Genomic DNA, 572,325 nt, shown 5'->3' on the forward strand with positions numbered 1-572,325 from the left:
ATATTGGATTTTTGCTGATATTATATCTTCATGAATTTGCATTTATATACCCTATGGCGTTGTTTAATTGAAATGTCTTTGATAGTGACTGTACTAATATCACACAATACGTAATCTGCTTTGAGTTTCAGTGAGAAAGTTGGATTATAAATGACACAAATAATCAATGGCAGCCAAAGCTATACAATCAAAATATATAATAAAAGTAGTGACCACCAAGCATTAACTGCCACACTGATCATCTCCTTTTTTTACTTTTTACTTAAGAAAGTCTATAAATTCCACCTCAGTCATTCTCTCAGTCGTTCCTGAAGCATTCAGTCAATGCCAAGAGGACATTACACTCCCTTGATGTTTGCAAGACTTTTACTTTCTATGTGAATGGGACTGTCCTCTTTAGAAAGCACCTCAGTTCATTTCCTGTAGTGGCATGAATAAGATCCAAAGAGTGCCCTCAGCCCTTGGGTCACAGCTTTAATTAGAGTCTTTATATGAGCTTGCATGCATGCTCAGGTCTCATGCATACTACTGCCCATTCAGCCAGGACTAAAGTAGATGTTTACCTGTGTGGAACTATGCATAGCAACTTCCTGGTCACAATCTGCCTTCATGAAGCACGATTCTATGTATGGTCAGACCAATTGATACAACCTTTGTCAGAGCGGTGGTCAGTACTTTCTTTTTGTACTCTTATCTGTTCCATCCTCCTGGTAAGCTAATCTTTTGCTCATAGTGTGCCTGCATAGAGATCACAAAGAAGAAAAGTTGCTTGTCTAATTTTGGTCTTCAAGTAGTCATCACACAACAGGTTATTTTGCCTTGTTACATCCTTCTAGGGAAGAACTGAGCGTGAAAATGTGGCTCTGAGACTCCATGAATGTGTGCAAACTCTTAGAGTGGGCAAGGCAAGTACCAACAGTCTTAGTTGTAGAAGATGTGTGTGGAGCCCCACAGATAAGCAACCTGTTCATCTAATATAATGAGCCCAAAATAAGGGAAAGGAACAAACATTCCTTCAGTTTTGAATGCTGCTAGGCAGAGATCAGATGCTGCATGTAATTATAGGCAGCTTTGGCATAAATTAAAAGTCAAATTATTATTAGACAGTATGCTACAAACAGTTATATTTATAAAAGCCCAATCTAACAATGCTGGTCCTGTGACTGGCACTACTGAAAATAATCGGTTCAAAGGAAGAGCAGTATTCAGTTCTAATCCTCATCACCCTAAAGATGATATGGGTGCTACTGAAGATTTTTTTCACTTATATCCTGTCTTTCTTCCCAGTGGGGACCCAGAGGCACTTACATCATTCTCCTCTCCTCCGTTTTATCTTCACAACAACCATGTGAGGTAGGTTAGGCTGAGTGTGTGTGAGTGGCCCAAGGTCACCCAGTGAGCTTCCACTGCAGAACGGGAAATCGAATGTGGGTTGCCCAGATCCTAGTCCATCACTCTAGCCACTACATCATGCTACTTATTTAGGACTATCTGTGTGCAGCCCCAGCTCCTTGCTTGTATTTATGAAAACCCACATTCTTTAATTTTGATGCTTCTTTGGGTACCTGTATTAAGAAACCGTTGTATAAAACCAGGATAGTTCTCAGTCAGAGAAGTATTTCTTCTTCCTTTGAATCTTTGTCAAGGATGCTCGCCTGGCCTTGACCAGGGCCAGGGCCTTTTCGGTCCTGGCACCAATGTGGTGGAACTCTCTGTCCATTGAAACAAGGGCCCGGCAGGATTTACTGTCTTTCTGCTGGGCCTGCAAGATGGAGGTGTTCCACCAGGCATATGGCTGAGATTGAGGTACAGGCAGGCTTTTGGGTTTCCATGCTGGTTTCCTGTTGGGGGGGTGGGGAATGGAAAAAACCCTCACCCCAGTTTCCCACTGGAATATTAATATATTCTGCCTGTTCCCACCTCACAGAATGTTTTTGGATGTGGATTGACAACTTAATGCCCACTCGGAGCGTTTTACAAAGTGTGTTATAATTATCCCCACAACAACAATCACCCTGTGAGGTGGATGGGGCTGAGAGAGCCGTGACTGACCCAAGGTCACCCAGCTGGCTTCAAGTGAAGGAATGGAGAATCAAACCTGGTTCTTCAGATTAGAGTCCTGCACTCTTAACAACTACACCAAACTGACTTTGTGACTCAAGGTGGCTTACAATTCCAGTATTATCAAGTACAAACATGCTGAGTATAATGTCTGCAGCCTACTACTATTAAAAACACTAACAAAATGAGTTTTGGAAAGACCGAACCTTTAGTGTGTTCCCCGAGAACATTGTCCATTATTCTAAATGAACTTATTCCAACTGCATTAGTACAGTTTTTGCTCATTGTCTTGCTTAAACACAGCTGCCGTTCAGTCATTCAGTGAAGATCCTTATGCTATGGTGCCACATTTTTTAAAAAAATGCACAGCCAAGCACATATTCAGTAGCTAGCTAGAAGCTCTACTATGCAAAAGCCCACCTATCCCTGCCCACTTTCTAGAAATGATTAGTAGGTGCCAGGAAAATGTATTGGTGGGTTCTGTGGTGCTCATGGGTGCCACATTTGGGACCTTGATCTGGGATTTAGGACAGAAACTCAGGTTAAGTTGCATGTGGTAGAAAGTGCTGTCAAGTCATATCTGACTTATGGAGACTCCTGCTGGGGTTTTCAAGGCAAGAGACTAACAGAGATGGTTTGCCATTGCCTGTCTCTGCATACCTGGTCTTTGGAGGTCTCACATCCAATTATTAACCAAGGCCAAATATGGTTTGCTAAGTTGCATACATGTAAAAAAAAATTAGTATATTTTGTGAACCTGTGGAGAGACAATATGCAGGGAGGGCAGAGCTCATATGAACTCTCTGAATAATTAGTTAGACGTTTGGAAGATACTGCTTGTCTCACCTTGCTTTTTTTTTTTATAAATTTTATTTTTTTATAATTGCTTACAATAACTAACAATACAGAAGGAAGGAAGGGGGGCAGAGGAAGGGAGAGAGAAAAACAACAACAACATATAACAACTACACTACAAATAATGCTTTCCCTTCATACTGCCATTGTTTAAAATTAAAACTTTGTAAAATACTGATGGAATGGTTGACCTTACAAAATACAGATTGCTATCCAAATTAAGTCTTCCTCCCCCCCCCCTGGGCCTCGGACGCAGTTCTCTCTGAACAGCTGCAGTCGCCGTGCTTGTCTCACTTTGCCACAGCGTCTCTCTTAGTCAAGTTGATTATATTCTCTTCCATATCTGGTATTTCCCCATGAGCCTTAAAATTTATGTGGATAGAATGTCTCCTACTACATTTTTAGAGGGTCAATTTCCTCTCTGACTGTACAATATATTTAAAAACAATTTATTCAATCATTGAGGTCCAATTCACATGCAAAGAGTTCCTATGAGGTTTCCTAACCAGGCAGTAACCAAGCCTACTTGGCTTTAGCAGGGTTGCTGTACCATGTCCAAAGCTCCATGCATATCTATCTAGAGAAGAAAAAGAAACCCAGGATCACAGTGTAAAAAAAAAACAAAAGACAAACGTCATTGTGGTTTATGGCTACTACTTTTTTGTATCATAAAACTACATGTGGTCCTAACATATTGCATAAATGACAGAAAAATAATGTGATCCTGTGTCCCAAATGTAGAAAAGTTCAATTCTTATAATATTATAAAACAGCTTTTGTAATAAGTTGTAGTAAGACAAGCCAACGAGCATCTAGATGTAAGTCCCTTTTATAGTTGTCCTTCCTCAGAAGTTATTCTTAATAAATCTTTCTCAGAAGTTATCTCCCTAAAATGAACCATGACCGTTATAACATAAGGGACACCATGCAGCTGAATGGAATTTTAATATTATAAAGGAGCATATGCTGTATTATTTAGGCTTGCCTCTTGTTTACAACTCAGTATTTCCATAGGAAGCAAGCCAGTCCAATAGCCTTTCCTTAGCAAGGTTCAAAGCCTACTACTCTAATACTAGCCAGCAAAACAATCTCTAAACATATTGGCAACATACCCTTCTTAAGAAAAACTATCCCCCATAATTCCATGTAGCTGTGTGTGAAACTACCACATCCTTAAAGGGAGATCACTATTATAATCATGATCATTATCAATTACATATGTATGTAAGTATAAATGTATATGTATATCTTAATAACAACAACAACAACATTCGATTTATATACCACCCTTCAGGATGACTTAACACCCACTCAGAGCAGTTTATAAAGTATGTTATCATTATTCCCACAACAACAGTCACCCTGTGGGGCAGGTGGGGCTGAGAGAGCTAGAAGCTGTGACTGACCCAAGTCACCCAGCTGGCTTCAAGCAGAGGAGTGGGGAATCAAACCCAGTTCTCCAGATTAGAGTCCTGCACTCTTAACCACTACAGAGCCAGTTTGGTGTAGTGGTTAAGAGCGCGGGACTCTAATCTGGAGAGCCGGGTTTGATTCCCCACTCCTCCACTTGAAGCCAGCTGGGTGACCTTAGGCTAGTCACGGCTCTCTGGAGCTCTCTCAGCCCCACCCACCTCACAGGGTATTTTGTTGTGGGGATAATAGTAACATACTTTGTAAACCGCTCTGAGTGGGCATTAAGTTGTCCTGAAGGGTGGTATATAAATTGAATGTTATGTTGTTGTTGTTATTACACCAAATTGTAAAACGTTACCCCAAATATTCAATACATTTTAAATCACACCCTTAATATTACAATATAGCAATATTTCAGAATGCAACCTATCACAAATGCACTATACATACATTACAAAATGGTCTTAAAGAAGTAGCTCCTACATATAACATGACATACCCAAGTTTGTATTGAGTCCATAGGACACATGTTTTTAATCTATAAATCCAAGCCTTCTTTTGATAGAGCAATGTTTTTGAACATCAGAATGACTGTATGCGTGTGATACATGTTTGCTAAGCATGAAGATCCACAAATCATCAGCAGTGTGTCCCTTTTCTATAAAATGTACTACCAACTGTGCTTCCATATTTTTATTGCAGATTCATGATCTGTGTTCTATAATGAGTGCCTTTACAGTGCGTACACTCATCCCAATATATAGAAGCTGGCATGGGCATGTAATGACATATATTGTCCTTTTAGTGTTACAGTTTGTAAAAAAAATTCATTATAAAAACCTTATGGATGTTCAAACATTTTCATCTCCAAAGAGAAATGACACACCTTACCACATTTATAGTGTAGTACCACACTTACCACATTTATAGTGTCCAGATGGACTATCCCTGTTTAATCGGTTCCATTAAAAATCAGAATTACTATATCTCTAATATGTTTAGTTTTTCTAATTCCAGTAAACGGTCGATTACTACATCCAGGCAAATCTGCAATCACATGTCAATGTCTATTTATAACATGTTTAATCAAATTATCTGAAGGTGTATACTGAAATGCGCATGTTATGCCTTTCTGTTCTTGCTCTAGTTTATTATTTAATGAACTTCTAGAGATCAACTGGGCTTAGTTTTTTGCATATAGTATCACTCTATAGGGATAGCCCCGATTCAAAAAATGTTTTTCAATGTATTACATTCCTTATAATAATGCTGTGTCATTGTTGAATTACGTTTTAATCTTAAAAACTGTCCATATGGAAGATTATAACATAAGTGTGGTGGTGGAAGAGAGTGCCCTCAAGTCAGAGTTGACTTAGGGCAACCCCTGGTGGGGTTGTCATGGCAAGAGACTAACAGAGGTGGTTTGCCACTGCCTGCCTCTGCAACCCTGGTCTTCGTTAGAGGCCTCCCATCCAATTACTAACCAAGGCTGACCCTGCTTAGCTTCTGAGATCTGACAAGATCAGGCTCACCTGGGCTATCTAGGTAAGGTCATAAGGTGCATGACATGATTTGAAATGCAATAGTGAATTTTTATCTGTTGGTTTTACAGATGTCTTTACAGACAATTCATTCATACTGTTCCTATGTACTTCTGTATCCAAAATTGGAAGAACTGCCCTACAATGATGACAAGAAAACTTAGTGTTATCATGAATTGTATTAATCCCGGCAAAACAATGCTTCCAAATTATCCCCATTTGCAACATCAATAACATTTCTGGTAAATTGAAAGAAATGAAGATTAAGACATTTAATAGGGATAGTAGAGATTATGCTCAATGTAAGGTCTACAAATGGTGTTCTATTGGATCCCTAGGAAAGAAGACAGTTTCATGGTCAGATTCTTTACAAAATGTTTCAGAAGTAGATACTACTGAAGGGGGACACTGCAACTACTTATGGAGAACAGAATAATTCCAGTAGATCTTATTTGGATAGAAATACAAAAAGGAGAACCTGTTTGGTTGGTTGGTTGGTTGGTTGGTTGGTTGGTTGGTTGGTTGGTTGGTTGGTTGGTTTTACATTGTCCTTCATGCAGAGGCAGGAGGAGGATTTACTGGTGAATTTATCATTAGAAATTTGTCATGTGAAGAACATCGACTTTTGAATTTGGCTCTGTGTCTCTGTCTGTCTGTCTGTCTGTCTGTCTGTCTGTCTCTCTCTCAGGGTATGAGCAAACGGATGGGCATAGCCTGCTACACTCTGCAGCAACAGAGTTCAGAAATAATGTACCTACCATTTCTGTTTGTAAAAACAAGGCCAATGATACATGCTTCCAATTGTGTAATTGTGTAAATGTTTTCCCTGTGGAAATAATATATTGGCTGTGGAAGTGCTGATCTATAGACACCTTTCCATTCTTCTGAGCTGAATGTGTTCTGATAACAGTGTTTAATTAAGGATAGTAGGTGGCAAGCGGTTCCCTGCCCAAGGAATTAGCACAATACATTAATGTTTTAGCTGCTGTGACTTAGTGCTAGGGGGCCTGAGCTATGGCTGAAAGTCTCCAGTTTGAATGTTCTTGCACTAATTATTATCCTCCAGTATTCTCCAAACACTGTCTGCAATATTGATATATTAAAATCATTTTTCCACGGTGGTTATGATAATTGCAATAATGAAGAGAAGCACTTTAAATATTTAAAACCCCTGTACATTTTGTTTTAATTTGGTGAGGGTTGGATTGTTGGCTCCAACTCTTATTTAAATGTCCAGGCTATTTTGGTTGTGGCATTACACTACAAAATACTTGTGTGTGTCAGGTGCTGTCAAGTTGTAGCTGACTTTCAGTGACTATAGGGTTTTCAAGGCAAGTGAAGAACACAGGTAGTTTGCCGTTGCCTGCCTCTGCATAGTGACCATGTACTTCCTTGTTGGTCGTCCATCCAAGAATTAACATACTTCCTGTATTTATAATACAGACTCATTCAGATTGCTGTGTATCTAATTCCTAATTCTCATTCCTAATGAGTTCTCTCCCAAAATAGTTTTTGGCACCTGTTTGCTGTCCCCCCTCTCCAATGACTTTCTTGGTATTGCCTTGTCCACTTTCACATCGTTCCTTTTCAAAGGGCTGAAGTGGGGCTTGAAGGCTAATGTAAAACTTCTGCTGCCCAGCAGATGCTGCTGTTGAATCATTATGGAATGTTTGGTAATTGAGGTGATTTGGTAATTTTCAAGTACAAGGACGGAAACCTCTTTATTGGCACTTTGCATAACCAAGCTCTCTGTGTGTATCCCATGCAAGAATACTCTATCGCAATCCTGGTGAGTGAAACCTCTCGCTTTTAAATCTTATCAGGTTAACCTCATTTCTGTGAAGCAGACAATATGTGCACACAGGATATACAGCTCTTAGATTAAAATAGAACTAAACTGGCAGCAGTTCTGAACAATGTGGACCCTTCTTCTAGAATTAGATAAAAGGTGTTTGGATCATGTGCCTAATAAATCTTTTCTAAGTAAGTGAGGATCTTTCTGCAGAAACGCCTTCCCCTGTGTTAAATCATGTGACCAGTTTCCAAGGAAACTGGTTCTCTGCAAAGGACTGTGTTCAGCTAAGCTGAATCTGTCAGCTATACGGAAGTTGTTGTGAGGTTGCTGATTTGGCCTCTAATGCTTGCAGTCTTGACTATTTTTTTCTCTCGTTCTCAAAACGGTACTGATACATAAAACTTTTTAAAAGTGAATATTTGGGTCAAATAAGACTGGAATTTTGAAGAAAGCTGCAAGAAAGGTTCGTATAAATAGAAAATATAATCAACTAGATTAAAAATTTGGTATATACCAGTTTCCCCCCACACACACACACACCTTTACGGTGACAAATTGAATGATGCTATTAATATATTGACTCATTCGGTGGAATTTCTGGGAGATTTCATATATTTATCATTGAATGTTTATCATGTTGTTCATGCAGAAGCAAAAATCACAATAAACTGGAATATTGTTTATTCTCTCAGAATATGAGCATTCCAAAAGAAGAGATGATGTTAAAGTTTATTGTGATTTTTAACTTCTTTATCTGCACTTACTGAAGCAAGTTTGAAAGGACTGGCATTCTAATGATAGCCAAAATATGCCAGCACAGAGGTAACGGCACAGAGCACATGTAAGATTTTTATTTAAGCCTTATTGGTATTGATACCGCATGGACAGGAGTTTTTTGTAACTTCTTAACTCTTTAGGAAGTTACAAAATAGCCATTAAGCTCTGTGAACATAATCCTTGGAAGAAGAGCGCGCCAAATGGTGGTACCTGTCTGAGACGAGCCTGTAAGCCAAACTGGATATTATCTGTTATTTATTTGCTTAGGAGATTTCTATACCATCTCTTCAGAGTCCTGCTTGAGGCAGCATACAATGCCAAAGGACATAAACAGCACAAAACTGTCCATAATACAGACATCAGGCCAGAAACTGCTGTTAAAAAATCTGGAACAATAAAACCCCTAATTAAAACTTGGATAAAGAGATACATTTTGGCTTGGAGTCTAAAAGACAATGAAGTAAGTGCCAGGCAGGCCTCAAGGAAGAGGAAATTCCAAGGTGAGGTGCCACCACAGAAAATGTCATGTGTCATCACCAGCTCCCTCACATCTTGAAGACAGGAGCACAGAGAAGGACTTGAGAGGCAGATCTTAGCTGCCACACTGGACAGTCTGGGAGAAGATGGCTGTTCAGGCATCCTGGCCCCAAGCCATTTAGGGCCTAAAAGGTAAAGAACTAGCACTATGAATTGTGCCCAGAAACCAGATAGCCAGTGCAAATTTTTCTCACAGTCTCTGTGAGAAACCCCTGATGATACCCTGGCTGCTGAATTTTGAACCAATTGAAGTTGCCCGTTTTCAAAGTTAGCCCCATGTAGATCTGAATAGTTTTAACCTTCGTTTGCCCCAAACGCAGGGGGGAGTGTAGGGATCAGGGGGATCCACTTGTATGAATCCTGCTGGATCAAGAGCCTAGCAAACCCACTGAGTACCCAGGGCCCAGTGGTAATAGTGAAATATCTCTTGGCCTTAGAAACTAGTAGTCACTCATCTAAAGCAAATGGAATCAAACCTCTGGCCAGCAGCAGTTGTGCACTCAAGTTGTGGCCTGAAGGAGACCCAGCAGAGAGACAGGCTCTCAATATCCACATTCTAGGCATGATGGGAATTTCCACAAAAGGTTGGAAGTAAACTATATTCTCTCCAAGAATAAGGGAGAGTTGTGGCAGAACTAGCTGTAATATAGTTCAGGGGTTTATTTCAAGAGTGAAAATCCGTTTGTCAAGTTCCCTTATTTTACCCAGTAAATTTGCTTATCATTAAGCGAATAAATGACGTCTTGTATTTGTGTGCACATGCACACACACACAGACACACACTACAAGAAGATATATGAATTCACTGGGACAGAAGAATTTTTCCCACTTGCTCTCTCCCTCATAAGAACTCCAACTTCTCCCCATGTGTTCCTGGAGAACCTCTGGCTCCCAGGAGCAGCATTTCTGGGGGCATTTTGAGTTACAGCAAAAGGGGAAAGTTGTACTTCAGGGATAGAAATTCATCTGTGAATATTTTAGGTGGGTTCCAAATCTATATTCATTGAACCACTTAATGATACAGCATTTTTGAATGCACGATGTTCAACAGATATAGATAGATCTTCTTCTTTACAGCATCCCCATTAGGGTAGGTCATTATTTGCATTTTAAAATAGGAAATAGAGACTGATTATTAGCTTCACACTGTATGGCTTTTGGGGGTGGGGGTGGAGCAGAATAGTACATGCTGTCCTTTGTAAATACGTATGTGTGTGCCATCAAGTCGCAAATGTATGGTGACCCCAGCAAGGGGGTTTCAAAGGAGAGTCTTCCTTGCAGGACCTTCTCGCCAAGTGCAGACCCTGCTTTCGCTTCTGAGATCTGACGAGATCAGGCAATACCATGTCACCTTCTCTCGCCAGCCCTCTTAAATAGAGCCCACATATTACGAGGTTCTCTGCATAATGCTTTCTGAGTTCCCCAAGTGTTCAAAGAGTCCTACCAACATATCGTAGTATATGCATCTTGTCTCTCACTCAAAAGAGTTTAAATTTTATCTGCTTAGAGTTAACAGCATCCCTAGTGGCAAGACTCTAGTCTGGAGAATGGGTTTGATTCTCCACTCCTTTGCTTGAAGCCAGCTGGGAAACCTTGGGTCAGTCACAGCTCTCTCAGAGCTCTCTCAGCCCCACCCATCTCACAGGGTAATTGTCATGAGGATAATAATAACACACTTTATAAACCGCTCTGAGTGTGGCAGTAAGTTGTCCTGAAGGGCCATATATAAATCGAGTCTTGTTGTTATTAAAATGAAGTCATAGTGGCATATCTTCGGGACCGCCTCTCCCTGTACGTTCCCCGGAGATCGCTTCGATCAGCGAATAAATATTTACTTGTGGTCCCCGGCCCTAAGGAAGCCCGCCTCGCTTCAACCAGGGCCAGGGCCTTTTCAGACCTGGCCCCAGCCTGGTGGAACGCTCTGTCAATGGAAACCCGGGCCCAGCGGGACATATTATCGTTCCGCCGGGCCTGTAAGACAGAGCTGTTCCGCCAGGCGTTTGGTGATTGAAGGGGGCGGTGCCATGTCGGCCTCCCACCTTTGAGGTGGGGAAGGTTCTCCCCACCACTGCACCTTGCTAATTTGTTTTATTATTTGTATATTGATTTTAGTTTTTGTTTTTATCGATTTTAACTGTTCACCGCCCAGAGCCCCTGGGGATGGGCGGTATATCAATTGAAAAAATAAATAAATAAATAAATAAATAAATAAATAAATAAATAAATAACAGGGAATTACATTTGAATCTGGGAGACCTCAGTTCAACAATACATGTTGCCCAACACCAGCACTTTTCATAATATGTGTTAAAATATCAATTAATAAGGATATCCCACAGTGTATAGTGTAATGAACAGATCACATTATAGCAAAACTGCATGAAAAGAAAGAAAAGGAGAAAGCTGGTATTTTACAAAAATCAAGTTATGATTTTAAAAAATTGGGTTTAGTAGTAACCTAACAAAACTCTTGATTTCAGGGTAATATGTATTATAAATGGAATGTAAGATTTTAATGTAGTTGTGTAAACAGTTTGAAGAAGAAAAATGTAAGTTTTGGTAGTTCATTTTTTCTTGATAGAACTAGTCAGTTTTATCTCAAGGGTAAATTCTCTCTTTCTTTGATAATGTACTTTGTTTGATATGTATTGAAGCTGACATATCCTCTTGTTGTATCCTGAAATTCCTTTAGAATTAATGTTACATGTGGTAGTTGAAATGATGTTTGATTAAACAACTATTTGCTACATGTGTTGAAATTACCCTGACTTTTTCTTCATATCTCTGTGCTGTTGAGTGTGTGTTATTTACAGTACCTTCCTAAGCTCTGTACAACATTGAAGTCAGTGAGCTTAGAAGGATGCAGCTCTTTCTAGGATGTAACTCAGTCTCCCTATCTGGGAATCTTACTGCACAGCTTTGTTTCAAAGTTACTTAAAATATTCCTATGCCAGTTAGTTTCCAGATGAAAAACCTTCATAGCAAACCATCACCAGGGCCGGCGCGCCCATAGAGGCCAGGTAGGCGGTGGCCTCAAGCACGAGGGCCCTGGAGAGATGCCAGAGGAGGTGTTGGGGTCGGAGGCATGCACCACGGAGCTGGCGTGGCTGGCCCGCAGCTGCTGCAGCCAGCCCCATGCCACCGCCACACGACCCAGCCGGGTGCAGCAGCCATGAGCCGCTGCTGGGGCGGCGTGCGGAGCAGCCTCCGCCCGCCACCCCAGCCATCCACCAGCGAATGACCGCGGCTTGCACTGTGCGATGACATCATCGCGCAGTCTGTGGCCCGTGCACGCAGTGCGCGCACGTGGGGGTTGCCGCAGGCGCCAGAAACCCTGGTGCCAGCAGTGACCATCACATGGTATTAATTCAAAAGTTTAAAAACTTGTCAGTCATTACATGTTTTGCATTTGGTTTCCCTTTGCATTTATTATTACAAATAAAATTTCACTATCTAATGCATTTTAAATAGTGTGTGCTAAAAATTAAGCTTGCAGAGATGTTTCCTTCACACACTTTATGCATTTCATGCTACATTGGAATATGACACAATTTAGAAACATAATTATTTTCTATTTTCTTGGATACCATTATTCCTTCTATTCTTAAAAAAAAAAAGCACTTCCTACAAATTACATAAGGATCTTTAGGGAAGATTTCATAATCAGCAGTTATAGGAATATAGTTGCCATGGATATCAATTCATGTTATAGACCAGAGGCTTTCAAATTGTGTTCCATGACCTCCTAAAAGTCCTTTATTTTATTCATTGCATCTTTCTCTTGTCCTCCATTTTATCCTCATAACAATCTTATGAGGTACGGTAAGCTGAGGTCACCCAGTAAGCTTCCATGGCAGAGTAGAGATTTCTGAGCTAGAATTTGCATTAAATAATATTAGATTTATATACCGCCCTTCAGGACAACTCAACACCCACTCAGATCGGTTTACAAAGTATGCTATTATTATCCCCACAACAAAACACTCTGTGAGGTGGGTGGGGCTGAGAGAGCTCCAGAGAGATGTGAGTAGCCCAAGGTCACCCAGCTGGCTTCAAGTGGAGGAGTGGGGAATCAAACCCGGCTCTCCAGATTAGAGTCACGTGCTCTTAACCACTACACCAAACTGGCTCCACCTATTTTAAAAAAATAGGTAGTGCATGATCAGCAATGGATTGCAGCTTGGTGTATCTTTAATTCTTGTTTTTCCTTGTTTTTCCAATGTCAGAATGTATGAGCTGGCAAAAGGTGGGGGTTTTTTCATGCACACCTGATAGAAGCAAGAGAATTGAAAGGTTATAGGCTGATTGCCACATAATACTTTGCAATTTGAGATTCATTCCCTTATTTAGGAGTTTGCACTTTACTGCCAGTTTGTTATAATAATATTGCTGATGTATCTGTGACATTGTTTTTATGGGCTCCTGAATGCTGTAGGAGATCTGCAACACTAGGTGGGCTCCCTGTAACCACATGTGACCCTGTGAGATTTTAAGAAGCTGTAAATCATAACTGAAGTTGCCTTTTGGGTTGTTAGCCAAGCAAAACTGCTTGTAAATGCTGTACGTGCTTAAATCATCAGTTCATTGTTTGACATGTCTTCAGTGGAGTGAACAGCAAGCCCTGAATACCAAGTGGATTGTGTCTTTTTTCAGTTCTACGTTCCCATTAGATTGCTTTTTATCTTTGCATTTGTGACCCTTTTTAAAACAGCATTAAAAATTTCTGTGACTATGATAGTTGTAGATACACTTATAAAAAAAACTTTAAAGTAAATAGCTACTGATTTTAGGGTAAAATAGATTTTGCCGCCAGATCAGCTGGAAATGCTGCGAGAGGAATTGACCAGTTTGAATGTAAAACTCTTATTTTTGCATTGAATGAAGAGCTCACTGTTTGAAAGATAGTGGAACTTTGGAGTTTATCTGGAGCTGCATGCAGTACCCAATTAGTTCAAGAATATATGCAGATAAAGACTTTTCAGTTCAAGAGGAAACTTATTGCTTCTTCCTTTGCTGTCTTAGCTAGTGATACTACATGAGGTTAACTGTGGATGACAGCAATGTAATCATGGAGCCCCTTGCAGAATTATGAGAGATACAAGACTTAATCTTTCAGTGGATCTTGATTTGACGGCATGAGGAATGTCAGGTAGGGATTCAGCCTGTGTGCTAGCTACCATCCAGCTCTGGCCAAAGGCGGGAACTACAAAGCCAGCGTCACCAACTTGGGAAACGTATGTATACCCAGGGCTTTTTTTCGGCAGGAACGCAGTGGAACAGAGTTCCGGAACCTCTTGAAACTGGTCACATGGCTGGTGGCCCCGCCCCCTGATCTCCAGATAGAGGTGTGGCGGGGCCACCAGCCATGTGACCATTTTCTCCTAGGGCAACTCACTGAGTTCCACCACCTCTTTTCCCAGAAAAAAAGCCCTGTGTACACCAATTTGCCAGAACGAGTCATATGGTTCTCTTTGGCTCTTGTAAGGCTTGCTTGCCCATCTAAGCAACTTAGAGCCATTGGTCTTTATTGGCTATGAATTGCTGCTCCCTCAATTTATCATGAGCCTAGCCTGAAAAAAAGAAAAGGACAAGGTAAAAAGCCACCTGAAGCTTGAGACCAGTATGCAGGAGGGAGGATAGTCTTGAAGGAAAAAATAATGAGTCAGGCCTAACAGCAGCATCAAGGGACAGAAGCCATTGCAGCAGTAAGAAGGAATGTTAGAAACAGTGAAATAATAATATCAAATTGTGATTCCTTGTTAAATGATTACTTTTTTCTTTGTTGTTTTTGAACCTCAGTAAACCTAGTCATCTGTAAATAGCAGCGCTAATACTTTAGAGGTATATTTAGTAGAAGTGTCTTCTGAAAAAAAAATCCATTTCAGTTTTGGATTCAGGGGTTCTAAACTGTGTGCCTTTATTAGTTTTTTCCGGGTGGGATGTGACCGGCTCAGATTGAATCCGTTCAGTTTTGGTTTTGTTATCATGAATTTTGGCCCCACTCTTTACAATGAAGGCTTTCAGACTCTTTGGGGCAGTTGTTTTTGCACGTAACAGCAGCAAAATCGCACAGAACACAGTCCTTCCTCTAAACCATTTATCCACCCAGTTTTTCCTCAGTTACACTACACACACAACAACAGTGGACTCTGAAGAAGAAGAGTGTTGGCGGCCAATTGTGAGAAACTGACCAGTAAAGGGCTCCGGCTGTGGGGTGGCTGACTCATAAAAAAAAATCCTGCTTTATGTTCACTTTTTTCTTTTTCTATAGTGCCAATAAATTATTACCTTTGTATCCTGCTGTTGCCTGTTGGTTACCTTGAGCTTACTCCAAGGGAATTACAGCTTATGATTGAAGTCATTTATCAAATTTGATTGATTGAACAGACCACTTGCACACACGTCCAGTGGCACTTTCTTTCACGGCAATCATCCAAGTGCCCTGATAGGAGTGGAGGAGACAGACCAGTGCCTGGGTACTGAGCAAAATAAACCATAATGCACCCACCAAACAAGTCTACTCAGATATAAGTCCCATCTTATTCAATAGTGTGTACTCCCAGGGAAGCCTATGATTGAAGTCTGCATGTTCCCCCTTCCAAATGTTTGCAAAGCTGATAGGCAGGGAGGGGTCTCTCCTTGCAAGGACCTGATTGGCAGGGAGACAATGCTATTGCCCAGGTCATGATGTGGGGAGAAAGATGCACTCATGCAGATTGCGCATATTCTCCCTTCCCGCCAACAGAGTTAATAACATAAGATCTTTTCCCTATTTAATTTTAATTTAATTTAATTTATTAGATTTATATTCTGCCTTCCCCACACCAGCATTCACCAATTGGATATTGGGATCCAATTGATGAATGCCATTAAGGAGAACAAGCTGCTGCCCTGTGAGCCCGGCGCCTGCATGCCAGCCTCCTGCTGCTGCTGCAAGGAAGAAAACAAAACAAAACACAAACAATTTGGTGGAAGGGAGGCATTACAGTTCAGTTTCCTGGACTTCGTTCAGCGTTTTGGAAGCTGCTTTAACAAAACAAAACAGTAATTTCCAGGTATATTTCTGGCTCGTTTGTTTTGCTCATCTTTGATGTTTAGTGGGTTTGTGAATTGTTTATCTTCTTAATCTTTTGCTATCTCAAGAAGGCTGAGAGAATCACTTCTTAATAAAGCATGTTTGCACTATGACTCTGTTTTAGCTGTTTTAGCTCTAATTGCCCTCAAAATTATGACTGGATGATTCTAGGTAGGGCTGAGCTGAAACCACTCATCTGAGTTGCTTTTGCCTAAATGTGGTGTAGTGGTTAGTGTGCTGGACTAGGATCTGGGGACCCAGATTTGAATCCCTACTCTTCCACTGGGTGACCTTCAGCTCATTCAGCCTAACCTACCTCTCAGGATTGTTGTGAAGATAAAATCGAGGAGAAGAGAATGATGTAAGCTACTTTTGGTTGCTATTCGGAAGAAATGAAGTAAATAATAAAATGAAATAAAACTTCCCAGACTTGAGAAGCTGGGCAATCTTTGCCCCAACCAGATAAGTCAATTCTATAAACTCAGACTACCTCCACCCAATTATTGCTCACAGAAAAATGTGACCAATACCATGTCTAATTCACCTCACTGTTACCTTTGACCTCTCTAACCTAAAGGCTTGTGTTCTTTCTCAGCTGAGTGGACTTGCGACAGTTTTTCAGCTAATGAACAAATAAAATGTGAGTTTAAGTCTTATGGAATGTAGTCAAATGCTTAAATACTTCACCGTACTAGATTTCAGATCTATTCATACTTTCCCGATTTTTTTAAAAAAACTCATACGAATTCAGGTATAAATTTAAAGCTAATATGTAGATGCTTCAGACTGATAGAATTGTACAGATCCAGGGTTTAAAATTAGATTAAAATGATGTTAAGGGAAAAGTTAAATTGCTTGAGAAAGGAACTGCAGTATTTCACTGTGGTTTGGGAATGGAAGTATCCTTTTTGTTAAAATGTGTGTTGGCTTTTCTTGCTGTAGGGTCGAGCAGGCAGCCTTAGTATGTGTGCTACTGAAGCCAGACATCCTTGGGATGGGCTTGCTTTAATCTTCCAAAAAGAGGGGGAGAAAGAGGATTGGCTAAAGCAAGCTTCACAGTAATACATCTAATAGCAATTCAGCAGAAAATACCCATGGAGGAGGGGAGAACTTTTTAAAGCGATATTGATGTAATTACCGTTCCTGGCTCTGGCTCTAAACAGCATCCCTTCTGCCTGTGCATTGCAGGGGGAGAACGGTGGCTACACTTACAGTTCCTTTTGTGTAGATATTAAGGGATCTGTGTGGAGTAATTGAAATGCAGTGCTGTGAAGCAGCGGTGTAGCTTCACCGCGGCTGTTTCCAGCGTTGATCATGGGGAGGGTGTGTGGAAAATGCTACCTATATGAGTACTCTTTTTTTAACAGTCAAGGATGAGATGCTGACTGAAAACTGAAGAAATGGATTTAGAAGAACTGGTGTGGCGATTGTATGCGGTTTCCCAGCATACTGGTAGGAGGAGCTGCTGGTCTTAAATTATGTTGTTGAATATGTCACTTTGTGGTTTTAACAGGATTTTAAAAATCTACTCCTAATTGTTGTATATGTCTGCACTGATACGGGAAATAAAATTATTTGCTTTATTCTGTGACTAATTTTAATTTGTACTGGGATTTTATTGTGCCTTATCTATATTTTTATTAGTGGGAATAGAGAGGTCAGTTTAGAAGAATCAAATAGAAAATGAGCATTTATTCATAAATGCCTCCTGTCTAAAAAAACATCAAGCATAAATCAGTTATGTGCTTGTTCTTCAAGGTCACTTTGAAGGACTGAAATTATTTGTTTAACTGAGAGACTTCGCAAGCCAATTTTAGGTTGCCTTCAGGTTGGCCTTTAAATTGCAAGAAATGTTTGAATGTGGTACCAAAACAGTTTGTAGGAATTATTGTGTGAATTGAAAAGAAATACATACCGCTTTTATGTATGTTTAACATTTAAACACTGTATAATTATCAGAGTCATGTTTTTTATTGTTTTGTTCAAGCATAGGAGTAGTTTTGGTACCTGTTTTATGGAATAATGTGCATTGAAACAGAAGTACTGTAATATACAGTGTGAGCAGTTCCTAACGACAGATAAAGCTGAAAATAGGGCGTGTTTGCCCCTGGGTATTCACCTGTCGAAGGTGTGAAATTTTACTCTTATTTTTTAGAACCAAGCTATTAGATAGTTGAACAAAATTTAGAAGTTGTTGTTCTTGTTACTTGTTAGGAAATAACTGAGACTTACTTCCAAATAATAGAAAAACTAAGTATAGATACAAAGGGTTGAATCCAAAGGTCATATTCTGCCAACAAAGAGGGGGGGGGATAGGTCCTGCCAATCCCATCTACTACAAACCACCTCTTTGTCCCTCCATGCTGTTCTTGAGGCTCCTGTTCAACAGGCAGGTTGCATTGGAAGAAGAAGGAAAGTTCTGTTTTACTTGCATAAATGCATCCTGTTGGTAAAAAAAAAGCCACCTAGGAATTCAGTGCCATGTGTTCAAAGTGCTTTACGTTTATTATCTAAACAATCCTTGTAACAGCTCCGGGTGTGTCCAGGGCTAAGCAGTTTTTTGTTTAAAGAACCAAGAAACTTTATTGCTGAGCTGAAATGTGAACCAGTGTCTTCCTAGCTTGTGATCCTAATAATTATGCTTCACTATCATCACAAGGAAAAGGGTGAATGTCAGAAGGGGAATTTTGCCTGCCGGATGCAGTGGTTTCAGAATGTGTTTGCATTGTCACTTTGAGGTTTGCCTCACTTCTGCCCTTATGTCTAGATTTTGTTTCACTATAAATCCTTCCCTGTACTACTTCTAGGAGCACAAGAAAGCAGTTCCGTCATCCAGAAAAACAGGTTAAACGCCATAGAGACTTCTCCCATTCCTTTCTATAGAATTACAAATGGATGCTGTACTGCTTTTAAAGACCCTGTGAGTGCATCTAATGCCCCTAAAGCTCTCTGAAGCTAGGGGCTTTTGCATACTAACTTTCATTCCTTGCTGCTATTAATATTGCTTTAAACTACCACCTTTCAAACTTGTCTTTTCTTATCTTCAGTTTAATTATGGATGGTGTTTAACAAGACAGGTCCTGATGGTGGTGGAATGGCAGCCATTAGTAAGGGCGGGAACAGAGGAAATGGTGGAAGATTCCTGACTGAATCATTCCAGATATCGTTTTAAGCCCCAGTATAGCTGAATATGACCCTGTTTGGGACTGTGGGGAGGGGAGGGGACTTAACCACTTGGCCCATGTATGGTTTTCACAAATTGAAACTGAGCCCCTTATGCTATGGTAGCCCTTTTGAGGTCACCTTTCCAAAACGGGGAGGGGTATGAGCAAAATGATGCACTGTCGGAAGAGTTACATGCCCGTCCTTGCATGGTTGCTTTCTGAACCAAAGCCTCAACAGTGGAAGAGCTTCTTCTTGGGGTGGAGAATGTTCCAGGTTCAATCCTCCGCATCTCCAGTTAAAAAGGACCAGCCAGGTGGTGATGTGAAAGGCCTCTACCTGAGACCCGTGGAGAGCTGCTGCCAGTCTGAGCAGACAATACTGATCTCGGTGGACTGATGGTCTGATTCTGTGTAAGGCAGTTTCATGTGTGCGCATCTGCCTGTCTTTTAAAGACGAACAGAGATGCATGACATCTGTCAAGCCTAGTTTGACCCAAAAGATTGGTTGGAGATTGAAACTCTGAAATATTTTTCAGAGAGTTCCCACAAGTTGTAATTATTGAATGGTATTGGGTATGTATTGGAGTGTATGTGTAACACAAATGAATTCAAAATACAGCCACCTCAAACAAGGCACTAATCTTTTTAAAGTGATTTTTGTGAATGAGTTTTTATTTAGAAATGTTTAGCAAAAATATAAATTATTCATAAATACTGAAACTGAGATGGAGAGGGTATTCTGTCATTCATGGCTAGAGAACATGTTTTGCATAAATATAAAATCTGAATATTAAATATAATAAAATTAATCTAGCTTGCATTACCCAGTCATGCAGACTTGGTGCTGCTGACACAGTTGAGATTTTCATTTGTTCTAAATGTATCATAAGCAGTATATTTTAAACGCCTTTCTTTTATTTTTAAACTCATGTGACAATTTTCCCCCCACAAAGACCACTGGGAAGAAAAGGGTGTTAGGAGGAGAATTAGACTCTTTTACTACAGCAGTAGAATTAAGCTGGAGGCTGTGTTCAAGGTCAAGAGTTCTGATTTTTCCTCCTGAAAAATGCCTGCTGCTTGAAGATTTCTGTTAGCCGCTATGTGAAAATGTCAAGTACAGCTACCAGGCCAAAGGGAAAATTAGACTAATTAATGCAGTGTGTGTATTCCTGTAAGGTTCAGAAATATAGAATAATTTCATAAAATGCAGTAGTAGAAATTTTGCGAGAATGAGTATCGGAAAAAACTGGTGAGCTTTTTTTCTTTTAAATTGCAATTTAGGCTTGATCCAAATGTCTATTTTTGGCATTAAACCTTCCGAGTTTCAAAGAAACCCAATAAAGTATCACCTGCATTGAGAAGACAAAAAGGAGCAAGTTCCCACGTTACCCAGAAGGAAATAGCCTAGGCAAGAAAATAGCATATATTAAATCACAAAAAGTACCCCAGACGAAAGCATCATCTCAGAAGGACTAAGCAGAACTCCAGATCCCAGCCACGAGCAGTCAAATAAAGTAAAACAGTTCAAGAATAACAAGCAGGAGAGGAAGGAACATGGAGGAGCTGCAGCAGGCTTACATTGGGAAGCTTGGATCAAGCCAAGGTTGTGTCAGATGGACATTTGTTTATTTCATTTATACTCTGCCTTTCTCCCTAGTGGTGGTGACTTAAAGTGGATTACACCTTTCTTCTTGTGTCCATTTTTTCCTCCCAACAACCCTGTGAGGTAAGTTAGGCTAAGAGTATGTGGCTGGCCCAAGGTCCCCCCCTTCCATTGCAGGCATAGCTAAGCAGGGCTAGGAGTGACACCTTAAAAGAGGTCATCTAATAAAACTTCCTGTATCAGGAAAGAATTTTCCACAGTGAAGGAAAAAGCCCATATTGGCTTGATTTTTAACTTGGCCAAGTTAGGCTTTACTAAGGCAGAAGCCTATCATCTGCTGAGGAAGTGTGTGCTTCATTTTGTATCTGCCCAGACAGTAAAAAGTGGCTTAGTGGCCACATGCATAGGTGTGGATTGTCCTGGCTTTACATTTACAGCAAGTTTCAAATGGGCATATTCTTTGTTATTAATGAACTTTAGTTAAAGAGCAGTTTCAGTATCTTTGCTCACTGGAAGGATAAAATAGGATTACTCCTGGTTATATACAACTATTTACTCATCTCTGTCATTTATACCCCACTTCTCTCCCCCAATGGAGACCCAAAGTGGCTTACAATAGTCTCCCCATCTCCAATAACAACCCTGTGAGGTAGGTTAGGCTAGGAGTGTGTGACTGGCCAAATGTCACCCAGCAAGCTTCCATAACAGAGAAGAGAGCCAAACCTGGATCTCCTAGAGCCTAGTCTCACACTGTAACCACTACACCAAACTAGTTCTCAGCTAGCATTTCATGGTGTATGATGCTCATCATTGGGTCTTCTGTGCAGTCCAAATGGGAACTGCGCATGCACAGGCCAGCCACGGACATATCAAAACTCCAAAAGGCGTGAGATGCTCACCTGGCCTTTTCGTGTGCTTTTTGAGTGGGTGCGGCTATAAAAGGCAGGGCGAACGGATCTCTCCCTCACTTTAGCTGCCACTGAGGAAGGACATGCTTTGAGCTCCTCCTTGATTCCAAGCAAGAAGAAAACAAAGCAAGAAGAAGAAGATGACTTTGAAGGCACTCTTCAAGAAGTGCCTCAAATGTAGACCCAAAATAGCCCAATCCTATGGGCATGAGAAATGCCTCGTGCCCAGGAGAGGCACATGATACAGTGCTCTGTGGCATATGCAAACAGTTCACGCCTAAAGCCCAGCATGAAAGGGCATTGCGCCTAAAAGTGGCACTATGGCAATCAGCCCTCCAAGGTGTATCCAACTTCAAGGACCACAGCGCCCAGAGCAGGCCTGCTTAGTACCTCCAATTTTGGCTCCAAATGCCGACAGTACAAACCAGTCCATTCCTAAAGGTTCCAGCCCATCTCGATCTTCATCCAAGCCACCATCGAAGAAAGCCAAATTGGTGAAGGCATATTGAAAAGCCCCCGACTCCTAAACCGCAAAAGAAAAAGCAGTCCTCAGCTTTGGCTCCGTCTGGCTCAGTGGCATCCAGCCCACCTGTGATTCGGAGAACTCCCTTGCCGACTCATAAGCGCCGATTGGCTTTGGTACCTGCTGTTTTAGAGGGTGAGATTCCAGACCTGTTAAATGTAGGAGCAGCTTTATTTCCGCTACCACCATCTCCAGTGTGACCTATACAGAAGGAAGTGGCTTCCTTGGCTCCAACTGACACCGAGAGTTGTCTTGAGGTTGTTAGAAATCACAGAAACTCAAGGGTTCCATACACTTATGAGTCTCCTTACCATTACTACACCTATGGCATGGAAGGATCTATGGGTCTCTACTGTCCATCTCACTACTACCTGCACAATACCTAATATCCTGCGGAACCTCATCCTTCAGTTGCGAAGACAAGGCCACCCTCGGTTCCTCCAATGGTTCCTGAAGACACCGAGTCTGTGGAACCGACACTTGATCCACCAACACATCCTGACAATAGCTCTGATTCTGGTTCCAACATGGCACCTGAGCTATCCCCTCCAGAATGAATTACAGATGTCTGAGCAGTTGGTCAGAATGGCAAGGTCATTGGAAATTGAAGTGACTTGTTTGGCTCCAATATCGTTGGATCCAGTCTTCAAGGTTCTCCACTCTGAGGCAATGGGCCCAGTGGTGTTCCCTATCCTACAGGGGATGATAGATGTTACAAAGGATGTTTGCTCAACTCTGGCATCTGCGCTAGCGACCTCAAGAAAGTTAGATAACTTTGATAGGACCAAGAAAGACAGGGCTGGGTTCACGTTCAATCACCCTCCTGCTAATTCCATTGTTACAGAAACCCTGCAAAGCAAAGGTCTTCCAACTTCCAAGTTTTGCTAATGTTGGAAAGAATATGAGAGACTACCTCTCTACTTTCTTTTTATATTTGGCAATTTTTTAATGATAGGCTACTGTGAGAACTGACTCTGAATATCCTTGGATGTATTCTTTTTCTACATACGTAGAAATCCTGTATTTGGAAATGGGACGTATCAGTCTGGAAATTTCAGCTGGTACAGAATGCTAACCGTAACTCATTGCTATGAACCCATGGCACTGGTTCTGTACTGATCACGCTTGCTTCTAGCTTCTGAGCCCAATACAATGTGCTTGTTTTTCCTTTTAAAGGCTTGTGTCCATGTATTGTGTCCAGTGTTATAAAAGTATACATATGCCTGTGGTCTGAGATCATATGAGGGAAGCATGTTGTAGGAATCCACACTGCCAGTAGTATGTTTAGGGTCCTGTGCAAATGCCTGTAGTTTGGGAATTTCTGCCCCCCCTTACTGTAGCCCTTCCAGTGTCCATTTTCAATTCCAAAAGACCTTTTTAATGGATACTTGATCCCTGTTTTTTAGCCTCTGTTTTAAGTATTTTATATATTATGACCAGGGCTTTTTTTCAGCGGGAATGCGGTGGAATGGAGTTCCGGAACCTCTTGAAAATGGTCACATGGCTGGTGGCCCCGCCCCCTGATCTCCAGACAGAGGGGAGTTGAGATTGCCCTCCGCGCCACCAAACAGCGTGGAGGGCAATCTAAACTCCCCTCTGCCTGGAGATCAGGGGGTGGGGCCACCAGCCATGTGGCCATTTTCTCCGAGGGCAACCGACTGAGTTCCACCACCTCTTTTCCCAGAAAAAAAGCCCTGATTCTGACTGATCTATATTCATCATAATTTTTATAGAAAGGCATAGGTATCTGCAGAATCTTGCTCCTTGAGTATAAGAGGAGCAGTTTTGAAAACCCAAGACTTATGACTGGTTTATATGAATATGTTGATACACTTTAAATGATAGTATATCATATAAGAAGCATATAATGTAAAGTAGGAAGCATAGGCTGGGGTCTTGTAATAAGAATGTACTGTTTGAAATGGATAGAGAAGATAGAGAAGAAAGAAGACATAATCATGGTTTTTTCTTTCATTGGCATCGTAGAAATAAGATGGATTTCCCCCCATAACTACGGAAGGAAAAAAAATTAAACTATAGTGTTTTTTACATTATGTTTGGTTTTCCCCCTTAGTCCTTACAGTTTACAAATTAGTATTTCAGTCACACTGCCCAATGTAGGCCTTTGTGCTCCATTTCTGAGGGAAACCCTTGTTTTTCAGAGCTTTTGCATTATAACATCCATTATTAGTCAATGCTGTCACTACCTGTACGGCCTTTTAAGACTTCTTATTTGACAAACGTACATGAATTTTCTATGAAAGTTACCTGCTTTTATTCCTCAAGGGTAGCCACGTTACTATGTTGTAGCAAAATAAAACAGTGGCTCTTTAAAGCCTAACATTTATTCCAGCATGCGCTGTGGTGTGTCAGAGCTCACTACTTCAGATGCTACGAAGGAGAAACCACGTGTCACATTTGGTAGGAAAAATTGCAGCGCACGAAGGGGGGAAAGGGAAGGAACTGGTAGCAAAGCAGGGTTTGGTATGAATCCCGATGTGAATTGGCTTCATTGTTGCACTCAGTGAATGATGAGAGAGGTCAAAGGTTCCAGATAGACTCTAGGAGACCAATAGTGCAGTCATAAGTAAAGTTACACTCTGCTTAGAAGGATGTCATTCTGTTTGGATGTAACTGCAAGGAGTATTCTCTGACTTTACCTATTTTGACAGATTTCCATCTGGATTAATTTTGCAGGAAGGAAGAACATTTGAGAAATGCATGTGATATTTTTGCCATCAAGTATTGTATTTCTGTAACCATTGGAACTAGAAACTTGCCTTTCTAATGCTACAGGAAAGCTGGGAATTCTAGAATTCTAACACTACAAAAGAGCCATATGTGACCTAAATGCTACGGATTGTGTATTGTTGTCTAGCCCAACTCTTTGTACATATAGAAGTGAAAACTGATGACTTCTCGCTACTGAGTGACTGCACCTAAATGAGGCAGGAAATAGTGCAGGATATTCCAGCCACACCTGAATCTGTAAGCTGAGACTTCAGCTAATTATGTTTACACTACTGTGTTGGGGATTGGTTTGGTAAGAAACTACAACACACCTAAGTTCACTAAACAGACAGAGAATGACAGGCCCGTCCCAAACGACCGTAGACAAACTTATTTATACTGAAAAGCATCTTCCTTGGAAACAGATGCAGCAGCACTTAGCTTGAACATCTTGGCTGTGCCAGGGGTTGGGGAGGGAGTACTAGTGGGAAAGTAGGCTGAACTTTTCAAGGTCACACTTTGTTTCATTTGATTAGTAAATTTATGGGCCAGTGAAGCCTGACCTCTTTATTTCCTGCCTCTTCTGAGATCAAAGGCAGTTTGAAGAGATTCACCTGCGTCCTTATGCTGGCTGGTACAGACATATTAAGGTATTCTGAATAGGTTGCAAGTTGGTGTATTTTTCTTTTTTGAATGGATGTATATATGAAATTACCTATTGCTTAGCTTTTAATCGCCGACCAAAACTGGATAAACCAAAGAAGGAAAGTGTTAATTTAAAACTCTGAAGAAGGTGACCCAAAGTTTAGCACAATTATCTCTCTTTTTCAGAGGTGGGGGAGAATTTGGAATCAGGTAATCTGCACAAGAATGAAAAGATGCAAGGTTCTGACAAGTAGAAAGAGCACCAACTTTTGATACACTTCCATAGCTCTGTCTGTCTGTGAAGATCAGGGTATCGGTTAGCCAGGAGACAGAGAAATGCACAGATTGTTAAAACTGTGGCCCCTTTCTGATTCTTGCTTTCTCTTGTGAAGGGGTGTTGCTTGCAGCTGAAGACTAAACTTTATTGCTTTAAGATGATGGTTTACTAAATATAGGTAGTGGCTATAGTTCCTGACCTTGAATAGCCTAATGTGATTGAAAGTCACTTTGGCTTCCCTTTGGGATTGTAAATAGGATGGGTAACCTGAGTAAAAACCCATTGCTTTAATCTGTGCAGACACAATGTCTGGTTCTCATAATCAGGACTCCCATCTATTTTCAGACTCCTTTCTCACCAACAGCTTTATACTTCTGGTAGGGAGCTTTCCTCTGAGGAAATGATTTCTGTATCCTCCTCCTTTGTCTAGGCATTCATTGCTTAACTATCAAGTTTAAACACATGCAACTTTTAACAATGTTACCTGTTTGAAATTTGCGAACTGGTGTAAATTTTGCTTTTACCAGCAAGTGGCCTTATGTTTATACTACTTTTGAGACATATGTTAGGAATGACTGCATCACTAGTTGCATATACAAATCAGATGTATGGTGTGCTAGCATTTAAAATTTGTGTGCGGCATAAATAACAACAACATTCAATTTATATACCTCCCTTCAGGACATCTTAATGCCCATTCAGAGCAGTTTACAAAGTATGTTATTATTATCCCCACAACAATCACCCTGTGAGGTGGGTGGGGCCGAGAGGGTTCTGGAAAAGCTTTGCCTGACCCAAGGTCACCCAGCTGGCTTCAAGTGGAGGAGTGGGGAATCACACCCTGTTCTCCAGATTAGAATCCCACCACTCTTAACCACTACACTAAAATGACTATTATCTCCTTTTACTGCCTTTTTAGGCAGTAAATAATAAAAATACTTTTAAAAAAGAGACTGAAATGTTTTGCTGTAGAAAGATATTGAAGCATACATTTATGGAATATTTCTTATAATGTTTCTATATCACTTTTACATTTTGCTCAAAATGGTTTTCATAAATCTTATAAAAAAATAACTCTGTAATATGTCAAAAGTAGTAGTAAATTACCATTAAGTTGCAGCCAACTTATGATGACTCTATAGAATTTTCAAGGCAAGAGCCAAACAGAGGTGATTTGCTATTGCCTGCTTCTGCATAGCAACCGGAATGATTCTCCATCCAAGTACTGACCAGGGCTGACCCTGTTTAGCTTCTGAAATCTGATAAGATCAGGATAGCCTGGACTTTCCAGGTTAGGGGAAAATGAAAATATCTACATATTAAAGTAATTTTCAAAAATGATAATGTGACCTAGCAAGGCCAAAACATATTAACCAAAAGCTCTGAACAATTCTGTCTTGCACTTCCTTCTAAACACTGCAAAGATGTCATCTTCCTTAAAACTTCAATACAGATCCAAAAATGTTTCAGAGCAAAAATTCCACAAGCACCTGTTGTACATGCAGTTCATCTATATGCCCAGGTTGGACCCAGAAGAAGGATCCAGGACTTCCACATGTGGATGCAAGTTTAGCTGCTTCATCCACCCATGCCAGCAAAAAATGCCACTGAAACCTTGCCGGGGAGCTGAAATAGTTGGACTCTGTAGGTGGAAATCTTTTGTGGATGCCCTTTTGGAGAAAGTGCCGTGTGTTTTCATAGAAGGATGTGTGCCTGGAAAAAGTGTAGAGATATATCTGAAAAGAGACTTCAGTACATTGTCAGGTTACTGAATCACCAACTGGTTAGGAATGGGACTTTATGCTTTACTCAGTATGACTTTGTGTGTTAAATAATATGTTTTTATTTCTTTTATATGAAAGAATTATTCAGTGGCAGGTACAAAGTCTGTGTCGTCTGTAGTGGTACCAATTCTTTAAACTGAAAAATAAAACACATTAGAGTTTCTTGCGGTACCATTGTTTTATAAAACTTTGGGTAGATAACTATGACTTTTACAGCTCAGTTTTAGGCCTGTTTACTTAGAATTAAATCTTTCTGAATTTAGTGGAATTTACTTCTTGGTCCGTTTAAATAAATGTAATCTTAACATCTATAACAGTATCCTTTTTCAATTCTGCTAGAAGTACTTATATATTCCATCCCTATATTATGCATACCGACTTCAGTGAAAATCCCACTGATTCTAACACACAGGAATCTTGTGCTCAGGAATCTTGTGTCACTTTATAATCTGAAGCTGTCAGTGAGAAAGCTGATAAAATTTGGTTACGGATTCAGTGATGTTGATGAAATACAAGGCATGCAAACATTATGTTTGACTTAAATTGAAGAAATTGTATTTGGTATAATTGCAAATTAATTTCATTGTTTTAACGTGGGGCATGTGATATACTAAGCTGGCAAAGAGATCAAACCATTTTTAGGAGGATTAGCATCAGCTCCCATGAGGCTGTATTAGAAACAACTCTTGTTTTCAGTTCAGAGAGAACCTTGCTTTTGCCGAAAAGCTCGATACATCCTTTGTGCAGGATCTGGTACCAGAGTGCAAAAATCAAGAGTTTTATCACCATCTGAATGATGCAGGAGTTTCATTGTGGTAGCCATTATATGATTTTTCTTATTCCTCTTTTTCTCCCAAAATATTTTTTTTCTTCCATAATGACTGAAAGGAGACCATACCTGATTTTGCTTTTTAATGATTTTGGCTTAAATTCTTCTGTGTCTGAAATGGCACAAAGCATACTCATGTCTGCCTCTTTGCAATGTTAATACATACATTTATTTATTTCCGAGTGGGGACTCTTAAGAAACTCATGGGAAAATTCTCCCTCTTTCAGGTCCCTCTGCACCTCCTCATCCTCCCTTTCCCCCTCAAACACTCTTCTTCCGTGCTACCTACTCTGCTGCCATCATCTCCAGAAGTCAAAGAATCCTGCTGGGGGGAAACAGGTGCTGAGTGATGGTGGTGTTTGAGCTGGGATGGAGCCTTCAGCTACTTAGCTGCCAACCCAGTCCTAACATTGATGGCACTCAGTCAGCACTCAGCTTCTGCTTTCCCCAGAAGGCTTCCTTCTCTCCTGGAGGCTGTGGCTACTCCAGCAGTCTCTACTTATTCCCCATTTTCTCTCCTCGCAGTCCAGTTCCGATAGTTCTCCTCCATCAATGCAGGCTTGAGCTCGTTTCTGGAGCTCTATAGGTGGGGATGGAGGAGAAGGTGACAGTGGTAGTTTCCTGCCTTACTTGCATTTAGGGTTGTCAGCTTCAAGGTGGGGCATGGAGATCTCCTGGAATTACAACTGACTTGCAAACTACAGAGATTAGTTGCCCTGAAGAAAATGGCAGCTTCAAAGGACAAACTGTATGGTATACCATAGATTCCAGATGGAATCCCTCCTCCAGTTCTCCCCTCCACAGGCACTACCCCACATATCCAGGAATTTCCCTGGCTGATTCTGAAGACAGGCTTTCTTGCTTTACATCCTTGCTGACCTCCCTCCTTTCATCAAACTCTGCCTTCTCCAGGTAACTTCCCCAAATATCCAGGAAGATGTTTCCTGTTCTGGATGGGGTTGCACTCCTCTTAAAGAAGCAGGTTGGAGATGGAAAAGCAAGTGGAGTGCCTTTCACCAGCTTCAGAATGTAAAAATGGATACATATGTCAATGGTTGTATTATTATAATTTTACAGCTCCTTCTAGGAAAATAAAGGAAATGAACAAATAGCGCGGTATCCAATGATGTGTGGACTAGGGGTGTGTGATTCAGTATTGCTATATTGAATATATATCAGGATAATGGCTAAATCAGCATTACCTGAGTAAACCGAATCAAATTAGAGATTCCTGAATAAAATAATATCATCCCTAAATAAGATTGTCAAACACAGCTCAGCCAGTTTAAAGCTGAGCTGGACGTGCATCAGGGAGATAGCTTTTTTTCTGGTTGTGTTAGTTTAAAGACAAGAGGTGCTTGCTTTGGTGCTTGCTAGTGTTTGTTAGACACATTATTAAGAGTTGTTCTTGGGGGGAATTGCTTAAACTGTTGCTTGCTACTTATTTATTTGTTCTTGTTGGGGGAGTTGCTAAGAAGTAGCTTGCTATTTATTTGTTGCTTCTTTGGAGGGGAAGTGGTTGGTTGGTTGGTTGGTTGCTATTTATTTACTTGTTACAGTGTCCTTTGCTTCAATTTAGTTCTGGTCGGACTCTCTGGTTTGACATTTGTTTGGGTGGGATTCTTTGGGTGGTTTGATATTGGTTCCTTTGCTTTGGTTCTGGTGGGATTCTTTGGTTTGACATTTGTTTGCGTGAGATTCTCTGGTTTGATATTGGTTTCCTTGCTTTGGTTTGACACTGGTGGGATTCCCTTGCTTTAATTTGGTTACCCTAAAATTTAATCTAAATGGAAGAAACGAATGCCATAGACCTGTTGGTTCTGTTCTGCCTTGTCTCTGGTTTGATGTTGGTTCCTTCATTTTAGTTTGGTTCTATTGGACTTTGTTGGTTCAGCTTGTATTGGAACTTGCATTGAAAAGTCACTTTTGGTCAAGGGTTTTCTTTGCCCTCGAAAGCCTTGGGATGTTTTCCTCCATGGGAAACAATGGAGAATGGCAGGGGGCAGCTTGTTCCTGAGTCCAGTCCCTCTGAAACTTTGGAGATCTTTAGGAGACAGGAAAGACTAGGTTCTCTCCACATTTGATAGTGTTTGCTTGAAAAATGCCCCCCAGCCCCCCCAGATCGTTTCTCCCAGAAGGAAATAGGGCCAAATATATTTAGAATTCTCTAATAAAAATGAATCCAGTTAGGGAATCTCACCTGGATATCAGAAATACTGAATATTTATGGTATTCCTGATGCCCAGATCTAGATTAAACTTTTTTGTTTTTGCTGCAGACCTCCAGTGTGGACCTCACCTGTCTTCAACTTTAATTGTTGTGCAACATTTGGGGAGAGGCTTGTGCCTTGAAAATAATACGTATTATTACTTTAGCAAGATGGCTTGACTCAATAAAAGAAGCCAAATCCTCCCATTTGCAGGATCTGAGCAAGTCTATTAATGATAGGACATTTTGGAGGTCTTTCCTCCATAGGATCACCATCGGTCGGAGGTGAGTTGACAGCAAATAACACAACACACTTTAAAATCTACTATACTGAGTTGTATTATTCTGACATCTTCAGTTATTGAGCTAATACATCTATCACAACATTTACAAGGTAAAGAATGAATAAATTTTAGAGTCAGTTAGGTGGGGAGATTGGTATTTTAGTTTGTAAATTTGGGGTTGCTTTTTATAATTTATTGTAAGGGAACAACTTTCAACTGCTCAAAGTGGAAAATTTGGAGACTGATAAGAACTACTTACTGTATTTACCCCAAAGTGTCAGGCCTGGCTAAGGGATTTTCTCAGACTCTCCACTTCATCCAACACAGTGGTATGAGTTAAAAGGGTCTTTATTCAGATAAAACTCCCTAGAAATGCACTGATACATAGAGATTGCCTAGAATGCTGAAGTACAGGCTTCCCCAAGAGGTTATACTCCAGTTCCCCTCCCCCAGTCCAAACAAGCCAGTTGAAATCAGTGAAAGTTCTGCAAGAGATGCTCAGCCAACGTTCCCACGCCAGGTTCCCACACAGCTGCACTGATAAGGTCTCTTAGCAAAGCATAGGCATAGTGAAGGAAGCTACACTACAGGAAGAAAACCCATCCCCCCCAGTAGACATGCATTCACAGTCATGGCCTGACATTATCCCCCCCAAACCTACATGTGTAACAGGATCACCCTTCCCTCGGTTTCTCTGAATAACGTTTGTGAAAATTTTTGATGAGTCTTTGAGCTTTTACATCTTTAGCTTGAACCCACTCATTTTAACCCTGGTCAAAGTACTTCCATTTTATTAAGTAAAATAATTTCCCTCTTCTCCATTTTGTGTCCAACACCTCTTCTACTTCATGATGTTGTCCATCCACCATGAGGGGGGGAGGAACTCCCGATTTCGGGTGCCAGGTGTTTGCTTCCTTCAACAAGCAACAGTGGAACACTGGATGGATACATCTTAAATTCTTGGGCAGGTCTAGTTTTACAGCTACTCCTTTTATGATGTCAAGGATTTTATAAGGTCCGATATACTTCCATCCTAATTTTTTGCTTGCCTGCCTGACACAAAGAATAGCTTCTTTCCCACAGGTGTGCTATCGAGAAAAAGAGGAAATTGCCTTACATTTGCAAAGAAGTTACATGTATGTACAATAGAGATGGGCATGAACCAGAAAAAAATGAACCGTGCAGTTCGTGGTTCATCACATTTCACGAACCACAAATTTTCATGAACTCGCCCCGGTTCGCAAACCGGTTCGTTTGGTTCGTGAAAACATCACATCCAGGTCAGCAAATTGTCACTCCCGGGTCAGTAGAAGGTCACTTCCAGATCAGCAGAAGGTCTGCAGGAAGTCCATCCTCTGTTGCCTGGGAAACTGATTGATTGGCGCCAGGCTGTCTGCAGTAACGAACCAAAAAATGAATCAAACGAACCAGCCTAAAGTTTGTGGTGGTTCGTCAGAAATGGGCTCTGACGAACCGTTGGTTCGTGAACCATGAACTGGCCTGGTTCATGCCGAACTTTGGTTCGTATTTCGGTTCATGCCCATCTCTAATGTACAGTAATTTTAAAAAGTGTATAACCTGTTGGTTTCAGAGGTTGTCTTACAGTCTGGGTTTTATTTGGGGGTGGCATATGTCAGTTAATCTTTCAACTAATGTTATTATGGCATGCTTTTCTATTGTTTCAGCATAGTTTATTCTTTATGTACATGTGTAGCTAGGCTTAGAAGCTTAGAAGACGAACCTAATTGTCACTTGCAACCTAAAACAGCCTTTTGTGCTTGGCAGCTAATTTTAAATCAGCTAGAATTTATAAGCAGTCATAATGTTCTCACTAAATCTTTGCTGCAAAAATGTAGGAGAGATTCTCACTTCTTTCAAGAATAAGCCCTCTTTTGTATCTTGCCACCAAAAGCTTATGGTGAGATAATTCCCCTATTAGATGAAAATAATTCACATAAAATATTGGGCAAATTACCACCCTATCACTCATTTAAGCCCTTGTAATGAGAGATGTGCACCAGGAAACTTTCAGTTTCAGTTCTGGAGATTTTAGAATAATTCTGTTCCATTACTAATTTGTTGTGGGTGGCTCAATGCCAGCTTGGACCTGATCTGTTTGCTTTTTTTTCATCTTCACTTGGCCCATTGTGTGCATGTTGGCCGCACATGCATAAATACACACTATTGTTTCAGGGGGGATGAGGAAATGAGGCTCTGGGCCAGCTGTTTTTGCACTTAATGAAAAACCACATCAACCATTAGTCCCTGTCCTAGTCTAAACTATTGATCCACTGAGTTTTTCCTCAAGCATGATAACACCACCACAACAACAGACCCATAGAAGGCAAGTGTTGGTGGGTGGCAGAGTGGCAAAAGGTTGCTCCCAAGTAAAAGAGTGCCCCAGCCAGTGCAGTACAGCAACATTAAAAATAATCTTGATTCATATTCACCTTTTTCTTTTTCTATAGTGCCAATCACTTATTACCTTTGCATTCTGCTGTTGCCTGTTGCTGCTATGCTTCCTTGGGCTTTGTAGTTTTGCTCCCACAATGAGAGGTGAATCCAAATTCTGCCTTTTGATGCTCAGCTAGGGTTGCCAGTCTTCAGGTGATAGCTGGAGGTCTCCTAGATTTACAAATTATCTCCAGGTGACAGAGAGCAGTTCCCCTGGAGAAAATGGCTGCTTTGGAGCATAGTCTCTGTGGCATTATATCCCAATGAGGCCCCTCCCCTAGCCCAAACCTGCCTCTTGTTACCAGAACTGCTCTTTGATGGGGGAATTAGCTTGCAGTCTGGATTTAAATTAGTGCGGGATCTTGACCAGCTATACCAGAGTCCTTCTATCAGAACACTCGTGCAGTAAAGAGGCAAGACTAATAAAGATAAACGTGTTTTTACTAATAATGTTGCGTATGCCTAAGTTAGCACACACACAAACAAGATACACATAAGAGACTAAGAAATAAAGAGTAGGAAAGACAGAGCCGGTTGCATTTGCAGGAGAGCCCACTTGAGAACGATGGAACTGGGTATACTCACCTGGTCACGGCGTGGAAGAAAGATGTAGCAGCGAAGCGTGGTGATATCTAATGCCTGCACTAGACCCGTAGAGAGAGGCAACGGAGGTTCAGGATAGGAATGGCACGTGCCCCTCATGGCCAGGGAGGCCAGCTTAAATACCCCAAAATGTACCCTGGGACAGGCGCCTTTCCCTGTGGTTATCAAAAGGGGAACAAAGGCTTGATAGCTCTACAACTACCCTAGATGGGCCACTTTAGTGTCTGATTGTAAGATTGTGACACCTTGGGAAGAGGGGACAAAGGAGGGAAAGGGAGTGCCGGGCGGGTTGATTGGATCGGCCAGGAAGCTGGCATGGTCTTGACGGCATCAGCTCTGGAATGTGGTGGCTGCATTGAGATGCGTCCATTAGCTGTTCTGGACAGTCGGCACTTAGCTTCCATTCCGGGGCAGCTTCCAAGATATGCAGAGCGGGGCGAGGCTGGTCACTGCGGACGTGACCGGCTCGCTTTCACGGAATGGCAGCCTCAAAGTAAACTGTCCAGGCTGGCTCTTCACTGCTTGGGAACATGGCTTCTTCCTTGGCATGGCTTGGGCTTGCTAGCAGGCTGCCCAGTGGCAAGGGCAGACTCAGTGACAGGCCTGCGAGGGGCTTTCCGCGGGAACTGACCAGGGGGTGCCTGGCCAGGCTCGTGGAGGCTCCCTCCGGCTGGCACTGTGCTGCTCGCAGCATGGCTCTGGGTCTAGGTGAGATAGGTGCCCAAGGAGGCAGGAGACAAACATGGATGGCATAGTCCATTGCAGCAAGGAGAACAGGAAATAGGCACGGGCAATGCTGCCCTAAAACAGAGTCCTTGGTGGATCTTTAAACAGCAACACAGGAAACTGACACAGTTCATGGCAGGCCTCATAACAGGAGGAGGAGGGGGTCCTTGGCAACAGTCTACAGGCTCTACCCCCAAAATCTCCAGGAATTTCCCAACACAGACCTGGCAACCCTATGCTCAGCATTCCGCTGCAAAATGGGGAATTCTTGTTGCCAGTCTTTGCTGTTGCCTAAATGCAGGCAAGCAGGCAGAAGGATTTTCTGAATTCTGCCCCTCCCCCCTGCCCAAACAGGCCTATGTTTCCCTGAATAAGTTTTCTTTTTGCTGTGAGGGCAGGCAGGGTTGTTTTTGAAAGGGGCACACGTTTGCCATTTGAATCATAATAAGAGACCCTTGAAAGACTATGGAAGCAATCCTGAACAGGTCTACTCAGATGTAAGTCCCATGTTGTTCCATAGTGCTTATTCCCAGGGAAGTGTGTTTTGAATTGCACCCTATGATTGAAGTCTCCCTTTCGAATATTTCCAAAGGTGATAGGAGGGGAGGGGTGTCCCCTTGTAAGGACCTGATTAGCAATGAGACAGAGAATGCCATTTCCCAGGTAGCAACAGGGTGGAGGTAGGGAGATGCACTCATGCGCATTTGTTTCATGTCCCCCTCCAACCAACAGAGTTAATTAATAACATAAGGGCTCTCTCCCAGTGGGATCTGATTGATGGATGCTGTTCAGGAAAACAAGATGCTGGCCTGTGAGGCGAGCCCAGAGTCTTCCTACTGCTGGAAGGTACGAAACAAAACAAAACATAGAAACTTTTGGGTGTTACAATTTCGTTTCCCACATCTGGTTCAGCGTTCTGGAAGCTGCTTTAACAAGCTGAACCATCTATTTCTTTGTGTATTTTTAAACTTTTTTGTGTTACGCACACCTCTGCTTGTAACAAATGCACAAGAGAAATAAGTAAGGAATGTTTTTGTTAAATTGTAATTGAAAGCCTGAACTGAAGAAAGGGGAGAAGATTTGCAGTCAATTTATTGTATAACATGAGCAAAAGTCCTGACACTTGAAAAGCATTGGCAAATTCACAGTAATGAAAAGATGGGCCTGTGTTTGTAAACTGCTTTGATTTCAATTCAGGTGTGGCAAATAGAAGCCAGTTGTTTTAAAAATTCAGTTTCTCTAATTATTTTACTGACGCAAGAAGAGCCAGATGAAACAAAAACCATTCAGCCTCTGAAGACTTTTCACTGTGGCCACTTACGGGGAGCTATTCTCCTGTTGTCCGATGCGTAGATGGATGTTGCATGGAAATATTAAGTAAAGGATGGGTGCTGTCGTTCGGCATATTTTAAAAATCTATGTATGCAATATTGATCTGTGTGAAAATTGAGAAGGCCATACTGCTACTGAATGGGATACTGGTGACTTAGTCATAGCTGAACTAATGTATTTCCTAGCTCCAGTATTCAGTGTATTTGGAGATAATCTGCTAGAAAATGTTCCTAGTTAGCCTGTCAAATGGGTACCAACTTGTGTTTACTGTAAATTAAAGGGAGGGTAGGTGGATGTCTCTCTTGTTGCTGGCCAATAAGTATGCCAAGTCCCCCTACCCTTCTGGTGGGAGGGGGCACCTGGTGCTTACCTTGTTGGCATTCCCTAGTGCTCTTTGCGCAAGTGGGCTCCCATACCTGCACAATGACATCACTTCTTGGAAGTGACATCATCACACGTGTGGGAGCACACACACTTCTCGGTGGGCTGATTTGGGTCCCAAACAAGCCTGATTTGGCTTTTGGTGGGCCAAAATCGGCCTGCTGAGAAATGCAGGAGTGCTCTCAGGAGTGGCGCAATGATGTCACTCCCAGAGATGACATAGTCGCACCGCCTCGGAAGTGTGCACAGGATGCCTGTTCCCCCACGTTTCCTCCCCTGCTGGCCAGGTGAGTAGAGGCAGGGGTAGAGGGTGGGAGCAGGGGATCCCCCACCCCAAAGCAGGGGAATGGTGCCAAAGAGGGGGGTGGGGTGGTCATCAGCCTCATATGGCTTTTCTCCACCCCCTTTACACTGCATGTATAGTGTGCAGCATCAATCTGAGTTGATCCCCTTTATCCACACCTCTCTGAGAGTGGAGTGCTAGAACAGCATTGCATGCAGGCAAGGGGAAGGGAATACATAAAATTCCCTGCCTTTCCTAATAGTCTCTTTTGTCTTAGGGATGGGGAATATGAAGTCCCATTCTCTAGATAATTGTGTTGTGGCCCCTTAAAGACAACTTTATTGTTACAAGGTTTGGTGAGCAAGAGTCTACTTAAGTTGCATTTGTTACTCTTTTATGTGCCACACCTGTATAGTTTCCTCTACATAGGCTAACACAGGTTGCTTGTGCTTTCCCTGAAACTTATCACCTTCCTAATGAAATTTGTTTTGTGTTGCCAAAAATTAATGGAAATCCATGCATGGTCAAGGCTGCAGACTTATTCTATGTATTTTTGAATTATTTTTAGTACAATTTATAATGTTAGGAAACGTTCTTCCTTTTTGCTTTTGCCTCTGCAACTCAGCTTAAACAAGTCTGTCTTGAATACTTTTTAACTGGGTGTGTGTATGTCACATTTTTATCACACACAAAAATTGTTTTGTGGCCTCATAAGGTCTAACAGATTTTATTTGCACCCTAGTGGTTAAGCATAGCATTATCCTCTACAGTGGAACCATATCATCAGATAGCCGACTGCCAGGCGTTTGGTTGAAGTCAGTCTTATTGTGATAAAAATGCCTCCCAGCTGGTCTCCTGTAAGGGGGGGGGGGGCTACATAACATCTGTCCCCCTATATGCAAAGTCACAGTATGGCACCAGCTCATACTCCCTCCTCCCTCATTGGCTGGGATGATGTGGACAGAGCCGCCATCTTGGTATTTTATATGTACTTACTTTGTACTGACTTTGATTTTAATGTATTTAATGTATTTAAATATTTTATGACATGGTTGTAACCTGTCCTGACCCCACTAGTGGGGAGAGTGGGCTAGAAATCAAATAAATTATTAATATTATTAACATTATTATTATTATGAATGTTATTATTAATATAATAATATTAATCTCTGCTGAGGAAAAATCTTGTGAATAAACCTTTGCAAATTTTGAATGTGTCAGAAAAACAAAATTCCAGATGTTTAATGTTCATTAAATTATCTACAGCAAACTGTATTGAATCTTTAAAAAAAACTCAAAAACCTTCCATTGACAACATGTGAGAGAAGATTTGGGGAAGGGATGGAACTGACCACTTTTTAGGGGAGATGAAAAGGTGTATTTGCAGTACAACTTGTTATTTAAAATTCTCCTTTGGTTTAAGTCCCAGGGCATTTCTCTCTTTGGAAGAAAGATGATCAGGTGCAGTTTACTTTGTATTTCCAATTAACACTGTAAGATAGTCCTGTTTTTTCAAGCTGCTAATTAGCCTGTTGGTGGTGGTTAGGCAGAGACCAAAAAAAGAAATCCTGCTTGCGTATGTTTTTGAACATTACAGATTAGCAGCCAGAAAAATATTTAGATTTTTTTTCCTGATGTTGTCACGCCATCTGTTTCCTTCTGATTGTGAGCAGCCATCATCATTGTTGTGATAAATTTCTTTGCTACTAGAAATTCTGAATGCATGGAATAAAATGTACTGCCAGTTGTATTGTGTTGAACTTTTCCCCCAAAATACACTGTGATTGGCTAGTTATGGAAACTATAATGGATTTTGTAATAAATCTTTGTTATTCTCTATGCTTTAAACTTAAGTAATTGGGCCATGCACAAAGTGCTTACTGTTCCTAGAAACTATGTTCTGGAATCAGTCAAGTAATGCTACTTGTATAGAAAGAGTGTCTTTTTCACCAGTAATGTTTTGCAGATAGCAGCACATGAAGTTGCAGGGGTTAAACATATGTGTAACTCTATGGCAGTACTGTGATCTATGTGTAACTCTATGGCAGTACTGTGTACACAAGTACTGTGATCTACTTGTGTTTCGTATCCTGAAGACCCAGTCTCATATTGCAATGCATGCTTTTCCAGGAGGGAGACAAATAGTTTAAACAGGTACTGCCTGATAAAAGCCAGAACTGAACCCTGGTCTTTATTTAAATCTTACATTTATTTAAATCTGGCATTCTTACAACTCAAGTAACTCGTTAATTTCTGAACATATGCTGTTTGTTTCTGCCCCTTGCTGTTTTCCACTGGGATGTGGCTGAGATTATAAACTGAGGGTATAGAGGTTACCTTTTTTTAAAATCCTATATCTTAAAAATGTGGTGGGTTTGTACCGAATAGGGATGTCAAACATTAAACAAGAAGCATTTGTTTACCTGTTATCTGTTCCTGCAAAAGTGTAAACATTTTCCAGGGCTTGGAAAACTGGCAAAGGGTTGTCTGGGCCTGTGGAACACGTGCTTTCCAATCCTCACCATAACATAATCTCTGCTCACAAGACTGAAACTGGAGCACATTAGCATGTTAGTTTTTCTTACTAAAAGTTGGTAGCAATCTGATAATGGATACGTGAGTTAGAGAGATTGTGAGTTAATGTTTAAATGATAACATTTTCAATAGTTTAAAAGATTACTTTTTATAATGAAATTTATGTCTCTAATGCAGAATAAATAACTATGGTAGTATTTGCAATAGGAAGTAGTAGTTGGTCCTTAGTAGAGATGGACACGAACCGGAAAAAAAATGAACCGTACAGTTCGTGGTACATCGCATTTCACAAACCATGAACCACAAACTTCCATGAACCTGCCCCGGCTCACGAAATGATTCGTGTGATTCGTGAAAATGTTGCATCCAGGTGAACAGAAAGTCACTTCTGGGCTAGCAGAAGGCCACTTCTGGGTCAGCAGAAGGTCTGCAGGAAGTCCATCCCCTGTTGCCTAGGAAACTGATTGATCAGCGACAGGCTGTCTACAGTGAGGAACCAAAAACTGAACCAAACGAACCAGCCTAAAGTTCGTGACGGTTCGTCAGACATGGGTTCTGATGAACCACCGGTTCGCAAACCTCAAACTGATGCGGTTCGTCACAAACTTTGATTTGTATTTCGGTTCGTGCCCATCTTTAGTCCTTAGCAGAGGAGCTAGATACTCAATAGACAGGTTTAAGTAACATCTTTCTTCTATCCTGTCTAATAAGGAAATTGAGGAAATTTTTTAAAATCTACCATCACAATTTCAGCAGCAGAAATGTACGCAGAAGCCAGTTAACTGATGTATTATCATTTCAAAATCATTTGTAATGTGATATCACAGAATTTTAATAAGACTATGACTGCTAACAACTAAGAGTATAGTTAACTATTGTAAGAAACCAGATTGATAAAACAGCGTTACTACTGATGTTCTTAATATTCACTGACTGAGAGAGAGAAAACTGATTGTGCTGTTTTACTTGGCATTAACTATTCCTCTATGAAATAAAATATTTAACTGCGAATGTATCAGATAATCAGTACTCTCCCACAAGAGCTCACTGGTTTTTGCAATAATGGTGCAGAGGCATTCTCACTGAATTGGATTATCTGAAGAATTCAAGATCTGCTGGACTTAGGAGCACTTGATATGTTTTTTCCTACCTAGAAAACACAGGAACTTTATAATATATTTAGGCCTTCCAAAGTTCTTTTGCATGGAATGATAGGAAAAGCCATAATGTATGAAGCAGCCAATCTACAGTTTAGAGATATTTTACTGACAACATGAGCTTAATAAAATATGGCTCCCTAAAAGTTCATCAGGCAGATATCACCATTGTTTACAAAATGAAACACACTGTAACATACTTAACCAAGGAATCAGTTTCCTCTCTCTCTCTAGTGTACTGAATAAGATGAGAACAGACAGTGCAGAACTTCCTGGTATGGTTTAAGACAGCCATGATCCATATCCCCTCCCTTCCTTCCCGCTGTAACTTGTATTTTAGGCTTAGGTTTTTCTCAGAGGTGTTTTTTTAGCTATTTCTGTGTTGAATGCTTTGGGGAAGGTCATTTGGACTCTAAAGAGCTCAGCTGCAGCATGCCTTCTGTTTTATAGGGATGCAGTAGTAATTAGCGCAAACTTGTTATGGGAAGAATGCATAATTTCTTGCAGCATTTATGTGTAGTGTGTGATTAGTGTTGCTTTCATTCAGCCTTGTTGAAATCAGCCATTCAGTGGGTGCCGACCTCTTGGTGGAAGACTAAATGATGGAACACCAATTACAGCAATTGCCAGCTGTAAATTTCTGCCTGTCTAACGGCTGATCTGTGAATATATGAGAAGGACCTCCAAATGCCACACTGCAGTGGAAGAGGAGGACAGTGCTTGGCAATTGCAGAAAAGAGTTCTTCGGTAATAAGAAGGTTGCAAATGTGTGAAGAATGGAAGAAGGAATTTCAAGATGAAGGAAAAATTCCCCAGTGTTACGGGAAAGTATCTGTTGACGACATGCACTGTAAAAATTGATGGAACTTCCTTAATGAAACCAACTGGGATTTTGAGTTCTTGCTTAAAACCTGAATCAAGAATTGGAATGCAAATTTAGCTATTTTAATAATTGCATTTCTTCCTCTAGGATTGTCTTTTTGCATGTGAGTTGTGTAGCTGGTCTCAACTCACTGCTACTGAGAAGAAGCAGAGAAGTGTTCTGTGTATCAAAAATGCTACTGTTGCTGCAGTTGTGTGCTTAAGGGTGCATATTATTTTGTAGGCTCACCAAGACTGTCATTCTTTGCATCTGAGAAATCATTAATACAAACTTAAGAACTGACTGCAGTTCCTCCAAGTACCTTTTCTTGTGTTTGGATGGAAGAGGAATATAAGTAACCATTATTTATCTCCCAGTTTTATAATTTCATGCAACTTTTTATGCTTCTTTTTACTTTACTACTTTTTCAATGCTATTGAGACACTCTGAGCAGCACAGGCAACAGGAAGAAAATTTGAGGTGCCATTATATGAAAAAAGTGAAAAAGACACAAAATGTCACAACGTGGATATTTAAGAGAAGGACAAGAAAACCATTACCGAATTCTGCGCAGAGTAATCAGTGTTCTCCACAATGCTTCCTCAGCAGTGTTGCGATCTCTGTCGAAGAGGCATGGGCGACACCCACGCCGCACCTGGTCTGGTGAGAACTGTTTCAGACTGAAAATTCATAATCCATTTTTAAACTGTGTCAATTTGGATATGTTTATGTGTGTTTCCATGAAGGGAAATAGTAATGTGTAAGATGATCCTGAATCTAACATATGTTGGACTTTTCAGATAACAAGTTCAGTGAGCTGTTGTGGGAAAATATGCGTTATCTGATATTCCACAATTTCTATGAAATGTCTGTGGTTACAACTGTGTTCATACTTGGTTTCAAAATACTATACAATCCATTAACCACTGTTCTGGAGTATAAACTTTGAATAGCGTGTAATTTGCTTTATGCACAAGATGCTAAACTATACTCCCTTATTTCTGTAACTTTTTTAAAAAAAATACTAGACTATACTTATTTCTATTCCTTTTTGTAAAAAAAAAAAAAAGGTATCTTTTTAGGATACAGCATGGCAGCCCAGCCACTTTTTTGGCTAATAAAGAAACAATTTTATTTAATTCTTGTGTTCTGTTCTACAAAGAACAATACTGCACGAATAGGAAGCATAGATATTATTTTAAATGCAGTAGCCAAGATATTTATTGCTTGCAGATCAACCCCTTTCAAACTACATGGTTAAAATTTGACATTTTAGTTTTTTAGAAGTGCATCTTTTGACTGCTTCTAACAGAACGCAGAAATAAATATTGACTTGTATAATTGTAAACTGCTGAGTACTAAGCTCTTGCTTCTGCATTTCACAACTGATAACCTTAATTTGTCTTTAGTACTTAATTGCTTAAAGAATTACTGTAAGTAATTGGTTCAGGTATGAAACCACAGATTTCTGGAACTGCGATTCCAGAAATGCAAATTCATCTCTCATTTCTCATAGGTTGCAATGTTGTATAAAGCCTGAGCTAGATGTTACTTCTAGCACATCACTGCCATTAGGACTTGGAGCCACACATCAGCTGCAATTTTCCTATAAGAACTCACTTCCAAAACACTGCAGGGGCCCAATTCGGACTGTACTGAGTGTTGGGAAAAGAAGCTTGAGCCTTCCCACCAGGCCATTTTTCTGATCTGAATCAACCCCTAGGAGTATTTGCACATGCAGCCCTATTAGTTGGGCAAAGAGAACTTCCCAGAACCATTTTGGGTTAAGAAAACAGGGCAAGGGGATGCTCAAGCTCCCTCTTCCTGTGCTGCGAGCCCAGTCCCAATTGAACTCTGGAATGCTTTGGAATTGAGTTCCCACAGGTAATTTATAATTGTTGTCTAAATGTAAGATAGCATGCATGTATGCCTTAGAGTGGCCAAAAAATTCTGGGCTACCTTCTGATTAGAGATGGGCACGAAATGGGAAAAAATGAAATGAGCATTTTGTGTTTTGTCACATTCCACGAATCATGAACTTTCATGAAATTGTCCCATTTTGCGAAATGATTTGTTAGCTTTGTGATTCGTCAGAACCCAGGGCACAGTGTGGCCCCCTTCATACCTAGAGATGCCAAACTCGCAGGGAGACTTCAGCAGGCTCTCCTCCATCTACCCTCACCCAACAATCCAGCAAGAACAAATGCTCTAAATAAAAATACAAGCAAAGAAAAAAAAGGTAGGCCTCAGTCAAGCTAGGCCCCAGAGCCAGGCAATGCCCTGAAACTGTGGTTGGGTGAGGTGGAGGAAAGAAGGCACCCTCACCCAACAACCTTCCCTGCAAGGCCAAGAGCTGAAAATAAGTAAGAGGCTTTTCAGTCTCTTTTAAAGCAGCAGCAAATCCAGCCAAAAGCTCCCAATTCCACTCTCTCACTCCAAATCCCAGCAACAGGTCCTCCCTCTCCCTATGTCTACTGGAACTGAAAAGCACGAGGCAGAGAGCTGTGCCTTATATAAGAAATGCTCACATAGAACAGAACAGGAGGTCTCTGATTGGCAGACAGACCTGCCTAACAGGATTTGGAGGGATGAGATTGGTGTTCCTATGGCTACAGAAGGCCATCTCCTCAGTTACCTAGGGGATTAACCCCCTTGCTCCTTGCTGTATAGGGCAGAATGGAAGCTCTCCAGTTGGCAGGGAGAGCTGCCTATCAAGGTTATGTGGGCCAAGATTAGGGTTTCCAACGGCAACAAAAGGTCTGCAGACATTCCGGGCCTATGTTGCCTAGGGAATCAATGGATCAGCGCAAGCCTGTCTAGCATCACGAATCATTCATGAATTGAACGACTCGGCCCAAAAAATCATGAATTTCGTGAAAACTGCAGCTCCACAAAAGGCGTTTCGCGAAACACGAATCAGCCCGATTCATCAAGAAATTTGATTCATATTTCGATTCATGCCCATGTCTACTTCTGATGCAATAGTGTAGTGGCTAGAGTGTTGGACTGGGTTCTGGCAGACCTGGGTTCAAGTACACAGTCAGCCAAGAAGTCTGTTGTGTGACCTCAGCCTTACCACAGATGTTGTGGAGCAAAATGGAGGAGGAAAGAACTGTGTATAGCACCCTAAGCTCGTTGGAGGGTGGGTGGAATAAAACATACTAAATAAATTCATTTTTGTGTAAAATGTTGGGCTTCCATTGTTTGATATGTACCTTGGATCTTGACAAGAAAGGCGTATTATAAATGAAGTAGATGAATAAAAATAACTTGGGGTGCAGTCTAAAAATAAAAGTTTCCTGGCTGTGTTTTGCATGTTGGAAGAAAAAATGATAGCCCTAATCACTTCCTTAGAGGGATTCCTAACCAGAGATACAGATTTTTATGAATGTGGCTTCTAATAGAATTCCTCACGGCAACCAAACCAAAGCCTTGTTTACAAGGTGCTTTTACTGTGCATATGTCAGTGAATTACAAGTGAAGTTAGAGAATGACAGGACCAGATGCTTAGTGGTTACCCCCTCACTATTAATCAGTAATAGGCTTCTGACAAACACCTGTTTATCTTGCTCAGGGCTTGAATTAAGTCTACCTCAAGCACCAAGTATTGATTAAAACCTGCCAGCTGCTCCTTTTACTTCACTTTTAGAGCGAGAGATGAAGGATCAAAGGCTACAGTCTGGCTTTGTAGGGGTATGTGAGGTATCAAATTCAACTGGCCTCTTTTGTTGGCTTTGAAGATAATATCCTTGTTTCACCTGCCCATTGTAATTTATCAGAATTCAAGTGTGTGTAAAACAGAATCTGCCAAAGTTAGAGAAGATGCATTTTTGGAAGAATAAACTTGGTTTGCACTCAGTGAATTTAGCTATGGTATACAAGGTCATAGTAAAAGACAACTATATTATCTTCTATGCACAGTGTGGCCAGTTTAATTGAAAACTTTGTCTCTTGTTATGTGTAATAAGGATAACTCAGCTAGCTATTGATTTCAGGAAAGGATACTGTAATGCAGACTTCATAGAGATTTGGCAGAAATTCTGGAGTTTGGTCAGAAAACTTGTCTTTGCTGTTATGTGAGTATCGAGTTTGGTGCAGTGGTTAAGCACGCGGGACTCTAATCTGGAGAACTGGGTCTGATTCTCCACTCCTCCACTTGAAGCCAGCTGGGTGACCTTGGGTCAAGTCACAGCTTCTAGGAGCTCTCTCAGCCCCACCCACCTCACAGGGTGTTTGTTGTTATGGGGATAATAATAACATACTTTGTAAACCACTCTTGAGTGGATGTTAAATCATCCTGAAGGGCGGTATATAAATCGAATGTTATTATTAATATATTATTATTAAACTACACACCATTTAAACCTCAAGGGCCTTCCCTGATTAGGCCTGTGATGTGGGAAGCTGGGTGATCCTGGTTCCTCCCCCCCCCCACACACACCCCTTTCAAATGCTGAAACAGCCCCCCATGGCTGTTTCTTGTAAAGGAATAGGGGGGGCAAGATCACCTGGTCCACCTGTGCTGATCAGGCCCTGTGGCATTTTTTAAATAGTAAAATTCGTCTGTAAAATGGTGTCAGCACCCGTGTGTCAAAATAATGGCCACTATAACGTGTAGTTTGGTCCTGAGAACCAGCAATTAAAGTGTTGTGCTAGGAATGAGGAGACCTGGGTTCATATCCTTCCACTGCTATGAGGCTCAGCAAATATCTTTGGGCCCTGTTCTTTCTTGGCCTTGACATTTAAATCAAGAACATGGTGATTGGGAGTATAAATTGGAAGAGTATAGAATGATGTGTGCTGTCCTGAGCACCTTGGAGGAAAGCAGAATAAAAATGTAGTGATAAAATAAAAGCATATGCCTGACCTTTAAGTGACATTTATATGCATTGACAGATACGGATCTTAGAATAGTACAAGTGGTAGACGGTCAGCTTTCAACCAACTTGGTTTTGTAACTGAAGCGGTGGTAGAACATGGCCCTTGATGATCGAAACCCCATTAGGCGTATAAGACATTCAGTCAATTCCTGCACGGGATTCCAGTCTGGAATTTTATCCTCTTCTTTTGAAGGCCCTGCGGGACCTGTTACAGTTTGGCAGGGCCTGTAAAACGGAGATGTTCCGCCGGGCCTTTGGCTGAGTGCCAGCGGGTGTCCTCCTTCTTCCATCTAAGACCACCACTTCTTCTGGGACTGCCCTCGGCCATCTGCTATGCCCGTATATGGACTCCCAATATTTGTTTAAATAGCCTGCTCCTGGACTATTTTAATGACTTTTTAAAAATTATTGTTAATTTTATGTTTTTGTGACTTTTAATGTATTTTTTAATGTTGTTAGCTGCCCTGAGCCCATCTGTGGGGAGGGCGGGGTATAAATCGAATAAAATAAATAAATAATAAGCAGGTACCTGCCAACACATAAAAGAGAAATGGTTTAATTATTTTGGACTGAGCACTTTCATATACTTACCTTTGTGTCTGCTTCCTCTGAAAGAATCTGAAATGGCTAAACTTCAAGGGGACATTCTATTATTGGCTCAGTTCTATGCAGAGTTTAGGATCTAGAGCAGGACTGAATCAAGAGAGAAGATTCCTTTTTGTTGTTGTTGAGTCTGAATTTTGGGTGAGTACAGAAAGATGAGCATTTAGGTTTGAAGTGGCAGTCCAAATATGGGTATGCCACATCAGAAGAGAAGTTACAGCAGGTCAATTCCAACAGGGGGCTGGTCTGAGCAGGTTTCACAAATGTTGATTAGCAGCTTCATGATATTCCGCATGAACACACGTGAAGCTGCTTTATATTGAATCAGACCATCAAGCACAGCATTATCTTCTCAAGACTGGCAGCAGTTCTCAAGCAAAGGTCTTTCACATCACCTACTGCCTGATATTTTTAACTGGAGATGCCCGAGATTGAACCCAGGACCTTGCACGTGCAAAGCAGAGGCTCTTCCACTGAGCCACAGCCCCTCGCCTAGGCTAATGTTTGAATTACTGGAGTAGATTGTATAATGAGAAGGATTCTGTAGCCTTAACAACAAACATGAGTCAAGTATTTCTGGATGACAAGCAGCTTCCAGATGCTGAGGACAAAGGGCCTTTCATCATTGTTTCTTTGAAGCATTCCAGGAGGTGGGCTACTCCTGTGAGTGTCCAGAGTATTCATTTTAGTTCAAGGGATCCCATATTGATGGTAAACTGCATTATTTTATCCTGGTTTCTGGCAGTTCAGTAAGATTGAAGTGTGCAAATGGTGGGGCAGCCTCATTCACACCAAAATGCATCATCTTTTCCTGGAAGGCCTGCAAGCAACATACCAGCTGGAGCTCGTTAAAGGTACTACCTGCTAAAAATGAAATTTAATAGTATCTCTCAGCGTTTTTGGAGTGGGAGGTAGCTCCATCTTTGGTAGGCTGAATGACAGCTTCTTGATTTGAGTCCAGTAGCACCTTTAAAGGTGCTACTGGACTCAAATCAAGAAGCTGTCATTCAGCTTTAAAGGTGCTACTGGATTCTTTACTATTTTGCAGCTACAGACTAACATGGTTAACTCCTCTGGATCTACAACTTCTTGGTTTGTAGGACTATGAACCAGAGCCCTTTTGTTACCATCCAGGCAATTACCACTTCCAACAGGGCGTTTAGGGCTTCTGCTATCTCCTGATTCTATTGCTTCTGATTCTATTGAGGAGAAGAAGAGCGTTGTCGCGCCAGAGTACTGACAGCACTTACCTGAGCTCCTGCGTGACCCGTCCCAGCAATTTTGTGTACGTGTTTCTTAAAAACCATGAGGGACAAAATGGATCTAGAGTACAACTCCTGTGCTGTCAAGCTGCATTTCCCCAACATAGGACCAGACAAAGTGCTTTTCTACACCTATCTCACCAGCCAGTCGAGAAAGATATTATGGTCCATGGTACTGAAAAAGGTCCAGAAGAATACATAGCTTTGAACTTGTTGAAAGTTATCTATCAGGACAGTTACAGTAACACAAGGATAATATTCTAAGTTTTGGAAGTGGGTTTTATATTTTACAAGTTTGTATAAGGTTTTAAAAGAGAAACACATTTTTAAGAGGAGCTTGAGTAGGATTTCAAAGGGTAGCTTTCTATCAGCATAGAATGTGGTGATCTGACTCCTTGAAGGCGATTCTCATGGTTGGGAACAAATATCTTGCATCCTTCCTAAAGGCCAGGAGGTAAGTCCATGGGTGTCTCAGGGAGGACACTTGATAGCCTTATGCCTTCCAGCATTTCACAGATGAAAGACTTTCTGGGAAGTAGGTATGCCTTCTTGAGAAAAACTGCCTCTCACTTTGAAAAACTTTGTTTAATTTGACAAGCCACTTTCTGGCACTTCAGTTCAAATTGACAGCATGTGTTCTAGGACATATGCCACTTAATTGAGAACCTGGTCTTGTTAATTCGAAGCCAGGCAACTGAGCCCCAAGTGTAATAACTTACAAAAACATTGGTATCCTGTACTTAAGTTCAGATCTGCAGCCTATCCCAAATTCTAAATGTGTGTGATTTTATAACATGCCAGCTGTTTGGTACACCTACCTTATGTAAACATCCCACGTTTTATAACCTAAGAGAGAATAATGAAGCGCAATGGAATCTTGGGAGGGAATGACATTTGTAAAGTTTGCCTGATTTTAAAGGAACAAAGTTCATTACACAAGAACAGGAAACCCAGAGAAATTAAGCCTGCTTTGATTAGAAGGGAGAAGGTGAACATTTTGCTTTCTCTCAGACTTGAAGATGAATTGTGTAGCAATTTCAGTAGAAGAAATGGAAAGCTATTGTCTTTTTTCCTCTTGCAGCTCCTGGCTAGTTTCTATGGCTCAAGGTAAACTGAAGCTTTTGTTCTTGCATCAGAATGGGAGGATTCAAATGGCCATTTATGCAACAGTGGGCTTTCCTGTGTGGCAGTCATCTGTAGCTTCTGGCACATGAGCAAGTGACTCTCACCATGCCACAGTGTTCCACGTTATCAGTGGCAGGCGTTTCAGAACATTTTTGTCACTGGACAGTAGAGGCTGCAGTAGAGGCTGGTCATCTGCAGATGACCAGCTTTTCAAATGGTCTAACGGGTGTGAGGCTGGAATTCTGTAACTGGAACTCCAGCCCTTAAAGCGGCTGTAGTGGAATATATAGATCAAGGTGGTTTTGCTGGGGAACAATGTTAACAATTCCCTTGGGACATTTCCTCTCCTTAAGGTTGTGTTAAGTCTTGGTAGTAAAAATGCTGGTAGCTATTTAGTTTCTGGTTGTTTTTCACCTCTGCCAGGACTTAAACCACCCAGCAAGAGCCCTACCCATTGGGGGTGAAAGAGTTCAAACTTCTGTTTCCCCAGAAAGATTATACCATGCCACATCAGGATGAGTTTGGTAGCTTCTTTTTAGAGCCCAATAATACATCCGAAGATTACATCTCAGACCTTTAATGTCACATGTAGTTTGAATTTTAGAAGAAAGATCAGTTCCCTTTAAGGACGCACAATAGAGTCTCTTGGGGGAGTTGAAATCCCTTCCTCTTTGTTCTTCACTTTATTCTTTTAATTCACATGTTTCAGGACTGCAGTCATAGCACTTTGTACTTTGCTTTAATATTATTGGATCTTTCTAGCAGTTGGCAAATTTGTAAGAAAACCAAAATGCACAAATATTAAATGGAAAGCTTGTTAAGAACAATTTGAGTAGTAGACTCACACTTAGATGGGTCCTTCTTTTTCTCTGTTCTCTATCAGCTAGGTTGGGAGATTTTAGTAGTGCATCTGCATAGAGAAAATTACAACTGAGAAACAGAAGGAATTGAAGCAAATCATTTGTTTTCGGTGATACTTACAATTGGATGCTCATTTGTCTGGAGTTTTTTTACTTCCCTTAGGAGAGTGTGCATGCATGCTTACTTTTATACTTCCGCAAAGCTCTGCTTGTGCCCCTTAGACCCCCAGTGTGCTTTCCACACAAGGTTTGGAACTTGATGCTGCAGCGTACTGCATGCATTAGCAGTTTGTGATTGGGTGGATGCTGTTGGTGGTTGTGTCTCTCAAGATGAAAAATTGCCAGAAATTTTGAATAGTTGATGGATTGATTTACTTCAAACCCACCCACCCCCAAATTTAGTTTTTCTTGTTAGAGAAAACTAAATTATTGGCAGGGAGAAATCCACTATTTTAGCTATTTTCTCTTCCCCCCCCCCCCACATTTTCCGTCTAGGCCTTCACACATCTCTAGGAGGTACCCTCAAGGGCAAAGGTACCCTAAAATTATTTAAATGAAAGTGGCCTTCTAATAAATGCAGACCAGTGTTTCTAAGGGCAACAAAAACAAGTGGTTCTTATGCTAACTTATGCCTGGCAACCCTAGGTGGGGGATCAGGTAGCCAGTCATGGGACTACAGAAAAAGGGGTTCTAGAATGATTGAACCCAAGAATAGACAATATGTGGGCTATGCTCTTTCTGGAACATTTTAAAATGATTTTAAGGTTGTTATCCGCCCTGATCCCAGTTGCAGGGAGGGTGGAATACAAATATGATATAAATAAATAAATATATAAATAAATAAATCTTTCTGGTCAAGATTGCTTCCTGTTCCTGATCAGGATGTGTTTTGTCTCTGTGTTATACAAACAATACAAACCATACCCACAATAAAAGTACATAAAGAAACCATGCAAACAATCATTCTTAATGCAGAAAGAAGCGACACATATACATATTGGGGCTAGACAGAAAGTGTCATCAGAAACTGAAAAGGAAAGAAAATGGTCAGTATTTTAAAGAGAAGATTTGTGTGTGTGCGGAATAAATGTGTTTCTTTAAGGTAATGTTCTGTTTCCTTTTTGGCTTGCAAAGCAAGCATGAACTTCGTTGTAGAGGCTGCAGGTCCTTGTCGTTATGATGACAAAACTGTCGAAGCTTGTAAGCTATTGTTTTATAATGTGCTGTTAAGTTAACTTTCTTGACAGATTTAATTTCTAAGAGAGAATAGCATAGGCCCAGTGTTTATCAAATGAGATTTAGATATCATTGCTTATTTGTTTTCTGTTATGGAGCTGATATTACGGAGTGTGTGTCAGAAGAAAATTTATCAAGGGGCTACGTTTTTCATTTGTAATTTGGCTGAAGCCCCCCCCCCCTTGGAAGAATGTGGCCTTTATTCTTACTTCTTTAGGGAATAAGTCTGGGCTCTGTTTGCACTAAATCTTTCTGTATTTCCTATTCCATGATGAAGAGCATGGAAGGGCTTATTTTATTCCTGGGTTTTTTTCTTTATTATTATTTAAATGCCTGTAGTCTATGAATGTGTATTTAAATTGAGGAAGCAAAATTATTTATATATATTCAGTACCTCTTTAACAGTTAAGATTTACCTAATTTGCAGAGCTATTCACAGAGCATAACAATTTATACAAAGGCACATGTTTACAGTGGAATCATGATATCAACTTGATTTTATACATTTCTTCAGTACAACATATGACTTTAGGCAGAATTTGCCTTTTTATAATCACAAATGGATGACAAAAGAGAGGGGCTGTCACTGACTATAAATAGATCATATTAATATTAAAGATGGTGATGAATTATTGGGAATTTAAAGGGTGTAGTGGCTTGCAGGTAAGAAAAGGAATATATCCACATTAAACATTAGTAAAAAAATACTTAATCCTCAGGTCAATCAGGCAATGGAATAATTTAACCAAGAAAAGTAAATGAGACATCGTTACATGGTGAAGCAATGAAGTGAAAATTAGAAATAAGAAAGTGAGGAAATATTGTAGGAGAACCAAGTACTAAAACAGAACCCATAGGGAGCCATCTTGCAGTGATAAGTCATGAGAGGTCTTTATATAAATATATTTAAACCTCCTTGGTTTAAAAAGTCTACTATTTTAGCTTCTATGATTATTAAAAAGGTAGGTAGAGAGATTTAACTTGCTGAACCCAAAGGCCATATGTCGGTTCTTGCCACTTTTTTTTTACCACATCCCCCTAATGTGTGAATATGTCTCAATGCCATAGGAGACACCTAGGCCCCAGCCAATTCAATACAGCAGTCCTAAGCCCTTGTGGCATCTCCCACTGTTAAGATTTTGCCAATATGAATTGATAAGTCTTTATGAAAATTTTGCTTCAGAACCGCAAGTGGTTCCTTGTTCAATATTCTCACAGTGTCACAAACCAGCAGGCCAGTGTTTCCATTAAGGACCATGATGTATCTTCTGCTCACCTCTGCTCTAGAGGGAGAACACTGCCTCACCAAAGATCACATTTTACGATAGCTTGAGAGCCCGTGTGGTATAGTGGATAGTGTGTTGGACTAGGATCTGGGAGACTCAGGTTTGAATCCCCACTCTGCCATGGGTGACCTGGGACCAGCCATATGCTATCAGCCTAATCTACTTTACAGGGCTGCTGTGAAGATAAAATGGAGGTGAGGATAGTCGCTTTGGTTCCTCCATTGGGGAGAAAAGACAGGCTATAAATAAAGTAAATAAACACACAGCAGGATGCTACATTCTGCAAGTGGATTATACTATTTTGGTAATTTTTGAGAATCTCTGTACCTGCTGTGTAGGCAGGTAAGAAATCTGCCCAAGCTCTATACAGGTGCTGTGTGACTTCTGGGAAGCAGGCGTCTTAAATAGTACTAGAGACCCATAATGATGTAGAGACTTTGGCCAGAGCAACCTTGTGTCTTTCGAAACATAAAATGCACAATTGTGGACACCTGAGCCTTAAAGGTTTGCATGCAAAGATTTGACCAGGGCAGGCTGGGTCTTCCATAATTGTCTTGCAATGTTATTTGATGCTAGTATCTGTTGCACAAACTGTAGTAGGTTTATAGTGAACTATGCTGTGTCTCACATCTGTGGGAATTTAGGATCTCTGTGCAGTCTGTGTCCTGTATGTACAGTGTGAATCAGGCCGTCCCTGCCCTTCCCAAATGCTTAAATGAGGAGTGTCATAGAAGTCTTGGTCCTTGTCATGAAAGCTGTGTCTGGGTCCCAGTGGCCATCTGTTTGTGATCAGTGCACACCAGGACTTAATGGTCCAAAGTCATTCCAAACTTTGCATTCAAGAAAATAATCTGAAAATACAGATACTTTTGAACAGTAATCAAGATTTATTGTGTCCCTCAGTAACAATATTCAGTTTACAGATCCATCCTACAACTCCAAGGTGTTTGCAGAAGCCAATCTTTCCTTTCGTTGTGCATTTGCAGCCCCTCTTGTGATCTGCAAAAAGCTGATAAGGGATGTGCATGAACAAAATCATGCAGGATACTGAGGTAGCACTGAGAAGGGGGAATTTGGTTAAAATCTCCCCTTCTCGTTTTTCTACCAGCAGATCTTCAGCTGGCACAAGAGTCTCCACTGATGTCAGAGGCAGAAGGGAAAGCTCCACCTGCTTCCCTCTTCTCACAGCAACTGCCAGTTTTATGTTTGTTTGTTTTGTCCATCTGGTGCTCAGCTCTTGGCGACAGATTTAGAATGTATCCAGGAAAGCCTTCTTTGAGTGTTCCATAGATTCCAACCCAATACATTTAATGGTCAAACCTAAAATCATATATTTATAGGGCTGATTTAAAGGTTTGGGGTAGTATCCTGCCCATCCATGTGCAGAAGGCACAGGAAGTTTCCCCACGTTCTTCTGCATTGTTTTAGCTTTTTCTGGACCCTGGAAAGAGCATTCTTGGGATTGCAGGGTCTGTTCAGAGGAACAGCCTTAAAGGCCAGCAGGCTGGAAGCAGAATGAAGAGAGAAGAGCAGAACTGAAGAGAGAAGAGAAACTATCTTACTTGGTTTGGGTAATCATCTTGTTTTATGCGGAGAACAGATTTACATACAAGGATCTTGTGGGTGTTTGAGCAAATGACACATCACGAATGTTCTAGCTTTACGTGTCTTTGAGCAAAAGCTGCAACAAGCAGTTCAATGAATGACAACTTGCTTTGCGAGTATCTGTCATAGTTTGATAGAAAATCAGGTATGTTTAGAGAAGATCAACACATACTGAGCAGAGGAGGAAGGGATCACACCAAGACTAGAATAATTCTTCACTCATTTCAGTATTAGTTCTAAGAGGTAGGGGAAGAAACTTCCAGTGCTTATCTACTCTTAAATTACCTAGGCTGTATAAACCTGGGGAACAAACTGTAATCATGTAGTACTGATATTCCTTTATGTTGTGAACATCACCTAGATAGTAAAAGAATTCGGGAAATGGAAGAGCAGTCTGGCTGTTTAAACCAGGGAAGGTTGGCTCAATGATTCCCTTTAGGGCAGGAGTCCCCAACATGGTGTCCATGGGCACCCTGTTGCACACCAACATCTATCTTTATCCCCACCAAGTGTTTTTAGAAAGTGGGCAGGGCCAGCATGGCTTCTGTCTGATTGGCTGTGCAGATTCCCACCTCCCCAATTGCCTTGGCAACAGCTGCCACCACAGCAAAGTTTTTCATTGCATGACTGAAGCTATAAATTCAAGAAAACATGCATGCAAGAAAACAATTTAAGCCATGTGTTCATTTTAATATGCATTCTGTGATGCACAGCATGTTTCTGGAATATTGAAATATTGCTATTTGAGTTATGCATAGCCTCACATTCTTATATTTTGTGGTTGGTTGGCTCCAGCTCAAATGGCAGCCATTTTGTGGTTTCACCCACCACCCTGTGTCATAATTTGAAAGATGATCGCAGGCTTAAAAAGGTTGAGGACCCCTGCTTTAGGGCCTTTGACCCAGAAACTGTAATGGAAGACACTCACTAGTTGCTCTGTTTTTCATTTCCTGTTCTTGGTGAGGACAAATCCCTATCTTCTTGAGTAGTGTAACTGTTGTAGAAGCTAGAAAACTTAGTACCAAGAAAAAAGAGGACCAGTCATGGACGATGCTGTATATAGGTTCATGGTGATACAGATCTTCATGAAACAGTTCTGCTGTTCTTTCCATAGCATAGCATGTGAAGAGATGCCTTCTTAGTAAGGAGGTCTGCCTTCTAGAAAAAGGAAATCCAGGTGGGAATTAGTGAGATTCATGAGGACAGCACTTGGTGGCAAGAGATGGGCCCAGCCAGGTGTACAGATACCACGTGCAAGTAAGGAGTAGCCTGCTGGAGACATTCATTTGTTTGATAGACTGTGCATGGAAACAAAGAGTCAAAGTTGAAGAATCTAGGGAAGTTATGAGAATACTTAAGTAAGAAATACTTAAAATGAACTGAAATTTAGAAATTCTCTCCATATTGTTGTCCCAGGTGTGTTGTATGGCCATTGGCAAATGGTTTAATATTTGGTTTCGAGTCTACAGTTGCAGTAATGGTTACCTTGAGACTTTTTCTATTCACTATTAGAACTTGACACACTTTGCAATGAATAATCTGTAACAGTGAAAGCAAAGACTACAGTTGCCAATTGCCCTGTAGAAAAAAATGTTATGTCTTCATAGAAGCTTAATGTGTGGAAATAGGCAGTGAAGCTGTTCAAGACATGGAGGTAAGTGACATCTCATTAAGCCTCTTTTAAAGGGGCAGGACATTTTTCTCCAGGGCAGTTGGAACCCAGTAGTGAACACAAATATAATGCAATGACTCTCGGTTGATTCCTCCTGGTTTTGCGATGGGATTAACATGGTTCTGTATCATTCCCAACCATCACCCATGAGTCAAGCAGATGGCTTGTCTTGGACTTATTCTCTCACCTTTTTCCCACTGCTAAACCTACTGCAGCTGGAGATTAAGCACCTGCGTGTACAAAAGGTAGATGATCCACTGGTCAACATTCAGTGCGACATGCAGCAGACTGAAGGAGAGAGATGTATGGCAAACCAGATCCTCTCCTTTTATCAGGATCTCCAGAGGAAAGGGCACATCTTCACCTTATCTGGGGTACACAGACAGAGGAAAATGGCTGTGGAACACCTTATCCAGAGATAGTATAAGTGAAAGTTGATGGACAGTTGAGTCCTCAACCGGCAGTCCATCTGAAGCGTGTGTGTGTGTGTGTGCGTTTGAGGAAACTGACCACTGAGTGAGTTCATCAGTATGTACAGGGCTTTTTTTCCGAAGGAATGCAGTGGAACGGAGTTCCAGAACCTCTTGAAAATGGTCACATGGCCGGTGGCCCCACCCCCTGATCAGACAGAGGGGAGTTTAGATTGCTCTCTGTCTGGAGATCAGGGGGCGTGGCCACCGGCCATGTGACCATTTTCTCTGAGGGCAACCCACTGAGTTCCACCACCTCTTTTCCCAGAAGAAAAGCCCTAAGTATGTACATCTGACTCAGTCACATTGCAAAGCTGTGCTTGCTCCGTTGTTGAGGAATGCAATACGAATTCTATTCTTTTGTCTTTAGTCTGTGTAGTTTTTAAGAGCAGCAAATTTTAAAATATATTAGAAAGTATTCGAATTGGTTCTATGTTTCTATATTTGTTAATTGGCAATTGAATATCAAAAAGGACCCAGTTGAAAAGCATAAGGTTTTTGAGATGATAATGATGCAAAAGCTCAGTCCTCTGGTAACGTTTGTTTTGGCCAGTTCTCCCATTCTGATCATCACTTGATGTTGCCATCGATACATTTGTGAACCTACCCGTAGAATTCTTTAAATCAAAATTTCCTTTCACAGAGAAATACTCCCACATGTGCAGAAAGGCAAAGGAGCAGAATTTCCTTTTGTGCTTCTGTAATATTATCTACATCAAAGCAAGTTTCTCATCTGCAATTTGCTTATTTTGTAATGTTTAATATTTCAAGAAGATCTAAGCTATAGAATATAGTTAAAATAATTAACATAGGGTTAAATTACTTTTGTGAGAATAATTTATTTGTAACAGAATTGCAACTTCATACCGTAAATCCATTGGTAAACCTGGAGAATTGGGTATGTAACAGATTACTTTCCCACATGTAAAGGTTCAGAGAAGAAAAAGTTTGTTGTCATGAGGTAGGCTTTATGTGAATAAGTGTAATTGCTAAACCATGATTTATTGACCATGCCTTCATTCTTGACCTTTCTGTAACTTTGAAGGAGAGGAATGTTTCCTCCAATAGAAGAAGAGAAACCCCCTGTTTTTCTTTGTTTTTTTTAACAGTTGCTTCTGTCACTTGCATTTACTATCTTGTCGTGCTTATCTGTATTACTGAAATTGCTAACAAGTAATCTTGAGGTCCCTAATTAACTGCTAATCTGTTGTTCAGCAATTAAATAAAAGGATCTAGTAAAGTAAGACTTCAGTTAATATGAGTGGGTGACAGTATAAAGTTTTGACTTTTTTTAAAAAAAGTCATGATTTACATGTCACTGAAATGCAAAGTAGAAAAAAAAGGCGTATTTCGTACCATTTTTGTACTCCTCTGTATCTGAATGTATTACAGCATTTCATAGACGTGCTGCCCAGAGAGGGGGTGGATCCAGTCAGCTTTCCCACTGGTGAAAAAGGGAAGAGGGGAGCCACTTTGAGGAGAATCATTGTATCTGAATTGACCAAAGCCATATGGGACTGGGGCTATAGTAAAGAAGAAAATTGGAGAAGATGGAGTGAAAAAGCTGGCTGGATCCAGCCCAGAGTCTTTTCTACACAGTCACTGAAAATAAGCAGCAAGCACAATTTTGCCATAGTATAGTAATTGTTGTAGTGGCACAATAATGCATGAGTCTTGTTGCTGTTTGTTAATATAAATGAATAAACTGACTGGATGTTCACTCCTGCCCAGTAGTTGACAGTCCATTCCAATGAATGAGAGGAATTCTTTTTTTTCCAAAGTGGATGTTCATAACACACAAACAACCACATTCCGTACAAAAATAAAAGTTGCAGCAAAAACACTTCCAGGTTTTTTTCTTACATTCATAGTATTGGATACTCAAAAGAGTAATCTCTCTTCTACCATAAGAGAAGACAGGGAAAAGGCTGTCACTCAGTGGCAGAGCTTCTCCTTGGCATGCAGAAGGCCCCCGGTTCACTCCCTTGCACGTCCAGTTGAAAGGATTTGGTAGTAGATGATATGAAAGGCCTCCTCCTGAAACCTTGGAGAGCCCTTGCTTGTCTGAGTACTGACCTTGATGGACCAAGGGTCTGATTCAGTATAAGCCTGCTTCAGGTCTTCAGCAAATAAATATATGTTTTATTTCAGAAGAAACAAAATCATGTAGGAAGCAGATCTACCTTAGATTTTCAATTACCTGCCTTTCATGAGTTTTACTTTTGTTATTTTAACTGAATTAAAAATTGTGAGGAATGATATTAATGTTTCATGTACTTAAAGATATGCTTTTTATCTGTGCATTTCAATATACTGGTGGTGTTTTTTTAAAACTAACAAATGTGAAATTTCTGTTTCCAGTTTAAAGAATTGTCTTGTTAGAAGGCTCCTTCAGAGAGGTGTCAGCTGATCAGTATTGTTCCTTTCAGGCTAAAAAGAGATGGCTTTACTTGATAGGTTACAATTTTTTTTAAAAGTAGGGCTCTTTAAGGGGGGTCTTAGACATACCATATCAGGAGAGATTTATGATTAGTTTATTTAAACATAGCTTCTTGTTTTTAGCAGAATTTACTCAGATCATCTTCACACTGAGTAAATAAATGCAGGTTTACTGCATGTGAGCTCTTTATACAATAAAAGAGAAAGTAAGAAGGAGCTAATAAATAGCTTACCCTTTGATGGACCTCTGATCTTGTTTGAAAGACACGCTTGCTTCACATGTAACTTGAAGAAAGGTATTGTGTCCTGTCTAGCTTGGCTCTTACTGTGAAAGGTGAAGTTTTAAGTTTTCTTTGTGTTCCAAAGGTAGGATCAGCGATAAATAGGGTGCTATCTATGAGAATACTCGTCACTAAATTGTTTTGTGGCAATATGACCTTAAGTCTGATCTCTTTGCTGTACAAGGATATTGCTGAATTGTGGTACCTTCTGAAGAAAAGCACAGGTGTGTCTAGTCTTTGTTTTCTTTCCTTGTTCCTCCTTCCAGTGCCTTCACTGCATTCAAAGGACATATGTGATCTAGAATTGTCACAAGTTGCACTAGTCTGTTGAAGCATTAGTCAGAGTGGGGGGGGGGAATAGATCTTTTAATCCTGTACAGTTTTTGTAGTTTTCTTCTGTTTTTTTTAACCTAAGTGTGTATTTTGTTTTCAGATTTTCACAGAGTGCCATGTAAATTTTCATTGGCGTTTGACACAGTGTTTGTAAAAGGTATTTAGTAAAGGATGACAAAAAATACAATGACTGCTTCTTTTTTGTTTGTGCTGGTTGCTGTTTTAGAAACTATTTTCTTCGTCTTCAAATAACTGGTGTAGGTGTTTGTAATGCTCCGTCGGAAGCATTTTATTGGCATTTGTGAGAAAACCCATTGGAATGGAAAAGGGGAAATAATTACTTTTAAGGGCTTTTACTGCACTTTCTACCCAATTAATTAGCACTAAAGCTTTGGACTATGCTATCGTTCTTGCATTTCATCAGTTCAAGCTTTCAACAGAAATCTTGTTTTCAGAAGGAAATGAATGAAGCATTGGAGCCTGTCTTTGCTGTAAATAGTGAAACTACAGTCCAGTGTAAAACTGAGAGCTTCTTTTTGTGGAAAATGGGGGGGGGGAAGGGGAGGAGGGAAGAACCAAATACTGCTGATTCAGTTCACGTTGCCAGTCTTACTTTCTGCTTGGTATGCATGTATGACTGTGACAAAAGAATGCAAGATGAAGAGCCATGACATGTCAGGTTGGTGATTTGCACTCAGTTTCTTCATCATTTTGTTTATAAAAAATAAAATTTAATAGTAATATGAAGATCTATGAGGCCTTGTATTGTAGGATTGGGAGTGTGAGGATCTTTCCACTTAGGACATGTTTTTTAATAGTCTCCAAGTGTGTCTGTAGCATCAGTTTGTGTTCACGGTAATGTTTCTGTCTCTAAGTACAAGAAATAGTACAAACTTAAGATTATTAAGAACTTAAGGAATCAGAAAGAACAAGCTACAAGGAGACTTAAAGCTTTCAACCCTTTCTGTGCACATTTTGTGGTGTAGGCATGTATAAAATATTACCTTGGCTGAAAGCACATTCTTTTTTTACAGAATCCAGTGGTAAGATGAAAATCTATGGGGTTGTCCCAAGCAGCTTGTTTCATATTAATTGTGTTAGAGAAGTTTTAATAATAATAACTATGCTTATATACCACTCTTCTGGACAGATTAGTGCCCCAACTCAGAGCAGTGAACCAAGTCAGTGGTATTATTTTCCACACAATGCAGCTGGGGAGCTGGGGCTGAGAGGAGTGGCTTACCCAAGACCACCTGCTGAGCTCATGGCAACAGTGGGTTTGAACCAGCAGACTGCTGATTTGCAGCCTGACCACTTAAACCGCTATGCTATAGATTTCTAACTTAATTGAGAATAAGAAGAATGATGGTATTTTCTGGATCTGGGAGGGTGGGGACTGATAGCCTGTTAATGTGACTTCATCTGCAGATACCTACAGTTCTACAAGCTGATCAAACTGCTGTTTAATAGCACTGGAACAGAAATGAGAGCCAAGCTACAAGTGACGCCTGACACAAGTTGGACGCTTGTCAGCTTCCCTCAAGTTTTGATGGGAAATGTAGGCAGCTTGGCAGAATGTTGGACAAGTGACAGTTGAAAAGTCCATTGGGCAGCAGTCAGAGAGCCAAGCTGCAAGACCAGGATGCCTACATTTCCCATCAAAACTTGAGGGAAGCTGACAAGTGTCCAACCTGTGCCTTTCGTCACTTGTAGCTTGGCTCTGAGTGAAGAAGCTGACAGCCCTTGGTCAAGTTTTAAAGCAACAAATATTCTAGTCTTGATGACTTATTAGAACTTTGCCATAAAAGATGGGCATGGTATTGTACACAAAAACATACTGGCCAGACACACACCAACTTTTATCTTTAGTAGTTCTAAGAAATCAAATAAGCATGGCACTGAGTGTGGCTTGAAGTGGGAACCGTAAGGGAGCTGGGAGTTCACTTCAGTTCTCTTGAGCGTGTGGTTGAGTGATTAAAGTTTATGGCTCTTTTGCAGTAACCACTTCCTTATCCTTTCCCCTCACTCCAATGAAAGGTATTCAGAATTGTGAGATGAATTTAAAATGAGGTCTGAAATTAGCTGTGATGATTGAATATACTGGCAGCTCTTTATCCTTATGCTAATTTGTAGTCCTAACCCAAGTGAGAGAAATTGTAAAGGTCTCTACTTCAAGCTAGTAATTCTTATGCACCCACCACAGTTTTCCAAGTCTCTCATAGCAGTGTATGCAAGCTGAAAGCCCGTATGTTTTCTGTAGGAACCCACCGTTTTTAGTGTGTAAGAAATACACACATGAAAATATGGTCAGCACAGAAATGTGGTATTGGGGGAGAGAATGCAGAAGGAATGCAGAATGCACATGCATTCCTACTGAAACTGATAGGAATGGATGAATATTGCAATACCAATGAATGTTTAATAGATAATAAAACAAAAATGAGTGAACACTTTAAAACTAAATGAATTTGCACACATCTGCAAATAATTTCTTGCTTCTGTTTCTAATGGCATGTTTAAAAGAATATTGAATTGACCTTCTAGTTAAGTAATTACAGGAGACAGCTACTTTTGTTAATTAATTGACAGTGGCAATGGCATGTAGTGGCATGTGTCTTCCTTATGAAGGTTTCTACAGTCCTTTCTTTTTTCAGTATCTTTATCTTCCTCCCACACGAGCAGTTCAATAAGTAAAATCCCAAAAGGGATGCAAAATTAAATATGTGCCTCAGGGCTGCATTTTCCACTTGTAGATGATGAATAGGATGCTTTTAAGTTGTTATATGTCCGTTTTAAAATGAAGGATCTCTTTTACAGACTATTACAATGCATTCATTTGTGTTTTGTGAGCAATAGTTCATTCCCCATATCTAATGTCTGATTTTTGGTTTTATATGGTTAAAATAGAACATCTGCACTTAGGCATTTCATAATGAATGTCCATATTTATATTTTCAAGAGCGACTAAATTTAATGCTAGTAAAATCTTAAAAAGGAAACTGCCTATGCTATGAATTGTCTTTGATATCATTTTGTTTTAAATCAGTACAGTAACTCATAATAGCAGAATATTGCAAGAAGTAATGATTTCCTCTTCTTAAGAAAGATGAATTCCAACATCGGCAATGACGGGGAAACCCATTAGTGGGGAAATCCATGACCATTTTACTATGAATAAAGTTTATGGGTCACATAATATTTGTGCACTTAAAGGATGAGTTTTCAATGTGGTTAAATTAGGCTGATCGTATGGTTGCATTATTTGAGAATAATTTTCCTGTGCTCCATCTGGGAAATATCTGTAGAACAGTTATTTTTTTAAAAAAAAACAGTGAAGAATAGTGTGTATTGAACTTGAAATAGTGTGTTCTTTGGGTCCTGATTTGTTTTTCTGTTAAATGGGCAAGACCTTTACCTCTTGGTAAAGTTGAGAACTTGATAACAACTGCATAGGGACTGTTAATTTCATCTAGTTTTTAGTTTTGATTGGTCATTTACTGATGACTGATAAATATGTTGTTTATATGTGAATGCCATGGTGCTTTGAAGGTCTTATTCAAACTAACACCTAGGGTTCATTCAGATGTCGTTAACCAAGTACAATTTGTCACGACATGATGAACTTCAGATTTTTCAGGCTCATGTGCTTCCTCCCTCTTCCTCAGGCATGGAGCTTCAAGAAGTTGGAATTGGACTGAAGACATCCTCCATCAGGAAGTCTTCAGTTTTTGCTATGCCTGTAAGGGGAGGAAAGAGGGCATGAGCATAAACCAAGTGTAAGATGGAGTCCCACTTTTTATGTCTCGAAGTGACAGCTGCCGGGCGGTGAGGAGGGACGAAGTATGGCGGCTGCCATGTTCGGGCTCGCCTGGCATCCCCCGAGCGAGCCTGCAGCCAATCGATTCAAACTCTGGCTACCCTATCAGGGGCGGCTGGGGGCAGGCTGCCAGGGGGTGGGGCCTAGCACAGGACCTCAAGGAGGCAGTTCTCCTTCTGGTCCAGCAGCACAGTATTTATTCCACTGCCTGCCCCGCTCCTCCGCACTCTGCTCCCGGGCAGCGAAGATCCACCCTCCTCTCCCTTTTTGTATTGGGTTCTTATTGCTTTCAGTTTGTCACAACTTTGTATGGTGGTTTAGCATTGAATCGGATCTCTTTTGTGGGGAGGCAGGGCCTGCGTGCCCAGGCTTCCCGCTAAGGGGATTCCCATAAGGGATCTTGGGAGTGATGGAGGTGCATGCCCAGCTCGAGGGCTGCCACGGCATTCCCACTCCCAGGTGGCAGGGGAGTCACTTGGGGGTGTACACCCAGGTGATCTCCCCTGTAATGTCACTCCTTAGTTCCCTCCTCAGCAGTGGTCTGAGGGGGTGAGGGGTCATCAACTGGCAGGCGGGTCAGTCAGTGTTTGGGATATGATCCATATGCTTCGCCAATGCTCCTCTCAGGCTATATTCTAATAAAAGTTGTGGCCAATTTTTCTCTTCAGCAAAGCGTGTGGGTGTGTGTTTGTTTGCCTTACATCGTCCTTCTTCCCCACCCTCAGCTTAGGCTACAATACTTTTTAATAGAACTTTTTTCTTTCCATTCTTTACATACATTTCTTCATAGATATACTCCATGCAGGACATATCATGTACTCTGATAGACATTGTCAAATGTGACTAGCATTCACATGGGCTTTGCTGTGAGTACTTGAACAGGAAGCCCTCATAGGAGGCTTCCTGTTCAAGTACTTGCATCAGGTGAGGTAGACACATGATATGATTGTTGGGTGTGATAGTGTACACTTGAAGATATATTACTTTCTAAATGGAATTGATATAGATGAAAGAGAGGGCCTAGTAGGCGCTGTCCATGGTACACTACTAGGAATCCCAGCGAAAAAGGAAGAATAGGTAGATTCACGCTCTCGGTCTTGAACCTTATGGTGATTTTGAAGTAATGCTGCTGCTTTTGTTACCTTTAAAAATGCAGAGTTCAATAGTACATATTTAGTGTCTAGCAGTAAAACTAGTTTACAAAGTATAATCTCATATCTGCACATATTTTTTATATTTAACGGCATTGGATTATGCAAGGTTTGTAATCTCATGTATAGTTTATTAAATCAGTCCTTAATGGAGCACATGGTGCTATAGTCTGTCAGATGTGTGTGCTTTTATTAGGGGGGAATGCAGGGAAAAAATGTAGAGAGCCAGTGCATCCGTTTTTGGGGTTAAATCAAAAAATTGTCCCGTCAATCAGTATCTTCCGTATATAGACATCTATATGTGATACTTGCCCTTCTTGGTTGTTGGTATCAAGTGAGACTGCCTTAGTTGAATGGATCTGGGAGGTAATAAACATCTCTCTACAGAAGAATGTAGTTCCAATGGCCTTGAAAGAGGATATCATGCAACCTCCTCCCCCTCCTGAAGAAAGCATCCCTGGATCCCACAGACCTGAGCAACTACCGCCTAGTGGCTAGCATTCCATTTTGGGGCAAGGTCTTGAATGACTAGTTGCCACGCTGCTTCAGGTTGTCTTGGAGGAGATGGATTATCTAGACCCATTTTAATACCGATTCAGGCCTGGGCTTGGGACCGAAATGGCATTGATCTCCCCAATGGATGATCTTCACAGAGAGAATGCATCTCTGTTAATTCTCCTGGATCTCTGTGCAGCATTGGATACTTCTGCAGAGGCTGGGTGAGTTGAGAGTGGGGGATACCATGCTTCAATGGTTCTGCTCCTACTTCACTGACTGATTCCAGAACCTGGTGCTAGGAGACTGCTGCTGGACCTCATGGTATTTATGCTATAGAGTCCTGCAGGATTCCATCGTGTCCCCTTTGCTGTTTAACATCTGCATCAAACTGCTGGGAGAGATCATCAGGGAATTTGTAGTAAGGTACCACCAATATGAGAATGGCACCCAGCTTGACTTCTCCTTAACAGTTAAGTCAGGTGGGTCTGTGGAAGTCCTGAACAGGTGCCTGGAGATATTAATGGGATGCATGAGAATCAATAAACCTAAGCTCAATCCAGACAAGATTGAAAAGCTGCTGGTCATTGACAAAGCTGCTTGAGGACTGAGCCTGCCCTTGAGAAGGTTGCACACCCCCTGAAAGGACAAGTTCATAGTCTGGGGGTACTTCTGGATCCTGGTCTGCAGTTGGAGGCCCAGATCTCCTCTATGGCATATACTGCCTTTTATCAGCTTTGGCTAATATGCCAGTTTCAGGCATTTATTGAAAAGCATGATCTGGCCACGGTGATCCATACTCTGATTAGATCCAGGTTAGATTACTGTAATGAACTTTACTTTGGGCTGCCTTTGATAAAGGTCTTTCCAAATGCAGCAGCCAGGCTACTGTATGAGGTGGAATACAGAGATCGTATCACCCAAGTGCTGAAAGATCTGCTCTGGCTGCCTGTGTATTTTTGAGCAGAAGCCAGAATGTTGGTTCTTACCTTTAAATCTCCTAAATGGCTTGGGGCCAGGGTACTTTCGGCCAGATATGTCCTCTCATATTGTCCAGCCCGCCAGGGGAGGGGGCAACGAGAGACAGGTTTTTTCAGTAGCAGCACTTGCTTATGGACTGCTCTTCCCATTGAGGTTTGCTTGGCACCTGCTTGCATCAGGCCAAAAAGTTTACATTCACCCAGGGTTTTAAGAGGCTGACCTTCTAACTTTTTGTCTTGAAACTGTTCCTTTAAACTGTCAATGGCCTGTTTTCATGGTCTGTGTTTTTATGCTGGGCTGGGGATTTAATTATGGATTTTAATTAATATCTTCTTTAATTTTTCGTTTTTATTTTTATTTTGTAAGCTGCCTCAAGTAGGTTCCTGGAAAAGCGGCATAAAATTTTTCTAAATAAATAAATATAAAAAGTATCTATGCACTCTATTAATTCTACTGTATACAGTTAACAATATTGTTTAATATGTATGAGATGTATTGTAGAACTTCCATTGATTATTTCCTAAAGATTGTTTCCAAAAACTCCCTCTTCCACTGAATTTCCTCATATTGTCAATTCTGATACAACTCGGTCTCAAGATCAACCCAGAGACACGATCTCTTGTACCTCAACAACAGGTGGTTTTTATAGGGGCAGTCCTAGGTTCTACCACCAATCTTGCTTATCCCACCCAGGACAGAGTGTTCAAGTTTCTATTCACTCCAAACAATGTAATTACCTACTGATTCCAGAAGTCAAAACAAATTCAAAGACTGTTAGGTTTCATGGCTTCAGTGACTCTGATAGTCCCCTTCTCCAGGCTGAGACTATGTCCCCTTCAGTGCAACCTTGTTACTGGGCAGGTCTGCATGTAGACCTGATCACGATTCTCTGATTTAATGCAAGATGGAGCCTTTCTTTATCTATAGCTGCATAGGGCTTTGGGATTTAGGGCTCTCCATGGTTCTTGTAGGGAGGGGGGGAAAGGTAACAATGTATTCAGGGGTAAGTGTGTGAATACTGTCTTGGAGTTAGGGTTACCAGTCCCCTGGTGAGAGCAGGGGATGCCCTGCTTCCAGCCTCTGTCCCCTACCACCACTCATCTGGCCAGTGGGGTGGGGGGGATGGGCCTATAAGCCCAGAGTGCACAGGAGTGTACTCCAGAGCTCTTCTTTATTGTGCCAGGAATGACATTTCTGGCATGATAAGGAAGAGCTCCAGAATTTGTGCAAGGATATTTCCCACCCCTTGCATGCACCCCTACGATCCCCTCCCCTCCAAATTGGGCTCCAGGGGACCTGGCATTCCTACCTGGAGTAAAAAGAGTAACAACTTCATACACTTCCTGAGGGAATATCTCTATCTGATGTCTTCTTACAAAATACTTTACATGAAAGAATCATGTTAAAATACCTGTCCCCTATCCGAGCCATCTCTTTTTCTCAGGGGATGTTTGTGCCTGGCCTAAGATTATTGTACTGTGAGAAAAAAATCTTGCCCTTGAAAGTTTATTCAAAGAACTGAAACTAATTTCCTTCTCCAAAATTACTTATAAGTTGTTGTCATTCTTGCAGTGAGCATTGTAGCATTTGTGAGAGGATCATGTGAGAGGAGTCACACAAAATTAGGCTTCCTTTAGCTTTATTCTGCTCCCTCCCCTCCTCCATGTCTCTAGCTTTATCACATTGTAAGCTTGTGACACATTATTGCTATTTATAATTTTGGAGTTTTTTGTAAGTCATCAAATTTCACTTTCTATTCTTCACTTTCTCATTTCTTCTATTGCGCAGTTCAGTTTCTAGCAGTAAATCAAATGCAGAGGAAGGGAAGAAAAAAATAATTTTGATAAAATCATCTATATTGACAGTAAACTTGTAGGACACAGATGTCCAATTTTGTGAATTTCATTACAGGTTTTAATAGTATTGGATACTTTTATTTGAAGTATTATTGTCATTTTAAATGGATTGAAAGAGTTCAGTTGAGAGAGCTCTTTTTCGTCTTCGTTCTTTCTGTCTGCAGGTATTTCTGCTTCTGTTGCCAGCCCCTCCATCTTTCCCTTGCCTTTTTATAGTTTCTTTTTCATTGCTGCCCTGCCCAGTACTAAACTATAGATAACTAAACTGATTGGTGGATTTCATCCAACAGGTTCCCTCTCAGGACAAAGATGACTGCTTTCCATGGAGTAGCTTTCCTCGGATCAATAGTACTGTGAATGTACAGTGACTTTTCAGTTTTCTTCTTCTTGCAGTTCTATTTTCCTTGAAAATCTATTGCAGAAGTTTGAGAACATGGAAAGCTGTACCTATAAAGTGCCCCTGAAGTGAAAATTCCCATGCACCCATGGGAACAGAAACCCTTGGAAACACAAAGAGGATTCTCTGGATCCTGGCCTGAATGAAATGAAATCTTATGCTAATTGTATATTCAATTAATAGTTACTAGTTTCTTTATACATATTTTCCAAGATACATAGCGGATACCATGGTATTAGAATTTTGTTGTAATTTTATTTATTTATTTTTATTTTACTTCATTTATACCATACTTTTCTCCCCAGTGAGGACCCAAAGGGGCTGATATCATTCTCCTGTCCTCCATTTTATCCTCACAACAAACCTGTGAGGTAGGTTAGGCAGAGTGTGTGACAGGCCTGAAGTCACCCAGCAAGCTTTCCATGGCAGAGTGGGGAATCAAACCTGGGTTTCCCAGAACCTAGTCTGGCATTACACCATATAAGCATTAATCTTTTCCGCTATCAGACAAAAATGTGTCAGAAGAACATTATTCTTCCCTGTTAATCTTAAAACATTTCTGTTTCATTAAGAGTAGTGCACCATGAGCACTTTTGAACATTTGGATAGTCTTCTCTTAAGAATATAGTTTTAATATGTGTGTCAGCATAGTGGGTTGAGTCTCGTGTTAAAATTCCACTGATAGATGGGGAGGTTGATTTTTGCTGACTCCCCCCCTTCCCACTAAGGACACCCCCAACTCCTCTCTCTGACTCCTGCTTGTTCTCCAGAAGTAGCATTTTAGGAGGCATTTTGGGCTGCAAAAGGAGGAGAAAAATGAGGAAGGTCTGCTCCCCTTCCAACAGTGGAAATTTTCTACTGGAGCCCCACCCTCTCCTTAGAATGATGATTTGTATTTAATAAAAACAGTTTTAGTGTGTTTAGTTTTAGTAAATTGTATTACATTGTTTTAATTTTTAATGTAATTCTTATGGACAAGTAGTGTGTGTGTGGGAAATTTAAAAATATGAATGTAGGACTATGACTTCTATATACATTTATAAAGAAGTGTGCTTTGGTGGTTTGTTTCAGATGAAATCATGCATCAAGATATCGTTCCCCTCTGTGCTACAGATATTGAGGATCAGCTAAGGAAGAAGTTTGCCTATCTATCCGGTAAGGGCATATGTCCATATTAAAGTGTTTAAGTAACAGGATCTGATTTTATATTAATGTAGTTTTCTTTTTCAGTTGCACATTTTTTTCTCATTTATCTTGTTATTATTCTATTACTATAGAAAAGGGCTAAACAGATATTTGTTGTGCAATGAGCGTGTAGCAGGTCTGGGATTTGAACAAGGATGCCCAATAAATAGGTTATGTTTTCAACTGCTTGGTGCAGATTACATGGGTAAGATGACTGCTTTTTACATGGGGGCCAGAAACTCTGATCATAGATCAAATGAAAATGCTGTACCTCACTGAGTATTAATTTCATCACAACTGTGTGGAGAGGTAACATTTCTGGCAAATCATAGATCAAATGAAAATGCCGTACCTCACTGAGTATTAATTTCATCACAACTGTGTGGAGAGGTAACATTTCTGGCAAATTTGAAAGCACGGACAAATTCACTTACTTTTCTAGATTTTTTAAAAAAGAAACTTTGGAGGAAATTGAAATGTATGTAATACTTTTTTCTTAAAGGTTAAGTCTTAAAGGTTAAGGTTAAATCTTCTATCCTAACAATATAAAATATATCATTTTTAACTTGTTTAGCATGTGCAATTGAATTATTGGCATATTTATAAAATGTAAAAGTATAAAGGGCTTGGTTTTCTTCAAGAAATATTGCAAATATATCCAGTACGAGAAACAGAGAGTGTAAACCATTGCATCATATGCTACTCTGGTACCTGTAGCTTAGTTTTTGGCATCTGAGAGGTAGGAAAACATGAAAGCTAAAAATGTAAAACATAAATTTTATAGTGAAACACATACATACATACATACATACATACATACATACATACATACATACATACATACATACATACATACATACATACATACATACTAGGGTAGAGCTAACTATTCTCCAACTTAAGTGGTTCTTCCTCCAGTGGAAGGACCACTTAAGATTGGAGGAAAGGCTTGAACCAAAAAGAAAGAGTATAAATATTTTCATAAGCAGACAAATAAATAAACTTTGCTTAGAAGAGTAGTAGGGTAGTGGAAGGATCCACTCAAATATTCACAGTAATACTAACAGCATTTTTGGATATTTATTTATTTAAAAAAATATTATGCTGCCTCTCCAAGAACCTGAGGTGGCTTACAAAATAAAAATAATAAAAACAAAAATATTGTATTAATTAAAATCCAGCATTAAAAAACCCAGCATAAACATATAATTCATCTAATAGCCAAGTTCCCCACCCCCACCTCAGTGTAGCTCTTTAAACCCACTAATCAGCACCACTTGGCTAGAAAACAGATCCTTCTTCAACCTTGGAGAACTCACAAGGGTTGCAGGAAAATCTGAAAACTGCCAGAAATACACTGGGGGAGGGAGGAGATGAAACCTCCCCAAAGAATAAAACAGAACAAAGCACCTACTTTTAGCCTCTAGAGCTGTGGAGGTAAAGCTGCCACTGCTGCTAAAGGAACAAAGCTGGGGCAGGGTGCCCCATTGCTTGAGGAGTCATCTCTGGCAGAAACTGAGCTCTGCTCGGCAGCAGAAAGCAGGAGCCCATGCTTTTCTCACTGAAGCGATATGGAATGAGATTCTCTCTCCCTGCAAGTTCCCTGCTTCCCCTCTGTCCCACCACCACCCCACCAGACCAGCACATCTAGGGTTGCCAGACCCCCTTACCCTCTCAGCAGGGCTCCCGGGGCTGTGGGAAGTGACATCATCACATAGGGCCTCGTGCTGCCCCTGGGAACGCTTACGGAAGTGCTGCCAGGAGGGCTCTGGAGAGCTCCCGCACTTCACAGCAAAATTTTCTTTTGGACTTCCACTTGTAAAATATAAAAACAGACTACTGACAGCTTAAAATATGTTTCCCAACTGAAATAGTGTTTTTTAAAAAATCCCTTACTTAAAAGCCTAGGTGAATGGAAATGTTTTGGCCTGGTGCCTAAAAGAAAGCAGCATAAGTGCCTGGCAAGCCTCAAGGGGAAGGCAGTTCTGTAAATGAGGTGCCACTACTCAGAATTTAAATTTTCTTTGTAGTATCCCTAGATCAAGAAAAACAAATTCTTCTCTCACTATTTAGCTGACCTTTATAATGCTCCATTAAGAAAGGCTACCTTCAAACTATGCCATCCGAGTACCTACAGGGCAGATATCAAAAATTACATGTGGAACAGCGTCTCTATCATTATGATCTTAATCAGGTGGAAAACATAGTACGCTATATTTTACATTGTCTTTTTTATGGGTCCATTTGTAATAAATTGCAGAATCAATTTTTTTGCGAATTCTTCTGGCTCAGATGAGGAACCTATTAAATTTTTATTGGCTGATATTTTTCCTCTTGTTTCTCTCCAAGTGTCTATTTTTATCTTTTTGTATATAAATATAAGGAAGAAATTAGTACTTGTTAATCCTGTAAGAATTTTAAATAAATTGTAATTCCATGTCATTTCATGGTTTTTGTATTTATCTCTTTTATCATCTTAGTTTTAAACTTTTAAGTTTTTTATTCTCTTATGTAAATATATTTTAACTTTTTGCTGTGGTACACTGTTTTATTTGGGTGTATATGTGGGGATGTTATGGCCTATGGCTACAATAATAATCATATCAATCAATCACTACTGAAAAAGCCCCATCTCTGGTAGCCACCTGCCTCACCTCTGAAGGTGGGGCACAGAGAGCAGGGCTTGAGGGGCAGATCTTACTCGCCATTTTCTATTCCAGTGCAACTTTGCAGTGAAGCCCATTCACATTGGGCTTTGTTTTTATGGTAGCAAGCATGTTAATAGCTAACTTCAAGGATCTTATTCTGAAGCGCTTCCTCGCAGCATTAGACCTGTGGTTATTATTCTGCCATTGGATTTATGTAGCAAATTACTTGCATTTGTGATTCTGCTACTGTGCCAATTTTGATACTTCTTACACCAAGTGTAACATTTTTCTCTCTTGGTAAAGCTTGCTGAGATTGTTGTTCAACATAAATGCACAATTTGTTTGATCTATTTTAATACAGTTCTGTTGCTAAATAATCCTTTAATTCTGTTCTATGAAAACTCAAGATGCTCAAAGGATCATATTATTTATTTAAAACATTTATACCCCACCTTCTTTGCTTAGACTTAAAGCAGGTAACAGTATAGAAGCAAGTTTCAAGAATATTTAAAGATATTGGAGACTTCTTTTCCAGAGGTCAAATAACAGAATAAAAAGAGGGTCATATCAGTCTGACATGAAGGGGCAAAGGTTATAGATTAAGGAGATTAAGATTATTATTTGTGTACCCTGTCATTTTCTCTGAAGTTTAGAGGACAACCACCACCTTAGAGTTGCTTTTTTTGACCTCTGTAACTGTTCACCTTCTCCATGAGTTTATCTTATGCAAGAGCGCAAATTGCTTAATAAAATTATTTATTTTATATTTTATTTTACTTTACTTATACCCCGCCTTTCTCCTCAAAGGAGACCCAAAGCTGCTTACAACATTCTCATCTCCTCCATTTTATCCTCTCAACAAGCCTGTGAGGTAGATTAGTTTGAGAAGGTGTGACTGGCCCAAAGTCACCCAGCAAGCTTCCATTGCAGAGCAATGATCCATCACTCTAGCCACTATAATGCACTCACTCTTCTTAGAAGCCTTCTTGGAGGAAGAGATGAATCTGCCCATGAGAGAGAAAACTTGTGGTACATTTTGATGTCCTCCCTCTTCCTGCTTTCTTCTGCAGCCACTCCCATGATAATTATGTAGCACTGAAAGAGGTTCTGAAGCTGTGCTCGGAGTAGCTTTGACTTAAATTAAGAAGGTAGCAAAGTCTACAAATGGGAGACTTATCTAGGCCTGTCATACAGCCTCAAACATGGGAGGAGAAACCTCCTTCCCGGGCATCAGTCACCAGATGCCATTGTTTTCATTGTCACCTGAACACCTAGATATACAAACACATGAGTCATATCATCAACTGGACTGTTCCTTACCACGCTTTCTTTGGAAGCCCTGTTGTTGCTGGGGCAGACAACACAGTGGCAATCAACTTCCAGAGAGTAGGTTTCTCCATATTTCCCTTGTCTGGTCCCCATAGTGGCCATTTTTCTCTCCCATACTACAGGAGGGTCCCCCTCCCGATTTGTTTTCCTGTAATTGATATACTAATATGCTATTATATCAATAATCCAATTGCCATTTAAAAACCCCTGAGAAAAGCCCACTGGTGGCATGTTGCAGGGGGTGGGGGGAATAGCTGCCATGAGGTCCAGAAAATGCTTGTTATATAAGCAGAACTGAGACAGTCCAGACATTCCTGCCTATACAGCAGCTAGCCTCATCATGCTGCAATCTTTCTCAAAATGTTGTAGTCAAGGAGGTCTGGGAAAGATCTCTGAAAAGTCAAGGAAAACCTTGGTGTTGCGTGGAAGAATTGTAGTGCTATTAATAAGCAGGGAGGAGACCTGTTTCCCAAAAGCATCAAACCTGGGGCATATCACTTGTGTGGAAATGGTTTTACTGCATCCTATAGTAGCAACAGCCATGGAGTCCAGTGAGAGCCAAGCTACAAGTGACGCCTTACACAGGTTGGACACTTGTCAGCTTCCCTCAAGTTTTGATGGGAAATGTAGGCATCCTGGCCTTGCAGCTGTAATGGAGAGCCAAGCTGTAAAACCAGGACGCGCCTACATTTCCCATCAAAACTTGAGGGAAGCTAACAAGTATCCAACCTATGTAAGGCGTCACTTGTAGCTTGGCTCTGAGTTTGGAACTTGCTGGTCTTCAGGGACTGCAGCCTTATGCCTGTAATGCTCTCAGCTTTGGACCTTTGGTGATGGATCTGGCTACAAACAAATAATTGAATCAGGGTAAATATCTGATGTCAGACTTTATTTGTTTTCATGTTAATGCTCTAACATGACTATAAATGCTTCATTCAGTAGAGTGGCTTGTGAGTGAATAAATTTGTTTTTGTTCTTAGGTGGGCGAGGGAAAGATGGCTGTCCGGTCATTACTTTTCCAGAATATTCAGCTTTCAGTGAAATTCCAGAAAAGGATTTTCAGAGTGTTCTGACATACCTCACTAATATCCCAAGGTAAGGCATGTTTACAAGGAAGAGTGTTTATCCAATCAAGGTAAATGCTTAATGAGGGTTGTAGTATACATGATGGAAGAGTTTAAGAGATGATTAAAATGAAATTTTATGTAAAACACTGCAAGCATAGAATAGATCTTTAAAATGCAAGTAGCAATGAGCCACTGGGTCCCAACAAGGAATATGGAGTTCGGGGTCTCTGTTATCCCAAATGGGTGTAATCAAGAAAAATTTCAGCTCTATATCTTGGGAGGAAAGCTGGGAGAACGTGAAACTCATCATTATCTTGGCAGAATGCAACATTCCCTTGCAAGAATTATTCCAGTGCTAACCCCCCTCCCCATTTGCCACATAAAAAACGGAGCTGGGATGGATGTTGTTGGGAGAACACAGTAACGTTCTTGTTGCAGCCAGTAGGTTGGGCCAGAACTGTGATAGGGACAAAAACTGATTCATCCAGCATTAAAAAATCATAGCAACTCAGTGAGTGTTCATTATGACCTGTATGCATATTTTATATATGCTGCTGTATTTATGAGCCAGTTTCCTGCAAAAAAGTACCAATGCAGTATCCAGTAGGTGTCAGGCCACTGGCTGCAGTATAACAATAATAATAATACACCTCTATATGAAAGGAGGCAAAGCCAAGTGATGGCAGTACATAATTTTAATAAAGGAATGTATAATGGCAAAAGATCCTAGTGAATGCTCTGGAGGTGTAGCTTTGTAAACTGTTAAACAAGTCCATATTTCAGTTTGCTTTTTAGTATCTATATGAATATGATGTGGCAATGTTTGCATGAGCACATCAAAGGGAAGCTCATATGAATTGCTTAGCAATATCCTGTCTTGTGTTCTATAAAAGCCTATTTTAAAAATCGTTATGGTTTGGTACACTTGATTGTTGAACTATGTGTCAGTGCCTTCCTTATGTGGCCCCTGCCCTCTGCAAACAAGACCATAAACTATGTATAGTGGAAATGGTTGTGCTTCCAATAAGCAGCCCAAGTCCATTTCTACATTAATCCCATAGCATCCCAACTTAAAAGCAAACCAAAGAGTGTGTATAGAGCCAAATCCATTTAATGTGAACAGATTTCTTTAGCACCACAGAGGTGCAGTTAGCAGCAAAAGGTACCCACATGGTCCCACAAACGTGAGATTCTGGCCATTTTAAAATGTCTGGCTTGTGGAATGCATAGGTCAAAGCCCTGCCCGTTTCCTGAAAGCTACCAATCCCCTTTAACCTAGTTGGAATGCTCATCTGAGCCAGTAATGGCCAATCAGAGCCCTTGGAACCTTGACAGAGCAGATGCGAGTTGAAGCAGAATGCAATTAAACTGCCATTTTCCTTCAGAGAGCGTTTAGACACTACTGAGGCAAGTTAGGGAAGCTGTCATTTCAGGAGACAGGCTGAAAGTCTGCCTTCAGAGGAAGGTGTCCAGAAGTGTCTCACACAATGATTCTTAATTAAATACTTACTAGATTTTCAGAGTTGAGGGAAGCTAACTGGCTAGGATGTGGTCCTAGTCTAAAGTACTTTGGTAGCTCTGAAATGAGATTCAGTAACAATGGGTCTAGTCAGTCATAATTTTTTCTCAGTGTTATTACTTGATCACTATCCACAGAATACCTTAACTGTTACTTACTAAGTCCAGCAGAAACTGAGAGCCACAATTGTAAATAATTTTCAAGCATCATTGCAGTTCCTAAACCTTTCCAAGGAAATAAGTAATGTTCTTTTTAACCTGACACCTTTGTGGCTATAGGGCAGGCAAGGTATTTTCCTAAATAATAACCATCACAGGGGAGAACTAAAGACTTATAACACCAGCACACTAAAATTAATTTTACCGCTTAGAACAGTTTAATCACAAACTGGATGGGAATGGTGACTGCCAATCAAATTCAGGTAATGGAACAGAGCAAGGAAGGAGAACAATGCTATAATCCACTTTTGAGAGTAAATCACAACCCCCACAGAGTTATTTTATGATCCAAGATGGACAATGACAGGCCGCACTTAATAAAAGCATGGATTGAACAGTTCAGTTAGCACATGGCTCAGCAAAGCATCTTAGCAAACAGTTATGTAAAGTTCATATAAACATATTATATGGTACCCCTAAGAGTCTTATTGGTAGTCAGCTGCTATGGCACAGAACAAGTCAGGTTTAATCAAAAATAGCAAAAAGCAATCCAACTCTTGGTTCATCTGGCTCTGTTCATGCTTTGTTGGAGAGTGAGACCACTACTTTGCCACAAATCTGCCATTTTGTCGTCATCCCCCACTCCAGTTTTTTTGATAACGTGTAGTTCTATCCTAACTTCCTAACTTCTAAGTTGACTGCATTTTGAATTCAGTTTTTGCATGTACCACTAGAGGCTGCTATTGGATGTGGAATACCAATGTTTAGTTTTGCAGAAACCCATCTTGCATTTTTAAAAAAATGAGGAGCCAGCTGTGGGAACAGAGGTTTTCTTGTTTCAGGAAGAGAAGGTGAACAAGAAATTGGTGGAATATGCTTCACAGTTTTATGACTGACATTAGTTAATATGTTTGATAATTTCCTTAGCATTAGCTTTCCTTTTTTTCCTGTTTACTCACTTTTTCATATTTTAGAAGAGCTCAGAAAAGTGATGAAATTTTTTATTAATCCTACAGGACAAAACAGAAGTGCATTTGACATTGTTTGGCTTGCTTGGGTAATGGGGAATGGATTAGAAGAGATCACTGTATCTTAAGAACCATGGCAGGTTTTCTTTATTTTGCAGAGGGAGCCAAGATACATTTTCCTTGGGGAAAGAAAACCTGCCATGGTTCTTGAATATGCCCATTGATGGATGATGATTGGCACATAAATTGTTTTCATTCAGCAGGTGTCCCAAAAAAATTCCCACAAGAAATTGGAGTTGCAGGAAGAGTCATATGCAGCAATTTTTCAAAGTTTGTTTCTCAGACTGATTTTGTTCAGTAGAACATTTTGAATGTTGGTTATCATGTTTATTCTGTTAAATATAAATATAAAAAATAAAAAATGTGCATGTCACAGAGCAGAGAACCTTGTGGAGGCTTAGTGTCCCCTCCTGAAAGCCCTCTAGCCCCACAAATACACTCGTTTCCCTCCTGACCGTTCCATCATGGAGCAGGCAAGGGCCTTATAGTGGCTGCCACCACTCTGATTTGGGAGTTCAACTAGGGAGGGCATAGAGTACCCCTCTTTTCTCCACTCTTCCAATCAGCACCCCTCTACTGCTGAGGGCATTGCCAGATGACCGGTTGAGCTAGAGATGTAAGAATCCTGGCAGAGTAAAGCAAACTGCTTTATTTAACAGGATGGGCAATCACTAAATGAGTGTTTGGGAGGGGGAATACTTGGGCAACAGATTTAACAGGGGTACTTTTCAAGAAGCAGGGCAAGATTAACACATGAAGGAGCTGGCAAGACAATAAAACAAGGTACCTGGTAAGGGATTTTCTCCTACTGGTAGCTGATTCTTTGCCTTGCAACTCCTTGGAGAACTTTCCCCTTCATGGGGCCTTATATTATTTCTCCCATGGCCCAGCATCCCAGGTGCCAATTGGCCTTCCCTTTCCCTCCAATTTCCCTCTGTCCTAAAGCTGGGAAGATCTTGGGAAATGTAGGCTTACAGGTCAATTGGCAGGTCTATTGGAAATTTTCTTTAGGGACTCAGGCTTCTTTAATCATGACAACAGATAAGAATAGGGTAATAGGGTTGCCAGGTCCTCTTACCTTCTCATTGGGAGGGGAGAATCTGGCACTCACCTCCAGAATCTCCTAGCTTGCACTGCTTCCAGTGTGGTGCAATGACATCACTCCCATGAGTGACGTCTGTGTGGTACCTGGGAGTGCTCCCCCACTTTGCACTGGGTGGATTCTTAAAGAATCACCTGTTTGGGGTCCAAATCTGCCTGGCACGTAGCGTGGGAGCACTCCTGGGCCTCCACAATGATGTCAGTCCTAGGAGTGACATTATCATGCTACGCCAGGAGCTCGTGCCAAGAGGCCCATTCCCGTGCCTTTTTGTACCAAGAGGCCCATTCCCGCTCCTTTTCCCCACACGAGTGGGGGAGGGGCAGAGGCTAGGAGTCGGGGATGCCTAGGGGACCAGCAACCCTAGATAAGAACAAGATTGGACTCTGATTTTCAGACAACCTTCTAGGTTTAAAGTCACTCTCTAGAACTTAAAAGTTCTATTACTGAAGTTTTGTTCCTTATTTTATTATTAATACATACTATCACCCACTGAACGAGTGATGTTTTTAAAAATAATAGATTACAACGTAACTTTAGAATTAAATATTGAGTTTCAGTTCCCATATGAGACTACTTTTTATTTTTAGTTAACTTTCTGTATTTTTGTATGACTTGTTCTTTCAATAAATACACAAAAATCTGAATATATAGCCAATAGTTTTATATTAGAGAGCAGATCTATGTCTAAAATTAACGGTGAAAGGTTGAACAATAGCTCAGTTGGAGAACAAGGGATCATAATCCCAGAGTTCTGCCTGAAAATGTTGTGGACTTAATTCTTAAATACCTTATCATATAACGTTAGTAAAAAAATATATATTGTTGTTAAACAAGAAAATTTGTATTCTGCCTAAGTGTGTTTTCAATTCTAACAACCACGTCTAAAAGTTAAACCATCCATTTCTCAATATGATACCAAGAAAGAGAAATAGAGAGCAGTAAACTGCTGCACCGCATTCTACTTTAGCACATGTAACTTAGTTTTCATCTTCTGAGTTGTAGGGAGGAAAGTTGAAAATACAAAACACAAAATTTATAGTAAACAAAGCAAAATGTGTTCAAACGGAAACATCCATACAATGATAATAGGACTAGTAGCATATGATGTTGAGTTAAACTTTATAACACTGAAAAAATGGAACTCTTTATACTGGTGGAGGAGAGTGCCACCAAGTCATACCTTACTTATGGCAATCTCTAATGGTTTTCATGGCATGAGACTAACATGTAGTTTTCTGTTGCCTTCCTCTGCAACCCTGGTCTTCATTGGATTTCTCCCATCCAATTATTAACTAAGGCCAATCCTGCTTCGCTTCTGAGATCTGATGAGATCAGGCTAGCCTGTGCCATCCAGGTCAGGGCAACAGTTGCAGTGTTTAGCCAAGGTCTTGCTTTGTATGACTCACATACAGAGATGGCTCTTTTCTGTTATGGCACTTTGTTTCATCCACTGACTGCTTAAATGTTTGGCTTAGAACTACTTATTAATTTGTCCTCAGTACCATAGCAGTCTCTAACAGCGCAGTCCTAAGAACAGTTACTCCAGTCTAAGCCCATTGAACTTTCTCTGATATATTTTCCATCTGTGCTGTCCTAAGATCCATATCTTACAAAGCAAATAAGTATCACTTATTCAGCACAGGCTTGACTCTTCATGTCATGTCTCAATTGAACTTTGCTTGGCCCATCTTGTTACCTTCTCCAGGCAGTGTTTCCCCTTCAGTGTTTCCTCTTCTTAGTTTGGAATCTTTGCATATAAACACCTATACAACTTGTCTAATTTCGCATGTCTTTTTTTAGTGGTCTTTTCCCTATGATTCTTTCATCTGTTTAAACTGCTGCCACTTCTGCATGCTTTTAGCCAAGTTCTACCCTGTCCCTGCTTTGAAGATGAGAAATGCACTGTCACTCCTATGGGAGTTCTTACCACTTGGATTCAGCTCCTCAATTTGTTTGTTTGTTTGTTTATATTCCGCCTTTTTCACTGAGACTCGAGGCGGATTACATAGTGTGAGATTAGTACAATTAGTGGCAAGGACAAGGGCAGGCATTTACATACAGTGTCAAGAACATCTCCATAAACAATGTCATGGGGTAAATGAATACAGTTTCAAGAACATTTCCATAAACAATGTTATGGGGTAAAAGAGTATAAGTTTACAAAGATACAGTATTAGCAAGGATCCAATATGGGGTTGAGGAATTGCTGAAAAAGAACATAATCAATTCTAAGACTTACATTGAACAACATAAAGCACAGGTAGGATATTTAAAACAACAGATAATATGTAAGGCAACATAATGGTGAAATCTATGGTTTCTAACTCATTAGCGAAACATTTGGGATCCCTTTCCTACAATACCACCCTCTTAGCTGGGAAAAAGGCCTTTCTGAATAATTCAGTTTTGCATTGTTTGCCTAAAGCCAGGAGGGTGGGGGCTCTCCTGACCTCCTCAAGCAGGCCGTTCCATAGGGTAGGGGCCACCACAGAGGAAGCCCATATATGGGCTGCTGTTGATTTCGCCCATGTACAGGCCAGCACCTGCAAGAGACCCTGTTCAAATGAGAAAAGCTGCCGTGCAGGGACATAGGGAGAGAGGCAGTCCTGTAGGTATGCTGGACCAAGGCTGTGAAGGGCTTTGTATGTAATAACCATTACCATGAACTGAGCACGGTAATTGATAGGTAGCCAATGGAGCGACTGTAGGATGGGAGTGATGTTAAGGTCCTGATTGCTCCTGATAATAGTTGAGCCGCAGCATTTTGCACCAATTTGAACCTCCTATTTAACTTAGATGGGAGACCAATGTATAATGCATTACAATAGTCAAGTTTTGATGTTACCATAGTGTGGATCCAGGTGGCCAAGTCGGCCGTGTAGAGATAAGAAGCCATTTTCCAGGCTAGAGTGAGATTGTAGTAATCGTTTTTTTGCAGCTGCCTTGACTTGTTTTTCTAGTAGTAGCGCTGAATCCAGTATAACCCCTAGGCTCTTAACCGAGTCTGCAAGTGTCAAACAAACTCCATCGAAGGTGGGGAGTACAATGTTTTTCAAGATCTCTAACTTCCCAACAAGCATCACTTCAGTCTTGTCTGGGTTCAATTTTAATTTGTTATTTTTCAGCCATTTTACTACAGCTTTCAGGCAGTGATCTAAGATTTCCACTGCATCCTGCGGGGACCTGGATAGCGAGATATAGAGTTGGGTGTCATCTGCATATTGATGACATCCAACTCCATAGCTGCGAATGAGTTCTCCTAATGGTTTTACGTAGAGATTGAATAACATGGGAGATAAGATTGCGCCCTGTGGGACCCAACAAGATAATTCCCATTCTGGAGATAACTGATCTCCAACGGCAACCTTTTGAGTCCCTTAATTTTCCCTTAAGCCTTCCCAAGTAAATGTAGAAATAGCCCCTATTTTCTTTTAGTATGTTAAGACCTGGTCAGTCTTCTACACATTCACTCAGTGGGGGAAAGTATGGGGGCGAAGTATCAAAAGTTATGTAACCACCTGATCAAGACAAGTTTAAATAGGAACAACTAAGTCACTAAATTAATAATATAAAATATAGACATGTATTTGAATGTTTTATAGTCAAATACCTAGGAAAAATTATTAAGAGAGAGTAAGTATAATATGTCAAAAAATTGGATTATACAACACTCTTCCACTAAGCAACCTTGTTTGAAGGAAAAGACTCTTCACCTTCATGGAAGGCAGTTATAGGATCTGACCCAGCATAATTTGGAATTTCAATATTTACAGCAATGAGATGGTTTCCAGGCTCAAAGCATATGAAGAAGAAGACTCAGCCATATATTGTGGTTTTTATGTTCTATTTCAATGACTTGTTTTATTTAAATTTTTTTCATGTTGTTCACAAGAGCCAGAACATGGCTTCGAGATATTGTTGTTCTCTGTCTAAACAGCTTAAGTTCATGATATTTTTATACCAAGATGGCATTAATGTCTGTTATAAAAGAGCAACTCATGTTGCTTGCTTTGGGGTTATAAAATGCTGAGATTAATATGAACTGACGTTCTAATGGAAAATATATCAGCATAGTTAAGGGATTAGGGTTTTATTATAAAATAAGTAGCCATATGAGGTTATCTTCACCATTAATTCTTAATAAACATCAGGATATTAGTATAGAATACAAGTTCAAAGAAAAATGATACCATTTTAAATAAGTCTCACAACAAAATTTGAACTGTACAGCCTGAGGCTCAGTCCTCAGTGTAAACACTTTACTTTCAAGGATTACAGAGGAGCCAATCACATTGTTAAGCTCTACCCTGCAGAATGTACATTGTAAATTATCAAGACTGTTCTGTACAGTAGTTTCTAGCAATGTTTTTCAAGTTAGATATTTTACTTCTTGAAATTTAAGCAGTGTATTTTATCTAACAGCCGTCCTCATTTAATCTGAGCTTTTTCCTTACAAATAAACCGTAAAGTTACTGCTATATTGATAATTTAGAGTCATATATGTCAAAGTACTCCTGCAGTAATATTGCAGAAGAAATATTCGACATCTGATACAGCATTTACCACCACCCATCCCTTGGAGAGTGCAATGATCTTCTAAACAACTAACAATTGCTTCCACAGGACCTTTGGGGAAAGTAACTTTCTAAAATCTGAGGTTTTATAAATTCCCACCCTTTCCCTTAAGTACATGAGATCATATGGCAGTATTACAAGTAAAAGGCAAAGTAAATGATATCATCATAACCTACAATTGAAATTTTGTTAAATGAAAAAGTCAGCAATTGTTCTACTCTACTGGATTGCTTAAGAAGTGTCCTGAGGAGATTGGAGGAGAGAAGGATCATTCAAATACACTGATTCACTGCTCAAGGGGGTGCTGCTGTGTATATTTGAATTAGAGATGGACACGAACCGAAATACAAACCAAAGTTCAGCATGAACCAGGCCGGTTCATGGTTCATGAACCAGCGGTTCATCGAAGCCCATTTCTGACAAACCATCATGAACTTTAGGCTGGTTTGTTTGTTTTGTTTTTCCGTTCGTCACTGCAGATAGCCTGGCGTCGATCAATCAGTTTCTTAGACAACAGGGGATGATGGGCTTTCTGCAGACTTTCTGTTGACCCAGAAGTGGCCTTCTGCTGACCTGGAAGTGATGTTTTCATGAACCAAACGAACCAGTTCTCAAACTGGGGCAGGTTCGTGAAAATTCATGGTTCGTGAAACACAACGAACCATGAACCGCACGGTTCGTTTTTCCCCCGGTTCGTGCTATCTCTAATTTGAATACTTGCAGAATCTGTTTATTACCTGTTTTGTCTCTTTCCAACTTCCTTTTTTTGTCTGATTTACTTTTATTGCTTTATTTATTTAAGCTGTACAGCATTGCAAGGCAGGGCATATTGAAATTCACTTAGCCAGACCGTATTGTCCTTCACCTCTGTCTGTGTGCATGTATATCTAACTTGACATCCTTTGCATTCTTGATTTGCTGTTAAGCCATAGGCAATTAATAACAGTTCTTCAAGCTAGAAGAATCTTCATTGTACACTAGAATTATTTAACCTATATAAATGATGCAAGCATTGATTGACTTAATAATATGGACTTGATTGAAGTCTAGCTTTATTCAGAATCTGCAGAACGTATAATAGAAATTACGCCTGCATACAGACACATGTTGTGTTATAACTAAAACCCATGGTACCATGGTAGAGGGAAAGGAAGAACAAGATTGTTAGGATATTGGCAAGCAGTAGGATTGATAGAATACTGAAGCATGGCCAAATCATGCCAATTGCTTTGTAGAACTGTAGTACTGATTGAATGTGTATAAAGAGGGGACATCCTGACTCTGAAATTCATCTATGGAATAATTTGCATAGATTATTCATCTATGGAATAATTTGCATGTAAGTGCTTTCATATTTAAAAGTCTTTCAACTTTAAGAGAGGAAAGTGGGGCCAAGTCAAGCTTACTTTGTTGGTTGCATGTTTTTCCTGTGGAATGCTTTCATATAAATGTGGTTTATCATGTGAAAGCTTAGGTAGTTCAACCACTGCATGATGTTAAGCCGTCTCTGTATTGTGATAGATTCAGCCATGTAAAAGTTTGGATTCGGTGCAGGGGGCTACCATTTGTATTTGTCTTTTTGCTGCAGAATGTTCATTGTTTAGAGAGTGATGGTTTTAGTGTGGAATTAAACTGGGCTATTCTCTAGTTCTTTGTGGATACACTGGACAGTGTAGTTACTTGGCACAGAAACTGTACAAGCAAGGAAAATCTGTGCATTGCCCTTTTTGCACAAAATGATGACTGCATGTATCAGGAGCACTTCTGTTAGTGGGCTCCCAGCATGCCATATGTATAACTTATACATAAGTATATCCATCACACTTGTTTGTGGTAATGTGTACAAAAGGATGTATATTAAAATTGTTGCACATACAGGGGAAAAAACTTGTTTCATGCATGAATATATTAATACAGAAAAAGTGATCTAATGTAGTTGGGGAGTAGAGGTCTTCCAAATCTGGTTTGAACTTTTGGTTTTGAGGTCCAAAATGGCTTGATTTAGACAGCTCTGTGCATACTAAGAACTGGAATTACACTATAAAATTTTCAGTGGCAAAGTGTATACCTTTTGATGGATTTTTATAGTTCATCCAATTAATGGACATCTACAGCAATTATAATCATGTATTTTTATTCAAAAGACTGCATGCATGGATAAATCATATGGGTGGTTTTATATGGACAAGAAAAATTGAAAGATGTTCTTTTAGAAAGTAGAAAATACATAAACACTATTGTATGTACCCTGTTGCTAATATTATTGTAAGAAAATTATAGATACCTTTTCTGGAAGTGGGACCCAAAAGAGTTACACAATGGTTTAATACGTGAGCTAACAAACATACACTAATAGATTAGGAAATTTACAACAGAAATAGTTGGGAAGTTTTATATGTATTTTGCCTAGGGTTGCCAACCTCCAGGTGGTAGCTGAAGATCTCCCAGAATTACAACTGATCTCTGGGCGACATAAATAATTTTCCCTGGAAAAAATGGCTGCCTTGTAAGGTGGACTTTATGACATTTTACCCAGTTGAGGTCCCTCCTCTCCCTAAACCCCCTTCCAAGGCTCCACCCCCCCCCCCAAATATCCAGGAATTTTCCTACCCGGAGCTGGCAACCCTAATTTTGCCGCTTGAAATTACAGTGGTTAGGAAACCTCAGAATTTTTTCTGCTTGAAAATGAGTGACGTGTGTTTAGAATTCCAAGTACATGAAGCATGCTATGCAAAAATCTGCAGAATACATAATGACTTGCCTACAAATTGTTATTTCTCATGGTTCAGCTAATCTCACATTTTTCATGGAAATCCCTATCAAGTGTTTCCATTTTTCCCATTGAAATGATGTATCTGTTAAAAGTATTAAATGCTGTTAATATCTGATATTGCACTAAAAGAAGGCTTAGAAAGTGTTCACATTATTGGATGACATAAATATCAGCATCCTGGTTCCCTAGCAACCTGTAGCTCAGCCAGATTTGCCTTTTAGCTGTAAGCTCTGCACCAGAACATGACCTGTACAGCTAAAACATAACTTGGGTGCAATGACCTGTTCAGATCATGGAGTATTTGTTTCATAAATGAGGAGCTGGATTAATCCATTATGTTAAGAACCCTGCAGGGTAGGGTTCCACTTTCGATGATACTGAGGTTAGTTCCCCAGTGCCACAACAGTAAAGACATTGGAGTTTTCATCCCTATAACTGAAACATAGTGGGACTGCCTTTATCTCAAAACAGGAGCGATGGCCTTGTTGCCAATTGAAGGAGCCTGTAGAATATTAGTAGTTGAGCGATGGGCAGGATAGAGTGCAAAAATGCCACAAGATGAGAGAACAGTAACTTCCAGTATTTAACAGAAGAAAGAATGCTCCTTATGGACTAGTGAAATGGTGCTCCAGAATATGGTTTAACATGGAATACACCCCCATATTTATTGATCTGATGTGTGCTTACATTATGGACAAGAGCAGACTGGGAAGCAAACTACAAACTAGAGCTAAAGGACCACTCGGCTCAGTAGTTCCAGCAGTGGCCGTTAGCTCATCTATTGCTTCCTCTTTCAAACTGACAGAAGTAGAGGAGGCTATGGGTGAGAAGACATTGATTCTTCTATTGATGATCTGAACCAAATGGCCCCTGAGGCACTGGCAGAGTTGTTGGGTCTTGGTTGTGCTTATACTTGGCCATCAGTGGCCCTCGAGGTAAGTGGTCCACCAGGAAATTTCCAGATAAGTTAAATGACCAGTCTGACCCTGATTGTGGAGTAAAAGAGCCAGTTTGGTGTAGTGGTTAAGAGTGGCAGGACTCTAATCTGGAGAACTGGGTTTGATTCCTCACTCCTTCACTTGAAGCTAGCTGGGTGACCTTGGGTCAGTCACAGCTTCTCGGAGCTCTCTCAGCCCCACCCACCTCACTGGGTGATTGTTGTGGGGATAATAATGACATATTTTGTAAACCGCTCTGAGTGGGCATGAAGTTGTCCGGAAGGGCAGTATATAAATCAAATGTTGGTGGTGGTGTTACTGTTATTAAGTTGCTGTAAGTGATGGTGATGGCTGCTAGTTTAAATGGCTTTTAAAAATATTGGTTGGCCCCAATGGTCTGTATATTGAAGGCAATAAGGGTTGCATATCTTTCCCATGCCTTTCCCATGCCCATATCTTTCCCAGAAGTCCTTTATGACCCAAGAAAATTTTATTCCTGGAGTCATGGGGCCTGCATAGACTAATAGCCACATGGGTTGGGACACTGCAGTGAGGAGCAGGAAAAGAGTGAAATCCCCTTTCCTGCTTTTTCCATCAGCTCTGCTCTGCAGATGGGAGAGAGAAAAAGGATTGATTTCACTCTTCACTGGAGTCTCATGAGTTTGGTTATTAATCCACATAGGGTATGTGACAATAAAAATAAATTTTCCTAGGGTCAGAAAGGAATGCATGGAGTGCAGGAGAATGTAGGAACGATTCATGTTATCCATACTATATGCCTCAAATTGCCAAGTGTTAAGGATAAATAACAAACAGCTGTTTCTAGCATTCTTATATCTAGGCTATTAGGCAAGATTTATGCTGTTATACCCCTGGAAAAGTCATCTGACAGCTTACTCCTAAGCCATGGAATATGGATCTGAAATTCTAAATAAGAAGGCTTCTGCCTTGGAACATAAGAATATAGGAGTAGCCTTGCTCAGTTAGACCAAGTATCCAGGTAGCATCTGGTTTCTCATTGTGGGCAACCAGTAGGGTTGCCAGGTACCTCAAGTCTCCCAGTGGGAGACTGGGATGCTTGCTCTCACTCTGTCACCACGCGGGATGGTTTGACCGCGTGTGCGCAAAGCATGCGTCTGCGCGTGCGATCCCGGCGTGCATGATGACATCACTTCTGGGAGAGATGTCATCATGCAGGGTCAAAGGGCACCCTGCATGATGATGTCATGCGCGCCAGGAAGGAGCAGAGAGAGAGGTGGCGAGAGCAGGTGGCGGTGAGTGACGTCACCACACAGGGTCACTTCTGGGAGTGATGTCATTACACAGGATCAAAGGGCGCCCTGCATGACAATGTCACGCACGCCAGGAAGGAGCAGAGAGAGTGGGCAGCCCTCTCTCTCGCTGCCGCTGTGCCCCTTGTCCCTGCCGGCGTGGGCTGCACAGGGGCAGCAGCGGCCACAGCAAGAGAGCGGCCCACAGCCCCCGCAGCTCGCTCTCTCGCTGCCACTGCCACCGCCATGTCCCTTGTTCCTGCCGGCACGGGTTGCACAGGGGCAGCAGCGGCCGTGGCGAGAAAAAGGGCCATGGCCACCCCAGCTCGCTCTCTCGCTGCCACCGCCACCGCCGCACCCTTGTCCCTGCCGGCACGGGCTGCACAGGGGTGGTGGCAGTGAAGGAGCAGGCAGCGGTGGCCACAGCGGCGGCAGTGAGAGAGCAGCCCGTGGCGGCTGCAGCAGTGAGAGTGGCCTGCTCTTGCCACCACCGCCTGCTCTCTCTCTGCTGCCACTGCCGCCGCCCGCTCTCACAGCACGAGAGCACGCCCCACACTCAGGGGCGTGCCATGCCACCCGGGGAGCGGGCGCCCCAGGAAGCGCCCCCCCCTGCCGGCCAGGTAACTGGGCACGGGGGGAAGGGTGGGATCAGGGGATCCCCCACCGCGGGTGGGGGGATGGCAAGCCTAGCAACCAGATACCTCTGGATAGCCCATAAGCAAGCCAGTGAGGCATAGCCTTCCCTGCTGCAGTTTCCGCCAACTAGTGCTCAGACATGAACTTTTTTTGAGTGTGATGCCTTCTCTCAGCTGTCAAGGCTGTCAGTGGTCATTCTCTGTGAATGGTCATGACATACGGATCATAAAAAACTTAAAAATCTGAATACTAATGAACAGTTGTTAAAAATTGTCATTTTGCGACTCTCCCTTTATATATATTGCTTGTTCAGGTTCCTGTCTAGAAACTTGGTTGTCTCTTGCCCTCTTGTTCCTGGTAGCCAGTGGCAAACTAGACATTAAAACAAGTGGGAAAATTCCTGGGTGGGCGATGGCCTTGGTGGACTGCCCTGTCAACCAAGGCCACCCCAGCCCCAAACAAGGGATGGCCACAGCCTCTTTAGGGCAGGCAGCAGCTGCTATGAGCTGGCGGCTCTTGTCCCAGTGAGCAGCCTGGCCAAACAACAACAACAACATTCGATTTATATACCACCCTTCAGGACAACTTAATGCCCACTCAGAGCGGTTTACAAACCCAGTAATGGGTGAGGAGGGAGGCACAGGCCAGGTTCTTTCTCCCTCCTTCTTTCTTGCAGGGGGGGGATATCCTTTTCCCCAGGCCTATTTTCTTCTATCTCTACTAATAGTGAACATTTTAAATTAAGTCTTCCAGAGAACTTCATTTTATATAGTGGGCTAAAAATTGTAAAGAATGAATTTATTTACATCAAGATATTACTCAGATGTCTACTGGAAAACATGTTTAAATAACACCTTAATAAATAACTGGGTAAGTTAATGCCATGGTAATTGGTCAACATGATGATTATGGAGGGAAGAGGTATGTGTCCTGATTTGAATTTAAATAATTCAGATATTAAGTACTAACTATTCATTTTGCTGTTCCAAAAGCCAGAGGTGAAGATAGCATTTCCATAAATCACTATAAAAGCAACAACATAAAAATACTTAGTCGCCATGTGAAATGCCATAAGCAAAACAGAAAGCTGTCTGCATGCCAGCAGAAGCAAACTGATTGTGCACAATGTGTGTTCCTTTGGGGGGGCTGAATAACCCAAGAGATTGACCACAATATTATAATATAATTGATGTAATCTACTTAAATATCCTCAAAAACAATCAGAGGTTCCTGTCGTTCTGACCCAAGGTTGGCTGTCACTTCCATTACATTGCAATTGGCTAGCAGTCAGCTGCTGGCATTACACAATTGGTTTGTATGCAGAATTATAACACAGGAAGCGATCTCTTTATTTGTACTCTGCGTTTGTAGCACACACAGCTCAACAGAGCAAGGAAACAAACATCCAGTTTGGGTGATCTCACAGATTTCCATTTCAGAAACATCATATTTTCCTTCACCTTTGTAATAAATGACTTAAGGAATTTCTGCCTTGATTCATGTGGACCTTGGAAAAGCAGTTCTTGAAAATGCAGAAGACCAGAGAGATCTCTGTGATGCATAGAACCAGGAACGGAGCATGCATTTCAGGGGAATTTGACAAATTGATGATATAAAACTGGTCTGTCAGTAAGAAAAGATTAAATGCAGAAGAAAGGGGGAAATGTTTTTCATCCTGAACCCTGATATAAAGATGGATTATCATTGTGTCAGAAAAAGCAGCAACAGAAATCCTGGAAAATTGAAGTGAAAGCATGTTTGTATGCCTGAATCATAAAGCCTTGCTACCTGTGGAGATTTGCAGTGGATGTATTGACTATCTGAAATTGAAATTCTTCCTTATCTGGGGCGTGTATTTCATTTATTTGGTATACTTAGTTCCGTTTGAAAGGATCTTTGCTCACTGGAATAATACTGCTTGAGCTTTGGAACCACTTGTATAATTTTCCGTAACTGTGTCTTCCTTTCTCCTTGCCCCCTCTCCCCAATTTAGTGCACAAGATGCTGGAATTGGATTTATACTTGTCATAGACCGCAGGCAAGACAAATGGACTTCAGTGCAAGCCTCTATACTGCGAATTGCGGTGAGCTCTTATCCAATTAAGGCTTTTTGAATCACTTGACAAACCTTTCTGTTCAGCATAAATAAGAAACAGAAAACAATCTCTTTTCTGAGGTGCTTGGGTGTTACCATTTTTAATTTTAAAAAACTCTTTTAATATAATCATTCATTCTGATTTTAATTTAACCATACAAATAATGACATGATGGAGTTATTAATATTATGAATAGCATAGTACATATAACGATAGAAGTAGAAGTAATCCATGATAATATAATTTGCATTAAAAAAATTGATGTTCTATTCTATTGATTTGTAAAACTGGGCTTCAAACGGTACCATGATGGAGGGCATTTACTTTTCAGTTTCTTAAAGCTATGATGAAACTTGCTTCTAAAATGTAAAGTAAAAGGCAAATTAGTTGGTCTCAGTTGAAGCATACCTGGCATTTTACAGAAAAACCTTAAAGTGCTTGCTACAATAACATGTTAGAGTACTTACTTAGCATAGGTTAGTTAACATGCTTAGTAATTATATTGAATAAAAAACAAGACTTCTGTCAGTAAAGATTCTTTATGTTACATAAACAGCAAATCAGAAGCTTCAGGTTTCTCTAACAATGCAAAAGAAAGAGATGAAAAAACCTTATTGTTCAAGCAGTACACTGGTCATATTTTTACCTTTTGTCTCTTGTTTTCTTTTGCGCCTTGTTTTCAGGTTCTTTATCATTATTCAGTGGTAAATGCAAAACTGCAGCCAGTTTGTGTATATAAGCCCATATGGCTTCTTTTTTAAATATCAGGAAGCCAATAAGAAGCACCATAAAATCACTTGTTACTTTGGAAGTGATTGAATTTTCTCCCCCAGGGCTTCTTCTGTTTCAGAAACAAGGCGTCTCGTCTTTTTTTCCTTTTAAAAAAAAACAGAAATGTGTATTTAATAAAATTGCTAACTAATTCAGGAAATGGGAACTTTTTGGTAACCTCTTTTCAGACGGAATGTTAGAGCCAGAATATTCTAATTTTAATCAATAAAAGAAATCCTAAGATCTAGGTCTAGTTTTGTTATGATGCAAGAAAATTAGGGCTAATTGTGAAATAAACTTTATCTGCTGGTAGTCTGTGAAAATGATGCACATGCTCATTTTGGAGCAGTGGCACTTAAATGCAAAGTAGTATTGATTGTCATTATCCAAATCACAGTTTGAGAGACTGGGAACATGGTCTTCTTTGTTTCCAACCCACCAGGCTCACCCTTATGCACTAGTTTCTTCTGATGTACAATAACAATAGTTGTCTTGGAATCAGGATTGCCTCTAAATGGTTGGTTGGGCCCAACAATCCCTTCTGCTAAATTGGGGCAGGGGGAGGGGGTTCTCCTTTTACCAGATTAAGGCTAACTGCACTTATATACCACTCTTCTAGACAGATTAGTGCCTCATCCAGAGTGATGAACAAGTTAGTGTGATAACATTATTATCCCTACCATACAGGAGGAGAGCTGGGGCTGAGAGGAGTGGCTTACCCAAGGCCGCCTACTTGAGTTCATGGCAGTAGTGGGATTCGAACCAGTAGAGTGCTGATTTGCAGCCGAACCACTTAACCACTGTGCAGGGAGTTGTTGGATCCAACCTTCTGGCTTGAAATCATGATTCGGATGCAATTCTTGGTTACAGTAACCTTATCTTGCCTGATTGAGATGTCACAGAAAACTGAGAAACCAGGGAAGGAAGGGAATCAGTGTTGGAGGTAGGAGCAAAAAGTAGGGTTACCAGCTTCAGGTTGGGAAATTCCTGGAGATTTAGGGGGTGGACCCTGGAGACGGTGGGGCTTGGAGAGAGGAGGGACCTCAGTGGGGTATAATGTTATAGAGTCCACTATCCAAAACATCCATTTTCTCTAGGGGGACTGATCTCTGTCCTCTGGAGATCACATTTTGGGAGATCTTCAGCCATCACCTGAAGGTTGGCAATCCTAGCAAGGAGGGAGATGCAGAATGATCCTTACCTCCAAACCAAGGTTTGCAGAATCAGGAATGTGAGTCTGAACTGAGCCACAGACTATACTTAGAGTGTCAGACTAGGATCTGGGAGACTCAAGTTTGAATCCCCCCCCCCCTACCAGGAGGAGACTGATGTAAACTATTTGGGGGAGAAAACTGGGGTATAAATGAAGTTAATAAATAAAATAAATAATTCATTCTATGACAATAATGAGTCATAAATATAATACTATTTTTAAAAGTAAGAGCAATTTAATGCAGACATTGCATAATGCTTTTCCACTTGGCAGTTACTTGGGTCTCAGCTGGAATATTGCTTCCTTTTAAGGCATGACAGATGTTAAGTTGGCCAGGATAATAGAAAAGAAGTTAAGATTATTGCAGCGAGAACATTTAAGGTTATGTACAAGGGCCTGGCTAAGTTTGGCATAAATACAGACTACAAAGGAAGCAATGTGATTGCATGTAAATATTTTAATTGCACTGGTTCAGGCCCATGACACAGTACTGGGCTTTCTTGAAGCCTTGGGTTAAGGATAATATTCTGTGTTCTGATATGCAAACACACACTAATAATTAATTACTATAATGCAGAAAACTTTATTAGTTTTTAATTCCTGCAGTAAGCCAGGCAAAAAATTTAAACTAATTTTTAAGATATAATTTATCAGATCATTGTAGATACTCTGCTAGATATTTTCCTACCAGCCTCACAGACTTCCCAAACACTCACATTCTAAACGTTCATCCTCCAGTTGTATATATTTCCATATATACTTTGTTCTTATCCAGCCACTAATGTCCGTATCCAACCACTTATATTCCTTTTCCAACCACTCGTGTCTTCTGGCTTCCTCCTTCAATTGATTAAGTACTAATAAACAGCTTTACAGGTATTTTTTTAAAAAATAGCCTCTAGTTATCTTGGTTTCCTCCTGAATATGTGGTTGGAGCTTATCTGTTATTTATTTCCCATACAGTCCCCCTATTCTACCCAGTTCATATTTGCCATTGTTGTCTTTGAAGAGAGAAGACTTATTAAGCCCCTACATCTGTGTTTCCCAGTGTTCTATACGTATGCTATGGCCCGTAGCCATCCACTGTGATCCACTGCCATACATATCCAGCAGTTTTCATGAGTACTTACAGAGTGTGTATGGGAAGGTGTCTCTAGGTATTTTTGTGAACTGGTTTACCTTCATTGGAGAGTTTTGATCACATGTAATTTCTGGATGTACCTGATAAGTTTTTTAAAACTGCTTTTTACCTTTCAGAAGTAAACAAAGGGAAGCTGTCATGATTGACTTCTAAAGCTTTATTTATTTATTTATTTACATTATTTATAGTACACCTTTCTCATTGAGACTCAAGGTGGATTTCACAGAGTAAGTCAATATGATCAACAGCTGGGACATTCAATAAACAATACAATCGGGTATGGATTGCAGAAGTTTGAAAAAAACACAAGTAGAAATCCAATACAGAGTTGAAACAATTCTGGAACAAAACAGAAGAAATACATAATGCATTAAATGATGTGGAAAATTGCACAGTAGGAGCATATATATAGCTACAGAGAGCACACAGTATGTACTCTGTAGTTCTTATCTCTTTACCAAAGCATCTCTCTGAACCATTTGTTACAGCACAGTCTTACTGCCTGTATAAAAAGCCTTCTTGAATTATTCAGTTTTGCATTATTTGGGGATAGCCAGAGGAGCAGGAGCTTTCCTGACATCTTCAGGTAGGCCATTCCACAAAGCGGGTCACCACAGAGAATGTGCATGTTCAGGCAGCTGTTGATTTTGCCCATTTCAGGGTGGTACCTGCAGAAGGCTGTGTTCAGATAAGCAAAGGTAGCATGGTGGAACATAGGGAGAGAAGCAGTCCCATAGGTATGAGGGATCACAGCCATGAAGGGCTTTATATGTGGTAGCCAATGCCTTGAACTGAGCCTGTTAACTGATGGGTGGCCAGTGGAGTGACTGCAGAATGGGAGTAATATGCATGCTCTACCTAGCTTCTGATTATAATTGAACTGCAGCATTCTGTGTCAGCTGAAGTCTGAAAGTTTGACTTTGAGAGGATAACTATGTAGAGTGCATTACAGAAGTCAATTCTGGATGTTACCATAGCGTGGATCTAGGTGGCCATGTCAAGGAGTCATCTTCTGAGCTAGAATGAGTTTGAAGAAGGCATTTTTTGCAGCTGCATTAATTTGTTTCTCTAGCAGTAGTGCTAGCAGTATAATACTATTCTGCAAGGATATACTATAATATAATATATAATAGGCAGTATAATACTATTCTGCCTTTCAACTCTTCTGCAAGGATCAACTGGACCTCAACGAAAGTGAGGAGTACAATTTCCTTCAATATTGCTGGATTCCCAACTAGCATCACTTCCATTTTTGTCTGGCTTCAGTTTCAATTTATTTGCTTTCAGCCACTTGACCACATCTGTCAGGCAGTGACTCAACTCTTCAACTAATTCACTAGGGGATTTGGATAAAGAGATACAGAACTGGGTGTCATCTGCATATTGATGACATCTAATTCCATGATTTCTTCTAAAGGATTTACATAGAAGTTGAATAACATAGTGGATAAGATTATACCATGTGGAACCCTGCAAAATAATCCCACATTGAAGCTAACTGATGTTCCTCAGCAAGCCTTTGAGTCTCTTCCATGATGAATGATTCACACCAGTCTAGGGCTCATCCCCTACTACTTCTGCCTCCAAATGCCTCAACAGGATGGCATGATTTAATATATCAAAGGCTGCAGGTAGATCCAAGAGGAGCAACAAAGAAGCATAGTCTTAGTCTGCATTCATTTAGTCATCAACTAAAGCCATCAAAGCCATCTGCATCCCATAGCCCAGCCAGAAACCAGACTGAAGAGGGTCCAGAGCACCAGTTATTCAAGAAGGTGTAGAACTGATCTGCTTGATCACTTTGCCTAGAAAGGGCACATGAGAGACTGGGCAATAATTGTCTGCATCATTTTTGTCTAGGGATGTTTTTTTAAGCAGCTGTCTCTTTGAGTGGCTGAGGGAAGGCGCCTTGAAGTAGTGACTGATTTAGAATAGACATTAAGGGCTCATTGATGTGGTCTTTATATTATTTTAGCAATCAGTCAGTCAGTACTGACTGTATTTTAGCAATCAAGTGGGCATGGTTCCAGTACACAAGTAGTGGTCTTCACAGATGCCAGGATTCTGTCAATATTTATCACTGTTCCTGGATCAAAATGGTCCATAAGCAGACTTTAGGGGGCAACAGATGGAATATCATGCAGGAATTGTTCAGGGAAATGTGACTTGATAAACCTTGACATATCTAGCTGTGAAAAAAAATGGAAATTTATCTTTCCCGGGCAGCAGTGTTTACTATATTAATTTTGAAAGTAATCAATCCAGCATCTGAATATAGTGTGATAAGTACCATAACATACAGTGAAGCATAACATACATTTTTATCAATAACCCCAGAAAATGTTTCGTGCTCTCTCAGTAACCACTGGAAGGTTAGAAACATATAATCCATTAGGAAATATGCAGTTAGCTTCTCACAAGGGCAACTTATAATCAGGTTTGGCATAATGCTTGTTGTCTCAACTGTGTTATTTTTAAGCTGAATTTATGTTGGGTAATAATTTATGATTTATGATAATGGTTAGCAGAGTAGAGCTTTGCGCAGCAGATAAAGAATCACAGAGATTTGTGTTCGGCTTCTAAAATAATGTTTACTACATAAAGGATAAAATAATAAGGGTTACATTGGTGATAAAATAAAGAAGAGCTAACTAGCTTCTACGTCCTTACATGCTGGAGGTAAGGGTGCAACAGACTAGTGGGCAATGGCGTCCTGGACAAAGGAAAGAATGTTAATTGCCCCCAATAAACCTGGTCAGCCAATAATCGATCCTAGATTAGTTCATTAGGCATGCAACTCCCATTTGCCCTGGCAGGAACAGTTACTCAACATTTAACTGGCCTCATGCTAATTAATTATGCCTAGCTAAGACAGAAACAGATTAACCCTTTCATGACAGAAGTGAATGACACTTGCAAATCCCAACAATTTATTTATGTGAGATTTTTGGAAATGCCCTTCTCTGCATTCCTACACACACTTGTACTTAATGATACTATTTGTTGTTTGTTACCATTCCTTTCAGAGAGATCTACATGTTGGATAGTCTTGCCAGGAAGTTGCCAGTGTAACAGAAAGTATGTCAGAGTAGAAGTGCTAATATTTCAGCTTCAGGAAAATTTAGGAAACTGACAGCCAAGCCAGAATAAAGGGTGGGAGTGGGGGGACACTGATCTATTCTGTGTTTTTAAAATGCCTGTGACATCCAGGAACCAGGGCTTTTTTTCAGCTGGAATGCGGTGGAACGGAGTTCTGGAACCGCTTGAAAATGGTCACATGACTCACGCTGAGTGGTGCGGAGGACAATCTAAACTCCCCTCTGTCTGGAGATCAGAGGGTGGGGCCACCAGCCATGTGACCATTTTCTTCTAGGGCAACCCACTGAGTTCCACCACCTCTTTTCCCAGAAAAAAAGCCCTGCCAGGAACTATGGAAAAAATAAAAGTTAGACAAGCTCTAACCTCAGGCTAAGAATTCTTTTAGGATACCAAAGGCTAGGAAGGTTTATTTATTTATTTATTCACTCATTTATAGTCCACCTTTTCCACTGAGGCTCAAGGCAGGTTACATAATGTAACAATAACAAGGACATTTCCATAAACAATGCTTAGGGTAAATAAATACAAGTTTACAAAGATGCAGATAAAATTGATGGAAGGCATTGTTTATTTATTATTATTACGTCCAGGGTGGATAAAAATCAATGATTTTTTTAAAAAAATCAAAAAAATCGGATTTTTTAAATTTAAATCAGATTTTTTTTATTTAAATTGGATTTTTTTAAATAAAATGCTTTTTGAGGAAAATATATTACCATCCAAAGGTTATTCCATCATGAAATAAAGATTAGTTTTTAATTATGTAGAATAAGGCTGTATATGTTTAATTTTTTTGGTAAATAAATTCCATTAATCCATTCACAATGTCATGCTGTTCCAGAGGTTTTTGTAAGATTATTGGGCAGTTTCTCTGCCTACAAGATATTATCACAGATGCTTGGTTTTGCAGTTCTCAAAACTGAATTTGTGTCAGCTCAGCAGAGATCACATGCCTCTTCTTCACAGCAAAAATGTTATAACATGAACAGAGTTGAGAAAAAGACCTTAATTCTATTGTTCTACAAACCTATGAAGACAGAATCAACCCCTCCAGTGCTAAGTTTCAAGAAGTTCAGTGAATAGAAACAATATTTTTCTGATTGTTTAGAGTGGAATAGATCTGTACAAGAAGAAACTAAGTGTGAGGAGGGAGGGGCAAGCAGTACAAAATGAAAGTGAAACTTTTTGAGCACAATACTGCACAAGTCTTTGGATCTTTTGTGTGTATGACCTGAGGTTTATCACATTCTTTCCTTGGAGGAAAAAACCTATATTGGCAGCAGGCCGTAAAAGAGACCCAGTTTGGGAATACTTTAATGAAATTCCTTTACCTATCGGTAAGGCAGGCATCTTCTTGCATATTAAAGTTATACCAGCAAGAATTAGTCTATGTAGAAAACTATGATTTAAATCAAGTCTTAATGACTAGTGATTTAAATCGTGAGTTAAATCAGATCCACCCTGTTTATGTCATTTATAGTCCACCTTTCTCACTGAGACTCAAGGCGGATTACATAGTATGAGGTTAATACAATCAGAATCAAGTACATTTCAATACAATACCATAAGGTAAACAGATACAAGTTTAAAAGACATAGCATTAGCAAGGATCCAAGACAGAGTAGAAAAAATACTGGAGCAAAACATAATCAATTCTAGGACTAACATTAGACAACATGGAGTGCTGGTTGTACATAGGAGTACATATTTAAAGCAGCAGATAATATATAAGGCAAAAATAGTGATGAAGTCTATGATCCCCAACTCGTTAGTGAAGCATCTGAGAGACCCCATCCTTACAATACATCTTTCATTGTTCAGTTTATGAACTAGCACAAGGCCCTCAAATAGTCCGATACAATCCTGGGCATAACAGATGGCAGCAATTTGATTTCTGCTTTCTAACCAGGTTTAGGTCTAAATCCTGTTAAGCTTAAGGCTCAGAAAAGCAAGCAAAATATGACCCTTCCCACCCACCCCCGATGGTTGCTGTTTGTCTAAAACAAAAATTCAGGTATCCAGAGCCAATGGATGGCGCTCAGAGTGGGACCATGGGTCATGATGGAATCCAACCATTCATTTCCGTGGCTTCTGTGAAGCCCACATTGGGACTGCGCATGCACATACCCAATGTGGGACTGCACAGAAGACCACTCAATGAGCAACATTTACACATGAGTGCAGCCCTGTTTTTTTGTCCAGTCTCAGCTGAGAGTCCAGAAATTCTGGGTGGAATTTGCAGCTTTTTCACAGGATCAAGGATAGCATCCACAATGAAAGTGGTGTATGTTTAAACAACAGCAGAAGAGGAGAAAAACAACCTTTCCCCTTGCCTTTTTCAGCAACTAGCCTGAATGCAATTTTATTCTGGTAAATTGGTGGCTGTTCTAAATATCACTCTGCAGAGCCAATTCAGCTCCTATTGTTGGCTCAAGTCATGATGACACCTGGAGGAACTACTTACACCTGTAGCTGACGCATGCTGCTGCAGACTACAAATCGCTGACCATTCTTTCCCTCCATCCCTTCACCTTCCAGTGTCTAGTGCTAGTGAAGGGAGGTTTTCTAATGAAAAAAAAATCAGTTGACTTGTTGGCATCTTAGAAACATACGAAAATCTATCTTAGTTGCTCATCGTTATAACAATGCTGGTGAGGGGTTTATTAGGATCACTAACTCAAATCATTCATTCAGAAATGTGAACTTAAATAAAATAATAATTTAAAAAGGAAAAGGCCTCAGTTCATTATTTTGATGCAATAATAAGACATATTTTAAGGGGTCTACAAATTATGGTGTGTCTTAACCGGTAGCCATTATTTGCCCTCTAATCACTACCCCTGTAGTATATGTAGGAGGGGGGGCAGTAGAAGTGGAGAAGCCTTCTGCACTTTCATGCTAAGCTTTTGTAAATAATAGTGAGGTGGTGTTTCTGCCTTCCATAAATGCCCAATGGACAGAGAGAGCACCGTTTCTTCTGAGTTATCCATGATTCACGGTAAGCTCAGGGGTGGGTGGCAGTTATCTCCTTTAACTGCAATTAGTGGAGAAATCAGTTGCGGGCATTTTTGTGTGGCATGAATTTTCAGCTAGGAGGAGGGAAGGGCACTTGCTGGTGGCATCAAGATTTTTGGAAGCCTGCCATTTAAAAAGTTTTTTTAAAAGACTTTTGGGAACTTGCCAAGATATACTTTACTGACATTCAAATTTTAATCTGTGCAAATAGTTGGGTAAAAGTCAGCCAACTCCATGGATTTGTTTCCTTTAAGAATAAAGGAATAGTAAGAATAAAGAATAAAGGAATAATAAGAATAAAATTCCTTTAAAGGAATAATATAGAATAAGAACAAGTTTTAGAGAAACAGTTTTAAATAGAATTACATTCTTAAATTTTGTCCAATATGAAAGCATATAGTGTTTTCTCGTAGAAAACAAAGTTGTTTGACTACTATATAATGCAAGCCTTCAAGTAGTAGTAGGCCCCAAAATTCTGGTTTTTGACAATGGAAGAGATAATATCTGCATGCTGGATATACCTCATCAAATCAGCATAGTTCAACATAGTTCAGTTGAGAGCCATTTTCATGAACTTGTGTAAAAAATCAGAAAATAGAGGGATAGTGTAGGTACTTGATCCAGTGATGTGGCAGAGTAGAGATTACAAGTTGTCTTATAATCAATGTCAAAGGGTTTCAGTAGGTTTCTGCACTAAATAAAATTGGTATCTGTTGGATTTAGATACCAAGAAATCCATAAATATTGGTATTCCTGATATTCAAGTACTCCCATACTGGTTTTATATTGAGAGTTTTTTTCGGGATTCCAAAATTTACTGGATCCATTATTCCTTGTGGAGAAATCTTTCGGGGGGCTGGAGGACCTGTTCGTGAAAATTACACCAAAATTGTAGTAGAGTGAGGGCTGCTTGTCTGTTGAACCTCCCCCCCCGCCCAATTTCAAGAAGATTGTGTCGAGTCCTGGAAACAAGGTGCCTCCAGCCACTCTCCATTGTTTCATATGAGGGGGTGGGGATCTAGTGCTTTTATCAAGGGCAAAGAAGCCATAGCCTAACACACACGAGCAACTGGTGTCCAAAAAGAAGCTACAAAGAACCAACAGAACCAGTGCCAAAACAGAGAATCCCAATAGAACCTACCTAGCAGCAGAAGTTAGGCATGCAAAAAAAAATCCTGCCTTGAAGCTGCAGCCAGTCACAGAAACTTGGGTTTTTTTGTTCCCCTTTGCAGGTTTCCCAGGCAAAAAATGGAGGGGGAAGGGAGATTATTCTAACAGGCGAATGGCAGCACTCATTAGGGGGAGTTCCACTGTCTATCCAAGCATGACAGTGCTCTCATGTGGTCTATGAGCTTAATTCTCTCTTTGATTATGGTTTTTACTAATTTGCATGGGAGAGACATTAGGCTAACTGGACCTCTTTCTAAAAATCAGTGTAACATTTGCTATGCTCCATTGGTCTGATACATTGGCTGATTTTAGTGACAAGTTACATATATTGATTGGTAGATCAATCTCTCATTTGAGTTCCCTAAGAATCCTCAGATGTACATCAGGTCCTGGAGATGTATTGGTTTTTAATTTCTCCAGTAGGTCTAGAACTTCATCTGTTATCACCTCAATTTGACTTTGTTGTTTAGACTCCCTTCCTGAAAATTGTGGCTGTGGTGGCATGGGCGCATGACCCATACTTTCCACAGATGTCAAGAATTCATTTTGCTTCTCTCCCCATCTTCCTTTACCAATCTCTTTATTCTTTTGTCGTCCAAAGGCCCCAATTCCTTCTCCGGATGGTTTCTTGCTTTGGATATATAGAGATCAGGGTTGCAGTGAAAGAGCAGAGACAGGAAAGTTCCATTCTGCTGCTGGAAAATTTAGTCTGGATTCAACTCACTGTGTTGAACCAGGTCTAAAACTAAAACTAATGCCTGTCTTTTACTTGTACCAACTAAACAGAGGATTAAGATTTGGGTCCATTAGCACCTTAAAGACCAACTGGATTTCCAGGGTATCAGATTTATGTCCATTTATTCTTTTGCAAAGGGACTGACCTGTTTGTCCAATTTAGAGAGTTGAAGGGCATTGCTGACACTGGATGGCATATATAACGTTGGAAGATGAACAAATGAATGAGCCTGAGATGGTATAGCTGTGATGTTAGGTCCAGTGATTGTGTTGTTGGAGGCAGTATGGGGACAGAGTCTGATACCAAAAATCACAACGTTCAAAAACCAATGGGAGTCTTCTAGGACATTCTGTTGCTGACCTCTAAGAGCAGCAGTTCTCAAGATGAGAAACTTCAAATGAAAATTATAACACAACATTGAGTTTAGGTTAGGTGGGTAACCATGTTGGTCTGCAGCAGAACAGCAGGATTTGAGTCCAGCGGCACCTTAGAGACCAACAAGATTTTCAGAGTGTAAGCTTTCAAGAGTCAGAGCTCCCTTCTGGTAACGTGCCCAACAGAATTCTTCCACAAAACTCTTCTAGATATTACATTCACATTCCATAGAGATGAATATAAAACTCATGTTTGAAGAATGGAGCTCTGGGTCACTAAAGCTTACACCCTGATAATCTTGTTGGTCTCTAAAGTGCCACTGGACTCAGAAATTGAGTTTATTTGCAGATTTGGAGCAATAGATCACCCAGGGATGAATTGGGACGTAGGATTTTTCTCACATTACAGATGATAATTTTCTGCACCTCACACCCATGCTCTGTCAAACTAATTGCAACATGTATTATAGCTAGTTACCTGACACTCTAATTTGCAATACTGCCCTCACCCTCTGCCTGAATTATGAGACTCTTACCTTTTCCCACTCCATGTATCTGATGAAGGGAACTTTGTCTCAAAAGCTCATACCCAGGAAATCTAGTTGGTCTTTAAGGTGCTACTTGACCCGAATCTTGCTTCTACTACTGACCACCATGGCTACCCACCAAAAACAGAGGATTGAATAACTCTTTCTCAACCTAGACATTAAGCCAAGAAGAGGGAGGGAGAATGTAAATGTAAGAGGCTCTTTCTGAAGAAGAATTCTGTGAATTTTGAAAGCTTGCTCACAACTCTGTGATTTTCAAGTGGTCCTACTGTCAGGCTGTGGCACGCCCCCTGGCGGCGGGTCTGGGCGGGGCGGTCCCGGCGGGTCCGTGCTGGTAGCCTGGAGCGGCTGGGCGGGTCCCCAAGGAAGCGTGGAGGCTCTTTCACAGGCGGCCTCAGACTAGGGCGGCCCTTGTCTGACCGGCGGGCCGGTCAGCACGTGGCTCCACCCGGCTGGCTGCGCCTTAACCTTCAGGGCAGCCGGCTGACAAATGGCAGGGTGCTCGCCTTAGGATGCCGGGCACCTGCTATGTCTCTTCCAGTACCTTCCTCCTCGGCCTGCCTCCAGAGCCTCCTTAAATACTTTCCCCACTCCAGCTCCACCCTCACCCCCGAGTGCTTCCACCCACCATCAATCCCAACACCTGTGCCACCTGCATCCCAGCCCATTGGGCCCACCTCCCTCTACCCCGTTGGTGGGCTGCTAGCCGGGCTGCCCCGCTCTCCCCCAATGCCTCTTGCCCTCCTCCCTCCTGCCCTGTGATGGACGGCGGGCTAGGCCCCTGACGGGGCGATCTGGCCCTTCCCCGGGCCGCCCTCCAATCACAGGCTGGCTTGCTCCTCCCTCCCCCCTGCTGGCCCCGGCCGCCCTCCTGCTTGGCCGAGGGCGCCTGCGCTGGCGTTTGGCAGCCCGGCGCGGCCTCGCCCTGCTCGCTGCGGCCTTCCCCGCGGCCCGGACGGGGCCGTCGCCGCCAGAGCGCTGACCGCGCTGGCCGCCGCTTCCGAGTGCGCCCGCTGTCGTGGCCGCTCGGGCTCCTCTCCTCCGGTGCGGCGGCGGGCGGCGGCGCAGCGGCGGCGCAGCCGCTGGGGCCTTCTTCCACCGGTGGGGCCTCGTCCTTGGCCTCTCCCGCCCGGTAGGTGGGCTCTGCGTCGTCGGGGGGGTGGGGGTGGGGGGAGTCCGAGGCCGGCGTGTCGGGCCTCGGACACCTACTAAGCACAGTGCTGTAATGCCCTTTGAGCCCCTTTTTCCTAATTAGGCCAGTATAGTTACTTGCAATTTTTGTATATTAAGCCTATCTGTGATTTAAAATATTTATTAAATTCTTAATGTGAAAAATTCTGATCTAGAATGAATTGACTAAATAAACATTTCTAATTTTAATGGTAATTTTAATGGTTTTGCAGGCATCATTCCCTGGAAACTTGCAGCTAGTTCTGGTAATGCGCCCAACCGGATTCTTCCACAAAACTCTTCTGGATATTGCATTCAAGTTCCATAGAGATGAGTATAAGATGAAGGTACCAGTTTTTTAAAAAAAAAAACTTACATGAATACAGATGACTGCTTACCAAGTGGTAAAACGTATCAGTGATAATGCGGCAACTTATTGAGCTGGTCCTTTGTAATATTGGCCGATACGGGACAATTTTATATTGGCCATAGTTCAGCTTTCTGAATGGGCGTAGATCTTATTAAACTTATCCTTGACGTTGTACAGCAGCTGTAAGTGGTACCATGATGGAATTGCTGCCCCCTAAATGGTTATCCATTTTCACCCATTGTCATCATGTGTTTTTCATATTAACAGAGATTATTTATATATGCAGCAATTTGTGTTTTCCTTATGTATTACTATTCCTGTATACTATAAATTAGTATTCAGAAATGTGAAGCCAACCACAAATGAGATAAGGGGTTTGGCATACTGGGAAGGGCTCTAAAGAAGAATCTTAGTTTGTAAATTTTAAAAAATACAGAAAAAAAATTGGAAGTGGCCTTACGTACAGTAAGCCTGCACATTGCCCTCCTGGAGAAAACACTTAATGTTGAATATTGGAAAATGTTGAATTTTGGAAAATAGGGAGGAAGGAAAGCCCTGAACAGGGACTATACACTTCTCTCTGAACTACTTCTTAGAACACAGTCCTGTAATCTGGGTAGATAGCCCTGCTGAATAATTCAGTCTTGCATAGTTTGTGGAAAGCCAAGGGTGTGGGAGCTTTCCTGACCTCCTCAGGCAGGACATTCCATAAGGTGGGGGCTACCACAGAGGAAGCATGTGTGAGGGCAGTTGTTGATTCTGCCCAACTGCAGGGCAGTATCTGCAGAAGTCCCTTGCCAGATGAGTGAAGCTGCTGTGGGGGAACATAAGGGGAGAGGTAGTGACACAGATACGAGGGGCCAAGACCATGATTGGCTTTGAATGTGATAGTCATGACCTTGAATTGGACATGGTAACTGATGGGAAGCCAAAAGGGTGACAGCAGAATGGGAGTGATATGCATGCTCCATGTAGCTCCTGTGAATAAAAGAGCTGCAGTGTTCTGCTCCAGCTGGAGTCTCTGAGTCAGCTTTGAGGGGAGGCCTATGTAGAGTGCATTATAGTAGTCTAGTCTTGATCTTAGTGTGCCATAAATCCAGGTGGCCAGATCAGCTGTGTCAAGGTAGGGGACCATCTTCCACACTAAGACTTGAGAGAGGGCCTTTTTGCAGCTGCATTTAATTGCTTCTCTAGCAGCAGTACAGGATCTAATATAGCCCCTAGGCTTTTAACTGAGTCAGCCAGGATCAACTGAACCCCATCAATCTTGATTGGGCTCAATTTCAATTTGTTTGCTTTAAGCCAGTTGACTACAGCTGTCAAGCAGAGACTTAGTACCTCTACTGCATTGTCAAAGGATTTGGATAACAAATTAAAGCTGGGTGTCATCTGCATATTGATAGCATCCAATTCCACAGCTACAAATGATTTCTCCTAAAGGCTTTACATAGAAGTAGAATAACATTCGGGATTAGATTATGCTTTGTGGAATCCCACACGATAATTCCCACAGTAAGGATAGCTGGTCTCCAGTAATAAGCCTTTGAGTTCATCCCATGAGGAATGATTTAAACCTGTCCAAGGCACTTCTGATACCTACTTCTGCCTCCAAAGGCCTCAGTAGGATGGCATGGTCTACTGGGTAGAAGGCTACAGATAAATCCAGGAGGAACAACAATGAAGCACAGCATTTGTCTACATTCAGATGGAAGTCATCCAGTAGAACCACCAGAGCCACCTCCATGCCACAGCCTGGCCTAAAATTTCCTCAATATGCATTTCCCATCCCTGCTCATGAGTTTCCAATTTGCACAACTTAATGTAAATGTAGACCATCATTAATGTCTACATTTTGTTGGTTGTCAGCTAAATCTCTTTCCACTTGATTGTACATCAAATGCAGTCAAATATAAAATAGGTAGTTAGCTACCTATGATGTGACATTTACACTGGTGAGTTTTTAAAGAGAGATAATTTTACCTAAGATAAAGGTTATGCTTTCAGTATCGGGATTTAAGATCTTGAATGACTTGTCACACTGATCTGTTTTGGAAATTCTAAACTGTGGTTTGTCTTTCAATTCCTTTGGATGTCATATTTGGAAGATTACAGCAGAGTAACAAACTGTAATCAAAAGATAAATTTAAAATATGGTATATTTTAGCAATAGTGTTCCACCTGTATTCAGATTCATGCATGTTATGATAATTATATGGCGATGACCAATAGCTGGATCGAGCAGTGCTCTAGAGTGAGCAAATGCCCTTTTGCTTACTTGTGTGTTGGGGGTGGGGACGCTTTGATTCCTGCTGATCCTCCCACACAAGCAATGCCAATCCAGAAGGTCCTCTGCCTTTCTCATGTGTGCTGGTGGGGGAGGAGGGAGCTCAGGGAGGCACAGCAGGAAAACAACACACCTCTGCTCATAGTTCTTGGGTTCCAAGAATTATCAGTTCCAAGCCACTGAATGCCGTAATTTTAATCTTGGCCTATGCAGCAGCAGGTGAGCAGGCAGGGTGGGGAGGGTTTTCATGTTGATGAACAACAGCTGAAGAAGGCATGAGGGCCCAGTGTTCCTGGTGCTGCTGCTTTGCCTGCATGTTGATTTATAACAGCTTCTACAGGTGCAAAATGATGATATTAACCTGGTTGTTCCAGCAGCTTCTTTTGGCCTCTGCGGAGTATCAGTGCCTGCACTAGATGAAGGCTGCTGTCTCCCATCCTCTGGAACCATTTAGTGACAATAGCTATGAAGTGAAGCATGGGCACTCCTACCATGTGGAGGAGTGATTGTAAAACATATATATTAAATCATTTATTAATTCTATATTTTAACATGGATTCATAAAGCACTTCAGCTTATCTTTTTGGACATGCCTTCTGCTGCCCTATGACTGAAATTCAATGAGAGGAAATGGCAGATTCGGTCAAAACGAAACTTCTGAAAAGTATCTTCATTTTTATGTGTTTCACGATGTTTTTTCTGTGTTATTAGATCATAATGCTGAGCTCACTAACAGAATTAAATAGCTACATTGACAAAACACAGCTAACAGAGGATCTTGGTGGCACGCTGGAATACTGCCACAACAGGTGGCTGTCTCATCGCACTGTAAGTAATTCTTTTTCAAACTAGTCTGGATCAATGGGCTCTTCTGTTGTACCACTTACTAACCAGTTTGGGCAGATGAATGTGAATTGAAATAGCATGTATGAGAAAATGTCTCAGAGGAACTTAGTCATCTTAGAAAAGCTTCATGAGAAATGAATTTGGGAGTGGTGATTTCAGAGCATAGATATCTACAGTATGTCATTAAAGGGCTTTTTTGTGACATCTCCCGAGAGAGGGAGTACAACAGCTGGACTGTTGTTGTTTTTTTAAAGAGTTTGTATTGAAGATACCCATAATGTGAGGCCAGAAAAAAATAGCACAGGGATTAGTGGTGAAAGCATTTTTATTTACACATTTTAATATTTACTTTGTCGTGCATGTAAGATGTATTGATTTTGGTATTTTTAAGGATGTGTGTGTATTTAAATTCATTTGATTCTGAGTGTGAATTCACTTGTAATGTTTGCTTATTCCAAAAGGCTATAGAAAACTTTGCTCTAATGGTTAAGCATACAGCTCAAATACTTCGGTCCTTTGGAACTGAGCTGGCAGAAACAGAGCTACCAAATGATGTACAGTCTACCAGTTCCCTCCTTGCAGTACATACTGAAAGAAAGGACAAAATGAAGGTACGATAGTTGTGCTGCATATGTTAGTTGTGTTAGCAATGTACATGAGAGTATTGAGATGCCCTACAGCAAAATATTAGCTCTGCCTTCAGGCATCCCAGAAGACAGAGCTTTGTCCATGACTGGCACCAACACAGCTTCCTGCCATGCCCACACCCTCTCCTCACTCCCTAGCATGTGCAGTATCATTAAAGGTTTCCAGTTTTGAGAAAACTTGACAAACTTGAGTTCCCTTTGACATCAGAATGTGTTGGTCTGGGCAACTTAGGAGTTTGTTCTCCCCCACAGGCATTCTAAATCTTGATTTTAAATGTCTAATCTGATTTTGGACTTCATGCTGTCCTTTCTCATGGTCCCGTTCCAATAACTTCTATAGGTTGACTTCTGAGTTCAGAGCGACCAGGTTGGATCCTATGATGACTCTCTTTCACCATGTCTTCCTCCAACAGAGAGACATTCTTCAACAAAGAGGGATCTTTTTCCATCAGAAACAGTGTTCTTCACAGGAAACTTAACAGAAGAGAGTCATTGGATCCAACTTAGCAGAAGGAAGTCATAGGTTCCAACCCAACATTCATAAATCCCAAAAGGAGCCTTTCCAAACTTTAGAATATAGAAAAATCATAATGATATGAGTTTCCCATTTTTATAAGAATGTTGGTTTTTTTAAATAATATTTCTTGCTTCATTTCTTACATCTTGTCTTTTCCTCACAAAGCATTTAATTTGAAAAACTGTAGTAGACACTAATTGTAAGTTTGCTGTAAAATGGTGGTTACAGAATTAGCTGTCCCAATGTCAGGGTTATTTATTAGAAAAGCTTGTCCAGAGACTCTTCTTCATTTAAATATTATGACTTTAAGTAGTTATGAAAAGACTTCAGGAAAATATTTCAAGTTATTTGTAGCACTGCTAGAGAAAATGGAAGTTCACTGAGTCTAGAATAAGGAAAAGGGATAGTTGCTTATCAGCGGTTTTGGCTGAGTTTAGGATATAATCTGTTTCATCAGATTCTTGTTAGTTGCTTTATTTTTAAAAAATTTACTCTCCATTTTTGGATCTGACACTAGGGGTGTGCACTTCAGGTTTCTGGTTTGGGGAAAAACCCAAATTGGGCCCAATTCATAAAGATTCGGTATTTCCGAATCGGGGCCAGTATGATGGACCTCATTCGGAAATACCGAATCAAAGCTTCCCAAAGCAATTTGGGTCACTTTGGGAAGTTTCAGGGCCTTTTAAAAGGGCTCCCTCCCACCACCACCTCACTTACCTGGGACATCCTGGCAGCAGTGGAAGCGGTGACAGAGGCACTGGCTGCAGCCTCCCCTACCACCCTGCTGGCCTCCGCAGAGGCCAAAGCAGCGGCGCCGGCAGCAGAGGCGCCAGCTGTGGCCTTCCCCGCTGCCCTGCTGTCTGCCGCTGTGGCTGAAGCAGTGGCGCAGGCAGCAGAGGCGGCAGCTGTGGCCTTTCCTGTTGCCCTGCTGGCTGAGTGGCAGCGCAGGCACCAAAGGCGCCGGCTGCAACCTTCCCCGCCGCCCTGCTGACCACTGCAGCGGCAGAGGTGCCTACTCCAACCTTTGGGAAAGGTTAGTGGGGGTTGGGGGAAGAGGGGCTCAGGGAGGAGGTGGGGGTCTCACTTCGGTATGCTCTGAATCATTACAAAGCATACCAAAGCAACTCGGTTAACCCAAAGCGGCTTGCTGCTTCGGGTTTTGGGTTATTCTGAATCTTTTTCCCGCTTCTGGTAAACCCAAAGCGGGAAAACTGAATATTTCCCCAGTGCACACCCCTATCTGACACTATTTAATATAAAATGTTTTGGCCTGGAGCTAAAGCAGGGACTACAGGGAACATCAAAATTTCCAACAAAACCTAGTCTAATTTGAGAAAACAAGGCACAGCTAGGAAGGAGTAAGGCTTTTGTATCTTTGCCAAGAGCTCTTGAGGATATAATTGATTCTGTTGTCTTGAACTGCTTCAGGTCTGGAATCTCTGAAGACTCCGATGTGTGCAGTGGAAGCTGTGGTGGTAGCTTCATCTCAGGCTCCTCCTACTCAGCCCCACACATAAAGACAGCTAGTGGGAGCAAGGCAGATATTAAGATCTCCCTTCCTTTTAGTAAAATGTGATTTCCATGACCCTGAAAATACTGTCATGAACAGCTCTTCTCTAATCTCAAATTTGACAGGCTGGTCTAGGTTAAATCTTCATCAACGTAACTCTTAATAGAGGCCTTTTTGATTTTCCGCAGGAGGATCTCAGGCTAGCATTAATACAAGGTGGCGATATTCTCAAAAGTATTAAAAAACCAGTTCTTGAAAACCCAGAATTCAAAATGAATCCAGATCAACTTGAAAATCAAATCACTGTGGAAAGGTGAGGTAAATCTATTTGTGACACAGATCATGTTGTACACCTTTCCTAAAATAAAACCTAATTCTAACATGCAACCAGGAGGTGAGCAGGCGTATTCCCACTTTGGTACCCTCTGGAGAGACATGTATTGCAATAGCCCCCATAGCGAGGTGAGTTTCATCTATGCAACCGTAATGTTTCCCTCTAGGCAAAACAAACAAAATTATTTGAGGTCTGCACTGTATACGGCTACTGCTCATAATAACATAAGATTAAGGGATGGCATAAGAATGACAGTGAATGATGAACAGGGCTGATATCAACATAGTGACCACCTCTACTACTGTACTAGTTTGCAAGGAATAGTAGCTTCTTCAGTTAACTGTGTAATCTGTCCACTGATGGGGATCAGCTTGCATGCCCTTGGCACTGAATATCTTTACCAGTCTGTTACATTTTAATCTGAACCTACAAACTGGTCCTCACAGCTGTTTTGATTGTTCCAGTCATACTTGAACACACATGAATACATGAAGCAGTCTTACAGTGAGCCAGATCATTGCTTTGCTCAAGTCAGTATTGGCTGTTCTGACTGGCAGTGTCTCTCCAAGGTCTCAGTCTCAGCAGGTCTTTCACATCACCTGCTGCCTCACTGCGGGGATTGAACGTGGGACCTTGTCTGAGCTCTACCACAGAGAAATGACCCCTCTCCAAACCAAGGGCAGCTGTGCATTTTCCTCTAAAATACTCTCATGGTCCAGCAGCTAGTCCTGTTCTTTGCAAATTAACATGGTCTGGCCTGTGCTGAGTTACATCAGTGGTCCATTAAGCCCAAGACTCTCTAGTATTTCATATTCACTATTAGCATTAGGGATGTTGCCTTTCCTTCTACTTTGAACTGCAAATAAAATAGTTAGGAAGAGTAATATTTCACAGAACATTTGTTCCATTTAATTTTTCTCTCCCCAAAATAAAAAATTACAACCTGTAATACCATGCCTTGCTAATCACCCCCCTGCCCATTTATTTTTCAACTCTCACACTTTTGTTCCATTTAAAGGATGAGCTTGAATTCAAAATGAAGAGAGTAGTTCATTTTACATTATACTGGACATATGTTTGCCTTACTCTTTATTCTTTTCCTAGGCTTTTAGCTCAGCTAGATGAAACAGAAACAGCCTTTGATGATTTTTGGTCTAAACACCAACAGAAGCTTGAGCAGTGCTTACAACTTAGGCATTTTGAATTGCATTACAAGGAGGTGACCTTTTTAAAGATATTTGTGTGTGTGTGTGTGTGTGTGTGTGTGTGTGTGTGATGCTTATAATTTAATGCTCACTTGTTATATTTCTTGTTCTTTTGCCTTTTATCCTCTCCCACTCAACTTTAATTCATTTCGCCTTATGTAGTGCAATGAAAAAGATTATATCAGTTTATAGAATAAATCCAAAGGTTGCTTTCCAACAGCAGAAAAGAAGGCAATTTTTGTTGATTAATTCTTCCAGCAGCAGATCCCACCCCCCACCCCACAATGCTGTAGGTCCCCATTCCCTAGAAACAGCAATTTGGAGACAGCAGTGAGCTATAGCAGGAAAGGAGAATTGCCTCTTCCAGCTGATGGAACTCTGGCAGAACACGACCTTCGGATTTAACCCTTTGTTTGTGACCATCTTTAAAATATGTCAAAGGGATAAACAAGTCAAAATGTATAATGTATACAATAAAATTGATATATATTAATAATTATATATAAATTATATATATATAATTACCTTAAATAAGCCTTCCCAGAACTATACTGAGCTCAAAGATTCAGAAGATACAATCTGGGCTGGGGTTTTTTTTTCAGCACTGAAAGCCATAAAGAAAAGTATCCTCAATAAGCACTCCTCACGGAAGTGTTTTGTTTTATTATTTATCATTATTCTTTTATTTAGATAATTTATATACTGACTATCCAGAGCCCTGCTTGAGCCAGCTCACAAAATAAAATGTTGCAATGAAATTGTATAACAGCATAAAAACAAGCCATTAGAAACTAGCATAAAAACAGCAAGGGCCTAAAAATAGCATGCAATGACATCTAGCAGTTTAAAATAATATTCATAGGAAGTTCTCAGGCTTGTAGCAAAGCCAGTGTGGCTTAGTGGTTAGGGTATCAGACTAGGATCTGGGAGTCCCAGGCTTGAATCCTCACTCAGATATTGAAGCTTACTTGGTGATCTTGGGGCAGTCACATACTCTCAGCCTGCCCCCCTCACAGGGTTGTTGTGACAATAAAATGGAGGAGAGGAGAATGATATGATACCTAAAGAAAAGTATGGTAGGCACCAATTTTGTAAGTAAGGTAGGAGTATGGGTGCCAGGTCCCCTGGGGTCCAAACTGGGGGGTGGGGTGGGTGTTGGAACATGTGCCAGTGTCATCTTACCTTTTGCACAGGTGCAACACTAAAGTTGGGGCAGATTTTTACTAAATTGGTCCCTGGCATGACCCATTGCTTCTGCAATGAAAGGACTGATATTGTTCTCAGCGCAACATGGGACCATTCTGGAGTGTGTGGGAGCATGCTTTGCCTCTCTCTACTTTGTTCCCACACCCTTTCCCGCACTGGCCAGGTTAGAGGCAGTTCAGGGGTGGTGGGTAGTGGAGACTGGGGGGTCCCCCACTGGGGGACTGGAACTCTAGGAATAAGTAAGAACTTTTCATATAAGTATCTTTTCTTCATCTCCCTTGCCTCTAGAGTGAGCTGTAGGGTCCCACTAAGGGTCAGAGAACTGCGAGGAATAACGTGGAATGCCTTAAGGGACAGCAGCTGAAAGGGAGACATTGTCCAGCCTCTTGCACAATTTCTTGCTTCATTTAAACAAACTCCTCATAGACGCTTTGAAGCATGTCTGCATTGTTGGCCCTTTCTGCTGCATCTCCAGCCATTTCTTATGGTTATCTGTTATTTAGTAGTCGCTTTTGGTGGGCTTGTGGGTTCTTGTGGGAAGAGGAATGAGGTAGTTATGATTTCTTATGTTCCGTTCGCTGCTTTGTTCACAATTCTTAGGATCAGCAACTGAGAAATCTGCCAGTTTGGATTTAATTGGCAATTAATTATAGTACAAGGAACCTTTTTTCTTTCATAATTGTGTTTTTTCGGGCTTTTATTTATATGTACCTGTCTTCCATTCTAGGTTAAAGCAGCACTAAATATTGCATCCGAGAGGCTTACTGGTTTCACAGAAGTAGGAAATAGCTGTTCGCACGTAGAGCACATTCTAAAAGAAATTTCCCACTTTCAAAAAAAGTTGCATGTAAGGATTTGAAGTTTCCGTTTAGCACATATTCTTGATTGAGCCACATTTATTAAAATATATTGTTACGACTTACACTTTCTTACCAATCATCAATGACTTTTTTTCTTAGGATGTTTTAGAAAAGGCGAATATGCTAATTTCCGAAGGCAGACAGTTAATACAAAACAATCATTATGCTGTGGACTCTATTCTCCCAAAGTGCAATGAACTTCAGCATCACTGTGAAGCACTTAGTGTTGAAAGTAACAACAAAAGGGCTCTTCTGAACCAGTCACACGAATTACATAGCCAGTTGGAGAAGGTAAATCTAGACTTCTTCTTTCTTCTCTTATTTGCTAATGAAATTGCTGGTGCGTGGTGTATTTACCTGGAGCTGTTACTGCTGCTTACTGTTAGCAACTGAAGAAAACCTATAAGAATGGGTTGAGAAATTTAACTAAAATGTGATACAAAATTGTTGGTCAGAGGACAGACCAACCTCACAGAAGACTTTGCAGACACATAAGGCAGGTATAGAGAGAGGACTTGAAAGCAGGAGTAGTATGTCCCAGAAATCAGGAAAGTGTTTTCAAAATCAAGGAAGGGCAATGAAGATCAGAGTCGCTGAGCTGCCCTCACAGGTTCTTGGTTGGTCCAGAAGGGAAAGTTACACAGGAATGGGAAATATCAGAGGCTCATCACAGCTTGGAGGAACAGTGACTTCAAAGCCTCCAAAGAGTTGCAGTTTTCTGAAGCGATTTGATAGTTCATGGAGCAGGCCTTCAACCCAACTCTTAGAAGAACTGTCCAGACTGTACTCGACTGCTGCATTCTCTAGGGCCTCGGTTCAACAGTTTTCTATTCTATATGAGAGCAGACTGAGCTTCAAGTATGTGCATGCTTTTGCAACGGAGGCGGTTGTCAGTGTTTTGCTTGCGTCGCCGGATCTGACAGAAAAGATACTTGCATTTTCTCACTGTTAAGTTGGTGGTGATCAGAATAATTCCTGGAAACTACGAGCCACAACTACTAGACAATTTAAAAGAATTTGTACAGGTTCAGGAACACGTGGAAAAACTTAAGGGTTTTCCAAATGGCAGCAAAAGATGGTTGAATAACATTACAATAAGATGCTCTAACAAATCACAGTTTTTAAATATTAGGCTACATCTGAACATGCAGCAGAATTCAGTAATACTGAAGTACTAAATGGACCGTGTCACTTCAGGTGACAGATGAGAAATCTCATTTGCATTGCTTCTTTCAATATTAAAAAGTTTTCTGTTTGAATGAAACTAGGACAGCAGGGAAAGAGTTAACAGGGCCCTTTCTTCCTACTATACTAGTTTTCTGCTTGCAAAGAGGGTTTTGTTTTGTCTTAACCCACGGTGCAGTATTATTTGTAACCCCACAGAGCAGTGCTTTTGCGTTATCCTACCTGCAGTATAAAGTGATGCAGTCCATTCTACCACCTCAGCATTTACCACTTCATTCCATTAGTTTTGTGGACCTGGCCTCTGAATTTGTCATCCATCAAAAGCAATTTCTTTTTCTTTCTTTTCTACCCATAGAGTTGGAATATTTTTGTACACTCCATAGCTTTATGGGCTTACACTGTGGGGAAGAGTCTCCTAATATCTTCATCTCTCGCTCCCTCTGTGAATGTGAAAAGGACCTTAAGATGCACTTCAAATGTTTTTCTCAGCTTTTCCGCTTCAGGTCCTCTACCTCCCTCCCAATAGCCACCCTCTCAGTCTGGATTCTGCCTTTCTGTTCCTTCTGTCACCTCAGAATTCTTAGGTTTGTTTAAGAGGGACATAAGAATTCCTGATCAGACTCAGTCATAAGTATAAATGATGCTGAAAAGGGGAGGGATGGCAAACCCCATAACAATCTGGTATGAAAGAAAGGGCAAGCCCACGGGGAATACAATGAAACAATGCTTCACAAAGTGTTCAATTTTTAAAGTGCCAGTGCTGTATAATTTAAACATTCATACATATTTGTGCAGTTCTTTCAGGAACAAGAATGAATCCAATATACAGAAAGTGCATTCAAGATTATTGCAACATGTCCGGGTGTAATAAAGTTTGTATAAATTGAAATCCTTGCATTAGTCTCTTTCCTTCTTTCTGGTGTCCTTTCCATGCACAGAACAAACGCAGAGGTGGGAGAGATGTAGAAATCCTCCTCAGACCCAATCTGGGGCCGGCTTAGAAACCACAGATTTCGTGTCCTCTTCTACGGGAGCACTGCCTCTGGTTCCATATGGTCGGAGATTCTCATATTACAACAACCGGATAGGGCGGAAAGAGACTAATGCAAGGATTTAAATTTATACAAACTTTATTACACCCGGACATGTTGCAATAATCTTGAATGCACTTTCTGTATATTGGATTCATTCTTGTTCCTGAAAGAACTGCACAAATATGTATGAATGTTTAAATTATACAGCACTGGCACTTTAAAAATTGAACACTTTGTGAAGCATTGTTTCATTGTATTCCCCGTGGGCTTGCCTTTTCTTTCATACCATAAGTATAAATGATAGCAGAAAAAAGTACATGAAGATATTTTCTGAATTTCTAGCTATAATTTTAATCACACGGATTTCCAAAACCCTTGTTTTGTGAATATACTGCTAATTCTTTTCAATCAAGTTTTTATACTGAAGTATGTTCTTCCCCATTTTTACATGTATAGTCCATGAAGTGGTGCGATGAAGGAATTTACTTGCTGGCTTCACAGCTTGTAGATAAATGCCAGTCCCAAGATGGAGCAGAATCAGCTTTACAAGAAATAGAGAAATTTTTGGACACTGCAGCAGGCAATAAACTCAAGGAGCTGAATGACTTGTATAAAGAATATGAAGTTGTCCTTAACCAAGACTTAATGGTAATCTTAGTGTATTGATGCCATAGTTTAATAATGGTCTTTGATATTCAGCAACCTAATCAGCATCTTTATTTTGATTAAGATTTTTATTCTGTAAAATATCTATGTTTCAATTACTGAAAATCATCATTTTTAAAGCCAAGCATGTTCTTTCTATGTGGCATTTTTTTATATTTGAAGAATGCTGTTGAAAATCAGTCAATCATATGCATTGTCTTATATGCATAAGTAGATATGCCACTGCATTTTTTAAAAATCAATTAATGGCAGCATGGCATATGTTAACAATTTTTGATGGTGATATAATTTTGGGTCCTCCTACAGGAGCATGTGCAAAAAGTATTTCAGAAGCAGGAGAGCATGGAAGAAATGTTTCGAAAGAGACAAGTCAGTCTTAAGAAACTGGCTGCTAAGCAGATGCGCCCTGTTCAGCCAGTGGCACCTAGGCCAGAGGTCTTTGTAAAATCACAGTGTGGGTCTCCAGGTAAGCAAATGCAGCAAACTTACAAGTGGGGTTTATCTGACAACAAATAAATTCATTTGGCATGTGAGTTTGGCTATAAACATGAAATAAGACATGTTCCAGTTTCAGTTGTTGTATTCTGTTACATCTGCCAGGCCTTCAAAGAGAATCTGAAGACTCATCCAGCCCGGAAAATCACACCCAGAGAGTGAACTACAGAAGAGACAAGGTTTGTGTGGTTAAGTGTTGCTCTTACTTTCCAGTTCTCATTTGCTGTTGGTTAGGAGGCAGGGGTCTTTTTATAATGATACGCTTATGGACAAACTTCATGCCATCGTATTGTAAGGATTTTAGGGCATGTATATGTGTTTGAGATCTATATCATAAGTTTCTACACCTTAACAAATACCTTAAGATTTAACTTCAGCAGAATCCAGGTGATCGTGTTGCTCACTCCATTGGATGCCCAGGAGACAAGAGGACTACATCTTTGTTGTTTAAAACTTCTGAGCTGTGATATCATTGACCCTGGAACCCATCTGCTGTGTCTCTCTGGGTTGAGATTGGGTAGCTTTGTTTTGTAGCCATTATGAGATTGCTGCTCCATGCCAAGGCATTTGGTTTGTAAGAGGTTCAGGAATCCCCCGGTTTAGTATATAGATAAAACTGCTGGTTGGTAGTGTCCAAATATGTTATGATGTCATCAATATACAGATGACATCCATCTCTCTCACTTCTGTCCCAGAGAAGCAGTGGAAGGTCTGAATTAGTGTCAGAAATCAGTGATGATAACTGGATTGGAGGCAAACAAAATAAAGCTTGGCCTAAATAAGGTGGAGATGTTGCTGATTGCAAACACTGTCTGGTCTGAAATTAAATGTAGTGATATTAGTCTTTTTTTTCCCCCTCTCCAGAATGAAATGAATGAAATCCACCAAACAAGAGGTGGATCAGTGATGGAGGATGATGAAAATCTAGCTGTGTTACGAAAGTAAGTACAGCTTCTCATACAAACATGGTCATACTGTAGAGTTATATCACACTAGACACTTCTAGACTGATTACCCTCATGTTGTGTAAGCATTTAGTACAGAGCAAAGTATTCTTCGGCCAGTAAAAAGTTGCCTTAGTAGTCAGTATAAAACTCAAATGTGTTGTGCAGCAGGGAATTACTATAAAATCTTCCTTCTCTGTTGCATCAATTCCTTTGTGACTTGGGACAAAAAAGGTATATCATTTAAAAGCATATCATTTGGTTTCAGTCAGTGTTAAATTTGCTAAAATATGACTAAAGACGTATCAATGTGAATAGTTCTTGGAAAAGTTACTTAGTTTCTTTGTACAGAGTAGTCCGTATCACGCTCATTATGTCCATTGTCAAACAATCTAAGAGATGTACTTTTAATTTGTTCCTTATATTCACAGACATGTAATTAATGAACTTATTGAAACTGAACGAGCTTATGTGGAAGAACTTCTGTGTGTTCTTGAAGTAGGTGTTTGATTCTGTACATCATCTGTGTTCATTTTTTTAAATTTAGTCCTGCGTGCATGCATTATCACTAGGTGGTAGTTGTAAAATGTTTGTTCATTTGGCCATTTGCATGTCCATTTTCTCCCTAAAATGGCTTGCAAAAACTTCCATTGTACAGAACAACTGACTGAACTAAAAGAAAAATAAGACATTGTGGGCAGGTCCTGATTCACTGGGCTGGCTGCCAGAAGTCCCAGGTTGCCAACCATGGAACAAGAGTCCATGGGTTTGTGCCCAAGGGCTTGTGCTCTGGCCATGCCCAGACTAAGTACCTATAAGCAGAGGAGAGAACAAACTTAGCCCAGATGGTATTTGGCTTTTGCAGCAAGATCTTCCAAACATCTACACATTGAACAACTGAGGGCCCAAGCATACGCTACTTTTGCCAAGAGGACACCACTGAAAACATGCTTCTGCCACATAGGGTTTGCCAGATGTCCATTTTGACTCAGGCAGTCCTGTATTTGTGCTTGTTCTCTGGGAAGTAAGTTGAGAACTCAAGGGTTAAAATAGAAAGGAAGTGAGAACATAAAGAAGCAAAAAAATCAAACCCTGTTACTTGGCTGCGAGGAGGTGGGCTAGTGGAAACAAACTGTAGCTGGTGGTAGCATTTCCATCTTTTTCCAACTGGGAGAAGAAGATGAAGCTCCACCTCCACAAACAACAGGGGGGTTTCTCCCTCTCCCTTAAAAGAGGCAGGTACAGTTTTACTATAACCATGTATTAAGGCTGTCTCCGGTTCCGCAAGGTAGGCAGTTAACTTTTGCTCATTATGGTTGTGATTTTTTCCATTCCCTTTCTCACATGGGGAGGTGCTTTGCCTGCCTCACCTTTCCTACTCCCTCCAAGCTGGCTGCCTCTTCTGGGCCCCAATTTTGAAAAAGCGGAGAGCTTCTTTTTTTCCTTTCTCATTGTCCAAGTGCTAGGAGCAGATATGATGAAGAACATAAATACTCATGGTACCCTGTAACAGTCAGCCCAACTGTGGTGAAATTTCTGGCTGACCAGACAGTGGGAGGGGGTGTTGCTGCTCCAAAAATCAGTGCAGCAATTCCTAAAATCACTTCAGAGGGCATTTTTACCCCTGAGAACCAGTTTTGTTTTCCCCATTTTGACCCTAGCCTCTCTCCCTCCATTGGCAATCAGTGGCAACAGCTTTTCCCCTGAAGTCCCTGCCACCCTAACTCCAGAGATGACCGGCTTGGGATAGGCAGAGGTCACTTTGGTTTATGCATCTTAATGGTGTAAATATGTATTTACTTCATTTATACCCCCGTTTTCTCCCCACTGGTGACCCAAAGTGCCTTACAGCATTCTCCCCAGTCCATTTTATCCTCACAATAACCCTATAAGGTAGGTTAAAATCTGTGAGTTGGGTGAGAATAAAGGAGGTGCGGGGGGCATCCTTTTTTGCCGAGGGCTGCACAATCAGTAAACATGCCTGGGGCATGAACCACACACAGCTGTGGTAGCACTTCACAGCCTGCCTCTTTCTCTGCCTCTTGTTTGACTGACCACTTTGCAAACTATATGGTCCCCACAAGTATTTTTGTTGAACCCATCTGGCATCCTTAACCGTGCCATCCCCCTCCCCTCCACACACACATACTTCCTGCCACAACTTTTGTAATTACTCACTAGGGAGACTGGGACATTGCATTGTGCGTCTCTGCTCCATGTTTCTGGTAGCGAACTTCATGAAGAATTTGCAGGATAATGAATGGTCTTTATGTAATGAGTGTTACAGGAGGAACAGTATGGATAAATCCAGATTTAAAATATTGTTTCAGCCTTGAATTAACTCCTCCCAGAGGAGGGGAAATTAAGAATCACCTTAAGTGACTCCACATTGTTTCCCTTCCTAAGCCAGTCACTTTATATGTAGCAGCCAAACTGAAAGTCTTCTGTAGTTGTGCCTAATGAAGAACAGCAGGTTAAAACATGGCCTTTCCTGCTGTGTGGAAATACTAAAGAATAGGCCCTGGTTTTGTTGCTTGCAGATGTCATAAACAGGAACTTGTGTCAGGAAGGAACAAGCAAGAACAATTGGCTTGAAAGGTCAGAATTGTAGACAACTTTGGAATTATCAGCTGTGTGGGTGGTTTATAAATAGCTATGAATTGTAAGCAGATAAATAGTTCAGAAACATATTTCAGAAGCTGCCTTCCTTTTAAAAACTGGAATATGCAAGCAACAGATGAATTTGTGCAGAATTGGGCTAGTATGAACTGGGACAGCTGGTGCTCTAGGCTTTTACAGCTGATGTTGAGATACTGCTCAGTGCTTATCAGCTTTGAGCAGGTTGGGCTTGCTGAAAGAGTGATGCTGTAGCTGAATGTGAGTAATAAATCTGCTTCCCTTTTTGTATCACAGGGGTATGCTGCAGAAATGGACAACCCCTTAATGGCACATCTTATTTCACCAGGGCTGCAGAATAAGAAAGATGTTTTGTTTGGAAATATGGAAGAAATCTATCACTTTCACAACAGGTTAGGATTTGTGTTCCATCAGTGAAAATTGCTCCCCCTTTCACTGGTAGAAAATGACCTTTTGAAAATCCATTATTGTTAATGTAATTGTCATTTCATTTGTTTAATCCATACTGTACACAAGAGGCCATGGCTGTGAGAAAGTGTCTTGCCTCAGTTCACTCCCACGAGTTCGTAGCTGAGCTGATATTTGAGAGAGGAAATTCTAGTGTATAACTCATAGCCACCGTGGCACAGAAATGTTTATGGCATGATCCAGCCAAAGATAAGTACTTTCACTGCTCAGTGAGAATTACAAAAAGTTTAAGATCTGGCTAAATTATTCCCTTAGTATCTGCATTCTGTTTGTGTAAAATATAAATCCCAGAAACCTTTGCAAAGTAATAACATTGTATTTCATGGACACTTTTAAGTAATGTTAAGAGAGAATGTACCTAAACCTGAATTGTTGCCAGGTTCACTTCCCCACCACCCCCTTGCTTCTCTCCTGGAAAATCTTGGTTAGAAAGTAATTGTAGCTACCTATGAAATGTGCAGTCTCACTTCAGTTAGTTTTCCCTAGTAAAACCAGACTCAAGACCTGGCCCGGGGACGGAGGGGACCAGCTCGAGTTCACATTCATCCACTCATCACGGATGACTGGAATTCCCTGTGAGAGAAGGGAGTGCACCTGCTTCTATGCACAAGCTTGGTAACAGCCGGGGCTTGTGCACATCGTTGGCTTAATAATAACAACTGCGATATACCACTCTTCTAGACAAATTAGTGCTCCATTCAAAGCAGTAAACAAAGTTGATGTATTAATATCCCCGCAGTACAAATGGGGAGTTAGGGCTGAGAGGGGTGGATTACCCAAGGCCACTCTGAGCTCATGCCAGTAGAGGGATTCAAACTAGTAGAGTGCTGATTTGCAGCCCAGCCACTTAAACAGTATGCTACAGCAGCTCAAGTCTGAATGCAGCATAGTGTGATTCCTGTGTGGTGTTTTCTGTCTGGTGGCCACTGTATTATATCTGCAATTTGTTTGGAAAATAGAAATGGCAATAGTAAGCTGTGTTGAAGTCAATGGTTTTTAAGAACATTTGTCTAGTTTTATAAAAGTATATTATAGCTCCCTGTTTCTTGAAATTTTAAAAAATACATTCTTATGGGAACATGCTATAGATGTGTTAGGCTATTTTCAAATACAATAATTTTCTTTATAGAATATTCTTGAGAGAACTAGAAAACTACATAGAATATCCAGAACTGGTAGGAAGGTGTTTCCTTGAAAGGGTAAGTAGTACAAAGAAAAGGGAATGTTCTTCTATACTAGATTATATTTGTGTTTGATCATTCATTAGCAGATGGATTTCTTTGTGGTAGCCTCACATTTAGCAAAAAATATATTAATTAGAAGCACCAATAACCTTGAAATAAGCTTTGTTCTTTCCTGACTGGTTAATACAATTTGAATATTTCTTGTAACAGAGTATGTTTGTATGCCCAAGTTCATTTTAGTAAACCAGAGCAAAACTATTTTACCATATTCTATTCCCTGAATACTGTAGTCCCACAAAATGTAATGTTTTGCAAATTTCTAGACTCTTACACTATCAAAAACCTTTCTTTTGATTCCAATAGGACTTATTTACATGCCTGAGGCGGGAGTAAAAATGTATATATGTTACTGTGCTGATCACATAAATTGTTGCATTTGTCTTAGAATAATTTGGTTACATGAAATAGCTATGATAGATCAACTATAGTGAGTAGAGTTTTCTTGTCGTAAGGGCACATTGGTAGCTTCAGTCATTCAAAAACTACCTCAGCTTCTGTGTGCTGGCTTAATTGTGTAGAATTTTCTTTTATATCTTAACAGACATTGAAATTTATTGAAGAGTGCTCACAGAATTGAGAGCTTCTAGCTAAGGAGCTGTTATGGTAGTAGAGCAGGGGTCCCCATAGAACCTGGTGATACCTTTCCCAGTGTTTTTAGAAAATGAGCAGGGCCAAGGGAGATTTTCCCAGCAGGGCTTTTGATTGGAGATCTGATTGATTGAGCAGATTAAAAACATTGCTTTCAGTAGCAGCTGCCATGACAGCTGAAGTTCAGCTGTATGTATGCAAGAAAATATTTTTAAATAATATATTCATTTCAAAAGGTATTCTCTTAAGCAGAGATTTTTGCCTGCAGCAGTCATTTTATGGTTGACTCCACCTCCTGCAGCAACCATTTTGTGGTTGAACCCACCACCCTATGTCAGACTTCCAAAAGTGCCTGCAAGCTTTAAAAGGTTGGGGAAGAGCAGCAGAGAATACATCCAGCTGAGTTTCATTTTTGTTGACATGCATGTTACAACTAATAGCACTTTTACCAGTTTCTTATAAAGGAAGCATAATGATGGAAGAACAAACACACAGTCCTTTGATGATCAGTTAGTTTAATTCCTGTTGTAGTTAGATTTTCTTTAAAATAATTATAAAGTACTTGCTCACATGTAAGGCAGGTTTTTTTAAAGGTACATCTCAAAAAAAGAGGAGATCGTCTTATATTTGCATACAAGTTACAGTTATGCCAGGTATTAAAAATAGTGTAACTTTTTTAGGGGGGGGTGTCTAAATTCAGGATTATCTTCCTTTCAAGTAAATATGGTAAAAGCTTAGATTCTTCGACTTGTAATTCTTTTTTCTCCAATCCAGATGGAAGACTTTCAGGTTTATGAAAAATATTGTCAAAATAAGCCTCGATCTGAAAGTCTGTGGAGACAGTTCTCAGACTCTGTTTTCTTTCAGGTATTTTTTATTTTGTTGCATTTGTTTGTTTCTCAGCACACTTCATAAAAGAAATATTTTCAGCTCTTTAGCCATGTATGTTACTTCATAGGAGTGTCAGAAAAAACTTGACCACAAGCTGAGTTTGGATTCCTATTTGCTGAAACCTGTTCAAAGAATAACCAAGTATCAGCTATTGCTAAAGGTAAGAGCAGCACAATTTTTATCATGCCCTAAGTTAATTTCTGCCCTAAATGTGTAATAATGTGAGATAAAAGCAATTATGACTAAGAGTTTATCCATGGATGCATCTAAAATTTATCCTTTAGACAACATTTGTAATTCACCATGTGGTTTATACTCGTGGTTATATTTGCCTTTCTGTGGCAACCTATAAAGTAGACCATTATACATTCATCCCTTTGTCACACAGAAACTGAGTGTGGCAGGATAAAGTACAAGGAAAATATGGTACCTGAATCAAAGTCATTCTTTGCACACAGATCTCTTTCACTTGTTTCTTTTAATATAGTGGCATTCTTGTTACTTACCTTTCTTTTTTAAAAAAACACCATAATTATATACCCAATGAACTGCATCTGATTGTATACATTGTTCATTCCAGGAAATGTTGAAATACAGCAAAAATTGTGAAGGGGCTGAAGATCTCCAAGAGGCATTAATGTCAATTCTGGGAATTCTTAAAGCAGTTAATGATTCCATGCATCAGATTGCCATCACTGGCTATGATGTAAGTGATAGCATTTTAAAATATCGCAATATAGAAGTATATAATGAGAAGGCACATGCAAACATTCAAATAGTTTTCACAATTTTCTTGTTTCTGATCATCTGAAATAACTTTGGTGTTAAATATGGGACATTATTTATATATAATTTCTATTTTTAATAGGTAGACACATAGAGATATGCTCCCAGTCTACTCATGCAGCCGACTGCATTCAAAGAGGCATGTGTTGGTAGAACGCACAGCACCACTTTGAATTATGTTTGGGGAATCACATTTTTTAATCTCCGTCTCTTATGCCAGTAAAGTAGTTAGTCAAACACAGGGCTTTTTTTCAGTGGGAACGCGGTGGAACAGAGTTCCGGAACCTCTTGAAAATGGTCACATGGCTGGTGGCCCCACCCCCTGATCTCCAGACAGAGGGGAATTTAGATTGCTTTCCACGCCGCTGGAGCGGCGCGGAGGGCAATCTCAACTCCCCTCTGTCTGGAGATCAGGGGGCGGGGCCACCAGCCATGTGACCATTTTCACCGAGGGCAACCCACTGAGTTCCACCACCTTTTTTCCCAGAAAAAAAGCCCTGGTCAAACACATAAACAAACAAAAAAGCACGGCTGGCTAGAAGGCTTCTTCCTGGTGTGCTAGTTTTTGGCCTTCATTTTGTTTTTTACCTGCATGGAGTTTTGTATGTGGAGAAGCACTAAAAACAGGTATCTTCTAGTTGCAATTTTAGTAACACAATTTATTCTGCCTCTCAGGATTCTACCAACCAATTCTGCTGCCTTGAATACACCAGGCCTGCCTACGTTATCCCTCTCCTTGGACAATTTGTACATTAAGGGAGATATACATGATTTTATCTAAATAATTTAGGCTTTGTATATAAGTGACTGGAATCTGATTTCTCCCTAATGATAGATATTTCCAAGCAGGAGGTAAAATCTAGTGTCCTAGAAGTTGTTCTGAGATAATTGGTTACTAAAGAAGTTGAATCAAATTGTGCTCACCTTTCATCATCCATGTTCAGCAACAGAAAACTCAACAATGGTTGCATCTATTTTAGTATATTTGAGTTTGTTATGTAATTGGATGAAGTGTAATTTTTTCAATGTTTACATAGAGTGGTGTGTTCTCCGTAGTCCCCTTACTGGGAATGAATTAGATTAGTGTGGACAAAGTATTACTGATTTCTTGAACTGTCTCCTAACAGAGTGTAATCTGCCCTGAGCCTGCCAGTTTGGGGAGGGTGGAATATAAATTGAAAATAAATAAATAAAAATAAATAAATTTTAGGATAAATGAGCCAAGTTAATTTAGTATAATTTGGCATTCTTACATTTCATACTATTAGGGTAACCCATTTGGCGGTCCAAACAGTAGACACTTCATTTCAGTGACTAACACTGCAATCCTAAACAGAGTTGCTCCAGTGGGCTTAGACTGGAATAAGCCTGCTTAGGCTTGTACTGTAAAGGCTGAACTACAAATGTGATTGAATTCCAAACACCTTTTAAAACACTTTTTCTCTTCTTTTCCAAATGCAGCCTATGGGGGCTGTTGTTTTCAAGGAGGAGGAGAGCCCAGGGGAAGAGGTTTTAACTCTTTCCTCCCATGCAGTTTTCCTGCTGAAATACACCACTCCGCAGCTATTTTAACCCTGGCTGGGTATCAAAGAAGCCAAATTCTGCTGCTAAAGGAGAAGAATACATGTTTAGAGTTCTGCTTAGCTTCACGATGATCTTTCTTCCATTGCAGACCAGAAAGAAGAAAGGATGAAAAAGAAACTGAGACTGTAAATAAAAATTTATGATGTGTGTGTGTGCTTTTTTAAAGGGAAACCTAAATGAACTAGGAAAGCTTTTAATGCAAGGATCCTTTAGTGTGTGGACTGATCATAAAAAGGGTCACTCAAAAGTGAAAGATCTGGCACGGTTCAAGCCAATGCAGAGGCACCTCTTTCTCCATGAGAAGGCCATCTTATTCTGTAAAAAGAGAGAAGAAAACGGAGAAGGATATGAAAAAGCACCTTCATACAGCTATAAGCATTCCTTAAATGTAAGGTATTTTAACATCCTAATAAGTACGGTGAAATTATGGTTTATAATATATAATAATAATAATATAATAATAAGAGCCAGTTTGGTGTAGTGGTTAAGAGCGGCAGGACTCTAATCTGGAGAACCGGGTTTGATTCCCCTCTCCTCCGCTTGAAGCCAGCTGGGTGACCTTGGGTCAGTCACAGCTTCTCAGAGCTCTCTCATCCCCAGCCACCTCACAAGGGTGATTGTCATGAGGATAATAATAACACACTTTGTAAGCTGCTCTGAGTGGTCATTAAGTTGTCCTGAAGGGCGGTATATAAATCGAATGTTATTATTATTATTATTATTATTATTATATTATAAATTATAGTTTGGCTGTAGTACCACAATATATTCCTTTACATCATTGAATTAACCCCCCATCTGTAATAAAAAAATTATGCAGCTGTATAGGCTTGGAGTATTGAAATTCACAAATTTAATGGTTTGACATGGCAATTTCAGTGTTTATCCAATTTGATTTACATTCCTTTTTTTTTTTAAAAAAAAGGGCCAAAATCCAGAAAATTATAGTTGTAAGTAAGTACCATTGAACCACTGGGTTAGTTTCCAATGCCATCCCATTGATTGATGTTAAGGCCAGCACTGGTTACCCCAATGGTGTGAAAACCACAGCAGCTCTTATGAGATAACATGAAAAGCTTTGGTCTATGTATAAGAGTCTGCAGTGCACCTCTTCTCCATACTTCTGTTATGCCTGTGGAAACTGTCTCAACACTGTGTAGTCCCAGGTTTGTAATATTATCCAGCTGCATGAGGAAGAGTGGCAATGCAGTGGTTCCAGTGTCCCTGGAATAGAAATGCAGATGTCTGCAAATTGCAAAACCCTCTAGAAAAAGTAGGTTAACAATCAGTTTTTCCCTCCTGGTTTTTCTCAAGTGTTGCTTTTTAACTTTTTTTCTTATTACCAATCTACTGCATGTGAAAGAATAGAGAAGCTTGTTTCAATCTCATGTAAATCTTTAGTTTTCTGAAGTCTCTGGAGATAGAAATGATAATCCAGAATCAGGAAGATCTTTCAGAAACTAATTCAAATTAGTGGAAGAGACTTGATGATTGTGTTTTGTGGCTAATTTGACTCGTTTACCCACAGGCACTGACGGTGCATGACAGGGTTTTTAAAAACTGAACCACAGTTCTAAACATACTGTGCTCCTTGAGATGCTACATCTCACTTTGTTCACTACAAATACATAGGGAAGGGAAGGTTAAACGAAACCATAAGAAAGAACAAAAAAGCCCATTGAAGTAGACGTTAATGCCTCTGGATGAAAATGATGGACATTTTGCTTATAAATTTTTTTTATTAGAATGCCAACTTGTGTGCACTGTTTTCTAGATGACTGCAGTTGGAATAACAGAGAACGTTAAAGGTGATGCCAAAAAATTTGAAATCTGGTATAATGCAAGGGAAGAAGTTTACATAATTCAGGTAAGCAGAATCATTTTTAGGCTGTTTTTACTAAAATTATGCAGTAGTACGTTTTTGTTCCCATACTGTCACATGTACAACATGACATTATGTTCTCTTTAGTGAAAATAAAGGCAAATCATATGCTTTCCACTCTGTTTTTTAAAAAGTTATAGCCTGCCTCTTCAGCCAAGGCAGCTTACAACCATAATTAAAATCATAAACCACCACGATAGTGTGCGCCAAGGAATGCTTTAGCAGTTAAGTCCCCTGAGCTGTATTTAAATTTACTTAGGCCACCTTTCCACAGTTCAGTGGAGCTTGCAAAGAAGAGGAAAGCTCTAAACATATAATGCAGTTATATCCTCTAAGACAGTAAAGTTCTTAACAAAAACTGGAGAAGCAGAAAAGAACTACTTGTTACGTTTTTATTCTGATCTAACATCCTTTCTGGAGAAAGTTGAAGAGTAGCGCAGTACCTCTTCTGAGTGGCTTCTGCTTGGGCCTAATGCCCCTCATCCCTTGTGTTCTTACTTTCCTTAACAATGGAACCAAGCAGGTTATGACCATGGACTCCATCTATGATGAGGGGTTCATGCAAATGTGTACCCATAGAGACTCTGTAATCTTTATATGCATGCACCCACTCTGAGGCCTAGGTCTCACCCACAGTTGGGCCTAGGTCCCTCCAACATGCAATTAGAATGTATTTGCTCTTTCTGTAAAAGAGGTGTAGTGTTTGTTTATATCTTAACTTTTCTTCCATCATGGAATTCAAAGCAAAGTACATAAGGTTCCCAGGAGGTCTTTCATCAGGGCGTTGACCTAGATCCTAGCATCAGCAAGGTTATTGAATCACATGCACCCCAACCATATCCTGGGCCTGTGGAATATACTAGCTTTATAATGTGTGAAGTAATCCCAAATAAGTGCAGGAATCTTCTTTGTAGAGGTTTTTCTTCAGTGTGGCACCCATCCTGGAGCTGGGTTTTTTGCCCCAAGCCATCCACATGATGTTGCTCCTAATTTTCCACTTAATAGGTTTTCCCCTGCGTTGCTTAGAATAGCTGTCAAAATATGTTTATATCCTGTGTGGATGGGAATGCAGATCCTGTCTCAATTGGTGCCATTTTTCTTGCCTCATCCACTTGTAGCCACTACAAGTTGGGTCTTCCAACTGCTTTCCTTTGGATGGCTTAATTTGGCAGGTGTTTGACTGGATTATTTTTCTTCTTATTTTTCTTCTTTGAGGTAGGCTCAGACCCCCGGAATCAAAGCCACCTGGGTAAATGAAATTAGAAAAGTGTTGACCAGTCAACTTCAGGCATGCAGACGTAAGTCTTCCCCCCTCCCCCCACTACCTATAATAACAGCAAAGTGACTTGTGAAAACAATTCCTTCCATTGTGATGCTTCATTAACTTAATTATTGTAATGTATTGTTAATGTATTGTTCACAATACATATGACATTTATTCCAGTATAGTATTCAAGTATTCCACTTGAGTTTTGTCCAGATTGGTATTAATTTAGAAGGGAAGGTTAAGGTCACTAATGATTCCATCCAGCTGCTTCCTTCCAACTCCTGTGTTGCTTCTCTCCCAGCAAAACCTCCTCCCATGTCCTTCCCCTCCAACTGAAAAAGTGGCCGCTATTTGTGTTTGGAGTGTGTTGCTCTGCACCTCGAGTTAAGTGTTTCCATCTAGCCAGAGAGGGGACATGCTTGCTATCTCAAGGTCCTGCTCACCAGGCAGGATGTAAGCCCCAGCAGCAGCAGGGTTTCCAACAGCAGTAGTTCTAGTGTCACAGTCCAAAAGGCAGTCCTAAGTCTCAGACTGGGGTAAGGGAATAAATTTCAGAGGTGAAGTCCAAGGGACAGACAACAAGGTTTCAAGAATCAAGCAAATTAGGAAATTGGTGGAAGAGCCAGACAGGTTGATCCTTCAGTGGGCCCCAGCCTCACTTTAGCCTTATATATGGAATTCCCCTACAGGTGCTGGTTACCATGTTAGGCTCCTTTCCATAAACTAGCTCTCATGAGGAGTAGCAGGGCCCACATCCTGCAATGACATCTCCTGGTATTTCCTCCTGGTATTTCCTCAGCAGGACGGAGTTGTTGGACTACCAGGTGTGCACTCCTGTGCCTGGTCCAGACCCGTTCCCTAGCTCTTTGCCTTCTCTGCTTGCAGAGTCCTTCAGGAGACCATGGAGGTTCTGGTGCTGGATAGGTCCATGCTGGGGCCTCCAGGCTTGAGGGCTCTGCTGGCTCAGGAGTGCAATGCTGGTGTTGGCTCAGGGGTCTATTCAGAAGGGCCCTGAAGGAGCTGCCTCAGGAGGGGTCTGCCAAGGCAGGGCTTGGGGGCAGATGGTCCTCCTGTGATGAAGTTGATTCATCTTCCCATGTGATTCCAGGACAGTCCATGACAATCACCTCTCCTCCCCTCCTCCTCACACTGTTACTTGTTGAAATTAAAGGGACAGTTGCTGTCTTTGAAAAAGACTACCTGGGGATATTCTCTCCCCCTCCAATCCCGAGCTTATGTACATGTGTTGGGTGAGGGGAGTAGAGAGATGATGATAGTGGTGACACTAAACACTGGGATGGGTACAAAAAGAGAGGGTGATGTCTGTGACTTCAAGAAACACAGACAAAATGAACACCACCATGGAGATTAAAGAACATGAAGCAGATTCCAAAAGGGGAGGCAGGAGAGTGAGGAAAGTCCAATATGAAAAAAGAGAGCAGTTAATGTATATTAGCAGGCTTGCTGTGAAGCACATTGATGACTATATGTTTCCTAGGCAGGGTGATTCATCCTACCTATAAGTGACATCAGATGTAACCCATCTAAAATGAATTACCACATTTATAGGATATCATTTGGGGATATAACCATAGGACAGAACTACAATGATAGCCACTTCATATAACAGCAGCACTGCAACGCCTTAGAATTTCAGAAGGGTCCATGTATAGACTTTTCTTGACATCTGACAGGGGACATGCGGTTTCTCCTGTAGATATGAATGACTTCTGTGTGAGACTGAAGGTGCTGCAGTGCTAGACATTGCTGCAAAGCTTGCTACTGACACTGGGGTCCTTAGAGTGCAGAGCAAGTTTTGCTTCTACTTTAATAATGGCACCAGTTGCAGCTCCTTTTTGTTTTTCCTGTAGAATATTGGGAGAAAGTAAAAAAAAAAACTGCATTCAGGGACACATTTTAGGCATGCCAGTGGAATATGTATGAACTGAAAGGGGATTCTTGGTGAGTGGACTGGATTGGGGATACTGGGTCTCTTTAGAGAGGTCCATAGCAGGATCCTTGGTATGTATGCTCCTCATAAGCCAGGAGAGGCCACAACATTGGAAAGACACTGAACTGGTATTTACATGCATGATCCTAAATATATTAGGCTGTGTCTGTGCTGCTCATATTGTATGTGCTTTTAGTGCACATTGCATTGTTTACTCTTTTTTATTTTTTTTTTATTTTAATGCATACATTTTGGCTTAATGTCACTTTGCTCCATTAACTGCTTTGGACCAGTCTAGCTGTTATGCCAAAATATTGTTTACACTAAACGTAGCTTTGAACTCAAACTCTAAGTTGGATCCCATTGAAAAAATCTGTACATGCAGTGGAGGGAAGTAGTAGTTTTCACTGATATGTCCTACTGCAGCAGCCTCCAATTCTACCACCACCACCACCACCACCACCTGCTGCTTCTGCAGGGCCACCTCCCCCCCCCCCCAGAGCAGATTTTTGGGGCATTTCAGGCTGCAGCAGGAAGGGAAAGGCAAGGAAATCATACTTCTATGCATGGGAATTTCAGACAGGAATCCCACCCTATGGTTTGAGCTCTCGAGTATGTTTTCATTTTCCTTCCTCTCAGCATTCACATATGTAATTTCTCTCTGACACCATGGTGTTGCAGCTTCTGGAGGTGAAGCCGTGGCTATGTGGTTTGTTGATCACACCAAAGCATAACACAGGCACACCATGGTTTACAAGCCTTTCAAAAACAAGGTTTTTGCAAAGTAATAGTAAATCATTGTCAGTTCAGACCTCACAAGAAATCATAGTTAAGATTACTTAACCATGGTTTGGTATGATGCCTTTAAAGACAATTTCTTTTAGAAGTTGGACAGCTGCACATTTATACGTCATCCTGAACTAAATTATTATGGGAAACAAAAAGCAGCAAAGTAGCCAAACGAAGGCACAAGGGTGCTGTTGATTCTGCCTACAAGTATAATAATAATGTTCTATAGTTAATGTAACAACATTTTGTTGTGGTCTGATTGAAACCATATCATTTGACCTGTCTTCAGTCTGTAATGGTTCTGCAGGCACGTACTGTAAAGGAAGCCGAAGGTTTTCAGTACAGTTAAAGTACTTTTGAGTGTGTCTCTTCCTTACAGAAGCCAGTCAGCATAGAGTTCTGGAACATACAAACAGTTTACCTCTGCCTGCGTCATCTAATACAAGGTGAGTTACTGTCTGATTCTTGTGTTACTTAGAAAATGTTTTTTAAATGTACTCTCCATGTTTAAATGGCTTTGCTTTGCTTCTGTTTAAATAATTTAACTACTTTTAACTTACCACATAAGTATAACTCTTGAAAGTTTCTACTTGTTTCTTAAGTTTTGCATGCTTAAGTTGCTGTTACGAATAGCAGATGATGGTGAATCAACCTTTGTACATATATAGGCCTATAAACCTTTAGTTTTCTGCAGATCACCTTGCTACTTTTTTTAAAAAATCCAGATCTAACCTTTTTCTTTCATTGCTTTGTCTTAGGGGCCTTTATGCAACATAAGGCATGCAACCTAAGGAAGCTGCTACTAAAGGCAAAACATGATGAGACAAACCTATTATTAGGATCTCCCACATTTTTAAAAACTCATTCACTGTTTCCCATGTGTAAATCATTCCTCCAGAGTTGCAGTTTGCTATGGGGGACAGCGCACATGCTTGGGTTGACTTTTGAGCAACCGCATGGAAGGGAGCAGTTAAATTCTTCCTTCATCACTGCTTCTTCTCCTCCAATCTTCAAAGCAACCACATGTGGCCAGTCTAGTTTGGCTCTGCATCAACTTTATCTAACCCGGAAGAGTCTGCAGGCATAAAATGAGCCAGCAAAATATCATATTTCAATAAATATCTCTCTTCATTTTTATGCACGCATGAAGAAGAAAGATTTGTCTCATTCATAAGCTTGCAGCATGAATTTAAATACTGGTCAAAATAAAATATATACTTTCAGATATAGTTAGGATTGCCAGGCACCACCAAGAGCTCTGAAGGCAGGGCAAGTAGCAGAAATGATATTGTGCAGTGTATTGATATTGTCACTTAGAAGTGAAAACCCAGGTGTGACATTGATGTGTCACATGATACATGCCCTCCACATTTCTCCTACCAGCCTATAAACAAGAGCAGGTGGGAAGGCTGAACCACCAGGAGATTGCCCGCCCAAAGCAGGCAAATGGTAAGCCTATACAAAGTCACTGTTAGTGCATTTGTCCTTAATGTTGCTCCTTGATGAAGTTTTACACTTTTTTCATAAACAGTCCTTCAAGAAATCAAGGAAGAAGCATCAAAAAACAGGAAGAAAGAAATGTTGATCACGTAAGTCCTGATGGTTGTGTCACCTCAGTATCACCAAAGTATCCTGAAAGAGGCAAAGGTATGTTTGAAGCATATTTTTGTTATCCCTGAACATCAAATACTGTAAAGTGCACGAAGTTATAATGTGAAATGGTAGTATCTTACTTTGCGGTATCAGTTCTTGTAAGAAGATATAATTCGCAACTTTTAAAAAATATAATCTATTTTAGATATATAGCTTACATTGTCTAGTGATGCTGTTTAACATCTGCAAAAAATGCCTAAATTCTTTATGAAAATGGCCAGGATTTTTCGGCATGAACCTATTTTCCTTTCGGTTTGGTTTCCTTTACTAGCTTTCAAGCCCCTTTTTAAATGTAAAAGATTGCAGAAGTATTAAGTGCTTAGATTGTTGTATTAATTTGACCAAATTTCAAGCATTATTTCTTCCCAAAAACCCTCCCTTCTTTTGTCATAACTTTGAATAACTTCTGTTTACCTTTGTCTTGTGCATTCTTCCTCTCTTCTCCCATTTCCTTCCTTTCTGTAGAAGATACAATCACTAGTCCTACCTCAGATTGCTCAGCTCTTTCAAAAAAATGCTTGACATTGCAAAGTTTTCCGAACCCCAAAACTCAGAAAGGTAAATCTTAGAAAGCTAGCCTAACTTTTTGTCCAGTCCAGACTGTCGTCATTCACTTTGTGTGTGTATGTAAACCATTTCAGAAACATCAGGATTTGTATATTTCAAAGATGTAAATTGGTTCTGGTTGTCTTGAAGCCTTCTATAGGCATCTTAGATTTAGAAAGCTCAAACAGGTTCCAAAGGTAAAAAGGCAGAAATCAACCTTGAGCTATGAGTTTATCCTGTCTTCCACCATGACTTTTAAAAAATACTATTTACTACCCAATGCCTGTTCTTATGATTTTTCCTTGAAGTGTCTTCTGGCTAAGGTTCTGGCATAGAGAGCTCCACAGAAGTTTGGACATTTTTTCTACATCTAGTAGAAATGCTTTTCTTCATATGTTTAATTAATATACATAATTAATTGCTGGATGGAAATATTAACATGGAGTTCTAAGTAAAGTCTGTGATGAGACCTAGGGCATTTCTGCACACTCTTGGTTTTCTTGGCAGGTGATCCACAAGCATTGGAATTGGTTTGGGCACAGTTTTTCCACATCTGCCCCCTCCCTTGGATTTTTATAGTTGTGAAATTGGTTTATTTTCTTCCACACATTCCTTAAATAATCAGGATTTTCAAGAAAGGGCACTGTTGTCACCAGTAGAATCACTGGTTGCATCAGTCACCCACATTTTTATTTTTGTGCACACTTGTTTAGGTGTAATAGCTGGATTTTAAAAAAAAATAAAAAATGGACACACACTCAGAGATGAAGAGAAAGGGGGAGCTCAGTTAACACACACAAGACTGTTGGGCAGAAGGAGAGCATTCCTGGGCTATTAGGGAGGGTCAGTGTTAGCCCCCCACCCCCCTGTCTGCCTGTGTCTTTCATGGGGAAGCCTAAAGGGGAGCAACTCCACCTCCATTTATGAGCTGCATGTGAAACACTATTTCCCTTTGAAACTCTGCTGCTTTTTTCCCTGGTGCTGTAATAATAATAAATAATAATAATAATAATATATTTATATATCGCCCTTCAGGACAACTTAATGCCACACTCAGAGCAGTTTACAAAGTGTGTTGTTATTATCCTCACAACAATCACTCTGTGAGGTGAGTAGGGTTGAGAGAGCTCTGAGAGAGCCGTGACTAGCCCAAGGTCACCCAGCTGGCTTCAAGTGGAGGAGTGGGGAATCAAACCCGGTTCTCCAGATTAGAGTCCTGCTGCTCTTAACCACTACATCAAACTGGAAGTAGCCTTCCCTCCCCTGCCCACCAGAGCTTTTACAGTTAAAAAGAAATCTGGCACTTTGATATCACTATATCAACATACCATTGCAATGATAGGTTTAGCAGATTCTCTGAATCTTTCATTACAGTAGCATCTGGATATAGCAATAGAATCTTTTTATAAGAATTGCATTTTTTAAACAAAGATCAAAAATGAATCTAGAAGAGGGGGAAGGAAGGGGGAGAGGGACTGGATTGATGATGATGAATGGCCAGTCATTGAAAAGGGAGTTGGAGGTGGCTGGGAGTCGGCAGGACCGAGAAAACCAAAGCAGACAAGGAAAAAGGACCACAAAATGGGCTTCCAGAAGAAGACTGGGCTAACAGTGATCTCAAAAGAAACTCCTGGGAAAAGCCCAGGAGTGAAAACTAAATGCACAAATATGTGTGTGGAAATCATGGGATAAATCAAAGCTGTATGGGGCCAGAACTGGGAAAAAAATGTGGAAAAACCCATACAGAAGAATAGTCTCCATTAATGAAGGCTCAAGTTATTGAAGGTGCTGTTGGTCATTTACTGGCATCTTGATTTTTGTCACAGGCTCGGTCAGTCTAGAAATCACTCATTTGATATGAACCTGGTGAATGTTTCCCTCTAGTCCTTCCTTCCTTTTCCAAGGGAAGCATTTATATTCTGTAGCCTCTAAAGTCTCTCCGAAGGCTGAATAGTGAATGCCACTTTTATTCTATCCCTATCTCTGCTTCTACCTCAAATACAGTTGTTTACTTCTCGAAAAATTTTTACAAGTGTTGTGTTTGTTTGTTACAATGGTGCAACACTGAATTTTTTAAAGAATACTGTCTTCAAAATGCAATTATTTCCTGAAGGCGGAGAGAATTCTTGTTATCTAAAACATGGCTGAGTTTTGCTTTGAAACCAAGAAAAAAAATTTAAAAGTTTTTTCCCCTTATCTACTGTTGTATATTGAATACATTTTTAAGGTCTACCACCACTTGTCTGTTTTAAAATATGTTTAAAAAACATTTTTCATTGTTTGTTACCAATGCTGCTACGGCCATGCTCTCTGCATGCATTTGCCCCGTATGGTTCCATGTCAAAGGTTATACAAACTGTACCGTGTTAAGCAAATGTAAGATTTTCACTCATAGTGAATTAGGAAGGTATGTTTGAGATAACCCATTCACAATCATAGAGCTGTCATGAGGTGGAAAGTAATCATAACTAGAATATGTGCAATGGCTCCCCTGTGCATTTTTTCTGTGCCCATTTCTATCATATGTTACTTTAACAACCTTGGTTAGTTTTTGAAGGGTTTTTTTCTGGACAAACAGCAGATTAGTGCAGCTAAATATTTAGTATTCTCATAGAGAGTACTACTAATATTCGGTGCTTGACTTGACAGAGTGAGTGCTCTACAGCGAAAAGCCAGAATTAGCCAATAATCCTTCATCCCGTACTAGGTATTGGTTAATTAATTTAATTGATTTGATTTTTACCCATTCTCCCCCATAAGCAGGCTCAGGGCTGGTTACAACACTATCATAACAATAAAACAATTTAAAATACAATACATAAGGGTAAAAGTCACATTATCAAGTTAAAACTACATTTGCCAGGATGGCTCTCAGTGGGATTTAGTTTAGAATATAATGTATACATGTTCAGCGAAGAAGAAGGGTGTGGTATTAAAAATATTTAATAAATGAAACCTTTTTTTACAAAGCAAAGCTGCCATCCACTACAAATGGATCTACTTTACCCATCCTTCTTGAAAATATTTTGACTTTTGTTTTTTTATTTTAGTAAAAGTAACACTTAAAATGGCAGATTGTTTCTCTACCTAGTTCTGTTTCCCAGTGCACACTCAAAAGTGACTTGCATGCTATCCATCTAGTCTTTCTCTTTCTGATTCTTCAATCTTTCTTTTTCTGTCTTTTTGCCTATTAATCCTATTGCAGCCTCCCCTTCCAGCCCTGACAAAAATACTAAACGGCATGAAGTTAAGAGTGATCCAACTCCTTTGGGTTTAAGAGGTAGAGTGAAACCTACTTTTCATATTTCATAAGTACTAGGGTCTTATTGTAATGTATGCCACATAGACTGTATTTCCAATCTCTTTTTATTTTTCAAGTATTCTCACTACTACTACTACTATGTGGAAGTTTACACTCCTTTATAATCTGTCTCTCTGAGTAAACTAAAAACCATCATAGATTGCTCTATCAAAGAAACAGACTTCCCTTTATCTAGTCTACCCTTTACATCTGCCTCATGGAAGCCACTGGAAACAGCAGCTACCTTAATGTGGATAAGATATTAACATATAGAGAGCTTCCATATCTCTGATAAAGAGTATCCAGCAAGAGCAGGAAGACTTCTAATGTGGTGGGTTGATCTGGATATTCTGGTTGGATCTGGAAGATGTTCTGATACTTTTTTCGTATTGGCGTTTGCCACATCCAACTTTCTCTTCAAAAATGCTCAAAGAAGTTGTCATCCAGACTGACCACCAGCTCCTTTCATTGTGCCAGTGTTATCTGTCTCTGTCCTGAGTGTTGCTAGAAATCCACATAATTGAAGAATGTAGGCTACAGCCTATCACTTGACCATGGTGTCTCACAACTTTTCTTGAAAGAGCTGTATTGGATAAAGAAAGTTATTCAAACAAAGTACAAAGTTTAAAGGCAATAGGAAATGTCATGTTAAAACTGCTGATGTCATAGGGGCAGTTGTAGATTTCACTGTAACCAGCCACATTTGAATCCCATAATAACAGTGGGTTTCAATTAAAAACATTCACATTTCAAACGAGGAGCCAACAGCAAGCTATGTGTGAAAATGGAAAAAAGATTAAAATATGTGGGTAACAGCATTAAACATTTAGGACCATTTCAGGCCACCTTTCAATATTAAGACTAAATAATAAGCCTTTGAAAAAATCTTCTACATTTATCCACATTTTCTTAGAAACATAATTTGGCTTGGCTATGTAAAGCAGAAATTCTTAAAACTGCTTTTATATGTGTTGGTTTACATATAGACTATAGTGGGTTTATGCAGTGTCTAGAAAAGATGTGACATGAGTTGTACGAAATCAGACAGGCATGGTTGGGATTGGAGGCTGAAATGAAGAGAGGAAATAGAGGAGAAATCTTTGTCCCTTGCTCTTATGTGCGCTCAGCAAACTTGCTGTGTTCACACAAGAGGGATAGAGTGATTTTTTCTTCACTGTAATCTCCAGTATAGTGCAGAGCTTTATACACAGTATACTGGGGTGGGGTGGGGGTGGAGCAGAGAAGATCCTTTCATGCAACACTCCTTCCACTCTTAATACCCAACTTAATGGTGCTAGCATCAGCATAGCATGATGTGGACAGCAAATATAAAAAGATACCAAAGTTACAACAAAAATTAAAAATTAATCTATATATATATAAGGATAAGAGTCCTGACTGACTCATCAACGCCCAGCCCAAACCCCTGGACCTAGAAATGTGAAATTTGGGGAGAACATTCCTTTTGTGATATAGAGGCTCACTAAGAAGGGATTTTAAGAAATCCGGCCCCTAAGGGGGTAAAATGTGTTTTCCCATAGGGATTCAGCTTCCCTGTGTAGCTGGCTGTGTGGAGGGAGGAGCACCCTCCCCCCTTGCCACCGCCAACTGCCACTCTTTCCTGAGGTCATTTGCAAATGCAATCTGATTGGCCATCTCCCAAACATTCTAAAGAGTATACAGTTGCTATTGGGAATCATTGAATGTGTCCTGAGGAAAAAATACACCTCCCAGCCTTCCCCTCTAGGGTTGCCGATCTTTCTGTGGGGCCTGGCTTTCCTGTGTGGCTTGCAGGCTCCTGCTTGTGCCCACCCTCACTCGTTTTGGGTCAGCTGTGGAACTCTGTGTTCTGAGGTAAGAATTAGGTAAAGGAAACTACAGACAGTTGAAGAAAGACAGTATAAGATTCCTGAAAAGGGATTTTATATAAAAGTCAGTATGGCAACTGAGTTTTTAAATGTTCATGGGAAGATGGTACACGACCTTTCTAGGGGCCATTTCAATGCGAACCTCTCACTTGAACTTGCCAAAGGGCCCACCACACCACCCCTCCCTCAGTCCAACTCCACCTCACACCTCTTGCAGCCATCATCTCTTATTGCCCCCAAGAAGCCTCCTAGCAGACATTGTGCAAGATATACCGATGCTAAAAGGAGGGAGCAACTTAGAGATGCGGCAAAGAAATATTCACATCATACTCCTGTGGTGCACTGAACAGCAGTGCTCAAGTACCAGCAAGTCCCGAGGCAAAGGAAAGGTGACCATCCCTGCAGGCCTGGGCACAGTAGTGATGACCCTAGCACGCCTAACAGCCACAATATACCCTGATATTGTCACTATCATGGAGAAGTCTATGGATGGGCTGTGCAAGCATGCCATTCTAGCCCCCAAAAACAACAAGGCTGCCATCATTAATGAAACACAACTCCCTCGAAGGGGTAGAAATGGAGTACAGATCTGTGGACTTAGTGGTTCAAATTGATGATACTGACCACTACCCTGTGGAGCTCCTCAACATGCTCAGCCTTCCTGGCTTCCCAGCCCACAAGCTTCTTCTCAAAGTGAGGGCTTCAGTGATGCTGCTCCAGAACCTCAGCCCACCCCAACTCTGCAATGGCATCAGACTACAAGTGAAAGCCCTCCATAGGAACATCATCAAGACCACATTGTGCACCAGCAGTGCTTGTGGGGGGAAGTAGTCGGGGTTCATACCACGCATACCATTCATACCATCAGATAACCTCTTCGAGTTCAAGAGACTGCAGTTCCCCCTCAAGATCTGCTTTGCTATGACGATCAACAAGTCCCAGGGGCAGACACTGAAGGTGCAAAAATTGACTTGAGGGAGGACTGCTTCTCACATGGACAGTTCTACTAGGCTTGCTTCAGCTCACCCAGCAGCCTGGTGATCGTAGCACCTGCGGGGAAAACCACCCATGAGGTCTACAAAGAGGTCCTTCAGTAGGAAAAAAAGGTTGTACATATTCTTCACTTTATTTATTGCACTACAATCTTTTCCATTTAAAATCTCTTCAATAATTGTTACATTTCGAAATTCACTTCAGTTTTTGGCATCAACACACTTCACTTTATACAAACACCTTTGTGATGCTCGGGTACTATCCCATTATACTACAAAACCAACTAACCCCCCCCCCCCCCACAAACACAAACCGAAAAATGTTACCCATAAGTATTATAACTGGAATTAAAGTAGTTAATACCGTAGCAAAGCATGGGCATCAAGCCAGTTCATTATAAAATTAAAATCAGGATTATCGTGGCATTAAAAGGTTAAACAAAGTTTAAAAATGGCCAGTGTAAATATGAAAAACAGAAAATATAAAGATTGTAAATATTTTACTTTACTAGGATTATGGTCCAGAGAACCTCCTTCAGAACTTGCATTTTTGTCTTTCTTTGTTCAAGCCATTGTTAAAAAGGAAGTCAGACACCTGTTTGAGAAATATTCAGAAAGGTACACAGGTACTAATCTTAGCACAGGTACATGCCTGAAGAGCATCAACAGACTTGCCGGCAGTAAAATCCCAAACAAAAGATCCAGTGCCTTCCCAAAGTGATAAAAACCTTCAGTTAGGATTGAATAGGAAAGCTGGCCTGTGGTCAACAAGAGAAAGAATCACAGTATAGCCAGCAGCGAACCACATGGAAGTATACTGCAGAAAGTGACTTTGAATCAAGCACCTGATGGTTCATTCCATAGCGGCTGATTCCACACACGTTGGCTAATGCACTTCCAATCCTCTTTATAGATCATTTGGAACTGGGTTTTTTGTGTGCGGAACAAAAAATCCACCTCAAACGATTGATAAAGTGCATTGAAAGTGCATTATCCAACGTGTGCAGAATCAACCAGAGAGTACAAAGTGGCACAACATTTAGGCCAGAATAGAAGCTTCTGTTGTAAGATGATAAGCACAAAAGTTCACATAATAGATAAAATGGACTTCTAAAATGACTGGACTTCTAAAATTCAGTTAAGTGAGGGTGGGGTTTGTGATACCTGTATGGCTTATTACAGGGGTGGCCAAACATGCTTAATGTAAGAGCCACATAAAATAAACATTAGATGTTTGAGAGCCGCAAGACATGATGCATTGAAGTGACTTCAGATGAAGAGGTGGGTTTGGGGGAGTGGGAGCCACACAATATGTCTAGAAGAACCACATGTGGCTCCCGAGCCACAGTTTGGCCACCCCTGGCTTATTATGTGAGTATGGCTTTTGTGTTCCATTGAAAATAAAATGTTGAGTCCATTATCGGCTTCCTGAAAAGTCTCATCTGACAGGATCGTGTTAATATTCCTTATTAGAGGCTTCTTTCATTAATTTGGAAGGGAAATATTGTGAGGAAAGGTTGTGTTCATACGGAAATTGTTCCATACCAGCCTTTGCAGGAAAACTTTCATATGACACAGTAGTCTGGTTTGCTAGGAGACTCAGACAATTCTGAAGTTCGTTCTTTTCGCAGCCTCAATGAATGATTCTATAAAAAACTGAAAATCTGTGAAGAGAGGAGTCACACCATATAGATGGCAGCAAATACTATGAAAGGAAAAGGAGAAAAAGAATCATTCTGTGTTTGGTAAACAGTGCTACACAGCATGTTTTGTGTTTCACTTTAACTATGATGGTGCTCCCAATTTCAGATTTACAGTGAGGGCAACATCACAGCTACAGTGTAATGCACTGGGAATTTATTATTCAGTTCTTTCACAGATGCCAGTTCTGTTTTAACATGGAACAGGGCCAAATGGGTCAGCACTACTTACCTTGTGCTAGCCGCACAACGCAGGCAAGGTAATGTATCCCTCCCTGGGTCAAATGAAGTTGTGCATGGTGTGGTGTGCTTTGCTGTGAGTTGCAATGCTTAATGCCTTCCTTTAATGTTACCCTAACATTTGTTAGCCTGATGCCTGACAGGCAATAATATTTACTTGACTGAACTAATGAAAGAAAAAAAAGACTAGTCTTGTTGTTATGTTTGAGATCTTTATAGCTAGAATATTTGTTCACTTTGTTTATTTTGTTGTTATACCTGCAACACAAGATTCCCCTTCAAACCTTTCCAGATCTCTTTATGGCATGCTTTGTCAGGATAGCTTATCTATGAGGTAAATTGGAGAGAGAGAGAGAGAGAGAGAGAGAGAGAGAATTGTGTGGTCACCATTGAGCACCTTCATGGCAGAGCAGGGCCACCAAATACATGTGCAACTCTTAGGTATATCTTAGGCCATACAAGCAAAATGCCTATCAGTATGATAGATGTGGGCAACCAGGGATCATAGGTCACAAGGGCCATGGGTAGGGTGAACTCTCAAAGAGATCTGAAGGTTCCTCTCAGTCAAAGCTGAACTATCCAAAGAAAGGTGTGAGGATGACAGAATTTGCCTTTACCATGACACTGTTCCCAAATGCAGTAATGGGAGTTTTTCATTTTTTATGTGAGAGAATAAAAAGATTTATTCATTGGCACCAGTGAGAGGGCTAAAGCTGCCTTCATAACTTCAGTATGATGACAGAAAGGAGGCTTTGAACCTTCCTGACTGGTCCTGCCAACTGCAGCCCATTTATTTTGCTCTAACAAAACCCTTTCTTATGTGCATTTCAGGTAAGGTTGACTCTCAAGACAGCTCTAAAGAGATTTCTGGTTGCCACATTGTTGATTCATATTCAGTTTAGTAAAATTCTACCAGGCATCAGTGGATTTGGCTCAAAAGACATCTAGCAGCTGGTCTAAATTGAACTAGACTCAATTTCATGTAAATGTTGCACATTTAAATGTCAATAGTATTTAACATAATTGTGCATAGTGCTTCTCAGTATTGAAAAACTTCATAGAACAGTTCTGATACGATGCCTCACCATGGTTTGGTGCTATGTGAGTGAACCCCAAGTGAGCCTGAGCTCCTTTTTCCATCTTCCATGACAGGCAATTACCTCCTCTTTCTCAGCCAACCGAGTTTACTGTGACACATGTGCCAGGCAAGCGATAGTTTACAGAAACCATAGTTAGTCCAGAAACCATAAATACAAATCTATGACTCATTTGTTTGGGTTGTATGTGTAAAACTAGCCATTTTCTCAAAAATAGTTTGTGCTTGCTTGTCAATAATTGTGGATAATTGGCTTTTTAAGGCTGGTCTAAAACATTGCAATCCCTTGACGCTTCTGAAGAAAATGATGGCTGGTCAAGTGCTGAGGACCCACTGAACTCTTCAGATGCAGAGGAAGAAGGAAGAGGAGAAAAAAAGCTGGTGACTAATTTTTCCCCCTCTGATTTCTGACCACTATTGGGTTTTATATTTTTACTTCTGGCTAGTGGATGTGGTGTTTGCTGTTTCGTTTATTACAATGCCACGCCCATTTTGTAAATTGCTTCAAGATGTGATTGTGTGTGTGGTGGGGGTGTATTTTTAAAATAAAGTGTTTTTTTTCATGTGCATGTACCTTCGAGAACCACAGTGGCAGATGTTTATGAATTTGTTTGGTAGGAGAGGGCATAAACTAGATATACTGTGGTAGTATTTCTCAATGAATGTTCAGATGCATAGAAGTTCATACATATGTACACTCTAGAAGCATGACTATCATTAATAGGCCGTGGGGTAGGACTGGTGGAGAAATGATCTGTACATTGGCAGGACCACAGAGTTGTACATGTTATAGTGCAATCCCAATTCATTTTTGTGGGAGGCTAGCCTCCCCAATGACAGGGAGAGTCATCAGGTTTTGTTCCCCTCACAAAGTTCTCCCCAGATCCACCTATTTACTTTTCCCCTGTAGTAGTGTGAATGGCAGCCATTCACTTGCATGACAGAAAGTAAAGGCATAACCCAGTGGGGCAGAAGAGCTAAAGTTACACCCTTATCTTCCAGTTTGTATATCTCATAGTGCAGCCTGTTTATTTTATATCGTGGAACACTATTGAAAGCCATTGAACACTATTGAAGTCATTCTGGACTTTGTTTCTTAATCATACTGAAGTGTGACAGAATCATGTGTTCTGTAGATATAATTAAGACCCCCCCCCTCCTGTCCCTGAAGCAGCTTCCATGTCTTGTTTTTAAGGGGAAGTACTCCACATTTAAGAAATCCCAACTTGTGTTTTCATAAGAGATAACAGAAAATCCATGTGCTCATGGAAGGCTTAAGTTGTTCACAGTGCTGATAGTTAATGTGACCACAGAGGAGTAATAATATTTGATTTATATACCACCCTTCAGGATGACTTAACACCCACTCAGAGTGGTTTACAAAGTATGCTATTATTATCCCCACAACAATCATCCTGTGAGGTGGGTGGGGCTGAGAGAGCTACTTGAAGCTGTGACTGACCCAAGGTCACCCAGCTGGCTTCAAGTGGAGGAGTGGGGAATCAAACCCAGTTCTCCAGATTAGAGTCCCACGCTCTTTACCACTACACCAAACTAGTGCCTGGTAGAATTTAATTGCAGAAAAATAATTAATTTAATTATTTATGTTTTAAAAGAATTGTGGTTTTCAAATCCCCTGTGTGTTCAGACTCCAGGTAAATACACTGTTGTAGCTGATTTTGACAAAGGAGGTTCTGAAGACATGGTGCTGAAGAGTGGAGACTTAGTTCAGCTGATTCATGAAGGAGACAATGGGCTTTGGTATGGAGAAGTCGCCTTTACCTGATCCTTAATCACTGTTCAAAGTGTGGCGTGTGGTTAGTGGGATGTTGCACTCCTCTTCCCTCAGTACTGGCCAGGGCTTGGAGAGAGTTTGCATACTGTAGTTAAGATTAGTGACAATATAATTCTTAACCATGGTTAAGGATATTGGGGAAATTGGGCTTTTTGGAGGAGGATTCATAAGAAGAAGAGACAGTACAGAGGAAGCAGGTGATCTTATTCCCCAAGGGGTGAGGCTGGTACTCTCTCTCTCTCGACTTTCAGAGGAAATTGGAGATCTTTCTGTTCAGATGGCCATGGCGCATTTCTCTCTTACTGCATTTCCATTGCATTTTTTCGAAGAGCCTTGGGTGGAGGGGCATGCTAGACAGGTGTGAAATGCCCCATACAAATAATCTCCAATGTTAAAGATATGGTGTGTTAAGTCCACACCGGACCTTCATTATTTGTTTAAAGTATTATTTGTCTCTAAGTTGGTGTAGCTTCAAAATGAATGGAGGTATGTATAACACTTTTATCATGTTTATGGCATACAGTTTAAAAGCATTTTTTTTTTTTTACTTTTTAGGTATATTAAGAATCTGAGCACGAGTAAAGAAGGTTGGTTCCCAGTGAATAGTCTTTTGATGCTTCTTGGCAACTCAAAATCTGCTGTCTCTCTGAGCAGTTCAGGTAAGTTGTAAATACTTTAATGCAGGCTGCTTCCACTTGGAGGTTTTGCTTCAGTTCGGCATCCAAACCAGAGCAAGTTTTCTTGGAGCATCCAAATGATGTTGCCCCCAATCTTCTATTTTATGTCCTCCTGCCTTGCTGCAAACTTTCCAAAACTTGGTTTGATAGAATCTTTTAGGAAAGAACACTGTCAAAGTGTGTTTGTGTGCCATGAGGATTGGAAGGTGAGCGTTTTTGCAGGTCCCACCCACTTCAGCACGATTTTCCTTGCCTCAATCCATTGCTCATGTTTGGTATTTCTCCCCCTGCCACCAGATGGCGTTTTTAGGCTTTAATGGAAGTTTTATTGTTTTTTTGCCAACTCCTTTGTGTGTTTATTTTGCTATGCTTGTTGAAAAGTATCCTCTGTTAAACCTGTTGCTAATAAAAACAATTTGTTTTACTCTGCCAGAGTTCTCACATCTCTAGCTCGAATGGTCATCTGGCAACACCCTCTCCAATAAAAGGGCACTGCTTGGGAGGGGAGGTACTCTGGGCAGTCCCTAGTTGAACTCCCAAAACAGAGTGGTGGCAGCCAGTATAAGATCCTTGCCTGCTGCAGAGGCAGGAAGAGAAGGATGTGTTTGTGGTGCTAGGGAGCTCCCAGGACGGGATGCCTTCATTGGACAGGCCCCCACCAGATCCCCTGCTCCATGACATAAGGCAATGCACCTTTTTTAAAAAAGCCTGATAAAACATCATCTGGTGATAGTGGGGAATGGTGGCAGCAGGAAGCTGAGGCAAAAACGCTGTGAAGAAGCTGCTATGTGGATGCTCTGCAGTAATAATGTAAACCACATTGAGAGTTGTCACAATACAGCTCTTGATTAGTTTGTCAAAAAGACAAACTGTTCAGAAATTACAGATAAAATGGATTTCTTTGCAAATTGTTGTTCCTGCTCTCTTCCATACAGAATCTGCAGCTGGTTCAAGTACATTGAGCTCATCTTCAAGCTACAGTGAAAGTTGCAACATTAGTAGCACCAGCTACACAGACATTAAAGCATAACCTTAGAATTTCCATCAAGATTCTCCTGAAATTATCATCTTGTATTGAAAGTATTGGACATTAGATGAAATATAGAAGCACCAGACTTGTGTCTCTTGTGGTTTGTTTCCCATGTTTAAATGGTAGTTTACAAAGTCTTCTTAAAGAAACCCAAATGAACGTACAAGGAATTTGTCCAGAGCATGTGGTAAGAAGAATTGCTCAAAAGGAAGTCTTTGGAAGTTGCATGTTGGAAACATCATTTTGCTAGAACACAATGTACCTTGGGTGCTGTGGGAAAATACTATGAAAAGACCAGATTGTATTTGTTGGTGTAAATATGTTCAATAAAAAAGTATGAGATTAATGCATACAAAAAAAAGAGAAAAGAGAAAACTGATCTTTAAACAGAAGACTCATGTGGTTGATGTATAATGTATGGAAGCTCTAATACCATAATGGGATTCAGTTTTGATCTGGTTATTCTTTTGGGGGGGTTTAAACCACTGTGCTTTACCTCACCATAGACTTTGTCACAAGCAAAACTATGGGGGGAAATGAACAATTCCATTTGAATAGAGACAATATCTTTAACAATCGCCATTTTGAGAGGGTTTTTTTTAAATCTCTAAACCAAATTCTAAAACAATGATAATTGTTTACAGAATGCTGGCAATTTGATAAGTACTTTGATAAAAACAAATCCTATTTTTAATAATGAAGAAAAACACTGAAATATGTTTTATATTAAATGTTTTCCCAACATTATCCAATACTATACACTTGTCATAAGCACTTAGAAGATAGCCCCAAGCTAATAAATGAAACTATTCTAATTAGCCCTTTAAACTCCTTTCTGCTATTAAAGATTAAGAACTTTGTTTTTTAAAAAAACCTATTACAATAAGGTTTTTTTTAAATGAAGTCATAAACTTTTTGTGTTTATCATGTGAAATAAAGTAATGCTGTATATAAATTACTCCCTCTCAAATCCATTTTACAAATGTAAACAGTTTATCAATTCATTTATATAAAGTTGGATTCTCCCACATTTCATATACTTGTGAATTTGCTTAAAAGTTACGTACGTTGTACTTCATTCGTATATTATATAGCAAAATACCACTTGAGGGTGAGTGCTTGACGTTCAGCACTTAGGAAAATGAGGCAATTGCAGTCTGGCAAGAAATAATAAATGTGACCTTTTTAAGTCTAAACAATGTCTTCGATAATCAGCTTAGGGTTCCAAATGCCGGAAACCACTCTGGGCTCACAATTACAATCAAGCTATGGTCAGTCCAAATTTTTATGTGTATCTGTCTGTTTATATGTATGTGTGTATGTATTGATGTAAAAAAAGATGTATTTATACTTTTCAGGCTGCTGTAAATGCCGTTATGTAATTAGAGTTTTTGGAAAGGCAGCAATGTGGATGCTGCCCATGGCTTTACTTTAAACCTAGTTTCTGACGCAGGACAATGATCTCTTCTAGCTGTGTTATGCAAATAAGACTGCGACGGTCCAAGGCACAGTCTGTTCTATTGTGATAATTAAAATAGCAATAGTCTTTGTAACTTATTTTGTAAATACAAGTGTTACAAAAATATTCATCTATATTGCTCCAAAAATTGTCCTTTGATGAAACACTGGATGCAGCCCTGAGGATCTGACTGCACACCGGGACACACAGGGGACTTTTCTTCACATTCTTGCCATTCCATGTGAGGAGCCTAACAAACAATAAGCTACTTTTTTGCAGAGTTTTTTATTACTTCTTTGTCTCATGTGAAGGGGAAATACTGGGGAGGAAGGACTGTGGAGAAGGCCCTTGTCTCAAGTCCTGTGCCTTTTCTCCTAACTCCTGACAATGTCTTCTCCTATTAATCACAGGATCATGTACCATTGCACTTTAATACAGCCCATATTTCAATTTATTACTGCTGTTGTAAATTACTACTGCAGAATCAAATGTCTTTAATGTATGTATGAAACTTTGAATAAATTTCAGCGTTTCTTGCTGGCTCTCACAACGTGCTTGGTGATGATGGAGTACGTGGTTTATTATTTCATGGTCACCACAGTGTGTCAGAATTGGTACAGTGAGTTAGGGCACCAGGTGGGGTTTCTCCTGCCCTCAGTCCCTGCCCCCCAACTCCACTCACCTGCCCCCCAACTCCACTCACCTGCAACAGAGAAGCTTTGGGTCACTCCAGGGAGTGATTAATTAAAAATCACCCCCAAATTTAGTATTTGAGGGCAATTTTTAATGAATTACCCCCCCCCCCGATGTGACCCACAGCTCTCCTGTCATGGCAGAAAATGACAGCATTTTCCAGCATGACAGGAAAGCTACAGGTCACACTGGAGGTGGTTCATTAAGAATGGCCCCAAAGTTAGTGTTTGATGGTAAGTACCCCTCTGCCCCCTGCCCCACCACCCCATCCCCCCATTTTGATCCCTGGAGGTCCAGGCAACCCTACATTGAGCTTTTAAGTCCCTTCCTCTGCTCAAAGCAGATGGGGTGTCATGTGTTTGTCCTGCATTCTAAATTCTGGAAGCATCCTACCTAACCCAGAAAAACCTCTGTGTGAAGCACAATTACATTTAGCTTTTATTTCCCATTTTTAAAGTATTGGGTTTAGAGGAGAGAACTTAATGGAATGGATCCCTCCAACTTTTCACTCAAATTTGCCCAGTTCTCCTCCTTACTATAGTCCTGTCCCACATGTCCTTTGTCCGTGCAAGTTCCATGATCCCTAGCATAAGCTTTTGGGGGATGATTAAAGGGGGCCCTTTCTCCCTTCTTCAGCAGAAAATCTGGTTGGATCCACTGTAATACAAACAACCACTTCATGCACTTATCTTAGAGTACATGCCTCACTCAGCTTCTCTTCATTCACTGACTGATAGCTGCATCTGTGAAGTGCTTTCATCAGAGAGTGACAGTGTTTCATATTTTATATATGCATGGAGCTCAAGGTGGCATATGTGATTCATATAACTGTAGTTAACTGGTAACTGGCCCAGCATTGCTCCTTAAATCCAACATTATCTGCTCCTTAAATCCAACACTGGCTGTTAACTATATTGGATGTTACATTTTTCAGTTGTTTCTCCTCTGGGGCCTCAGCACCCCTCCTCCACCAAAAGCAACTGAAACAGAGAACTTTGGTCACAAAGGTCTTGCTGAAATACCAAGTCACTCTTTGGACACTAGTCAGTTTCAACATGGTTTCCCATCACGACAGCATTCTGTTTTGCTGCCTTTTGCTGTTATATCCTCTTTTGCTGGCTGCAGGTATGGTTTATGAAATGATCAAAATCTACATTTAAAATCCTATAGTAATTGTGAATTTTCTCATGAAAGACTCTGAACAGAGAAATGATGACGTGCTCTTTGGGTTTCCCTGAAACGGAAACTTTTGTATGATAGTGATGTTTATTCCATTACCCTAATGATCAAAATAGAAAAGCCTGTCGTTAGGCTTAATAAGAAGCTGATTTTTTAAATCTAGTGCTTCATAGTTAGATCAATGTTAATATTCTGAACTATGAGATCAGAACATCAGAGCCAGTGAAGTGTAGCGATCAGAGTGTTGGACTGGAATTTGGAGAATCAAGTTTAAATCTCCACTCTGCCATAGAAGCTTTCTGGGTGACCTTGCACCAGTCACACACATTGAGCCTAACCTGCCTCATGGTTTCATATTACAAACTTGAAAAATAACATGAGCAATTATTTATTGCATTCAAATAAAAGCATTTCATATAAATTGAAGCTATAGAGGAAGATGTTAAAAAAACAACTTCGTTAACTATATCATATCTATGTATTTAAAAATCCACAAGTTCATTTCAATATTGCTTACCATGACTGTAAGGGATTCGTTTTTTAATCTTTGGGGTTCCATTTTGGGACAAATGCTAAACGCTGAATAGGGAATGTGTGTGCATAGTAGCACCTTTGTTGATATCCAGTGAATTAATAGTGGGCTGACAGGTTTTCCATTATGAATTGTTCACAAATTACTGTCGTTTATTTCATTTTGCACTCTGTCTAATTCAAGATATATTTTTAAATAACGTAGTTTGAATAATCTATTTTAAAGTTACATTTTTTTATGGAGAGAATTTTAAAAAGGGTTGGCTGCATGCAAGAGTTTTAACACAAAATGCGGTTCAGTAACTAAACAGAGCAAAGACTTAACAAATTGCTTAACTTCTTGCAAGCTTTCAAAGTATTCATTCTTAATCCAGCATATGAGTCAAACTGTAAAATAAAAATAAATATTCCGAAATAGAGATGTGGTTTGTGTATAATCCTGCTGCTCTTTAGAGTCAAGGACATAAAACAGAAAAATTGCCTTAGTCTATCAAATAGTCCACGTAACATGGGTTATGCTATTGTGTGCATGCAGTCCTCCTGGATATCACTGCTCATGTAGAAATCATCCCCTAGTGTGACATTGCATTTCCGCATTGCACCAGAAATGATGTCATTCCTGGTGTGACAGAGAAGAAGTCTAGAGTGCACAAGAGAGGCAAGTACTCCCATCATGCTCCCCACAATTCCCCCATCCCCCAATTTGAGCATTGGGGGACCTCACAACCCTAAAGCAGTGCTTATAGCTTTAAGAAACTAATGTCTTCCGTGACTGTTGCTAGGCAACCACAACAATATTGTCAGCCTTTCAAGCTTGGTTTCTGCCACTAAAAGCAGGAGGGGGGGATTGACGCCTGGCAGCAACAGCTGAACAAGTTGATACCACATGACTTGCATGCCACACCCAAAACTGGCTGGTTGTTACTGTTCAAAAGCAGCCACCCCATGAAAGTCAGTGTGGTTCCATGTTTAGAGTTTCAGCCTAGCATCTGGAGACCCAGGTTCAAATCCCCACTCTGCCATGGGAGCTCACTTAGTGACCTTGGGCCAGTCACATGCTCCCAGCCTAACCTACTTTACAGGGTTGTTGTTAGAATAAAATGAAGGAGAGGATAGTGATGTAAGTTGCTTTGTATCCCCTTTGGACAGAAGGGTGGACATAAATGAAGTAAATAAATAATAAATATAGCTGAAAATGGGGGCAGATAAAACATTGCTTGGGTGGAATGGAAAGAAGGAACCAAGGGAAAAGTGAGACTATGGAGGCTGCCCAAAAGATGGAAAGATAAAATAGTGTGAGGAGAGGGGGATACAGAGGATACAAGTCCTTGCAGTTTCCCCATCAGGCAACTGGGCCTGGCCAGTACCACCGCACGGGGTTTTCTTGTTGAAAGGCTGCCGTGAGAGGGAAGGAGAAAAAGCTTAAGGCATGGGGACAGATAAAGGTAGGTTGGCTGGTAGGTGGGAAAAAAGAAGCAGGAAAGGGGCAGGGGCTATGGGAGTTTTCAGGAAAGGGGAAGAGAAAATAGTGGGGGAGGGAAAATGAGATAATCATGGCATATCTGAGAGTTCCACACTTGTATTCCCTACCTCTGATATTTATGTTGAAATTAGCCTATTCAATACATTAAACTTTTTTTTTTTAATTCTCACTCTTCTTGGCCTTTTTGTGTGTGTCCACAATGCTGTTTTATATTACATTATTTATGGACATCATCATGAAGTTAACAAAATCTTATGGATCACCACAGCCTAACAGATCAAGTGGCAGTGAGGGACAGTAACTGAGTTTGGTGAATTCACCCAGCTAATAATTTCTTTTGTAAAGTCTTTTTAAATCACAAGGAAGCAAGCACTGTGCTACAAAGGAAAAAACGAGCCAATACCTTCCTGGAAGAGCTGAAAACGGGGTCACTGGAGCGAGAATGCCTGGAAGAGCAGTGTTCCTTGGAGGAAGCTAGAGAAATCTTCCAGGACGACAAAAGGACCGTAAGTAATGCAACAGCTGGATGTCTTCCATGTCCTGGTTTTTTAAAACGCACCTTCCAATTTTAATGAAGTGGTCAACTGGAATTTAGGAGTTAAGATGTGTAATAAAATGGGTGATGATATAGGAAACAAAGGAATGTCTGGATTTCAATGGGTAAAAAGGGGGCGTAATTTTAGTTCTTCTTTGGTCTTCTGTGTAGTCCATTGGGACAATGCTTATGCAGGCCAGCTGCTCAGAAAGGAATCTACAGAGACTTTGAGGGGGTGCGCCTCTCCCATGGACCATGTGTTGCACAGTGTTCTTGCCCAAACAGTCATGAGCTCCAAAGAAGCAGAGCCCCTTCTCCTTCAGTTAATTTTTCGCTGCCATGAGGAAAGCTATTGGGTGCTAGGAAGATTATGAATATTACTCCTATTTTGCTGTCACTCCACTGGCTACCTATCAGCTACCAAGTTCAATTCAGGGTATTGACTATCACATACAAAGCCCTTCATGGCCTTGATCTGGCATAGGCATGGAACTCCCTCTCTCCCAATATTCCACCACAGCATCTTCAGTCATCTGAACAGAACCTTCTGCAGGTGCAAATGGGCAAATCAACAGCTGCCCAGACATGGTGGCCCCCACCATATGGAATGGCCTTCCTGAAGAGGTCAGGAAAGCTCCAGCTCTCCTGGCTTTCAACAAACAATACAAAACTGAATTATTCATGAAGGCTTTTTACTCAGATTAGAGGGCTGTGTTATAAGGAAGTGGTCTCAAAAAGATGTATCAGTAAAGGGATAGGAATTATAGGCTTTACTACTATGTACTGTCTATTGCTGTAAGTATACTACTGGATAATTTATACGTTGCTTAATATGTCAATCTTAGAATTGCTTATGCTCTGTTTAGCATTTGTTCAACTCTATTAGATTCTTGCTAGTTTTAAAGCTTTGCACATTTATATACCCTATTGTTTATTGAAATATCTTTGAAGTTGACTGTTCTGACTCTCACTGTGTAAATTGCCTTGAGTCTCAATGAGAAAGGCAGACTATAAATAATGTATATAAATTTTAAAAAATTAAAATTAAAATTGCAGCTGGATTTGAGTTAAGCATTATCATTAGTAATTCCCAATTTAACTCATGGGGAGATTTTACATACCTTTCCTCTAGAGGCTGCAGCCTCATTGATTATATGTTAAAACCATTTTCTGTTAAAAGGAAAATATCTGCTTTTCGAACTGGGGAGCTACTTGAGAGTAATCATTTACTGTTACAGTTAACCATAGATTTCTTTCCACCTTCTGTAAGCTCCCCATTTTCCTTTCTGTCAGATAAGGAGACACAGGGTTGGGCAAAATAAATGGAATACAGCCAGTAAGGAGAGGGCTGTTGTCAGGTTTAATGCCTCCCTGACTCAGGAACTTCTTACCCTCCATGCATCTGACGAAGAGAACTGTGATTCTCGAAAGCTTATGCTACAGTAAAGTTGGTTAGTCTTAAAGGTGCTACTGGACTCTTTTCTATTTTGCTACTACAGACTAACACGGCTAACTCCTCTGGACCTATAAAAAGTAAAAAGTTTGTGCAGCATTTGTCAACTTACCATCAGCATTTGATTCAATCTCTAGAAGAATGAGTTCCTACCCTGCGAATCTAGTTGGTCTTTAAGGTGCTACTGTGCTTGAATCTTGTTCAAGTATATGAGGCTGTTATTCCTAATCAAGCAATTGTATAAATCTTCCTCATTGAAAGTACATTATAATGCCCAAGGCTCTCTTACTAATTCAGTCACAGTCACTGGGGGGGGGGGGCTATGTCAGGGCTGAGTTCTTCCCATCTTTTCAATATTTTTAAATACAACTTCCCTCAGAAATTGCATCTACCAACCTACATCCCCCAAGATGGTTGATCACCCAATTTCTTTTCTTCTTTATACCAATGAAGGTGTCTTGCTCTCACTTTCAGCAGTTTGTATGCATTTGCCAAATATTGTAAATCTGAATCCTTAAATATTAACTATCAAAATCAAAGATAATGTTTTGTTCTAAGGCCAGAATAGTGCTCCCCATGACATGGTTGCCATCCACTTGGACAAGTTTGCTCGTTCAATTATTTGGGTTTCTATTTTTACACATCTCTTTCCTGGATCCCATGTTACAAGTGAGTTTTGGCTCACTCCAGGATAAATCTTGCACCTGGTTAGAGTTTCTTTTTTTCCCCTTGGTGGGCATCCCTTTCCCTCAGCCTTACAAGTGTTTAAAACAAAAGTTATAGCTCAGCTATTATATGGAGACCCAATTTAGATTCAAGCCGTTAATCCTTCTGTCAAACACATTCAAACCACCTTTTTGCATGGCCTTTCTGGAGCACCTGGATATGTAGCATCATTGGTCTTGCATCTAGAGCTGGATATGAAGCAAATTTCAACCATAGCCTGAACTGCAGGAATTAAATTTAAGCTTTATTGTTTTATTTGGACAGAGCCAACTGTTTTCACAAGGTTTCTGTGAGAAAGACGGACTATAAATGACATAAACAAACAAATAAATAAATTACTGCAAATTAAATTGTGTTATTTAAGATGCTTCTTCAAAAAGACAATTGTGGGGAAGCCGCATTATACTTGCACAACATGCATGTGTATCATATAATGCATATACATGTTAATGTATACATACATGATCACTAATGCAGTATGAATTAAGCCATTTGCTATTCCATATGCTCCAACTGGTGAAACCCAAACTGAACTTTTGGTTCCATATTTTAGGACAATTCTATCTTTTTCCTCTGTACCATTATCCAAATAAATATAGACCTCTTAAGCTACTGTAGGGCAGATTATTGATAAATGTCCAGAAGTGCCCTAAGGGGGGAATTAGGGGGGATAAATTCTGGATATGAGAATAAGGATGTTACAAAATGCACAAGGTTAAACCTACTGTATAATAATCATGTTGACCTACAAAAAAAACCCCACTTTATTTTTATTTTGTAACATCTGCCCCAATGAAGAGTTCTGGAAAACTTGAAAACTTTGCACACTTATGCAACATTGGGTTGGTCCTAATGAAAGATATTACTTGGATTGTGCTCTTGGCTTTTCAGATTTCTCTTTTGAATTAACACGTCTGTAAACAATTTACTATACTGTTATCCCAGTATTACAGATTGGGGATTGTGAGCGACCTACCTAAGGCCATTGAATGAGTTTGTGGCAGAGATAAGACGTAAAATAGGGGCTTTCTAAGCCGTAGCTCATTCTCTGCTTGTCATCTGGAGGGGTATGATAGCCGTTTCTTTAGTTGTTATGGTAAAGATACTGTTGTTTGTACTAGTGACAAGGATAGATGCTAATATATGGAGGTATCTTTACTTATGATTTGCTTCTTTTTCCTCCCACACCCTGCCCCACTCTGCCCAGATGGACTTCTGGAAGACCTATACAGGTAAGGCAGTTTATACAATCATCATTGTACAATGTTTCATATTGGAGATCTTTACAAAAGTTTTTCTGACCCAGAATATTTTTACAGCTCCAAAAATTTGCAAATCAAACCCTTGCCAGAATGGTGGGACATGTACGGACTTTTATCAGAACTACGTTTGCTTATGTCCTGTGGGGTACGAAGGCAGAAACTGTGAAACAGGTCAGATGAATGATCTTTTTCATAAATAGTTTAAAAATTATATTTAGAATCCAAGTACTGGAATTTCAAATTTATATAAAATCTGTGGTTCAAGCATTTGAGGTGTTTGGGAAATGATTGTGCACGGAGGGGAACGGGAAAGGAATTGCAGGGGGCAATGCTGAAAAACAATGTGGGAAGGAGCTTGTGGAGTTAAAGAACTTTGGGCCATGGGGACAAAAGGTAGCAAGTGAATAGGGCTCTAAAAAGACACGGCATGCCAAAGACTACCCAGTGGTCTTCATAGCAGGGACTAGATTCTAGCTAGGGACTTTGTGATTTGTAACTTACAGTGCAATCCTAAGAAGAGCTACTCCAAAGTAACTGTGCTTAGGATTGCTCTACTAGTCTCTTAGCTACTATGCTACATCAGAGATTCTGCAGTTGTCTTGCTCTAAGCTAGTTAGAGCCTTTTCACATGGAAGGTATTGCTTTCCGTTTCTTCCTTACTCTTCTCACAGCTATAAACAACCCCATCCAGACATAATGAAAGGGTGTAAGGCTAGCTTAGTGTGGGAAAACAGTTCATAATATTTGTGGGGGGGGCATTAATATGGATAGCCCAGGCTAGCTGGATCTGATCAGATCTTGGAAACTAAGCAAGATAGGTCTCGTTTAGTACGTGGATGGGAGACCTCCAAGGAAGACCAGGGCCGATTCCACATGACTTACCTGAACCTGGGATGTTGCGTTACGTTGCGGATCATGCCAGGGAAACACAAAATATTGCGTTTTCTTGCGTGAGTTTTGCGCGATGTCGCGCAAAACTCACGCGAGAAAATGCAATATTTCGCGTTTTCCCCGGCATGATCCGCAACGTAGCGCAACATCCCAGGTTCAGGTAAGTCGTGTGGAATCGGCCCTTGGTTGTTATTCAGAGGCAGGCAACGGCAAGCCACCTCTGAGCATCTCTTGCCTTGAAATCCCTATGGGATTGCCCTAAATTGCCTGCAACTTGATGGCACTTTCCACCACCAATATACTGCTAGACAGGCTCCAAAGAAATGCAAAGTGGAAAACAAAAAGGAACTCCACCCATAAAAGGGAACAATTATTTTTTTAATTCCTAGGGCTTTCCAAATGACGCTGGAAGGCAATTAAAAGGCTTGTGCAAACACGAGACCAATTTCCACATTACAGAGTACACGGGTTGGAGTTTGGGGTCCCCACACTGTGTCCCAGTCACACTTCAATCCTTCTGTTCCTGCTCAATTAGGGTTGCTGCTGCAGTGTTTGTAGAAAAAGGGCTCCCTCACCCCATTTTCCTGACCTGAAATTTTCCTGTCTTTTCAGGACAGGAAAACTGAAATCCACATGCACCAGTCATGATCCAAATGAAGCAGCATGCACAGGGAAATTGAAGAATCAGTGTTACTGTTACACAGGGTGGAACCCCAGACCCAGCCTATGTACTGCATAATGTGGAAATCAGCCAACATCTGTATCATCCAATCGATTTCTGTGACACCAGCTCAGTTATAATTCCCACTGCCAAAAACACACAAAAGTTTCACTCGCCATTGAAGGAATTGTAGTTTTCCAGCAATTGTACCCCGTGGTTTGAAATGCAAGGAAATTCAACTGCCCTTGTCTGGCCTATATCAGTTGGGGCTGTGAAGTCTCTCCTAGAAAACACAGCGTGAGTTGTGTTGAGGTTGTGTTTCTTTGCCCCAAGAACATCAAAGGCAGGTTCCCTTTCTCCACCATCCCATTTTGTTGCATACTAAGTATCATTTTATGTATTTTGCATTAATGTTTTAGAAATGTTACTGAGTTGGTTGATTCAACTGAAAGAGAAGAACTGGGTTTAAAACAAATCTCAGATAAAATTACAGAAGAGTAATAATTCTATAACCTTGTGTGTGTTAAAAACTTCATAAAAATGAAAGTGCCTTTCAGGATATTTCAAGAGATACTGAAATTGGTTCTGGGTATAAAGTTGATAGTACACAATAGTAAGAAAGGACTTTTTGTTCTAGCAGTGCTAAATGTGAACCTCCAGAACAAGCGTTTCCTGAAAATTGGATGCATTTCTGCAAGATGTCTGATTCATACAAGGTCCGTGGGGAGTCTGCAAGCTGCTTTGCAGGCCATCCAGATGGCAGTCTGAGGTCTATCCAGATTGATACAATTGGGGGTGTCCAAAACAGTTATGATTTTAAAAGATCCAAGTGCTTTCCTCTTCTTTGCCCCAGAACTTCTGGTGTGGTAGTAGAGGAAAATGCTGTGTAGACAAACTGCTGAAACCCCTCAATATTAACTATTTGTCTCTGTTTCTTCTGTAAAGCCAGTTCCGTCTATACTGCTATTCTGATATACATCTAAAGTTTTTCTCTAGTTCCATCTTTGGTATCGGATGAAAGGAGCTTTGACTCTTGAAAGTTTATACCCTGGAAATGTTGTTGGTCTTTAAGGTGCTACTGGACTTGACTTTTTGGAAATTCAAGTCCAGTAGCACCTTAAATGTTTGTTTGTTTTTGGAAACAAAATTAGGTTCATTCACATCTTCTTCTCTATTTATTAGGTGAAACAGAAAAATTAAAGTGCATTTATGACAATGCCGATTGTGAACATTACTGTACGGATACCCCAACTACAGTGCGAGAGTGTTCTTGTGCAAAGGGATACAGGCTAGCCAGTAATAAAACATCTTGCATCCCAGAAGGTAAGGAATATTTCATGTCGCAACCATGTAGCATCCCTTTCTAGAGGGGATACCAGACAACACAATAAATAGCTTGATTATTTTTAAAAAATTCCATTTGTTATGTTGTCTGGCATTGATCCGGAAAAAATAAATTAAAAATAGATCTCAGCTTGATTATTTTTTTAAAATGCTGAGGTCTAGTTTTTATTTATTAATTAAAATATTTATACCATGCCTTTCCTCTTAGTTCAAGGCTAATCTGGGCATGAGTAAGAAAGGCAATCAGCCTCCTGACTGGCCAGGGCTTGAAAATACCATTGCCCAGATTTTGAAAAAGCTGTGTGCGATTTCTCCTTTAGAATGTGACATTTTCTTTCCACGTAAGTTGTACCTTTGTGTTCTGTGCTGAAATATGGCTTCATCAGTGATCCAGTGCAAATTGCAGCCCGTGCAACTGTTTTGTGTACCGTTGGGGCCAAGTTCTTGATAAATGTCCAGAAGCTCATCTATGCTTTTCAAAATTTTAGTTACTGCCAGGGTTTTTTTTCAGAGGAAACGCAGTGGAACGCGGTTCTGGCACCTCTTGAAAATACTCGGCAATAGTGCATGAAAATTATATTATTTCAAAGAATCCTGTGTGTTCATTGTCTGTCCGTCTTCTGTGCAGTCCCACATGGGACTGCGCATGCGCAGGCCTGCCAACTGGAATTCTTTTCCTAATGATTTTCTAGGCTAATAGAATCTACCGTGTGGCCTCTATCATAGACACTAGTGGAGATTTCTAGAGCAACAATATGTGCAAGCCATTTTTCTCTCACTCCTCAGTTCCTTGGGGGCAGGAAATTGGGGCTGCCAATTTTCCTAGCATTACCCAGCCCCGAGTGGGTAATAGAAGGCCCACACTATATAAGGTTGGATATGTGATATTAGTAGGATTTTCTTATTGCTTTAAAATATGTTTTTACCCTGACTCCGAAGGTTAAGAGAATGGTGTCGGATCCAACACTACCATCTAGATCAGATCCAAAATTGTCGGATCCGAAGGTATCAGATCCGAAAATATCAGATCCTGAGCCTACAGATCAACCGCCAGCTGAGAGTGATGTATCAGATCTGAGGCACTCAGAACCGATTGTGTCTGACAGGCGATCGGATCCGAAGGATCGGAAGTGTGGCAGCAATCTTCCAGAGATGGCCCAAACTGCTAAAAAAGCCAAGAAAAAGTCGAAGCACAGGCACTGTGCAGACTGAGCAAATTTTATGGGAGAGACCCAAAACCCCATCTCCGCATAGTAAATCACCTTTGTGCCATTCTTCTATTGATGAGGCTGAATTATTCGATGCCCCGTCCTCTGGTTCTCATAGACGGGCTTCCCTTGACCACGCTTATGGAGAGGGCTTGTCTCGCCATTTGCTGCATCAAGGTTATAGCAGTCATGGATCTGATGATTCCAGGTTACATCGCTCTTATTCCCTGACTTCTGGAAGAGATGAGTGGGAAGGTATCAGAAGTGAATACTCCAGGTATGATTCTCCTAACTGGGATCTTGTATACCATTCACCTGAACGGTGTCGGGATCAGAGCCCTAGTCCTCCATCAGATCCTTCCCCTGAGGAAGTTATCATTGGAATGGAACGAATTTCACTGAATGAGGATTATTGTCTCTATACTGAGCAGATGCTTCGGATGGCTCGCTCCCTAGAGACTGAGGTTTCGGCGGTCAACCCGAAACCTAAAGACAAAATATTGCAGTATAGTTACTCTGGAAATCCTGCTACTATCGCCTTTCCGATTACCGAGGGCCTTGTTGAAGTTATCACTGCAGGAGGTGAGAAACCAGCCTCCACTCACCCGATGTGAGCCGCCGCTCCACCAGTGCCACTGGCCCCACCCTCAGCCATCTTCCTGGGTGCTTCAGGGAGGGCTTCCCTCTGCCTCAGAGTTAGGCAGGGAGGAGGTTGTGGTCACTTGTCTCTCCTTATGCCTGCTGGATGCACTTTCTCTCTCTGGTTCTCTCTCAAGTCTCTCCAGCCTTCTCCTTCCCGGCGTCCTTGGGAGCCCTTTCCTTTATAGCACCCTGGTTCTCCACCCCCACCCAGGGCAGCCAATCTGCCCTCTCTCTGGCCCATTCCCAGCATTTCCCATTCCCTCCACCTGTGCTCCCCCCGTGAGGACTGGCTCTGCTCCTGCTTCTCAGGCCTGTGTCCCGCCTGGCCGCCCTGCCCTCCTTCCTGGCCGTGCCCAGCTGGCCGGTGCAGCCATCTTGGTAGTACAGCCAGCTGTCCTGGGCTTCCTCCCCGCCGCCCATGTTACTGGCTCCGGGAGTGGCTTCCCGATGCTCTGGGAGACGCCCGGCGGCATCTCCGTCACCTCCATGCCTGGCTGCGCTGCCGAAGAGCCCAGCTGCGTGGTGAGTTGGCGCCGTGCCGCAGCGCGGCCTGGTGGCATGGCTACTGGCGCCACCATCCATCTTGTCTCCATCGGCTCCCGCTTCGCCCCTCCATTGGGTAAGGGGCTCCGGGTCGGGGTCAGCGTCCACACCCGGTCCTGTCTCAGCATGGGGTGGGGGTGGGGCACCCGACTTCTCACAAGCTTGAAGCCCTCTATAAAACACGGGATAGTATGTGTACTTACCTGTTTTCACACCCACCACCATCCTCCTTGGTCACCGAGGAGATGCAGGCTCGCCAACAGCAGGGTTCCCATGCTGTTCCTGCAGATAAAGAGAGTAGAAAGTTAGATTCCTTGGGCAAGAAATTGTATTCGTCTGCAGCCCTAAACCTGAAGATAGCCAATGATTCAGCTATCCAGATTTTTCTCTGGAACCGCGTTGCGATATTCATAGACATGCTTCCTGATGATCAGAAGATTTTTTCTAAAGTCATCATGGAAGAAGCTTTACAATTGTCACGGCAACAGATCAACACTGGTCATGATTCAGTAGATACATCTGCAAGAGCTCTGGCTTCATCTGTTGTGCTCCGTAGGCATGCCTGGCTTCGCCCTACGGCTCTACCTATTGAAACCCATAACAAGGTGGAAGACCTGCCATTTGAGGGGCAAACCCTATTCTCGAGTAAGACAGATGAGTATTTATCGCAGAAGTATTAGGATCGGCTCACAGCCCGTTCTTATGGGGTTCTGCCTTCCAAACAACCCTCTGATCAACACTACCAGTATCGTTTTCAAAATTATAGGAAGTAGTACCAGAGATACCAGCCATATCCTCATTATGGGTCCTACAAGCAATACCTAAGGGACCGTCTCTCCCTGTATGTGCCCCAGAGAGCACTTCGTTCAACCAGAAAACATCTACTGGTGGTCCCTGGCCCTAGGGAGGCTCGGCTGGCCTCTACCAAGGCCAGGGCCTTTTCGGTCCTGACCCCAACCTGGTGGAACTCTCTGTCTGAGGAAACTCAGGCCCGCCAGGATCTTGTATCATTTAGGCAGGCCTGTAAGACAGAGATGTTCCACCAGGCATTTAGTGGAGGCTAATTTTAGCCCATCATTGCCGAGGCTTCCACTGGTGTCCCTCTACAAGGGGTATGGAGAGTCCACTCCCACTGGTTGCCCCAAAAGGGGCACAGTATTTTATCTGTTTTTATAATTGATTTTAAGCTGTATTTTAATCAATGTTGTACCTTGCCCTGAGCCTGCTTGTGGGGAGGGTGGGTTAAAAATAAAATAAATAAATAAATTTCAGCCTTCTTCTGGCTCTTATCAGCATAGAAGTTCTCACTCTCGGCCCCACCACAACCAACAGAGCCCTAGTACCAAGGAACCTGCCTCTCAATCCAAGCAGTTCTGACTATCTGAAGAACAGTCTGTTGTATTTGGGGACAGACTAGCTAGTTTTGCTCAGTCATGGGCTGAAATTACAGTTGATAGTTGGGTTCTGAATATCATAAGAGTTGGTTATAAAATTCAGTTTGAAACGTACCCAGAGTTGTCTCTTCCTGATTTCTCCCAGCGGATGTCCTCTGACAAGTTGCAAGCAGAGTTGGATGCTCTGCAGCAAAAAGGGGCTGTATAGGAAGTGCCCTCACAGGAGTCTCCTTGGGGGTTTTACTCTAGGATGTTCTTAGTAGATAAAAAGGCTGGAGGAGTTTGTCCTATCCTAGATTTGAGGGGGTTGAATAAATTTCTTCAGGTCAAAAAATTTAGAATGCTCACACTGAACACAGTACTTCAATTGATGCCCAATGACGTGGTTTGCCGTCCTAGATCTTAAGGACACATACTTTCATATTGTCATACACCCTGATAATAGGAAGTTCCTCAGGTTTGTCTGTAAGGGTAGGATGTTCTAGTACCAGGTATTACCCTTTGGACTATCTACGCGCCCCCCCCCCCAGGTATTTACGAAATGTATGGCTGCAGTGGTGGCTTATTTTAGAAAGCTGGGCTCTGGACAGACACATCTATTTGGACAGACACATCTATTTGTTTTGGAAGTGGGCTCTGGACAGACACATCTATTTACAGGCTGTATACATTCCTGGAACCACAAACGTGGTAGTGGACAAACTAAACCGCATGGTTTACGACAACTACAAGTGGACCATAGCAGATGCTTACCTGAACAACTTGTTTGTAGAGTGGGGGTTTCCCGAGATAGATCTTTTTGCAACAGAGAGCAACTGGAAAGCCCCACGGTTTTGCTTGGGGGTGGGGCTTAGATCCCAAGTCCTTAGGGGATGCATTTCAAATTATGTGGACAGGACATCTGTTTTATGCATTCCCTCCATTTCCACTGATTTCCAGAACGATCAGCAAGATTCGGAGGGACAGAACCCACGTAATCCTAGTGACACCTTTTTGGCCCAGACAGCCATGGTTCCATCATGCCATGCAGCTTTCGCAGGGGCCGTATTATCAGTTTGAACTGAATCCAGACCTTCTTTCTGACAATGGGATTTGGTATCATGACCTACCCAGACTGAATCTAATGGCTTGGCACATTCTGGATCAGGAGAAATATTAGAAAGAGTAACTGAGATCCTGCTTAACGCTAGAAAGGACACCACTAGCAAATTGTACTCTGCTAAATGGACACGTTTCAAGTCCTGGGCGACTCAGAGAGGGTGGATATCTGGGACTGCCGGTTGGCATCTATTTTTGAGTTCCTGTTGTCATTAAAGGACAAGGGCCTTTCTAATTCATCCATTATGGTGTACTTAGCAGCCATTCTGGTGTTCCACCCCAACATAGATGGGAAGACTGTTTTTTACACAGTTTATCTAAAACATTTCTTAAGGAGTTGCAGAATATGTTTCCCCAGGTCAGGGAAATTGTACCACAATGGTCTGTTAAGTTGGTTTTGGCTGAACTCATGAAGGCCCCATTTGAACCATTAGCTACTTGTGCCTTGAAGTTTTTATTCTTTAAAGTTTTGTTCCTAGTTGCTATTACCTCTGCCTGCAGAGTTAGTGAGCTAGCAGCCCTTAGATCGGACCCTCCCTTTTTGAAGGTGCATCAGAATAAGGTAGTGTTGAGACCTGATTTCAAATTTAGACTTAAGGTTTCCACATCAAAAAGAGTCCAGCAGCACCTTTAAGACTAACCAATTTTATTGTAGCATAAGCTTTCGAGAATCAAGGTTTCCACACAATTTCATACATCACAAGTTATTGTACTTCCCGTTTTTCCCCCACCTCCGTCAGATAATTCTGAGAGGGCTTTGCATTCTTTGGATGTACGTAGAGCTATATTGTTTTACCTTCAACGTACTACTCAACTTAGAAAGGATAAACAATTATTTGTTTGTTACTATGGCCCTAGGAGGGGTTAGGCTGCTACTCCTCAGTTGATATACGGATGAATTACTTTAGCAATTAAGACTTGTTATTTGCATGCTAACCTACCTTGCCCCCTGGAGATCAAGGCTCATTCCACGAGGGCCCAAGCGTCTTCCACAGCATGCCTGAGAGGGATTCCACTACGTGACATCTGCAGAGCCACTATGTGGTCTTCTTTGGAGACGTTTGCCAAGCATTATGCTCTGGATGTTTTGGAGAGACAAGAGGCTTCGGTTGGCCAAGCCGTGCTTCAATCGTTTTTTCAATGAGGAACACTCCCACCTGCAAGGTAAGCGGCTTGTGAGTCTCCCATGTGGGACTGCACAGAAGACGGACAATGAAAACAGAGTTGCACTTACCATAATTGCTGTTCATTGATGTCCTCTGTGCAGGCACACAAACCCTCCCTCCTGCCCCACTGTGTTCTTCCACATTGTTTATTGGGAAATTCGGCGGCACAGGAGAAACTGAGTGAGGGGGTGCCGCCATCGAATGTTGTGATCGGTGGGAAGAGCCGCACATGTGCATTCGGTGGACAAGCGCCCTCTAGTGGACTTTTTGCTAGGAAAAGAATACCGGTCGGCAGGCCTGCACGTGCGCAGTCCCATGTGTGCCTGCACAAAAGACGTCAATGAACAGCAGTTACAGTAAGTGCAACTCTGTTTTTATTCTTCATTTCTCTCTTGAGAGTTCCACAAAAAAAACTCTGGTTACTGCCATTTGGTGTTTAAAACAGTCTAAGATGGCTTATGTTGGAAGGCCTTGTACATAATGAGCTATGTTAATCTTTTTACAGTTGATTATCCATGTGGGAAAATACCCATTTTGGCCAAAAAAAATGAGAGTCAGCAGGGAAGAATTGTAGGTGGTCATGTCTGTCCTCCAGGTGAATGCCCGTGGCAAGTAAGTCCTTACTGAATTTTATTAAAAATTTCTCTTAATATTTTCCCATCCCAAATTGCTGGTACAGAAATCACAGTTGCACAGTGCCATGGGGCAATAAAAAAACCTCTGAGAATAAGGAGGTCTGGTAACTGTTCTTACTTTTTAACCTGGCTTTATCAACATTGCTGCACTTGTATTTGTATAGACCTAGAGTACAAAAGCTTCAAAGTACTGAGTTTTTTTTAAGTTCACAAAATTATATAGGTAATGGGCCATGCTTACACACAAACACTTTTGCACAGAAATCAAATTAGTGATTAATACTAACACAATTTTTCACAGGGGTAAAAATATCAAATGTTCCACTACTCAACTGTGAAAAAACGTAGGCTTCTCATAATAGAAGGGGCAACCTCGAGAGGGATTGGGGTCAACAAATGAAAAGCAAGTGTACATTTTTTGGCATTTAAATTAAGCATGTGGCCAGGCTGCAATTATGACCATTTCTGTACTCAAGTATTACGTTAGCTTTGGGCACTTTTTACACTATTTATGCCAAAGGTGGATTGTCCTTAATGCAGGAAAGAGGCATTAGTAAAATGTTCTGGCTGATGAAGGAAAGCAGAATGAAGTAAGAACAACTGTACGTTTTTGTTTGCAAGAAACAGTCTCCTAAATGTGGGAGCATCAAACAACTATAGCCGCAGTGAGACTTCTGGACTGTGAAAGGCTGGTCCCAGATTCCTGTATTTCAGAAACAGCTTTAGATGCCATTTTGACCCAAGTTGTATAAAATGCTTAGAAGGTAACGTTTGCTTGGGATCTTGTATGCTCAAAGACATTGGTTTGGCTACTGTCAGCTTTTCTTGTGGTGCAAGGACAAAGGACAACCGTGTTCAATTCCCTCCTAACTGCAGCCCCATGTCTTGCGGCTTTTTGTCCACCTGCATCGTGCAATTCCAGCACAGGAGCCTTTGGAAGCCAAAAGAAGGTCCTCCTTCCTCTTGCTTCAGCAGAGAAGTAGTTGGGATCCAACTCATTTTTAAAGTGCTCCACTTAAACCCATATATTCTTCCAATACTAGATGGCTAACACTTGAGCAAATGACCTCGATGTAAATTGTTCCATATAGTGATGGTCGGTGTATTTGCAGGCGCTCTTAATAGAAGGAGTTAAGGCAAAATGTGGAGGTGTTTTACTTGCTCCATCATGGGTGGTTACTGCAGCTCACTGCTTGGATAGTACACATCCCAGATTACTCAAGATAAAACTGGGTAAGTGAAGTCATCATCACTTTTGGAAGAGCTGTAAGAAAACGAAATGGCAGGAATAAAACATGACCCTGAAGAGGAGCTGCAGCTAAGTGGGCAGGCAGCCCTCACCTCTCTTCCCTAATTCCACGTTGCTTTGTCCTTTTCCTTTAACCCTGCTTATTCTTTTCCCTGCCTTGTTATTTTACTCACCTGCTCTTCCTCTCAGGCCTTTGATTTTTGATACTTTGGAAGACGAGACATGGCAGGTACTTCATGGTGCGTACTTGCATTGCCTTGTAAACTCCCAAGCTTGCCTTGGTCCTCCTTCTCTCATCTTGGTTCCTTTTTCTCCATACTCTCCTTCTTTCCCTTGAACTCCTTCCTGCCATGTACTTCAGAATGCAAGAAAGGCTACTGAGGCAATTTGTTGGTGCAGGCGGGAGACAAGACTATAGTTCTTGAATAATTGTAATTGCCCTTTTTTATTCCAAGTGTATTCCCAATTTCATCTTTAATACTTTTGAGTATATAAATGGCAGGTTCTTCATGTTCAGAGCATTTATGATAGGCAAGGCTGGAAATTTGTCCTAATGTGCTTGATTCTGATAGAGAACTAGCGTGCCCACTTCCTGACCGCATGCAGTTATGCTGCAAATGAACATGGTAACAATTTTTTTAATGTAGTTTTTTATTTAGTTACCATATCTGTATTTCACCTTTTCCCCAAGCAGCTTAATGGGTAGCTAACTGAGAAACAGTGACTTTATAGTGCCAACTAAAGCTGGATTAATAGCTGAATGAGAATTACAAAAATCAGTGAAAGTGAGGACGAGAAAAACTGAACAAGCAAAGATTCACTATTGTGTGTTGTACTGCAGGAGAAAAGTGGGGAGGCTGAAAACAGGAACATAAGAAGCTAAATCTGATCTCATGTCCATCTAGTCCAGTGTCCCATTTCCCTCAGAGACCAAGCAGATGTCCGCAGGGATTCCCCAAGAAGGGAAATAGCCAGTTCCTTCTGGCAACGGGTACTCAGGGACATATTGCCTACAGCACTAGCAGCAATGTGCTGTGAAGAGTTATAGCTAGAGATGGGCAGGAACAGCAATACAAACTAAAAAAAGCCACGAACAGCCCAATCAGTTGTTTGCAAACAAGCTGTTCGTGAGGCCCCATTCTAAATGAACAGGTGGTCATTGCAAACCTCATTTGTTGCTGTTCATTGCTGTTCGTTAAGACAGTCAGGCACCTGCAATCAATTCCCTTGGCAACTGGAGGCAGGGACTGTCTGAACTCTATCTGAACTCCTGCTGTTGCCCTGTAAACCCCAACCTAAGCCCAATTTAGCTTGATAGGCAGGTCTTCCTTTCAAGTGTGGAGCTCCAAATTTGTTACAAGGAAGCAAAGAGCAGGGGAGAGTGGGGGCTCCCAGTTCTGGTTTTGCAGACAGTGAGGGAGAGACAGTTGCTGTTGGCATTTTGAAAGAGACAGGGAGAGTGCATTGGATCTTAAATTTTCTTTGTGTGTGGTGGGATAGGGATCTACCTCTTCAAGTTCCAGGGCTGCTGCCAGGCTCTGGGCCAAGCTATTATTTATTACTGGTACCTTTCCAGCTGCCTGCTCAGGTAGGGTTTCTGGGAGTGCTGCGGTAGGGGTCTTGATGGCTGGAGGAGAGCCTGCTGGCCCCCACAAACAATGAACAACGAACAGGTCATGTTCATCAATGTTTGCTGCTTGTTGTTTGTGGATGGCAATGAACAACGAACACCATGTTCATTCTTTTCTGTTCGTGCCCATGTCTAGTTATGACCCAGTTTACATATGTATAGTTATTAGAGTACCATGCAGTTGGCTGTTTATTGTAACACAATTCTGTGGGTGCTTTACCATGTAGGCAGCTTTTTTGTAAAGTAGAATTCTACAGGGCTCAACTGGTTTCAGATACACCCACAGAAACCTTTTCTCACAGTTTCCTAAGGTACAAAAGTCCACCAACTAGGCCAATGTACATGTAGCTGAGTAAGGCTGCCGGCATGATGAGTTTGTCCTCAAGGTCAGGCCGTTTATTCTGGAGAGGCTGTCACATTCTAATCCTGCAAATAAATTAAGTTAAAGAGTCCATGTAAGAGGGAAGGGGAGACAAATTAATCATCTTCCTGCTCTTCACTGTGAGAGAGACAAAAACTGCTACGTTAAGAAACATCCAGTCAATGTTAAGTGTTCTTGAATATTGTAAGTCGAAAGAGTTGGATCTGCTCTAGATTTGTGGCTTATAGGAATTTGATATTTGCACCCTGAACATGTTTATTGCTTATCCAGGTGAACATGACAGAGATCATGAAGCTGAGACGGAACAGGAAAGAAGGGTTGCTGGAATTATAATCCATGAAAAATATATTACTAAAAAAATTGACAACGACATTGCCTTACTACGATTAGACGCGCCAGTAAATTTTACTGATTATGTGGTACCCATATGCTTGCCCGAGCAACGGTTTGCAGTGGATGTCTTGTCGTCCATTAAATATTCCACAGTGAGTGGATGGGGGCGTTTAATAGAAGGTGGGGCGACTTCCTCTCTCCTTCAGCGAGTGCAGCTGCCCCAAATAAAGACTAAAGAATGCATTCAGCACACTAACTTCAATATTACAAGGAACATGTTTTGTGCGGGGTACTTGACAGGGACTCAAGACTCTTGTGAAGGTGACAGTGGTGGCCCCCATGCCACCAAATACAAGAATACTTGGTTTCTAACAGGGATTGTGAGCTGGGGGAAAGGGTGTGCAGCTAAAGGCACATATGGAGTTTACACAAAAGTGTTACGATACATTGAATGGCTAAACAATCACATGGTTCCCTAATTCAGACAGTTTCTACTTTGTCTGCTGTTGTAGATATATGCAGCTATTGTTTTTGACATCTCTCTCGACTATTCTTTAACCATCTTAAATAAATTAAAGATCCATATATTGAAACTAATGCTTAGTTGTATTTTTTTGTATATTTGTGTTTTCATATTATTTTACTAAACTAATGCTGCTGGTTCTGAGGAGGGGCTGCAAAGTAAGGTGAACCATTCTGCCCCCTCATTCTCACAGATAAAAGCAAGTAATAGAGGCTTAGGGTCTCTTTTTCATTGTAAGTTTCCCAACAAATCATCTATACCCTCAGAAGTGTGACATAAACCTGTCTGCAACACTTTTGTTGACTTCTGTACCCTTTTTCTTCGGTTAGCAATCTCCCAAACTAGTTCAGTCCTGCTCCCTCTTTTTCTAGGGCCAAATATGTATTTCAACCCCACTCAGACATTGTGGCAAGGTTAAGATATCCCTCTCATATGCACATTTTGCTGCTTTGGGGCTTTTTATTTACATAGCTCTGAGGTGCAAGACTCTTACTAACAGGAATAAATCAAGAGGAAATCACACTGTTTTCTGTGTGTTTTCAGGTTCTGTTAACATGGGTGTTTTTTTTAGGGGAAGATGGCTTCATTAGGAATGAATTTTTCAACTTGTGACTTTGTTTGGATTTTCTGAGTGAAGAGCACTCAGAGAGCACGATTATTCCTGTAACTAAATGCAATTAGCTTTTAACCTTCTGGGGCAAAGAGTACAGACATTCTCTTTGGAGGCATCAAAACCAGCACATATTGTTTATCTACCAAGGCTCTATGACCTTACTTGGAAAAGTCCAGGATGTCCAATCTGTCAGCACAACAATTTTAAGAATCCATTGTCTAAAGGCAAACGTTTGGGTTCAATATGATAAGAGCAACAGCGCAGCCACAGGAAGTGTGCCGTTTGAACCTTGTTCATCCCTGGCCCTGAAGTGAAGCACAGCGTTATTTTCTCAGACAGGCACTATGGCTAACCAGCTGTTTGCCATTCTGCTCTTTGCTTTTCTGTCAGGGCTCCTGGAGGCAGAAAGGAATGGTAAGATCCTTTGATTTCTTTTTTCTGCAATCAATTGCTTTAACTTACTTTAAATAAGAGACACTACTCTTTTTTTGTCTGGACGAGAAATGATTACTTATAAGGAAAGAGATTCCCTAATGGTGTCGTTGTATAATATGTAACATTCCTGAGTTTTGTTGCCTCGGTGCAGTCTATGAAATTGGATTCTTTCCTATTAAAATAAACAAAGAGTATACCATACCGTTTAGTCTATGGAATGGTAGACCATAGGCAAGTCAGTATAACTGCAGGGGAACAACTCTTAGAAACATTTCTTTTTCAATCAAAAGGGAGAGAAGATGTCTTAGCTACATAATGTATTATACAGGACTCTTTGTAAGAAGATGATTTGGTAATGTGAAAGTTTATTAAAATTTAAAGACAATGTGGTACAAAACAAAAAAATCACAAAGGAGCAGAGAAGAAGAAAAGGAAGACAATAAAAAATACTTCTATGAGGACTATAGAATAGGAATGAGGAATACATACAGGAGACACGTCTTTGTTCTAGCGATCAGTAAAGCTGGTTGTAAATGTAACACAAGAAACTATCAAACTGCTTAAGCTCCTAAATGATCCAAAACTTCAAGAACATAGTATAACATAATGCCAACTTCACTGATGCCCTGGAATGAAGTTATTAGTTAACTTATGTCTACGTTTTAGAACTATTCTTTTGTCTTTAGCAGAACTATTTTAGTAACTTAGTAACAATGTTAGCAATTAGCCAATTGCTTAGTTTCAAATTCATTCTTAAGCCTTCATTGATGCTATTGAAAGATTTCTAAGTATCAGGGCATCCTGCAACTAAACTCCTGCTTTTTTTGTGGATGAGTGTCTCATTAATTCAGTTGAAATTTGGTTTTGAGTAAGCATGTATAGAATCCTGGTGTAAGACATTATGACCTAATTCAGTGACATCAAACTGCGTGCAGGTCAACTGCAGTGGGATTAGAATTGGCTGTGAGATGGGGAAAGGAGGGGGAAGAGACGGCATCCAGTAGTAGGGTGATGTACACAGAAGTACAACATGTTACACCATTTGGTCTTTGTGCAGAAACCTGTTGTCGGTAGCTGCTATCACAGAATCTGCCAGTCCTTTGCTTTTCTCCGAATTGGAGCAAAAATATGAAAGAGAATTAAATATTATCAAATAATTCATGTAAAAATGTATAGTCTGCCAGCACCTACTCAAAGGATGCAGAATGGGGAGAAACTTTTTAATAGACTTCAGCAAATAGCCTTCATGCAGCCTTTCTGTGTTTTTAATGGGAAAGTATGTAAGAATACTCAAGAGGGGAAGATGAGATAATAGGGTGGTTAGCAAATGTATGTATCTTCAGACAAAAATAGATATTGCAAAACAGTGTACAATTTGAACTGTCACTTCCTTGGGAGTGCCAAAGACAGAGAAGAAAATGTAGACATTTAACCATTTAACTTAAAATCACATAAGCAGTAATTCTGAAGTGGGACCAACTTCTAAATGTACTATATTTTTGAGATCCAATTGCAAAATAATTCCACATGACTTTCTTTGTCCCTGGCATAAAATGCAGGAACCTCACGTCACTTAAACTGAACAATTTTACATTCTACTTTTTATGTTTAGTATTTATAAATATGTAGCATTACTGAACAAAAAGCTCCCTTTCATGGCCATTCCACAGAGGCTAACCCGGATTTGCCATACAATCTCCTGTCCCGTCCCACTCTGTTCCTTCTTCTCCTCCCTCTTGGCCTCACAACCCAGTTTTAGTCCTGGCTCACAGCTTAAAAAACCCATTGATTTAAGGCAAACTCAGAACCAGAACCAGTTTCTCCCATTCTTACTACTTATAGTAATCAACAAACTCTAATAGAGTTAGCTTGCGCATACATGACCAAGGCTATTCCCACATGAGTTATATGCCCCAGCTTTGATGCTGTTGAGAAATGGAGGGGTGCCTTCCTTCCCCAACATTATAGAGCATCCCCCCACAGCCCAAATTGCACAATCATGGCTACATATAAGTTCCACAACAGATAGGATAGTGGCTCCATAGGGCAATTTGAAGATGAGAAAATAAGAACAGGGAGGCTAAAGCCACTACTCCCTGCCTGCTGTATTTGCAAATAGAAAACAGCTGGTTTGCATTTGGAAGGCACAAAACTCTTATCCTCAGCATATGAATCCAGAGGAGTTAGCTGTGTTAGTCTGTAGTAGCAAAATAGTAAAGAGTCCAGTAGCACCTTTAAGACTAACCAACTTTACTGTAGTGTAAGCTTTTGAGAACCACAATTCTCTTCGTCAGATACATGCAGGACCAGTGCCAGGGTTTCTGGTACCTGAGGCCAGGGGCAGCATCAGGGCTGTTGCTGCCCCACGCTGCGTGTGACGTCATCATGTATCATGCCGCTGCGAGCTGGCCCAATTGGCACGGCAGGCAGTGAGACCAGGAAGGACTCTTCAATTGTTGGAGAGGGATGCCTAGTGTGCTTTCTTTCATGTGCACACTTGCAGATTTTAAAATGGAAGAATGAGAATGGAAGGGAAGAAAGGAAACGGAGCTCACCAATGAGCTCTGGCAGAAAAGTGGAAGGGGATGAGAGGAAACACCATTCCCACACAAAACCACTTTGGATTTATTTAGGAGACCAGAGGTGGTGTGTGCCGGGTGTGCACACTCAGCCGAGTCCACCAGCCATGTGGCCCCACCCCATGTGCTGCAACACTGTGACCAATAGCAAAGCGCTCCCCCCATCCACGTTTGTCCAGGTGAAAAGCTTGCATGCATTTGCTAAATGAATACGGCTGCAGTATGCTCCGATGCAGAGTATTTACTAGGAAGTAAGCCCCTCTTGTTCCTAAAGGTGCTTACTTCGAGGTAAGTGTGCATCTAGACTTGCCGCCATAGGGGAGGGGGGCGGCGCTGAAACAAGAAGCAGAAGCACCCTCTGCCCAGCGCATGCTTTCTATCGCATTGATGGCTGTTACAAGTGGGAATTGGCTGCTGCCAGCTGGAACGAAGCGTGAGTGGCCTCCCAGCGTCCCCTCCAGCACCTCAGCGCTCAAGGTGGCTACCGGACCCACCTCCATGGACGCACCAGCCCTGGATGCATGGAGGGAATGAAGAAATTGGCTAGATATACAGGTGGTGAGGGGAGGGGGGAGTAGATGCAATCACTTGCAAAGGTCATGAAAGAGGTGGTGGAGTGCACAATCCAGGCTGGGTGTGACTTCTCCCCTCCACAGCTGAATCTGAATAGAATGCCTGAAAGGCAGTTACTTCTGATAATGAGATAACCATTCATAGTCTCTATTCAATCCAAGTCTGACTGAGTCAAATTTACATATGAATTCCAATTCAGCAGCTTCAAGGATATAAATATCTGGAACTTACTGAGGAAATATCAACAGAGGCAGGGGTTGGAGAGCAAGGCTGGGGAAGAGGATCTTAACTGGTAGGATGAACAGTATGGGAAGACACATACTACTCTGGATCATGGAAAAGTTAAATTTGGCTACAAGCCTAAAAGTAACAAAGGTCTTAAAACTAGCAAAACAAACACCTTTGCCTTAAGAATTAAACAGTTAGAACAGGCCTCTTTCCTATTCACACCATTATTTTATTTATTTTATTTCTATTTAGATCATTTATAGTTCACCTTTCTGAGATTCAAGGCAGATCACATGTCACATGAAACAATGCAGAAATTACATGGTAGGGTCATACTTATAGCAACAGACAGTACATACTATACATGTCCGGAGCAGGTTTCACCTGCCCCGGGACTCGGGCCCCACCAACACTCCTCCCAGCCCTCCAAAGGGCAGGTGAGCCCTTCTCTCATGGGAGCCAAGCTCCCACTCACTGGGGCAGAGGCCAGTAAGGCGCGGAGGAAGAAGGAGAGCCGCAGCGCCCCAAGGTGGCCTGAGGAAGCATTGGAGGAAATGCTGCAGCAGCAGCACCAGCAGGATGGAGAGATGCAGCCATCGCAATGCTGGGCTGTGACCCAGCTGATGAGGCCTGCCAACCAGCTGAGCAGCATGGGGATGAGGCGGCAGGCTATGGAACCCGGCGGGCTGCAGGAGCACTCAGCAGCATGGCCAGCCTGGTCGGCCTAGTGATCCGTGACACGGCAAACAACAAAGCTGTGCCCAGGCCAATGGGGGCAAACCAAGGGGCGGGGCTCCAAGGGGAAAGGCAGTAGGCCAGCCCCGGGAAAGATCAGGAAGTCCCAAGAGGGGGCGGAGGAGTCAGGAGTTTCAGGACGGCATGGCTCTGGCCTGACTGGCCAGGAGCCACAGAGGGAGGAACCCCAGTGTGAAGGGCAGAGGCTGGACCAATCAGAGGGAGAGTTCTCAGGTGGGAGAAGGGTGGGAAACAGGCACGTAATGAGGGAAGAAGGTAGATTGGCTGACCCTCGGATGGAGGGCAGGAACAGGGTTATAAAAGGAGGAGTTCTGCAGGAAGCCGGGGAGGAGAGGTTGGACATGAACTGGCTAGAGAGAGTGTGTAGATTCACTACCCAGTGGGCAGGAGGGGGAACTGTTGAGGCAACCACCACTCCTGCCCAGTCTGAAGCCGAGGAAACTCCCCTGCTGGAACCCTGGGAAGATGGCGGAGGGAGACGAGCAAGTGGCGGGCGGGGCAGCAGCTCACAATACACACTAGACCCCTAATTCTTAGAGAAAGCCATTGTTCGTCTTGGCTTAAGGCAGTATACCACAAGATATCCCTACTGGGTTTCTCATTTGAGTCGCTGCAGTTAATGCCACTAGGAAAAGCTAGGACTACAGTTAAACAAAGAATATACGATATAGAAAGGCAGAATGATATTGCAAGGGTTCCTAGCCATCTAGCCCCACAGAAAATAAAATATGTAGTAGCCCCAGCAGCATACTTATCACTTGTAAAGATTCCAGCACACTGTAAGCAATGGCCAGATGTAACATTTTTACATCAGCGGTAACAGAAGGCCAGTATAAAAAGGTGCTATTGATAGAACGGCTCTGCTCTTGTGGGTTAGGGAATATAGAATCAATTGAACATATATTATTACATGGTAGGTTCTATGAGGACAGTAGAGTAAAGATTATTCACCCCTTATTAAAGAGGCTTCATGGGTTTGCGGATGAGAAAATAAGCCTAAAGTTACCTTTTGGCCCTAATCCCCAGTTTATACTGAATTCTGCCAAATTTTCAGCTATAGCCCACACTCTCTGTCTCACAGCTTATCAGCAAGTCACATCCATCAACACTCTTCACATGAAATTAGAACCATTCTAATCATATTTATTCACCTTATTTAGATGTTTTAAATAGACAAAAGAAATTTCTGTGTGAAGCAATTTTATTTTATTTTTTGTTCCTTTGCTTAGTATTCTTAGGGGACAAAACTGCAAACAAATTTTTGAGAAGAACAAGACGTGCCAATTCAATATTTGAGGAGGCTAAGCAAGGGAATATTGAAAGAGAGTGCTACGAGGAGATATGCTCAAAAGAAGAAGCCAGAGAGGCCTTTGAAGACAATGAGCGAACAGTAAGGGCAAGCTAGTTCCTGGGTTTGTTTGGTTTTATGGTTGGTGTTTACATTTAGTTAATAGCACTGAAAACATAATATATCTGTTACAAGACCCATGTTTGGGAAGGAGTAATGACTGAGTATGGCCGCATCACCTACATAATTACTATATATCAGAGGTGGCTACACTGCAGCTCAAGATCCACATGCAGCTCTTCTAGACATATTGTGCAACTCCCAGAGGTCTCTGAGCATCACTGTGGCCATATAGTGCATTTTAATGGGGAAGGAAGGGGAAATAAACAAGCTCACAAGCTCCTCCCCTCCACCAGAAGTCGCCAGGGAAAAAAGAGAGAGCGGGAAAGGAGAGCACACAGCCACACAGCTCAGCAAGGGATCTCATGTCCGGAGGCTTCACATGCCCGGCAGCAGTGGCAGCAGCAACAAGGGGTGAGCTAGATAGCCAGATGGCCGAGGCATGCACACCTTGGCCAGGTGGCTGGGCTGACAGGGGGCAAGCATGGTGCAGGACTGGTGTGGCCAAGATGGACTAGACACATGGCTATGGCCAGGAGGCTGCTGGCGGGCAGGCAAGGAAAGTGATTCCAATGCTTCCCTCCTTGGCTGTTTAATCAAAGTTTGCAGTGAGAATCCTTTCCACAGGGGTTTACATAGAAGGAAGCCCATCTCTCCTTCCTCTGTGCGTGTGTGAATGAGTGAGTGGGTGAGGGGGGGGAGAGTCGGATCTGTTTTCAGAGTGAGCAGGGGCGGGGAGAGAGAGAAATGCCTGTGGTGTGTGTTGGTGGGGGTTTCTTTCCCTTCACTTGGGGAAATGCTGAGAGGGGGGTCGAGTTGGTGGCCAGGCTGCCTTTGCAGGAGCCTGGGGAGCAGGACCCATCCATGGTTCTGGTGTCACTCTCCCCAACTTTTATATGCCTGCCAACTATGCCTTTTGATCTTCTTCTCTCTCCCATTTCCATGCCTTTTCTGATTTCTTTTCTTCCCCATCACACATGCATTTTAATATCTTTCCCTTTTCAGACTGCTTTGCATGTTCAGCCCTTTCTTTTCTCTCACCCCCATACCCTCACTGTATTTCATTTAAGAGTAGCAAGGCAAGCGAACCCAATGCTTTGATTTCAATCTTTTCTATTTTCTTTTCTTCTCCTCTCACCACATATGTATTTTAATATTCCCCCTTTTCAGATTTCTTTCTTTCCTTCCCTCCCTTTACTTCCTTCTTTCTTTCCATGTCTTTCCCTCCCTCCCTCCCCTCCCTCTCTCCCTCCCTCGTCTTTCACTCTATCTCTTTCCTTCCTTCCTTCCTTCTTTCTTTCCTGGTCTCTACCTCCCTTCCTATCCTCCCTTCTTTCATTCCATGTCTTTCCCTTCCTTCCTTTCCATGTCTTTCCCTCCAGCACTTTCCTTCCTTTCCATGTCTTTCCATCCCTCCCTCCCTCTCTCCCTCCTCCTTTCATGTATTTCCCTCCCCCTTTCCTTCCTAGTAAGGATGTGACATCTCTTTTGTGATGCTGTGTCCTGTGGTGTCACTTCCAGGTTAAAAGTTAGGTGATGACACTTCCCAAGCTCCACCCCTTCCAATGATGTCACTTCCAGCATACTGTCCCCCATACACTGCTGCTTCCTGTAATGTCACTTTCAAGGCACTCCCCCCAAACTGCCTCTTCCTCTGGAGTCACTTCAGTACATCATGCCTTGCAGCTTTCAAACTTCTGATGTTTATTCTATGTAGCTTTTACATTTTAGCAACATTGGACACCCCTGCTATATGTAAACATACATACAAGGTGCAGGTGCATAGTATCTATCCTCATCATTGGGAATGTTAGAAAAACAGCATTCCTGATCATGCGGATGAATCTAGGCCACAAAAGTTTATGCTGGAATAAAATCTCATTAGCCTTTGAGGTGCCGCTAGATTTCTATTTATTTTTTTCCTACAATAAATGTGGAGTGTTAAATCTTGACTTTCATAGCAAATGTCACACGTAACCAGAATAATTGAACACGATTATCCTAAGATTTTGAGAAATTATTTTGTCCAAGTTATGCAATATAGTGCCACAGTTTGATTTATTTACATTTTTTATAGTCTGGCTTTCTCACTAAGACTTAAGGCAGATTGCGCAGTGTAATCCAATATGATGAACGGCTGGGTCATTCAATGAACAACACAATAGGGGGGAAATTGCAGAAATTTGAAAAGAAGCTGAAAACGGATACAGAGGTGAAAACAATGCTGGGACAAAAGCAAACAGACATGACATATTAAATGAATGTGGAACTATCCTGTAGGGAACATACTTTACAACAGACAGTACACAGTAGTATAGTCTACCTATCCCTTTCCTAACACATCTCTATGAATCATTTCCTTACAACACATTAACTTGCTTCTCTAGCAGCAATGTTGGACCACTGTTGGACTGTTGGACCACTATAACCCCTAAGCTCTACAAGGGTCAACTGAACGTTGCTGAAAGTGAAGAGTGCAATGCACTTCAATCTCTTTGCTTTCCCAACCAGCATCACTTGTCTAACTTCCGTATCAATTTGTTCACTTTCAGTTTGTTAGGAAATTAATCAAAACCTACTTAAAGTTCCTTTTCTTTTCCTAATTAATAGACAATTATTAATTACATCAAATGTAATCTTTTTACAATTACAAGAGAGCTGTGAATATTCATTAAACTGCAGATATTAATAAATGAATAAAATTTTGCAAGTTCTTGCCAATGAACTGTTTGGCAAGTTAGTTCTGGGCCTTCCTCAGCAATGGAAAGGTACGAGAGACGTGGATTTCAACCCATGCATCGTGAAGCCCCACTTTTCAAGTTGCTGCTGGCACACAAGCAAGCTAAGCAAACAAGAGGAACCTACTCATACAGATAACCAGGAGAGTGAGTGCACAAGAGTCAATGTATCAAAAATATATTCTAATGGAGTAACAAAGACTCTCATATAACAGTAAACAAGCAGTCAATAAGCATTCAATATACAAAAATAATTCAGTCGTGCACTACCAAACACAGCGAGTGCACCTTAATAATAACCAGAAGTCAATGAAAATGGAAGATGTCCTGAATGAAATGAAACCACAATTGGTCCTATAAAGGTAAGTCCAACACTGTAATCAAAGTACACTTTGGTGAGCCGATAGTTGGTTCCAGGTGAAATGTGGTCCAAAGGGCTGCAAACAAGCTGCCCGCTGTGCCCAGCACAGCGGGACTAAATAGTGATCTTGCTCTCTCATGTTATCTGTAAGTTTTACTTACGTTCATTCCATCTGTTCAAATGAGTTTTGCAAGGAGCTCCCCTCAACTAATTGTTACGAGTATATACATGTCCGGTCCGCTTTGTAGCGTGCTAGTATGCTGTTTGTTACTTTGCCGAGATTCACTGTAAATTGACTGACTGTATTGGTACTTTTGCAAGAAGTACATTTGACTGTTGGTAAGTCTTTTTATGCCCTTAGGTGTAATTCTGTGGTTAATACTAGTGCATAAAAACACATATATATATTGTTATGTGCTTGTTTATGTTATTAGTGGTAGATTTTCACCCCTGATGACGTGACCATCACGAAACAGCAGAACTCAGCCGGCCCTGCCTGTCGGGCACAGCGGGCAGCTTGTTTGCAGCCCTTTGGACCGCATTTCACCTGGAACCAACTATCGGCTCACCAAAGTGTACTTTGATTACAGTGCTGAACTTACCTTTATAGGACCAATTGTGGTTTCATTTCATTCAGGACATCTTCCATTTTCATTGACTTCTGGTTATTATTAAGGTGCACTCGCTGTGTTTGGTAGTGCACGACTGAATTATTTTTGTATATTGAATGCTTATTGACTGCTTGTTTACTGTCATATGAGAGTCTTTGTTACTCCATTAGAATATATTTTTGATACATTTAACTACATTGACTTATTGTTTTGCCTACTCTTGTGTGCTCGCTCTCCTTGCACACAAGCAAGGACAGCAAGAATGTCAACCTACCTCTTGGTATGTTCAAGACAGCACTATGAGGTGCAATTGATTCCTTCATGGCTTTGATGCTCAGCTTGCACCTCACTACAGTGTACCTCTTGGCAATTGTTTTGCGCATCTGTCCCCAGCTCTCTCCCCCTCTGTCTTCCTGCAATGTACTTGTAGCTTAGTGGATCTCATGCACTGGAAACACTGAAGATTGCTGTGCTAGAGGGAAGTGGTAGAGTTGTGCAGATCTTGTTCTGGAACTGGCATCATGTACTTCTGTAAGATCATCTATCCCAGAGCCTTGCCCTAGGAAAGTGTTAATGTTTACCTAGGAATTGTGTTGGATAATTCATAAAGAAGTGAATTATTCCTCTCCCAACATACCAAGAGATATATATGAAAAGAAAGAGAGCTGGTCCATGTGTCTTCATGAGGAGAGAGTGCTCATCCCCTTCCCCATCTGCTTTCATGTAGCTAATTATATATATTTACTGAATGAGATGTAATATCACAACTTGGCTATGTAGTTTTTGCTTTCAGTTCAGCCAGTTATTTTGGGTACATTTTGGAAGTAGAGTTATATTGCTTCAGAACTGTATAAAATGTAGTATTAGTAGGGGACTGTCCCTAAAATATATTGTGCATTGAGAGGAGGTGGTAGTAAAAGTTATGAAAAATGAAAAGATTTGCCATTTGTTAAAAGAAGACAAAGATAGAGTTCTTAACTCTTTAGAACTATGATGAACTATATAGATGGTCCTTAAATTATTGTATTAGGTCAGTCTTAATCTTTGAATCAGAGTTTTCTCTAATTTGTGTGGTGGACATTTTAAAAGTCTTTCTTGCTGATTTTATTAACCTACTATGTTTTTCTCATTAGGACGAATTTTGGAATATATATTCTGGTAAGAGAAATTTTAAAGATTTTTTTCTAAAATATTCATTGAAAATACAGAGTATATATTTGCAGGGCTGGCACGTCCATGGAGGTGAGTCCAGCAGCAGCCTCGAGCGCTGAGGTGCCAGAGGGGGTGCCGGGGGCAGGGGTGCACGCTGTGGAGCTGGCAGCTGAGTGAGAGGGCTGGGAAGCCACCTGCGCACCACCCCGGTCACCTGCTGCACCTGGTCCGCAGCTGCTGCACCTGGCTGGGAATGCGTGCTGCCAGCATGGGGCAGTCTGAGCGGGCAGCCTCCCAACCCTCCCACTCAGTTGCCCCATGCTGCTGCCTCCGCCTGCACACAGCTGTGGGCTAGGCGCGGCAGGCAGTCAGGGTGGCACGGGGCAACTGAGCGGGAGGGCTGGGTGGCCACCCACGTGCTGTCCCAGCTGCCTGCTGTGCCAATGGAGCTGGCTCTCAGTGGCATGCTGCGTGATGATGTCACACGCAGTGACATCATCACACAGTCCAGGTGCACATGCGCAGGGGCAGCAACAGCTACCCCCGGCCTCAGGCGCCAGAAACTCGGGTGCTGGCCCTGTATATTTGATGACGTACATTTGCTGATTCAACACGATCAAAATGTTGTAGCCAATCACACACTCTCAGGTCTTCAACTTCTAGTTGCAGTGGAACAGTACGAGCTGCTCTGGTAATCAAGGAACTACAACATAATTTTATAGTACCTCAGTCTGGTTTGGATCCAGCTATCTCCTCTGAAGGTGAAAGCAGGTGGAAGGAATCTGTCCCAGAATGGAAAGCTTCAGGCAGCCATGTCCTCAAGTCACGTGACTCACTGAATCTATTTTGATGGAATATTTCCATAAAATGGATTTGAGCCTGGGGCGAAAAACCCAAACACATTTCTGGGCTCAACAATAGCATCAGAAAGATCAAAAAGTGCTACACACATTGATTCTACTACCTGATCTGGATATTTTTTGGACTCAGTGCTGCCATAACATGGAATTCACCTCAGTTATCTGTACCTATTTTTTTTGTTAAAAAAAGAGTCCAACGGCATATGAACACCATGCAGAATCTACAATCAGTACATCTCATTGATTCTATGGCTGATTCCGCACACATTGGATAATGCACTTTCAATGCACTTTATCAATAGTTTGTGGTGGATTTTTTGTTCCGCACTCAAAAAAATCCGTTCCAAATGATCTATAAAGAGGATTGGAAGTGCATTATCGAATGTGTGTGGAATCACTCTATATTGGCTTATATAAGGTTCGCAGCAAGTGTTTGTACCAGTGGGGTTCTGCGCTTAGCCAGAAAACAACATGCTACCTGAAATGAGATTTCCAGCATGATTGTATTTGTATTTGTAACACACAAATATTTTAAAATCTTAGTAATCACAATTTGGTGTAGTGTTTAAGAGTGAAGGGATGCTAATCTGGAGAACCAGGTTTGATTCCCCACTCCTCCACTTGAAGCCAGCTGGGTGACCTTGGGTCAGTCACAGCTCTTCCAGAGCTCTTCACTTCGGCCCCATTCATCTCACAGGGTAATTGTAGTGGGGATAATAATACATACTTTGTAAACTGCTCTGAGTGGGTGTTAAGTTGTCCTGAAGGGCAGTATATAAATCGAATGTTGTTGCTGTTGTTAGTAGTAGTACTCAAATGCTCTTCCCCCCATTCTAGATGGAAATCAGTGTGAGACTAACCCTTGCCATTATGGTGGAACGTGCAAAGATGGAATTGGTAAATACACCTGCACGTGTTTAGATGGCTATCATGGCCCCAACTGTGAATCAGGTGAGTCTCCCTTTTGATCATATGAGTAGGCTATAATGATTGAATATAGAGCTCCTAACTGAACACGGGGTCAGCTGAGTACAGGCTGAAGTCATGCAATCACTGTAGCCTACAAGGAAAAAATGAGTTTGCCTGAGCAAATGTATGTATGAATATGCCCAATTTTCCTGATTTCTCCTATTTCTGGACCTCCAATAGGAATAAAGAAAAACCGAAATTTACCAGAAATTTGCATGCACATCTGTAAATATGTGTGTGCATACTCCCATGTGCTGTGGCAACTAGTGGTGTGCACTGAAAAAAATTGGCTCAATCTGGTTCCAGGTATCAGGGATACCATAAAAATTCAGTATTCCTGAAATCTGGGTTCAGTAAAACGAGAGAATTTGAATTTATCTGCCATTTTTCCTTATGGTGAAAACTATCCTGTGTAGCCCTTGCTTTGTAGAAAAAAGCAGGCAGTAGAGACAGAGCAACAGCGAACAAGAGGGTAGCATTGTAAAGTGGAGTCAAGCTCCACACAGTGGCAGGAAAGTGGCACAAGGCCAGTGAGGGGCAGGACGTAGCAGGAAGAGCATTTGGGAGAGGAGGCAGCTGCGAGCACTGGCCAAGGGAGACCATTCTGCCTTTCCCCACCCATGCCTGGAAAGAGAAAAAGCCCGCCTGCAGCAGTATTTGGCAGATTAAACCAAATTGACTAGGAATCTGTCTTCTAAATCTGATCCGGGAGCCTCTGTTTTGACCTGGCATAGCTAAATTTTGCTAGATTGGCATAAATCCATGTAATTAACCAATATACAGGGCTTTTTTTCAGCGAGAATGCGGTAAAATGGAGTTCCGGCACCTCTTGGAAATACTCAGCAAGTGTGTGTGAAAATAATATTATTTCAAAGAATCCCGTGTGTTTCTTCCTCATTTCCCTCTTGAGAGTTCCGCCACCTCCCAATATATGAATGTTGGATTGCACACTCCTAGTGGCAGCAGGAGCACAGAATCCCAAGTCCTTCTACCATGTAGGATCATCAACATCTCAAGCAGCTCTCAGTACTAGGAGACTGTCAATTAACTCCTAGTTGCACTCTGTGTAACTTGCCCACCTTTACGTCATCCACAGTAAGGACTTGTACCTGGGTCTTTCTAGCCTGATGTGTTCTCCATTGGCCCAGATCCATGATTGTGCTTGTTTGTGGTCTTTATGTTTGTCTGTAGAAGATAAATTTATTTCCTTTCCGTGTTTTTATTCACCTATGTTTTATGCAGTCATCCAAAAGTATTGCAAACTAAACAATGGTGGCTGCCATCACTTCTGCACCCTTGTAGAAAACACTGTTGTATGCACTTGCGCTGATGGATATATTCTGGGGGAAGACGGAGCATCTTGCGTTGCTACAGGTAAAGACATATAATGAGCTAAGACAATTTACAAACTTTTTTCACTTTTGATCAACTTTATTATATTATTACTTTGGCATTAATTATTTTAACTCTGCTAATATGTGATTTATTTGTATTGAGAAGCAAAGGTTATGTTGTGGTTAAGAATAGGGGTGTGCAAAGGCACACTGTTTCGGGATTCTCGTTTCGGGTATACCCATTCGGTGGCATTTTCCCACCGAATCAAGCCAAAATTGGTGGGGACCTTCCTCTAACTCCTCTCTAACAACCCCCAAGTTTCAGACCGATTGGACTTTGGGGGGCCATGTTATGGCCCCCCAAACCAGGTCCCCCTATCCTCGCCTAAGAAAGGGAAAAGTGAACGTCTTTTTAGCTTGCTGCTGCTAATCTTCTTCATTATTTCCTATGGGGAAAAAATGAAGAGGCAGGCTTGTCTTGCCACGGGTGGTATTTTGCATGCAAAATGCCCCCCAACCCTCTGGGGACCTTCTCCCACCTCTACTCCCACCCCCCACCAAGGCTCAGCCTGTTCCCACTTGGGGGGGGGCCATTTCATGGCCTCCCCAAGTAGGTGCTCTCAGCCCCCAAAGTCCACCCCCTACAGCCCCACACAAACCCAATTCCCCCCCAGCAGCCACACACAGACCCAAATCCCCACAAAGGGAACAACCCCTTTGTTCCCTATGTTGGGAACTTCTAAACTCTCTTTCTCAGGGCAATTCCGCACACCCCAGGGCAATTCCGCACAATGGTGGGCACACTTCTGAGTGCCAACTTGTCCCTGGGAAAGAGCACCTGACACACAGACAACCACCCCCTGACACCCCCACCACCTACAGAGAAGGCTGGCCAGCCTGCCCCATTGTTCCCTATGCTGGGAACCAACCTCACATCAAAGAATGAAGCACACACACACACACACACACACGATTCAAGTTTAAAAAACTTTATTTTCTCACTTTCAAAGCACAATAGGTCAACACATCACGGCAAATCACACTAACTGTCCCCCACACAAAAGGACAACACAATTCATTACACATCAAAGAATCTTTAAAAAAAAATTTTTTAACAAACTTTAAATTTTTGAACAGATTTAGGTTACATAGTAGGAGGGCACAACAGGGCATGGAAAAAGAAGTCCATTAGACAAAATTAACATAACTACTAGCTTCATACAACAAAACCACAAGACCTTTCAAAAACACCTCATGAACAGCTTAAATTTACACAGCAGTAGGGAACAAAAGGGCATGATAACAGCATGCTTGCAGTGAGTCACACTACTCAAACATAACACAACTCAATAAATATCAGACAATCACCAACGCTTCAAAACATCTGTACAAGATGTGTGTTACACAACAGGAGGGCAAAATGGGTCAAAAACACTTTCGTTCTTGAACAGATTTAGGTTACACAGTAGCAGGGCACACCCACAGGCAGGTCAGCATTGTCTTGGTCAGAAAACAACACAACTATCATGAAATAAAAAACTTATTTTCTTAACCCCTCAACACCTCTGCCATAACAAAAAAACCACACAAAGACATTTTCTCGTTCAAAATTTCTTTATCTCTATGCATGTGAGCCCATCTCCCAACCATCCCTCCATAACCAAACTTAATGGGGGGAAACCACTGCAACAAGGTCCAGGAGAACCAATGTCATTTCCTGCGGCTATGCTTTCAGTTCAGCCACACAAAGCTGGACTAGGCACTGCCCAGGCACTGCACAGTGGTATTTCTGGAGCAGTGTTGCAGAGGTTTCCCCCCACCTCCACACCAGCCTCCGCATTTACCTGGAAACATCTGCGAGACATCATCATTGGCTGGTGCCCATCCCCAACTCTTCCCGCATTCTACCCCCCCAAGCAAACCAAACAGTAACATTTCAACTTTTTTTTTTTTAATAAATAAACATTTCAACTTTGAAAAAACATTATTACAACTTTGGGGGGGGGTTAAAGAAAATGTCAGCTCTTAAAAAACATTTCAACATTTTTTGAGTTTTTTTTTAAAACAAAGATTTCAACTCTGAAAACATTTTAAACATTCCAAACAGCAGGATCTGACATTTTCCCATTTCCTAATCCCCACCTAAGCAATCCCTATCTAACCTATTTCTCCCTCCAGTGGCAATCCATGTTTCTTGGGCATTATTTTTCAGAATAAATTTGGTCCCACAGGGTCTGTCTCAGTGCTGGGAGATGTTTTGAATTCCCTTGGGGGGGGCTGCTTTCAAATTGCTGGGTGGATTCCCTTTGCCACTGGTTCCTAACCACCCTCCCTCTACTGGCCGGTTTTAACTGCGTCTACAGGGTTTTATGCAGGGGAGAGCGCGATTTCAAAGGATTGGACTCGCAGAGGATGCAGGCCACAAGTTGGGCTCACCTCCTTCTGGCTAGCTGGTGGCCATGTGGTGCCACGAACTCTCCCCCTGAAGAAGCTCCGCCTGGTGGTGCCTCTTCATGTGGGTCCTCATCCCAGACATGGAGAGATGGTGCACATCTCTGCCACGGCTGACATGCTGCCTACAACGCAGGCACTGGGCTGCTCGGGGATCCTCTGTTGTCTGGAAGTGCTTCCAGATTTCAAAGTAACAGGACAGCCCACGCTTCACAGGAGAAGCGCTTTCGGGCCCACCCTGAGGCACCTCCTGTGAGGTGCTCTGGCCGGACACACCGTGTCCCACTCTTGGCCGGGCAGTCGGGGATGGACAAGGCTGAAGGGGCAGAGACGTGGGCTCTTCCACCACAGTCTCTGCCTCTTCCTCCTGCATCCTCTCCTCCTGCACAGCCGCGAGAGGCCTGCTGCTGGCCTCAGAGGAAACTGGGGTGGATCGCCCCATAGGGGGTCTCACGGGCAGTTCCTCCAACATCCTCCGGGTTCCTGGGGTGATCGTGAGGGATGGAAAAGTCACATGTCCCACGTCCATCCCAGGAGACACCACATGCTGCCCCTCCTCCAGCAGCTGGCTCGCAACCACTGGAGCCCCTCTCTGCTTTCCTCTCTGCCATCCTTTCCCCTCACGGAAGCTACACTGACTACTCAGAAACCAAGAGAAAACAAAGGTGCACTTTGTTTTCAAGCCCTATCTACCTGCTTCTAAATCTGTTCTTCTTGTGGCTCTGTAACTTGTCTTGGAGATGGTCACTCAAATCTCTTTTTAAACAACCCTATTTATGTTGGGGGACCTGAGCCTGCCAAACAGCTGAATTCCTCCGGAATTGAGCTGGCCCTATACTCCAATAACAACAAGTGAAAGCCTTATACACTAACAACACTAGTATGCCCGGGCCGGCCTGGCTCCACCACGGGTGCTAGAGATGGGCAGTGGAACCCTAGTTAGGGGGTCAGTAATGGGAAGCCTATTAACAGCTATTCAAAATTTGTATGTAGAAATCAAATATAACCTAACTCTCACTCGCTAATGCTTTTCCTGCTGAATCCCTATTTAATGTTTTAAAAAAACTAATCTTGGTTCCCTGATCGATTAGGTTGAGGGCAATTAGCCACTGAATGCCTATTAACTGGCCTACCTACCTAAGACACTATTTAGTGGAAACAATGTTTCTGTGGTGTGTCTGTGTGGGGTGTGGATGCGGTGTTCTGAAAATGTACCTCTCCCCTCCCAAGCTAGCAAAAACCCACCCCTAAGCCCACCCTGCTGTAAACCCACAGACTCACTCACCAGTCCTGCAGTCCAGCGAAGTTCAGGCAGTCGTGCAGCTGGTCCTCCTCTCCTCCGCGATGCTGTTAAGAAAGTTGGAATGTTAACAGAGTCACACACGCTGTACCCACAACCCCTAAAAGTCAAGGCCCAGATCTGCTTTGGGCCTAGACAGTCATGAAACCACTGTGAGGAAGCTGTGCCAGAGTTAAAAATCAGGTGGCGTGCAGGAACCCCCCCCCCCCAGAAAGGCTAGGCCCAGCCAGTGGAAAAACACAACACACCCACCCTGCAGAGCAGGCCTGTGTGGGCCAGAAACTGGCACACTCGTTTTTAAGCCTGGGAAGCATTAAATCAAGCCCACAGTCAAGCATAACACAGGAAACATTAAATCAAGCAAGCACAACAAGCAGTACTGAACCCCCCTCCCACCCCCAAACATTGTCCTCTTGCCCAACCAGAAAATGTCCTCCTAGCCCAAGCCATGAAGACCAAATTGAAACATATACTAGCAGATTGGCCCAGCAGCAGCAATAAATTTCCAAAAAGAAATTTTTAAAAAAATCCCTACCAGTCCTCCTCTCCGTATGTCCAGCAGCAAAGTTGATCCTCCACACTCAGAGGTCTCCAGGCCGATGTCCTCCAGGTGCAGTCCAGTCCAGAAGAAGTCCACGAAGTCAGTCTCTCAGCAACAGTCAACTGCAACCTGTTTGTGAAGCATAATTGTAAGTGCCAGCCAGCAGAAAGACACCGGAGGCACCCAGCAGAGCTGCAGGCCCGTGTGTAGTCCAGAAGCTGGCACACTTGTTTAAGAGCCTGGGAAGCATTAGCTCAAGGGCACCAGAACCAGCAAAGCAAGCTACCCATCCTGTTTGTGAAGCATAATTGTGAGTGCCAGCCAGCAGAAAGGCACCAAAGGCACCCAGCAGAGCTTCTGGACTGTGTAAGCCAGAAGCTGGCACACTGGTTTTTTACGCCTGGGAAACATTAGATCAAGCCCACACTCAAGCATAACAAAAGAAACATTAAATCTAGCAAGCACAACAAGCATCATTGAACCCCCACCCCCACCCCCAAACATTGTCCTCTTGCCCAACCTGAAAATGTCCCCCCAGGCCAAGCCAAGACTAAACTGAAACATCTTTTTGCAGAGGCAGGCCATAGCAGTACATTGGCCCAGCACCAATAAATTTAAAAATTTTTTAAAAAAGATTCCTACCAGGCCTCCTCTCCGTATGTCCAGCACAGTTGATCCTCCAGGCAGTTGTCCTCCAGATGCGGTCTCTCTCCTCTCAGTCCTCTCTCAGTCAACAGTCAGTGAGCAACAGAGCTGTCCCAGTCTTGCCACAAATTTAAATCCCCTGCTGCAGCCTCAGCCAAAGATTTGAATCTATTGGCTGGCAGAAGGATGCAGCAGTGGGATTGGTGACTCCTAAAGTCCCCCCTCCCTTGCATGACCTCCCACACACTCCTACAGTCACCCTCCCTCCTGCTCCCCCTCCCCTACCTGATCATTTTGGCAGGAATCTCTGCTGGCATTGCTTTGCAAATGCAAAGTGCAATGCTATCAATGCACCTTGCATTTGCAAAGCAAAGGATTCCCTCCTATGCAAGAGGGGTGAGGGGTGAAAGAAGGAGTGAGTCACTCACACCTTCTCCCCCCCTCCCCTCTTCTAAGAGCCTGCAGGAAGCTTTAGCTTCCAGCAGGATTTTGCTAGACGCTTGCAAAGGCAAACACCTAGCAAAATCAAAATGGCGTTCTCGGTTTCCGAAAAAAAAACCGAAACAACCCGAAACATTCCAGGTTTTGTTGTTTCGGGTTTTTTTCGGGTATCTGAAACCCGAACTGCACACCCCTAGTTAAGAGTCAGCAAAGAGACATTTTTTATCACAAGTAAATTGTCTAATCTTAAAGCAGATTATTTGATCACATCTTTTGCCTTATAAAGGAAAAAAAAGTCTTTACTCTGCTTTCTTAAAGATAACATTTTTTAAAATAATAAAATATTTGCCTAGATAACTCTTACCATTACACAGTTGAGATAATATAGAATCCTCATGTCTCCAACACAAAGGGAGATTTCCAGGACTTCCTTTTCTCTTCCTACCACGATTCATCTAGGTGATGTGGAGAAAAATAGGGTTTGGTTTTCCAGAAAGTGTCACATCAGCTATGTGACATCACTTCTGGGTATTTGCTGGAAGTGATGTCATGTCATTGGTGTAACGTCCTACTCCTCTGTCCCTGCCCACTCCCTCTCCAGCTGCCATGGGTCTTCTCAGTCAGATACACACCACTGAACTTAATCCCAGTTATACTAATTGCTAGGCATGATTGAAAAGGCTCACTTCATTGTTTCTTGGATGCATATTAGTTTTACCAATACATTTTACATGCTGCAATGTTTTTCTAGGAAGTTTTCCCTGTGGTCAAATTACAATGAAAAAAGAAGTACCAAAAAAAAAGAGGGAAGCAAATTCATTTGGAGACATGATTGAGTATGAAGACACAGAGTTGATTTATGATGATTCATTGAGTGACCAGAATTTCACCAGTGACCAGAATTCCTACACTCCTAGCACCTCCGTACGCGTCCAGGGTGGCACCTCGCTCAACAGTGCACAGAATAACTCAAAAACAGAGATTAAACCTGGTGGGAGAGTAGTTGGCGGAGAAAATTGTAAGCCAGGCGAATGTCCATGGCAGGTAAGTGCATGTGTTATATACCTTGTTGGGCCACTTACTAGCTTTTTTAATTGAAGGATTGTTTAACAATTAACATTTATATATTAAATATATACAGGGGTCATTTCGTAGAAAAAGAGCTGGAGGAACTCATTAACATAACTCATTAGCATATGCCACACCTCTTCCCATCCCCAGAAGTGATTCATTAGCATAACTGATTTGCATATGCCACACCCCCTTACATCACCTATCCTGGCTGTTTTGGACCCAGTCCTGGCCATTCAGGGCCGAAATTGGGCCCAAAATGGCAAAAAGGCACTGAAAATGGCCGGAAAGGGGCCCAAAATGGTTAGGATCGGGCCGCTGCTGAGTGGGAGAGTGATCTACCACCTGTCAGAGGCCCTATCCGGGCCATTTTGGCCCCAATCCAGGCAGAAACGAGCCCAAAATGGCCGAGAGTCAGGTGAGCAGGGCCACCTGACATGTGACCTCTTTGGGGAACTACCGGAACTGCGTTCTTGTGCATTCCCCCTCGAAATGAGCCCTAGATATAGATATAGATATAGATATAGATATAGATATAGATATAGATATAGATATAGATATAGATATAGATATAGATATAGATATAGATATAGATATAGATATAGATATAGATATAGATATAGAGAGTAAAAACACATTAAAAACCTATCTAGAAATACCTATGTCCAGTAGGAAGTAGACAAATTGAAATATGAAACAAATATTGTGATGAAACTGGCCGTCTCATGCTTCAAGAAACATGTCTTGTGGGAGGCCAATGTTTCACAAAATCCATGATCTTTTGGGCCGTTTTGTGTGTTTCATGATCAATTCATAACACCAGACAGGCCGGCTCCAATCTATTGATTCCCTAAGTAATGAAGGGCAGGAAAGTCTGCAGATCTTTCATTGCCCAATCTTAGCCTTCTGCCAACTGGAGAGAGCTCCCATTTTGCCCTATACAGCAAGAAGCAGGGGATGGCTACTGAGGAGATAGGCCTTCTGTAGTCACGGGAACACCTATCTCTTCCCTCCAAACTCTGATGGGCAGGTCTGTCTGCCAACAAGTGAGCTCCTGTTCTGCTCTATGTGAGCAATCTTATTTAAGGCACAGCTCTTCCTCGTGCTTTCAGTTTCAGCACAGACAGAGGGAGGATCTGCTGTTGCTGGAATTTGGGAGTGAGGGAGTGGAATTGGGAGATTTTGGAAAGAGAGAGTGGAGATCTTTTGGGAAGCATTTGGGAGCTTTTTGGGAAGAGTGGATTTCGGAGCTTGCTGGGAAGGTCTTTTAGGTAAAGGTGCCTTTTTTCCTCCACCCTCACCCCTTTATCAGACCTTTGCCGGGCTCTGGGGCCTAGCTTGACTCTGAGGCCTCTGGCAGCACTTCCCTTCCCACTGACCTTCCCGATCAACATATTGCAAACTGAGAGGGTAGATGGAGGAGAGCCTGCTGAAGTCTCCCTGCGAGTTTGGCATCTCTGGGTATGAAGGAGGCCCTTGAAATGCCCTGGGTTCTAATGAATCAGGAACCTAACGAACCATTTTGGAAACATGTCAGTTTCATAAAATTTCATAATTCGTGATCCTTGGATTGCGATGAAACATGAAACTCTTGTTTTTTCCCCATTTCATGCCCATGTCTAGTAGGAAGACAGTCTCCCTTTGCCCAGACTCAGGCTCAATATATGTGGTTGTGAGGTGGCAGCTGTGCAGAAATGTGTTCAGTTGGTTTCACCCTTGAGAGAAGAAGTCTGAAAAATCCACCCTTAATGGCCACTTTATAAAAAGTTGTTGGAGCTGTACTCTCCAAAGGCCGTAGTTCATGGTCTAACAGTATGATCCTAAGAAGAGTTACTCCAGTCTAAGCCAATTGAAAACAATGAGCTTAGACTGCAGTAACTCCACTTAGAATTAAACGGTAATAGATGGGATCCCAAGAACCACAAATGGATTCCCTCACATAAACTGGAGTTTTCTAGCACCCCCTTCAGGATACCTGCTGAAAAATCACTACTTATGTTTTTTTTCCTGAAGATAATGAAATGGAAGTTGTGAATTTTGGCCCCTTCACGATGCTCATTGCAGACATGTGCAACATTGATTTGCCTCAGGGTCATGCAGGGAAAGGGTAGCCCTAGAACTTCTGTTTGAAATTGGCACCCCTGTACTGCTGTTAACATTTTAGAGAAACGTCGGGGAAGCAAGTTTCAAATAGTGAAACCAAGGGGACATGGGCTGTTTCCAGATGACTTACCTTCCCCCGGAACGTCGCACCTCGTTGCGGTGAAAATGCGAAATATCACATTTCCTCTCGTGAGTTTTGCACGACATCGTGCAAAATTCGCGAGAGGAAATGCGATATTTCGCATTTTCACCGCAACAAGGCGCGACGTTCCAGGGGAAGGTAAGTCATCTGGAAACGGCCATGTTATAACAACAACAACATTTGATTTATATACCGCCCTTCAGGACAACTTAATGCCCACTCAGAGCGGTTTACAAAGTATGTTATAATCCCCACAACAAAACACCCTGTGAGGTGGTTGGGGCTGAGAGAGCTCCAGAGAGCCGTGACTAGCCCAAGGTCACCCAGCTGGCTTCAAGTGGAGGAGTGGGGAATCAAACCAGGCTCTCCAGATTAGAGTCCCACAACCACTACACCAAACTGGCTCTCTGTTAAATTCTCTCTCCTTTCCTTCATGGCCTCAAGGTAAACCGAGGCTAGCAGCATGAGCCTGCAGTGCATTTAGAGGATGGACAGAGATGCATGGGTTTTTCTCTTGATGGTTACAGCCCTCAGACAGCACAGGGTTACAGTCAAATGTGAAAACCACTTAACTTGTTTTCAAAATCTAGTGGAGAAGTACAATTTTTTTGCTTCTCTCCTCTCAGTCTCATCTGAAACAATGAACTATTAAATCAAACACTAATAAAGCAATTACATCAAACTTAAATGTTCCAATCAAACAATGAGAGACAGTGCTGTGTAAGGGTTAGAGTGTCAGACTAGGATCTGGGAAGCCCAGGTTTGCATCCTCTATCAGCTTGCTGGGTGACATTGAGCCAGACACACACACTCAGACCAACCTGTCTCACAGGGTTCTTGTGAGGATAAAATGGAGGTGAGATCAAAGTAAGCCACTTTAGTTATTCACTTGGTAGAAAGGAAATGAAGTAAACAAATATATGAAATAAATAAAATAAACAATAACTAAATAACAATTTGTCATATTAGAGATTATAGTTATTCCTCTAAGCCCCAGCTCCTCAGATGTATTGTGAGGATAATAAAAACTGATTTTGTTCACTGCTCTGAGTAGCCACTAATCTGTCTGGATTGGAACAATGGTATATAAATGAACTATTATCAAGAACCATTGTGGCAGTGATCTTCAACATTTCACCTACAATTTTTGCATATGGCAACTATAAATAGTTTTTTGGGGGCAGGGTCTGCTGGTTAATGTGGGAGGGATTTGAATATTGGTCACTAGGGTTCCCATTCTCCAGGTGTGGGTGAGGGATCCCCAGCTCCCATCCTCCTCTCTCCTGGCCAGCAGGGGAGAAAGGCGTGGGAACAGGCCCAGGATCTCCACAGTGTACTCCCACATGCTCTGGAGCACTTCCTTATCATGCCAGGAAGATGTTATTCCCAGCGCAGCACAGAAGCACAAGCTCACACCAGGGGCCAATTTAGTAAAAATCTGCCCCCCCCCCCAATTTAGCATTGGGGCCTGATTTTGATCAAATTAGCCCCTAGCGCAACCCATTGCTTCTTTGTCATGCCAGGAATGACATCATCACCAGAGTGACATGGAAGTGCATATATGCACACTCCCATCATTCCCCCTCTGCTTTGAGCCCCAGGGGACCTAGCATCCCTATTTGTCATCATGGTTAAAAACATAGGACTCTAAAACAACATGGAGGGCTGGATGGGTATATGAAGCGTGATATGATTGGATGGTAGGTGTACTTTAGGGGTACTTTAGCAGTGAACTACAGTTTTTAGTCAGAGTGTTGCAGGAAAGTAGTCAGTCTATCAGGGAGTCTGTCAGGTTCACTGTTGTCAGCACTCACCGTCTCTGCTGCTGGGCGGGGCATCAGCCAGACTGGCCCTGACATCAGAGGGGTGCCAGGGATGCTGCAGGGCCCTGCTCTGTGGAAGGAGGGGCAGTATGTCTCACCCAGTCTCCCTCTCAGTCCACTCGCTGGCCTGCTCAATCTGGCCTGCTCACCCTCTGCACTCTCCACCATCCCTTCATCCAAGAACTCTCCTCCAAGTCTCTGCTCATGCACAGCTCTCCTCCAACTCCACACCACCCCAGGGCTCTTCCCAGCCATCCTTTATAGGGCTTCCTTTCCCCCACCCCGCCCTCCTTTCAGCCTGGATCTGGGCTGCCCCAAGTAGTTGCAGCTGGGGTAGCTGATCTGGCTCCATTGACCAGCACCAGCTGTGTCTTGTTCCCTGGCTGTCAAGCCTCCCTGACTCTGCTGATTGCTGAATGCAGGCCCAGCTGCAGCCTCTTGGCTGGCTGCCCAGCTCCTCCCCCAGAATGCCTGTGGCAGCTCTACCTGGGGTTGCTTGGCTTCTGGCACTCCCTGAGCCTGGCTGTTGCCTTCTGGCTGGTGTATGGGCTGGGGCATGGCTCTGAGCTGTTGGGGTGGCTTCTCCTCCTCAGGTAAGGGCTCTGCTTGGGCAGCTGCTGGGTCCCTATTTCCCCTGCCCTGGCCTTCTCCCTCTACTTTGCTCAGCTCCCTGCCTTTGTTGCCAAGTAGGCCCCCTCCCCTGCTTTAAAGCCTGCTATGAACTGTGTTAAAGTTTCCTGCGTTACTGTTTCACTGCTGCACAAAGATTGCTTTGCACGTGTGTGCTCTGATACACGTGTCAGTTTCCTGCCTGCGTGTCAATTACCCTGCTGCTGTAATAGACTGTGTAGTTTACTGACTCCATGTTTGGATAACTGCACAAAGGACTCTCTTTCTGGGCAGCCCTGCCCTGACCTGTATCTGGAATTCCCAGTGTGTGTTTGGACTCTGTTACAAGTGTGCCCCGTGCCTGCATTGCCATCTGCCACGGACCGTGCCTGTTCCCTGCTTTGGACTGTGTTTTAAAGTGTTGTTCCCGCTGCCTCCATGGAAGCCTGCCTCATATGGGCCCAAGCCGCTGCTAGCAGCCGGGCGCCTGCCGGGGAAACCTCCAGCGAGCCTGGCTAGGTGCTCCCTGGTCAGTTCCCGCCTGGAGCCTCCCGCGGGCCGGTCCCCGAGCTTGCCCTCGCTACCGGGCAACCTGCAAACCAGCCCCAGCTATGCCCAGCCGGCATCCATGTTCCTAGGCAGCCAGAAGACCCTGAGAGGAAGACTGCTTTGGGAAGCCATTTCGGCGAAGCGGGCACACCACGTCCGCAGCGAGAGCCCCTCGCCCCGCTCTGTATATCTTAGGAGCCACCCCGGAGAAGAACTAAGTGCCGACCATCCCAAGCACTTAGAGAATGCATCTCAAAGAAACCTCTGCATTCCAGAGCTGATGACATCAGGACAAGCCCTGTCCGCTGGAACATCTTTTCAGCCCACTTGGATTTCCCCCTCCCTCTTTTGTCCCCTCTTCCTGAGGTGTCACTTATCACAATCTGATTACCAAAGTGGCCCATCCAAGCCATTCAGTAGCCCATTAGAACCTTTGTTTTAAACTGTGAGAACCACCAAGTACAGCACCAGCCCCAGGGTACGTTTTGGGGTATTTAAGCTGGTCTCCCAGACCACTCGGGGCTTAGGCCATTCCTGTCCAGAACCCCTCGCTGTCTGTGGCCTCGGCCATTCCCTATCCAGACCTCCTTGCTGTCCATCTGTGGTTCCAGTGCTGGCATTGGGCCACCCCCCCTCGCTGTTGTGTCTCTGCTTCGCTTCAGGATAAGTGAGTATTCCCCCTATCATCGTTGGGAACCAGCTAATGCTAACGTCTCTGTATTTCCTACTCTGTATTTCTTAGATCTTGTATGTTCTCTTGTATGCTTGTGCAAGTTTAGGCTTACGCCACACTGAATACACGTGTTTGGAACCTATTTGCTGTCTGCCTCTTTTTCACTAGAGTGTCTGGGATCGGGACCTCCGTATACATAGGTTATGATCCGCGCTTAATTTTAAGTTACAGACTGCTACAGCTAATTCCCCATTATAATAAAGAGCAGTTCTGGTAACACCTTCTCCCTGGATGGTGGGGCTAGCTGGCCTCACCCTGCCCCTTCTAGCCCCCTGGGGCCTTGGACCTTCGCCCCTTGCCCCTGGCATAGGCAGGTTCTGGCTCTGATGGCTGCCTCCCAGTTGCCTCCCCATGCTTCCTCCTGGCAACGCTGGGGGCTGTGCCTCAGACCCTGGACAACTGTGTCTGTGTGGAAAAGCCTGAGGAATTTGTATCTGAGTGGGTAAAGGGAGTTCTTATTCTGTTAGTGAAGAGGTGAGGAAAATGAGTCTTTATGAATGGGTCTGTTTATTATTTCTATCCTAAGTGGGAACTGTATGGAAAATTAATCTTTGTAATAGGGTCTGTGAACATTTAAGAATCTATACCTAATTTGAAACCACCAAGCTTATGAACCTATTCTGAAACCAATATGCTCATTAATACTCTGCAACCATTATGCATCTGTACTTATAAATAAATTCTATTTTGGGCTAACCAAACAAATGTTTCATCTGGAATATAGGATCCCTTTTTTTACCTCACAGCCACCCCTACATGCTGATCATTCTGTCATTCTGCCATTTATAACTAAGTCTTTCTGTATTACAAGACAAACTGGCAGCAAAACCATTTTGAAAGACAAAACCTGAAGCAGGGAGGCAGCATAATACAGGCCATTTCTAAGAATTATAGCAAGGTGCTTTTACAGGAGTTACAATGTACAAGTCACATAAGGCAGTAAAACACCAAAACAACTATTAACAATAATAAATCCCTCTCAGAATTTCACTAGACAATTAACATACATAACGAACAAAAAATATACAACTAATACCAAATTTTTGCATTCTTAAAAAAATCTACTTTTTAAATATGATCAATGACTTTAGTTGAAATATGAATATGGTAGATTCCAGTAATCTGGAGTTTGATTTTATTATTAGCTTCCTTTGTTTTATTTTGTCAAAACTCGTCTAGAATAATTTCACCAGAATACTGTACTCGTGCCCACTATTCATTGCTTTGGGGGAAAATGGTAACATTCAACAACAACAGGAATAACATTTGATTTATATACCGCCCTTCAGGACAACTTAACACCCACTCAGAGTGATTTACAAAGTGTGATTATCCCCACAACAAAACACCCTGTGAGGTAGGTGGGGCTGAGAGAGCTCCAGAGAACTGTGACTAGCCGAAGGTCACCCAGCTGGCTACAAGCAGAGCAGTGGGGAATCAAACCTGGATCTCCAGATTAGAGTTCTGCTGCTCTTAACCACTACACCAAACTGGCCCAAGTGGTTTTAGGATGCGTTGCATGTGCCAATATGTCCTGAGGTAGGATTGTGAAGTAAGCAAGTTTTTGTCTCTTCCTTCCCTTGTATGTCTTGAGTTGTATTTAATTTGGAAACCTGAGGGTGAGGCCTGTGTCTTATATTTTGCTTAATTTAGAGCATCTGATTTTTGTAGGTACTCTAGAAACAACAAACATAAATAAATAATAAAATAAAAGTTATGATTAAAGTTTTTTTCAGTCTTCAAATCTTGTTTTTCTAATACCTTTGTTTCTTTTCAGGCACTTCTCATAACTGAAGATGGTGATGGGTTTTGTGGAGGAACAGTTTTGAACCAGTTTTTTGTGCTCACTGCAGCTCACTGTATAAACCAAACAAAATCAATTAAAGTTATTTTAGGTAGGTCTTCATAACCATTTGAGGTTTTTAAAAATGACTTTTCAGAGATACTTAATTAAACATAACACCTATAAGCTGGGGCCTTAGAGTCCCCAGAAAGTGGGAAGAATTTAGAAATACCACCACACTCTTCAAAACTTTCTCTTTCTTTTCTTTCTTTCAAGATTTATCCCACCTTAACTGTTTAGATTCAAAATAGCTAACAAAACAACAGCAATAGGCAAACAAGGTGATTTCCCATTACCTTTTGTTTTCCTTTAACTGGCTGTCAGAATGTTCTCAACACTCTGTATTCCTGGAACATATCAAGTCCTCATCAGACAAGGCTTTTAGTATTACTTTTCTTTTTTTTGCTAATTTACAGTTTGATTAATTGTGGAGTGTGGTGAGATTTCTGAATTGCCCTCCTACCCCATGACTTCTTGTAGGTCCCCATCTTGTAAACATTATATTGCTGCTTGCATAGGGAGTCCCACTACCTTGTCTTTGGGTGGCCCCATTGTGCAGCTTTTGTTATCCACACAGGGGGCCAACATCTTACTATTAGATATACTGAATAAATGAGTTTTACAGGAGTTATCAGAAATAAAATGAATTCTCCTTTTAATCCTAAAGATATTTTCTTCTTGAATAATATACAATGGCATTCTCCCTTTCGTGCTTATTTAAAACAAACTTTGTATCAAAGTTTGGGCATGTAACCTAAAAAATATCCCTTATTTCTAGCTATATTTATGTACTTTTTTCTTACCTGACAAGTTCAGTAGGTGCAGTTTTTTTCTCCATCATATCAAGCCAGTAGAAATCTGTTGATTTCTGTGTGAAATTCAGCAGTTAAGGGATCGGGCCAGGAAAAGGAAGTAAGCATTAAATTTTATGAAATTCAGGGAGAGATTATTTGTGGCAAATGCATGAACATTTTAAACCTAAGGCCAGGAGTATGGGCTTAATAATAACCTGGTGAATTTTATTTACATTTTAGCTGGTCTCTTCATATAGTACTAAAAGCAGCGTATATAAAACTATAAAAGATATTAAGCATACCCAAAATGTAGCAAGCAGAAATACAAAATATTTGTATATCACTAAATCTGCAAATATTAAAATGAATCAGAAATCTTATAAAACAAATTATAGAAGAACACTTCTGTAAACAGAAGAACCTTTCTATTGTTACCAGAACTGTTATTTTATGGGGAAATTAGCGCGCAGTCTGGGTTAAATTAGTACGGATCTTAACCAACTATACCAGAGTCTGTCTTCTAGATTACTTGTGCAATAAAGAGAGTCAGTGGCTAATAAGTATAAAATGTATTTGCTAGAAATGTTGCGTATGCCTACAATAGCACATACAAGCAAAGTACATACACGAGCTAAGAAATAAAGAGTAGGAAAACAGAGCCGTTTGCATTAGCAGGTAACCCACTTGAGATCGAAGAAGCGGGGTGATATGTACCTGATCACGGTGAGAAGCAAAGGCGTAGCAGCGAGGTGGGGTGGTATCTAATACCTGCACTAGATACGCAGAGCGACGGTTGGGGTTCAGGAGAGGAATGGCACACGCCTCATGGCAGGGGAAGCCTGCTTAAGTACCCAAAAACGTACCCTGAGGCGAGTGCCTTCCATGTGGTTCTCAGGAGGGGAAACAAAGGCTTAATGGGTCGACAACTATCGCTAATGGGCCACTTTAGTGTCTGAATATATGATTGTGACACCTCGGGAAGAGGGGACAAAGGAGGGGAGGGGAGTGCTGGGCGGGTTGATTGAATCTGCCAGGAAGCTGGATTTGTCTTGATGGCATCAGCTCTGGAATGTGGTGGTTGTATTGAGATGTGTCCATTAGGTGTTCTGGACAGCTGGCACGTAGCTTCCATTCCAGGGCAGCTTCCAGCGATATGCATAGCAGGGCGAGGCTGGGCTCCGTGGTCGTGACAGGAGTCGGGTTTTGCGATGGCAGCCTCAGAGTAAACTGCCCATGTTGGTTCTTTGCTGCCTGGGAACATGGCTTCTTCCTTGGCACGTCTCGTGGGCTGGCTAGCAGGCTTCCCGGTGGCAGGGGCAGACCCAGTCACCGTCCTGCAAGGGGCCCTCCACGGGAACTGACCAGGGGGTGCCTGGCCAGGCTCGTGGAGGGTCCCTCCTGCTGGCACTGTGCTGCTAATGGTATGGCTCTGGGCCCAGGTGAGGTAGGTGTCCAAGGTGGCAGGAAACAGGCATAGGTGACATAGTCCTTAACAGCAGAGAGGATATGAAACAGGCACAGGCAATACTGCCTCTAGCAGAGTCTCTGGTGGAGCCTCAAAAAGGCACCATGGGAAGTTGGCATAGTCCATGGTGGGTTCCATAAACAAAAGGGGGGGGAAGGTCCCTGGCAACAATATTTGCTTTTAAAAATCTGCAGACAGTCTCAGATGTGTCTTATCAGAAAGAATTCCATAGGGTAGAGTTCACAATAGAGATCTCAGCATCCCATCAGTGTTACCTCTCAATCAAGAAAGATGGGAGTGAGCTCAATAGAGAGTGGGGAAACTCCCTCTGTTTCTTAGGATCCAGGCCCTCAAAATCTGTATGACCAATGTATGTTGAGTGCATTCACATAAGCTTTTAAAGAACTAAATATGCATTTAATTCAGTGTTCTCATGTGCATTCTTTCAGAATAATTTTATCTTTTAAAATCTATGCTACTGATTGGAACAAGTGGAAATATAGGAAAAATACCAGCACAGGAGTCTCTCCATATCACACCATTCCTGTTCCTAGAAAAAGAACAATTTCCTTGGCTTATGTTTCTAGCATCAAATGGTGAAGCAGGAAAGCTCCTGTTCCAATGTGCTTTTGTTTAAGATATGCATGGTTCCGGTGATGGAGCTCCAGCTTTCTTGCATCAAAACTGTACTCATCATGACAGCAATGCAAAGTTAAAGCTGAGATGTCTCGTGATGTGAGATCTCAAGTCCTCTCTGTGATTGGAGAAACCTGAAAGTTGATTTTTCCAGTCCATGTCTTGGGTGTTTGGCTCTGACATTACAGCTTTTGTGCTCCTATGAATGGTACATTTTTATAATGTTTGTCTTTGGGCCCGTTCTCTCTCTCACACACACATGCTCACACTTCTACTTAAAAACAAATTAAGCAATTTCAAGACCAACATATTAGCACACAATAATTCAATCACATAATAACTCTACTGTATTGACTTCACACAGGGGAAGTAGACATCGCTGCAAGAGAAAGAACCGGCACACTTTATGCTGTGGAAAAAATATTTGTGCATCAAAAATTTGTATTGCAAACTTATGACTACGATATTGCCCTCATTAAGCTGAAGAGTCCCATCCAGTTTTCAGAAAATGTTACTGCTGCATGTCTTCCCACTCCAGACTTTGCAAATCAAATCTTAATGGCTCAAGAGACAGGCACCATTAGTGGGTTTGGACGCATCCAGGAAAGAGGTCGGCAGTCCACCAGGCTTCGAGTTGTTAAACTACCGTATGTCGATAGGAATACCTGCAAGCAATCAAGCAATTTTGCAATCACCGAAAATATGTTCTGTGCTGGCTATGATACAATTGCAAAGGATGCATGTCAGGGGGACAGCGGAGGCCCTCATGTAACTGAATACAAGGGCACTTATTTTGTCACTGGTATTGTGAGCTGGGGAGAAGGGTGCGCAAGAACAGGAAAATATGGGGTTTATACAAAAGTATCAAAATTCATAATGTGGATCAAGAGAATTATGGCTCGAGCCATGCAAGGCAAGGTTGCATAAACAGGGCAGCTGTTGCCTGTTTTGGTGAACATAGGACTATTCATCAGTGAATTCTGTTTAGAACTTCCAAAGTCACTGCAATTTGCTGTTGTGTTCTTCACATAGTTTGCCTCTTATCTTGCTATAGTCGAGTTCCCACACATTTATACTGGCAGGTTTGAAGGGGGGGGGGTTGTTTCAGTTCTTACCTCTTGTGAGTCACCCATTTCAATTGATTCCCAAGCTCCTGAATGGAGCCTTTGACTGACCCAAAGGGATATGGGAATAGAATCACAATGATGATGATACAGTTCCATTTTTAAAGCAATCAGGTGCTGATAATATTCAACCATTAATAGAGAGATTCGGTGTACTTTTTAAAAAAAGGATATCACAATTAAATCAAGCATTTTTATATCAGAAAATGTGGGTGTTGGAAAAGTTTAGAAACTTTTCAGATTTGTGAATTCAGCTAAATGGTTTTTTTTTTAATCCACATTTGAGTTAGCACTTGGACAAATTTTGACTGCAATTAATTTACTTGGACAGTGCGTTATTTACAATTAAGATTTCAGTAATATTTTTAACATTAGTATAAATTCCCTGCTTTAAAACTTTGTTTCTTGACATCATAATTATAGCAAGATAAGGACTCCTAAATTTAGATGGATTAAATGGAGGAATTAAGGACATGCTTAACTTCTATGATAACCAATGGGAATTAAAAGTAAGTAATATTGCATTACTGATATATACAGTGCTTTTTTTCTAAAAAAAGTTTTAGGGGTACTCTCAGTTTGACTCAAGAAAATCACCATTTTATAGTTCAAATTTTTACTTTCTCCCATTAGATTCACAAAATGTTTAGGGGTATGCGTACCCCCTGAAAAAAAGCACTGGATATATCACATACCAATGATGAAGTCTAGGATCACGGACCTATTAACTAGCTGAATTAAAACTAAATATAAGCAAAAGCATCATAAATTAGCAGAGAAATGCTTCGGAATTGAAGTAGGGGGTAGCTTTACTGCTTTGTTTTTAAAGAGATACTTTCTGTGCTGAAGTCTATAAAGAAAAAGGAAGGAAGCAAAACAGCCACAGTAGTATTCATTGCCATTAATATCCCAAATAGTATCCAAAATAGGTGATAGACCACCTAATTTTACATAGCAACCCCAATGACAATGAATGTGTGTCCTGGAAAAAATTTAAAATGTAGCACACCTGCTTATGGGAGAAAGTATTGATATCCCTGCATGGGAAGACTGGTGTGCCGCATCAACAATACCTGCATAAACACAAACCAATCCTGTACATACAAACTTACAAACTAAGTCCCACTGAGGTTAATGTAATTAATCCAAAATAAATGATCGTATGTGGAAAACAATTCACCTGAAAAGGCCCCTAGATTCTAGCTTTTCTGTGATATCTGAAGCTGAAGTCACAGCCAGTTCATACAGTTAGTTTAATGTAATGGTTTGGATGGCGGGTGAAACCGCTACAGCTGACTTTTTTTTTTTGACACAGTGGTTGAGCCTATGAATGTGTAGTATGGTACAATTTGCCACCTTAAGATCTGATACATATTTTAAAGACTTTCTATAAATGCTGGAATGCATCCTTTATGCCTCAGGGCACTCAAGTCATGCCTTTGGTCAACAACTAGTTTCAGAAGGGAATTAAGGTCGTGGGCCAAAATCCTATCTTCCAAAGAGGCTAGCTGATAAAAACAATATGACCACCATAAAGCCTATACAACTTGGCTGTCAATTTTGAAAAAAAAAACCTTGGTGGATTATTCATATGTATTTTACTTCTTCTGTTTCACAATATTTTCCATAATTCCATATTCTCATTTGTTCTGTATGCAATAGTAAAACAATATGTTAGAAGTTTCTTTTGGAAAATGCTGTCTTCTTATCCATTAGCATTCACAAATGGATGGACAATGATAAAGGACAATGTGTTTTGTTGTGTTTGTTACTGTGAAGTCAAGTCATATATGTGCAATACAGGGGAGACATCTGTATCTTCTGCATTCTGTAAGCCCATAGGGAAGTTCCATCCTTTGTCACTAAGGTTCTGAGATCTTGCGATGAGATTTTAAGATGCAATTTGAAAGCTTTGGCATCAAATATAGCTTTTTTTGAAAGTTCCCCATGTCAGCCAAATGCGTAGCATTTGATGACACCATAACAGCAGCAACAGTTCTGGGCAAGGCAGAAGGTGCAGTGCTTAGGCAGACTTGCAAGGCCCCTGAACATAACATCGAATAATAAAGCAGTAGGTCCATCTATTAATTAGAAAAGCAGAAAACTAGGCAACCTACAGGCACGGTGGGAATTTTACACACATGGTGCACTTCTGATATGCAGAAAAGACATCGTAAAACTGTTTTTAAAAGCCAAATAATTTGGGAAGGACTAAATATGTTGGGGCAAGCATAGAATGTTGTGGTTCTTGAGGAACAATTAAAGGGAAAGGAGGGAAAGGGGGAATAATTCATTTTAACCCCCTTATTGAAGCTTGGCATTAGAGATATTTTGGAAGAGCTGAGGTGTGAGCAAATGCACTGTTCCAGCTCTGAGCACAAAAAGATACTTTTTGGGGGGAGAGGACCTGCTGCCTTCTTCCAAGCTCAGATTGATGGTGAGGTATTAGTGTTAAGAGTCCTAGTGGAATTTTTCAAGAGAGGCTCCTTCCCATGGGTGATAAAAAATAAATACAGGAACCACAAGTGTAGGAGAATGGCCTGGAGACAGCTGCTGAGGAAACATTGTTCTAAGTTTTGCCATAAATAGTTGGGCATACTGTGTTACCATGGCAGTGCTCTTGACCTAAAAATAGAGTATTTCCAAACCTGAAATAGTATAGATGAAGACGAAGTTTCATTTCAGTTTTGGTTCTGGGCGTTCCATTTTATTTCTGGTTTTGGCCCATTGCATTCATGTTGGCTGCCCATGTATGCCATTCTTTTCAAGGGGGAGTAGGGAGACGAAGCTCTGAGGCAGCTGTTTTTGCATGCAAGGGCACCAAAATCACATAGAACACAGTCCTCCCTCAAAATCATCAACCCACCCAGTTTTAGAGCACACGACAATGAGGTTCCGTGTTTTTGGACCCCAAGGAATGCTTGGGGAAGGCATGCATCAAGGCACGTGTTGGGAAATTACACATGCATGCACTGTTCATTCAGGGTGGGGGGAGAGTTGGGGAAATGAGACGCTATTCCTTAACCAAAAACATTGTCATCCAAAAACCCTTCGATCCAACAAGTTGCTTCTCAAGCAAATGAAAACTCAAACAACAAAGGACTCCAAACAAGGCAAGTGTTGGCAGGTGTACACAATGGGAAGAAACTTACAAGCAAAGTGGCGCGGGCATGGCACACCAGCACGGCGTGCAAGCAGGGAAGTGTTCCACTGCCAACCCCCAATAATTATAATAAGACTGAGGCAGCATCTAAATATTCCCAAATCTTAACCGCAATTCCATTATACAGAAGTGTTCGTATAAGTCTGCAATATTAGTTAGCGATTACATGCTAACCATGAATTTGGCCATAGGTGTGCGTTCAGGAAGTAATTAATAAAAGAATGAACAAAATACCCATTTTAAGTAACATAACATTTTTTTTAAAAGACAGTTGCATCAGCTAATATTGTAGAGTGTTCATTATTCTCATGCCTGGGCGCCTGCTCTAGAGTTCACAGATGTCAAGGGGAGGGGGGAATAAGTAAGATGCATCATAACTTCCCACCATTTATGTGCCCATGCTGGAAATACTGATGTCATATTGTTAGTGGCCCCTGGTGGGGCCCTTCATGCCCTTCATGGTGGCAACTGCACTGATATTGGTGCTAGGGTAACCAAGCAAGGAGCCCAGTATGGGCTTGTGGGAATAGCATCTTTCCCTACACCTTACATGCTCTTTCATATGTAACTAAGGCATCATACCTTATTAATGTCAAGTCATCCTTGACTACATTTCCCAGTAAGTACATTTCCCTAATTTTGATCTCTGCACAAATGACAGCCTGTTGACATTGCCAAGCATGTGTAACAAGTTGGGTGGGAAGAAAGGAATAAAACATGACCACCAAATTAACATATTCAGAATAAGAGATTAAAATGTTGTTTTACTTAGTGCCATCTTGTGGTACATTTATAAAACTAACAAAACACACGTAATTCTACAATGGCTAACCAAATATTGCCCCCCCACACACACACACACACCAGCACCAACCCCACTGGGACCAAGCAAGGAGAACAACTCCCTAGCAGAGCATCTGAGTCGCATGCAGAAGATTCCAGATTCCGCCCCTCGCACCTCCAGTTAAAAGGACCAGGCAGTGAGTAATGTCAAAGACCTCTACCTGAGAACCGACAGAGACACTGCCAAAGCAGACAACACTGGCCTTGACAGACGAAGGGTTTGACTTGGTATCCTGCAGTTCACATGTGTGCTCATGTGATGCTTGGCCCTGTCATTGTCCTTCTGTTTCCTATGAGTTCCTGAACTTTAAACTTTACTCATTCAGCCACTTTACTGGAGAATCACTGCAATGCAGCCAAAACACAGCTAACAAATCCAGAGGACTAAAATGGGAACTCAAAAGTGGACAATATGGTCTGTTTTGTTCATGTTCTTGTTTCATCAGGCAGAATTGACAGGTATGGGTTTTGTCTGCTATAGTATTATGCTGGCTTTATGCTGAATTTCCAAAACCTAGGGAGACCATGGAGGGACAATAATTACTTTGTATTAACCTGAGGATTTGGAATTCACAAAAAATGTCCCCTTGAAATTTTTAGTTAGTATTGAAAACTGTCCCACAAAGGTAGGATCTGCAGTTTACACAAAACTAATTTATTTCATTTAAATGTTAGAGTGAAGAATAAATAAGGAAAGAGAGCAATAGAATCATTAATACTCATGTCATGTATAATTATTACTGACATTTAAGAGGCTCATTTGGAAGGAGAGCAATTTTTAAAGTTTAAAATAGACTTTACTGTATGAAAACAAAATGAGTTGCTAAATGTTGCAATTACCTAATATGAGAAAAGCCGCACTTCCATACAGCACCATACCAGATGAGATGTATTTACATACAGGACCAGTTTTAAAACTTAATTGCTGTAAGGAAAAGTTTCAGGTTTTTAAAGCCTGTATCTTATTATTTTTTAAAAAAAGAAAGAAGGTTCAGCTAAAAAAAATCTATACAGGTCAGAGAATTATTTTTCAGTTGCTCATGCTCTACAAATATATGCAAGCCTGCTAAACTGTATTGCTTCAGTCTTTTTTCACTCTGTCTTTATATATGATCACAATGACAGGGAATGCTTCCTAGATAGTGCTTTTCTTGATTGCACATACACTGAATGGAGGTCCCATAGTTGTTACTGACACGTTTGCCCAGTTTGTGTGAAAAAATGGAGTGGGTGTCTAATTTTTTTACAATAAAAGATTTGCAGGGGTGAATGGAATTGAATCTTTCTCTATCTCCACTCCTACACTCACAGAGAAATATAAAACACCATAAAAGCATAATTAGTGATGTTAATGAGACTGACCTGCGACCTTGCCAGCCCCATTTCAAATCTCACTTCTGTTATTAACTCACTAGATGCCCCTAGAACATTTATGTTCTTCCTGTGTTAAACTTTATAGGGTTGTTGTAAGGATTACCTAGATAACGTACGTGAAGCATGAAATGGTCCAAAGTGTTATGTACATTCATTGTTTATGTTATGATGATTGTATGCCCAAAGACAGGGCCTCACACTTCCATCGTTCAGTTCGTTTGGTTCATGAAAACGTCACGTCCAGGTCAGCAGAAGGTCACTTCTGGGTCAGCAGATGGTCTGCAGGAAGTCCATCCCCTGTTGCCTAGGAAACTGATTGATCAGCGCCAGGCTGTCTGCAGTGACGAACCCCAAAATGAACCAAACGAACCAGCCTAAAGTTTGTAGCGGTTCGTCAGAAATGGGCTCTGACGAACCACTCGTTTGTGAACCACGAACTGGCCTGGTTCATGACAAATTTTGGTTCGTATTTCGGTTCGTGCCCCTCGCTAGTTAATATCATACAGAATGAATGTAGAGGCTACTTCAAATTAGTGTGTAAAAATAAAACCTGTCTTTCCTTGCCCCTCCCATCACCTTGATTCCCTAATTAACAATCCCCATCCCCTAGCCTCTTTGCCTCTCTATGCATTTTCTATTAACATCTACATGTGTGGTTTTGTGAGGCTTCAACTACTCTCTTGTTTAGTTTTCATGTATTCAGAATCTTCTTCACATTCAACTTTTTATTTCTTGCTATCCCTGAATCACATCTTACTAACCACAACACTTTGTTTCTCCTGACCAAACTTTCTCAAAAACCAAGATGACTTTTCACTTCCCTCACAAAAGCTGCCCTGTTTGTCAACATTTCAAAAGTCACCCTTCTTTCTTCAAAGGTTTGAAAGGTTGTGAATTTTCCATAACAACACACCATCTCACAACTGACATGATCTTGCAGGTGACAGGCCTCCTTCTATTCCAGTTCAGATTAGATGTGCTTCTGACTAGTAGTCTGTGGCGCATGCATGCATGCATGCAGAGAGAGAGAGAGAGAGCAGCACTTGAGTCTGGATGAGTTATGCCAAGTATGTTTGAAGAAAGAAGTCAAATTGTTCACATCTTGCTTTTCAGTGTTTCTATCAGCTCAAGAAGCAAATAAAATAATTGCAAGATCAAAACGTGCCCGTTTAATTTTTCTTGAGGAGATCTTACAAGGTAATCTAGAAAGAGAATGCCTTGAAGAAATATGTTCATATGAAGAAGCAAGAGAAGTGTTTGAAAACACAGAAGAAACAGTAAGTATTTGTATCACGTGCCTTCTAAATCCATAAAAAGCAAGCCACTGGGCTGACATCAATGTCAATTTATGACCTAATCCAAAGACTTGCTGAAACAAAAATAAATGTTCAAGATGTGTCGTAAAGAATGTCTCCTACTCTTGTGCAGAATCATAAAACATGAAATCACATCTGCATTCCAGGAATATTTACTCCAGTTCTATAAGCAGATGCAACCAATAAGGGTACCAATCTCATTTAAAAAACACAGTTGTTGATATGCTTTGATTTAAGGTGGTATAGTTTGCATTCTTTAACATTTTTTACACAGAGAATAGAACAAGCTTTTCTAGTGGTTCCACACAATTTACAAGTGGACTGCTATTTCCACTGAAGACAATCAGATTCTATTCCTACTGGTTAATTAATTGCCTGTGAAATTTCACAGCCTAGATTGGTAGGAAGGCTCCTTCACCATTTCAGTTACGTCACTCATGCACTCTCAGCCTGCCTCTTGTTACATCCACACTATCACCCTTCTTCTAATCCGCTACCACCTTTCCTTTGCTTGAGATCCTTCCATTCCCCTATCCTACCAGATCCTGTACAATTTGTGCAACCTCCCCCTGTTGAGAATGGGTAGTGGTGCCACAACAAAATGGCCATGGAGGTGTCCCTCATTGGGGGACAGCCCAGTCACAAAATGGTTGCTGTAGAGACTAGTTCCAATCACACTAGAAAGGTTAATAAAACGTTAAGAAAATCTTCATATATGACCTACTGGAGTACCACACAGAGTGGAGAAGACAATACTTAAATAAAGGAAAGAATTTCAATGGATTATAAATTTTGGCGACAGTCTTATCTGTTGTCTTTTTTTTAAATTATATTTTATTAATTTTTCAGGAAAGTTAAGACAGGAGGGGTAGAGAACGGGGATAGGAAAGAAAAATACAAAAATTTCGCTATATAGTCTGCTTACAACAGTACTGTACATATCATTTAGTACTTCACATCAGTAAACTGTGATAATTTAAACAAATTACATTACAGCCTTTATGTCTTTAACACACTCATATCTTTATGCTTACTTTTAGACGGTCTTATCTGTTATCTTTAAGATCTGTGATTGTGTTGAATATTGTATATATGCATAATACATTGGGAGTGTTTATTTAAGGAAAACATTTTGGTTTACTGTTTAAGGACAGTCCTTAAAGATCACCTTGAATTTTAATCTTCCAGTGGTTTTGGACAAATCAATTAGCCCTTATATTCATTTGGAAGGAACTAATGGATTCTAATAGTCAGTGTATTCCATTAAAATACATCTTTTTTTCCCCAGGACAAGTTTTGGAATGGTTATTTTGGTAAGTAGACTTTACATTTATCATTTTGAGAATGTTATTTATATTATATATGCTATGGGACACAGAACTGGTTATTTATATGAAAGGAAATTATCTATCTTTAATGGATATTATATTGCTCGTATGTTGCTTTTTCATTCATTTTGAAGCTTTTGAGGTATGAATGGAAGAAAAATAACATAAGCCAAAAAAAGTTTTCAACAAAAGGTCCCAGTGCAATTCCTCCACCCTACTCCATAAATAGGTAAAGTTACCGACCTCAAGGCGGAACCTGCAGTCCTCCTGGAATTACATCTGAGTTCCTTCCTGGAATTACTGAAATTAAACTGAGCTTTCCCCTTCCTCCAAACGTCTGCCCTCCCTAGGCACTGTCCCCAAATCTCCAAGCATTTCCCAGGCCAGAGTTGGCAACCCTATTAGTAGGACCTGCTTCCTTTTAAAAATCAGGTACAGATACACAGATAGTAATTTTCTAATCCCTTTCTGACTTCTCCAAATAGTTTTGTTTACAGCTAGAAACAGGGAAAGCTGTGAGGGTGTTTTGTCAATATTGATTTGTGGAGAAGCGGTATGTATACTTTCATAAGACTCTCTGCCCATAAATTTAGAATCTTAATCTTGCCTTATAAAGCTTCCTCCCTTTCACCTGTTTTCATTTCTGCAGAGGAACTAATTTTAAAGCCTTCAGTTTAGAAAAATTCTAAGAGATGCGTAAGAACATACTAAAATATTTTACTAATCTCTGGCCAGTTATGTGATAATTGTTTGTTATTCTAGGAGCATTTTAAAATATTTATTTTATACATTTGTTTTTCAAATATGTACTTTGAAATTCTTACAGCTATCCAAAATGGATATGTCTCCTTTATTCAAAACTATAGAGATGAATTAAGATGTCCGCAGCAGGGTTAAGCCTGTTTTGTATAAGATAGATGTTGTGAATGTTTAAGAAACTATAAATGTTCCCTGTCAACAGATTTTGACTTCTGTTCACAATAGGTGAGTCATTGATAAATCAGGAGAGGGGGAGGAGAGTTGACTGATTTTCACAGTATTTCCTAGCTGTTTTCCCCCTTCTTTTCCTGAATAAACTTTATAAGTACTTTAACAAGCTGCTGCAGTCCCAGGGTGTATCAAATCTGAACACTTGCTTTTCAAACAAAAGAAGAAATATTGTCGAAGGCTTTCACAGCCAGAGAACGATGGTGGTTGTGGATTTTCCGGGCTGTATCGCCATGGTCTTGGCATTGTAGTTCCTGACGTTTCGCCAGCAGCTGTGACTGGCATCTTCAGAGGTGTAGCAACGAAAGACAGAGATCTCTCAGTGTCAAACTGTGGAGAAGATGTTAGCAGGTAATTTACATCTTACCTGCTAACATCTTCTCCACAGTTTGACACTGAGAGATCTCTGTCTTTCGGTGCTACACCTCTGAAGATGCCAGTCACAGCTGCTGGCGAAACGTCAGGAACTACAATGCCAAGACCATGGCGATACAGCCTGGAAAATCCACAACAACCAAAAGAAGAAATATTTCTTAAACAGAAAGAAATAAGGACACGGGTCTTTACTAACGGAAGGCTGCAAAACAAATTGCATTTTGTAGGGTAGTAAAATCTGTTGAATGCTCTTACTTTTAACTAAACATATATAAGATGAGTCTGTAAGCTGTGAATGGATTCCCCAAACAGTCTTCCTTTTGAAATAAAAGATGTGTGATTTAGATCCCTGATTCAGATTGGGGCTGTGGCACAGGTAAAGATTAACCTGTCATCTCACTCGATTTTTCTGTAAAGTAGCTAATTTGGCATGGGGACCAACATAGAAAGTGCCCAGTGGAGCAGATTAGATGAATACCATGGTGAATAAGTTACCCTACCCTCCTCCCATGCCATGTCCCTGAACCAAATTAGGATGCCACGTGTCTATTTAAATAGTAAAAATGTCTGGGAGCTGTGATCATGGAACTTGCCATGTTATATTGGGGCTACCCTTGAAGAAAAGATGCTGTTGAAACCATTATGATCTGTTTTCAGTTAAAAAACCCTAGTCAGACTGGAAAGCCGAAGGCTACATGGAAAGGACCCAATGATAACTCCTGCTAAGACCATTCTTAATGTTACTTACTAGTATTTTTCCCCTTTCAGGTGGTCAACAGTGCTCTTTGAATCCCTGCTTGCATAATGGTGTGTGCAAAGACACCATTCGCAGTTACACATGCAGTTGTATTGATGGGTACGAAGGAAGAAACTGTGCTTTTGGTAAAAGTCAACATTTTAAAAAATAAATAACCATGTATTACATGATTTTTAAGAATGATGTACAGGAAACTCTGTCAACCTCACTTTGGAACATAAGTATTACTTTGTTGTAGCAGATACTTTACTTAGTTGTAGCCAGTTTGGTGTAGTGGTTAGGAGTGCAGGACTCTCATCTGGAGAACCAGGTTTGATTCCCCACTCCTCCACTTGTAGCTAGCTGGGTGACCTTGAGTCAGTCACAGCTTTTCAGAGCTCTCTCAGCCTCACCCACCTCACAGGGTGATTGTTGTGGGGATAATAATGACATACTTTGTAAACTGCTCTGAGGGGGTGAAGTCATCCTGAAAGGCAGTATATAAATCAAATATTATTATTATAAAATTTTATTAAATATGGTCCACTTAACTTAGTTTTCTATCTTTCAGCAACAGCCAGATGACACAGGAAAATTCTCAAGCAGGATATGAGAGTAGTAGATATTCCCTTGTTTTTTTCCTCTTCCTGTTTTTGATTTTAGCACTTTAAAGAAGTTTTCACCAATTCCACTTTCCCATGGCAGAGATACAATTCCCCCTTATGTGATTCCCAGGGTCTTTTGTCCCTGAGAATCCTTTTGTAGGGTACTTAGGGCTGCTGCTGGAGAAGTGCAGTGCAAAATCCCACTCTGCTGACAGAAATTCCTTCTGTCAGTGGTGATTCAACTTGTAAGTTGCTTAACCATTACAGAGACACTCATCTCCCTCTGCTACCTCTACCGGAACATACAGTAACTGTTTCTCCTATGTCTAGAAAAAGTTACTGTCTTTTTGAGATGTATTAAAAATCTTAGCTGGTTTCTAATAATCTCTCTCCTACTCCTGTCCAGTCCAACTTCTCTAGTGTGTCATTTCCTAATTGTCCCTCTGCCATGGAACTCAAATCCTACTGGCACAGGCAGTTATGAATAAATTATGATAATGCCTCCATGATATACTTGAAACTGTTTCTGGCCACAGTCCGATGAGCGGGCACTGCAGTTGCTCCTGGGACTTTGTCACACACATAATTTGACATCCACCACTGAAAATGGAAGTTTGGTTGGATGCATGGTTCTCTTGATCTCAGCCTTGATTTTTTTGCTGGGAAAAACGTCCAGAAACACAACAGATACACATAGATGCAGAGGAGTTAGCCGTGTTAGTCTGTAGTAGCAAAATCAAGAAGAGTCCAGTAGCACCTTTAAGACTAACCAACTTTATTGTAGCATAAGCTTTCAAGAATCACAGTTCTCTTCGTCAGATGCATGCATGCAGATGCTACAATAAAGTTGGTTAGTCTTAAAGGTGCTACTGGACTCTTTTTGATTTAACAAATATACAGAAACTAACAAGTGGGTAAAGCCTAGAGGCATCAGGCAACAGATAACAAAGAATAAATATTGGGGGGGGGGAAGCTTGCATCAGTTGCATAGTTTATGGATGATTTCATTTTGAAACATCTTGTTAAAAATTTGTATTGTTCTGTTTAGCTAAAAACGAGTGCCGCCATGAAATGAATGTGGGTTGTCAACACTTTTGCTATCCAGAACTGAAGTCCTACCGCTGCTCGTGCGCACAAGGCTATGAACTTGTGAAAGGCAAATTCTGTGTTCCACTAGGTAAGTATGGAAAATTGGGCAGATAAAAACATTCTCTGCTAAAGTTTTGGCTGCAACATACTGTAGCGTATAATGGTTAAAGCAAAAATAAAGGGTGATCTAAGAAGAATCCAGATCAAAGCTTATATTAGCCATGAATGTGTTGTTTCACTTTAGGCAAACTTTTCTGCCTCTCAGCCTTATCTTTTCCAATCCATAAAATGGGGTGTGTGTGTGATACCAGGGTTAAAGAGAGATTACAACATAATTTGTGAATAAAAAGTGCTATATCAAAAGTAAATATTATTGCCATGGGCAAAGTGTGCAAAACCTGTCCACACAGCAAACATTACAATCCCAAAGAGATTCTCAGATTTATTGTCAATTTATTGTCTCAGATTTGTTCCTATTATCACATCGTCTCAAACTGTAGCACTTTTGTCTCTTGTAAGAGTAAATGCCAGCTATTCACACTGAAGAAAATAGGCATATGCTCAGAGACATTGTTTAGCCTGTTCTTAGCATTTGGATTTCAAATTACAACCCATTAAGTTTGTCCCACATAACACACAGGGAACCACAAACAGCCAAACTAGTAGCCCTGGACATAGCTCCACCCCTTCACCTGCATATGCACAGTCTGGGTTTCTTGGTGTAGTTCCATCAGCACAATGGAACCCGAAGCAAGTGGCACTTACATACACTGATCAGCAAAAGGTGTTCCAGTGCAATATAGGGGAGGGGCCGTGGCTCGGTGGTAGAGCATCTGCTTTGTATGCACAAGATCCCAAGTTCAATCCCTGGCTCTCTAGTTGAAAGGGCCAGGTACTATGTGACATAAAAGCCCTGTGCCTGGGACTGTGGAGAGCTGCTGCCTGTCTTACTGACCTCGATGGACCAATAGTCTGATTCACTAAAAGTAGTTTCATGGATTCATTATACAGAACTACGCACAGAGGAAGTATTGGAAGCTGTTTTCCCTTCCTGCCTGCATTGCATTGTGCCTAGAAGCAGGGAAAGTTCACCACAGAAGCAGAACCTGTGAAAAACCAGTGCAGAGGCCCTAGTGCTGTTGGTCTTTTTCCAGCACAGCAGTGCTTATAGTTATGAGAGAGCATAGAAATGGCTTGAGTCTTTGTCATAAGACGCTTTGAACAACCTTTTGAGGTAGGTTAGGATGAGAAAGTGTGACTGAGTAAGTTCCCTGGCCCTCACTTAACACTCCAACCACTTCACCACCTATTCATCAGACAAGGATCTGTCTTAAGTTTGACATTTTTAAAGGCACGTTAATCTTAATAAAAACAAATGAAACCGTTATTCCTGGGAACCATTAAAATCTAATATATACATATATATTTCATTGCCAGATCAGTGTGCATGTGGCAAATTTGAAGAGGACGTGCAAATGAAACTAATTGCAGCTGAGAACATCAACAGAGGATTCCCTTGGCAGGTATTTAGCAAGAGAGATGTTGTAAAAATTAAATATACTTCTAGTTCCACTGATAATGAACAGGACTTACAGGGCAATAGTAAGGACTGATTGCAGCAATTCAGAGTGATTGACATTGCTGTAGTTAAAGCTCATAGGACTTGCAAACAAAGTATATACTTGCTTTCTAAAACTCCCAAGCATCAGAGTACTAATTTATTTACATTCATATCCTGTTTTTCTCCCTAATGGGGGGGGGACCCAAAGTGGTTCACATCCTTTTCCCCTCTCCGTTTTATCCTCACAACAACCCTGTGAGATGTTAGGTTGTGCATTTGTGTGACTGACATAAGGTCACCCTTGGTAGAGCAGGAATTCGAACTTGTCTCCCAGATCCTAGCCTGCTACTCTAACCACTACACCATGCTGGCTCTCTCTCTATTAATTCTGGTATTCTTCTGGCCACCATTGTCAGACTTGTGTTAAGGTTTTGTCTTGCTGTGTGTGTTCTGCACAATTGTCTGTTAGGAAGCCTCCCCCTTCCTTTACTCCCCTATTTTCCCTGCTAAGTTCTCACTTCTGTCTGCCTTCCTTCCTCACAAGAACACACCTTTACCACATGTAAAGCATATCCAAAGTGTTTTTGATTGTAGTTTATACCTGAAGCTTTCTGTGAAAGAGTATTCCATGGAGTTAACTTCTGAGAAGGAATGAGGAGTATAAGACACTGCCCTGAGGATCTCATTATCAAATAAGAACAAGATATATTGTGGCCTGTTTTGCTTTTAAGGTCCTTCTCTTAAGCTCTGAGGGAGAAGGACTGTGTGGAGGCGTTCTACTGAAAACCAGCTTCGTACTGACTACAGCTGCCTGTGCACTGCTCTCTCCTGTCAGTGCCGTGATTGGTAGGTAGCCAAGTTATCACAGGTTTGGCATTTTTAGAAGTTCAGGAGTGAAATCTGTGAGAAATAGGCAGAGGGAAAAAACCATAATGGACAGATGCTGGGAACCAAGCCAAAATGTGTACGTTCCCTTCCTGGTGATTTGGCAGGTTATACTACTGGACCCACTCAGTCCTCCTCATGACTCCTGTAACCTGCTGCTTTGAGTGCGTCTGTGGTTTGAAATGCAAGGGTGAATTTTTAAGTGGCTGCTGGGTTGCCCCTGGTTGCTGGTTGAATTGGATATTGAACCCTAAATGGCATTAACGCATTCTCTGATCTAATTAGGCAGCTGCTGTTTCTATATAGTAATTAATAGCTAAAGAGTATTCCAAATGGACTTCAGGCTAAACAAATGATGGCATATACCCTGCCTCCCCCAATTTTTATACATAGTTGAAAGAACAATACAGAAGGTTTATCATTTTTTTAGTCCTGCAGGCCAAGTTAGATGCACAGGACTGTGTGGATGAGAACTAAGTTATGTACAACAGTTTAATTCCAGCTTCCCAATGTGCGTATCCGCAGTTCAGGCAATGTTTTGTTTTCAAGACTATATAGACATGGATTGTTACTTCCTCCATAAAAGTTCCTTCTATACGTAAAGGGAATGCTGTGTGTGTGAAATAACCTTTGACAGCCTGTACTTAAGACCATGTCACAAATTACAAAGCCTAGTGTAGGGATTTATTTATCCTACTACTTGCCTGAACAAAATTTATTCATTTATTTAAAAGTTTATACCCTATCTTTCCTTTTGACTCAAGTCTGAAGTTGTCTGCCAAACTTAGGGAGCTCGCCTCCAGCTTAAGAAGCTCTTCAATTGGAGAGAGTCATTTTAGTTGGAGGGGAGGTTGGTTGAATCCATCCCTTTCTGTAATACAGCTTGCTACCTACAGCCCAGAGAACACAAGCTCTTTCCTTTAGTATTCCTTTCCTTTACCCTACCAAAAAGAGAACTTGAACAGCAGATAATAGCAGCACATGCCAAACCAGTGGGTTCCTTCTTTCAAACAATAAAAGGTCTCTAGGCGGCTGTAAGAACAAGCAATAGGCTTAAATTTGATTTACAGTAAATAGTAGCCATCTGAGGCCGAGTGAAAAATTTCTCCCTCTCATTCTGTTCTATATAATGTAGATGTAACTGATAATTGTTTGTGCAATGATTACCATGGTCAATGAACACACATCATGATCTCCACAGGAAATGACAGATTGCATGGAGCTAGACAATTCATATACGTGAATCAGGTAAACATACACCTCCGCTATGACAACAGCACCGGCAAGAACAACCTGGCAGTGCTAGAACTCGAAACGCCTAGTGCCTGCAACAGCTCCCAGTTACCCATATGCCTTCCAGAGAGGGATTTTGCAGAGCACGTATTGATTTCACAACAGGTGGCCACTCTTAGTGGGTGGAAAATGGAGGGAAACAACTTGGCTGATTCACTAGCTGAATTTCAAATTCTGTATCTCCACGAAAATGAATGTGCACAAACACTCAATAGAACTATGATAACCAGGGAATTCTGTGGATACAGTCCTAAGGCAAGAAGAGAAAAACTGGCTGGAGGAAGTTTCAGTGCTGTTAAATATAAAGGCACTTGGTTTCTGACGGGCATTTTAGAATCACAGGGAACAGAAGCAGATGAGCGGGAAACGTTTATATTCACCAAGATTTCAAGATACATGATGTGGTTCAAACAGATAATCGAGTAATCAAATGCCGCAACAAATGAATACACAGTATTAATACAGGTTGCTGTTGAAAATGTGTGTATACTCATCAATTAAAATAAAGAGGTTTGATCTCCTCTCTCCCTTCTTGGAAAACAGAACTCATCATTTACTTTTCTACATAAAGTGGGGCTTTATTTATATTGATTGCTAGCTAGACTAACTTTCTCAGTATGTAACAGAAATGCCACCCTTCTGGTGAAATTACTCCATAATGCAACAGTGTAGTCAAAAAGCAGTAGTATACAATATTAATCATTAATTACTACACATACTTATAACAGCTGAGTCCCCTTGGGTTTGTGACTGTGTTCATATGGATATAATAAGCAAGGAGGATATGGCCAACGGATGGGAGTTTAAAGAGCACTTCAGTATGCACCTCCTCTACTTGCCTCCTTTGGAATGTCTCTGCAGCGAGTGTCAACACAAGTGTATCAGTAGACTAACTACAGGCACATCAATCTATAATTCAGAGGAATTAGCCGTGTAGCCTACAGTTAGTCTGTAGTGGCAAAATAGTAAAGATTCCAGTTGCACCTTTAAGACTAACCAACTATATTGTAGCATAAGCTTTCGAGAGCTACAGCATGGAGCATCTGATGAAGAGAGCAGTAGTTCTCGAAAGCTTATGCTATGATACAGTTGGTTAGTCTTAAAGGTACAACCGGACTCTTTACTATCAAGCTATAAGACTGTGGTACTAAACCGTATACTTTCAAAAGCACAAAAAAAATAGTCCCACTAAGAGGGGAACCCAAGAGTGAAATGGAAATATTAGGTTTATTCTTGTGACAGGTAGTCTGTGTCTTGTGGGAAAACAGAGGAACTCAACCACGCAACAGACACAACAGTAACAACAGTTCAAATCCAAAAGGATTTATATTTTATAAAATCAAAGTATTTGGTTTCAATGGGTGCTGAAAAGAGATCCCAAATTCTTTCTTGAGCTTCATGCAGAAAACTGAATTTACATGGTTAGCTAGTCCAAAGAAAATCTGAACTGAAAAAAAATAAAATCCAAATATTTAAATGGATTGTCTTAAATATTGTTTTCTGCACATAAGATTTGAGTATGTAGGTACTCCAAGATAATGTATTTTTGTCTGGTAGTATAAATATGCAACAATTGCAAATCATATCAGAGAGCCCATCTCAGTGATACTGAACAAAACAAAATCAACAGAAGGCATAAGTTTAAGTTGATTAATGAAGTTTGCAATGTTCTGTAAGTTTGCAGGTGTTCTGTAAGGCAGTACACATTGTACTGAAGAACTCTCCCACACTTGTTCATGTGCATTTCAACAGATTAACAGGTTAACATCCCGGCCATTCCAATCTTCGAAAAGAGTCACTCTGAGAGCAAGCCACCTTCATAAACAGTTGTTCTCCATGTGGATCGCAATGGACTCAACACACAGTTGAGAGTGGAGGGAACGGGTTTTGCTTGCTGACAACAAGCTTCTGATGCTGGTGCGATATATACCCTTTAATGTGCCCCTGACACAGATAGAAGAGAAATACACATTTAGTATTATTGTAAATTTAGAGTCACTTACAGCCATCAGGTAGGTTTCGATAAAAGTGTAAAAACAAGTGTGTTGCTTCCAGTGTGTATCATGTGTTTACAAAAGCCTACTCTCTCGGTAACACTCCTAGTGTAGGGTTGTCTGCTTGGGGGATGGAACAGACAAAACCCAGCATGGGGTTAGGGTGAGTGTGCGTTAACGTACCATGCTACTGAAACCTTTTGCATTAGTAACATGTAAAATGGAATCACGTGCACATGTGTTTTGCACAAAAAATCTTGATTCCTGCCCAGCTTGACAAATTGTGCTGTTTGAGTGGAAACAGCAGGCAGCTTTACTGAACTACCCTTCTCTGAGGGTGTCACACAGAGAAAATACTACAACAGTATTATAACTCTTCGTCTTTGGTACTATTGCTCCTATTTTATATATTATATATATAGTTTATATAGGAAACAGAGATTGATGGGGAAAAAGGTGTCTTTGTGGGTTGTAGAGGAGCAGAGAAGTGAACCCAGATCAGTCAATCCTAGACCTTGGTAGACTGCACCACACTCTGCGTGACACTTTAATTCACAGTCCATTTTCACTAAATATGCCTTAAATATTATAAGTTTGTTGCTCTGAAGCGGTTACCATGGGTTACTGAATACAGAAATAAAGTATTAATCTCCATTAATGGAAATCTAGAGTTAGTGATCTTATTTACGTCATTTATAGTCCACCTTTCTCACCAAGACTCAAGGCGATCAGACAGAGGAAGTCAGTACAATCAATATCAAAGACATTTCAATATACATATAATGGGTAAATAACATGCAAGTCAATTACCTTAACCAAAAAACACATTGTTACAGACTGTATTTACTTATTTCTTTTTTTTCATTTTTAAAGTTTTTTTATTTTTTAATATCTAACATAAAAAACTACAGAAGACTACAAAAGTATAAAGGGGAGGGGAGAGGAAAAAAAAGGGGGGAAGGGAGAACTGGGGAAAGGGACATGGATTTACTTATTTCATAAGAATCGAACTTCAATGCATACCATGTATATGAGGTTAGCTAGAATGCACTGGACTTCATCGATATCAACATCATTGACTTTCATGAATTTCAGAGCAACCAGAAAGGCATCTAGAGAAAGTTGGTGAGTTCTGAGTAACAAATACCTAAAAGAAGAAAAAGGATACAGAAATCAGTTCCTATAGGATACTAACTCAAATCCAGCCTAAAATAAATATACCTAATCTTTTCTAAACAGTTTTACTTCTCAGGGCAACATCTCTGGCCACAGGCCAGGCTGGATCCAGCTTCTTCTCCTCAGCTCAGAAGCAGAGCTCGAGGACACAATAATTATGGAAAACTCAATTGGTCCCAGATTCCCTTGTTCAATCACTGTCTTGGATCCACTGGTAACTTCCACTGATGGAGGCAATTTCCACCGATGCAGCCTCAATTTCCCCCCAAACACTGTTCCTGGGAGACAGGGAATCCCTAAGAATAACATGAGGCGTTGGAGAACAACATGAGGCGTTGGAGTCGGGTTTGCAGCAGGAGGGGGGAAACTGGCAAAGATCTCTCCTCTCCCTACCATGCCTGGAAATCCTTTGGTGGATCCAAGTTTCGGTTCCTTTTTTAAGGTGGAACAGAAAACAAGGGTTCATACTGGATGCATAAGTTTAGCTGGCAAGGCAACATGAACAGACCAAGTGTTCCAGAATAATTTCAGCTAGAAAATTCAATTATTAAGAAAAAGTTAAGAAGCAGAACCCTAAAAATGCTTAGAGAACCAAAGGAAGTTAACATCTCTCTAAAGAATTCACTCTACTGTTTGGCCTGTCCTCAAGGTCAGGAGTATGTTACCAGAGATGGTTCTAGGATTTGGCATGACTATCAGCAGACTGACATCAGATACATGGCAGCTGTGATGAACCTTTCTTTGTCAGCAAGATCAGAAGCAGAGCTCAGAAAACAAGCCAGCGTCTTCTCAGGTAATGCAGGGGAAAGATGGGGAGGGAACAGAACCTTTATCCCCGGATCATTAGACCGAACTTGGCATGCCGTAACCAGTATCAGGATGGAAAAGGAACAGATCAAAGCTCTTCACTTTAACCAGCTGCTTCTGAGGCATCTCAAGCACCTGTGTTTGAAGCCAGACGTGTGGCTAGGAAAATGATCAGCAGCATGTTCCTGCTGGGAACGTCATGGCCCGATCCTTAAGGCTGCGATTCCTTTCTGGGGAAAGCTGACTCATTTAGCCAACCATTAGAAATCTGTATTTTTCAGAAGGTGCAACATTCCTTACAGAAACAGAATGAGAGATAACTCATCCATCCCACCAAAATTGCTTCTTCCTTTTATTGAGCAGCACTAATTATTAATGTCATTGTAATCCTAAGTACTTATTTGTCACAGAGTCCCCTTTCAGACACTGCAAATGCTACTCTGCTTACACTTTCTTGAAGAGATTCCTGTAGGTGATGATTTTCAACTTCTCAAGGATAAGGAAGATACCGCAACGGATGAAGAATGTCTCATGCTTTGCCAGAGCATCGTTCAGCAAAAGGAGGTTCCCTTCACTACAGGAATGAAAAAGCAAGAAGCATTGTGACGTAGTGCATCCTTCCACAGAGGGGAGAGGAAGACCTGCGCTGAATTCTCTGCAGCATTCTGATTTTCTATGTTCAGATAGGATTTTCTGCATGGGGGAAGTATTCATATGTGCAATCCCTCCCCTGCAACGTCAAGTACTGCAATTCAGCAAGAGAAGTGATCTTGTGGAGTTCGCACCTCCACTCTAACACAGAACAGCACTAACTGCAACAACCTGTTCTGACTTCCTGCTTTTGAGTATTTAGAGAATTCATTCCAAGCTCCTTGTTTCTTGGCCCAACCGTCTTAATCCTTCAAAAGACAAAGTCAATCCAATGTATGTATTTATTTATTTATTTAATTTATACCCCGCCTCTGTCCCCAATGGGAACCCAAAGCAGTTTACATTGTGGGTGTGACTGGCCTAAGGTTACTCATGGCAATGTGGGGAATTGAACCTGGTCTCCCAGATCCTATCCAAACACTCTAACCAATACACCACACTGACTCTCTTGCTGAATTTTCACATTTGTTCTTGTGCAACACCAAAATAGATGGCTATAGTTTCAAAGCCATGTTAGTGCTAATGCCTGGACAACACCCTTAATAAACTACCAGAATTGCAGCTACTAAGGTTCAATAAGTGGCACTTACCTCACAGCTTTTGTTACTTCTGCAAACTGCATGAGGTCATATTTGTTTAAAAGCTGGATCATTGGCATATGTCCCTGAAAACCAGGCACAGTTATTAATACTTCAAATATCTAATCAGGTAGCTAATCATTCTGTAAAAATGTTATTGCTATCAGATGGTGTCACAACCCCTGATCCAGGCCCTTCTCTTGTTAAGGGCATTTTATACCTCTTGTTACCACTAATGAGTCCCTGAGGCTGGAGAGTTGCACACTGCCTCACCAACCACACCCATCCTGTATTTACTTAATATCAGGGTCATGGTCTGCTTTGTGTGTATGAGGTGACGTGGATTTGTGTTATGTGGAGTATTTATTTTGATATACACAGGATTCTGTAATACTGAGAGCACATCAACTGTCACTTCAAACCTCTTTTCCCTGGTTGTAGTCAGAACACAGGAATCAGATATAGCAAAACAAACAAGGTCCCTTCCCATACGAAACTGAATATATTTCTGCTATATGCCAGCCCCCAGCCAGAATGCCTTCATTGAGGAGGAAGGAGAACCTGATGGCGGCAGCAGTGCTATATTGGGTCTGAGTTCAGCAGTCAGCTGGTGCCATGGGTAGAAGGCAACAGAGCAGGGCTAAATCCTGAGCCGAGTCAGACTCACTGAAGTTTGCAGCAGGGAATCTTTCCACGCTGAGAAGCCCAGCCTCTGTTCCTAACTAGCTCCCAACAGTCGAGTACGGCAGCATTTTTTTTAATCACCCACACCTTCACAGAGTGTCAAGCCAAAGGCAGATCGCCCGTGGTGCCTCACCAAATGCCTGTGTGGTATCCTTCTATAAATATGTTACTAAATAAAAGCTCCATTCTTTAAATTATGAAGTCCTAGAATGTGCAAAGGGGCTTGGTGTCTTCAGATGCCTCTTACCAGTAACATTTTCACCGGCAGCAAATAAATCAAAATCATCCTTTTATTTTTCTGACTTGAGCGGTGGCAGTGCTCAAAGGCAAAAGAGAGATATTCTTCAGCTGCAGACATGGAAAGAGGAGGAGAAAAGCAGCAAATGTGGCATCACAATGAAGGCGTTCGATGCAATCACACCAAAGCTACCTTTCCAAAATGGTTTCTGGTCAAAAGCTCTGGCCCCTCCACTACCATACTCATTGTTAAATCTCAGGTAGGTAGCCATGTTGGTCTGCAGTGGCACCTTAGAGACCAACAAGGTTTTCAGGGTATAAGCTTTCAAAGAGTCAAAGCTCACTTCTTCAGATACAAAAAGATGGGAGTTTTGATTCTTGCAGTCTTAAGAACACTTTCCTGGGAGTAAGGTCCACTGACTAAACCTTCATAGGATTGCTCTCTTGAAAGCTTATACCCTGAAAACCCTGTTGTCCTCTAAGGAGCTACTAGACTGAAATCCTATAGCAACATAATTTTTTTAATCAACTCATGTTTTGTGATTAAGTATTTGTAAACAGAGTGGGTCATTTCAGAGATGCATGTCAAAACTAGAGTATCATGCCGTAATTAAAAGCCTAACACAAATCCCAACATTTTGGCTTAGTGCAAACGAAAAGCACAAATACTGTTAGAAGAATGGGCACAACATTTTGCACTCCTTCCTTTATTTGTAGTCAGTGGTGAACACCAGTGCAGATATAATGCTAACCATAGCTAGCTGTGAAACTGAAAGGGAGGGAGGAAATAGCCACAGGAGAGGCAAAGAGGGAAGACTGTAGGAACTGCCACTCCACATTTGGGCTCGGATCCCATTGAAAATCTCATCTTGAAGGAAGCATTTTCACCATCAGAGCATAATTGCTCCACCTTGCCCCTCCTGACCTTCCCAAATGCTGGTCCTAGGGGACGGGGGTCCCCCAGGAAAAGTATTAGTGGAAACTTGGCAAAAGTCAACCTTCCTTTTTGTAAATGGAAAGGACTGGTGGGATCCAAGTCTTAATCCCCTAACCACATTTAGGAGATTGGCAACACGAGGCCTGAACTGAGCCTGAAAATAGCCAACAACCTCTCCTCTCATTTGCAGCTATGGTAAAAAAACACTCAAGACGGAGCATATCGACAGTCACGCGAGTGCAACTTCATGACATTAAACTGGTGTCATAGGCAGATGTGCTTTAAAAGGTTATGTACTGGAACATCAATATGTCCTTTTCTTTCTGTTCCCATGAGCCTCACACTATCACCTCCCCAGCATTTCCAGAATCAGTCTCTAACAGTGTAGATACCTTGTTTAAAATCGCTATCAAACATGGCCTTCCGTCCAACGTAATATCTGTATGTAACCCTCTGTGCCATGCTGTATTCATCTTTAAGATTTGAGCTATCAATCGCTCTTATCAGGGGTTTGCACAGATGTAGCTTGTTGATCTGGAAACAATAGTGATGTTAGCAGAGGGAAAATTTACACGCAACAACAACTTTGCCATGGGAGTATGAAATGAAGAAAATCTTATCGGGCTTGATCATACCTTAAAATAAATTTTAAAGAGCTGATTCACAAGAAACAACATGCCCCATTTTTTGGAATCATCGATGCTGGCTCGACTGTAACGAAACCAAACATTAGAAATGTATCAATATCAAAATTCCATTTAGAAAGTGGTGGGAGGAACTGATTTTAACCCTGTTTTTAAAAACCTTTCTAACAAGTATTTGATTGATAGTTTCAAGCAAGTGCTCCTGTGAATAAATGAATTTTGGATCGATGTTTAGTTTCTGCTCAGGGAAGAGGCAATTTTTACTGATCCTCCCTCTCACTGAAAACATCCTAATTCACCCCTCAAGTTGCTCTCTAAGGCCTCCAAAGAACAGTGTTGTGTGGAGTTCAATAGAGGGATGGAACCAGAAAATTTCTACTGCTGGAAGTGCCTTCCATTGGTGGACAATGAGTTTCGGATCCAACCCTATTCACACAGTTGCCTCTATCTGCATATTTTTGGAAGCTGATAAAAGGCAACTAGTTGTTACTTATCATAGTTATTACTTATATTTCATATTCACAGGGAGGCACCATTTGCTTGAGCAACTAAGTTCCATGGGATGTCCATCAGCTTGCACAATATTTCCATCCAAACACAAAATTGCTCTGTTTTCTGTCACTCTTAACATTCTGCCCTCAGATTTAAACTGGAAGCACAGACCTATCACACAAACAGCGCAATCCTATAAGAGTTACATCAGTATAATCCCGCTGAAATCAATGGTCTTAGACTGGAGTAACTCTCCTTTGGATTGTGCTGTAAATCCAATGCTTTTAAGGGAAAGCCACCTAGTCCAGTAACAGGAATCCTTGTCTTGAAGGAGGATCTGCCTGGTGAAACAAGGAAAACTTCCTAGAATGACCACATTCAAAAGGAATAAGCTATCTAGCAACCTCCTTCTTCTATGTCTGGGTACATATGCGCATGCACACACACACTTGTTGATACAAAGAGTTACATCATCATATTTTACAAACTAGAAACAAACAAAAACCATGTTTAATCTGAGATCCAGAGAAACATTTACTCACGTGTCACTGGCACAGACGCGAAAACAGCTCATCAGGAGTTCTGCTGCTTTTTCCAGCATATCACCCACTTTGCCTTTGCCTTTCTTTGCCAGCTGTTGGTCAGCCTATCATCACAGGAGGCAACCAAGAGATAATGTAATTTTTATTTGCTTTGTAGAAGCAATGCATGTCTGCAAATGGGACAGATCTCTCGGAAAAATGCATTATTCTGTTACTAAGAAATGTGTTTTCTCAAACGCAACTTCAAGAATTTTTTCTGGTACTTAGAAAAGCTCCATGCTCAGTATGCTCACTCACAGCTACAATACTTGCTGCTCTACTGACGCTGGGTCTCTTTCTTCTCAGACAACTATCTGATGAGCTGTGAGGCTGCATAACTAATGGACTTTCTCAAAGCTGATCATTTAGAGACCAACAATCCACAAAGGTTTATAAGAATGTATGCGGAGTTCTGCTGGGTCAGACCAGTGGTCCATCTAGTTGAGCAAACTGTTCCACGCAGCAGATGACCAGTTGCCCTGCAGGGCAAAACAAACCAGGCAAAGAGACCAGGGCCTTCCCCGAGGTTGCCTCCTAACACTGGTATTCAGAAGTTCGCTGTTGCTGAATACAGAGGTTCTCTTCAGTCATGATTACGAGTAGCCATTCAACAAGGATTAAGTCCAATAACAGAACAGACTGCTCTGAGCATGAAATTTTCACCATCTAGTAGTCACTCACCACTCCTGCCTGTAGTATTTGGCAAGTATCTTATTTATCCCCCTACAAGCTATATCTGTGTCTCAAGCCACCCCTCAAACACCTCAGGGCCACCAATCCAGCAGCAAGGAATGGTGACCTAGAGGAAGAGGGTCTCAGGATGGGTACAAAGCACCCTGATGTTTCCCCAACCCCATTCAGGCAGTCCTCGCCCATCCTTGGCACCCATCAGTCTGAACTCTTCAGTTATTACTTACATTATTAGCAAAAATTCGAAGATCAAGAGCTACTGCATACATAATTGGCAAAGCCCTGGAAAAAACAAAATGTCACCTCTAGTTATCTGTGCAAGCAACAGAATCATTCAGAATCAGTTATAGCGATACTTTAAGTACATTGGAAAACATAAAGCCATTAAAATTATCAGGCAATTTATTGTGGCATTCAGCCACTGAAGTTGCACAATAGACTGCCAGTAATGCCCAGAGGAATGGAAAAAGAATGGTCAACCTAACAGCCCAAATTTGCCAAGCCTAAGGGAGAGTCCATGTGCCCTTCAAACCTTTTCTTGGCTCACATTTATTAGGAAGGCTTTAAGTCTTCATACAACGGTTTGACACATGGGCCAGCTCAGTAAATTGCCAGATCTTGCCTCAAACAACTGAATTCAGGTTGTGTTTTCTCCCCTTTCATACTTCTTAGCAGCACTCCATGTAATTCTCTACATGAAAGAATTTTCATCATATTATCCATCAAAAGAACTCCCTCTGAACTTAAATTCCTTCTCAAGACTTACTTGTAAGACTAGGACTTTCTCAGTTGTCCCATTATGAATGTCATTTAATAAAAGATTACCACCTGCAACATTCTTTATTAAATTCTCTCTTTCAGTTATGACCTTTGTATTCCTCACAAGCTACCTGAATGGGGGCTACATAAACTAAGCATACTAACTAAGCATAAACTAAGCATACTAACTAAGCCCCCCCCCCCCCGGATGGGGGCTTAGTTAGTATGCTTTTGGCCCTAAACACAATGTATACTGAAACACCCAAAGATACTTCGTGAAGAGTATTTTTGCATGTAGCTCAGCTTCGTGAAACATTCATACATGTCCTCATAACTTCACTAGAACAATTCATTCATTTACCCAGAGGAGTTAGCCGTGTTAGTCTGTAGTTGCAAAATAGAAAACAGTCCAGTAGCACCTTTTGCAACTAATTTGCATCTACTCCTCCCTCCCCTCACCACCTATATATCTCTGGTCAGTTTCTTCATCCCCTCCATGCATCTGATGAAGAGAACTGTGTTTCTCAAAAGCTTATGCTACAATAAAGATGGTTAGTCTTAAAGGTGCTACTGGACTGTTTTCATTCATTTACGTAATTACATTTGCCTGGTACTTACCAGTTGTCTTCTTTGTGTGCCTGGAAGGCTCTCAGGAAAGATGTGTTAAGTTCAGGGAAGCTAATGTACTGTGATTTCTATAATGCACAGAATTTAGTAGCCTAGTCATCCATTCTGACCGACAACCATCCTGACTGCTGTCAGGACAACATGAAACTGCAGGTGACAGCAGGTAAGGTGGTATCTAAATAGTGCTAAAACTGTCTACAACTTTTATTTATTCACTTCACTTATAGTCCGGGTTTCTTACCAAGACCCAAGGTGGATTACAAAATAGAAAAATCAACTGCAACAGCAAAGACTGCTTGCAGTAGGACTAAGATTACAGAATTGGGAAACAATGCAAACAAAAAAATTGTCTAAGGCATTAAAATTGTCTAAGGCATGGCATACCATAAATACAGAAAGCAGGGTACAAAAGTAGAGGATGAGGCCGTAAAAAGGAAGGTAATGCATACAATAGATTACAATCCTATTCCCTTATTTAAACAGATCTCTGGCTTTTGAAGATGCCACCTTGCAGACAGTGGCATCCAAACATTCTCTCTGTGGTGACCCTCGCCCGGTGAAGTAAGCCATTTGAAGAGGTCAGGAAGGCTCCTATGCTCTTATCTTTCTGCGTAGATCCAGAGGAGTTAGCTGTGTTAGTCTGTAGTTGCAAAATAGTAAAGAGTCCAGTAGCCCTTTTAAGACTAACCAACTTTAAAGTTGCTTAGTCTTAAAGGGGCTATTGGATTCTTTACTATCTTTCTGCAGAGTGTGTAAAGCCAAACTTTTTAGGAGGGTAGTATTATGAAGAGAATACTTGTTAATGTTGTTTGATAGTTTGTAATTTTTTTCTCAAATGTGCTTATTTTTGGTTTTTAATGTTTGTAATCTGCCCTGGGTCTTTGTGAGAAAACAGACTAGAAAGTAAATCAATAAATATTACTTGCCTTTATATTATTTGACAGCTGTGTCTGGACACCTCTCTGACTTTACTGGTTCAGAAGAAAAGTAATAAGCACGTTTTGCTTGCCATACAATTTAGGGGGAGTTCCCCTAGTTTTCTAGCATCTGCAAGCTACAACCCTTCCCTCCAAATGTCCTAGCTGGGATGGCAAGTGGCTGTTGGGGCAATCTGACAGTCTCAAGTAGTCTAGCTGGCCTGGAGTCTCTTTGTTCTCCCACACAGAACAGTAGTGATAAGATTCTCTTCCCCAGACTACAGAACCCTCAGCCTACCCAGACTACAACACAACTGCTTACTCCCTAGTCTGTGCTCAAGTAACTACTACCCAAATCCCACTGCAGAAACTAATCAGAGTCAACAGTAAAGGATATTGTACTATAACCGTCTGGCATTTGTAAGCTTCTACAAAGTCATGGTTGGCAACTGCATAGGTACATCTATCAAAACAGGAGAGACAAATGTATTAAGAATCATGAGATTATATCCAAAATACAATCCTATTCTTTAATTAGATTTTTAAACATTACAGTTTCTGAATAACAAATGACTGTTTGTTATTTTCGTCTGCACTAAAATTATTTTTAAGAGATTACAAAATTGGATATGCTTTAGATTACAATCCTTAAATTACAATCCTATACACACTTACATGGTGTATGCACCAACACATAGTGGGGCTTTGCTTACTTCTAAGTAAACATGCTTAGGCCTGCACATTCCATAGAACAAAATCGCTATTTGCTATGATCAAGTCAGCCATTTTATGCACCATTCCTACATTATCTATAGGATCGCTTCCTTGTGTAGCATTGGCTTTAGAGCACTAAGAATATTATTATTTAAACTATTCCTTTGACTTCATCACAACAACTACTGAAAGTTTTCCAAACTGATTCAACTGAGTCCTTCATCCCATCCATTTTTTACCTCAAGTGGGCAGCAAACATTTCATCATAGGGTGGCTCCAGGACTTGTTGACATTTTTCTTCTGGTGATGAAAGCTAGTTAATAAGATAAGCTCAGTGAGATGCATGATGCTTTGCGGCAAAGTACAACAAGCAGGGGCCCACCTGGGAAAATCACAGATTCCAGGGAGCCATGCTGGTCTTCCAGCCCCCCTACCTCACCAAGACCCTTCCCCTTTGCACCCTATCCAAAGAACCCGTCACCTTGGCCCCCTTCCTCCCCTTGGAAGGCTGAGAGGGTAAGACTGGCCCGAGGCCATCCAGTGAACTTCAGTGGCACAGTAGAGATTTGAACCTGGGCCTCCCTGATCCAAGTCCAACACTCTAACCACTATTATTTATTAATTTACTTCAAATTTCTATTCCGCCCTCCCCGCGAGCGGGCTCAGGGCGGATAAAAACATATTAAAATACAATAAAAACAACATATTAAAATACAATAAAAATCCATACACATTTAAAACAGGATGGTGGACAGCCTTCACAGGGAGGGTTAAGATTTTATACACCCCTTTTTTCAGGCCGACGGAGGCCCAGCCTCAGCCATATACCTGGTAACAACAAATAGGGCTTCCCCCAGGTGGACCACAGTCAAGAACAGCAAAAAAAACGGTGGAGAAAAATATTTTTAACTCACAATTTGAAACAATTTGAAACAGACTAATATATATTCTGTTTCAAATTGTGAGTTAAAAATATTTTTCTCCACCGTTTTTTTTGCTGTTCTTGACTGTCAGCCATATACCTGGCAGAACAACTCTGTCTTGCAGGCCCAGTGGAAGGATAGCAGATCCTGCCGGGCCCTGATTTCAGCAGACAGATTGTTCCACCAGGTGGGAGCCAGGAGTAAAAAGGCCCTGGCTCTAGTCGAGGCTAGGCAGGCCTCCTTGGGACCAGGAACCACCAACAGTTGTTTGTCCCATGATCAGAGTGTCCTTTGGGGAATATATGGGGAGAGACAGTCCTGTAGATACACTATGCTGGTTCTCTAAAAAGTTATCTTCAAAAACTAACCCAGAGAAACACTGCTTTTTTAATTTATCTAATCAGTTGGACTCATCTCATTATAAATATGGGAGTGCTGAAAGTGCTTTTGGACTGGTTCACAGATGCAGAAGCATGAGGTGGCAAAGAACTCAAATGGCAGAACGGGATGTCGCAAGGACGAAATGGCAGAAAGGAGAATGATATGATCTACTTTTGTTCCCCAATGGGGAGGTAAAGGGTATTAAATGAAGTAAAAGAAATAAATACATTGGAGCACTTCATACTACAGGTGAAGGATGACAGAATATTTCCCAGATGTTAAAAACCCCCACCAAATAGAACGCCAGCTCAGCAAGCAAGACTGGGAAAACAGAACTGTTTCCCCAGTGGGCCTAAGATTCGTTCAGAACCTGTTTTGTGAAGGAACATCCAAAGCCTAGAGTCTGCAATTTCAAAGGGGACAGCCCATTCTGCCAGCTTGCTGCCAGTTCATTTTCCTGCCTCTGTGAACCAGGGCTTAGTTTTTGTGGTGAAATGGCCTGCAGAACCCCACTCTGCTGCTATTTTGCCTGCATGGTGGGATCCAGAGCGGGTGTTTCTCTCTCACACACACACAGACACACACACATAGATGCCAGCTAACTCTACCGCCTTCCCGCAGCCAATCAGAGCTTTTTTTTCCACCGCAACTCTTTGTAGTTTCACTCAAGCTTTTTTTTTTTTTTTGAAGCCCCAGTTTAGGGACACAGCACTGTTCTGGTAAGTGGGGAATAGGCAATAGCTACTCAACCATCTAAATTAATTGAAACTGATCTTGATACTTTAAAAAACTCTAAACTGTTATCTATAACTTCTTCTGTTCTGTATAGTCTTTTAACAGTAACAACCTAACTCCTGATATTCTGTCACTCCTTCTCTTCAGCCATAACTAGTACTCTCTCCAAGATTTTTAAAAAAGTATCCCAAACTGGGTTATCTAATTCAACCAACTGTACACCAGTCCTTTTCCAACCCATAGACATTGTTTACAGTTTCAGCTACCAGAACTTAATCTTCCTCATAAATACACGTATTAAAAATCTAACACTGTGGCAGAGTCATTTCATTGAAACTTTCTGCAGCTCATTACATACCTGTGCAGTGTTTATCAAGGGCCAAGTTTACTTCAAGAATTACAAAACAAAAAGTGACAAAAATGATAACTCCATGGGATATAGTTAGAAGTAAATGTAAAGATCAATGTGCTTAGCAACTGTACAATTCTATATATGCTTATCTGGGACTAAGCCCTATCAAACACAGTGGGACGTATTTCTGAGTAAACTTGCCATGCAAGTGTCTTACCTGAAGTCTTGGATTTGCAACATGAGGATGTTTAAATGACACTAATTCTGCACAAAATGATCCCTCTCTACTGTCAATGGATTCCAGTACCTATGAATTAAAATACACAAAAATATTATGGAACAAATCTTTACAATAAATTCTGAGCCTTGCTCATGGAGTGAGGATCAAAAAACCCACACAGCAAAGCCAGGTACAACAAGGGCTATTTTTCTACATTCCCAGGGGAACCCACTCAGGTTTGCAGAAAAATACCAAATATTTTTTTTTAAAAAATGGAGAGACGGTTACTAGAACCCCAAACCAGACAATGTAAAGGATCTTGGCAGGCATGGGTGGGAATGAAGGCCACTGGTGATGCAAGGACAAGAAGCAGCTGGGAGGGCAAGGAAAGAGGGTGGGCAAGCAAGACTGGCAAAAGGCATATGGTGGCAAGAGCTCTGCAAACCAGAACAAGGCAGTGGCAGCTGGGAAGAGACCCTACTGCTTTCTCCTTCTTTTCACAGTTATCTCTACCCCTACCAGGGAGAAAAAATGGAGAAACAGCAGTGCCTGGGAGAAGATGCGGCTCCTTCTTTCTCCTTCCTTCTTTCCCTCACCAACTAACATACCAGTTAAAAAAAGAAAAAATTCAAATGAATGAACAATAACAGTCAACAAATGGTTAAAGAAATGCAGCTATCACTTACCTGCTGCAAATATTGGTTTATAGTGATGTGTGCCATTGAAAGCAAGTGAACATTTTATTCTGAAAAGACAACATACACAACACATTCAATTAATCATAGTAAAATTAATTTGTTTTTCTATCACCTTCAACATGAATGGATGTGTCAAGGGCAGTTATTCATACATGTCTCTGGCACAACATGATTCTTGTCACTGGGACAACATGCATGGTTAGGCACATGTGTATTAAATGTCTTGGTCACTTATCCTGCACTGCAGAGAGAAGTCACTGTCATCTGCTTTAGCACGGCAGTTGTGAGTATCTGTTTCAGGTTTTGCCCAAACGGGGTAAAAAGCCATACTAGAAATACATCCAGCAAATCAAATACACATAATTTCAAGGCAGCCTTAAAAACTATCAAGAACTAATAAAAGCAATATGAAGGTTCGGTCCAATATTGCTCTAGTCTTGCCAGAAAACATATTTACTTGAAAGGAAGACCCCAAATGAAAGATGACCCCCACCCCAAAGTTAAACACTTTTTTTAATGGATGTAACTGTAACTTGTATTTGAATGTAAGATTAGCAGCTCTTTTCTTTGACGGCATATCCAGAAAAAAATCCTACTCTTACACTGGAGTACACACCATACTAGTGTCAACATACCATGAATGCTTGTATAGGGAATATTCTGCACATGGGTGGTATAAGAGACAAAACTTCATATGCTGGACTAGGGACATCTTAAATGTCATAACACAGACTACTTTTGCCTCTGTACATCTTTGTGACAAAAGGCAATGTTTCATGTAAACAAGTCCTATGTTATTTGGCTACAGAAGGTTATGAACCAGAGAATTCTAGAAATGTATGGATAGAAGGCTGCGTCTGCATTTTTCTTATGGAAAATTAGTGAAATACCAGACACAGACAATCAACTGCCCGTCAATTCAGCACCAGTTCCTTCAAAAACAAAAACGCAAGTGCCAAGAACAAGATCTCCCAGAATGTCAGCAAATTCTCCCCTGCTAACTCTAGTCAAAATCCCAGGTGTATAATGGGGAAACAGATACTCTGTGACGTGAGAATAACACTCTGCACATGCTCAGGAACATTTTTACAGTCTTGTGGCACTTAACAAACCTTGTCGGGGAGTAAAGTTTGGACTATCCGTGCTTCTGGGTCGCCTTAGGCTGTACCTAAAGCGCATGGAACACTGGCCGCGCTCACAATACTCCGTCGGATCTTCCACCGATTTCCTCCCTTGGGTCTCCTCACTACTAACCTCGAACCCGCCACTTTCTCGCAGGGCTGCTCAGGGCTCAGGAAAGCCCAGGAACAGGGAGACGGAACCATTTCGAAAAGGGGGAGGAACTTCCTGTCTGTTGGCCGAAAGTCCTGTGCGGATTGGTCCGTTATAGCTCCGACTTTTCCAATCAGCACGCGAGGTCTCTTGCCGGCCTCTTTGCCCTATCCGCGCGAGACTGAAAGGGGTTGGTGTTTAGCAGGGGCGGGGCTGCTGCCTAGAAGCCTTTTCCGAGCGCACGTGTCGCATCGAGCTCTTCTGGGAAAAGAGTTCGCGCGTGAGCTTCCGCTCTAAGCAGCTTACCTGTCACGCTTTCTGTGCGGGCTTTCATGAAATGTAACAGAAAGTTTAAAAAAATAGTGTTGACATTTCAGATGTACCACCAAAGGCTCTAATGCTGAACTCGGCTGGACTTACTCACGAGTAGTAAGCCACATTCCTAAGTAAAGCGCTCGCATTGGAGTCCTTATGCAGTTATTCCACTGCATAGGAATGGCACTGCTCGCGTATTTTTTAATGTTTCGTACATGCTAAAGTTCTGGCTAAGTGAAAGCACGCCAGAGTGAACGAACATGTTTGCAAGATAAATCATGGGTAGCCGTGTTTGTAGCAATAGAAAAGTGCAAGAGTCCAGTAGCACCTTTAAAACTAACACAATTTGTGGTAGGGTATGAGCTTTCGTGAGTCACAGCTCACGAAAGCTCATACCCTACCACAAATTTTATTAGTCTTATAGGTGCTACTGGACTTTTGTTTGTAAGAAAAATTCTTGTTGCTATTCAGATACTCTGGTAGTTTCAAAAGGATAGCGGTAGAAGAGAAAGATTGGGGTCAAATGCCAAGCATCTGATGAAAGGAGCTTTGACTCTGGAAAGCTGGTACCCTGGAAATCTAGTTGGTCTTTAACGTGCTACTGGATTGGAATCTTGCACAGATACTCCAGTAGACAACGAAAATAAAAAATGGCCCTCAAAGATTAATGTGTTTTTATTATTGAGCAGAAACTTCCGTGGATAGGGGCTGCGAAAACTTATTTAAATTAAATTTTTAAAAAGTTTTGAAGATGCCCTAACGTACAAGATTCCTGATTGTTCCTGCTGCAACCTGTACCTCGAATCATTACCACGGAAAGTCATCAATGAGTTTGGAGTACGGCACGACCCTTGTGTGGACGTTTGCTGGACGTACATTCCTTTCGGCGTAAGCCCCGTTGAATACAAACAAGACTTGCTTCCCTGTAAACACACAAAGTGGGTTAGAGGTTGCATATGGGAGTCGATTATGGGGTCGCCACATGGGTCCGAGGAGCTTCCTCCGCTCCTATGTGCCAAGCCAAGCCCACCCATTCCGTTCCACTCCCAAGAGTTCCGGCGTTCCTCCGAGCGCAGAGGGCTTGTGCCCGCTAAGCAACCTGTTTCCACGCCGCTCTCGCACCTACTGCTGCCCCGTGACAGGAGGCAGGGCCCTCCCTGGGCCGGGGAGGGAGGCGGCGGCCCCGCCAGGCGCAGCCGTCGCTTGCGCTCTGCAGGCCGTCCCGCGCCGGAGTTGCTCCGGCCTTGAAAGAGCCGGACGGGCCGCGAAGGAGCCATTTTGTGAGGCGCCTTAGCGGCGGCGGCTCTCCCTTCCCTCACGCCGCAAAAGGGGGCGCCGCTTCTCTTCCCAGCCGGACGGGCTCTATGGAGCTCCCGCCGCCGCCGGGCGGTCGCGGGGACGAGGAGAGGCGGCCGCGCTCTCCCATCACGGCCCGCAGCCCCGCTTTCTGAGGGCGCCTCCTTCCTTCCAGCCCCAGGCGAACGCGTTGAGGGCGTGAGGGGGCAACTGCGGCCCGCTGCCCCGTTGGTTGGTCGAACATGGACGGCGAGCCCCAGAGGAAGCAGCCCTTGTCGGCCCTGGTGGGGCACACCAACGGGCTCACCAAGCCCGCCTCCTTGGCAGCGGCCGCCGGAGTGCGAAGCAGGGCAGCCGGCGGCGTGGCTGGCGGAGGGGCCGCTTCCAAGAAACTAGTGATCAAGAATTTCCGAGGTGGGTGTGGAGGAGAGCCGGAGGACGAGGCTCGAGTAGCGGGGTGATGTTCCAGGAAAGCCCGTTGAAAGCCAACTTTCTGACCCCTTTGGTTTTATAAGCGAGCGTGTTGCGCTTCAGAGGTGCTTGTTTTTAGCTCCAGTAAGATCCTTTTGCTTGCCCCTTTTGGGATCTATTTGAAATGTATTCTTTTACTTACAGGGGCACGTCGCTGTGTCCAAATGCGTAGCAAGGTTGTGCTCTTGCCTTTTTAAAAGTAGTGTGGCAAGAGAGGTTTTTTTCCCAACAGAGGCATCTTTTCCCACCACTTTGTGACAAGCCATAGATACCTGTCAAATTCTCTGGTCTGTTTTACTTTTTAAATGGATAGATATACTAACATCCTTTACGCCTGGATATTTTTGGTAATCTAGATAACAGTGTCGCTCAGTTTCTCCTTCACCTCCTTGAACACCTTTTGGCTGTTCACAGTAACATATCCTTCCACCAATGTTACATATAATCCACCTTTCTAGCAGAGACTCATGGTGGATTACATTGTGTGAATTAGTGCAGTCAGTTTCAAGGACATTTCAATAAACAATGTAATAGATCATATAATGCAAATTTGTAAAGATTTATAACCGGTTCTGATAAGTAGGCTTCCATGGGACAATATTCTGTGTGGATTGATTAATATGAAGCAAAAACATGTGATCTTCTGAATCTCTTTTAGGAAAAAGTTGAGTATCTTTGCATATGGCACCGGAAGTGCCTTTGAGTTATTTATTCTGGTGTGAAAGTGGTCAGTGGTGAGACACAAAAAAAGGAACTGGGCTACTTTCAAGCTAAATGCACGTTATCTTTTAGAATGTGGTTAGAATGTACATTTCAGTTACAGATTCAGGAAATGCAAAAAATAATGATTTGTGAAAACAGCTTTGCTAGTTCATGTTTATAGTCTGACATTTAATTGTGAATTGTGAATTGTGAAGCCTGACTCCAGAAGCATTTGTTTGTTAATTTATTTTTTAATATTCCTCTGGCACCTAAATGTATTCATTGTTGCTTACAAGCTTGTCTGACACAGATGCTGTCATTGGGGTCTGGATGTGTGTTTGTGGCTTTGTTGCATGCAGATGAAGGACTTTTAGAAACTTCTCATCTGACATACAGAAATGGAAGAGAAAGAAGAGTCTTGGCAGTTAGCCTAGGTCAGATCAGCAGCTGATAGCCAATAGAGACACACGATTTTCTGCCTGTGTTGACATGTGACACTCGCTGCCCTTTCCTCACCTTAGTGTCCGCAGGGCCCTGCTACAGCTGTCTTGGAGAGATTACAGTGCTGCTGTTATAGAACCACAGTGGACCTTATCCCTAGCTCATCTGTTACTTGGTGTCCTGCTAAGCTCCCTGTTGTTCAGTCTCAACTACTACTCTACTACTTTCTGCACTCTTAACCATTAACAGGTTGAAATCCCCAGGCACCAACTGAAAGTGCAAAGTAGGTAAAAGGTGCTAAAAAGGAACAAATCCATTTCAATGGAAAGTATGAACCTTCAAAAACGTCTGTTCCTCTTTCCTCTTTCTACCAGTTCAGTTGCAAAGTGAAAGATTACGCTCCTCTGAACTTGGGCTTTGCATACCTTTAATGGGAAATTGTTCATTGTTTAGAAGTTTCCATCTTAATCCTTCTTTGGCTGCTTATTTTACAGATATAGATATCAAATTTAGAGAGTAATTCATGTTTGCTTAAAATATATGTCTGAAGCAACAATTATTGTTAACATTTTATTTACACCTTTTTCAGGTAGTAACTTCTTTGTGTTTCTGGTTCATGCAAGCTTTCTTTTTCTATACTGGCTTTTCTGTACTGGTATTACTGGCTTTTTAAAGGCCTGTTACATCCATAGATTGCAGTTTTGTATGTTTTTTCCCATACATGAATGGTAACTATTGCTGGCCCTGTTGCATGTTTGCATGATCCAACCTTTCACTATTAGATATAGGGATTAAATACTACTTGCTCTGCATAATCAAAGTGGTAGGAGGCCAGTTTTTCAGTCCGCCTGCCTCAACCCCTATATGCCTGCCAGAACATCTCTGTCTTGCAGGCCCGATGGAAAGATAATAAATCCAGCTGGGCCCAGGTTTCCATTGGCAGAGAATTCTACCAGGTTGGGGCCAGGACCGAAAAAGCCCTAGCCCTGGTTGAGGCAAGGCAAACCTCCCTAGGGCCAGGAACCACCATGTTTTGCTGCCAAACAGAGTAGCCTCCGGGGAACATGTGGTGATAGGCAGTCCCACAGGTATGCTGCTGGTCCCAGTGCGCTAAGGGCTTTAAAGGTTAAAACCAAGACCTTTAACCTGATCCAGAATTCCCCTGGTGCAAAACTGGTGTTATTTGTGACCGGAATGGAGTCCCGGTCAGAATATGTGCTGCTGCATTCTGGACCAGTTGTAACTTCCAGAGCAGACCCAAGAGCAGCCCAGCATAGAGCGAGTTGCAGTAACCTGGAGGTGACCATTGCATGGATCACCATAGCTAGGTCATGGGCTGAGAGGTAAGGAGCAAGTTGCCTAATCTGATGAAGATGGAAGAACGCAAATGTGGCAGCTGCCGTGACCTGGGCCTCCATTGACAAGGAGTAGTTAGCTACCATTCTGTCATTCCCTCTGGATCTCATGAAGCGTTTATTGCAAGGAAAAGAGATGAGTGAATAGCTAAACTTTACTTTTAAATAATATTTTGTCATCTTGAAATTGTAGGCCTATATTTCCCTTAGACTTAATAGTAACAATTATTTTGAAATGCAACAACATAATGTTTGTGTGTTCCATTCTGTTTGTGTCTGTTTAATGCAGAGAGACCACTTTTGCCTGATAACTACACTCAAGACACTTGGAAGAAGCTTCATGAAGCAGTCGTAGCGATTCAGAGTAGCACATCCATTAAATACAATCTTGAAGAGCTCTATCAAGTAAGGGTTGCAAACCTTTAAAAAAATTGTAATTATGTGAGTAGGATGGATATCTTAAGTATCAGTTTAAAGAGGTTTGGGGCGGTAGTTTACACAAACATGGTACAATTGTACAATTTCTGATAGCAATGAAAAAGGAGCATAGGAAAGCAGGGAGGGATTTATATGTTTACAGATAAAAAATTAGTATGGTGTGGTGAGGTCTAGCTAATCCTTTCCCCTGACCTCTAGTTCTCTTTGTGCAGGATGGTTTTCAGTAGGGGAGCTTTCAGTGATGCTTTATTCCATCTGCAGTGTTATGTACAGTCTGTGAACTGCCAGTGTAATAGTGGAGGTGGATCTTTTCTGCCCTGCCTTTCTCCCAGCAGCCATCTTTGAGCCCTGAAAAGGTAATATTGAAGGCTGGGGAAATTAATGTAGTCAAAAAGGCTATGAGACATAGATGGAGGGGGGGCGGGAAATGGGTGAGATGAGATTGCTCCCTTCTGCCTTACAGTAGACTGACTTGCTGTAGCAGAAGGGCTGTTGGTGAAAGAGGCAGGAAAAATTATTCTGCCCTATTCTCTTCTGCTGTAGCCTCCCGTGCTTTTTGCCCTTTTGTGTTCTTATAGTGCTGCTAGGGAAATGTGGGAAAAATCTGCTTCTGTTTGTGCCTTACACTGGAATCCAACTCAATGTTTAGTGAATGGCAGGTAAAAAGATTTAACAACAAATAAAATTCAGTAACTGCTTTTTAGTGCTTGTTCCAAAGTTTGTCTCTTTGCTTTCTTCACACCTCACTTTTGTTTGTTTTGTTTGTTCTGCTAAAATGAAAGTTTACATGCATTTTTTATTTTTAGGTGTTCAAGGAGGGTATTGTCAAGAAACTGGCCCTTCTTAGCCCATTCCTTGGCTTGCAAAACTTTGGTTCAGGCTTTTGGGCCTAGTCAGGCCATGAAAGAAATCTACGGATACTTACTGTAACTTTGAGATAGCTGTTGCCAGAGAGATAAGGTTGGAGATGGGACTCGTAGGACCAAGGTGTAGAAGAGATTTCAGCCTTCAAGGACAGTATTCAACTTTCAAGGACCCTGCGTCCCATCTCATTAGCTCTTAGAGTACTGGTGGGGGGCTAGTTGCTCTGAATGTGAACATGTTACAGCCTCAGAGGGCTGTGATTTTTCAAGGTATGAGCTTTCAAGAATTAAAAGCTCCTTGATTCTCAAAAGCTCATACTCTGAAAATCTTGTTCTTCTCTAAGGTGCCACGGGATTCAAATCCTGTTCTATATGTAAATTTGTTCTATTGATAGTTTAAAATGTTCAAGGTATTTATTAACATTTACTGATTTCATTTTAATATAAATGAAAGGTATATGGAAAGAAATTCTAGAAGAAAAGACAACCACTTTTCCTTCTTGAATTTCCTTACTTTTTTAGCATTTTAATATATACAGTTTGTCTTTATTTTGATTAATTTGTTTTTTTATTTCACAGGCTGTAGAAAATGTCTGTTCTTATAAGGCATCACCTACGCTATACAAACAGTTGCGACAAGTCTGTGAAGATCACGTGAAAGCACAAATACTACAATTTAGACAATATCCTTTTAATGTTAAAAATCAATCACAATAGTGCTAATGGTAATTTATTTATTTATTTATTTATTCAATTTATATACCGCCCATCCCCAGGGGCTCTGGGCGGTGAACAGTTAAAATTGATAAAAACAAAAACTAAAATCAATATACAAATAATAAAACAAATTAACAAGGTGCAGTGGTGGGGAGAACCTTCCCCACCCCAAAGGTGGGAGGCCGACATGGCACCGCCCCCTTCAATCACCAAACGCCTGGCGGAACAGCTCTGTCTTACAGGCCCGGTGGAACGATAATATGTCCCGCTGGGCCCGGGTTTCCATTGACAGAGCGTTCCACCAGGCTGGGGCCAGGACTGAAAAGGCCCTGGCCCTGGTTGAAGCGAGGCGGGCTTCCTTAGGGCCGGGGACCACAAGTAAATATTTATTCGCTGATCGGAGCGATCTCCGGGGAACGTAATAAAGATTGCATTGGCATATCTTCCAAGTAATCTCCGTAAGGCAGCTTTATACTGTTGGTGCATCTAACTTGGTATTGTCTGCACTTGCTGGCAATGATTTACCAGGACTGAGATAGAGAAGTTCTTTTGAATGCATGCTAAAGCATCTGCTTTTACCACTTGACTGCAGTTCCCCCTGAATGTATATCGCCTACTGCTTCCAACTGTATATCCTTGGAACCAGTCATGTCAAAGGTCTGATCAATTTATTTAATTTAATATTGTCGTGGCCCTCTAAAGTATAAAATTCCTTTTTAGAGTTTGTTTTTAGGACATCATTATCTTATCATTGTGGAACCGTATTAATTTCAAATATTATAAATATATATTGTTAAAAGATGCAGTCTTCTGCATAAAATACCAGATTTCTACAGAGGTTTAGTGGAGCTTAGCTTAGCTTTCATTAGGTTGTGTTTCAGAATAGAAAAGTTATTGCTGTCAGTTCTAGAAGATGTGTGGTATTGTCCAAAGTTGTCCCTATGCCCATTATTCTTCTACAACCATTCTGAAAAAGTTGTTGTATTAACACATAAGCAAAGTAATGTAATTGCTAGCAGATTTGTTCTTATAGACTAATAAAGCTGATTTATTGAGATAATTTGCAAAGATTCAAGCCGGTGCAGCTACTGGGATGGCACTCCCTCCTACCATTCCCCTGCGCAAAGTTTAAACATTCATACCCCCACCTTTCCTTTGGCTCAAGTTTGAAGTCTTCCTCTAACTTAAGTGGCCATTTTGTTGGAGAAAGGCTTCTTAGGCCAGAGGAAGGCTACTTGGGCAATAGTTGGAGCCACCCCAATGAATCTCCCTCATTAGCTAATTGCATCTGCTCTTGTTGAACTTTGTGATGAAACCACAAAGCTGTACAGGTCTAGAACCTAATACTTTTCATGGGGAGTGGTTTCCTCAGCAATTTCAAATCAATAGATGTTTCACAATCTGTGTCCTAATTTATTAGGTTCTGGTTAAGGTGTTACGAAGATACGTCTTTGGTACCGCTTCTGTGTTGTTTTTATTTTAGAATCTTGATTTCTATATAATAATATAACATAAATCATTGCTTTATATTGTTCACTGTCTCATTGGTGCCTGGCCACAGCCTTTGTAGTATTCAACTATCTCTTTGAGGAATAAAAATGTATTTCATTTTAGGGCAGTTGCCGAAGCTTAGATCAGATCTTTGCAGACAGACGAATAGCTGTGGCTTATAATAGAAAGCCACTTCTTTGCTGGCACTGATTCTTTGCTAAATTTATTGTTTATGTGTGTAGGAAAGTTTTCTTTAGAAAAATTTGAATGTTACAGCAGGTTGTTCCTCTTTGTAATTGAGAAAACTTATTGCTCAATCTATGACCTAACTTTTATTGTAACCTCTTGTTTTCTGAACAAATTAACTGATATCCCCCCCCCCCCCGCCTCACTTATCTAGAAGTTTTCCTTAGCTTTTATTGCACAGATTCTCTTGACAGTCTCTTATTTTTAAAGAAAATAAACAAATGCTGGCAAGATCACTGCAGACAAATGGTAAGTCAGATGTAGTGCCTGATGTGTATTCAAGAGAGAACTGGAAAGAAATAAGCATGTAAAGGTTCATCATGATCACTCCCTGAGAAGAGCTAAAGAAGCAAGCATAAATTAAGCCAAGGAAAATGTGGGTTTGTTTGATGAGTGATCAATTAGAAAATCTATCTGGAAAAGTCATACCAAAAGTAAACTAGGAAGCTGAAGCCACCTGTGCTCTTGCTGTTGTAGGGTTGCCAACTTCACAGTGGTGACTGAAGATCTCTTGGAATTAAAACTGATATCCAGGCTTAAGAGACTAGTTCCCCTGGAGAAAATGACTGCTTTGGAGGGTGAACTCTATGGCACTATACCACGCTGAAATCTCTCCCCTCCCCAATGCCTGACCTCCCCAGGCTAACCCCCCCCCAAATCTCCAGTAATTTCCCCTACTGGGACCTGGTAATCCTATGCTGTAGCTTTAGTTACAAGGCCACCTACTGGCTATCTCCTAATTCAGTTACTACAAATATTGTGACATCAGATGGTCTTTAAGAAACTAAACAGTTACATGTGGTGTAACTGAATGGATAGTTTTGGTGGTTATGTGCAAGTGATACTTGTAGTTTAATTCCTTCATTTCAGTCAGAATGTTACTGTTATCCAGTAAATTAGAAGATTTTAAAACTTTGTTTACTCACTTTTCTAGGTCATCTTTTTCTTTTTAAGAAACAAAGCTCTTCGAGACCAAAATTAAATGCTTGAGCTGTTTGTGCATTTCACAAATAAGAGGTTACATAATACCATGGTGAGGATTGTAGCAGGGTGCTTCAAAGCTGAACAGCGGATTGCTGTAGCTCATTAGGAACCAGTTATTTGACTGTGAAAAAACGGATGAAGTTTCCTTAAGTCATTGAATTACATAAAATTGCAATTAATACTCAGGCAGCAGTACTTTGAAAAGACTGTATGAAAGCTCTTATTTGATTGGATTTTCTGTATGTGGGATTCATTCATTACCTTTTAAAAGCTACTGATTTAAGTAGTATTGATGTTCTCAAAACAGGGCCTCTTTCTTTGCAGAGGAAGGATACAGTGAGTCTTTATGCTGAATCCATCAGAAAAGAAGGAAATCTTGAGCAAAAATTGTAGAAATTTTCTCTCCTAACCAGCAGTAAAAAGATATTCCTAGTTCTAATTGAGAGGAAGAGAAGACTGACCATAGTGTGAAGGTTTTGATCTTGCTTATTTTCCCACATATAAGGAAACGGTACATCCTTAATCTCAGTTTAACGTGGATGAAGTATAGTGTGTATTTGTTAGGCAACACCAGGGCCGGCGCGCCCATTGAGGCAGGTCTGGCCCCTGCCTTGAGTGCTGGGGGGCCAGAGGGGGCCGGGGGCGGGGGCTGCTGCAGCATGTCACAGTTGCTGCAGCCTGCCAGCCCTCCTGCCCCGTGCTGCTGCCGCCAACATGCCCCCGGCTGGGCACAGCAGCCGCGGGCCAGGCACAGCAGGTGTCCGGGGCAGCGTGCGGAATCTCCCCAGCCACCTGCCGCGCCCGACTGGGAGCGTGGGCAGCCTCTGCATGCTGTCACAGCTGGCCGCCAGCCAATGGGGCCGGTTTTGCTGTGTGGTGATGTCACACAGTGACGTCATCACGCAGTCCAGGGCGCGTACGCATGCACTCTATGTGCGCATGCAGAGGAGCAGCCATGGGCGCCAGAAACCCTGGCACCGTCCCTGAGCAACACTGATCCTTAGCTGCAGTAATTGAGATGTTTGTAGCAGTAAAAAAGAGCAAAAGTCCAGTAGCACCAGTATCTGAAGAAGTGAGCTGTGGCTCACCAAAGCTCCTACCCTGCCACAAATTTTATTAATCTTATAAGTGCTACTGGACTCTTGCTCTTTTCTACTGCTACATACAGACTAAAATGGCTACCCATCTTGAGATGTTTATAGTAATGGAGAGGTCATTTTCTAGGTATTGCAAACAGCAAAGCCTTAGAGAGAAGAAATGTAATACAGTGGTTCCATTTCTTTCTCCTTTACTTGCTGATGTTGAAAATGGAAGAACAGGAAGCAGGCAAAAAACAACAGGAAGTGCATGCTGTTGTACAAAGGTCTTGCCACCAGGTTGCAAGAACAATATGCTTAGCAGGCTTCTTCATTGCACCAAATAACTGAAGATGCTTTTGAAAACCTCATCTGATGGTAGAAGGATTCAACAAAAGGTTGTGAGATATGGTAATATTTGCTAACTACATCATGTTGCGACACACTTAAATAAATATTGAGGACTGGAATGGCCAGCCTTGAAAAAATCCATTGTTGCAACAGTGTCTAGAAATGTGTTAAAGGGTAATGTAGTGGAAGAAATTCATGCCTATGTTATCAGGGTCTGTAAATTTATTCCTGACAAAGACCTAGTATTTTGGTACAAAGAGACTGAGGATGCTTATGAGCCGAGCATTCTGGATATGGTTAAATAGGATCTCAGTTGTCTGATCAGAAGTATTTCGCAACAATAAAAGAAGCTTCAGTCTAACAGGATTTCTGGCATTTCTGTAGTGAATAATCCTCTTTTGCTTCAAACAAGATACTAGTGGAAGTAGGAAAGTAAAGACTGTATTCACTTAATGATGATCAGTGAGGACCAATTCATTCTTTGTGGAATTTTGATTAAGTTAAGTGTGTGAATGCTTGGAACCTGTTATGACTGATCTGTTCAAGGGCTACCTCCAGGTTACATATGTACACAGAGAATATTTGTACTATGGTTTTGGATTTATTTTTTCTCTGAAGTTTGTGCCTCTCTAGTTTATAATGCAGGCTAAAACTGTCTATGAAGTAGTGAGAGTACTAATGGAAAATAACCATAGCAGAATCTCCCTATATATAATGCCTGTGACGTGAGTTTATGATGGAAGAACATCAGCCTACAGGAAAGGATCAAGTTAGAAGGAAGAAATGGTGCCTGAGGGCCAAACTCGATGTTTGCTCAAAGTTCCATGTTTGGAACTCTCGCTGGTTTTGTAAAGCTGTTGTTAGGGCCCAACATAGATTAGGACCTTGGTGGGAGGACAAGTTAATCCTTGTTCCCCTCACTGTTTTCCCAATCTCTAATGGCCTGAAGGATCCACTTTTTGTCCTGTTGCACTAAGCTTGTGAGTACACATAAATTTAGTGAGTACACATAAATTTAGCTCAGTAGGGCAGATTGGCTCTCTAGGGCTGTTTCAGGTCTGGAAAATGTCTCAGGGAAGATTTCCTGTGTACTATGGTCCTAAGTCAAATTGTATGCCACATACGCCTAAAATAAAGATTAAAAAACTGATGGGAACTCTAAATATGAAACTTCCAGTACACATCAGTTTGGGCCGTCAGACTGTCTGTTCAGTGCTATCTGAAAGGATCAAAGAACAGTATAGGGATTTTTTTGGAAGACTATGGGAAGGCTAACCACTGACATGCTATTTCAACTACCTAGTCTTAAAAGATGTGTGCATTATGATTGTATGCTGTACAAGCAAGACTTTACCTTCAGAAAAAAATGCTCCGATGTAATAGCAAGCTTAGTGATTTCTGTGATGCATACTAGTTTATTGTACTTTATGCAATTATGGAATCAAAAAAATAGGACATTTAGGCTGTACAAGAAAATGCTTTCTGTTGCTGTCATAGTAGGATAGGTCATGGAGTCATATGAGCAAGTGGTTGTGCAGCTTTTAGCAAAAATTGTGGCTCTTACCTTCATGTTTTACTATTTATGTAAGAATTTGGAAACCAATCTCAGTGCACTGCTACTGAATACAGAAAACATTGTGTGTAGAACTATGAGAAACTCTTATTGCGCCTAATTTGTTCTTGAAGAAAACAAGAGGCAAGGATTAAGTTTGCAAGAGCTAAATCTTGCTAGTATCTACACTTCCAGATCTCCAAGGTTCCTTTCTGTGAATTTTTGGTAATGCTCTTATCTTTGAAAAATCAAGAATACTGCTCTAACGGTATTTCTGATTCCATTCAGTCATTCTTTATAGTACATATGAAGTGAATCCTCAAAACTGATTTCCTTAAGCAATAAAATAGTACTTATTGTTTGCTGACAGCACCATTGCCTTGTATCTGGATTTTAAAATTAGTAACTAAGTTTTAAAAGAGCTCTAGTAACTCATTCAAATGCTTTTCATTTTCTGGATTTGTAATGGCATCTCTAGAAACACAAGTTGTGTTCTTTTCCTTATTTGTTATATCTTGGATCAAAAAATAAGATCGATAGCCTTAACTTTCATGGTGGACAGGCTTTGGAGAGGCAAGGAGTAGTTAAAACAATATTTCAAAAATGATGCAGACTTTTTTTCAAGGGCTTTTGATAATTGTGTTAGTATGTACAATACATCTTTTATTGAAGGATGGCTTGAAGTACAAACCAAACACAGCCCATCAGACATTTACTGTGGCTTGCCACATACTTTCACTCCAGTTTTTGCAGTATCAAACAGGCAGCTAAAAATAAGGGAACTCATACGTTTCTTGCTGTAGATAATATTGATTAATTTGGCGTAATGAATTGGAGTTAGTGTTAACAAGTGTGGAAGGAGATGCTTGCACCAGCAACTGATGCAGTGCAGACACCAATCTGGCATTATCCCTTGGAAAAGAATCTCTTTAATTGGGCGGACATCTCAAGGAATACTAACTTCCATCATATCCTATTACAAGTTAGCCTGCTCTGTGAAATGCCAGGATGAAGTAAATGTCTTCATTGAGATCTTTTGGCAGGGAAGTGCTCCGGTCTTCTACTTCTTGTGGAAAGGTGTATCCCTTCCTTGCAAATGTATGTGCTTGGAAGAAGGTCTGCAACCCACCTGCCCATCCCCAGTGCGTCAGTTTGTGAGGAGGGCGTTCCTCCTATTGAGAAAAGTAACAAGCTAGAATATTTTTTGGCAGCAGCGTTACTTGTGAGAAGGCTTCTGAGTAATGCCTGAATTGTTTCTGGAGTGTATGGACTACACACATGCAAGGAATAGCACAGGAATGTACCAGGGCAAACTTTAACACAAACTTCTTGGTTTATGTTAAATGATGTTGGTATTGATACGATGCTAAGCTAAAGCTACGATCAAATTTAGTGGGGGAATTTGTGAGAGAAGAGAGAACCATGAAATGTCATGGAAGGCTAATGCTATCATAATCATAGTGAGATCTGGTAGGTGTTACATTTGCGTGGGTTTCATGTTGTTGCTGCCCAAAATAGATCGTTATTGCCAGTTACGAACAGAAAACTCAAATATGTAAGAAAGCATCTGAATTGTAATGTAACATGTAATGTTACAAGCAATATTTCTGCAAGCAAAGAGCATTTATTTTATCATTATTTTATGTTTGCAGATCATGATTAGAAGCATTTTCTTGTTTTTGGATCGTACTTACGTTCTCCAGAATTCAATGCTACCTTCTATATGGTAGGTATAGTATCTAAGTCTCTGTTGACAATGCACACATTTGTTGTTGTTCTTCTAATACTAACATTTGTATATCTATAGAGTCCTGTATACGTTGTCAAATTGGTAATAAAATATGTATGTGATAATCTTTGAATGGCAATTTTGAACCCAATTAGTAGTGCTCTGAGGGGAAGAAGCATTTTGGAAAGGGCAGAGAATGCACAGGCTGAATCTGTATGCAAAGAGAGTACATGTTCCGTTTAAGAATACACACATTGTTTTTATTTTTCTGGTTTGTCTTATTTTGTAAGGCTTAGAACCTCAAGTAAAACCATTTCAATTTATGTTGTTTTAAGAGGGCTGACGTACAAGCCACTCCGAAGTTACAGGAATGAATAAATGTCTGTGAGTTGCTGTTTATGACTTTGGTTGTAAAAACAGAAGTCAAGTAAATGTCTGTGGTCGGGGAATGAAAGCTTTTTAAATTAACAAAATTTGTTACATTAAGCAGAGACAGATTCAGCTTATTCTGATGTTATAAGAGAATGCAATTCTGTTGAAACTGAGCATTACAAAAATAACTTCTGTAAATGAAATTCTTATTTTGAATGCCAAGTAATATACTCTTCGGATTCCAGCTGTATGGCCTAAGGATGCCCAAAGCACTATGTATTTGTTAAGTATTATTATTCAGTTTCCAAGCCAGGTAATCTGAATTGATAAAATGTGTATTACCTTGAACTATACATGGAAGTATGCTGGAAGCCCTGTGTGAACTATACAGTACAGGTATAATTTGCTATATGTGGCTAATATTTGACAGTACAAAAAGGGAAGTTTATAAATGATGTCATGTGATACAAAAATCTAACTCCAATAATCTTTCATATTTCTGCAGGGATATGGGGCTAGAACTTTTTAGAAATCACATTATTAGTGATAAATTCGTTCAAAGTAAAACTATTGATGGAATCCTGCTGTTGATTGGACAAGAACGGAATGGTGAAACCGTGGATAGAAGCTTGTTACGAAGTTTATTAAGCATGCTGTCTGATCTGCAAGTAAGTGTAGCAGCCATCTATGTAAAGTAGCAAGAACAGACAGAAGTTACGTTCTCTTCTCATTCTGCTTTCCTGGATGAGAGTAAAAAAAGATGTGGCCTTCCTTCTTACTCCAAGCCCTCAGTAAATAGCTGATATGAAGTTAAGTTTTCTTGTAGTACCAAGCCTTAGAAAGTTATTACATGGCATGCTGAATTGAGACACATGCTTGAAAGGGAAGAGAGTACACTCCATCATGTGCTCTGTCTCCTGTAGGTAGGGTTTTGGAAAAAAGAGTGGCCTTTCTCAGTATTAATTCGTTACTCACTTTTCCTGAAGCAGAACAGTCTTCCTTTCCCCTATTCATAATGTTTAGCAAAGATCAGTTTACAACTAGTTCATATAAATGATTGCCAAGGTTGTGGGCAGTTTGATGCTCAAGAAGCACTGGGCCATCTTTCAGCATGCTGCTGGTGCTGGTTATGAATCTGAGTGAAAGCCATTATGTTGTATTCAGGTCCTTGCTTCACGAGCTGCCTGATCTTATACGTGGTTACTTGGACATGAGGCTTATTCCCAGGCAAGTGTGCATATAAGATTGCTTCTTCAGTATGAGCATATTGGTAGATTTGTTCAGTGTTAGTTCTCTTGCTTGTGAATAGAAATATTTCCCACATCAGTTTTTAGCATGAGTAAGAAAAGGTTTCTAACTTGAACCTTAAAAAAATATACAAATTGAAACCTTGCCAGTTTTTGAAATATTACTATCTTTAGTGATTAATTAACTAAACTGACATTAATATATTTCTTAAATAGGTTTACAAGGACTCATTTGAACAGAGGTTTTTAGAAGATACAAATCGTTTATATACTGCAGAAGGACAAAGGTTAATGCAGGAAAGAGAGGTATGAAGTTGAGTTTCTCTTGGTGGAATAATTTCCAAGACTAGACTCTTATGAAATAGAAACTGTTCTAGAGTTGAAATTCATGTGTTTGAGTTGGAGTTGTGCTGCATCTGGTAGAATTGCTTAAATATTTTTACGTGTATGAATGGAAGGAAGGTAATCCATTTCCTTATCTTTTGGTGATTGTGCTATGGATATCTCAAGTTTTTTTATATGAATTTTTGAAGGATTCTATTAAAGCCAATAAAGGAAAGTTTTTGCATTCATTATGCAGAGGAAAAACCAGATTTGCCATTCAGCCTCTCAGAGGCTTCTCTCCCAGCTCACCTTGTTCACTCTTTCTCACTCTCGTCCTCACAACCCACCTGAGAGAGAGTCACACAACCCTCTTTTGGGTCCTCCTGACCCAAAGCATGAGCATTGCTGGCCTACACTGAACACTAATTAATCTCACTGCTCACAGAGTTTTGTACAACTTCACCCGCTCAGATTCCAGGTGATTCAGATTTAATCATAATTAGGTCAGGTTTATGAGAAAAAGAGACAAAATAACAAATGATAGGAAAGCACTTAATTTGAGTATAGCCATTGATGCCCACTGTTTTCATGCTGTGCCAGGTAAGATGTCCATGTCATATGTGGTTTTACGATGCAGTAGTCTCTTGAGGTGACTTTGCGCTGTGCATTGGGAGTATGTGCCACAATAATATATGTTTGCTTTTGATAGGTCCCAGAATATCTTCACCATGTTAACAAATGTTTAGAAGAAGAAGCAGATAGAGTAATAACGTATTTAGACCACAGCACACAGTAAGTATCTCTTACATTTTTTTTTCAGAATGCAAGATGGCTTTAAAGATGTCAGTCTCTATTCTTGATATGCAATAGGAATGATGGTAGCAAGAGTAAATCCTGGAAATTATACATTTTAGTTAAATTATGCTAACGAAATGGGAGCAAAAAAACAGCCAGGAAGCAAAACACTTTCAAATTTTAAAAATGTAAGAGTTAAGAATTTGTATTTGAGCCTTGGGCTTGGTTCTTTTAAGACTGATGAAATGAACAAAGTTTTGCAGTTTAAATTCTCTGTTGGGCATGAGACAAATTTACAGACATCACAAAATGTGTGCAGATTCATCCTCCTAAACTGTACAGGTATTTATAGATTTTTTTCTTGCCTTAAACAGGAAGCCACTCATTGCTTGTGTGGAGAGGCAGTTGTTAGGAGAGCACTTAACAGCTATTTTGCAAAAAGGTACTTTTTTCTAATTAGTTTTTGTAGCCAATAGCTATGTCATCATCTGCTCACATTTTATGGGAAATCAAATGCACATTGTACAGTTGTCCCTTTGGCTTTCATTATAATCAGACTGATATATAATACCATGCAGACTCTTTGTAGAAGATCACCTCAATATTGTTTAGTACTGAATTCTTTTGTGAGCTTTGTAGTGTTCATATTTTTAACAAATTTCACTAGGATCCAAAAGCTGAGATGGGGTGATCTGTGCTTCACTTAGTGGAATTTTTATCTTTGTCCCCCTTTGAATGGTAAATACATACACTCATGGCACCCCACATTGTGTTACAGACTGAAATTGCCATTCCACTTCAAAAATACCTTGCTATGCAGCACAAGAGACTGGTATTTGAGAAACGAAAGTTGAAAATCCCCCTTTAACAGTTGTATTTTAAAGGTCTACTGACCATTTCATAAATTGCTAAATCAAAAAAATCCTCTTGGGCACATGGTACTAGTTGCGTAGTTCTTTGAATCCTCACATCTTGCACATTCATTATCCAGAGTTCTGTATAACTGTTCCCTGACTTTTTAAAATGAAAAGTAGCCTTTGGAGACTGCGATTAGAAATAGAGGAAGGGTGAGTAAACAAAAGGGTTTAACACCGCGGCTTGTAGAATCCGCAGGGAATGTGCAAAGGAGTAACATCTGCTTTTATTTCTAACCCTGAAAGCCCACACTTTTGTATTTATACTGCCAAGTTTTTATATAATTATATATTTATATAATTATTTTTACAAAGTGGTGTATTTTGTGTATGATACTTATGGTTTTATAAGTCTGTACTGGTTATTAACTGTAAATAAATAATCTGATCTGAAAAGGGTTTAACTATATCTGTGCTGTTTTTCTTCTGAAAATCACACTCCCCAATTATTTACAGTACTGTAAATGGGGAGTAGTAAATAGTTTGATTGTCTCTTCTGTTTTGTGATTGATTTTTGTACCCTGTTCAAATGCGTGCATTTTACTTAAAAGTTACTCTCTCATTCACTACCACCCTCTTCAATAGCACATTCTGAAGTCTATTGCTGTAACTGACTCATGAAGTACTGAAATGTCTTGGCTTTTCGGTTGTAATAGGACTAGAGATGGGCACGATTCCAAAAAAAATTAACGATCCAGCTGATCGTGGATCGGCGCTGGCGACGATCCTGAATTAACAATCCACACCAATCATCTCCCGTTCCCGAGCCGTGGATCATGGAGGCCAAATCAGGGCGCGCTGCTATTCCCAGCTATGTGGGAAGGTGGGTGCTGGCAGCGGCCGCTGGGCCCGGTGGGCACGGGGAGACAGCGATGAGCTGCCTCCCTTCAGGGGGTGGGGGGTCTGGCAACTCGTCTGTGTTTGGCCGTCAGAACTGCCTATCAGGGTTTGCAGGGATGAGATTGGAGTGCCCATGGCTACAGAACACCCCCTTCCCCCTCCCTCCCCTGGGTATCTTCTCCCAACTTGTGACTGCTTTGCTGCTCTGTGGTTGGAAGGAAGCCCTGCTGATCAAGGAAAGCTGGACTTCCATTCAGGTTTCCAGGGCGACAGAAGGAGGGCAAACAGAGCTCAGGCTTTCCCCTGGCTCCGTTGCCAGGGGAATAGATTGCTGGCGCCTGAGTGTCTGGATCCCTGATCCGAGCCCGAACGCAATTATCCAGGCCTCTCCCAATTGCTGGATCTTTGGCTGTGGACGATCATGATCCGCCGGGTCACAATCGCACGATCGCCATTATCGTGGGTTTTTTTTCAATCGTAATACGAATCGTGCCCATCTCCAAATAGGACTTAAACTGGCATTAATATCTCACATACAATTATCTCCTCTTCCAAATCTTATAAGTATGTAAGTGGCATCAAATAGGATTGTGTACTGGGTAAACATGTCCTGGAGGGGCTAGCCCTGGTGGAGTATAGTTCATTCTGCTTGCATCAGCTAAACTACTGTAGCCAGGTCTACCTCTTACTCTAAAAACTGAGTATACCTAATTCTTGTTACAATTTTGCCCCAGTTCTGTAGCTTTATTTTAATTGGATCCGTCTATCCATGAGCAGAAGGAAAATAGTCACTGCCTCTGTTCCTCAAGAGCTTGCACATGAGCTGGCTTTAATCCATGTTGTGCCGTAATGGGTAGATTCTTTTGCAGTTCTTAGGCTTTCACAAGAGGCTATGTGAGTTCTTGTGCAAGCCAAAGGCTTAGTTGCATTTTTCTCATGCAATAGTCTAATGCAAAATTTGTAGCAGCCATTCCATTAACAGACGATGCTCCTTGCATTTGGAAGGGCATCTTTGGATCAAACTTCTAGAAGTCCTTGAGCACATTCTTAAAATGTATCTGTTGATATATATGATTTATGCTTTTCACACTCTGTATCTTCATCTGATGAAGTAAAATAAAGCAGTAAGTCTTTCATGTACTGATTTACATAATCTCTTGCATTCATTTGATCCAGGGCACATTGTAAACCACTTATAACAGCATAGTGTGCAGTGCAAGTAGAAGACAACACTGCTTTTGTAGGGTTTGTTCCTTAGGAGAAGGCATGTGGTGTAGTCAGTTTGATAATGGAAAATAAAAGCTTGCACATTTCAGGGTATGTATGTGAATAATTTTTTTCTTGTTTATTACAACTACCACTAATAGATGTATGTACATTTCTCTTTTCTTTTTTCCCCCCTTGGATGTCATACCAAGCAGTTTATTAGGCTATTGTCATATTCTGGGTTTGTGAAAGTTTCTTAATTGAGGAAAATGCTTCTTTTTTTTGTTTTGTTCCTTCACTGTCAAGTTAAATTTTTTGCTTGGTCAGGGAGGTTAAGAAAATGATAATGCAAGACAGATCAGTTGTGCTTATTTAATATTCATAAATTACATATAAGTAGAATATACTCTTCTTTGCATTTTTCCTTTAATATCCGAAACAAATCAGTATTTTTAGATATATCACCATCTGTCTATTTTAGGTAGTTTTCTTGGGGCCACTGCTAATTATAAGCTAAGATGCGGTCTTCTGCACACTCTGCAAAGGGTAAGCCCCATTGAACATCATGGGACTTCATGCATAGAATTCATGCATAGAATTAAGCTGTAATCCTGTGTAGAGGCGTCTTCCATTTGGAGCTGATTCTGTGTGTAGCTCTTACCTCACCGTGGCCACTATTTCATCCTTTTTCCACTGGGAGAGTTTTTTTTTAAAGGGCATTGCCAGATCACTACAGCATTATCATAATCTATTGCCATGCTCTACTAGTTCCCAGGTTTCATTTTTGTAAAAACTGTCTAGCCTTTTTTAGTTATTTATTCATGAGTTGCTTGTCTCAGCTTGGATGCTATTGAGAAGCAGATTCCACCCCCCCGCCCCGCCCGCAACATCATGTTGCTTTTGGGTACTTTCGGGGTTCTCCCTGTCTTTCCTGTGATCTTTCTGAAACCTGCTTTGCTGCTATGTTTTGGGGAAAGATCACAGCAAAGCTGGGATGGCTGCTGTGTGGGTGGGAAAGCCCAGATTTTTCCTTTACTGATCCCATATCAACACCATTTTCCCAGTCCACTGCCAGCTGTTTTCCTCCCCCTCACAAAGGGGGGGTATTTGACATAGCTATATAATGGTATATCACTATGTCAATTACTGGTTTACCAAACCATTAAAAAGCCCTTCCTGGTGGCATGGGGAATGAAATTGCCACTGCAGTGGAGGTACGGAAGCTGCACTGGTAGCATCTGCGGCAGCGGGGAAACCGTAGGGTAGCGTTGCTGTGTGGGAAATGCCTTTATGGCAGAGTTACAAGGGGGATGGTGCAGTTTAAAGAAAAGGAAGAACCATAGTTACTGTACCTTTTGCAGTAGAGGAGCAAGAAAAATGGATGCCACTTGGATGTTGCATGCAGTCATGTCAGTATAAATATGTGAAGACTGGGGTTCTAAATGTAATTAAAAGGGTGGCCTGACACTTACGTGTTAGAGATATCTGGTGTGCTTACATCACTAGGAAACATTTTGAACTGATCCCTCTGGACTTGAAAATGTTGCTTTCATGGTATTTACAATAGTAAAATTCAGCTCAAAAATATTTTTAATACCTATATGTTTGATTTTTTTATAGTAAATGACAACATTAAAAATATACAAGTCAGATTTTGAATACCTAATTTTGCTTTTTCCTGTTGCTCTGCATTAGGAGAATGCATTAGTAACTATTCCTTCCCTTTATAGGGGACACAAATACTTGAGGGATGTTAGTGCAAATGCTTATTATGCTTATTTGTGATAGTTTACTTAATGCCTTTTACATTTGCAGTAGAGAACAACATTTAGACATTAGTAATTTACAGGGTCAGAACTAGTAAAGTTTTGGTTAGTCTGTTATGTCTTAAAACTAGCTATATCAAATTACAAAAACCTTTACAGTCCATGTTTACTCATAAGTTAGTCCCATTATGTCCAGTGTAAATATGCATTGGATTTCTTCAAAGTGTGTCTTAATTGCTTAATCAATTAAATGTGCCTATTCACACCATAATTTCAATAACTAGCACACTATAGAATTCCAGATTTCATGCATACCTGATTCAGTGCTAATCTGCATATTTGTAGACTGAGATGGTAAAACTATGGATCCAGACCACTTCAGACTGCAGGTAGCGGTGGTATAGTTTGCATGTTTTCCTTTGTGAAAAGCTCGATGTATGTAGCCAGTTGAAAAGAGACTGAACTAGTTCTTTCTCTGATGTGATGGTTTACTGCAAATTGATATTTTTAAAGGTGGGACAGCTTTAAAAAATATGACTCCCTTACGATCTGCAATTGGACAAAGCACTAATGTCATATTCTGTGTAGTGTGTACAACAGCTCCTATATAATCCTTTATACTATAGGTAAGAAACAAAGAAGGCTCCTGCACATGTAAGAGAACTTTTAATGCTACGGAATAAGATTCCTTTTTCCATTCATATACATTATCCAAATAATTGGTCCTCTGCACCTGTAGACAAATTATTGTATTATATCATGGCTTTATACTTAGCTTTTAAATAAGGCTTAGAGTGCCGATGGTTTTGTTGAAACTGTCACTCTTGTATCTTCACAACTGTAGCTGTTACCTAGTAGATGGTGTTGGCCGTTGTCATACTCCTTGGCTATTCTACCAACAATATTCTTCTTCTCAGTCTTGCTCAGAAAACACTTCTGCTAACTGATAAAAAGCTTTCAAACTTCCAATATGATGTTATATAGCCCATATCTAATGAAGCAGCACTATTTGTGTGTTGTTTAAAATGTTTTATGACAGGATTCTTCTTCTAGGCAAAATATCAGGAACTGACAAATCATACATTTATTATCCTTTACAGGAAGAAAAAAAGCCTCCATGTTTTCAGAAGCTCATAGGGTCTAGATTCTGTTAATATAAATTTTTGGGATTCGTTCTGTTTTCATAGGATAATGTCTTTGTTTTTATTTTAGGACTTGATAATCTGCTTAATGAAAAGAGAATAGCAGATCTCACCCAGCTGTACCAGCTTTTCAGCCGGGTGAAGAGTGGACAACAAATGCTTCTGCATAGCTGGAGTGAATATATCAAGGTATTTAAAAACATGGGCTGTTTTCCTTGCAGAGATAAATGCTTGTCAGCTGTGAATCAAGAACTTATAAAAGTTAGATATTAATTTAAAATCTAAACTACCTCATAAATACAAAGCCCTTTTCCCCCAATAGGCCAGAAAAAACTCTATATAATTGAAAATGAGGAAAGGATGAGTATAATTAGTAAAGTGTTGTGAAGTCTTACAGATTTTTCTCATCTTTCGTTTCTCTATTTTCAAACAGCCATCAAGTCTGTCATCTGTCAAAACAATGTTTGATGTTAATGTGTCATAGCTTGCCTTTGTCCTGTTCTTATATCTCACACCCTTGAAATGATGCTTTCTAACACCATTTTTAAAATTTGCTTACCATTTTCAAGTATACAAAAGGATCCTGGAAAGAGGAGGGGAAAGAACAGTTAATGCCATCAGCTGCATTTGGGGTCTGCATCTTGTATGATTTTTGCTTTTACAGAATCCAGTAAGGGAACTCATGTAACAAAGAAGTCTTCTAATTTAACCAATGATTTATTCATTCTTTTTCCATAGGACAGGTTGGGATTGTTGCCAGTTTCTTGCAGTGACATTAAGGTGAACTCATTCTGAGAGCAAAAAGACATAGGGAATGTAATGTGGCATCCCCGAGTGGGCAGTCCATCTTAAGCCCTAGTGAAAAACGTGGACTATAAATAATGTTAAATAAATAAATACAAATAGCATACGAGGAATATATTGGTAGACAGATACATCATTTAAGATAAGACAGTGAGTTTAAATTTTCAGATAGTTGAACATTAGAAACATTGTAACTAGAAATGCAGTTTGTCTATGTCATCACTTCCAAAACAATATTTGAGACTAAATTTTTGAAAAATAGATAGTAGAGGATAGTTTCTTTTAGGACTAAACTAGACACATGTAACACATGACCGCCAGTGTCACTTGCAGCCAGGCAGCTGTGAGTTACCAGTGGAAACTCCATTCTGAAACACCAGAGGGGCCTGATTTGGATTGGGCCCATGGGGGAAAGAGGGGAGGGGGTTCAGCCTCTTCCCTCTGCACCGTTTTCCTGACTGAAAATGATGAGGGGGGCACTATTTTCCCTTGGTGAGGCTCCATATGCAGCCCACAGCACAGATGCAGCTCATCCAATGGGGCAAATAGTTCTCTTCCAGGCCATTTCAGATCAGGGAAATCTTGGGGAGGGGGGTTCTTCCCTATGCTGCACTCCCAATCAGAATTTGGCCCCTGCCGCACTTAAGAATTGAGTTCCAAGGGGAACTCACAGCCACTGTATGACTGCAAGTTCCCCTGGTAATCATAAGTTACATGTAATATCTAGAAGTTCAGCTTAAGGCTTTAGATCCGAGCAATCCTCTTATGCAACGGATTGTGGACCTTTGTGTAAGGATCTCAGATTTTCCTTGCTTTCCCCACCTCCAGCAGGCATTTCAAACCCTCAAAAATTTGATCCTGGGGCCCTGTGCAGTAACAGTAAGAAGGAAAAAGGAGCAAAGTGCAAATCGAGATTCGTTTATTTATCCTTTTAGATCCTATCTGATAAAGATGGTAGTGGGAGACATTCCTGGCCAAAATCCTCTGATGAAGCTTATTGGAAAACTTGTTGGGATCTAAAAGGATAAATTAACAACTCTCCATTTGCACCTTGCTCCTCTTTTCTCCTTACTGGTCCTTACTGGTGCAGCCTCATTTTATCACGTACAGTGATAGGCATGTGGGTTGATGAACTGCATGTGGAAGGAGGAAGGGGGAATAGAAAAGACAGGAAAGGCTGGCTCAGATTCTTTTGTTGCCTTAAGCAGGTTTTGAGGCAGTATTGAATTGTGAAAAAGGCACAAAAGGCTGAAGCCCTACAGCTGCCACTCCCCCTTTCCTTCCTTCTCTCCAACCTCTGCTTTTCACCTTGTTCCCTTTTGAGCTCTGTCTCACCTCCTCCCTTACCTGTTGGCTGACACTAACTGAGGCATGGAAGCTTTTACAATATTATTTGGGTAGCCACCAGATTCTTATGATACAGTCTCATGAAGTCTCAGTCAACATTCTTTCTTTAAAGTTGCAGACATTCCTTCTATGATTTGGGGGTGGGGGCGGTTTGAGCCCCCTCTGCTTGTATGTATGCATGTATTTTGATTCCTTCCGGGGGAAAAACCATTTTTGTACCTGGCTCCACTGCGCCAGAACTACACACATAATCTAAATCCATTGCAATGGGTTTAAATTTTTTAGTGAGATGTAATGTGTTTTATCATTCTAAGATGTATTTTTATGACTTCAGTTGCATTAATGTAGCAATGAAGAACTGATTTTTACAATTACTGAAATTTTCTAAGGGCTTGTATTAAGGGTGAGAGATCTAGTGATGTCATATTTGATTATCAAAAGTGTTTGTTTTGCAGAACTTTGGAACAACAATAGTGATAAATCCTGAAAAAGACAAGGATATGATACAAGAGCTGCTAGATTTTAAGGACAAAATGGATCATATCATAGACATGTGTTTTCAGAAAAATGAAAAATGCATGAACTTGATGAAGGAATCATTTGAAACATTTATCAACAAGAGACCAAATAAACCGGCAGAACTAATAGGTATAAATCTCTTTCTACAAAATATTATTTTAAAACTCTATAGTAATGGTGTAGAGTTGCTAAGTAAACAAGAGAGCAGAGGTGACATACGTACTCCATGCAAAGATTTGTTTTAGTATGTGTCCGAAGTATGCTGTTCCTTCTTCTATTCCTTCAAGAGGTATTTTCTATAACATGTACACCTCTGCTTGCTTTTCTTCTGACCAACTGTACTATTCAGAAATACCCATGACAAGTTTCCTAAGTATATGTAAATTGCTGAATAATATGATTTTGAAGAACAAAAATTATGCTTATACTCAGTCTTAATGAATCTTAAATTTAGAGGGTGCCTCCTTTTCCTAGAAAGTATTTTCCTGTATCAAGAAAAATGTTTTATTTATTTATTTATTTACATTATTTGTAGTCCACCTTTCTTACTGAGACTCAAGGCAAATTACACTGTGTGAAACAGTACTGTCAATTTCAAAGACATTTGAATAAATAATGTAATAGGGTATATAAATGCAAATTTGCAAAGCTTTAAAACTAGCAGGAATCTAATGAAATAATAATCTAAAATAGAGTAGAAGCAATTCTAAGTCCGATATATTAAACAACATATAAACTATCTAGTAGGATCATACTTACAGCAACAGTCAATACATAGTAGTAAAGTCAATAGTCCCTCTATATCCCTTTACTGATTAATCTTTTTGAGACCACTTCCTTGCAGTACAGCCCTCCTATCTGAGTAAAAAGCCCTCTTGAATAATTCAGTTTTGCATCATGTATAGAAAGCCAGGAGAGTGGGAGCTTTCCTAATCTCTCCAGGTATGCCATTCCTTAAAGTGGTGGCTACTACAGAGAATGTATGTGTGTGGGCAGCTGTTGATTTTACCCATGTGCAAGAGGGCACCTGCAGAAGGCCCTACTTAGATGAGCAAAGCTGCCATGGTGGAACATAGCTAGAGGTAGTATAATTATGGAAGCTCCAAAAAGAGGCGAATGTAGATTGGATTGCTAGTTATTGGACCAGTAGGATGAAAGAGAAGAATATCACAGTAGGTAAGAGGTGTGTGTGTGCATGTGCGAGGCCTCACCCCATTTCTCTCCCCTCCAACTATACGGGGTAAATGCTACCACCCAAGCTCTGCTCTTTCCCTCATTTACCAGTAGCTTGGGGAATCAGTTTTGGGATCTGTGTGTGAGCATAGGGTATGTGCTCTCCTGGCTCCCATTTCACTTTCTTCAAGTCCAAATAGAAGCTTGTAGCCTATGTGTAGAAGAAGTGGCCAGGTATGTAGGTGTTGCTCATTGAGCACAGTCTGCATTCTTAAAAGAGAGAGATCTGTATTCACTACTGTTGGGAATTAGCAAGTGTTCTATGTTCAGTCATGAAAGAGTTAAACTGTTGTTATGTTACTTAGTAAACTTATTTGCATGTAAACACTTAGCTGTCGAGTGAGGTTTCCCACCATAGAAATGGGAGTCTTTATGCTTAATGAAGATGTGGGATTCTCTATTGGACAACCAGTTTAGGGGGGCGGGGCGGGAATACCGAAGTTTTATTGCTCTTTGTTCAGTGTGCGTGAGTCTCTTTCAGTCTCTCTAGCCTGCATGATGTAGCCAGATAGCCATTCTTTATTTTCTACCAATGTAACCTTTTCCTGTTATATAGTAACGTATTCTTATAGAGCTAAACATTGGAGTGTGTGCTCATTGTGTCCATTGTGCAAATCCAGCACTCTGATAATATAACCAATAATGGGTTATGGGCCCAGTAGCCATTATTGAGACAACTCCGTGTTTTAGCTAAAAGGAAAAATCTTCAAACCTTTCTTTTCTGGACCAGCAAGCTGAAAAGGACTTTCCTCTCGTCTTTGTGCCGCACTTCCATTTGAAGTTTGCGGACAGCCTAAAGGAATTGACCCTCATTTGCTCAAGCCAAGAAGAGGTGCATATCAAAGAGGATTTTAAACTTCTCAAATCAAAGCAACAAAGGAATGACGAGTGCAGATGATGCAAATGCCGGAGGCAGCCCGCAAACGCTGGGGATGGGTGAGATTGAAGCATGCAAATCTGATCCTTATAAAATACCAATGCTGAATGAGAAACATTATTCCTTAAGGAGAAAAAGTGTTATTTATGCTTTAACTCCACAGGGCTTAGCAGAGCCAGTTTTGGTGCAGTGGTTAAGAGCGCAGGACTGTAATCTGGAGAGCCAGGTTTGATTCCCCATTCCTCCACTTGAAGCCAGCTGGGTGACCTTTGGCTAGTCACAGTTCTCTGGAGCTCTCTCAGCTCCGCCCACCTCACAGGGTGTTTTGTTGTGGGGATAATAATGACGTACTTTGTAAACTGCTCTGAGTGGGCATTAAGTTGTCCTGAAGGGCAGTATATAAATCAAATTTATTATTGTTATTATGTTATTATATGATTTCCCATGAACAACCCTTTGGGGAAGGGCCAGAAAAAGGAGAATTTCTAAAGAAAAATGCCCATGTGATGTTCATGATAATTTTATCTTTAAATGAATCATACACACACATGATTAATCAATGTGAGACTGTTAAGGAGCTATGGCAGGCAATTGAGAGAAAACAATTCTTGAGAATGAAATTGTATACTTCCAAACTCAGAGAGGAACAAAATATGGACTTGCATTTAAATGGCATTATGCATGTGGTTACTGAGTTAAAAGCCGCAGGAGTGGAGGTGCCTAACTCTGAGATTATTGCTGCAATTTTAAGCAGTTTTCCACCCTCATATGCTAGTCAGATTGCTGTCTTGAAAACAGTTCTAGGAATGACTTTAGAATCTACTTTGAACTTTTTAAGTGATAAATTCAGTAAGAGAGCTGTGGATAAAGCTGCAGAAAGTTTGCATGCCTTTAAGCTGTCTGAAAGAGGAAATGCTGTAGTGTGCTTCCAGTGTAACAAAAGAGGTCACTTGGCCAGGCACTGTAGAGAAAAGCCATTGAAAGAACAAAGGGATCTTCCTAGGAGCACACATAGTCATTCAACAAATGCTCCAGGCAAAAGCCATGAAAGTTATGCTAGGCACAATGACAAAGGCAGATCAAAAGAACGTTTTTGCATGATCACTGATGAAATTAATCACAATATAAAGAATTTATGACATCTAGACTCAGGAACTTCTCAACATGTCTGTGCCAACAAAAATTACTTTAATAACTTGATTAAAGAGGAAAGAAATGATTTATTTCAAGTTGATGGAACTCCCCAGAAAGTGATGGAGCATGGAGACATAAGAATAGAGCTCATTAGTACTAATGGAGGAACTCGAGGAATTGTTTATATGTGCCTAAGGCAGATGAAAACATTATCTCAATTGGAAAGATGCATGACTCTGGTATTGATGTGTTAATTGAAGGGGAAAATGCCAAGTTTGCTTTGAGGATGATGGTACTGAGATTCAAGTTGTGAATCTAAGGATTGCTTTTATGTGGAAACTAAATTTGATCATGTCTCTCAAATAAAGCAAAACAAATGCAGCCACTCCAACTGTTTGCTTAAGTGGCACACGTGTTTTGCACATCGTGATGTAAGCTCAATTCAGAAGTTATTAAGAGACTGAACTGGAATTTCATCAATGTGAGTCTTTGCTTGAAATTTGTGACATTTGTATCAGGGCTAAAGTGAAAGCCCCAAGCTTCAGCAAACTTCAAAGCATTCTTAATAAAAATCCATTGCAGAGAGTCTGTTTAGATTTAATTGGGCCACTTAAGACTACTGTTGGAAGTCACAAATATATCTTAAACTTTCTAGATGCTGCAACTCATTTTGCAATCTAAGGATCAAACCCTTGACAAATTAAAATTATGTGGCAATCTTAAAGAATTAATTTAACAAAGCTCCAGAGATGCTTTTTACAGACAGTGGGTCTGAGTATTATGGCAATGAATTCCAAAGGTTCCTGGAAGAGGAAAGGACTAGGCACAAAAGGACTGTAGTCTACACGCCACAACAGAACAGTTCTGCAGAATGCTTTAACAGAACTCTACAGGAAATGGGACATTGCTTGCTCTTTCAAGCCAGACTCCCTGTCTCCTGCTGGGCAGAAGCTGTAAATACAGCTGCCTGTCTATACAGTAGGATGCCTTGCAAAGCTACAGGAAAAATACCCTTCCAGTCATGGTATGGGTAGATGCCAGGAATTAAACATCTCAGGGTGTTTGGAGCTAAGGCATATGCCCACCTACCCAAAGAGGAAAGCTGGACCCCAGGGCAGAACTGGACATTCTGGTGGGATATGTTGGAAGGGGATACAGGATTCTAAATCCCCAAACGTTTGATGTAAAGGTGTGTAACATGATTCACTTTGAAGAGAGAAATTTACTCCTAGCTAACAAGGAGCCCCGTGGCAGAGTATGGAAAGCTGCAGTACTGCAGCCCAAGCTCTGCTCATGACCTGAGTTCGATCCTGGTGGAAGCTGGGTTCAGGTAGCTGGCTCAAGGTTGACTCAGCCTTCCATCCTTCCGAGGTCAGTAAAATGAGTACCCAGTTTCCTGGGGGTAAAGTGTAGATTAGGGAAGGCAATTCCAAGAAAACGTCGTGATGCGACATCCCACCATGGATCAGTAATGACTTGGTGCTTGCACAGGGGACTACCATTACCTTTAACAAGGTACTTGACTCAACAGTGCCAACCAGCCAAGATGCTAAGGAACTGTACTTCTGTGATCTGTGAGGCCACCTGCTGGACAACCCAATTTCCAGGCACAGGAAGAAGAGGCTTTATCCTCGGGGCGGAACCAGAAATCCTGGAATAAGAAGGGGACACAGGAGTGGGCTGGCCAGAGGATGCAGAGACCACAGTGCGGTTCTCACCAAGGAAAACCAAAGGAGTACCACTACTGAGATATGATTCTTGGGCAAAAGTGCAACCTGTGAGTGAACCATCAAACTGGACTGAAATTTAATGGATGTGATTTGTTTAGTCAATTATGGGCACTATCTGACAAAGCTTTTGGGAGATGACATCCATGCCAGTCATTATCTGATTGTATGTAAGTAATTTTTAGGACAGTTTTCAATGAAATTGTTTTTTATTTGGTTTGGTATGATTGTATATGTCCTCTGTATATTACTATATACTATAGCAGCCTGTTGGGGCCAGTCTTGATTGCCACAGCGTCTTCTGGCCTTCGAGTGATCTACAAAACAAGAAATTTATATAGTTATTGGACTACTTCATATGAAATAGATACTTACCTTAGTTCCAGAAAGCAGTGCTTGTTATCTGCAGCAAGATAATATTGTTACATTATACCTTCTCTAGGAATATACATTGTAGTAGGACTATATTTAATGTTATTTTGTGTATCTTGGCTGTCATTAGCCATGTTATCTATTTATTGCAATATTTATATATAACTTTTTGATACTGTTATTTATTGATTATACTTTAGCACTTTGCAATCCCCTTTGTTCTTGTATTTAGATCGTGGTAGCTTCTCCAGTTTTGCTTGTAGATATCCCTACACACCTGAAAAATGCCCCAGGTTTGTGGAAAAATCTGAAGTGGAGGGGGGGGGTTAAAAAAGCCGTAATGATAAAAGGATTGCCTGTAGCTTTAACCAGATGCCCTTGGTGGCTATTGCTAGGCAACCATAACAGTTTAGCCAGTATTCTAGGCTTTGTTTCTGTCAGTAAAAAGAAGGGAGGGGGTCATGGCCGTTTCCAGGGCTGTTTTACCTATGAGGGAAGATTTAACGGGGCAAGGACCACCAGAAACCATTGGGTGACTTGCTACCACTTGCATGATTCACCTAGGCCTGGCTGCTGTCTACTGTTCAACAGTACCACCACCACCACCCGCCAAAGCCAGTGTATAGTTTCAGATTAGGAGGCAGGAGACCCAGGTTCAAGTCATCACTCTACTGTGGAAGGTCACTGAGTGTTAATTCAGTCACATACTCAGCATAATCTAGTTGTGAAGATAATATGGAGGCAAGGAGAATGATGTAAGCTGCTTTAGACCCCATTGTGGAGTACAGCATTATATAAATGAAGTAAGATCAGCTGTTTAGTGGGCATGGAGAAAAGAACATAGGGAAAGGTGAGCATGTGGAGGCTGCCAAGAGGAGGGAATTAGTGTTAGGAAGGGGATACTGGGAAAAGCAAAGTACCCCCCACAAGTCCTTGCAGGTTCTCCACCATGCAGCTTCTCCATGCAGCTGGGCCAGCTCAGCCAGCATGATGCAACTGGGACATGGGTGGAATGGGGAAAGGTGAGGATTGGGGCAGACAAAAGTGGGTGAGCAGGAGAGAAGAAAGCAGGAAAAGGGAGGAAAGGTTATGGGGAGACGGGGAAGAGAAAGAGGACGTGGTAAGCGAAATGAAAATGAGATGCTCAGTAAGTCCTTGGGAATCCCCCACTTGTACTGTTCTAAAAAGATTAAACCCATTTTTCTTTGTTACAGTATTATCATGTTGCCACAAAAGTTTATAATATTTCCTCCTGCTATTCTCCCTTGCTTTTCATCAGGGCTCATTTCGAGGGGGAACACACTGGAATGGTGTTCTGGCAGTTCCCCCAAGTCAGGTGGCCCCATCCACCTGACTTTTGGGCCGTTTAGGCCTCGATTGGGGTCAAAATGGCCTGGATCGGGTCAGTGCCGGGTGGGGGAACCTTCACCCACCCGGCACCAACTGGATCCCGGACATTTCATCCCCAATCCAAGCCAAAATGGGTCCAGAATGGCCATTTTGGGCCCATTTCGGCCTGGATAGTAGCCGAATTGGCCCAGATTGGAGCCAAAACTGCTCAGATCGGGTCAGTGCCGGCCGCTTTGGCCCCGATCCGAGCCAAAATGAGCCCAAAATGGCAATTTGGGGCCATTTTGGACCCATTTTGGCCTAGATTAGGGCTGAATTGGCCTGGATTGGGACGAAACGGCCCGGATCAGGTTGGTGCTGTGTGAGGAAACCCTCCCCCACCCAGCACCAACCTGGTCCCGGCTGTTTCAGCCCCGATCCATGCTGAAACAGGCCCCAAATGGCCAAAACAGCCTGGATTGGGTCAATGACGGGCAGGGGACGCCTGGCAGCGACCTGGCCCTGATCATTTCGGCCCCAATCCTGGCCAAATAGCCATTTTTGGCCATTTGGGGCCCGTTTTGGCCAGGATCAGGAAACCACCAGGATTGCATTGGTGCCTGGTGGGGACCCCTCCGCTGCCCAGCACTGACCCGATCTGGGCCCTTTTTGGCCCAATCCATTCCAAAACGTGGGCAAAATTGCCATTTTGAGCCGTTTGGGTCCTGTTTTGGCCTGGATTGGGGCCAAAAGGGCCCTGATCGGGCCACTGTCAGGTGGGGGAACACTCCCCTGTCTGGCAGTAGCCAAATCTTGGCCATTTCAGTCCGATCAAGGGGTGTGGCATATGCGAATGAGTTATGCTAATGAGTTCCTGCAGCTCTTTTTCTTCAAAATGACCCCTGCTTTTCATCAATTTGTCACCTCCATTTGCCACTGTTGTATTGTCTCCTGGATCTTCTTTCCCTTCTGCTTCACATTCAAAATTTCTGATTTTTGTTCTAAATGCTGGTGTTTGTATTGCAGTTTTTGCTTGTCTCTGTGGTAATAGTATGCTTCCCATTCCGTTCTTTGGCATATTTGTTTCAGACAATATCTTTGGCATATTTGTTTCAGACAATATCTTTTTACATTTCAAAATATTTATATTAGAGTTCTCATTGTTCTCTTTTATTTGCCTTGAGTGTCAATGTGGAAAGCAGATTATAAATGAAGTAGATAAATAAACATTAAAAAAATTTCTACCACCACCAGTGGTCCATCACAGTTTCTGTCTGTGCCTTAGATTTTTTTCCTATGACTTCATCTCTGATCTGCCTCAGAATTCTTTGCCCTTAATAGCTGTCATTTGTCTCCCCTTGCTTTCCTCAAAAACCTTTTCGCAACCATCTTTTCCCATTGCATTCCCACGCTACCCTAAGTGAATTTTGTTTAGTCAGATACCATTTTGAGTCTTTAAAAAAACTGCATATGGAAGACTCCCAACATGGCAGCTGACTGAGACACTCATTTCTGTGGGCTCTCATGCTTGTTCTGCTTCCTGGGCTTTATAGCCAGGCAGGGTTGGAGAAATCAACCTGAACCTGTCTCTTTATCTGATAAGAGACACCCCAGTGTGTGATGCTGGACTGATCTGGAGATTATTTGGCTCTTTTTAACTAGAGGGCTGAAGACCCCCTGACTCTGGAAAGACGCAGAAGCATCTTTTGCAGAAGCAAAATCGTAAGCAGCTGAAAGCCAGATAAGCCAGCCTGGGACTATTTGTAAATATAAAGATATCTTCCTGACTGGTAGGACCTCTTTCCTTTTTTTAAAAAAACTTTTCTCCCCTTCTCTAAAAGGGAACTGTGAACTGTGAATTATTTTCGCTGTCTTGATAAAGGACACTTGCTTAAAAACTCTCCACTTCTCTATAAAAGAAACTCTGAATTGTGCTGTATCTTTGCTTTCTGGATGACTGATGCCTGTTTAAAAACTCTGTATCTCTTTACAAAGTAAGACACAATTATTTACTTTTAGTCTTTGCGATTCAAAAATAAAAGCACATTTAATTTACTGGGAAGAATGCATATGGAGTTATTTTCATTGCATCCGGGAACTCAGCCAGTTTTGGCCATTACCTCTTTTCTTCCTCTCCCTTTGGTTTTAAATATATGCCCTGTTTCATCTTGATTTCCTTTCTGGAAAAAAATAGATAGGAAAGCTGATTTTAAATTGTTTGGATTATTGGACTAATTTTGGACTATACCAAGAACTTCGGACTATAAGAAAGGACTTAAAGGATCCAATCACAGCTATAATGACAAATTTTAATCGAAATTCATCTATCAGTTTATTTTCCAAATACACATTATTGAATTGTTGAATTAGAATAATTGCTTCATAATTTTCTTTTTTTGAGCTAGTCTGTGGCTTTGAGAGAGGAAAAAAACATGGCTGAACACTGAATTTTTTCTTGTAGTCTAAACTCTGATGTCACAGGCTGATTGAGAATGATATTTTTACTACTCAGACACCACCTACTGGCCTGAAGACTGGTGTCTTAAGAAAATGGTTGCAGCTATGAAAAAAGCCGAAGTTGAACTAACCTCAGATGATGATATAGACATAATATCTCAAAAATAATTTTTCCCTATCAAGTAGAATTGAAATTTTGTTTAAAGAATTATAGCAAGAGTATGAAAATACTTTAACTCAGATGCAGCAAGTGGATTAGGAGATTCATGAACTAGCCCTGGAAGGCAAGGAACCATCAACTCAGCTACAAGAAAGGGGCCAGACCATGCAAGGACTTTTCATTGGATTAAGGGAAGACTGCCGGAAGCTAAGATTTGAATTACTTTCTGGATTTCAAAAAACAAACCAGAAAACTCAAGAAAGCAATCAAGCTATATTCAACAATCCAAGAATCAGCAGAAGGGATCCAGAACTACAAGGAAAAATTGAATTAGTTCAAGTACTACAGGCAAGCCTGTTTAACAAGACCAGATCGGAGAAAGGGAACCTTAGAAATGGAATTCAAAAGCAACAATCTGGTTTTTTGTGGAACATGAGAAATTTTAGATCATATGGACTTAAGGTCTCACCACACAAGACGAAATACGCTCAAATTACATGGGTAATTCGAGTGTATCTTGTAATTCGAGTGTATTTGAGTGTAATTCAAGTGCAATTCAAATGTATTTTGTCTTGTGTGGTTTGACCCTTAAAGAGTACGTATCGAGGGTCAGTATGAGACTGTGTGAATTTTCAATGTGACTTTGACCCAGGAGGCCTGTTCTAATGAGATGATCCAATGATGATCATATGGCTTTCTGGAAGTTGACCAAACTAGTGGAATCATTTTAAGGCACACAAATTAGAAGATGGCATGAAGAAAAGGAACACAAATGGAGATTGAGGGGGAGATTTATTTTGAGGCTTATACATTCTGTTACTTACAATTATTCTTGACTTATATAATTATGTTATGGCATTTTCTTTTTTTCAGTATTATTCTTTTTCTGTGGGTCTTTTTTTGTTTGTATGATTGGATGAATTTTTAAAAATATATGTTAGGCAATTTATTAAATTTGGAACATACAATAAATACTAAAATAAAATAAAACAGTTAAACTAACAAGCTAAGATATTAAACTTTTATCAGGCTGAGCAAAATGCTGAAAACAAAATGTTTTAAGGTTTTTACATATGGTGAACTCTAAAAATATGTAATTTATTAGATATCTTAATCAGAAGCATTATAGTCATGATGGAGGTGAAAATTTATTTTGAAGCTTATATATTCTGTTACTTATAATTACTGTGATTATATTCATTGTCTGTGTCTTAATATTCTTCTTATTATGTTCTTTTGGCATGATTGGATGAACTTTTTATATATATAATAGTTCAATCTATTAAATTTAGAATCCACAATTAATATTAAACTAGATTAACAGCTAAACTAAATAGTTAAACTAATACATTAATACGCCATACACACACACATACACACGCGTATATATGTATATATATATATAATTTCCTATGCAGCTCAAATCTACTACTATTTACTTTATATACTTTTTCCATTGTAGCTTAATGTATTTTGTATAAGGTTCTATGCATTTTCTATTGTTAATACTATTTCTATTTTTAAATAAAATGTATTAGAAAAATAAAAAACTACATATGTTGCAATCCTGCATACGTTAGGTTGGATCCAACAGAGTTCTCTGTTCTGCATAAATCCCGTTAAACCTAATGGATTTTAAACAGCCTATTCTTGTGCAGAATTTCAGGCTGAATAAAGGGCCATTGCTTCAGTTAAAGCTTTTACAGCTGCAGTCTCATGCACACTTACCTGAAGGTAAATCAAATTGTATAAAGTGGGTCACTTCTGATTAAACATGCTTAGGATTTTGCTGTTCATATTTTAACTGTGCTAGGTTGTTACTGCTTTCAGTATGTTCTTCCTTTTCCTCCATTTCTTTTCTTTTCCAGATTTATTGGAGTATTTTAAGTCTTTGGCACTGAACAGTTTCCTTTTATTGTCTGTATGTGCTTTATAAATAATTAATATATGATAACCATATGATTATTTCAGTATTATTTTTAAGCCTTTTATTTTTAACTTTTTAAAGCAAAACATGTAGATTTAAAGCTAAGAGCTGGCAATAAAGAAGCAACAGATGAAGAACTGGAAAGAATCCTGGACAAAATTATGATAATATTCAGATTTATCCATGGTATGAAAATTTCTTTTTAAGCATTCTAGAAAGTAAACCATAATTTTCAGCACTACTGACTTTTTAACCAATATATTGCAAGCAGACCTGATACATATGTGCCTGCTGCAAGCCTGAGTAGCCCAGTTTGGCCTGAGCTTGTCAGAGTTTCAGAGCTAAGCAGTGTCAGCCACAGTTAGTACTTGGATGGAAGACCACCAGGAAGTCTGGAGTTGCTATGCGAAGGAAAATAATGGCAAACCACTAATGCTTATCTCTTTCCTTGAACACCCCATGGTTGGGGTCACCATGAGTCAGTTGTGATTTGACAGCACGTTCTTCTTGTTCAAGCAGAGCTTGTAGGAAAGGACTGAGAGAGAGCCCAATTCTGACTTAACAACATTTTTGTGGTTTGGGTTTTTGCCACATCTACATTGTTATACTGAAAAGTTTACTCAGTACAGGAAGCCTAACAAATCACATAAATTTCTCCTGACATGCAGTGAGGAGCAGGCAAGTGTCTTCCCTCCAAGACCTAATCACTTAGACAGGAATAAAAGGAGGACCTTGCATTTATATAAGAAGTGCCCCACAGTGATTTGTTGCTCCTACTAGTCAGAAAGTGGTTCCTCACTGTTGCTGAGTTTAACATTTCCCCCTTTGACCAGCAGCTAACCTTGTGACAGTGCATGATACTCACATCTTGCATTTCTGTCCCTCTGGTTCCTGATAGAACTGCTCCATCTGTCTGGGGATTGTGGAACACAGACTGTTTCCTACCAGTTTTTGAAGAAGAAAAAAACCTGCCCAAATGCACAAAGAGTGGAACATGCCTTCTCTTAAGGGAAAGGCTTATATCCAGAGAATAGAGACCCACAGGTGTGCTTGCACAAAACCCCTGCCCCCCTCCAACTTCTTCATGCTGCAGCCCTCTTTTTTTTGCAGAAAACAAGTTTCTGAAGTTTGGAGGACCCTCCAAAGTGACATGCAAAGCAACTTTGGGAGTTTCAGATAGGATAGAGAATCAGCTGAAATCTGAGAGCCCCCTTCATTCATGCTACGTCCTAGATATAAGAAATCAAGGAATCTAAACTGCTGGCATCCAACTACTAATCTAGTTTGCAAACATCTAATATCTGAAGCGATTTGCTAATTCCAAAAAAATTAAACAATAAAAGTGTAGATGGCTTTCTTCAAAGCTCCTGTTTATTATGACTTTTTGTAATTGTCAACTACATTTTTTTAAAATTCAAAATGACACTGAAATTTCCCTCACTGTGTTCCCTTCTCCCTATTACTCATACAGGTAAAGATGTTTTTGAAGCATTTTATAAAAAAGATTTGGCCAAAAGACTTCTGGTTGGGAAAAGTGCATCAGTAGATGCTGAGAAATCAATGCTGTCTAAGCTTAAGCATGGTATGTAATAACAATTCGTTCTTTGTGCTGTATATTTGAACATACATATATAGAAAAAGTTGAACTGAGATTTTCAACTGGCCTTTCTAGGATCCTAAATGAATGTCCATATTTTAAATAAATCTGTTGAAAATACTGTCTGTTAATTATGTGCTGAAATGGCAGCTGGAGTTCTTATAAACAGAGTATATGTGTTTTTATTTATATAATAGAATGTGGTGCTGCTTTCACCAGTAAATTGGAAGGGATGTTCAAGGATATGGAACTTTCAAAGGATGTTATGGTTCAGTTTAAACAGGTACATCTAACTTCGCTTTGGTTTTAGACCCAACTCCTGTATCTAACTCCTAATCTACCATTTGTGTATTTTCTCAAAACCTGTAGGACTTAACATAAAAATAGCCAGTGACCAGCCAGATGTTTCTGGGAAGTTTATAAGTAAGGCACAAAGTTCTCTCCCATTGCTCCCATTCATGCTACCTCAGAAAAGGGAGATCTTTATTTATTTACTTACCTATTTACAGTCTGCCTTTCTTGCTAAATCTCAAGTCAGATTAAGCAGTATAAATCAATACATTCAGTGGCCAGGACATTCAATTAACAGTACAATAGGCAAACAAGCATAATTCCAAATACAGAGATGAAACACTGCTGAAACTAAATATAAGTAATTTGAAATGACATATAAAACAATGTGGAAATTACCCTGTAGGAGCATATCATGGCTGGTAGCCACTGACATTAAATTGATCTTCCAGGAACTGGTCTACTTTTAATGATCTGTAAGACCATCTCCTAGGAGCAGCATTTTCTGGGGGTGTTTTGGGCTGCTGCACAAGGAAATCAGTGAATTGCCCTCTCTGCAGCATGCATAGAAATTTTAGCCAGGATTCAAGCCATGAAAAGTAAAATCTAGAATATCGATCAACCCACCCTTGTAATGATTTCCAAATAGAGTACATTTTTAAAAACTACGCTAGCTTGAAAAATGGCATGTGTAATTTTAATCGTAGATAACAACATTGGTATTTTTTACTGAGTTGCTGGTTATTAAATTTAGCTTTCTTACAGATATTTAATAACTGAAATTGTTCAATGACAAAATAGAAAAAAGAAATTTGTAGTAATCTTTAATTGTAACTTTACATACTAGTGTGATTTCAAATCCTTTGTTTTTTTTTATACAGTACATGCTGAATCAAAGTAACTCAGGCAATATAGATTTAACAGTAAATATACTTACTATGGGCTATTGGCCAACTTACACACCTATGGATGTGATTTTACCTCCAGAGGTGAGTCTTCAAGAATATCTGAAGTATTAGGAACCCCTAACGTATTGTTGTTTGTCATTGTAATGATCTGAAGTTTTAAGTGCGTGTTTCTTTAAATGCTTGGTAAGTTGCAGAAGAACAAGGGGGTGAAAGAGGGGAATGAGTGAGTGAGATGATTGGTTGGTGACTGAGAGTATATAGGAAGAGCTAAGAAGTGTGTGGGGAGAGAGTCCACGGTTAACAGTCAGAGAGAGTCAGAAGTCTACAGAGCCTGGAAAAGCAGCCTTCCAATTAGAATCCCTCGTGCTGTGAAAAGCATTCAGATTATAAGAGGAAAGTAGAATACTTACAGCGGATATATTAGAGACTAGATGGAGTCAAAGTCTATTATTGTTAGAGTATTATGAGAGGAAGAAGCTGACAGAAACCTGAGTTTAAAAGGAAAGATTAACTGAGCAAAATAAAATAACATTGAACAAAGTACATTCTGAAGAGAAAGGAGGATTTGAGAGAGAGGGGTGATTGTGAAAGGAAAGACTGACACCTCAGTCAGCAGTTATTAACATAGACTGTTTTATTTATTGAAGAAAAATGGGTAAATATCCTGAAACCAATACGCTTCTTGTACAAATAAAGTTTTATTTTGCTTATGGTTAAACCTAGAGTCATATGCTATTCCCATACAACAGTCTCATCCTCAGGGCCACATAGTCCAAAGAAGGAGCCTTAGAGCTTGGGCACAATACTATGGGAAAGGTTTATTAATCAGATTGGAATTAGATTCCTGGTGGCAGCATTACATTCCCAGAGGGTGAGAGAAATAACAATAAGGTTAAAGGCAAACCATATCTAACCACACGATTAAAAGACAGTAGTTGTGACAGTCATGGTTTGTGCTATCCCATGTATAGTAACTTTCCAATACACAGACCTTGCAAATATGCAGAATCTTCCAGAAGCTTTCAGTTCTCTTTCATCCCTTTAGATCAGAGTTTAAGATTTGCACGTATATACCAAGGATGGCTTCTCATGATTTGTGCATTCATTTAAAAATTGTATATTCCTCCATGGGATGTTTTTTTTTCCTTTTCAATGTACTTAAACCACACCTACTTATATGAGAGCTGGTATGGTGTAGTGTTTAGAGTGTTGGACTAGGACCTGGGGCAAGTGGGTTTGAATTGCTGCTCTGCCTTGGAAGTCTGTTAGATGACCTTGGGCCTGTCACAATCTCTCAGCCTAGCCTACCATCACAAGATTGTTGTGAGGATTAAGTTGGGGGGGACAATGTGAAAAGCCATTTTGGGTCCCTGATCTGGGAGAAAAACTGGATATAAATAAAAAATAAATAAAATAATAAGCATCTTTAGCTTTTAGATTCTATTTAGACCTGGTTTAAATAGTGTTTGGGCCTAATACAAGCTCCTGGATTAGCTGTACACTTAAATGTAGTATATCTGTTGCTTTTCCCAAATAAGACAAAGGCTTTGGAATGCCTATTGTTTTCCCATATGCACTCACATTAATGGGATATTCATGCAGAGGAAAATACTGAATTCTGTGTGCAAGCTGAAATTTTGCAGTTGGAGCCAGTCATAAACATCTGAATTCTGTTTCTTGGTTTTAAATGCAGTCTGCTTGCTTGCTATGCTTTTAGACAAATGGGCAAGTGAATACTTGTATAATGCTAGTTGTGCATATCTATTGCACCATTTTTGTGTAAATTTTAGTGCAAAAGGGCTAGCCTTGGAATGATATGAGTGTGTCTGTGTGAATGTAATGTATTCATTTCTCCTTGTTTGTATTATTATAGATGGTTAAACTTCAAGAAGTATTTAAGATCTTTTATCTTGGAAAGCACAGTGGTCGAAAACTTCAGTGGCAAACTAGTTTAGGACATGCTGTCCTGAAAGCGGAGTTTAAAGAGGTTTGTGTGTGTGTTTGCATACATAATGTTTCCTGCCTTTAGGGTATGATTCTTTATAAGATGCAGGTTGGTTGGTTATCAGAAAGTCTTTTTTGTTTTTAGCCAGAGATTGTTGCAAGTTACCAACTGGAATAATACAAGAAACAATACAATATAAAGTTTAAGAGTATACATTCTAAGGCACAAAAAGCCACATCAGGTTAGTGTATTACCATGGTCAAAGGATTTTTGCTCGGATTTTCTTGGTACATATAAAGAAACTGGACCAGATGGTTGTTAGTTTATTTTTACACAACACAACTTGAATTTAAACAAGGCAAGAAATGTGTGACATAGTTCTGAACAGAAGGAACAGTACATCATTTAATGTGGAAGATTCTCTAATTTAGGAGTTCTGCAGATACATTGTTACTGAGCCAAGAGGATCTGAAGATATTGACCAGCTCTCATGGCAGTTAATATGATCTGGAAACAAATAGCTGGGAAAGCTAATCTAAGTTTGAACAGTGTAGTATTAGTGATCCAAATGGTGGTCTTTTGCATTAGGAGAAGATAATCTCCGATTTTATTGAGGAAAAATATGATGTATTTATGGCCAGTCAGATGAATGACATTGTACTCCCATCAGTCATAGCACTTATCCCTCGCTAGGCCAGTGGACAAATAAGGAACACAACCTTAATTTTGAATGACCAGGTCTGTTGTACACATCTATTCCAGTGTCTTCCCTGTTCCTGAGAATGAAAGTTGCTGAATTTTGGCTTATCTAGTTAGTCTTATAGGTACAGTTAGTTGAACACATGTAGCTGTCTTATACTGAATCAGACCATTAGTCTGTCTAGGTCAGTATTGTCTACTGTGACTGGCAGTGGCTCTCCAGAGTCTAAGGCAGAAGTCTTCCACTTCACCTGCTACCTAGTCCTTTTAACTGGAGATGCTGGGGATTGAACCTGGGATTTTCTGCATGCCAAGAAGATTATTCTGAGACTCTTCAAACAGAAGACACAAGATTTTGACACTCTTTAAACAAAAGTTGATCAATTCAGGTTATAGTTTCATTTATCTTTGCATATGTGTAGAACTGCCACATAATCCATATGCCCTAGCCTGAGAAACTTTAGTTCAGGCCCGTAAATTTCCACAGGCCCAATCTTGGCCCGACACCCTGGGAATGGAATGAGTAGGCTTCTTAATTAACTGCACCTGCAGCCCGTTGTCCAAGGCAAGATGTCCTTGGGTGGAAAGGAGTATCAGCTCTGGTTGCCCTCCCCACTTTCTCATGTCTGGCAACACTGATATCAAAGTGGACCCTGCTTGGCTGACGGCCCTAGAAAAGATGGCTCCTCACAGTAATTCAGTTAGCTCTCTGGATCACGCTCTTAGCATTCAATCTGATTCCATCAGCCTGTGAGAGACTTTGTTCCATGTCAGTTCTTACAATGACCAGAGCTGTCAGGCATGGTTTTGGACTTTCTTTCTATTTATGAGTATGAGCAACCTGGCAACTACTTCAGAGAAGTAGTGAGTGAGTTAGCAAGCAAGTTTTATGTCTAGTCAGATAGTTTTAGTAAAGCTTCGGCAAGCTGTTCTAATTTTCATTGCCTTTTGCTTTGTGCCTTATAGAGTGGTTCCTGCCCTGCAAACACTCTACTGATTCTAATAAACAACTTATATGTAAGCCTGTGTCTAGAGTTACTGGCCATGTGTGTGCAAATGCTCCCAGAACGAACCTGGAGACTGGGAAGTCTCAACAAGTGAAGGTTTTGACCCTTCAGAGAGTTGCTAGGGTCTCGAGTGGCTGTGCACCAGCGCTTGGGAACAGTGGCCGAGGGTTAGACCTTTAGACAGCATACTCTGTGTAGTCTCAAATGGAAGCCAGTCTTTGGTTCCATCTCTGCTACTTCATGCTGGTGTCAAAAAAGCCAGTCTCATCACCCATTAGTCTTACTAAACATGATCACTCTGAAGGGACCCTGTTTATAGGTAAGCTAGCTCCACATGGGCAGCGCAGTCCTGGCGTAACTGCGCTGCCGCTATTCTGCTCCCTAAGGACTTTGGTGGAAGAGCTGCATCAGCGGCCAAGCCCAGCAAAGGGCAGAGAGGCTGCTGGGGAGAGCGCCCTCCCTGCTATTCCCTTGACAACCCTGCCAGCATTCCCCAATGGCTGCACTGCTATGGGGGTTGCCCGCTGACTCACAACTGCATGGGTAGCTTTACTGTCTGCAGGCTCCCCACTTGCACGCTTCTCTGGTGCAGCTCACTTTTGCTGTGCACACGCACACCGTCAGTGCATACACTGTTTTATTTTGAGACCCTATCCAGCTGTGGGCAGTGTCTGGGTGGAGCTGGTTTTGGGGGCTGACCGCTGACTCCCAACTGCACGAGTAGCTTTACTGTGTGCAGGTGGGCAGGCACAGGGGGTGGAGGAGAGCCTGCTGAAAACTCCCTGAAAGTTTGGGCTCTCCGAGCGTGAAGGGGGCTCAGACGAACCTTGAACTGGTTCAGGAACTAGTTGTGGTTCGGAAGTTCGTGGTTCGTGTTCTGTGAAAATGAACGGACCACGAACCAAGCGGTTCGTTTTTTTTCTGTTCCATGCCCATCTCTATTCCTAAACCATTCTTTTACAATATAGCCCTATTACTTTTGTATATATGTCCTCCTGAATAATTCAGTTTTGCAGAATGCCAGGATAGTGAGAGAATTCCTGACCTCATCAGCCAAGGCATTCCATAGGTAGGGGCCACAACAGAGATTGCATATCTACCACTTAAGGTGGCCCATCTGACATTGACGAGAGTTCGGGCCTTTTCCATTGTGGCCCCTGCTCTGTAGACTGGGCTCTCTGAGGAGGTGAGGGGAGCCTCCTCCATCAACATCTTTAGGAGGCAGGCGTGTTTGCTTTCTGCAGCTTTTGAGGGGTTGAGAATGGCAGGCATCTTTTAAAGAGGGACAGAGAGACTTAGGCTTTGCTGTTTTATTTTGGTTTTAACTGAAAATGTTTTTTAACTATTATTGTAGGGCACCTTGAACATGAGTTTGACCCACAACAAGATCTTTGCTACTAATAACATACATTATTTTCAGGTTTAAATATATTTAAAGAATCTGTATCATTGCATTTATTAAGGAATAAAATCAATGTGTCTTGTTAAACTTGCATTCTATCTAGATGCGGGTACCTTGTACATGTTAAATGACTTTTTGATGTACAGGAGAAAACAAGGTTATCAAAAGTCTAATGAGTCTGTTATTTCACAAAGTTATGTACCATGGTTTGATCAAATAATGCTCAAGGTACTTAGAGACAACAAATTAAATACCATATGAAACAAAACAATCCCATGCCCACTACTCATTTTGTTTATGATTTTCTTTAGGGGAAGAAGGAATTCCAGGTATCACTCTTCCAAACATTAGTGCTTTTAATGTTCAATGAAGGAGATGAATTTGGTTTTGAAGAAGTTAAAATGGTCACTGCTATAGGTATGTAGTGATTCTTGAGCACAACTCTTGATGAGATGTAATTAAAGTATAATGGGATAATATCTTGAAATCAGCTGCAAAATTTTGTTAACATATATAAATGCCAATGTTATAAAAATTGCCACTAATAATGCTCCAGGACAGGTAAAATGTACAGCTGCAGATGGTGACTCCACCTGTGGCTTTATGTGATGCCCTCAGATTTTAATTACCAATAGATACTGCATGTGGAGGAGGCATTAGTGGCACACCTCCTAAATTCACTGAAGGTGATGCATCACTTGAATATGTCTAGTCTGTCATTCCAAGCCAAGAGTAGATGTGTGTTTGTCCTCATCTTCTGATCTTAAAAGTCAGAAATGTATCTCAGTAGCAGCAGGGAGAGATAAAAAGAGCAATATGGAGCTTTGTACCTCATCCAAGGTATTGTTTGCTTTTTTAAGCAAGTGGCAAACTGTGTGACTTAACTGTATTCAGGTTGCCTCCTCCCTCATCTCAACAGCGTATGGTTAAGGAGCAAGGATAACACCTTCTCAACTTGCTTCCTATTCAGCCTACATTTTTATATTACCAGCATGGGGAGGTGTCAGACTAGGATCTGGGACCCAGGTTCACATTATCAGGCTGCCATGGAAGCTCACTTTCTCAATCTAATGTGCCTCACAGGATCGTTGTTTTAAGGATAAATGAAGACATTGAGGAGGGGAAGATGATGTAGTAAGCGTGGAGCCTCATTGGGGAGAAACATAGGATATAAATACCTAAATAGATAAAATTGTATCACTGTTGTATGTCTGTTTATTATTACCATATGAACCAATTTTCTACTGTGTTTTTGCATCTTAAACATATATTACAGAGGACAGTGAACTAAGAAGAACCTTACAGTCTCTGGCTTGTGGTAAAGCAAGAGTACTGAATAAAAGTCCAAGAGGCAAGGAAATAGAAGATGGAGACAAATTTACCTTCAATGGGGATTTCAAGCACAAATTGTTCAGAATAAAAATCAATCAAATCCAGATGAAAGAAACCGTACGTATTAAGCAGTTGCACTCTTTGACACATTCTGCTGCTTTGATGCTTGGTTTTCCAACTTGCTCAGAGCATACTGAGCAAACTGTATTTTTTGCCTCTATAAGCATTTCTTCACTGAATATTTTCCTATCCTATTAATTGCTCTTATCAAATATTTAATGAGATTAATGTAAATACTTGTAGTAATCTGTAAGAATTAGTATTTTTCAGATACTGGAAGGTGCAGAAGTTATGAAAAAATTCTGCATTAAGTTTGTTTGTTGTTTATGCCTACAGACTGTGTGTTTAATATAATTCTAAAAGGTATTAGTTTCTTTACGTTTTTTATGTTGATCCTGATGCATTTTATCACAAATGCATCGTGTTGGACAAACATTTAAGTAACGTGATGTCATGGCACAAATTACTTGCTGAAAACCTGGAATGTAGAATTGAAAACTGGTCCTGGCAATAAGGGTGAACACAGCAGAGTTGAAATCTCACTTCTGTTGTGCCTTGAATTATTCTTAAAATATAATTTGAGTATGCCTTTGCACACGAAGATCAGACGTACATTACTACTGGATCTCTATAGAATCCCAAGCTTAACGTTAGGATAATTCAATCATTTTATAAATTTATTTATGTAATCTTGCATAGTGACTTTTCTATGTGATTTTTTTGCTTGGAGAAACTGCTTTTATGTGTGCAGTCCTTTGTAGTAGAATTCTGCATAGCCATGAATTTAAGAATTAGCTGAAAGTAGCACACCTAGCAGCCTGAATATGCCTGATTAGCCCAGTCTCTTCAGATCATGGAAGCTAAGTAGAGTCGGCCACGGTTAGTACCAACCAAACTGTTTTTAAAAAACAAAAGAACACTAGTTTTCCAATAATGGATACCTGTGCTGTTGCTGTTCCTGGACTTTACTGGAAGCTATGCAAAGGGAGGTAATTGTAAGCCACCTTGAGTTCCTGCAAGGTAGAAAGGCAGCTAATAAATGTGCTAAATAAATGAAAACATCTATGCCTGTATCTTGCCTTGAAAACTCCATGGTCCTGGGATCATCATGAATCTGTTGTGATTTGACAGCACACAGTTATTAACCCACCTAAGGTAATTGTAAATCATATCAGGAGTGCAGTCATAATATGTTCTTCACGTTTCTTTTGTACAATGTAAAATTATGTAAATTAAGCCATATCTGTTTTGTTTCACTGTTCTATTTATTAAGCTTGGGACGAGGCTAAGGAAACTGTTTATGCACTTTTAACTGTAAATTTTGCTCCAAGGACAAATAATTGTTTACTTAACCTGTTTCACCCCACCAGGGCTTTTTTTATGGGAAAAGAGGTGGTGGAACTCAGTGGTATACTGTGGTTTGCCAGCAGCTGTTGTGTGCTTGCGCTCCTGGGACCATGTAATGATGTCACTTCTGGGAAGTGATGTCTTTGCGCAGGGTGCGGCTGCCTCCCCCAGCAGTGCTCCTGTGATTCAAAACCACTCACCCCCCCCCCTTACTTGGCAGCCCTCTGGTGCAGCTGCCCGTGCCACCTCCACCAGCTCCCAAAATCCCACCCGCTCCAGGCTACCCCTCCCCCATCTCCAGGAATTTCCCAACCTGGAGCTGGCAAACTTCTCTATGGCATTGTACCTTGCTGAAGTCCCTCTCCTCCCCAAACTCGACCCTCACACGTGGGGTGCACGAGTAGGAAGGCAGGCAGGCAGGCAGGCAGGCCGTGGCCACAGCAATGCCTCCAGGCGAGACTCACGGGGAGCGCAGGGAACAAGGAAGGGATGGGCGGATTCACCGTCTGGCTGGCTGGGGACGGCCTCCACAATGTCAGTTGCACTCTGGCCCAAGCAAGCCCACAAGCTCGGGGTGCCTGGGCACAGGGCTGGAGCGGAGGAGTGCCGGGAAGGGGAAGTGCCAGCGCCTAGTCTCTGCACCCGGGAAGGAAATCTTCTGCACTGGTTGGCCATGCCTGTTGCTTTGCTGCCCAGTGTGCCCTTGTGGGCAGGGAGGCTCCTTTCTTCCTCTGGCCGGGGGTGGGGGAAGCACTCAAGGAAGCTGTGGTAGAGGCAGCCCCTCCCCAGCAAGCTGAGGCACGAGGCCAGCTCCTGTTTCACTGCCGCTGAAGCTCAGCATGCTGCGAAAGAGCCAGGTGCCTTGGGCTGCGCGAGGAGGACCGGGATCAGGGGGGCAGGGCACCAGACATGTGATTACTTTTTAGAGGTCCCGGAACACCATTCCACTGTGTTCCGGCAAAAAAAAGCCCTGCACCCCACTGACCTGTTCCTCTAAACAAATACCGTCCACTTCTGAAAAACTATGTTACTTGAAAAGATAAGCTGCAAAAAAAAGAATTAATTAGAGCATTTCTTCTGGCTGTCTTTGCTTAACTAACCAACCAAAGGCAAATGTATGACACTGTGAATGAGAAAGTCTTGATGAAAGTCTTGCTGTTTAGGTTGAGGAACAAGTCAGCACAACTGAAAGGGTATTTCAAGACAGACAATATCAGATTGATGCTGCTATAGTACGAATAATGAAGATGAGGAAGACCCTTGGTCACAATCTACTTGTTTCAGAGTTGTATAATCAGCTAAAATTTCCAGTGAAGGTGAGTGAAATTTTAAGCTTCCCACCCAAATCAAACCATATTTTCCATGAAGAATTTGCCGCCGCTCTCTAGACCCCTGTCCCCTACGAAAGGAAAGGAAGTGAACATCTGTTCTTCTCTTTATCCTGGCCTCCATCTCATTCCCCTGCAGTCTCCCTTTTGCCAAATTTTCTATTCCAAGGTTGTCCAGGCAGTAATTCTATACTTGGTAAAATGCTGTGCATATTGATGATGCAATATAAAAGCCAGACTTAATAAATGTGGATTTGATTGTATAATCATGGGTAGGTTAGTGTCTTTGGAATAATTTATCTTGTGATAATCATAGGTATACCTATATGTATATTGTATTTTCTTGTCTTTACGATGTTCAACAGAACTCCAACCTATTCTCTTATTACAGCCTGGAGACCTGAAAAAGCGGGTTGAGTCTCTCATAGAGAGAGACTATATGGAAAGAGATAAAGAGAATCCTAATCAGTACCACTATGTTGCATGATGAAGAGAAACTGTTTTTTAAAAAACAAAAGAACACTAGTTTTCCAATAATGGATCCCTGTGCTGTTGCTGGTCCTGGACTTTACTGTTAGCAGACTGAGAAATTATGATTGTTTAGTCAATCAGCTGCATGAACGGCTGATACTTGAAACCTGCTTGCCTAGAGTCCATGGTAGTATTCCGTTATTTTTAGACCTGCCTCTTGATTTTTTTTTGACATGTCTGTTTAATTTTGGGGGAGTGAAATGTGTTGGAATGAATGTTTACATTCTCTGTATGGTATAATTCTTCAGCCCATATACATTTGGGCAGCTTATGTGTGTTATTGATTGACTGTTATACTATATTGTTTAGTTTCAAGGATTATTTAATTTCTGTTTAATACTTCACTGAAGAATGTTAATTGTCTCAGAGTACAATGAATTTTTATGTATGCACATAAAATTCTAGTATTTGTTTGACTTTTTAAAAAATTTGCATCTTTCTAAACTGTATCCCAGTTTAGCTAAGTGCCAAGAAGATGAAAGTTTTAAAAACAAATATATTTGATCTTTCTTTTTAGCTCATTGATAAAATACTTTCCCGTCCTACTCCCGGGTCACAGAATGATTCTGATAAGCACTTTTTAAACTTCAGAATAATTCATGTCATAATATGGGATAACTTTGCTTTTAACAATAGCACACACAGTATTTACTGGTGAGTTCTTAGACACTGAATAGCCTTGTTGTGAAAATATGGAGGATAGTCCCTCTCCAGAATGATTCCTTCATGTCTTCAGGGAAGTGCACGAGAGAAGATTCCTGTATATCAGGCATCGTCCTCCCACACACTCAGAATTGTGCAGGTACATTACTGTGTGCAGTGGAGGGAATAGATTGCTCCCACAGTTTTGTTTACCCAGACTTTATAATAGGGTGTTTCATATTGTAAATATGGAGTTCAGAGAAAGAGAGACGTAAAATATAAAAATATAACTGCTGGTTCTACAGGATATGCATAGTGACATGTTACAACAACCAAAGGGGGCTTTGACCTTTGTGTCATGAATGCCTTTATGAACTTGCTTTGCATAAAAATAGCACTATGATTGATTATATAAATACAATCCCATATACTTGATTTTGCCAAGTTCTCCTTTTGTCATCTATATTGTTGTTAACTGTGCTGCATTAATTCACTTTTCATTCCCTTTATCTAAAATAAAAATACAAATGACAGCACAATTTAATGTATATTAATATTTTGGGGATCTAAATTTCAATTTAAGGCAAATTCACCTTTTAATATACATTAAATATGAATTTTTAGTGTCCGATAGGTCACAATCAATTTTATATCTGCAGTGGAGTGCAAAATGGCATATCAGACTATTAAGTGTTTTGTCTTCTTATCAAATGTTATAAAACTTGTCTATATTAACCTTTATACACATTTTAGAAAAGAATTTTCAAGAGGTTTCTAGTGGGAAATGGTTAACTGGTTTTTAAAGTATGTCCTCGTTTTTCTGTTCTTTGCTACTGCTACATTACCTACAACAAAAGTGGTTCTCCTTTGATGTTTGCAAAGAAGATTACTAACATCCAAGACAATATTTGAGCTGAAATGTAGTTTCAAAATCATTTTAACTGCGAAAACCAATGTAACTAGTCACAAGAAAATACAGCAGTAATTAAATGTATTCTGACAAATCATTTTACTGCTTTGCTTGTAGTTTTTGAAAATTACAGTTTCTTATTAAAATGCCAAAGTAATCAACCATTAAATTTCTTGGATAGAAAAAAGGGCCAACAAACCGAAGGAAAATTGCAGTTGCTGGAGATAGCTAGTAGTCTCCACCCGTGTGAGAACTTTTGCATCAAGGAAGCTAACAACTGGGAAACTAGAGTTCATTGTGGTGGTGGTATGCAAACCACAGAAATCATACTTCCTTGTTGCCTTTGGCATGGAGAGACACATTGAGTATCTCAGTGCCAGACTTTCATATAATATGTTGTAGAAACAGTGTTTTATTGTGTTGTTTCCATTATCACAGCTCTCTAACAACATGAACCAAAGATCTCTTTAGTAACATGTTGGTAGAGGGTCATGATTATTATATTCACACAACAAGATACGCAATTAAAACATTTTAAAAGATTTAACAAGGCTTATCAACCTGCAAGCGGGGTGTGGTGATATCCCAGAATTACAACTGATCCCCAGACTATAGCGATCCATTTCCCTGGAGCAAACAGCACGTTCAGAGGCTGGCCTCTATGTCATCAAGTCCCTGTTGATCTCCTCTCCCCAAATCCCACCTTTCCCAAGTTCTGCCCCCAAATCTTAAGGAATTTCCCTATCTGGAGTTGGCAAACCTATAGATGTGCATTGCTGAGGTGCTTGCCTGTTTGGTAACCAGTGACAGTAACTGCAAGAAAAGCAAGGACAAAGAGATCTGCAATCAATCTTTGGCTGGGTCTTTTCCTGATGAAAACTTTAGTTGTGAGGCTCAAACAGAGGGGAAGGTCTTCCTTTAAGGCAGTTTGTTGAGGGTGCTTGTCAGAGCATGGATTCCTATACTCCTATTTGAAGGACAGGGCTTCTCGTCAGTTTAACAGTCGTGCTCTGTTGTTGAATTGACACAACCACCACCAATATTCTATACTTTAAAGGGCAATATAATTTTTCCATGAGGTTCCTTCAGTGCACAGTTCACAATTAGGTTGCTAATTCTTAGAAGGCAGTGCATAAATCTGGCCTCCCCAAATCAGGGTGGGACCAGTGAGATCCCTGGGTGAGCTCTGGGATTAAGGGTCAACAGTCAGAGGGAAAGGGGCAAAGGCAACAGAAAATATAAATCTATGGCTGAAAAGGTTTTAATGCTATAGCACAGAAAATTGCTTTATCTATAAAGCCATAAACAGGCTATCCCCTCTATTGTACAGAAAAACCTCATCTTGCAGCTGCCCAGAAGGAGCAGCGGACTGGTTATGATAACAGAAAACTGGCCAGTTGGCAGCTGTATTTTGTACTTGTATGTTGGGGGGTGGGGGTTGTTCCTTAGTTGTCATAATGGAGACCTCCAGCCAGTCTGGTTCCTTGGAAGATGGCAGCCCTCACAGCAACCACATAGCAGCCTCAAGCACTGGTAGGGGTTAATCGAAGCCGCTGCACAAATGGAAGACTGAACTAATTTTTAACGGTATGAAAGTCTCTGTCTTTCTGGTTTCTCTGGAAGATGGCAGCCCTCAGGGCAATCACATCAGCAACCTTAGCTGGAATTTGGGATACTTTGCCATCAATCGTACATTGCATCACTTGCTTCAAACTGTACATCTTTCTCTGTAATGAGAATTCAGTAGCTGTAGTGTAACAGAAAACTAAAACAGGAATCCAGTCAGAGGTCACAAAGTAACATTTTATTTCAGCGTAAGTTTTCATGAGTAAGAAAGTAACACTAAACACATTTTCTATTACATAGGCCCATTTTAGATGGGTCTTGCGCCCAGGTACGTGGTGTTAGGATTGCAGTTTAAGTGGCCCCCTCCCCGCTCTGTGTGAACAGCTTTTTATTATTGGATCTTGTTTTAAAACAGCTTCTCTTCCTACCATTTGCCCCCTCAGCTTTTCTGTGCACTTGATAAAAGTAATGTCTGAATCAGAAGCTTATGTGGAAATAAATTTGGATAATACTGAAGACTCCTGTTTTGTTTTCCTGTGTGCAGTGCACACATACATGCTGTTATTTATATGTATTTCTGACCTGAAGTTATCTGCTATGTATTTCCCTCCGCCACCTGTCAGGCAGCTCATAAACAGACTATTTCGTACAAAAGAGCAGCTCCCCCCGCCCCCAAGTTTTGGGGCGGGACGACGACGTCTAAATTGAAAGTAAACAGGGTTGGATCTTCTGAAATTACAATACATCTCCAGACTATAGATCAGTTGCCCTGGAGAAAGGGGGTTTGCCAGCCTCGAGATGGGCCTGGAGATCTCCCAGAAATACAACTGATCTCCACGCCATAAAGATCAGTTGCCCTGGTGAAGGCTAGAGATCTCCCTGAATTCAACTCATTTTCAGGCTATAGAGATCAGGTTGCCTGGAGAAAACAGCTGTTTTGGAGGATTGCCTCTATGGCATTATGCCCCCTTGAGGTCCCTCCCCTCCCCCCAAATCTCCAGGAATTTTCCAACTCAGAGCTGGCAACCCAAAACCCAAATAAAATGGCTGCTTTGTAAAATGGACTCTATGTTTTTATACCCCGCTGAAATCTCTCCCAACCCCAAAACTCTGTCCTCTCCAAGCTCTAACCCCCCAAACTTCAGGAATTTCCCGGCCCAGAGTTGGCAACCGCAGGAGCGGCGGGGGACGGAGGGAGGGTAGCAATTCCACCACCTTTGCCTCCCGCCGCTTCTCGCGAGATCTCGACAGCCGCTACCTGGCCCGCGTTTCCTCACCTTCCAAGCCCTGGCGGTTGGTTTGTTGGTCTCTCACCCCTCCCCCTCCCTTTCCAGCGAGCCGGGCGGGTCCTCCTTTCGGTCAGGTGACACAGAGGTAGACCATAAAGAGGAGGGGGGCAGGGGCGGGCTGACGTCGTCGGTCATGTGATAGCGGCCGCTGGTGTTCTTCGAGGCGGCCGCGTCGTTGCGCTTTCGAAGCTCGGAGCTGCGCGCACCCTGCTCGTCTCTGCCCGACGCCATCGTCCTGTCATGGCGGCTCGGAGTGGCCGGGGGCTGCTGCTGCTAACGGCGGTCTTGCTGGGTAAGTGGCAGCCGCTTCCTTCTTCCCTCCCTGCCCTTAGGCCGCTCCCTGCCGGCCCTGGGCCCGGTGAGGCGCGCGGGGTTCCTGCTTCTCACCCGGACTCTGTCCCCCCCCCCCTCTTCAGGACTGCCGAGTTCTGCGCGTTTGCTTGGGCATAAGCCCCCTTGGGTGCAGCGAGGCTTCCTTGCCGAGGAGAAGGCGGTTGGGCGTCTTTCCTCCTCCTCCACCCCCCCCCCCCGACCGGCATCTACCTGCCAAGCCCGGGCTGGCTTGCCTGGCACACACGCCCGAGCGCGAGAGAAGGCAGGCTGGCCTTCCCCTCCCTCGCAAGCGAAAAGGGTAGGCGAAGAAGCCGAACAGAAGGGCCTGTCTCCCGGGCGGCCCTTCAGCCCTGCTGATGGCCGCTAGATAAGGGCGTCTCTTCTCCCTGCTCTGCTTCTGGGCATAGTAGCCTCGACTCCGAGTTCTTATGTAGATCGCAGCACACACACACAAACACACCCCGTCCCGGTTACTTGATACCGTTGGTATACGATACAGCTGTTAACAATAAAGAGCGTCTGCTAGAAATTCCGAGTGGCTTTCTCCCCCCCCCCCCTTACAGCTTAGTGCCAGGGTAACTTTTTATGTATATAGTAGTAAAATCTGCTTACTTCTCTTTTTTCCCCTTCCTCTTTACTTACCGCATTGGAACTTTCTCTCCAAAGCCATGGGTGTTCTCAGGATTCAAAATGAAAAGAAGAAAGTGACTGGCTGCTTTTCTTACCCTAATTTTGGTGTAATGTAGGATTTGTTTCCTTTGTAGTTCTGTTGCAACCTTTGTATGAGGTGTGGGGCAGCTTTGAATCCTAAACCTTTAGGCCTGATTTCTCCCTGTCTTCTCTGTGCTGCGTTTATTATCTATCAAAATAACAAGCTTGTGAATACAGTGCGCCCTGACTATACTTCCCCTGGCAGTTCTTGTGCATGTTTCTTAGTATTTGCTTCATAGCAACTGAGGGTTTGAATAAAGTAGCCTGGCTTATTGTATCTGAAGTCTTGTGTGTTGATATAGTTCACACTCTGTATATAGGTGGCAATAGTTTTAAGTATGGTTTGTTACTAAACACCTAAATGAAAAAGCAGCCATACCATGGCTGGTACTTCCCATATAACTCATTAACACAAAAATGCCCTGTATTTTCTCAGTTGTTGCATTGATCTTGAGTACTGAGAGTGAAGGTTTCACCTGCCACAGGATCACTCTTCAGAAAAAAAACCCCACCTAAGCAGCAATGTCTGAAAACATGATTCTTATCTTTCTCCCCCTCCTCTAGCACTTGTGTTATATTTATGAGTGTTGTGTGGATTGTGGTTGCGTGAATGCCCAGGTGTTCACTGGATAGTAGACATAGTCTCATTATTGATGAATGACACTTCCTTTTCCCGAAACTTTCACTGTTTCATCTTTCCTCTTGCTGTGCTTCTTGAGTGTTTATCCGGCTCTCTGATTCAACAACATGGCTATGGCAGTAATAGGACGACACTTCTTCCTCTCCAGTGTTGTAGTGTCCGCATTCCCTGAATGTATATTTTTAAGTTTGATTGCACAAGTGAAATTTGACAATCTTAACAAGGCATTTTCCAGCCCTGTATGTTGTGGGAACTGGATAGTACTCTGTGTAAATAAACATATAACAGTGTTTAGTTGTTGTTTGTGATCTAACTAGTTAATCCATTTTGAGAGCAGTTGTCTTCTACAGTGTTGAATGGCAATTTTGATTTGTTACTATATCTGCTTGTGTAACAAGGCCTCAGTCCTGTGCAGGCTTGAGTTGGACTCAGTGGGGCTAGTTTCAAAATAAACATGCATAAGATTGTTCTCTTAATACTATTAGTAGTATCTGGTTATGCGACTGACACAATAAGAAAAGTCTTGAAGGGACTATTTTGCAGGCTAAACTATAGAAATAAACATGGGGATGGATCGTGGCTCCGCGGTAGAGCATCTGCTTGGCATGTAGAAGGTCCTCGGTTCAATCACCAGGCTTCCAGTTAAAGAATCAGGTAATAGGTGATGTGAGAGACCTGCCGGTCTAAATAAAGCACCTTGATGGACCAGTGCTGTGGTTCATTATAAGGCAGCTTCATGCATTCATAGTTCAAACTTTGAAGTTACTCTGTGCAGACTTAACCTAACCTGATTTCAGTCTTCATCTAGTTATTCTACTATTAGTGATTTTTGTCATTTCATTTCCTGATTCAGCTATGTAAGCATTCTTGAGTGGTTCCTGATGTGTTTTTTCCCAGAAGCAATTTCTTTCTTCAAGGTGAAAGAAAATCTTGCAATGTCATTAAAGGTCAACCTTGCCAAGTTGGGCTATAGTATTTGTGTCTTTCACAAACAAACCAGTGTGTTATCTTTGAAAAGCTATAGCTGAGGTAAATGCAGGTGTAATTTGGTTAACAAAGTTCTTTTATTGAAACAGATTAGGAAGATACACAGACAGAACATTATGAGGTGAGGCCAACTGATTACCAAGTGGTTCCCCCCTTCTAACTGGCAAATTTCAGCAAAACCCCCCTTGGTTGTACCAGACTGTTAAATTATTTGTTGCACTGATAAAGAACTTGCTAAGCAAAATACTGTGTATTTATATTTCCATTTTAAAAAGCCAAATGTTAGAGACAAAATCTGATACACAAGTATTTGTTCAAATGAAAAAAAAATTCTGGCTGTCTTGAATATTCCTAGCCCAGCAGAATGAAAAAGCCAGCATGAAGTTTTGGGGGCTTGAAACAGCCCTATGATTGGGCTGTATTTGTAGCTTTTAAAACTGATGGTCTGACTTGGTAAATCACTACACAACCTGAGGCCGGGACACCTGAGGACTTGTCTTCGCCCATATGTAACTGCCAAACAATTGGAACATCTGAGGCTCTACTCCATGTGCCCTCACATTCTGCAGCTGTGTGGTGGGAGTGCAACTGTCTCTCTAATGAGGTTCCCGTTTTTACATATTTTTCAGCACCAGGCAAACAGCTTAAAAAACAAACATACTTTAAGCCCACTGCAGGCTGGTTTTTAACTAGTTAATGTGGTGGCTTTACAGAATCCTTTTAATGCTGTTTGTGATCTTAATTTGTCTGGGGTTTTGCTGGCTTTAACTTGTGATTGTGTGTTGATTTTTACTGTGTTTGTTGGAATCTGCCTCACAATACATTTTTACAAAGAAGTAGAATATATGCTGCTTATCAAGCTTTGTATTTTATCCTTTAGCAGTGATTCTAAACTTTGGGGCAGAATATGGTCTTTCTCTGATCATTCTTTTAACTGGAGAGACTAGAGATTGAACCTGTGACCTTCTGCATGTAAAGCATGGACTCTGGCACTAAGCCATGATGCATCCCTTGCAGACAGGCTATAAGCTGATTCTGGCAGTGTCAGGCTATACCACAAAGAAAAGTGTGTATTTTAGGAAGGAAGTATAAATGTCTATTTTGTCATTAGCAGGGGTGGGAGGCAAAACAGTATTTAGAAGATTGTAAATGAATAACTAATCTGTTTATATTAAGGTATTATGTTTGTGTGACAATTAAAACTTAGAGGCAGCTTAATATTGCTGGGCAGTACCTTGAGGGTCCTGATTTGAAGGCTCTGGATGTGTAGACATTCTCAATGGTGAGCTTGCTGAGAAGTATTTTTTCTTTATTTTGTGTAGAAAACTACAGGTGTGTCTCATACTGTGAAATGCATTTCCTAGATCTGAATATGCCTATCTTAGGAGCACTCAAATCAAATCTGAATTTTCAGCAATGTTATTGCTACAAAAAATAAATGCTAGCACAGTGTTGCCTTTTAGTTCTTACTTATATCACACTCTCTTGCTAGGAGGCCCTAATTTACAAGTTTGAGAAGGAAGTTTGAGAAAAGTAAAGAACATATTTTCTTTAGGAGATAAAATTGATATATCTTTAATTGCCATTTAGTAACGGAGAAACCAATATGGAAGCTGCCTGAGTTCAACTTCATTTTACCAGTTCATTTTCAGGAAATCTGGATCATGAAGCGTTAAGGCCTTGCATGGCTTACAGATAACTTTCTACTTAACTTAAGTGCTAGTGTGGCTTCTGTTTATCCATGGACCAGAATTGGCAGCTCAGGAAGAGCTGACCCAACATGAAATTTTGGCTGAAGCAGCTGTTTGGCAGGAAGTTGCAATGAATTTGTTGTGTGTGGTTTTCATAGTCACGGTGTCCTCAGTTCCAAGATGCATAATTAAATAATGTACTTGACTCTCAGCCTAGCCTGACTGTAATATGTTACTTGATGGGAAGTGTAATTCTTGGTGTGATCTATTTTGTCTTTAGCTGATCTTAACTTAGTTGACTGGGGATCCACAAACTGGGCTGGGTAGCCAAGTTGTTCATACACAAGTCAGGCCCAAAGTAAAAGCCAAAATATCTTTTGTAAGCGTGCTAGCTCATGAGTTTGCCAGCTGATGAGTTCTTCATCAGGACAACTGTTGCGAAATAAAGGGGCAAATTGGGGGGGGGGGTTTACAATTTTAAGGCTTTGTCCTTAAGGCCCCTGGCCTGCAGCAGCTCAAAACCATACACTGTCATGGGGTGTGTGTGTAAAGTGCTAGCAAGTCACAACTGACTTATAGTGACTCCTGCTGGGGCTGTCAAGGCAGATGAGAAGCAGGGGTGGTTTGCCTTACTTTGCAGAGTCTTCCTTCGTTGTCTCCCATCCAAGTGCTGACCCTGCTTATCTTCTGAGATCTGACAGAGTCGGGCTAGACCATGCAGCCTTCCCTCCCACACTGTAATGGTAAGGTCTTAAAATGGTGACCTGAAAAATCTGCTTTCCCCCTTTTTCATTTTATAATGTATAGCCTAATGAAAAGTTCTGGGAAACTCAGAAGCTTGCACACTGTTATATGTCATTGTTAATACATAAAAGGTATTACATGGATTGCGTTCTTGGTAGCTAACCATTGTTTTCTGCTCGGCAGCTGTGAAAACCTATCCCACCATAATATTTATTGTAACTATAAAGAGAATTCCTAAGCTAATCAGAACTAATCAGCACTCTATTACTGCTGCATGTAATGGTGGTAGTTTAAACATGAGTTCCCAAAAAATAATTTGTGTGTGCCTCAGTTTTTTAGTGTACATCTGAAAAAGCATCAAGCAGCACTACTTTATGTTAATCCTACATTTCATATGCAGTCCATCCAGTGAATATTGGAAAAATATCTTGATATCGTGGCACTGAGACTTAGATGCACAGGTCTATCAGTTCAGTGATATAAAACTGCTTTTCTCAAGTTTGGGAAGCTAAAATGATGTGTTCTGAGTCAGGTGGTTTATCTTTTTATATCCAAAAGTAGGAACATGTGTTGTTAGTAGCTTGTTGCTTATGAACTTTAGCTTTTTAGCTCCTGTACTTTTCGTTAAGCTTCTTCAAGGTTCAGATTCATGTAGCCATGTGCCAGAAATTAAAAGTTTTGTATCAACCTTCTATCATTTTGGGGGAAACCTGTTGGAATATGCTGATCAACTGGTCAGAGATTCTGATAAAAAAATAGATCCAGAGGAGTTAGCCGTGTTAGTCTGTAGTAGCAAAATCAAAAAGAGTCCAGTAGCACCTTTAAGACTAACCAATTTTATTATAGCATAAGCTTTCGAGAATCAAGTTCTCTTCGTCAGATGCCTGATCAAAACTGGGCAGATACAGAAGAGGAGGGGGAAAGAGAGAGAAAAAAGGGAGGGGGCATAAATCACAAGAAGGCAGAATGCAATTAGCATGGAGGCTATCAAAACATTCCTTTGCTTGGAAATGTAAACATTTCCTTTTGGTGTGCAGTCAGTTTGTAGCAGTGAAGGTATCCAATGCCTATGTAGTATAAGCCTTCGATGACCACAGCTCTCCCTGCCAGCTGCATCTGACAAAGAGAACTGTGGTCCCCGAAAGCCCACACCAGGCGTCACTGGGCTCCCCCAGATCACGCCTCTGTAAAGAGAATCTGTTACCTGTGGTAATGTGATAACCATTCATAGTCTCTATTCAGTCCCCGCTTGACAGAGTCAAATTTGCATATGAATTCCAATTCAGCAGCCTCCCGTTGGATTTTGTTTTTGAAAGGTTTCTGTTGAACCACAGCGACCTTTAAGTCTTTGGTGGAATGTCCTGGTAGATTGAAGTGTTCTCCCACTGGTTTCTGGACGTTTCCATTTCTAATGTCAGATTTGTGCTCTCGACCGAGACTCACACTTAAGAGATTTACAACAAGCATTTTTGGGACTACAGTACCCACCAAATGAAGTGAAGAAACAAATTAACAGGGCCAGACTAGTACCCAGAAACAGTCTGCTCCAGGACAAACCTAAAGGAACTAACAACAGAACACCACTGGTTGTCACCTATAGCTCCCAGCTCAAACCGATCCAACGTATCATCAGTGAGCTACAACCCATCCTGGAAAAGGATACCTCTCTCTCAGAAGCCCTGGGTGGAAGACCTTTCCTTGCCTACAGACAGCCCCCCAATCTTAAACGACTTCTCACTTACAATCATGAATCGGCCAGCAGAGTCACCAGCACAGGTACCAAGCCCTGCAACAGACCCAGATGCCAGCTCTGCCCCTATATCTACCCAGGGAATACAATTACAGGACCCAATGGCATCAACTACACTGTCTCTGGCTCTTACAGCTGCTCATCCTCCAACCTGATATATGCCCTCATGTGCCAACAATGTCCCTCTGCTCTGTACATTGGACAAACCAGCCAACCTCTACGCAAAAGAATAAATGGACACAAATCTGACATTAGAAATGGAAACGTCCAGAAACCAGTGGGAGAACACTTCAATCTACCAGGACATTCCACCAAAGACTTAAAGGTCGCTGTGGTTCAACAGAAACCTTTCAAAAACAAAATCCAACGGGAGGCTGCTGAATTGGAATTCATATGCAAATTTGACTCTGTCAAGCGGGGACTGAATAGAGACTATGAATGGTTATCACATTACCACAGGTAACAGATTCTCTTTACAGAGGCGTGATCTGGGGGAGCCCAGTGACGCCTGGTGTGGGCTTTCGGGGACCACAGTTCTCTTTGTCAGATGCAGCTGGCAGGGAGAGCTGTGGTCATCGAAGGCTTATACTACATAGGCATTGGATACCTTCACTGCTACAAACTGACTGCACACCAAAAGGAAATGTTTACATTTCCAAGCAAAGGAATGTTTTGATAGCCTCCATGCTAATTGCATTCTGCCTTCTTGTGATTTATGCCCCCTCCCTTTTTTCTCTCTCTTTCCCCCTCCTCTTCTGTATCTGCCCAGTTTTGATCAGGCATCTGACGAAGAGAACTTGATTCTCGAAAGCTTATGCTATAATAAAATTGGTTAGTCTTAAAGGTGCTACTGGACTCTTTTTGATTTTGATAAAAAAATATGATCTGGTTTCAATAAAAGCGGTCATTCACATACAGTTTATAGCCGGCTTTCCTGCAAATTAAAGGTAAGCAAAACCCAACAATGGACTTTGTCCCCATCTCGACATAAGAAAGTTATGTCAGCGTACTCTTACAATGGTCTTGAATAACTGCCGCTAGTTGGTGCCTATTGTAAAATGAAGACTCAACAAAAACAGTGGGGGCTGCCTGGGTTTTTGCCCGGGATTCTTGTGTTATTCCCAGGAGGCCTGGTTCTTAAAATAAGCCTTGTTAATTTGCTTGGCCTTACTATCAATTCACTCTTACAAATCCAGAGCAGGTACACTGAATTGGGGACCATAGCCTGTTCTCTGCCTCAGAACAACCTTACTGTGAGCATTATTAGTTCACAGACCACTTAATGAGCTAAAATAGCCCAGTTCACTGTTATACCAGTTCAGTAGATTTAAGGCAACCAATGAAAGATGCTTCATTTTATTATTTTTAAGCAACTAACTTTTAAAAAGTGTACATACAACAACAAATATCTACGAGTTTCATAAATACTCCAAGTAGTAGAATTTATATGCTAAATTGTTTGTTATTTATTAGAAATTTTCTGTGCTGTCTGCAGGGTGCTTGTTTGAGGAGATGTACTTTAACTTTGTAACATTATAAAAAAGTTTTATTTCTTATTGAACTTATTTTATTCCTTAGCTATATCAAATGTAAGTGTTGCATGTATTTCAGTGTTTCCAAAATGGCTTCCGAATTTGTACATCTCTACATTCTCCCCCCCCCCAAAGCCCCCCTAGCTGTAGAATAAACATGGCCGTTTAGAAACACAATTCACGGGAGGGGGACACGCAAGGTTCTAGTTATAGGGGAGTATTGTAGTAGCTTCTTCATGATGATTCAACCTCAACCTGGTTGTTAATGCAGACACTAGAAAAATAAAAGTTCTTTTGTACACATCTCAGTGCATTGATAAAGCCTTAGTAAATGATTAGCTCCTGCAAGTAGTAATCTGGACAACTGCTTTTGCCAGCAGCATATGCTGTAACTAAAGCCTTTTAAATGAAAAAAAAGATATTTGAGATGACCTCAATCCTTTGTGTGTGCTTTCATAAAGTGAAATACGTTGAAACTGTGTTGTACCCTTTTGCTGTACTCTCAGGGAGTAAGAAATACTTAGGTAATGCTTGAGCATCTGTAATAGTCCCTAATGTACATCAGAATTCAGCTGCTGGCCTTATATGTGCCAGAATATTGGCACAAAATATTGAACAGATGTATTGATAAATTCTGTTATTTATTGTCTTTCTTATCAAAAGGGTTTCTATAATACATTGATTTCAGTATGATTCTGTATGGTCATGAGATAACTTAGCAAGCATGTTTGGCAGTTTTGTAAATTGATGCTCTGTTAGCATGCTATCCAGATGCCCCAAGTATGACTGAAGGGGGTACCAACGGAAGCATTTTGTATACAAAATGACTAGGTTTCTGGTTGATCTATGAAAGCTGATCAGACCTATCCTATTTTCATGGTTTATTGGAATGATTATTTTTAGGCATCATTCTTGTACAAAGAAAGAAAGCAATTAATATGTCTGTCGCTCAAATAGTATAGGTTTATAAACGGGCCCTGATCTAGCTGTGCAATATAATACGTTGAAAGCAAGGCAGGTTACTTAGTAGCGCACCTGCATTTTGCTCAGATAGGTGTCCTCCATCCCAGTGAACTCTATAATACATATGTTTTGTCCTCTTCTGTATTACTATATATTTTATCCAGCTGTGCTTGGTGTACTTGTTCTCTGTTCACAGGATTGTTGCAATCATTTTCAACATTTGAAGTTAAAGAAGATGACAACGTCTGCATATTAGCCAATTTCTCTGTAGAATTCACAGTGGAATATGAGGCAAAAAGTCACAAAGAGGTGAGAGAGTATGTTGAAGTTCAAGTGAACACTGCTAAATCTTGAAACTACCTGCCAAGACGCTTTGTCAAGGCTGTTGTGCCCTTCTGTGGCTAAAACCAGCATGATGTTAGGTCGGATGCAGAGAAGCAAGAGCAGAGTTTTGCTTGTGGAAGGGATCTTGGCCACTTTTCCTTCTGTGTTCTCCCTCCCCCATCCACTACTGAAGGCCAACATATGAGGACGTTAGGAGAAGGGGGGAACAGTAAAAATCCCCCCCAACACACACACCAACCAGGAGCTTTTGTGCAAGGGTGTAAAGAGTAATTTCTGCCAATTTGCTATTCCAGCCACACCCACTTGTATGACACCCCAGTCATTCCAACGCTTGGGAGTGGCTCGGGGGCGGGGAGGGAGTACAAGTTGTAGAAAGAGGTGGCATCCCTTTTGTGAACTCTGTTGCTCTTGCAATAGTGTTGGAGCAGGACCTACTTTACTAAGACTTGAGCTTGCAACAGCAACATTAGATTTGTACTTGCCTACTACTATATGTCATGAAACTTTTGCCAGAGCTAGCTCTGATACTTACACAGGCCGTGTGAGTGAATCTTAGATGTGCACTTCTAACAAAGAATGTATTGGTGGGCCCAAAGTTCACTGTGACAACAGCACATTGGGTAGGCTGCTGAAGTGAATCAATGCAGTCAATATCTCTGAGTGTCTGTTTGCAGCTGGGTGCTTTTATGACACCACCATGGAGTTAATGATGATCTGTCTGATCCAGACCACTGCAAAGGCAGTTTATGGTTATGCTGTGTTTAGTTACAAATAAAACTGCTCCCTTACCTAAGGCTTGGAGTACGTAATGGTGCTGTAAAATAAACACTGAGCTAAGTTGTTCCAGCCCTGCTTAATGTCCTTTTTGCTTGCAAAAGATGCTTTACAATTGTGAGGGCAAGGAAAAACTGAGCAGCTACCAAAACATCATTTCACAGTACTGTTAATTCCACTTTCGCCGTTAAATATTGTCTGGTGTAAGGTGGTATGATGCTCTTTGAAGGGAATCAGCACAACCTGGGTTGGATCATGTTATATGTGGGGCAGATTTAATATTCAGAGGGAGCTGAACTTCTCCTAGAAGTGCAACCTGGAAACTGTTTTTCCTGGCAGGTGGTATTACTTGTTACAGATGCGTACACCTCTGCCCAAAACCTTTTTTAAAAAAATGCATAGTAGTTGGGAAGAAGGATGCAGCACTGTGCTGTGCTTTAAATCCTGACCTTTATTGTAGAGAACATCCTAATTGTGTGACACTTCAATCTGCAATAGTCGTGTCTACTCTGGCCTGGAAAAAAACTCACATGTTGCATGCCATTTCAGGCCTATTCCTTAATATGCTGTCCATTTAATGAGGAAGCAGCACAAATATTTCTGTAACTCTTTATCTTGAGTCCTACCAGTTTGGCACATACTTTTAAAAATAACTGACACACAGATTAGCCTTAACTAAAGAAATGCTTGGTCATCACACGTCAACTATTGCTTTCTGAAGTTAGAATGGTCTGTTTGGGACTTCCAGACACCAGCTCCTGACACTTGCTTAGTTTTAGTGACACAGCTGTATCATCTCCTCTCACCATTCTCTAGCTTCTTCAGGAAACTGCTCTTTTACTGCCTTGTTTGCCTATCTTTATAAAGCTCTTAAACTTAACTGTCTACTATATTTTATGCCAACTGTGCTCACTCAAGGTATTAATCCAGGCAAATATATTAAGACAAATATAAGCAGGTTCACAATAGTTTTTGCTGCAAAAATGAATACGCGACTTACTCTTATCCTTCAAATCATAAAGCCTGCAAGGAATGTTTGTCTGAAGTAATGGGAAAGAAGGATCCTTGCTATGCCTCATACCTGCTTCAGATGTGCTGCAATTGCAAATTATCTCACAGCCACAACCAATGCAGGAAGACAATTTTTAGATTTTCTTTGAGTCAGATTTAAGAGGGTTTTGGATATGGTCTGATACTGTGTAAACTAGATACATGAGTCACTTCTGAAATAGCAAAAGCTGAGGCATTCCCATAGTGATATTGACCATCTCCATTCTTGTCAGGATCAGTTAACAATCATTTAGGGATCATGCGGTTATACTGGGAACAACTTCAATCAGTAGATGGGGTAGCACTGGCCTAACTAATATAGCAGGGTATGATACAAATGGTAGCAATACAGGTTAGTGTCACCCCTGAACTGACTTTTACTGACTCTGCCAAATAGACAAATAGAGTCATAGTCATATGACTCTGCCATATGAAGAGTGCTGCTGTTGCGTAAAGTAGCAGAAACCCTTCACCTACCAAATATGCTGGTGTGGCTACCTCTGAGCAAAACTTAATAACGTACGGTAATTATGACATCTTACTCTCCTTTGAAGAATGAGAGGAAATGTATGTTGTGTTCCAATTCAAAGTTCTTTTGGAGGCTTATTCAGAGTGCAAAGGAATCAAAATTTGATAATTAAAATGAATTGTGTTCTAGTTAAATTATCTTGTCTTCTAAACCTGATGCTCTGAAAATACTTTGGCAAGGAGAACCATATGTAACTTACAATAAAGATGCAAAGTGAAGGGCATTTTTAAGGCCAGAGACAACACTACATACACACATATCAGTGCCTGACTGCAAAAAAACCCTTGGAGGTGGGGAGGAAAAGCATAAAGCACAGATAAGTTTTAGCTCATATTTGCAGTAGTTCTGATGCCTACTATAACTGTCTTAATATCTCTTTTAGAATAAAAGCTTTGAACTTCCACACAATGCTACAGTACTGAATATTAGCAGCTGTGGTAAAAAAGAGAAAAGCACACCAGTTCTTGCAGTTGGATTTGGCAAAGGACATTCATTAATCTTGGACTTTGAAAAGGGTGAAAGTTCCTACAGTGTCAAAAACCTGACATTCAAATACAATGTGTCTGATACTTCCATTTTCCCCAATTCAACTGAAAAAGGTGAGTAATATTTGACCTTTAATGCGAGGCTTGGATAATAATAGTATGCGGTCAACTTGTGTAAGATTTTGTGAAATCTTTCTAACCCGTATACAACTGCAAACTTTCTTAGGAATAAAAGAAGCAACTTCAGAAACCGATATGCATGCATCCTTGAATACTACATATACATGTATACACAACCACAGGATAACGATGGCAAACGTGACCGTTCTTTTCAGTCATGTCACACTCGAAGCGTACCTTGCAAGTAACAACTTCAGTCATAATCGTAAGTCTTCTCCTCATTGAGCATCTCTGGCAATTAGAATCTTCCTGATAGCACAAGCCACATCTAAGGGTCTCAAACGTACTACAGATTTAGGCTTGAGCTGAAAATGCCATTGGGCAACATTGATTGAAGAAAGAGTCTTAACCAGAAAACCCAAGACAGTCTTTATAAAGTGCTATATTTTATTGACAACTTCTCTTGTAACCCCACCCCACCCCCCAAAAGGTTAAAGTAGCAGTTAATGTTAGAACAAATCCTTCTACCCAAGGCCTTTTTTTTTTTAAAGAGGGTATGTCGTGATACGGAATACTGGCATCTCTTGGGCATTTAGGACGTGGGCGAGGAGAACAGCATGAGTGCTGGCTCCTCCTTTTTTTTAAGGAAAAAAACCACTGATTCTACCTGAAGCTTGACCAGGTTGCTCAAGCGCAACTTGGAAAGACGGAAAAACAGGAAACTAGACTTATTTTTGCAACCAATAAGACCTCTAGTTCTAAGTAGTTCCACAATTCATTCAAGCAGCTGCAGGAGAAAAAGACAACCATGGAGATACACCTTAGATAAACAAGAGTTCGCTAAAATGGGATGAAATACTTAGTGAAATGGCAGCGTAGTAGAAGATAAATCCTTCCCTGATACTAGGAGAGAAATGGCGGTCTTGCCAAATTAGGAAGATACCAAAACGTAGTTTGAAACACTTTGCTTTCAAAATATAAAGGGTGAGAGCACAAATTTGTCCAGAGAAACAGGATAGTTAATTTGGCATAAAGGACACAATGAAATGGTAAAATATGTATACGTATATGCTTTCCAATAGCTGTAGATTGGTTCTGTTTTCCCACTTATGGTAATGGCATGGGGGGGGATTGCAATTCATAAGCCTAGCTTTTGAGTGGAGTTGGGTTTAGGTAGCCTTCCGGCTGCACTTTGATTCTGTGATTGCTGCTTTCCTTTATTTCAGACACTGTCTGTAAGGAAGATCTGAAGCCCACCACTGCTGCCCCTACAACTAATGTACCTACAACTACTAGTCAAGCACCACCCACACCCTCTAAAAATCCAGACGTGGGACACTACAACTTGACTGGTCATAATGGTACCTGTTTGCTTGCTTTGATGGCCCTGCAACTGAATGTTACTTACAAAGCAAATAATAAGGTATACGTTACTTAATATCTCCAGTCCTTTGTTGAACTAATGTGCCTCAGAGCAGACTAGCAGCTTTATAAAAAAAAAAAAAGTGAACCCCTGCCCCCAGTAAGCATATTTACATGAGACAGATCCTGATTTAATTATGTCCCCTGGGTCTTGAGAAAATGGCTGTCTGCCATATTGCTGTTAGCCCTAAATATGGCTGCAGTGTAAAGAGCTCAACTTTTCCGCTTCATCCATATACTAGTAATAAACTGTGTTCCAAAAGGCTTGCTACTTTGCTAACTTCAGTTTCTATAGCTGACCCAACGACTGATTCTGACTTAAGCAAATGTCAGAGTAATATTCCCATGTGTCCAGTCATTTCCAGTGTCTTCATTTAAATGTGCTACGGTTTCAAATCTTCAAATCTTAACATTTTATTTCTGTGTATAGTGACTTGTTTTTTCTGTTTTGAAGACTAAATTGGATGTGTTGAATTTTCCATCAAATACTACTTATTCCGGGACCTGTAACAATGTCTCAGTTACTCTGAACATGTCTCTTGACAGCGCCTGGCTTGTTTTCCATTTTGTGCAGGTAAGCCATAATTTGCCCAATCCTTTAGATTAGATCCAAAAAGTTAGTAATTGCTTCTAGCACTTGCAGTGAAACTGAGCTTTACAGAGGATCCATACGTGCTGTAAGCTTTTAAGAAAAGCTGTCAAGCACTGTGAAAAGCTAGATTCCTTGATTTTTGCTGACATTTAAGCATGTTTGCTTGCGTGAGTAATTCTTTTTCTGCTAGTCACATCAAGAGGCAAGGAACCATATAAGACACAGAATCCTAGTTCCAATACCTAGAAATTTCAAGCTTTTCCTTAGATATAAAATGTCACCCATATGTACATACTTTCAAGCCTGTCTCAAAGGGGTTGAATGCCTGCTTCAAACAAGGAGGGAGGACAGTTTTGCTTGATTTCCCTCCTGACTGCAGCCATCCCGCCATGTGACTTTTTTCCATGTGGGTCCTATAATCCCATATACCGACTTGAGAGAAGTGAAGCGTGGGCAGAGGAAGCATCACCCTGGTGGCTGACTGGCTACAGAATTGTGCAGAACTGGTAGTCCCAACACCTGGAGCAAGCCTGCACTAGTGATGGAGAAGCTTTGTTTTGTTAAATCTTCATATCACAAAACTACAATAGAGTGAGCTAATAAACACTCCCCTCTCTGTCAAATGGGTAATTGGTACCCTGATTAAACCAAAAGATACTGGTTAAAGTACAAGTGACTGTCCTAGCAGGTGCCAGGTTGCTATCCTAATCTGGCACTTTTGAAGGTATCTTGAGTTCAAATTTTTCTAGCCTGATGAGGATATAAGGTAAATCTGAGTGGGATCTGGGCTTCATGCTTGTAAAAGTAGAATGGAGCAAGCTTTCTGTGAATAACCATAGAGTGATCATATTTTTGAAGCCTGACGCATTTTCAGTGGCTGTGCCTGGACCTCCCAATCTCCCTTTTCATCTTCAGAGTTTTATACTTCCTGTGTGGTTTCCAAGTTAAGAGATACAGGATACTTTAAAAGTGAAATGGTAGCCTTTTAGTACAAGTTAGGCAGTTCAGCAAGCTTAACAATTAAGTCTGACTAAATGCACCTCTCTTTTTAAGAATACAAGTATTGACAAGTACTTTCTGCAAGGCGTCGGTATAAACATTGATCTTCCTTCTGAATCTTTAGGTAAGAACTTTTTAAAAAAATAACAAAAGGCAATGTTAATAGGCAAAGTTAATAGAATGATAATAGCTAAAGCAAGCTTGGTGTAGTGATTAAGAGTGGCAGGATTCTGATCTGGAGAACTGGGTTTTGATTCCCCACTCCTCCGCTTGAAGCTAGCTGGGGGACCTTGGGTCAGTTAGAGCTTTCTCAGTCCTGCCCACCTCACAGGGTGATTGCAGTGAGGATAATAGACTTTATAAACTGCTCTGAGTGTGGCATTAAATTGTCCTGAAGGGCAGAATATAAATCGAATATTACTACTACTACTACTACTAAAGAAATTGAGATCTTTGTAAACAGCTTGAGTTGCCTCTTAAGGCTTATTTCTTTCTTCGTACCAGTGGTGTGAGCTCTTTTAGTTCCTGCTTGACATAGAGGGAGCACTCCTAAGCAGGCATACTGAAAAGTGAATCTCATATTATTCAGTGGGGCTTACTCCGAGGAAAGTGTCCTTAGGACTGCAGTCAGAGCCTCCAGGACAGGGAAGTACAAGGCCTTATATCTCTCCTGGATAGGCTGTCCAGTAGTGTAGACTAGTCTAAATTTCTGTAACAGCCAAAAATTGGGAAGGAGCTTGATACCAATTGAAGACTGACTTTTCTTCCCATCCTCTATCATCCAGCAATAAAATTTGGACATCCAAACTGCCTATACCTGTTTGAGCTAATACATTTTTAAATTTTGTGCAGAACCGAAGTACAGTGTAATGAACAACAGCCTGAGTGAACTAAAAGCTACTGTTGGAAAATCTTACAAGTGTTTTTCGGAGGAGCATATCTGGGTTTCAGAAAGAGCTTCTGTTAATTTATTCAATGTTCAACTTCAAGCTTTCAAGTTTGAAGGAAACAGCTTTGGAGCAGGTGAGCTCTCTAAATACTAAAAACAAGTTTGTTTTAATTGTCTGAAGCAGTAATGTGGCAGAGTCGCTTGGTCATAGCCTGTTATGTGTATGTCATGCATTCCAGTTAAATCTCCACAAAGGTTTTGCACACTTCAGTGAAGTACAGTGAGAGCAATATTTTAAGGCAGCTGAAGACTGTATGATTCAGTCAACTCTTTGGCAAAAGGAGATTGCTGCTATTTTTATTCACAATTATAGGAGCACAACAGAACCAAAGTTTACTTTTATCACTATCATTAAGGAAGGCAGATTGTCAAGTGAGAGTGCATTTTGTTTTTAAAAAATCAAACTAAAGATGCTAAAGATTACGTAATACATTTTGATGCAAAATTGCTTTGAGACAGTGCTAAGTATTCTCAATATAGCATACATGATTCTGAATAAAGAGCTGATGTGAAACAGTCTTGGTGACATATGCTTGAGTTTTGACATTATTATTAAATACTTATTAAATACTAACCCTCCTCCAAGAATCAATATGGGATCCCCTTGCTTATACAAAACTGCAACATACAGTTCAGCCCTCTCCTCCTATTTGTTTAGTGTTTAAATCATACAAGATTTCAGTGGATGGGAAGGGATTGGAGAACTGAAAACAGGCCTGAGTCAAGTCCCTCCAGTGGCCAGTAGAATGGCTTTTCTGAGTACATATGAAGCTGTCTTACAGTCAGGTCACTGGTCTCTCTAGGCTAGTAGTGTCCACTCAGGCACCAACAATTCAGGTTTTGCACATTAGCTGCTGCCTGACCCCCCCCCCCCACTGTGTTGCAAAGTAGAATGATTATCTGCACTTCTGACCTAATCTCTTGTTGCTTTTGCTGCTGTATGCTAGAAGATTTCAGCTGCCTAACAGAATGTCTTTTCTTTCAGTGGAAGAATGTCAGCTGGATGAAAACAATATGTTGATCCCCATCATAGTTGGTGCAGCCCTTGCTGGACTTGTCCTCATAGTATTGATTGCATATTTAATTGGCAGAAAACGTAGCCATGCTGGCTATCAAACAATTTAATGATTTGCACTTAATTAAACCAGTGTGGAAGAAGAGCAGTTGCAAGAAGCAGAAACACGTCATCCCCCCCTCCCCCTCAACAAACAGATTGAGATGAGGGAGCCCAGTCTCTTCCTTGCCAACTGCTTCTTGCAGTTACTGCTTTACTAAATGTGAAATCCATCTTGTGGCATTTAACTATGCACAAAGGATAACTTCTATAATTCTGTTTAATTTTGCTAATGGGTTAAATATTTACCCACCTAGAAACAGGCTGAAGTTTAAGAATGCTCTTCTGAATTGGCATGGTTTTTAATGTCAGCTACTTAAATGGGTGTGAGGTAGTTAAGTCACATTCGTTCACTTAAATTCAGATTAATTATATCTAACAAAGGGAAACTTCCACTTCCTGGTACTACCATCCTGTGCTGAATTTAGTTGCTGCACTTATGCAGTTAAATGTAATGACTGACCAATCAAATTTAAAATTATTCCCACTTTGTCTCTACTAGGTATATATCATTAATAAGCTTTAAATGCTAGGCCTGGTATAGGCAGGGTGTGAAGATAAATTGGCCAACTTCAAGATATTTTGATCTGTCAGCTTGATAGGAGCTGGCCCTTTTTTACATAAAATGGGTGTTACTTTATTTTTTTGTAAGTGAATTTCAGTCTCTTCTGTTGAAAGTTCAAAGATCCTCCTCCTGCACATGTGTACAATAGACTTTCAATCTGCTAATTCTTGCTTTGACTTTGGCTGGGATTGTACACTACAAGGATCAGTTATGGATGCATTGCCTGTAACAATGCTAATAAAGACTTTTCTGTACATGTTTTGTCAGTGTTTTCTTGAGTTAATACAAGGCTCTTTCACAACTACCTTTTTGAGCAGCTGAACCATTGCATTATATGTAATTTGTATTGCTGCACTGAAACCTACTCAATTGCTTCTAGTGCACTTTCTATTCAACCAGGGGAACTCAAATACCTTTGTTCATAGGCAAGCTTCCCCTTGATTACCATACATGCCATAAAAGCTTTCTGGGTGACCTTGGGTCAGTCACATTGTCAATCTAACCTACCTTACAAGGTTGTTGTGAAGATAAATGGAGCAGAAGAGGATGATGCAAGATGCTTAAATAACATTCAATTTATATACTGCCCTTTAGGACATCTTAACATCCACTCAGAGGAGTTTACAAAGTGTTGTTATTATCCCCACAACAAAACACCCTGTGAGGTGGGTGGGGCTGAGAGAGCTTTGAGAAGCTGACTGACCCAAGGTCACCCAGCTGGCTTCAAGCAGAGGAGAGGGGAATCAAACCCAGTTCTCCAGATTAGAGTTCTGCTGCTCCTAACCACTACACTAAACTGGTTTTGTGTCCCCACTAGAGAGAAAAGCGGGGTATAAATGACATAAAGAAAGAGGGATCAAAATCACGAAAAATCCAATGTTACCCACTATCATTCCAGAAAGACCTTTGACAGGAATTGGGTAATAATCTATCTAAACATGCATGGGGGTAGGGGCTAGCTTTTGTAGGGGATAGAAGCTAAATATAAGCGAGTCAGTTATGACCTACAGAATTTATCAATATTGAATTTTTGTGGTTGAATAGCTTATGCTTCTGCAGCAGCCAGCCTTGTTAAGCAGAAGCACAGTGAGATATTTATTTGTTTAGAATATTTGTCTCATCAGTCCTGCTTGAGGCAGTTTACAATAAAAAACCACAGTATTAAAGTAGACATAAGCAGCATAGATCCAGAGGAGTTAGTCTGTGGTAGCAAAATCAAAGAGAGTCCAATAGCACCTTTAAGACTAACCAACTTTACTATAGCATAAGCTTCCGAGAATCACAGTTCTCTTTGTCAGATGCATCTGACAAAGAGAACTGTGATTCTTGAAAGTTTATGCTATAAGCAGCGTAAAGAAGTAGACCATAAAAAAAACTTAAGTCTATACTTAAAAGCTTAGGTAAAAAGACCTGGTGCCTGAAAGAAAGTAAAGTAGGTGCCAGGTATGTATGTTTCAAAAGGGTGATGCCACCACAAAAATGCCCAGTTCTCTTGTAGCCTCCCCTCACCTCTGGAGGCTGGGGGACAGACCAGGGCTTGAGAGGCACCTTACTGAAGAATAGAACATTAGACATGGGGCAATAGTTGTTTAGGTCCAAGGATGACTTCTTCAGGAGCAATACCAGAACTACATCCTCCCATAGACAATTATCTCCTGGACCCAGACAACCAGCCCAGCCTGACACCATATACTATTAACCATGAGGGACAAGAATAAAAGCTGGACGTGATGGGCCACACTCTTTGAAGCATTTTGTCCACTTCATCAGATGTCACCAACTGAAAAGTCATACATACAACTGGCACCAGGCTGTACTCCATATGCAAGCTATTTTATCTGCAAAATGGCTTGCAAAGACATCACAATGGGCTTGCATGTTTTCCGGATCACCATCCTCTAGAGCTTGAGATAAAAGCCCCTTCACAACTTAGAAAAGCTCCACCAGATGGCACTGTGCAAACAATGGTGGGGAAACACACTCTTTGCTGCCATCACTGCCACAGAGCGGACATGATAATGGGTGCTCTCACTTGGTCACATACACTTTGATCACTTGAGCTCTTTAACTGCCCAGCCATTTCATTGCCTGAAGTGGCTTGGTAAACCAAGGGAGATTCCTGGCTCGGAAGGAAGGCAGACACTCACGGGTGATAATGTCTGCAGCCTAGCTCACCTTCCTTTTCCGCAGGTCAACTAGGGCTGTAACAGAAGCACCAGCCTTACTGACCAGAAAATGCCCAAGACAAAACAGGAATCCCTCTGGATCCATCTACCTCCTCAGGCAGACTGTCCTAACTGGCCCCCCCTGCCCAGTCTTGCAGAGGTTCCAACTAAACATCAGAGAGTCTATATCTAGCCGGATGATTGGTCCATGACAAGGGCAGAGTGGAAAACTCGCACATTACCAAGCCATGTACCTTATCTCCAGAGAAAATCAAGTCAAATGTATGACCCTGCTGTGTGCTTAAGAACCAGACTGTTCTGGGACTGTCCCGTGATGGCCATGAAGTCTTCAGCTACTCCTGTTAGGTAGCCATGAGCTGAACATTGAAGGCCCCAAGGAAAACAACCCACAGGGTCCTCTACACCAAACTCTTGAGATTGCCTCTGGCAGCTTAGGCAAGAAGATCGCTAGGCAATGAGATGGATGGTACACCGACCGAGTATCAAATATGCCTTTGTTTCAAGAAGGCTGGCAAAACCAAGCATGAAAAAAACCCCTCAAGACTGATATTCTCATTTACTGTTTAATCACAACTTGATGGGTTGCACTTCGCTACTTCTTATATGCAGAGCGTAGTTGGGCTGCTCCAAACAGTGAGCCTTCAAAATTCAGTGTTCTGGGACATGGAAATAACTCTGTAAAGCAGAGCTCTATCCTCTCTATAAACTCGGGTTTAGTGGAGGAAAAGAAACATAAGCTGCCCAAGTGCCTGTAATAGGTATGCCTTAAGTAATTGGTGTGGTGTTTCCCAAACCAGGAATGCTTTGTTTCTTCCATCAGGGAAACAACACTTGATTTATGGTAGTTCTGACAAACCTGAAGGGTTTTTTGGTGATGTCTGAATGTATTTACCTACTTTATTTATATCCTGCCTTTCTCCCAATGGGAACCTAAAGTAGTTTCCACTTTTATCCTCTCTATTTTATCCTCACAACAACCCTATGAAGTAGGATAGGCTGTGTGTGACTGGTCCAAGGTCACCCAACAAGCTTGCATGGCAGAATGGGGATTTGAAGTTGGGGTCTCCCAGATCCTAGCCTGACATTAACAACTCTACCATACTGGCTTTCATTCTTGATCAAATCTCATCTTTGAGAAGCTTATGGACTAGGGCTGCCAGGTCCACTTACCTTCCCAGTGTAGGGTTGGGGGGAGACTGGGCCCTTCCCTTTTCAATGGTTTCACATGTATGCTTTGCACGTGTGTGCTCCCAGCATGATGACATCACTTCCAGGAGTGACATCATCACTCAGGCCCCAAGAGTGCTCCTGGGATTCGTGCTGGGCCAATTTGGGCCCCCAAATGGGCTAAATCGGCTGGTGCGAAGCCCAGGAGCACTCCAGGGACCTGTCCAATGACATCACTCCTTAAAGTGACATTGTTGTGCCACTCCAGGAGGGCACACGGGGCGGTCTATTCTCACACCTTTTCCCCTGCCAGCCAGGTGGCAGGGGGAAGGAGGCTGGGAGTGGGGGATCCCCTGCCCCCACTGGAGGAACAGCAACCCTATTATGGACTGGAGTTGAGTCTCTAATTCTTGCAACTCTTAATAGGGTTCATACAACTGTCTCAATATTCTGCTTACAGTTCCGTCTCTGTCCCTATACAAATAAAACCACAGAGGGCTTTAGACAATGTGTGTGTAACTGGTGAGCTTTACAGAAAACTCTGTATGATATCAATGGAGGCCATCCCCACCAGCAATCTACAACTTGTGTACAGCACACACAACAGTCTAGTCCCTGACAGATTACACCTAGCACATGATACTTGGACAAAGCAATAAATGTTTCAGGAGATAAGCTAGAGGGCTCAGCAGTATTATGGGGAAGAATAGGATTTACCATCTCCTGCAAGCTCTTGTTTTTACTGAATTCAAAGATGGCTGATTTTGAATGTAGAATTTCATTGTTGGGAAGCCACCAACCATTCTTGCTCCTGCTGATATCCATACATCAGCATGTTTGTAAAGGGCTTACACTCAGTACACATAAGCCAACAGCCATCAGGCTTTGTAAACAATCGTAGTGGTTGTGGAGAGTGCCCTCAAGTCAGAGTTGACTTATGGTGACTCCTAGTGGGGTTTTCATGGCAAGAGACTAACCGAGGTGGTTTGCCCCTCTGCAACCCTGATCTTCATTGGAGTTCTCCCATCCAATTACTAACCAAGGCCAGCCCTGCTTAGCTTCTGAGATCTGACGAGATCAGGCTCACCTGGGCTATCCAGGTCAGGGTACAAACATGAATGTAGAAGAAACCACATTCCTTCTCCCAAATTTAAACCCAATACCGCTATCCCACCTTTCAGAGATCAAATCAGAAGTACATGAACAGGAGTCTCATATTAGCACTATTTTTTATCCAATCCTCAAATCTAGAGTCATGTGCGCCTGCAGTTACGCATCTGTATATGTGCTTGGTTACTACTCTGCTACCCTAAGGATGGTAATATAGAAACTTGTCAGTGAGAAACACCGTCGCTTCGTAATCTGACAGGAGGCAAGTGTCTTAGGCCACAGAAGTGTTAAGTGGGGGCTGATCCTTAGGTAACACACAATGAAGACAGCTTTTCCTGACATTATATGATCAATTTCTTCTTCCAGTCAAAGCAGAATAGCATCACCTTGCCAGTTAAGAGTGGTTAAGAGCACGGGGCTCTAATCTGGAGAACCGAGTTTGATTCCCCACTCCTCCGCTTGAAGCCAGCGGGGTGACCTTGGGTCAGTCACAGCTTCTAGGAGCTCTCTCAGCCCCGCCCACCTCACAGGGTGATTGTTGTGGGGATAATGATAACATACTTTGTAAACCGCTCTGAGCGGACATTAAGTTGTCCTGAAGAACGGTATATAAATCAAATGTTGTTGTTGTTATATTATACATCAAAAACATCTGTGTTGCAGTTCAAGCCAAGCGCTGGAGAGGATACTCTGTTCAGAAAACCAAACAGGATCCATTCCATTGCAGAACAGTACTGGGCCTAACCATTTGCCATGAAGACTACAAGAAAAAGGAATTTCACAAATAAATAGAATTTTATTTTTACCTTCATCATTAACATAAGTATTTATAAGTCTATTCACTTGAACATCACAAAAATTTATTCCAATAGTGAATCCGACCACTCCCCGAGAGTTCACAACCACACTGATCCCATTTCATTTATACAGTAATTTTTTTTAAAAAATGATCAAGTTATCCAGTTTACAACACTTACTTTGAAAGGCTGGAAAGAACTGGTCAAGTGTCAGTCCACACTCACTGTGACTGTGTGGAAACTGTGCATGCATTAGTGCAATTAAGTGAAGGAATGTGTCCATATTTGCAGTAGTTCATTATAAATATTGTCCCATTTATCTCTGAGCAATCAACTTCTCTCTACTGGTTTCTCGAAGTTTCTCTATGGTAGCCATCTTCAGACTTCCAGGATCTGTAAATATTTTCTAGAATTAAGAATTAAAAGCTTTTGAGTATAAATCTGGGAAGCGGGGGGTGGGGAGAGGACAGCAGAGGCCTGTGTCATTCAGGGGATAGAATTGGGAGTCTGTGGAGATGTTGGGATCGCTGCATGTGAAAGCTCTACTCAGCCACCATATTGCGAAGGGTCATCTGCAAACTCTTATTCCCCCCCCCCCCCCCGTTTCAATTCCCTCATCTGTAAATAGATCCAGTGTGGTGGTGTGGCTAGAGTGGCAGCCTGGGATCTGGGAGACCTGGGTTCAGTTCCCCGCTCTGGTGTGGAAGCTTGCTGGGTGACTTTGGGTCAGTCACATAATCTCGGCCTGGCCTACCCACTTCACAGGGTTGTTGTGAGGAAAAGATGGAGGGGAGGATGTAAGCTGCCTTGAGGTCTCACTGTAAGCTGCCTTGAGGTTTCACTGGGGAGAAAAGTATGATATAAAAAGAATAAAATAAAACGGGGCTCCTCACTGGTGCCGCATTGTGAATTTTGATCTGGACTTCTGGTACTGTGTCCCACCCACACTCCCAAGACCATCAGGATATTGTTTGTATTCATGGCATTCATTCTACACCAATCCATACTCCCTGAACATTATTCTTTTACACTACAGTTTTTTAAAACCAAGGACGCACTAGAGAGGCAGCAACACAGAGAGAACATCTCAGTACTCCAAACATTCCTCTCTGCTTTACCCACACAGTAACAACTGTGAGGAGACCCTTTCCCCATTTTCAAGGACAACACAGCAACATATATGTAATTCTTATGTCATTACAACTAGCATTTAAAAAAAAATTCACAGGCACATGAATGTAACATCCATATCCTAAAAATACAAATATATAGAAAAAACTGCACATTCTTCCCACTGCCTCGAAAAGGAGATTTGTGTACAGCCCATTTCTGCTATTCTCAATTTTTACAATAAGGAGTAACTGCAGAGTGTGTAAGCTGAATTTGTTTTAAAGGACTGGATGAGCTTTGAGGAGGATAGTTCTACCAACAGCTATTTTCTATGATAATAATAATAATAACTGCACTTATATACTGCTCTTCTAGACAGATTAGTGCCTCACCCAGGCATTATAATAACACAAGTTAGTATTATTATTACCTCCACAATACAGCTGGGGAGCTGGGGCTGAGAAGAACGTTTACCCAAGGCCACCTACTGAACTCATGGCAGTAGTGGGATTTGAACCAGTAGAGTGCGGATTCACAGCTAAACCACTTAAACACTGTGCTACAGCAGCTACGAAGGATCTCTGTACTCTGAAAGAGAATAGCCTGAATACCAGGTAATGGGGATAAGGGTTTTAGGTGGGTAGCCATGTTGGTTTGCAGCAGAACCCCAGGACTGGAGTCCAGTGTTACCTAAGAAACCAACAAGATTTTCAGGGTATGAGCTTTCAAGAGTTGGGGGTGGGCTACTCTGTTTCTTTCACGGGGAAGTTTTGTTAAGACAAAGAACTCTGGCTAGCTGCTGTCAGAAGCAATATGTACCTCAACATAGACCACTGGTCCAATCCAACACTCATCTCAGCTTCCTGGGAAAACATGACTCAAGCCAGATCCTATCAATGTACCTTTCAAACCCTATCATTAATGAGCATGGCACATAAAGAGAGGATTGATTAAAAGGAAATTAATAGAGGCCGGTGGAAACTTGTAAGGGGCCGAAAGAGAGGCAGCACAAGCTGGCTTACCAGGCTGAAGTCCCTCACTGCTTCTCTATGGCCAGTGCAGGGCAAGGTTTCAACCTAAAAATCACAGGTTCAAGTTCTCATTGAGCTATGACCCCTACAGTGCAAGTCCTTGTTTCAGGCAGTTGTGAGACTAGTCAGTCCCCTCTCAGCCAGAAGCTGGAGCAGCTTTTTGTGGAGAGGAAACAGAAGGACTCTGGGCAAACATGCCCAGCATTGGCTACAGCCAGGCAACTAACACTGATGTCTGCAGCCCTGTCCCTTCCCTTTCTGGCCAGCTGCATGGTTGGGGGAGGGGGGCGGTTTAAGAAACTAGTTTCTCTTTAAGCCAGTTTCTCAGCTTTCAGAACTTGGGTTCAGACTTTGGGGCCTAGTTGGGCTGTAAGAGAAATCCCTTTCCCTGTCGGTCCAAAGCAGTGGGGAAAGGGCATTCCCCTGCTTGGATCCGTGGCTTACCAAGCCGCTGATGGAAGCCAGCCGGGGTTTACAATACCCCTTTCCGTGCTGCTGTGCAGCAGCATGGGAAGGGGCATTTAAACTCCAGGATCAGCTGTTTGGCAGGGAAATCCCTGCCAAGCAGCTGTTGCTGGAGGCTTAAATACCCCTTTCCGGGGCCAGGTAAGTGGGGTGGGGGGTTGGGGGGGCTGGAAGCTTCCCCCTCACTTCAGTATGCTCTGAATCTTTACAGAGCATACCGAAGCAATTTAAATACCCGAATCGGAAGCAGCTTGCCACTTCAGGTTTCGGGTGGTTACAAAGCTTTTTCTCACTTCAGGTAAACCTGAAGCGGGAAACCCAATTTTTTTTCTGGGGCGCACCCCTACTTCTACCAATTGTTACTCCTTTCCAGGAAAATGAGACTATTTCTGCACATCCACAAATCTTTCAATAATTTTGTGATGAATCTGGGTATTTGAGGGGGGAAATGCTCAAAAGCACTACGTGAAAACTCTACTGAATCTATACACTTAACAGCTTTGAAGGATTTCTGTATCTACAGAATTCCAGGAAAGTTTACATACACACACATATATATAGATATTTAAAACATACCCACCTGCATAAAAGTATGACATTCTGTTACAAATGGCCCTTTGGTGATCTGCTTAAACTTATCACAGATATCTGGGAAGTTGGTGGCTTCCAAAATGAAAGCTTGATGTTGCTTAATTAATGTTAAGGCCACTCGAAAGATTATTTTTGATCCCTCATAAAACAAGCAGTCCCAAATTCGAAGTACAGTCTGTGGGTCAAACAAAGTACAAAAAATTTAAAAGGCAAGAGATCTGCAACCTCCCTCTTCACACCACTCATTGTTGATGCATTAAAGTTGAAGCACTGTGTTAATATTTGTAAATGCAATGTATTATATTGGTTTGTTGTTTGATTATTGTTACAGTTCTAAAATTGAATAAAAATATTTTTTAAGAAAAAGAAAAAATTTAAAAGGCTATTAGATTGCATGCGGCCAGAGAATTAGAAGCTGGATGGTATCTAAACACAACAATAACCCACACATGGCTAAAAATAACATCAAGCTCTTTCTTGCCTCTACGGGAAGAATGTCAATGAACAAGCAGATAAACCAACGGGACACCACCAAAGTCCACATGATGCCATGTCTTTCCATTAATTCTGCGATGGCTGGCACTTTCATTCTCACCAGTTCTCCCAGGACTTCTTGATCCGTTTTCAAACCCAGCATTTCTGGACTATAATAATCTTATAAACAATGGGGAAAAGAAGTGATCACCAAAGAGGAGTCAAACAATACACAATTTTGTGCAACGCAAATAAGCTGTTTTGTCTTTCCTTCCTACATACATGATTGCACCTATGCAATGGATGCAGTGTAACAGCATCTTTGGATACAACTCACTATATATTGGTTGGTTTTGATAGTAAACTTCTGTCTCCAAAATACAACATAAAGACATGTCCCTACCTTCCCCCAATGGAAACTATTTATTTATTTTTGTACTGGTCAGATAACATGGGCAGGGGCTGCATATGCAAGACACCTTCCTGCCTCCAAGTTGCAAGAAAATCTTCAGGAAGGATAGGGGAAGTCTTACTTCATACTATGCAACCAAAGGTAGGTGGTTCACTGGACAGATTTGTGGTTATCCCTAGACCCCGTGCAACTTTCTCTGTGACCCTCCCCCCTCCCCAGAACTCAGCCTGTAGATACTGCCTGGGAGTTCCACAGAACTTGTTCTTCCTCATCTTGATTTAAAATTCCAATTCCATGATAGCTATCTTTGGAGCTTTTTTTTTCCAGAGAGTACATGCCAATACAGAGTACCGACCCCTTTTTACAGAGTTCCAACACCTCCTGGGCATTCAGAACATGGACTGAGAGGAGAGTACATCGTGTATCAGCACCTCTTTTTTTAAGCAAAAAATATTTTGCATGCGGAGTGGCAGAATTTAAAGCACAAGTGCAAATTCTGCTACTATATTCTAGAGACTAAAAAGACTGAGGTGACATGATGCAGGCCCTGAAATACAAGGTATGATGAGGAGTCGTGCAGGCCTTTTCTTTTTATATTTAAGAGAAATAAACGTGTTAACTGACTTTCTCAGGGAGGCCACAAGAGGGCACCCTCTAACTGGGCTTAAGTCATTATGCTCCGGAGCTTTATATTACTGTGACCATTTGATCGGAGGAAAGAGAACAGCAGTTGTTGCTTTCACTCTCTCCTAGACTAAAACAGAAAGCTAATGCCAAAAGGTCTTTATTAAAAATGGCAAGGCACCCTTTCAAGCAGCTAGAAATATCAGACTTGAGGTCAGAGGCACCATGCTAAAATCACCCTGCTTTCAGGATGCAAAAAAAATGATGAGCAAACTAGTGAGAGCACACCTACTTTCAAATTAAAAGAGGATGATTAATTTCCAAAACATAAAACAAAGATAAGAGGGAGATATTCTCTGAGTTGCAGAAAGCAAGACCCTATAGAGGTGAAGCATATATTTAGATAGCAAAAATATTTATTAATAAAGACACTGATAGGATTTATTGAAATAGATAAATTTAACAGGTGGTTGGAATAGATGGCCTATATGACCCCTTCCAAATCCATGACCACAATTCCATGTTTAAACTACAGTCGGTACATCAGGCCTGTACTGAAATAACACGGCATCCCTCAGGCAACTCGTGTGACTTTCACTTTGTTAATGTTCAGAAGCTAGGCTTTCCAGATAGGAAAAGCCACACGTGCCCAACTGGGCTTCCTGAACTCTCATGAGGAAAGAACAGCTGGCCGCACCGTATTTACAGATATGTGAGGAACCTGGAAGGAAGGGCCAATATCTGCTCCCAATTTTTGGGAGGTGAAGGGAGGGGCTGGCTGACCATTTTAGGTGGTACTCCTTCTTCAGCTACCGCTAACTGGGTAATTCACACAGAAAACAAATTCCTCCAGTTTTTAAAAAAGGAAAAAAGAACCGAAAGACTGCACTAAGGAGAGTGTACACATCTGAGCTAGCAGCTCATTCCTGAGGGAAGGACTTGTGATCAGAAAGCCTAAGGAAAGAATAGCCAGAGGATTGTGCCACTGTTTTAGATGATTTTGTCTAGATGAGTGTAGCTGGCATACGGGTTCACTTCATACTAGGAGTACTGAAGCTAGATCCTGTCAACTATCCAGTGTATAAGGACTTTATTATAAAACGTTTATACACACAGTAGTTTCAATAGTAGTCTTTTTTTTCTATGAATCCAACAAGTAAATGTCTTTTTCGTTACTGCAAAGAAAAATGATTCCAAGCCATTTCCTTGCAGATCATTTTTAGAACAGAATGACTGCCCAGTTACAGAGACTGCAAGGTCAACTGCAGTAGTTTAGCTCTGAATGTATACCAGCTTACCACATGGTACGGCCTTCTACCACATGGTTGCTTGGTCTGTATTCCTGCAACCGTACTGTTTTGTTTTTTTTTGGCTACGCATTCTTATGCATCTTTCCAAAGCAGTAAGCCTTCCCACTATTTACTTCAACCGCCTGTTTAATTTGGTTTAGGTTGGTAGCTGTGTTGGTCTACAGTAGAAGAGCAAGATTTGAGTCCAGTTGTTTCTAAAATGCAACTGGGCTCAAATCTTGCTCTGCTTAATTTAGGAAAACTAAAGCTACAACAACATTTGATTTATATACTGCCCTTCAGGACAACTTAGTGCCCACCCAGAGCGGTTTACAAAGCATGTCATTATTATCCACACAACAAAACACCCTGTGAGGTGGGTGGGGCTGAGAGAGCTCCAGAGAGCCGTGAGTAGCCCAAGGTCACCCAGCTGGCTTCAAGTGGAGGAGTGGGGAATCAAACCCGGCTCTCCAGATTAGAGCCCTGTGCTCTTAACCACTACACCAAAAAGCTAGAGTGTTCCTGAGTGAGACAGATGCCAAACAAGGTCATCATTGGAAACTTCCTCTTAGTGTTCAACTGAAATTACCCTCCCATCACTTAAGCCCATTTTCTGCCTCCTGGAGGAGACAAACACAAGTCTTTTCCCCTCTGCCCTTAAGGCCATAAGGGAACTGAAGAAGTGTCTTTTTTCCAAGCTAAACATGACCAATTCCCTCAACTTTTCCTCAGGACTCATTTGTAGACTTCTGGGTTGTTCTCCTCTGAACCCATTCCAATTTGTCTATACTTGCTTATAAATTGTGCTCTGTCCACAGCTACTGGACAAAACGCACAATTAAGGTCTGATCATGGTGACTTCTAACACTTGGCACACTTAAGAAGAAAAAGAAGAGAGTTTAACATACCAGGTAATATCCGTCCAATAAGAGCATCTAACAACCAAAAAGACTCTTCTTCATTTTTTGTAATAAGAATCAGGTATCCAGCTATGAAGTTCATGCCCTGAAGAACAAAGGAAAAGACAGTTTACCTTAGACATCCTGCTTGATTCCATGTTGGCAAATGTTTCTCGAAACAGCCAAGGGAATACAATGAAAAAAGCCATCTTCGTGCCGCTCAAAATCAATTTTAAAAGAGTTTCCCAATCAATTTCTGACCATGGGGCTGATGTACTCCAGACCTATCAAGAGCCTCTTGCCTGCACTTACAGGACACCTGAGCTACCTTGACTTCATTATCTAGCAGATAATCTCCATTTATAGTTGTGCGACGTCTACAAAACACATCCTTGAAGCACAGTCAAGTTTCTTACCAACATTTCAACTACAGAAGGCTAAGACTACACAAAATTGACAGACGCACACTATCTGATCTACTGAAGCTGCACAATGAATACACAAAATAAAAAATGCCATGGGAATGTAACGTAAGACTCTTTGATATACAGCCTTCCACTTAACAAGCTGCCATCCTGACTAATGCACTTTTGCTTTAAGACGGTAGTAATACAGAACGTTTCCTGGAGGGATGTCCCCCTAATGGTGGTGGGTAATACAACACAGGAATTCCACAACTGGGTCTACATATTTATTTCTGTTAGCAAACATGCAGACTAACAGAGATGGGCTTGATGTAAATGAACAGCAGCGGCGCCACTACCGGATTATTGTTTCAGCATAACAAAATATAGCGAATGGCTTTATCTCCACAGAAGTTCTTCCCAGGAACATATGAATCTGCCTTATGCCAAGTCAGGCCATTGGTTCAGGAATCCAGGACAGAGAAAGGTCTTTCCCAACAGCTGCTGTCCATAAGCCACCAAAAACCTGAGATGTCAGGAGCTGAACTTGGAGCCTCATATATACAAAGCATGTGATTTATCACTGACACATGGTCTTTCCCATTGAAAATGTCTATGGCGCAGTCCTCTTTCTTGAACCCCAGTTGAGATCCTAAGTAGCGAGCCTCTCCCTGCCTTTTGCTGCTTCTGGTGTCAATCTGGAGACACTGACAGTCACAGAGACAACTCCTTCCCCTAGCGACAAAAGTTTGGGATTATGCATGTATTTCAGTTTACGTTTATAAACCCAGCTATCTATCTAATGTGCCTAACCTGGCAAAGAGCTGGTAAAATACAGGCTCCCTAAGAGAAAGCAACATTTAAATGCTTTCTGTGAGGTGGGAAGGAGAGAACATATATATTCTCCAAAGTCAACCAATCATGTTAATGCTAATTTGGCTTGCTTCTATTCACAAAGTTTCATTCTTTAAGTTGCTTTTTAAAAGCATATTCATACCATCCCCCTGTCTGTTCTGCAGCCAACTTAGGCATATACCAAAGGCAAGGAATGATGCCACATTATCTCTCAGCTCTGGACATCCCATCTCAGCGCTGAGTATTTACCTTAGCACGTTTAAATGCCTTTCCATCAATGGTGCTCTCTGGCAGGTTCAGGCAAGTACCCCTTCAAAACAGGCTATGTCCTTGCGAATTAGGAGTCCTCGACTCATTGTCCCACATTATTCTAGAATGCCCTCTTTTTGGTCTATTACGCAAACAATTTTTAACTGAACACCTTCAGTATAATATTTTTATTAAAGGAGGAATTTTAGTTTACCTTTTAGAAGATCGTAACCCTTGTGTTACTTTAAGTGTTGCAAAATTTCTAGCAGAAGTTTATAAAGTTAAATCCAAGCATATAGCTGCACCTGATTGCTGAACGTTTATTAATTTTATTATTAACTGCTACTAATTGCTTGTTTATGCTTCTGCTTCTGCCTATCCCTGTCTCTGATTGTCCCTATCTCTGATTGTAGACTATTATTATTTCTAATGCCAATAAAGGTAATTGATTTGATTTGATTTGATTTGCATATTCATACTTCTTTTGCAAAAACTGATTATTTGGCCATGCCCGCAGCTACTATTATTTGGAATGGGAAAACAATTGTAAGATTATCTTTAACTATTCATGAACAGTAGTATCAGTTGCACCTGTCAGGTTTACAGTGCCATCCCAGACAGAGTTATACCCTTTTAAGTCCATTGAAGCCAATGGGTTTAAAAAGGTGCAACTCTGCTTAGGATAGCAGTGCTAGTCTTTGCATGCCTTCTCCACTTTCCCTCTGAATCTTCCCAGCTCCTCTATCTTTAACAGCTTTTCATTTTCTTTGTCACAGTGGAACAGAATAATACTTTCTCTCATAAAGGAGGCCAGTTTTGATTCAAGGAGGAAGAAAAGCCTAATACCCCAAGTACTTGGGAAAGCTGAAGTTCTTTCTGGAACTACATTCAGTCAATTCAAACACAACTGATTTTTCTTTTTGGATGCCTGGAGACTGTAACCATCTGCTCCCATCTGACAGGCAGTCTTCAAAAAGGTTAGTTTTCAATACATCCTCCCCACCCATAAGTCTGTAAAGAGCCAACAGCTGTTGTAAGAACTGTTCAGTTTTTCTATGGTATCTGCCCTCCAATTGTGAGGACATCTTTCATTCCTTATCCTACCCGTTTGCTTGACAATTGCAACCATGGCGACAGAGGACTATTTGGCACTTGAACTGAGGCAGCAGCAGCAGCAGCAAACGGCTGCCCCCCCCCCCGAAAACATCCAAGGAAAAAATATTCATCAACTGTTAATTTCTGGCACAAAAGCTTTATTAGTAATAAGACATACAATAGCAAATTCACTACGATGTTTCTTAATATAAGTTATCCAACAGAGATATTTGTATTACTGTTTTGAAGAAGCACTGGGAAAATTAATTGGGGGGGGGAACAGGCAGAGGTTTACACACAATTCTAGAAGATTCTTAAAATGACTCCCTACAAAGTAATCTGGTTCTCTTTTGTATCTAATCCAATAAAGTCTGTTTCCCTTTTTTTGCATAACCGGTTTTTTTAAAAAAACATGCTCCTGACAGACACTTTCTACAAAGTATTTTGTGTGCATTGATTGACCCACACAGCAAGGTGTTCCAGAAGTACCACCAGGCTTCATTTCTTTTAGAAACACTGGAGGATTGCAATGGGTTTATCATATCTGCTTTATTTACAAATATACAATGAGAGCTTAAGTAAAGATAAAGAGACATACCTTCAAGGCAATATTATCCACGACCACAGATCAGATGATCAGAGAGACATCCTAAATATCACATCCTAAATATCAATATCACACATCCAAAATATCAATTCCAGCCAACTCACTCTCATTCTTTAAGAAACTACTAACTGCCATTCCTACATGCATACGCTCTCTGTTCAGCTGGGCTGGAAGGATGCTACCTTCTCTAAACTCTGAAACTAATTCAAACTCATAGGAAGATTCACCATTTCTCAGGCAGCCATCTGCTGACAACTACCTCTCACTGAAGAAGCCTAAGCAGGTTCAAGCTACTAGAAATAGTCTGCCAGAACTATAAAATAGTGATATCTGACTTCATAATAATGGCCATCATACAGTGAGATTATTCCTAGGTAAAGCTAAGGTTTCTTTTATTTCCTGCCCAAGAAAAAAACATTTAGGAGCTGACCTTACACTAGTGCAATAGGGCATGTCCTAGATCAGATAAAAGGGTTCCTGCACTGGTGCAAAGGAACATCTATTCCTGTACTGATATTGTGACTAACCTCAACATTGGTCAAAAAGTTGCCACCACGGCTCCCTGCACAGCACGCACTGGGTATCACTAGATCAGCCTGCAAATTTACCCAGCTCTGCGGCACATGCTTTTTGAAACAATATGAATACGATTGCTTTGCCATGAGCAAGTGGGGGAGCTACAAGATGATTCTGCCTCATTGCCAAGTTAAAAATGTGTGCCTAAAGTGAATCCTGGGGACCAGGCTGCATGGCTTGCCATTTCAAACTTGCTTATTTGGCAGCCCATTTCTCTGAAATCTGCTGGTTCCAAGATAGCAAGCTCAGAAGCGATGTGTCCAAAGGCAACAAATGAGAGTTGCAGCTATATATACAATCTCAGCCCCAGGAGCAAAGAAGTTGGACCTTTCCAAGATTTAATCAACCTTCGAAAGATCAAATGCTGACCCAAGAACCAGAGTGCAATGTAAGGCATATGGTGCCTTCTAGCCCTAGGGCAAAGACTGCAGCTCAGTCCATCCATAGAACCCAAATCGAATCCTTCAGCAGCCTCATTGTGCCTTGGCCAGCACAAGGGATGGAGAGGAGGTTTAACTTTTCAGCCTCCGCTCAGTCTTGCTTTGTGAAACCAACTCCTCCTTTAGCATTTTAAAGGAGTAAAAAACCATGTTTTTAAAAGGACACATTTTTTCCTTTGAAATGTTGAAAGCAAAATGGAAGAATCAGTTTCCAATGGTTCAGGGGCAAACTGAAGCTGCACAAGCATTTTCAATTTATGGAAAAGAGTTACCTTCAGCTCATCTGTTAAGCCGTCAGAATCTATTCTGAATAGGGCTAAGAAACTACAAATGAACCAAGACGGCTGGTGCATAACTAGTAAAACATGGCTAAAATTTAAGATGTTAAATTAGTAAAATACATTGACAGGAAATGAAGTATGAGAAACTGAAATTGTGCTTCCATTATGACCAAAGCTGTAAAAACATGTCTACTTTTAAAACAAGTTGTTTTTATATTTTTAAACTTGCATACCTGACAGTATCCCACAGATTTATTATGATGCCCATAGGCCACTAATACATTGTAGAGTGCCTTCTGTAAACAGGGATCAGCAGTTTTGCGGAACCTTATGTTATCTGGAAATGTTCTGTTCATGTCTGAGAAAGAGAGAGACAGTTTAAAGGTAAGTCCCCTGGACATTTGTTTACTGCAATTAAAGAAACCAACGCAAGCTGTCTATCTTTTAGGAAAACTTTTTTTAACTTGAAGAATCCATAAACTTTGCTCAGCAAGAGTCATAAAATGTAAGCTTCTCATTACTCTTCTCACTACAATTTAATCATGGACTCTGGCCCACAATTACTGCACGCTGAAGGCAGCTGGACCAGAGTGAATAAGCACAATTGTTGGGAAAACTGCAAACAAATTTTGGGTACAACTGAAAGAGAAGCAAGCAACGCAAACAATATGTTTATCTAAAAACTAATTCCCAGGCCATTTTTATGACTCCCCAAAGTCTATTGGCAAAACATACTTCTCTTTGCCCTGACTGTGGCCGTCGTCACACAGGCTTTTATTTAGCGCTAAAATGGCGCTATTTCCCGGCAAACACCCACCTTATTCCAACACTGTAGCGATTTTCTCTCTTCTGCTTTGTGCTTGATAGTCACGCTATTTTGTGCCTCAGTGTGAATGCCTCACATCAATGTATTTCGCCTCGCAACGTCCTATGCCCTCCCTTCAATCCCAGAATCCATTTCTTCCTGCGACTCCCCTTTTTTTTATTTTATTATGTCCTTATAACGCCATAACGACATAACACAATGCAAACTTTCTGCTGAAGTAAAAATGACTCAATCGCCATGGCAGAGTCTTCAGCGATGGGGATCACGTCAGACAGGGAGTTTTCTGCGGGCAAAGGGCTATTTATATAATTTCAAAGTTGGAAAAACAAAAAGGTCGTAATGTTTTGCTCTAACGGAATGTTTATATGCTGTTATTCTGTTATAGCGGAATTAAATGCCAGAATAATTTTTTAAAAAGGGGGAGGAGCTGCTTCTGCGCGGTTAGAGAGAACAGAACAGAGTGCTTCAGTGTGGACAGCTGGTGGCGCAAAGAGCCGTTAGGTGACCCAAAGAAACGTTACTGTGCCGATAACAGGTAGGACGCTATATGCTGTAAATTTAACGGAAGAGATGCCCGTGTGACGACAGCCTGTGCGTTCACCACCACATCTTGAAATGTACATCTTTCTTCTGGTAGCTCTACTTTCCAATGTCTTCTCCTCATCAGGGCTTTTCATCGGTTCTGGCCCCATACTGCATTCTCTCCAGATTTATTTATTTATTTATAACAGCAACATTGGTGCCTTAAAAAGACCCTTGCAACTGACGGGAAAAAAAGACCACAATATGGCTAACACAAAAACTTTGCAGAGAGCCCTGAATTCCACTTGATATTTTAAAGTTTACCTCTGTGCTTTCTGTACTTTTCCCATTCTTTTTGTGTGTGTGTTTAAAATTAAATCTGCATTGTTGGTGCCTTAAAAAAACCAAAAACAAAACCTTGCAAGTTTCTTTTTTTTTAAATATTTTTTATTTTATTAAAAACCTTGCAAATTTCAATTGACAAAACTGACATGTTCCACAGAAAGTCCACAGCAGAAACTCGGCATTTTTCTAGTGCAGAAAAAAATAAACAGACTTAGATTCGACTCCCTCAAGTGTGGAATTACAGAGGCACAAAGTAGTTCCAATCCTTGTGGATCAAATATCCAGAAAACCCGATGTAAGTGCTCATGTGGAAAACACCCAAGTGCTATGAAGACAGTGTAGAGAGACTGCATATAGGGAAAGATAGTGCACGTATATAGCAGTCCAGCACAATTAACTTTCCCACACTATCAGGCCCATTCAGAAAAGTAAACTGTCATCTTACACCTCAGTTACTCTTGTGTCCCACAGATGCAGATTGGATGCATTAGCTTTCAATCAGAAAGGTGGTGGTTTTTCTAACAATGGAGAATGATTTTATCTTTTTAGTGGGATCTCATAACTGGATTTGAAGTTGAGGGAAAATTCAGAGGCTAAGCACACAGGAAAATGCTAGACAACACCATCACACGCTGGATCAGAGTCAGTCAAAATGATCTTTTGGTAAGAAGCCTGTTCTCATGAAAGGCAATGACAGAGAGGACTAAACACTGTTCTTCCCGCTGGCTTTGGAGGTTACATTTTCATTGACCCATGTTAATTGCTTTAGAATGAGAAAGATCTGTTCATGCCAAACATTAACATACATAGCGTTGCATGTCAACTTGACCTAACCACTATTATGCATGCCTCAGTAACATCTAGATTAGACTACTATAAATGTCCTGTGCGTGTGGCTGCCTTTGCAGGGTGCTTGAAAAGTACAATTGGCACACAATGTAGCTGCCAGAATTTCAACTGCACATGTGTATAGTTCCATCTTGGTCCATCTTCACTGATCACCAGTCTAGTTTTGGCTCCAATTCAAGGCACTGATTTTGACCTTGAAAGTCATAGATGGTTCTGGGCTCAAGATATCTAAAGGAAATCTCATTTATGAACCTACATAGATCAAGATCTAAGGCCCATTTTCACATCCTTCTCCTCCAAGACAGAGCGTGTAGGCATTTATTTAACTGCTTAATTTATATCCTGCCTCTCTCCCCAAAGGGAACCCAAGGCAACTTACAGAGTTCTCCTCTCCTATTTTATATTCACAACAACCCTGTGAGGTAGGTTAGGCTGAGTGTGAGTGATTGGCCCAAAGTCACAGTGAGCTTCCACAGCAGAGTGGAAATACAAAGCTGGGTCTCGCAGATCCTAGTCTGACACTCTAAATGCTACATCAGAAAGCTTCAGTTGCACACCTAGCCTCTGGAGTGCAATTCTAAAGAGGAAACATACAGCCCTTGCAACTCCTCTTGCTTTCTGATTTACTGAAAAACTTGGCCGTTCCAGAGGTCATTAATTGTAGGCTGATTTTTGGTTCCTGAGTTCTCTTGATTGGCTGGTCCTTGTTGTCCGGGCTTCTCCTTTACTTCTGTTTTTCTGAATTTATTCTTATATGCTTTTTATCCTTAAGCCACAATAAGATATTTGCAGAAGGCATGAAAAAGTTCTTAAATAAATATTGACCTTCCTGTGAGAGCCTAGAAAATTTCCCCATTGTTCCCAATGGCCTGATAATTCCCAATGAAGTGCAAGGGATTTTACATCTGGGTAAGTAATTAGCATTGCAGTCTTAATAGAACTTATCACTGCTAATAGTTAAAAGAATAGCAGTTTATTCAAGGCAACCTCTGGACATGCAACAGAATAAAATACAGTAAGCTATAGCGAAAACCAGTTTGGTATAGTAGTTAAGAGCAGCGGGACTCTAATCTAGAGAACTGGGTTTGATTCCCCACTCCTCTGCTTGAAGCCAGCTGGGTGACTTGGGTCAGTCACAGCTTCTAGCTCTCTCAGCCCCACCTGCCCCACAGGGTGACTGTTGTTGTGGGAATAATGATAACATACTTTGTATACCGCTCTGGGCAGGCATTAAGTTGTCCTGAAGGGCGGTATATAAATCAAATGTTGTTGTTGTTGTTAAGATAGCCCAGGCAAGCCCAATCTCCTCACATCTTGGAAGCTAAGCATGGTTGGCCTTGGTTAGTAATTGGATGAGAGATCTCCAGGGAAGACCAGTGATGCTATGCAAAGACAGGCAATGGCAAACCACCTCTGTTAGTCTCTTGCCTTGAAAACCCCAGCAAGGGTCGCCAAAAGTCAGCTATGACTTGATGGCACAGTTTTCACCACGTATGTATGTGTACATACAATGGCCTAATGTATATTTTGATGGGCAAAATCATGCTCAACTCATCTATGTGGGACAGTCCTCCTGATCAACTTCTAGGTTTTTTATGTCCTCTAACAGACATTACTGCAATCCAAAAAGAAAATGCAGTCCCATCTTGCAGTCCCTTTATGTAAACAAAAGGAGAATTTTCTAACACAGATACATATTTTATCTGTTGTTGTTTACATCTGTGTCTGTCTGTGACTAAGATGAACAACAAAGGTTATTCCTTCTAATCCCAGGGGCGCTCTCTCTCTCACACACTCTGGGTGTGCGTGTGTGTGTGTGCGTGCGTGCGTGCGTGTGAGTGAGTGAGTGGGAGAGAGGGAAAGAAGGTTTCTAGTTTTTTTCATCCAACAGTGATCAAAAAGAATGACTTTTTTAAAAACAGCAGAAGAAAGAAGCTATTTACTGGGTTTCTAGAGTGCATTTATATTAAGATCATTCAATTAATTATATAAAATTTTTAAAAACCCAACCACCCATGGACAGAGGTTGTCATGGAACAAATATGTTTCAGTTAGCATCATTACAATCAAACTTTTCTGCCTGAAGTATGAACATCACCCTTATTTCTAAAAAGGGTTTGAATGAGTTTTTTAAAAATATAATTTTAAACATCAAGAAATTCTGGTCCTAAACATGTTGGGCCTGGTCCAAAGATCCTTGTGCCAAAAGTTGTGCTGATGCTGCTGGTTTTGACAATGATGGTGCATTTTGGAGGGAGGGGTCAGCATTGTTCCTTCAAATAGCTTTCTCAACAGCTGGTTAAACAATGAGAATGTTGAAAGATTCCACCATAGAGTCAAAGCTGCATTTTTAGTCTCACTTGACAGATGAGAATGGGACATACATTCAAGATCGATGTGGGAACTACATCTTTTAACAAGGTTCCCACTCCATAAAGGATAGCCGAACACACACACACACACACACACACACACACACGAACACACAAAGAGAGTGACAGAAGGCAAGCAAATTTGCTTCAAGGGACTCCCATATAATGGCCATGATCCAGAGGTCTGTGTATGTTACTGATTTCCACCTGTCATAGTTGGCAACAGCAGGCCCATACAAAGAGGGAAGAGAGAAATAGAAACCACAGTGGAAGTTCTCATCATATACTATTTAAAAGCTGTCAATTGTGCAAACAGTTAAATATGGTTAAGTGTCAATGATTCTAGGACTGTAGCTTAAATAAGAGGGACAATAAAATGTTGCAAAGGGGGGAAATGGAAAAGTATATCAACTTCTAAACAAAAAGAAATAAAGTTACTTTTAAATATAGTTCTGAATGTGCACAAAGGTATGAAAAGCTTTAACCCCCTTAATAATGTGACAGAGAGGTTTTCCAGACGTGTGAACACTGGTGGTTAAAAATGCATACACATCTATGTCCACGTTATATGTTTCTACAGGAAAACAATTGTAGAAGGGAATGGCTATTGCAGCAAAATTAAACAGTCCTTCCAGTGGGCACTCAGAGACAAAAGAGGCAACTGCAATATGTAGAATTTGCCAAGCTTGCAGGGGCAACATGTAAGCTTGCATGTGTACATGCAAGATGTAGAGAAGTATGGTGGTAGTATTTCCAAATGAATCCTTGCAACCTTCATTACCTTCTCTGTACCCCAATTTTATCTGTTGTCTATTACTATAACAATCCCATAGTCTCTTTCCTAGGACTGCAGAAAAGAATTTTCTTTTTACCCACACCTCAGGGGATCTCAGCAGACTGTTAGATAACCATGTTAGATAACAGGGCCAGGGAAAAAAGCACCCTCTCTATATAACTGGACAGATTCAGGCAATACATTTCTACTAATGGAAAGTATTTCCACTGACAGAAAGAAATTTCCCTGCCTGCCTATTCCTGCAACTGCCCACTAATCTCCTCAAAATCTGGTTCCCGTGGGGACAGAAGATAAGAGCATAAAAAGCCAACAGAGATCTGCAGAAGGAGGAGAAAAATTGGTGAATATTGCCTTACTTTCCATTGTGGAAGCAAGCATTGGGATCCAACCCCAAGTTTAGAAACTAACCTGTCTTAATTGTTTCCACCAACTTGTCATTTTTTTCTCCTTCAAGTAATTTCTGGTAGTATCCAGGATTTTGTTCCATGTGAGCCTGGGCACCACTCACAATCATCCAGACCAGAGCACGATGCTCATTTGGAATGCCTTTTCTGATATAGCGTTTCACTGTAATAAAGCACAATTTATATTCTTTGATGCAATTTGTTAAAAACTTTTTTAAAAAAGAGAACAGAAAAGCATCCAGGAAGGACCGTTAAGAAACTTGGCAAATCAAGAGATCAAAAATGTAGAACTAACACTTGAATAAAGCAGTGAGATGTTCAGCTGTTATATATCTGTCACATAACAGGCAATGTAGTATAGTAGTTAAGAGTGTCAGGCTCGGAGAAGACCTGGGTTCAAATTCAGGGACAGCGTTTCCAAGACAACCCTGGGGAGGCAGCATCACCAACACGATGATGCCATTTCCAGGGAATACCCAGAAGCAAAGGCGGTAGCTCTAGGAATGGTTTTAGCATAGAGTTTCCAGCAATTACCAGAACTACCACCGTCATTTTCAGGCATTCCCTAGAAGTGATGTCATCTTGCTGCCAATGCCAGTGAGTTTGTTTATTGTTTAACTTTTTATTTACTTTAATGTTTAATTTTTCCCAGGGAATCTTCTGCCCCGATTGAGGAACTTGGCAGCCTTACATAAAGACCATATCACCTGAGTCTTGGCACATCTACACAGTTCTCCCCAGACCAACTCACTTGTACCTTTCTGCTGTATTCATCTGCCAGCAGGTGAAAAAAACCCTTTTTTTTGTCAGGTGTTCTCTCGGTGATCTCTCCTTCCTCCTGCCCCATTTTAATTGTTGTTTTTATGAATTTTATTGTGATGTATGTGTATTTTAAATTGGTTTTTAACGGTTTTAATGTGTTTTGATTTAGTTTTAATAGTTTTTAAGATGTGTTTTTATTATATATGTTTTTCATATGTTAGCTGCCTTTAGGGTCCCAATGAGGGTAGAAAGGTAGGGTATTCATTTTGTAAATAAATAATAAGAAATAAATTTTGTAAGTTTTCATTAGACTTTCATTAGGGCTAGCTTTGGCACCAGTTCCTTTTTTAAAAACATAGTTAAACTTTCAGACTAAATAAGTTATACTAAACTGTATAATCATAATATACAGCAAAGTATCAAGAACCAGCAGAGAGACATACAAATCATAAAACCTGCGTCAAACACATTTTAAGAAGGCTCTTTACAATTTCAAAATGAATCAGAAATCAATTACAGTTCTACTATAGATATTTCTTCAAGCAACTGGCACTTAACAACAGTAGGGACCCGCCCCCCCTTCCCCCAGAGATGTTATATTATCTTGATACTTACAGATAAGAAAAAAACTGCAGCCTATTTTTGTCATGATTTATTTATTTATTCAATTTATAGTCGGCTTTCTCCACAAGCTATCACATCTCTTTCGCCTTTGCATCTAACCCTGTCTTATAATAATAATAACAACAACATTTGATTTATATACCACCCTTCAGGACAACTTAACACCCACTCAGAGTAGTTTACAAAGTGTTATTATCATCCTCACGACAATCACTCTGTGAAGTGGGTGGGGCTGAGAGAGCTCTGAGAGTGCTGTGACTAGCCCAAGGTCACCCAGCTGGCTTCAAGTGGAGGAGTGGGGAATCAAACCCGGTTCTCCAGATTAGAGTCCCGCTGCTCTTAACCACTACACCAAACTGGCAATAATGACTATTGACTTTGAAAATAAAGCCAGTATGAAACACAGTTAAATCAGATGCTGCCAGCAGAGACTGCCTTATGACTTTGGTGCCTCTACAAGGCAAAAGCAGAGCCCTGCAGTCTGAAACATATTAGCGCTCCACTCTGCTTTCTTTTTGACACAAAAACAGCCAGAAGTCTCAAGCAAATAAAAACCAATTTAAATTCTGGAGATGGAGCATATATTTCTAGATATCAGCAGGAACAGAGAACTTCCCAATGCATAACTTTATAGTGACTGAACTTTTTGGAGTGTGTTCTGCTTTATTCTGAATGAATGATTCTTTATATCAAAAGAAGTGCATGTTTCTTTTCCATTACCATGCAGAATAAAGAATACAAATAGTCTCCCAGAATTAATACTAAAAATTGTGGCCAGCTAGACTTCCAACTACATCCATTCAAACTTAAAAACCCTATCACAAGAACACTTGCTAACTAAATGTAAGAAAGAGTTCCTATTTTCAATTTAGACAACTGCTGGCATAAGATTATCACAGCAGTGGGAAAATCCACGGCATTTGATTATCCAGGATGGAGGGTTTTTTGGCACTGAGAAAGCTGAAACATTTAATCAGACCTGTGAAAGCCTGATTTTAAAAGAGAGATATAGACACCAAAGACACTTCGAATGTTTTTACCAGGCGTGGTTCATCACTTCCTGGTTTGGCTCCCGCTCCTAGGTTATTGCCTCTTGATAAACAGCCAATAATCTGCAATGATTACTTTCCTAGTAAGTTTCACATGTACATATTTCAGGACCAGCTGTTACTAATGTTCCAAAAACAAAAAGAAGCACCCTTAGTGATAACAGCAGAAAAATAGTGGACACCCCACAACTAAGGGGTAGAAAAGAGACGGATACAATATACAAAATAACCGTATCTATTTATAATTCATTTAAAGTGACATAGTGCAATTTCATACAAAAATAGATTCACAGGTTATACATAAGATTTCGTTCTGCGTTCATCAGTATCAGCACAGAGACATTCTTCTTGAAATTTAAAGAAAATACTATTTGGATATTATTGTTTTTCTGACTGCACCTATGAAGTAGCAATTTTGCTGAAATTGTGCCTTTGCACAGCATTTGGCCGGCTGCCTATACATTTGTGAATGAAATCTTATGTTACTAATGTTCCAGCATTAATCAGAAATCTGTTGGACAAGCAGAGAGAAGTGAACTTCCTGCCCTCACAGACAAATCCCTCCTTTTCTGATTCAACCCCACGTGTGGGCCAATGTCAATGGAAACGGTGCTTTAATTTGCTTTGGCTTTAAAGCTGAACCTTTTCCCCATAAATATCCTAAACCAACAGAAACTGAGAGAGATGTGAATAAACTTTAAAGCACTTTAAATGCAGAAGCACCGTCCAACTCCTAACCAGATGTGCTCCAGCAAGTTTTCCTATAAGCAACTCGCATGCCAAACCCTCAAACTGCTTTGTAAATTCATAAGGTAGAGATGGAAGCAGCTGCTGAAAGGGAAACAGGGAAAGCCGCTAGGGAATTGCCACCACAGCTGATATTGATCATTCCAACCACAAAAAATAAAGCAAGAGTGGAGTCTTAAGACCCTGTGATTTAAGATTCAGTACGGATAGCCCAGATCTCAGAACCTAGAGGGTTGTCTCTGTCTAGTACTTGGACCCCCAAGAGAGTCTACGGTTGCTACAGGCAAAGCAAACCATCTCTGTTAGTCTCTTGCCTTGAAAATCCTATGGGGTTGCCATGTCAACTGTGACTTGACAGCAAAAAAAAAAAATGAAGGACATGTTAAGAGAGAAATACACATCTCATCATTAATAACGAGGGAGAGATTCTGAGGCCCTGAGCAAAAAGTCAAGGATACCCCTCCACACACGCCCCTTTACTCCAACTCTGAACAAGAATAGAACATCGAATTCTCACAATGCATTTCTCTTCCAAAACACACCACAATTTGTGTTCTAACTTGGCTGTATTTTCTATCACCATTCTCCATCACTTCCACCAGCCACAGGGGACCCACTAGGCTATCCCATAGAGAAGACAACCCCCCCGCCCCCGTTAAGAACATGGAAGTCACAAAGAGCTGCCAGAATGTCATGAATTAAGAAGAATGGTAAATATCTGACCTCTTGAACGAATATAGTACTAATATAGTAGACGGAAAGGGGAATGGCTGGGAGAGTTACATTACCAACTCACTGCCTGCATTTCTACAGAGAGACCTAGATTTACATGATCAAGAGGTAAAACAAAGGTTGGACGAGCCTAAAAGGAGAGGATTTATCATGATTAACCTCCCATTACCTTAAGACAAAGTAGCACCAGGGTCAGCACCTTACTAGGACAGTAATTAAAAGCCAGCATTGGTAGGAGAACAAAAAAAGATGTCCACAAGAATGCAGTATGGTGATTGTTGGTTAGCGATAACCTTCATTTATTTCCCATTTCAAAACCATTGCCACAACTGCCTATCCCCTGCCCCAGCAAGAGAACTTACACCTTCTGTGCTTGGGCAGAGTAGCAGAGGCTACTGGAACTGTGCACCCACCGCCGTAGCAGCCTTGCCAGCTGGGCAATGGGGCTATATAACCCATTTATCCCAAGTATTCCTGCCTTTCTGCAGATCTGTGGGACCATGAGCGTGGATGGCACTTTGGAGTACTATGCAGCCAAGAATGCTGTAGCTCATGCCCTCCCAGCTTGGCACCCCAACCAAAGCAATGAACCCCAAGCCCTAAATCAGCCAGTGCTAAAACAAGATCTGTCTCATATGTTAGAAATACACACTGTCTTTTTATTGCATTCATAACTGAACTATTACTCTTGGTATATTTTTAATAAAGAAATATTGGCCAGTTTGTTTTTCATTTCTCTGCCTGCTCACTAGTTGCCTGAGTAGCCCATGACAGCCTAGCATTGAAGCACTACCACAATCAAATGAGGGAGGGAGATTTGACTTTTTTTTCTCTAGTAAACTCTAATGACCATGACCTTCCATACATGAATGTACAAATCATGTTGTTCTAGTCTACATGTCTGATTCTACACTTCTCTGCAAATTCAGTGGGTAAGGCTTTGCATGCAAAAAGTCCCACTCTCAAATTTTCAGTTAAAGGAACTCAACTGGAAGGTGCTGGGAAAGACCCTAGAGAGATGTTGCAAGATGCAGTCATTGGATGGATCAATGGTTTGACTTCGCATAAGGCAGCTCCATATGTTAATGTGGGACACCAAACACACGCATGTTAGAGATAGGGCAGGCATAGCAGAAGTGGAGGAGCAAGTGAATGCCTTTCTTTTTCTCCCAGCCTCCCCCCCGCCCCCATCAGACTGAATGTGTGTACCTATTACAAGTTGAAAAGCAGGCTACCATTTAATATGACTTCTCAATTAAGCACTGGTGAAGGACTCAAACATTGACTCTAAGGCCACTCCTACATGTAAACAAATCTTACATACATGTACTATATACCTATGCCATGTTACGAGTGATCTGGGGTGGTTTCAGTTCAGCAGTTCCAATGCAAACTTGATCAGAAAGTTTACTCAGTTTATATTGAAAGTACTTGATGAAAGAATTCAAACTACCTTACTACTTCAGCCTTAGCTACATCATATTCAGTTTAAGAAATAATCAGGTACATATTAACAGTGCAATCCGAAGAACACTTTGCTGAGAATAAGCTCCACTGGCTTCAGTAGGATTCTGAGTAGACCTGATTTGGATTGCTCTCTCATTCCATCTAAGTTCTTCTTTCTAATGATTTGCATTGTGAGAAACTGGGCTTCCACGAGTGGCCTGTTAAGAACAAAAACTTCATGCCCCACAGCACTTTATTGTACAGGGTTTGCAACAAATAGCAGCAAACAGATTAAATTGGTTTTTTACAAGGGCATTATCTATGTAGAAATGAAAGACATTAATCAGTGATCACTGCCAGAGTTCACCACAACTCTTTACCAGCTCTTTTAAATTAGTCACATTGCTGGCAGGGGAAAAGAATGGAGATGCTTATATGCAGATATATGTATTATAGGACTGCTTTTTGCTGATGAACGCAATCTCCTCAGTAAACTTTATACCTAATTTCTGTTTATCTGGACAGAGTTGATGTACAAATAAACTGAGTTGGCTTTATCTACAGTAAATACTACTAGTTTTAAAAGCAGAAGAGATAACAAGTCAGCTTAGGTGAGAGAGCCTTCAACTTTTACAATACAGGAGTCTAAATACATGACACCCACCCACATGTTTGGAGAGGCAATAACTAACTACTATAGAGAGCAACAGGGTGCCATTTCAATTTTCCACTTTAAGTAAAAAATGTCTGAGGTTGATCATAGGAATTGTCCCATCTGGCTCCAAAGGACAGATTAAACAGCCCTTTTTAATATTTCCATGTTCTGAAAAAAACAGGAAGTGTTGTGGAAACAGAGTAAAAGGGAAAGAATGAAGCAAAAGGAAAACCTTCCAACACAACCAACGTAGGAAAATTATTAAACACTTGAAGAGTATGCTTGCCATATGCATTTGTGCAGAGTATTAAAATATTGTCCTTCACCAGTAGCCATACAAAGCAAAGACATATAGATGCAGACTGACAAAGATAGTATGTTTAGATTTGCCATCGAGACAGGGCAAATACAGCATACAGTAATCAAATATACTTGCATGATCCACTATTTTAAATAGGTAACAGGGCTATATTATAATAGAATGGTTCAGAAAGATGTTTGCGGACTATACTACCATATATAGGACATACTCTATGTCACAGTATGTATTCTCCTGCTATGTAATTTCTGTCATTGTTAATATTCTCATCCTGTTGACTGCATTGCCTTATACTGTGTAGTCCACCTTTTGTCTCAGTGAGAAAGACGAACTATACATAATGAAAATAAAACCCTATAATTCATGCAACTGAATCTTACCTTTCAAACTTTTTGGTACCCCGCTATTTCCCTTTAAAAGCTTGGACCACTTAATCGCTCTTCTGGTGAGTACCACTAGATAGGTAGAAAAGAATTCTTCATATGTGGTGTAGTCAAAGTCTGCTGGCCTTTCAAACCCATAAGCATCCACCCTACAAATATAAATGATGTCACAGTTATTGCATATACCTAACCATATGTTGCTGTTCAGAAATACAGACTGAAGGAAAATACTGAACATAAAAGGGCAAAAAGGAAAGTATGCCAAAGGATGATGCCACTATTTAGAACAATTGATTAACCTAATAAAATTATTGGCAGATTAACAAGAAAATTCTGTTTTTAAAAGGTATCTAGTTAGCATTAGTTTGGCCCCAATATTTTTATATATATACATAAGTATCAGCAGAATAGGAGCTTCAATAATCAGCAGCAATACTTTCTAGCATTTGTAGATGAGCGCGAAATCCTAACAGCCACAACAGCTATGTGAATCCTCCCTCTTTAGAGTTAGTATGACTTTGAATAGCAGTTTCTGGGAGACAAACACTGAAGATAGGTACTGCCTTTCATGTTCAGCTGAATGCATTCTGGGAATACCTGGTTAGTCACTATTTGAGACAACATGTTATTGGATAGATGGACACTTGGACTGATCCAATGGGGCTCATGTTTTTATATTCCCAACTGCACTTACAAATTATAGTACTCCAGTGTAGTAAGCTATAATACAATGTCACATGAGAGCTGATAGCTAACAGCATGAGCTGAGATATCCTCAGCTGAGATCTCATGTAAGCCACTTACTCATCAGATGGGCTTAGGTAAGTCACTATGTTTTATTCTTGAACATCTCAGGTTGCAAGATCTACATCCTTCATAAGACTGCAAGTGAAGCTCTAGGAATGCTTGTTAAGATGCTAGATAAAGATGCTAGAGAGCCAGTTTGGTCTAGTGGTTAAGAGAGCGGGACTCTAATCTGGAGAACTGGGTTTGATTCCCCCCTCCTCCACCTGAAGCCAACTGGATGACCTTGGGCCAGTAATGGCTCTCTGGAGCTCTCTCAGCCCCACCCACCTCACAGGGTGTTTTGTTGTGGGGATAACTAACATACTTTGTAAACGGCTCTGAGTGGGCATTAAGTTGTCCTGAAGGGCGGTATATAAATCAAATGTTGTTGTTATATATGCCAAGTATTGTTATCTAAGTGGAATGTTAATGGACCACTTATACTACATGACCTCTTTACAGTCTCTGAGATTTTAATGCTGAAATCATTTTTCTTAGAATTTGTTACAAATCAGATATGAAACATTTGCAGAACTTGTTACTTTGCATTTCCAACAAATATTCATTCACAAAAGGAATCCCTGGTTAGTACCCTTGACATCTTAGATCACTGAATACCATCCAGCTCTGTATAGTAATATTTGTTTGCATTTTTTGCATGTTGCCACTAAAAGGCGATGGATCACTAAGAAACACACTTCCCTTTAACTTGCTGCTTTGCTCCTTGAACATGTGGACAAACCAGGAAATGGAAAATCACAGTTTACATCATTTAAAAGGCACCTCGCTTTATTAATGAACTGAAAGAGAAACAGCCAGTATTTCACAGTACCCAGGTGCCTGTGCTTAAATGTCAGTGGTTTCAGGAGATTTATGAAGTACTGGGCTCTTTTAGGTATAAAAGAGTTTGTAGGCTAAGACACCCCCACCACCACCACCATATTGCGTTCATTTCTTCCACAGAACTTGGATGCTTGGAATCTTGGATAGAAGCATGACTACAAATTACTTTTCCAGAGCAAAAGCACTTTAGCCCAACTGATACATGCAGCAATGTTTAAAAAACCTTTTCTTGGACCATGCACCTTCAGATTGCAAATACAGGTTTGTATTTTTCAATATTGCTCCATGGGGGAAAAAACTCCAAATAGAAAAACAGCATTTCAAGGAGAAGCTAGGTTTCTCCCCAACATCTACTTTTAGGAATATAATGGAAGGGATTTGGAGAAGGACGGGCAGCTTTCAAGACCACCAACCTCCATAGGTGGTATGAAAAGGTTCCACCCAAGAAAAAAAAAACCCTAACACTGGTTCCACCCAAGAAAAAAACCCCTAACACTGGTTTTGCCGCATTTGTAAACTGGGCCCTATCACCTGATGACATACATTAGCACAAGGGATATACTGCTACTGCCTGGTTATGAAGATGGAAATAAATACTAAGTAGGCATTCATGATGTCTTATTTGTCATCTGTCTGCTGAAATGATACTGATGACTCCTTTGAATTTGTAAACAATCCCTTACCTCTGTCTAGACAATATCGAACCTCTTCATGAGCTCTCATTATCTGTAGCTTTTATATACGTGTTCCATATTTCTGAAAAAAGTCTACCTAATTATTAAAGTAACACCAAAACTACAAGAAGCTGTCATACAGTTTGTTAATTCGTTCTTTCACACCAATCTCTTTCTAACGGACTCCTTTAATATTGAGTTTGTAAACATCTTTTTCAAGGCTGTTCCATAAACACACTAATACAGTGATGTGAACTCCATAAGTTAAGTCTGGTTCACTAAAAATGGTGTGGTAACCTGCTTAATTGGTAACAGCAGAAGAAAAATAAATGATTTCTGAAGAATTAACATGTAAAAAGCATTTCAGCATTTCCAAAATATTCCAGTACTTCAGAGGTCCTACTTTATTAAGCTAACAACCAAGAGAAAATTGTAAGTACTGAACTAAATCACTTTAAGTGCCTGAGTCAAAAATAAAGTTCTGCCATTTTAATGGAACTTTCATGTGCGTGTGTAAGACTGCACCCTATTTATTCAACTGCAATTCTATGCAATAAACAATCACGCCTGTTAAAGAAATAGCAAGAAAAGAGGGTCTACAATGAGGCTCGAAAAGTTCTCTGCTTTGTTTACATTTAGTCAGCAGAATTAGCGAATCGAATAAAAAAGCCAAAACAACATCGATTGTCCCTCCTTAAAGAACCATGGGCATGAAGTTCCAATGACATAAATTCACTGGCACGCTGGCCCGGTTGTCAATGAAAACGCGAACTCAGTCCATGTCACCGTATCCATCAGAGGCCGCACGCGCAGCTGCCCAGGGACGAGGAGGCTCCGGGACACCTTCTGGAGAACCGACCCAGAGTGCCCATGGGCACACCGGCGCTGCCTCCTCGGGGCCGCCGGCCTCAGTCAGGTCCTCCTTCCCGGCGCCGCGCCGTGTGGAAGGCGCCCCTGGAAGGCCGCCAGGCCAGCCCCGGAGGGACGTGAGGTTTGTGGAAGAGGCGAGGCGCGAGGGCTTCCCCGAGCCCCCTCCGCGTACCTGTGAACGTCGCTCTCGCGCGCTGCTTGCCGAGCTCGCCGCTCCTCCTCCTCTCCCTCCATGGGGAAGGAGTGCCCGGGATTCCTCCAGCACAGAATGATCGACCCCGCGGCGGGCCTCTCCGCGCTCCCCTTTGGAGAGGGCTCCGCGTCTGGCCGCCGTCCCGAGGGGGCTGCTGCGCCCTCCTCCACGCAAAGAGCGGGCGCAACACCTCCCCGGGAAGCTCTTCGGGCTGCGAAGTTCAGCGGCGTCGCCCTTCAGGGCTGCTCCGGGCTGCCGGCACGCTCAGGAGGCGACGCGGAGGCGCTGGCTTCCGAGGGTGGCGTCCCGCCCATGCCAGCCAGGCGCCCTTCACGCAGCTCCCTTGCGACCCCGCGGAAGGCTCCCTCGGCGGCTCCGCACCGCAGCGCCCTTCTTCAGCTGCCCGCCCGCGCCTCCCTCCTGCCGGCGGCTCAACACCCTGTCGCGCCTCCTGAAGCAGCGCACGGCTGCAAACTTCTCAGGCAGGGAAACTTGTGAGCGCGGCTGAGAGGAAGCCTCCGCTCCCCCGCCCTCTTCGCGGCGATTCTTCCCAAGGCAACCTGCTGCTCCCTCCCTCCCTCCTTCCCTCCCCGACTCGGCTCCTCTGACCTGCGCGCGCACTTCCCTGGCCGGCTTCAGTGCAGAAGAGGGGGGCCCTGGCCACGCGCCTCTGCTTCATCTGCCCGCAGGGAATACAGGAGTTCCGGACTCTGCACGGTACAGGGGTCAAGCGCCTGCTTCTTTCTCGGGAGCGAGGGAAATGGGCATTTTGTCTTTAAAAGAGTTCCCTGGAGCATGCGCGACGAGCCGGGGTGCTGGGAATGTTGGACTAGGACCTCAGAGAATCAGGTTCGGAGAGCTCCACGGCACCATAAAGCTTACTGGATTACTTTGAGCCACTTGGCCTAGCCTAACCCACAAGGTTATTGTGAGAATAACGAGACTGTTAGAGACTACTCTAAATTTCTTAGAGGAACTGCAGAATAAATAAAAAACATGCAGAATGCCCTTTCCAGTGATCTATGAATGTGATAAGCTATCAGTGATAAGAAGCTAAGGACTGGTGTTTCTGGGTAAGAATCAGCAGGAAATTCTGCTAGGTTGATCATAACATGCTGGGTTTATGCACAGGCGGTGTGAGGGGACCTTTTTGCGTTGTGTGTGTGACATTATCACCTCCTGTGATTGAGGTGAGGAGTACCTGCAAACTTGAAAAGGGGTCAGTTCATGCCCCATTAAACAACTCACATGAATATTACAACTGAGTGTTTTAATACTGGAAGGAGAGCAGAGCAACCTTCCTGAGCAGGGCAAAGTGGCAAATGCTAATCCCCTTTCATGGCAGTAATCTCCAGAGTTGATGCAGCTAATATAGTTGCCAATCCACAAAAAATACAAAAATACAACCTATAGCCATTTGCTAGAAAAACCAAGGGTTAACCTGTTACTCAAAACTTAGGCAGAAAATACATAAGAGGACCCCTGTTACACTGTTTTAATGCATGATATATTACATACATATATGGTACCCAGCAACAGATGCTGAAAAAGGAAGGGTACAAAGTGATAGGCAGTCTTTCTCTGAATAGCCTCTTAATAGAAAACTTGCTCAATATGACATTGAATTTTGTTTTCCTTTTTTTCTTCTTCATTTTTGAGTACTTTGCTAACTACTGGCGTAGGAGGTAGTGGTCACTTCTCCATTTTTGAGTGCTTTTCTAACTGCTAGCGTAGGAGGTAGTGGTCAATGTTGAACAGCCCCTGAGAGTGGCCCTACGCAGAGTCCCATTGTGTGCTGCTGAAGGATCCCTTTTCCCACATGCAGCTACAAACAGAATTGAAAAGTTTCAACTGATCTTCAGTGCTATGTTTGCGATAAAAATTTGTCCCCTTATGCAAGGTTCTTCTATTTGTCTACTTGGAAACAAGTCCTCTTCCATAAGGGTTCTATTTCTCCCAATTGTATTTTATTTTTGTCTTCAGCATAATTAATTGCTTCCTATTCTCTGTGGATGGCGCCTTCTTTTTCAGCATTCATGAATCAATCATACACTGTCAGAGTATTTAACAATAGAGTCCTAACCAGAGTTACACTATTCTAAGCCAATGGACTTTGAAAGGTATAGCTCTGTTTAACGTTACACTGTATGTATCCCAGTCCATCAAACAAAAATGCCAAGAAACAGGAAGTAATTAATGTGGAAAGATAAGGAATGGAAGACACTTTAAAGCAACAATAGCCCTGATAAAGTGGTGATTTGACTACCCACACAAAACAACTTGGCATTGCAATTGCTTTTTAAATTTTAAATGTTGCCACTGATCAAATCATTAAAAAGATGGAAATACAACATATGTGAGAAATTCCCAGTGATGCCATATGAACTGTTCATTAAAACTAAGTGAACAAATAATGGCAGCCCCAAACTAAATGGGTACTGTGAAACAATCCACTGCTATAGAATCTTGTGTCAAATGTGCACAATTGCACATGAACTCACTGTCTGAGAAGTCATCTCCAGTGGTTTCTCCCAGACTGAAGGGATTATGTTCAATGAGAGTGTCCAAGGTCACTAAGAGCTAAAATCAGATTTTAAGAAGCTTAAGAATTCTCCAGTCTCTGAAATAGATGACCTCTAAATAACAACATTTCAGCAATGCTAAAATAAGAGTTCCTAAGCTTCTGGAGTAAATTAAAGACCCTGTTCTCTATATAAGCATGAGGCCCACACACAAACAGAATAACCTATATTTCATAGCACCCATTTTCAAAGGAGAAAAAAAAAGAAGTGGTCATTGATTTGCATTCCTTTGTCAAACTCAATACAATATTTGCAATGATGGGATTTTAAGATCCCTTTTTTGCTTTGAATTTATGTTATCATTGATCTACACACAGTCTTACAAATTATGTTGCTTTTGAAAGTGCGGGGGGGGGGGTTTGCAAGGAAACTACAGTTCCAAAAGCAACAATTTATTATTGTCTTACAAACAACTGCTTTACACGAACTGCTTCTGTTGGGTAAAACTAAAGCACAACCTAGACACTCCCACGTATTTCAGAGGAAGAATTAAGCACTTGCTTACCTTCCACAGACCAACAGTGCAATATTATGCAGAGCTACTAGAGTCTAAGCTCGTTGGAGCTTAGCTCTAGACTAGAGCCTGCCCTGTATTAGCAAGATATTTAGGGCAAAACTAGATGTTACTTTTTTAATGGATGAGGTCCGAGTATCCCCAACCTGAGGTGCATTCCCCACAGTCAGACCATTGCTGCAGGAACTAATCGCCCAACCACCACAGGAGCTCAATTTGAATAGGGGTGATGGCATGGAGAGAGGAGGACTTCAGCCCTTGTCCCTAACTATGCAGCCCTCCAAAGAGGGAATATCACCTCCAGGTCCATTTTGGTTTAGGAAAGCCCCTTCCCCCAACGCCATGATCGCAAACTGAATTGGGGCCCCGAGTGCTTAGGCAATTTGCTCCTCTCAGCTGCCAGATGTCTGTGGGAGAATGTCAGTTGGGCTGGGAAACTCAGACCCAGGGCTTTTTTTCAGCTGGAACGCAGTGGAATGGAGTTCTGGAACCTCTTGAAAATGGTCACATGGCTGGTGGCCCTGCCTCCTGATCTCCAGACAGAGGAGAGTTTAGATTGACCTCCGTGCTGCTGAGCAGTGCGGAGGGCAATCTAAACTCCCCTCTGTCTGGAGATCAGGGGGCGGGGCCACCAGCCATGTGACCATTTTCTCCGAGGGCAACCCACTGAGTTCCGCCACCTCTTTTACCAGAAAAAAAGCACTGAACGTCTAGTTTGGCCTGTTGCCACAGTTGACCAAGGTTGGAGAGAGAGAGGAAGACAAACTCTTTGTTGTGGCAGAATCATGTTAGAAGGAAACAAATTATAATATGACAACTTTGGAAATCTTACTAATCTTTTGAATGGCAAATACTTGATAACGGTATGTTTTTTCCCCTTCAAAAATGTTTCAAATGGCTGCAATTGTTAAGATTTCTGAGGTCACATTGACCTTGATTTTTTCTTAGCTCCTTGATTAGTATTTTTTTCATCAGCTTTCTATTTATCCCTTGAAGAGCTTAGTGATAATGTTTTATTTGACTGCGATGGTGTTATTAGCTTGTATTTAAATTTGCTTATGTTTAAAAAAATCATACTTTTTTTTGCTGCTATAATTGATTGTAATTAATGGCACTTCTTACTTAAAAGATCCTATGTTTGTTTGTTTGTTCTACATATTTTACGGCTGTGGTCTTCAGCCTTTCCCAACTTTAATGCCCAGGTAAATGCATTCAGCTGCAAGCATGTGATTAGAAGCAACATGACATCACATTCACATGATGACATAACTCGCATGACAGGATGCAGAGTCTTGGTGCTCTAAAAACGAATCCTCTCCATCTCTGAATGACCTTGCCTTGCCACCCTTGCCACCCAGCTGCTCCTCTATGCATGTATGCAAAGAGACACTCACTTGCTCTCTGCACACATGCGGCAGAAGTACCTGGCATTGCATCTGGTGCCATTTGTTCCAACTGCCCACTGGAAGCAATGGAAAATGATCCCCATGTGGAAAGCAGTGCAGCCTGTGGATACCTAGAGAAATCGAATCAAACATTGTGGTAAAAATTACTGGTAATTTTCACCAATCCACTCCATTGGACTTATGATTAGGTTTTATGTTTACTGTCTTTGGCAAGGTTGTGATGGTGGTGGAGATGACAATGCTGCAGCCCAATCAATGAATGGGAAAAAGAACCTGAAAAGTTTTAGAAAAGGCCTCTTAAGTAATTCAAAGGCTGATTCCACACACGTTGGATAATGCACTTTCAATGCACTTTATCAATCGTTTGAGGTGGATTTTTTGTTCCGCACACAAAAAAATCCATTCCAAATGATCTATAAAGAGGATTGGAAGTGCATTATCCAACATGTGCGAAATGCTTCAAAGTATAATTTTTACAGATGCATCAGGTTAAATAGTATTACTTCAGGCAAAATCCTCAGCTAAAGAACTCTTACTGAATAAGCAGACTTTTGTGTCCATCTAAGTTCTGGATGAGGAATCTGATGGTCATTTGAGAGTTCAGTCCACTATATATTGCATTCAATTAGATGTGCATTCAAAGGCATAGAGTTGGATTATGGCATTGGATTGCTATAGCAATGCTGGGATTAACCAATAACTAGAAGGCATATCCAGTTTGGGTACCAAATATTAGGGTAACATGATAACCAAGTTCCTTCTGTCCACTCAGCATTTTTGTGTTGAGTTCATACAATTCACCTAAATAAATATATCAGACATAGCTGGAAGAAGATGTTATGTGCATTTAATATGCATTATATAACACAGAGACAATTCAGAACTGATGGTGTCCGTTCTTTACCCTCCGTACTAGCAGAATGACACCATTCTGTGGGAATGTATTGACCAACTTTGGCAAGAGGTTCCCAGGCATGAGGAGTTATACAATATTTTTTCACATGAGCTTGGAGTCCATGAAGGGGACCTTTGTTTGATGTCAAAACGTCTCAACAAGACTGATAAAAGGATTTTTTTTCCCACTGCATCAACACTGAATAAAAATAACACCCTTTACACACACACCCTCTATCTCTCTCTCTCAGCTTAACTTACCTCATAGGGTAGTGAACATAAAATACAGAAGAGGGAGAGAACTGGGGAGAAAGAACGGGTATAAATGAAAAGAAATGGATGAATGAATAATTAACATCATGTTCTTAACATTGTACGGCTTCATCAGTTAAAGCAACGTGATTCATACAATCTTACTTTCATTGTGAATTAATTTTCAGTGGAATTGTTACAGTGGGTTAGTCTTGGAAAATATGTTGGATCAAGAAGTGCCTGTCTGCCATAAATGGCATTCTGCAGGAAGACGCCTTTGAACTAATCTCTATTGAGATTTGCACATGTGGTAGAGCATTGACAAAAGCAACTGGAGTTCTGCAACTTAGACCAAGATTTACATTTTGGCTGCACTTTCCACCACTCGTATTTTATTTTGTTCATCACATATGCCTTCACTTTGGGGTGGATTCAGTAATGGCTTGTATAAAGTTCTCATTTATGATCACAGCAGCAAGATAGTGTGTTGGATCCAAGCCTGGATGGCGAAAACAGACATGCAGTTCTATTTGAACAAGAAGAGGGGAGCAGTTTCTATCAATTCCCACTTCCTATTGCAACCTCCACACAACATCTCAAGCAGCCTCCCCAGCCCCCCAGGCTTTAGGACTGGCTTTCACGGTACGCACAGAACTGTAATATGAATGGGAAATCGGCAAAACTCCATTCTGCAAGCAAAGGCCCATTTGGTATCCAACCTAGTAACTACAATCCAACCCTGAAAATACAGCTGATCTCAGACTACAGAGATCAGTTCCATGGAGAAAATGGCTGCTTTGGAGGACGGACTTTATGGCATTGTTCCCTGCTGAGGCACCTCCCTCATCCACCCCTGTCCTCCCCAAATGACCAGGAATTTCCCAATCCAGACCCTACCCAGTAGGCTTCTGAGCAGGGTTTTGGAACTGAATTTTCTACATCCAAACTCGCCACTCTAGTCATTATGCCATGCTGGCCCTGTAGAAGAGACATTGCAGTGCCAGAAACTGTGGTCATAATAATCTTGGAGAAACAAGATCAAATCCCTCTCTGTCATGGAAGCTCACTGGTGATGATCTCAAGCCAGTCAGTCCAGCCTCACAGGGTTATGCATTGTTGGGGAGGGGAATAAAATGGAGGAAGTGAGGGTTATGTTGTAATGTGCTTTGAACCTCCACTGGAGAATAAAACAGTATAAATAATTTGGTTGACCACAGAATATATCAAAAGGGGCCAGAAATCTCCATGGACTATGATCTGGTGTCCATGGTTATCATAACTGGTATTGAATACGTTGGTACTGTAATAAATAAAAAGTGCACTTTTGATTTGTTAGATGGAAATTTTAGAAGTCAGGAAGATGGGATTTTTTGCAGATGTTTCCCTAGGGAAAAAATAGGGGCTAGTAAAAGAAGGCACAGGAGACCATTTTACTAGATTTTCTCTCAATATTGCAGGGCCTTGTCCTATAGTGCATTTTGCTTTTGAGGCATTTATTTATTTATTTATACCACGCCTTTCTCCCCAATGGGTACCCAAGGTGGCTTACATAATTTTCGTCTCCTCCATTTATCCTCACAACAGCCCTGTGAGGTAGGGTAGGCTGAGAGTGTATGACTGGTCCAAGGTCACCCACTGAGCTTCCATGGTAGAATGGGGATTTGAACCTGGTTCTCCCAGATCCTAGTCCAACACTCTAACTACTACACCGCACTGGCTCTTTTGATCCTCAGGGAGATCTCAACATTTTAAAACTTTTTTTAAAAAATACCCTCATCATTTAACATTTTTTTCTATAAACCTGGGGATTTCTCCAAGACTGTAGACTGATATCCCTCCTCTGATCTTAGCCCTAATATCTGGATTTAATTATTTTAATCATCTTGGGCCTGTTCAGAATGAGATATATGATCTCCCTCCTGTGATCATGGCCCTAATCTGTGGATTTAAAGATCTACATGTTCAGAATTAGATATATGATTTTGAAAAGACACAGAAAAGAACATCAAATATCTTTTTAATTATATTTTACTCAGTCTAAAAAGTTTAAATGAGTTTTAACATCGGTTGGTGGAAAGAACAATTCAGAGGACTTTTTAATATTGATAAATTGCTTTTGTTCACTTGCAAGGGATGCAATGGAATCATTATTCTCTTTTAATTTTCTTTGTGCTAGAGATAAGGCCAAGGTACTTTGGGAACAGTGCATTGTTTCTAAATGAAACATTGTCCTAGGTCATACTTGTGTACCAACACAATCATTTAAATTAATGACAGGTGTGCCTAAGAAGGGCTTAATCATATCCTTTTCTAACTCAGCTAATTGATTCTTGCCAATTGATTTGCACCATTTCTGAATAAAATGCTGTCGTCATGGTTTTGCTCCTGTCCATTTTTGTTTTCACACACACATGCAGTCCAAGCACATAGACAGACGCTTTCAGTGAGGATCCCAGGATGCAACTTTAAAACTACCAAGGATGCAGGAAAGGTGGCGGCTTTCCGTGTCCCGTAAGCACTGCACAAAGGCAGGCTGTGGCTCAGTGGAAGAACATCTGCTTGGCATGCAGGAAGTCCCAGGTTCAATCCTTGGTATCTCCATTTAAAAGGATCAATTAGTAAGTGATGGGAAGTGCCTTTGCCTACGACGACCCTGAAGAGCCACTGTCCATCTGGGCAGATAATACCCACCTTGATGGACTAGTGGTCTGATTCATTATAAGACCACTTCATATGTTTATGTTGGTGCCTGGAAGTGGATTCAAAGACTAGGGGGCTGGATAGGAGTTATAAGAGTGAGTAGTTTTTATTTTGATAATAGCTCCATGGACTCGACTCTGAAAGCAAAATCAAAAAGAGTCCAGTAGCACCTTTAAGTCTTAAAGGTGCTACTGGACTCTTTTTGATTTTGCTACTACAGACTAACACGGCTAACTCCTCTGGATCTATGACTCTGAAAGCACAACTGAAATGCTTTTGAATGCGAGTAACCAACACTTGAAACATACGTTTATTGGGACAAACCTTTATTTGTTTTAAAAAAGGAGTCTAGGGGTTTGGGGGAAGCCTGTTGCTTTTTAAAGTCCAGGATGTCATAAATTACAGAAGGGATTGTTAGTATATGGACCATAATAGTTGCAGTTGTGTTCATGCTTTGGATATTCGGGAGGGTGCATTATGTATATATAGGAAGCATATATACAGTGAATATATTTTGGACGTTGGCTTGGATCCACCAGAGATTTCCACGGATGGAAAGGGTTTTAGCCATGGAGTGGGACTTCCCTGCTTTCACCAAATGCTACACCTGGGGAAAGGGAACCCCAGAAATAGCATGGAGAGGGTTTGGTGAAAATTGCCCCTATTCCATCTATGGATCTCCTCTGTGGGATCAATATATTATGGTAATGGACTAGGTTAGATGGAATTCATCATCACACTCCAGATGCTGTAGTCTAAAACAGTGGTTTTGAACTGGTGGTATGCAGAAGTATTCTAGGCAGGATTCAGGATTTTCTTGTCAACCAGTAAGAAATTCATTCTCCCTCTGTCCCCATGTCTACCTGTAAATGTAATGTGCTGTCTCCTGCCAACCCTACTTCTATGGATTAACTATCTGTGACCATTTGGCATGCTACTAGTAATCACCAAATGCCTGTAAACATGTAAAAGTCCTTCTCAGAAAAAAGTGAGCCTTTTCTTTCATATCATGGTGGGACTGGGTTCCTTGACAGAGTCACTGGTAGAGTATAAGATACAAAAGGCTGAGAACTACTGACCTAAAGAATACTGTCATAAATCTGGAAGCTTGATTTAAAAGTTTTTTTTCTGTTTTTTGCAGGGGGAGTTGTTGTTTCCTACTTACCCTCTGTGTAAACATCAGTGTTTTTAACTCTGTTTTTCAATGTTGTTATAAGCACATCTGTATTCCAGTTTTGTTTAAGGGTGGAGGCCTTTTGTTTTTGGCATTGCAAAGTTACCATTAGCATAAAGGCATAGCACCTGTTCATGTACAAACAAAACTGTATTTACCTCACTGGTGTGGTTATATACTATATTTACCCAAATGCAAGAGTAAGTTTTTTCCCCAGGTATACCGTCAGGAAAGAAAGGGGGTCATCTTACGTTAGCATGCAAGTTACAGTTGTTTCTAGTAATAATTGTATGTTGTATATCTATGTGTGTATCACATTTTTAGGGTTGTTTTGAATAAACACCATAAACAGGAGCAGTGCCAGGGTTTCAGGAGCTTGCAGCCAGCCGGATGGCACATGCACACGCACACCAGCCTGCATGATGACGTCACGTGTGACATCATCACGGGGGTGCGCACAAGCCAGCCCAATTGCTGCAGCTGGGATGGTGGGCGGGCGGCCTCCCAGTTCTCCTGCTTGGTTGCTCTGCACCGCCCTAGATGCCTGCCTGCGGCTGCTGCGCCCAGTCAGGGGCATGTGCTGGCGGCATCAGCATCAGCATGGGGCGGGAGGGCTGGGAGGCTGCAGCTCCGTGGTGTGCGCTCCCGCCCCCAACACCTCCTCTGGCACCCCCTCCGGCGCCCTGCGCCCTGAGGCAACCGCCTACCTGGCCTCAATGGGCGCGCCGGCCCTGACAGTAAAAGCACATGTTTATAATGGAGGAAATGCAATATGTTTTTTGTTTTATATGTGAAAAGCAAAGGAGATGTGGAGTTAGTTTATGTGAAAATAAATTTATAGAGCCTTCAGCAACATGAAACAACTCAAATGTATGTTGGGAAAGGTGTGATTGGTCTCTTTCTTTCTCTGAGACTACCATAGGAGCATAGGAATACAGCAAGGACTTCCATAATTTAGAATTTGTTTTCTGGAATTTGGAAGAGTATAAGAGTTTTTGCATGTTTGTATAACAGGAAAAATGAGATTATGTTAAGTCTATAACAAGGAAGTAAAAAAGAATGTAGTGCCCAAAATTAATGAAAACTGTATGTAATGATTTCCCCCCAGTCATTTAATCAAGTTTTATTGAATTGCAAAAGCTGTCATAGAAATACACACTGGCTCTGTTCAGACATTGTACAAAACTATGGCTTAATTAAGTTAACTACGGTTAGTGTGATTGTCTGAATGGAGACCACTCCTGCGATCTTAGAAAAGGCACTGACAAAACGGAAACCAAACAGCCCGCAACAGTTTTGCAAATGGAGACATCTGGAATCCTGGGGGGATTCCAGAGTTCCGTAAGCAGGCAGCCCCTATAAGGATGTGCGGAAATGGCCTAACTGTGGCTAGTGAAGGTCTATCAAACCAGAATCTGAAGTTGGTTTATAGAAAATCCTAAACAGAATTAACCCTTCTAACCCCATTGACTTCAACGCACCTACCTAGAAGGGTGCAATTCTACTTAGAATTACACTATTATTAACTGTAGTTAGTCTTAATTGTGTTTTGACAGGATGTATGAATGCTGACATCCTGGTTTGGTCCTGCTTTAATTCTTGTTTATTTTATGCCACTCTATTCCCAGGCTTTAGAGAGAAAGTAATGGAACCAACATTTCTCCAAGAAATTAAGATTTGAATGATTGTCTGAATACTAGTTTCACAAATTAACCTTAATTTTAAAAAGCCATGGTTTTGCATTATGTCTGAACCAAGCCATCCAGACAAAATGAAGCCAACACAATCAACAACGTATTTCAGTCTTTAAAAACAATTCTGTCCTGTTTACACAAAGCCTGCAAACAAGTGGGCAATTCTGCATTTGCTAACATAAGCCACAATCCAGAGACATCCTTTATAGAATAAATTGTGCAAGCAAACATGATGAGGGGGAGGGAAGAGGGAACAAGGCAAAAACACCCACTAGAAGAGTTCAGCAACGGCAATCTTTTTAACTAGGGATGTGCAGTTCAGGTTCGGGATTCGGATTTTAATACTGAGTTTTACCCACTTTGGTAAGATTAGGTATTACCGAAGGATATTCAGTATTACTGAAGTGATTTGGTAATACCAAACCTAAATTTACTGATGCGCTTCGGAAAGTTTCAGCAGTCACAGCAGCAAGAATCAGTGCTTCCTGCCTGTTTCCAATGGGAAACGTGATTTGGGGCTTTCCTAGGGCCTGGGGGACATTTTTGGACTGAATTTTACCAAATTTGTTGGGGACCTACTCCTCATGACCACCCAACTTTCATGAAGATTGGACTTCAGCGGGCCATGTTATGCCCCTCCCAAAGAAGGTGTCCCTATCCACCTCCAATCTCCATTGTTCCCTATGGGGAAAACTAGGGGAGCTAAGCAAGGGAGCTAGCTATCTAGGGGCACTAAAGATGGGGCTGGGGTGGCATTTTGAAAGCAAAATTCACCCAATTTGCAGGGGACCTAGTCCTAACTGTCCTCTAAAGACCCCACAAGTTTCAGGGAGATTGGACCCTGGGAGGGGGCATGATTCATGTGTTTCTGCAGTGGGATTCATTTCCCCCCCCACAATATAAACTAATAGAGAGTGGCTGGTCAGCCTGCTCAGGGGGTGCTGCTTTTTGAGAGGGGAAGGATCACATTTTGCAAAAGAAATCTACAAAATCTACCACTGCACACACATGAATCATGGCTTCCCTGAGGTCTAACGTCCCTGAAACTTAGGAGGTCTTTAGAGGACAGCTAGGTATAGGTCCCCTGCAAATTTAGTGGATTTTGGAGCGTGGGGAGCCATTTTATGGCCCCCATAGAAGGTGTCCCTAGCCACCTCCAATCTCCATTATTCCCTAAGGGGAAAACTACGGGGGCTATCCAGGGGGATGGAGGTGGCATTTTGCAAAAGAAACCTACACAATTTTCAGTGGACGTACCCCTGCCTGCCCTCTAAAGACTCCCCGAGTTTCAGGGAGATCGGACCCTGGGGCGGGGGGGGGCATGATCCGTGTGTTTCTGCAGTGGGATTCATTTCCCCCCCACAATAGAAACTAATGGAAAGTGGCTGGTCAGCCTGCTCAGGGGGTGCTAGGTTTGGGGGGGGGCTTCATTTTGGTTCTGTTGGGCTGCCTGGTATAGAGATTGTAATTGGGAGTGTGCCTGTGGCTATGGCAGCCATGATCTATGTGTTTTTTTCTCACAATAGTAAAAATGGGGTGGCTGGGGGCACCTTCTGGGGGGGGCCTAAAATGGCCCCCTATATTCCAATCATCATTAATCTTGGGGGGAGGTCTTTAGAGGACAGTCAGTGGTATGTCTACTGAAATGTTTTAAGATTTCTTTTGCAAGAAGGTCCCCAGCAAACTTGGTATCATTTGGTTAAAAAATGCTGTCCCCCCCCCCCCCGGTCCCTGGATAGCCAGGAATGGTGTTTCCCATTGGAAACAATGGCCGAAGCTTACAGAATAATACCAAAGCAGCTTTGGAAACCCAAAGCCGAAGCAGGAAACTGATTTGGGATTTGGGTTTTCCTGAATTTCCCCCCTGCTTTGGTAATACCAAAGTGAGAAACCTGAATATTTTTCCTGTGCACACCCCTACTTTTAACTTTATTTATTGCCAGCTTGATGGCAACCTTTGGTTCAGTTTCTTAATTAGGAGAGAAGAGGAAGAGCTTGAATCGGGTTAATTAGGAGAACATGCTCATGATTGTGTACATAGCCCTCAACTAGGAATGTGTGAAGCCACTGTCTAGACCTCGGTCCAGGCAGGAAACTGCTCTCTCTAAGATGGGGAACTTGCTAAACACTTGAACCTATACTGGAGATCAGTATTTCTGTTATCCCAGTTCTATCAATGGATGAAAGTGCCATTGATTTCAAAAGCATGTCTTTCCCTGGAAGTGTGTTTTGAATCTTGTCCAATATCCAAGAACAATATAATTTCTGAAACAGCCTGCAATGCAATGCATTGTAAAGGAAGGGTTTTCTTGCTTGGTTGCTTTATTTGTTTGTATGGGAAGGAATACAGTGTCCCACTGTGATGAGGAAATCCTTCTACCCACCAAAAGGTACTTGGTGGCTTGTGACTTAGGACTGCAATTAATATTGCCAGCTGGACAGGGGGGAAATGTCCTGTCCTTTTAATGAAGCTTAACAAGTGGAAGTGGCCGATTGAAGATTTTCATGGCATGAAGTTGATGCGTGCAGAACAAACTGTTATTAATGGGACAGCTAGAGGTTGGCACACTAACTGTAATTCCGTATACTTAGTACAGTCTAACAAAAACACAGAGGGAGGGTTCCACTTAAAACCTCTGATGAGACATGATGCGTATGACCAGACTGCGTATCTGCTAGGTTCCTGTAACTATAGGGATAAACAAAGGTTATCATGTCTGGTATTCTGCATTGGTTTGGCAGGGCACTGCCCACCCAAACACTTCTATAGCAGCCCATATTGCCAACAAATTAGAACACACTAGAGAAAAAGGACAAGAGCAAGCAAAGTGTATAATAACTTCTCTCATTGCAAGGATGGCCAACTGGCAGTGCAGAGACTAGATGTGGGTTCCAGAGCAACATTATGGCCGTATAAAATTTTAATTGAGGTGAGGTATAAATTGTGCCAATGGTCATTCATGTTGTAAAAATTATCATTGAGCATTATGCTGATGTCAGAATGTCATGATTTGGTTATGTATATAGAAAAGTTAGTATTACCATTGTTTTGCACAGTGGGTGCTATCCAGAATAGAGGAGTGAAGCTCAACAGACTTTTACTTGTACGTGTTTCGTTAATAAGGTTCTTTCGGCATCCAGGACCTAGGCCATTTCTCCACAGCTCATTGTTCTCACCTTTTCCCACTTTAGGTCTGTGTTTTGTTGAGTCTCCCTGACAACTCATCCTTCACATGCAGTACCTACAAGGGCTTGCTTTTGGTTGTGAGGTCGCAGGAAAGCCTCCAAACAGTCCCAACGGTACCTCTAAGGAAGTGCGGAAACGCCCCTACTCTCAATAACTACATTTGTTTTAAGCCACACTTTCTGTAATATATACATTTTCCCCTGGCACAATGGAACATTTGATAGAATTTGCAAGGACCCTCAAGGATTGCTGATGGGAAAACATTGCAACATGTAACACGGATTCTACCTAAACCACATACAGTTGTCAGAGTGGCATTTCAGTAATAGTCTAATGATTATTCAGGAGTTACTTCTTTACAGTGCTCAGCATGGAGTAAAAAAGATTATGGAGAGAGGCGTTGCATTATTACACCATGTTCAGCCTCCAGGCTCTTGCAAGAGTGAGTAATACTGGTTATTCCAGTCTGCTAGTAACAAATAGATTCATCAACAGATTCATGGTTGGCTGGAAGAAGAGAAGGCAGAAGGCAGGAAGGTCAGCTCTGTAAGGGATGCGTACATAAGAATCCATTCTTGCATTTAGATATTAGAATGCTACCTATGTCTTTAGTACCATCTCTTGATATTTGTCATCTGCATACCTTACTATGTATCATGTGCTGTTATATTTCTAGCCTTTTATTATTTGCACATACTTGACACGTGACATCCCATTCTGAAACGTACTTGGTTCTTCCTCCTTTTTAAAGGTAGTGTTTATTACAACGTAACAAGAAAATTAAATAGATACTGTTGAAATAACAAGTCTTGGGCAAAACTTTTTCAGGAAAGTGATGGTGGGATTGGAGTTTCTGGGAAAGGATGCATAATTATAATATAGGATATGGAGGATGCAAATTGGCAAATACTGATAAGTGGCATTATGTCACTGATATAGCACGAGCATGACACTCTGGGATTTGCCAAAAGTCTATGGCAAAACCATAGAGTGTAAAATCTGCCTTGAGTCTCATTGAGAAAGATGGACTATAAATAATGTAAATAAATAAAATCCTACAGCATCACACCAGCGACATGACATCATTTCTGGTCATTTGCTGGAAGTGATGGCACAACGCCTTTTTTACCACAATGTTTGTCCTAGCCACTCATTTGAGTGGCAGCAAGTAGCAAAAAGCAAGTAGCAAAAACTGAGCCTTAGACTACTACTATAGCCTGTATGTAGCCATGCCTCAGATCTGCTTCAGGTATAGAAAGTAATAAGGGCATAAAACATCCACTTCTGTGGTTGTTGTGGATTTTCCAGGCTGTATCGCTGTGGTCTTGGCATTGTAGTGGCTGGCAAGCAGTTTAAAGCCCCTGGACTGGACAGGCCTTTAGATATTTTAAGATTCCTTTTCCCCCCCCAATTCCGAAACTCAAAACGTGTATAGTTAGCTGTTCAATAAATGAGTTTTGGAATTGGAAAAAAAAAAGATTCGTTTTCTTGATGGCACATGTGGAAAAAAACCTAGCGTTTTGCCTGGTCAATATACTATGTTTTTGCTTGCTGTATTAGAGTTCCCAGCTCCTAACTCATGCTACTAACCACAGAAACCATGAACTGGAGACCCTCCATGCCTAGATTTAAGTACAGCTGTTTATTGCTCCTGACTCAGAGTTAGTTATATTTGCATCTACCAACAGCAAGCTCTTATGTTATCATAATGGTAGTCCAATGGTTCAAAGTAAATTTGTTTTGTAAGCGGCTGGTCTAAAAATCAGATGTTTCCCAAAGCTAAAAAAATCAGAGAATGTGCTTTTGACTACCATGGAATTTAGATGGTGATAGTATCTGTCAGCTCCGAGTTACGGTTCAGAGACCACACAACACATATTTTCAGAGGAAGCAATGAGGCTAAATAATTGAATCAATTTTCTACAGGCTATAAACATAACTGGGTTATTTTTAGAGGCTGGGTCTCGGCATTATCCTTTTTAACCAGCTAGAAAAGAGAACAGAGATCAGGCAGCATTACAGCACAGCTGCCTCATGGGAATTGGTTCTGTGAATTGCCAAACGTTGGAATTTGGTCATTTGCCGGCTTCCTTTATAGAACACTTCCTAGTTTGCAATCATTTCTGTTTCTTCTACCTTTGCAGTGTGCTAACTTGGCATTAAAAAAAAAATCAAAATAGTATAATCCGTAATTCAAAGATGCACACAAGGCCTTCAGGTTTCTGTTTCAGGTGCCAGGACCTCCTATGACTGGAGCTTCCTCCAGTTTAAGTGTCAGCTTGCCTGATGGTGGGCTGGTCTGTTTTCAAAAACTGAGGGTGCCCCGAATCTCATTATACGTATTGAGTTCACAGCATAGCCCCAAAGGTCAGAGCTAATTACATCAATGGATTGCATTTTTATTTCATCCTTTCTCCAAGAAGCTTGGGGGCACCACACATGATATGTCCTCGTTTTATCCCTACAGCAACCCTACTGAGGTAAATGAGGCTGAGTGACAGGTCAGAGAGGTGGCCCAGGGGCTCAGTGAGGTTTTGAATCTGTCTCTCCCCTGTGATAAGGTTGCCAGCTCTAACCCTTGGCAGGAGATTACGGGGGCAGGGAGCTCCCTGATCAGCATTGTGCGGATGCCGCAGCATCACTTATGGCATAACCTGGGAATGATGCCATTGCATTAGCATGAGGCTCTATTCGTGTTAAGTTTATGGAGTAGATGTGATGGTGATCCTTAGTTATATTACAGTGAGAGCAAGTGTGGCTTCGTGAATAGCATGTCAGACCACTGGGCAGGCTTGCCAGCTGCAGCAGGTAACCCCCAGGTGGAAAAGGGATGGAGCCTGGTTCACTGGCATTGCACCAGTACACTTGTGTAACTTCCGGTTGTCAGGGCTTGCCGCGGCTGCCACTGGGCGTGGCACTGGGCGGTCTGCTCCTGACGTCACAGGGACGTGTGACGTCCCTGTGACATGTGACGTCCTGACGTCCCTGGCCCTGCTCCTGACGTCACAGGGCCAGGGACTCTGCAGGACCTCCGCTCATCCTGCACTCATCCAAGCGTGTTCATGGGCCGTGCGGAGGACTTCTGCCCGGTAAGCTGCCGGCACCAGTAGCTGGCGGATCTCTCCCTGGCCGTTTGGGGCACGGGCTAGGCGGACCCACATCCCTCCTTGCTTCTCAATGCAGGGAAGCCGTTGGGACCTCCGCTCATCCTGCACTCGGTCCTCCTCACGAGCTGCTGTCTCCCGCAAGCGCTGTAAGGACTCATCTGCCCCTTGGGCCTCGCAGAAGGGGCGGTCGGCCGGGGGTCCCACTGGTTCCTTGGCCTGCGGGCCTGCCCCTGGTCTGGTAGAGGGACCCTCATCCGGGTCGGGGGCCTCCTCCACTTGCAGCACTGGGGCAACCTGTGGGTTTGCCAGTCCCTCGGCTGCCTCCCTAAGTAGCCTGGAGAACCCCGGGGCATCTCTCCCCAGCAGCATAGGGAGCGGTAAGTGGGCTACCTTGGCCACTTCCAGGCGGCGGAGCGCTCCCAGGTATTCCACTGTGATCCAGACCATAGGGTACAGCTGGGTGCGGCCCATTACGTCTGTCACCGGGACCCAGCGAGGCACTGGGGTGTCAGCTGGGATAAGTTGGGAACGAATTGCTGATACTGCGCTCCCTGAGTCCAATAGGGCTTGTAGGGTCTGCCGTCCTATTCTCACGGTGGTGCACAGCCCCTGCACCGCCTTGCCGGCTGGTGGGTAGATTTCCCACGCAAATGCGCATACCACTGGTGGAGTGGCTGCAGGGGTGCAGGCTTGTATCTGGTGTTCCACTGCCTGTGCTAGCTCCACCTGAGCTGCTTGGAAGGTTGCCTCCAGCTTCCTCCACACCTCATCCAGGTGTGCCTCTAGCCATGGTCTGAGTTCTGCAGTGGCATTGGGGTGCATCCCCTCACCTGGCGCCTGCATTGGAACGACCTTCCCCATACGGGCCACCAACTTGTCAGGGCTTGCCGCAGCTGCCACTGGGCGTGGCACTGGGCGGTCTGCTCCTGACATCACAGGGGGGCCAGGGACTCTGCAGGACCCTGCTCTGTGGAAGGAGGGGCAGTATACCTCACCCAGACTCCCTCTCAGTCCACTCGCTGGCCTGCTCAACCTGGCCTGCGTACCCTCTGCATCCTCCTTCATCTCCTCCTTCCAGAACTCTCCTCCAAGCCTCCACCCTTGCATCCTACTGCTCTCACTCCACATCATCACTCCTCACTCACACCCACCACCTCAGAGCTCTTCCTAGCCACCTTATATAGGGCTTCCTTTCCCCGCCCCGCCCTCCTTCTAGGCTTGTTCCCTCTCCTGACTTGGCCCAGCTGTGCCTTCCCTCAGGTGTTTCCCTCCTACCACTAATCCCTTCTTGGCTTCCTTGCCTTGCTGGCAGGGTGGGGTTGAATGCGAGCCATCCCCAGCTGAGGTCTCCTTGGCCTTGCTCACGAGGAGCTGCCCCAGCCGGCTTCTGTGCTGCTGAGCCTGCCTGGCCTTGCTCGCGAGGAGCTGCCCTGGCCAGCTTCTGTGCTGCTGAGCCTGCCTGGCCTTGCTCGCGAGGAGCTGCCCTGGCCAGCTTCTGTGCTGTCTGTTCATTGATGCCGGGAGGGGCTACCCATCTCCTCCCCCAGAATGCCTGTGGCAGCTCCACCTGGAGGGGCTTGGCTCCTAGCACCTCCTGAGCCAGGCTGCTGTCCTCTAGCCAGGGTGTGGCTCTGGGCTGTAGTGGCTGCTTCTCCTCCTTGGAAGGTAAGGGCTCTGTTTGGGCTGTTGCTGTGTCCCTATTCCCCTTGCCTTGGCCCTTTTCCTCTAGCCTGCTTAGCCCCCTCTCTCCCCCATGGTGGGTGGGACTAGCTGGCTTCTCCCTGCTCCCTCCAGCCTTCTGAGGCTTTGGCCTTTCGCCCCTTCCCCCTGGAGTAGGCACGTTCTGGCTCTGTTTGCCAGACAGAGTGGCTGAACTGCTGTCTCCCGGCTGCCCCCTGCCGCTGTCTGTCAGCAAGTCCGGGGGCTGGGCTGCTGACCCCGGACACCGGTGACATGGCAAAGCGTTTTCTCCCGCACACCCGGCTCTTCCGCACCCTATTTTTTACTGGGGTTCCCAGCTGAGGCTTTGCCCCCTATCCAATAGTCTGGCACTTGCTCTCACTGTAGTGTAAGTAAGGATCACGATCACATCTATCCCACAAGCTTAACATGATATCAAAGAACCCAGCAGTTCCATTTTAGCCATCTTTCAATTGTTAAAAAATTTAGTAAGCTCTAAATCGGCAAGATAGCAACCAGAGTTTTGCTGCATTGCTGAAGCTATACATAGATCATCTCCACAGGCATAATTATAAGGGGCAAATGAATAGCGGTTAAAGTGTCAGACTAGGGTCTAGGAGAACCAGGTTCAAATCCCCACTTTTGCCATAAAGCTCCCCGGATGATCTTGGGGCAGTTAATCTCTCTTAGCCTAACTACCGTATAGGGTTATTGTGAGGATAAAATGGTAGAGGGCAGAACCATGTATATCTGCCCTGAGCTCCTCTTATAATTATAAATGTATTACTGCATATTAAAAATTTGTTACATACAACTACAATATACTGTCATATTTCACTATATGGCATTTCCTCATACAAATTACCTCCCTCATTGTCTCTAATGCCTAGGCCACAGTGCTCTAGGCTTCATGGCATCATCTAGTCTGGCATGCTATGCTGTTGTCATAAACCAAATATTTTAACAAATACATTCACTGATTAATTCTTCCTCCCCTTAAAGAGTTGCTGCAAATGGAAAATGCACCACCTGTAGGCCAAAAATAGTACTGCAAGAAAAGGTTCAAAGTAAGGAGTTTAGCATTTACCAGAAACCTACTTGAGGCTTTCTCCCTTACACTGCTATCCAAACAATTTATGTCAACTGGCTTAGAGGGGTGTAACTTTGCTTAGGATGCACTGTAAATGCACCGTGGATATCAGTAAAGAGATTGTTTTTAAAATGCGCTCAATTTGTCTATTAAATAAGTGGAATTTGAAGTGTTTATGGGCCACACGAGACATTTGCTTTCTTTAAAGGGTTGGGTCTGGATTCTTCAGAGCTACATAGGAGCTGTGGGGAATGGCTATTAAAAATAAAGCAGAGCCCATTCAGTTTGGAATGCCACCATCGGTGGGGGAGGGCTTCTACTTCTGCCTCAGCCATTTTCCCTTACCCAAACAGCTCTGGAAGGGAGAGAGAGTTCCCCATTTTTGCTGTTCTATGTAGAATATACAGTGCACATGGAGCTTCAGCAACAGGACCTCTTTTTAAAAATGTCCAGTTTGCCTTTGTGTCTGTCTGGATCATGTCTATTATTTTATGTCTTCGTAAAGTCCACTTCTAACATCTTGTATCAAAAGAATCTAATCATAGGAAATAATGGTTTTATTTACATTAACTGTGGGTCTGTACTTGACCCCTCAAAAACTTTCACTGATTTCCCCAAAGCATTCTCCACTCTGTTGGAAAGGGTGCGGAGGTGTAGGTACTTTCGCACATTGCTGGCGGGCTTGCCCATTTGTTGAGAAATTTTGGAAGGAGGTATTAACAAGCATACAAGATATTACGGGATATTCTATCCCACTCGACCCAAAATTATTATCTTTGAACCAATGAAAGACTGTGAACATACCTAAAATAAGGAAAGAGTTAATTTGCAATTTTTTGTTGGCTGCTAAGTCACTATTAGAATCCATTGGCTAATTAGCTATGGGACTTTTAAATAAAAGAAAAGGTTTTAGAAACTACAAGACAATCACAACCTTGCCCGAAAGACTCTGATTTTGCAACTAAATGGCTTCCATTTTTTGAATTTTGAATTGTCAAGGATATACACCCCCCTAAACATTTATCATTCTTTTGGTTACCCTAAATTATTGCTCAGTCATTTCAACGCTAAAGATGTCTAACATTTTAATAACAGTAATAACATGTTAAGACTGTAAGATTTATATGATATGTTATATTCCTCATGTATACTCGTTGATTTGCTCTTTATTGTTGTAGTGTTTTATGGTTAACTGTTAAAAATTTAATATTAAAAAAAAAAAAAATAAAAGCTGTGGGTCTGTCTTCATAAGGCAACTAATATCTTCTTAAGATTCCAAAATGGGTATGGAATGACTGAAAATATCCGTTTGTTGTTATTCTTTTGAGGTGCCCAGTCTGTCTCTAGGAATCTTCTTCTTTTTGTGAGTTCCCGCAGTTTTGTTTCATGGATATTTCCTAAGGTCTTCTCTTTTTTAGTTCTATATGTTAACTTTCATTAACGTATATGTTATTATTCATCAATATTTTTAATACATAGCTCCTGATTTTCAAATATTGGTAAATAAAGGAGACTTGTGACATTTAGTTAATCCACAACATTTCTAAGTATAGTGGTGTATAATTATGAAAATAATCATAATTCTAAGTAATAAACATCCATTATAAAAAAAACTGATGAAAAGAACGAGTCCCTAGGCAAAAAATATTCCTTTATCCTGGACTTTATTACTAGCTGAACCAATACGATTGCTATCCGAATGTCTGGATCTTTCATACCTGTTGTGCCAAAGAAAGCATTTCATTGGATCACAGGAGTATTTTTGTTCTAAAGCCATCAGTTGATTCCTAAAAATGGTTGTACATAGAAATTAATTGAGCATCACTCTAATTAATGTAAACATTTGATGCAAGCTCATCACCTTCTCTGCTGTACAATGAACAAACCTGCTCATGTGTCAGAAAGAATAGATGAGATGCTGGAAGATCTGTGACTGCAGCCACGCAGGAGGAAGACAGGACTTAAGTCTTTCCCTCTGTGCTGTTTAGCTGATCAAAGCAAACCTCTCCCATACATGTGCTCTAGGTGAAGGGGGGAAAAGATAAGTACCTCATCTCATCTTTTGGCCTCCTTTTAAAAATCTGAGTGCTAATAATGGCCTGGCTGAGGAGGTCAGGAAAGCTCCCCTTCTCCTGGCTTTCCCTAAACAATGCAAAACTGAATTATTCAGAAGGGCTTTCTACACAGATTATAGGGCTGTGTTGTAAGAAGTAGCTCAGGGACTAGTGACAGGAACTAAATGCTACTTTGTTGGGTACTGTCTGCTGATGTCGATATGTACCTTCTAGGCAGTGTCCATGTTGCTAAACATACCACGTAAATTAGTTATGCTCAGGGCTTTTTTTCTGGGAAGTTTTAAAAAGTTTTTTTCTGGGAAGTTTTTTAAAGTTTAAATCACCCTTGGCGAAAATGGTCACATGGCTGGTGGCCCCGCCCCCTGATCTCCAGACAGAGGGGAGTTTAGATTGCCCTCCATGCCGCTCCAGCAGTGCGGAGGGCAATCTAAACTCCCCTCTGTCTGGAGATCAGGGGGTGGGGGCACCGGCCTGTGACCATTTTCAAGAGGTGCCGGAACTCCATTCCACCGCGTTCCAGCTGAAAAAAAGCCCTGGTTATGCTTTGTTTTAGAAAGATTTCAACTCTGTGCTCAGTTTTATGTTTGTTTTCACATTTTCTGCTACCATATCCTATTGTATCTGCTCACTGACTTTTGTTCATTATTGTATTTTGCTCAGTGAATGTCCTAGCTGTTAATTATATTGTATTTTCACTTGCGCTGTGGAATCTGCCATTGATCTCAGTAAGAACGGTGGACTGAGTTTTGTTTAAATTGCCAAACTGGCAGCTGAGGAGGTGGGGAAAGAGTTAAACACTTTCTTTCTTTCAACACATCCTCCAGTCTAAATAAACTTCTCATATAGCTTCTAATAACATTTTTAAAATGTTTGTCAGATTGTTCACAGATCTCCCAGTGTTTTGTCTATATTAACCCCAATTTGTTCTCTCTAAACTGACACGCCTATGCCTGAACTCTACCACTTCAGATTGTTGGTGCAGGTTCATATAGTGGATTCCCATACTAGATCTCCCTTCATGTCAAAAACTATCACATGAAAAGGGAGGATTCTTACTCTCCTTCTTGGTGTCTAGCTTTCTGTGTATTGGGAACATTTTTTGTAACAGGTTGCGTGTAATCATAGGAGTCACAACTGCAGTCCGAAATAGTAGAGGCCAGACACAGCTGTGTGCAGCAATGTTTACGCTGTATGGTAAAACCATAGAATTTCCTGTGATTCCTAGAGAGGACTAATGTCGCTTCTGAGTTTTATCTGGAAGTGATGTCATGCTATTGTTTTGACAGCAATTTTAATTTTTCTCTTGCTGCCACTCCAAGCGGTGGAGGGAAGAGAGGATTGCTAGTAACCTCTCCAGTCTAATCCCCTGGAAACCAATGATCTTAGAGTACAGTAACTCTTCATAGGATTACATTGCTACTCACCTAAGTCTATTGTTAATCCCAATATTAATGTTGTGGTATATTTTAAGGAGGCTGACCACATTGCTGCTCCCCCTCCCAAAGTCCTGTGATGAGTAAAAATATATATATTGTGTGGTGCCTTAAAGACTAACATGTTTATTGTGCTGTATTGGGAGTGTTTGACTCCAAGCTGACTTCAGCACATGCTGAACTTGACAAAGTGAGTTCAGGAATTCTATGGGCAGGACTAATTGGTTAGTCCAGGTGTCTGCAGCCTATACCTTTATAGCCAAATGCAGATCTTTTAAAAAGACAAAAATTTTATCTTAAGGTATTTTGGAAGGGCAGGTGGGATACTAGAATAACCAGTACAAGAAGATAATGGCAGGCAAAGGCTTTTATGGGACTAAAGGGCTTCTCAGAGATGCTTTACAGAAAGGAGAACGACAGAGGTGAATGTCAGAAATCCAGATGTGAACCCTGGACAGATTTATGTTGAGTTATTAAAACAATTGCACAAGATACTCTTGAGTCACTTTATTACTTATTAAGACGCCATGTGTGTCCCACTTTCTAATAAAGAACTTGCAACAGCCGGTGTTTGACTTGCAGAAATCTATGGATTATTAATCAACAAGTCATTCACCAGAACTGCAAATGGGCTTTCTTATACTAGCTCTTTGTTCGCCACTTGTTCATAATTTTGATGTACATGGCTCTTTAATTATAAAAGGCTGCTGACCCTTTCAGTCACTACAAAACCCGTTGTTGTTCTATTAAATTACATTCTACAATACAAAATAACGCCACAAGGTGGAGCTTTCCCCTGACTGATAGTCCCATTACTAGCAAAAGGAACCATTAAGGATTGAACATTAGAAAAGGAGGAACCTGTAAACAGACAAAGCAACTTCAGTGCAGGAATCAGCATGCTATACAGGTGAACTGGAAATCTTGGATTCATATCCTCACTGAGTCATGAAACTCACTTGGTAGTAGGGTTGCCATCTCCAGGTTGGGAAATTCCTGGAGATGTGAAACCTGGAGAAACCTGGAGAAAGTGAGGTTTGGGGAGGGAAAGAACCTTGGCATGGCATAATTCCATAGAGTCCACCCCCCAAAGTAGCCATTTTCTCCAGGTGAACTGATCTCTGTGGCCTGGAGACCAGTTGTAATTCCAGGAGATCTCCAACCACTACCTGGAGGCTGGCAACCCTACTTGGTAGCTAGTGCTAAGCCAATTTATAGCCTAATCTACTTCATAAAACCGTTGTGATGATAAAAGAAAAATCCCATTAGAACTCTTTGGATGCTATATTATACATTTCATTATACAACAATTCCATTCTAAGATATGCATAAGTGTTGTGATAAGATGATAATATGCATTTTTCTTGAAGGTGGGAAGGCAGTCATAAATAAACAATTGGATCCTATGGATATCACAGAAGACTGTCTGGCATCCCTCCTCACAGCAGTCTTCTCAATCAGCATTACTTGTTGTATAGAATCTCCTAACCTTTTCAGAATACCTTATCAGAAGTCAAAGGAAGGGAGTCCTGCTAAAAAATGCATTTCTCCTGGTAGAATGTGAATGATTATTTTTGGCCTGTGTTTGGTGGTTTGCAAATCTTAGAATTTTAATCGGGCAAATCATTGCGGAAAATTTAATACTGTGAACTTTTAAAACGTTGTGCCTTTGTCTCAGGTTAATATGCCAATAAAAATATAATATTCTAAATGCACATAAAGTAAACTTTGTTGATATATATTTCATTATATTTTACTGACAGTGTGTTGACAAGCGCAAGAACACTCCCAGGAGTCTTGTGGCATCGTAACGATCTTCATCAAGCTAAAGACCTGCTTCTTGTTTTACAGCACATGTAGCCTGTAGCTGGAATGCAGTACATGACTTTTGTGGGAAAGTTAAGCCAGTGCTCCAAGGTATCCCATTGCAGTCAGTGAGACTTAAAAATACTCAAATTAGCTGGATCATGCCCTGTTCGAAAGAACATTCAAAGCCTTTTCAGATTTGTTGTAATGGGTACAAAAGTAGCAAAGGATTATTTCAGATCCATATTTCTTTCTTAAACATTTTTTTTGCTCTAACAGACTTATGGCTTTTTAAAAAGAAAGAAAGCATGGGAAACTCCAGCCCTATTCGTATTAGTTTGTACTGTTATAGATTGTTTCCAATAACTTCTTTCTGCTGAGAATTTTCCTTTGTTGGAAGGAGTTTTCCATTGGTGTGCACTCTTTTCCACAAGCAGAAAGCTCCTTCCACCAGTCTCTGGATACAAAACAGTGTGGTTTGGATCTACCACAGATTCTACAGGAAGTTGCCCCAAGAACGGCATGAGGGGGGCATTTCAAGTTGATGGTGGAAGATGAGAAAGTTGCACCCTGTGGACAAAAATCCTTGCACCTGAAGAAATACTCTATTGGACCCAAGCCTTTATTTTTTATCCTCTTAGAAATTTCATTTTTATACTACAGATCTCAATAAATTACTATGAATTGCATTAAAGCTACATATTTATATCCTGCTTTCCCTCAAAACCCAGGGTGGCTTACAAAATGACGTACATGATAGGCTACGGTTGCCTTATATAAAAGGAAGAAGTACTCTGCACATGCTCAGGAGCATTACCAGTCCGAAGGCATGAGGCCAGCGATCCCAACAACCTGAGCTTTAACTCATTCTGCACGCCAGACTTACTCCTCATTTTTCAAGAAGTCAAGCCGAAACCAATGCAATTGGCTTGGCCACAGTCCCTCTGCACCTCTTCCATGTAATGGTGGTGTGACATCACTATTCTGCTCGCATACTCAAAAAAATTGGAATTGAGTAGTGCTAGGGCTGCCATCACCAATGGCGTCACTGGGGGCGTCACAGTGCCGGCCCTTTAAATTTTTTCTTTTTGTATGTGCTAAACAGATGCATCACTGGAATTCTGAATGGGCTGCTATTCCTGGAATTTCTCCCTCTCAGCCCCCTCTTTGTTTATTTGATTGGCTGATTTGGGCTTTGTTCTTCCCCTATACAATATTCCAACTTCTTAAAACACAGAAAAAAGAAAGCAATTAAAGTAATGAAAGCTGTGGGGAATCCTGTACCTCCTGTATACTTGCAAACCATCAATGCATCAGTTCAATGCTGAATTTAAGAGAAAAAAGGGAAAGAAAAAAGAGGAGAGGGGAGAGGGAAGGAGAAGGAGGGAAAGAAGAGAGAGTGGCTGGATAGATGAGAGTGGCCAATCACAAAGAAATGGGCTGGAAGGGGCTGGAAAGGGGCAGAAGAGGGCTGAACACTAAAAGCCAGCATAAAGGTTATGCACGGGGGAAAGTGCCACCTGGAAAAAGGCTTTAAAAAAATTGGGGAGAAAAGTGCTCCCAGAAAACCCGGGGAAAAGCTGCAAAAAAAAATCTGGACCCACTATTAATGGCACAAAATAGGGTGCAGATGGTTGCAAATAGATCAATGCAGTTTGGGGAATGAACCAGCGAAATTAACTTGTGGGGGAAAGGTCTTTGAATTCAAAGGCCTACTGCTGGTGTTTGAAACCAGTTCCAGAATGTGGCATGGGTGAATTCTTGGTTGAAATTCAGCAGTTAAGATCATTCTTCTATAGTCCACTATGACAAATGAATTAGACCTGGAGAATATACTACAGTTCCCTGAGAAAGAACCAACTGTAGAGCTGGTATGTATGAATCTATTCACTTATCTCGGTGGAACTGCAATAGCAGCATCTGGATTAGGTGATAGGAATGACTTCTTCATGGTCTGAGGGTCTGTGCATAACAGGCAGTAATCAACAAATACATTGTTTTCCTTCACAGTACCACCTTGTTTCAAAATAACTCATTCATTCCTGGCTCTTATTGGCCGTTTTCACACACACCCCGGGAGATCACACAAACTCACAGCATGAAGCGTCTTCCTAGCATGATCGCCATTAAACGGGATTGTGCTGAGAAATTGCGCTAGGAAGATGCTTTTATGGCGTGAATTTCGGGCGATCTTCCCGGCGCCTGGCCGTGTGAAAACTGCCATTAATACAGAGCAGATAGTTGTAAAGGGTGAGCCATAGGTCAAGAGTAGGGCATCTACTTTGTGTCAAGAAGACCCCAGGTTCAATCTCTGGCAACTCTAGTCCAGGTGATAAGTGCTGTGAAGGACTTCACCTGGATCCCAGGAGAGCCACTGCTTGTCACAGTAGACAATACTGAATGGACAGTGGACTGACTAGTTATATGGCCGTTTCATGTGTACACCTGGCAACATGTGGCTGTTGAGTGTGTGCTGACAGCTTTGGCATGCATACTTTGCACACAATGAGAACAACTCAATGTAAAAAACCCCTGCCTTTTAACAAATCCTAATCAAATAGGTTCATCTTCTTCACGTGTTTCAGGAATGCATCTTGGCATTGCGCCCAACTCCATGTTTATGAGATGAGGACTGGTGAGCATGGAAAGCATGTTTGTCCTTCTCAAGGCTCCTTCTGCCCGGAGGGCCTGCTAATCCTGTATCTGCATAACAGAATGTAAAAATGGCACCTTCTTTAATGCCCAAGGAACAACATGTTCCATGTGACATCTTCATATCAATATTTCAGCTCTGTCTGGCCAAGTTTTCATAGATGTAACTTCTCTTTCCACACTTTGATGACAGGAGATTTTTCTGACAGTGGTCCTGCAGAGAGTGCAACCTTGACATTTTAGACAAACAAACAGAGTATTTTTTACTTGGAAGAAATCTCTGTCTTTCAATATATATCCAGTTTTACAGAAGCATGTGATCAAAACTTATAACAACACTTATAAAACAATTAAGGTAACCACATTTCTCTGTAAGAATGATCAGTAAGGCAAGTTTTTGGAAGACAGGAACAATCTCCTTGCCAGTTGTGGGATACATGATGAATTATATTTATATGCACAGCTCGTAAAGCCAATAGCAGTTGATACAGGCTTGGATAGAATTGACCGATCATTTTGTTACATTTCTTTTAAACTGACAGCTTCTCAATTAAGCTTTGCATGTAAAGGAAACCAAAGCCATGTATCTATCTTGTTCCACTTGAAATATGCCAAAGTATTTTGAACTTTTCAGCAGAAGTACCATTTAAGGAGGCCAAGCAGCAGCAGCATAGTGTGGGTTGCAGGCAGCCAGGTGCCCCTGTCACTACAGGTGCATGCACGCAAAGTGCGCATATGATCTCAGGACCATGGGATGACATCACTTCCTGAAAGTGATGTTATCACGCAGGGCATACCCGGAGCGCTCCCATGATTCGGGCTATTGACTCCCTGCCCGTTACTTAGCAGCATGCTCCCGGCCAGCAGCAGCTACAGGAGCCATAGGGCCAGCTCAGCACCCAGCGGCTGGCTGCCCCATTAATGTGGCAGGCAGCCGGGGTGGCCTCCTGCCTCCCAGCCTCCCAGACACCACCACTGCCAGTTCCGTGCACTCCCAGCCAGCAGCGGCTGCAGGAGGGTCAGCTTGGTGGTGCCCAGTGGCCTCCTAGCCCTCCCATGCAGCTGCCCACACTGCTGCTGCCAGCTCCACACACTCCCGGCCAGCAGCTGCTGCAGGAGGGCCAGTTCGGCACCCAGCGTGCCAGCTGCCCTGTTGGCGCAGCAGGCGGCCAGAATGGCACAGGTGGTATTTCAGCCCTCCTGTGTGTGCAACCGCCCACGCTGCTGCTGCCAGCTCTATGTGCTCCTGGCCTGCAGCCGCACCCTCCGCCCTCTCTTTGGTAGCACCCAGGGCAAGCGACCCCCCTGCCCCTCTAAATACAGCCCTGCCAAGCAGGCAGCCATCATTCCTCCCACCCCCTATTTCAGAATATATTTGATTATTCCACTGATCGTTGTATATTTTTGTTATTATATGGTAGAGTGGGCAGAGTTTGAAGCCTTCCTTCAAGCTAAGAAGCTTTCCTCCAGATTTTCTCCTATGAAGAAACTTCAAACTTTACTCAGTTTCTTCCCCAAAATTAGTAGTCACTTAGGCACAGAATTTTTTTTTAAAAGTGTGTCTATACCAGCCTTTACATCTCTGTCTGATTCCTTCTATTCCCATCACCACTTATTACTGTCAGACTTTGGTTTCTCTCCCCATATCTGTCTTATATACTCTACAGCAGGGGGTCCCCAACCCCCGGTCCATGGACCAGTACCAGTCCGTGGCTTGTTATCAACTGGGCCGCACAGGAGGTGAGTGGCAGGCGAGTGCAGAGCCGGCTCCAGGGAGCAGGCGAGGTAGGTGGTCGCCTATCACCCCCAGATGGGACCGTCTAGTTGCAGGAAAACAAACTCAGGGCTCCCACTGATTCTGCATTGTGGGGAGTTGTATAATTATTTTATTATAATGTAATAATAGAAAGAAAGGCTGCTTTCACACTACTAACCTGCTTCTGTGACATTGCGAAACGTTGCACAAAAAAAGAGGAAGATAGCGTCTTCTCGCGAGAGTTTTGCGCGACATTGCGCAAAACTCTCTTTAGAAGATGCTATCTTCCGCATTTTTTGTGCGATGTTTCGCAACGTTACGGAAGCAGGTTTGTAGTGTGAAAATGGCCAAAGTGTGCAATTGTATCATTCCAACCCGCCCCCCACCCCCAGTCCATGGAACAATTGTCTTCCATGAAACCAGTCCCTGGTGCCAAAAAGGTTGGGGACCGCTGCTCTACAGTTATGGCTTCTAGCCAAGGACCATGTCTTTTCTGCTGGCACTGGCCTAACCAATACAGAAAGGTTATTCCCACATGAATTCATTGTTGGCTAGTATGGAGGGCCCTAGCAATTAAATTAAAGATTCCCATAAACAGGATCATCAATGTACCGCATATAAAATGCAGTTATTAAATGATTAAAAAAATAAGATAAATCGTTACAGCTCCTAGGACAAATTACCATGAAGCCAACACATTCAAAATATGCAACTTGTGTAAAAAAAATCATTAATGAACAATCACACTACACAAATCCAGATATATAGAAGAATTGCAAAATTCTCTGTCATTTTCACATTAAAATCTGTTTCCAGGTGACTGTTGTGTTGTCTGTTATGAGGAAATCCATCATCAGCAGAAAGCGGTCCCATTTCAGGCACTGGATGAGGCCAAGTTCACATGTGCGGTTCAGCCCCTTTCCAGATGTTAGCGCCAAATGAAAACGGGAAAGGCAGCTTTAAATGTGCTTGAACGAGGTTTCTGGCCATGCAAGAAGGATGATTGAGTAGTGCATTCAACCTTCTGACATTTTATATTTCATGTGTGAGTCCGGCTCCACTCACCAATCATCTGCAGTATTGCAAGGGAGAAGCTCGTTTGATCAGTAGCACCTGTACAATTCGTTGTTTTAAAATATTTTAGCCCTTGCATCACCAGGTAGAAACATTTTCATTTCATTTCATATGTGGTTGTACTGTTTGAATTGGACTTAAGTCCATCTTCAAAAGTAATTCTAGCAATTAATAAGAACACCATAATTGCAAATTCACCTATTCACCTGAAAGGCAATGAAAGAAGGTGATTATCCTAGCACACTAGAGATGCTGAATAAACAATAAAAGTGGTAGTGGTGGTAGTAGTAGCAGTAGTAAGTGTAGTAAGGTAGTAAGTAGCCAGCTAATTAAATCTCTGCCTAACACCTCTGTGCTAAACTTGCTGGAGCTTAGCACTGACTTGTTTCCTATTTGTATAGTTACAGCACTGCATTCTTCAGCTTACTTAGCTCTGTTGCAATCAATGTACAAGTTTACTTCTGATTAGATCCAGAGGAGTTAACCATGTTAGTCTGTAGTAACAAAATAGTAGAGACTCTGGTAGCACCTTTAAGATTAACCAACTTTATTGTAGCATAAGCTTTCGAGAGCTTGCATCTGATGAAGAGAGCTGAGACTCAAGCTTATGCTACAATAAAGTTGGTTAGTCTTAAAAGTGCTACTGGACTCTCTACTTCTTCTGATCAGGATTGTGGTTTGAAGTAAACAGATGCACTGGGTTCTTCTCACTACAGTGACTGAAGCAAACACTGCTGTAACATATACATTCAAGCATTATTAACTTTTCATAGGTATACTGACTATGATCGTGTTTTTATTTAATTCATTCCCATATGAGGAAATGTAGAGAAGAATCAGCCAAAGTTAAGCACTTTTAGGTTTCCATACATTATAAAGGGATTTTAAATGCATGTTTAACACTGTCCTATTTAAATTAATGAGAACTAAAGCTGTTTAATTGAATTTGGGTGGTGCCCTGTATGTGTAAGCTTCACAAATAAATGGGATATAAAATGTTTTCATAAATAAATAGCTTATGGGATAAACACAGGAGGATTGTTGTTGTGGGTTTTCCGGGCTGTATTGCCGTGGTCTTGGCATTGTAGTTCCTGACGTTTCGCCAGCAGCTGTGGCTGGCATCTTCAGAGGTGTAGCACCAAAAGACAGAGATCTCTCAGTGATCTGAGAGAGAGAGAGATCTCTGTCTTTTGGTGCTACACCTCTGAAGATGCCAGCCACAGCTGCTGGCGAAACGTCAGGAACTACAATGCCAAGACCACGGCAATACAGCCCGGAAAACCCACAACAACCATCGTTCTCCGGCCGTGAAAGCCTTCGACAATACAGGAGGATTGTGTTTGGACGTTGCTTTTGGGAGATTTAATCATCTCTTGTGGAATAACTGGCAGCATTATGAATTTTGTAAAGGTTCTTTAAAAAGGAAATGTATGTTTTTAGTATATTAAAAAATGGAAGGCATATAAAATAGCTGGCTTGTTGAAAAGATAAGGGGGTAAACATCAATTTAAAAACTCTTCAGAAAAGAACAGATCAAACATGATTCCTCTTCTAAGCCTTCCCTTGTGTGTTTCAGACCATCCAGAGGTTGTGTCTGTACTTGACATTGTGAATGTCACCTTCCTTCAGGGCAGTTCAAAAACTTGTACTACTTGTTAGTATCAAGTTTCGTTTTATAGTGCAGAATTCAGTTGCAGTGACCTTCATATGAGCCCTGCCTTACATCCTTCTAATGTGTTCACATTACAGAAGTGCTTATAGCAAACTGGGCCACCTGCAGCTCCTATGCCAGCCTCACTCCTTTAAGCCAAAAATATTGGCGGGAGGCCTATAACCCCTCCAAGATACCCCTCTAGAGATGCCAACCTCCAGGTGGAGCCTGGAGAACTCCTGGAATTTCAACTGATCTCCAGACTATAGATAGTTTCAGGGAGGTAGCCCTGTTGGCCTGCAGTAGAATATCTGAAGAAGGGAGTTTTGACTCGCAAAATCTTATATCCTGAAAATATTGTTTGTCTCTAAGGTGTCACTGGACTCAAATCCTGCAGTCTAGACTATGAGCCTCTCTACACAAGACATCTTACATGGGGACACTCAAGTGAAAGCTCTTACACTTGTGCTCCCAATTTGTGGATACACATGCACAGCTAGGGACTGAGTACAATTGAATATAAGATCGCACAGAAAGTAAGTCACTTGAGCGTCCCCGTATAAGATGCCTTGTGTAGACAGACTCTATAGATAACAGTTCCCTTGAAGAAAATGCCACAGAGATCCCCTCCCCTCCCCACCCTTCCCCGACCCCACCCCTAAATCTCCAGAAATTTCCCACTTCAGAAATGATAACCTTATATGTGGCTCATAGTTAGTTGCTGGACTCTGGACATAATTCTGGTGGTTCTGTTCAGCTTCCACGTGTTCCTTCAGTTGCTGAAGACCTGGTTCTGCTAATTCCAGGCAATTCCAGAATTAAGTACTGTTGTACTTACCACACTGATAATAACAGGCTACAAATAAAACGATACAGTTGTATAGGCGTGTGAAAGTAATGAATGCATGGAAAATAGGGGCCTATGCAGCAGATGGAACACTGCTTCCCCAAGATTTACACATTTTCAATAGTATCTTTTTAATATAATGAATGCTGCTGCAGTATGTGCAAAATGTTTATAAGGTTATGTAGCATATATATCTTTCCCACGGCTCTCTTATTCTTCTGCAGTTTGTTACATAATTTCTATACAATAGGACCACTATTTTCAAAGCAAATTTAAAAATTGCTTTCAAACAATACACATATATAGCCACTTCAGGTCCTTCCTACAACTTACTGAAAAGTGGCCATAACCAAAGTTGTTCCAGGAAAATGATTGCTAACATCATATCTGAATGATTTGAATATAAAGTTCATTCTCAGAATAGCCACCTCAATTATGCAGGGCAAGATTTTGTCCGAGATGAATTTATTTATTTATTTAAACATTTATATCCTGCTTTTCTCCACATCTTTGGCATGATAGAACAGAAGCATTAAATTTATAGGAAGGTAATAATTGCACTGATTTTTCCCTCCCTAAGTCTATCTTGTGGCACATTCTGTATCTCAAAAAACAAAACTGCAGTCACATATCTGTAAGGAAGCTCACTAGTATGCCATCAAAGCAATAAAAATTCTGAAAGCAAGTTTTTAAAAAGTAATCAATGTAATTTAATTTATTTTTTAAAGAAGGTGAAATTTGTGACTAACAAGGCAAGAATGTTTCCAGAGGCGGCCCTGTCCACATGAAATGGGCTACCAGCGCAAGGAAGGACCTGCTTCTTCATTCATCCAACTCAGGCAGCAATGGAAAGCTGTCCTTCGTAGCCCGGCCTTTCCCTGGCTAGTTTTAATGCTCCTCCACTGTGTTATTGTTTTTAATGTGTCCGTTTTCTTATCAGTTTTAATGTACTTGTTTTATTGTAAATTGCTTTGTACAGTGAGGGAAAGTGGTATACACAAATACAACACACAAAGGAATAAAATCTCTTTAGGGGCTGTCTTAGTTATTCTAGGACTCCAAGCAAAACTGATGGGGGGCAGGATGCTGTGCACACCTGCACCCACCCCTACTCCCTACCCAGCTTATTGCCACAACTGGCATTGCCTGAGGTGGCTGGGGGTGGATGGGACCTCCTGGGAAGGCATACCCACTCATTGCCACTGCTGCCTGACAGGCATGAATTGGGCACAGAGCCTTTTCCCACCACCTGAGGGTGACAGGAGGGACATCCTTTCACTGCACTACAGTTGACTGTCCACTGCTGTGAGCCCCTCTCTATCCTTGTCTTCTGTGGGAGTTTGGCAACAGGGCGGGGTCTCCCAAACAGAGCAGCTAAGCGGGTGGGGCTCCCCAGCTCACACACCCTACTGCAGGGCCAGGGCCTCTGCCATGGATTAAGACCACCCCTAAACTTCAATAATGAATTGTCTAATAGTTTTTTAAGTGAAATGTTTGGTTAACTCTCCCATTAAGTTCAATGGGACTTAATCATGCTTAACTTGGGCTGTATTGTTCTCCTAATTATTACCTCAGACGAGTTGCCATTCTTGAATCACAGATGTACAGTTACTCTCAGATAAAATGTAATAGATTTGAGATTCTAGCTGACGCTGGTTTTTATGGTAGATAAAATTTGTAACTGATCACCATGGAACAACTATTCTGATGTGATTTATGTTACAACTTAATCCTTTGAAGTGAAATGATGGCTGAAAGATCGGGCACTCAGACTCTTATTGCAGTCATCCAAGCTGTCTTAGTTATCAAGCTTAATTGTATCGATTGCTCGAACAACCATTGGTTTAAAAGAGAGTGTTAAAGGTCCTTCACTGTAGCTCTCTGCTATGTATTTTTCCAAACCTGCTAACCTACTTTTGCTCTCATTCACTGCACTAGCCTGACATTTTTGAGTTTCACTACTTTCAGGACCAGATACGGGATTTGATGATTGTATCTGGTACTTGCTAGAACTATGTTGTGTTTTACTCAGCTTAGAAGAAGAGCTCTGTTTTGTTGGGCCTCTATCAGTCGTGTATTCCATTTTCTTCTGTAATCCACTATCATGACGACTCAGCAGCGGAGTTGTGTTTTTCTCAAAATCACTCAAGGAGCCCTTCTTTCCACAAGCATTCTTCTCGTGAAAGTCCTGTGCCTCTGAGGAGGGTGAACGATACTTTTCAGAATTAGAATGTATGTGCTTATTGTCTCTAATACTAGTTTGAGGCTTGACACAATCCTTTGAAGGTTGCGGTTTCTGCTGCTGCTTTTCCAATCTGACATCTGATGAGGGTAGCTGGAAGTTCCTAGAATGCCACAGAGTCTGTTTGTCGTCCTTAGCAGGAGACTTGGAATTCCCAGAGTCATTTAAGGATGGTTTCTGATGCTTCTTCGTTGCAAGATTTATTTTCTTCATCTGCATTTCATTTGATGGAATTTCAGCTCTCTTAAGGTCACCCAAATCATTGCAATCTCTCCCAGTTTTCTTTCTATTCTCTGGAAGTACATTTTTAACAGACAACTGCTTTTGCACCAAATTGCCACCATTATCTCCCTTCTTCCCTGTTTTATTTTCAAGCCTCCCTCTGTCACCAGAAGAGGGTATTGTCTCATCATAATTAAGTTTATGCTGGTCAATTCCCCCTTCACATTTCATTGGTTCTTTGGGTGAAGTTTCTTGATATTTTCCAGTATTTTCATCTCCTGTAATAGCATATCCGTGGTTTTTTTCTGCCTCATTGGGTGGCATTCGGTATTTTGAGTTATCCAGGGAATGTATCAGTCCTTTATCATTTGGCGGAGGTAAGTGTTGTGGTTCAAACCTTGGAGGGATGTTTGTGTCTGTTGCATCATCACCAACCTTTGTAAAATCACTTTTTATTGATTCCTGGTGCAAACTGGAGAAAGACGGCATCTTCTTATCTCCCACTTCTGGTTTCTTCTCTCCCATTTTCTTGTCTTCTCGCTCTCTTCTGTCAACAGATACAGGAATTAGGTGCTTCACTGTTTTCTGCAAATCATCTCTCCCTGCACCATTGTTGTGTTTCTGCTGTGTAACCATTTCACTTTGGGAACGCCCTTTCTCAGACTTTTCTTCTGCCATTTTTCTTTCTGCCTTCATAGTTTTTTCCTCTGAGGGCATTTGTTGTTTTGTCGTATTGCTGAAGGGACTTGCTTCTTGAGCAGTGTTGTTTTCAGGCTTTCTAAACTCCCTCGTGGAGGGTGGTTGGTACTTAGGAGTCTGGCGCCTGCTATCCTTGCCTTCCGCTGCATTATTTTCACTCTTGACAAAATCCTTGTATGGTGCCAAATTGAATGTTGCTTTGTCTTCTCTTCCACGAATACTGTTGGGCTTTAGCAGTTTGTTAGGAGAAGGTGAATGGTAGTTGTCAGAATTCTGGCTAGTCCCCTTATCTTCTCTAATAGAGCTGTCATTGTTTGTTGGCTCATTAGATGAAGATGTTTGGAAATTCTCAGCATTACAACAAGGTCTATTGACTTCTGCAATATTGCCTTCAGGCCTTGCTGAGCGGTCTGAGGAGGAATGACATTTTTCAGAAGCAGGCCAGGGATTTTGCTCCGGAATGTGGGTTTCATCATTGATGAGTTCTTCTAATAGCATTTGAGAGGTATCTAATTGGCTCAAACTACTCTTCTCATTATTGTTTTCAGAGTTTGTCATTTCGTTAACTGAACACGCTTTGGCCTTGCCAATATTTTCTTCTGCTGTGGCAGAGTTGTCTTTCACTAAAACACTAGATGACAGGGAATGACGCTTTTTAAAGTCATTGGAAATATTTCCTTCACTGTCTTTATGGCATCTGTTTGGAGTAGAGGCTTGATTCACTTGACTTGTGCTTTGGGTTGATGTGTTTGGGCTAGAATTATCCAGGTTATTTTCATGTCTAGTCACTGGAGGGATTTGTGGCTTCTGAGGTAATTGCTCACTTACTCCTTGACTGCCTGGGATCTTTCCTTGGTTTCCTTCTGGACGTAACACTTTCTGCTTGGCTTTTGTTAGCTGGTCATTTTTTGTAGGGTTGGAAACTATTTCTTCTTTCTCAGGCAGTTTCTCTCTTTTTTGAACTACAGCACAAAATTTGCTCCTAACATCTTGTGCATTCCTCTGACTTGGTTTTTGGGCAGATGTTTTGTCCACCACTCCTGGTTTAACACTTGAAGGCAGGTCATCAGTTGGAGGTTCTGTGTTACAAGATGCCTGAGCTCCAGGAGAACGAAATGGTGGAATATTTTCCAACACTTTCTGTTCAGGGAAACATTTTTGGCTGGCAAAGGGCGGGTCTTTTATAGGCTCTGTGAATTCTATTTCTGTCTCCTTTGGACTGCACATGCCCTCTGGTATGTTAGGAATCTCATCTCCCGGGTGACTGTGTCTAGCACTAGCCTCTTCAGTTGAATTAGGAGAGTCACAGGTAGGAGATAAGTTTTCCTTGTTAATAATTTGTGCTGCGTTTTTATCCTCAGAGCCAGAAAATGCATTAGACTCCACTGGTATGTCACTCTTTTTGTAGCCTAAAGTGTCATTAGATATGCTAGGGGGGTTGTTTTCGTATGCAGGTAGGCATGTGTCCAAGCTAGGACCTGGGCTTGCAGACATTGTGTTAATCTCAACTATGTCCTTTCTGTCACTCACATCCTTGGACATTTCATGATGCTTGTTTTGTAACTGTCCTTTCGGTCGTCCTTGTGCCATGCCTGCTGGTATTCCATTCTCATCAGGCTGAACGTCACATGTGTTCTTGGAATCCCTTGTTTCCCTCACTTCATTGCTATGATCAGAAGGCTGAATGGTGCACTTGGCATTGGCTGTCCAGCTCCAAGGGTGACTAATTTCAATAGCAACATGGAATTTAGGAAGGGGAACAATTGTACATACCAAATGTTGTGGTTCAAGGCAATCAATATTTGGGACTGTACTCAGGTCTGTCTGTAGCACTCTGATTTCTGCTTTATGAATAGCTTTTTTCTTTAGGGCCTTTTTGTTCTTTTTCTTCCCATTGCACGGCAGCAAAGCTTTCACCTCTATAGCTGAACAAATGTTACTGGTTTGTTCAAACTTTTCTTTCAGTTTGGACATGACAAACTTTCTGTTGATTATTTGGGGCAGATTATTACTTGGTGCTTTTATTTGGGAAATTGGCTCCTTCTCCTTAGTTTCTTTTCCCTCAACAGCTAAAAATTTCTTCAGAATATTCTTCACAGTATTTTTCCCACACTTGACTTTTTCTTGAGGAGTTATTTTTGGGCTTTCTTCTGTTAAGGAGCTTCTGTCTAACTTGCTTACAATGGAATTTAGACAGTTTCTGGTGGCAGATTGCTTTTCTTTAATGATAAGTTTGCCAACCTCCCTTGTCTTCTTTCTGTAAGGTTCGCGGTTGCTGTTCATAAATCTTGACTGCAGAAGTTGAAATTTTGTAGGGCGAATGCCATTGGTTACACTTTGGCATTCCCGTCTCAAATTCATCTTATTTTCTATGCCTTCTAGCCACTTCACTTTCTTACTCTGAACCTGTGGGTGGTTGGATATGAGATCTGTGAGGTAAAGTAGTAGGTTGCTCAGAACAGCAAATGCACCTAGTTCCGTTGACATCTTATTGATCTTCTTCTTCAGTGCTATGGGATCGATCAGCACCTTATCACTGCAAATCTTTGTACCTTCTCTGCTTCTGTATAAAAGAAAAATGCCTGTTTTGAAGCCATCGTCATTGCTTTTATTTCCTTACTGTTTTTAAGTATGTAATTTACAGTGACAGTCCTCAGTTCCAGACACACTGGTATGAACCCTAGTCCAATGAAGGAAGATAAATATAAAAGTCACCTTAGAGGCCATCGTCAACCATTAGTTGCTAGTACAGTGAACATGGTGTGTATGCATTTTTTAAAAAAATACTTTGGAAAAGAATGCAGCACTGAAGGAATTTTCCAGGGGCTTTGTCCTTTATTATCCTACCGCTGAGCCAACAGCAGTAGGATGCTATGGGGAAAGCAAACAAACTGTGGCTTGGATCCTGTGAACCACAAGCAGAAGGCATTTGTGCTTGCACATATTTCCCACCTTCCACTGCCCCCAGTAGTTTCCTGTGACTCCCTGAAAAGCTGGTGCTGAAGGCTAAGAGTGCAATCCTGTGGAGAGTTACTCCAGTCTAAGTCCATTGACTTCAATGGGCTTAGACTGGAGTAACTCACCATAGGATTGCACTGTAAGTGAACCTCATGGACAAAAATGCCAAGTGACATGGGAGTCTACAGCAAGAAGGGTGAAGTTGATCCTCCCCTTACTTGATGAATGCAAAGCTTGTTCTGCCATTCATCTTTTCCAGAGTCACAGGGAGTTGTTAGAGGAAGGGGAAGCAGAAAAGATGTGCAATTATTCATAGGCTCCAGCTGATAATATGTAGTGCAGAGTTTCACATATCTTTCTGCTTAAAGTGAGCAGGAATAGTGAGGTATGGGACACTGCCAAAACGTTATGGAATTCTAGCAAAACGTTTGCATAGGCACAGTGGGTTTTTAAACAAATCTCCTTCAATAAAGCACATAGTGTTTTAGAAAATTCGAAATCATTTTGCCTCTTATTGGAGAGTCGAGACATACAAGCTCAGTTGTATCTGCACAAGTGGTTGCATAATTCTTTGACTTTTCAACCTATTTCATTTTGCCTTGAGATACTTACATGGACTGAAGATCGAATTAGGGGTGAAAGTTTGCAACACAGACCAAGCCAGGTAATCTGTACTTTGCTGAATGTAACACAAAACATTCTGGTCCAAGTGAAAATCAAATCTTACATCCCACCGATTATTTGGGGACACGTTTTCTTATAATCTCTTTTCCTAAAGAATCATCCCAGTTAGACTGCAGGAGTAAAAACATTTGCTATCCACAGCAATATTAATTGACCTTTCCTTTCAGTTATTATGAAGGAGCTGAAGGTCTGCTGTTGCTATAACTAAACTTCAGTTTGAAGAATTAGGCCTACAGGCAGCTGGGCATTTAGGAAATGCTTCAACTGATGAGGATCAGTTGCTAAATAAAATAGTGAACTCAGTGCGAAAGCTGCAGAGTGAAGTCAACAGCAATAGACAATAGCCTAGAGGGGGGAAACACACACTAGAGGTTTCAACTTTCTAGCACTGTAAAACCATTTGAGAGGTTAATTCGTGGAGTAATAAAGTAGCAAGTGAATGGAATTCAGCTTACGTACCAGGAAGGCATTACATTTTTATACCTCTTCATATGTGAACAGAAGCGAGACAGCCGTTCATGTTGGGATGAAATCCTGGCTCTGGTGAATGCAAGGCCAAATGTAACTTATGTCTCCAGGAGCTCAGTATTTGATCCCAATTGCATAGCAATACAGTGCCCAGATCATAAGGAAGTGCTTCCCGGATTTCAAGTATCAACATATAAGCTGCTACATTCAGGTAAATTCTGCCATCCATATTACTGTGAATGAGTCAGTCCACCTTGCTGTAGGTGAGTACCCGTAGCAAAACGAATGAAGTGTGTTGGTGATCAGATGTCTTCATGCTCATGGCTGACAAACAGAAGTTCAAACAGAAGTTCAAGCCTGAGTGGCGAGCGGGGGGGGGGGGGAGAGAAGAGTGCTGGGGTAGGAGAGGAATAAGATTCAGTGTAAGTGCCCCAGGCCTGCTGTTGGATCTATTCAAGTTACTCAGTGTGCTTTAAGAGCATTTCTTCTGGTTATTTTTTTTAATATGCCGCAGTAATCAGAAATATAGGAGTTCCAGAGAAACAGTAAGATGGGAGCCATTTTCTCCTTCATCCTAAACGGCATGTATCGTTTGTAACTAAAGATGGCAGAATCTATTCCTTAGAGCTTTTACTCACAGATGAACATTTCACACAAGAGCACTGAAATGAAGCAATCATTCTGAAAAGTAATAGACTATTTATAAAGACCATAGCCATTCTTTAAAACAGACAATAAAAGGGAGGGGGGACTTCAACAGTTGACTACAATAAGCGATATGAATCAAGGTATAATGAAACTAGATCTCATTGTAGGACAGCCCCCCGCCCCAGGAGGTGGAATAACACATGTGGTAATGCATTTATAAAAAGCCCCATTCCCTGAAGCCGTGACATATACATGGAAGAATGGCTGAAGTCACTGCTTCTATGACTGTATTTACTGTATCTGGTTCTTGTCCCTTAACAGAAACACAAATTCAAGGAAGATGTCCTATTCCGGTTGATTGTTATATTTGCCCTTTGAGATTATAGAAATCTTCTTATCAGAGAGAAATGGAAGCATATATATTTATGGGAATGAAGACTTTTTTGTTTCCCAACACTTATAGCAGCAAGTGTGACAAAGCTATTTAAAAGTACAAGAATGGATTCATTTATAATTTGCCCAAAATTCAGCGTATGCTCATATATAACTGCAAGCCTATGCATTACCTGAGAGTAAATCCCATGAAGCAGCGTGGGAATTACTTGAGAACAAACATAGGCAGGGCTTTTTTTCTGGGAAAAGAGGTGGAGGAACTCAGTGGGTTGCCCTCAGAGAAAATGTTCACATGGCTGGTGGCCCCGCCCCCTGATCTCCAGACAGAGGGGGGTTTAGATTGCCCTCCGTGCTGCTCAGAAGCTCGGAGGTCAATCTAAACTCCCCTCTGTCTGGAGATCAGGGGGCGGGGCCACCAGCCATGTGACCATTTTCAAGAGGTTCCGGAACTCCGTTCCCCCTGAAAAAATGCCCTGAACATAGGATGGTATTATGCATCCCATTTATTTCAGTGGGGAAGTTCAAGGTACATGGTCTTGCACTGAAATCACTAGGACTGCCGTCAGTGCATCACTTGGACAGAAAATGAAATTTTAAAATGGTTGTACTTGTAAAGCAAAGACAACATAATAAAACAGAGGATCCTATCCAAAGTATTTGCCTTTCCTATGGCAACCTGCTGCAATTGCCTAAAATGCACTTGATAACCCAGGAACTCTCATGAGTGTGTTGTACCCTTCTGCTTGTACTAAATTCGGCACTCAGACTGCCTCATTTACTGCCCACAGTTAGAAGGGTCCTCTTTTTCAGTGGCCTTGCCTACTTTCCTTATTACAGCAGTAATAAAAATGGGATACGTTAATTTTTTAAAGGGAGAGAGGCCAGCACTGAACTCATATTAAGAAATCAGACTCTTGACTTGCATATTCCAGGAGGAAGTAAAGGAAATACATCTGTGAAGAATTGGCCTGGGGATGAAAGGGATGTTCTCTCAATGTGTGAAATGGACAGAACCACCTGAGCTTCCCCGGTTGCTCCCTTTTCCCTCCTCTGCTGAGCTTAGAACATTCAAGGATCAAAGACAAGGTGGAATAGGAGGGAACTGAGGAAATCTGGACCTCCCACCTTCCCTTGTCCAAGTGATGGATCATTCCCTTGCAGGGTATAACATTGCGGATGGATCTTGAGTTGCTGTGGTAGGATGAGCCAGAAGAATTAAGAAACAAACAAATAATTTTTAGCGTCTGATGTGGAGTTTTGCCCAGACTTAGATGGTCCAGGCTAGTCCAATCTCATCAGATTTCAGGGGCTAAGCAGAGTTGGCCTTAGATAGTAATGGCTGGGGAACCACCAAGGAAGTCTAGGGTTCTATGCAGAGGCAGGTAATGGCAAACCACCTCTGAAAGTCTCTTCCCTTGAAAATCCTATGGGGATCATCATAAATTGGTTGTGTCTTGATGGTGCTTTCCACCACCAATCTGGAGTTTTGACCCTGGCTTTAAATCCCTTTCTATGCCACTATCTTTTCCACTTGCTTCCTGTCCCACAACCAAATCTCAGACTTCTTAATGGGGCAAATTTTTGGTTACATGAAACTCATCCTAACCTTGACCAACAGTGCCCTGCTAACAAGTGCAAGCAAGAATTCCAGCAAGGACACAATAACATGCAATAAGCGCCGTGGTGAAAATAAAGAAAGATGCTTATGAAGAGGCATAAGATTAATTTATTTACAAATTATTTTAATCACCCATTTTTTAAAAGTTTCGTCTAGGATTTTTTTAAAAAACACCAGAAATCTATAAAATGATCTGCAATATCTGTTTGCACATATCTTTGCATATCTTTGTGCACTGCCATTCCTTGGACAACTTCCTGGTGCTGGCTTTAATTTCAGACTGCAGTTTTAAGAAAGGATCAACATTAACTGAATTTGAGGGATTATATAATCTTCGACAAAATAGCAGATGTTAGGAGGTCACATGAGTATCTTATGTCAGAGTCAAATTTCCTGAATAAGTGGTATCCGGTATTGGAAAAACTTTTAAAGAAAGAACATTTTCCATATTCCTTTCGCAATCATCGTTTTTTAAATTATACTTTGTTAACTATTAAGATCTGTATAATGCGATGTATATTTTTATGTAACTTGATTTTGTAATTTTGTCACCTTCTGTAGTGAGTTTTTCACACATTCTATTTTCCCAATAAAATCATTTTTTTAAAAAAAACATTAACTGAATTTGTGAGTTAGGTGGTGCCATAGAAATTTAAGGAAGTGAGGGGAAAACAGAAATACTACATTGAAATTATTACAACAGAGAAAAGAATCTCATAAGGGTGATCAAATTAGTTTGGCTTAAATAAGTGGGCAAACAGTATTAATTTTGCATGTAAAGTCCTTCACAGTCATTACCTGGGGAGGGTGTGTGTGGGGTGTGTGTGTGTGGAATCCAACTACACATACTGGGACTTTAGGCCACCCATGATCTTCCTGTTATGCACGGTCTCCATTCCATCTGAATATGGACTGTGCCTATTTTCTGCTTCAGTATGTGCTACCCAAAACCCTTTCGGTTATTGTATTCAGATGAAATAGCAACCAAGCATATCAGGAGGATTGCAGGTTGCATGTGGTCCCAGTATGCATAGCTTGGCATCCCCTCTAAATTTAACAACTGAAAAGGGCTATAATCAAAGTGAGGTCCTCAGCAGAGTTAATATTCCTGTAAACCTGTTAACTTTAATGGCCGTAGAATGGCACAACACTGCTTAGGATTACACTGTTACTGATAACAACTCAAAAATGGTGATGGGGTTACAAATGAGACACCCATTTCATAAATGCCTTCAGTAATGTTGTTATAGTTAAGTTTATGGACCTTGCTTCTCATTACATGGTAGCAAATCCTGTTTTATAACCAAGGTCATACTCAACAGGGAGCTGCGTCAGTTTCTGGCATCTAATGAATGCACCTATATGATACTCATATTTCCAAACACTGGTAACTGGCACATTCACATTATATTTTTAGGTGTATCCTTTAAAAACCTATGTGCACACTTGCCCAAATGCTCTTTGAGAAGTGGCCTTTAGGTCTGAATCATTTTCATGTGTTAAAAATATGTTCAGGATCTGGTTTTTATGAATTTGGCTACAGGGTGTGTTATAATACTTATTTTAAAAAGATAATACAGCAAAAACATCTTTACTTTTCCTCGGTAGCCAGTCGGTAAATAGCCTCTCCCAAGTGTTCCAGCTTTTCCCTTTGTTCAAGATCCTGATACAAGCTTTTTGGAACTTTGTTGAGGCCATAAAGCAATCCATACAAACAGCCAGCAATAGTTCCAGTGGCTGCACTCTCACCTGTAAAATAAAGCACAAACACACACCTTTAGGGTACCTTTTATCTGTTTGTTGGAAGGAGGAACAATATGTTCTCTGTTAGCGAGAGAGAGAGACAGAGAGACAGAGAGACAGAGAGAGAAAGGCCGTTTGCACGCATCTTACCGGCTGCGCAAAATCACGCAACTCCTGGAACGACGGGGTCTTCCTGGCATGATTTCCCATCATGACTCCAGTTTCTAGTGCGACAAACACAACCGGAGTCATGACGGGAAATCGTGCCAGGAAGATGCTGTCGTTCTGGAAGTTTTGTGCGATTTTGCGCGGCCGGTAAAATGTGAAAACGGCCAAAGAATAATGTCTTCTGGCATTTCTACTTGTATTTGTGAAATGCCCCAATAAAACCATTCGGACTGTAACATTAACATTTTCACCAAGTACTTAAGTGGGATTTCTACCATCTGCCCTCATCAGCCCTTTGAATAAGCAATCTACAATGGAAGAGAGCTTTCCCTGACCCACTGCTTTAATTCTCCAGCTCCACATGACAACACACCAAGAATTTTGAAGGAGTTTCATGGTTATCAGCCATGTATCAGTTTGCCTCAGCCCACATGAATTAAATGTAGCATGAGACTTGATTGGTGGAGATGAGGTGGCTCAACCAATCCAAGTGGGACAGCAGGAGATGTATCTAGCTGTCCTTTCACTCAGCTGGCATTCACCACGGAGATGATAGGTAAGGTTAATCAGCAAACACCCTGAGGCATCTCGGTAATGAAGAGTGTGTCCAGATTAGACATGGGTATGAACAGCATTACGAACAGAAAAAACCCACGAACAGCCCAATCTGCTGTTCGCGAACAAGCTGTTTGTGAGGCCCCATCCAAAACGAACAGGTGGTTGTTGCAAGCCTCGTTCGTTGCCTTCGGCAGCTGTTCGACAAGCCTCTCCGCTATCCCTGGGAAGATTACGGCAACCCTCGAGATTTTTACATGTATTTTATAATATTTTTATTTATTTACTTCATTTATACCGTGCCTTCCTCCCCAGTGAGGACCCAGAGCAGCTCACATCTATCTCTTTTCCTCCATCATCCTCCCAACAAACCTGTGGAGTAGGTTAGGCTGAAAGCAAACTACTGGGACAGAGTGGGGATTCGAACTTGGGCCTCCCAGATCCTAGTATGACATTTTAACCACTTTACCACACTGCATCTCCAATAAAATAAAAAACATTGTATGTATGTATGTATGTATGTATGTATGTATGTATGTATGTATGGCTTTTTTTCTGGGAAAAGAGGTGGTGGAATTCAGTGGTGGAACGCAGGACTGCTCAATGACATCAGTTTGGGTCAGCTGGAACAAGGGGGGGAGTTTTTTAAAGTTTAAATCGCCCTTGGTGAAAATGGTCACATGGCTGGTGGCTCCGCCCCCTGATCTCCAGACAGAGGGGAGTGGAGGGCAATTTAAACTCCCCTCTGTCTGGAGATCAGGGGCGGGACCACCAGCCATGTGACCATTTTCAAGAGGTGCCGAAACTCCGTTCCACCACGTTCCCGCTGAAAAAAGGTCATGTATGTATGTATGTATGTATGTATGTATGTATGTATGTAACAGCATATTATGTGTTGAGGTTGTCCCAATGCAGAACTTGAGCCACATATTTTAAAGCCCAGCAAGTAGGAGCACAGAGCCAAATTCATGCCACAAGGGTACTTGTTGCCACTCCAGAGGCAAGAGAAGCATATGAGTAGCAATGAAAATGAAACTTGCTGGCAGTGCTCTTTGCAGGATGGGGTGGGACCTGGCTCACCACTCTACATGTCCATCTTAAAGTGGCTCTCCTATAAAACAAGCTCCTGATCACAACTACAATGTGTATAGTTTTGTGTGTGTGGGGGGGTAAATTCTTCAGATTTTTGTAGCTCTTCCCAGCACCCTGAAGTGATGTTAGATTTATCACTTCTTTATGGATAGGGACTCTGTGCCAACAAAGAGCACACCAAACAGAAAACTTCTGTTTCTGTGTAACATCTATAGTGCAGTGCTTCATTAAAGGGCACAGTTCAACAGCTGAATAGTTTAAAAATACATAATAATTTGAATGAGATAAAAGTGCAATCTTATCCAGAGTTACTGCAGTCTAAGACCATGAGTCATCCAATGTAGCCAATTTGCCTGAATCAGAAAGGGAAAAAAATGCTCTAAAGGTTATAAGAAGTAAATTGCATGATTTTTAAAAAGGAATTAGTACTTTACTTACCGCCATGAAACACGGCACGGTTGCAAAGCTCAGTCCAATCACCACCACAGCCCAAGAGAGCATCGTATGCAATCATGGGAGCATCGTGACCTCTCCTGCCACCACGGCCTTCAGAACTCCACCTCCTATAAGTCTGAATGGATAATTAACACACTGGGTTGGGTGCTTTCGATGGGAAACGTAATACAGAAATAAAAATGTATTTTTTTACACAATGGTGCAGAATTAAGGCCAAAGCTTGAAGAAAGTGATAAGTATTCTATTTTGCCTTGAGCCACTTCTCCAAGATTATAGTTATACTATCTGCAACATGCCTAGCTGCTGTTGAGGCTGGAACTCTCCGTCTGTCATTAATCACTTAGGGCTATAAAATGCATGATTCTGCAAGGTTGCTTCCTTGGCTGTCTGAGAAGGAACAGCACGGTTCTATTTTTGTTGTTCTTGGCAACCCTTTGTTTCATTCATTGACTGCTGAATGCCATTTTAAGAGGCAGAGAAATCAAGACAGAGTGATTATGACCCTGTAGACAGAAGCTTGGAGTTGTACCTAGCTTCCTCCCATCCGCTGTAGACTGATTCCCTGCCACCTTTTTTTGCACAATATGATTTCCTTTACATACGTATCACCTTAGGCCAAGTACACACAGCTGTTTCACCGTGTATACATGAGATGGCCACAGCTGGCCAACATGTTTAATGCTTTCAACAGATGTGGAAAGTAGGGAAACATCTGCAAACATCTGAGTGAACAAACAGCTAAAGAATATTAAGTAAATGTCAGCTAAAGAATATTAAGTAAATGTGTGGTTAGTTCATTTATTAGAATGGACTACCATTCAAAACAACCTTACTTAACTCTGTAGCTTGAGTGTGTTTATATATTGGAGTTTGCCGTAATAGGTTTTGAAACTCCTTGGGTTTTTACCATATTTTTAACCAGCTTTTCAGTCAAAGTTTGGCCGCCTACTTCACAAAAATCCCAATTACCAAAAGCAAGCAAGCAAGCAAGCAAGCACGCAAACAAACAAATGTGGATAGTGTTCTCGGCAAGATCTGGGCCTGGGTCCCGGTTCAATGGAGCCTGCCTCATCCTCTCCCTCAGACAGCAATTGCAAGCTGGAAGGCCCTCAGCTAGGGCTGGGTCCAGGCGTGACAGTGGGTTCCGGCTATTACTTCTCCGCCCTCTTGGCTTCAGTGACCACAGTTACTGATTAACTATACAGATAAGCAGATTCAGATGGATTCTGCAAAATAAATATTTGGATTCTGTTGTTGTTATTTATTCAGGCAAACTATATTTTGCATGGCTTTCTGTGAAAGATCATGCTTGTTAAAACTCACTGTATAGTACTGCTTACATGAAAGCCATTTACCACGTAGACCACTCTTAACATCTGTAGATTCTTCAGACTTGGGCTACATATAGAAAATGGAATATGGAGGAAAGGACTGGGACAAAGACCGTCCCTGTGAATCTAGTGGTTTCAAACATACAACAGGCATTGCCACACTGAAGCGTGACAGTAATAGTATTTGAACCAGAACTCAAGTAGCTCCTCTTTAGCTTATAAATTGTCAGCTTCTTGTCCTGATCAGGCCAAATTGTGCTTGTGCTCCTGTTCTCCCTCCTTCTCCACACCTTGTCTCTGGAATTTGACACTTAATCAAAAATCTCTTTACACTAAATGTCTGGACGTGTGTTTGTCAAATGCTGAGAGATGCAATGTTACCCAGGAAGCATAGTTTTAAAAGTTAGAGCTGGGGGAGATCGCTCTGGAGCGGATGGAGTCTCTCACAGCCCTCCGCAGCCTCTAGCATGTCAGACTGCCTCCCCTTCCGGAGCTTTTGCCCTGCCGCCCTTGCTGCTTAAAACTTCGAATTAAAAAGCTCTGGAAGAGGAGACAGTCCAGCACACCAGAGGCAGCAGAGGGCTGTGAGAGAATCCATCACCTCTGGAGCAATCTCCACTTGCTCTGTCTTTTAAAACTACACTTTCTGGCTAACATTGCGTCTCTCGACATGTGAAGAACACTTTTCAGAAGTCTTGTGTAGAGAGACTCCAAGAGAAGGCATCTACTGGGTACACTTGAAGTGTTAGCTTCAGTTACAACCAGTGACCACTAGTCTGGGTGCTGTATCACAAGAAGAGTGGTGAACAAGATTCACCGTCACTCTCGTTGTTGCTTTCCTTTCCTTTCCTTTCCTTTCCAAGCTGTCTCTTCCTCACTCCCACTTCTTTTCCCCTTGAAGCTGAAGCCAAGAGAGTTTCACAAGCAGTTATTTTTTCCAAGTGGTAGTTGGAATCTGAAGCCTTCGAGATTATGGTGACACAGCCATGCTCCTCCTCTTATAACTGGGCACAAAATCAATTATTTTTAAATGCATTTGCTGATTTCCCCCCCTCTTAAATTTCTTCCAAAAAGTCGCAATGTTAAATGCAAATTAGATGCATTTACTATTGGTTACTTCCGGCTCTAACTGCGCTCAGATTGAAGAAGCCAGCCGAGATAAACACAGCGACCATTCACAACATAAGTCCTGGTAACACAATTCTAGTTCATCAAATTATGTATTCAGCATTTTCTATGCTGCAATAAATCTATCAATCGAGATGTCACACAATCTCCCTTTTGTGGTTTATAAGGAAGGAAAGCAATTGAAAATTTCATTAAAATGCATTCTGTTATGGAGTTAAGATCCATTTCAATGATTTAATAAATATTTTATGTTAATTACATTGCAGAAATCCAAAATAAAAGAGTGCCGCATCAATGCAACGAAGTGACATAGCAGCATTGGCATGACACTGATCGAATAAGTCTATGCCATGCAACCTCTGCCCAGGAGCCAGTACTGGGCTGACAACCCTAGCTGAGACTGATCTTACAGGGCTGATATCTTATGTCCTCCTGGCCACGGAGCTTTGACATGGGCCATTTTCACATTGCTTACCAGTCACGGAACATTGCGCTGAGCTCCCAGAACGATAGTGTCTTCCTGGCACAATTTCACACGAGAATGGTAGACGCTGTCGTTCCGGGAGCTCGGCATGATGTTCCGTGGCCGGTAAGCAGTGTGAAAATGGCCCCTGTTTTTACTTGGGATCTCATGCCCAGCAAACATGATAGGTCCATAATACAGTTAAAGCCATCAGCACTCATATAATATTTGACACATACTATTTGTCAAGACCTGTCTGAATACCATTCGACCAAGAGGCCAGATCATTCAGTCCATTGTTACTGCTAGCAATTTATGTTAGTTGGCTGCAATAATTTCTCTGTAAAGTTACCTCTGCAAGGTACATTTAAAACCGAAGCACTAATTAAATCAAAATTTAATTATGCTTAATTATGAGGCTACATATTTTAACAATAGAATTTCTCTTACTTTCAAATACTTACCTAATGGTATACATTTTTTTTGTTAATACATTCAGAAGATTTACTCGAAGAGTTTACCTTTTCTCTCTCCTCTGCATCATAATTTTCAGGAAATAGAGGTTTATTCTGATTATCTTCAGTGATTTCTCTCTCCTCCAAATAAAACTGCCATTTTGCTTCAAAGTAAAACCAGTGTTCCTGATATTCTGAATGCAAAATACACTTATTATGGCATGTTTATTCTTTAAATATTTCTTTGGCTGCATTTGAATAACTTTTGGTGTGCTTCAATGAACATTGTGGTTTACAGAATAATTATCTTAGTTCACATGACATCAAGGGAATATTTAGGAATAAAATATAGCTATTTCTTGACATAATTTAAATGAATAGCAGAAAATAAAATAAGTAAAAGGAAAGCAAAATTACACATCATAAAGCTATTGGGTTACATGCCCCAAGTTTCATTAGAATATGAAGATCTTATCTACATTAGCATTTGGAACAATGAAAAAGTCACCGTAGTTTCTAAAAAATTTAACACCAAATGCATTCTGAGAATTTCAAAATTATGTATACAAAGTTCTCAAGATAAAGAGGATTGTGTCAAACATATTATTTACCTAATGCAGTATTCGTTAGGGATGTGCACTTGAAAAAAAATTCAGAATTTTTCAGATTCGGATTTCAGGAAGGGTTTCCATACGGGTATTCTGGATTACTCAGATCCCTAATCAGGTTTCAGAAATTGGATTTGGGATTTTTTTTTCAGAATTCCAAAATTTTGGAGGTCCATTATTGCCTATGGGGAGAACTCTTTCTAGGGGCTGGAGTTGCTGTTTTTCAAGCAAATGACATCAAAATTGCAGGAAACCTAGTCCTGTCTGTCCACTAAAGACCCCCAAGCTTCAAGTAAAATGGATCAAGGGATTCAGTTTTACAGGCCCCTGAACAATGTGCCCCCCCTTTCCATTGTTTCCCAATGTAGAATTCTATGCTTTTTCCTGGGTCAAGAAGCCAATAGCCAAATACACAAGAGCAACCACTGGCCAAAAGCCTCCCAATGCAAACAGCAGCAACAAACTCAACAGAACCAACATCAAACCAGAGAACTGGCCAGTCAACTACAATCCATGTCAAACCAGAGAATCCAAGCCAAGCCACCTTAAGCAAGGGACACTGTTATAAACCTGACTAAATCTGTAAAACTGAAGAAAAAAGGCTCTGAATATATCCAGATTTTGAGGGAGCTGTTTAATGGTATTCCAAAAAATCTGGATATTGCTAGGGATTCATGAATATAAACAATACAGTGTTTTTCAGATATATATTTGGACCAGAAATATCTGGATGCACATCCCTAGTATTAATCATTTGGAACATTTCCTAATATATACTTACAAGCAATTCTGTGCAGAGTTATTATAGTCTAAACACATTGAAATTAAGGGTTTAGATGCAAATAACTCTGCATAGACTTGCACTGCTAGTGAGTGACAGATATGAAACAGGTAATGGTGAAAGATATGTAATCTTAAACTGATGATGGCATACATTTTATTTTTACTTCAGAGAATAATCTTTGCTCAGGAAGGAAAAAAGTTGTACACCATCACTCATGACATGCTTACTCGTTAAGTATTTATTTTATACAGAAGTGTTTATTTCACACTAAGTATTTATTTTATACAGAAGTATACAGATTAGGAAACTGATGAATGGTTTTCTAAGCATTGCACTTATAAATAAACACTTGTACCACACTGTATGAGTGAGTTTGTACAGTTCTTTATTCCTGTGTAGGAAAAATTTATGTGAGAAGTAAAAATATATGCTCTTTATCTGTACCTCTTTTGATACTCGTCTTCTCTCATTGCATAAATTGACGAAGGCAACAAAAACTGAAGGCTTTTTCCCCTGTGCATGCAACCTTTGATCATGGAATAATTACCCCATTCTCACAAGATTACAAGGATATAGTGAGGATATTTTGGCACCCTAGGCAAAATACTGCAGTTGCTTTTTTACTCTTCCAGCATCTTTGTTGTGCCAGACACTCATCATCTACCTACAAAGTCCTTCGTTCAGTTTAGATCTTCCCAAAGTCTACTCTCTGCCATTTCCACTCCCAAATCACTCAGCTGCCCCCATGTCCAACCCTACTGCCCCCCACCTGAGACATATTTGCTAAACGTTCACATCTTATTAGAGTTGCCAACTCTGTGTTGGGAAATTTCTGCAGATTTGGGGTCTCATACGAGGGAGGGCAGAGTTTGGGGAGGGGGAAAAGTTCAGCAGGGATAGGATACCATAAAGCCCATCCTCTGGAGCCGCCATTTTCTCCAGGGGAACTGATCTCTGTCGTCTGGAGAACAGTTGTAATTCCAGGAGACCTAGAGCCTGGCAATCCAATGTCTTACACATAGCCTTGGGCCTACTTTCCTTTCCATCCCCCTTCTTCTGAATACAGCTTCCTTAACTGCACCAGGACAATTGCACCAATGTATATAGTTCCTGACCAGAGGGAGCAAGTGTGTCAAGAAAGCTCTGGGAAAGGTCTGCCGATGTAAGCTACAAACACTCTACTCCCTGCAAAGTGCTGGCACAGACATTCATTTAAGGCAGGGGTCCCTGACATGTTGAACCTGTGTGCACTTTTAGAATTCTGTCACAAGGTGAAGGGTGCAGCTACAAAATGGCTGCGACAAAAGGCAGAGCCAACCATGACATGTCAGGGAGTGAGGTCATGCATCACTCTAATAGCATCTCTTCAGCATTTCAAGCAGAAGCTCTTGTACACCTTCAGTCACGCAGTGAAGATTTTTGTGCTGTGGTGGCAGCTGCTGCCAAAAGCCATTTTGAAAAAATCTGCACGGCTAATGGCCAATTTCTAATGGCCAATTAGAAGCCCTGCTGGGCAAAAGCCCCACCTGACCCTCCCACGTTCTAAAAACACTAGATGGGCACCAGAAAAGATGTCAATGGGCTCCATGGCACCCACAGGCGCCACATCATTGAGCACCCTTGATATGTCTAGTAATACAGCTTGCCCTAAGAGGATAAGCAGGGTAAGAAATAAGTTTTTCAGAAAAGATACTTTGTGGACAAACAGGAACTTTATTTTATTCATTTTAAGAAATTGAATGGACCTCTTCTATTGTCGTGCCAATTTATGAGGAGGAGAGTATTGATCCCGCTAACTATAGGCCAATAAGCCTGCTAGATACAATAGGAAAGCTTCAGGCAAGACAACTCCTATGAAGCTAGAGGCATGGGAAATCGAGAACAACTTGTTAGCTCCAGAGCAAATTGGATTTAGACAGGGGTATTTGATCTTGGACCACTGCCTTCTATTATAACATTTTATTAATAAATATTCAAACGGATCATATAGGGATTTACTGATCTCAAAGCCACATTTGATTCTATCTCAAAGTATCATTTGTGGAGAAAATTAATTAACATTAATATAATAGGTCGCTAGACCATATAAACAGCTTAAAGATCAGATTAGATGTCTATGACCAATGGTCTAGTTCAGTTGAAATCTCAAAAAGGGTCTTGAAATCTCAAGGCCGCATTTTGGCCCCATTACTTTTTAATTTATACATAAATGATATAGTAGAATTCCTGTCAGTATTCCAATTTTCTCCAGTAAGAGTAGGTGGAAAGGCCACTTAAATTTTGCTCTATGCAAATGACACACCGCTAATTTCCCATACTCAAATTGGTCTAGAAGGTTTCTCAGACACTTCAGCTTCTATTGTAAAAAAACCCTACTTATTGTAATTTACGATAAAACCAAGATTATGATTTTTAGTAGAAAAGCACATCAGTATAAACAGTCAATGGATGAGATTCCATTAGAACAAGTGTCTAGTTGCCTGATTTCACCAGCCTTGGAATTTAAGAAATGAAGTTACTGCTCCAGCTTCTATAGGGAACAGCAATTTGGGGCTCCTGAAATCTTCAGTTTTTAGAAGTTGCTCAAAAGAAATTTGCCTGCCTCCTGTTGGTTGCTCCTTCAACATTTTTAAATACAGTTAGAATAGAATTATTTCTACCCTCAATAACAACCTTAGTCGATACAGCAGCCATTAACTATTTGCTGAAAACCATCTTTAAGTGTTTGCTTTTTTAATGCTTTTTTATATATGAGTGCATATATAAGTATAGCCTAAAAAAGGGGTGGGCTATGGTATAGCTTCCTGATCCTAGAATAACACCATCCAGACCCCCTCAAAAAAGAGGCAACATCTGAAACCACAGGAGGGGAAATTAAGCAACCAAATCAAAATGACTGAGCAGAAAACTTGAATCTCCTTGCTGCTAAATTTTGAAATTGTGTATACAGTGATAGTACCTGCCATATGTCGAATGGTCTTTTTGCAGTATTCTTCAGCCAAGGGAACAACCTTCATCATTTCTCTTCCCCACTGCACAAGTGGCTTGCCTTGTATTGCATATGAGACAAACAGAGCTGTGCACAATGATCCTAAAAAACCTAAAATTAGCACATAACAGTTACTATGGGGTGGCACAAAGTGTGGGAAAACCAGTTCACTCGGTTCAAAAGAAAGCAAGCTGATTAAATTTAAAGAAATCCAATATGCACATGTTTGAAGCTACATTCCCTTTCTGGAATACGTTTGTGCCAACAAACAACATTAAAACAATAGTTTGGGAGCATGGCACTAAGCTCCCTGACGTGCTGCTCTTGGGAGACAACAGACCAATAACAACAGCATGGTGGATAACCTATGAGTCTGCAGTGGGAGGGGAGAATCGGTGGAAATGCCCCCCGCCCATGCACACGCTCGTGCTGATGAAAGTGCCCTCTGCCAGCAGAAATAATCTTTGATAACCCAATAGCTATAAAATGCATAAAAAAGAATATATCATTATGGGATTGAATCATAAAATGCCCACAAAGTAATCTTTTGTTCATGGCATCCTTTAATCCAACCCCTGCCCCTTCCACCCCCAGGCTGGATCCAAAACTATAACTGTGTGTTTAATGGTGAAACCTTTTTGGGGAAAAAGTTTTGTTTTGAAAATGTTACTATTATTCTCAACCAAATTATTTTGCAAGTTCATGCAAAATAATGACCATATAACAATTATAACGAATCACCTCTCTTCAGTATCATCTTTTGAGACTCGGGTGAGAAATATCTTCACAGGAGTCCTCAAAGGGGTATATTTTACCTTAACACCACTAATAGAAAACTTAAATAAAATGTTACACCACAGAAATTGCTGCATTCCCCCCCCCCCGCTCAACACACTCAAAGACCTCTTCATTTACATCTTTTACTCAGCTTAGTAATCATAGAAGGAACTTTGCTTGATTAGATTGTTTTGGTCTTTGCTCCACCTCTTTTCTTTATGCCCCCTGTTACTAATCATCATTCTTGCTCCACCTCTTATGTCTGAGAAAATAGTGCAAAATTTGAATATAGTACACTGCAGAATCCACATATGAAGAAATTCTAAAGAGCTGTCAGGTTCAGCTTATGCTGGGTAAAATTAGTCAGCTGCAGTCTTATACACATATACAAGGGATTAACCCTACCAAAATAAGCAGAGACTTCTGAGTGAACATGAAAGGACTGGGTGGCGTAGCTGTTAGTGAACTGCATATGTGTGCCAGGGTATGTGGAAATGGTGCCTGGGAAGGGCAGAATTTGGAGAGGGGAGGGACCTCAGAGGGGTATGATGCCATTGCCTCCACTCTCCCAAGCAGACATATATTCCAGGGGAATTGATCTCTGTAGTCTGGAGATTAGTTGTAATGCCAGGAGATCTCCAGTCCCCACCTGGAGGCTGGCAACCCTATGCAAAACTTATGCTTGCTGAATGCAAAACTTTATATAGCATAATTAAATCTGTTTATTTCCTAGGACATTACCTGTAGGGTGATTGTGAGTCATCCTTCCAACTTCAATGCTCACTTCAATGAGAGTTTCCAACCTCTCGGGCTTCCAGTATCTCATCCCTAAGCACATCGCTTTTGTAGCTGCACCAAACCCGGAACCTACAAGAACAAAGGTTACTGTAGATCTTTTAAAAAGAAAAAAAATATCCACATATAACTTGTTTAGGGGGATTATCTTACATACACAGTCCTCTTCCTTTTCAGGTAAATACGGTACTGTAATAATAATATGGTAGTATATATTATTAACACTTACAGGGTGTGATTCTGCCAAAAGGAAGGACCTTCCTATTGATGCACTTCAATGAAATCCATATTTCACTTTCTGGATTGTACCCAGCAGGGCTGGTTCCAGGTTTGGGGGGAGGCCTGAGCAGAGAGTGTTCTACCCCCTATGCCCACTACTAGATGCCACTTCTTGCCCTCCCCCCCATGTGTCCCCACCTGCCTATGCATCCTTCCTTTGCACACTAACAAGCTGTCCTACCACCTGCATTCACAGCTGCTCACAGTGTCTGCATGCCCTTTGTCTGATGGTGCTGGGTGCTGGGTACAGCTAGGAGTGCCACCGCCGTGGCCACCAGGAATGCTGATGCTTTGTGTACCACTCACATGCCATTCTCCAGCAGCAGCAGGCAGCAATTGCAGCTGAAAGCGGAGGTGATAAAGCACTCACAAGAAGGTAGTGGAAGAGTGAAGATGCAGGCATCAGAGGAGATATGTGAATAGTGAATCAGCAGCAGTAGGCCTCGGGTTGTCAACTGACGTAATCGGGCAGGCCCTGAGAGTTCTCCTGCACTTCGCATTAGGCCAATGTAGGCCCTAAACTGTCCTGTGAGACCCAAATCAGCCTGGTGCGAAGTTTGTGAGCTCTCCCCAGGCCTACACAATGACATTACTCCTGGGAGTGACGTTGCTGTGGGGGGAGTGCGCCTGAGAGACCTGTTTCCTCAACTTCCCCCCCACCAGCCAGGTAAATGGTGGCAACCCTAAGTAGACCACAAGCCCTGACAGCTTCTCTACCTCGCCATGTGCCAACGACAGCCCTGGTATCCAGTATAAAATCATATGCCTGGATTAGGGTTGCCAGGCCCCCTCAATCTCCCGGTGGGGGGGGGGGGACAGGGGCCTGGCACTTACCTTTTGAGAGAGGGGGGTGCGCGCACTCGCCCCCACAGGCGCGATAACATCATTTTGGGGGGACGTCATCACGTGGCTGGGCACTGCAGAATGCGCTGGAAATGGGCCGTTCTGCTGCGGATCGGGCCTTGTTTTGAGGTGCTGCGGAGCGCAGGAGTGCTCCTGCTCTCCACAGCGCCTCAAAACGCGCCCGATCCGTGGCAGAATGGCCCATTTTGGGCGCTGTGGAGCGCAGGAGCACTGCGCTCCGCAGCTGCTGAAAATGGGCCGATTTGCCATGGATTGGGCCCGTTTTGAGCGCTGTGGAGTGCAGGAGTCCTCCTGCGCTCCACAGCGGCCCAGATCCGGGCCAAAACAGGCCTGATCCTGGCAGCTGTGCCACACGGGAGTGCACCGCGCGGCGGGGGAGCACACAAGGAAGCACAGGAGCACTCTTGGGGGTGGCCCCGTGGCCTGTGCATTGATGTCACTTCCTGGAAGTGATGTCATCATGCGAGTCTGGAAGCACACGTGCTTCCCACGAGAGACAATGGAAGGTCCAGTTTCTAAAGCTGCCATTTCCTCCAAAGGAATTAATCTCTACAGTCTGGAAATCAGTAGTTATTTCAGCAGAACTCCAGGCCAGACCAAGAGGTTGGCAACCCTACCACCACATCACATTTTATGCCATTTCATAGGGTCATCCAACCCTCAGAAGCAGATTAGGGATGTCTCTAGAGGCTCAGGCCTTGTTGCACAAGCAGAACTCAGATTTTGCTTTGCCGGAGCCAAGGCATATAATATAATAATAATCATCAATATAGTAAATTTTTAATAATTATATAGCCATTAGCCACTGACCATTCCACCATCAGGAGGGATCCCATTTCCCCTGCTTACCCGGCTGACTTACCTGGCCAGCAGGGTGGAAAGACACGGAACTGGCCTCCTGGTGCACTCCCGGGGCCAACACGACATCATCACTGATGTCATCACGCCACCCTGAGAGTTCTCCCATGCTTCACAACAGGGCAATTTGGGCCCCAAACAGGTTGAAATCACCCTGCTGCAAAGTGTGGACATGCTTCCCACTTTGTGCGATGAGGTTACTTCCTGGAAGGAGCATGCTGGGAGCAGGCAGAAGGTAAGCACTGCCCCCCCCCTCCCACCAGGAGGTGAAGGGGTCCTGGCAATCCTAATCATCAGTGATTAGGATACAAGGCCTCTAGGTCGGAGACAGAATTATTTCCAAGCTAGCTTGAGCAATGCCTTGTTTTTAAATCTCCACTAATCCTATGAGACCTTTGGTCCCATAAAAATCATCAATGTCAGCCATTTATAGATATTATGGAGGACAGCTGGCTGTTCACTGCTTGCCAGACACAGAACTGTGTTTTATTATAGTGGCGGTGGCAGGGGACTTGCTCCTAGTGCTGTTGCATAGCATATATAGGATTGGCCTGTTTGAGTCTCCATATGGATGTTCAGTTGGATTGTTTCCAACTAGAGATGGGCACGAACCAAAATACGATCCAAAGTTCATCACGAAACGTGCCATTTTTTGGTTCACAAACCAGCGGTTCGTTGGAGGGCATTTCTGATGAGCCGTGACAAACTGCTATGATTTTCAGCCTGGTTTGTTTGGTTCAGTTTTTTGGTTTGTCACTGCAGACAGCCTGGCACCAATCAACCAGTTTCCTAGGTAATGGGGGGGGGGGGGGGAATGGGCTTTTCTGCAGACCTTCTCTGCCCTGGAAGTGACATTTTCATGAACCAAACAAACCGGTTCACAAACCAGACAATTTCATGCCGGTTCATGGCTCGTGAAATGTGAAACATGATGAACCGTGAACTGCAACAAACTGCCATTTTCCAGATTTGTGCCCATCTCAATTTCCAACCTTTACACTAAGGGTCCCCAACTTTTTCGAGGCTGTGGGCACCTTTGGAGTTCTGACACTGGGGGGTAGATTTAACCACAAAACGGATGCCATAAGACATGGCGCCAATCTCAAAACATTAAGGAGTGAGGGCATGCATAACTCTAATAGTAACTTTTCAGCATTTCAGGAAGAAGCCCGAACAGGATGCCTTTTAAAACAAAAATACTGCTTAAAATATTTTCTTGCATACAGCTTGCCTTTATTCACACTGTGAATCATTGTGTGTGGTGGCACAAAAATCAGATCTCCAGTGGCCATCAGAAGCTCTGCAGGGCATGAGCCCTTCCTGGCCCTACCCGCTTTGTAAAAACTCTCAATGGGCACCAAGAAAGATTTCTGTGGGCACCATGACACCCACAGGCACCATGTGGGGGAACCCTGTTTTACAGTCACCTTACAGTGGGTAGAGAATGTAGATCCTTATATTGTGAAGGATTTGATTCATGATATGATAATTGCTCAAAATGAAATAATAAGGACTCAAGACTAGTCAACATGTGTGCCCACAAGTGACTCATATGATAAACTATTTGCAAGATTAAGATTCTTATGGTTTCCCTAGAGTGAATTTGGACTTAAGAAAGTACAACCGCATTCACACAGACAGGTGTTTAGTAGACACATCTTCTTACATACACATTGTAACACAGCTTGAAAAGTGAGGGGAAGTTTTTAAAAAAATCTCTGGGGCTGCTGCATTCTCACATTTATAACACTTGTGGCAGTATCCTCTGATTCATATAAGATAGACAGATGGGGGTTAGGAGCAGATAATTCTTAGAGGGGTAATTTGAACCCACCACTCCTGTTGAGCTAAGTAAGCAGATCCTGCTACCTGACCATCCATGAATCCCATTTCCATGAAAATCAGGGAAACAGGAAGACCTCATTGTTTCTCTTTTATGTGTTAGTGTAGCATATGAACTGTCCAGTATGGTAATGAAGATGAAGCAAAAAATCCAGATTGCTTACACGCTTTTGAGAGCATTTTAGATATACAGATGCCTTCAAATACTGTCTCAGAGCTCCATAGGGGCCTGATTAATGGTGATGCTGGCGAAGCCAAAGAATTGACTTGGGAGGGGGCTTGGACTCACAGCATCTTGCTTAAATAGGGCTACCACTAGGGTTGCCAGCCTCCGGGTAGTGGCTGGAGATCTCTTGGAATTACAACTAGTCTCCAGACCACAGAAATCAGTTCACCTGGAGAAAATGGCTACTTTGAGGAGTGGACTCTATGGAATTATGTCACACCAAGGTCCTTTCCCTCTCCAAACCCCACTTTCTCCAGGTTTCTCCAGGTTTCACCCCCCAGATCTCCAGGAATTTCCCAACTTGGATCTGGCAATCCTAGCTACCACATATGCAGGGCTGTTTCTTGTATTGAATTAGAATGCCGGGACAACACCTCCCTACTAGTCTCTAGCATGCTAACAAGGCATGGGGAGCTGCTTTGCATGCTGGGCAGCCCACTTTAAACAAGTGAGGTTCATGGCTTTAAGGACATGGCCATTTTGACGCAGCCTTCATTAATTCAAATGAGGCACAAGGCTTGATTGGTGAGGTAATGAGAGGGTCCACCAATCAGAGGAAGGTGGCAGTGTCTACTGGCAAGCGCTTTTTCCTTATAAGCATTACACTTAAATCAGGCCTCAGTCTAATAACTCTTTGTTTCAGGGAGAGAGTGCTTTACAAATCCACTTGCTACTTTGGATAGCATGGGCAGGCCACAGGCCACTTAAAGTATAATAGCAAATGAGTTGTTAGTAGCCATGTCCTTTTCTCCCTTTCCTTTCTAGTAGCTGTCTTAAAGGGCTAAAAGGGGGAGGGGAACTGTTCTGTCAGACTTGGTGGTTTGCACAAGGTAAAAAATAATCACAGTATTATGTTGCAATGTTTATGCCCTGAGGTTGTGTCAGTATAGGATACTAGAGGTGGGTGGTTCCGTATCATAGGAATATAGTGTCATATGGACCAGATCTAGACATTGTGATACCCAAGTGAGGCCATGCTGTCACTTAATACAACTGATGTTCTAAACTGTCAGTATTAAAGATCTGAAAACAGTTTTTGCAGAAAGTAAATGTTACTCTGTGGAGACACATTTACTCAAAGCAAAATTATACAAGGTAGCATGACAGGTAAATATCTACAGTGTGTTCTGCTTTGGCAACTTCACCAAGAGTATTTGTACATATCTAGTTTTACACACTCAGCAAGTGGCTTTCAACAGATCACTTTCTCACAGACAAAAAGTCCGGTAAGTCCAGTCCTTCAAATGAAATACGACAGACTGTATTCCTCAAAATAAATTTAAAATCCTAGAATAAAAATCTGGACCAGGAGGCATCATGCCAGCCAGGAACAAAGACTCTTTAAATAGACAGTAAGCTGGGCAGAGCTGATTTCTAAAAGGACAAAGTGACCTACCAGAATTCCTGGAAGCTCACTTGGCATCTCCAGGCAAATACAGAATTGTTGCAGGACAATACAATGGACATGAATCCTTCCATTTTAGGGAAAGCTGAATTTTTAAAATTCCCTTTCTTATTCTTTGTTTAAAAAGTTGCCTTACTAGAAAAATTCTTTTCTAAATGTTTGATCTTTAAAGCTTCAGAAAGCCATGTTCATATAAAGTGTGGTGTTGTTGTTGTCCAAGGATCAGGTTCAAATCTCCACGCTGCTACAGAAGCTACACGCTGCTATAGTCACACACTCTCAGCCTAACTTACCTCACTGAGGGGTTTCCACATGGATATCAGATGGAGCACAGCACACCCTTGCTTTAGTAAGGAGCTTACACATGATGTTGTATTCTTTCTAAGCATGACTTGTAGGCCTCTCAGTGTTTTCCCTTTTAAACTGAAGCAAAAGGCTGCAGGCAGAACTTCCATTTGAAAATGCTGCCTACAGCCAATCTAGACAGGGGTGGAGCTTAGTACCGCCCCTGATCTTAGTACCGAAGCTGATCTACATTTTTCTCTCAAATCTTTCATCTCTGTAAGGAGACCACAAGAGAGCAGTGAGGGATATGTCTAAATGCTGTTCCTGTCCACCTCTAACCCATTTGCTGCTGCTTCCACTGCAGAGGCACAATGTCACGCCTCCATGTGGAACCAGTCAGGGTTGGTAGGGGGATAAAATGGAGGAGAGGAGAAGAATGTAAGCCACTTTGAGTCACCACTGGGGAGAAATTAAATAAATAAATGTTGGCTTCGAGGTGGAATCAGCAATAACATTGGGCTGATTTAACAATATTACTTATGAAGAAAGATTCCACCTTATGTTGAAGAGATCTGCGATTATTTGCTTTTTGCTCCTTATACAGATCTCTTAGGCATTTCTTACAAACCTGATAGGTTGGCATTTGCTGTTTATCTATGATTAGATAAAGGGGGGGGGACATACAAACTTGTAGTGTGGACTAGGAGCTGGGAACCCCAGGTTCAAATCCCTACTCTGCCATGGAAGCATGGTGCATGACATTGGGCCAGTAACATACTCTCACCCTCACCTACCTCACAGGGTTCTTGGTAGGCAGAAATAATGGGCAGAAAGATGGGTAGACATAATATACTCAAGTTCCATAGCTAGGCTGAGCAATCATAAAAAGTTCTGTAGTTAGTCTGCAATAATGAGAGGAATAATGCAAGGGTGTCCTCTGTCAACCCTACTATTTGTCATATGTTTAGAACCTTTTCCAGCAATGATTCAACAAAGGGAACATGCCATCATGTCAGTACCAACGTATGCCGACTCTGTTATGTAGAGTTCCTTTCCAAGGATAGTCAAGAATTTGTTTTAAATGTTCTTAATTTGATTTACATTTTAAATTTTAAGATCTACAAGATTAGCTTTTTATACAGACTGGAAAAGGAACATTACTTTAAAGAGGAGTTGTTAGAGAAACTGAAGGAATGTGTGCAGTTGAGTAAACTAACCTGTACGTTGCATGATAAAAAGTTAGATAAGTTTGATAAATGGAATGCTAACCAGGGCTGTTTCCACATGGCTTACCTTATTCTGCAAAATAGCGAAATCTCACGAGAAATCTCACGAGAAGATGCTGTTATCGCGTCATCTCGTGCAATAATAGCGTCTTCTCGTGCGATAACAGCGTCTTCTCGCGAGATTTTGCTATTTTGCAGAATAAGGTAAGCCGTGTGGAAACGGCCCTGGTTAGCATGGTGAAATTAACAATAACAACTATGTGATTTGTTTATAGAATCAGAGATGAGTAAAGCTTTTTATTCAACTTTTTTTACTGAGTAGATTTTTTTAATTACAATTTTTAAACTGTAACTATATATCTCATTGATTAGCCTATTGTCAAAAGGCAGATGTCACAAGTAGAAGAAATCAAACAGCTATGACTTACCTCTAGAACCTTTATAATACCTTCTGGGCTATGTGAAAGTCTCAAAGATTGTGTGATGAACAGTGACTTAAAACATCTAAGTTTTAATAACTTCTTGACATTGAGAGAGCATGTAGATTCCTATCTTATGGTGGAAGAAGTTTTTACAATCTGAAGATATTTAGACTGGAGGAAAACTTCATACATTGCTTAGCATAGTGGTAGGATATAGGCCAGTAGCCAGGTGGAAAATTTACAATTCCAGTGGAACTGATGTTGTTAATATGATAGAAATTGGTCAGTAATCATTGGAACAGATAGATAAGAAAATATAGACTTCTATTATCTCAAAATGGTCCCTTATCAATGAAACTGCTTTGTATTAATTTAACAAGCAATGGTATAGGATTGTTCCAACTTAAAAGAAAATAAAAGAAAAAAGCATTCCCTACCTTTCTCATTAAATGGTGTGTGCCAGGCCAGGAGGTAGTTGTCTGGCTTCAGCTGTGAGCAGCCTTCAATAGTAGCGGGATCTGACCATTTTTCAGGAAGTTTGTCAATGACATCAACATAACGCTTTACGAGTTCCCGATATAGGTCTTCTAAACACCAGTAATCTGTTGAGAAAAGGTCGACATATCTTATTCTCAACATTGTCAAATCTGTGGATACTTAAATCTGGAAGATGGAGCCGCAGTCAGAAAAATAGATTTTTCTAAAAACATGCAAAATGCCCAGGCTTGCAGAAAAAGCCGAGATCCTTTTAAAAGATACATTTAGGGTTTCACACCACCGCCAAGTAATAGAAACAGTAGCTTTGAGAAACAAATGCCCTCTGTGGCTGTTGTTAGGTAACCACAACAGCATTACTAGTATTCAAATCTTGGTTTCTGTCATTAAAAGGCGGAGGGGGGGTCTTTCCAGGGTTGTTTTGACCTTTAAGAAAGGACTAATTGGGGCCATGACCAGCAGAAACCATTGCAGGAGTCACCTAGGCCTGAATGCTCACTTCTGTTCAACAGCAGCCAAAGTTCAACAGCCCATGAAAGCCAGTGTTGTGTAGTGGTTACAATTTCAGACTAGGACCTTGGAGACCAACTGTCAAATCTCTATTCTGCCATAGAAGCTGGCTGGGTGAGCTTGGGCCAGCCACGCATACTCAGCATCACCTACTTCACGGATTTTTTTTTTGATAAAATGGAGAAAAGGAAAATGATGTAAACTGCTTAGGATCTCCATTGTGAAGAAAGGTGGGATATAAATGAAGTAATTAATAAATATAGCTGGATATGGAGGGTAGATAAAAGGCAGGTTGATTGGTGGGATTGAAGGAGAGAAAGAGCTAGAGAAAGGCGAGAATATGGGGGTTGTCACAAGGATGGAATGAGGTAATTGTGTGGGGAAGGGGATACAGGGTAAAAAATGATGTAAACTGCTTAGGATCTCCATTGTGAAGAAAGGTGGGATCTAAATGAAGTAATTTATAAATATAGCTGGATGTGGAGGGTAGATAAAAGGCAGGTTGATTGGTGGGACTGAAGGAGAGAAGGAGCTAGAGAAAGGCGAGAATATGGGGGTTGTCACAAGGATGGAATGAGGTAATTGTGTGGGGAAGGGGATACAGGGTAAAATGAGGTGCCTTTCACACCAGTGGTTCCCCACCGCATAACTGTGTCTGGTCTAGTACCCAGCACTGCACAAATTCAGCCAGACTTTTCCCAAGGAGACACTGTCAGGGTGAGAGCATGATATCAAGGCCAAGCTTAACGATCATAATTAATAATTAATTGAATGTTGATAGACCTAATACAAGCAGTGATTTCTTGTGTGTCTGCAATAAGCAATTCACAATTTCTTAGTTATTCTGAGAAGCTGTGTTTAGTTATATTGAGTACTGATTCTGGACAGAGAATTACACTTGGTTCAAAAATGTGTGGATTTGGCATGGTCTCCAGTTTCCAAGACCGAAATTGATGTCAATTTCGGTTGACTCATATATTGAAACTAAGACTTACAGAGAGACGCTTGCCAGCTATCACGGTCGGATGTTTACTGTTGCAATGAATGAAGGGTGTATAGTATATTGTATAGTTTATTTCACATATCACATTCACTATTGAAAAATTATTTATGATATATTATTTATAAACATTTTGTATAGAATTTACGTTCATTAGTGCTTTATGTAGATTACATTCCCTGGGAACCTTTCGGTGCATTTCAGGATTAGACATGTAGCAGGCAGCAATGCCTGCCCCCTTCACTCGGATGGAATCAGGTGCAGAGGAGAAGGCAATGCCCACCCTCCCTTCCACCTGGCCTGGATCAGGTGCGGAGCAGGTGGCAATGCCTGCCCCCACCTTCACCCGGTTGGGATCAGGTATGGAGCAGTAGGCAATGTCCAACCCCTCTTCACCTGGTCGGGATCAGGATCAAAGCCGGTGGAAATGCCCACCCTCCTTCACCCAGCCTGGATCAAGAGTGGAGCAAGTGGCAATGTCTGCTCCCCACCTTCACCCAGCCAGGATCAGTCACAGAGGAGGAGGCAATGTCCAACCCCTCTTCACCTGGCCGGGATCAGGATCAGAGCAGGTAGAAGTGCCCACCCCCCTTCATCCAGCCTGGAGCAGGAGTGGAGCAGGTGGCAATGTCTGCCTCCCGCCTTCACCGGTCAGGATCATTCACGGAGGAGGCAACTCCTCCGTGAATGATCCAACCACGTGACCAGAATCAGGATTGGAGCAGATGGAAGTGCCCACCTCCCTTCATCCAGCCTGGATCAGGAGGGGAGCAGGTGGCAATGTCTGCCCCCCACCTTCACCTGGCCGGGATCAGTCACGGAGGAGGCGGCAAGGTCCAGCCCCTCTTCATCTGTCCAGGATCAGGATAGTTGCTGGCGGAAATGCCCACCCCCTCTTCACCCTATCGGGATCAGACGGGGAGCAGGAGGCAATGCCCACCCCCTTTACCCAGCTGGGATCAGGAGTGACATCTAGGAGAGGCAGAATAAACTGCAAGCAGGAGCAAAAAAGAAATTAATCAACAAAGCCTATTAGAATCAAGAAATCTACTAAGATAAGCAATTACAAATTCAACAGCAGTTAACCATACCCTGCAATTATAAACATTCATTAAAGGTTCACATTCACAGGCAAGCTGCTCCACAAAACTTTTTCAGTCCAACAGGTGCAGTCCTCCACTGTGATGTAGGAGGGAGTAGAGGTAAGTAGATCAGTCAAAGCAAACAGCACAAAATTATTATTCCTGCATTCCTTTTTTACAGGTATAGAGCCAACCTTTTCAGTCCAACAGGTGCAGTCCTCCACTGTGATGTAGTAGTGTGTAGAGGTAAGTCAAAGCCAAAAGTAAAGAGTTCCAAATGGCACAAAATTATTATTCTTGCATTCCTTTTTGCAGGTATAGTGCCAACCAAGTAAGTATTCACGAAGCTCATGCTCCCCCGCCCAACAACCTGGGCCGACTGTTGCCAGTTATTTCGTGTGAAACACCTCTTCAGGGACGGCAAACAAGATCACCTGTGTTCATATAGATACCTATAACAATATAAACTTCCTCTAGTAGAGCACTTTTTACAAGCGCAGCATAAAGAAGATGACTTTAAAGTTTTGGTATTATTTTCAGGATCCACAGTTCCCTCTAAGTCATTATAGAAAGTTCTCCTACAAAAGGAATGCTACTGGATACACTGGTTGCATTCACTTAAACCTAATGGTTTGAATAATGAAATGAACATGTCTTGTTTCCTCTGAGTATGGGTACTGCATTTCATTGTTTGTGTTGTTTTACTGTAAGCACTGTTTTTTTAAGCATTGTATAACTGGTCAATATCAGCGCTGTCTCTTTAAATGACTTTGTACAACTTTGGACTTTATAAGAGGGCAGCCGGGACGGGCGGTGCTTAACCGCCACTTTTGACTGAACATTGACTGTAATTGACTGTCTTTGGCTGTATTTCATTGTTGATTGTATTACATTGGTGAGTATTATAATAGTGTAATGTTCCTTGTTACTGTGTTGTATAACTAGTGGAAGTTTATAATGTTATAGGTGTCTATATGAACACAGGTGATCTTATGTGACACTGAGAGATCCCTGACTTTTGGTGCTACACCTCTGAAGATGCCAGTCACAGCTGCTGGCAAAACGTCAGGAACTACAATGCCAAGACCACTGCTATACAGCCCGGAAAATCCACAACAACCACAGGTGATCTTGTTTGCCATCCCTGAAGAGGTGTTTCACATGAAACAACTGGCAACAGCCGGCCCAGGTTGTTGGGCGGGGGAGCACAAGCTTTGTGAATACTTACTTGGTTGGCACTATACCTGTAAAAGAGGAATGCAGGAATAATAATTTTGTGCTGTTTGCTTTGACTGATCTACTTACCTCTACACACTCCTACATCACAGTGGAGGACTGCACCTGTTGGACTGAAAAGTTTTGTGGAGTGGCTTGCCTGCGAATGTGAAACTTTAACGAATGTTTATAATTGTAGTGTATGGTTAACTGCTGTTGAATTTGTAATTGCTTATCTTAGTATATTTCTTGATTCTAATAGGCTTTGTTGATTCATTTCTTTTTTGCTCCTGCTTGCAGTTTATTCTGCTCCTCCTAGACGTCGTATTTGCGGGGGATCCTCTCTGATAGCAGGGATCAGGAGCGAGGCAAGTGGCAATGCTTGCCCCCCCCCTTAACCCAGGTGGAATCAAGTGCAGAGCAGGTGGCAATGTCTGCCCCCCACCTTCACCCAGCCAGGATCAGGAGTAGAGCTGGTGGCAATGTCTGCCCCCCACCTTCACCCAGCCAGGATCAGTCATGGAGGAGGAGGCAATGCCTGCCTGCCCGCCCGCCCCTTTCTAGAGCCCGTTTTGTAACTAGTAATCAAATAAAGGCAACAGGGAAGGTTAACAAGGTGGTAAGAAATCACCCATGCAACAGTCTCCCTCCCCACCCCCCACACATTTGTCAAGATAATTTAATATGGATTATTTACCTTTAACCTCCTTGAAAAATTAAACAAGCATACTTTTAAAAAATGCTTTAATATTCATATGTTTAAAGTACATATTCTAATTTGCAATTCCTTGCTCCTTACTTGGAATTAAGCACAGTGGGACAGGGCTGTAAGTGACTGAGAGGGCAAAATGGTCGACTAAAGCTAAAACTGAAGTTTTCTGACTGAAATAATTGTTGCTTGAGAAAAACTGTAAAACCATTCATAACTAACTCTTTGAATCCTTAATGCTATTCTATCTAATTTTTTTCCTGTCAGGCAGAACATTTGTGGAGTTCTCCTATTTCCCTTTTCCCAGCTTATAGATGTGATCCAAATAAGTTTTGATTGTACATCTTTATCCACTGTGAAAAGTAACCATAATTATTCTGGATTGGTTCAAAAATCACCTAATTCATAGAATCACTAGCTATACCTGACAATATGATTTTGTCTTTTAAAAAGTATGGTTTTCTCTTAGGTATCAAGAGTGTAGCGAGTTCTCAATGTGGATTTCAGCTTTCTAGATGTAATGAGAAAAAGAATCTTGCTTTACTCTCTACGGGCTATTTTGGGAGCCAACGGTGTAGTGGTTATAGTGTCTGACTAGGAACTGGAAGACCCAGGTTCAAATCCCCATTCTTCCATGGAAGCTTGCTGGGTGGCAATGTCTTGCTGGGTACCATGTCTTACTTGTTACGTGGTACCGAGGGGTGGCAGAAATGAGGATTGTATAGCGGAATGCATAAGCACATAGCATAATCCTTCCCTGAGGCATGTATTTCCTAAAGCAGGGGTGGGCATTTGTTTTGGCTCGGGGGCCACTTTGTGGGAGCAGAGGTTTGCGGAGGGCCGCACCTTTTAAAATGATTGCATTCATTAGTTAACTTTGCATTTCAGAAAAGGTATAAATTGTATCATAAAAATCAATAAATATAAATTAAATAAAATAGTGGTAGTTTTATTCAATTTATTTATTGTGCTAATTTCATATCATCTATAGCTGCAAGCACATTTAATTTTAGAATCAGTTTAATGAGACAAATGTACCCTATCACACTTTTCTACTGTCTTGGCGGGCCACAAAAAACTCTGTAGCGGGCCGCATGTGGCCCGTGGGCCGCAATTTGCCCACCCCTGTCCTAAAGCAATAAGCAAACACATCGTTCGAGAGAAGCAGCCATTAATTTCTGTGAGACACAGGGAAGGACAGTAGCATAGAATGTGGTGATCTACGAGCCTGTGCTCTGTCTCAGGTTGGGAGTGGGAAGGGGGTGCTACCACAAAGGCTCATGGCTGCATGTAGAAGATTGGAGGGAGGCTGATGGAAGCAATACAAATAGAATGTTTCTTAAAAGAAAAAAACACATCTAGGGCTGACAGGGAAGCCAGGGGTTTGTGCCTCTGTGAGCCAGTCAGTATAACAAGCCCATCGGGTACATTTAATTGGAACCACCCCAACTGGCAAGATGTCGTTCTGACTGCTGCTGTGAAGCAGCTCCTCGGTTGCTGTTTGTTGTCCATTAGAGACAAATAGGCAACTGAAGTAAATTGGTGTTCCCCATGGGGAACTGATCTGAAAGAAGACCCTATTTTCCAGTGGTTCAACACAAGGTTAACAGTCAATCAGGGAGGCTTTTGCCAGCCACACAAAAACTCATGGTAAAAAATAGCTTTTTTAAAAAAAAAATCCAACTTCTTTCTCTTCCTCCTTCTCACTGCCTCCTTCCATTTTTAAATCAAACACACACAGTGCCTGCCATCATTCCCAACAAGGACACATTGCTCCCATGCTGAAGGACTGATCCGCCAATCATCTCTCCCAACTGTCAGTGCAAACAGACTGCATTGCATTGCAGGAGGAGAGAACAGTGAATGCAGGGCGGGGGGGGGGGGGTTCTATGTGCAAATCTTCAAGCATTCTGTCAGTCCCTTAAACAGGAGTCGGTGGAACAGATGAATGCAGTATTGGACAACAATGATGATTGTGTCTGTCCCCTGAACTATATTGTAGAGTTCCTTCATGATACATGTGGCTTTGCAGAATGATTAACATATGGAGGAGGAAGCATCATTTCATTTGCTGCCTCGAGGGCTTATATTGCAGAATTCTCCAAAATGCAGAATATAAATAAAGCAAATAAATACCTGTGCATTTTGAATCTGTTTCTTACATATTTCCTACCATTTCTATAAGTAGTCTTTAATATAAATCTTTAACATCAATTGTTTAAATCACATTCCATGTTCTATATTTTCATTAGGGGGTTTTAGATTCAGCCCTCTGGAATTTTTGCATACTCCACCCCACTGCTATGACAATTGAGTTTTTTTTTTTACTACTTCAAAGTTCATGGTATACGATTAAAAAACTAAGATGAAAATTGAGAAACTTCGTAAAATCTGTATGCTCTGTTAACACTTCTGTACTACTGTACTGAGAAAAAAAGTGCTAACCTAACCCCCCCCCCCCCCGAATCCTTTCATCTGAAGCGGCTTTTAAGGAAAATTAGACACGTGGATTTTACAGGTTTTGATGACTGATTTCTTGCATCCAGTCTACTTTGCTCCAAGTCTGTATCAGCCTGCCTCTCTCATGTTGCCGACAGCACACATAAGTTAGCATGACAAATGCCCCAACCTTTACTACTACCAGCATGCAAATCTGTACAACCCAAACACTTGTATCATTTTATTTGCTTTCAGCAGCAGCATTGTCTATCACCAGGGAAGAGGCTAAGACAGTGTTTGCCATATCCACGCCCCCCCCCCCCACTGGAGTACAGGCTGTGTATGCTGTATGCCAGTGTATGCAAGCAATACATTCCCCTTGCGCTTTGCAGGTGCAGCATCAGAGAAACCAGGTCAAAGACGGAGGAACGACAACGCTTATACGGAACCAGATCTAAACTTTCCCCAAGTCAGTGAGCTACCAATGTGAGTGGTATAAAATATTTTTGGGGAAAGACAAACTACTAGTGCAGTCCTCTCCGATGGCAAGGTGGATGCGTAATTATATTAATTTGTAAATATCCCCGTTTATTACGTATTTGTTGACAAAGATACTTAATATTAACATAATTTGGTTTTCATTTACGATTAGTTATTAAAACTACATTAATGAAAGGGGCTGTGGTGGAACAGCCACAATGTGTTGCAAGCTTGACCTTCAGACGGGTTTTCTTTCCTGCTTCTCCTTTGGTGCGCTTTCATCAGCTGTTTGCTTTAGGGATTACACACTGAAAATACTTCCAGTGTCCTTTCCCACCTGGTACCTGTGCTTCCTGCTACCCAGTGACTGGTTACAGTGAGGACAGCCTACTTTGCTTGCACAGTCCTGAAGAAATAGCAGTGTAGCAACTGACTGCCTTCCTTCTCCTGGCTCCCATTTTGCCGAGCGTGTTTGAATGGTAGAAGTGTATATGGTACAGAGAACCACTATTAACATTTAAAATAGTAAAGAATTTATTAAAAATAAAAGTCCACAGCAATGGGCTGAGCAAGGAATAAAAAAGAATGGTGCAAACACAATTCCCCTGCCCCTCAATCTATACATGCCTTAGGTGATCTTGTTCTAGGCAGGCTCTTTAATTTAGCAGGTACAGTTTGCTAAAAGCTTCCTATTACCTTGGAGCTTTTGTCCAAGCAGCCAGCCCTTTTTTTGCTCCAGTTAGCAATGATGGCCATTGAGATGGAGCTAAGGTCTGAGAGCGCCTTCCTCTAGATGTAATTAACCAGAGCTGACCTGCAAAATGCTCCCTCTCCATCTCTGTCAAGGTATTTTCTCTCTGCTGTTTTCTCACCTCCTTGTGGGTCAAATAATCCTTCCCTAAAATCTCCAGGAAGATACAATCTGGCCCTTACAACCCCAAGTCCCTGTGTCAGCTCTTAGGTTTCAGATTCCAGCTAAAGTGTTAGTTGACTGTTTCATTATTCTCAGCTAGGTTGACAACTAGAATTTCCAAACCGTTGATAGTTGCTGGGAACCTTTACAGGTACCTAGGTGATACTTGGAAGCAATCAACTTTTCCCTACCTACCTATTTTCCACTAGGAGGCAGGAAAACTTTAAACATGAAATGTGGGGGTGGAGTCAAGCTCTTCTTCAAAATAAGATCCATTTTTCCACTGCAGCATTTTTAGTTTGGGTTTGGATTAGTTAATCATTGATTCCACACACATTGGATAACATTGGAACTTCCAATCCTCTTTAGAGATCATTTGGAACAGATTTTTTTGTGTGCGGAACAAAAAATCCACCTCAACGATTGATAAAGTGCATTGAAAGTGCAATATCCAAAGTGTGCAGAATCAGCCAATATCTCACTGAGATGCACATTTCAGAAGCCCCACAGCACTTCAAAAGGTCTGTAGATAGGACCCCCCCTGCCCTCTTGAGGCTGGGTCAGCTATAAAGAAATATTGTTTCTACATCTGAAGCAGAGAATTAGACAACATCAAACTATTATGCAGAAGTCAGGTAATGCAAACAATAATACTTCCTTGAAGCATCTACAAGAGGTAATCAATTCACTCAGGATGTGTGTGTCTGAATGAGGAATGGAAGCACATTTCTTTTTAAGGTTACTGAGTAACACTGGTGGTGGAGAGTGCCTTCAAATCACAGCTGACTTATGGTGACCTCCCTGGTGGGTTTTCATGGTAAGAGACTAACAGAGGTGGTTTGCCATTGCCTGCCTTTGCAGCCCTGGTCTTCATTGGAGACCAGGGCTTCCAGTCTGCTGTTTTCCAGTGCACTGGAAAGCAGACTGGAAAATTGGCAGAAGGGGTTTAAGTGTCCTAGAGTGTCGGGTGGCTTCCTGCCAGATTTAAACAGAGGTTGGAAAATGCTGCAACTCAAAAAGAACTGGATCTTACTGTTCCCAGTTAAGTGAAGTTGCTTTTTTTGTTGTTGTTGACAGCTATACATTCATCATGTACTGCTAGCATTTGCAAAACAATTACTGTGAGAGCCAAGCTACAAGTGATGAATTACACTTGCCTGGCAAGTGAAGAGACTCACGTGTATTCCTCTCTGTTCACTTGCCATTCACTTGAGCTCCACTGAGAGCAAGTGAATGGCAAGTGAACAGGGAGGAATACACTTGAGTCTGTTCACTTGCCAGGCAAGTGTAATTTGTCACTTGTAGCTTGGCTCTTAGTCTCAAGCTGCAGATCAGGTTCATACAAAACAAGCTTCTGGATAAGGTTCACTTTGTTGAAGGTCTACCAGTTCACAAGTTCCAAGGAGAACTGAAGGCTTTTGTGGAATTTTTTAAAAGATTGTTTTAGAACTGTTTGATCCTCTTTCTTCCCCATCCAAGATCAGGCTCACCTGGGCTATCCAGGTCACTGATACAATAAATCAAAACACCAGCAGCAAGCACTTTGGATTTATATTCTCTTTTATAAGATCTTACAAAACATAATTAAGGATTTCTCAATGATCAAAAAGACAATGCTTTAAGAACTAGCTTTCCTTGTTGGGTATTATAAAGCACAAGTGGGAGCCTGCGAAGGTTTGTGTGTGTGTGTGTGTGGGGGGGAAACTTATTTTCTCCCTCCATCATCAACCAAGCTACCTTTATCTACAGCTTTTCCTCCTTTCCTCTCACTGACAGTCGCTCCCCAGGAAAACTCTGCAGTGTGGTATCAGCTGCCAGTTTGGACCAGGCTGTTTGATCTCCATGGGCTGCACGGGCTACAATTTCCACGTGTAGTGCTGGCTGCTGGTCTAAGCCAGGCCCAGCTGCACAGTGAGGAACCTACAATGACTTGTGGGTGGCATCTCACATTCACCTTTATCCTCATCCCCCATGTAGTGTTGTCAGTCTGAACCTGGAAACCAGCAGGAGGGTTGGGAGCAGGGACACAGTTGGGGGGGGGGGTGGCACAAGCATGGTTACATCACTTCTGGGGAAAACTTGGAAGTGAGGACAGTAGCTCTAGAAATTGCCAGAAACTCTATGGTAAAAGTGGTGCATTGTGGGTGCACCAGGGGAATAGGGGAGTGTTGTGTCCCACAAGTTGAACAACAGCAGCAAAAGAATAATTTTTTAAAAATATGAAAACCTAGAAAGCCAATACTGTACTTTTGGGGGTGGTACAAAATTATCTAAAACAAACCCCTAAGAATTTAACCAAGTCGACTTCATTCTTCCCAATCAGGAACTAAAACCTGTGTGCTGTGTACATACGTTGTGTTATTTAATTTGCAGAGAATACCAATATTAAGGTATCTTACAGCATTTTCAATTGCATATTCACACCTACTGAGGATTAAGGCTCCCTTTTGAAGATTAAAGATCAAAAGCATTTCCCACATACATAAAAATCTCCATGCTTTTTATGTCACAAAAAGTATACCAAATGAAATTGCGTGATAAAAAACCTTTATATGATTATGTGTATGTGTATGGGAAAATATATAACTACAGGCTGATACTGCATTTTATTCATCTGCTGAAGTGGAATCTAACACATTATGGTTTATGCTGCAATGAATTTATTAGATTGTAAAGGTGTTACAAAGTGCCATCATAAGCAGTTGTACCCTTCTAAATCCATCAACTTCAGTAGATTTGGCATACTGTTGCAGTTTTTATTGCCAAGTAAATTTGTAAGAATTACCAAGCGCTTCTCACGAGCCCCACATTAGCAACACATTCGGTAGAGATGTTAAATCATTCTTATTTCATGATGTGTTCATTCCTGCTGTCTTTTGTGAGGAGTTTGATAATCTGTTTTAGTAGTTACAGTGGACAGTTTTTAATGTTCATTTTGGATGACTGTATTCTATTATTGTCTCTTAGCTACCTTGGAAACTTTTAGATAAAAATCAGTTTTGTAGGATCACAAAATAAGCATATACAGAAATAGCTAAGCTGGTAGCTAAACAGGGATTTCCAGTTCATTCCTCAATCTTTCAGTAGCAACCACTTAACAAAAGATTAACAAAATAAAGGGAAATTTCTCACTTACATTTTTGGAAGGGTTAGCTAAGCGCCCCTTATCGAGCTAAAGGAAGGGCAACCACTATTCAAATTTTTAATGTTTTTTAAAAAATGTAAACTGAACTTAAAACACAGTTCACAAAGTGGCAGAGCTTAAGAGAAGACTTGTGTTGCTTTTAATTTCTAAAGCATGCCAACCCATACAAATATTATAAAGGAAAGAAACTGAGCCATCAAATGTAGACATATTCCTCCTACCCACTGTAGAAGGAAACAGATCCTATAGTCAGAGACCATGCTTGATGTATTTATTTGTTTGGTGCAGTTCTGACCCAATGGCAGGTGACTACAAAGTATGATGCCACCTCTACCATTCCCTTCTGGCTCAGGAACATTTTCTCAACATCACTTTTTAAAAATACAAAATCATATGGGATAATTCAAGGAAGTGTCTTTATCATCTGTCTCTCACACACACGTGCAGAAAACATAATTCAAGGCCTCACACATGAATCAATCCATTACAATGAGGCAAATGAGTACAATGGAATCTGTCATTCAACAGCTAAATGTATTTTTAAATAGCAGCTGCCCTCATATATACAATAGACAGAAGCGTATAACCTGCCATTCTATAGACAGCATAACTAAAAAAGGTTGCAAACCCACTTGATAAGACTTGTAGATAACATTTATGCTCCTACAGAGGTCAAGAGTAGGAAACATGTGATGTGCATTTAATCACAGACTATATTCAGAAGTATGTTAGTCATCTTCTCCCTTGATTGGCTGACTCCTTGCCATTATCTTTAGGGTATTAGCTCCCCCTCATATCATTGGCTAACCAGCAGCTAGACATGAAATATCAAGGATTCTCTTCAACAGATCTCTCTCAGCTAAATTTAGCACCTCAGCAGCAGTCAGATAAGAGCAGAAAGCAAAAGAACATTGCATCAACATTTTTGATTTTTGAAAATCAAGAGCAAAAGAGAAACAATAAATTATTTGACATATGCATTTGTCTTTATCAAAATACAGATGTTTTGTTCAGCAATGTCATCTTATGTTTATAAAATGATGTACAGGAACAGCATTGTAAAATACAGTTGGGTGAATATGATGACTTTCAGATCCATTTTCAAGACGGGAAAGACGGGAAACTGTAGATGGGAAGCTACAGTTATACTAGACAGCAACAAGTAACTATTTCCTATAGACAAGAGTAAAAAATGTTTTTTCCCATCCATATTTCATTCAAGGCAAATTCACACCAATATACCTCATGTAAGAGAAGGTGTGTCATATAATACATTTAGGAAGAAAGTTTGTAAATCAGGTGACATTATTCATTGCGAATGACTATATAAAAACAGAAGAAATCTTGAGCTTCAAAGTGTTTCACATAACATTATCTCTGTAATGCTTACAACAATCCTATATTGTAGACCAGTATTATCTTCCCCATATTAAAGTCAGGGTGCTAATAATGATTTATATATAAGGCCACTTAGTACATTTATGGATGATCTAAAGCAAGGGATTCGTTTCACAGTGTACACATTTAGCCACCATACACATTTTACTAATCTAAAGAAGGAAATGCAATGTATCCTATACATTGAACATTCAACAAACTTTTTGCACAAGCCCACTGCTCAGCTAGCAGTGCACTGTGATTATAGCTGTTCTCCAATTGCTTTCCTTCATCTAAGCTTGTATCGAGTTTTTCCTACCTGTAGTGAGACCCTCAGCAGTAGCCATGTGCATAAGAGTATTGTCACTCACTGGCCATTTGTCAGAGGACAGCACTAGGTTCTCAAGTCCTCCGATTTCCTTCAGTTCCTCTTGGATCTTTGCACCTAAAGCATTGTTTTCCCGGGTGAAGTTTCGATAGCCCAGAGCATCCCCGACCTGTGCTAGCATCAGAGCAGCCTTAAATTTCTCCATCACAAGATGACTTTGATGCCTCTTTGGTCTCAAAAATGGTCACTTGGTGTTTCTTTGTTCTGTTGCTTTCAAGCTCCGGTCAAGCAACACTTTATACTGGAGCCATTGTGTCAGGGCACAGAGCTGTCTGTATAAGGCAGGCCTTTCCTTTTCTGGCTTTAGAGATGCTGGCTCTTGTCTGCCATCCAATGAAGGGATGAAAATTCTTAGTGCAAGTATTTTCTAACTTATTTTTAAGTTGCAAGTGCATGAAGCGAGCAGCGCACAAGTACATGTACGTAGCAAAAATCAAAAGCCCTCCTATAATCCAGGACAAAGCAAGCCAAGAAATATTTTGGCTATCCAGTTTAAGTAACTCTACACCTAGAAAAACACATGCTGTAATCAGGAGGTTTATTTTTAAGGCTGAGCAAATGAGCGTGTTTTTCTTTGATTTTTGTCCTACTGTCACTCATCACTCTCTGGGTGTGGTGGGCAAATAAACAAGAGATAAGAGAGACACTGATTTCTTCTGGAGACAGAAGCCTGAAGAACAAGAAATTGTAGAGTTCAGCACACCATGGAAAGCCTCTGCCTACTTGATTTCTAAACTAAACTGTATTTGTATTTGCCTACCCTGCAGGTAACTTAGCAATGCTCTGATGTGAACCATATACCAAATGACAACATCCAAACAGCTTCCTCTCATTTTGCTCCTTGATTAGAATCTTATTTTGTTTGGGGAAACGAGGCATTCCCAAAGGATGCTGAGCGTTGCGGTTTCAGGTTTCCATCATGATCTCTGATTCTCTGGCAACATTCATACAGGAGAAATTTAAGTAGTACACTGCTATTTCATCTGTATTTCCTCACAATTACTGTGAGGTAGGGTTGTCAACTTTTAACTACTTGATTAAGATATAGATACATTTGTGTCATATAAATACCAAGTAGTTCAAATCCCTTGAAGAGGCAGTTTTGTAAGGTGGATTGCAAATTAAGCAAAACTAGCACTCATTGCTAGAATGAAAGGCCATCTTTAATATTTTCTATACTGCATTTGGGAATATGAAATGTTCCTTATTACAGTAATACAAAAATTGCTTTACAAATCAAGCAACTTCGAAGTTCATCAGTAACTTGGAAGAGAAGGTCCAAATTCAAAAAGACTGACAGAGTATTTCCTGCTTCAGTTCCCTGTTACAGTTATTGTTAAAAAGGAAAACAAGGCAGTTTTAACAAATCATACTTTACTTTTTAGGCCGCACGCTTGAAATTACTGCAGAGTTTACAAACACTGCCATCCCTCTGTTGCACATAACCCAGCACTCAAACCAAACTTTGGAGATGCAGATTAAATGCAGCCCTCCACAAGGCAGCAATACCTACACTGCCATTGAGGTTGCTGCCTGGGGGGGGGGGGGGTGGCATTTAATCAGAGAGACAGTCACAGGCACCTAGCTGATAAGCCAAGTAAAACCACTTATGACAAGAGAAGGCTAAACTGGTCTTGCAGACCTGAGCAAATCATTCTTACCCAGCCTTACATGAAACACAAATGTCTGTTTTGTGATGAAGAGAAAAATATTGATGTAGTATTTTATGCTTATAGTAGCACCCCTCCCACACACACACTTTTTGATGACCTTCCATTTTAAGAAAATAAATTGAAGACAAATAGCATTTTGTAGATTGATACATATATTGGTAGTAAATGAGAACTCTTCTTGGTCATGTGAAAAATGCACAACAGGCTAATCTTCCGTCAGACCTCTCTGCAACTTAGCAGCAGCACCAAGCAACTAGGTAGGGAGCTGAATTCACGCCTCGGATTTGCAGAGATTGTTTACCATAAGTTGCAGCCTCATGTCACAATCAACTTTTGGACTCTTGTGAAACCCAAATTTACAACACGACAACTCCCAACAGAGTGTATCAAGCAGCTCATATGTAAACCAGTTAACACTATGCTGCTAAGGTTTTCAAAGTTAATCTGTAATGTGTATCAAGTACATTATAATTGTTAGAATAAGAAGTGTTTGGGCAACAGTGATCAATTATTAGCATCAAAAGTGCAACACTTCAAGGATAAGCATTTATATACCACTGAACAAGAACAGTTTCACCTTCCCCCCACCACTATAGCCATTGTTGACCTTTCTTGCTGTAAAGTCCACCTTTAAAAAAAAGTTAGTACTGATAGATTTGTGGACAAACATCAAGGTAGAGGAACACTCTTCTGGTAGTGCTATAGCATATTTCACAGCTCCATTCTAACTGGATAGAAGGATGCAAGATGTCTAAGAGCTAGCATACTGACATCTAGTGGAGAAATAAAAGCTAGGCAACATTTGAAGATCTCAAACATAGTTCTCAAATTTCTTACTAGGCAGAATTTTTTACTTTTTAATATTGTTTTGAAGCTGATTTTTATTCTGTCTGACTTCACACTCTGTTGGCTATCTGGCAACTCACCTGGAAGGCTCTCACAACCCACTATTGCAGTAACTTTTTAACTTATCAGACTCAGCCTGTATAAAGGGGCCTCTTTTGCCTTGTTTCTCTAGGATTACCAGATAAAAAGGGCAGGGCTCTCACAATATTAACAGTTGACTACAACAAGGAATTTTAGGAGACAGAGCTTTCCATGCCGGGGTGAGAAATATCTACTTGCTAAAATCATACCTCTGCCACACAGCTTTTTTAAATTAAGAAAATGGTAGTGCTCCTTATGTGACCCACATAAGAATAGGGTATAACTCATTTTTTGAAGGCTAAATTACTATTAGTATCTAACCCACCAGTTGGAAGTCACTCAGCACTCAGACAGTGGGCACAAATCAACCCAGATGTAAGCATTCGGTGGAAGAGTTATGCATATACTTATCTCTCCTACTAGGGATATTTAATGTACTTATTGAGCCTTCAATTTTGGAGAAATTATATCCATAGTGTTCTTAATATATGCAGTCATTGACCAAGAAAAACTCAAGACCTCTCCAGTTGTTCCTACATGAAAACTATTAACATTAGAGGTGTCATACGATTTCACTGAGGAAGAACAAACCACTCTCTCTTAGGATAATGCTGGACTGAGAAAAATCAGACTTTAAAAATGGGTTTGCCTGATCTCTTCATAAGCCTAAAATCCTGGCAAAAAGCTGAAGAGATGTATCAGTTAAACATTTCATTGCATGATCTATACAGCTGCTTAACTTGTATAAAAATACCACATAGCACACATTTTATTTAGAGATTTAATTTATATACCACAAATACTGCTTTTAATATAAGTACAATATAATACAGTTGTAATTATGTAACTGCTGGTGTTCACCCTGGGTTATGAACTGAACGGCATGCTGTGCTGTCAAAACTTTACTAAAATGGCCTCTAGTTAAACTTCTTCAAAGTATAAAATCATGCAAAATCTACATCCTATATGATACAACCAGTACAATAATTGAAGCCAATATCCTACAAACAGCCTGGGCTATCTTCTGACTTTCTTCTTGCAGAGTCCATGAGTCAGCCATCATTTTCTTTGATGCAGAAGTAGTGATTTCGATTCTGTCAGTGGCATCCCACCACGATTATTGAACAGTGTGCACAGTTATTGGCCAAAATGTCTTCATTACCTTATGCAGTTCATACTGCAATCTTAAGTCCACTGAGGAGAGGCTATGGTTAGGATGCTTTACGCTTTCCTCCTGTGACTACTGGTCGTGCATATTCCACAAAGTCATCTATTAGAACTGGCCATGCTCCTAAAGAAGGGTCAAACAGTTTTGAATTAAATGTTTATTAAAGCAGAAGATTTTATCTTTAACACATTCATCTTATTCACAGCTTGACGCATATTATCCTGCGGGATATCTGAAAGTGTGTGCACTCTTTTAGGACAAAGCTAAGCCTGTATGGCCAGATGTTAATAGTAAACTAGACTGCACTGACCTGCCTTTTAAAGCCAAACATCATTTGTATTTTATAGCAAAACCTTATCTAAAAAGTAGACATTTTAAAATTTAAAAAGAGTAATTATTTCTAGGGATAAACAATTTTCTTTTGATTTTTGTTTACTCAGGTTCATCCAAAGGGCTGACAGGGTGGTTTGTTAATGGACAACCCAACTTCAGCCACTGCATTTAATTTTAAAAATTCACATCAGTTACCTTCTTCATCGTAGTTTGACATATCATCTGCAATCATATTTCCAAAATCTAAAAGAAGATTCCAAGTATCTTTAGGGATTGATCTTTTATGATGTTCCTGTGCAACAATAAAAACAAGAGGATACCCATGGTTTTCAGATTTTGCAGCAAGTTCTGTAAAAACTGGACAGAAGAACTGAGCAAAGTGATTAGACTGGCAAAGGGCTGGATCCAAGATCTGTTTTAGTCAGTGAAAGGTAGTGATTGTCACTGATTTCCCCATCTCATTGGGAGGTTCCCAATTTGACCCATTACTTCTCTTGAAGATCCTCTGCCCCTTGGCGGCAGCACTTCAGGAAGGTTCAGTGGGCTAAAGCAGAAGGTAGGAAAGATCCATTCCATCGACAGAAGTGCCTTCTATCATGATACACAACCCAAGGTTTTTATTGTAAACGTTTAAAGTCTTGATTTTAAATGCCTTTATGAAATCATTAATATTGGCATATAACCACCCACACAGATCTACTTACCAATAAAAATTTATTCCAAAGATCTAGAAATTTAAATCTTCCTGATAAGACTAAATTCCAATATGCAATTGCCATTTCTAGATCTGAAAGAAATAAATATACCATGTAAAGAGAGAAATCTTTTCAGACACGTGTTTATATAAAATAGGGTTATTATGACAGCCAATATATGATGGAAGGAAGCCCAGAAAAAATGTATCTATTGATATCTGTTTAATGCTCCTCCATAATACATGCTTACAAAAGTGACGTATTTTAAGACTGCTAATTTTGTCATTCCAATATAATCTAGCCTGAGTGGTGGTTCAGGTTATTTCACATATAATGGATTTTTTTCTATTTTAAAGTATACACCTTTTGCATTTACTTTCTTCCTTTGTATAATTAAGATATGTCAAGTAGTAACAATCATGGCATTAAAACATAGTAGCATGTGGAGCAGCTCCACTCACAGAAGAATTCGCCTTCTATCAGTCAAAGGACATCTCTGGATCTAGAACAACAATATGCTTAAAGATTCCCCAACAATTCTCAAAGAAGGAGGGGAGATGGCTCCAACACTTCAAATTACTGATGTCCAGCAACTAGTCAGACTAGTACAAGTTTCAAAATGTGTCTCAACCCCAGCCATTTGAAATTAGCATACTGTACCAATATACAGGACCAAGAGATGAGTCTTGCTCAAACATTAAACTATTTCAGATAACATAAATTAAGATTTAAAACCAACACTTCTTCATTTATAATTTCTTGCAGGCCAATTCTACACATTTTTACTCAAGCATATGCTGCACTGAACTCAGTATCCCCAAGATTAGAACTAAATTTATCTTAGAATTTACAAGAACCAGGTTTATCAGAGATCAGCACCTACTTGAGGCACACGTTATGCTCATCAAGCTTTAGCTGAACTGTGCCGTAAACATTTTCAAATCTGTACAGAAACGGAATTGCCATACCAGTAACTTAACATTATAAGAGCGACAAACATTTATTTTTATTTATTTTTCAAAATTTATATTCTACCTGTCTGCCCTCACTTATGCTGTGGCAATATTTAAATGGAACACTATAGTTGATGCCGATAGACAGAGCATGGTATACTATAATGGTACCACTAATATGCATCCTCATGAATTTACCAGTTGGTAATTTCCATGATAAACACCGCAGGGAATTCAACATAGCTGTTTCGGTGAGCCACAAAGAGTAACCCTTTAGGGCTGAAGACAGTATTTCCAAAATCTTTCGTACCTGCTTCAAAAGCTTTTCTATGGTGTTTGGATTTGGAGTTTTTCTAGTCCTACTTTTACAAGGTATTTTTTGTTTGAACAAAACAAACATAATGCCTCCAAAGACAGGTAAAATGTCCACAATAGCACAAAATGTGTAGGATGTATATCTAATACAAAGGGCACTGGGAGTCGCAAAGATATTGCAATAAATACAGAACAACCAATAGACATAGCACTATATTTTTTTATATGGCTCTTACTGATAAAAACTAGCAGCACACTCAATGTTTGTACAAGAATGAATACAAAGCTATGTTGAAAGTGCTGACATTAAGAAGCTGTAGTCCTGCCATACATTGAGTAATCTGCCCCTTTAATCAATTTTTTATAAATGTCTTTCACTGTATGAATTGGAATGGCCAAAACAACTGCATGGTTACTACTCCACATGGAGTAAAACCACGCGGAACCAGACTTCACCATCCTTCTGCAAACTATGCAGAAGGATGCCTCACTCGAAATCCACAAGAGCGCAATAAAAAAATCAGACTGGCAAAAATCCATCTAGCAAGTAACCAGAAAGAAGTGGTTCCTCATATGTAGCTGTTTCAGTTATGCAGTCAGATTTACCACACTATCACTTGTTCATTGCAAGGAAGAGCTGCAGCTGTCAAACTGGCCAAAGCTGATGAAAAATGCCACATGCAACAGAGCTGATCTGCACCTCCATCAGTAGATCCAGATTTAGTAAATTCACAAGTTGCAAACCTGTTCATTAGAGAGGGAATGCAACCCCGTTTACCACAGGAAGAGCGCACAAATCCTGATTACCAACCATCAATAGCACCTCAGTCTTCCCTGTACTGAGATTCAGTAATGGGCACATTGTTGCCTGCAAAGATTCAGGACATCTCAAAGAAACAGAGCTGGAAGGTACCCCAGGGGGTAATCTAATACAGCCCCCTGCACAATGCAGGAAATTCACAGCTATATTCCCCCCCCCTCCCTCGGTGAACTGTGCTCTATGCCCAAAGGAAGGCAAAACCCCCCCAGGATCCCTGGCCAATCTGTCCTGGAGGAAAATTCCTTCCTGAGGTGGCAACTGGCATTACCCTGGATATATAAGAAAGAGCCACAAGAGCCAAACACTGGCTCCTATCCCATGTTTCTCCACAAATGCAGAAATAGATTTGGATGCTATCTACTTATTGATGACACTTCAGTCCAAATCTCCAGATGACCTCTAGCAGCAATTCCAGGTAGATATTAAACTTGGGGACAGAAAAAGAACCTTCATAGGACCAGTATTTCAACTATCACAGAGCCAAACAAGTGTACCTGAGCACCATCTTCTGGAACTGATCAACCAAGCAGGATTGACACCACTGGAGTGTGCAGTCCCCAACTCTGCCAACCAGTCCTGAAGGACATTATGGATAACAGTACCAAAAGCTGTTGAGGTCTGGATCTCATGCACCACCCATAGCTCCACTCTGGAAAAGATGGACCAAGATAGTCCCAATCTCAAACCCAGATCTTAAATCAGGCCTCAATAATGAAAATTACCTCATAAATAACCCTGCAGAAGTTCCTAGCCTAAATGTATTTTTTTACTAGCCTGCTACTGTCAGTCACTTGTGAACTAAGGGGCAGTGGGACTGATTTTGTAAAAGTTTCCCTGCCTGCTCATCTGGAAGCTATTCCTACTACAGACAACCATTTACAATACAGATCTATGGTATTCTGCCCTATCTGCTTCTCATCATTTCCAATATATATGTGTGCAGCCAGTATGTGATTTTCAATAAATGACTGCAAACAGTTCCTTCTGGAGACAGCAATCATTATCTTGTTAGTCCCTTCAAATGACATTTGTCACCACTGTGTCTGACCTTCCACGACAAGGCTGGCTCTCCGTCTGAGTTGTACATTAATTTAAGAACAGGAGCTGGGTTTTGAAATATAGCGGACTCTTGTCATCGCTATTGATTTTTATACCATACATGTATAAGTATGCCGAACAATGACAAAACTTAACAACAGACTGATTTTATTTATTTATACTCCATTTTCCTCCTCTGTGGGGACCCAAAGTGACTTACAATGTTCTCTCCTCCATTTTACCCTCAAAACAAAAGAGATATTCAACATGATGGGTTTCATTGCCATATTCCCCAGAATTTTTCCTATTGGATTTTTGGCCCAACTCTGTGGAATACCAGATCTCTTGTCTCGATATTAGTTGCCTCTGCTCGTCTGGTCATTGCTGGGAATTGGAAATCCCTCAAAGGCCCATTGCTAAAAAAATGGTATCAGAAAATATGGGAGCAATATTTGATGGGTAGGATTATGCATAATCCATTTTTTGGGAACTTGCATATGACAGTCCCTTTATTTGAATACGATGAAATCTGGAAACCAATTTTAGATGTTTTAAATGCCAAAGAAGTAATTCCCCCAATGCAACAAAAGTTTAAATGCTCATTTATTGTAATTCTTGGGTTTTTAACAATTTGCCAAGAGTGGTTTTGATAATGTCTTTTATGGCTTAGTTTTAATCCCTTTCTTGTTTGTACAGTACGGTTTTATCATTTTTTGTATTAAATTTGGATTTAAAAAAAAAACACTGTGAGGTTGGTTAGGTTGAGAGTGGGTGACTGACCCAGGATCACCCAGGAAGCTTCTGTGGCGGAGTGGGTATTCCTAGTCTGACATGCTAACCACTACAAGATACTGGCTTTACACACTATGCTGGCTCTTCATCTTTATCTATGTGTGGTCACAACAGATAGCAAATGTTTGATGTATCTAGATGCAAGAGTTGTAGCAATGACTTGTATCTTTTATCAAACAAGCAATCTCTGTTTAAATACTTAGCACAGCTGAAATACAACACAATCCCTTTAGTAGATCATCCTAATCAATTAACAAGGCATCTCTATATGGGAAGTAGCAACTGTGCACGGGTAGATTCGGTATTCCCGCTTCGGGTTTACCCAAAGCGGGAAACCGATTCAGAATACCCCCAAATCCAGGTTTGGGAATCGCTTCGGTATGCTCTGTGAAGATTCAGAGCATACTGAAGCGAGGGGGGGGGGGACTCCCCACCACCACCACCCATCGTCCCTGGGGCAACACTTCCACCCCCTCGGGGAGACCCCTCCACCCCCACCCAACCCTGGGGAGATCCCTCCAACTCCCACCCACTTACCTGGGTTATCAGCTGGGTGGTGGCGGTGGCAGCAGCACAAGGATGTGTGGCCTGGAGCCAGCCAGCTCCTCTGCCACCGCGCCACCGCCCGAGCCTGCGGGGTGATGGGGAAGGCTGGAGCCGCCTCCTCCAGCCCTTCCTGCCCCTCAAATGGCTGCGGCGTGCTGGAGCTGCGGCGGCCATTTGAGGGGCAGGAAGTGCTTTCTCCGCCTCCTCCAGCCCTTCCTGCCCCTCAAATGGCCGCCACGGCGCCGGCACACTGCGGCCATTTGAGGGGCAGGAAAGGCCGGAGGCAGCGGCAGAGGAGCTGGCCTGGAGCCACCGCACAAGCCCTGAAGCCCTTTAAACAAGCCCCGAAGCTTTCCGAATGCTTCGGAAAGCTTTGCTTCGGGGAATACTGAAGCATTCCGAAGCAACTCGAAGTGCACAGCCCTACTCTTAAGCTTTCTTTTGGAAGAATATTATAGTTAATATACAATTCAATACTTAAATCTTCTAGAATACCTATTACATTCTTAATGAAAAACTGCATCTCCTCTCTTTTTTGAAACAAACTCTTCTTACTGACATGTTAGCTTCTTGAACGTTTTGTCCTTCATGTACCCCACTGACACATACTATACTCTACTGTTTTTTCTCTGCAAGTGGTGTGTGTGTGTGTGTTTGTGTGTGTGTGTGTGTGTGTGAGAGAGCGAGAGAGAGAGAGAGAGAGAGACCTAAACTGCTGAATCTGCTTCACCTATTCTGATCCAACCACCTCTTGTTATAATATTATTATTTTTGGTAGTACAAAAGTGGAAAAACTTGTATTAGCTTCTTCAAAAGGTGTCAGGTTATTTTGCAATTTTCACACATTTTAAATTCCTCTTAAATTCTGGTTTAATTAACTATGTGCCTGATTCATTAATATTTTTTACTTAATGGTTATAAAAACAAATGAACTACCATTGCCCTAGTTCTAAGATTAACTAATGAAGCCACTTCTGCCTTTTTTCATTTTCAATCGTTTTTTAAAATCAAATATAATACTTCATGTAAACTAATAACCATGAAAAAATAGACAAGGTAGCCAAATAAGCAACATTAATAAGAGTCTATGGCAACTTGAATGCTAAGGGTTAGGTTCCATGACTCCTTTCCACTGAGAGCTAAAACACACGAGACAAATTACATGAGGATGCTCAAGTGAAGGGAGATGCAATGTTAGCCAGGAAGCCGAGTTCTAAAAGATAGATTGAAAGGCGTTGTCAATTCCCCCTCTCTACAGAGCTACAGAGATTGCTCCTCAAAGAGAATGTTTATTTCATCTTTGCCTCCCAGAAGGAGAGGTGAACTGAAAGAAAATTTAAAATCTAAATGTGCTTTCCCCTATTGGGCATGTGTAGGAGCATACATCCAGAAGAATTCTAAAATGTATCATCTGCTGGATTGCTGACCAATGGCTAACTAGGTCATCATATGAATGACTGTGTGAAAAAGCTCTTAAAAGTGTCCATACGTTGTTGAAAAATGTAGTTCTGAGGTGATTTACCACATAACAGCATTTAACACAAAGGCAATGTATTTGTCATGTTTCACATCTCCTATTTGCATTAATTCATCTGAACAGAGTCTACTAAATATTTGTTTAAACTGATGTATTTCCACATTATATAAAAATCTGACAGACAGAAATTTACTAACTTCACATATTGTACTTGCTTTCATGTAATTTAAAGTAAAAAAAATCCCCCCAAACAGCATTCCCTTCTATGCCAAAAGGAATTTTTAATTACAACTGAAAAAATACATTATTTGGGAAGCACATTCTCAAAATTTAGTCAGACATAAAAACTGAACGTTATTTACATATGAAACCTCAACACTGAACTAGCTTGACCTCTTACACTATAACTGAGAAAGGGCCTTGAACAAATTATCTAACCAATGCAGAACAAGCCTGAAGATTTCAACAAGAACTGGAAAAAAGCTTTCACAAATCTCTGTGAGATTAACAACTGTTTAAGCATGGTGTTTGGGTGAGTTATTTAGGGACCTGTATGCCCATTATAAAGTATGACACCCAAACAGGCTCCTATTAACAAACCACATTCCACTAAATGGAAGCAGACTTATGTAAGTAGACCTCTTTGCAGGTTGTGGATCCTGTGCACACAAAAGGGAGCTGCCCAAGATAAACTAAAAGCCTGCATGTGTGATCTTGGGGGTAGGGACCTGTCTTTTGCCTATATATCCTGATGACGCTATACAAACAAATTTAACATCCACAGCAGTATGTACTGGTTTGGGTCCATGTCTCATCCTGCCAACAGATGAGCAGTCAGTTATCCCATTTCTAAACAGACGTTTTGGTAGCTGGCAGGATGAACTTGAACTCCTCTAAAACAAGTAACTGGATCAATGGATTTAGAGATTTGTGGATCAAGGTATTTTTAAAGATTTTATGTAAAATATAAATTTGGAAACTTTTATAAACTTTTATATTTTTACATATTGCATTTTCAGGACCAACAAAGGATTTTGAGGTATTACTGAACTTTTAATGAATTTATTTGGTTATAATGGCCATATTTTACAATCTAGACAGAATGCCTCAAGCTAAAAGAACATGCCAGATCAAACTTTCAATTTGTCCATGATAAATGTAGTGAAGAAGCTTACTGAAAGAACCCTAACTGAATACAGTATTTCACCATACTTTGTAGACTTACCTAAACCTTTTTGTCCAGGATTCTTAGCAAAGTTAAACGTAAATTGATAAAAATCTTTAAATTTCATTGGGTCCTTTAATTCTTGTTCCAGTCTTGGCAAAAGAGCTTTTAACTTGTCTGTAGTATCACACCTGATGAAATGATGATGTTATTTCAATAAGTCATTATCAAAAAGAGACAAGAACATTTGTAAAAAATAAACAACTTTACAATTATTCGTTGGGTATTGATTTTGATTAAATTTGTAAAATTTATAACCTAATACATTAGTTAATAAAACTTTTCCTGGTAGCAGGGGTGAGCAGCAACTACGCCAAATACAAGGCAGCTATACCCGAGACCTGGCCAGGAACAGCAACCTGTTCCACTGTAGCTGGTTGCTGTTAGCCAAAAGACTCAGCCTAATGGTGAAAAAATGCAGCAGTGTCAGCCAAGCCTCAGGCATGGCCACTGCCCTCTCACAGCTGCTGGGAAGAGCAGACAGCAATTCTCTAGCATGCTGGTTAACTTATTTCACCAGTTAACAGATTGCTGGTTAACAAAGCTTTTACTCATTTAAAAAGCGTGCTGATCTATTTCAGTGCAGGGGTTAAACAGATGGAAAAAACACATGGGTTTGAGCACATATCTAGCTGAAAAGACAAAACAAACCAACAAAAAGGAACCTATGCTCCATTATGGATTTATATTGGACAGTAAGGAATGGAACAGCAAAATCACCAGGGAGGAAATATACTTGTCAATTTAACCTATACGCTCATTTTACTTTCCCATTCAGTGTAACTGAGGGTAAAAATTCCTCAAAAATTGTCAGTGCATCTACTGCAATTTACAAACAATTAAGAGATGTGGCATGAAACACCACTGAACAACAGAACCTCAATAAGTCTGAAGATGGAATTGTAGAAGACTGCAAAGTTTTAATAATTTTTGCTACTTCTTGGGGTTAATTTTATTCCCTCCTTAAGGCTATGACTATAAACACAGGTTATTCTAAAGTTCATCATCCTATTCCTATGGCCAGGATCTAAAGAATTAAACAATTATTTCATTTACTTTCTTCAATCATTATTCTACTTTCAGGACATAAAACAGCCCTTCCCCATGTAGCTAAAATCAATAAAATGAAAACTTCAAGTTGCCACCACAATACAATTTTAAACCATTTTAAAACTGTGAAAAAATGTATATTACCCCAGTAAATGCAGGTGCTGAGGTATGAAAAAACCGTATGTCCCTTACAGATGCTCACCTCCTCCATGCTAGTGTTAGGAGACTATAGGGCAAATATAACATTCCCAGACCCATGTTAATGTGTATGAATGCCTATAAATCAAATAACAAAACAATGGCTTCAATCCTAAAAACATTTCCCTGTGAGTAAGCCTCATTGAATAAAATGAGACTTACGTCCAAGTAGACCTGCTGAGGATTGCTCCCACAATATATCAAAATGAAACCCACCACTTCATGTGAGGAAGCAGTGACATGGATTTTGCATTCTGCACCTGAATTAACTGTCTAGACGCTCAACAGAATTGGTTCAGGTTGTTTCTTCGTTCCGGGCAGTGTCTTTGTAGAGCCCCTGATGTTGCCCAACTGAGGCATAAAGGGCCTGTTGCACATAATTTGACTTGGTGTGTGTGTGTAAAAAAGTGGGCTCTGATACCTGCTCTCCTCATACTGATCTATAGTGGCAGCTATGCAGGGCACTAATTTCATACAAGCACAGATCATCTGCAAACCTTCATAGCAAAAACCCTGCAAAACTATGTACAGGCTCTATTCCCCTTTCTTGTTCACACTGTGATGGACTGGAGGCGAGGGACTTTATATGAAAACAACTGAGCACCAATAAAACATTCCAGAAAACATAGGCTATCACTTGCAATTTTGTTTTTACTTTACATTCTGAAACTTCAAATACGATTTTAATGAAGTTCGATGCTATCATGAGCAGGAAGTCAAAGGTACAGGTAACCGTGACAAGATTTACTTTTAAGGTAAAATGCTCACAATTCTCTGGAGTGCATAGAGGCAATGTTTGTGTTTCAAACATAAGATGAAAAAAGGAAATATTCATGCTATTAAATTGCAAGTCAGGCAATTCCCAGAACAGGCTGCCTTTAACTTCACCGTCTTCATCTTCTGTGGATTAAGTCAGATAAATTAGATTTCAAGTGAAACAAGAACAGAAAAAGTGACCTAGCTGCTTGGAAAGATACTCCAAAAGACACACACGTGGGTTGAATCAAAATTAACCGGCCAAGTGCAGTGACTGAGGAAAACAGATCAGACTAACTATGAAAAGCTTCAACTCCAAAACATTTATGGACATCTTACGGAGTCTTTTGGACAGCTAAGAGTGTTTTTATAGATTTTATTGAGACAGATCTCACAGTTATCAAGGCAAGCCACTGTTTACTTTAAAAAGTGGCTTACCTTGTAGGCTGAAGGCACTGTGGCAGTAAATGCTACGAAGAAATCTTTGGATTTCTTTATATATAAATGATTTCTTTTATCACAGTTCAGGTCATATGAATATAAGTTAAGGACGGAAATACAAATTAAATAAGCAAGAACTTTGATCTACAAAGACAGACCTTTCTACTAAGAAAGGCAGCCATACTCACCCCAATTCTGTCATGCCATCTACAAATTCTTTCTTACTGAATTCACACTGAGTGGCTGCCCTGAATTTCCACGCTATGACCAAAACGCTGATGCTGGCAGGGTCCAAGCTCAAATCGTCACAAAATTGTTGAATACCATCAATGCCAATTTTATTTTCATCCTGTGGGTCTGCATTTGAAAAAGAACAAAATAAAATGTTATGATTTACATTAAGAATTTGCAGACCATATATCAATGTTCATTATCACAAATCATATCCAAAATCTGTTCTTCAGTTACAAAGTAAACTTAAAAAAAAATTAAACTCTTTTCCTTGAAAAAAGCTTTCAAATCTTACTGCATGACTTATGCCTATATAAATAAAGTCCTCAATAGGTCACCTGATGAATATGCATATATATGAAAGGCCTTTTCTTTGTAAATTATAGTGATTTTCAACAATAACAGGAAAACATATTTTAAAACAACACTGTGTAACATAAGACTAGTATGCTAACTATGCCTCCCTTCTTATTTGTATCCCCTGGAAAATTGTTTGGGGGCCTTTTCCATCTCTTTATAGGCCTCCCCAGCCCCCTCAAAGGGGAGTGAGATGGGAGAATGCCTACATCACAAAATGTGTGGTTCTTTTGTTCTTTGTATACAGAAGAACATAGTGGCAGTATTTTTCCCAGCCTGATGCAGCCAAACAGCAGCTACTGCATAACTGCCTGTATCTGTATATGAACTGCTCAGAAACCAAATGCCTTGTGTGGTGTTATCACTAAACTCAGTGAGACAGAGATAAGTGTGAGGGGGTGGAGAGGACAGGAACAGACCAGAAAAGAGACAGAAGAAAATAAGGGAAGACTGCAAATGTGAGGGTGTAGAAAAGAAAGTGTACACGAAGTTATGTAGAAGGAAAGGGTTGCAGAGAGCATTGTGGGAGAAGAAATAATGATAACTAAGAGGTGAATCGCAGAGATACTGCTGGAGAAAGAGAATAAAGGATCTAGAGACCAGTCTGAAAAAGAAGACAGACTATGCAATAAAGTGTGTGAGTGTGTGTGGAGAATGAGGATTAACAGAGGGAAGCCCATACTGGGGCAGAGAGAATTACATGAGGCAAACAGATTTTGAATGAAGTTAACAGAGAGTGGATTAAAAAGAAAACACTGTTATCTGCAGGTATGTCTGGTTATGGCCCACTTGATTTAGTGAAACATGCCCATCAGAATAATCTCAGCTATGGATTCAACCTTCCTCAAGCCCAAGGAGCCTTCTTCTAGAGGAATCACTTAAACCATAAGAAAGCTCCATAGGCTGGAGGAAGGCTTCAAACTCTGCTCACTGAAGTGGAAGGATAGGGTAGGAGCCACATCAGCACACTTAATATTAAATCTAATTGTCAAATTCCAACAGGAAAGCAGCACAATGTAAACATCCTTAGATAAATTAGGAATTTCTACATATTCAGGGAATTTTCCAAGTATGCAGAAAATTTGTTAATTTCGTAAATTAACAAAAAGGGAAAGACCTGCCCCCATCCCCGCAAGAGACCTGAATACACTCCAAGAGTCATGGAATGTTGTGAGCAATTACTAATCAGTTAAAGAAGAAAAAGGAAAGGGGGAGAGGAGAAACTAGCCTGTTTAAGCCCATGAGAGCAAGCACAATCCTGGAGGGAGGGATTTGGGAGCAGGTGTTTCCCCTTTCTGTGATATATTGCAGCTTCTTGTTTATAAATTTACTACTAATAAAACACGCCAAGGTATCTAAACAGTAACATTCAAAAAAGAAATTCAACAGGATCTAGGGTTGAGTCATTTGTAATCCAATCTCACTGCTTAGGTATTAGTGACAAAAAGCAAAAACAAAATCTAATGTAAGAGTTTTTTCAGGCAAGTATGTCAGCTCAAGAGGCTTAGGAAAGGGAATTTATGGACCAACTTTTACTCAAATTAATCCAGTGGCAAAATTTCCAGTTTTATTAGGTTTACATCTATAAAAGTTACCATCCAAAAAAAACAAATTTAATGCAAGACTCCAGACAGGCTGTTTTCAGTGCCTAATATATTTATTCAGTAAACACTATTAGATCTTAAAACAGCATATTACTACCAACTTCCTTAGGGAAATGTCAGGCTGAACGTTTTATATGGCAAAAAACTAACAGAAGCTACAAAATTCAACTTAATGAATTTATTCCACGTACCACAACTTAAGTTATAGTATCAACAAGCTTATTATGTCCCATGATCTTCTTAAGAATTCAGTTACAAAATTTGAAGTAATATTCCCCAAATGGTATAGAGAACCTGCAAATGTTAATGTTACAGCTAAGCACCATACTGACATTTAAAATAAACTTTTGTTTGTTGTATTTCACATTGTTCTGTTAAGTAGTATTTCACCACCATTAGCTATTTATGTTCTCCATAACCATAATAAAAATAAACTATTTCCTCTATCCGATGAGCATGAGCATACCAGGAATCTAGGGGACATCTAGCATATGCCTAACAAGCAATAAGACATAAGGCTACATCTTTTCACAATTATCCATAAATGTATTTAGAGAGATTGGCAGAACAGACAACTGTTGTAAGAGGTTATTAGATAATCATGTACACGGGAAGAAAAGATTTTCTGATTTTAATAATATGGATTAATCTGCCCTTCATCCCTTTCCCCAACATCCTGCTGTGGGAGCTGTCATGCATATGAGAAATTCTGATCTCTCTTAAACTATAGAATAATTGCTTACCTTACAGTTACTAAAATATTAATAAAGAGAAACCTGTTACCACATGTTTTCTATTAGAGCAGTCAGATTATTTTTTTAAAAATTTTTTTATTAGGTGAGAATATTAATACATACAACTTTCAAATAACATCTCAATACCATTTCCCCCCCCTTTCCCTCGCCCCCCCCCTTTTTCAGGACTTCCAACAGCTTTCCAACCCTATATCTTAATCTATTCCTAATCTATCCCCTTTTTCTGTAACTCATTATATCATGTTTACATTCTGCTTTGTTAAACTAAGCCCTATCTGTTAGCTTCAAATCTATTATTATTAACTTAAAATCTATTATCTATTACTATCTATAGAGCAGTCAGATGATTAAAGTATTTTATTAATACTTTTCTTTCTTATGAAATATTAGCAAAGTTTTCGTATTTCCAAAACATCAATAGATGTCTTTTTGAGATGCAGAAGGGTAAGATAATGTACATCTTACTATCACTCAATGTTATAAGGGAATATTAATCTTTAACATATATTTTTCTTTCCTATTATGATCGATTAATTGATTGATTTGACTTTTAATCCGCTGTCCCCGCAAACGGGCTCAGAGCAATAACAATATATTAAAAGGTGCATTAAAATTTACATTAAAATCATAAATAACATACAGTCCCATCATAAAAACTCAGATGATGGTCCCAATTTACCCCACACCAAATAAACAGATCTATGGGCGGGAGATGGAGAGAGCAGCAGCAGCAGTCTCACTGACGGAAGCTGGACAGAGAGTTCCACTACCCTTCCCTCCCAACAGGAGACTGGCAGGAAGGCTCATTCATAACCTAGCCTCAACCATATGCCTGGTGGAACATCTCTCTCTTTCAGGTCAGAGGAAAAGATAGCATATTTTGTTGGGCCCGGGTTTCTGCAGACAGAGAGTTCCACCAGGTTGGGGCCAGGACTGAAAAGGCCCTGGCTCTGGTCCAGGCCAGGTGAGCCTCCCTGGGGCCAGGGACCACCAGCAGATTTTTACCAGCTGATCAAAGCACTCTCCAGGGCACATACGGTGAGAGGTGGTCCCATAGATATGCTGGTCCCAGTCCACTAAGGGCTCTGTAGGTTAAAACCAAGACCTTGAATCTGATCTGGGACTCCTCGGGGAGCCAGTGCAGCCGTTTTAGTACAGGAGTTACATGCGCCCTGTACGGAGTATCCATAAGGACGCGTGCAGCTGCATCCTGGACCCACTGTAAGTTCTGGACAAGACCAAAGGGAAGCCCTGCATAGAGCGAGTTGCAGTAGTCTAGTCTGGAAGTGACCATTGCTTGGATCACTGTTTTTAGGTCATGGGTTGAACGGTAAGGGGCAAGCTGCCTGGCCTTTCGCAGATGGAAAAAGGCAGACCTGGAAATCACTGTGATCTGAGCTTCCATTGATAAGGATCCAGTATCACCCCCAGACTCCTAACTGCCGGAGCAGGCATAAGAGGCGCCCCATTGAGAATCAGGCGCCAGATCCCTGAACCCAACAATCCATGACTCAGATACAGGACCTCCGTCTTTGTGGGATTCAATTTCAGTTTTATAGAAGACACCAGAAGAAAAACAGCTTACTATAATATTGTACCCCAACTAACAAGGATCCACCAATACTGCGACCATAAATTTAACCAGACAGTCAGTGTGGTATAGTGGTTAGACTAGGATCTGGGAGACCTGGGTTTGAATTCACCCTCTGCCACAGAAGCTTGCTGGGTGACCTTGGGCCAGTCACCCACACTCAGCTTAACCTGCTTCACAGTGTTGTCGTGAGGGTAAAATAGAAGAAAGGAGAATGATGTAAGCTGTACTGAGCCCCACTGGAGAGAAAGGTGGGGTATAAATGAAGTAAATAATAAATAAATAAAACTATGGCAAACAAGAGTTTGTCTAGTACACTCTACTACATTAGTAAGAAGTTTTCAAAAAGCTGTCAGCAGCACATGGAAGCACAGGGAAGCCGGTCAGTATTTTGTGCTAGAAAACAACATAACTGTAAACGGCTGGAGGCAGGTGAGCTGTTACAAATTTACACATAACCTGTCTGCCACTCTTCCCCAGTACGCAGCAGGGAAAAGAAAGCAAGAAACCAAGTCCCACTGGCAAACAAACCAATCATTTGTTGGTCAGCTAAAACTGTATTGAATTGATTCAACAATTTAAAAGCGGTTGCCCTTGGGCTGATGCCTCTAGAAAAAGTTTTGGACTCCACTATTATCAATAACAAGACTCTGTGCTATTTACTTATCAATAACAATTTACTTATTTCACTCCTAAGTAAATTTACAAATGTCAATGGATGCTGATTTGCAAGTAGAGAAGCAATGCAGAAAACCTAAGTAAATGTGCTGAGGAGTATAACTAAAGAGAAAAATAACTAGATATATGGAAACAGTTTTACGAAAGGATGTTTATAAGTCAAATCTTTTGTATTTAGTCTGAAGCAGCAACTTCAGGGCTGAAAGGTCCCACAATTTTGGAATCTCTCTATCTCTGTATCTACACACACTGTATTGCAAAGCTATACTCAAACATATGAATGTGAAATGTACTCCTACTCCTACATAAAATACAACAGGAGATTTAAGAGCAGGACCAAATATCAATCAATTGCACCTTCTCACTTCACTATTTAACTGTTGTGTCTCTAGAATGCAGAAGCCCAAGAATTGCAAAGATCATAAAAAAATCTGGAAAATGGCAAAGATGGATACCCACTATATAAGCAATGAATAAAATAGAATCCAGAGGAGAAGATTTCCTTATTAAAAATGAGAAAGATACAATGACAGTGAAAATCTTGTAGATTTGGAATTTTAGAGAATGATGACTGGCATTAACAAAGAAATAAAACTACTAAGATGTGAATAATGTTAGCAAACAGATTAACAATGACATGAGGAAGCAAACAGGTGCCCTGCATTGTTTAACTTTTCTAAACAATGCATGTATATGGTTCTAACCAATGCACATATAGGGTTCTGGATTATATCCAATGACACAGCCATGAGCAAAAAGCTTGTGCAACAGGATTTTCCTTTCTCTTTTGGCCACTGTAGCCCTCCCACCCATGCTACTAGTATTAGGGATCTCTTAGAACAATGCTGGGCACAATGTCAGGGTCTGCAGTGAGAGGGAGAAATTGATGGAGATACTCACCCCTATTCTACAGTGGAAATGTCTTTCCAACAGCAGAACAGAGTTACTGGATAGAAACCTCCATGTTTGTGATCAAGGTGTAAGACTGGAAGATCAACTCACTTTTCAAGTTAGCATCAGTTTCAAAATACTGACATCATTTAACTTTAACTTCTGAGATACAGAATAAAAATCCCAGCAAAGTACATATTTAAATAAAAGTAGTTTAAATTACTAGTGAAAAAGCTGCAAGTTTAATTGGGACAAATGAAGCACATTCTCCACTGCTTCTGTATATACCAAGCATTTACAAGAAGTTCAGATAGTTGCGTAAAAGAACTATTTGACCTTAAAGTGGATTTAACCCTCTATTTATTTTAAATATATATTATACCTTAATATCCTGATCTTAGAAGACTCAGTAGCACATTAAAAGAAAACTTATTTCTGGAAGAAGAATCACTGTTGCTGGATTGGGGTATTTGGTTGCTGCATGGGGGGAGAACCTTGCATCCAGCACCTGGGATAAAGCATCGGTTAAGTGGGCAAGACCCTCGTGCTCAGCAGCACATATCAATATAGAATAACTTATGAGCTGGAGATGAAATCTTCTGTGAGAGGAAAGCATGTATATGCAAACACTTATATGCATTTATATTTCAGTTATATTACTAGTTTTTCATGTCCTTCATGCCAATTTTCCTCTTAATTTTAAAAGCTCCACATGTAATTTTTCCCTTCATCAATGATTTATTAGCGACCTCAAGCTACAATAATTGTTACTGTACAGTATGAGCACAAATATGGAACGAGGGATTGTGTTTTACCATAATTCCATATTTCTATGCTTGAATCAGTTCTTGAAATTGAGAATTTTTTTAAACTTCATATTCCCATGAAAGAATTGGTACAACTTTTCAAGATTAGAACTTGAAAAGCAGATACACAGAGCAGACTTTAGACTCAGGCCTTGATACAACTAAGGATATCCGCAACTAGAAACAGGATTTCTGCTGGACCAAGCACCACAAACATAAATGAGATGTACATCCAATTGCACAGGTGAGAGTATACACTACATATCTGCACTGCACAGGTTTCAGTTACACTTGCACTAGAGTACATATTAGTATCTCAGTGTAGGTGCTAAGTATATTTGGATGTTTATCCAAGTTCACATTCCACTGAAAGCAATGTGGTGGGGAGACACAGTACCAATATTCGGATGCTCATCTGATTTATGCCCACAGTTCATGGTACAGCAAAAGAGCTGGTCGCGGAGTAGTATCGAGTTTAACAGTTAAATTTTAAAATCCCCAATACTGGTTTTATTTGCAAAGAATCAAATACTGTAATATACATATATTATAGACAGCATGTTTCACACATACAAATAGTTAAGTAGTTAAGAGTTTCTCTTTAATACCAGTGTATATGCTGCTGATTATATTGCTTTAAAATTAAAAATAAATCACTTCACATATAGAATATTGTAAGATATAACAGAAAAATACTTCAGCTTCACATCTGAGAGGATTCATTTGCAATAGAAATATATAGCCGGATCATTAAAACAGAATATTATGTTTATGTTTATACCCTGGGACTTGAATGCTTACTTAGAAGTAACTTCCACAGGGTTCCACAGGGACTTGTTTCCCAGTAAGTGTGCGCAGGATTGAAACCTTTTCTGTGATGTTCTAAGCTAAAGTAGAAATCAAGTTCAAAAGAAAAAGTGAAAAAACAAACCTTACCTTTGTACCTGTTATACAATTGTTCTAATTTCTTTCTGTCTATTGAATTTTTCATGGATTCTTTGTAGTACAAGTCTGGGTTCTGGAAGTAGTTGTCTGTTGCCACTTCTAGTTTCCACTCATTCTGCATTAAGCAGTATATAGCAGTCCTTTCACCAGCCTGGGTAAATGCCATAAACTGGCGGACCTTGTCCTTCTGAGACGATTTAAGTTTATGCTTTGGGATGCAAAAGAAGCAGGAGAGCCGATGAAGCTAATCCAGAAGTTTGTTTCAGAATTCTACTATAATTGCCTATCTTTAAGAAGGATTTAGTTCTTCTGTTTAGTGACAAATTTCACTTTAGAATAACATAAAAAAAACCTTTGTTCTTCTGTAGCGACAGTACTTTCTTTTGAAAACTGAAATGACAGCATCTATATGTACATTTTAAATTTAAAAATGTATAAGAACAATACATTTCGGTCTTAAGCTTTATACCCTTAATTGTACCATTGGCTTCCAACATTTGAATACCTAAATTCTTCACATACTTTTAATTAAAGTTACAGAACTTTATTCAAAGAAAAAAGTCTGTAATAAACAAATGAAACTGTGATAAAAATAAATCTCTGCTCTTAAAAAACACAGTATGTTCAAAAGGTCTGAAAATATTTACACAGAATATAAGTGAGAATGCAGCAGAGGGCATTTTCAGAAGTAGGCACTTAATTCGCCTGTGGTTACAAAATAAAAAATGAAAATTAAGATAGTCACTTTAAATGTGCATTCCATTTGCTTAAATATTTTAATTATATTTCTGTACTACCCACATGACCCTGAAATATCTTGTGGTGATTTTTACTTTGATATGTGATTTAGGGACATCGCTCATAAGGGAGTTTCCTAAACAAAAGTCACCTTAGTGTAAGAAATTGCATGAATCTGCTACAAAGCTTGTCACACATGATTAATTAACTACATATGAGACTGTAATATTTCCCAACTGGGCCATCTTTATGAACTGGCCCAAGCAGCTACTTTGCTGAAGAAGAAATTCTAGCAAAATGTTTCCATCTTTACCACCTACAAAAATGCTTTACAGTTAGGCTTGATTTCTTGATGGTCTTTGATGATTTTCATTCATAATTCACTTTCCAGGGACAAGGCTTTCAAGATATTAATGCTTCTACAGGCAAGTAGCATATATATTTTCCCCATCATCAATAGTTTATTACTGAATGGCATCGGGAATCTGGGCAGAAAAGCAAGTTCTTTCAACTTCCAATTTTACACTGCCACTTAAATGCTGCTTCCTCTCAGAGAAACTGCTCATTTCAGCTTAGCAAGAGAACAACGATGTGTGTGCATTTGTGCGTGTCTGTGTGGGCAGATAGTCACACAGTATCAACAGGGAACCAGAAAAGGAGTGTGGAAGGTATTTGGCCTCAACCACACAGACTTGTACAGTGTAAAAGAAAAAGCCTCGCTGCACAAACACACACACCTGCAGCTCAGATGCAGTTATAAATCAAACTTTCCCCAGTTCTCCACAGGACAGCTTAGGGCTTCTTAAGAAAAGGCTGGCCAAAAATAAAATAGACAAACATATATAATGTTAAGATTTTGGCCTAAATCTGTAAAAAGCAGGAGTGTAGCGAGAGCCAACAACCGTGTGGCAGGGGAAGAGAGGTCAGGCTCCAGCAACCTGCCAGCTTCTCCCCTGCCCAAAAAAGGGAAAGGTACGTGTTGGTGCTGAGAGTCAGCTCCGTCCTAGTAGTGCCACCACTAAGAGCCTCGGCTGTAGCTGGTGCGTGTGCCCAAAATACCAATAGGGACTGACGGACAATCTCCCGCCTGCCCTGTAGGTCTGTGTCCGCCTCAGGTCCACCGGTCTCTCCTTCAGGGGAGGAAAGCGGAGGAAGACTTGGGGGGGGGGGCGAGAAGGAAGGAGAGGAATAAAATCTTTAAGCCCTTTTTTCCCGCCAGCGCGGGATGTTTTCGTTGGCCGTCCCCCCTCATGACCTTCCCTGACCCACCGAAGGCGGGCGGCGGGGACTGGAACCGGGAACAAGAGAGAGAAAGGAGGGACGGTGCTCTGCACTTCGCTCTGAGGCGGAGGCTGTCCCGGTCTCCCCCCCATCCCTCAGGAGGAGCCTTCTTCGCTTCCTATCTTCCAGCCCACGGAGGAGGGAGGGGGTATCACAACCGGGGCAGTTGCTCTCCTCCCCCTCCCCCAAACCTACCATTTTATCAGCGGCGCTTTCACCCAACTTCGCTATCCAGCGCCAGCGCTGCCGCCGCCGCCACGGCGTCCTCTTGCGCATGCGCGTACCGGGCTCCTTCGCTTGTCCGGCCACCCCCACCCTATCCAGTCCCCTCAACTGCTTGCCGTCCTCTGGCTCTAAGGTCAAGACATCTCGTACTTCACTCTTTTCTTTTATGCCGCTTCACTTAGGTAAAGTTTTTAAGTTTTATTTTATTGTACCGCCACTACGACGTAGAGGTAGCAGCGCGCCGGGAACTCAACAAGGCCCGACGAAATCTGAAAGTATGAACTACATTGCCCATAGTGCAGTCCGCCGCAAACGAAAGGGCACGGGTTTGTTCCTCCTAGCCTTCCCACAATGCACAGCAGTCGCCCACAGAGAATCCAGTCCCTACGGGGTGGGAACTACATTTCCCATAAAGCCCAGTATAAGCGTGGGTGAAGGAGGAAGATACCGTGCGCATGTACCGTCTGCCTCGAAGCATTCTGAAGGGATGCAACCGAAAAGCGGCGGCTGCGGGAGGTGTTTGCTATGGGTTGGTGAGGCGACTGGCAGTCCGGCATTTAAAGGAGCCGTAGCCTTTATTGTGGGGGGGCGGGGAGTACGCCTGCTTGTCGGGCAGGAGGGAGGGTAGGGAAGGTGGTGTGCAGAGGATGGGGACGTGGCTGGCGCTTAGCGGGACGGCGTCGGTTGGTCTGTCGTTGGCCCTTCCCGTGCGGTGAGTGGGCTGTGAGGGGGAACCTGCCCTTCTGCCTTGGATTTTCCGGGGGCGGCGGGAGAATTCAGGCAGGAGATGCAGGGAAGGGCAGTAAAAATACTGGTAACAGCCGCTTTTGATTGGTAGAAAGCTGAGACGTGGGAAGGGTGTATTCCTCGGAGGGCTGAAAAAGCCCCATGGAACTCATTGCTACAGGAGGAGTGGGCTTTCTGTAGATCCTCCGCGGCCTTTACACTCTGTGGGTATCCAAAGAAGGGAGCTTTCTCAGACCCTGAAAATCTTATTGGTCTCTAAGGTGCCACTGGACTTGAATCTTGCTCATCTACTACAGACCAACACGGCTACCTACCTGAATCTAACTGTTTTTCTTAGACCTTTAAAACTAGCCTTTATAGCATTTCGTCTCCCACCCACGCCTTTCTGTTATGAACATAAAAGCGTTGATCTAATGTGTGTATATACACATACATACACACACACACACACACTAGTGTATCTGATGAAGTTGGCTATGACTCTTGAAAGCTTTTTGGGGGATAAATTTGGTTAAACTTTAAGGGGTCACCAGACTCCTGGTTTAATTAGCCTTTAAAACAGTGGGTCTCTTGTTCAATGCACACTTACGAATCTAGGATTTTAAATCTGTTAGGGGTTGCGAATTAGCCTTTAGATTAGAAGGGTATGAGCCTGTGTGTGAAAGTGTATGCAGCTTTTATTTTCTTGTCTTCTCCCTGTCCTTCACTGCCTTCTGGCTGCTGTAGAATAACTGTGTGGGATTCTCTCCCACAAGCCCCTGTTGGTGCTCCCCATGACTTTGTGTTACCTTTCAAAGCAATCAATATATTCTAGTGTATAGGCATGTTTTGTGAATACACACTTCTTCCTTTTAAGAGACAGAAAAGAAACCACAGACATCTGGTTCAGGTGTGGCCCAGTTTGTTTGCTTTAACCAACCGGCTAATAAGCAAAGCATGAATACTGTATAATGTAAATATGCTGTACAGCCTTTGCCCCTCACACTCTGGTTGTGTCTGTTACAAAGCGGAATTTAGTTCCTGGTTTCCAGTTCCTTATTAAGTATGGAACTGCACAAATAAGGAAATGTGTATCTGTATCCTATTGAAAATGTGCGGAGATCTCAAAAGACAGTCACTGTTTGGCTTGGCACCAAGATTATTAAGGGATATAGAAGGGCATGGGATATAGAAGACAGTACAGAACCAGGATTGTAATGATCCTTAACTACAAGGCTCACACAGTCTCTGGAGAAGATAACAATCAGGAAGGTGGAGAAGAAGTCAAGGAATTATCATCAGTTATCATCAAACAACAGAACAAGTGAGAGAAAGAGAATGTGGGAGAGAAAGAGGCAAGAAAGAGGGTGAAAAAGAATTATAGGTTTGATGCCTATCCGGTATGAAGGGCTGATGAATGAAGCATTCTGAATTGACTAAAGGAGATATAGCATGAGGCAGAAGAAGCAAAAGTGAGTTAGCAGTGATCTAATGAAGAACAAAATGTATGGACTAGAAAATGTGTATGTAAAGACAGCAAGTAAAGATAGAAAGTGTAGATGTTTGAGGAGATGAAAGAAAGTTTGGCATTGTTCTGCAACTTAATTGAAGAAGAGTAGAGAGGAGTCAATGGTGGCTTCATAGTCATTACTTCACTCTTAGAAGACTGAACAATTTCCAATGGTGGGAGGAGAATGGAAAGATTAGGAGCTGTTTTTCCCTGTTCACCTTGAGATGTTGACATAATTTCCAGAAAGAGGTATGTAATAGGCTAGAAGGTGAAAAGTTGGGCAGCAAATAAGATTTTATAGTTATTAGCATAAAGTAGATGGTAGAAGCTGTGATAGATCAACAGTGGGAATCTAGAGAACCAAGGACTGAACCCTGATGGATCCCTACAGTAAGGAGAATGAGAACTAGAAAATACAGTGTCTTAGAAACCTAGTAGATTCTTTGTTCACTTATCCAAAATTAGGATAATTATTGGAAAACGAAAGTACTGTAGATAATTATAACATTACATTGTGAGGACTGGTAATTTGTAGAAAACTCCGATGCAGAAAACTCAGAAAAAATAACTGAAGTTGTAATCTGTCTTCTTTTAAAATATTGCTTTTGTACATAAATTAACCTTTATAAATGAAGGCAGTTCATTTACCTCTCCTTTTCCTGAAATGTTCTCCATCTTCCTGTTAGACCAAGAACTCCTTTGGTTATCATTACGTGAGGATGTGTACGGCAAAGAGCATAAGCAATTAAAATGTGTATGTTTGTATTTAAAAACAAAAAGTAAATAATAACCTATTTTACTTTTATCATTTTAAAATGTAGAATTGAGATCATCAGTGATTCATCATCAACATAAGAAGATCAAGCTACCGTTCCACAAGTTAATTTTAACAAAGAACATTTGATATTATCCAAGAGAGAAATAATGAATAATTTTCAGTACAGCTAAGCTTTCCAGTTTGATAGATGCTAGCTAGTGCTATGGTTTGGAGAAAAATCCAACCAGGAACTAATACCACATTGCTAATGCAAAGGAGTTTAATACTGAACAATGGACAGCATGCCATATTTAACCTCTTTTGTCTTCATGCTTTCTGGGATTTGAATTCAAATCTGATTCAGTGGTTCCAAAGAATGCTATGATTGATAATTAATTTTTATTAACTGATCACACTACATGTGTATTTGAAATGCAAAAAGCGTATGACAGAGAGGTTTTGGTAACCTTTGAATGCTTTCCTGCAGTTGGTAATAAAAACTGGACAATGAGAGTAACGGGATGTGCTTTCTTATGGGTGCTGGCTTCACTGCTGTGCTGTCAATTAATAACTTCTGCAGAACATGAGGATATAGTGAAGCATGCAATAAAGCTACATCGTGGGAAGGGAGCTGCTACTACTCAGAGGAAGCAGTGGCTTGTAGAAAATTGCAGAAAGCTCTCTGGTCTCCTTCGTCAAAAGAATGTGGTTCTCAACAAACTTAAAAGTGCAATAAGAGCCGTGGAAAAGGACTCTGGGCTGTCACTTGAAGAGAGGACTTTTCAGGTCCACACATTTGAAATTTTCCAAAAGGAACTGAATGAAAGTGAAAATTCAGTCTTTCAAGCAATCCATGGACTCCAAAGAGCTCTTCAAGGTGATTATAAAGATGTTGTGAACATGAAAGAAAGTAGTCGGCAGCGACTAGAAGCCTTGAGAGAAGCTGCAATAAAGGTCAGTAACCTCAATTTTTATTTATTTATTTTATTTATTTATTCAATTTATATACCGCCCATCCCAGGGGCTCTGGGCGGTGAACAGTTAAAATTGATAAAAACAAAAACTAAAATCAATATACAAATAATAAAACAAATTAACAAGGTGCAGTGGTGGGGAGAACCTTCCCCACCCCAAAGGTGGGAGGCCGACATGGCACCGCCCCCTTCAATCACCAAACGCCTGGCGGAACAGCTCTGTCTTACAGGCCCGGCGGAACGATAATATGTCCCGCTGGGCCCGGGTTTCCATTGACAGAGCGTTCCACCAGGCTGGAGCCAGGACTGAAAAAGCCCTGGCCCTGGTTGAAGCGAGGCGGGCTTCCTTAGGGCCGGGGACCACAAGTAAATATTTATTCGCTGATCGGAGCGATCTCCGGGGAACGTACAGGGAGAGGCGGTCCCGAAGATATGCCGGTCCCAACCCACTCAGGGCTTTAAAGGTAAGAACCAGCACTTTGAACCTGATTCGGAATTCAACTGGAAGCCAGTGCAGCTGACGCAGGACAGGTGTGATGTGTGACTGGTAAGGTATACCAGTCAGGACCCGTGCCGCCGCATTCTGGACCAGTTGTAGTAACATTTGTGTAGAATGTTAAATTTCCAGATGTAAGGGGAGGACAAATACTTTTTATGTAATATGTGCCATAGAAGGCTAGTGACCTGGACAGCTGTGTGTAGTTGGCAAGAATGCCACTTGTCTGGCTGTCTCACAGTTAGGACCTCTGTACAAAAAATCCAAGGTGTGTTTACTCAAATCATGGGGTTGCTGCTATCTGCCATTGTATCTTGCAATTTAAAATAATGCAGTGTTAGTTTATAAAAGCACTTTCTTGGGCATTTTGTTATAATCTAGCTGTGTTTTATTTTTATTTTTATTTAAGAGTCTTATCTGTTCATCTGTATGAAGCATTAGATTTGAAAATGCCATATGGAGCTAAATAAAGATGAATTCCTTTGCTACGAGATACAAAGCATGTACACTCAGCTTCAAAGTTTCTTTACAAATCTGAATTTTTTATTCAGAGTTCTTATTGCTCTGTTAGCCCTAATACAAAATGACTGTGGCTAGAAACACAGTAAAACTGGATCTGACACTTACAGCTCTCGAATAGAGCATTAAATTCTGTTTCAGAATTGTAATTGCAGGCAAATAAGATTCTTGAAACTAATGAATCTACTTAATATCTCAGTTTTTGCCTTACAACCTCAAAATCAAAATTATAAGCATCTTAGCTTCTTGAAGAGAAATATTTTTTAAAAATTACAGATTTTACTGTGTCTTTTTGTGTGTCTGTCTGTACTTCTGTGTTTCTTAGGGTAGATTCTCCTATGTACAATAGTAATAAGCAGCCCTACTAATTGTAAGGAAGAATTGTAAGGCCTTACTAATTGTAAGACCTTCCTCTGTTAAATAAGAGCGGCTTCTTCTCCATTGTGTTCAGTTACTGCCCATTCCATTACTGAAGAAGAAGGGTCATGGACCAAGTCTGCATGTTAGCATAATTTATCTGGGCTTTGCATGAATCCTGGTTGGTAGTGGTTAGGAATCAATGTTACTATGGGTGCAGTACTGACTTGTGCAGGGCAAGGTAGGCAGATAAGGGGGAGTGACACCTGTGACATTCTGCTGCTATTTTCTCCTTTTTCAACTCTGTTCCAGCAGTCTGGATGTCAGAAGTGGAAAGTGGAGAATCCCGAGCAGTGGAGAGAAAGACAGTGTCAAATGGAAAGAGACACTAACATCCTTGGCATTCACAGAGATGTTACACAGTGCATCCCGAGAGGTCATCTTATTCTCTGTCAGCCGTAAAGGTCACTGACAGGGTTGCCTCTCAGGCTTGGGAAATTCCTGGATATTTGGGGAGGCAGTGCCTGGAGAGGATGGAATTTGGGAAGGGGAAGAAACTCACCTGGAACAGGATACCATAGCATTCACCTTCCAAAGCAGCCATTTCCTCCAGGGGGACTGAACAGTGTAGCCTAGAGATCAGTTGTGATTGTAGGTCAGCCCTACCTGCAGGTTGGTAAACCTACTGACAGTACAGTCCTATGCAGAGTTACTCCAGTCTAAATTCATTGAAATAATGGGATTGCACGGTGAGTGTCCTTGGCATAAATCACTGTCTCACAGCATAGTTTACCTCATAGGATAGTAAAATTGAATAAATATGCAAGTCACACTGAGCTACTGAGGAAAGATAAAATACCAATATATAGCTGATACATAGCAACAACTGTTGGAGGCATAAATGTCTCCCTGTTCTCTTTCCCTTTTATGGGTTACCCCTTCTCATTTTAAAATTACCTTTTACAAATTTAAAACTTACTTTAATTCATTTAAGATGTTACAGCTTGAACAGCACAGTCTTGAGGTCTGCCATACCGCCAGATGAGATCATGGGAAACCAGACCAGAGGTTATGTGGTGCAGAGGAGGGGGCTCGGCTTTTGCAGGGGCCCGAGCAGATTGGTCCCTGCAGTAGCTGGCATCCTATGCTCCGCCAGGCCGCTTGGGTAAGACCTGGCGTGGTGGGAGGGTGGGAATTGACTTTTCTTGCATAATGGGTGCCTATGGGCTATGCTATCATTTTTCGTGGTGTAACTTTCCACTGCAGCTGGGGGCATTCCCATGCCCAGAATGGCTTAGGGAGCCAACTGTGCCCCCTCAGCCTCCCCCCTCCGGCCTGCTGGCACAGGGACTTAGGCCCCAGTTATGCCCACACCCTGGTGAAGAACCCAGGCAGAGTGGTGCTGGGTGTAGGGAGAGTTACACCAGTGTAAGTCTGGGATACTCTGCGTAACTCCTAGTTGGCTTCCAGGGTGCTTCCCCCTCCCCCCCAAACTTGTATTGTAAAAGAGTTAAAAAGGGGACAACAAAAAGTTTTGCAAATAACATTTTTTACGCATCTTGTTTCAAAAGTATAAGATTCTCAGTTTTGTCAAAAAGGTTCAATGAAGTGAAATAACTGACCTTATACAAGTGAGCTTTGGAAAAATCTTGGAATCTTAAAAAATTCTAATAGGAAGAAACGGAATATGTTGAACTTCTAGCAGCAGAAAAGCATCAAGCTGAAGCCCTGAAAAACATGCAGCATCAAAATAAGAGTCTGTCCATTCTTGATGAGATTCTCGAAGATGTTAGAAAAGCAGCTGATAGGCTGGAAGAGGAGATAGAAGAGCATGCCTTTGATGACAACAAGTCAGTAAGTCTATTGACAGATGGATTTTATAGCTACGGCGAGCTGTTAGAAAATAGTATCGATTTGTCAATGTTTTTAAAGTAATTTTACCATCTGGGAAGTTGTAAGTAAAAAACAGCTAAGTGGAATATTTGCAGAAAAAATAGGATGGGGAGGATTAATGTTTCTGCTACTTGCAAGGAAATACATCTTGCTTTTTAAAAAATGATAGAGTGGGGAAGGAATCCAGGAATGCAGTGGAAGGTCTTCTTTCAGTAGAAAGAGGCAAGTAACACAGAGAAGGAAGTATGTATTATCCTACTATGTAAAAGGCAAGCCGTGTTGGCGATGATTCACTTTTTATCCTCACGCAGGCACACTCAGGCCTTGAGGCTGCTTCTAAGTGCCCGCTTGCCGCTGGGAGGGGGAGTGCCAAATCAGTGGCCTATGCACTCCTCCCCATACTTCCCCTCAGCATCCTCCCGCTCTGATATAGGTGCTGCTGCAAAACGTCCCGTTGCCGCCAGGAGTGCTCAGGCCTTTGATTCAATGTGCCCCCTTGTGGTGGCAAGCAGGCACTTTGTGGTGGCCCCCAAACCAGAGTGGGAGGGCTCTGAGGAGAAGAAGAGCAGAATACAAATTAATCTTTGGGCAGGCGCATTGCTGGGAGGGGGCCCGCCAGATCAAAGGCCTAAGCACTCCTCCCTGTGCCTCACCTGAGGCCCGCTGAGGAGAAGGTGGAAGCCTCAGCAGTGCTCAGTGCTTGCCTGGGAGGGGTCCCTGCAGGATATTATGGAGCTTATTCTCCGCTCCCTAAAGAAGATTGATTGCAATCCTGAAGGTAGTTTCCTTGGAGTAAGCTCTACTGATTGTTATGTTTCATGAAAAATAAAAAAATGACCAACAACAGTTTTATAGAGCCCATTGTATTTTTTCACACAATGGGCTTTATTGCTAGTTCTACATACCTAGAAATTAAAGCAGCAAAGCTGTATTTTTTGAGCTCAGGATAATAGAAAGGCAATATAGATAAGCAAAAGGGAAGTCATTGGCGGGAATATATTTCACAGCAACGCAACTGAATTTATTAAAATGGAATTGTTAAACTATAGTGGGTCAGAGACTAAGTGTTGTAGAGTTTGGTATTAGTACATTTTAAGTTCCAGAGTCATGTCCAGTGTAGATGGTAAGTACTTCTGAAATCTTTTTCTTTAGAGTGCTGGAACAAAAATATAAGCATAATGAGGATTTTTTTGCTTCATTGATAGGTGAGAGGAGTTAATTTTGAAGCTGTTTTAAGAGTGGAAGAGGATGAAGCCGACACAAAAAGAAATGTTTCAAAAAGAGAAGTAGAAGATGATTTGGGTCTAAGTATGCTTATTGACTCCCAAAACAATCAGTACATACTTACTAAACCCAGAGACTCGACCATTCCACGTGCTGATCACCATTTTATAAAGGTAAATTTTTATCAAAATGACAGTACCTATTATGAGCAACTTAAAAGGCTTGCATTAAGATTGTAGCTCTGCCTATTTGCTGATTTTTCATGAATCTACAAATGACAGATTGTCTTGGCTTTTTAAACTTTTAAAACCTCTTCACAAAAGGCAAAATACTTTTGTGTATAGAGCCTCTAACAGGAAGAACTATTGCTTCAGACATCTGTTAATAGTTATCAGCATGGTTACTTTCCAGAAGACACCTGGCTGCTTGGAACTGCATTTGATGTCATTGACTGGGGTCTGAGGCACAGCCCCCGGCCTTGCCGGGAGGAAGCAATGGGAGGCAGCCGGGAGACAGCTGTTCTGCTGCCCCAGCTGGCATCCAGGGCCAGAACCTGCCTACACCAGGGGAAAGGGGCAAAGGTCCAAAGCCTCAGAGGGCTAGAAGGGGCAGGGAGAGACCAGCTAGTCCCACCCTCCAGGGGGAGGATAGGGGGCTAAGCAGAGCAGAGGGAGAGGGCAAAGGCAGGGGGAATAGGGTCCCAGCAGCGGCCCAAACAGAGCCCTTACCAGCCAAGGAGGAGAAGCTGCCACAACAGCTCAGAGCCACGCCCCAACCTACACCTCAGCTAGCAGACAGTAACCTGGCTCAGGAGAGGCCAAGAGCAAAGCCCCTCCAGGTGGAGCTGCTGGAGGCACTCTGCTGGAAAAGCTGGGCAGCCAGCCAAGGGGCCACAGCTGGGCCTGCCTTCAGCAACCAGCTCAGCCAGAGAGGCCTGGCAGCCAGCCAACTAGACACAGCTGTTGCTGGTCTCATTGGCAGCCAAATCAGCTACCCCAGCTGCAATGGCTTGAGGCAGCCCAGAACAATGCTGGGAAGCCAAGGAGGGGTGTGGCCTGGCAGGTGGAGCCTGCAAGGAGGGTGGGGCGGGGAGAGAAAGCCCTATAAAGGATGGCTCGGAAGAGCGCTGGGGTGGTGGGTTTGAGTAGGAGTAATGGAGTGGAGCAGAGTGAAGGCAAGGAGGAGAGTGGATGGAGAAGGAGATGGCAGAGATCAAAGGGGGTGAGTGGCACAGGTTGAGCAGACCACCGAGTGGATTGAGAGGGAGTCTGGGTGATGTATACTGCCCCTTCTTCCACAGAGCAGGGTCCTGCAGCATCCCTGGCGCCCCTTTGACGTCAGGAGCAGACCGCCCGGCGCCCCACCCAGCAGCAGCCTCTGCAAGCCCTGACAGTCATGACTCTTGGAAATTTCATAGTGTCCTTCCCAATGAGTGCTGAAAAATATTATTGATTCTTAGTTAAACATCCTTGGTATATTTTGGTTCTTTACATATCTATAGTAAAAAATGTAATATGTCGATTGACTCTCTTGCACTACTTAAATACAGCTCTACCAGCTAGAAGTGCTCCACCATTAAATATATCAACGTTTTGACAGTCCCATTAGTTCTCCTATATAGAACTATATGTTTCATAATAAAAATGGTACTGTATATAACATCTGCATGAAAAAAATTGTGGCTTCAAAGTATAGTTCCAAGTCCAAGTGTTTTATGGGGTTTGATATGAACAAATTATCAGGCTTCCCTGCTATTTTCAGTTTTGGAGTCGGGGTGGAGATCTATAAGGTTAAATGGAGAGGTAAGGCACAGGGAAGCTTCAGTGTGTGTGCCGTTTCTGGGCGAGGTTATGTTTGTACAACAGCTATAGTAGCTATGGTTACAGAGCACTATTGGGACAGCTCTCCCTAGTACTTCACGTTTAAAAATGACTGAAATTTATGGTATCGCTTTTCAGCCACAACATACACCACTGTGTTCACTGATAAAAATATTATCAAACTAAACCCAAGTAGGAACATGGTCCACATCTTGAGTGCTCTTGCACCATAATGTATTTTTTCTTCTGAGTGAAATACAACAGGTTATGACACCTGTTCAACAAATCCACAATGTGCACATTTCTCAGGACTGAGTAGGCCTAGAAGTGGCTGATAGCAGATGGTGTGATTCCATTCTCTATCTAGTATGAATGTCTCCTTCCCTTATGTTTTAACACTATTTGTGTGTATTCATCTGTTGAATGGAAAAGTGTTTTTATTTTATTTATTAGGATATTGTGACCATAGGAATGTTGTCTTTGCCTTGTGGCTGGTTATGCACAACAATAGGATTGCCTACTATGTTTGGGTACATCATTTGTGGAGTACTTTTGGGACCATCAGGATTAAACAGCATTAAGGTAAGGGAGTATATTTCTTGGAGGATTCACTATATATAGTATGTTGAACAAATGAGATCAGAATGTGTATGAAGAATAAGCTATCGAAGGAAAATCATTGTACAGCAGATTTTATTCTTTTGTTTGGGCAGGTCTCTTCCAATACAATGTGATAGATGTTTTGCCTAAAAATAAATTATGCAGTATTTCAATGGGAAATAATTTTCATTGTGTTGAGTTTTTTTCTATAGCAGGGATTAGTGGTGGAGAGTGCCCTCAAGTTATAGCTGAATTATGGCGACCTCTAGTGGGGTTTTCATGGCAAGAGACTAACAGAGGTGATTTGCCATTGGCCTGCCTCTAGGGCTGTGCACTTTGGGATTCGGAATGCTTCGGTATTCCCCGAAGCAAAGCTTTCTGAAGCATTTGGAAATGCATAGAAAGTTTCGGGGCTTGTTTAAAGGGCCCCACCGCTGCTTGCAAGCAGTGGTGGGGCCCTTTAAACATTAACCCTCCGCCACCTACCTTGCGGTGGCTCCAGGCTGGCTTCTCTGCTGCTGCCGCCTGAGCCTGCGGGGTGGTGGGGAAGGCCGGAGCCGCCGCCTCCGGCCCTTCCTGCTCCTCAAATGGCCACGGTGTGCCAGCGCAGCAGTGGCCATTTGAGGGGCCGGAGGAGGCGGAGAAAGCCCTTCCTGCCTCTCAAATGGCTGCCGCGGCACCGGCACACACCGGCATTTGAGGGGCAGGAAGGCGGCTCCGGCCGTCCCCACCACTCCGCAGGCTCGTGCAGCGGCACAACGGCAGAGGAGCTGGCTGGCTCCAGGCCACGCAGCCTTGTGCTGCCGCCGCCACCACCCAGCTGATAACCCAGGTAAGTGGGTAGGGGTTGGAGGGATCTCCCCAGGGTTGGGTGGGGGTGGGGGGTCTCTCCAGGAGGTGGGGGGTGGAGGGGCTGCCCCAGGGACAGTGGGTGGGGGGTGGGGAGTTTCCCCCTCTCTTCAGTATGCCCCGAATCTTCACGGAGCATACCGAAGCGATTCCCAAGCTGCTTCGGATTTCGGGGTATTCCGAATCGGATTCCTGCTTCGGGTAAACCCGAAGTGGGAATACCGAATCTACCCATCCTTGCACAGCTCTACCTGTCTCTGCAACCCTGGTCCTTGGAGATCTCCCATCCAATTACTAACCCAGGCTAACTCTGCTTAGCTTCTGAGATCTGATGAGATCAGGCTTACCTGGGCTATGTATGTCAAGGTATAGCAGTGATTGTGGCAGGTTTTCCCCAAATATAAAATAAAAAGCATATCTTTGTAGTTTCAAAATTATTAGTGAAAATGTATTTTTAATATCTTACAGGAAAGTTAAAAAATAATTTTTAAACAGTTTTGCTGCAGTTCAGAGACTACTAACAAACAGGGAGCCCTACATTAATTAGGTATTCCTCTTTGCTTTATTGAGGATTAATAATTTAAATGACTGCTTGAACCCCTGTTCATACAGAGTTTTGGAGGTGCAATAGAGCCTCCTCTTGTGTGGTACACTCCTGGATCATGGCTTGTTTGTTAGTCTTTGTAACAACCTTTCTGGTAACCTCTTGCTGCTTAGCTAAATTTCCTTATATGTGCTTTGCCATATTTTTTTTTCTCCAGCATATACGTTACATGGGTTGGTTTCTTTCCCAACTTCTACCTCATGTCCATCAGGTTTGGTTTAATTTTCTTTCTGAAGTTATACTACTGTTAATGGTTTGGGACCTTATCCTGATTAGATTCCTTTCAGTCCTATTTCTGGTACAGGAGCACAAGCAAAAGTGGTGACTTGGTCCATTCATTGTATTTTCCAAGGATGTATAAAGTGTACACAATGTTGGGCTTCTGGGTCTTATTTTTGTAGAAAATAATACCATACAGCGAACATTCTATGAGACAATAAAAGAAGACTACAGTTTAATGGATAAACCTGTGTTTTTCAGTCAATTGTACAGGTAGAGACATTGGGAGAATTTGGTGTATTCTTCACCCTGTTTCTGGTTGGCCTGGAGTTTTCACCTGAAAGATTAAGAAAGGTATCGCTTCATAATGCATATGTCCTCTAATGTTACCTAAAATCCTGTAGAATAAAACTGTGTAATTTTTTTCAGAATGTATCTAATTATTTTTGTATTGCTTAACTAGAACTATGAAAGAAAAACGTTTTTGTGTGTCTTCTACTCTTCTTTCCACTCCTTGCTTTTTGGAAGATAAATTAAGAATTCTAGAATTCATAGATACTAAGGATTAGTACTTCTTGAAATAGTAAACCTATTTTTTCAATCTATACCAACTGTATTACTTCAGTTGTAGGCAACAGCTGTGTTAATAGGATGTACAAAAAAATTCTCTACACAAAACAAATAACCTAGCATGTCAAGAGAAGACTTTCCCTGACATCTACAGTGCTACTATAAGCAGGTCTATTCAGTATTCTACTTAGTTTTGTTGCTAGGTCTTACTTCTGGAGAATATACATATATACATATACATACATATATACATATATACATATATACATACATACATATATATATATACACACACACACACACACACATATATATACACACACACACATATATATACATACATACATACACACACACACACATATATATATATATATATATATATACATATATATATATAGTGTGTGTGTGTGTGTGTGTGTGTGTGTATGTATGTGTATATATATATAGAGAGAGAGAGAGAGAGGAGCAGCTTAGATATTATTTATATGTTGATGGGAATCAGACCCAAGGGTCCTGTAGACAAGTAAATTAGCTTTAATTGTATCCTTTGCTTTTACAGAAATGTCACTAGGTTAAATTCTACATTTTATGCTTCCTATTGTGAAGTGCACTTAGTACACTTAAAGGATAGAGAAACAATGGTGGTGTGATCATTCCAGGGCACTGAGACCCAACTGTGCATCCAAGCATTGATGTTTGGATGTAGATATGTCTTTTTCTTCTATGATGATTATATGTTGGAGGTTAAAGTTGAAAGTCAAGTTCATCACAAAATAGTGTAGGATTATTTGTTGTTCAACATTCTTCCGGTAGATTTTCTGGTACTTTTTTCTGTCCTTATTAAATAACATTGAGGGCTGGATTTGCATTAGGCAGTTGTAAGTTTTTAAGCTGCTAGTAATGATGATGACGAAACATATCACAGATTTTTCCCCTCCCTATTTTGATATTTGTTGTGTTTAGTATGTCTGAAGTCTAGAAGCGCTAACATAGAACATTTAATTTATCTGAAGAGCTCTTGGTTTTGATGTGTTCTGAATACCATAATTGCTTTAAACTTCAGTGCTTAACTGAAAATCATCATCATCATGTTGATTGTATAATGTTGACAAAATAATGTTGACTGTATTGTGCCAAAGTATCAAGGCTAAGCGAATATTTATTCTCAAAGGTGTGGAAGGTATCATTGCAAGGACCCTGTTATATGACGCTGATGATGATTGCATTTGGCTTACTGTGGGGACACTTACTACAGATTAGAGCAACTCAGAGCGTTTTCATTGCTACTTGTTTATCATTATCAAGCACACCGTTAGTATCCAGATTTCTAGCAGGAAGTTCTCGAGGAGATAAGGAAGGTAAGTTCAGCTTTGCTTCTGCATTAGAATATGCCTGGTTATATTGATTGCAAAAGATAGGGATAAGAGCAAAAAGAAGTAGCCTAAAAAAAAAACATGTATGTGGTTGTAGAAAGGTACTCTTACCAAACAGTTAACTTTTGGTTAATTTTGAGCATAGATGGTTTGGGCTTGAGAGCACTTCAGCCCTGAATGTTACATAATTTTTTTCGTCTCAGCTGGGCCAATGTCTCACATTTCAGGTGTAAGCTGCAGATAAGACTTTTGACCATGGCTGTGGGGTGTCCATGGGGTTCTCTATCCACATATGCAATACCACTTTCAGGTGTTACTTTGTCTCTGAGCTGATGAAGTATGTAATGATGTTTTCGACTCAGCAACTTGAAAACCAAAACAAATGTAGTATCTCCTATGAGCTTCTTTTTGAGGAAATTCCTTGTTCCTTGACCCTGGATGATCAGTTAACATCATTTGAGTTAACAAGACATTTGAGTTAACAAGATTGCAAACTGAGTATGATATGCAAGCTGAGTATGATAAAATACTTAAAGGGGGAGGGGAGTATAGTAGGAGCATCATGATGTATGCAGGTATTTTTCCTGATTAGCCCCTATTAAATGGGGGATTACTGGATGCTTTGTGGCTATAGGCAAGCTGAGTCTACACGCCTTTGTTTCCCACCCCCCCACTACCAGAAATGGTTGGGTATATTGTTAAGAAGAGGGAAGAATATGAGTAAGAAAACATGCAGAAAAGCAAGAGAAACTTTTTTTTTATACCTCCACGGTACTGGTAACAGAACAACAGAGGTAAGAGTGTGCAAAGGAAAGTAATGCATCTTTTGCTTGATCCTGTTCCTTCCAGTCTTTCTGAACTGGAGGTTGTTTAGAAAGAGATGGTTGGTAGTGAGGAGGAAGTAACTAGAAAGGACTCTCAAGTATGTGTGTAAATTTGGTCTGGGTCCCATTAGTTTTTCATGTAATTCAAATACAAAGTAACTTGGTTGGGCCCAGTTCAGGTCCTAGAGTAGGGATGCAAGCACTGTTTTTCCCATCTTTGTACATCTTAAATCATATGCTTCATTGATGTATTGAAGTGATTTGAGTCTTTGGCTGACTCGGACTACAACATCTTACAACTCAAGTTGTGTTCTGAGAGCTAAACTGCATGCTGCGATTAGGATTATAAATTGTTCCTATCTTCACACTGGCAAGAGTTTCATTAATAGGAAGAGCTTCTCAAATGAGAACTTAGGAAGTAATGAGAACTTAGGAAAATCCTTCCAGATTCTAGAAACCGAGCCACTTTAGTGTAGTTGTGGTTAGAATGTTGGAAAAGGATCTGGAAGAACCAGGTTTGAATACCTGCTTTGCTACGAAAGCTTGCTGGGTGACCTTGGGTGAGTCACACACTCAGTGTAACCTACATCACAGGGTTGTTGTGAGGTTAAATGTTGGAGAGGAAAATTACGTAAGCCACCTTGAGAATGGATTAAGGGAAAAGGTGGGGTATAAACAAGGTTAAATAAATAAAACATCCCAGCCACTTGTCCAGGAACTTAACAGGTTTTAGTATCTCTATACTAATTGGTATACAGTTACTTGGATTAAACTAAGTGTATTTTTAACACTTTCAGAGTATCTGTTTGGCAAAATAGAAGCCGGAGTGCATACACTCCAGTCGAAACTGAGTTGTTCAGCATAAGTTCAAAGAAGCTTCCTTCAAGCAGTGAGCACTGTTACCAATTTTGTTGTTGAGTTTGCCCTGATGTACTAATTTCGTTTTTGGTTCTCTCGTAAAACAGGTGATATTGATTATAGCAGTGTTCTACTTGCAATGTTGGTAATGCAGGATGTACAGCTTGGCTTGTTTATAGCTATCATGCCAACACTTATTCAAGCTGGAGTTGGCACACATTCTAGGTAACAAAGTTCATCTGTGTGTTTTTATTTCATATTTTGTCCTGTCCTTCCTTCAAGGTTCTTAGAGCAGTATACATAGTGAATTAATTTTACTTTACTTAAGTGCTTTACAGCTTTTGAGATGTGCTTTTAAGCATTTTAACAAAAACTGTATGGTTTTGCTAGCTGTTTTTTGGTGATGGCAATCCTGAGATATGCTTGAGCTAAAGCCACTGAATGTATTGGGAGTTTGGCAGTGCAATCCTAACTAGAGTTATATGCATCTATGACTAGAAATTTAAATGGATTTAGAAGGGTGTGACTCTGTTTAGGGCTGCACTGTTAGTTTACTCTTTACCCTAACCCTTCCCCCCGCTAACGCTATATCCCCTTCAGTCTCTCCTGAATAGAGGTTGACCAAGAAACTGGTGCATATGTGCATATATAAGTAATCTCACTGGATTATGCTTGGTGTTGTTTTGTTAAATATAGTCAAATAGAATATTGCCAATGAAATGTTAATTCATTAGAACAACAGTTTAAATTTTTTAAAAGTAATTGCTACAAATGTTTCTCAGTATCCCCTACTATAAACTAGAGTAAAACACGTGAGCCTTATTTATTTGATTTATATTCTGCTGTATTACTTGCACTTGGAGCAGCTGACAGTAGTCTTTGTTCAAGTATAAATACGTGTATTACTTAGTACTATACAACCCCCCCCCCCTTGTTTTTGTAGCTGAACATTCTGTGACCTTTTAGAGTGAACTATAACAGGAAAATAAATACTAATATGGCTGTGTGAACACTTTACTTTTAATAATAAAGATAAATTAATTGTGGGAATAACTCATTTTAGAATTAACTAACTAAAATGGACTTTTCCCCCCATTGCAGCATTGTCAAGGAAATACTGAGGATATTGACGCTGATTGGACAGATTCTCTTTTCATTGGCTGCTGTCTTCTTTATATGTCTTGTTTTAAAGACTTATCTAATAGGACCATACTACCGCAAGCTGCATATGGAAAGCAAAGGAAATAAAGAAATTCTAGTCCTAGGAATATCAGCGTTTATGTTTCTTATGCTAATGGTAATCCTTCTAAATCTTTGTACTTATTAAAATGCACGTGGGGTACTTTTTCTGGGGGGAAGGTAGAGTTTGGCCGCATGGCTTGCATTTATTGGTTAAAACAAAACCATATTTTCTTATTTGGTTTGTGAGGAATCCTCAATTGATATCATCAGTAAATCTAATTTACTGAAGCCTAATGTTAACTCTGTAAAATTGAATGTGTTAATTGTATGTCAGAAACAGAAAAGTGGATATTTACGAATAAGGGAGCATTCTGCTTACCTTTCTAAAACCTGCATGTTGCTCTGTCAGTAGAAGTGTGCCTGACAGCAGTTATCTGGTGCATTTTGTTTCTAAAGCTGTTGTGACTTTTAAAAACTGCTTATGCTGTTAACAATGGTAGATGTCACAACACCTAAGCTCATGGCTCGGTTGTCCATTTGATCAAGTTTAGAAAACAATCACAAAGTGACTATGTGCATTGCAAGATGCTCTCTGTGTGCATGCTTACATATACAATACCCATGTACTGTAAAATATATGTATTGTTTAAAAGTTTAAGAAGTCTTGTAGCACGTAGAAGACTTATACCTTTATTGTGGAATAAGCAGCTATAGGCTGGAGTCCACTTCATCAGTTGAATGACTTGATATGTCTACCAGTGTGATACTATGCCAGTGCGATGCAATATGCCAGTCTAAGCCCTTTGAAATTAGTGAGCTTAGGCTCTGCATAGTTTCACTGTATGGTACATAAAGGGGCCTGGCTCAGTGGTATGGCATGATTTAGCACACAAAATGCCCCAGATTCAATCTTGGATATCTCCCGTTAAGGATCTCATGTAGCAGATGTTAGGAAAGTTTTTCTGTTCCTGAGAAACTGAAGAGCCCTTTTGCTGCATTATCTTAATTTCAAAGTCTGTTATGCAATGTCTTGGGGAACTGAAATATCCATTTATGTGTATTACCATTTCTAATGAGTAGTTGCTTCAGAGGAGCTGGTGTGGTCTATACATGTTAACTGTGAATAACAGCATGTCATTCAGCTGCTCTTGGTAAAATCTCTTCAACCTAAAAGGATCAAGGACCTACAACACATCCTGAAAAATGATCTGCCCCCATCACTTACCTTTGGCTAAATGGTTATTCTTTTTTAAATAAATGTGAGTCTAGAAGAACCATAAAGACTATTTTATCCCAGTGTAAACTTTTCTGGACTATTCTTCCTCCCCTGCTCTGGAAGTAGTGGGCTACTAAATAGATATAAGAACCCAGGAGACCCAGTACCAGAACTATGTTGGTTTTTTACTTGAATAATAGTGTTGTGTGTCTAGCCATTTTGTTAAGAGCTCATTCACATGGATATCTCTTAATGTGAAGAAATCTGTTAGCTACTAGTGATCTTCTGCTGTTACACAGCCCAACTAGGTTAATTTACCTGTAAGAGCATAAATGGACACAAATCAAGAACTAAAAATGGTAATGCTCAGAGTCAGAAACCAGTAAGTGAGCTTTTCTATCTCCTGAGACATTCTGTAGCAGCAGGGTGCTTACCCCCCCATAAAACAACTTCGAAGTACAGTCGAACATGAACCAACCAAATTGGAATTTGTTAGCAATTTTGCCACTTTTAGACTTGGACTTAATAACTTACTCTAGAAAGCAGTTGTTGCTCTTCAAGGATTTATGTAGACTGTTCATCTTGCTTTTATTTGTTTATAGCCATGCTTATTAGATCTTTCAGTCTTTTGACTGTATTTCATATTTGTGTTATTTGTAATCATTTTGTAAAAACTGTAGAGAAACTTCTTTCTCTCCACTGTTGTGGTTTTTTTATCTCTCTCTCTCTCTCCTGTCGCTTATATCTCTCTCTCTCCTCCTGTCGCTTACCTCTCTCTCTCTCCTGTCGCTTATATATATATATATATATATATATATATATATATATATATATATATATATATAAGATCTCTCTCTCTCTCTCTCTCTCTCTCTCTACCTACTGAAAGGTACGTACTTCATGCATCTGCTGAAGTACTTCTGGCCCACGAGCACTTATGCTACAATAAATGTATTAGCCTCTGTGGAACCTTAGGGTCATTTTTGCTTGAGATAATTATTTAGTTACTTTTTCCTTGATACAAAAGTGATAGGCATAGAAAAACTAACATAGTTTGCAAATTTAAGAATGATATGCAGATAAAAAACTGATTTGAGAGAGACCTTGTCTGTGAATGAATACTTCCCAGTTAGAGCCTTACATCTCTGTCCAAAACACATTTACATGGAATCAGTTTTCTTTGTGTTCACAGGGACAGCTAGCAAAACATAATAGATAGAATGCTGAGTTTGAAAGTCAATGGGTTTTATTTTTATATAAGTGTGTTCAGAATCAAGGTTTGTGTCTTATTGTTGGAACTAGGGCTGTCAACAGCCTGGAGAAAAAAAAAAGTATTAAAAGCCTTTAATAGAGATTTAATGGCATGTTATTTACCTCCATGCCAGGGAAGTTTCAGGTGCTCATTTCTATATGATAAGCCTCTCTTAAAGCAACAGGATGTTTTTCTTCAGGCCTGTTGGTAACTGCAGTTGCAACATAAGCCATTTTATAATTTATAAAGTGATGAGAATTTTTAGAAGTCTTAGAAGAATTGTATTATTTCATGTCCATATATTGCATTTGCATTCGTTATTACATTTTAATGACTGAAACGCTAATGAGAAAACAACTTTTTATATTAAATGAAGTATGCTTTATTTCTTTGTTAGTCTGTTACAAAGACTAAATAGCAGAGTTTTTTTGTGGCACTTCAAAGACATTATGGCACCAGTTTTTTTGGGAACCAGAGCCCACATTGCAGATGCATGAAGCGTTAACCACCATGGTCAGAAATATGTACATGGCTACAAAGATGAAAAGGGTGAGAAGTGGGAGGAAGTATTGTGAAACAAGGGGTGTTATGTTATCATGCCATGAATGAATGAAAACAAGATCCAGTCAAATGACTGAATAATTTATTCAGAGTGGGAATGAGCCACTCTCAGCAGGTGATGAACTGACCAGAACAAAATGATTAAATGTCTCTGAAGAGACAACAACTTTTTGTAGTGAGCTGGACGCTTGGGATCTCTGTACTGATGAAGGAAGCTCTGACTCTTGAAAGCTTGCACCCTAGAAATCTAGTTGGTCTTTAAGATGCTACTAGACTCAAATCTCAGTTTCAATACTGTTTGTAAGATGTAAAACTTTGCATTTTCATGCAAGGATTTAATGTAAGTAAATTATCATTCAGAAAATTCTCATCTCTTACTTTTCCCTCTCCAAACAGGTTACAGAATTATTAGATGTTTCAATGGAACTTGGATGTTTTCTAGCAGGAGCACTTATTTCTTCTCAGGGTCACATGGTTACCGAAGAGATCATGTCCTGTATTGAACCAATACGTGACTTCCTTGCCATCATATTCTTTGCATCAATAGGTAACTCTTACAGTAATGCATACAAATGAAATTTAATTTCACTAGGTTTACCAGGCAAAGAAACTGAAAAGTGTATATTATGTAAGATCTAGCTGTAATTCATATTGTACTGTGCTGATGAAGCAGAGCACCTTGGAAGCAGCTGACTCGGGTGGTGTGATGGTACAAAATGTTTGGACATTTTGGTTGCTCAGGGAACAAAGAACAGCAGTAGGGCCATTATGTATATTGAACTGGAGCCCCCTTGACCAGTGGCAAATTGATTTTGAAATGGATATTCAAAATCAGTTTGTGATATGCTTGGGGAGAAGCTGTTAAAAAAAAAAGAGTGTAGAAATTTTGCTAGACTAAACAAGCTCCTTTTGCGAGTCCAAATAGCTCTTCAGCTCCCTGACAGAATCTTCTGCTTTTCAGAGAGAACAGAATGCTGCCAGTTTGGCTGGAATTAAAATATCACACAGGTCCTATAGACAGGAGTAGTTCTATGAGGTAGATGGAGGGGTATGAAGAGAGGCCATAGAAGGTAGGGGAGCTAAAGGGGTATGAGGCTGAAGAAGGCAGGGAGGTTGAAGAATGGGAGTAAAGTAGGTAATGGAGTGAAAAACAAAAACCTGGGGGGAAAGAGTAAATGCTTTGAGGAAAAGCGCACACATGAACTGAATCAGGAGGCTATTTCCTATATTGTATTGAATTGGCTATTGTTTTAGTTGCAGGCCCTCTAAAGCTGCAATTATAAACACATCTATTTCCAAACACATTTGGAAATAGATTTTTGGAACAAGAGGATTTAAGTTTAAAATACTTGGATTTGGGTGGAAATGTAACCAGTTATAATGTAGTGGGAGCCAGGAAAGCTCTGCTGTACAAGCATTACTGTGGATTGGGATTTCCCAGCTGTCCCCTCGCCTGATGCCACCCATTGAAATTTTGCTCTTGGGCATCAAGAGACAATCAGGAACAGGGGCAACTTGAAGGCTAGTTATTTATAAACTAATGGATTCAAATTTTAGAGCCTGTAGAAAATGTGGTGTAACCTTTCATCATGTTAATTGAAGAATAATAAATAACAAGCACCTCTATAATTAGAAGACTAGTTGTATGTGTCCACATGGGTTTTTAAGTTCCCCGTCCCTAAATAGCAGGTCTCTTTTGCTCCATAACATTTTGAAACACGGACAAGTTTTTAAAACAATTCACAGTATGACATAACGGTCACCTATGCAAAGAAAAAATTAGAAAAATCTTGTATCTGGACCACTCACAAGGTCCGTGTGTGTAGGATCTTGTGATATATAGGATTCTGCTTATGCTTTTTTAGTGGAAATGAGCCTGAGTTGATCAGCTGTTTTGGTCCTGCCATTCACAAGATGGCCTAGTCTTGAGCACAGCCTGAAAGGAAAAAACAAACCTCCCTAAGTTTGCAATATGTATAGAGTGAGTTGAATCCTAAGGCTTCTTTCTCCCTGCACTCAATTTTGGCTTATTTCCCCTCCTCCTTTCATCAGCAGGCACCTTACACTGTTTCCAAGGGTCCACAGTGGCAAGATTTTTAGGGCACACAGCAGGCTGTAGTAAGAACTAGGAAAGCTCTGCTGTACAAGCATTACTTGGAATCTATCCCATTATCACCTAGGAAGTATTTATCAAGTCTTTTTATTGCCACTAAAGAGATCCAAACTAGTTTCTATAAGAGCATGATTTCCTTCACCCACCCAGTCCAATCCCTTTAAAGCCTTAGGATCTGAGCTGTGCTCTTGCCGTGTGAAGATTTCCCCCAGATCTGACCAGGTCCAGTCCTCTTACTCTGCTCTGGGCCAATGCAGCTTCTCCTTCCATTCCATTTTGTTTCTCCTTCTTTACCTGTTTCTTCTCAGGCTTCTGGCAGCCATCTTGCTTTCCTCTCCATTTCTTATTCTTCCTGGTATCTTTGATTTTTATCCCTGGGATTCTGTTCATGCTGGTCAGGCCAAGTTCCACACCTCCTGTTTTTGAGCCCTGTTCCTGTCTTAGTTTGAGCTGGCACAGGGCTGGCCAGAGCTCATTGCTGCCTGCCAGCTTCAGCTGAAGAAACCCCTGCCCCCAATACTGTCCTCGGCGTCTGATTGATGTGGGGCAGGTTCTCCTATAGATGGTTCACCCCCATTCCTATTGGGGTGTCATGGTGCTGCCATCCCAGGTGGCGATCTGCCCTGTTTTCAAGTAGCTGCTACCTTTGGCCCAGTGGATCAGGCCTCTGCTGGTGTCTCCTTGCCACATACATGCCAGCCTGCAGCTCCTTGTTTGCTTACCTGGGAATAAGCCTAGTCGAACCCAGTAGTAATCATGTAAAAAGGATTGGGCTGCAACTGTGTCATAGTAACTAGACAAAATCAATTATCCTTGGCCCACATTTGAATGATATAACACTTCATTCGCAGGAAATAATATGTAGCTGTCTATATTAAAATAGATAAACTTGAAAATCGAGGGTGTGGCAAATCATCTCTACTCAAGAATTCATCCCAGTGTTTCAGTTATCATGACAGTTCTCTGTCCATGGACAGAAGCCCTGCTACAGAATGATAGCTGGAAGAAGGGGGTGGGTTGGGGGTTGGAGACAGGAGCCATCATGCTCCCAGCACAGGTGTCTTACTACCTCCTCCCCTGCTAGTAGGTCTTAGCCTAACTTACCTCTCAGGTTTGGTGTGAAGATTATCAAATGGAGGAAAGGAGTATGATGTAAGCTGCTTTGGGTCCCCAGTAGAAATAAAGGCAGAGTATGAAGTAAACAAACAAGCTTCTTAATTATGTAGCAAAATGAAATAATCAAAAAATCATTTGACATGCTAGGCTTTTATTTAACAAAGAGTAAGTAAACTGGCTGCCAGTATTTTTTTCCCCTTCTCTTACAGGTCTTCATGTTTTCCCTACATTTGTAATATACGAACTCACAGTCCTACTGTTCCTTACACTTTCAGTTGTAATAATGAAGGTATATTTTTAAACATCTTATAATACAACTAAATATTAACTGTGAAATTGATGTATTATGTTATGTGTCGATCTGGCCATTTAAAAAATTTTCCACAGGGAAGTACTTGTGCCTCTAGTGAAGAGAAATGAATCCAGGCCTATCTGAAAATCTCTTTGCAATCCACAATTAACAAGAGTGGCTAAGGCTTATTGGTTTCCCTGAACTGTGGAAATAGTACCTCCAATCACTTCTGTTGGTCTCTTCTCAGATGCTGTAATGCATACATTGAGCTACTTAAACAGTCCTTAGGATTGCCAGCCTCCTGGGAAGAAAAAACAACCTGTCCTTTTCATAGAGGCTTAATGGCATGTTGTTTACTTCCATGCCAAACCTTCAGAGGTCCATTTCCATACATTAAGCCTCTGTTAAAGAAACAGGATGTTTTTCTCAATGCCAGTTGGCAACACTGTCAGTCCTAGAGATGGATATTTGATATTAGCCAATTCTATAATAGGCCATTCTGTTGTTTAAGGATAGCATGGGTGCTTTTTAATTGGGAATTGACCATAATACAGTGCTCAAGTTGTGACATCATATGTATCATTATGTTGGAAGTTGCTCTCTGTGTATGGATTGCTTAAATAGTGCTGGGGGTAAGACTGTGGGGGTAAACTAGTTATCTGCTTTTTAAATATAAAAAAATGCACGGGGATAGAGGGTTTCTTGATTGCCAGCTATAGGATTTTATTGTAGTACTGATGGTACAGGCTGCTGATTGCACTGTTGGAGTGAATGCAGGTTAACTGGATCGGTATGTATCACATATTTCTTGTTTGTGGTGATGGAGTGAAACTGTACTCTTCGGATTAAAATATTTTGTCCTTTCTCAAATTTACAAAGATAAGCCATCTTTAACCTCATCAGAAATGCAACCAGTAATGGTGGAAGGGTTACAGCAGGAGTCAGTTGGCTTTTTCCCTTATTTCACATAAACACATGCATTTTTGCCAGATTGTGTTGCTAGAAAACGTAGAGAAACATTATAAATGAAATACATGTCTCACAAAACTAAAATGTATGTTATAATACTCTGTGCCATACACACCAAATTGTACTTCTTGTCTTGGCTTAATCTAGAAATCTCTGGTTTGTTGCAGCAGTGAGAAATAACAATATAAGGTTTTTGGTTAACGATTGGGTGATGTGATACCTTGTGCTTTAAAAAAAAAGTTAACTTGCCTATGTTTTTCTATTGTATCTTTAAAAACAAACTTTTTTCTCAAAGTTTTTCCTGGCAGTCCTTGTCCTTTCTCTGATTCTTCCAAAGAGCAGCCAGTACATCAAATGGATTGTATCTGCAGGTTTGGCTCAAGTCAGTGAGTTTTCCTTTGTCTTGGGAAGTAGAGCACGCAGAGCAGGGATAATTTCTCGAGAGGTGAGCTTTGACATTATAGGGATTGTTTTTCACATTATAAAGAATACAATAAAATATTTGTGCTAAAATTGTTAAATACATGTGTGTAATTTCTGAGACTTCAACCTTCCTCCTAGTAGCAAGCTTTAGCAAAACACAAAAGTGGAGGGGAAGAGAAACATATTAACTCTTTTTTCCCCCTTCAGCTACTTTTAGCTCTGTAAGCTGCTTTTTCACTTGCAAAAGACTGGGATTCTATATATATACACACATATATATACACATACACATATATATACGTGTGTGTGTGTGTGTGTATTTTGGGGTGGGGTGAGGAATAATTTGGAAATTGTATGGAGAAGGGATTAAATAGCTCCTCCTTCGCTCACTGCTCCACTTGGTTTAACTCATTACCTTTCACTGCTATTTATTTTTAATGTGAAAATTATATGCACTCGTATAATTTCTACTTATAATATCTATGTAATCTAAAAGCTGTTCTGTACTTTCACCTTTATACCTCCTACAATTGCTAACTGCATGGAGAGCAAATGCCCTGTCACATTAACAGAGACTTAATGGGATGTTATTATTCATGTGATGTTGTTTACCTTCATGCTGTGAAGATTCAGTTGGCCATTTCTACACATTAAGCTCTATTAAAGACATAGGAGATTTTTATCCAGGCTTGTGGCAACCCTTCTCAATCCATTACTACATTATCCTCAACTCTTTTCTTGTAATCCTAGCTGTATATTAATAAAAATTATTTGCTGTATAAAGATGAAATTAAACCTAATGCATGCACCTCGCTATAAAATTAGTTTGGCATTGCCCCTTGGTTTTGGCTATGTACTATAAATTCTAAGCTCTTGCGCAAGGACAGTTCTGACAGTTCAAATACTGTGCGATGATGAATTAGTGCCCACTTACACTACATATAGCAACTTTGCCTGTGTATGTCATGTGGTACTGAGGGTGTAGTTGGGGTGCTGGATCACAGCATCTTTGGCTGCATTGGCGAATCTGTTCCCATTGTAGAATTAGAGACAGCATAATATTTCTGGCGTTGGGCAATTCAGGGTTTAGCAGCTGTCTGGTGAGCTCTTAGAGTCATATTTTGTTCTTGATTGGCACAAACCTTGTTAATTGTCAAGTTCCTGTATTCCCTTTCATCCTTTCATGCAGAGATTAACCATGGGCTTTTAATAACATTTATGTGGAAATTAGATGAACAATTTTAGAACATTTGAATGAAATAACACTTGTTGATTTCAAATCTGATAGCAAATGTTCTGTTGGTATGAAAGTTATATTTTTGTTCTCTACATTAAAAGCTCTTTAGCTTTCTAATTCTTGATGTCGGTATATGATCCAGTCTGTGGTGAGATGAGCCATATTTAGATGCTTGGCTGCTTTTCTTAATGTCCTATAATATCACCAGTGGGTGGACAGCCATGGGCTAGACAGTTTAATTCTAACAGACACAGCTGGACCTCTTTCTTATGTTATTGATGCTTTCCTTACCTCCCTCCCTCCCCTTTGCAGCCCATGCAGCTGCTTGCCTTTCCCTGCTTTCTTCCTTCCAGCTCTTCTCCCCCCCCCCCCAATTCTTTCTCTCTCTCTTGCTCACCTAACATTTCAGTATCTGCAGCATCCATTTGGAATTACCCAGGCAACTACAAACTTGTAGGCTATTGTCTAGACAATCTAAAATGGCTGCTGGGATCTTGTGAGGGAATATTGCAATAACTCTGCATTTTAAAACATTTTATCTTGTTTTATCCCCTCCTTTATTGGTTAAGATTTTTCTGCAAAACTGAGTTTTCCACTTGATTTATCAAAGTATTGTTTCTTTCTGTAGCTGTCTCTGTTGTACAGACTTTTTTGATCCACATTCTGGTTCAGAATTAGATATATAGATGAAAACTTCTGAACAGATAAAATAAAGGACTTGAACTTTAAGGACCAAGGAGTACAAGTGCTTGTACATGAAATGAGATTTCAAATGACACCTGTTGATTATCTATCACTTGATTTTCAAAAGTTTATTCGTTCCACTACTGTATTGGGAATAGAAGCAAACAGCATGAACTCTTATGTGAGACCTACAAGCTCTTGTTTGGTTCTATTATCTTAGTTCCAAAAAAGTTTCCAGAGATGATTTTGAATATATTGTAGCAAAAATACTCAAAGCTAGCAGGAGCCCAAATTTTGTCAAGATTTTCCAAATGTTGATTCAAGATTATCATTGTTAGTTGGGAAAAAAACTTCACTCAAGGATAGAATTGGTAGCAGCTTCAGTTACAAGAATCTGGCGTTCAGTTTAGGAAGACTGAGAAAGTTCTCAACTTGAGACTGGGAAAGTCAAGACAGAGCTGAAAGGGCTAACAGATTTTGTTTTAGGCAAGCTCATATGTTTCATTTTTGGGACACTACAGTAAAATGATTACAGTACTTTTTGCCAGATATATTTTCTACAGACAATTAAATATTTAAAGCAGTTATAACCCCTTTGATTATTAATTTTCAGGTCTACCTCCTTATATTGAGTGTAACTACTCTAAGTCTGTTGCTTGCACCAGCCTTGTGGAGAGCTGCAATTATGAAATGTGTACCAAGACCAGAAAGACGATTAAGCTCTTGAAGATGTTTATTACAGAAGCTTTCATGTAGGACATGTCTCTGTAGCCATTCCATTTTTCTAGATAGAAAAGAAATTGTTTCATGTTCCTCTTTTAGAAGCTGTACACTGATTAAACAAAATACATTTTCCATAACACATTCTTATTTTTATAATATGGAAGAATATGTGTTACATTGTTTATGCAAAATCGGATTTTTCTAAAAACTATAAATCTAATCATTGACTACTGTGCCTTTTTTGAACATTGTGTTCGCTGAAGAGAACTTAATTAACATTTTATGGTGCCCATGGTACTGTTATAGAACTCTGAAATACATTTTACTAGTCTAGTATAAGCCACAAGTCATGTATTTTCTGTGGCATATAAAGTTTGTTTTTTTATTTCAAAGGTAAGGTTGAAAATTATGAAATCTATTTAAGGATTTAAAATTCATATGCCTACAGAACAGTATTTCCTCTGATGTTTCCATTTCATTGTCTTGTAGTTATTGTAACTTTGATCATACTGTAATTGTTGATTGATAAATAATTTATTGTGATTAGAAAAGTCCTGTTGAAATTTGTTATCAAGAATCAGTGTTATGTGAATTGTTTGAGACCAAAACTCAATAGAAATTGAAAAAAAATCAGGGATCATATATTTAGGTTTTGTTTCTTCACCAGATAGGCTATTCAGCTAACAGCAAGAAGAAATAACTTCAGTGTTTTCAAAAACTTTATAACTCAGAAAAACAACCTCAAAGAGAAGAATGATAATAAATGCTTAGCTATTATACTTTTGAATTATAACTGAATATGTAAATATGAGTGGCTTCTGTTTTCCTTTTTGCAATAACGCATTGGCTACAAGCAGCTGTTTGCCAATTAAAAAAATTCGTAATTTGAGCAATGTTTTGTGAAATCTATAAACTTTCAGTATTAAAAATGAAAGTCTCTTTATAGCTAACATTGATTTTGAGCTTCTTGACCAATGACTAAGCAATCTTTTAAAATTCATTTTAATGGAAGCAGTTTTGTAAATAAATCAGTTTTCTGCTGAACAGTCCTGACAATTTTTCCAAAATCCTTCTTTACTCTTAGAAAATTTTGCTTCAGTATACTGAGAATTATTACTTCAGATGCTTGTATTTTTTTAATCTTTAACATGTCTTTCTCGTATGATATTGTTAAGGCTACTTGTGGTTTTCCAATTTTTGTTTTTGAAATTTATACTCCTTTCATATACTTCTCCCTTATATCACATACTGTGCAAGAAAGCTATCATTTATTTATTTAAAGCATTTGTATCCTAGATTTTTGCCTAATTAGGTGGCAAACAAATTTAAAAACATAGTAAATTAACCTTCTCAAATATATGTGTATAATCTAGCAATTAAAAACAAAGGGAGCATCAAATGAAATAAGTCTTTTAACTGTGAAGCAAACTGTTTTAAGACATTCATGCTAATAATTTTGGTTATCTAAAGAAATCCACTGAAGATGGATAAAGGCGAGATTGTACAATTTTATTTGGCTCAAATGAATTCTTGTTGAATCAAGCGAATGTGATTTCACTACTAACAGTACTGTCTCAGAGGGCAGATGAGGGGCGGGGAATCCTAACTTGCTGACCAATTTATGTCAACTCACCGTTGACTGAGCATGCAAGTTTCTATTGCATCCTACGTAAAAGTGGTATTCTCCGACACAAATAGAATCTTCTTCGCTGGCCATGGCATGCCTCTTCTACAGTCCTAAACCGTTCGCATTTCTAAGGCTGGTATGTTCAGGCAAGATTTACATCTACACACCACTACTCCAGCTTAAACCCACTGCGATCAATAGTTTGGCTCTATAGGGCTGCATTGGCCATATCAATTGTAAAACTTCGCGGAGGACTTAGTATATTTGGTCAACGCCTCTGCTAGACAGTTGGAAGTTATATAGTTGGTCAACGCTGCTGCTAGACAGTTGGAAGTTATGCACGCCCAGTCAGCCATAGGAGGGGGGCATGCTTACAGTATAAAGAAGGCTCTTCGCCATCTGTTACCCCCCGCCCCACAGTCTTGAGTCTCACTAGGCAAAGCAATAACAGCCGCTCTGAAACCCAACGAGGCTGGCAACAGCCCGGGCGATCTCGCGCTCTAAATTCCCGCGCGCTCAGCAGTCCGGGAGGAGGAAGGCGTGGTACCGCCGCGAAGGCGCGAAAACCTTGCGCATGCGCGTCTCCTCCAATAGGCTGGCCGAAACGCGTTTTCTGGCGATGATGAGAAGGGGGAGGGAGCGCTAGTCGCCCCGCGTGTGGCTATGTGGGGCACGTTACACTTCGTGACGTCAACGCGCAGCGTCACGCCGGAGGGACGCACAAAAGTGTAAGTTTCAATTTTTCTCTCCTTCCTGCCAACCGCCGAAAAGCCGATAATTACGGGATCGTAGCGGGGGGAGGGGGTGGGTAAGCGGAAGGCGTTGCGCCCCCCCCCACCCCCTTTAGTGCTCCCTCAGCGGAGGGACTGTGAACAGGTGTGAGGGAGGTCGGCGGATCGACAGCCGAGCCAGGAGTGAGCAAGAGGGGGCAGGCAGGAAGGAGAGCCTTGGTTGGGCTAGCGTTGGCAAGGGCAGGCGATGATGGCGCTTTGGGGAGAACGGTCCTGCAGCCCGACCTTAATGCAGGAGGCACGCGGAAGCGAGCCTGGCTGAATTCGGGGCCGGAGGGGCTGCTTTCGTTCCATCCAAGTGCAGGGGGTTGCAGCCCTATCCTTAGCCCTGGAAGGGGGCTTCATTGCCTCGATGGTTTTTACTCCCGAGGGAGTCTGATTCTAGCCCAAGTTTGACATGGGGCCAAGCACCCCCTTAGTTCACTGGCTCTTTTTTTAAAGAATCCCTGAGTAAGGTTCAGCTTTGCAGCCCTGTCCTGTAACAGCTTGACTCTGCAGGAAGGCTGGCAGAGCTTGAGGGGAATCGCTCCGAGGGAGGGGGCTGCACTCCGTAACACAGCAAAAGACGGGTGGGGGGAGAAAGAGACTTCACTAGAGGTGTTTTTTAAAGCCCCAATCGCCCAGCCACTTCTTTCCCTCAGCGTCGCCCCCAATATTTCCTTGAAGCCCCTGGAGCCTGGGCAAAAAACAGAGGAAGGGGGGGCACAGCAAAGAGCGCTGTGGGAAGAAATGTTTTAAAGCATGTTCTCTTCCCCCCTTCGTAGTTCTTGGAGGCGATCTTCTTGGGGAGAACGGCTAAGGGAGTCCGAGCAAGAAGAGCCCCTCTTTCCCAAAGGCAACTACTTTTGCCGGGTGGGCGGGCGTGGAGCAGGACCAGCAACACCCCCCTTCTCCCTCCCCACCCCCGACGGGGTTCCGAGGAGGGCCGCGCATTGCACATGTGCAGTTGGCATCTCTGCCTCCCTCTCCTTCCCGTGCGGAGCGGCGCTGTGGGTGGGGGATTGCTGGGGAGCGCGCGTGGTGGGGGATGGAGTGGGCTCTCCCTTCCTCCTCCTCCGCCTCCTCCTCAGGTACTGAGGCGCCTTGGCCGGCTGGGGGGCGGCGGGGACAGGTGGGAGAGGACGAGGCAGCGGCGGGGAAGCGTTTAGGCGGGACGGTTTGCTGTGAGGGGAGATCCTCTTCCTCTTCCCCTTCTTTCTTTCTTCTCCTGGGTCCCCCCCGCCTCCATTCCCGGGTCCGGTGATAGACGCGAATGAGGGTGAGGTTGGCGCATGGGTGGCCCATATCTTTCCCTCTCAGACGTCAGTTATTTCTGGGCTAGACTTCTGCTCGGGCTTCTGAGGCCCGGGAGAGGGGGCGGGAAGGTGCAGGAGGCGGGGGCTGGCGGGAGTTGCTCCGTGAACCGTGGATGCTGCTTGCCTGTCTGCTGCTTTTCTTGCAAAGCCTCGGTGGATCGACCTCCTTTCCTTCTCTTGCTGCGGCCGCATATGCATCCCCTCGGCCTGCTTGCGTGGAGAGGTGGTGTGTGTTTTGTTTAGGGTTCGGGACAGTGTGCTAAGGGGGGGCGGGCCCCGAGGCCTAGTTGCTGTAACGCAGGTCAGGCCCAGGCAAACCCCCCTCCTCTTGCACAAGGCAGAGTGGGTTGTATTTGTATTTATGTTTGAAGCATTTTCTATGCCCTGGTGTATAATAGCTGCAAAGTATCCTTCTCCTTCAATGATCCTGTTCTTGTCAATTCCGGCTTTCTTCTTTAGGGATTCAAAAGGAAGAGGCCAGATTGTGCTTTTCTTACTTTAGGGAAAGCTGTTGCAAGTCTTTGGTAGTTTTATATTTGATCTGGGTCTCTGTTTTGTTTTTTCAGCCCTTCAGTTGAAACTTAAAAAGTGCCTTAATAGTAAACTCAATTTTAAAATGTTTCTTTTCATTAACTTCATTGTTCTCTTCAACTTATTTTTAGAATATATTGCTACTTTCCTCGTTCCTTTTGTGGTGCTCCAACAAGTGAAGAATTGATTTCTTGGATTTGGTAACATGGCAAAAGATGTAAGTATACAGCAGATACAGATTACCATTTATGAAAGTTAGGCATTTGCTCTGGTCCTATAGGTGTGTGGAACTGTAACTGAATGGTAGTGGACACTGTACTGATATAACATCCGTAATAAGTGAAGCAGGTTCATCCTGTGCTGCATGACTGTAGCAGCACATTTCTGTGAGACTGCTACTGTATCTTAATTGGGTATTGTTGTGCTGATGTAATACACAGCCTTTGGGTTGTCATGTAGAGTTCTCTATATACAGTACATCTGCTTTGTGCAGCATTGGTATACTTTGACAGTTTACAACAGCAACCTTTTGGTTCTTTATTAAGTTAGGCTAAAATGCTAGTAGAATGCTTGGGTTGCAACACTGATCTATTGTTTTTGGTTGCACTTTAGGATAGTAAGATCATGAAACAGAGTCACTTTGTTTGGGTGCCCAGTGACCCTTCCAAACTAATGATTTTTGCCTGCTCTTTCATTTCTAAGGAAAATAACGTTTTCAAAAGTTGAGGGAGGTCCCACCCCTTACAATGCTTATTTGCTAGCTCTCTACCTCATACAGTTGTGACACTAATAACTTGACAGAGTATGTTTCCATATAAGACATTTAAAAAGAATTTATATACCTCAAAAGTTTGACTTGGCAAGGTGCAACCAGCCATGTGTCTATAACTTAATTTTTTATGCTGCTTACTTGGTTGCTTGCTCAGTCATGCTGTAGGCAGTCAAAGCTGCTTTTTCTGTGTCTTAAATACAAAAAAGTTTACATATTTTTAAAGATTTTTGATCAGAAAATTATCTTTAATTGTATTGCAGATTCAAAATGATAGGGTGTGTATATGTTTCAAAGTGTGTCCCCTACCATTAACTTAACCATGTTGTGCTAGAATTGCACCTTCAGCCTCAACATAGATTACGGGTAGCTGTGTTGCTCCATAAAAAAATTCTGAAATCATCAGCAGAACCAACCAAAATACCACAGAACAATGAGCAAGCTTTAGAGTTTCCTAGAACTTTTTGTCAGGCTTGATTGAAATAGCACCATAGTGTTGAACTGTTGAATGCATAATACTAGTCTGGTTAAGTCTTTGTGTCTTAGGTAAAATGGCTGTTTAGACTCATTTGACTTTCTCACTCTGTTGTGGACCCAAGTTGTGATCTTTAAAATGAAAGTAGAAAACCCAATTGCCATAATTTTTAAACTTTTGTTCACCTGAATAGAACTTTAAAAATCTGCTCAATTGTGGCAACATATACATTTCTCCATAATTATAATCAGTGTGGGCAATCACATTTATTTAGTGTACTGCTGAACATCTTGTAACCCACCAAGCCAAACACAATCCACAGCCCTATACTGTGGTTTGAATTGTACATGATTTTGTAGACTCTTTCCAGCAAGAGGTAGGCTGCTTTATCTAGAACAGGTCATAGCCTCAGCTCAGTTTGGCAGGTCACAAATTGTGTGGTGCTTATGATTTATATTATTAAGAAAAAAGGCCATTTTAAAATATTTAAGTCAAGTTTTCCATTTGAAATTAGTTGTTCTTCAGCATATATACTAATTAGTTGCTTTAATCATTAAAATATGATTTATGATGAGAGCCTTTATACAACCTTGGATTATAATCCAGAACCTTTAGTCAGGCAGGCCAGAACCAGATTTCTGTGTGGCTTTCTCTGATAGTTGCAAAGATATTAAAAAAGATCACATAGTTGAAGGCTAAGGTACTATATATCCTATACATATATATTTGGAAGTAAAATCATTTAAGCAAAGTGGGACTTGGTTCTACGTGAATGAACACAGAACTTGCTGTAAGTGTCCAGATCTTTATATAAACACGGGTTGGAAATAATTGGGCAGAATGATGTTTCTCAAGAAATGGCAAGTAAATGGCATCTCCTGAATCCTGGCACCTGTGACATTTGCTGGTCATGGATCCAGTATAACTTTGCAATATGAAATACAATCCAGGAAATATTGTACCATTTCTAGTGATTAAACTCTAGTAGGATCCCGCCCCTGCCCCCATATCAAAATGGAGCCTTTAACATAGATGGTTATGTTTCAATTTTAAGAGGTTTTTTTGCAGGTTCTAAATATTTGTGTTAAATTCAGATTTTCTTTTAAATCATTTTCAAATGGTTTAAGGTTATTTTAAAAGTAAATGCAACTAGAATTTTTAAAAATTTAGAAGTCTGATATAAATACTTGGCCTTTAAAAAAAAAAGAAACTGAATTTTGTTTGTCCTGTTTAGTGCCATGGAATTACATGTTCTTATAAAAATAGAGAAAAGTCGGTTTCAAAATGTATTGCTGCCTGACTGCTAAACAATATAAAGCTGGTTTTTAGAATTTAGAATTGGCAACCCCATTTTAAGTGATGAAATGTCAAAAACAAAATTCTTTTGCCTTCCAGGAAAGGAAGCAAAAAGGCTTGAGGAAATGACTTGTAAAATTGGAAAGAAACACCAATAAACACATGATGTTCTGTATTGAAATTCACTCAAATATGTTTACGTAACCTGATAATATTGTTCTTGTAAAAAAAGGGGGGGTCAGCTTCTCTAATGTATGGTGTTTTACGTTTAAAGTTCATATGTTTTATGTGGCTGCAAACTGCTTAATTAACTTGATGCAGAGAATGTGGTTTTGGATGTTTTTGATCCATAGCCTTCTGCAATGCCATATAATAAGTTCCTTTGAAACTGATTGGGTTTTCAAGAGCAGACTGGCATGGCAGTCTGGTGTAAGAGGAGGACATACCCTGGTGATGAACGTGGTTCAGATGCCTGTCTTTATGGCTAATGAAAGAAAGGCTATGAAGAAAACACAGGGTTTAAAGGTAGGAGGGGCTCTGCACCTGAGAGGAAGGTAGGAGTTACTGCAGTCAACCAAGAAATAGTGGTTAGTGAATCAACATAGGTAGTGGGCTGAGAATTTGAAGGGGCTGAGCTGAGGAGCCAAGGAGAAAGCAGGATGGGGGCAAAACCTCACAAGGTCCAAGAGAGGAAGTTTTGGAGGGTTAGGGGATTTTAAACTAGGGTGCCAAGGATACATATGCTGCTAAATCTGCAGTTTGGATTCGGTCATGTAGGTTTCTAGTTTTTGCTTAATTCAATATTTCAAAATCTGCATCTGATTTAAGTTTGTGTGGTTTGCAAATAAGGTTTGTACTGCCATAAATATAAGAATGTAAGAAGAGCTCTACTGGGTTGGACCAGCTGTCCATCTAGTCTGGCATCCTATTTCCCACAGTGACAGACCAGATGCCCTGGAAGAATCACAGAGACAAAAACCTCCCCCTGCTGCTGCCCCTAATTATTGCTGCTCAGAGTATACTGTTTATTATGATAGAAGTCCAAATTCACGTATGGATCTATCCTCTAAAAATTTGTTTAATCTCCTTTTAAAGCCAACTCAAAAAGCGATCATCGCTATCCTGTGGAACTAAATTCAACAAGATACTCTGAGTGAAGTACTGCTTCCTTTTGTTTTCTGTCCATCTACTTCACATGTCAGAAAATTCTAGTAACAGGGAGAAAGTTTTCACTTTCTCTATCCCATGCATAATTTTATAGACATCCCTCCTTAGCCATTTTTTTTTCTAAATTGGGAAAAACCCCAGCCTCATTAGCCTTTACTCCTCGATGACATTTGTTACTACTGTACTTGTTCTAGCTCTGTTGAGATGAAGCAACCGGGCAACACACATTATTCCAAATTCAGCACCATGGATCTATACATTATTAATAATCCCTTCTGTAGAATTTGCCTCTTTCACTGTTGCCCCAAAACTGAATCAGTATTTTTTATTGTTCTCTTCATGAGCCAAAGATATCTTTCCTAGCCAGTTGCCTCCAGTTCAAGCACCATCAATGTATGGAAGTTGGAGGGCTTTTTTACCCCATTGCCATGTATCTCTTTACACATTTTAGTGTTGCTTTCTCGTACAATTAGAAGAGATCCTCTCAATCCGTTTTATTTTTAGATTTTTGAATAGTTTTGTTTTGTCTGTATATGAGGCCATTTTTTTGCCTTTCCCCATTACAGATCATTTATGTACAAATTAAAACAGTATGGAATCTAAAACAATGCTCCATGGGACCCTACATATATATTTGTCTCCATTAGGAGTACTATTTACTTCTATCTCGGTTTCTGTTCCATTTACTTGAGTGCCTTTGATGAGAGACTTTATCAATAGCTTTTTGGAAGTCCAAGTGTATAAATTCTTATCTGTGTGGTTATTAACAGGCTTAAAGAATTCTGTGCTGATTTTTTCCTCAGTATGGCTTGTTCCTTTGTATCCCTAATAATTATATAACTTCTAATACTGATTGCTGCTAATTTACTTGGAATGTATCTCAGGCTAAGATCCCTTATGTGTATAGCTTTTTCATCATTTTGTTTGTTACTTTTCTATCTTCCCATAGAAGGCCAATTTTAATGACAAGTTGCATATTATTATTAACAGATCAACAATTTCACATTTGAGTTCCTTAAGAGTCCTTAGTGTATGCCATCTAGATTTGGTAACTTCCTCATTTTTAAGTTGTTTATTTCATTTTTAGTCTTCCTTTCTCGTCAGGACTCAAGGTGGATTACATAATTAAAAACACAGTAAGAACAGTACCCCTTAAAGATCAACAGTGAATAATAACTGGATTACACGAATGAGAGAATAATGCACTAAACAGTATAATGTTCAGTGCAAACATATAGTACAGCTGATTTGCAGAGTTGAAAGATAATGCAATAGAACAGTGCATTAGGAACAAAGCAGTGAAAACTGCTTAAGTTTCACAGGCATTAACTACAACCTTATTCCCTCTTACAAAAATGCTCCGCTGGCTCAAGGTTGACTCAGCCTTCCATCCTTCCGAGGTCGGTAAAATGAGTACCCAGTTTCCTGGGGGTAAAGTGTAGATGACTGGGGAAGGCAATGGCAAACCACCCCGTAAAAAGTCTGCCAAGAAAACATTGTGATGCGATGTCCCCCATGGGTCAGTAATGTCTCGGTGCTTGCACAGGGGACTACCTTTACCTTACCAAAATTAACCCTAGAACAACATCTCTTGTCACAACTCAGTTTTTCAGGCCCTGAATATAGTGGTTCTAACATGGGGTGCTGCCCCACATCTTCCATAGAGAAGGCAGATGCAAAGAATTCATTCATTTCTCTGCAATGTCCTTGTCTTTCTTTAGTAATCCTTTTACTTCTTTTTCAGCAAATGGCTCAGTTGTCTTTCTTCTGATATTAAAAAAAGTCTTAGTGTTTGTCTTAATGTTTTTAGCAATATATTCCTCAAATTCTTGTTTCACCTTCCTTGCAGCTTACATCTGTCTTGCCAGAGTCTGTGTTCCTTTCCTGTTTTACTCATTTGGGCAAGTTGTTCACTTTTTAAAAGAAGCCTTCTCTTTTATTGCTTCCTTGGTCTTGCTAGTTAACTAATGTCCATTGAATTTAGATGACACCTCTCCTGATACGTAGTTTATACTCTAAGGGTGAGCTGTCATGTATTTAGAGATCTTCCAAGCAGCCTGATGAGACTTGACTATCGTTTTCAGCCTCCTGCTGAATCTTCTCCTGAAATAAAATGTGTTCATGTTGGTCTTCTTTGGCAGCTTGCTATTTCATAAATGCTGAAGTGAATATTACTGTAGTCATTACTGCTAGCTAGTTACATGTCACACAGGTTCTGAATTCCATTTTGGATCAAGTCCAGGGTTGCCTCTTCTTTAGTCAACTCCATAACTAACTAACTGGTCCAAGCCACAGTTATGGTATCTAGCCATTTTGGTTCTTGGTCACATAAGAGGAATATACATTTGCCTAGTAAATGTGTCTGGTAGTTCAGGTTACATATTTTACATCACTTTGTTTTTGTCATCTCACTTATTTCTATTTCTCAGTTTCCCAGTTTTAAGTTGAATTATAAAAAGTCATGTGAGTACAGTTGATAATAGACTGACCACTGAATTATTGTTCTTTTCTTTGAAAAGAAAAAATATAAATAAACCTCATACATAATAGAAATAAACATATGACAACAATAGTGAGAAATCTGCACATAATCATCCATAAAAGGTTTCCAAATGTCTAAAAATAAGTCTACCCAGAGTTGTTGTCTATATGACACGTTTAAAAATAAAGTTTTACGGTCTTCTGGATATGGTATAGAAAAGCAAAGGAATACATTGCTGCTGTTCTTTAAGTTAAAAGGATAATAATAAAAACTTAAGTAAGGTTCAGAAACACTAAATGTTTCAAGCTGGCCTCAGGGCTTGTTTATATGTACAGTAAAATGAGATGATAAAATCCTGAGGTGGTAGAATGATCTATACTGTTGTATTTGGAGGGAGATACATTTTTAACCCTAAAATTTACAAACTACCTGCACATTAAAAAGGGAGGGTTCAACCCTCTGCATATTCTACTAGTTTCTCATTACAGGAAATCAGTAATATATATGTCAACTTTGAAAAATTTAATCCTTTATCCGCACTCTAAAATGATAGACAGTGAAATCTTAAGAAGAGTTGCTCCAGTCTGTGTGTCATGTATGTCTCTGCCCAGCCATCCATGCCAGTTTTGATTCTACTACTCAATGCTGGATGCTTGATGTCAGTATTTGTAAACAAAGTTTTGATGAACTTTGATTTGCTCTTTGTTAGTGTTATAACTTTCTCAAGCTTTACAGGTGGCTATCTACTGGACTCTACTGTTATGACCTTGGGCTTCCTCTCAGACTACGATATGTCTTTCTCCTTGGCAACGAAGCGTAATAGCACAAATATGTAAAATGTTCTCACAGAGAACATTGTTGATAACTGGGATGGGGAGGAGAAGGGTGAACTATAAAAGAACTGTTTCTTTCTCGTGTCGTCATTCTGGTCAATCTCTAGTTGAGCTGCTTAGACGTTTATATTACTCCTAAGTAGACCTATGGAACTGTATATTGAAATGAACTGATTTCTGAATAAAATCCATTTGACTTAAGTACTGGTGTATTATTGCAAATGGGCCAGAGATCTGTCTGCAGTATCCTGTCATCCATAGCCTGACATTTTTGAACAGAATCCTCCTCCTGTACCTGTAACCTCTGGAGAATGACTACCGGATTCCAGCTGTTTGAGCCAACCCCAGGATTAACAGCACCAGGAGACTCTACTTTCCACCCAGTCCTGCATCTGGAAGCAGGTGCAGATACTGGAAGAACTATAGAACTGGGGACGATCCCTAGGAAAGGGGTCACCCATCTTACATGGACTACTTTACCAACTCTCAGGCAGTGGGCACCCAGGAACCAGGAACAAAAGGAGAGGTGGAAAGGAACGCTGTTTGGTCGCTGCCCGAGTGAGACAGGAGTACCTGACATCTCCGGGATTCCACAGATGACCTCCATCCCGGTGGGCGATCAGAGGATCAAGCCCATGGGAGACCTCTCCCTTGGAACATCCGAGACCTCTTCTGGGAGAGGAGTGGAAAATATAGCTGCAAGTGCATCAGAGTTTTGGTGGAAGGATGAAGTGGAACATTGTGTAACTCTCCCTGTGCAGCAGGAGAGTTGTTTGCCGTGGGGGTTGGAACCTCCTCTGGACCTTCCTCCAGGAAGAGGCCCAGAGTCGCAACGAGATTGCCACCAATGGGAAGAGGATGCCCCAACCAGGCCAACCACCAAGAACCCCTATTATTGCCCCAACAGGGGCAGGAATATAAATGGGATATACCCGGGGGGGCAGTAAATATCCCGCAGAGAGCCCAGGGAATCGAAACACAAGGTTTTCAACCACAATATGGAGGGATTCCGCCAATGGCTCCTATGGGATTGGGAGCAAATGGAGCCTACCAGATACCTCAGGGGTCACATGAACATTTGCAACCACCCCCCTTGGGGAGGGGACTCTGATTCAACAGGCAGTGGGAGGCCAGGGAGCAGGAGCCCTCACACCTGGATTGCCACAGGGATGGTTCCAGTTGGAAGCCACATTTGATGGGAACCTCAGAAACCTTAGATTCTTCTTGATTCAAGCCGTGGAATTTTTCCACGATTGTGGACCCTTATTTCCTTCGGAACACAGTTGGGTGAACCACCTGGGATCTCAATTGGTGGGAGCAGCAGCTGAGTGGTACGTAACCCTGTACAACATGGGAGCACCTAAGCTTTATGATTTAAATGCGTTTGCAAATGCGCTCAAAGCTCAATTTGATGACCCTTTGGAAGGGGAAAGAACCAAAACACATCTCAGAACCATCAAGAAGGGGTCCAGAGCTGTCAGAGAGTATGCTCCCAAATTTAGAGGGCTAGCCAGCAAAATACTGGGCTATCATGAAGGAGTAAAAATTGAACTCTTTCAAAGCGGTCTAAACGCAGATCTATTAGATCGTGCATTAATGCAAGATGATCCACAAACGTTGTTAGGGTGGATTCAACTAGCCTGTGAGGTTGAAAACAGAACCCAAGTAGTGAAACTTGTAAGAATGCAACAACAAGCAGGGTCAAGACCCACCACTGCAAACAGGAGTCACAGCCCCTACTCAAACACCCTTATCTCAGTTATTGAAAGAGAGGCATGATGGAAACGAGGACTATGTCTAAATTGTGGGGGCATGGGACATTTTGCAGTGCAATGCCCCGGCAAATTGGCGCAGGAGAAAAAGAGCGAGTTCCTACCCAAACCCACAGGGACCTCTAAACTATCAGGTTGGACCCGGGGTATGAAATGTGGGAACCTAGAAGCCGGCTTGGTTGCCGATATGCTGGGGAACCCCCACAAAAAGAGGCTGAGGAGGAGTCTATGGTGCCATCAGGAAACGAGACAGATCTGCTGTAAAAGGGCTCCGACGGCAGGTCCAACAGAAATCTGAACCACCAAAGATGAGGGAAAGAGGGGCCATACCGTTCATGCCTGTGACTTTATTGAATCCAAAGAAGGGAACTCGTGCAGGTGCAAGCTTTAATAGACTCTGGGTATTCACAGAATTTACTATCACCAGTGTTGGTGAATGGATTAGGCTGAAGCTGCCTGCGCTCTGCTGACCAGGGAGGCTACTCCATCGAGGGCTGAGCTTTTCCACCTGCTCAGCCCCGCCCCCTGGGTGCTCTGGCCTCAAAGGAGCTGCTGCCGGGGACTGCTGCTGCTGAAGAACTGGTGCTGTTTATTGCTGCTTAGGATGTTTGTATGCTGTGATAAGGGGATGGATATGAGGAAGGCATCTGAGATAGGGCCAGGGATACCAGTCCTCTGGGGACGGGGGAGGTATGGCGGTGGGGCCTGGTTTAAAGGGAGAAGGTCACGGAGATGTGGAAAGGCTCGGTGCCCTTCTAACCTATGCCCCATCCCGAGGCACGCCGGTGTTGGAGCTAGGAAAAATCCTCCTTCGACACTGATGTTGTGCAATGCCAGGTCCATAAATAATAAGACCAGTATGCTGCATGATACTTTTATGGCAGCTAATATGGACCTGGTATGCGTGACCGAGACTTGGGTGAGGGAAGGAGAAACAGTTGCTCTTGGTGAGCTGACCCCCCCAGGTTATGCGGTCCTTCATCAGTCACGAACTGAGGGTCGGGGGGGAGGGGTGGCAATCCTTGTCCGGGAGGGTTTCTCCTTCAAGCCGCTTCCCGCCCCGAAGATCTCTGGCATTGATTGTGTGGGCCTGGTGTGGAATGCCGAGGAGAGTTTGGCTGTCTGCTTGGTGTACCGACCGCCCAGCGCACCAGCAGACGCCTTACCGCGCCTGCTTGAGGTGGTTGCTGGGTGGGCCTTGGAGTACCCCAGGTTGATGGTGCTGGGGGATTTCAATGCCCATGTAGATGATGCCACCTCGATACAGGCCACGGACCTGGTGTCAGCCATGGCAACACTGGGACTCTCCCAATTTGTATCGGCACCCACACATGAAGCAGGCCACACGCTAGATCTGATCTTCGGGATGGGATTGGATGTGGTTCTGGATAAAGTAGAGTTGGTGCCATGGTCAGACCACGCGGTTGTGAAGGCCCGGCTGGGCGTGCCACCCCCCTCCTGCAAGGGCGGTGAGCAAATTTATGCTCGCCCGCGGAGACTGATGGACCCAATTGGGTTCCAGAATGCTCTGCGGGAACCAATGCTCCACGGTGGTTCATTAGATGAGCTAGTGGAGGGCTGGCAAGTCCGGCTCTCTGAGGCCATCGATGAAATCGCCCCCCGTCGTCCTCTTCGCTGCCGGAATCGCCGGGCTCCTTGGTATACGGAGGAGCTGCGGCAACAGAAACGGGAGCTAAGACGACTTGAGCGCGTGTGGCGGCGATCTCGTGATGAGGAAGCAAGAACATCTTATAGGCTGTTTATGAAGTCCTATGAGATGGCGGTGAAAGCTGTGAAGAAAGAGTATTATGCAGCTTCCATCGCATCAGCTAGCTCTCGCCCAGCTAAATTATTTAATGTGGTCCGTTCATTGGTCTCCCAATCAGGTGGAGACCATCAAAAGTTGAATTTGGAGATAAGCTGTGAGGCTTTTGCGAGCTTTTTTACTGATAAGATCTTGCTTCTCCGCCGCGACTTACCAGCCACAGTTGATACAGTAAATGAACTAGAGGCCCCTTGGCCGTCTTCGGGACCCATATTAGATCATTTCAGCCCTCTTTTCGGGGAAGAGGTGGACAGGATTCTGCAGGTGGTACGGCCTACCACGTGCCCCTTGGACCCGTGCCCGTCATGGCTGGTGAAAGCCAGTGTTGACGGGCTTCGGAATTCCTTGGAGGCGATTATAAACCTGTCCTTGAGCTCTGGGGTTTTTCCCAAGGCGCTGAAGGAAGCTGTGGTACGGCCTCTTCTGAAGAAATCATCATTAGATCCTGCTGACCTGCTCAATTACCGACCAGTTTCCAACCTTCCGTTTTTGGGGAAGGTGATTGAGCGGGCGGCAGAGAAGCAACTGCAGAATTTCCTGAAGGAGACCTCAGCCCTAGACCCCTTCCAGTCTGGTTTCCGCCCGGGACATGGGGTCGAGACATTGTTGGTCGCCCTCACAGACGATCTCCGCAGACATCTGGATCAGGGCGGATCAGCACTGCTGATTTTGCTGGATCTGTCAGCAGCGTTTGATATGGTCGATCATGAGCTTTTGACCCACTGCCTTGCCGATGTGGGGATTCAGGGGACAGCACTGCAGTGGCTGGTCTCCTTTCTCCACGATCGGGGACAGAGGGTGGCGCTCGGGGAGAGGGTGTCATCTCGTAGGCCACTGATTTGTGGTGTGCCACAGGGAGCGATACTCTCTCCATTATTATTTAATATCTATATGCGCCCCCTCGCCCAGCTGGTGCGGAATTTCGGGCTTGGGTGTCACCAATACGCGGATGACACCCAGCTTTATCTGTTGTTGGATGGGCAGCCTGGATCGGCCCCTGATGCCCTGGAGCGTGCTTTTGAGGCTGTGGCTGGTTGGTTGAGACAAAGTTGGCTGAAATTGAATCCCACGAAGACGGAGGTCCTGTATGTGGGTCGTGGGGAGATGGCTTTGGGACCCCGGCTTCCTACACTTGATGGGGCAGCACTTACACTGGCCCCGAGGGTTAGGAGCCTGGGGGTGATTCTGGATTCCTCCTTGAAGATGGAGGACCAGATCACTGCAGTTGCCAGGTCTTCCTTTTATTATCTTCGGCAGGCCAGGCAGCTTGCCCCTTATTTGTCTCCCCGTGACATGACTACAGTGGTCCAAGCAATGGTCACCTCTAGGTTGGATTACTGTAACGCGCTCTACGCTGGGCTTCCCATGGGCCTGATCCGGCGGTTACAGCTGGTACAGAATGCAGCAGCGCGGGTCATTGCTGGAGCACCGGTGTGGGAGCATATTACACCGGTGCTACGCCAGCTGCATTGGCTGCCAGTGGAGTACCGAATCAGGTTCAAGGTTTTGGTGTTAACCTACAAAGCCCTACGCGGACTGGGACCGACGTATCTGAGGGACCGTCTCTCACCATATGAGCCCCGGAGGACTCTCCGCTCTGGCGGAAAACATCTTTTAAGTGTCCCTGGCCCTAGGGAGGCCCGCCTGGCGTCGACCAGGGCCAGGGCCTTTTCAGTCCTGGCCCCGACCTGGTGGAATGCTCTGTCTTGCGAGACAAGGGCCCGGCAAGATTTGCTTGCATTTCGCCGGGCCTGTAAGACAGAGCTATTCCGCCAGGCATATGGCTAACGCCGGGCAGTGCCCGCCCCCCCCCCCGTGAAGGGGGGTTAAACCATCACCCCTATGCAAACACAGAGGCATGTATGAACCACTGGGCAGCATGAATTGTTATATTTAATGTTTTTAAATGTTTTTAAATGTATTATTTAATGTTTTTAAATGTTTTTAAACATGTTTGTATTTGTTATCCGCCCTGAGCCTGCGAAAGCAGGGAGGGCGGAATATAAATATAATAAATTAAATTAAATTAAATTAGAAACAGCCGAACTGGAAAACCCGATAGTATTTGAACAGATGGATGGATCTAGTATGCACCCGGCACAATTTCAAACCAAACCTGCGGCCACGGGCATGGGAGATCATTGGGAGAATTGGACATATATGGTAAGTAATGTAGCCAAATGCCCCTTGGTGCTGGGAAGTCGATGGCTATAGGATCATGATCCGTACATCAAATGGTCCACCGGGATGGTGGTCTTTAAAGGGGATCATTGTGCAAAGCATGCATGGACTAAAGTGTGGGGGAAGGAGGCACCCTCCCCCTTATAAGCTGTACTGTTAACCACAGAAGAGGAAGGAGTCATTCTCCCTCTGAGGCGGAGGACATCTTGGGTGATTCCCACCGTCCAATCGGGGAGGCAGGAAGTTAACAATCTTGCTTCCTCTTCCTCTAGTAGGTGGGATCACCCTCTGATCTCCAGTTCTTTTCCTGCCTCAGGGGAGAGCAGTAGTGCTTAGGTTAGCTTAGCTACCCTGTCTACCAAGATTTTTCCTTTGACTCTATTCTTCCCTTAACCTTTCCTTTCTTGTTCCCTTCCTCATTTCTCTCTTACCTTGAACTTCTACCCTACTCCCTGTCCTTTCTGCAAGGAGCCCTGGTCTCCTCAAGAGTAAGAAATGACCTGCAGGGAGTCATCGGACTCCGAAGAGTCCTTTATGGACAGAACGGAGAACTGCAACGCCGGAGCTGTTCTTCCAGCGACAGGAGAAGGCTCTGACGGACCAGACGCGCCGCGGAGGCTCAATCAGTCCCCGGGAGAAGGCCCTTCCAGAGGAGAAGAACAGCCTTCCAACAAGCGCCCCCGTCTGTCGAGCAAGACGTCAGAGGGGGCCAGCAAGAAGAGCCAAGTCGTCTGGAGGCGGCAGCAGAAATCGCGGCTCGGATTCGGCGGGAAAAACGGCCAGACGCAATTTCCCGCCAAAACGCATCTCCGTGGTTGCCAACCTCCCGGAGGGAGAAATTGAGCAAAACATCGTTTCTAACTCCCAGAGTCACTCAGAAGGCACTCCAGGAGCCCAAGTAGGTGGGGATGCGGAAACCCTTTCTTCTCAGATCCGGGCAGCCGTCAGGGCGGCCCTCAGGGAAGAGCTATGGTCAATTAGCCAGGGGCAGGCTTCGGGCTCTTCTTCCCCAGCAGCCACCCCAATACAGCCTGCTTACCACGATCCTGCATCACAGAGAGCTTCCTGGCCCACCAAGGCGGCCAGAAAGCAGTCACCAACACCTCTCCATGGCTGAACGAGGAGGGCACGGTAAGCGACGTATCGGAAGAGGGAGCATTCCTGTCTGAAGAAGAACGTGAGTCTGACTCCAACCTTCCCCAACAGTCTAACAGGCTTTTAGTAAGTCCAGACCTAAGGGAAATAGGGAATTCTTTCCCAGATCAGATATCCAAGCCAAAGTATTCCCTTTCCCAGACTACTTTGAGCGTCTACTTCGAGCAGAATGGGCTATGCCTGCGACGCCAAAGCAAATGCCTAGCCTTATAAAAAAAATTGTATGTGTTACCTACCTTTGTAGATGAGTTCCTACAGGTACCCATCATCGACGCTCCGGTGGCGGCACTTCAATCCCAGGGATTCCTGTCTGAGGATGGCCATGGCACCATTCGAGATGGTCTTGACAAAAAGGGTGAAGCGGTCCTGAAGAGGGCCCACGAGGGCACGGCAACAGCTATCAAAGCCTCAGCTATTGCTTCCATGGTCGCCAGAGCCTCGGTGGTGTGGGTCAGGAGACTGATTCAACTTCTTCCTGACAACGATAAACGCCTGCGGGACGGAGCAGACAGAATTCTCAAGGCGTGCACCTTCGTGGCTGACGCTACGCAGGACACCCTTTCTCTCTCTTCCAGAGCTATGGCATCAACGACTGTGGCCAGACGCCTACTATGGCTGAGAGCTTGGCAGGCCGACGTCCAGGCTAAGCTGATAGTCGCCTCCTGTCCCTTTCAGGGGAACAAGTTGTTTGGGGATCAGCTGGACAAGATCTTAGTGGAGACTAGGGACAAGAAGAAGGCACTCCCGAAGTCTCTAAAATTTGCCCCAAAGAGACCTTACAGCAATCAACCTTTCCGTTCTCAACACACTCTACCTAGAAGCAGACAAGATTACAAACGGCCTTGGAACCCATCCAGGAACCAGGGCAGGCGCTCCAACTTCGCTTCCAAATTCAGCCGTCCCCAAGGCTCTCGTGGAAACAGGCACGAGTCGGAGGATAAGGGGCAGAAGCCCTGACTATCAAGGGACCTCGGTGGGGGGCAGGCTGCTCCTTTTTCGACAGGCCTGGGTGGACTCAGAGGCGGATGCTTGGGCCTTAGAGATCGTTTCCAATGGCTACTCCATAGAATTCGCCTCCATTCCTCCGGAGCGCTTCGTTCCCTCACCCTCGAAGAAGGACCCGCGCAAGAACACCATAACACTACAAGCCGTGCAGCACCTCCTAGATATACGGGCCATCGAGCCGGTACCACCACCAGAGAGAGGTTGCGGTGTATATTCAATATTCTTCACCGTGCCCAAACGGAACGGAGATTGGAAGGCCATTCTCGATCTCAAGTACATCAACAGGCATATTCTCCTGCGTCACTTCAGGATGGAGACTCTCAGATGAATTGCAGAGGCACTGCGAGAGGGAGAATTTCTGACTTCTATAGACTTGACGGAGGCTTATCTCCACGTGCCAATCTCTTCTTCTCATCGGAAGTTCCTCAGGTTTTACTTCCAGGGAGAACACTTCCAGTTCAGAGCACTTCCCTTTGGTCTGGCCACGGGGCCCCGAGTGTTCACGAAACTCCTGGTGGTTTCCATAGTCAAGTTGCGAGAGAGGGGTATTCACGTACATCCATACCTCGACGATATCCTGCTGAGGTCCGCCTCCAGGCAGGATGCTATCAAGGACCTGGGATTCGCCCTGCGCTTCCTCGAGAGCCATGGGTTCATGATAAACCGCGAGAAGTGCTCCCTGATTCCATTGCAGCGGCTGGAGCACCTGGGCTTGACCATAGACACCATCAAAGGGAGCTTCTTCCTACCCGAAGCCAAGAGATTGAAGACCAAACAGCTGACACAACAGGTGATCAAGCAGAGAGCATCTCCATTGATGGAGCTATCCAAGCTGATGGGACTTCTAGTGGCCAACTCAGAAGCAATTTACTGGGGAAAGTTCCATTACAGGTCTTCCTCCGCCCCTTCCAGTGGCAAATCGCCCAGAAAAAGAACTGCAGTGTTCCCGTTCCATTGGAGGTCCGACTGGGCCTGAGATGGTGGACCCGAGATGTCAACTTGGCTCAGGGCAAGAGCTTCCTATCCCACCAACACATTCAGTTATTTACGAACGTCAGCCTCAAGGGCTGGGGGGCGTCTCTGGAGGGCAGACCCGCGCAAGGGATATGGTCACCGTCGGAGAAAGACCTTCCGATCAATGTCCTGGAGATGCGCGCTGTCTACCTGGCACTAGTCTACTTAAAGGACCGGATTGCCCAGTCCCACGTTCTGGTGCAGACAGACAATGTGGCAACCAAGACGTATCTGAACAAGCAAGGGGGAACCAGATCGTCAGGTCTTCAAAAAAACCATCAAGATCATGACTTGGGCAGAACATCACCTGGCATCCATTCAAGCAGAACATATCAGAGGTGTACAGAATGTTCATGCAGACTGGTTGAGCAGGGAAACACTGCACCCAGGGGAGTGGTCCATCAAGAAGGAAGTCTTCGAGACCTTAATAGAGAGTTTTGGCTGTCCAGAGGTGGACCTGTTCGCGACTCCACTGAACAGACGAGTTCAGAGATTCTTCTCCAGATATTTTCATCCCCTGGCGGAGGACGCAGATGCCCTCACAGCTCCCTGGCCGGATGCTATCCTGTACGCTTTCCCCCCGCTACCAGTACTTCCACAACTGCTTCGGAGAATCATGGACCTGGGTGCCAGAGTCATTGTGGTAGCACCCTGGTGGCCGAGAAGACCGTGGTTCTCCACTCTTCAACAATTGTCAGTCGCCCCTCCATTATGTCTGCCGATCCTGCCGGATCTACTACAGCAAGGCCCGATCTGGCATCCTCGACCAGAGTGGTGGGCCCTAACCGTATGGAAGCTGAACGGAGCCACTTCCTAGGCCTAGACCTTCCTCTTCAGGTAGTGGACACCCTGATGGCGTCTAGAAAGGACTCTACCAAGCGGATCTACAACTGTACGTGGAAGGCGTTCCACAGATGGTGCCAGCGGAAGAAGAAACAAGGAGCAGAATTGTCCTTACAATCAGTACTAGGGTTCCTTCAAGAAGGTCTAGATAGAGGCTTGAGCTCGGCAACGCTGAAGAGACAGGTTGCGGCTATTGGCTCGATCTGGATGGACGAGAAGGGCACTTCCCTATCCTCTCACCCATTAATTCACAGATTCCTCAGAGGAGCTACGCTACTACAGCCCCCGACGGTTCATCGTTTTCCCACATGGAGGCTTAATGTGGTCCTTTCGGCCTTGACTAAGGCACCCTTCGAGCCTCTCAGAGACATTCCTATTAGATGGCTGAAGCTCAAGACAATCTTCCTGGTAGCGATTACGTCAGCGCGCAGGATCTCGGAGCTCGGCACCCTGTCTACTCGCCCCGATCTGAGCATCTTTCATAAAGACAAGGTGGTATTACGCACGGATCCAACTTTTCTGCCTAAAGCGTATTCCGTCTTCCATCGCTCTCAGGAGATCAGCCTGAGTGCTTCAACATGTGCTAACAGACGAAGAGGCATTCCCCCCCGATGCCTGACGCACTGCTTTGGGAGCACCCAAGATGTCCTCCGCCTCAGAGGGAGAACGGCCCCTTGAATACTCACCGTGAAGGGTCCTTCTCCTCTGAGGACAGGAGGACATCTTGCCCTCCCATTGCTCTTTGTCCCACGCTGACAGCCCATGTTTTTTCTGTTCCTGTTTCTATTTGTATTGTATTGCTCCCACAAGTCTGACTTGCCTACCGTGGGAAGCGTTCTGTTCATTCCTGTGTATGAGTGTTTCTCGTAATTGCCTTATGCTGTTTTCTACGAGTTTTTCCTTACACGTTGAATGTTACTTACCTGTTTCAAGTTCTGTCTTCTAGTTTAGTACGTTTCTTCAGTGAGGGAGTGAAAGATACTGCTGAGGGGATTCACCCGAACTGGAGATCAGAGGGTGATCCCACCTACTAGAGGAAGAGGAAGCAAGATTGTTAACTTCCTGCCTCCCCGATTGGACGGTGGGAATCACCCAAGATGTCCTCCTGTCCTCAGAGGAGAAGGACCCTTCACGGTGAGTATCCAAGGGGCCGTTCCCTCTGAGTATCAAGATTTAAAACAAGTGTTTGATGGGAAAGGAGTGGATGAGCTACCACCCCATAAAAAAATGGACTGTGCTATTGAACTTATTACGGGTGGGGGGGGGGAGTTGTCTAAAGGTCAATGAGCCCAGCTGAGAGAAAAGAATTAAGAGAGTTCATTGATAAAAATTTGGAACGGAGATTTATCCCCCCCGCGAGCTCCGCCCATGCGGTGCCTGTGCTGTTCCGGAAAAAGAAAGATGGGGGGCTAAGGCTGTGTACAGACTACCGAGGGATAAATGCTGTGTTGATGTCAAATGCATACCTCCTTCCCTTGATTAGAGACTTGCTGAGTGTCGTGGCGCAAGGAGGAATTTTTTCAAAACTGGACTTAAAAGATGCTTATTTCCTAGTGAGGATAAGGGAAGGGGATGAATGGAAAACTGCATTCAATATGTCCCTAGGCCAGTTTGAGTACCTCGTCATGCCTTTTGGCCTACGGGGGGCACCAAGCGTGTTCATGAATATGATCAATGAAGTGCTGTATGAGTACCTGTACAAAGGTGTAGTTGTTTATTTGGATGACGTGTTGATTTATTCTGCTGATCGCATGTAGAATTGGTCAGAAAAGTACTGACTGCTTTGAAGAAACACAAACTGCCAGTGAAATTGTCTAAATGTGAATTCCATAAAGAGGAGCTGGATTTTTTTGGAGTACCGAATATCTCACCAAGGTTTGAAAATGGACCCAGCAAAAATCCATGCGGTGATGGGGTGGGAGGCCCCCAGAACAAGAAGACAATTGCAGTCGTTCCTAGGGTTTGCTAACTTTTACAGACCCTTCATTAAAAACTTTGCTCAAATTGCCCTACCCTTAACGGACTTGTTAAAAACGAAGGGGAAAGGGTTACAAGGGAAAAAGCCAAGTGCTAAATGAAACTGGACAGCAGAGTCAAAAAGCTTTTGACAATCTCAAGAAGTTGTTTATTTCTGAACCGGTGTTACAGCACCCGAATGAAAGCAGAAAGTTTGTAGTGCAAGTCGATGCGAGCGACATGGCAGTGGGGTGTGTGTGCTTCTACAGCCAAACGACGAGGGGAGGCGGCACCCCTGCGCTTACATTTCTAAGAAATTTTCTGAGACAACGCAACTGGAGCATGTGGGAGAAAGAATTGTTTGCAGTGAAACTAGCCCTTGAGACCTGGCGGCATTGGCTGGAGGGGGCTAAAGTGCCTTTTGAAGTATGGACTGATCGCAAAAATTTGGAGGCACTACGCACCCTCTGAAAACTGAATGCCAAACAATTATGGTGGGCGGAATTCTTCTCTAAATTCAACTTCATGTTGAAATACCTCCCCGGGTGATGGAATTTCTTAGCAGATGCCCTTTCGCACATGCCCCAACATGACAGCCAGAGGGAGGAGATAATTGATACAGTTTTTTCACCAGCTCAATTGGGAGGAGTGGTGATGACACGTAGCCAAGCAGCAAAAATGCAAAGCAGCCCAAAACCTGATCTCTCGGAGTGGGGAGAGAGAGTAAAAGTGGAAGCCGAAAAGGCAGGGGAAGATGTGCCCAAAGCCAAACTAAAGTAGGCGGGGGATGGCCACTGGTATAAGGGGAGCAAACTGTATATCCCAACCAGCTTGAGAAGAGAAATTTTGCACCAATGCCATGATGCAAAAACCACTGGATATTTTGGATATTTAAAAACAGCAATGAGAAAAGACATTTCTCAATACATATCCTCCTGCCCAGTATGTATAATGGGGAAACCAAGGAGGGGAAAACCCCCGGGACTATTGCAACCATTAGAAACTCCCCCTAGACCATGGGCTGTGATTTCAATGGACTTTATTACAGATCTTCCCCCCTCAAAAGGACACACAGTCATTCTAGTACTGGTGGATCTCTTTTCAAAACAGGCTCATTTTGTTCCGTGTACCACAATACCCACAGCCAAAAAGCTAGCTAGCCTGTTCTTGAAGCATATAGTGAAATTGCACTCGTTTCCTGAGAAGGTGATCTCAGACAGGGGGCCACAATTTGTTGCCAACTTCTGGTGGGTGCTTCTTCAACTCGCGAGGATTGAACAAGGATTAAGCTCTGTCTATCATCCACAGACCGACAGGCAGTCGGAACGCACAAATCAGGTGCTTGAACAATTCCTCAGATGCTACATTAATTACCAACAGGATGACTGGTTGGATGTCCTTGTTTTTGCCGAACATGCATATAACAACTCAGTACATTCCTCAACAGGAGCTAAAATAGTACATGGGTATGAAGGAAAAACGCTGCCTTTCGCTACAGCCCCTGAATCCTCACAGGGAGGAGACCTGGAGGAATGGTGGACTAAGTTAGTTTCCCAATGGGGAATCATTCAAAAGACTTTGGACAAAACCAAAGAGGATTACAAAAAATTTGCTGATAAAAAATGCTCAGAGGAATGGGAGCTGAAACCAGGAAATTTTGTATATGTCTCCACTAAAAACATCAAAGAGGAACAACCTAGTAGAAAGCTTGGCTGGAAATACCTAGTTCCTTTCCCTGTAAAGAAAGTAATAAATAAGATGACTGTAGAAATTGAATTGCCAAAGAACTTAAATCCATCCTGTATTCCACTTCAGTCTCCTAAAGAGGGCTCCCCCAAGAGATCAGTGGCATCCTGAAAAGGGACCCCCTCATCCTATGTTAGTAGGTGGACACATTCACTATGAAGAGAGAGAAATCCTGGACTCAAAGGTTAAGCATAACGAACTCTTTTACCTAGTCAGGTGGAAGGACTTCAATGAATCGTACAAGGAGTGGGTGGAGAAACCCCACATGAATGCACCTAGACTGATTTCTAATTTCCATAAACGCTATCCTGACAAGCCAGGCCCTTAGAAAGGTGGGCCATCTTTAGGGAGGCAGAATGTCATGTATGTCTCTGCCCAGCCATCTATGCCAATTTTGATTCTACTTGATGCTGGATGCTTGATGCCAGTATTTTAAACAGAGTCTTGATGTACTTTGATTTGCTCTTTGTTAGTGTTATAACTGTTTCTCAAGCTTTACAGGTGGCTATCTACTGGACTCTACTGTTATGACCTTGGGCTTCCCCTCAGACTATGATACGACTTTCTCCTTGGCAACGAAGCGTGATAGCACAAATATGTAAAATGTTCTCACAGAGAAAGAGCGGGGAAACTTTGTTGATAACTGGGAGGGGGAGGAGAAGGGTGAACTAGAAAAGAACTGTTTCTTTCTCATGTCTTCATTCTGGTCAATCTCGTGTCGTCATTCTGGTCAATCTCTAGTCGAGCTGCTTAGATGTTTATATTACTCCTAAGTAGACCTATGGAACTGTATATTGAAATGAACTGATTTCTGAATAAAATCCATTTGACTAAGTACTGGTGTCTTACTGCAAATGGGCCAGAGATCTGTCTGCAGTATCCTGTCATCCATAGCCTGACACTACCTCCATTGAAGTCAGTGGGCGTAGACTGGAGTAACTCTGCTTAGATTTTCACTGACTGTTCTACCACCATACCAGCTCTGTTGGTAGTCTAATTTCAACCACATTCTGGTGTATGTATAGATCTACTTGATTGATATTATTTACATATACAGTAAATTTATGCAATGCAACCTTTCCCGAAAGTTAGAGGCCAGGAGCTCATGTGGACTACAGCTCTTCTTCATGGGGATGCTTGCAACACTTTACAAATTCAACGGCTCTAGCTTTAATCAAAGCTAATTCTAAATGGCCCAGATCAATCATTTTAGAACATATCACTCATTCATAAGTAGTGTTCCCACAGAAATTCAAGTTACACTTAATGCAATTTAAGGGACATGTAATATGCTTGTGAAGGAAAAATGAAAATTTATTTTACTGGTGTATAAATTTGTCTGATAATGTCTGTTCTTTACAAAAAGCATGTTTTTCTGTGTTTTGGATTTGACATGTCTTTTGAGGCAAGTAGCTATATTTACTGCTTGGTTACATAGAACAATACAGATTGTCAGCTTCCATGCAGTTTTCAGTCTGCATACTTGGATCTGAAACAAACTATGGAGGCAGATACTTTGCTATAGAAATATAATTAAATGAAAAGGTTTAGTAAAGGCCTGTAATACAGTTTGTCCATTAGTGCATTGTTAAAATACTTTTTTCATATATAATTGGTATATGTGACTTCTGAGGGCAATCTACTGGTTTCTTGATTTGAAAACATTTATTTGGATGTAGGTTCACTTACTGCAATGGAAGTTGCATCCAAGTAAGTATACTGAGCATTGGAACTGGAATGTAGTTTTTAAATTACAAAAAAACCCTATTTGAACTCTTTCGCTAAGAGAACGTCACTTGATTATATAAAATATCTTCCTACATTTTCTCCTGTTTTCATGGCATGTATTCAGCATGGTTATTTTAATCTAGTACTTAAAAATCCTATGAACTTCTGTCTTGCAGTTTTGAGTTAGGAAAAAGTATGTTAAAGTGCTAACAATGTTTTTTTTTAAAAAAAACCTGTCTACAGAATAATTGGTAAATTATGTGTTAGAGTGGCTTGTTTATACTCAGATGAGGAATGCAAATCTATTTCTGATGTATTGTACAGAAAGACTTTAAGTTCTGTTGATCATGGAATTCTCTCTCTCTCTCTCTCTCTCTCTCTCTCTCTCTCTCTCTGATTCTTTGTTTTGATGAAAATTTTGAAAATTCAGTTATGCTAAAATTTATTCATGCTTTTAAAATTCTTGTTAGCTTTCTTTCATATGAGTTTGTACTAATTTACAGATTTTTGTTAATACATATATTGAAGATTTTAATTTAAAGAGGTCTTGCATGCTAATCTGCCCTAGATATTAACTTACGCAGAAAGAAAAAAGAAAAGTGTCAGTTGTTGGTGCAAAAGAGGAGTGAATGTGGAATGAACATAAACAAGTTGGAGAAGAAGATAAGATGCATTGGTGTGGTTGTGGTGTGACTGCGCTTCTATGAGATCAGTCTGTGTTTTAAATCTTTTTTGACCTATCTCTTTAATGCAGCCTAATGCCTATAGTATTATCACTTTATCTGGAACTAGGCTTTGGTTCTTGGTGTTTCGATGATGTTGCCTCTCTTTGTGCTGATCTTCAGGTTCATACAGGCAAATGGTTTGATGAAATACCTGGGAAATGGGGAGGAAAATGAAACTAAGGGTGCAGGTTTTTAAGAAATGGAATTTCAGAGGTGTGGTCATAATATTGGTTCTTAATTCAGAGCATCTGGACAGGTCAAAATTGTACTCATTGGAGTAACATATGGAGTAAATACTATATACTGTTTACATTTTCTGGCACATTGATATAGATAATTTGTTTTAAATTGCTAGAGAAAAGCTTTTATTTAAAACAAAGTTATCAACATCTTCGTTTAGGTGCCTGACAGTTTCCAGAAAAAGTGTAGTGGTGTTTCTTGAAGAGCCATTTGCACTGATACTCCCAGTGTCTATATTTGTGTCACTTTATGCCTGTTACAGTAATAGCAACCAACTAAAAACCTGTATTTCCACTTTTATGCAAGGAATTACATTTTGCAGTTTTATAGTGATTTCATGAGTGGACCATATGGCTCCATCAGAAGGTTGGCAACTGACAGAACTTCTGGAAATGATATGTTTTGGAGTACCATTTATCACACAGCTTGTCTAAACCCTCTTGTGACACTAGTTTTGTAACTGACTAGGGCTTAGAGGTTCAGACCTGTGTGCTTCTCTTTATGAGAAGATGTATGCAAGTAGAACAGTGTAGGAAACTTGGCAACTGCCACCCACAAGTTCTAGCCTCCATGTAGTTATCAAAGAGTTGGCTTGCCTTAAAAGGCCTGGATCAGTTGTATCCAGTTACTTGTGGAGAGGAGTGAGTGAGGGAAAATCTCATGGAACCTGAGTGCTGCTATCCGTGTAGCTTCAGCAATCTTTACCCCTCTGCTCCTGTGTAGACATTACCCTAGCACGGGTCTTTTAGCATGAAGTGGCCTGGGATGTGTTATTTGTTGTATGGAGAGGGTTCCTCTTTGAAGGTATTTATTTTTATTTTAAATTGTTTTTCTGAGCCCTTCTCTAAAGTACTTGGGTTGGTATAAAATGTATATGAACAATAAAGAGACAATCACCCTTTTTAAAAATTCACCGTTTTAAAAGGTTCTAGTTAATTATCTGTCATAACATTTTCCATTGTTAAAGTAATGTCTGACATGTACAAAGAATTACTAACCCCAAATTCTCTCCTTCTCACTGAGTCATTGTGTAGAATATAGTCTTGTTGATGCATGTTGTCAAGTAGACAGTCCTTTTCCTATTGTGGTTAAAAAAATAACTTGCCAGACTCTCCAACCTTAAATATATTTCCTTCTGTAATGAACGATACTGCTAAATTATCTTGCAGATTATAGATTCCTGTTACGGCATTAAGAACTAAGTAACTTGCTTATGTACATATTTGCAAAATGTTATTTATTATGATGGGTGAAAGGAGAAGAAGGCCTCTGGATTGCAAAAGGTCCTAGTAAGGAAGGTCACAATGTAGATCTGCTTGGAACCCCCATGAAGCTGTCTTTCTGATGGACTTGGTGGATCTGGGCAATGCACAATTGTCACAGTGACTGGCAATCCACAGTATTCAGTTCCATGGTGGATCACCCCAGAAGTATCAGTTCTACTGCATGCTTTCTTAGAATGTTTCATACTTCCAGTTAGGAAATATTTATAATCTGGAAATGTATCTAGGGGCTATCACCTGGCTAATGAAAATGTTATCTATTAATAGTAGAAACTAATTGGTTTATTAAAAATCCTCATAAAGTTCTGACATGGTAAAGCAGGCATTAACTTTAACAACAACAACATTTGATTTATATACTGCCCTTCAGGATGACTTAACACCCACTCAGAGCAGTATACAAAGTATGTCATTATTATCCGGACAAACAAACACCTAGTGAGGTGGGTGGGGCTGAGAGAGCTCCTAGAAGATGCATTCTGTGTACTATGAGAGAGAGGAGGAGGAAAATCTAACCTAAAATAATATTTCTGAGTTTTGAAATGCCCTCTTAAAAATAAATGTTTTAAAAAATTGCTGCTCACTTAATGAACACAGCTTTTTAATCAATCAAAATAGTTTTTATTATATTAATCAGAATAATTGAACACTGTAACTCTCCAAATAACTGTGCAATATAGCTTGGTAAGACATGTCATCATTGTAGACAAAAGTTCTTGTGCATTTACACTGATTTGTAAATAATTCAAGTTTTCAGTTATATAAAAGCTAGTCAATTTGATCCTTATTTCTGTACAATAAAAGGAATGAACTAGAATATCTGTGTCTATTTAGAGGAATTGCGAAACGTCCCTAAAGGTAGAGATTCAGATTAATAACTTTGATGGACTCGTGTACATTTCCTGTGCCACATTCACTGTATAGTAATTTTTATTTTAAAAATCTGTATAGATTAATTTTGAGTGTTCAAAGTTGTATGACTTACCTTTTGAGTAGAGATCACTGCTTTGCACCTGTGGTAGTTTAGAAAAACCAAATAGTTTAATTGTATGCGCTGGAGAGTATATATGCTATGGTTTATATCACCCAACCAACTCAGTCCAGACTTGGCATAGGGAGGACTAGGTAAACTAATAAAGGAAGAGTTTTGAACAACTTAACCATCTAAATGGATTTTTAGCCTTGGACTCATTGAGAGAATTAAATCTCAGTGGGGAAAAAGGGTGTAATAAACAGCCTCAAAAACAGTTCTGACACAATCAAGGATCTGACAGAAGGGTATAATTGTCTTCAGGAACAAGTTGGATTATGTAAAAGAGGCTGAGAAACAACTCACTATTACCATATTTTACAAAACAGTTCTCAGACTCTACAGAGGAATACCAGAAAATGTGGATAGAATTATGAAGAACTTACTCTCACATCGATAGAAACAATTCTGTATAGATACACCCCAGAAACCCTAGCTGGCACATTGTCTACTGCCAGAAATACACAGGCCAGGCAACCTGTGGTGGCTCATTTTCTCAGGCATCAGTGCTATCACCATAGGTGTGCTGGCATATATACAAAGTCCATCCTTAGACTCCATGCTACTGTCACCTCCAGTTACTTGTCTGAAACTACTGACTTCGTGAGGAAACAACCTCATCCAATACTCTCTTGGCCACTGGATGTTCAGTTGTGATATTCCAAAATACCTCAGAATGATAGATTACAAGCCATTGGGAAACAGTATCTTGTCAATACTTCCTTGAAACTTGCTGTCGGGGTTTGCTGGCTGGTCCTCGCCCAGAACTACTTCAGATTTGGCAATAACTTTTAACATCAAAGTATTGGCACAGCCCGCATGACACTGTGGTGTGCAAACCTTTTCACAGCTGAGAGCAAAACTTCCTCAGATCCTACTGATTAACACCTCTCCTTCAGGCTTACTGACAACATTTTTATCATCTGGATACTTGGGGTGGAAGCTCTTGACAGACATCAACAACTTTTATCTTACTGTCAGCCTCAGCATGGACTAATCCACATACACACATGCTCCTTCAGACTCCTGTTCATACTTACATGCTTCTAGCTACTACTTGGAGCACATAAAACAATCCATTGTCTCAGTAAAACACAATGTTACACATGCATTTGATCTTATCCTTCAGACAGGAACTCTCAGCTGAAGGATCTATAACAGGTGGTATTCTTAGGTTTACAATATACACTCAGTAAAGAAACAGATTGATAAAAGTTAGACTACTATAACAATTCATGTGAATGTCACACATCATCACTGACCTGAAACTTGTCATGGATTTTGACCGTTTTTCTTTTGGAAGCCTTGGATGGCAGGCTTTTCCTTACCCACCCAACTAAAAACACCTCACCAAGAACTATGGATCATCTAACAGACACACAAACCGAGGAAGCAAATCTGCAGCAAACATAGATACCAACTTCTTCCTTGTGTATACTCAAATCAGTATTACTACAGGATCTAATATCATCAGCCCTACCGTATCAGGCTTATCCTCCATCATGTGACAGCTGTGTCCTTTGGAAAACAGGACAGTTCATATGCAAGCAAACAAATGGACTCAAATATGACATTAAAAACTGGATGTTCATAAACCAGTGGAGACCGTTTTAATCTTCTGGGACATGCTGATCAAAAAGTTACTGGTCTCCTTTGAAAGAATTTCAGAGAGAACTGAACACCAGATGAGTGAATTAGAATTCATCCAGGAATTTGAACCTCTCTCCCCTCGGTTTGAAGTTCAATCACTGTAGATACTAATGCCTCAGCACGACCAAGCCTTTAGCAGTGTTAGTTCAGCAGTACCTTTATATGATCTCTGTACTGCCCTATTGAATCCAATTAACATATCTGACACTAGATTCCATATTGAAATTGAATGATGTGAGTCTTACCCTGCCTGTTGATAGTTCTGTTGACTAGTTCTTGTTTTACACTGGCCATTTAACTTCTTACTTACCCCTCTTTATGTTGCTTGAACTCCAAGTATATGCAGATGGCATTCAACTCTGTGTTTATTTACCCAAGCCTCTAGATGTGTCTATCTTGGTTATGAATCAGTGCTTTGAGGCTTTGGTCAGGTGGCTAAGGCAGAACAAACTGGAAGTGAATCCAGACAAAACTGTAATATGGGTTGGGAAGGCTGATATTCAGGAGGGACTGAATCTGCTTGCCCTAGATGAAGTGAAGTTGAGTGGGGGGTGCTCATGGACCCTGCCTTGCTCTTTAAAAAGCAGATTAGCATGGTACCCTGGAGCACCTTGCATCAGCTGCACCTGGTGCACCTTGCATCAGCTGCAGTGTGCCCTATGTGGGGGCTGCCTCTGAAGACAACTAAACCCTACAACTAGTCCAGAATGCAGCAGCAAGAGTAGTGTCAGGGCCTAACAACTGGGAATCTATGTTACCCATTTTGAAACTGCTGCATTTGCTGTTAATTTGTCTCCCAGCTTAATTCATGGTGCTGGTTGTGACTGTTAAAGCCCTTTATGTCCTGGGATCTACATAATTGAAGAACCATCTCCTTCTATACGTCCCAGTGCGCTGACTACAATTCTCAGGCCGCCATTTGTAGGCTGTCCCATCACTTTGGTATAGACCAGAGCCCAGGTCTTTTCCATCATGGCTCCCGTTCTGCGGACTGAGCTTCCTGAGGAGGGGAGCCCCCCCCCTTTTGAGATATTCAGGAAGCACAACAAGGCTTGCTTATTTTCCAGGGCTTTTAAGGTGGAGGACAGATTTTATCATGGTTTTAATTTGGAAATTTTGCGTTTGGATTCATTTAATTTAGCAGTTTTAGAGTTCATGTTACTTCTGAGTCAGTGTTGAAAGAAATCTAGTATTAGGAGGCATCCTAATAATAGCATCTTTTAACACTGCTTTCTCTAAATCAACCTATAAAGAGAGTTCTTTTTGTTTAGCATGATATATGATAGGAAGCCCTAACCTTTTTGAAGTCTGTGGGCACCTTTTGAATTCTGATACAGGATGGTGGATGCAACCACAAAATGGCTGCTGTTGGAGACAGGACCCCAGGAAAGGCATCAGCCAGTGCAGTGGCAGCTGTGAGGGCTCTGTTGAGAATTCCTGAAGTATAGGGATGCTAAGAAGGAAAAGGGGATGGTAATTCCAATGCATAGTTGTGAAGTGCTCAGACACAAAGGAATTGCTCTTTAACTATTAGACAAACAGTGGCTAAGAATTATGTTTATGAGGAAAAGTGCCATAAAATAAATAATAGCTGTAGAGATACTGGAGAAATCTGGAATCAGAAAGACTTGGTAGATGAATAAAGGAGAAATAGCCACATTTATTGAATTACTTGTAGGGAACTTGGAGTGGGTTGGGTGATCTCCCTAATTAATGCCCTGTCATCTTTCCCTTAAATGTTTCAAAAGTTCCTCGGGACAGTTTATTTTAAATTGTTTTTGTACCACTTTTCTCCATGTGGAATCAAGGAGGCTTACAAAAATTTTTAAAAAAAGCAAAGGAACAGAAATCCCTTTAAGAACCCAACAACTTGTATAAATGTCCTCCTAGAAAGTTGAGCCAGTGTGAAACTTCAGAGAGTATAATGAAATGACAAGTATGCCTTATGTGTTCTGGAAGGCTATTCCCCAAACAAGCAGCAACCACAGAGAAGGCCCAAGAAAAAGTCAAGGCTGACCTTAACCTGTCCACATCCAAGAGTAATCAACGAATCCTGCTCAGAAGAGCAAAATGGCTGCACATGAACTGGTGAACTTCTAAGTAGGTGGGTCCTGGGCAAAGAACAACTTGAAAGGCAAGTACCAACACCTTGAATTGAATGCAGAAACCTACTGGTAGTCAGTGCAACATTAACAGAAAAAGGTACAATGTATATGTTATGGCTGAACCAACCAACAAGCAGGCCACTGTATTTTGCACCAGTTGCTGTTTCCAGATTATCAAGACCCATGTACATTACAATAATCTAAAATCCTGGTTACCATGGCATTGGTTAGCTTGACCAGCTTGGCTATATCAAATTCATTTCCAGCAAATGAGTCTTTTGTTTTCCTAATAAAAAGGTAGGATCTGTCAACCCTCTCCAAATTCCTGATCAATTCAACCAGACACAGATTAACCCTGGCAGGAATAGAGAATGTAATATAGCCAGCACTAACGCCACATTGTCCCAGTTCAGCTGCCTCCCCCCCCCCCCCAGATGCTTGGCTATGACAGTCAGCTGCTTCTGGAGACTTCGATAACTGTGTAGCTGGGTGTCATTTTTTTCATTTATTCCTTGCTTTTATTTCCAGTGGGGACCCATAACAGCTTATGTTGTTCTCACCAACTCTATTGTATCCTCACAACAATCCTGTTAAGACTAGACTGAGTATGTGTGACTGGTTCAAGGTCACCCAGTGGGCTTCCGTGGCAGAGAGGATTCAAATCTGGATGTCCCAGATGCTAGTACAGCACTCTAAAAACACTATCTCACTGGCTTTCAAATTGATGATATCTGGCTTGAAAGCCACAGAAAAACTTACTAAGATGTTTCATATTAATGACATGGGACTTGCCCTGTGACACTCCTCAGGACACATCAAAAGCATCTTACTGAGAATTACCCCCCCCCCCCAATACATCTTCAGACAATAAAAAAACATTTAATCCACCTTTAGGCTTGATAGAGCCCCTACATTTAGTTTTAAAGATTTTTCTTTCCCCAGCAGAGGATAGGTGGGAGAGGGGGTCAGTTGCTCCCTTATATTGCTAAGTATCCACCCTCAAGCCCTGACCTGGATAGCCCAGGTGAGCCTGTTTTCATCAGATCTCAGAAGCTAAGCACAGTCAGCCTTGGTTAGTAATTGGAGGGGAGACTTCCAACGAAGACCAGCGTCTCAGAGGCAGGCAATGGCAAACCACCTTTGTTAGTCTTTTGCCAAGAAAACCCCACCAGGGTCACCATACATCAACTATGATTTGAGGGCACTCACCACTGTCATTATCAGTCCTCAAAGCTTTGGAAAGTCTAGTGGCCATCTTGGCCAGAGACAGTGAAATGGCCAGCTCACACCTCAGCTGCAATCTGACACCTAGAGGGGACACACAGGTTAGATTGAATCTTCCTGGAGATTTCAAGAAAGGATTCTTTGACCCACAAGGAGCAGACAAACTGAGGTAACAAAATCCCTTCGCATCAACGGAGACCCATCTGGACAAGGGGCTCTTCCACCTGTGCTTCAGCTTGATGGCTCTCATTGCTATGTGAAGCAAACAAAAGGCTGGCCACTTAAATAAAGATTTCAAGATAACGGGAAGCTTTTAGAACACGAGCATCTAAACTTTAAAAACCCACCTTAGAATAGGATCAGCTGGAGTATGTTTAGAGCTGAGGGCCAAGGGGGACATATTCACATCTTTCCTTTCTATTCCTGGCTCAATTCCATTGCTATGCCAAGGATATGTTTGTGGACTTAATACTGACTTCCACTGCTTGATGGTATATGCTATTTGAAAACGGCACCATGGAAAAGAGGTGGTTAGTTACTAGATCACTATTACCTTGGGAGTGGGCAGGTGTAGTAAGTTGCCCTTGTAACTAGTTGCTGGATAGTGGGAGACGCAGGCACTGGGTTAGAACAGTGATGCAGGAGGGAAGGTGATGGCAGTGTACCAAAGGAGAAGCGAGGGAGAAACTCATTAATTTCTAGAAGCCTGAAATTAGCAGTTGTACAAAAGAAATTAATAAAACTTAAGTGTTTGAAAAATAGGTGAGAAAAGGGAGGGAACATATGTTAGATTTTACGAGACCTTTTCACTGGGACATGAAAGAGTATATATCATGCTTATTGCTAGTAGAGACTGGCTTCATCTCCCGTTGTCATGATTGTTGGGTTATGGAAGCTTGAAATGATAAAAACTGCTTGAGCTAAATAAACGTGGATTCGCTTCATCTTATAATATCTGTAATTTTTACTCCAATTTAAACAGATGCAAATTCTATACAGACTTCTGTAATATAAAACTGTAGACTGTTATTCTAATGTGGCATGTTGTATTTGCCATAGCATCTTTTAATATTCAAAATTGTGATTTAGAATGGTTTACAGCACTTGGAGTGATGCTTTCCCAGTTCCTCTGTTCATGTGTTACTTCGTGTGTAGAGCTGACAAGCTGGCTGGCAGTGCTAGGGTACAGTCTAGGTCAGTAAAAAGCTAGTAAACAACTGTGTGTTCTTTAGATTTCCTGGATGCTTGTTGTGAAGTTCTGGTGGAGGCAGTGATGCCCTAGTCTGACCTCCCAGGCTGAATGAGTCCTTGAGAGTCCTTGTGACAAGTTAACTAGCTGTAGGGAGCACAGAATGTGACGAGGTTTTCATCATTCGTCTCCCTAAGTCAAGAAAAAAAATTCCTGTTGTGGCTCAAAAATTGCAGTTGTGCGTTGCACTCACTTTCGATCCTGGAAGAAGCAGTTGGAAAGAAAACCTAGGGGTCTTTTAAGGCCTTTGGAGCAGGGCATTGATGAAAGTCCCTGACCTTCGTAATGGGAACAGTGGCATTCCTTAATCAGTGCCCTGGGGCTTGTGGCACTGGGCCAAATTTGAATAAGAGTATTGCTTCTTTTGGTTTGGTGGGGGTGGGGATATTCAGTTGTCAGCTGAAAATTATTTATATGTGGTGGGGCTTTAGGCATGTGCATGCAAGTTTGTACCTCTGCATACTGTATAGGATTGACCTGGTTGAGAAAGATCAGAATGCAAGTGCTGACTTTGCCCATGGACCGTTGATAGGCTTGACAGGTGACCACCAATGACAGAAAGACTCCCAGAGGTTTGCCTTTTTGCCTGCCAATTGCCTTTAATCAAGCGCCTGGTGCTTGCCCACTACCAGTAGGCAACCTGGGCAAACAGGTGGTGTGCTTGCTCCCAGACGGGTGCAATGATATCACTTCTAGAAATGACATCATTGCACTGCCTGAGGGAGTGCTCTTGCAAGGGAAGTGACATCACACCCTGGCTAGGAGCGCACATGTGGTGTTGCGCGCACAAACTTTGAAGCCTGGTTACTGGAGAGACTTGGCAACTCTAACCATAGACCAAAAGTTAAATCATTACTCTTACTTACTTACATAATTTATACCCCACCTTTCCTTCCTATGGAGACCCAAAGTGGTTTACATTATTCTCCTCTCTATTTTATCCTTGCAACAACCCTGTGAGGTAGGTTAGACTGAGAATATGTGACTGGCCCAAGTTCATCCAGTGAGCTTCCATGGCAGAGCGGGGATTCATACGTGGGTCTCAAGTTCCTAGTCCAACACTGTAGCCGCTGACCCTTTCTGCTAGGCTGCTGTTCATTCAGTACTTCTGTTTGTCAGTTGTATGAGCTAGTACTTAAGTGTACATGCGCAACTGGTGTGGGATGGGACAGGGTGAAACGCTCTACTTTCTAAATAACTTGTCCCTGCCTCCCTTTGCAACTACTCTTGCATTGTAAATATCTATGGTCTAATGCATTGATCTTCAGTTAGAAATACTAAATCACTCTAGTGTGGTAATGAAGGCCTAGATGACGGTGAACACGTTGAAACTAATTCCAGGCAAGAAGGAAGTGCTGTGCGTTGAAAACCAAGTTGATGCAATAATAGGCATCACCACATGTTCTTAATACCTGCTCTGAAAGATCAGGTCTGCAGCTTGGAATTATTCTTGGACCCCCCCCCCCCCCCGCGTCTTCTTTGGATTGATAGGTGATGGAAGTAGCTAGTTATGGGTGCCCTTTCCCAACTCAGGCTGGGCCTCCAGCTCTTCCTGGGGAAATGGGACATGGCCAACAATATTACCTTATCAGACCGGGCCAATAATATTACCTCTCAGTCGAATATGCCTCACAGGTTGTTGTGATTACTGTTGCTTTGCCTTCCTGTGCTGTTCTTGATGCATAATGTAGCAACTCCAGCTTCAGAGAAGATTCCTAACACTTTTTTGCTACTGTGTGCATATTGCCTTTGTATGAGTGGTCATGCCCATAATTAGCTTAATGGCTGCGATTTCCTTGGGATCTAACAAAAAGACAGTTTAATTTAAAGCAGTTTTGTTTTAATGCGTAAGGCCATGCCCAAACATGTACAATAACATATTATAACAATGGTGATCTTTTTACCTTAAAACTTGATTGATTACTATAATTTAGTTGTAAAATATTTTACACTGAATACAAATATTTGTCTTCTTTCAAAGGCTGGCCTAATAGAAGCTAATGGAGAACTAAAGGTTTTTATAGACCAAAATCTTAGTCCTGGAAAAGGTAAGATCTTTCACTGTCATTGAGAAATACATGTTTTGTTTTTACAAATTAATTTTCAGTGAAGTTTTTAAAAGAAAAAATAAATAAATTTACCCTTCTATTGTGAGCATGCAACCAGATTTGGATACACTTATTATTCTACTAATCATCTCCCTTTCCAGGGATGCTTTGTTAATTTTTTGTATGGTAGCAAGCTGCAAATTAAATGAATAAATCTTATGGTGTGATTGGCAGGCCACATTAGAATGTGAATTAGCATGTTCCTTGGAGTTTGTATTTCTGTAAATAATATGTATACAGTAGAGTTTTTCGTGAAATGTAGTCCAATTCATGTTAAGCCAAACGAATCCTGTTTTTCATCCAATACTGCAAGAAAATTACATTGAGCACAGTCCAGCCAACAGCACAATTCTATGCTTGTTATTTCACATGTAAGCCACACTGTATTCAATAGGACTCATTTTCAGGTATAGGATTCCAACTTTGCATTGCATTCCATTCCATTGATTTGCATTGCAGTGCTATTATTTCAATATACTTAGACTGGTGTAATTCTGCATAGTATTGTACTGTTAGTCTCCTTGTTTCAGTAGGAGAGATTTAAGCATATGCTTAGATTTCTCATTGAATGTGAGGAACAATTGCTTCAGTAATTTTTTTTCTCAAAAATGAATTATGTAGAATATTACTATGGAATACTATTCTATCCATAAAAGTTGGTAATGTTCTTAATACACGTTCATTGTATATGAGTAAAGTTCACTCTGATTGTTAGATTATTAAATGCATATAGGTCTGTTACTAGACTTTCTACTCTTAATTCGTGGAAATAAGGTACAGATTTAGCTATGTGAAAGAAATTAAAGTGAACAGCTGGCAAGCAATGTGTTGAGGATATTTGTAGTGGTCTAGGGTCGTGTTTTTCATTGTCGTTGTGTGTTCCTTGTCAGCTGAGGAATTGAACGTGTATGTCCAGATGCCAATTTACCTTACTTACTTCTATTCAGATCTTTATTGGGAATAGGAGGTTTGCTGTAACTTGGAATTCAATTATAAGAAAGTGGTTATGGTAAATACCTGTGTTTGAGAATTGATGCAAGTAGAATTGTTATGCTCTTTAATGAAATAAATGAAAAATGGGTGTATCTGTCTCGAATGTATTGTTATCCAACTTGCAGGATTTGTCTTAATATTTTGTTTAAGCGGATAACTTGGGTGTGTTGTCATATTTTGGAGCACTTGGGGGTGTTGTCACATTTTGAGGATGATTGCTGGATGTCCCCCTGTTCTGGCTAATCAAACAAAGCTGGTGGCCCCTCTTCACTTCCCCTTAACCACAAAAGGGCACTGTGATGGTGCTCAGAGTGCCTCCACAGTACAAGGTTGGTTACAATGCAGAGTCTCTTTTAAAGCAGCAGCAAATCCAGCTAAAAGCTCCCAATTCCACTCTCTCACTCCAAATCCCAGCTACAGGTCCTCCCCCCCCCCTCTGTCTACTGGAACTGAAAAGCTTGAGACAGAGAGCTGTGCCTTATATAAGAAATGCTCACATAGAGCAGAACAGGAGGTCTCTGGTTGGCGGACAGACCTACCTAACAGGGTTTGGAGGGATGAGATTGGTGTTCCCATGGCTACAGAAGGCCCATCTCCTCAGTTGCCTAGGGGATTAACACATTTCGCGAAACACAAATCAGCCCAATTCATCATGAAATTTGATTCGTAATTCGATTTGTGCCCATGTCTACTCACCACTTTTCTGTATGGTGGAAAGAGGCTGAGGCTCATCATATGTGCTACAGGGCCTTTAATTTATGGATGTGCATGGTTGCACGTCTTTGTAGTCACGTCATTTTAGCTAGATGATGTAGTCCCAAATCATATTTGTCCTGTATCTTCTACAGCCAACCAGTTAAGCACATTAATAATTAAAATTTGTATTTGCAACTGTGTGATAAGCATGGCAGTAGATGATACAGCCATGCAAATAAATATGTAGAGTGGGACGGTCCTACACACGGATGAGATACTGCTAATGTTGAAAATGACTTGTAATAGAATTATTAAGCAGCCCATATTGTACCAGTACAGATAACAGAACTAACACATGGTAAGAGGTGAAGGTGTCATACTTGTAAATAGTTTAGGTGTATAGCCATGTTGGTCTGCAATAGAATAGCAGGATTTGAGTCCAGTGGTGCCTTAGAGATCAACAAGATTTTCAGAGCTGAAGCTTTTGAGAGTCAGAGTCCCCTTCTTCAGACAGGAGTAGGAATGGAGATTCCTGAGCCTTTAAATCTCAGCCAAAGATGGGTGATGCGTTACAAGGGGAGGGCAGTTATGATGTAAAGGTACAGTGCAGCTTGGTAGATGGGAGGGGCATAGCAAAGGAAGATGTCAGGATGTAAAGGTACAGTGTAATTTGATTACAGTATTGCTAATTTCTGCTCTAATCAAGTTGCATTGTACCTTTGAAAAAAACTTTGAAAATTGAAAAAAAACAAGCCTGAGAGGTTTTTCCCTGTTTTTTCCCTTTTCTAGAAGGTACTGTTTGTAAATAGAAAATCTTTCTGAAAAATCTTTCTATACTTATAAAAAAATCCTTTTCCACTTTATCTTTCACCATTTAAAGAATTTGATTTTCTAACCTGCTCAGAATGTTCATTAGCATTTCATAGCTCTACCACAAGGTGGCAGTATTTGCACAGTGATGTCTCTAACTTCCTCAGATTTTCTTTCTGCATGATTACTAGGAGACTGTCAGTGATCCTATGCCCATTTACTTGGGAATAAATCCCATTTAATTTAGCGGGACTTTATGTATGGTATGTGGCTGTAAGGCTTGCTATCCTCTGCACACTAAGCACTGTAGTGTGTGTCTTTCGAGTAAACTTTGATAGGTTCAGAAAGTTAAGATGACACCATAAAGCCATAGCAGGGAATAGAGGCCACAAGTAGGCTGTATACATGTGAGATGGTAGATGGGGATGTTCTCATGTGACAGTGATTTATCAAGAAGTAATCATTGTACAGCAATGGCAGGTTAATGGTCTGTATTAGTCATTTAGGTGTTGTGTGGGAGTCCTCATACAGGCTGGAGCTTGGCTACAGCATATATGTAGTATATTTTGCTGCCTGCATATGTATTTCGGTTCTTTTCGTTTTCATGTTTGGTACCTCTCCTTTGAGGAAAAATGAACTAAAGCATTTACAGCTGCATGTTCTCCAGTCCTTTATCTTGGCTGTTGCTCAGTTAAAAGAGTTGCGCTCCTCTCCAAAAGTGCTTTATACTGTTTAATTTTGAAAGTATCCACTGTATAAAATAAAATTAAAATAGGATTAAACTTTAAGTGCTTATCTCTTCTCAGTTAATCCAGTACTTGGATTGGTTGCTAAGTGCCTTGCATGTCAATTATTCTTTATTCTAATTGTGATTATTTGGGTGTCTTCAGGTGTTGTTTCATTAGTAGCAGTTCACCCTTCCACAGTGAATACACTTGGAAAGCAACTCCTGCCGAAAACATTTGGACAGTCTAATGTCAATATTGCACAACAAGTGGTAAGAGGCGTGTGTGGAAAAAAATCTACTAAGCTTTCAAATTGATTGTATTTAGGTCTGCTTCATGTGTTATACTTAACAAAAATTAAGATTAGTATATATGCATATAACAAAAGACATGTATGTAGTCAACTAAAAAACACACGGATCGTAAACACTTATAATTAGAATACTGAGCAAGTTGCACAGATCAGATAGTTCATAAGCATAGAAAGGAGTAAAAGATCACTCATGTGAATCAGTGTATTACAGTGTTTTGCTGGGCTATGACTCCCAGTATCAAACTACAGTGTATGAACTATTATGCTGTGTGATGACTGACAAAGTGGTTTCCGCTACAGTTTTTCCATTACAAACAAAAACAGCCATGCATAAAAGGATTATAAAGTTCAGCTTTGAAACATGGGTGGGGTCCGTCTATGGAATTGTTCATGGATGTGGATTATTGCTGTAATTGTTGGGGGAAGAGGAACACTTCTGACTCCAAGAAAGTTGATTCCTAAGGTCACAGGACTCACACAAACTTATAGACTGGGGCGGGGGGGGGGGGCTGCAGTGATGAGGGAGAAGGAAGTAAAATTGCCTCCCTTGCCTGCAATCATAGTGCCATTGGTGGATGGGGGAAAGTGATTTTTGCATCCCACCTCTTTAATGCATCACCTAATCCACATGGTTCTTAGTTTACATGAGTCTTATGACCCTAGGAATCACCTTTTTCAGGGCCAGAAGGGACTGCTGGGTGAAGGAAAACATATCAGACAGCTGTACTATATGTCGAAGGCTTTGACGGCCAGAGAACGATGGTTGTTGTGGGTTTTCCGGGCTGTATTGCCGTGGTCTTGGCATTGTAGTTCCTGATGTTTCGCCAGCAGCTGTGACTGGCATCTTCAGAGGTGTAGCGCCGAAAGACAGAGATCTCTCAGTGTCACTGAGTTTGGTGACACTGAGAGATCTCTGTCTTTTGGTGCTACACCTCTGAAGATGCCAGTCACCGCTGCTGGCGAAATGTCAGGAACTACAATGCCAAGACCACGGCAATACAGCCCGGAAAACCCACAACAACCAGCTATACTATATGTTTGCATTAAGCTCAGGTTTCATTTCAAATAAAGTTATTTTTAACAGGGAAACGTAGCTATAGCAAAAAAAAAAAGTGCTTTAAATTAAATCAGTCTATGTAGTGGGTTATAGTGTTGATTTAGGACCTGGGAGACCTAGATTGAAGTCCCTCTGCCATGGAAGTTTGCTGGGTGATCTTGGGCCTGACCGATATTGACAACCTAGCCTACCTTACAGTGTTGTTGTGATAACAAAATGGAGGAGAGGAGAATGACATAAGCTGCTTCGATAGTCACTGGGTGGAGAAAGGTAGGGTTAAGTGAAGTACATTTTTAAAATGCTATTTTCTTGGTTTTTTAACTATCATTTTTATCTATCCTGTTTTGTGTTAATTGTAGGTTATCGGTACACCTCAGAGACCTTCTGCCCCCAACACTATACTAGTAGGAAGTCCGCACACACCTAATACACACTTTGTGTCACAGAACCAGACTGCCGATTCTTCACCTTGGTCTGCTGGGTGAGTGGAATGAAGTTACAGCTGTGTGGCGGGTGTGCTTGGAACATGTGCCTCAAAATCTTGGGTTGGATATTGAGCACATGGAGATGGAGTTTTTCCTCTTTTCTCTTGCTTCAGCTGCCCCCTGAGACCTCAAAAATGTTTATGTGGGGAGTCATAGAAGCCTTGTTGATGGAATGCAGTCAGGAGGAAGAATCAGTCAAAATCTGTGGAGTTTCCACTTCTGCAGGAGGCATTGATGAAATCTGAGTGTACAGATCCACTGCTATAAAACTCACTGCTATTAAATCCTTTATGTAGTTATATTTAGAATTGTTGTTAATCTTCTAAATGCAGTAGGCCAAAACAGAGCAAATAATGTCCCAGTCCAGTCTCATAATAGCATTAGTTAAGTTCAGTACCTGAAAATTTTAATCACATAAAACATACATTTGCCTGTTTAATACTCTTTGGAGTTAGGTATATTTATAATGCATTGTATATGTGTGTGTTGTAGGAAGCGAAATAAGAAGGGGGAAAAGAATGGCAAGGGTTTGCGGCATTTCTCTATGAAGGTTTGTGAAAAGGTTCAGAGGAAAGGAACCACCTCCTACAACGAGGTAGCAGATGAACTAGTTGCAGAGTTCAGTACTGCAGATGCCCACATCTCGCCAAATGAATCGGTAGGTGTATTCATGTTCTGAATGCCCCAGAGGAGGCTGGTGTATTTTTGGAAATTCAGGCCGTCATTCACGAATTTTCCCCATAAAGATCATCCTGCTGTGTCCCCACAAATACCCATAAACGAGCACAACTCGTAACTGCATGATTCAGAATTTGTCTTCTATCCCAAGACGCATGCATTGGTTGTACAATTCTAGTGACTTTTTAAAATGTATTTATTTGATCTTTAATTTAAACATTTATATCCTACTCTGCAATGGGAAAAACTTTCCCAAGCTGTTCACAAATTTAAAAAAATTAAAATAGACAATCCAAAATGGAACAATAAAAATAAATCTGAATTTGACATAGCAAACAAGCTTACAGGCAGCAAAATACTAAACTGCTGTGCTTGTATTCTAGTATCTTTTTGTCCAGAAAACAGATGCTGTTAGAGTAACTGATACAGTTAGGACATAAAACTCAGTTGCCTCATCTACTGTATACATTTTTATGAACTACTGAAATTGCAGCTAATGATTTCAATTAATGCGCTTTTTCTACAGCAGGCTTATGACCAGAAGAATATTCGACGCCGTGTCTATGATGCCTTAAATGTCCTTATGGCCATGAACATTATTTCCAAGGAGAAGAAGGAAATCAAATGGATTGGCCTACCTACTAATTCAGCTCAGGAATGTCAGAATTTAGAGGTAAAAATGAAGTAAAGATTCGTTATTCGCGATATTACTTTTTCCTCGCATTCTGTGAAAACTTTTTTTTAATGGATTGGCGTTTAAGTTTTAAAGTAATGTCTCACTGGGGCTGTAGTTCATCTAACATTGTGTCTCTCGATGTTCAAATCTTGCCAGTTTGCAAGATTCCTGTTTATGCAGAGAAGATTTGTGATTACATTGTCAATCTAGGTTGGTAACTTTTTAAAAGGCAAGAATTGTTCCAAGTGTTGTAGGAATTCCCAAGGTCTTGGGCATGTCCAGCAGAATGGATTTTTTCTTTGAACAGTTGATATTCATGCCAGATAATCTGCTTTTGAAACTCCCCTTTGTTACGGAAGCAGTTTGCTACCCAGTATGGATTGCTGCTTTTTTTGAGAACAACAAATAGAAGGCCCTTTGGGTTTGCAGACCTAGCTTCATGGCTCTTACCAGCCTGTGCCATTTATTGTGCCTGATTTCATTCCTTTCACTACAACATATCTAGCGGGGGAGCTATAAGTACCAGGCTCACTGCAGCACCTTAAAGGAGGATAACCTGGGCAGCAGTAGCACCAACTTAGGGCTGATGACTTTCTGTCATATTTATTGTCACTGTTCCAGTAGTGCCAGAGTCAGAAGAGAATTGCTTTAAAGGCTATGGGCTAGGAGAAAAGCCACACCTCTAGTGGCTGTTGACACCCAATTATTGAGTTTGTTTGGAAACTGCAGGGGTGGGGTGGTAGGGTTACATCCATAAGGATAGCTATGGGCCATAAAGAGACAGTAGCTAAGGATTAGTGTAAAAGCTCGTTAGCTGTGTCCCCAGTTTTCAGTTCTTGCTGCAATTCATTTTATGTTTCACTTTTGTTAAAACTTCGTAAGCTTTGATAGAGTGGTATGGTATACATGCTTTAAATAAACTGTTGGTCAAAATCTGCAGTACTCTTCAAGCTTATCCAACTAGACTATAAAACTAACAAAATTCCTTTTTTGTTAAGGTGGAGAAACAGAGAAGACTTGAAAGAATAAAGCAAAAACAGTCACAGCTACAAGAACTAATTCTTCAGGTATGATCGACGAAGTCTTAAAGTTGTTCGGCAGGTCAATTTGCATTGTTAAATGTTAGTTCTCTATTACAGTAAAATGAGTTGATTGGTCATGGAATGTTAATGTAGCCTGCTAAATGGTTGTTGTGGGTTTTCCGGGCTGTATTGCCGTGGTCTTGGCATTGTAGTTCCTGACGTTTCGCCAGCAGCTGTGGCTGGCATCTTCAGAAGTGTAGCACCAAAAGACAGAGATCTCTCAGTGTCAACACAGTGACTCTCAGTGACACTGAGAGATCTCTGTATTTTGGTGCTACACCTCTGAAGATGCCAGCCACAGCTGCTGGCGAAACGTCAGGAACTACAATGCCAAGACCACGGCAATACAGCCCGGAAAACCCACAACAACCATCGTTCTCCGGCCGTGAAAGCCTTCGACAATAGCCTGCTAAACTTTTATTTTATCCCTTTGCTAACTAATAAGGCTTTAGGAATAGTAATACGATTTCAGTTAAATTTCTGTTTAGTGATAAATTCCCTTTGTCATTTCCTGTAGTTGCTTGAAATGCTTTAGTCTATACTTGTGCTCTGCTGGTAATCTGTGTCTGGTTTCTTGGCTGCTAATCCTATGTCCCTGTAATTAATTGAGATCCCTGTCCCCACCTCTATACATGTGCATCAACAGTATCCTAATCAATGCCTTTTGGAAGAGCTGGGAAATTTTAGCCACTTCCACAGCTATTTGCTGCCAAGAAGATGGGAAGAACGTTGTTACTGATGGGGCATGATGAGTTTCCAGAGGAATGTTGGGTAGAGAAGGGGACTTGGACAACTTTCTCCTGCTTCCTACGGAAATAGAGTAATGCCCGTTGTGCTTTAGAACTATCTGGCATCCATTTAAGGCACGTTGCTTTTGACTGGGTTACAGTCTCAGTCAACGCAATTGACACTGCTCAAAATTTTTGAGCTAATGATTGCATGGGTTAGGTCTGTGTGCATTGGGCTGTTTGTGTATAGGCCTTTGTTCAGATGGCATGTTCACATGCAGATCTTGTGGGTCTGAAGGTGGGTGCCCACAATCCTGACTTTCCGTGGCTCACAGACTGCCTGAAACCTTGATTTGCATAAATATTGCAACTGTTTTAAAATTGAGGCTGAGGCATGTATTAGTGAAATAGTGTTAAAAATTAAGAGAAACTATATGTAGCCCTGTAAAATGAAGAATGTTTAACTCCTTGCTAGATTATTTTGACATGCAGTGCTATGGCAACAAGAAGATATGTGCTAAGTATTCAGGTTCACAGATTAATTATATTGCCTGATAGGCATCAGATCCATTTTTAGCAGTTCGTGACTACAAAAAAATATTTACTTTGCCGTTTTGGAGAACTCAAATGCATAGGGGTTTCTTTTTAAAGCAAAACTGTTTCCGTGTTGCTAAAGAAACTTATTATTTAAGCTGTTGTGCTTCTGACAGCAAATTGCCTTCAAGAATCTTGTTCAACGAAACCGTCAAACGGAGCAGCAAGCAAGTAGACCACCAGCATCCAATTCTGTGATTCATTTGCCATTTATAATTGTGAACACCAGCAAGAAGACTGTGATTGACTGCAGCATTTCTAATGACAAGTAGGTTGATAGAGGAGAAAGAAGCGGGTTCTTTTGTTATTGCAGTTGTTTGTGTGAAAAAAGGAGCCAAAACTTAAGATTTGGAATGCTGAACACAACTTACTCAACTGGCTTGTATGGGAACAGCCAGTTTCTGGTTCAGAGATCATCAGTGTGTCTCTTTTAATCAGTAACTGACAGATGAGGATGGGATGTAAAAGCTAAGGAAATACCCAGAATCCACTGCCTAGATTTTTTTGTACAAGCAAACCATGTTATGTTACGTGTCAAAATTGATAGCTCAGATGCTAACTTCTACCTGCAGGCACTTCTGTCTGTGGAAGAGGGAAGTGGGATTGTCAGTGATTCCTCTCTCCCCACCCCCCACACATTCAGAAGACTGAATTAGTGTTTCATTTGATATTCTACATACTGGCAGATTATTCTGCTGTGCAGCTGCCTCAGTAGCAGTTTGATAGATCTTCTGAAGATGTCACCTACCCACAAAGAGAGTAGATAGTGCTCCACTAAATGGGGCTAATTCTCTCTATATAAGGTAGCTCCAAATAGCCTTATTCTAGAAATGTTTTCTAAAAGACTGTATTGAAATTCTGTATTGTTGTCAAAATATGCTGTATCTTGAAAAGTTTCCTTTTAAATGATTTGGAAGAGAACTTCAAATGTATGTTCATAGCTTACTGACCAATTACCTTTCTCCAATCCCCAGGTTTGAATACTTATTTAATTTTGACAATGCGTTTGAAATACATGATGATATAGAAGTGTTAAAGCGCATGGGAATGGCTTTTGGGCTGGAATCTGGAAGTTGCTCTGCAGAAGACTTAAAAAATGCAAGAAGCTTAGTTCCCAAAGCACTTGAACCATACGTGACAGGTAAGTCTCTGTAATATATTTGAAACGTGAATTGAGAAAAAAAACACTGCTGTTGGAACTTGAAACAGCTGCAGGACATGCAGGATATAAATGTGTTGTAAATTAACTGTTATGAATTCAAAAGCAAAGTGACATTTTTCCCAAGTGACCCAAGTTTCTGATAGTCCAGTGACTTTCAGTTCCCTGAGGGAGTCATAATAAACTTGGTTTACCAGACAGCCATGTGAGGTCAGAGATGCCAGATCATTCCTAGAAGTTACTGGAGAAATGAGCACTGTCTTCATAAATGACATGCTGTTACTCTCACTTGATTCCAAGGAGAATTGCAGCAGAGTAGCGTTATAAATATACAAAGGTCTCTTCAAGGCTGTAGTGCAACTGAGCTTCTGCAATAGTTGCAGTGCATGCTAGGAGGTCTTTAGCACTCACAATATGATGTAGATTTGTGTGTTCCCCTCTACCAACCAACTGTGGTTCTGCAAAACCAAAATGCATTTGGAAGCATTTCTTCAACTTGGTCATATGCAAGGTATTGAAATTCATTAATCTTGAGAAAATAGTGCTCACTAATGTACTCTTTCGTGTTTAAAAGGGTGGAAATCATAATGAAGCTGTTGATAGTCACTTTCATCCTCGGTGTTGTTTTTTCTGGTACAAAACGAGGCTCCATTATTAAAACTCAGTAAGGCTATTGTGTCAAAAATAAATTTTGACACTCTGCAGTGTCTCATAGCAGGTTTTTTTAAATGTAAAGGTTCTATTCGGTTTATACACTTACTTAGAATTCTTGTTTTAGATTTCCATGTTGTTCGTTATTGATCTGCTGAACGAAAATGCATATTTTGATTTAAGAAGGAGCCTGGACATTAGTATAAAAATGATAGCAAAACGGATCATCTCTTTGTAATGGGTGCATTCTGCTGAAAACTTTCAGGTGTAGAAAAGATGTTACCCTTTCTGTTCAATTATATATATGTTTGAGAAAGAGGCTGTTGCAAAGTACTTTTTCTTATTTTACAGAAATGGCTCAGGGATCAATCAGCAGTGTCTATGTCTCATCCTCATCAGGTTCTGCTTCAAATGGCACAAGATTTTCTAACAGGTTTGAACACCCCCTAAAAATCTATATCTAAATCCTAAGTATAGAGTTCCATAGTTCTGTAAGATACTAACAATCTGGTCCTGTGCTGTTAATCCAGCCTGAGTCCATTGCTTTCGGTAGTTTAAACAGGAGTAACTCTGCATAGGATTGCACTGTAAGTACTGCTGGCTTCCATCTGTTGTACCTAGGAAGGAGATGCTGCCATAAGGCTTTCAAGCCACGGAAATATAAGAAACTTAGGAGTGTGGGGCAGTATTACAAGATGCAGATGTAAAAACACCCTATTGAGTTCCTAGAAAGAGAGAGATAGGAGGATGGTACAAGATATGGGACTGGGATGAGACATATTGCAAGAAAACTGGATGCAAGAGAAAGTCTTAAGCTAAGATTGTATTTATTAGTGATAAGATGAACAGGTTATGGCATCTGATCAGTGCGGACTTCACATTTAATTGGTGGTGGAGAGTGCTGTGAAGTCATAGCTGATTTATAGTGATGCCTGGTAGGGTTTTCATGGCAAGAGACTAACAGAAGTGGTTTGCCATTGCCTCCCTCTGCAACCCTGCTATTTGGAGGTGTCCCAGCCAATTACTACCCAAGGTCGACCCTGTTTAGCTTCTGAGATCTGATGAGATCAGGCTTGCCTAGTTATCCAAGTCAGGGCAATATTTAATTAGTACCACCTAAAATTCATTCATTTAAAGGCTAATTGAAAAAAGTATTTTTGCAGTCTTTTTCTTTAGAAAAGCTGAAGCTACCTCTTTTTTTAGCAAGAAACCAAGTTTGCCGTTTAAAAGGGTTTATTCTTAGTGCCACTGTATAGAGCTACAGGTGTCTTCAGTAGGGGTGTGCGTTTCGGGTTCCCGATTCAGAAAAAATGTCCGAATTGGACCCGATCTGTAAAGATTCAGGTGCTGGCCCCATTTCAGAACATCCGAATCAAAGCTTCCCGAAGAGATTCAGGGAGCTTCGGAGCCCTTTAAACTTCAGCTGGCCCATGGGCCAGCTGAAGATTAAAGGGCCTCCTGGGCATGCGGGGGGTGGGGTTAAAGGGAAAAACGCTCCCCGTGCCATTTGCAAATGGCGCAGGGAGCCTCCTACCCTTTAAATTCTCCCCCCTTCCTCCAGCCAACTAGAGAGGGGAAGATGTTAAAAGGTAGAAGGCTCCGTGCCCCATTCGCAAACAAGACGCAGAGCCTTCTACCCTTTAAGCTCTTCCCCCGTGCCTCCAGCCAGCTGAAGAGGGGAAGAGCTTAAAGGGTAGAAGGCTCCGCGCCCCGTTTGCGAACGGCGCGTGGAGCCTTCTACCCTTTAAGCTCTTCCCTCCCTCCAACCATCAGCGAAGGAGGCGGAGGCCCTTCCTACCCCTCAAATGGCTGCCTTGGTCGCTGCAGCAGCAGAGGAGGCAGCATGGAGCTGGCTCCGTGCTTTCCCGCCGCCCAGGGTTTTTTTTTTTTTTGCTCCCCCTCATTTCAGTATGCTCCGAATCTTTACGGAGCATACCAAAGCAAGCTAAATACCAGAATCCCGAAGTGGCTTGCCGCTTCGGGATTCTGGTAATTCCGGATTTTTTTCCCACTTCGGGGAAACCCGAAGCAGGAAACCCGAATTTTTTTACCAGTGCACACCCTTAATCCTCAGTGGAGATGAGGCTCTTGAAATCACTATTCAAGTAGTTCTCATCTCACAGTAAATAGAACTGTTTTTTGGTTTACAATCTAGACACTTCTGTGTAACTCGTTTTAAAATAGTGATTCCTCTATTTGTAATTTGGAAAGGGAGCGCTCCAAAGTGGAATGCAGGAAATGGAGCACAGGCAGGCAGGATAGGAAAAGGTTTAGACCTTTGACTTGTGCCCCCAAACATTAATCTGTCATCTTTTAGCACCCTGGGAACCTTAACCAGGACATGGGTAAAGCATGCACACTCCTTTCATGCTGCCATGGGATGTCTCTGGTGGTACAGGGCACCATGCAGGTGCTATCCCTTTCGTAGGTTACAGTTTGCTACCCCACATCCAGCTCAGGGAGACTATTTATTTTATTATTTTATTAATTAAATGTATAGTCCGCTCTCCCTGCGAGCGGGTTCAGAGCGTATTTACATCATAGATACATAGATAAAAGAAACAGTTAAAAACAATTAAAAACGGTGGTAACAGTTGTAAACTACAGCATTTAACACAAACAAGGCAGGTCATAAGAGGTGTTTGTGGAAAGTAGTCACCACATCTCACTTGTCAGGGTTCCTTTTGCCTATCCGTTTACATGGGCCAGCATACCCAGTAGGACAGCACCGGTCCCTGAGAGCTTTCAGGGCATGGTGTGGACTTCTAAAGGGTTCCTTCATCCTCCAGATGAAGAAGTTCAGCAGGGGGGGGGGGGCAAAAAGCAATTTTTCTCCACTGTCTGACTTACCCCACCCCCTAAGTAATATCTTTTTCAGTATCAACTTGTCAGAATTTATATTATAGGATATTTAAGACAGACAGAATCGATCATATTTACCTGAAAGAAGACCACTTCAAATGTAAAATGTCCCCACTATCACCTGTTAAAAAATTCCAAGGTTAAATACAAAACCAGATAACCTTGAATTTGTGACAACCTCTGTCTGCCCCTGTGCCTTCCGGCATCAGCCAGAAGGAGCAGGGCAGAAGATGATGTCCACTAGCTGACTCGCCAGGCCACTTTGAGCCCGGGAAGCTGCTTCGTGATCTCTTCTCTCTGTTGCTTTGCCTTCAGCAGCAGCTACAACATGCAGGACAGAGGGCAGCCCCAACAGTGGGCTGGGGCTAGGGGCTGGAAGCAGCGCAAGCTGATAGGCAAGGCCAGAAGGCTTGGCTGGAGAGGGGGGGCTGGGCCTTCCAGTCGTATGGTCACCATGGCAGCCTCTTACCACTCAGCCAGAGCCTTATACTTAAATGGAAGGCAGCCCCCTCTTCCCTCTGTTTTGTTTAGTGAAAATGGGCAAACATAAGTAAAAAATATTTTTAGGTAAATGTGTAATTTCTCTAACCAGTAAACCACTTCAAAAAAAAAAAGATTGCTACACCCTGAAAACTGCAGCTTCTACTATAATATTGACTTGGAATCTGCCAAACAACTTCCCACCTTCCTTGAACAGGTGGAAATTTTAAGTGGAATCCAACCCACTATGTGGCATGACCAATGTAGTGGTTGCTGTGTATATCGTATAGAGCGACATATGTGAAGCAGCTTCTCTACAGAGCACTTTCAATCTAATACGGAACTGCTGTGTGACTGTTCTTTCCATTTAAAGGATGGCCCTAATGTTCTCATGTTTCAGTGACTATTCAAATGGAGGTGATGGCGTGTTGGCTACAAGTTCCAATGGATCTCAGTATAGCGGCTCCAGAGTAGAGACACCAGTGTCTTATGTCGGAGATGATGATGACGACGACGACGACGATTTTAATGAAAATGATGATGACGACTGATGCGTTTTGGTTGTAGACTTTTATAATGTTAAAATTCAGCAAGCTTCAGGAATAAAATCTAGGAAGAGAGTTGTTAAAATTGCCCCATCAAGAAGATATTGGTAAGCGTCCTGAATTTAGAAATTGCACCTCCAGTAAAGTAAGCAAATTGTTTGTTTTTATGTAGGTTTTTTAATATGTGGTGAGGATGTGTGTGTTGATACCAGTGTGTTAATGCAGAACTTTTATTTACCCTTGCTTAGGATTTTTAACTTGAAGGAAATGCATTTTCCCCCCTAAGTGTTACTGCTAAGTTTGAAAATGTAGCTACATTAATGGAAAATAAAATCTGTCCACCTGTCAAAAATGTATACACTGAATGGCATTTTATTTAGAGTGCATTTAGGTGACACTTTGTACTGAAGTATAGAAAAAAAAGAAGTCAATATTTTGCTGATCATGCAGAGTCCAAAGAAACAAACACAAGAGAGCCTCCTTTAAATGTTAATTTGCAAAAATAGTATGAATTTATTTCCCTTTTAAAAATTTTACCAATCATTGTATTTCCATCAAATTTATATATTGTGTTTGCTGAATGTTAGGACATATGAGTTACAAGTTTTGGCAAATGTTTACTGCCAAGCTGGCGCAGCTGTGTAAATGTCTTGAAGGTTTGAAATGAGTTTTGCTTATGATGAAAATTTGCCTGATTTCTTACAGGTAGATTTTGAAAACAGTTTGTTATATAGTTGTTTACATACCAATAAGTCTATCATATAAAGACATGTACTGAAACAAATGTTTATATTTGTTTCTTAAGCATCTTCCAGTAATCTTATTATAAAGTTGAAATTAAATATAGAAAATGTTTTATGTTTAACTCAAAAATTGTCAATCATTTTTAATACTTCATTTTTTAAATAAAAAATTCAGGGCAGGTGGTAGTCTTTTTAAATCTATTCACAAAGAATTAACTGCACAAATACTGTCAGCTGCCTGTTCTAAGACAGTAGTCTTTTTATTGAAACACAAATAAACTTTTCTGTAATATTTTATGGAATATAAGCAGTTTGTTTTACTTGTTTAACTGTGGCACTATTAGTTTTTATTAATAAAATGCGCGTGGGCGTTTTTAACAAGTTCTTGTTTCTCTAATCAAGATTATTTTCACCTTGTATTTTTCTTCTGAGTGATGCTGTTCTTCTGTTTGGAAGAGTTGCAGAGTCCTTTTAAATAGGTGGGTATCTTGATATATTTAAGTGTGAGACAACAGTACTGCATCCATCAAGTTCTAGATCCTTAGCAGCCTGCCCACAGTCACAGAAATATGTAAGCGAATACATTTATTGAGATAAACCTGAAATAAAATTTAAAAAAAGTTTTTATTTGCAGGCAGGAGAATTTTTTTGCCTGGGGGAAGCTATCTGTGCTGAGTCTTACGAAGTTGTGAGGGGGGTTTTGTGTGTGTCTTAGACACAAAAATTTCCAAACAGCAAGACAAAGGACTTCCATGCATTCATATGAGGTACTGGTCACACATTTTCTCCCCGTTTATTTATTTATTAAAACATTTATATTCCACCTTTCCACACAATTCAAGGTAGCTTACAAAATGATTTTTAAAATTCTAAAGATAAGAATAAGATTTGTAGCACCTCCTGAATATGTCCAAGGAGGGGGGCTTCCTTCCCCTTCTCAAGGAGCCTAGTCCACAGAACAGGAGCCACAATGGAAAAAGGCTGGGCTGGTCAATAATGGATAGGCCGCCCTAATGGCTCCCTAAGGACTATATGGAAGACGCATGAAAGGAGACACAGAGACGTATGGAAGGAGACAGTCCTTCAAATATGTGGGTCCCGGGTCCTAAGCAAACTGGCAATGTTTATAGCTGTTTCAAAATGGGTAACAAGTTTCCAGCAGCTAGCCCCTGACAATAATGGAGCTGTCACTTTCTGGACCAGTTACAGTTTTCTGGTTGTCTTCAGGGGCAGCCCCACATAGAGCACGTTGCAGTAAAACAACTATGAGGTTACCGAAGCATGGATCAGCATGGCCAAATTGGCTAAGTCTAGGTAGCAAGAGAGTTGGCACACTAGATGTAGCTGATAATAGGCACTCCAGCCTGCTTTTTCAAAGAGCAAGGCAGGGTCCATGAGCACCCAAGCTTTTGATCTGCTCTGTGAAAGCCATCTTCACTCCATCCAGGGCAAGTGGATGCAGTCCTTTTAGCATATCAGCTTTCCCAACCCATATTACCTCTGTCTTGTCTGAATTAAGCTTCAGTTTGTTCTACCTTAGCCACCTGACCACAGCCACAAAGCTGGATGCATCTGGAGGCTTGAATAATGAAATATAGAGCTGGATGTCATCTGTATATTAATGGCACCCAACCCCAAAGCTTCTGAATATCAATCTATAGCCTTAGCCGTATGTGTTTCTCTAATATTGCAGAGCTGAAAAAAGTACAGAGAGGGCAACCAGGATGATTAAGTGGTTGGACCACCTTTATAGCATTTCTCAGTTTAGGGGAAAAAACTTGAGGGGACATGATAGAAACTTAGAAAATTATGTATGGGTGGAGCTAGTGGATATGGAGAACTTTTTCTTCCTCTTCCATCATACTAGCAGTTGGGAACACCTATTGAACTTGATTGATAATAGTTACAGGACTAACTAAAGGAGTTAGTTCTTTACTCAGCGAGTTACTAAATTATGGAATTCTCTGCCAGTGGATGTAATGATGACCAGGAGCTTTAATAGAAGGTTAAACATTCATAGAGAAGAGGTTTGCCAGTGGCAACTAGCTATGGGAACCTAGCTAAAGGGAACCTGTTTTCAGAGGCAGCAAACCTGAAATGTGCTGGGAGGCAACATCAGGAGAAGACCTTCATCTCTATGGCTTGTTTGTTGGCTCTCCAGCATAGCTAGTTGGATGCTGTGTGGACGGGTTCCTGGACTAGATGGATCGCAGGTCTTCTCCAGCCACAATGGCCTGACTCCCTTCATAATGTCCAGCATACATTAATTGTAACTGGCAAACAACCACTCACTACAGCTTTGTTCAATTCCCCTAATTTAACAAGAGAGCCAAGTTTATATTTCTGTAGTTGCTGTTTTCTTGCAGTTTCCAATGGCTAGTAAGCACGTCTCTTTAAACCAATAAAGGGGAGAGGCTTTTTGGTCTAGCTTCAAAATAGTTTGAAACAACATGACCAACTTATACTGTCAATTAAAGAAAAGCAGTACATTTCTGTAGCTAACATGCACTTATCACAATAAACCTTTTGATCCAAGCATTTATTTAAAATATTTATGTGCCACAATTTGAAGTGGCTTACCAAAAATAAAAAAACCCAAAATTTATAAGTACAAATAAGTGAATAGATTATGTATTGCTGTTTTAAAAATAACACCAATTAAAACAGCCAGCATGACAAAATCATTACAAAAATAAGCCAAAATCTTTCTAAAGCTGAAAAAATACCCCGTTTTACATCAAGGAGAATCGTTCTACAACTTCTGTGCAATCATAGTAAAGACTCTGGTTTTCACAAAGGATTACCCAAGGGCATCTGGAACAGTACCTGGTCTACAGAATGAAGGTGGTAGAGAGGGTTGTAAGAGAGAGGGGTTTTTTGAGGTATGTGGGCAAGGTTGTAGAAGCAAGTACCAGCACTTTGAATCAGGTATTCATTGCAATTGCACAGAATTGGTGTGTGCGTTTCTACCACTCGGTATCCCTCAGTACATCAGTATTGTAACTGACCTTAATAGAGTTTAGCTTCTGTTCACATAAGTTCACTTAAATTCCCAAGTGAATTCCTGTTCTATTGATTTTTATAGTACAGTAACTTCATATACTTGTATATGCAGTTTGAAGAATCCAGTCATTGAGTGGGGAAGTCATGACTCTCTCCAGCTATTGATGGTGCCTTGCTTTGTTGCTAAAAGACTTGCAGTAGCAGAAGTGTTTTCAGCCAGTAGTGGGATAGAGTTGTAGTCTTCAACCCAATACATTCTTCTTTGACAATACTTGGCTTTCACATATCAAGCCATATACACCAAATTATTTCCCGTAACCCCTTGATGAAAACCCCCTGAGTATTAGATATGTTGAGACAACATTGTGCAGCAGTTATAGTTTTGGACTGAAATCTCCATTCTGTCAATGGAAGCTTGCTGAGTAGCATTGGACCATTTTCAGTCAGCCAAACTTACCACACCAGGTGGTGGTTGTAAGAATAAAATGGAGAAGGGGAGAGTGATGTTGTCGCTTGCTTTGGTCCCCATTGGAGAGAGAAGCAGAATATAAATATCTAAATGCACTGATGCTAATGCACTGGTTTCTGTAAGTTGATGAAGGCAAGTACTAAACCGAAGTTTGCTGTAGACCAGGGGTGGGCAAATTGCGGCCCACGGGCCACATGCGGCCCGCTACAGAGTTTTTTGTGGCCTGCCAAGACAGTAGAAAAGTGTGATAGGGTACATTTGTCTCATTAAACTGATTCTAAAATTAAATGTGCTTGCAGCTATAGATATGAAATTAGCACAATAAATAAATTGAATAAAACTACCACTATTTTATTTAATTTATATTTATTGATTTTTATGATACAATTTATACCTTTTCTGAAATGCAAAGTTAACTAATGAATGCAATCATTTTAAAAGGTGCGGCCCTCCGCTAACCTCCGCTCCCACAAAGTGGCCCCGGAGCCAAAACAATTGCCCACCCCTGCTGTAGACTGTGCATGACGGGAATACGTGTAATTTTGTGTTAAATGCATTTGCCAGCATTACATTTTAAAACACACACACAACATTTTACAAATGAAATACATGAGAGGGTCCCTAATTTCACATGTATTTCTGAAGTTAACAGAATTATCCATGTCTGGAGTGCTAGTATGTTTTCAGATGAACATTTGAAATAACTTCAAATCACTAGAATTAGTCATGTACAAGCAGGGGACCCACAGGGATTTGTGGGGGGCATCTAATTTTCTCCTTTCCTGCTATTTCCTCTTTCCCTTCCCTGAACACACTCCTAGTCTTATCCTTTTTCCTGCTTCTTCCTCTCCTTCCCACTCACCTGCCAACTTATTTGCACCCGGTCCTCAGCTTTCCCTCCTGTTCCCCCTGTCAGTCTCTAACTGAGAAAACTGCATGGTGGAGAACCTGCAAGGGCTTGGGGGACGACGACTTGCTCTCCCCTGTGTCCCCCTTTCCCCACACTAAATCTTTCTCCTGGCAGCCCACATATCCTCACTTTTCCCTGCTTCCTTCCAACATGCCTACCAACCAACCCAAGAAGCTCACCTTATTCTCTCCAATTTATCCTCGCATCACCCCTGTGCGGTAGGTTAAGCTGAAAATATGTGACTGGCCCAAGGTCACCTAGCAAGCTGCTATGGCAAAGTGGGGATTCAAATCTGGATCTCCCAGATCCTCATTTAACACCCTAGGCACAACACCACACTGGCTTTCATGGGATGACTGCTGTTGAACAGCAGCAAACAGCCAGCCCTGGGTGAGTCATGCAAGTCATGTAATGAGTTGCCAGGTGGTGCTGTAGGGCCAGGCCCCAGTGAATCCTCTCTCAAAGGCCCAAACAACCCTGGAAAGGGCCCTGCCCCCCCCTTGCCTATTACTGACTTGAAGGCTGTTTTGGTTGCCCATCAGTGGCCCCAACAGCCATTGAGAAGGCATTTGTTTCTTGAAGCGACAAATGCCACTTCTATTCTTTTGGGATGGGTTTAACCCCTCAACGTGTTTGTTCATGGCTCCAGTTTCTGGATTTAAAGACAGTTGGGGCAATGCTGAGAATTATATATATATATTATACACACACACACTACTACTACTACTACTACTACTACTACTACTACTACTACTACTACTACTACTACTACCCTCCAGCAGGAAGTAAAAACTTGGGAGTTTGCATGTAAACCATCAATTTTTCTAAGACTAAAATCCTGGAAAATTAGCTTGGTTACTTTTTTTTCTAATTCAGACTTTTAGTAGTAGTGTTTTAGCTGGAAAGTCAGTTCTGTGCCTTAATTGATAAAGCAATCCCATCAATTACTGTAATATTCCAAAGTGCCTTACATAAAATCATCTTTACAGAATCCGTGTTTTGTATTTTGTACATCACTCAAACTTATTTTGAAGGCTGCTAGGCTGGTATGCAGCAGTACTACTGAAGCAAGGGGGGATGAGTCTTGTTGGAGAAGCTGCGGAGTTTAAAAGGTGGCCAGTGGCAGCTTGAAGGGCTTTTTCGGAGCTCAGGCAGAGTGGAGGCAGGGTGGGAGTCCACAACCATCGCCTTGCAGAGAAAAGGAGGCATCAGAGGCGGAGCAGCAGCAAGTGAAAGGGGAGTGGCGTAAAGTGGCTCAAAGCACAGTGGCTCAAAGCACAGAGGCGTAAAGTGGCTCAAAGCACAGCAGGAGAGCAGTGCAAGGTTGGCCAGGGACAGCAGGCAGAGACGCTGGGAGCATGGGGTGCCATAAGACAGTCCTGCCTCTCCCCACCCCCCTGACCCCATGGCTGGAAAGAAAAAAAGCCAAACTGCTGCATTTACTGGATTAAACCAAATAAACTTGTTTTAATCTGATCCATTATTATCTGGCTTCCCAAATCTGATCCAAGGTCCTCTATTTTGAACCGGCATAGCTAGATTTTGCTGGATCAGGGTAATCCGACTAATTAACCAGTATATGAATGCTGGATTGCAACTCCTACTTGTGATTTGCTGGATCTAGTCCCATACGACTAACTCTTACTGTTATAATATGGCTTTACATGTTCGCTTCAAACAGCAGTTCCACTCTTCAGTGACTGAGCTATCTTTAAACTGTAGTAAAGAGGTTCAAGTGTGGGGTTTACTGTTCAAACATTTAACAATCAAAGAATCCTACATTGTATGCCCAGAGTTCGCTCCGTACTAAACTTGATGCATGAGCACTGCAAGGTGTAAGACATTATTTCATTTTAATATTTTTGAAACATACACACTCAGTATTGGTTAATACACTTCTAATGAAATTACGCAAACATGTAACCTTTATAAAAATTTCCCTGTTAAGTAAGCATAGAATGTTTCTTGGTGTTTTGAAAGATGAAGAAATTGTGTTACCATCTATATATGCACTAGTATACAAGTGAGGTTGAAACAACAATATATAGTGATGGGGGGGGGTTCATTAAATTCCATTTGCCAGCATGTCCAACATATTTTTGTATTCAAAAGGACAAGTTTTAAAATGAAAACAATACACAACAGAAAAATCACGATACATAAATATTTCCATGCAGTGTTTATGAACTCTCAAGTCATTAACGTTTAATTTTTTATCCTGATTTTGAATTCCACTTTTCCTTCATATGGGTCATGAGGATTGCCAGAAGTAATTCTAGCACCAACAACTTTGCATACAATGGCTACTTCTTTGTTCAATGAAATGTTGAGTAGTTTCACAGCTACCAAAGGATTCACGTAGGTAGGCTGGGATGAAAAATAAAAGCATAAACAGTTAGCTATGCCATTATTTTTAAAATTAGTGATAAATCTTTTTAAAAGGGAATCCAGGATTGTGAAAGACATACCTGTGCTTTACATCCATAATAAGGGAAGTAGTGAAGGCTAAAGGTGCCATTTGCAGGATAATAGTGAGCATCCACTAGCCTATTTTCTTCCTAGCATTTACAAAAATCGCAAGTGTTAGTGGTGGTATATGAACCAACATTAGGAAGTAATTCAGTTGAGACAACTAAGGTTTGTTAATCTTCAAAAATCACTCCAAATTTTCAACCTTGGTCTTACTTTAGAAATAATTCCAGATGTTCTAGAGATCGCAAAATTAACTCAGCCAGCCAGTATCTGGCCTCACTGGCGGTCACGTTAAATCTGGTGCTTTTGAATGGTACTGTCAACCCTAAGCGATCAGGTTGTTTCACCTGCATTACCTCTAATGGTCTAAGCGTAGTTGACCATTTATTGGCATCCCCAAGCATACATTCCCTAACCACCAATGTGGAAGTAGGTGAATATCTTGGGGGAGATCATCTCCCTTTGATTCTTGAATTCACACCTCAACAGATGGATATGCCCACCTATATCACTATGGCCCCCCAAGATCGGACCCTTTTCAAGAAATCTATCAAATGGTCCCACGAGATCGAGTCCCAGATAGCTGAATTGCTTAATCAAGGAAAGCCTGATATATGCTGGGCACAACACTGCCATTCAGATGGAACACAAGGAGGGTTGGAATATTATAGAACATTGATGAGGAGTTTGTCATCTTTCTTCTCTGTAGATAAGAGGGTTATTAAGCAAGAAAATGTTGCACCCAATTTAAGGGGTAATAATTGGTATGAGGAATGTAGAAAGTTGAAGAGATTAATTAGAACACAGTTTAGAGTCGCTAAAATCACAGGTCTTCAGAAGGAAGTTGTAAAGATCAGACTTCTTAAACAAGAATACAGGAAGACCATTAAAAGGAAGAAAGAGTTGGCAGCCTTGAAAGACTGGGAATCCCTTCATCTAGCGACTTTAGAAATAACACAAAGAATGTTATGCAACTTGCTTCCTAGAAAATGATTACTTTAGAAATCTACACCACCATGTTTAGTTGTTCTAGGACCATGGTTTTAAATAAATTGTTGGCAGTGGATAAACTGCTAATACATGAAATGTTATTTTCTAAGAAAGAGTTAGGAAATGGCTTAGAATATTTTTTATACGGTCCACCCAGCTTACAGACCCCCAAGGCAGTGAACAATCAAAACCATCAAAACCAAACCAAGCAAAAACAACAATTAAACAAAACATAAACAATTAAAAGCACATAAACAAGGAAGGAGGATCAGTGAGAGAACACCAAATAAAACAGGTAAGTCTTCATCCGTTGGCAAAAGACAAATGATTGAGGGGAACAGATGGAATTTCTCTGAAGGAGGAAGTTCCATAATTTTAGTGCCAGGACAGAGAGGACCCTGCCTTGAGTTGGCATCCGTTTAGCCTCATATGGTGAGGGTACCCAAAGAGTTACATTTCCATTGATGGAACTGGAATGAAAGTGGAGCTTTCTTCCATGACTCAGCCAAATCAGAAAAAATACACACACTTGTAGAATATAGAAGCATGAAGTTTAGTTGGCTACTTGCTGTCTTCGGTGTGAAAAAAATTATGCTGGAATAACTTGAAATAGGTTTGTAAGCAGATGCAGCTAACAGCCTCTCACACTATGCCCCTTTGCAAAGACAAAGTACCTTTTGTAGTCTGTTCAAAAGATTTTTGAATTGGTGGGTGGGGAAATAAGTAAGCTCTCTACCTGCTTGTATACATCAGAGTAGTTCTCCAGTCTGCTTTTTTGTAAGCACAAGTTTTTATATCTGCCCAGTGGACGCTATATTAGGCACAGTTAACCTTTGAATGCATGAGTCTTCATTTGAATGCTGAGATGTGGCCTGCAAATCTAACTGAAATAGAAATAGCTTCAATGGAATAAGATTTGTATGTCTATTTTACCTTAGTTTTAATAATTAGGATGTTTTTTTTGGTTTTAAGGGTTTTTAAGATGTGTTTTTATAATGTATGTTTTTAATTTATTACCTGCCTTGGTAGCCCTGATTAGGACAAAAGTGAGGTATAAATTTGGTAAATAAATAAGATTTGGTACACATACTTACTAGAGTTGTGCAGTTCACTTTTGGTGCAGTGCCGTTGCCAGGAAGAAAATTGATGATCTGTAATACAATAACCTCTGCAGTGAGACTAATAATTTAAACCCCATGCCTGCATGCACTTGACCTACGTAAATGTTCCGTCCAACATGTGGCACCAGGTGAGGTCAGCAGTGGATATGGTAGGGAAAGCTCCACTTTACTCTCAAATGTAGGCTCTACAAGTTTGGAGCCTTTAGGAGTTCCACCTTTTTTTAAGCCACTTTGAAATACCTACTTTGATACTTACTCTGTTCATTTTTATTATTACACATGGTTTTCCTTCTGAATATCCAAAAGTGGGATCCGTCAGACCCGAGCAGTTTTCAAGCATCTCTCGTGTAAATTTACAAGAACATTTTGTGTGATTTGGAGGATGGAATGAGTTTTGGAAAAAGTAGTCTTCCCCAATGCAATTTTTGTTGTCACGTTGAACGCTTTCATTGTATGCTACATAGGATTATGGAAAAAGTTGGAGAGATTTATTTTTAGATAGTGTTACAAAAACCTTTTCAAAGCAGGTTACTTAACCTACAATGAATCCTCCCCACCCTGCTCACTCCCTTTGGTTCAGTTGTGTTGCTAAACTCCAAAAATCCAAAACACAGGCCTGGGAGGTAAAGCATCAATTATTCCTCCACCTACTTGTGAGCAGAAGGAAGGAGAATGGCAATCTAAAGCTGTTTAGGTGCCCATTGTGTTGCATCAATTTCTATATTAAAACATCTCTGTGCTGCCTTTTTCTACGGGGACTTAAGGCAGTTTACAATCCAGAATGATGGACAAATACAGAAATTAAAACCAATTCAATTTAACATTCATCAACTAAATGTTCAAAACCCCTCTGTAGGCACCAGAAGCCTGTAACTATAGTTCCTTTTTTTTTAATTACCTGCAAGAAAGTTTTCAAGAGTCGTCACAAAACCATTCCAGGAGTTATTAGAAGACAGACTGTAATAAATTTCCAGTCCTTTCTCTCCATATTTATCTGGTCGTAATGTCACACCTTTATTGGAAGAGCAACATTAATAAAGAACGTTAATGATAAACTCGAAGAAATGTTTGTGTTATTAGTTTGTTTCCATTTGACTAAATCTATAGGAACAAAACTTATAAATGGATGTATATCAAGGCTCTCTTCCTAGCAAATACAGTCTTTGGTTTACTAGAAATCTCCCATTATTTTCAGAAATGTTATTTATGCATTCATTCTACAGAAAATCTATTTTGGATGTTTGACAGCAGAAACTTAACCCTGGTTCTCACATGCAGGAGAAAGCTCCTTCATATTTTTTTTAACAAAACCTCCATGTGAATAGGAAACTAGCACAGCAGAGAGAGAGGTTCTGTCCCTTTATTGGCTCTACTGATTTTCTATTTGAAGGGATTTTTTTTCATAAAGAGAAATTGTAAAGTATGGTTCTTTCTTGCTTCCTAGCAAGCAATTGTAGTGTTTTTCAAAAAGATTTTGAGTTTTTCTGACTACATATATTGCAAACTTCAGTTAGGAAAAATAGTCTTCACTGATACCTGTGGGGGTTATTGAATGAAATAGGCAAGATGTTTTAAACCTTTTTAGTATATTTTCTCATATTATTTACCCCAGGGTCTCTTGCAGATTTTCCTTGTATCTATTCTACCTACTATCATTTTGTAGTGTTCTAATTTACATTTGCACATAAAAACCTCATGCACTAAGTTAAAGAATAATTCTGGGTTTCCCTGCCTAAGTTTCTGTCATAGTATTTGTCAGAAAAATTAGATTGCATAAACTATGTTATCATTGGAACTTTGCCTCTTCAAGCTTGCTGAAGTCTAGTATCACAGTCAGTAGGATATAGATATCACAAGCATTAAGACAATAACACAAAGCCACAAAAATGATACGTTCAACTTAACTACAAAATTATGAACCTGGATATTTTGTAGATTTAATAGAATGGGCCCAACAGTAATATAGTACCTGGTGATTTTAATCGATCTTGATAGTCTGGCGTGTATGGATTGAGTGTCTTCATTAAAGAATATATGGAAAGGGCAAACAGCCCAGTCACCACCACATAGAAAGCAACATAGTAAAGACTGATCCATACTATTAAGAAAACACATTAAAATAGGTTATAATATGCTCTATGGTACAATTGAATAGCAGTGAAGTATGTACTATAGTTTTGGATGAAGAGCAAATAGCCAAAAATTGTTTTAGGCAGTTAGAAAGTTATGAGCATTCCAAGTTCAGCATATTTATTATTACTAAACAAAAAATCCACTCAGCCTGTATTACGGGGAGAGCAGACTATAAGTCTAATGAATAAGTAATAAATAAAAATACAGACATTGTTTCTCTCTCGAAACAATGCGATTTAGGAGGACTGTACAATGTCACTCAGGAGATGGGGGAGGTACTCCCAATTATAGTGGACCACATTGCTAGTGGAATGAGATTTGAAGGGTGAAACACCTGGTCCAATGTGTTCCATAGAAGTTGACTGACCAGAGAATAATGTGCCTTGAAAGACTCACCAGAGCAGATCTGCCCTTACGGTTTTTGCTCATACATTTCATGACAACTAAATTTCATTTTCACATACTACGCAAAGAAGTTGTGGAGGTATCTATGAATATCAGTATCCAGAACTAAAAAAATAAACAGTTCAGAATTTGTAATCGCAATAAAAGCCTTAAGAATAAAACGTTTCTGATGAAATCTAAGGAACAATTTCGCTTGCTGCTTTAGAAGATATTAGAGCTAAAATGTGAGGGGTCTGTAGGTTATATCTAACATTAACTCAGGCATAGTAACATATGCCATAATTACACACCAAAATTACTTCATCGATACATTGTCCTTCAGAAACTAGTAGTTGAGAGGCAAGTACTAGCACCCTTTTGAAGATAGAAGCCAGAATTTAAAAGCTTTAAAAAAATATCCAGTGTAATTTTTACCATTTTTCCTTGAAATGGTAAATAGGGTCCATGTGCCCTATCGCATTAAACTCCCCTCAATTACAAGAAGATTGTTTCAGGTAGGTAACCATGTTGGTCTGTACTAGAACAGCAGCATTTTCTTTTACAAGACATATTTTCCATTCATCATACTTGGATCATATAGTAACCTTGAATGGACATGAGCACATTCCAACAGCGCAAGTTTACCAATATCTCATCCTTTTTACAGGTTCATGACCACATACCCCAATTAATCAAGGTTCTTCCCATTAACTGTCCTGTGTCTGGATTCCACACAAAACGCTGGAAATTTTCCATTCTTTGACTGCACGTCTTCTTTTCATTCAAAGTTGCCATTTTTCCCTCTCCTGGAAACTTTGGAGCTCTTTTAGGAAACAAGTTCTTCAGTTGGTGCCCAAAGAAATGGTCAGGTAGCCCTTTTCGATTTTATATCCTGCCCTTCTGAAGGACATCTGGGTTACATTCACTATCAGCCAATGCTGATGCTGGCTGTTACCAACCCACTGTACCTATTGTTCTTTTAAATAACTTGATAAGCAAAACATTTAGGTTGGTACAAAAAAAAAACCCCTGCTATCAAATGTCCCTTTCTTTTCCTCTTCATGTTGCGTATTTTGCACAGAACTTGTGATACGTTCAGCACTATAGGCTTTATCAAAACAGATAACATTTAACAGCTTCCCTGGATCACCCATAAACATTAAAACTGCTCTGTTTTATACTATTCATTTTGACATAACTCTGCAGCATTATGATGGACAGAAGCGGGAATAAGTTTTTTTAGAAGCAGATAAAACTTGCTGTTTTGACCCTTAAATAAGAATATATTGATAGAATTTGGTTTGCCAGCTAGTAACGTTTGTTTTCTAAATGTAGCTATTGAAATTTCTAAGTGTAGTTGAGCTTGGGCTACAAATAGAATAAAACAATAGAATAAAAGTGCTCTTTTCTGGAAAAAAATATTATTAACTCTTCTGTAACTTGTCAGTTGTTAGACAAATAACATTGATTTTTCTTGTATGAGAAGATACAGGATCAACAGCCACATAATTCCAAAATTAAGCCAAAGACACAGAGACAGGCCAAATTACCTAACATGTCCACAGTGCTGAAAGGTATTTAAAAGAAAATGCTAAATGTATCAGACTCATTATTTAAATAAGTGCCTAAGAGCAAACCCCACCATAAGAGGCTGTCGATCCTCTTTCACACTACCACCCACCATAAGCATCCCTGCACAGGTTTGTGACTTCATAGACAGTCCCAGGCGGTCATCATTCACTACCTGTCTAGTCCCTAATTATCAGGCAGAGAGCCTTGACCCAAATCCATACAGAGACCCCTCTCTTTCCAGAGACCTCACCAGACAGATCACCAGTTCCCTATATTCACTACCCTTCACTCAACTAAATGCCCAGCGCTATTGGTATCAGGGAACTCCAGTGTTTACTTCTCATATATGCTGCCACCATTTAGTTAATTAACCCCATTGGTTGTGGCAAGAATGATTGATGTTTCTCTGTGTTATTTCACCTCAGCCAACAACTTCAAGCCAGCCAGCATTAAACCAGAGAAAAAGAATGGTTTTTTTTATTTACAAGATGTATAACACAGGAGTGAATTATTGAAACACCTAGCTACATTGTTGTTAAGAATTAAAGGTATAACCACCCACACTCTTATAACAGTGAACAGTTACAATATAAGATGACAGATGCTGCTTTCCTTCAGCAGCCTAAAATCCTTCTCCCCTTTTCACTAACTGCCCTAACAGATCTCCACTGTTACCAGCCCCAACATTACACCAGCTCTAATTGGCTGTTTCCCAGGAGACACAGAACTGGTTCCGGTCCTGTCCATCACATAAGTAAAAAATTAAATAGTTAAATACTGGACCGGAGCGCACTCAGTGCCTCTGACTCTTAACTTCTCAGTTCATCTTCGTTCTTCTGTGCCTCCACACATGGGTACTGCGCACGCGCAGGCCAGCCGCCGGAAGATTTTTTACCGCTTTCCCAGCTCCGAAGGGGCCGTTTGCCGCGCGCCTCAGTGACCGTTTCCCGCCCAAACGGTCACATGCTCCTCCAGCGGCCAACGGCCCCTTCCCTCAGTTCTCTTCTTGCCGCCGCTTGAGGAGAACGTTCCGTTAGTAGCTCCGTGCTTCTTGTATCTTTGGATTGCCTTTTTTCGTGCTTGACTTGGATTTTGGACTCGACCTTTCTTCTGCTTCGTGATTTGGACTGACTGATTTGGTGTGTATTGACCCGGACTGTATTTGACTTCGTTTTGGCTTGCCCCTCGGAATGGCTTCTACGGCCCTGTTTAAGCACTGCACCCAGTGCCGTGCTAAAATGGCCCAAACGGATGGGCATAGCCTTTGCCTGCTTTGCCTGGGGGAGGAACATGTAGTCCCCACTTGCAAGATTTGCCAGGGATTCACACACAAGACCAGGCAAGAACGGTCCGCCCGCCTCAAGGCTTCGCTGTGGCAGCGGGTCTTGGACGCCCCTGGGCCCTCCGAGGCGGAGAAGCCGGGAGCTGCGGAGAAGGCTGGCCGTGTCCCGACCCATGCCGGGGGGCGGTCTCGGGCGGGCTCTGTGGCCTCTTCCAAGTCAGTGGCTGCATCCCGCCCGGCGAGAAAGTCGGCGTCGAGGGCAAGCTCGGTGGCGAGGTCGTCGAAGTCGCCACATAAGTCGGCGTCGGTGAGGTCGGAACCGGGGAGGTCGGCTCTGAGACCGGATCCGAGCGGATCGGATCCGATAAGGTCAGCCCCGGCATCGATCGAGGGGCCTGCGGCAGCACCGGGACCGGAGGCTGCGCGGAAGGCGTCGACCAAGAGGGCATCGGTTCCGAGAGCTTCCTCCGAGCCGGTTGTGAAGAAGAAGAAGACCAAGAAGACCAGGCATCGCTCTCAGTCCCCTCGGCGCCGTTCTGCAGAGGAAGTGGTCCTGGTGTCCCCGCCTACACCATCACCTCACCTGGACTCCCCTGACCGTCCTCTCCTTGAGGAAGTGGTGCCGGAACCGGGGGCCTATGTGGTCTTGTCGAGCGGACGGCGTTCGCCAACACCGGAATCGAGCCCGGCTCCGCGTCGTCGGATCCGAGCGGCGACTAGGGATCCGTCGCCTGCCCACTCTGCCCGTAGCCAACGGTGTTGGTCCGAGGGGAGTGTCGGATCCGAGCGGATAGGATCCGAGCAGTCCGTGGCTGCGCGTCACCAACAGGCTTCAGCTATGCCAGAGGCCTATCGGTGCCAATGGAAGGGGGCTCCACCTGGCTTCAGACCATCGGATCCGGGGCCATCGTCATCTGGCCATCGTGAATGGTTGCCCCCACCCTTCCCAGAAGGGGAAATGTCAGCGCCAGCATCTGATGAGGATGACGAGGATGCAGGGTCCGGCTACCGCTCTGAGTCGTTCTCCGAGCCATCCCCAGACGACAATGTTGGCCCTTCCACCAGCTCTCCCTTCGAGGACCTGCGGATTTATACAGACCAAATGGCCTGCATGTCCAAGGCCTTGAAGATTGACGTGTCTTCTGTGGTCCCGAAGACGAAGGACAAGTTGCTGTGCAGAATCTACGGGGAGAACCCGGCTACAGTAGGTTTTCCTATGTTGGAGGGCTTGGAGGAGATCATCGACAAGGTCTGGAAGTCTCCATCGGACCTGCCTGCCACGTCCAAACGCATCGAACAGATGTATAAGATTAAACAGGGGACATGGCAGTCTCTCATTAAGCACCCTCCACCGTCATCCCTGATAGCCGAGGAGATTCAGCATAAGAGGTCGGGGTCCTCCTCCGTCCCACCGGATAAGGAGGGAAAGAAGATGGACGCACTGGGTAGACGTCAGTACTCGGTTGCAGCTTTAGCCCTCCGGATAGCCAACTATCAAACGATTATGGCGGGCTATCAGCTCTACCTCTGGGAGAAGCTGGCACACTATGTCGCTGACCTCCCTGCTGACAAGAAGTCAGTGGTGTCATTGCTGCAGACGGAGGCAGTACGATTGTCAAAACAACAGATGAATGCCGGGAGTCATGTGGCTGACACGGCTGCTCGGGGTATGGCGTCAGCGGTGCTTCTGAGGAGGCACTCGTGGTTGCGGTCGACTGCCCTCCCGCAGGAGGTGAAGGCCAAGATTGAACGTCTGCCCTTCGAGGGTGACTCCTTCTTCTCTACCACCACCGACGAGGCGCTTAAAAAGAAGAAGGAGGACCGGCAGACGGCACGCTCCCTGGCGGTCACTCCGGCGGACAGGTCCACGTTCAAGCCTCGGTACTCTTCGAGGTATAATCCCTACCAGTACCGCAGCAGATATCAACCCCGTCCGTACTATCAGCAGTACCCTACCTCGCAGCGCCAGTATACCCCAGCGCAACACCAGGGCAGGAGGTGTAGGCCATTCAAGCCCCGCTCGTCTCAACCTCCGCCCCAGCAAAAAGATCCGCAAGGGGCTGGAAGGTAGTTCTGAGGACCCGGCCCTGCGGCAGCCCTGAACTTTTCGGACAGACTCAGTCCTTTTTTGTCTGAATGGGAGTCAATAACATCTGACTCATGGGTCTTAACGATTGTTGATAAGGGGTACGGGCTGGAATTCACTGAACTGCCGATGTGTACTTCACCGCTGAGTGCGGTGAATAATACCTTGGTTGAGCTGGAGGATGAAATTAGGTCCCTCTTGGCTAAGGGTGCTGTGGAATAGGTGCCCTTTGTGGAGTCTGAGAGGGGTTTCTTTTCCCGGTTCTTCCTAGTCCCTAAGAAGGATGGAGGTCTACGTCCGATTTTGGATCTTAGGGGCCTAAATGCCTTTCTAAGGGTCACCAGGTTTAGGATGATCACACTGCCTGCTGTAATTGCCCTTTTGAAGAGGGGGGATTGGTTCGCTGTCCTGGATTTAAAGGACGCGTATTTCCACGTGGGGATCTTGGAGGAGCACAGGAGATTTCTGTGCTTCGTTTACAAGCAGCGGGTATTCCGTTACAAGGTTCTCCCCTTCGGCCTTTCCACAGCCCCACGTGTGTTTACTAAGTGCGTGGCTCCTGTGGTTTCCTTTCTTCGAGAGCAGGGCTGTACCATCTACCCCTATCTCGATGATTGGCTTATAACAGCGGGCTCGGAGGTTAAGCTGCTGCAAGATGTGGCATTGGTGCTAGACACTTGCGAACGCTTGGGCCTCCTGGTTAACTTTGATAAATCTAAGCTGACACCTAGCCGTGTTGTGCCTTATATTGGGACAGTGTTCGACTCATTGGAGGCCAAGGCTTTATTGCCTCCAGAGCGGGCACGTTCCTTGAAGAGCCTGGTGTCCTTGTTTAAATGAAATCGTTTTCAGCCAGTGCGCATGATTCAATGCTTGCTAGGGCATATGGCTGCTGCCACCCCGGTGGTCCCTTTTGCGAGGCTGCGGATGCGCCCGCTCCAGAATTGGTTTGTGAGGAGATACAATGCTTTACAGCATCCTCCGACTGCTAAATTCTCTGTTCCCAGAGCCGTTATATCCTCTCTTGACTGGTGGTTGTCGGATATTAATTTGTTTAAAGGGACCCCATTTGGTTTCCATCATCCCGAGTTCTCCGTGACCACGGACGCCTCTCTGCAAGGGTGGGGGGCTTTCTGTGGGGAGCTATGTATTCAGGATGTGTGGTCTGAGAGAGAAAGGGGTCTCCATATTAATGTGCTTGAACTGAGGGCTGTTCGTTTTGCACTTATGTCATTCACAGCAATCTTGCAGAACCATCAGGTGCTGGTGCAGACGGACAACACTACCGCTATGTATTACCTGAACCAACAGGGCGGCACGGTGTCCATGATCCTCTGCAGGGAGGCCACGCTCATTTGGGAATGGGCAATCAGGAATGGGGTGACGCTTCGCGCCATTCATGTAGCTGGGTCGGACAATGTGCAGGCGGACACTCTCAGCAGGGTGCACATGCTGAATCACGAGTGGGGGCTCAACGCAAAGTACGTTGGGCCGATCTTTCGGAAATGGGGTCGCCCGAGCATAGACGTGTTTGCGACATCGGCGAACACCAAGGCCGAGATCTTTTGTTCTTGGGCAGGAAGCGACCCCCTCTCTATTGGGGATGCCTTCCAATTTACTTGGGCCCGGGGACTACATTACATGTTTCCGCCTTTCCCTCTCATACCCAGAGTGCTGTGCAAGGTGGAGAGGGACAACACGGACTGCATCTTAGTGGCTCTGTTCTGGCCACGGCAGCTCTGGTTCCCGAAGCTGCTGGAGATGTCCGGCCGAGCTTACGTGGCCCTTCCGCCCCGGAGGGATCTCCTCCTACACGGGAAGCTCTTCCACCACGAGCCCAGGAAACTACACCTGACCGCTTGGCGGATTCGGCCCCGTCCCTAGGCTTCTCTGAGCCAGTTGAGAAGGTCCTACTGAACGCTAGGAAGCCCTCCACACGGCGTGCCTACAAGGCGAAGTGGAGTAGGTTTGAGGCTTGGGCCGCCTCTAGGAAGGTGGCGCCTCTGGATAGCCCCTTGGGGATGGTCTTGGATTATCTTTGCGAGCTGAAGGACCAGGGCCTTAGTGTGGCGTCTCTGAAAGTGCACCTTGCGGCCATCTCTGCGTTCCATGATCGGGTGGATGGCTGCACGGTTTTCTCTCACCATAAGTCCCGCCAGTTTTTGAAGGGGATGCTTAATCTTTACCCGCCTGTGTCACCCCCTGTGCCCCAGTGGTCTCTCTCCCTGGTCCTGGCTAGGTTGATGTTGCCCCCTTTTGAGCCTTTGGCTACGTGCCCTCTGGACTTGCTCTCCTACAAGGTGGCATTCCTCGTGGCGATCACTTCTGCCAGACGGGTCAGCGAGCTGGCTGCTCTTAGGGCAGACCCCCCGTTCCTTCGCTTTCATGCGAATAAGGTGGTCTTGCGACCGTGTCTTTCGTTCCTGCCCAAGGTGGTGTCAACCTTCCACCTTTCACAAGAGATTTCTCTGCCTGTATTTTTCCCTGAAGCTTCTACTAAAGGGGAAAAGGCCCTCCACAGTTTGGATCTGCGGAGGGCTTTGGCTTTTTATTTGGAGAGGACAAGGGTGTTCAGGAACAGTCCCTACCTTTTTGTGTGTTTCGGGGCGAAGGACAAGGGCCGCAGGGCGTCTGCACAGACGGTGTCCCGTTGGATTGTGACAGCCATTGTGAAGGCCTACGCCACGGCTAAGGTGGACTGTCCTTTGGGTGTCAGGGCTCACTCCACACGGTCCCAGGCGGCATCTTCGGCACTGCTCAAGGGTATACCTTTAGCTAATATTTGCAGGGCTGCAACTTGGTCGTCCGCTGATACCTTTGTACGGCATTACGCTGTTGATGTAAATGCCAATGAGGATGTGGCTGTTGCTAGGGCCGTCCTCCATTCCTTGTTTCCCTAGGAGTATGCTGATTAATATGCTCCATTGGGGGAGGTGGAGGTACTGTATATAGTGTATTTATATATATATTTATACTTGTTGGATGTTGTGGGGTTGGTATGTTTTTTGCCACATGTGTATATGTGTATATATGTTGTTCTTGTTTCCTGTTGTATAATAAAATTGAGTTGGATTTCACCCCACCTTCCTTATTGTGTGAAGCTTGGTACTCTCCCATGTGTGGAGGCACAGAAGAACGAAGATGAAGACAGGGTTAACATACCTGTAACTTATGTTCATCGAGTTCTTCTGTGCCGACACACAACCCTCCCTCCTACCCCGCTGTGAACTCCAACGCAGATTGCTGTACTTTTGGGCTATGGCTCTAGTCTTTAGTCGGCGTTATGGCTCTGTGTATTGGATGAGCGGTGGCAAGGGAGAACTGAGGGAAGGGGCCGTTGGCCGCTGGAGGAGCATGTGACCGTTTGGGCGGGAAACGGTCGCTGAGGCGCGCGGCAAACGGCCCCTTCGGAGCTGGGAAAGCGGTAAAAAATCTTCCGGCGGCTGGCCTGCGCGTGCGCAGTACCCATGTGTGTCGGCACAGAAGAACTCGATGAACATAAGTTACAGGTATGTTAACCCTGTCTTTCTTGCCCTTCCAAGTTAAATGAATGCTGACTGAGCCACTATGGAGTTAGATTGTTGGACTAGCCATAGAAGACCCATATTCAGATCCCTGTTCAGCCATGAAACTAATTGCTGATGTTAGGCCAATCACTGCTTTTCAGCTGAATATACCACAAGCTTATTGTGATGATAAAATGAGTAAACACAACTATATGCATATTAGAGATCAGTTAGCAGAGGTTGTTCTAAGTGGTTTATAGGAAATGGCTGGGCTGTGTCTAAACAAAAACAAAACAATAACAAATTGACACAAAATATTGTGCAGGCTTTCAAGCTCAACAGAACTTTTTATCAGGATGGATGTACAAAATTTTTAGAAGGATGAAAGGCAGATTTTTCAGGCCATGATGATAGTCTGATCTTGCACACATCCTCGGTGAGATGCAAGCAGGCAGTTAGCTTAACTTTATTGCTGAGGTGCTGAGTTACAACATGGTCTATGCCTTTCATTCTTTGTTCTCATACTGAAATACAGGAACTGCCCATATCTTTCCTGCCATTTTATGCTTGTTCCTCTAGACCAGAGGACAAGCAGCGCTGGCCACAGCCAGGAATCCAATAGCCAGAAATTTATAAAGCAACTGTATGGTTGCATTTAGGGAGGCTCGAACACTTGATGGTTCAGCTCACATTCTGTTCACCGGTCATGAGCAAGGAACTGTTTTTTGTCAATCTGTTTGGCTATTCACTAGCAGTTTCAGCCTGTTTGTTGGTTTGCAAACCTTTCAGCACAGTACATTGCTTCACACAAGCAAATTACTTTTAATTACTCCCTCCTCACCAGACTTATCATCACCGCAAGCCAACTGGACAGCTAATTGTATAATTAGCAGGAAAATCTGTTGATTAGCCAGCAGTTATAAATAAACACTTCTTAAAGTCCTACCATTTGTGATTAACTTTTTGTTCTTGAGTTTTTCACACAGCCTTCCAGAAAGCATAGTCCCCCCCCTTGTCATTTAATTACCTAATTTTATCATCTATGACCTTGCATGCAAAAGCACCCACAAGGCAATGAAGTGAAACCATCACAACAGCTGTTGTGCAGCTGCTAAGTTGTCCTGTAGCTGTTTGATGAGGCGAACAGATATGAAGGCCATTTCATGAATGGTAGTGGCTGTTCAAGAGTAATGTTGATCGGCCACACATGATTTCGGTAAAGTTTTTGCATCCATAGTTGTGTTTGACCACCTTTATGAAATACTGCATATGAAAGGACTACAAGCAATGAAGAGTTTCAGACTGAGATGTGATTTTTTTCACATCCCCACTCAGTCATGGTGCTCACTGGATGTCTTTGGTCCAGTGGCCAGCAGACCTGAAGATAAAATGGTGTGGGGAGAAAACAGTGACCAGGTATGGGATAAAAATGGCTTTTTTGTTTTCCACACATTTCGTAACTGGCAAGAATAATAAGGGTTATGAGAATAGCACTTCTGGGTTATCCACATTACTTGTATGTTTTAGGCACTTTACTAATGCATGGTGTCACCCACAGTCAATTCCATATGTGCAAAAACCCGGGATAGCTTTCCAGTTGCATGTGTTGGAAACTAGTGAGCCAGTGATCAGTCAGTAAGCAAAGGTACAAGTGGCTTTTGTATGTATATGGTCTGGAACCCACAGTAAATCTCCACTAACCGAGGGGGTTTCCATCAGCAGAATGGGACTGCTGGATCATGTCAATTGCCCGGGTCATTTTTTCATTCCGCAGATTAAGCAGAGCATTGACAGAAGCACCAACTATATCAGCAGGAAAATCCCCTAATGCCCTCTAATGGATCCTAATGGATCCATCATTCCCTCCATTAAGCCAAAAATGCTCCCTGAAATGTTGTCTCTGAGGAACTATGGAGTCTGTAGCAGGAGAAAAGAATCCGCAAAAACTGCTCCTCTTTCTATGAGCAGAAATTTAATGCAGGATCCAAGCCAAGTTCTCATTATGCAAATGAGACATATAAGCATATTGGCTTTTCATTATAGTTGGGGAAATTCAGGTAGCTTGTTTTTTGTTTGGGAGAAGTCTTCAATGATACAGCTTGAAGATGGGCCACAACAAGTTCTTCCTGCTCTAATTCTATCAACGTTTGGATTGAGGTTCCCCTACCCCCACTCATCTGAGGCTGGATCCATACATAATATTTCTTTGTTGTACTTCTAAACTATTTGAACATACTGTTTACTTTTCAGTTTGTTTTCGTAATCCTTGGCTCACCAATGAGATGAAGGGCAGCCAAACCTACATGTGAAGGACAAGGTTAATGGGAATTCAAGGAGAAAGTAGAGAAGATGTGGAGAAGCAGGAAGCACTTTAAAAGCCAAGGTACTCTTTGCACTGCCAGAACTAGCAGCACTGCCATGTCAGCGTGGATCAATAATAATAATAATAATATTCGATTTATATACTGCCCTTCAGGACAACTTAATGCCCAGTCCAAGCGTTTTACAAAGCATGTTGTTATTATCCCCACAACAAACACCCTGTGAGGTGGGTGGGTCTGAGAGAGCTCCAGAGAACTGTGACTGACTCAAGGTCACCCAGCTGGCTTCAAGCGGAGGAGTAGGGAATCAAACCCGGTTCTCCAGATTAGAGTCCCACACTCTTAATCACTACACCAATCTGGCTCTCAACCAATGCCCAGGATCCTTTCATCTCCTTCACCTCTGTCACCCCCTCCTTTCTCCCCACATTTGAGATGACTAGTTCAAAGGACCAGGCATCATGGGACCCTCCAGGATGGTGGTCCAGAACATAGACATGAAAAATTGAGTATCCCCCTTATACATTTAGAGCAGAACCACAAGTGACAAAAGGCACAGATTGGACACTTGTCTTCTTCCCTCAAGTTTTGATGGGAAATGTAGGCATCCTGGTCTCGCAGCTTCGCTCTCTGACTGCTGTCCAATGGACTTTTCAACTGTCACTTGTCCAACATTCCACCAAGCTGCCTACATTTCCCATCAAAACTTGAGGGAAGCAGACAAGTGTCCAATCTGTGCCTTTTGTCACTTGTAGTTCCGCTCTTAGACAGTTTCCAAAATTGCTGCATAAACAGTAAGAATCTCTCTTTTCTTATAGCTGGTTCTCACATGCACTCAATACTCCATCCTATGGTTATTCAACTCTTTATGAGTCCATGAACTGACTGTGATGGCTTATTCACACATGCAAATAATCACTTGCTGCATATTTGCATGAATAAATAAGCCCTCATTTGAAGGGCTTTCTCTCCCCGTGTTTAACCCATGAAGCAGCTTTGTCCTTCCTAATGGGCTCCTTTCCAGGCCTTCTCTTGCCAGTCGCTACCTGAACTCTCGTTTTCGTTTGTTTTTTCACAGTTGCTTCCACTTTCCTTTGGAACAGTTTTCTGGAGGAGGTGAACAAAAGACTATATCTTACTAACCCTCTGTCAGAGCTGTAAATCTGAATGGTTTGAAATCACATTTTGAACAGGCTGAATATAATTTTGGAGTTAAAGCAAGGGTTTTTTTTCTTGCAGTTATAGAGGCTGATACAAGGGTGTAATTTAGATGTATTGTCACTGAGATCTCTCAGTGACAATACATCTAAATTGTACAATTTAGATGTATTGTCACTGAGAGATCTCTGTCTTTTGGTGCTACACCTCTGAAGATGCCAGCCACAGCTGCTGGCGAAACGTCAGGAACTACAATGCCAAGACCACGGCGATACAGCCCGGAAAACCCCCAACAACCATCGGTGTAATTTAGGTTTATAAATAATCTGGCTATGTGTGAGAATTACTGCTCTAATAATATTTTAAATGTTATACTGATTTATTATTTCTCTGTGTTATGTTTTACCCACTTGGGTCCCAGCTATGTTGCAAAGAGGGCATTCCAACGTGCTCTTCAGAAGATAAATATGCCCCATACCTCTTCCTCTTTTTTCCCTACTATCTCACATTTCCAAAGAGTGTGCTGTTTAAAAAGCTGCAGAATGAGACAGCAGCTCTTCTGGAACTTGTCCCTGTGAAAATTTACCTGTTTTCTTTGGATGGGGGATAAAGTGCCACCTTGTGGACAATGGAAACATGTGGTTTGATTTTCTTTTTGTCTAAGAGCCAAGCTACAAGTGACGCCTGACACAGGTTGGACGCTTGTCAGCTTCCCTAAAGTTTTGATGGGAAATGTAGGCATCCTGGTCTTGCAGCTGTAATGGAGAGCCAAGCTGTAAGACCAGAACGCCTACATTTCCCATCAAAACTTGAGGTAAACTGACAAGTGTCCAACCTGTGTCAGGCGTCACTTGTAGCTTGGCTCTAAGTTAAGATAACAGTCTGTTTTAAGATGGGTATAATGGGCCAAGGAAGGACACATAGGACCACCGCTCTGAGATTATTTTCAGACTCTGGAGTGATGACATCCTCAATCAGAACTCCTGGAGGAGAGAGATTATTACTTAAAGTGATGTATGTGCTCACTCTCTCAAGAATAATCCTGTCCTGGATCTTGCAGTAGCTGACTTTATAGGTGATAGATACAGGATATAAAAACACACACAGCCAGGCCTGGCCTAGGAGCCATCTCTCTTTCACACCACTTTTACATGAGAAAGGTAAAACTCCCTCTCCCCATATTTCTCTTTATTCCTTCCCAGGCAGAAAAAGATGAAGTTATTGTAAAGCTGCTGTAAGTTTTTAAAAACACATTTTTTAAAAAAAAAATGCGGACACTAGTAGTGTCGGAAATTCACGAGACAAACGTGTACATGAAAGAAGTGACAAAAGCACCATACAAATGTGTGTTGTTAATCAGAAAAATTACAGATGGTGGCTTGGATCCTATGAACCAGTTCCATGCATGGTTCGTAGTCTGCTCTGGAGTGCTCTTCCTCTTGCACTTGCCCTTCATTTGCACAAGTTCAGTGGTTTTCAACAAGCCCTTGAAATACACAAGCATACAATATACAAAGGGACCTGCAGTCAACAAGCCGTTTTGTGAAGCATGACATTTTAAAAACTGAGAGAGGCTATTATAGAATGTCCAGGTCAAATACATTAAGCAGAGAGACCTGTTGAGATAGCAACATCTGCGAGAACTGCAGCGGTTATCTACTCTCTGCATGCTACATTAATATGGGTGAAATGAAAGATGATCCGTAATGAAATCTGGTTTGTGTGGTGGGAAACAGAGGTAAGTTCAGAACAGTTTTGCCTTGGTACAATGAGGAGCTGTCTTTTCTTCCCCCATGCTCCATGGTTACACAAAAATCCTGTCTTAACACTCATGACTGTGTCTTGCATGTGTTAACCTGATGCTTTGGCCATAGTTTTGTGGAGTATTTTTGAAAAAAAAACTGAACCAGGCCTTGGGAATGTGCATATCTACAAAACACAGATGGCACTTATGCAGGTTGGTGAATTGCATATATAGATTCATCCGTCATGTATTGATCTTCGTGCTCCTCTTCAGAGGAGTAGAAGGAAAATGCAGATTGGTCAAATTATGTATTCGACGTACATGCCACTCCTCTGCTTTGCCCAGGGTATCATTTGTGTGGTTCTAGAGAGCTGGTGTTCAAACCCTCCATGCAAATGATGTTACATGGACCTGAATTCTGGACTTAATTGTAGTCATCCTAAACACTGTTACACATTATATATTTGCTATATTCATTGTATCCATTTCTGTAATCGCTTCAGCTATGTGATGCCGAGAACAGGCTAGGCGTATTAGCTACTCATCCTTTTTAAAAAGATGATCACTTACTTCACCAAAATTGCCAATAAAATACCTGTTTTGATAAAACCTTGATTGCAGAGTGTCATAAATGGTTCATGTCTTAGCACAGCCATGCCAAGGCCTCAGAAACTGTTGATACTTGAAATTATCATTGTGCTAAACATGAGGGCCAATAAGGAAGTAAAATTCCATGCACAGAACAATTTCTCCCACAAAGTGCATCTTCCTCTCCTTCTGGGATCAGCATTTGGGGGAACAGGAGGGAGGAAGTGCTCTGTGGGTGGAAATTGCCCCATCCCCAGAAATGGATCTAAGCCAATAAAAATAAGGGGGTGTTTCAATGGTCATTGCAGGACAGCCAAATATTTCCAAGTTTACCTGTTATCTCTTTACTTAAGCTTGATTATATTGGCACAAAGTGCAAACAAGCCATTTTACTGTGCTTGCAAATCAAGGCTTAGTTTAATCTAAACATTTGCAGAAGACTGAATTAGGACTTTGCATTGTTCGGACTGCTGCCTTTAGTCAGATTGATGAGCTTTCAAATGGCTGCAGCTTAGCTATTCTGAGGCTCAGAGAAGCAAAAATTCTATACCTGATTTACAACTCATGGAAGGGAAGGTTGATCTTCTAACTGCAGTAATGATTGCCTGACCCATCCAGGAAAGGGTATTGGCTTCCGAGTGAATTATGACTTTATTATCTATAGCTACAAAAAAAGCAGTCAGTGTGTAGCATTTCATGTCTGTGTGACATAGTCCTTTATTTGTGTTCCAGGAGGCTACAATACCAATACTCAGTAACTGATAGGCTGTCACTGTTTTAATGAGCTTCTCAGTAGCTCTTCTTTTCTAGGTTTGTGCTTTCTTGTCCTGTGGAGAATGAGAGTCTGGGCATCCTATACATTTATACTCCACATAGGCTAGCCATTATTTAGGCATATGGTGTAGTGCTTAGAGCGTCAGACTAGGTTGGATCTGGGAGACCCAGTTTTGAATCCTTACTCTGCCATGGACGCATGCTGGGTTACCTTGCACCAGTTAATAACAACAACAACATTCGATTTATATACTGCCCTTTAGGACAACTTAACGCCCACTCAGAGCAGTTTACAAAGTATGCTATTATTATCCCCACAACAAAACACCCTGTGAAGTGGGTGGGCTCCTAGAAGCTGTGACTGACCAAGGTCACCCAACTGGCTTTAAGTGGAGGAGTGGGGAATTAAACTCGGTTCTCCAGAATAGAATCCTGCCAGTCTTAACCACTACACCAAACTGGCTCAGCCTACCCTATCTCACAGGGTTGTCGTAAAGATAAAATGGACAAGGGGAGAATATTGCAAGCGACTTTGGGTACCCACTGGGAGGAAAATGGAGTAGAAATGAAGTAAATAAATAATAAACATATTTATTGATATTTTAGCAGACCATTCGGGTTTTGATCTGTGGGTGAATACAGAATGTAACAACAATCCTTTGCAAACCTTTAAGAGTCATGTTAGAATGCGTCTGCTCAGTGATGACTCTTTGTTGTGAATTTATTGCTGATATGAGTGGAGCATCCATCTGGGTTTTCTTATACATTTTCCTTGGCCAATCCCCTCATACCACCTTTTCCATCCCTCGCCATGCCAGCAGAGTGCTTTTGGGCAGCTTTTTAAAAAACACGGGGGGCAACTGCCAATTTTTAAAAAGCTGGCAAAAAGCCCTCCAGTGATGCTACAGCAACTACCTTGAAAAAGCCCTGCTGTGGTGCTGTAGCAACTACCTTTTAAAAAGCTCCCCAGTGGCATGGTGGGGGAAATGGCAGCTGTGAGGTGATGATGGTGGTAAAATGACATTGAGGGGGGCACCTTCGCATCCACAGAATGTGATTACCCACTTGGAGTATGATCTTTTGGTCACTTTAATAGCAAAGCAGGTTTGGGAAAGATTGGAGCACAGCTGGGGAAAACCTGGATAGTGCATGACTGGAGTACGGTGTTGTGTGGATGCTCTGAAAAACACTGCTCTGGTTTGGAAGCTAAGGTGGACCAAAACAACTGTGTGGATGCTGCCTTTGTTTAAATGGGTTAGTATTTGAATGCTAGAAAATGATGTCTGCTTAGTATTGGTTCACCACCTGAAAATAGATTGAATCATTCTTAAGAGCAGAAGGCACATGGATGTTCACTCTATTCATTCACTAGTAAATTGTAAACTGGCTTTGTGGCGGAAGAAAAATATCTAGGAAAATCCATTTCTACTGATCAAAAATCAAAAACCTCTCTTGTGGTTGCAACCATAACTGAACCTGATGGCTTATTCATTTGCTATCATTGGGTCCTCATTAGAGTTTGATCTACAGGTTGGATCTGTACTACTGTGAACAGAGCAGAGTTTGTGGAATAATTTTTTTTTATATCACCTCCCTATATGTCCCTGGACTGCATCATTCCCTGGTTCCCAGTCTTCAGCAAAGACTTTTTAGGAGGCACACAGACAACACAGCGAAGAGAATGAGACTAAAATAAACACAGGTAAGACACAGGGGTCTTAGATAAAAACTAAACAAATCCACTTACTCAGTTATTCAAGAAGATAATTAGATTTGTCTGGGATGTGTACTTTTAAACAAATCCAAGCTGGATGTTATTAATTACACAGCTGTTCTCTAGGTGCTTAGGGCATTCATTAGGACTGTCTTGTTATCTAGGTTGTGTACTATAATGAGCAGCCAAGGGCTCAGGAATCTTCCTGGGGAAAGATTAGAGCTATTTCCCTTTTAGATGGACTGTAGAGGCTACACTGGTCTGTTTTAGCTACATGAACTATGGAAGACCCACAAGAGCTAAAGCACTTCTGTGTCTAATTGCAGGAGTTGACTACATTGAATGAGCATATCTGCTTGCTTTTATTAAATCTCTCTGGCTGTACGTTTATAGATCAATAGTATGTCCTGCCAGACATAATAGGCTCAAGAATCTACAACTTATTCGATTTTCTATTTTCTTTCTTCTTGAAGATGTGTTAGACTTGCTTCTATATGGTCTTCAAGAGCTCACAAGTTTATTATGTGGTTCTGATGTCTGAAGGGTTAAATACATGTAGTTGGTCAGATACCTCTATTTGTTGGCACAAATCTTCCCTACCTAGACTTGCCATTTTTCACTGTCAGTGAGCCCAGCCTCCTCCCTCAGTCCCCCATCTTTGATGACTTGAGGGCCATCTATTATTGATGGTGATGCTCTTGTATTCCCCCACCCTTCCAATCTCTATAGTAAAGACAATAAAGATTGGAGGAATTCCTAAAGTGTCACCTGGAAGTGACATCACACTCTCCAACCCTCTACTTGGAAGTGATGTAACATTTTCTGTAATGTTCTTAGAATTTCCTCAGTCTTGAGGCTTTTACTGTAGAGATTGGGGGAATATCTGGAGTGTCATAAACAATGTGATATCACATTCCCCTAAAAATCTACTCCATACACTGCCCCTAAAATCTCCTGGCATTTGCAAGTGCAGGGTTGGCAACCCTAACTCCTCCTTTCCTTCCCTCTGGAGCCATTTCCAGTCTCAGGAAAGTTTGTTTCTGGGGTCAAGGGACTTGTATCTGTTAATAGTCTGACTCTGTAGAGAAGGGAATGAAATCTCTCTTTTCTTTCTGTGAACAGAGCTCTGCTCAGACAACAGGCAGAAGGGCAATTTCATTTTATTCCTCATTTCCACTACAGCCACCCTTCAAGGGTAGCCCTACATAGAGTTAGTTACAGTAGTCTAGATGAGAAGTGTTTGTAGCATGAATCACTGTGACAAGGTCAGACCGAGACAAATACAGGGCTAATTGGCAGGCCCAGTGGAGATGGTAGAATGCTGACCTTGCCACCATGAACACTTGCTTGTCCATGGATAGTATGGAATGACTTCTGTTTTTGATGGATTTAACTTCAGCCAACTATCCCTCAACTAACCAACCATGGCATCCACACAGGGCAAGGACTGAGATCTCAGCCTCTGGTTGCTTGTCCAGCAGGATATAGAGCTGGGTGTCATCAGCATACTGGTAGCACTCAACTCCAAAACCCCTGATGATCTCTGCTATTAGTGCATGCAAGTCCATCAACCTGGGAACAAACTTTTGTGGGATGGGAAATGGTTCCAGGGGGGAGGGAAAGGCAAGCAAGATTCTGAACCATCAGTGCTTTCCACTGGTGGTTTGAGGGATCCAAGCTATGGTTCAAATTCATACATTCTCACTCTCACACACTTCCTAGCTGTTTGTAAACCATAGTTTCTGGCAGACTGTGGCATATGGTTTATTCTACAACCAGAATGTGGCAAACCATGGTTTGGATTTTGATTTGCAATTCCAGATTGGAAGGCAACTGCAAACAACAGTTCAAATGAAATAGCAAGCTGCCGTTTATCACCAGCCAGGAATGAGAGGATGTGATAGGAGGAGAGCACTCGCAAGCTTAAGTCTTATTCATGTACTGATCTGCAGGACCCTTGACAGAGTGTAATTCGTGAAAGGATCCTTGGGCTCTTTCTCACTATGGCCACTCTCCAGACCAGCTCAGAGATGCTGTAGGATGCCACTGGAGGAGAAAATGGGTGAAAACCACACATATACACAGAAGTACAAATAGAGGGAGAGTGGAGACAATTCCCCTCTCCAGCTACAAATTCCCAGGACATTCTCTGACCCTCAGGAGCAGCTCTTTGGCTGGGGGAGCTTAATCATAACAACAACAACATTCGATTTATATACCGCCTTTCAGGATGACTTGACACCCACTCAGAGCAGTTTACAAAGTATGTTGTTATTACCGGAACAAAACACCCTGTGAGGTGGGTAGGGCAGAGAGAGTTAGAAGCTGTGACTAACCTAAGGTCACCCAGCTGTCTTCAAGTGGAGAAATGAGGAATCAAACTCAGTTCTCCAGATTAGAGTCCTGCCACTCTTAACCATTATACCAAACTGGCTTATGAATGAATTCCATTGAAGGTTCTTAAAATTCAAAGATGGGGCTTGGATGTTACTTCTGAATCAAACCTGTGAGACTCAGCAAAAAGTGTTGTAGCATCATGAAAACCAAGGGCCTTATGTGCCCAAACTTATTTAGCGTATGCATGGCACTCTCTCAAGACTCTTCTAAAAGATGGTGATTTTTCATCTGCGTGTCATACAAGGACAGGATTAGCCATGCTGTTGTATGCTTTTCTTTGCTGTATATCCTCACATGTTACCTTTTCATTACTTTACTTGTCTTTTCATCTCAGTGTCCAGTTTCTTTCTTTCTTTACATATATATATAGTACACTGTAGTTTAACAGAATAACAAAGTGAAAAGGACACTTAATGCCCATTGGAGCTCACAAGCACAGCGTTGGTAAGAACTCCGAAGGGTGTTCACATAATAGGGCCTTCCTGATTACACTTCTAGTTGCAGCAGTCTGTGCCCCCAGAGCTGTACTGCCAGCCAAAAGACCCTCAGGAATGGCTTAGGATGTGGGAGAGGGGTTTGCAACTGAAGGTAAGAGCTTATAGAAATCACGGAGAAGAGGACGCACCTTGTCATCATTTTGGATCCAACCCTAAGTTGGCAGGGGAAAAGGAAAAGGGGAGGCAAGAGAGCAAGAAATGAATAGAAAGAATATAAACAAATGGAGTTATGACGGTGTGGAATTCATTTTGGTTGGAGTCAGGGATTAAGATGTGAAACTCAAAGATTTATGAAAAGGTGGGATTTTGAAGGTGGATTTGGGGGGGGAATTCAAAACTCCTTCCACTTTCAGAACCGTGAGCAAGAGGCTAATGGGTAAATATGTGGTTGTAAGATTAGACAGCATATGTCAAATACTAATTCAATATGAAGATCCTGGTACGTGAGCTGCAAGTATCCCATTGGGTATTTGGCAAATAGCTGCAGCTTGAGAATGTTGTAGGCATCAACTAAATAGATCTTGGCATTTGGAACAATAATTCAGGATGTCTGATGGAAAGCCTACGTGAAAATTTCAACACGCATCTAGTTTCTGTCCTCACTTTAATTTGTGTGTAACCAATGCATTGGATATCCCGCCGCCCTTGGCGATGCACGCTACAATCCACAGTGATGAAATAATTACAAGGTAAGCTTGATCCATGATAACAAATGCAGTTCTTCTCTGGATTTTAAAACATTGTTACTGTATTATAAAATAGCGTATCTCAAACATAATGAAGGATTAGACAGACAACAGAATTAGAATCAAAGAGAGGAATACAAAGCGGCTAGCAGCGGTGTCTATAAACAAGATATTCTGAATTTACACGCAAATTGATATCACTGTCTAAAGCACAGAGTGCCGGTTTGTTTTCTCAGGGCTATTCTGGTCTCCAGACAGTGGTACAGTGACCGGAAGAATATTTCTGTGGCACAGATTTACTCCATTAAGCTTCATAATATTATTGACACTACACAGCAGCATGGGACTCCCAATTACACAGTAAAAATAACTTTATGTGCCAACAATCTATACATAAAACAAGATTTAAAAAAATAAAAGGAGTCAGATTTGGAATAGTTTTGTATCTTAAAGGTTGAAAATACTGGATTGGATCCAAAAGTTCCCTTCCATTAATGGTGCAAAATTCCACCAGTGCAAGGCATCTATTGCCGGAACAACATGCTTCTTCCGTCAAAGAAAGTTCCTTGCATCGGTGGACAGCTCCTTGCATTGGTGCAAGGCTCAGCTATTACCAGAATGGAACTTTTGCATCCTCCTTTCCCCTTGAACTCTGATCAAACTTATTAAAAATCATATTTTTAAAAAAATATTGTTTCTGCTGAATATTGTCTTATTAATAAGATTTAAAAGGGCAGAGAAAAAAGTAAGTAGGAAAAAAGGAATAGAAAAAGAGAAAGAAGAGAAAAAGAAAAGAACAAAAATTAAAGAAAAAAACAAAGAAAAATAATACATATTTCATTTTTCCTTATTCTCGACAACACCTATCATATCTTTACAAATATTGTACTTGTGGTTTTGGTACCTCTAAAATTTACCTTTTTAATACTACCTCCCCTTCTATTTATTTTTCCAAAATTTATCTTCTTAAAAATCAAATCCACAAGTCATCAATTCATTTCTTTTGTCTCACTCAGAAAGTCAATAAGGGGTTTCCAATTCAGTAGACAATGTTTTATCTCTGATCAGAGCTGTATGTTTAGCCATTTCCACTAATGCCTTCATTTTCACAATCTAGTCATCCATTGAAGGCAACAGCCATTGAAGGCAATCCATTGAAGGCATCCATTTTTGCACATATAAAAACCTAGCCACCATTGTCATATATAGAAATAAGATACCATGTTTATTTTCCAGGTGTTTGTCCATTAGTCCCAACAAAAAGGCATCTGGTTTAAGTTGTATATTGAGCTTCAAAATTTTCTGCATTGTCATATGAGTTTGTGACCAATTTTTTTTTGCTTTAGGACAGGTCCACCAAATATGATAAAATGTTCCTTCATGTTGCTCAGATTTCCAACATTTGTTTAACATCCCTTTACTCATTTTTGCTAATTTATCCGGAGACATATACCACCAATACATCATTTTGTAAAAGTTTTCTTTAAGTGTGTAATTCAAAGTGAATTTGAGCCCCTTTACCCACATATTTTCCCACTGGTCCATTTGTATATCATATCCAATTTTTTAGCCCATTTTACGATACAATCTTTCACACATTCTTCTTCCATTTCAAATTTCAACAAAAGTTTATACATTTTGGAAATAATATGTTCATCATTTATACAAAGCTCTTTTTCAAACTCTGTCTTTTCGTATTCAAAGCCCCATAACTTTTTATCTAATTTAAACCTTTTTAGTAATTGTGTATAGAAAATCCATTGACATTTATAAGCTTTAGCTAATATATCTTCCCTTGTCTTCAATTTACAATCTCCTTGTGAGAGAACTCTAATAAATCTCCATGAGTCAACCATCCCTGTTTAGTTATTTCACCTCTATAAAAAACTTACTGTATTGAAATCCAAAGTGGTGTCTTCTGTGCTAATCTCAGTTTATATTTGTTCCAAATTTTCAAGATGGCTCTCCTAATATAATGATTTTTGAAGTCTACATTGACCTTTACTTTATCATTCCACAAATAAACATGCTATCTAAATCTCAGGTTATGACCTTCCAAAGTAAAAAAAAAAAAGTTTTAAAAATATGATAAGTCCACCAGGAGCTGATTAAAATTTCTTCAGGATCCAGCCATGGGGCTTCCAGCTACCTGTTTCTCATCTATTTTATTTAAGTTATTTATAATCTGTCTTTCTCACTATGACTCAAGGCAGATTATATAGAGTAAATCAATGCAATCAATGCAACTGGAACACCCAATAAACAATGCAATAGTGTTTGTATAGGAAAAATTTGAAGCCAACCAGGGATCTGAGAACAGCTGAATCACTGAAGCAAAGAGTAAGTATTACCATGAGGAATTAAAGAATGCAAAAATTACATAGTAAGATCCTATTTACAGCAACACACAATAAGAGCTATACACAGTAACATAAATGATAGTAGCTTTCTAAACCATTCTGTACAGTACAATCTATTACGTGCCGGAAAACCTACTTGAATAATTCAGTTTTGCATATATCTAAAGATATATGATGGAAGTGGCTGCAAGCTTAAGAAGTAATTTTGATCTTGCCTTAAATTGCATAATGGATTGGACTCACCGATCCACAAGTGGCAGGCCAGTAGTCACAGATCCTGTTCCACATACTCTGGGCAAGAGTCTGCACAGTGTGGTGATGTGTTCAATGATTGCTTTTCTGCTTTTGTTCGTTCAAGAGGTTTTACAGGATATACATCTTTTTGCTCAGGCACAAGTACACTTCTGGATTATTAGAAAAGAGCAAGAGTCCAGTAGCACCTATAAGACTAACAAAATTTCCAGTAGGGTATGAGCTTTCATGAGTCACAGCTCACTTCTTCAGCTGCTCATCCCCTATCACAAATTTTGTTAGTTTTATAGGTGCTACGGGACTCTTGCTGTTTTCTACTGCTACAGACAGACTAACATGGCTACCCATCTTGATCTATCACCTTTGGATTATATTTCACTTCTATTACACAGTGCTGGATCCAGGTGCGTGGGTGCCCGGGGCAAACCTTGCCTGGGTGCTCTGCGCATGCGCAGCGCGCGCGCTCCCAGTGCTACGTGATGATGTCACTGTTGTGATGTCATCACACAGGGCGGGAGCCATGCCCTCCTGTGCAGCAAGCCGGCCACTCCAACGCCCAGTGAGCCATGGACCTGGTGGTGGCGCAGGCGTGCACTGGGATGGCTGGCTGGCTTGCCGTGCGTGCAGGACCTCCCAGCCCTGCGCTCAGCCACCCGCGCGGCAAGCCAGCTGCCCCAGCGCATATTCTCGCTGCCAACAGCTCCGCGGCTCACCAGGTGCTGGGGTGGCCGGCTTGCCGTGTGGCCAGCTGAGCACAGGGCTAGGAGGCCCTCCGCGCAGTTAGCATGCCCCACTGCACGGCAAGCTGGCCGCCCCAGCACACGGTGAACCGCGGAGCTGGTGGCGGCGAGGACGTGCGCTGGGGCAGCTGGCTTGCCGCACTGATGGCTGAGCGCAGGGCTGGGAGGTCCTGCGCGCACAGCAAGCCAGCCAGCCGCCCCATTGGCGGGGCTGGCGAGGGTCTCCCAACCCTGCGCTCAGCCTCCCAGGCAGCTGGCAGCCGCACCGGGCGCCCCCTCTTTGGCGGTGCCGGGGGCAGGCTACCCCCCCTGCCCCCCTCGATCCGGCCCTGCTATTACACAACCCTCTAGCATGTAGCATAAAAAGTCCTTTCATAACCAGAAGGCACCTTTCATATGTGGAAGCAAAATCAAAAAGAGTCCAGGAGCACCTTTAAGACTAACCAACTTTACTGTAGCATAAGCTTTCGAGAATCACAGTTCTCTTCGTGGAAGAGCTCCTTTGGATTGGTCATTGAGGTTGCAGAGGAAATTCTCAGTGGACTTTTCCAGAGTCTCCCCCCCCCCCCCCCGGATGACCCCTTGGCCTATTCCTCCTGGTCATCTTATCCACTTGCACATACCTGGATGTATTTACGTACAATCATGGGGCATGTGTGAGGTTTTAAAGTCAAAAGTAACCTGCATTTTCACAAGCAGGACCTTAGATGTTGTAAGCACAAAGGGCACCTAAGATACATTCCTTCTCTACTTCTCACAAACATGCCTTACTGTGAAATAAGCAAGCAATCTTTTATTTATAAAGGTAGTAGTCATGACAAAAAGGTACAAATGAATGTGCAAATGCAAGCATAGGTTGCAAAGTATCAGTATACAAAAGTAAAAGTTACCGAATATATTCCCCCCAACAAGTAAAGCGCACGGCATTGTTATCATTAAAACCAGCATCATCTTAGGCCTCCATTCCTTGCTGTCCATCAGAAGAGTCTTCAGAAGAGGGGCATCCTTCTCAGCACATTGACAAGAAAGGTGCTGAGCATTGCATGGCATCTCTTAACATTTTCCTGCAGTTGAGGCAAAAACTGCCGTGCTTCTTGTGAAGCGATTGCTCGGTAGACTGTAAGTACCCGATGGAGTTTCACTTTACTGATTCAGAAGGTCGTCGCAGAAGTCATTAAAATGAACTTGCTTGCTCATGAGATTTCCTGACTATGGACTGTTGAAGAAGAAAATTGAGTGGCATCTGTTATTCTCAATGGCTGTTCCTAAATTAATAGCAGTCATTGCCAATCATTTTTTTCCTGAATGTTGTGGCACTGTATGGCTTTAGAATTTAATTCTGAGTTTTAGAATACAGGCCCTAGCACATGCAGGTTATATTTAAAATACTTTATACAAAAGCAGGCAGTAAGAGGAAAGGCAGCATGGTATAGCTTGCAGGGTCCGTACTTGATGGGAAACCAGCAGAGGAAAACTCTGGGAAACCACCTCTGCTCCTTCTTTGCCTTGAAAGCCCCTTGCTGGAGTCGCCATAAGTCAGTTATGACTTGACAGCACCTATCTACCTGCCTAAATAAGAAACTTCATATGCTATCTGCCTACTCCCATTCTGCTGGTTTAATTATTAGGTGAAACGAGGAGGGGGGCGGAATCTCATCACTCTTTTCGGCAGACATTCTCCTGCCTATGGAGCAGAGATCTAGGGAAATATGTAAACAGAGTATAAGGCAAATACCCCACCCCCATGCAGGCATGACTAGAATTTTTAATCTCTAGGTCAGTTTTGGTTAAACCTTGTTGAAAGAAACTAACATGGGTATGTTTGGTGCCTCATAGTATCTGTTTCCTGAACACCTTCTGGAAAAAGCATGCAATTCTTGGGATATTCCTCCCCCAATGGGACCTCAAAACTGCTTGTTCTCCCTTCTTCCATTTTATCTTCACACCAACCACCCTATGAGCTGAGTTAGGTTGAGAGTGAGTGACTGCCCCCAGGGCATCCAGTAACAGGCCTTCCTCTCTCCCATTAGTCACCAGCACACATGAAATTGCCCTGACCTTGATGACAAAGACTAGGACAGTCTCACCAGATCCTGGAAGCTAAACAGAAGCAACCCTGGTTAGTAATTGGATGGGAAACCAGCAAGGAAATCCAAAACACCTTGGTTTTTTTCTTGCCTTGAAAACCCTATGGGAATTGCATTTTAAAGATTGCAGCACTTTGTTTTCCTCTCCCTTTCAGATTTCCCAGGCTACTGGAGGAGGGGGAAGGGAGGCAGTGTTGCTTTGTGTGTTTGTGTCTGTGGCAGTGTTGTTTGCTTGCTGTACGGCTGGCTGCCTTGGTACTACTCTCTTACCAGCTTGGGTTCTGGGATCCTCTGGTTTGATGTTGATCCTGTTGGGCTTGCATTGGCCCTGGGTTCTTTCTGGCATCCGTGAGTGACACTGGTTCTGTTGGGTCTGTAACAGTCTCTTTCTTACTTCACTTTGGTTCTGCTGGAATTCTATGATTTGACATGGGTTCTGTGGGACTTTGTTGGTTCTGTTTGCATTGGGAGGATTGGCCAGTGTAGCTGCTCTTGTGTGTTTGGCTAAAGCTCTTTTTTAGGCTTCTGTCTAAAAAATAAAGCATCGGATAATTGTGTCCCCCCTACAGGAAATAATAGAGAGTGGATAGGGGCATCATTTCAGGGCCCCACAGAACTGGATCCCTTGACCCAATAGACAGGCAGGACAAGGTTCCCTGCAGGTTTGGTGTTTTTGCTTGAAAAACGCCCCCCCTCCTGACCCCCAGAAAGATTCCACCATAGAGAATAATGGAGCCAAATACATTTGGAATTTGAATAAAACCCAAATCTGAATACTATACCATTATTTTTGGACCCAAATATTGGGAATAGCAAATATGTATGGTATTCTAGATACCTAAATCCAAAAAGTGCACACCCCTAGAATAAACTGAAAATTGTGAAATTTCACATGGAACTAAACTTGCACTCTTTAATAAGACTAAGCAGTCATAACAGATGTTCATCCAGCCCTGTGTCAGAAGCCAATCAATTTATTACAGTTTCTTACAAGTTCAAAAAACTAGCAAGAGACAGGGCTTTTGAAAAGCTGAGCCAATCAGGGAAGCCTAGTGCAGGAGATCTCTCCTATTTGTGGCAGTAATTATAATATTTGATTTATATACCACCCTTCAGGACAACTTAATGTCCACTCAGAGTACAAAGTGTGTTATTATTATCCTCACAACAATTACCCTGTGAGGTAGGTGGGACTGAGAGACCACCGAGAAGCTGTGACTGACTCAAGGTCACCCTGCTGGCTTCAAGCAGAGGAGAGGGGAATCAAACTGAAGTTCTCCAGATTAGCGTTCTGCCGCTCTTAACAATTGCACCAAACTGGCAGATAATGGAAAATTTATTGGGGAAACTCTGACCAGGAAGTAGATCATATTTGCCTAGTAGAGTTTAATTGCTTAGGAGGCAGGCAAGGGAAATGCATTTCCCAGATAACATAAATTAGTTTTGTTCACTGACATTAAAAGTTTGGTGCTCTTAAATTGGCAATAGTTATATCAAGGAGGCCATATTAATCCTTTGTCATATTTAGAATATGCAAAGGAAATAACAGAGCAATAATAATAACAACAACAACAACAACAACAACAATCTATTTATATACCACCATTCAGGACAACTTAATGCCCCCTCAGAGTGGTTTACAAAGTATGCTATTATTATACCCACAACAACAAACACCCTGTGAAGTGGGTGGGGCTGACAGAGCTTCAGATATGTGTGACTCGCCCAAGGTCACCCAGCTGGCTCCAAGTGGAGGAGTGGGGAATCAAACCTGGCTCTCCAGATTAGAGTCCTGCACTCTTAACCACTACACCAAACTGGTGTAGGTACTGCTAGATACTGCTCAACACTTAATGAGCATACGATAAAAAGTGACAGTGTGCTTTCATTAATCTTTACTCTTCTCTATAAATGCATGACCTTAGAAGTGATGCTTTATGTCCACCTAGAGAGGTGGAGACCAGTTTGGGAACCTGCAGTCCTCTAGCTTTCCTAGAGCTCTTCAAATATGTTTCAGGTAAACAGAGGGGGCAAACAAACATGATATAGGAATAAAAAGCAGTGGAATGAAAACTGATCTTTTCCTACATGGATCCTCATGCTTTGCAGTGTGCATGTGCATGCATATGATTGTGTGTGGGTTTTATCCCTGTAGAAGTGGGATTTGTGAGCACAGGGACTGAAATGAAGTGGAGCTGGGGTTTGATGTAAGGCTGGGAGCTTGAGGTTGTCAAAGCAAGTTTGGAAATCTCTTGTTACGAATGAATGCCACAACTTCATACTGCTATTTGGAGAGGAACTACTGTTGAAAAATCGCTACTAAGAAAAAACTGGAGAAGAGTACAGGTAAAGCAAAAAAAAAATTTAAATGTATTGTACTGAGATACCAAGGAGAAGCGAGTAATTCAATATAAAAAGCATCGCCAGACAACCATAGCAGAATCCCTGTTATGTAACCTATGAGAAAGTCTGGAGTATAAATCACCATTATCTATGACCAATGCAATGTCCCCAAGTTTTTTTTAAAATAAAAGTTAGCTATTACACTGGCTCACATAAAACTGGGATGCTGTGAAAGATCGTAAGGGTCACCTTTTTACTCCATCCATTTGATTTTAGGATATTCAGAATCTGACACCTTTGCCTTTGGTTGTCTTAGGTTTCTCTGGCATGCAAATAGGACATCTACAAGCCTTAGAACAGTGATTCTCAGAACCCAAAAATGAGTTGTGAAGCCAGGAGAGAAGGAAGTGGATCAAGGTGAAGAAAGTTCTGGGAGGCTTGATGGCAAATTTGGGTTTGCTTCTGCATAATGTGTGAAATGGTCACAGATTACACTCTATCGCTTCAGCAAATATTGAAAATAAAAAATAAAATATAAACTTGTTCAATGTGAATTAATGATAGTTGATGTGGGTGGTGGTGGTGGAGAGTGCCCTCAAGTCAAGGTTATAGCGATCCCCTGGTGGGGTTTTCATGGCAAGAGACTGAGTTGGTTTGCCATTGCCTGACACTGGCGGTCTCCCATTCAATTACTAACCAAGGCTGACCCTGCTTAACTTCTGAGATCTGATGAGGTCAGGCTCACCTGGGCTATCCAGGTCAGGACAGTTGGTGTGGGATTGTGCCTTTTTATGTCAGGGAGAACTAAAAAAGCATGAAGCTACTTTGTAGCTGGGTCTGGAAAAGAATAGTAAATTTACAAGAACCATAGGTTATTTCCTAGTAAATAACTAGGAATATCTGGATATTGCTTCCTTGCCACTCTCGCACATATTTTTATTCTTTCACATATTTTATTATTGTAAGAGATATTTTGTTCTTTCTTCATCCTGAAACAAGTCAACATTTATAGAACAATCCTGAAAACCAGTCAAAAGCTATGTGTATCTTATTTTTGTACATAACTAATTTTTTTTTTTACTTTGTAGCGAGTTCAGGTAGGGGGGAATGCAAACATCACTTGTACAAAGTTTTGTATATATTTTTTGCCACAGTAACAAACACAGAACTGTTGTTGCAAACTTACTATGAATAAGCCTATCCTACAGGCTTCAGAGAAGATGACTCTCCCAGCTAAAGTTTCTATGTTGTTTAATATATCAGTGTTAGAAATAGCTTATGCTCTGTTTCAGCAGTTTTTCAGCTTTCTCCTGGTTTTAAATCTTTGCAAATTTGTATGTATATACCTTATGACATGTTTATTGAAATGTCTTTGAAACTGACTGTATTGACTCACACTGTGTAATCCGTCTTTAGTCTCAGTGAGAAAAGCAGACTATAAATAACATAAATAAATAAATAAATGAAGGAGACAGAACGGTGTCTATAGTGTTTCCTCCACAGGGAAAGGCTTGTGTAGCTTTCCTGTTGTCGCTATGGCTGCTGATAGAGCACAGTGCGCAACAGGGCATCCACATGGCAGGGTTCCCTGTTAATTTTCCTGCCCCAGTTTCCTGGCAGTGGCTATTCCTCCTCCCGCCACTGCCACTGCCTCAACCACCAGGGCTTTTCAGGTTTTTTTAAAAAACTGGCAATGGTAATATATTGTTATAACAATACAACAATCTGTGGATAAATTTATTTGAACCCCCAGCTTTTATTTTTGAAAAGTAAGCCTCTATCCCCCTTTGTTGCAAAGATATGCATTTCTCCTATATTTCCACAACGAAAGGGGCTAAAGCTGGGAATTCCGACAGTCTGATACAGTCTCTCATACAAAGATATCCGATTGACAATTTCAAAAAACAAAAAGGGCCCTAGTAGTGAGGCGATGAAATGGTGGCCACTGTGAGGACAGGGGGAGGGAAAATAACTGCCATGTGGGTAGATGGGGAAAATCCAGTCTTTCCCACCCACATTGTAGCCATCTGTGCTTTCCCAAAACTTCAAAGTTATGCAGGGTTGGGAAAGTCTGAAAAACCCCAGGAAAGTGCAAGAACGGGGCTCATTTCGAAGGGGAACACGCAGGAATGCAGTTCCGGCAGTTCCCCCAAAAGGTCACATGTCAGGTGGCCCCACCCATGTGACATGCGGCCATTTTGTGCCCGTTTCAGCCTGGATTGGGCCTCTGACGATTGGTGGATCACTCTCCCACTCAGCAGCGGCCTGATCCTGACCATTTTGGGCCCCTTTTTGGCCCTGAATGGCCAGGATTGGGTCTAAAACAGCCAGGATAGGTGATGTCAGGGGTGGTGGCATATGCAGATCAGTTATGCTAATGACACACTTCTGGTGATGGCAAGGGGAGTGGCATACGCTAACGAGTTATGCTAATGAGTTCCTCCAGCTCTTTTTCTACGAAATGACCCCTGTGCAAGAATGAACTATAGAGCTATTGGGAGAAGGAGAAAAAAACCCCACTTCCCAACAGCATCAAACCTGGAGCAAATACCTGTGTGGAACCAGCCTGTGTGTCAAGTTTAGATTCTGGAAGAGAGAAACAGATAGTGCAGTGAGTTTGCCAAAGGTGCTCTTGGGACAGAAAATAGAACTCCTGGATCCAACTTGATGTCGGACAGGTTGTAACATTCATTTTACCTGTTATCAATTCAAACACAATCATTTTCAGTAGTACAGAACTGGGTATATTCTGGAATATGTGAAATATAATCTTTAAAATAAATAAATAGGTTGAGTTACCAAGTAATCTACGTGCATGTGTGGCCCTGAGCTTGAAGGAAATAGGTGAGCATTTTATATTAATTTCCTTGCGTTGATACACGTGATATCAGATTGCCACTTCACGATCATTTTAATATGTTAGCTGATGAAGGCTGCAGAAATGTACACCGTTTATCATGCTGTAGATGAAGCAGCATCCAGAAACCATTTAAAGACATTAATAGGATCCTGAGTAGAAATTGAATTAAAATGAGAGAGGGGGCAGGAGGCCAAAGTATGAATTTTTAAACTAAAACCATGACATTTGCAGCACTTCATCTGCTTGTGCTACCATTATTCTTACTATTTTTATTTATAAAGCCTGCCACTATTCAAAAAGGGTAAAGTAATAGCAAGTTCCTTCCCCATAGCCTATATTACACAAAATAAAGAGAATAAAGGAAAAGACACAGTTAAAAGCATGCATACAAATAGGTTCCTTCAGGGCTTTTTTTCTGGGAAAAGAGGTGGTGGAACTCAGTGAGTTGCCATTGGAGAAGATAGTCACATGGCTGGTGGCCCCACCCCCTGATCTCCATACAGAGGGGAGTTTAGATTGCTGCATGGAGGGCAATCAAAACTCCCCTCTGTCTGGAGATCAGGGGGCAGGGCCACCAGCCATGTGACCATTTTCAAGAGGTTCCGGAACTCTGTTCCCCCGCGTTCCCCCTGAAAAAAAGCCCTGGGTTCCTTTATAATTGCAGTGTTGTAAGTATTACAACACATTTTAGGAATAGCAAAATAAAGACAACACAGAAGAAGCTTGTGAATTGGAAGAATTGGGTGAGGAATATTTAAAATGGATAAAGGAAAATGGGAAATATGGAGGTCAGAATGACACGCCTCAAGATAATGGATATTTTGCATTCAGACCTTGTCTTTCAGAAACAATACCTAGGCAAATGTATGTTGGGTTACTTAGAATTTTGAACAAGGTTTCATCGGGCTTCTAAAACTATTAATGAACTGAAGTTCATTGAAACTGCATAATTTCTGTGTTGGTCACATCTCCTATTATAACTGCAGACAGTACCATCTGGGCATAAAATAATTTCCCCATAATTGGGGAAAATGCTATTAGACCATGAAAAGTAAGAGAGAAGATGTGGTTAGACATAAGGCACAATTCACCAGGAAGCTGGGCATTTTGAACAGATAAGCTTTTTCATATAATGTTCTGAGATTTACCTGCAGGACAATTTAAAATAAGTTTTAATAAGCCCAAGGTAGGTTCAGCACAAAAGAACGCTACTGTATTTTTCAGAATGGGATCACATTAAAACACACATGCATGCATGTGAGTGTGTTCATGTGCGTGCATGCACACACACACAAAGACAAAGGGAATTCATCATATTTGTAGGCTTAAAAGTTCCTTGTTGCCCTCACTCTTCTACAGAAAGCAGTCCCTTAACAGGTTTTAAATATGTGATTGCATGAATGCACCATATATAATGAACTGTAATTTTTCTCCCCCCCACACAAAAAAACTTGTGTCCAAAGCATATCATTATCAGACCAAAACAGAATGGCTACGATGTAGATAGCATGATTTCTTTAAAAAATTATACACTTAACCAAGCAGCCAGAATGGTTATGTATTAACATTTGTATATATGATTCCTTGAGAATTTTAACAACTGCCGTTGATGCAGTTATATATTCTGCATGTTTATCTCCCTCCTTTTCACTTTTGTCTTCTGACAAGAATATCTCATTTGCTTTGGCAAAACAGGATAAAGATCAGTTAGATATTATCTTTGTAATCTTCATCTTTCTAGTTCCCCACATTCCTATGCACGGTGGAATTTCTCGAGATCAGGGGGCGGGGCCACCAGCCATGTGACCATTTTCAAGAGGTTCCGGAACTCCATTCCACTGCATTCCCGCTGAAAAAAAACCCTGCTTCCCCCAATGCTGCCCAGTGGAGATGCAGCTAGGACTCCCACTGCCATGGCCATGAGGAATGTTGATTCTTTGTGTACTACCCACATGCCCTTCTCCAGCAACACCTGACAGCATATGTATCTGGGAGTGGAGGTGACAAAGCACTTACAGGCAGGCAGTGGAAGAGTCTAAAAGGCATCAGAGGTGAGTGAATAAGGATTCAGCAGTAGTGGGCTCCGCCAGAAGCCACAGAGCCTGGCCCCTGCCCCATCTAGCCACGTGTTGACACCCGCCCTGCTCTCATATCCCTGTAATTTCCCTTTCCTTCACAGCAAAATGTATATGCTGCAGGGCTTCCTTCTGTTTTCACTTGTGGAAGCAAACCATGCAACAATTGAATCTTTTAATTCAGGTTCATTCCAAATGTTTGTTTCGCAATAAATATATCATCAGCCACACATTGCACATATTTCAGACTCCAGACATCAACACTGAGATTGTACTTTTTTTGCAGGGGGTATCAGATTCCCCCCCCCAACACACACACATTACGACGTCTATGTGGTGGCCAGGGGGTCTATTGACAGATATAGTCTGAGCATTCCCTGCTGAAACATGCAGGATTCAGGGTATGATCATGGAGAAATGATTTAATCCCCCCCACCTGTTCAATTTTCCTGGTGTAAAAATGTATTTATTTCATTTCTACCCTGCCTTTCTCCCCAATGGGAACAGACAGTGGCTTACATCATCCTCAGCCACACAAAAAATATTCCAAAGTGCTAGAATATTAACTATAATACAAAAGTGCTATGATTTGCTCTGTTGAGCAAGCCTATGTGTTGCCTGCAAAATGTATAAATTTCCCCAAGGGGGTAAAGAGCAGCTCTCCAGAGCTGTTTCACTTCAGGAAAACAGTGGAATGGGGGGAATGCCCTCCTTGGCTCTGCAATACCCGTCCAAATTGGGTCCATGAGTTTCGGAGTTAAGTTGTTAGCATGGAAGTCTTGATGCCTATCTACTTAATACTATATGGCCTTTGTAACATGTGAATCAGTTCTAAATTTGCTGTATTTGTGTCTAGAAAAATGCAGTTTCTTCCTGTGTAGCTCATCCCTTGCTCCTATGATGACTGTGTGGAATGAGATTATGCAAGTGTCATGGTAGTTAGCAGATATTGTATCTGACATCAATAATGGCAACTCTCTCCTCTATGCCCAAAGCGGTGTACAAATTCTAAATACTATGATTGTGAATTTGGCAAATCTCATTTGCCTAGTGTTATTTTCAATTGACATGTCCTGGAAATTACTACAGAACAACTGGTAAATACTTTTTCTCTATAGTTAATATTCTAGCATTTTGTAACATTTTTATGGTTGAATGGTATTTCCCTTTTGACTGTCTTTTTATACCAGTCAAGTTTACCAATAGCAACTTGTAGATCAATATTCAAATTTTTATCTTATTTTCACTATTCACAGGAGAAAGTTCCCCAATAGATGAAAGTATGGAGGAAGATTCTTTGCCTGTATATCTTCAAGCAGTATCTCTTACTTTTATGCTCAATTAAAGATAATTTCTTTTGAGGCGGGGGGGGGGGACAAATATTAAGAAGGACAGGTTTTTCCTCAACTGTTAACCTGGTCAAAAGCTAGACCTTTCAAAGGTATAACTGACATTTTAGAATTTAACTGATGATTTTGCACAGTTTCTGTTGAAAATGAAATGTCACCCCTAACCACAAAGCAACTTTCTAAACTCTTTGTTTACTACTAGCATACAGCATTAATTATTTGCTTGAATTTCTTCTTGAAGTAAAGCTCTTAATCCAAGATATATGCTGGTTGATTCTGAATGATTCTTTAAGAGCTTCTCATACACAACAATGAAAGCATATTTTATTCCTTCCCATGCTATCTGAGTATGTTGTATTAATATTGGTGGAGTATGATAAAATTCAAGGTTATTTTTAAGTTAAATTCACATTCTAGACAATGTAAATATATTTGCCCAACAGTTGCAAAAAAGGAAAGGACAGGACTTTTTGCACACAAGAAATAAAAAGTGATGTTGAGGCTTTCGCGCACTTATAGAGGCACTTGCAGAGTTGGATCCAACCCGTTTTTCTGCTGGTGAAAAAGGGAGGAGGGGTCCACTCTGGCCACCAAAAAAGTCTATGCTGGGGATTATGGGACTGCCGAGGACAAAACTCATGCTTGATGGAGGCTGTGGTAGGCTGACTGAAGAAGTTGGCTGGATCCAGCCCATCAAGGCCAGACCTTGTTAAACAACCACATAAGAACAAGATATAACACTATTAGTAAAGTCTGAACAGAACAAACAGCAGCTTTTCAGTCCAGTGCTTGGATCCTACATGGTGTTCCTGCTGACAGAACCAACTGCTCCTGGAGGACAAGGGACACTCCAAGAACAACAAATGGTGCCACCACTGAAAAAGTTTCCAATTTCCAACAGTCTAACTTCTGAGGGTAGAGAGGCCTAGAGAAACATTTCAGATTCAGAATTCAAAAACTGAGACAGACTTATTCCTCCTGTTGTCTAATGCAGCCTGAGGCCTCTTTCTCTCCTCATAGGCCTTAGGATGTTAAGCAGAAGGCTAACTGCTATTTGATTTCCTTTCAAATTATAGAAACTGGACAGGGGGCCTTCAACAAGCAAAACATGAACCCCTCCCTAATAAGAGCCATTTTCTCTTCTTACATAAGAAGAACTTTTCTGGATCAAAGTTCATCTGTTCAAATATCCTATTTCTCAACCAGCCAGCTGAGAAATAGGATATTAGGAGAGCCAGTTTGATGTAGTGGTTGAGAACGCAGGACTCTAATCTGGAGAACTGGGGTTGATTCCCCACTCCTCCACTTAAAGGCAGTTGGGTGACCTTGGGCTAGTCACAGCTTCTAGCTCTCTCAGCCCCACCCACCTCACAGGATGTTTTGTTGTGGGGATAATAATAGCATACTTTGTAAACCGCTCTGAGTGGGTGTTAAGTCATCCTGAAGGACAGTATATAAATCAAATGTTATTATTATTGAGAAGCACTCAATGGCATGAAGGCAACAGCTTTCTCTTGCTTCTACCATTGCAAGAGATATTCTGAGAGACCCTACCTTTGAACATGGATGTTCCATGATGGTTAACATCTGTTGATAGATCTGACCTCCATGAATTTGGCTAGTTCCCTTTTAAAGCTATCTAAGCTAGTGGCCATCACCACATCTTTTAGTATGAGTTCTATAAATTATGAGCTGTCCACAAGAGAATTTTTTTTCTGTCCCAAATCTACTTCTCATCAGCTTAACGAATGACTGCAGACCTAGTATTATGAGAAAGCAAGAAGATCTTCCTCAATTTTATCTACAACATACATTTCTTGATGACAAATCGTTCTTCGGATAAGCTTGTCCAAGTGCTGTTGAAAGGTGGGTTGCCACTTAAAACAAAAGATATGTTGATTACCTATGGTTATCCGCTCATCTGTTTCAAATACTAACTATCCAAATGGTAACATTTTCCACACGTCACAAAAAATTTCTTTTGCTTAACTTCTGCATCTAACATAGATGCCAAAGGAAACAGGGCCAGATTTTGTCATGAAGAGGCCCTAAAGTATTATGTATTATTTACTTCATTTATACTCCACCGTTCTCCCCAGTGAGATCCCTCATATGATAAAAACTTCCTCACAAACCTCCTTGCTAGCTTTCTCTTTTGGCTGTCTCAGAGATGGGCACCTGGGTTGCTCCAAGCCTGGGTCGCTTGTGGTTGAGGGCTTAAACTGGGGTGCGTGTGTGTGTAATTTAACATACATATTCATTTGACTGGCACCAAAATGTTGAAAGGCTCTAGATCCTAAATCCTGTTCTGGTAGGAGCCACGACATGGGGGTGGGGGGTGGGAATTGATTATACCGTTAATGACTGATAGTTGCGGGGGGGGGGAATGGAAGAAGTGCGGCTATCTCCCATCATTGAAACAGAAAACGCTCAATAACAATAACAACATTCAATTTATATACTGCCCTTCAGGATGACTTAACACCCACTCAGAGCAGTTTACAAAGTATGTCATTATTATCCCCAAAACAAAACACCCTGTGAGGTGGGAGGGGCTGAGAGAGCTCCTAGAAGCTGCGACTGAGCCAAGGTCACCCAGCTGGCTTCAAGTGGAGGAGGAATCAAACTCAGTTCTCCAGATTAGAGTCCCTGCTCTTAACCACTACTCCAAACTGGCTCTCCGCCTGCCCATCGCCCCTCCCCAGAAGGCCAGGTGCCCGTCGACCCGAGCTGCATCCAAGCGACGGAGTGGCTGGACTGCCCCTCCCCAGCCAGACACACACGAGAGCAGCCCGCGTGTATTTTGCC

General features: G+C 41.5%; 13 protein-coding genes and 1 long non-coding RNA gene across 23 annotated transcripts; 8 read left to right on the top strand and 6 right to left on the bottom strand.

Moving 5' to 3' along the window:
- Positions 1–40,943: 40,943 nt before the first annotated feature.
- MCF2L (MCF.2 cell line derived transforming sequence like) lies at positions 40,944–148,742 on the top strand. 5 transcript variants are annotated; one of them, XM_054973451.1, is made up of 32 exons: positions 40,944–42,005; positions 69,163–69,246; positions 74,234–74,348; positions 90,314–90,404; positions 103,887–104,000; positions 107,019–107,135; positions 107,615–107,764; positions 110,016–110,140; positions 111,266–111,380; positions 113,300–113,419; positions 113,532–113,723; positions 116,108–116,299; positions 116,624–116,783; positions 116,918–116,991; positions 117,677–117,753; positions 118,188–118,254; positions 120,670–120,785; positions 121,991–122,060; positions 123,468–123,560; positions 123,652–123,744; positions 124,165–124,290; positions 126,121–126,342; positions 127,729–127,821; positions 129,056–129,134; positions 132,223–132,289; positions 133,375–133,490; positions 133,962–134,054; positions 137,248–137,322; positions 143,502–143,620; positions 144,888–145,000; positions 145,590–145,693; positions 146,647–148,742. In XM_054973451.1, exons 1-32 carry the CDS (start codon positions 41,858–41,860, stop codon positions 146,739–146,741), a joined length of 3,615 nt encoding a protein of 1,204 aa, XP_054829426.1. In that variant the 5' UTR covers positions 40,944–41,857; the 3' UTR covers positions 146,742–148,742. The 5 variants fall into 5 exon arrangements, with proteins under 5 accessions (XP_054829426.1, XP_054829427.1, XP_054829428.1 ...); XM_054973452.1 differs by lacking the exon at positions 133,962–134,054; XM_054973454.1 differs by lacking the exons at positions 40,944–42,005; positions 133,962–134,054 and adding an exon at positions 59,213–59,285.
- Positions 148,743–149,927: 1,185 nt separating this feature from the next.
- Positions 149,928–169,829, top strand: F7 (coagulation factor VII). The gene is made up of 8 exons (XM_054974342.1): positions 149,928–150,018; positions 152,432–152,592; positions 156,008–156,032; positions 156,120–156,233; positions 158,797–158,937; positions 165,515–165,621; positions 166,757–166,877; positions 169,176–169,829. The coding sequence occupies exons 1-8, from the start codon at positions 149,949–149,951 to the stop codon at positions 169,715–169,717; spliced, it is 1,281 nt and encodes a 426-aa protein (XP_054830317.1). The 5' UTR covers positions 149,928–149,948; the 3' UTR covers positions 169,718–169,829.
- An 823-nt stretch (positions 169,830–170,652) lies between these two features.
- Positions 170,653–204,332, top strand: F10 (coagulation factor X). Its single transcript, XM_054974640.1, has 8 exons — positions 170,653–170,788; positions 176,175–176,335; positions 181,197–181,221; positions 182,913–183,026; positions 184,287–184,418; positions 190,508–190,800; positions 198,564–198,681; positions 201,889–204,332. Exons 1-8 carry the CDS (start codon positions 170,719–170,721, stop codon positions 202,449–202,451), a joined length of 1,476 nt encoding a protein of 491 aa, XP_054830615.1. The 5' UTR covers positions 170,653–170,718; the 3' UTR covers positions 202,452–204,332.
- On the bottom strand, positions 188,092–189,389 carry LOC129326472 (uncharacterized). The gene is made up of 3 exons (XR_008596697.1): positions 189,313–189,389; positions 188,665–188,799; positions 188,092–188,176 (listed from the first exon to the last, which is right to left on the bottom strand). It is a non-coding gene; the product is annotated as an uncharacterized LOC129326472 (long non-coding RNA).
- A 2,621-nt stretch (positions 204,333–206,953) lies between the features above and the next one.
- PROZ (protein Z, vitamin K dependent plasma glycoprotein) lies at positions 206,954–218,728 on the top strand. The gene is made up of 8 exons (XM_054973827.1): positions 206,954–207,113; positions 209,142–209,305; positions 210,633–210,657; positions 212,803–212,916; positions 214,424–214,552; positions 215,902–215,987; positions 216,757–216,871; positions 218,112–218,728. Exons 1-8 carry the CDS (start codon positions 207,044–207,046, stop codon positions 218,627–218,629), a joined length of 1,221 nt encoding a protein of 406 aa, XP_054829802.1. The 5' UTR covers positions 206,954–207,043; the 3' UTR covers positions 218,630–218,728.
- On the bottom strand, positions 218,560–236,497 carry PCID2 (PCI domain containing 2). 2 transcript variants are annotated; one of them, XM_054973829.1, is made up of 15 exons: positions 236,353–236,497; positions 233,989–234,047; positions 233,300–233,389; positions 230,931–231,004; positions 230,373–230,440; positions 229,052–229,091; positions 227,902–227,956; positions 226,946–227,049; positions 225,903–225,978; positions 225,660–225,801; positions 224,341–224,441; positions 223,422–223,495; positions 222,629–222,754; positions 221,221–221,344; positions 218,560–220,147 (listed from the first exon to the last, which is right to left on the bottom strand). In XM_054973829.1, the coding sequence occupies exons 2-15, from the start codon at positions 234,022–234,024 to the stop codon at positions 220,058–220,060; spliced, it is 1,200 nt and encodes a 399-aa protein (XP_054829804.1). In that variant the 5' UTR covers positions 234,025–234,047; positions 236,353–236,497; the 3' UTR covers positions 218,560–220,057. The 2 variants fall into 2 exon arrangements, with proteins under 2 accessions (XP_054829804.1, XP_054829803.1); XM_054973828.1 differs by lacking the exon at positions 236,353–236,497 and adding an exon at positions 235,113–235,328.
- Positions 236,498–236,649: 152 nt separating this feature from the next.
- Positions 236,650–285,887, top strand: CUL4A (cullin 4A). Its single transcript, XM_054973625.1, has 20 exons — positions 236,650–237,297; positions 240,142–240,257; positions 241,733–241,836; positions 243,787–243,856; positions 249,223–249,296; positions 250,177–250,339; positions 251,135–251,224; positions 251,952–252,034; positions 252,412–252,479; positions 257,976–258,094; positions 260,512–260,704; positions 271,873–271,977; positions 273,263–273,373; positions 273,586–273,671; positions 274,561–274,668; positions 276,461–276,574; positions 279,952–280,057; positions 280,917–281,089; positions 283,543–283,695; positions 284,099–285,887. The coding sequence occupies exons 1-20, from the start codon at positions 237,126–237,128 to the stop codon at positions 284,192–284,194; spliced, it is 2,304 nt and encodes a 767-aa protein (XP_054829600.1). The 5' UTR covers positions 236,650–237,125; the 3' UTR covers positions 284,195–285,887.
- Positions 285,888–288,739: 2,852 nt separating this feature from the next.
- On the top strand, positions 288,740–307,194 carry LAMP1 (lysosomal associated membrane protein 1). Its single transcript, XM_054973644.1, has 9 exons — positions 288,740–288,937; positions 298,193–298,305; positions 301,077–301,293; positions 301,406–301,564; positions 302,526–302,722; positions 303,176–303,295; positions 304,367–304,436; positions 305,165–305,335; positions 306,247–307,194. The coding sequence occupies exons 1-9, from the start codon at positions 288,886–288,888 to the stop codon at positions 306,384–306,386; spliced, it is 1,239 nt and encodes a 412-aa protein (XP_054829619.1). The 5' UTR covers positions 288,740–288,885; the 3' UTR covers positions 306,387–307,194.
- A 5,021-nt stretch (positions 307,195–312,215) lies between these two features.
- Positions 312,216–340,392, bottom strand: GRTP1 (growth hormone regulated TBC protein 1). Its single transcript, XM_054973087.1, has 8 exons — positions 339,779–340,392; positions 336,431–336,582; positions 329,721–329,879; positions 323,836–323,960; positions 319,105–319,201; positions 315,879–316,051; positions 315,387–315,572; positions 312,216–312,606 (listed from the first exon to the last, which is right to left on the bottom strand). Exons 1-8 carry the CDS (start codon positions 339,838–339,840, stop codon positions 312,517–312,519), a joined length of 1,044 nt encoding a protein of 347 aa, XP_054829062.1. The 5' UTR covers positions 339,841–340,392; the 3' UTR covers positions 312,216–312,516.
- Positions 340,393–383,185: 42,793 nt separating this feature from the next.
- ADPRHL1 (ADP-ribosylhydrolase like 1) lies at positions 383,186–418,296 on the bottom strand. The gene is made up of 7 exons (XM_054975015.1): positions 417,741–418,296; positions 404,494–404,658; positions 396,596–396,721; positions 395,048–395,188; positions 390,763–390,890; positions 387,302–387,434; positions 383,186–385,054 (listed from the first exon to the last, which is right to left on the bottom strand). Exons 1-7 carry the CDS (start codon positions 417,952–417,954, stop codon positions 384,897–384,899), a joined length of 1,065 nt encoding a protein of 354 aa, XP_054830990.1. The 5' UTR covers positions 417,955–418,296; the 3' UTR covers positions 383,186–384,896.
- Positions 418,297–418,309: 13 nt separating this feature from the next.
- DCUN1D2 (defective in cullin neddylation 1 domain containing 2) lies at positions 418,310–442,414 on the bottom strand. The gene is made up of 7 exons (XM_054975016.1): positions 442,289–442,414; positions 440,066–440,282; positions 432,405–432,573; positions 429,772–429,902; positions 422,615–422,697; positions 422,106–422,202; positions 418,310–421,700 (listed from the first exon to the last, which is right to left on the bottom strand). The coding sequence occupies exons 1-7, from the start codon at positions 442,367–442,369 to the stop codon at positions 421,621–421,623; spliced, it is 858 nt and encodes a 285-aa protein (XP_054830991.1). The 5' UTR covers positions 442,370–442,414; the 3' UTR covers positions 418,310–421,620.
- On the top strand, positions 442,412–471,070 carry TMCO3 (transmembrane and coiled-coil domains 3). Of its 4 annotated transcripts, none has more exons than XM_054975013.1 (13): positions 442,412–442,500; positions 445,376–446,265; positions 449,332–449,511; positions 450,756–450,947; positions 453,048–453,176; positions 455,128–455,220; positions 456,611–456,797; positions 458,602–458,719; positions 459,596–459,791; positions 463,102–463,252; positions 466,144–466,223; positions 467,491–467,640; positions 470,153–471,070. In XM_054975013.1, exons 2-13 carry the CDS (start codon positions 445,744–445,746, stop codon positions 470,264–470,266), a joined length of 2,112 nt encoding a protein of 703 aa, XP_054830988.1. In that variant the 5' UTR covers positions 442,412–442,500; positions 445,376–445,743; the 3' UTR covers positions 470,267–471,070. The 4 variants fall into 4 exon arrangements, with proteins under 4 accessions (XP_054830988.1, XP_054830985.1, XP_054830987.1 ...); XM_054975010.1 differs by lacking the exon at positions 442,412–442,500 and adding an exon at positions 442,780–442,851; XM_054975012.1 differs by lacking the exon at positions 442,412–442,500 and adding an exon at positions 442,946–443,030.
- Positions 471,071–472,542: 1,472 nt separating this feature from the next.
- Positions 472,543–523,941, top strand: TFDP1 (transcription factor Dp-1). Of its 2 annotated transcripts, none has more exons than XM_054973746.1 (12): positions 472,543–472,617; positions 474,638–474,723; positions 508,241–508,307; positions 511,757–511,863; positions 513,321–513,442; positions 513,939–514,104; positions 514,651–514,797; positions 515,799–515,867; positions 517,321–517,472; positions 518,179–518,345; positions 519,366–519,447; positions 522,730–523,941. In XM_054973746.1, exons 2-12 carry the CDS (start codon positions 474,712–474,714, stop codon positions 522,905–522,907), a joined length of 1,269 nt encoding a protein of 422 aa, XP_054829721.1. In that variant the 5' UTR covers positions 472,543–472,617; positions 474,638–474,711; the 3' UTR covers positions 522,908–523,941. The 2 variants fall into 2 exon arrangements, with proteins under 2 accessions (XP_054829721.1, XP_054829722.1); XM_054973747.1 differs by having other exon boundaries at positions 522,757–523,941.
- Positions 523,942–530,231: 6,290 nt separating this feature from the next.
- Positions 530,232–535,921, bottom strand: ATP4B (ATPase H+/K+ transporting subunit beta). The gene is made up of 7 exons (XM_054975032.1): positions 535,810–535,921; positions 534,579–534,707; positions 533,508–533,621; positions 532,866–533,065; positions 532,583–532,639; positions 530,495–530,584; positions 530,232–530,393 (listed from the first exon to the last, which is right to left on the bottom strand). The coding sequence occupies exons 1-7, from the start codon at positions 535,919–535,921 to the stop codon at positions 530,232–530,234; spliced, it is 864 nt and encodes a 287-aa protein (XP_054831007.1).
- Positions 535,922–572,325: the final 36,404 nt, after the last annotated feature.

Source organism: Eublepharis macularius, chromosome 3 (genome assembly GCF_028583425.1).
Source record: "Eublepharis macularius isolate TG4126 chromosome 3, MPM_Emac_v1.0, whole genome shotgun sequence".
Lineage (NCBI taxonomy): Eukaryota > Metazoa > Chordata > Lepidosauria > Squamata > Eublepharidae > Eublepharis > Eublepharis macularius.

Bases quoted from the DNA above. Each gene is read 5' to 3' on its own strand.
- MCF2L (XM_054973451.1), top strand. From the start codon at position 41,858: ATGTCACAACGTGGATATTTAAGAGAAGGACAAGAAAACCATTACCGA. The intron at 69,247-74,233 runs GTAAGGGCATAT...TTTTGTTCTTAG, and splicing joins GAAGTTTGCCTATCTATCCG to GTGGGCGAGGGAAAGATGGC. The intron at 116,784-116,917 runs GTAAGCAAATGC...TACATCTGCCAG, and splicing joins ATCACAGTGTGGGTCTCCAG to GCCTTCAAAGAGAATCTGAA.
- F7 (XM_054974342.1), top strand. From the start codon at position 149,949: ATGGTTTCCCATCACGACAGCATTCTGTTTTGCTGCCTTTTGCTGTTA. The intron at 150,019-152,431 runs GTATGGTTTATG...TCTTTTGTAAAG, and splicing joins TCCTCTTTTGCTGGCTGCAG to TCTTTTTAAATCACAAGGAA. The intron at 156,033-156,119 runs GTAAGGCAGTTT...ATATTTTTACAG, and splicing joins CTTCTGGAAGACCTATACAG to CTCCAAAAATTTGCAAATCA.
- F10 (XM_054974640.1), top strand. From the start codon at position 170,719: ATGGCTAACCAGCTGTTTGCCATTCTGCTCTTTGCTTTTCTGTCAGGG. The intron at 176,336-181,196 runs GTAAGGGCAAGC...TTTTCTCATTAG, and splicing joins TTGAAGACAATGAGCGAACA to GACGAATTTTGGAATATATA. The intron at 198,682-201,888 runs GTAGGTCTTCAT...GACTTCACACAG, and splicing joins ATCAATTAAAGTTATTTTAG to GGGAAGTAGACATCGCTGCA.
- PROZ (XM_054973827.1), top strand. From the start codon at position 207,044: ATGGGAACTCAAAAGTGGACAATATGGTCTGTTTTGTTCATGTTCTTG. The intron at 212,917-214,423 runs GTAAAAGTCAAC...TGTTCTGTTTAG, and splicing joins AGGAAGAAACTGTGCTTTTG to CTAAAAACGAGTGCCGCCAT. The intron at 214,553-215,901 runs GTAAGTATGGAA...TTTCATTGCCAG, and splicing joins CAAATTCTGTGTTCCACTAG to ATCAGTGTGCATGTGGCAAA.
- PCID2 (XM_054973829.1), bottom strand. From the start codon at position 234,024: ATGGCACACATCACTATAAACCAATATTTGCAGCAG. The intron at 231,005-233,299 runs GTAAGACACTTG...CTTATTAACTAG, and splicing joins TTGCAAATCCAAGACTTCAG to CTTTCATCACCAGAAGAAAA. The intron at 224,442-225,659 runs GTATCTACACTG...CCATGTCTGCAG, and splicing joins TGATAGCGATTTTAAACAAG to CTGAAGAATATCTCTCTTTT.
- CUL4A (XM_054973625.1), top strand. From the start codon at position 237,126: ATGGACGGCGAGCCCCAGAGGAAGCAGCCCTTGTCGGCCCTGGTGGGG. The intron at 243,857-249,222 runs GTAAGTCAGATG...TTATGTTTGCAG, and splicing joins AAGATCACTGCAGACAAATG to ATCATGATTAGAAGCATTTT. The intron at 252,480-257,975 runs GTACTTTTTTCT...TTTTTATTTTAG, and splicing joins AACAGCTATTTTGCAAAAAG to GACTTGATAATCTGCTTAAT.
- LAMP1 (XM_054973644.1), top strand. From the start codon at position 288,886: ATGGCGGCTCGGAGTGGCCGGGGGCTGCTGCTGCTAACGGCGGTCTTG. The intron at 302,723-303,175 runs GTATACGTTACT...TCTGTTTTGAAG, and splicing joins CTTACAAAGCAAATAATAAG to ACTAAATTGGATGTGTTGAA. The intron at 303,296-304,366 runs GTAAGCCATAAT...TCTCTTTTTAAG, and splicing joins TTGTTTTCCATTTTGTGCAG to AATACAAGTATTGACAAGTA.
- GRTP1 (XM_054973087.1), bottom strand. From the start codon at position 339,840: ATGGAGGGAGAGGAGGAGGAGCGGCGAGCTCGGCAAGCAGCGCGCGAG. The intron at 336,583-339,778 runs GTACGCGGAGGG...TTATATTTGTAG, and splicing joins CGCGAGAGCGACGTTCACAG to GGTGGATGCTTATGGGTTTG. The intron at 316,052-319,104 runs GTATGTTAAACT...ATTGTTTATAAG, and splicing joins TATTGGACGGATATTACCTG to ATTATTATAGTCCAGAAATG.
- ADPRHL1 (XM_054975015.1), bottom strand. From the start codon at position 417,954: ATGGAGAAATTTAAGGCTGCTCTGATGCTAGCACAGGTCGGGGATGCT. The intron at 387,435-390,762 runs GTAAACTCTTCG...TTATCCATTCAG, and splicing joins ATGCAGAGGAGAGAGAAAAG to ACTTATAGGAGGTGGAGTTC. The intron at 385,055-387,301 runs GTAAGTAAAGTA...TTTATTTTACAG, and splicing joins CCGTGCCGTGTTTCATGGCG to GTGAGAGTGCAGCCACTGGA.
- DCUN1D2 (XM_054975016.1), bottom strand. From the start codon at position 442,369: ATGCGCAAGAGGACGCCGTGGCGGCGGCGGCAGCGCTGGCGCTGGATA. The intron at 432,574-440,065 runs GTAAGGTTTGTT...TTTCAAATGCAG, and splicing joins ATTGTATAACAGGTACAAAG to ACCCACAGGATGAAAATAAA. The intron at 422,698-429,771 runs GTAAGTCTACAA...TATTTCTTTCAG, and splicing joins TCCTGGACAAAAAGGTTTAG to ATCTAGAAATGGCAATTGCA.
- TMCO3 (XM_054975013.1), top strand. From the start codon at position 445,744: ATGCAAAAAGCGTATGACAGAGAGGTTTTGGTAACCTTTGAATGCTTT. The intron at 450,948-453,047 runs GTAAATTTTTAT...TTTATTTATTAG, and splicing joins CTGATCACCATTTTATAAAG to GATATTGTGACCATAGGAAT. The intron at 456,798-458,601 runs GTAAGTTCAGCT...CTCGTAAAACAG, and splicing joins TTCTCGAGGAGATAAGGAAG to GTGATATTGATTATAGCAGT.
- TFDP1 (XM_054973746.1), top strand. The intron at 511,864-513,320 runs GTAAGAGGCGTG...TGTTAATTGTAG, and splicing joins TCAATATTGCACAACAAGTG to GTTATCGGTACACCTCAGAG. The intron at 519,448-522,729 runs GTTTGAACACCC...TTCCATTTAAAG, and splicing joins GGCACAAGATTTTCTAACAG to GATGGCCCTAATGTTCTCAT.
- ATP4B (XM_054975032.1), bottom strand. From the start codon at position 535,921: ATGGCAACTTTGAATGAAAAGAAGACGTGCAGTCAAAGAATGGAAAAT. The intron at 533,622-534,578 runs GTACTATATTAC...CTTCCAATAAAG, and splicing joins AGATCGATTAAAATCACCAG to GTGTGACATTACGACCAGAT. The intron at 533,066-533,507 runs GTAATTAAAAAA...AATCCTATGTAG, and splicing joins TCTTGAAAACTTTCTTGCAG to CATACAATGAAAGCGTTCAA.